General features: G+C 46.4%; 8 protein-coding genes across 11 annotated transcripts in view; 7 read left to right on the forward strand and 1 right to left on the reverse strand.

Annotated features, from left to right (window-relative positions):
• Positions 1–18,405: 18,405 nt before the first annotated feature.
• LOC309444131 (APC membrane recruitment protein 1-like) lies at positions 18,406–27,256 on the reverse strand. The gene is given in 3 exon segments (XM_082061711.1): positions 18,406–24,939; positions 24,945–25,854; positions 27,149–27,256. Coding segments are annotated over 2 exon segments (3,297 nt in total). The 5' UTR covers positions 25,761–25,854; positions 27,149–27,256; the 3' UTR covers positions 18,406–22,458.
• A 20,823-nt stretch (positions 27,257–48,079) lies between these two features.
• Positions 48,080–75,339, forward strand: MTMR8 (myotubularin related protein 8). The gene is made up of 14 exons (XM_082062148.1): positions 48,080–48,193; positions 49,403–49,525; positions 50,203–50,365; positions 52,991–53,148; positions 54,666–54,794; positions 56,260–56,394; positions 58,261–58,393; positions 60,764–60,873; positions 62,138–62,263; positions 63,798–63,847; positions 66,845–67,045; positions 67,458–67,586; positions 68,892–69,018; positions 70,358–75,339. The coding sequence occupies exons 1-14, from the start codon at positions 48,170–48,172 to the stop codon at positions 70,649–70,651; spliced, it is 1,902 nt and encodes a 633-aa protein (XP_081918274.1). The 5' UTR covers positions 48,080–48,169; the 3' UTR covers positions 70,652–75,339.
• A 6,086-nt stretch (positions 75,340–81,425) lies between these two features.
• ASB12 (ankyrin repeat and SOCS box containing 12) lies at positions 81,426–85,749 on the forward strand. 2 transcript variants are annotated; one of them, XM_082061905.1, is made up of 3 exons: positions 81,426–81,534; positions 83,375–84,221; positions 85,220–85,749. In XM_082061905.1, the coding sequence occupies exons 2-3, from the start codon at positions 83,432–83,434 to the stop codon at positions 85,351–85,353; spliced, it is 924 nt and encodes a 307-aa protein (XP_081918031.1). In that variant the 5' UTR covers positions 81,426–81,534; positions 83,375–83,431; the 3' UTR covers positions 85,354–85,749. The 2 variants fall into 2 exon arrangements, with proteins under 2 accessions (XP_081918031.1, XP_081918030.1); XM_082061904.1 differs by lacking the exon at positions 81,426–81,534 and adding an exon at positions 81,655–81,740.
• Positions 85,750–88,180: 2,431 nt separating this feature from the next.
• AMER1 (APC membrane recruitment protein 1) lies at positions 88,181–95,763 on the forward strand. The gene has a single exon (XM_082061582.1). The coding sequence runs from the start codon at positions 88,452–88,454 to the stop codon at positions 91,752–91,754; it is 3,303 nt and encodes a 1,100-aa protein (XP_081917708.1). The 5' UTR covers positions 88,181–88,451; the 3' UTR covers positions 91,755–95,763.
• A 16,818-nt stretch (positions 95,764–112,581) lies between these two features.
• On the forward strand, positions 112,582–328,467 carry ARHGEF9 (Cdc42 guanine nucleotide exchange factor 9). Of its 3 annotated transcripts, XM_082062149.1 has the most exons (14): positions 112,582–112,753; positions 135,959–138,688; positions 147,901–148,048; positions 150,573–150,682; positions 260,730–260,909; positions 271,920–272,111; positions 280,609–280,788; positions 283,009–283,241; positions 287,238–287,367; positions 294,742–294,873; positions 308,348–308,591; positions 309,281–309,349; positions 319,565–319,724; positions 322,073–323,421. In XM_082062149.1, the coding sequence occupies exons 2-14, from the start codon at positions 136,028–136,030 to the stop codon at positions 322,077–322,079; spliced, it is 4,446 nt and encodes a 1,481-aa protein (XP_081918275.1). In that variant the 5' UTR covers positions 112,582–112,753; positions 135,959–136,027; the 3' UTR covers positions 322,080–323,421. The 3 variants fall into 3 exon arrangements, with proteins under 3 accessions (XP_081918275.1, XP_081918277.1, XP_081918276.1); XM_082062151.1 differs by lacking the exons at positions 112,582–112,753; positions 135,959–138,688; positions 147,901–148,048; positions 150,573–150,682; positions 322,073–323,421 and adding exons at positions 212,227–212,351; positions 328,085–328,467; XM_082062150.1 differs by lacking the exons at positions 112,582–112,753; positions 135,959–138,688; positions 147,901–148,048; positions 150,573–150,682; positions 322,073–323,421 and adding exons at positions 212,276–212,358; positions 328,085–328,467.
• Positions 211,455–212,215, forward strand: LOC309444388 (uncharacterized protein). The gene has a single exon (XM_082062153.1). The coding sequence runs from the start codon at positions 211,997–211,999 to the stop codon at positions 212,174–212,176; it is 180 nt and encodes a 59-aa protein (XP_081918279.1). The 5' UTR covers positions 211,455–211,996; the 3' UTR covers positions 212,177–212,215.
• A 48,005-nt stretch (positions 328,468–376,472) lies between the features above and the next one.
• On the forward strand, positions 376,473–507,887 carry LOC309444443 (vascular endothelial growth factor receptor kdr-like). The gene is made up of 30 exons (XM_082062256.1): positions 376,473–377,278; positions 412,283–412,379; positions 416,177–416,388; positions 428,828–428,955; positions 432,908–433,067; positions 434,578–434,714; positions 436,131–436,290; positions 436,868–436,985; positions 438,725–438,900; positions 450,213–450,363; positions 453,241–453,340; positions 461,331–461,439; positions 468,314–468,607; positions 470,770–470,916; positions 473,176–473,301; positions 473,413–473,519; positions 474,314–474,449; positions 475,739–475,843; positions 478,239–478,352; positions 481,657–481,745; positions 482,530–482,695; positions 483,246–483,343; positions 484,310–484,432; positions 484,541–484,652; positions 489,316–489,415; positions 490,003–490,108; positions 491,554–491,678; positions 491,922–492,000; positions 494,004–494,098; positions 502,554–507,887. Exons 1-30 carry the CDS (start codon positions 377,215–377,217, stop codon positions 502,762–502,764), a joined length of 3,945 nt encoding a protein of 1,314 aa, XP_081918382.1. The 5' UTR covers positions 376,473–377,214; the 3' UTR covers positions 502,765–507,887.
• Positions 507,888–561,985: 54,098 nt separating this feature from the next.
• The window catches only part of LOC309444111 (homeobox protein CDX-1-like), a gene marked incomplete at both ends in the record, with an annotated part of 14,244 nt that continues 832 nt past the window's right edge, over positions 561,986–575,397 (forward strand). Inside the window, 2 exons of the mRNA XM_082061692.1 lie at positions 561,986–562,418; positions 572,359–572,504. Of these exons, the coding sequence (XP_081917818.1) occupies positions 561,986–562,418; positions 572,359–572,504 (579 nt within the window). The remainder of the gene's footprint in view (positions 562,419–572,358; positions 572,505–575,397) is intronic.

Consider the following 575,397-nt stretch of genomic DNA (forward strand, 5'->3'; position numbering starts at 1 on the left):
CTCATTTCTTCAGTTGCAGTTGTTCCTTGAACGGGTACACAGGCCTCAGAATCTCTTGCCTTTTCAACAGCATTAAAATAGTACAAGTTAAAAAAATAAAAGTTCTAAAACATCACCTTCAGAGCTGTAAAAGCCAAAATTGATGCAGTTCCTAATAGCATCAAACACTTGAAAGTCACTGTTTCAGTCCTGCAGAACTTCTGATAGTGTCAGGCTGTATGCTGATGTGTCACCTCCTCAGACATGAGCTCCTGAGTACAGCATTTGGTCACCCTGTGTTACCCCGAGAGGGGATGCATTGGCACTGTGTCCATAAATTGTTCTTTTAAGGAATGATGCTGGAGCCATTATCACAGTATGATCAGTTGGTATTCTGTGGTTAGTGTGCGAAGGGTGGAAGAGTTGCCTGCTGGTAGGTGGAGGACCTAAAAACCGAGCATCATCGGCCAACCCAATAATAGGAAGAGATGGAGCTAGAGTCACGCAGATGTTGCTGGTCTGAGGACCACTGCTCAGGGAGTTTCTTGTGGCAGAACTGGAACTGGAGAGGCGAGAAGGAAGATCAGGTTCTAGTAGCCAAGTCTGGCCAGGCGCAAGTCCACTTTGCTGCCCCTCATCCTGGGATTTTAAGCACTTGCAGCAGCAAATTCCAACGCAGGCACCACCGACAACAAACGTCACAAATACAGACCCAACAAGAAGAAACGGCAGGTACACGGGCACTGAAAATGTAAGAGTGACATTAGCCAACTGTTCATTCATGAGTTATTCTAATTTCTATTGTGGGCTTCATTCCTTAAGGCACGCACGCACCCAGGAGCAGGCCAGTCCTTTTATTCTCAGCCCTCTCTTTTTGCAGCAAAAATATTAGAAACTGGCAACTGCTATGGCAGGCACATTTGTAAAAGTACAGAGGGTCAGGCCAGTCAGTCCTGTAGCATCTGCCATGAATATCCATGCAAGAGCTCTTCAGTACTTGAATGTCACAGCTTGTGCATTAACTAGAAATTTAGATTTGTAAGTTTTACAGTTAGTACCTAAACTGTTGTCAGGTTGCCTATGGGTTTGAGGGCTACAAGCATTTTTACAAGGCAGAACTTAGGTTAAATGCATTACTTAAGAGTCATCCACGTGCATTAATGGACTGTTAGCAACACATGTTTCACCGGGGATATAAACATCAGAGGTGTTACCAGATCACTTTGTTAGTAACTCAAGAGGTTTTTCTAGGAGTAGGACTGACTTTTGAGTGAGGCCCCAAGTCATTCCCTCTTCAGGGAACTGGGTGGCTCTGGCCCATGTGGCCACCAAACTGCACAGTGTCCTTCCTGCTGCAACGGTGACAGCTTGGAGCTCCAAAGGGCAGAGAAACAGAGGAAGGATCCGGCCGGTGCTACCAAGGGAAGGCTGCTCCAGGGGTTGCAAAGAAAAAAGCACATCTGATATGCCCCCTCCACCCCCCATCTGCTAGAGGCATGGGAAGCTTACCTGGCGCTGCAGGCCCGGGGCTGGGCTGCTCATGGTCCCCAGGGCACCGGCCCTGGTCCAGCCGGGCCTCTCTGGACGAGCAGCAGTAGCGCAAGCTGCAGGTCCCACAGCACAGGGTGGCCTCCGGGCCATCGTAGCGCTCGGGGCACTGGAAGCCGCGGTGCCAGCGCTGCGGGCTGCCCGCCCAGCCGTGGCAGAACTCGCCCGCCTGCCCCGCGCTGCCCGGCACGGCCAGCAGCAGCGCCAGGGCACACAGAGCCCCCCGTGCCATGGTGGGGCACACAGACTCTCACCTCTTACCAACTTGGCCCACACTGCCCTTTTTTTGTCGCCCCTGCTTCTTATTTCAGAGGCACGGCACACAGCACCACAGCAGTTGCAGAGGTGATGCTCCCAACCCACCAGCTGCCCACCAAGGCACTGCCTGAGCTCCTCTTTCAGGAACTTTTATCCCTTGACCTGCCCCTAATCCCCTCTCTTTACAGCAACAAAGAAACACCCACTAATTAAAAACCATTTGCAGCTACTCCAGCTCCACCTTCCTCATTTCTCTCCTTCCTTCCCGCAGGGAGCAGCGGCTGGTTCCTGCTGGAGGTGACACATCTCATACTGGTGCTTGGGCTTTTGGACTGGACCTGGGGACAACACGTGATGACAAGTGAGAAATGAAATTTCCAGAGCAGAAGGAAAACACAAGGATAACCAGCTTCTAGTGGGCTCTAAAGTGTAACTTGTACAAACTAGTATAGAGGTAATTTTTGCCTTGTTTAGCATGGATAATGCATTACATAAATACAAAGAAGATTTTAATCTGCAAACATAGGGAAAAATAATTTTGAAAGCCGTAAGTTTGTCTAATTTCAGTCTCCCTTTTTGAAAACCTACAGGCTGAAAATTTTAAAGGGCCACTTCTTTCCCCAGACACAGTGTAATCCATTAATTTAAATGTGTGTTTCAGGGGACAAAATGGCTGTTTTAAGATCTCTAGAAGTCTCATCTGCATAGGAAAATCCTACAGTGTTACGAAGACCCCATAGCAGCGTAGGACTGGTAGCGACCTCTTCATTTTTGAGCTAATAATTAAACCAGACTATTCATGGTCTTAGTCCCCTTGCAGGTCTACCTACTTGCTCTGTCAACAGGATCCATGTCTGAAGCATGGTTAGCTTGTGCATAACTGCAGCGAGGAAGAAAATTATTGCTAATTGAGCACTTTGGAAAGCATGGACTTAAAACAGTATCTGTTGGACCCATATCCTGGTAATGAGTAGCACTATTTGCAGCTTGCTTGAAGACTCCAACCTGTATTATTTAATGCACGCAAAAGCCAGTTCCCACACAATTTTTAGGAGTGTTGCCACTGATCGTACATGGAGGCTGTTCAGCAATGCAGGCTTTTAGAAATATTTGCACAGGGTTATCTCCCTTCTGATGATTTCTTGTTTTAATATTAGATAGCAGCTTGCGTGTTGATGCTTTATTAACTATTTAATAGGTTCAGTTGAATCGTATTTCAGTCTGTCATCAGCGCTCGTCACCTTTGCCGCTCAGTCACCTTCCATGACTGAGCCCATTTTTTAATGGGCTTTTTGGCAAACACGGTTAAAGAGATCCCTGCATTCAGAAATGGTAAATGAAATCTCTGTTCAGAGGCCTTTCCAAATGCTGTGCAGCGCATTGAAATAGGCATTTGCCCTGCTCCGTTTCGGCTCTCCAAGTGTAAGGTTGGCTGACTGTGTAGCACCTAATCCTATAAATCCATGGGCACAATCTAGAAAATACTGAGCAGCCCCAACACCCTTGAAAAGACACTCAGATGGCTTGGGCTCTCAAAGCACTGAAGTGATACTTGAAACCCAAAGCTGTATTTGCCTTAAGGCAAATTCTAGTTTATTCACACTGTTTAACCTCTAGCACCATTAGGGCAGACTAAATACTAACTTATTATTTGTTGTTATGGAAAACAGCAGCCTCAGACAGGCTTCAAGCATGTGCTTAGTGCTTTGCAGATTCCATGAGAATAAAATGTACCTCAGTAAAGATAAGGGGATGCAATTATTTCCTCCCATCTTCCACTTTAAATGGGTAAAGACAACTGCTAAGTCAGGCATTCAAATGCTAAAAGTGCCTAAAGTTGATGGTTGCATTAACACTTTGAATGACGGCTGCTGTTCCATGATTTCCCCTGTCTGCACGTCCACGGTCTTTAACAACACAGTCATGTATTATTTTTGTCCTGCACAGGATTACACTGCCTTCCTCAGCAGGGATAAACTCCTGCAAACTAAATACCGAGTTCCTGCTCAGGGTCTGCATGTGTGTTTGTGTGTTCCAGGCATTTGTTTCCCCATTCAAAGTCTCTCATCTTCATTTAGTTGCAGGCTGCTCTTTGTCCTGATATCCACTTAACCGCTGAATGTAGTCACGGATTAAAATTGTATATGCTTGCATAACTTGTCACCCACTTGGAATTTGGTCAGGATAAAAGGGATACCTGGATGTATCAGGATGCTTGTTGTGAACTATGATGCTAAATCATGAGTAGGCTTCTAATTGCTTGGGATCCATCACTCTCAGCTTTCTTAGTCTTTCACCTGCCGGGGTGAAACTTTTCATGACTGTTCTTTGCCAGCTTTGGAGGAGTTTTAAACAAAAACAATCCAGCCTATTTTGCATGAGAGGACAGTGATGATGGTTTCCCATTATTAACAACAATCTTCTTACCTTTTCTGAGTATCCCTGCAGCCAAGACAGCTTGAGCTGTGAATTTACAAGTTACCATGGAAATAGCCCTTAGAGAGAAGTCTTTTTTTCTAGGTGAGGGTTGTTTCTCTTATTTAGAGAAATGCACGTTCCCCCTTCTGAGTTTTATGTGGACAGTGAGATGATTAAAAATTCCTGTTATTCTTGAAATAAATAACTTACGCTTTTTCTATGGATAAACAACATTTAATCCAATTCCTTGTATTCCTTAAACACGTGTTCATTAGAGCATAAGCAAAACAGCACTGGGTGCGCGGGGGATTCACTCCACCCAACACGCACACCTTTAAACAATAAGAAGTGTGCTTAAATACAGTAAGGTGTTACATATTCACAATGACCCCAGGAACGCCTATACATATTCATAACCTTTCCCCGCTTCTGATTAAAATGAGTCTCAGATAACCATTTCCATAGACCCTCCCCTGTTGCGCCTGCGCAGTGCCACTTGGTGAATTTGAGGAGGGGTCTTTGGGGGTCTTTGGATGAAGGCTCCTTCAGCTTCATCACAGTGAACTTTTTACCTTTGGCTCATTATGTTGAATTGACTGGGACCCAAGCTGCCAAGTTGAATGAAACCAGACTGGCGCCCCCTTTTGCTGTAAATCTTCGTTATCTTGTCTCCTCAAGTTTACAGCTAGGTGCAGTAAAACTTCTTATCTTGGCATTCAATGGGGTTCTGTTCTTCTTAACATAAAGCTCTAAACTAAGCATTTATTGTGTGGCTAAGCCTTAAAGTGTTAGTTCCTTAGCAGGCACCCATTATATGTTTAGTTAACCCTTAAAATGTTAGTTCCCTCTGTCAATATAACTTCATAAGTAAGTTTCATAACTTTTTACATAGAACTTAACCACCTTTTTCCAGGTTCAGAGCCCGTGCCTCATTTGATTATATCTGTAAACATTAAACATCTTAGCACGAATCACAACTGCATTTTTCACAGTTCCCCCGTTTTCTTTTTATCCTATTGATTCGTGCTTTGGCCTCAAAGTTAGCTAGTACTTGCCTAGCGGCGGCTAGGTCCAGTTTGGTGTTATCTTTTAAAATCATCAATTTATGCCCTGTTCCTTTTGTTGCCATTTCAGGATCTATAGGCATGGCTGAGATTTGCATGCCTTGGACTACTGAATGTATTAACCGAATAAAGCACGGGATCATCCATGGTACAAACAGTAAACCTAGAAATGCACATACTATCATGAACCCTATTTTCTTCCACCAGGCTTTCCCAAATAAGTTATCCCACCAATGGCTAGTAAGTATAGAATTCCATTTCTGTACTGGTACATGTGCAACTCGTTTTATCTCCTCTGATATTTTCATTATATCCCCATTATCATCTATTTCCAAACAACACTCAGAAGTATTCAATTTCCCACAGACGCCCCCCTCTTCAGCTAAAAGATAATCTAAGGCTACCTGATTTTGGTACACCGCAGCCCTGGTCTGAGACAATTATCTTGCTATAAGATTCAGTGCCTCAGCTGTCCGGTTGCTTATTATTTCAACCACTGCTTGCAACCGGATAATTCGGTTTAGCATATATATTGGGGTACGGTATCCCCAGCTTCCGTCTTGGGCCCAGGTGGCTGGATCACAATATTCAATTATCCTTTTCGCAGGCCATTCATCATCTTTCCAAAGTTGCGTTCCTCCTATGGGGACATTTACTAAACCCCCATTCTCTCTGTTTAAAGTTTCGTACAGAGGTTTCCCCAGATGACTCCCTTTTTCCTTTGGTAAAAGGAAAAAATACTGGTTGAATTATCCCTATTGTACAGGACCCTCTCCACCTAGACATTAACTCATTATAAGCTCTATTCCCACATATCCAAAAGAATGCATCAGGGGCTTTCCATGGTTCATTTATATCGGTAGAGCCAGGATTCTGCCAATATCTCCTTAAATCCCCAATTTCCTCAAAGGGGTTTTCTTTGCTTTGATTCTTCCAGCATATCGTTTCATTTCCCAGGCTACAATTTCGAGACCAATATCCATTATGTAGACCTGGCCACCAAGTGGGAGGAATAGAAGTATTTGATGAATTTGCCCGCAACACTAACTTACAAGGGGTTTGTCCAACGTATTCAGTAAAATCTCGTTTACCATCATCCCTTAATATGCATGTCTGCCCTATTATTAAGTGACTTAATACCCATCCTTCTGGTCTTTTTCTCGAGTTATATGAGTTCTGTTCCATACCAGTAATCCTTCTGGGCTTACACTCTCTCCTCTCCAAGGCCACTGTTCTGCCGTTTGAGACCCCCCACATATCCAGCATGATGTAACATTTAATTCCCGGGCTATCTTTTCCATAAGGTCTATAAACAGGTTTTTCCCTACTGTTGGTAATTGTAATCCCTTGTCTTTTTGCCTGATTTCTTCATACCAATCACTGCTTTTCTGTACCACTTTCTGTTTCTCTTGCCTTCTTTTCAATTCCTGAGTAGCACTCTTAACTAACTCCTCCTTATACTGATCTGCAGGAGACAGAGCCTACACCGAGTCCACCTTTCCTTAGATTAGTTGCTACCCATAACTTCTGCCCTTGGATTTCACATTTTTGCAATTTTGTTCTATCATAACATCCAGAATTAACATGAGTGTGATAATTGAGAACATATTGTGTCAGTCGTCCTATTCTCACGCGCTCATAGCACTTGGTACAGGGGTTGGCCAGGCTAAGTTGGGAACAATAAGTCACCACTCCTAGCAAGAGGATCAGGTCCAGGTTTCTACACCCTCTGCCTCTCTGGCCTACCAGGTTGCAGCTGGCAGCCGAGTTCATCATCTTCTCGGCAGCAAGGGTAGTGTCCCCGCCTTTCCTATTTTTGCCGTTAGGTGATGACTTTTTATCATATTCCAAACTCTTGGCCTTCACTTCCCAGGAGCAACAGGACAACACAAAATTTGATTTCTCTTTGTACACTCTATTCTTCCTATCACTGGTGGACTCTCTAAATTCCCATTCACCCCTTTAGTAAATACCTCCCATCATTCTATTATTTTTGTATTCTTCCAGTGACTGTTAGATGGTTAGATTCTCAACCTAGCTTTGGTTTCCTTATCCTCTATTCTTAAATGCTTATTACACAATCCTGTTGGTAATTTCCCTTCGTGGATATGCTTATACCACAGTTCATTACAACCTAAACATCAAATACAGATAAGAGAATTACATATACAACTTAGCTCAACATGCTTAACTATTAAAATATTCTGATTTTCATTTATACTGGACATTCATATGAACAATACTGATAGTAGTTACATCACCGATCCCGTGTTAATTTCAATTTCAATTCCCCCGGTCCTTAAGTTACTTTCCAGGTTCTTTCTTCTGTCAGGGGTCCTTTAACTCGAGAGGTGTGTGTCCATCCTTTCTCTGCAGTCCGAACCACTGTTTCTGTAGTTAACAAAACAAGAAAAGGCCCCTCCCATCGTGGAGCTAGAGCATCTTCTTTCCAGGTTTTAATTAGTACTTTATCCCCAGGTTGTATTTTATGAATCTGCAAAAGACTTCACATACGCATAAATAAAATGTGGCCCTCTATCAGAGGATATAATAGCTGGAACTCCAAACCTTGGTGTTATTTCATGTATCAATGTTCTAGTCACCTCCTAAACTTTTGCTGTCCTGGTAGGGAATGCTTCTGGCCAACCTGAAAAAGTATCAGTTAATACCAACAAATATCGGTACCCCCCTTTTCCTGGAAGTTCTGAAAACTCAATTTGCCATTGTGGTCCAGGCCCATTCCCCTTCCCCATTTGACCCATTTCTAGCTTGGGCATATTTTTGGGATTAGTCTGGAGACAAAGATCACACTGCTGTCACCTGTCTTACAGTGATATACAAATTTCTAGCTCCTGTTTCCCTAATCAAATGTTTGCATAGTGGTTCTATTCCCCAAAATCCTTTCTTATGTTCTTCCCTTACTAAAGGCCAAACTACATGAAAGGGGACAATAAGTTTTCCCTGAGGGGTGTGAACCCACCCTTCCTTATTATATTATTCCTCTAAATCTATGATGAGTTTCAATTCTTTTTAGTATACTCTAACTTACCTTTTAAAAAGACCTGTCCCCCAAGGACTAGAGCACTTTCTGTTTTTACCTTTTGCTTAGCCATTTGTTTTGCCTCTCTGTCCGCCAGCCTTTTCTGATTCCGAGCTCACTTTCTGGTGTGCCCTATTATGCATGATTGCCATTTTCTTAGGAAGTTGAACTGCTTCCGATAGTTTCAACATCTCCTCTGCACGTTTGATATGTTTGCCTTGAGAGTTCAAAAGTCCCTTTTCTTTCCAAATTGCTCTGTGCACATGCACAACCCTCATGGTTAGCCGCTTCCGTCCATAAACCAGTTTTCAGAGTTTTCAATAGGAATGTCTTTTAAATCTGGTCAATTGGATTACGTTGCTTTGATGATCTCCAGGCAGTCATGATGAACTGGTTCTCCAAATTTACCACTGAGGAAAGAAGCTGGGTTGACAATGTTAGTGACGATAATTTCTACACCATCTTGTTAGACACTGTGTGGGACACTAGCACAGTCATTTTCTGACCCATGGTAAGTCTCCAGGCCTCCTGTATATTCAGTACCACTGCAGCAACTGCCCGCAGGCATCCAGGCCACCCCTTTGCAGTTGCGTCTAACTGTTTGGAGAAATAGGCCACTGCTCGTTGATATGGGCCAAGGTCCTGTGCCAATATACCCAATGCTATTCCCTGTTTCTCATGAAAGAATAGGAAAAATGGTTTACTCACATCTTGGAGTCCTAGAGCAGGGGCTGACATCACAGCCTTTTTAAGTTCCTTAGAGGCTCGTGTGGCTTCCTTATCCCATTGCAGGTGTTTCTGGTCCATAGGGTCCAGGTCACGCACGTCTCCTTGGTTCTAGTAGCGATTAAAAATGTCATCCACATATTGTAGCATCTGTCTCTCATCAGACGAGGCTTCCCAGGATTCAGCATCTTTAGCAAGCTGATTTCCAAATATTGTCGGGCTATTCTTGAATCTTTGTGGCAACACCATCCATGTGAGCTGGGTTTTACATTTATTTTTATGGTTCTCTCATTCAAATGCAAATATTGTCTGGCTAGCTTCATGGAGAGGGAGGCAAAAGAAAGCATCTTTTAAATCTAAAACGATAAACCAAGTCAAATTAGGTGTTAATACTCTCAGAAGGGTGTATGGGTCTGCTACCACTGGGTAGAGGTCCTCAGCTATTTTTTTATAGCTCATAAGTCCTGAACCACCTAATATGACCTATCTAGCTTGCGGACAGGCAACATAGGGGTGTTGTAATTGGACTCACACTCCTTTAATACTCTATTTGCAGGAATTTCTCTATTACTGGCCGAATTCCTACTTCTGAACCTGGGTCAGAAGATGTATATCTAAGGGGAAATACGCGTGCTCTGTACGCGTTACACGCAACAAAGCAGCCCAGCAGGAACGGGCCAGGCGGCGACTGCCCCCCCCCGCTTCATCCCCCGCGGCTGGCGAGCCCGGAGGAGAGGAGCTGCAGCTCCAGCTCCAGCCCCCGCCGCTCTCCCCCCCTTTTTTTTCACCACTTTAGCAGGCACTCAGCTTTTCACCTTTTTTTTTTTCCTTCTTCTCGCCGCAGCTTATCAAGGGGAAGCTGCCGGGCACAGGCTTAGGCTCCTCTTGCCCTTTTTCTCTCTTCATTTAATTCCTGCGACTATAAACTTTATATGCAATTTCAATTAGCTGAGCAATAGTTGCATCCCTCAGCTCCTACCTTTTGTAATTTCTTACAGATGTCAATAAACAGCATATTAAGCATCAATCCCTTACATTAATTTTAGATCCAAATCAGTCTATCCACAGAACAACACGAACTGCAATACACCTAACTCAGAATTTCACATTCAAATCACTTCCCCCACTAATTTACTCTCACGTGTACAGATGCATCTTAAGGGGGAGCAAGGTGGTACTTTAATAATGGAACCGGTTCTCATTTTGTAATTATCTCCCCAAACAAATTCTTTTGGTACCAAATCTAAACATACTAACTAGAATACTGAGCTCAGACACGCAAACCAAATACCAAGTTCAAATATGCGAACAGATCACAATTACACTTCTTCAAAACAATATCTCAATTTTAGCATTGCACCTTTGAACCGCTCACTGCTCAGCCAGGTGGAGGCACCGCTGGGTCTCCCTGACAAAACAGGTCAGCGGGCGCTGGAGCCCCATGGGCACTCACCACCCCCGCCACAGGAAGCTGGACCGGGCAAGGCTTTTATCACTGTCTCACCTGGGACGCTACAACTGCCATCCCCAAACCAGGACCCCCCCATCTGGTGCGCATACAAAAGAGCCAAACCCAGCACACCGAGATGAGACACAGCCTATCACAGAGCCGTGCAAGTCCAGATGCCAGAACAAAGCCAGCATGCCAGAAACAAAAGCAATGGCTATCACACACAAAACCCCATCACCACATTCACACAGTCAAGAGCCAAATTGCTCATCGTCACAAAATGTACATTTTGGGTCAATCTGTGATCTTACTATACCATACAACAGGCAAAGACTTACGAAACTGCAACGCATTCAAAAAGATACCCACAAAGAAAAAAAAGCTAGTACTAAAAGGCATCTTGCAGTCTGTTCTGCAAGTTTTTCTGTGATTCATTTGTTATCAGCTAATTCTCTCTCCGCTTGCTGAAGTTCAACCCATTCTGCTTGTAAATCTGTCTACAGTGATTTAATGATCTCTTGCTCAGTTTGCTTGTCTTTCGGGGCAGCTATCAATGCTGCTTCCAAAACAGCAGAAATCTCAAATCTGCTTTGTTTTGCCAAGTCCCTTATTTGCTCAGTTACAATATCTGGAGACGACCAATGTCTAGAAGCCCACCTAAGACCCTCAGGACTCTGGCAAACCTTATAATCTTTCAGCAAACTCAGTATCAGGGAGCAGTCCAGGCCTGGCTTGACCCAGGATGCCATGACCTACTGCCGGAGAACACAGCACAGACCGATCCATCCTCCTTTAGACCCTCTGGCTCCTATTCCCCCCCCAAACCGCTTCTCACAGAATATCCCACTTCTGACACCAAATAAACTGTCCCGTCCCAACAGATGGGATGAGGGACGAGTTAACGCTTTGTTTCTCCTTATCTCTTTGAGTTTTTCTAGTTTCTTTTCTTATATCTCCCCAGGATTTTGTTACAAACTGGGGGGTCCACTCCTTGAGTCCATTTATCCTTTGCTTTTCCTTGGGTGAACTTCTCTTCATCCCAGAATTCAAGCATGATCCCCCCCCCCGAAGGGACTGTTGGGGGGTCCAAAACTCTAACATGACCCACCCCCCCCACCAAGGGACTGTCAGGGGGGGTACCTCCGGCAGGTCGCTCCCCTTCGACCTCTTGTGGGAACCTCAGACCCACGAAACCTGGCTCACAATGTAGGGCTCAAACCCACAACACAGGGAGAGTGCTTCACTCACTTTGTCCCTTCAGTTGCCAAGCCCCTCGCGGGGTGTTGGAACTGCACTTAGAAGGACTTCGCACTCGCTTCGCAACCAGATCGCGTCTCAAACAACACCAGTCACACAATCACATTACCCGACCTGATGGTACTTACAGTCCATTTTTCCCATCAGGATCTACCCGACCCGGCGGTACTTACAGTCCACTTTTCCCGTCGGGACCTTCGTGCACTCTGGATTACAGGTAAACTGCAGCATTCAGGGGGAGTGAGCTCAATTCTTCTCAATTCTTTTGCTTATGCTTTAATTTTGAATAACGTTGGTAGCTCTCCGTACACCCGAGTCCAAGGGCCACTATTAAAGTGGGGCGCCTCCCTTGAACCTGAGGTAACACAGAACTATCCAAGGTTATCACGTCGGGGTCACCAATTGAAATAAATAACTTACGCTTTTTCTATGGATAAACAACATTTAATCCAATTCCTTGTATTCCTTAAACACGTGTTCATTAGAGCATAAGCAAAACAGCGCTGGGTGCGCGGGGGATTCACTCCACCCAACACGCACACCTTTAAACAATAAGAAGTGTGCTTAAATACAGTAAGGTGTTACATATTCACAATGACCCCAGGAACGCCTATACATATTCATAACCTTTCCCCGCTTCTGATTAAAATGAGTCTCAGATAACCATTTCCATAGACCCTCCCCTGTTGCGCCTGCGCAGTGCCACTTGGTGAATTTGAGGAGGGGTCTTTGGGGGTCTTTGGATGAAGGCTCCTTCAGCTTCATCACAGTGAACTTTTTACCTTTGGCTCATTATGTTGAATTGACTGGGACCCAAGCTGCCAAGTTGAATGAAACCAGACTGGCGCCCCCTTTTGCTGTAAATCTTCGTTATCTTGTCTCCTCAAGTTTACAGCTAGGTGCAGTAAAACTTCTTATCTTGGCATTCAATGGGGTTCTGTTCTTCTTAACATAAAGCTCTAAACTAAGCATTTATTGTGTGGCTAAGCCTTAAAGTGTTAGTTCCTTAGCAGGCACCCATTATATGTTTAGTTAACCCTTAAAATGTTAGTTCCCTCTGTCAATATAACTTCATAAGTAAGTTTCATAACTTTTTACATAGAACTTAACCACCTTTTTCCAGGTTCAGAGCCCGTGCCTCATTTGATTATATCTGTAAACATTAAACATCTTAGCACGAATCACAACTGCATTTTTCACATTCTCAAGAGAAAGCATGAACTGGAACCTTCGCGATTTGCAGTTGCTTTGCCTTCCCTGCAGTACCGTTGTTCAGTATCGGTATTTTACAGTCTTCTATAATATTAATGATTGGACTCTGCCACCAGATTTCATGTACATTCCTGTCATGTCTTAACGCCAAGTGAATATTAAATACAGGACAAGAAACAAGGGAAGAACTAACTCCTCTCTGCTAACAGGAGCCTGCAGCCCTCTAAGTGCTGATCAATCCTCTCCCGATGCTGCTTCCCTCTGCCATGGGGTCGGTCAGGACCGGGCTGGGTGCTGACACTGGCCAGGCCTGGCCCTAAATAAAATACAGGGAAATATGGGACGCACACTGAGAAGGCCCTGCAGTAACTTAGTTGTTTGTGTTTCATGAGTATGGTAAATACTGCCCTTGAGAATTACACTAATCCCCTATGGTAGCTAGCCAGCCACTCCACATATTTTATTTTTACCATGCTTTGTGGGTATCCTGAATGCCACCTGCCTCCAGCTGTTTGCTGCAAGGCAGGGAGACCCTCATTGTTCCTCTGAATGTTTCAACAGGTGAGCGTGGAGCACGGATGTCTGGTGCTGGCCAGAGAGCCTCGGAGAATGAAGGTTCCTGCTTTAATCACTGAATATACAGCAACCTCCATCTCCCGGATCTCCCCGCTGCCTTTACGCATGTTGAAAGATGAAGACAAGAGGGAAGGAGCTAGCTGAGTGTGAATGTCCAATTGAGAGGGGCTCAACGGTGAAGAAAGAGAGAATCAAACCTAAGCAAGGAAACAAGGAACAACCCTGGGGTGGCAGAGGGCAGGGAACCAGAGTTGGGAGGCGGAATCGTGATGTGAATGAGGAGCCTGGTGGGGAATTCTGGGTCATGACGTGTCCAAGGGGAAAGCTGCTCTGGAGAGCTGGGGGCTGCTTGCGCTTTCACAAGGGGAACACTGGCTGAGCATCGTGGAGTTCAGCGTAAGCTAGAAAGCAATTCCTACCCAAGGTGGCTGCTTTAGAGGGATTTTAGGGGTTTCTGTGCTTCTGCCTGGCTCTCTCCATGCAGGTCTAGTCCCACAAAGGCTGAGGTGTTTAAGGGAATGGGGAGGCTGCGGCTGACAGGGCAGAAGAATCACTGTAGGACCAGGGCTCAAGACTGATGATTGTGATTTAGAGGGATGAGGTGAAGGAGCCTGCTGACTGGCGGCAAAGACGTGCCAGGAGAGTGTTGCTGGGGGATTTCTGAGCCCAAACCGTGAGCCTCATGGACTGGAGAAGCAGAAGCGATGCTGGGTCATAGCGCTGAGCAGGTCTGGTCTCACGAAGCTGTTGAGGCCTGATTCTCTGCTCACACCAGGATAATGCAGCCGCGAGGAGCAGCTCCTGGCACATAGGCTGGTGCTGGGCACGGTGAATCCCAAAGAGCAGTTTCCTCATTCTGGCTCTGTATAATGCACACAGGTAGCTCCCTACAGCGACTGCTTGCTAACTGAAGATCTGGCCTTTAGCAAAAGTCCCTTTATTAGTTATTATGGCAATATTGCTTTATTATGGTATAATTAAAGGAAGTGGAGAATGCAGGAAAATCGAAGGCAGTAATTCAGGACAGAGCCAGGAGGCCCATGTGCCAAGATGATGGACAAGCGCACATTATCTCTGCGTGTCCTTACTGGAGGATGATCAGTGGAGGGATGTCACCCCTGAACCAGGGGACATGCAGGGGATATGTACGTAGCGAAGCCCATGTGCTGCCACTGGAATGAGGAAACTACAGGAGAAGCTAATAATGAGTGTTTAATACAATGAGCTTATAATAATGAGTGTTTAGCACAATGAACTAATAAGAAGTGTTTAATAATGAGCTAATAATAATGAGTGTTTAATACAATGAAGAAGAGAAAGCTGCAGTATCAACTGTTCCCTGAAGGTACAGATTTAAACCTGGTGTCCAGTTTTCATTTGTGATATGGTACCAAGGTTTCCTCATGTTATTGAGGAAAAAGCTCTGTAATGTAGGCGTGCATGACTTTATCTGTTCTGTAAATGCTTTGTCCAGGCTTTAGGTGAAAACAGAGTAGAGAATCAGGAACATTAATACCTCTAAAAATATACCCTGCCTCGGCAGAGGAAAACTAGCAGACCTGTGAGCTTAGTTTAAAAAGGGGCACAGTCTCTGCAGGTTTTATATAGAAACAATTAGTGCCTACGAGAAGCCTGTTGGTTGGCTATAGTGCTGTGTGCTCATGTGAGTTGTGTCAAAAAAGAACAAAAATATACAACAAACATGTTAGCACTCTGCTTTGAGAGGTGCATGGAAAAGAAAACACCTCTGGTTTTGATCCATATCAGGGGTGTCAAACTCGTTTTCACTGGGGGCCACATCAGCCTCACGGTTGCCTTCAAAGAGCTGAATGGAATTTTAGGACTGTACAACTATAACACCCTGATCTATACGTACAGTTAAAATAGTTGTTGTGTATACCTAATATAACCCCATGTGATCTAATGACTTGCCTAGTCCCAAAAATCTAAATGGATAAATATATCTGAATGTATTTTACATTCTCATTTTCTAGATTGATATTTCTTTAAGAACAAAAGCAAGAAATATTAAAACCAGTTCACCCCCCTCAGCAAACAGAATGAGACAGAGGTGGCTCCCATCAGTGGATTTAACACCATTATTCCTTTTTGGGGGGCATTATTTTTTTGACTGAACCAGCAATTTCCAACAGACTTCAGTAAAAATTCAGGTCCTAAATGTTCCTTGAGTTAGACTTTGATAGCCCCTTCACTCCTGGTGATTTTCCTTCTCCCAACGGCATGTCTGTTTTCTCCTTCCTGAAGAGCCAGCCTCATTTCTGCACTTCCCTACCACAAGGCTTTTGAGCAAGTAAATTAAGTGTTCACGTGCTCCCTGCTGGGCCGTCCCCTCTGGAATGAGCCCCCTCTTCATGTCAGCAAAAAGCTGGACAGACCGTAGCCCTCCTAACCTAAAAAGACAAACCACCTCTTGAGAAGCGGTTCCAGAAATGAGAATGGCAGAACCTGTTGAGATGCTGATTTACCGAGGTGTGCTTTGTGAATGTCCTGAATGCTCTTGATTGTTCATACACAATAGGCCTGATTTTCAAGAGGGGACGAGTCCTTGTAGCTTCACTGGGAGTGAGCAGGAGCGGCTGGAGCTCTGTCTGTGTCAAGATAAGGCCCAGGGTGCCGAACAATGGAACCTAAAAATCAAACATGGCAAGAGCTGAGCCAAACGTTCAGTGCCAGCTCAAATCACAATGTGTTTGGAGTTCAAACAAGTCTGGATTTTTTTTTTAATATAGTTAGTTGTAAGTTTTTCTTTCTTCTTTGAGATGTGTCTGCTTCAGAGTTTGAAGGATTAGAAGCCTGAAATGCTGGAAATCTCACAGGAAAAACTGCTTTTAAAATACCCAGCTCTGAACTGCATGAATATCTGACCCCTTGGGCTCTTATTATTTTCTGCTGAATTTTTCTGCAGTAGGCATTTTCTAGCTAAGCATAAAAGACTGCTATCAGAGGCTTTGTGTTCAGATCTGAAGTCACTGAGAAGTATCATGACAGCTGAATTGGGGGCTATTCCCAGGTGAAGTGCAGCATCTTGCCAGAAAACAAGGCTGGGGTGCAGCCCCTGCTCCTCGGTGGCCCTGCTGATCTGGGTCAGCCCCCCACATCTTATCCAAGTCCACCAGCAAACAGCCTGTGACCACGTGTTTCCCTCTGTCCAAAAGGTTCAAGTGGGGAAACATTAATTTGGTTAAAATTAAGAGGTGTGATTAGTAGGTCGAGAGAGGTTCTCCTGCCCCTCTGCTCTGCCCTGGTGAGACCACACCTGGAATCTTGTGTCCAGTTGTGGCCCCTCAGTTCCAGCAGGACAGGGAACTGCTGGAGAGAGTCCAGCGCAGCCACCAAGATGCTGAAGGGAGTGGAGCATCTCCCGTGTGAGGAAAGGCTGAGGGAGCTGGGGCTCTGGAGCTGGGGAAGAGGAGACTGAGGGGGGACTCGTTCCTGGGGATCAATATGGAAAGGGGGAGTGTCAGGAGGATGGAGCCAGGCTCTTCTGGGTGACAACCAGTGACAGGACAAGGGGCAATGGGTACAAACTGGAACACAGAAGGTTCCGCTTAAATTTGAGAAGAAACTTGTTCCCGGTGAGGGTGGCAGAGCCTGGCCCAGGCTGCCCAGGGAGGTTGTGGAGTCTCCTTCTGTGCAGACATTCCAACCCGCCTGGACACCTTCCTGTGTAACCTCATCTGGGTGTTCCTGCTCCATGGGGGGATTGCACTGGGTGAGCTTTCCAGGGCCCTTCCCACCCCTGACACTCTGGGATTCTGTGAAAATACGCCCTTTGCCGTGGATCACGTGCAGCACAGATGTGCTGGCAGCACAAGGAGACCCAGCTGTGGGGCACCCCAAGCCGTCTCCGCCGTGCCCAAAGGAGCAGAGATCAGCACTTGGCTGTTGGGAAAGCGCTTCAGATACCTGAGCTCCAGCTCCTACTCAAGAGCCTCTCCACCACCTTTTCTATAATAAACAGTGTTTTTTAACACCTATACCTTTCACTGCTGCTTCCCAGCTGCCTCCTGTTAGAGGCATTGAGCACAAACAGCAGTGACCTGTGCAGCACTGTGCAAGGGCTGGCGCTGAGGTGCCCTCAAGCTTTTCATCAGCTACAGGCGTCTCCAGTGGGGCCAGACAGTGGGTGGTGGTTGTGCCGAGCCCGGCACGGGGTGCTTTCCCCAGTAACCCATGGGCAGCTGCAGCTGGTGCTCCAGGAGCAAAATCAGTGACTAGGATACAGCCCGTTCGCACCTAAAAGGAAAACACTGCAGGATCCAGGCTTGGCACAAGAAAGTTCTCCAAGCCACAATGTTCCTGGAGTGACAGGAGCCACGTTAAAGGTCCCATGTGATGTCTGCCCATCTGCTGTGGAGGTGGTTTCTGGCAATCAGGGGAGGCCCAGAGAAGGAGCTCTGAGCGGAGTGTTACCAGGAAAGTCATAATTTTCAGAGAAGATGCTCCCATCGAAGGAGGTTGGGGCAGCGCAAGGAGTAGAAGACACGATACACACCCCCGGTTGCTCACAAACCCTAAACCCCCCATGCGGTCTCTGCTCCCGTCACCCCGGCCAGCGCTCCAGCCCAGCGGCAGCACAGGACGAGACACCACGGGGAAAGTTGGGCTCTGGGGCCGGTGCCTCCAACGACGGAGATTCTGCAGGTTCATTGAACGGTGCGGGGTTTGGCCAAGGGGTGTTGGGACCAGCGGCGCGCTGTGCTCTCCAAAGCAGCTCTTGTTGCCTCCTCCCACGGGAAAAAACACTTCACTTGAAAATAACCAAGAGATAGGAGAGTAGGGAAAAGGAAAAGATTAAATCAAGCATAAAACAAGCCAAGGAGAAAACCAAAGCACAAGCGAAACCCACTGTTGTCCAAAAATCTGAAGTTTATTCATTACAATTCAGTGAAAGGAACATTCATTGTAAAACACAATCAATACATTAAAAAGCTGAAAGGACGAGTAGCAGTGAGAGCAGAAAGAAATCAGGAAAAACCCCAAACTCCGTCAGGTTGGTCCCCGGGAGGAGCCGCCTCCGCTCCCGGCCCCGCGGAGCAGCCGCCGCAGCGCACGGCCCGGGGAGCGCGGCCCCTGGACACGGCCGGGAGAGGTTTCCTTTAGAACCCAGAGGCCTCTCTGGGTTTCATTCATCACTTCACCCAAGTGCCGCTTCGGGGTGACTCGATACGGCGAGAAGAGCAGGTGGCCCCGGCTGGAGAGGAGGGAGCCGCACAACCAGGGCAGAGGGAACGTGGAGTGCGGCACTGGGCCGAGCAACCCAGGAACGTTTGTCCTGTGACCTGCCCGTCCGGCCCCTGTGCTGGGAACAGGGCAAAGTCACTCAGGAAAAATTAAAAAGCACCATTAGGTGAAGGCTAATTAATTAGAAGACAAAAGAAAAACTAAACTACCTAGAGCCAAATGTCTCAGCAGCCATTGCCATCTCTGCTGGAACTGGCAGGGGGGCAAAGAAGAGTGAAAAATATTTGCTTTTGGCTGTAATCTTTTAGCTTTTCAGCATTTAATTTTCTTCCTGCACATCACTGTTTGACATTGTTCTCGTCTGCTCCGTTCAGCACCGCGGTTTGTGCAGAGAAGTTATTTCAGCCCTCACACCCCGCGCAGGTGACAAACTCCGCGGGGCCACCAGTCCTGCAGAGCCGAGCAAACCCAGCAGCGCGTTGTCTGCCCACATCCAACCAGAGCGGGAAGAGCCGCGTTACCTGGGCTGGGTCTCAGCTCTCCAGAGCTCTCCCTGCCCTTCTGACCCCCGGCTCGAGGCGGCGTCACCGCGGGAGGACGCGGGACCGATGCTGGCGATGCCGGCGGCACCGGAGCTGCCGCGGCCCCCGCCCGGCGCAGGAGGCAGAAGGCGGAAGCCCCGCGGAGCCTGCGCAGAGCCCGCGGTATTTACAGAGCGGCTCTCGGACCGGAGCCGGCGATGCTGCCCGTGCCAGGGTGAGCGCCGAGTGCCAGCCCGGCCGGGGAGCACCGCGGGGACAGAACGTCCATCCCCGCGTCACCAGCATCGCCGCGCACCCACCAACAGCGGCTCCAGCCCGGACTGCGGAAAAGCCTCAATTGGGATAAAATGATTACAGCCCCAGCTGAAATCTGTGGTTTTCTAGTTTAAAGACGGTCACAATTCCTTCAGGGAGAAATCACCGAACTCCACAAACTCAGATTAAAAACAAAGCTCAGAAAACAGACACAAAGTGACAGGGGAGCAACCGCGGGCGCTCGCGGTGCCTGCGCAGCGTGTGCCGGGCCGGTGCCGCTGCCGGCGCTGCCGGGGCCGGGGAGCAGGAGGCGCCGCGCAGAGCAGCCGGAGGTTCCCTCGCGCCGCACGGGCAGCGGCAGCAACACGGTAACGGCCTTTTCTCCATCGGAACGGGAACCACGGCGCTCGAAGAGACAACGCACACCAGTAAAACTAAAGTCCGTAACACTTCCCCGTGAATATAAAATGCAAAACTATACAAAAATAGATAAAATCCACCATTTTCTTATGTGTATAAAAACAAACAAATAAAACCCCCAAGGCCCCAAAATGCAATACAGAATTACTTGGTAGACTGACCCGAATGTCAGTGGTTTAAGCGCAGTTTAGCAGCCACAATTCATCCCTCTAAGGCAAGAGCTTCCCTGGAAGGGCCGTGTTCCGGAGAGCTCCTCGAGGGGAGCTTTTCCTCAATATCTTGGCAAGACGACCCGCTGTTCCTGCTCCTGGGAACTATTCTGGTTCAGAAACCGTTTTCATAGGAAGCCTCAACTACCCTCTCCAGCCTGAGCTCTCGGTAAGGCAGCATTGGACCGACAGCCCGATCCGGATCAGGAGCGGAGCAGCTGCTCCTGTTCATCCCGGGCAGACGGGTGTTGTAGGGAGAGCAGCACGTCAGGCGGCGAAATGCAATCGCTCTACGGCAGTGAGAACGTACAGGCTGGGTGAGCGCTGAAATGTCTGATTTCTTTGGGTTAATGGGGCCGAATGCGCCAATAATCCAGCAAATGGACTCCAAAAATGCTTTTAGAAAACTCACCTTAACCCAACAGATCTTTGCTTCATTTAGTTCACATCAATTTAAGAGGAGGAGCCTTTGGTCTAAAGTCAGATTACCAAGTCTTGGCTGTATTGCTTTCACACATTCAAGTCTAGAAGCGGTTTTCACTAAGCCCTCCCATGACGTACCTACACCCAAGAGAATTATTCCTAGAGACGCGCGTTTGCAACGGAACATTCATTGTAGCACCGAGACGCTTTCACAGCTCACCAGACTTTGCAAAGCTGCTCCACGTCTGAACAAAACGCTGCGCAAACCCCTTAACCCACGAGAGCCTTTGGGGACACACTAAAGTAAAACAGCGATTAAAAGCCAGCCCGGGGCTGCTCGGTCCGAGCAATTGCTGTGAGTGCCCGTCGGTGTGACAGCGGCCCCGATGGCACCAGCGGGTTCGCTGCGGGTTTGTGTTGTGAGGGGCGGCGAGACGTGAGGTGTGAGACCTGACCCTGAAGAGTCTCTTCTCAACAAGAAATATCAGAACCTCAGTTTGCTTGGGGGAAGAAAATAAACCCAGAGCAGCTCCTGGTGCCTGTAAACCCGGCGATGCCAGGGAGCTGTGACCGTTCCAGCCACAGCCGGGTCCACAGCTTGGGGGTGGGAGGGAACCCAAAATCATCACCGGTAACTGAATTAAAATCAGAACACAGAGCGGGGACAGGAGGAAGCAGCTTCGCAAGTCACAGACAGGGAGGTTTGGTTTAGAGACAAGTGTGTCTGAGATCCCGGAGGACACGGGAGACGTCTCGAGGACCAACAGCCTGAGACAGATGCTCCCAGGGGCTCGTACGAGCCCCTCAGACAAGTCCAAGAGGAAAATAAATCCAAAACCTGCAGCAACCTCCGGCTTTCTTGTTCCCTCCCGTCAGGAGGAAGAAGTTGTGAAGCCTAATTTAGGCTGCGTTACATCCTGTATTCCAATTAACAGAATACTTTCCTCAGATGAGTTGATGCAAAGAAAACAACAGTAAAATAATAATACAAAAACAACCCACAAAACTTCCTTTTGGTGAAAGTAACAGCATCCGCAGCCTCGCGGCTCCAGGCACGATGCACATTCAGCTTATTTCAAAGAGCTCGCCCGTGTCCCACGGCCCGGGAGAGGCGAGGAGCGCGGGACCAAACGGGACGGGCCCAGCGGGAATCGTGCTCCGGGAGGGCAGAGCGGGCAGAGAACGGACCCACACCTGGTTCCTAACGGTCCATCGACAGCACAGCTCTGTGAGCGCGGTATCTGTGAGCAAATTAACACGAGACCTGGAAAACGCTACCGGCACGCACACAGCAGCTCCTGCTTTCCTCTGGGGCAGGGAATAAATAATAAATAACGTTACTGCAAAGTTCCCCTTTCGGCTGAGCGGCCTCCCGTCCGCGCTCTGGAAACAGCCGCATCCTTCCTCCCAGCCGGCCACACCGAGACCGAGATGGAGACACTGCAAGTGAGTCTGAACCAGAACATTTCACTGAGAAGATGAAGAAAACACCCCAGTTTCTGTCCAAGGTTTCCCCAGCTCGCTCCCCCAGCCCCAGCCCTGCAGAAACGAACCCAAAGCTGCGGCGCTGGCCGTGGCTCCGGTCCCAGCGTTTCCTCCAGCAGCAGCACGAACGAGCCGGGGCTGCTGCTGCCCTCGGTGTCTGAGAGGCTGCGACTCGCGCTGAAAACCAGAAAGTGCCGCAGCATTAACGTGCGGATCCAAGGTGGCTCCGAACCCCCAGAGCACCCGCAGCAGCGAGACCCCGCACCAGAGCTGCAGGAGGAGCTCACCCTGACCAGCCAGCTCGAAACTCAGCTCACTCACCAACTGCTCCCTCATCTCTGTGTTCTCCCTCCCTGCCCTTTGCAGCCCTTTTCACACCATCCCCGAGCGGCTACTCGGCTTCGGTGACGCTCAGGGCCGCGCTCCAGCAGCCGGCGGGCAGCGCGGGGCCGGATCTGCCCTTCAGGGTCTCTCCGCAGCGCTCCGGGCCGTTCCCGGCGTCGGAGCCGCCGCTGGGGTGCTGGGGCACCCCCTGGGCGATGCCCACGGGTCGGCACTTGGCGCGTTTCTCCGGGGACAAAGCGAAGCCAAAGCTGGGGGGCAGCTCGGGCTCTGGCTCTCCCCGGGCTGACACGCGGGGCAGCTTTTTGGCGGTGACTTCTCCGTGGGACCTGCAGGAACCGGCCGCCTCCCGGGCCGGCCTCGTGTCGCTCCGCAGGGGCAAAGTGCAGGGCCTGGGCCGGTGCCGGCTCAGCTCCGGCTCTCGGGGCCGTGCGGCCGGAGTCTCTCCAGCGACGCTCCGGGAAGGGGACAGAAGGAGGGACGCGGTGCCCGGCTGCTCCGACGGCTCCCAGGCCCTTTCCCCCGCGGCGGCCGGAGCGAAACCCCAGGGCTCCATTTCCCCGGCAGCCGCGGCGGTGTCGAGCTGGAGCTGCTGCCAGCCCGGCCGGCCCAGCCCGCCCTCGGGAGCCGCCAGCTCGCCCTCCTCCTGGCTCCTGCTCCTCCTGGCTCCGCCGGCCTCCTGTTCGCCACCCTCCGGCTTCCACCAGAGCCGGCATGGCCCAGGGCCGCCCTTGGCAACCTGCGGGTCGGCCAGCTCGAGCTCCAGGCTCTCCGTGTCCAGCGAGCGGCTCCTCCGGCCCACGGAGAGCGGTGCCGGCAGCGAGGGGCTCAGCCCGTGCAGGCGCAGGTGCCGGGGCAGGCTGGCGACCCCCCAGGGGCAGCTCTGCAAGGAGCCCGGGGGGTACCCCGGGGACATTCTCTCGTCACATTCGGCCAACGACTCTTGCTGTCCGTAGCCGTCGTCAAAGTCCTCGGCGATGTCCTCGCCGGCGTTCATCTCGGGATGCCGCTCGCACTCCCCTTCTCCTTCCTGCTCCACGTCCACCACGTCGAAGGTGACCATGGTGGGGAGGGCGGGCAGGTTCTGGGTGAAGGAAGAGCCGGAGCTGGAGCTCCCCAGGCTTTCCGAGAGGCTGGAGAAGAGGGTCCCGCTGCTGTTGAACTGCACCAGCGCCTGCGAGAAGCTCACGGCGTGCTCGGGCTCGTGCTCGCTGCCCACCGGGGGCTGGGGGCTGGTGGCCCCCGCTCCGCCGCCGCGCTCCAGCTCTGCCAGTCTGTAGCCGGGGAACATCCCCGCTTTGGCTGGGGCTACCGAGCCCCCAAACAACCCACAGTCTGGGTCCAAATCGAACCCCCGGTTGTTCTTTGGGAGCTGAGTAAGGCAACTTCCTTGGGCTTTTTGGCTGTTGTAACAGTTCTCTGGACACAGAGTCCCTGGGAAATCCCTCCACTCGGGATTTTCAGCTCTGGCCACCGCAACCCCGCCGGCCACAGCCCTGCTTGGGCCGTGCGAGGCCGCCTGCTCGCTACCAAGGCCGCTCTGATTCTTGCCAACCGAGCCGGCAGCTCTAGTTCTACATTCAAGGCGCTGCTGCTCCCGGGGACACTTCTCCTTGCCGGGAACATCCAGCCGTTTCAGGAGCGGTTCCCGCTGCAGCTCCCAGAACAGCAGCTCTTTCTGAATGGCCGCCAGCCGCTCTTCCTCCGTCTCCATCAGCCCTCGCTTCTGGTCCATCAGCTGCATCAGGCTCTGCTCAGCAGGGAGGCACAAGTCCAAGAAGTAGCTGAAGAGCCCCGGCTGTGGGACTTTGCCCTCAAACAGGGATTCCTCCCCGTGACAGGGACTCAGCAGCGCGTCAAACTCATAAAGGGCATCCCCGCTGTAACTGTCTCTGGGCAGACGCTCCTTCTTGATCTCCCCGAGCCCGTCTCCAGCTTCGTCCTCCAGCCCCGGCGTGGTGGAGTCGTAATAACCCTCGTCGCTGTTGGGGGCGGACTCTTGCTGCTCGCTCTGCGGCGTCAGGAGCTCGACGCCGTCCATCGCGTCCCCCACGTAGGGCTGGGCCTGCGCCTCGCGCGAGCCCTGTGTCTCCAGACTGCTGCTGGACACCTGGGCCCCGTAGCTCCTGTCCCCCGCCGCGCTGCGGGGCCACATCTGCTGCAGGTACTCCTCCTCCGCCTCCTCGGGCACGGCCATCTCCTCCCCACCGCCCTGGTAGGTGACCAGGCAGGAGCTGCGTTTAGCGGCGTCTCTGCTGCGCTCCGCAGAGATGCTGCTCTCGGCGATGTCGGGCTCGGCGATGTCGTCTCCACAGCCCGTCAGGGAGTCGAAGCTCTTCAGGGACGCGGCGTCTCCTAAGATGAGGCTCAGCAGGTCCCCGGAGTGCAGGCAGGGAGGGTCGATGTCCGTGGAGTCGGGGTGAGAGGCCAGCAGCACATCCCCACAGCCAAACTCTGCGCAGACACCGGCGTCAGCCTCTGATTTCGTACCCAGAACGTCCCTGCTCCCCGGCGTCGCCACCGCGTCGCCTCAGAGCCGCCGTCAGCAGCCGGGACGCAGCCGGGCTCGGCAGCCTCGGCGCAGCCGGCAGCGCTGCCCCCCGAGCGCTCGCCCCCCGAGCTCCCCGGGCCGGCCGCGGCCAGGGGGACGGGTCCCAGCGCCCGGCCCTGCGCGGCCCCTCGGCTCTCCCCTCCCGCACCGGGAGCTTTGCCGGCCTCCTCCGAACCGCCGCTCCACTCGGGCGCCTCGGCTTTCTCACACTCAGCGACCTTGCTCTTCCGGTGACGCCGGATGCTGTTCAAAAACCCTTTCAGGCCTTTCTTGGGTCTGGCAAAGGAGGACTTGTCCCCGTTGGGCTTTTTCTCGCAGCCCTCGGCACTCCCGCCTGGAGAGCTGTCCCAAGGGCCAAGATCAACCCCGGCGCTGGCGTCGAGGGCCAGGTGAGCGCTTTGGGAGCTCGGCAAAGGGCAGGGACGCGAGTCCCCGCTCCCCTCCGAAGGGCTCTCCGGCTGCGCCCCGTCGCAGGCAGCACCGCTGAGCCCGTCGTGGGTCTGACATTTGCTGAGGCCCTTTTTCGAGGCCACTTTCCCCTGGCCTTTGCTTCTGCCTCCAAAGAAACTGGGCAGCGTGCAGATGCTCCTCTTCCCTCCAAACAGTTTGAAAGCTGTTTTCTTCAGCTTGCCGGGGGGCGGCTGAGGCTGCTGCGGCTCCGCAGCCACCACGGAGGCATCGCCCCGCTCGGGCGGCCGGTCCCCGGGCTCCTCCCGCCGCTGCTCCCGTCCTTCCCGCTGCCCGCAGACCAGCGACTGCGACCCGCTCCGGGCGGGCTCCTCCGCGCAGCCCGTTTCCATGGCAGCGGGTCGGTTTGGGTGCAGCTAGCTGGAAACCATGACTTTGGTAGCGGAGTCCACTCCTGGGTGCAGCGCTCGACGCATCACAGCTGATCTAAAGCAAAGAGAAAGGGACAGAGGTGAGGAGGCGGCAGCAGACGGTGCAAAGACAGAGGCGCAGAACTTTGTGAACAGCTGGAACTGGAGCTACAAAAACCTCCAACAGCCACCTGGATCTTCCAGTCTGTAAAGCCGTGCACAAAACCTCGTGGTGTTTAAATTTACCCGTGTGCAAGTGCAGGAAAACCAGGCGTCTCCATTGCGCAGCATCCCCGCTGCCCCAGGACGGGCGGCTCTGACCCCTGAGCCACCCGCTCCAGCCCCTTCGCCTTCCCGGCCTTTTTGACGCGGGGGGGTCGGGTTCGGTCACCGGGCGCCTCTGAATGGGGACACACGGGCTGCTCCGTCCCCACCTGCCCCTTCACATCAGCAGCTGGGGCACAGCTGGCGGGGAAACCTCCTGCCCACCCCCCAGCCCGGCTGCCCCAGCTCTGCCCAGGAGCCCCAGATGCCTCCAGAGCCTCCCTGGAGCCTCTGCAGAGATCACAGAACCCTGAACGTCCCGAGCTGGGCCCCACAAGGCCCATCGAGCGCAGCTCCTGTCCCGCCAGCACAGCCCCGAGTTCACTCCAGTCTGAGCGCCGGCTCCAAATGCCGCTCGACCACCGAGAGCCGGTCAGACGGGCTGGAGGACAAACCACCCGCGGTGTGTGCACAGGGCTGGGCAGAAAGCAGAGGGGAATGAACAGAAACACCATTTCAACAGTTCCATTGGGAAACCCTTTCGCTCCGGCTCCACGTCAGCCCGGCCCCAGCACCCGCTGCTGGACCCGCTCGGCTGCTCAGGGGCGCTCAGGACACAAACCGCTGTCAGTAAATCACGAAAAGGGGTTTGATAGAACAAAACACGCGAGGCCGCAGGAACAGGCGGCGTTCGGTTCCCTGCGCCCGGTGTCCCGGGCCGGCCGGGGCCGATCTCGGGGTTCGGCCGGTTCGGGCCCCGCAGCCGGGACGAGCGGCCGGGCCGGGGCAGGAGGGGCCGGGACCCCCCGGAGGCTCCATCGCCCGGACGCTCCCGAGCGGGGCCCAGCGGGGCCGGAGCTCGGACCGACCCCCGCCCCTCCCGCCGTTCGCCGTTCCCCGCCGGGCTCGCCCGGCTCCGGAGAAGCCGCCGCGGCCCCGCAGCGCTCCCGGCCGGCCGGGCGGGGGAAGGCCGGGCCGCGGCCGAAACCCGGGGAAGGCGGCGCCGCCGCCCCGGCCGGCAGCACAGGCGGGGCCGGGCCCGCTCGCCGGCCGCAGGGCAGCCGCCCCCGGCCCCGCTTCCCCGGCGCCCGCTCCCCAGCCCTTACCGGCTGCGCGGGGCGGCGGCTCCGGAGGCGGCGGGAGCGGGTCCGGCCCGGCCCGCCCGGGCCAGCCCAGGAACGGGCGAGTGGCCGCGGGGGCAGCGGGTCCGCCCGGCGCGCGGGAGGGGCGGGGCCGAGGGGCCGACGGGGCGGGGCCTTGTTGGGGGCTCAGTACGGAGGGGGCGTGGCCGCGGCGGCGCGGGAGCGGTGACGTCACGCAGGGGGGTGCGGCGCGCGCGGGGCCACGGGTGACATTGGGACACGGACCGCGTGACGCTGCACGGGGGGGGCGGACACGCGGGGGTGGCCCCTGTGGTCTTTTTACTGGGGCTGCGGCACGAAGCGGTGACAATGGCGACGTGCGGGGCCTGGAGGTGACAACGGCTTTTCGTCAGCAGCGCCCGGCGCTGGCACCTTCACCCCGTGTGCCCCTGGGACGGCCGGTGCCCAGCCCCCTGCGCTCTGCTGTCTGCTCACTCGGTAGAAAAACAGGGGGGGAAACAGAGACATCTTGATAACTGCTGGGGGGGGCGCGGTGAACGGTGCTGCAGAGCAGTGGGTCTGTGTCCCCCAGCGGTGCCGCCCGGTCCCCGCGTCCATCGCCGTGGGGTGACACTGGGGCTGCTGGTGCTGAGCGCTCAGGGCACCGAGGGAGCCGGGACAGATGCACGAAGCTCCGGCTCGTCGGCGCGTTCCCCCCGCTGTGTCCCCCACAAGCGCCCCAACCCCCGCGCTGCCTCTGCGGCTTTCGGGGGCACTTTGTCCCGGCCCAGCATCGCTCCAGCCCCAGAGCTGCAGTAACTGAGCTCTCCCTTAGGGGTCAGCCCAGCGCCAAAACCGGCCCCAAAATCCACCCAGACAAATGGGATCCCCACAACGAGCAGGAATTTGGTTGAAAAGGCTGTTCGGGAGGGCAGGGGATGGTCCCCGACACTGCAGCCCCTCGCCCTGCTGTTGCTGAAGGGTGTTCCCAAAAGCTGAGCCCTCCTGCCCGCTGGTGGCCTCAGCTGCTGCCTCCGTCCCTCCCCATCCCCACGATGTGCGGGTCACACCAGTGTGCGGGTGGGACAGAGCAGGGACGGACCTGCCCGAACCCCCGGCTCGAACCGCCGTTCACCTTCTTCCCCCAGCTCCTGTTTTGGGCGAAACTCATGAAAGCTGCAACCAACATCAACCTTCCCTGGTGACATGGTCAGCCCAAAGGACAAACCACCGCCTCACCCCCGCACCGCGGGGCCGGGCGCTCGGGAAAGCCTTTCGCTCTGAGCTGGATGATGCTTCATAAGCTGAACTGAAAGTCTTTGCAGGGATTTGGCTTCATCAGAGCACGGTCAGGAATAAGTCCTGACAGGGCATCTGCTTTGCTGTGGCACAGCAATTTCATTTATATTTCTGTGTGTCAGTCAGTTAAGGAAACTGCACAAGGTACTGTCTAAAATAATACAGCAAACGTTTCTGCCTGTAGTTCCTGACAGTCTTCATGGGAGTTTTCTGAGGTGACAGACAACGCAACAGTGGGACTGCGGGTCAGCACAGCAGAACATGTCCTGGGGTGTTTATTTACAAGGACCTTCTCTCAAACAGGACAATAGAAGGTGCAAAAAAAAAAACCCTATAGGCTTATCAGTGAAGTTTTAACAAGCTGGAGGCTTTCTGTGGGCTGGCAGGGAATTGGAATGAACATTTCCATAGTGACTGAGAGACGGCAGAAAAGGCAAAGAGTAGTCATGAAGATTTTGGAAACTGGTTGAGGAAAAGGCTGTGAAGATCCTGGAAATAGAGGAAAGAAACTTATGGTGGATAGGAAAGAGTAAGGAGTCAGCAGGGAAGACTCAGAGAGAGGGGTAAGCAGACAGATTAGGGTTGTATTTATCCAGGTGATAACCATAAGAATATGTTGAAAGTCTGGCAGTGCTTCTCCTAAGAACACTTGAAACACTGAAAGACAAGAAAATTACTAGATAATTTCATGCAGGAGCACATCGTTCACAGTTACATTAAGAACAGAAGATGGGATACCTTTCTAAGTCACTGTCCTTTTTAAATTTCTGTAGGTGATGTAGTAAACGGAGGTTTGGGACACAAGAGCTGTACGTTCCAGATCTCAGTCGGTCCCAGCGGCAGGAACACGGACACACAGAAGATGTGCAAACCAGCCACGGGGCAGCCCCGTCAAACACCATCACCAGAGGGTGTCCAGAGCACAGTCAAGGTGCACGATGACCGACCTACAACAGGTCAGTCCCGATGCTGCACTGAGATGTAGGCACTGTACTGGGGATTAAATTAAGCAGCAATTTAGATATCCATTGCAAGATTAATTCCTCTATTTCTTGGTATGAGTCTTCATAGTGCTTCCTGGTTAATGCTTGTTTCTTTCTTGAAATTACCTGCATGTCTCTTGCGATTGCCTCTCCTGACACTTCCTTACATCCTGCAGACACAAGCTCTGATCCGCTTGGCAGTTCTGCGATTGCTCTGACACTCAAGAGAAACCTAATAGGCCATCAGTCACTTATCGCTGCTTCGAATCTGCTGGCAGACAGTGTGCCACTCACACGGCCACTGTGGAATTGGCTTTATCTTCACTGACTTGTGGCTTGGGGACCGCCTGTCACGATCATTTCAATCCTTTGTGTGTGTGTGATTGCGCTGGCGGGATCCATCACGCCACGGCACAGGGGCAGGTGCAACAACCGGCGTGGATGTCTCGGGCTGTAGACGGTGAGGATGGGCTGCACACCCCCGATCTCCGCGCCATCCACCCCTGTTTCTCCTCAAACAATCTGCGAGCAAACCCTTTGTTGCTTGTTGCTTCAAATTACAGCTCTGCCAAAGCGGAACTCAACAGGATACAAACCCATGTGTTGCAACAGGGATCAAATCTTTTTCTGATGCTGTTCTCCCAATTTCCCTCAAAGTTACATACGGGATGAATTCGGCCCTGGAGGCCTAAAACATCCTGACAAGACCCATGTGAGCACAGACGATGGGTTCTGCGCAGTGCGGGTGGATCAGGGAACAAAGGCAGCTGGGAAGCGCACGGGACCGCAAGCAATGGTGTGTACGGTAAAGCGGATTTTTTGGAATTTAGGCAAGGAGAAATATTTGAAGAACATAAACACTAAACCAAACCATTTGAATTTGCTGGCAGGCCGTGTGTCACTCCCACATTCACTGTGGAATTGGCTTTATCTTCAGGGACTTGCGGTTTGGGGACCGCCTGTCACAGCCCCTCATTTTAATCCCTCGCAGAACCCAAGCCTTTCCAGAAATTTAGGAAAGTTCCGTTCCCTTAGTATTTTTACTCTTTTATATTGCTGCTCCACGGCCATTAAAATAGGGCCCTCTCTGAAAGATTTCTGAGTGAGAAAAGAAGGAAAGTGGACACATTTCGCTACCGGTGAACACAGAAAATGCTGAAGGAAGAGGGTGTCTCCCTGCCCCCGTCATTACCAAGAAGCTCGGATCATTTAAAGAGGCGCTGGTTTTTCAAAGCCGAACCTCAAGGTGAACCTCTGAACGCCTTTCAGCTTGACCATTGCTTCTTACAAATGATGTTTTAATTTTCATCTAATGCCAAGTAAAGCTTCTCATTTTCCCCAGCTGGCATCACAGATAAGGCACTAAATCCCCCAGACATTAAAACATCGAATAGTTCTGTCATGTGTTACTTTAGTCTCTGGCTCAAAGTCTTCTTTTTTTTTTCTCAGATATAATAATAAAATAACCAGTGCACCAGAAAGGGCAGCGGTTTAAAGTGTGGCTTTCAAGTTCAACCCATACTCTGAGCTGTTGCCCTTCATTTTCCAGCCATCTGAGAGGTGTCTGTCCTGAAGGGTTAACTCAGGCTGTTCAGCCAGATCTACAGTGGCTCATCTGTTACATCAGGGAATGCTGTGAGGACGCATTAGGAGTTGGTTGTGGGTCACAAAACTGCATTTTCACTAAGATATCTCATTGCTGATCCTTTTGCGCCTAATGAGCTAATTAATATCAGGATATGTTCATTCACATTGTAGTTTTGCTGCCAGAACTGTTCCAGTCCCATGTCACACCCGGGTCACAGACTTGCAGGCTGTTCGTTTGGAGCTGTAGCGCTTGGCCAGTCCTGCTCCCAGCTCCTGATTGCCCACAATGTGCACCCCACACGACAGTGCCATCCGTGGGGCTGCCCCACAACACAGAGAAACTCTGCTTGGCGTGACAACGAACCAAGTGCTACCAGGGAGGGGAAGGAATGTAGCGAAGCCCTTGAGGTGCTGGAGCGAGTGGAGAGAAGGGAACGGAGCTGGTGAGGGGCTGGAGCACAAGTGTGATGGGAGCAGCTGAGGGACCTGGGGGGTTCAGCTGGAGAACAGGAGCTGAGGGGAGACCTTCTGATCTCTGAACTGCCTGAAAGGAGCTTGGAGCCAGGGGGGCCGGGCTCTGCTCCCCAGGAACAAGCGCCAGGAGCAGAGGAAACGGCCTCAAGTTGCGCCAGGGGAGGTTGAGGTTGGATCTGGGGAACAATTTCTTCCCCAAAGGGCTGTTGGGCATTGGAACAGGCTGCCCAGGGCAGTGCTGGAGTCACCATCCCTGGAGGGGTTCAAAAGACACATAGATGAGGTTCTCAGGGACACGGGTTAGTGCGAGAGTTAGGTTATGGTTGGACTTGATGAGCTTAAGGGTCTCTTCCAACTAAAATGATTCTGATCCTATAAGGAGACCTTCACGATTGAAATCTCCTTCTCCAGGAGCCAACAGCCAAAGCTAGAGATTGGTGTAGCTTTCTTGAACATCAGGCCTTGCAGACAACTTCTCTTAGCAAGTGTCTGTTTTACCCTGAATGCGTGTGCATCAATTGCCACCACTACCAATAAGGCTTTTGCATGCTCTGAGGAGATATTAGACCTTGTGTGGTTTACAGAACTACTAAGCATCCTTCTCTCTCCCAAAACACAGCCCAGCACATCCAGGTGAATGGGACAGGTTCAAGCAGTGGCACTTCAGTGGACAGACCAGCAACAACCTGGCAGAGGCCTGGAAGGATACGCTGCTTCTCTTGAAGAATACAACTCTGATCTTGTGTCTAAGCAGTAGAATCCTCCCCGTGTTCTCTTCCATCAGAGGGTGCCAGTGACTGAGAAACCACCTGCCTTGGCAGCCCCTTGCAAGACTGCATAATCCCCGTCCTCCCTGGTGTCCTGATAAAAGAGTGGAATACACACAGTGGATAAGATCTGCTTTTACTTTTAGCTCCCTCCTTGGAAGGAGAGAAGGGCCAGCGTGGGCACGGAGCTGGTGGACAGAAACAGCCGCGTCCAGCGCCACTTCTGTCCCAGCCCTCGGCTGCTGCCAGATGCTCAGAAGGGAGGCGGCTCCCCTTGGAGTATTTTCCAAATGCAGTTTGCTCGTAGCCCTTGGTCACGCTAAAGCATTTATTTGTATCCTCAAACACTATTGACATTAAGGGTCTTCTAAGGCCCTTTTTCAAGATCCCCTCTTCCAACCAAGGGAAAATTTAAAGGGCCAGTTCCTCACCTGAAATAAAACTTTTCAACTGATGAATCATCAGCTGAAGGTTTGGCCTAAAATCTGTTATTTCTTTGGCAGAGAAGATAAAAGCAGCCTGTTTATTTCCCATTTGCCATATGTATTCAACTGTCCCATTAGCAGCAAATTTTACTGCTTTTTTCTCCTGTTAGCTGTCTAGAAAGAACAAAGCCAGACAACACCAAGCTGGAGCCTGTCTTGCATGATATCAACATATGTATTACATTCATTTCAATTGCAGAAACAGCGGTGCGATTCCCTTGTTTTCAGATCAAGCTGTCGATCATATTCCCAGAGTCCCACTGGAAGTACCAAGGCTGCACGTTTGAAATAAAGGGCACTATTTGGTCTGCGTATCTTCATTGATTATTAACATCTGGGCTGAGTGTCCAGAAATAGCCATGGGGTGAGTCCAGCCCTGAGCTTGGTACCGACTCTAGTGTGATATGGACTTACTGACACTTATTGGAGATAGAACTCTGGGACAAGATTTTATTTGGCTGCTGATTCTACAGAATCACTTTTAACAGTAGAGTTCCACTTTGGTATTGTAACAGATTTAGGATCTGCTGCAATGTTGGGCAGAAAGAACCTGCTGCATAGACAATCTGGTGGGATGGAACAGGAAGACATGGCAGAGGCAAGCTGAGTTGTAAGAGTAAAGAAGCAATCTTCATCAGCTCAAGTGAGGCGTGTGTTGTATAGGAATTAATTGGGTAATCTCAGCTGAGTGACGTTTTCCCAAATGCAGAAGTGTCCCTGAGTGGAACGGTTCGTTGTGATCGGCACACTCCCCAGAAGAGGATCTTGCCAGTAAGGCCTCATGACACGTTAAGTCAGGACTGAGCCTTGAGACTGAATTTAGGGCTGTTGCAAGTCCAGGCTGAGTTTGCAGAACTGCGCGGGGGCAGCTTGCGCTCGGCCTCTGACACAGGGCATGTTGTGAACACCTTACTGCAAAACACCCATGGCATTTCTGACACAGACAGCACGGGTATAAAATCTCCCCTCTGCCCATTTCTCCTTCAGGCTGTTAAACTGAACTTGAGGCTTTTAATTTTGCTAATTGAAACATACAACTGGTAATTTGTCTCCCAACAGAAACTCAGGGCAGACCTCAACAATTCACTTTATTCTCTCCATGTGACCCTGAATGTGGCGATGAGAACGATTCATACCGACGCAGACAGAGACGCACAGAGTTCGTGTTGGCAGCGAGAGCAGAGCTCTCTTTTATTAACAGTTCTCAATTTATAGGTTTATGGATACGGGGCTGGACCAAGAGGTTAGACAGGATGTTTTTTCAAAAATGTTCTCCCAAACACATCACACTCGTGTTGTGACTGTTTTCGGTCACGTTCTCATGCATATCTTGTGGGCAGTGTTCTGACCCAGGCCCAACATTCACACATCGTACATACAGGGGCGGTTTTCCAACCCGAGATATCATTCACATTGGCCTGGGCTATCGCTCCTTACACGCATAAAAAACATACTTCTGTATAACCTGTCCAAGGGTATTTCGCTAGAACCGCCCGTCCTGCTGTTCCCACACCCCTCCTTGCCCATAGCAGCTGTGGGTCAAGAAGAGAAAATCATCATAAATCATCATAAAACCCAGCTAACTTCGAACACCGACTCTTCCCGATGGCATGTTGCCTAATGCTCTGCTAGTCATCCTGACTATGACAGATGAGTTTTGAAACTCACAATTACTGAGAAAAATTGCCGGTTGTCAGAACATCGGCAGCCAAGACAACAGTTATGTTTATTGACTTCCAAATAAAATAATCTTAGTTATTGGTAAAGCCAATGTTGTCCAACCTCATAGTCTCTGTGGAAGCGTAGCTAATGGCCTTACAGAAAGGATGGCAGCTCAGCTTCATACCGACCATGCATATTAATCTTTACCGTAACACAGTAATGTTGCTGTACCATTTTTTTAAGAGCTGGTGTTCTTCCTCTCTGTCTTTAAATTGCTCTGGTTTGAGGCCTTAGAGCCAAAAGCAATCAACAGATAAAATCCACAAATGTGCATGTGAGAAACTACAGATATAATAGGAGAGCAAGAAATTATTCACGCTAATGGAAATAATAGAATTACTGAAGGGAATATCACCTTTAGGATTCTGAGGTTCCACAGCAATGCTGATCTTACCTAAACCTCCCTTCCTCTTGCATCTCTCAAGACATTCTAATGAAGGTACTTATGATACTGACCTTGGTTGGAGTTAGTCTTCTTTGAGTTGGCCTCGAGGACCCCCAGGGCTGCCTTCCAACCTTGGTGGGTCTTGTTTGGTTTGGTTTTTCTTCTTGGTTTTCATTTGGTTTGGTTTGTGTTGTTGTTGGGGTTTTGGTTTTGGTTTTTTGTTGTTGTTTGGTTGTGTTGTGGGTTTTGTTTGCTGTTCCCTCCCCCCCCATTATTCTATTTTACAAGCAGAATAACTGATATGGTGACTGAATGCCTTACCCACATAGTAAATCAAGAGGAAACACAGAACAGGATTGCAGAGATCAGCTGCTGACAGTGTGTCCCCTGCACTGGTGGGTCATCGACACCGTGTCCCCCCTGGGGAGCCAAGGGGACGTGGGTGGAGGTGGCTGAAGAGCTTGAAATGATGATCAAGACGAAAAGAACCCAGGACGGCCTCCCTGAGGCTGTGGGTTGAGAAGCTCGGAGTTCCCATCTCTGGGAGACACCACAGGCAAGTTCATTGTTATCAGCCAGAGCCTGTGCCCGGCTTTGCACGTGGGATTAATTCGGATTAATCCAAAGCCAGCGTGCCCAGTGTGCCCATTTCTGTGCTCCCAGCGGCACCTCGACTCCTGTGGCGAGTGGCTGCAGACACACTGCGGCATCCGAGATCTCCATGTGTCCTAAAACACACGAGAGAAGGGACACGGGGACAACGCAGATTAAACAGGATAAACTAAGGTAACTCTGGTTACTTTGGTTACTAAACTCTTTTATTTCCTTAAGAGGTTATAAATAACTCCGACAGCTACCTGGAAGAAAAGCACTACAGAAACCTTCTGTGAATTCAACAAACAAACAAAAAACCTAAGAAGGGAGGAGGGACTTCAAAATTTCCCGGATCAATTGACTTAACAGGAGAAATGGTAATAAAAGTCTAAATGACCAGCACAGTTTCATTCACAGACTCTCAATGATATATGAAATACACAGATAATCTATTTTCTAAGGATTACGGTAGGTCAGCATTTATGTAGGCAAAAGAAAAGCTTTAGGCTTCCATTTGGAAAACAAATAATACCATCTACTAAGATCTTGGCTGGGCAAAAATCTGAGCTGAGTATAAACTCTTAGGTTGATTTATTCCCATGCTGGGATGTCTCCATCAGATTGCAGAAGCACTGCTGGAGAAATTGGAGAAAGGAAGATGATTTGGATTCTCTTTCGCAATCTTGTACACAAATAGCCTGGGCACTAAAACTTTTGTTCGGTAGAGTGTTTTGTTCAGTGTTACAAAATACAGGGTGATGGGTAGCAAATTATAAACGCTCCCAAAGCATTTCTCGCTGGACTGAATTTCTTGCTGGAATGAGGAACATTAAGTTCTCCCTGCAAGGGGATTTCTTAGGAACAGGTAATTTCAAAATAGCTCCCAAAGCCATAAAGGGGTAGATTCATCTGTCTAGCGACTGAGGTGTTCTGAGCATTGAAGTATTTATGAGGGAGGCAATTATGTGAATAAAATGCAGAAAGATGAGAAATCCACAGCTAAGGTACAAACTGATGAGTTCTGTTTGTTTTGCACATGCACAACTTTGGGACGTGGGGGTTTTCATCTGCATGGAAAGAAGCTTTATTGGATTTTGCTCGGCTTTAAAATCTTCATCCATGGGCTAAAAGGTCATTTTTGTTTTTCTGCTTTGCTGCATCTTTTTGTTTTTCGCTTAAACCTTGTAGAGAATTGACTAAGCTGAGGTGGTCCAGGAAGATTAAACACGAGGTCTAGACTTAGGCTTGCTCTGCTAAAGAGCAATTGAACTGCCGTGGCCTCCGAAGGATCTCGCTTGGGTTCAGCAGAGGAGAGAAAAAAGAAAGAGGAAAGATTTCTACTGAAAATGAACTGGAAAGGATTTGATTTGCGGTGTTGGGTCAGGCACGTGCTGCTGGGCTGTCAGAGCTGATGGAGTTCTGAGCCAGCCATGTTTTGTTAGAGTACATTGTGGCCTCCGTCATCCTCTAGAAGGCATATGGTCTCATTGGTATGTCCAAGTCGGAGTTGCACAGATTATATTAAGTATAAAGAAGAGGAATTCTACCTTTACGTGTCAAGGCTAAATTTTCTGTTATGCAACTTATTAAGATTAAGACAAAATAAAATGACTTTTCCATTGTGACTCTTTCTCCATATTCTTTCCTGTTTGCCTAGGCAGGTGTCTCACACATCCATCCTGATGGGAGCACCCACCTTGCTCTTCTGAAGCTTTTACCATCAGAAGTCACCAGCACTCCCGCCTGGCTCAGTAAGGGCACAGTGAACACTGGGACCTACGTGGAAAGTTCCCTAAGCAGAACTGTCTGGGTATCTATTGTGTTTCTCTTCTGAGATTTCATATTAAAGCGTGACAAAAGTGAGAAATGCGAGTTGTTAGTGTTTATTGTCTGGGAATATAAGTATAAACCCGTTCTTATGAACTGGAATGATATTACCCAGGGGCAACAAGGTTCTGCTTGTGAGTGCGTGATGCAATGGGCTTTTCAAACCGATTTGTCATCTGGAGTTGAGGGTGATAGTGCCAGGCCAGCAGTGGATGAGGAACGTGATAGGTTTGCAAATAACACAGCACAGACTTATATCTGACACAAACGCTTTCTGTTCGACAGTGTCCAGTGGCACCACAAGTGTGAGCCAGCTGGCTGCTGTTTGCTTCACCTTGTGTGGGCTTTTTGTCCAAGGGCATGAAAGAGGCCTGTGCTTCTACACACCATGGACTTTGTCGCTACTTCTTGGTAGCTGAGAATGCAAAGAGTTGCTGGACAAATTGCCCTCTGTCAAGTTTGTTTTTGGGGTGTCCTCGAAGTGCTTTATTAGACAACCACTTATTATTTTTCCAGGTCACTGTAGGGAAACAATCATCCTTCATCTACTCGCATCCCAGCTTTCCTAGATGTCCAGTCAGGATTAGGCAGGACTTTGTCACTGGGCAGCACTGCCCAGCGGGATCATAAAATCATAGAATTGTAGAATCCCAGAATGTCGGGGGTTGGAAGGGCCCTGGAAAGCTCATCCAGTGCAATCCCCCCATGGAGCAGGAACACCCAGATGAGGTTACACAGGAAGGTGTCCAGGCGGGTTGGAATGTCTGCACAGAAGGAGACTCCACAACCTCCCTGGGCAGCCTGGGCCAGGCTCTGCCACCCTCACCAGGAAGAAGTTGCTTCTCATCTTTAGTGGAACCTCCTGTGTTCCAGTTTGCACCCATTGCCCCTTGTCCTGTCACTGGTTGTCACCGAGAAGAGCCTGGCTCCATCCTCCTGACACTCCCCCTTTCCATATTGATCCCCAGGAATGAGTCCCCCCTCAGTCTCCTCTTGTCCAGCTCCAGAGCCCCAGCTCCCTCAGCCTTTCCTCACACGGGAGATGCTCCACTCCCTTCAGCATCTTGGTGGCTGCGCTGGACTCTCTCCAGCAGTTCCCTGTCCTGCTGGAACTGAGGGGCCACAACTGGACACAAGATTCCAGATACACGGTTCTTCACCGCTTCTCCCATTGCTCTGTGGCTAAAGCAATCTTGTGACACTTGTGACGACTTTGAAGAGACTCCATTCCCTGCAGCAGCCTTGAAATTAAGATTGTTTTCTTTAACAACAAGAAGACAGAACATTAGAGTGCTTGGCCTTAAGGGTTCCTGTAGGTGGAGAAAGCACAAGAGGAAAACCAGCCAATGCATTCCCATGGGGCTGGGACGATTGGAAGGAGACTGGCCTGGCCCCATGAAACCAGCGTGGCGGTAACTGGTATGGACGGGTGTGCGGATTCCCCAGCGCTGGGGGCTGCGAGGGCTGGCACTGGGGTTTGCCCAGGGCAGCGGAATGCAGAGATCACATTCCCATGCTGTTGTTCAGATCCTTATTTCCCTCCCTGCCCCTTCACCCTTCTCCAATATTTTTTCCAGCTTATTTCTGGAAGCCCTTTAGACGTTGTCAGCAGTGAACAGAGGTGGCAGGGAAGTTCTGGGGTGACATTCCTTGGGAATGTGACCTAACAAAGCACATTGCAACTTGGAATCAGTGCACGCTGGGACGGGCGAGCATGGCAACCCACTTGGGACAGACCAGGTGTGATCTGGGAAAAGGTCTACCCTGGCTGTCCTGAGAGACAGAAGGAAAAACATACACATTCTGTTTGCTTTCCCTCAAAGTTTGCCTTTGTCCCTATAGATAAAACCACCAAAGATGTCACCAGACTATATTATATTTCGAATGTATAAGTACAAAGTCACGGTGCTGTCATTTGCTATCGCTCGGTGAGCTGAAGCGCTCCACACCCCGCTGGTGACAAATAACCTGCAACGGTTCATCCTTGTCCCCCGGGGTGCTTCCCCGGCAATGGGCTGACTCAACTCACACATGTTGACTAGATGAGCACACAATTTCACAATATAATAATCAGTCGCTGTTTTAAAAAGGGCAAATTTACGCAGCCACTTGGAAGAAAAAAAGCAAAGCACAGCCTAAAATTCCTTTTATTTACAGTGGGAAATGAAGCATGAGTAAGATGATTAGAACTGTAATTAAACAATGGAGTCAAATCCACAGATCTGCACAACATACAGAAGGAGGCTCTCACACAGACAGCTTACAAGAATCCTAAAGTATTTTTCCCACTGCAAGCCCTAGGGACATCCCTCCTTAATTTGATCTCTAACAAGAAGCTATCATCTCCAAAAGCTCCTCTGTTTACCCTTGAATAAAAGTTGGGCTTCAGAAAAAGGTCTGGTTGATTTTCTCACTAAGCGCATGCAGAGATATTGAAATTGGAGCTCCATTTCAAATGGGAAAAAACCAATTTTCTAAGCATGGCAGGGGAAAACCCCAGAGGAGATCCTGTCTGCAGCCAAGTAAAGCTCGAGTTTGGCTCCAGTCCTGAGTTACATCCCCTTCTGTCATCTGCCGGACACCATCTCAGCTCTCCAGATGCTGCTAACATCCTAATAAAATTTTGCATTGAGGTACCACCCCTGCTCTCCTTCCCCGTATTATACAGTTCTTGGCATGTTTTCAGTAGCTTTCCCAAACCCACACCCGAATTCACGGGGATAGGTTTCGATAGCTTGCTGAGAGGCAGGTCATCCCACCCTTTGTCACTGTGGATTGAGTCCCGTCTCAAAAACAAAGACCAACTCCATTTCATCAAGGAAAAATAGTTAGGAATAAATTTGACATCGCTAACAAGCTTGACAGTGTCAGAGCTTTGTGTGCCGGAACGAAGCATTTAAGACCCCGAAACACGTCAGTATGGCAAAGAATATTCTATCCAGCCTCTCTGCCATACATATTTGAATGCACTAGATCTCTTGTATTTTGTTAGATCATGTCTTACACTGGAAGAAGAGTACACATCAGATCCTTACAATGTACCTACTCTGCTTGGGATTTAATTCAATACAATCTATTGTACAGGAGGTCTTGGTGCTCCTGTTTCCAGACGCAGCAGGACAGACAGCCAAATTTGGGTCTCAGCCACCCCAGCACCACACCAAGGGGAAGACAGTTCCCAGCTCTCACAGAGTCACAGAATCCCAGAATGTCAGGGGTTGGAAGGGACCTGGAAAGCTCATCCAGTGCAATCCCCCCATGGAGCAGGAACACCCAGATGAGGTTACACAGGAAGGTGTCCAGGCGGGTTGGAATGTCTGCACAGAAGGAGACTCCACAACCTCCCTGGGCAGCCTGGGCCAGGCTCTGCCACCCTCACCATCAAGAAGTTTCTTCTCAGATTTAAGTGGAACCTCCTGTGTTCCAGTTTGCACCCATTGCCCCTTGTCCTGTCACTGGTTTTCACCGAGAAGAGCCTGGCTCCATCCTCCTGACACTCCCCCTTTCCACTCCAGAGCCCCAGCTCCCTCAGCCTTTCCTCACACGGGAGATGCTCCACTCCCTTCAGCATCTTGGTGGCTGCGCTGGACTCTCTCCAGCAGTTCCCTGTCCTGCTGGAACTGAGGGGCCACAACTGGACACAATATTCCAGGTGTGGTCTCCCCAGGGCAGAGCAGAGGGGCAGGAGAACCTCTCTGACCTACTGACCACCCCCTTCTAACCCACCCCAGGTACCATTGGCCTTCCTGGCCACAAGGGCCCAGTGCTGGCTCATGGTCATCCTGCTGTCCCCAGGACCCCCAGGTCCCTTTCCCCTGCACTGCTCTCCATCAGTTCATTCCCCAACTTACACTGGAACCTGGGGTTCCATCCTCAACTCATTCATGCAGAGCTTTAATCCAGCCGGGAGCCCCGTGTGCAGTGGGAGCTGTGGAACAAAACTGCCAGGAAACAACGTTCCCAGCAGGGCGAGGGCGAGCGGCTCCGTGTCCGCAGGGAAGCCCGGGATCTGACATGTTTGAAGGCTGAGGGGTTTTATTCTTCACCCAGACAGACGTACTGCAAAACATTATCTACAGAGATTTGTTTGAAACTGTAAACACATCTGCTTTGGCCTCGCTCAGGCTTGTCTAACGCTCCCATCCCATGAATGTTCATACAAGAAAGTTCTCAGTAGCCTTGCTCTTTGCAAAACTCAGATTTATAGCTGTTCTCTCAAGTTGAGGCAGCAAGTAAATTTTATATGAGCAGGCCTTGTGATGTTGAGGGAGATTTGTTTCTATTCAGGGGAAAGAAACAATGGTACTTGATGATAACACCATTGAAATACAACAAGTGCAACTCAACCTGCACAGCAAGAAGTAAGAAGAACGTTGTAGAATAATTTTGAAAACAAAATGCTTCTGAGAAACATCACAACCTGCTCCAAGCTATTCTCGAGAAAAGAGAAGAAACTTCCCTGTATGAACTATTTGTTCTGAAAGTATTCAGTTCAGCCCCCAGAGCAACAAACCAGATGAAACTGTGTTAGTTTCGGTTATCTTCCTAAACTCTGCTGGGGGGGGACACAGGTGGCGGGCGGTTTCATCGGGGTTCTTATAATGACATTCTGTTTTCCTTCCATTAAAAACATCCAGCCACACCAACTGCAAAGGAAAACCAAAACACCCACTCTACTGAACATTTCCCTACCTCACATCTCCTTAGGGATTTTCCAATCTCTGCAGGTGACGCTTTAATTAACCAAAACCTTCTGACTCCAAGCAGGTTGGAGGTGCTGTCCCACAGCCCCAGCGCAGCATGACAAGCAGATTATTATATGAATTTAAAGCAAAGCAACACAACTGGGGAGTCTAAAAATACCAGGGACCCCTGAGTTGCTCCATTTGATTGTACAGAATTTGACGGAGCAGAGGGACGGTCCCCGCTCGGTGCCTCTTTGTAGTCACCACCTCTTCTGCACTGTAAAACCTTTTGAAGGGGGAAATCAGGGGCTGGACTGGATTTCTTTAGCAGTATCGCCCCAAGGGAACACACGTTGAGCAAGTCCTGTGGCTCCTTCGGTACTGCAAGGGACAAACTAATTGTGTTTTGTCAGGTGTATCTCTCGATGTCCCACAACGTGGCAGACAAAACTGCAGTACAGCATCGGGACCGGGTGTCAGGACACACGGCACTAAGAAAATCATCGTTGTCTAGGGATGTCAGCAGAAAAAAGGTGTAAGAAATGGTAGATTTTTCCCATGAGGCATTTCCCAGACCTTCGGGGAAGCTCATTAGTTGCATCGTATTTGGTCTCTTAGCAGAAGCTGTAATTATTATGGTGCTGCAACTCATCACATAAGGACCCTGATACCACCTCACTTTAAAAAATTTCCACTCAAGTTCTGCTTTCATGCTTCTCAGCAGCCTCATATTGCCTGAATTAAGCTACTTTTAAATTTCTCTTCTCTGGGAAGATGCTTCAGAATCTATTTGTGACAGTCAAAATTCTAAAATATGGGCAAAACCTGTGCTCCCTAAGGCTATTTTTTGAGACAGCTATTTCTCGAGTATCATTAAAGTGAGAAAAACAGGCTCCGAAGGCCAAATTCATGCCTGGTGTCACTCAGCGTACCTTAGCGTCAGTGCATCAGCCATGCAAACATCATCCTGTCTGCCTGCAAAACGACAGTATCCCGGGCAGGACTCCGTGCATCCTGACGGGAACAGCTTATTGAATTGTATCCAAACCCACCATCTCCATGTATTTTTGGGACCATTCTCTGTGTAACACCTGTAGACAAGGCTCCCTTTTCAACAGCCCCTCTGGCATCATATTCCAGGCGCTTGGCAGCATGGGTGTCTCTCAATGCCCCTTCCCACCCTTCACTCGGTAATCATGGCAAAATAAAGCATTTTCTTTCTCTAATGTTTCCGAGACAAAAATGTAATTTTCATCCGCATTACACATTTGCCTGTTTTGCTCATGGGGGTTCACTGTGGTAGATTTCAGCTGCCTGTTAAATGCTTCCTAGGTGGTGACTGACTAATCAAAATGAGATTATAGGGATTGCTTGTAGGGACACATCGTCCCTACAACTCAGCTTACCTTCCGCTGCAAACTGATGAGGTTCAGACTGGTCTCCAGATTGCAAAATCATTTTAGAATCACAGAATGTGATAGAAAGCCGCTCTTCTATCAGTAACCCAGCAAATTCAATGGCTGGGGGTAAAGCAAGTCTGATGGTAGCACCATGTGAATGGCAGAAGCAATGTCAATGTAAGGAACTCAGAGCAAGATCCAAAGAATTACGGATTCCCACAGTATAGGGGGATTTCTGTAATAAATGTGGCTTAAAATGACACAAAAAAAATCTGTAGTCTGAAGATGCTGTGTTAGAAGTTCAGTCAAAGCTGTGACATTGTCTTGGTGACTGTGGCAGTTGCACATCCCCCTGAGATCTGGAGCCTTTGCTGGGGCAGTTGATGGCTCTTTAGCACCTTTTGTGCCCCATTGTGCTTGTCCCCACATACACACCTGGGGTGGTACCAAAGTGCTGACAGTCACATCCTCCCCTGCCCCACGGCAGGGTGACTTCACCTCCACCAGCTGTGGGGGCAGAGGGGTGAGACCCTCGGTCAGTTACAGAATCCCAGAATGTCAGGGGTTGGAAGGGCCCTGGAAAGCTCATCCAGTGCAATCCCCCCATGGAGCAGGAACACCCAGCTGAGGTTACACAGGAAGGTGTCCAGGCGGGTTGGAATGTCTGCAGAGAAGGAGACTCCACAACCTCCCTGGGCAGCCTGGGCCAGGCTCTGCCACCCTCACCCCGAACAAGTTTCTTCTCAAATTTAAGTGGAACCTCCTGTGTTCCAGTTTGCACCCGTTGCGCCTTGTTCTATCACTGGTTGTCACCGAGAAGAGCCTGGCTCCATCCTCCTGACACTCCCCCTTTCCATATTGATCCCCAGGAATGAGTCCCCCCATCAGTGTCCTCTTGTCCAGCTCCAGAGCCCCAGCTCCCTCAGCCTTTCCTCACACGGGAGATGAGGAACCCTCAGTCAACTGACAGCGTCGTTAACAAAGGAGGTGCCCAGAGCAGCTGCAAAGCTTCTGGACCATGTTGTAATGCCCACAGCCAGACCTGACCAGAATATAAAACAGGGTCCCTGCTGGAGGCCGCCTTGGAGTGGTCTTCTCAGAGCAGTGTGTCTGTGAACCAGAGCCCTCTCCTTAGACTGGGACGCTGTCTAAGGAGATTCCCAGGATTGAGAGCACCTCACCTCCTCGTTGGTTATTTACTGGATATATCTGTGAATGAGTCCTTGCCCAACCCAGGTGAGTGATTATTTCTTGTGGGTACCCTGCAGTCAGAGGGCTCTAGTTTTGTTTCTTGTGAGTGTGTGCATGCGCGCTGCGGATCCTCGTTATTCTTATATTGCTGTACCCCAATAATCTCCTCAACTGATATCTGACCCTGTATTTTATGTCATCGGAGTGCTAACTAATTGTACAAACTCTGTTTCTAGTTGGTTTATTGGCTGCACTTTTCGGCCTAGAATAAAGTCGGGTTTGGAACTCGTCGTCTGCCTTAAACTGACTTTGGGGAGCCTTGTACAAGACACTCACTGCTCTGTGTCAGTTTTCTTCACCCATCAAACGGGGTTTTAACACAGCGAGTGCCCCTGGTGACCTGGTGGAGGATGTTCTAAAGCCTCTGTCCAGGAAAAATCTCCACTGAAACCACTCTCGTAGTGGATGTGGGGCTGATCTCCTGGGATGTGCCTACACCAGTGGCACAAGCAATGTGCTGATATTTGGCGGGGCTCAGCCTGGATCCGTATGCACCTGACGTCCCTCCGCAGCAAACGGCGCTGCTCTGAGACGTATGGATGTATTTGTGACTTATATTGTAAAGGAGAGGCCTTCGAGGATGCGTTTTGCTCAGTTGCGATGCTGCAGCCCTCCAAGGGACACGCTGGATTGCAGTGCCACGTCCTTCTTGTTCCCCTTGAGCAAAACAACTCTGTCAGAAGCAGGAGTTACTGTGGACTCCACCTCTTGTAAAAATACTTTCCCGGTACCTGGAAAATCCAGCTGTTTCCTTCACTCTTCTGCCTCCAGTTTACCCCAGCAGCCACGCTATCCCTTATTATGGAGAGAATGCTCTGATGGAGCTAATGCATCGAGTTCGATTTTTTTTTTAAGCAAATGCAGTGGAGTTTGATTTTTTAAAAGGATTCCAGCAGGTTACAACTCTGATTAACTCTATGAAAGGCAGCTCAACCTTGTCTTAGCAAAGAATCTGATCAAATTGGCTTTTCTAAGTATCATCTTTGAAAACAAGAAAGCAGAGCAACGCAGAACAAAAGAAGCAGGAGGACAGGTGAAACAGCCTCTTTTAAAATTCTACTCATCAATGATCTGGGTGGTTATAAGATCTTTTTTAATGATTTCACTCTGCTCCCCAAATACACTCAAAATGCATTCGCTAAGCTCAACTCTGTGGCCTAATTCTCTGTCAGCCACCTTCTTTTGCTTCCTTCCTTTGCTTCATCTCCGCAGGTTCAGTACACACAGATTTCTGGTAGAAGATGTGGACACAGGCCTGAAGGGTCCAAAACCAAACACTGAACCTGCTCCTGCTTCAGTGAGAGGAGCAAGCCCTGTGTTGGGCAGCATCTCCCCATTTACAGCAACCCATGACCAAGGTGGGTTAGAATTCCCTTTCCTTTGGAATTTCTCACAAATGAAGCTGAATCAGTATGTTTCTCCACTGTGAGCATTTGCAGCTCAGATTTGCTTGGTGTTTTGCCCATCTGTTACTTGAGAAACGCTCCCTGGAAGAAGCCGGCACCCTTTATTCCTTGGGGTTCCCGCTCAAAACCGATCTCTGTGGCATAATTCTTAGTTTGGGGTGGTGGCGTCTGGCTAAGAAACGTATCTTTTACTTCTAGTCCTCATCTCAGCGTGCTTATTTCTTCCCTCCTTTTTTATGTCTTGCCTTCTGCGTGTGAACTTTCCTTTGAGGAGAAAGAACTCTTGCTATTCGACACGTATATTGTGTAGCACCATCAAGTTCCCTTCAATGTTCCCCACCCGGTTTATTATTAACGTTGTCAATTATCACCATCCTCCTGTTGCTGGCGGAAAAAAATGACTTTGGATGGATGCGCAGCACAAACACAAAGCCCTAATGAACAAGTGCTGCTGCAATACCCTGTTTCCCTGAAAATAAGCCCTAGCATGATTTTTCAGGCTTTTTGAGGGTGCTCAAAATATAAGCCCTACTCAAAAAATAAGCCGTAGTTAATGTTCATTTAAAAAGTCAATTTAAATAGTGTCCAGGCAGCTATACATGTAAAAAAGTAATAAGTTTTGGAGCAAAAATTGATAGAAGATGCTGTCTTATTTTTGGGGAAACAGGGTAATTGCAGTGGAGAAGCCTGTGTGCAGGCTATTAAACCAGGTGTAATTGTGTCTCATCTTGAAGCAACGCAGTGTGGTTTCACAGAAGCGGTTGAAATTAAGAGAGTTTTTTCTTCTATGAGTATCTTTTAACACCTGTAAGGATGGGATCTGTGCTTGGGGTCCGTCTGATCCCGTACAGCTTGGGTTTGCCACCAGCTGGAGGAATGCAGGAGCATCTCTGTCATCCCCTTTTTCCTTCTTGTGTGTTGGTCATAAGCAGGATTTTAATCAACACCTTACGGAGTGTGAGTAGCTTTCTTGCTGGGATCTGCAATGAACACTTGCACCGGCACATTGCCCTGATATCACCCGCTATGTAACCATTAAAAATGTCAGTTCTCAGGCTCGATACAAGGTCATCCTCCTGAAGCAGATTTCTTGGCAAACAGAGAGTTTAGATCGCAACAAACGGGTGGGGAAGCTGCTGCCCTTGGGTTTGCGAGGCAGCGTGAATATTCATTGCAGCAGGTGAATAGTGATTACAGCCGTTCCTCGGGATCAGCCCTGGGTATCCGCATGAGACAGCACTTGGCTTTCTAATTAAAATATGCAGAAAAACTGTCAAGACAGGTATTGTTAGTCCTGTGAAGCGCCTGTACCAACGTGGTCAAACATGTCTCCAACTGTCTTTCGTTAAAACGGAGAAGTAAACTTAACAGCAGAGTCAGTTATACCATTAAACGACATTATTTTATCAGCGCTGGGGAGCTCTGAGGATCATCCTCCATAAGTGCTCCAAAGGCTGGATGCTCTTGCGCTGTTTATATTCACATAATTATTACACATGCATTACAATTTTAGAAAATTTTGACATACATCCATACTAAGAAATAAAAGTTATAATTGTTTCATTTCTTACTCACAATATTCTATTATTAGTTAAATATAAGCTAAGCGCTCTGCTTCTAAACAATGAATCACACAATTTTCTGTCTCCCTTTTGTCATGCAGAAGCATCTAAAAGTTGAAGAATATTCCCTCATTTTGCAGGTGGTCAAAAAACATATGTCAGTTGGTTAATGATGGGTGTGTCTTTTGCAGCTTAATCAGAGTATATATTAATTTAGCAGCTTCTCTTCATCATGAGTGGGGAATGCCATCAGTCTGCTGGTGGGGGAGCTGATGGCCTTATGTGCTGAGGAAAAAAATGTGGGTTTTTTCCTAAAATATCCCCTAAGAGCTACGAGTGTACCCGTGCCGGGAGGGAAAGGGGGGTGAGAACGGAGCAGGGGCCCCGGGGACAGCAGAGGGGGCTCTGGGGGGGTGCTGCTGAGCGCCCCAAAACAAGCCCAAGGGTTTTGAGGCACCATGACCCTGCCCTCACCCAAGATGGCGGCGGTGGCGCCGCTCCGCGGAACTCTCGCGAGGTTTGCGGCGGGGCCGGGCCGCTGCTCCGTGCAGATGGCGGCGCGGAGGCCGGGCCGGCCGGGCGGGCTGAGGTGAGGCCGGGGAGGCGGGCGGCACGGCCATGGAGCACATCACCACCCCCAAGGTAAGGGGCTGCGCCGCCCCGGAGCTTCGCCGCCATCCATTTGGGGTCCCCGCGGCGCTGGGGGGTTCCTGGGCCGGGACACTGAGGTGAAGCCCCTGAGGGGCGGTGGGGCTGGGCTGGCAGCGCCCTGCATTTCCAACTTCTTTTTAAAAAATTATTAATTTAACGTCCTGATGAATTCCAATAAACCAGATAACTTCTCTTTCCTTCAAGGCAGAGATAACGCTGAACTTGTGCTTCTCAAGCGGGTCACGAATGAGCCTGGGAAGCTCAAAGCTGCTTGTGGTGGTTGTTCAGGTGTTTCCTGCTGTATTGTTGGAAAGGGAATTTTTAGTAAAGATACTGATCAAAAGGTGTTTTTGGGTGGGATTTGTGCGAGCGGCGTTTATATCGAAGTGCACAGACCCCGTCGTTCTGAATAAATGAATTAAAATGTGCTTTTTTCAGTTGAATTAAGTGAAATGAGCTCTGGTGATGCTGTGTTCATGACAGCTAAAAAAAATGTGTGTTTACTCCAGGCAACTGCCCATCCAGGCATTTGTTCACTTGTTTATTTTAATACAAAGGGTGCTGTGTTCTATTTTGTTTTATTCTCTAGGGTATCAGTTTGGGGATGCTCATTACCCGTGTGCCTGAGGTGCTTTGCTGGACCTGCTTGTCTCTAGAGACCTGAAAAAGGGCAATATTAGATATAATAATATGTGCTGAAAAACATACAGCTCAGACCTCTGCTCTTTTTTGCTGACATGTTTCATGATTTATCTCAGACCAATGACCCCCTAGGGAAGTTTTACACATTCAATACCCAGAGTTAATGTATTGTATACTGTTAAACTCTCTGTTTTTATTGTCCTTCAAAAATTTTTTTCCATTATTTTTGCTCCACGATGAAAGAAAAATTCCATCTACAGTTACTAAGAAGCAAATGGGCCATGAGAAAATCAAATGAATAATGTAAAATACTTTAATATTTTATTTTAAAACTTTTGATTAATTAGCATAGTGTGGTTTATGAAAGGCGCTTGGGGAAGTAATTTGAATTTATAGTGTAAAGCTGAGTTAGTGTTGTGGGGGAGACTTTAATTCTTATATTTTTGTCTTTCTTCCTGTGTTGCGTATTAGCAGTTACATGGTTACTGTTCAACAGGTGCTCAAATATTTCCTGGGTCAGAGTTAAATTCCTTTTTTCATGCTATTTTGATGTTGCAGGTTGAAAATGTGAAGTTACTAGATCGCTATACAAACAGGAAGGCAGCAAACGGGACGTTATACCTGACAGCCACCCACCTCATCTATGTAGACGCTTCTGCTGAAGTCAGGAAAGAAACATGGGTATGTTGTGATACCGGGAGTCTGTTTAAACACGAGTGTAAAAATGACTTTATATCTTGTATCCAAAATGAACAGGTGTGAATTCCAAAGTTGTAGTGGTCTTTTATAGCATTTTGATAGCAAATGCTTAACAGAAACAGCTGTTTTGGAAGGAAATGAACACAATGGTAGTGGAACTTGATGGAGGGCACTCACTGAGTTAGTGTTAGTTCCAGGAATACAAAAAGCTTGTCTAGTTTCCTATCTCAGACCCAACATACTAAGCCAGCAAAGCTGAATTTGCAGCTTTTAGAAGTGGAAACTTAGCACTGAAATTAGCAGTATTTCTTATTAATTCTAAAGTAAAATAGGGATGACAGAATATATTGCATATGGAGGAGTAGAGGGAAAGCAAAGTGAACCTGGTAAACTGAGCTGCACATCAGTCTCTAAAAGTAATTTATATTACGTGTCTGTATTTTTTAGATCTTGTGCTTAGTTATCTAGCCTTTGGGTGCACAGTCTGGACATTTATTGTGTTTGTTTGATAAATATCACAAGTAAACTCATTTTCTGCTGCTGGTTAGATGCACTAAGCATAAATAGCCAACAGCATTGCAAGAACTTAATATCTGCTTGCACTGCTCGCAACCTTATCAGTGGCTTCTGAAAAACGTCGTTTATTTCCTGTTTTTCAGATTCTGCATCACCATATTGCGACTGTAGAAAAATTGCCCCTGACCACGGCCGGGTATCCACTCCTTATTCACTGCAAGAACTTCCGCGTGGCTCATTTTGTTATTGGGCAGGAACGTGACTGCCATGAGGTGTATACCTCACTGCTGAAACTTTCACAACCAGGTATGTAGGACGGGAGCCTGGTTTGGAAATCACTGAAATGCTTGAAGCTGGAAGGCTCGCCTGCCTGCCCGACAGTGGGTTTTGCGGTGTCAGTATGGGAGGGGAAGGATGTGAAATCAGAATCGGTTTCCCCCACCAGACACAATCAGTAAGTAAAGTGCTGCCCTGTGGACCGGGGCATTGGCCTCCGAACTAAACACAGATCTTTGTAGCAGTGGGAATTTGGTGGTCTCCCAGGAGGAACTTCTGAGAAACCCATGCAAAGTTTGTTTTCCCAATTCAGGCTGTAAGCGACACCTCAGTTTTTTTCCTTGTAGCGCTCATGCTGGGTGTCACATCCCTTTCTGGGCCATCGTCAAGCATTTCTGTGACTTACCCCTTGGCTGTGTGTTGTTCTGCCCTTTCCAGTTGATCCAGATGTTCACAGAATTCTGGAGTCCCACAAATAAAGCTTTAAACCTTGGCATCTTTAATTTGTTTCCTAATAGCACGTTTAGGCTGCTCTATAGTCTTCTTTCAGCTGTGAGACTCTGTGCTTTGCCCTGGGTGCCCTGACCTGGAGTCACTCCTGAGCAAAACATCCTCAGAAGCCTGTGGTCTGTTTTGGCTTCAGCTTTTTAGTCCATCACGGATGGTCCTTCAGGCTCCTTGTTCTCACAGGACAGCATTCTGCCAGGTTTCCTACCTGCCTTCTGGCTGTGGCAGCTTCTGGTTTTTGGAGTGCTCCTTCATTGAACCAGTAGTTGGAGTTCAATGTTATTATAAGGATGCCGTTCATAATTGCATTTTCTAATTAAGTGTCAAGGTTTAAGGGAAGGGAGTTGACAGCACCAGTCTGCTTCATGCTGGCCATCCATAGGGCTTGAATAGGAATACTGTGGCAGAAATGGTTTTTGCCAAGTTTGAGGGGTGTTTTTGATTGAAGTTAAGGCTTGTGTCTGTTCCCAGCATCTCCCTTGTCCTCTGAGCTTTGGAGTTTTCTTAGTTCCAAAGTTCTAACTCTAATGCTGTATGTGGCAAGTTTCTGGTGTTGTGTTTAGAAGCTGTCGCTGTTCTTTCCGTTTGAGAATTAGAGGCTTATGTAGCGTGTTGAAGCGTGGGAGCTGGCACTGCAGGGGATTAGATCAGTTTCTTTTGTCTTGTGGTTATTGGTGTAATATGCTGCAGCTCATTGTTCTATTTATGGATTTTAACAGTTCCCTTTTGTTGCTTTAAAATTTCTGTACGTGCGCTTCCTTCCTGGGTTTTTGGCAGAGCATATAATTATTTACGATTTGCGCATGTGTGACTGACAGCTATGGGTTACATCTCCGGTACCCTGGCTACTTTATCAGACTCTGACAGGTTTCACTCTCTCTGCTGCCTTGGGAATCAGCTGAATGAGATATTGGTTGGATTTGCATTGTATGAAGAGAGGGAAGGAAACTGGGCTGGTAGAGATGGAGGGAGGAAGAAATTACCATTTGTCAGACACAGCCTGAAGCTTTTGTTGGGCTGACAGTAATATTCAAGACATCCATCAAGTTTTCCATGTGGCATGGAACTCACTGTTCAACGATGAACTTAAAGGTGCGCAAGAGCTGTTTTATCAAATCTTCACGGAAAATAGATCTTTTAATGTATGTTTTCATTTATCGATTAATTCTTATGTAAATCTCATCTAACATGCCTGTTGCAGTGAATTCAGTAGGAAATAACGTGTTCCGGAGAAACTACTACTTTGAAGTTTTAATTAGTTCTAACAAAATGCTTTAGCGTATCTCCCAGCACATGGGAACTGAAAACTGGAAATTCCCGAGGATTTGAATATGAGTTGTCAGCGCTCGGTGCTACCCCAAACAAAAACCTGTCAATGTGAGGCTGAGGTATTTTAAACATCCATGTTCTTGTGTGTGGTACTCAGGCGTTTGTGGGTTTTTTTGAGGAGCAAGAATCAGTCTTAAGTAGTTTGCTTAGATTAGTGAAGTACGCAAAGTGATACAAGAAAACTTCATGCTTCTGATCTTTGAGGAGGTAAAAGCGTAAGGAAAACAGCTATTATTAAAACACAGCCAACTGTGTGGTGCAGTGGCATGGACCTTTGGCTGCTATAGTAAATCATTTCTAAGTCTCCTGAACTTTCTTGACTGAGCAATTTTTTTCAGTCCTTTTATCATTAATGTTTACAGATATATAAAGGGTGAGTGTCAGGAGGATGGAGCCAGGCTCTTCTGGGTGACAACCAGTGACAGGACAAGGGGCAATGGGTGCAAACTGGAACACAGGAGGTTCCACTTAAAGATGAGAAGAAACTTGTTCCCGGTGAGGGTGGCAGAGCCTGGCCCAGGCTGCCCAGGGAGGTTGTGGAGTCTCCTTCTGTGCAGACATTGCAACCCGCCTGGACACCTTCCTGTGTAACCTCATCTGGGTGTTCCTGCTCCATGGGGGGATTGCACTGGATGAGCTTTCCAGGGCCCTTCCAGCCCCTGACATTCTGGGATTCTGTGATCAGTAGTGATCTGCCTGCAGCTTGTTGCCTTGCACAGGGGGATTATCCGAAAGTTGGGCTTTAGGAAGAAGTGCCAACCTCTCCCTATGCCTTTGTATCTCTTTCTAACTAGTTAATGATTTTTTTCTTCTTCCCAGCGAAGCCTGAAGAACTTTATGCTTTCTCTTATAATCCTAAAATGTCTAAAGAGAACCGGGAGATTGGATGGAAGCTGATTGATTTAAAAGTAGATTACCAACGTATGGGAATTCCAAACGACTACTGGGAAATAACAGATGCTAATAAAGACTACGAGGTAATTCTTGCCCAAAGTAGCCATTTAGGTGCCATATCTGTTATTAATGACATACAGCAGTCTTTCCACTGCTGCGTAAGTGATGCCTCTGGGGAGGAATGAGCTCAGTTGGTTTTAATCGAAGCAACATCATCTTGATGTGAAGTTGAGGATAACGATGTTATGGAAGAGCAGTACAGAGCTGCAGACTCACCTTGGTTTGCTTTGATCCCCCTGGCAAAGAACCAGATATTCATTTTCCTAGAGAGATGTCAAACCATCTGTTCCAAAAAGCCTCAAGTACCCTTAGCTGCTTTTGGTATTTCTGAACCCTATCCCACCAGGCTGGTGACAGATGTGCACAAGAGAAATAAGTGGCAGCAGTTTGTCTTGGTGGGGAATGAGGTAGAGTGGGAAGGGATTAGGTTAGGAAGGAAGAAACGGTAACAGAAAACAGACATTTTTTTCCTTGCTTGGTTGGATCTTCTGCTAAATTAAATCTCAGTTATTTTAGTCCAATCTGGCTGCTCCTGGAATTTTCTTCTCTTTCTCCGTGTAAGGCCGGGTTGGATCTATACAACATGAAATGAAAGCATTTCTCAGGAAACTTATTCAAACTCCTGCTTATTATTATTTCCTATTTTATTTTTTTGGGTGTTGTGTACAGTCAGATGTTTTTGTCTAAAAGCAAATAACTCTGAGGAAGATATGGATATATTCACTCTTGAATCCCTTCCCCTGCTCTCCACTCCCTTCCCCACTCATTTTCTTTACTGTTACGCTTTGGGTTGAAGAAATAAAATCTTGTGCCATCGTAAGCGGCTGGTAATTTTAAACGACTGTATCGCTGGATACCCGAATTGAGATATGACACCAGAGGTGTTTTTTCCATTAGCTGATTTGGGTATCTGAACATGGATATCTAAAATCATTAATCACTTTGAAGCTTCACTTGTGAATGTGTAACTCTGAAGTGCCACCGCTTTATAATTTCCTCAGGGTTTCCAGCTTATGTTTTAAATTTTCCAGGCTCAAATAAAGCCAGACTTAGAGAATAGCTTATCTGCGCGTTACGGGCTGAAAAGCCTGTGCTGTGAGGAGAAGGGATAAAGCCGCTCTCTGCGGATGCTGCCTGATTGCTGGAAGCTCCTTTCAACTTGAACAGGATTTAGAGAGAACTTTTTAAATGCAGTTGTTCTTAATTTCTCTTTTTGTGGTAAATCAGAAACTTTCATAAAATGTATGGATTTAAAGAACTCTTAATATGTATCGTGTACTGTGCAGTCTGGTTTGGGTTTTTTTAGCTTCAATTGCAAAATTTGTTTCCTTCACCCTGTTTTATTTTGCTCCTATTCCTGTGTTGTTTTTCAAAGTGCATCTTAATGGCTTGAAACTTCAGATGTTGGCCGTGTTAGATACACTGTGGCAAACAATCTGCTCCTGTTGTTTATAAATGTTAAATTGTAAGCTACTGATGGATTCATCATGAGTTTCGAATTGCTAGTGATATCTGGATTTGTTTCTTCCTTCTCGCTTAGGTTTGCAACACGTATCCTCCAGAAATAGTGGTGCCTAGAGCTGCTAATAAGGCCGTGGTGATCGGAAGTTCAAGGTTCAGAAGCAGAGGGCGGATTCCGGTGCTTTCTTACTTATACAAAGAAAACAATGTTAGTTCTTTCGTGTCTGCTGTCTGTGGGGCGTGAGGGTTCCCCTTGTTGCCCAGTCCCCTTCTAGTGAAAGAAATAGATAATTATTAGAGCGTAGTAATTTTGTATTTGAGGACTGTGCTTCTCTTAACAGCTTTAATATTAGTTTGTTCTGAATCGCAGAATAAGCTGCTTAAAGACAAACGCTTGGGATGTGTCCACAGCTGTGCAAAAAGCACAAACTTTCCAAGCTTCCTGTCTGGAAATTTATCAGCATGTGGGGATTTTAAAGTTCTCCCGCTTAGGTATATTGAATAATGTTTTAACAAGATACATGTTAACTCAGCTGGATTTTCTTAGTACTGATGGAGGGAACCACCCTGAAGTAAATCCCCACTAGCTCAGAATAAGTGAAGGTTTCAGTTTGATTTTATTCCACTGAAGAGCAGAGTGTAAATTTTTAGCTTTGCTGTCTCAGCAGTGGGTTGATGCAGATGTCAGCAAAATGCTGTCACATCAAATTGTTGTTTTCCTGAGGAAGTGTCCTTTGACCTGGGCAACTCTATGTAGTTATGCTGGCAACTATTGAAATTTCCCTGCAGCGTACTCTGTGCAGTTCCGAGTGCGGAACAGTAACAACCAATAAGCAAAGTTGTACAGGATAATCCTTCAGACAGCAGAAACTATATAGAAAACAAGAAATGCTAACATTTGGGATACTGATCATCAGGCAGAGCAGGTTTGAGAACACAGCAATGAAGTTTGCAGCGAGGCTCCTTAGACTTACTACTTTCTTAAAATTCCCAAACTTCTACTTCGGAGAGATAATCCAGTAGTATTTCTGTACATCCGTTGAAGTAGCAGCTTTTCAGTTGACTGCATCTGGAATCTTGTGTCCAGTTGTGGCCCCTCAGTTCCAGCAGGACAGGGAACTGCTGGAGAGAGTCCAGCGCAGCCACCAAGATGCTGAAGGGAGTGGAGCATCTCCCGTGTGAGGAAAGGCTGAGGGAGCTGGGGCTCTGGAGCTGGACAAGAGGAGACTGAGGGGGGACTCATTCCTGGGGATCAATATGGAAAGGGGGAGTGTCAGGAGGATGGAGCCAGGCTCTTCTGAGTGACAACCAGTGACAGGACAAGGGGCAATGGGTGCAAACTGGAACACAGGAAGTTCCACTTAAAGGTGAGAAGAAACTTCTTGATGATGAGGGTGGCAGAGCCTGGCCCAGGCTGCCCAGGGAGGTTGTGGAGTCTCCTTCTGTGCAGACATTGCAACCCGCCTGGACACCTTCCTGTGTAACCTCATCTGGGTGTTCCTGCTCCATGGGGGGATTGCACTGGATGAGCTTTCCAGGGCCCTTCCAGCCCCTGACATTCGGTGATTCTGTGATTGATTCTGTGATACAGAGGATGCTTAAAAGCGACCGGTTTGTGTGTGGAGGGCAGTGCAGCAGGATCTGCAGCAGCCCCCGTGCTGTTTGTGTTGCAGGCTGCCATATGCCGGTGCAGCCAGCCGCTCGCCGGGTTCAGCGCGCGCTGTCTGGAGGATGAACAGATGCTGCAGGCCATCAGAGAAGCCAACCCTGGGAGCCCCTTCATGTATGTTGTAGACACAAGGCCAAAGGTATCTGCTGGGGGCGTTTGGCTAGTTTTAAAGCTCACCTATGAGTTCGGAACACTGTTTCCCGTTCATCCTTTCACAACTCTGCTAATACTTTCTTCTGCTGCATTAGGTCAAATTGTGTCAGCCCTGAGTTTGGTATCAGGCTCCTGGTTTGGTATCTATGCTTGTGCATAACCAAACTGTTCAGTGCTGTTGAGAACGTTGTGCTCTGGGGTGTTGTGGGTTGAGGTTTGTGTGAAGGATGACCTGACGCTGGTTGAGCCAGTGAAGCATTTTACCCCAGAGAGCGAGGTCTGTAGTGTGTTGAGTTGGAAAGAAGCCTTAGGATTCAGTTCCACCAGGCTGCAGTGCTTTTATCAGCAGGCCTGGGAAGAAATGGGACTGTGTGGAGTCTGATAACAATTAAGAAAAGCAATTCCTCCATTTCTTTGCCTTCATAAAAATAACACCAACGTTCTTATGATGCGCAGCTTGGAGTTTAATACAGTTCAGCTCTTCTGGCCTGTAGCCACTATTTGGGGCTAGAGCTTCATTGCTGAGGTGTTTATGTAAGAGGATATTGAAGAAACACTCACAAAATGAAATCTCTAATGGCTGTCATCTTGGGGAACTGAATTTAGAAACCAATTCAAATTATTGTCTTGTAAGGATATTGATTGGGAGTGTTGGTATAAGCAAATTAGAATGCAAGGATTTTCATAGTACACAATTATTTGAATACAAAGATCTAAAAATGCTCTGATTACTTTAAAATTGAGCTTTCTGAGAACCTGCTTCACTGTGCAGATATTCCAGTTATTGTATAGAAACTATGGATTTAGTTAAACTATGGCAAGGGCGAGAAGGTAAAAGTCTTTTTGGGGGAAAAAAGGGAATGTTTCATCTATTATTCCAAAATGTCTTTTGGCATTTTGTAGCATGACATTTCCTAGACACAACCTAGTCTGTAATTACATGAATGTTTATAGCAATCACTGCATGTTCTTTTGGTACAGATTCCAGTGTTATAGACGTTCCACTGAAATGCATCCTTGATGGCAATTTTGTTCTAAAGTATTTGGTGAAAAAGGGAGAATTTATAACTCATCACCTTTCTCCTTCTAACACAATGGTAGAACTGAAGCACTAGGGTTATTTAATTGTTCTAAAGATGTATATAGCATATCCAACTCTTCCTTCTCTCCTCTCTATGGAGGCAAATCACTCCTCTTCCCAAATTAATACTTGGGGTTGAGATGCTCTGGTTTTGGGTTGCTGCTAAAGGTTTCCTGGTAGCTCTTGAACTGGTTTGGGTAACTATTAGAGCAACTGACTCCTCTTCTACTTCTTTTCTGCAGTTCCAGTGGGTGCTGTATTCTTTCTGCTCAACTTTAATATTTCTATGTTTCCCTCAGGTGGCTTTATTTCATCTGTGCATGTATGTCTGTGAAAAGCTTTGGAATTCTCTTTCTATTTCTATACCACCATGTATGTATGTTACTCGTAAAAATGGCTTTCCTAGTTTTACTTTCATATGCTTCTGTCTGACTGGTTTTATGTAGCTTCACAGTTAAAACAGACTCAATGTCTCTTTATTCTGAAATGAGGCACAGTTCTGATTCTGCCTACCCTAAGAAATGCTGTCCAGGGGCTTAGTGAGGATGTATGACTAATGGACTGAAGACACTGGCATAATTTTAGTGAAACAGTTAGAAGTCATGTTTGGGAGGTGGGGAAGTACATTTGAGTAACAACTTTGTGCAGTATATTTTCTGGGAGATTTTAAAAACAGAAGGGCTTGCAAAACAGACTCATTATTTCTGCGTGTTGTTTGTCGTAATTTTCTCTTCCTTTTCTGCCCTATCCCCGTTCCCTTGAATTTGACAGTTAAATGCCATGGCCAACCGAGCTGCCGGGAAGGGTTATGAGAATGAAGATAATTATGATAACATTCGCTTTAAATTTATCGGCATAGAAAACATCCACGTGATGCGGAACAGCTTGCAGAAGCTCCTGGAAGGTGGGTACGGGCCGTGCAAGGGCCCACTGTTCATCACCTGCTTTGGGTCAGAACTTTTTGCTGAATATCTAAATGTGACGTGCACAAGTGCATGTGGACATGGGTGTTGAGATGGAAACAGATAAGCCAAGTCAATATCATTCTTTGTTTGCTGTCTTGAGGTGGCTGAAGGTATTGATGTTGTTAAAATGCTTTCCTGCCAGACATTTTATTTTTATTATTGTGCTTAGTTTTATAGCAACTCAAGAATAGTAACTAATGCTAACAACATTCCTTAATTGTGTTAGTTACATAAAATGTGAGTTTCTTAAATGTGAAATTAAATGAAAAAGGCTAGAGAAATATTACGTTTTACCATTAAGACAATCTCCTGGTTACTTTGTGAGCTAGTGAAACAAAACTAGCATAGGTTGTTGAGGAAATAGTTTTCTGGGGTTTCCTGTGTTTAGTTTGGAGTATTTCAGTGTTAACAATATTTCTGGTTCAAAATAAAACTTCGGCATGAGCTCCCAAAGACTTCAATCTCATACATAGATATTTCTTGTTTTGCATATATTTCTGATTTCTTTAACCAAACTGGTTTTTAACACATGAATATGTATTAAATTAATGCTTTAATACATTAAAATATGTTAAAATGCAGAGTAGCTCAGGTAATTAAGTTACTCTGTGAGATTGTGATCTTAGGGAAGAATGCAAAGCAAGGCAGAAGAAAGACTTCCCTGAGCCCTTGGAGATCACGAGGGGAACCCAGCCCATATTGTCGCTAAATGACGCTGGACAAGTTCCATTAAAGGCAATGGTGTCACTTGGCTCAAACCAGCGCACTCAGAGGCGATGCTGCAAATCATTCTGCTTGGTCCCTGTGCTTAGTTTTCTAAAACGTAATACAAGTGCTGCCATTCAAAATATGAGTTTAATACTCTAGTAACCAGCGTAGTGGTCGTCTTGCTTCATAAAAGCTGAAGAATTGATGCTGCCAAGTGCCTGGCCAGGTAATGCTGCAGGACCTGGGGGTCCTGGTGGACAACAGGATGACCATGAGCCAGCACTGTGCCCTTGTGGCCAGGAAGGCCAATGGCATCCTGGGGTGTATTAGAAGGGGGGTGGTTAGTAGATCGAGAGAGGTCCTCCTTCCCCTCTACTCTGCCCTGGTGAGACCACATCTGGAATATTGTGTCCAGTTCTGGGCCCCTCAGTTCAAGAAGGACAGGGAACTGCTGGAGAGGGTCCAGCGTAGGGCAACGAAGATGATTAAGGGAGTGGAGCACCTCTCTTATGAAGAAAGGCTGAGGGAGCTGGGTCTCTTTAGTTTGGAGAAGAGGAGACTAAGGGGGGACCTTATTAATGTTTATAAATATATAAAGGGTGAGTGCCATGAGGATGGAGCCAGACTCTTCTCAGTGGCAAACAATGATAAGACAAGGGGTAATGGGATCAAGCTGGAACACAAGAGGTTCCACTTAAATTTGAGAAGAAACTTCTTCTCAGTGAGGGTGACAGAGCACTGGAACAGGCTGCCCAGGGAGGTTGTGGAGTCTCCTTCTCTGGAGACGTTCAAAACCCGCCTGGACATGTTCCTGTGCGACCTCACCTAGGTGTTCCTGCTCCAGCAGGGGGATTGGACTAGATGATCTTTTGAGGTCCCTTCCAATCCCAAACATACTGTGATACTGTGATACTGTGATCTGTGGTGGCCTTGCAGAAAAAATGAGGCTGTTCACAGCACGAAGAGATTGGCCTGATCACAAATAGACCTTCAATTGCCTATTCCTGGCAGATTTATTTTGTGGTGGAAGAAAAGGCAGAATAAATATTGGTTTCCTCCCATATTCTTCTTTAAAAGTGATAATATCTCTGTTGATGGTGCTTACGGACTATCGAACTGTATTACTGTAAGTATTTTCTGTGCTGATTTCATTATAGCATCTGAGTTGCCTTCAAGGTCAGGCGTGTTGTTTCTCTCTCTAAATTAGAACCTTCCTTGCTTCAAATCTTCATGCTGGTGAATGCATGTTAGTGGTCATTAGATGTGTACGCGATGGGGATTTATACTGAAGTTACAGATCGCTAAACGCTTCCTTTGTTGGCAAAAACTCAGCTGAAAATAACAAGTTGCCATTTAAAAACAAAAGAGAAAGAGGATATTTTCAGATTCTTAAGTTGTCTCACAGCTAAAAGACTCCGGTTTGTGTATTTAAGCTTGCAACCAGTGGTTTCTGTGTCCTGTAGGCAGGATATTGCTGCTGATAAAAAATATCTGTTAGGATCTAGCCAGCTCTGTTGCTGTGAAGAGATGCTGAGGAGGTGGCAAAAAGAAAGAGGTGGTGTTAATGGAGTGTCAGCTAATTGCTCTGTGTGTGTTTTTAGTGTGTGAGACAAAGTCCCCCTCAATGAGTGATTTCCTCACTGGGCTGGAGAACTCAGGCTGGTTGCGGCACATTAAGGCTGTGATGGATGCCGGTGTCTTTCTTGCCAAGGTAAAACTGAATTCCAACCTGCAGCTGAATTAAAAAGTCTGTACTTGTGTGTTAGGGACTGGTCCAGGCTGTGAAGTTGTCTCTGGAAAGAGGGGGGAAAACTCTTCAGGTTGGCCTCAGCTCTCCAAACTGAGCCTGTGGGTCACCCTGCTGGCTCTTTCCAACCCTGTTCCCTCGAAAATAAAACCTTACCCCAAAAATGATTTTTCAGGATTTTTGGGGATGCTTGAAAGATAAGCCCTACTCCAAAAATAAGCCCTAGTTACAGATCATTTAAAAAGTCAATTGAAATAGTGTCCAGGCAGCTATACATGTAAAAAAGTAAGCATCTTTTTGGAGCAAAAATTAATATAAGACTCTGTCTTATTTTTGGGGAAACAAGGTAGGTGCTGCCTATGATTAAATGAAATGCTGTAGGGGTTGAGACATTGTCCTGTTCACTGTGTTGCAACAAGCAGTCATCCAGGCTTTAGTAGAACTCACTTGAAACGAAGAACTTCACCTTTATTAATGCTGCAGTATATTTAGTAGTGCAAACAACTCATAATCTTGTGCTCGTTAGTTATTAAACTGCTCTGCTTTAAACGGGGGGTTGTTCAGATCAGTTTTCTTTTCTCCTGGTTCTGTGCGATGTGGGGATTGCAATGTTGGTTATTAGTGCTGTCCTCATTTCTGCAGAGCTTGTGGCTTTGCAGGTCAGGCAAATGGAGAAAAGTCGCTGAGGCCCATGGCTCCTCAGTGATGATAACGGAGTGGAGACCTTCTGTAAATGTTGTTTTTTCTCTCTTAAAACATTCCTGTGTAGCAAGCAAACAGCTCTTTTGTGTTTCTCGTCTGCCACCAGTACAAAGGGAAGAAGGTGATCCATGTGGGAGGAAGCTGGCATGAGCTCTTCTAATTATATTTTGAAAAGTTCTTGGTCCCCCTGTGTCCAATTATTATTCATTAGTCATCCATCAAGTTTTTCCTCGGAGTTGAGGACTGAGAATTCTTGGCCGCTCAGGAAACAGAATGTTCTGAGACGAGAGGGGCTTTGTTTCTTGACGGTCTGTGGTGCTGACAAGTCGTGCTACAGCATTTTATTTGTTGGGGTTTCCGATGGGTTGATGGCTGTGTGCCCAGAAATTTCCATGTCTGGATGAGAAATGACAAATTTTGCCCTTGGGTTTTAGGCCAGGCGGGTAAATGCAGATGAAGGGATAGCTTTTAGTTCCAGTAACCAACCCAGAAAGCTGCTCAGCTCTTGTGTCTGCTCTCTCCACAGGCTGTGAAAGATGAGAAGGCCAGCGTGTTGGTGCACTGCTCGGACGGGTGGGATCGCACGGCGCAGGTCTGCTCCCTGGCCAGCCTCCTCTTAGATCCGTTTTATAGGACTTTTAAAGGCTTCATGGTAAGAACACAAATGATGGAACTTCAAAAACAAAAAGTGCTTCCTGGGTTTGAAATGTAAACAGGCCCTAATTAAATGTTTTAGGCCGTTTCCGGGAGCGAACAGTAGGTGACCTATATAAAACCAGCTTTGATTCTATAAACAAGCTTTAATTGCTCTGAGCAGCATGGGCACAAAACGGCAGCGTTTGATTTCCAGTTCCCAAATCTTTGTTTCCTTGAATGTCCACGAGAGCCACTAATGAGACACTTCAGCAAGAGATGAGGGAGCAAAGGATGCAGCCCTGGCAGCAATCCACAAAAGAATAGGGGAGAAGCTTGGTGTTTAACACTGGTATAGTGAATAGTCTCCCATCTGCTGGGATTTAAAATTGGGTGGACTCACTCTTATGCACAGGGCAGCATGTAACCTGTGCGCCACGTCACATTCTGTGCGTCACGTCACATTCTGTGCATCATTTAAGACCTTTTTTCGAAGCCTTTGCACATGAATTTGGCCGTTTGCTTCTACTGCAGATGTTTTCTTCTTTGAAGCTGTCACTGCGTAACTATAGTGCGATCTGTGATGTTATCTTTCCATTCATCTCCCTTTGTTAAATACCTGAAATGCAGGTTGCTGCTCTTCCTCAGAAGAGTTCCTTAAAAGAAAGCCTGAAATCAGAACAATGCAAATTTTGCCTCCTCCAGCGTGTTGTGCTGCCAGGACTGTTTCCTTTTTATTCTTTCTGCATCTGGATTATACTGCCATCTTACAACAGTTACAATTACATCCAAGCGTGAAATGTGCCTGAGCTTTGCTTGTGCTCCGGACCATCCTGTGTGAACTAAGGAACGTGATTTTGATCGGGAACAGGAGCAGTCACTAAACCAGACAAATGCTTGTGTGTTCCCTGAGCAAATGGTTGATACACACAAATCCTACGACTGGTCATCCCTAAATGAACACAACAGGAGTGTAAACATTTGAAAAGCAATATAACTTTTCAAAGGAATTTCCGCCTTCCCTTTGTTTTTTAAGTCTCTGGATGATGGTGTCAGGAATTGATCTTTAAATATGATCCAGCAGGGCAAGTAATAATGGATTCAGCATCAGTCATTTGTTTCTTTACCAGACATGTTTTTAAGGAAAATACTGCGTTCTTGTTATTTTTTTATATATGGTAAAGACATTCTGTTTGAAAGAGAAATAGCCATATGGTGTTTGTGGTTTCATCCTGAGCTCCTCAATGCACAGCTGTGCTGCTTATTTGTGTGTTAAACATTTGTTGAATTGCAGTTGCTGATTTATTTTGCTGAATATCACAATAATTCTTTTCCAAATTAAATAGTAAATAGTGTAATATTAAACTCTTCATTCTTTTAGCTCTCTGTGTTTATATTTTATGATTTTAACAACACAAACTCCCTCAAAATAATAACAGTAGGGTCAGCAGGTAGCGCTGGTTGTAAACTTTATAGAGTTTAAGATGAAATGCTTCGTTTTGCTTTTTCTACCCAAAGTAATGCTCTTTTTAACCTCTGTTTTGAAACGGAAGGTTCTAATCGAAAAGGAGTGGATTGCAATGGGCCACAAGTTTGCACACAGGTAAGAGCATGTGTTATCTTGCGTGTAGAGAGAAAATTAAATGACAATACAGGGCAGAGGAGAAAAGACTTGGAAAATACTGGAGTTGGTGACACAAAGCCAGTGTCCGCTGGGGTTGTTATTTCATCAGTGCTTTTTCTTCTTACTTTACAATATCATACAGTCTTGGACAAATTGTTTGAATTCTGCTTTTTTTCCTACTCGTAAAATCACATTCGTATTACATGAGGAGAGCTGATGTTCCAGCGCGGCATGTTAGTTCTTCTGCAATGGAAGAAAATCTCAGCTAATGTTTTTCAAGACTTTTACCAGGTTCAGAGCATCAACTTGAGTCAAATATAGTGCTCAAACCCGATTTGACCTGCATTCTCCAGGCAGATTTAAAATACTGTCATTCCTGTAGCTGATAGCCTGCATCCAGTGTGGATATTACCTTCAATTATTACTTATTTTTCTCATATATATTTCTTTTTTATATTTCTAATTTATATTTCTCATATATAAATTAGTAACTGAGATGGTCTGAAAGAATATGAGGAGGGAAGGGACCAGTCTGTTCAGTGATAGTAACTTGATTGAAGCTTTGCTCTTGATGTGAAACTGGTTTTAATAGTAAAACCAATCTGTTTCTGCAAAGCATATCTGGGGAAAATAAGCAATACCTTATACTGGTATATAAGAAGCAGCAAATACACACAGTCTTATACTGGTATATAAGAAACAGCAGTCAAAGAAACTGCTGTTTGGTCATTATTGACCAAATAAATGTTCTGTGGTCACTGCTTCTGCTTATTTCGGGACTCTTCACATTTCTTACTTTAACAAACAAATCACCCCACCACTACTTTCTATTCTTCTATTAGAAAGGATTGTTCCAAATACAAGAACTTGGCAGTGGGTACAAAAAGTACTTGAGACATGAATTTCAGCCTTGACTGGGAATATGAACTTGCATTCCAGTGGACAGAATAATTCTTACAGTGGTGGCTGGTGCCGTACAGTTGTGAGGGAAATCAGTCCTTCCTCCCATCGCTTCTTAGAGTGTTGTGGTTGGAATCGCGCACTGAGATTTCGTCAGCTCAGATCTCTGTTGTAAGAAATCCTACTTCATTTTTCCACTGAAGTTTGGGGATAGCATGTTCCTTTCTGGGAATACCCAGGTTATATCCCATCCTACAAAAGGAGAATTCTGCCCCAGTTTTTTTGGCTCTTAAACACAAACAGTCATTACAGTATAACAGAGCATTGGCTGCTTTCAAAAATGCCTTTTCTGGTTATTTTTCTTCTGTGATGGTGTCATGGAGGCACCCCGAGGTTAGTTTAAGGGACAACAGGGTCCAAAACAACTTTTATTAAACTGGTGAGAAATAGGGTTTTAGCACTCCAAAAGTGACTTGAATACAAGTTTGGATATCAGTTGAGAAAAACTATTAAGGGGCAGCAACTAATACAACCGGAGGTCCACAGAGTGCACGCACGTGGCTTCACCAGAACAATGCCGGAGCCGTCCCTGAGTCCGGGAGGAGTCCACACTTGCCCGAACACGGTGTGGGGTTATTTTATAGGGATACACGTACTCGTATTGAGCACAGGAAGTGTACACTCGCGATTCTGCGAGGGGAAATTTATAATACACTCGCAGTCCTGGGAAGAGAAATACACGTGCATGTGTGCATGGAATATTACACATGCTTATGTAGAAACATGGGATTATGCGAGGAAATAATCTATACACGCGCTCGTATTGAGCAAGGAGAGCATGCGTGCAGATGTTCATGGAAAGTATAAATACACGTGCAGATGTGCACGGAAAGTGGATACATTCGCAATCCTTGAGGGTTAATTTTACTCACACACGTGGCGGCAAGGCAAGCGGAGTCTCTGTCCCGGGGATGGGGGCAGTGGCTCCTGACGGCAGCGGCTCAGCTCGTAACTCCAAGAGATCGCGCAAGGGGCACGTCTTGACGAGAATCCTGTTTTTATAGGCTGATCAGATCTGACTGTGGGCATTCCAGAAGCTTCTCTGCACCCCCACACTGGCTGTGGGTGCCCCTGAAGCCTCTAAACATCCCCACACTGGCTGTGGGTGCCCCGCAGCTCCCTGGCGCCTCTGCGCTCCCTCCTCCTCTCTGGGCCCTGGCCAGGGGCTCTGGGGCCAAACGAAAGAAGCTGTTGGCCTCAAGCGGCAGAGAGAGAGGGAGATGTGCCTACACCTTCCATATCGAAGGAGGGAGGGGGAGAGAGGGGGGTTTGCATTCTGCATAGATGGGTTGTAATGAACATCGATAGATCCTGGCTAGATTTGTGCAGAACTAATAGGGTTCTTCTGAACATCATTTAAAGCTGTAAAAATATTTTTGGATTGTTCTTTCAGGGTTTTCCTTGAGTTTTTTCTTTTGTTCTTTCTAATTGCCAACCAGGATTTCATTCATGGAGCAAAATGAGGGTTTTCTGACTGTTGCAGCCCATTGTGGCTATGTCTGCACCACGAAATATTGTCATGTCCATAAGGGATTGTAAAGGACACTTCCCCCCCACACTGTTTCTTATTGTTCCTGGCAGAAAAAACCCACCGATGTCCAGATTTTTTCCCCAATTAAGGCCTGTCATTAGGCTCTTATACTTGAGTGACAGATGTTTCTTTGGAGAATATTTCCTGGTTTTCCTTACATTGACAACATAGCATAGGCCTTCCTATTCTGCAAATATTTTGTGTGATGCTTGCAAGTCTGTTACATGGGCTCTTCCATTATGAATTTTACTTCAGAATAAATGGACATAACGCAATTCTCGTCGCTCCTACCTTTGGAGAACACGTAATGCTGAGGGTGGCACAGTTGCTGCAAGATAAACCCCGGGGGGGTTGTTTTCTGACTCTGCAGAATAATTTCTGGCTCTAATAGTGAGGAAAACTTCCCAGTTGTTTAATGGTGAGGGGATGATTACTTTGTGTTGGGTGGCGTAGGACTTAACCCTGTTGCGTTTGCATCTCTGCAGGTGTGGCCATTTGTACGGTGACCCCAAAGAAGTGTCCCCCGTCTTCACGCAGTTCATGGAGTGCGTCTGGCAGCTCATGCAGCAGTTCCCCTGCGCCTTCGAGTTTAACGAGCGTTTCCTTCTCGAGATCCATGACCACGTCTACTCCTGCCAGTTCGGCAACTTCCTTGGGACCTGTCACAAGGAGCGTGAGGATCTCAGGTGAGTTGGACTTTATAGAGCCAACAGTCTAAAAGTCACTTTAAATGTCAGGAGGAGGGCAGGTTGTGTTTGTTTGCATGTTTTTAATGTAGGTTGGTTAAGGGTAATGTCTTGATAGATGTTTATGTTCTACAGCGTGAAAAAAAATTATAGATTAATCCCCAGAGATTTATTATATCCCTAAATTCTATTTTGCAGCTCAATATTAAGTTATAGATACCCTTTTTGGACTGGATAATGTCCGTTTTAAATTATTACATGTTCCTCAGTGATGTATCTTTTGTTTACGAAACGAATCGGATGTTGTGTAAAAATAATACATAGCTCCCCCAATCTAATTCTGCTAGGATTATTATTAGCCCACTTAACTTGATTCTTTTTTCAGTGATTAGATGTTATTTGTAATTGACAGAATCTTTGAGAAGACCCATTCTCTGTGGCCTTTCCTCCTACAGAAGAAGCAGGAATTGAGAAATCCTTTGTACAGAGGATTTACAGCTTACAAAGAGCTCCAACCAAACACGCTGCCTTTCAGTTTCCAGTAAGTTGCTTATTTAAGAAGGGGAAGAAGGGGGGCATTTTTCATTGTAATGTAGATTGGTAATTCAGGTTTAATAAAATACATTTTCACTGATTAGCATGGTTTTATCTCCATTCCTCATCCCTAAACTGAGAGTAGTAGTGCACAGGTAATTCCTAAGTGTGTGCAGGTACTGTAATTGAAATTAATAATTTTTCTTTGTTGACAAAGAGAATGGGAAAGGCAAGGAAAAGAACTTTAGATGTGTAGATAGATTAAGGGAGTGGAGCATATCCCTTATGAGGAAAGGCTGAGGGAACTGGGGCTCTGGAGCTGGAGAAGAGGAGACTGAGAGGTGACCTCATTAATGTTTACAGATCTATAAAGGGGGAGTGTCAGGAGGATGGAGCCAGGCTCTTCTCGGTGACAACCAGTGATAGGACAAGGGGTAATAGGTGCAAACTGGAACACAGGAGGTTCCACTTAAATATAAGAAGAAACTTGTTGGGGGTGAGGGTGGCAGAGCCTGGCCCAGGCTGCCCAGGGAGGTTGTGGAGTCTCCTTCTGTGCAGACATTCCAACCCGCCTGGACACCTTCCTGTGTAACCTCATCTGGGTGTTCCTGCTCCATGGGGGGATTGCACTGGATGAGCTTTCCAGGGCCCTTCCAACCCCTGACACTCTGGGATTCTGTGACCCACACACACACCCCTTGACTGTTTGCTCTGTCAAATTCCTGTGATAGGGTAGGCCGTTGTTATAGAATGTTCCTCCTTTTTAATACACATTAAGGAAGTCTTTCAAAGAGGAATTTCAGCATCCAGTCACCCTCAGGTTGGTGATCACAAGAAGGGATTTGTTGTTGCCATGTCTGTTGGCTTGCCCGGGGCTCTGCTTTGTTTCTGGCTCACTCCTGTTCCCTGCTGAGAGAGGAGGATGCAAATGTGGTTTTATGTGCCATGTGTCGTTACTGGCGGGCAGAGGGTTTTGTGAAAAGTAGGGCAGTAGGACAAACTCACTGGTAGGTGAACTGCCCAAGCTGCCGGTGAGTCTGCTGTAGGAAAAGTGTATTTTCATCTTATGCTGATACCTACTGCCAATGCAGGTGGATCATAAGGCAGAAGCACTTAATTCCTCAGAAGTGTTTTTTAACTTGATGAACATTTGCTCATTGATACTGAATTTTATAATCCAAGGCTGTGGCCGTTTTTTAAAATCAATCGCTAATCTCAATTGGAACTTTTTTTTTTCTTAAACAGCATGTAGTTTGTTGGCCAGTATTGTATGATTAGCCACCTAATTCTCTTTTCTCGCCCTGTTCTTGAGGTTTTGGTGTGGGATGTATAATCGCTTTGACAAAGGAATGCACCCAAAACAGAGTGTGTTGGATCATCTGCTCAGCTGCATGAGCCAGAGGGTGAAACTGGAGGACAATGCGTCTGAACTGGAAAATGTGAGTCCTTAATCTTAATAATATCCAGAATCGCAGGATGGTTTTGGCGAACAACTGGGGTTGAACATTGGCACTGAATAATTGCTGCAACATGCTGGGCAAAATCACAGAATCATGGAATCCGTTTTGGTTGGAAGAGACCCTCAAGATCATGGGGTCCAACCATAACCTCACTCTGGCACTGACGCATGGCCCTGAGAACCTGAAAAAAATCAGTTTGATTACCCCAAATTCTCACCTGCTAGGTCAGAGCTGTGTTTGGTCAAGTTCTGTTGCAGGCTCATGATGTTCTAATTCTCTAAACAAAGCAGGTGTTGAAAGAACATCTGGGTTTCAACTCCGCTCGGGGGAAACCGCAAGGGAGAGAGGAGAAGAATGGGTGTGCCATTCCCTCCCAACATTAATATTGTGAATATACAAAAATCTTGGGGTTTGCTCACCCCCACATTTTTCTCTCCTGCCTCCTCATTCGCAAGGAAAACTGATGATCAACCAGGTATTAGAGCAGTTGAGTTACTTAAGTTGGGTTTCATATAACGGCAAAAATGTAACTGGGTTGTGTAGGCTGAATGATCCTCTCCAAGTGGCTGTGCCAGGCTGGGGGAACAAGAGCTCGGGAGGGGACAGAGCAGGGACAGCTGAGCAAAGGGACGTGCTGCACCGCATGGTGTCTGCTCGGCTAGAAAAGCTCAGTGCAAGGACGAGGGGGGACATCAGTCATTATGTTTCTTTTCTGGAGCAACCAGGAAGTGGCTGCCCATCACCTTCTGATGGAAGTAGAGAACAAATATATTGTTTTCCTTTGCTTTGGTGTGCGGCCTTTGCTTGTGCTTTATCAAACTGCTTTTCTCTTGACCAACAAGGGTTTTTTTCCATCTCATTTTCTCCCTGTGCTGCTGAGGCCGGGAGTGGTGGAGCAGCTTTGGTGGGCCCTGGTGTCAGCTCACCACAGTCTGGTGCAGCTGCCTGGGAGAAGTTTGCCTTTTCTTTTATGCTCGGGCTCTAATTGCAATATCCTTTCTACGCACATTAAAAGAAAAAAATCCTAAAAATAGAGTCGTATGAGACACATCTAAAAATATACCAGTGAGAACACCTATCAGCATCCTTTGCTAGGCTAATGTGAATGCTGAAAACTTCTGTTTTATTAAGAATGCTGTTTATTCAACAATGATGTTTATATCAAACATGTAAGGAATATGCCTGTGTACTTCAATGCTGGATTACAGAGCTGAAAAAGAGGCAGTGACACAGGACTGTTATGTTGGCAGTTGTTCTGTGTATCCCTGCCATCTGGGAACAATAGCTTTAATTAATTTTTCCTCATGTCTTTGTGTAGAAACTTCCTTTCCTTGATGGTCCTTTGCCCGCTGGAACTTGCTCCTTGTCTAAGGTGGGAAGTGCTGCTTCCAAAACCCCGATGCTCAACACTCCTCAGGATTACGAAGAGGAACCCCCCCCTGCGCTGAGCAACGGCGCCTCGGCAGAGGACTCGGTGATGTCGGACGGAGACCAAAAGCACAGAGAGAACCCGTCTGGTTCCGAGAAGCTCCATCCCCTCCACGCTGCCACCGCTGATGGTTTGGACTCGGAGCCGAGGACGGGAAGCGGCTGCACCACTGCCGGGCTCTGAATGCGGCATTTGGGAAACCGCGTCCCCGCGAGGGTGCACCCGCCAAACCGCTCGCAGCCGGGAGCCGGTCCGGACGTTCGCAGGGAGCTGCGCTCGCTGCAGGGAACAGTCTGCGTTTGGTTCGGTTCACCTTGTTTCGCAGTGATGAAGATGCACACGCTGCTCTGAGCGGTGTAAACCTTAATTTGGAGTGGAGGCGCAGATTGTGTTCGAGGTTATGACCGCACACCAGTGCTGGTATTTCAAGCTGGAAGAAATCTTGGTCTGTTAATGGAATTGTGCAGTGTTTATCACTGGAGTAGGAGAGATGCAATCCATTTATTCTCGGTGGTGGTGCCAGGTCATCTTAAAATTTCAATTTATCTTACAATGATAAAATCTTGGTTTTCAATGAATCTCTGCATGGATCCTCACCTTGTGGCAGAACTGATTCGGTTTTTGTTTCCTATGCATATTTGTTAAACAAAACCAGACCCCCCTGTGCCTTTTGATGGAGACCATTTTAATGTCTAGCCACGCAATGTACTGGTTTTATTATTGTAGTGTAGAGTGTAGTATTTGGTCTTCTTTGTAGTCAGTATTTTTAAACAAGGTTTTTTTATCCGCCACTGGCTTCTCTGTCCATCCCCTGACTTCGGTAGCTTCATTCTAAGCCAACCTTTCAAATAATAAGATTTTCTGCACCTCATGTACTGATGTGAGAGTGCAACAAGCCACAAAGACAGCCTGTAACGTGAGAATTTCTGACAGAGGGACAGTTAGAAATGAGAAAATATATTTTATGATCTTATTTTATGATCTTGGTTAAATCGAAGCAAGAGAAGGCACTCTTTGCTCAAAGCTGAAATCAATGTGCTTTCCTCACACCCATTGAGAAGGCAGTAATTACAGATTATTATTATTGAAATGGGCCCCAAAACGGTTACTTCACATCCCATACTGAGTGATTACAGCAAATGTAATCTCGGATGTTAAAATTACATGAACCTTAGAGATGTTTTGTCTGTGCTGTCAAGACGTGAGGGGATGGACATCCTAATTTTGTGAAGCTGGTGACAAAATCAGGGCTGTATTGGCGCAAGAAGTGACACCTTGGCTGTGGCTCCGGCTCGGACTCACCCCGGTGCTTGTTAATGCTATTCGGCTTCTGTGAACTGCGGTGATTTCAGCTGGAGCCGCTCACTTGAAGTTGCGGGTTTAAAATGGAGACGCACGTTCCATTTACGCAGGAGCCGCAGCGCTTGTTCCGGACGAGCCCCTCGAGCCCTTCATTGCACACAGTCCCAAACCTTAGTGGCAGACTTGGTAGTTCTAGGTTAACGGATGGACTTGATGATCTTAAAGGTCTTTTCCAACTTCAATGATTCCATGATTCATGAAGGCAGTTGTTTCAGACTTCTCATTTTGCAGTGCAGGAGCAAGGGCCTTTCAGGTGCTCGCAGGTGCTTCCTATAGTCATGATGGATATTCCAAACACAGTCACAGTGGTAATCAAGAAACCAACATATTAAATGACTCACATTAGTTAATCACTAAATATCCTAGCATAAATAGTGCTATAAAATCCCAAATCTGGGAAAAACAAACTCAGGCATTCAATATGTCAGAATGAAGCAGTTGATATTTAACTTTATGACATGTTTTTGACTATACAGTACCCCTCTCTGAAACAGAAATATTATAGACTGACTTCTTTCCTATGTTATCTCCCACCAACCTCTGCTGGTTGTTCAGAAAGAGACCTGCTGGTGATGATGGTGGTCATGATAGGATGCTGTTTGGAATTAACTCTACCGAACGCTGTCTGACAGAATTGACCCTGGTTTGTACATATAGTTGGCATTTTCATAAATGAAACAGACACCTGCGAGCACGCAGTCCTCACTCGTATAAATGCAAAGTTTATGTCTTTGGACATCTGTGCTTGCTAACGGTTGTCTCCATAATTTAGAGGGATCATTCCAGATGCTCTTCTGCTTGCTTTTGGATCTCGTTTAAATTATATGCTGCCATTTTTTAATGTTGCAGGCTTTTCATTCTTAAAGGAAGTAATGTTGAAGTAATTTTTAAAAAATAGTTGGTTGTGAGGTAGGAGCGAGAGAACTACAACGTGCGACTGATCTGAGAACTAACGTAAAGTACTGGCCCCGATATGCTTAAGCAGATGTTTGTATCAAAAAACAGCAGCGATGTGTTTTATTTTGAAGGATGTGCTTTTCCAAATGCACGTTTTCTCAGATCTCCACATGAGTATCTGCTGTTGAGTCTCTTTGCTCCTAAAAAGAGATCTGCTAAGCTCCTATATAAAATCGGATAGTCCAGCAGCCTTTTAAGTTGGCCGTACCCACGTACTCAAGTGAAGAGGTTGCACCCTATGTGTTGATGTGGCTGCTGTGGTCACCGGGGGCTCAGAGTCCGCGGTGGGTTTTCTATGTCCCGTTGCTTCCTAGTGGAGCAGCGTCTTGGCACTTTGGAGCCTGTTTCCTATAGAATCATAGAACAGTTTGGGTTGAAGGGACCTTCAAAGCTCATCTAGTCCAACCCCTGCCCTGAGCGGGGCCATCTCTCTTTAGGACCAGTTATTTTAGGTGTCATCAGTTCTTTGAATGTGATCTCTAACCAAAATTAGAGATACAGAACTGGAGGGAATTGTGACTGACTACTGAAGGATTTAGACATGCCATTGGTTAATTTTGGTATGAAAACGTTTTGCAGAAGGTTTCTATAAATGTTTACATATTGCCTTGGCTTCTGAATTACTATAGATTACCTTGAAAAAAGCATAATAGTCTTTGCTTATTCCAAAAATGTGATGCTGACGTCTCCACAAATCCTTTTTGGATACAGTATTGCTACAGGTGCATATAACCATGGAAAGATTACTTCATACACTGAAAATATTATGAAGCTTTTAGTAATCTTGCTGCTTTTGCCTTCAGTAACAAAGCAAGGAATGGCTTTATACTTTGAAATGCAAAACCTAGCCAAAAATAGAAAGGGTAATGATGTGTCTTTTTAAACCTCTTGAATTTAATGTATACAGACTTGGTCAAAGTCTGCAATGTATTAGAAATTCTTCTTGCTGGTGCTGTAATGTACGGAGCTGGGAAAGATTGCAGGGTTTCCTGGCTTCCCGTGAGCTTATTTGTTTAAAAACCAATTAGCTAGAAGCTTTTTAGTTTTGACAGTAACTCTTGGGTGTTTCACGACCAAACATGAAAAGCCGTTTGAAGCTCTGCAGCGTGTCTTCAGGTCTCTGCTCCGCTAGGCCTGGCTTCCCAAAGCCTGGCAGGAGGCCTGGGCTTAGTCCTGTCCTGCTGCCAGCACTGAGCGACGCGACGGCCGTTCCCGAACAGCGTCACAGGAGGTCCAAAGGCTGGTGCGTAGGAATCCCCTGCTGTAAGCGATAAGTTACTATAACTTATTTATTCTGTTGTGAAGTGAGGAATGCTGCTCTTGGTTTGGAGCTGGGAGGTGAGCGGTGCAACTCGCTGCTTTCCCTGCGGATTCCTCTCGCTGGGCGGGAGGAGGGACCCTGTTTGCTGTGGATGGGCCCTTTTGGGGTCAAACTCTTCCTTTTCTGGAGCATCTCTTGCTTTACCAAGATACTCCGTTGTGTCATGCCCATACAGAATGTCTGTCTTGTTACACATAGGTAGAAAACAGGCAAGTGCTGGTCACATTCTGCATTAAAGCCACTACTTTGGAGAAGAAGAGGGACCTGTGCAGCTTTATTTCTCAGCTGAAATGTCTTAACGTGAACTTCACAATGCTGGATTCTTAAAGTGTGTTTTGTTTCGCAGTCGTCGCCTGTGGTGGAGAAAATCCAGTTGGTGCTCTTTGCTTTACAGGAAAAAAATAAGGGAATGATTGTTTTGCCCATAGATGTTGGGTTTATCCCTTGGCCCTCTGTTCAGAAGCAGCAGTGACCGGGGATGCCGGTGAGATGCTGTTCTCCTCTCCCACCACTCCGCCTTCTGCTGGGATCATTTGTTGCATGGACCAAACCCAAGAATCTCTTCTGAATGTAGTAATTAATACCCAGCACTTGATTAATTAGCTGAGGAACGTCTCCAAGCAGCCCATGTTTTTGTAAGCATCTGTAGAGCAACCAAGTCAGTGCCGCTTGCAGTCAGTGTGGTTTGTTATTTGAACTGCGTCCTTTGGGCACCTCCAAGCTACAAAGGCGATGCGGAAAGCGGGTGGGTGAAAGTGATTGACCTCTATCTCTTCCCATATCATTTATCTGTGAATATGCGTCTGTATTTAATGTAGCAGTGTACTACTGGAATAGCGTGTAGCACTGGATCTCGTCCTGTGTAACTGCGCGCACGTACGTGCTTTTCCAGTCATCCACAAACGCAGCTTCGTAGGAATGTACCTAAAATTATGTGTAGAACTCAGCCGAATTGTCAGTGTTTTTGCCGTTTCTGTAAGTCGGTCACTGTTTTTGTCGGTGTGTCTGTTGAGGGACAGTTGTATACAATTGTGGATGATGAAATTCCATATTGAATGTGCTGCGATGTACACGTCAGTCACTTTAGTTAATGCACTGCTTAAAAACAAACGGACCATGTTTAGAGGAGCACTGTGTCTTTTTTTTCTCTGAATGTATTTGTTCCATGAAGTTTCACTTGTATTACAGTTTATTTTTATTCCCTACAAAAATAAATCCCTTGCCTTTTTGAAGTAAACGACTGGTCTTGTTTATTGGTTAATTAAACCCAAAGCGGAACTTCACACTTTGAAATGTGACGTCAGTTAAAGACTTGAGTACTGAACTTGTCTTTTGCTGAGATTTCGCTTCCACTTCTTTTACAGAATAGAAACTGGTTCTGGAGGGGCTGCCGAGAGTCTTTGAAAAAAGCGATAATGTAGTGAAGCTGTATGAAATCTTCATCTCTGAGGAACTGAAGCTGCGCACTGTGTGAAGGTGAAGGTTTATTCTGATGGAGTGAAGAACCTGCAGCCCGTCTGCTGATGGTATCATTTAAAAAGGCTCTTTGATCCAGTTCTTTCCAATCATAACCTAAGCAGAGAGTCACGGTGGGATGTTCTGAGTGCAGCCTCACCGTGCAGTGGGAGGATGCTCAGGAAGAGGGCGATTCCAGGTGCAAAACTTGCCTCGTGTTCATAACCAAGATCGGAATAACTCTCATCACCTACGACTGTGTAGTAACAGTCAAATCCTGCAATTCAATCTAGAGCTGCAAAGAAATGAGGTGAAATGAGTTAATTGGATGTTCAGAAGGTTTCACAAAATGCTTCAGGATGCCATTTGGATTGGTAAACCCACGTAAATGGGTTAAGTCTGGGCCTGGCAAAGCAATGGAGGCTATTTTAGTAATTAAATTTAAAGTAAGTGTGTGGGTGTTGTTGATGCCCCGTGTGGGAGGTGGGGAACGGAGCGATGGGGCTGTGACTGGCGGAAGGACACGCGGGAGGGACGAGGAACCGCTTTTCCCAGGTCAGTTTAGCACCAGAGCATTCAGCCTTTAACCCTGAATACAAACAGCCCTGAACTGTCCCTCCTTGCTCGCTAAAGCTGCGAACACAAGGAGCAGACACCAGAGCGGCACCTGCTACCCAGCCCTGGGGTTCTCCACAGAAATCCATTCAAAACGGATATTTCTTTTCTATGTATTAAGGCAAAAAATACGCTTGGGTATACTCATCCCCAGATGTTTCCAAGCCTTTTTTCCTTCTTGCTAATTATAAATCTTCTTAATGTTGCCAGTGAAATCCTTCATTTACCTAAATTAGTCCTGGCTGGCATTGAATTGGGTTACTAGCATTAACACTGACTAGAATTCATAAAGCTGTCATTTACATTTGGGGAAAACGAAGTGTTTGTCAGCACCTTTGCTGAGCAGGATATCAAAGTTCCCCACTGGAGCTCCTTTAGCTTTGAGGGAACAGGTTCCATTCAGAGTGGTCACAGTATTGCTGGAGACTTGTGTTCTTAACAGCTCTCAGGAAACACCTTATGCTGAGTAAAAATCCCGACCAGTAAACTTAACTGGAAGTAGGTTCTGAAAACCACTGTTCTAAGGTCAAGTTCAGACAGAAAAAGCAGTTGAGTGAACCTGGGGGTTTTTTGAGGTTCACATGTGCTCAGAACACCTTAAAATGTTGATTCATTTTCATTCTGCATCAGGCAGCTCTTTGTTATATAAACCTGAGTTTTTCAGCAGCAACATGTCTTTGTACTCGGGTTTTACTCAACGCCGCTGCCCAGCAGTTAAAGATGCCGCTGATGATTTGCTGGAGATACGTTGCTGTTAAGGTTAAATGCATAGATGTAAAATGCATCAACTCCTCTGATATGGAAGGCAGACTCCAATTTTTGGGTTGATGACTTCTCAATTCAAGTGTTCTCCTGTAACTTGTATTTTCTTTCACTTGGAGGGGGAGTTGAAGGGACGGGGGGATAGAAAAGCCCATAGTCTTATAAGAGTGATAACCCTTCTGTGAGTCAGACCATGGACTACTGCATGATCTACTGCAGTGGGGCTGGGAAAAGTGATATTTTTCCTCTTTCTCAACAAAGAACCAGATCATTGAATCACAGAGTGGTTGGGGTTGAAGGGACCTCTGGAGATCATCCAGCCCAACCCCTGCTAACGCAGGGTCACCAGAGCAGATCGCACAGGGTCAGTCCAGGTGGGTTTGAATGTCTCAGAGAAGGAGACTCCACAGCCTCCCTGGGCAGCCTGGGCCAGGCTCTGGCACCTCAAAGGAAAGAAGTTTCTCCTCATGTTCAGATGGACCCTCCTGTGCTTCAGTCTGTGCCCATTGCCCCTCATCCACTCAACCACTCAACCACTAAAAGGAGTCTGGTCCATCCTCTTGCCATCTACCCTTGAGATATTTATCAGCAGAAATAACATCCCCTCTCAGCTTCTCTTCTCCAGGCTGAACAGATCTTGGAGCCTTCTCAGCTGTGGGAGGGGAACCCATAAAAATACACATTCAAGCCCCCTTGCAAAAACCCCACGTTTGGATCTGCACGTTAAGCACTGCAGAGACTTTCACAGATCTCACCTGTCCAAGGGAAAAACAGGGAGGGGGTAAAGATGCGGAGACTCCGTTTGCCATTTAAGGAAATCTCGTCCAGTTCTTTTTTGTCTTATTTATATGTCACTTCATACAGTGTCTTATAACTTGATACCTTTTCCTGGTTTTGTTGTGTTAGTTGGGTTTTGGTTTGTTTTTTTGGATGACGGGTAACATTTTGAAAGCAAGGGTTCTGTGTTGCGCAGTGATTCAGGGCGTGTGGGGCTTGAAAAAGCAATTCACACAGATCAGAAATTCTGTTTCTGAAAGGTTGTTGTTGCTGCCTTCCTGCTTTTGGAGAATCCTTTAAGAGCGTGGTTCTCCCACGCCTCCTCCTATTGCCTGATACTTTGAATAATCAAAAAAAACACTAATTTATTGAATATGTGGTTTGCGATCTCAGGGCAAAGAGGCTTTTGGGGCTGGCCTGGCTCAGAGCTGGTTATTAGGGTTTTACTTCCTCCTCAAAGCACATTTTACTATTGTAAAATAAAAGCAGAGAAGACCCCCTAGTTCCTCCAGGAATAACTTCGCAGTGTTGCCGGCCCTGGAGCACACCGGGACCAACAGGCGGATTTATGTGAACCAGCGGTGTTGTGCAAATAACTGACATGATGAAGGGCAGGCACGTGCTGGCTTTGGGTTCTGAGTTTCAGGTCCTTCACGATCATCTTCTCACAGCTGTTTACAGCTGCAGGTGCCGGCGCATCCTTGCATGGAAAAGGAAAGGGGGTCCTGGACGGCCGTGAAGCTGGGACCCAGCTTGCTGTGCTGTCCAGCTCCTGGGGCTCCAGCGCTGCTGAAATCCCTGAAGGATTCACAGCTCGTGGAGGAGAAGGAAACAGTTGCTGGATTCCTCCTTCAGCTCCAACTACATATTTTGATGTTAATGCACCCATTACCTCGAATCCTGGGGTCAGTTTTGGGCCCTGCACGCCAAGAAAGCCCTTGAGGTGCTGGAGCGAGTTGAGAGAAGGGAACGGAGCTGGTGAGGGGCTGGAGCACAAGTGTGATGGAGCGGCTGAGGGACCTGGGGGGTTCAGCTGGAGAACAGGAGCTGAGGGGAGACCTTCTGATCTCTGAACTGCCTGAAAGGAGCTTGGAGCCAGGGGGGTCGGGCTCTGCTCCCCAGGAACAAGCGCCAGGAGCAGAGGAAACGGCCTCAAGTTGCGCCAGGGGAGGCTGAGGTTGGATCTGGGGAACAATTTCTTCCCCAAAGGGCTGTGGGGCATTGGAACAGGCTGCCCAGGGCAGTGCTGGAGTCACCAGCCCTGGAGGGTTGGACAGATGGACATGAGGTTCTTGGGGACATGGGTCAGTGCCAGAGTGAGGTTATGGTTGGACTCAATGATCTTGATGGTCTCTTCCAACCAAAACGATTCTATGATGAAGGTGTGAAGTGCCTCAGAAGGGGCCCTGGGAGCTGTTGCTGTGTGGGTGGGGAGGCAGAGGGTGGTCGCAGGAGCTCGTGCCCTCTCATGGTCAATACCTGAGTCATGTTGCTGCTGGAGCCACCTCCCAGCTGGGTGCTGAGAAGGTGCCGGTGGAACGGGCAGGTGTAAGTGCTGGAAAACCGTGAGCAGACGTTTTGACTGTCACAGTGACGCTCCCCATTGAAAGGCTTTGCTGCGGCTTGGCAGTGATGTGTAGTTCAAAGGCAGGAGGCAGAAGTAGCCCTGTGCGATAACTGTGTGTTTCTGACCTTGAGGACTGCAAGTGAACCCTTAATCCCTGCAAAATTATTTATTTGGTACTGTTTAGCGCTAAACTTTCAAAGCAGAATGCTTAGTGGCGTTAAATCAGAAAGCTCCTTACCTCCTTCCAGCTGCATTAATAACTATAATCTCTTTAATGGAAGCAACTTTGTTGGGCAGGATTTACCTTCCCCGAAAACCTTCTTGATTGGCATTAAATATCCTCCTGCCTGTTAATTCTTCTCCAGTTAACAGGCGGCTGATAAAGCAGCTGGAGCACGTCGGGTCGGGCAGCGGCTTGTGCCCGGAGCAGGTGAAGCTTCCCCGACCCCTCGGTGCTCCCGGGGCCTGAGGAGCTGGGAAGCTTGTCCGAAATGGGTCAGATCTATCAGTCGCCTCTCCTTGGGCTCCCTCTTGGCGTTCATCTGAACCTGCAGGCTTCAATATTTGCGCAGGATGCTATTTAATGCACCTCTGGCTGTTAGGGGAGCACAATGAGCCTGTGGATTTGCTTTCTTCCAGCTGCGGGGGATTTATCACCAAGTACTTTGTGCTTTGATCTTCATTAGTATTTGGTTTAGTTTCCGTTCCTTACCAATGAGCTGGTCTTGTTTCTAAGATTTCTTTTCTTGGTTAACAACCAAACAGCAGCAGCAACAACAAAACAATAAGCAGTTTATAATTACATTTTCCATTCAAGGATTTTCCTTTCATCTCTAAGTTCCATTACAGTTTCCTACATTTCATATTTTCTAATGTGTATTCATTTTGTTGTCTGCATCCCCCCTTGTTTTTTGCCATTATAATACACCGTCTTTTTAATTGCTGCTTTTATTTCTGCATTTTGAGGGGGTTTCCAGCCAGACTTGGCTTTTCCAACCACAGCATCCTCATTGGGGTCGCAGCCTCTTGGCACTTAATCAGCCCTGAACTCCCCGCTTTTGCTCTGATGTTTACCCACATTTCTCCTACTAGATAATTCCATTCAGAGCGTTGACTTCAGGAAACTGATTTTTTTTTAAAGCAACAACCTGTTTTTGAGTGAATTTACAGAGAGTGAGACTATGAGGAAGCCAAAAGTCTAAAACCTACCAACACTGAACATTCTCCTGCTCTGCACGCTTTCCACAGCGTGACCACAAACGGTGAGCGTGGTGGTGACGGTAAGAACATCATCCATGTATTGCAGAGCCCCCTGATTTCACTTCTTGCACCAGCGGAGGTTTTCCTGCAGGATAATTCGGTTCCCTCTCGTTATCTAGTACCGCTGATAACGCCGCCTCAAACTGTCAGGCTGTGCCTGCTCTACCACCAAAAAGTTTGGAAAAGCTTTAAAGGGAACTGGATAAAATACGGTTACACTTACCAGCTGACAGCTGTTGATAAGACAGCCCAGACACTGCTCCCTGCTTGTTTTGTTTGCCCCTGTGAAGTTTTCTGCCTTGTGATGTGGTGCTTAGTTTTATAACACCAAAGAAGTTTGTCCCGGCGGGTGTAGCGGGGAGGAAGCCTACGGAGCAGCTCGGGTCAGAAATCTGGACCGTCTGCGGTGCCTTTTGTCCTTCTCGTGCTTAACAAGCAGTTCTGGATGCTGCAGATGGTCATTTGTATTGCTGTGGAAATGGAGGAGGCGTTGGGGAGCAGGGGGAAGAGGGAAATCGTTTGGGCGAGCAGCAGCACCCAGAACAAGGCGGAGGTCGGTGCTGCAGCGGGGAACACGCTGCCCCGGTCGGGGACTCAAACTGCCCCGTTCCCTGCGATTTCTGCAAGGAAACGGTGAAGCAAATGCTTTGCGTCTCTTCAGATGGGTCCAGCAGCCTCCAGCACCTGTCCCCTCCTCCCCCCGCCACGCTGCCCCTCTCTATATTTACCCAGGAGGAACTTTCCAAGAATGGAAGTGGTAAGATAAAACCCTCCAGGGGCTAAAATTAGCCCCAGCGCCCCGGGCTGTCCCCTGCAGTGGCATTTCAGCTGTGAGCGCGACAGCCTGCCGTGTCCACAGAGCGGCCGCCAGCCCCGCCACAGCCACATCGCTGCCTTTTCTCCTGATTTTGGTTCAAACCAAGGGGGAACCCACCACAGAAGCGCCGCTGTCCCGCTCAGCCTGCTGTGAGCATCACCTGCCTCCCAAAGGTAAGGCGGCAGCAGGTTGCGTTTGGCAATTGGAGATGGCTTGGTAACCAGTTGTAAAAGTGCGGGTCTGTTCTGCGCCACCTTTAGCTCCAGCCGTAACCTCTGTTTTGGGGGCTCTGCAGGTGCATGGGCGACTTTCTTCAGCTCAAGAAGTGACAAATCTGATTCGGGCTCTTCTGGTTGAGGAACCTTTCTGAGCTCCCCACGTGAGTGCTTACGCTGTCGAAGTAACATCCCTTTGGAGATGCTTATTTGTGCGTTCAGGAAATGTTACAGCTATTTTTTTACTTTCCCAGATTATTTCCATTGGGAATATAACTGTGGTTCTTTTTGAATCCAATCTGCAAAATAAACCCCACCCCATGAGCCACATGGGTGAGGGGTTTCAGAAGCTCCAGAGCTTATCAGCGTGTCTAGTGAATAACAGTAATACTATAGTTTCACATATTTCTATATAATTTGTCCGGGTTAGTGTAACAGGTGGCAGCGCAGCAGAGCTTTGCTGTCGCTCACTGCCACCAAACTCGCTCTAGCGACCGAGCTGTGGAGCCGGCCTTGCGTGGGGATTCCTCCAAGCTCGCACGTCTCTCTGCATGCGATGGGTGACGAGCCTCCTGTGACCACCTCGTTACTGCCGGGCTCGTTTGCAGAAAGAGGCTAATTGCTCAGCGCAGCTCCTCGCCTCCTCCAAGGGAGGATCAGAGGAGCCGCCTGGGGAGACCGAGCTGTGCGGCGGCTGCCTCTCCCCGAGGAAATCCGAGATGGTGAGGAATTCCTCGGCCGTTCCAGCGGGCGGCGTTTCCAGCTGCTCAGGTGCCGGCCGAGGCGTCACATTCCTCATCCCCGCTGCTGCTTGGCCACCATGAGGCCAGATCCTGCGCCAAGCACCTGGCAAACGTGTTGGGGACTGGTCCCAGCTCCGGCATGATCAGCTCAGCATCCCCTCGCCTTCCCCCCAGCAACCCCTACCTCCTGCTATAAAAATCACAGACCCTTCTTGCAGCCACGATCCTCGCGCTCAAACAGGCAGGAGAGAAGAGGGTTTGCTGACTCCAACACTGATGTTACTTTGGGAAGGGTGAGGCTGAAAGTCTTTAATCAAACCAGCCACCTTCACATTCACTTCATCTTCTGGTTTGAAATCCAATCCCTTTAAAAGGCGGCAGGGTATAAAACCCTTGCAATGCTGCCAGGTCCTAGATTAAAACTCCTCCGAGTGTTCCGTAGATCCCAAAAGCTTTGGAAGTGCAGGTGCTGGTGAGGCTTCCAAGCCTTGGCCGATACGGAGCAGGCTCGAGTCCTGCTGTTTTCCAACGTGCTCTTCGCTCGGCAGATGGATGCGGTGAATTCTGAGGGGTTTGGGAAAATGGGTGGTTTCCTCTACCAGTGGGGTGCCTGTGGCCACCCAGGAGCCTTCCTGAGCTCAAGGTCTGAGTATCCCATGAGTATCGCACCCTTCACCCCTCAGGGCTAGAAGTACAGCATTAAAGAGTTTTACAGCTAAAGCCTGTGAGCTCCCCCATGCAGCATTTGGACACCAGATTTAATTATCTCAGCGTATTCTTGATCACAACAATTTAAGGGGAAGCGGCCCATGTATGTGCGACAGCAACAAACTCTGCCTTAGCCCTTCACCAGCATGGATCTCCTCACCTGTGCTGACAGGGGAATAAGCATGTCAGAAGCATCATAATCCAACATTATTTGTCTTTTTTTTTTTAAAAAAAACAAATTTCCTTAATTGTGTACCAAAAAAGAAATTAACAAAAATAAAAAGGTGGTGTTGGTGTCAGGGAGCTGGTTCTAACATTTTGGTGGCGTTGGTTTTGTTATCCCGTAGATCTCTGGTTTTACCATTTATGATGAAAGCAGTACGTGGGAGAAAGAGCAAAGAAAAATGAGCCTGATGGATATAACTAAAATGTTCTCCATGCTCCAGCCCAGAGAAGATGAAGAAGACAATGGAGAAAGTGAGGAGCTGAACCGAGCAGTACTGGAGGATGACTACCGAACCCTAGATCAGCTCTTGTCCCAAGACAGGTACAAGAAGTTCATCAACCGCAGGAGCGGCTGGGGGGTGCCCAGCACCCCGTTGCGCCTGGCTGCCACCAAGGGCCATGTTAGGAGCGTGGAGGTCCTCCTGGCCCATGGGGCGGAGGTGGACAGCCTGGACGTGAAGGCCCAGACCCCACTCTTCATGGCGGTCAGCAACGGGCACCGGGAATGCGTGAAGGTCCTGCTGGAGGCGGGAGCCAGCCCCGCCGGCAGCATCTACAACAACTGCTCGCCGCTGCTCATCGCCGCGAGGGACGGGGACGTGGACATCCTGCGGCAGCTCCTGGACCACGGTGCGGAAACCAACGTTCGAGCGAGGCTGCCCGAGTGGGCTGCCAACTCGGCGGCGTGCTCTGGTCCCCTCTACCTCGCCGCCGTGTACGGGCATCTGGAGTGCTTCAAGCTGCTGCTGCTTTATGGCGCCGATCCAGACTATAACTGCACCGAGGAGAGGGTGATCGCCCAGATCAAGGAGCCCAAGACTCTGCTGGAAACCTGCCTGAGGCATGGCTGCAGGAGTAAGTTCATTGAGCTGCTCATTGACTTTGGAGCCAACGTCCATTTGCCCGATATCACGGTAGACAAGACGGCACCCCACAGCGAGGGCCTGGAGCTGCTGCTGCAGGCGAGAGGTAATCTGCACGTGTAGCCCCAGGGCTGGAAACCAGCGCTAATTTTGCCCATCTAGGTGCAAATTCCTTCAGATTCCTCTTCTTTTTCGTCTCTTTCCCAGTAGCCCCACCCAGGATTTCCCATAAGCTTTGACTCCCTTTGCAGCATCACTTGAGCTCATGGTTCTCTCCAGTCTTAAACTCTTGAGTATTATCACTATTTTGCTCTGAACTTTCATTCCTCCCTCTCTCCCAGTGGTTGCTGTGTTCACGCCCCAAACCCGAGACTACAATACTAAACACAGCAAGAGAAGGACACTAGAAGTTTGTAGAGCATAGGTTCACCACTGGTGATTCAATCTGATGGCTGGATATCCATGCTGCTGCAGGAAACTCCTAAAACAAGTTGCTGGGATTTGGGGGACACTGCCACCGGAGGGCTTGTTTCTAATAAATATCCACCGAATGTCCAAAATTTCCGCTGCTGGCTGCAGCGGGGGGCAGGAGGCCTTGGTGTGGGTCTGAGGTGTGAATCAGTGCGACCACCACCTGCATTTATGGGGTTATCTTCCCTCTCAGGCTCACTGCAGCATCTGCTTTTCATGAGTATTTCTAAATGCTTGCTAAAGGAGATAATTCCACTGAGGGAGCTGGTCTGGAGCACATGGGGATTTCCACAGCCTGTTTTTTCTCCTTAATATAAATCTTTTGAGTTAAAGGCTGCTTGTCTCCAGTCCTCTCCTTTCTGCTGCCCAGCTTTGCCTCTCCTGTACTATTTATGTCCAGGTAAACTGCACTTATTTCTGTATGATGGTGGAAGATCTTATCTCTGTACGCCCAGCTCCGGTGAAACACATCCTGCAAAACTTGTGTTTGAACACAGCGTAAACAGCCCTAGCAAAGATATTTAGTTTCGGTCTATCCATGTCCCTTTGCTTAGGACGATGCCTGGGTTGGAGAGCAGTGGGGTTGTGTGTCTGGAGGCGACTGTCTCATTTTTCCTCCCCCTCTTTACGCAGCTCACCCCAAGTCCTTGATGTCTCAGTCCAGGCTGGCGATGAGACGTCTCCTGAAGCAGACTGGCCACCCGCACGCCCTGGGCGAGCTGGCCATCCCCATGGCGCTGGTCAACTACCTCCGACACCAGCCCTGACGGGAGCCCCCGCCCCAGACGCGAGCCGAGCGCCAGAACTGGAAGCTGCTCTGACACCTGTGCAGCGGGAGACTGCCGTGAATTTGTGGGTGCAAAGTAACTTTTGCTTATGAAGTGTCTCCAAAGAGTGATGCCTGTGCAAAAGGGTAAGGGAAGCCGTGGAGAAAGCAGGAGAGCTCAGCTCCTGCTCCATGTCAGCATGATGGCAGAGCAGGATCTGATTTAGCTGGGTTTGGCTTTAAACCCTCTTCACTGGAAGATATTACACCTTTAATTGCTACTGGTTTGAGAATGGGGTGAGAAAAAGCGTGGAGGGCAGAGGGAGACAAGTTTGTTCTGTTTTGTTTTTTAATTAAAACTGTTGCTGCTATTCTTATTAAACTATCGTTTACTGTTTGGTGAAATATCCTTTAATCGGAGCTGCCCCTCAGGAGCTCAGCGCACAACACCCGCTGATGCTCTGGACCACTTTTGGGATGCAGCAGAACATGTTCCCCCCAGCTGAGTTCACCCTGCCCTAATCGCATCTCAAACATGAGTCCTTTTGGGGCAGAGGCGAGTGGCTTTGAGAATTGCTCTTTGCAAAATGTAGGCACCTTTTTACAATATTTATAGGCTTGTTTCAAACGTTGTGGCGTGTATTAATCAGCCTATATTGACTGGGCTGTGGGGGCATCTCCTGAGGGAAGGCCCCTCAGTTCCAGCAGGACAGGGAACTGCTGGAGAGAGTCCAGCGCAGCCACCAAGATGCTGAAGGGAGTGGAGCATCTCCCGTGTGAGGAAAGGCTGAGGGAGCTGGGGCTCTGGAGCTGGACAAGAGGAGACTGAGGGGGGACTCATTCCTGGGGATCAATATGGAAAGGGGGAGTGTCAGGAGGATGGAGCCAGGCTCTTCTGGGTGACAACCAGTGACAGGACAAGGGGCAATGGGTGCAAACTGGAACACAGGAGGTTCCACTTAAATCTGAGAAGAAACTTCTTGATGGTGAGGGTGGCAGAGCCTGGCCCAGGCTGCCCAGGGAGGTTGTGGAGTCTCCTTCTGTGCAGACATTCCAACCCGCCTGGACACCTTCCTGTGTAACCTCATCTGGGTGTTCCTGCTCCATGGGGGGATTGCACTGGGTGAGCTTTCCAGGGCCCTTCCAACCCCCGACATTCTGGGATTCTGGGATTCTGTGAACATCAGGGCTTCGGATGAGCCTGGACAGTGTTGGGAACAACTCTGCAGAGAGTGGGGGCCGGGAGATCTGTTGGGTGTCGCTCGTGTCCCACCAACCCGAAGCAGCGGGGGAGGTGGGTTAAAGGCAGGAAGAAGGGGCAGCAGGGTGGGTGCGCTGACCCCCCGGCACTGTTCTGCAGGTGTCTCTACCGGCTGCTGCTGGGAACGCGGTGACTTCACCCTGCAGAGCTCCGGCGGGAACCGTCACCGCACCCAGAGACCCGGACCGCCCGGTCACCCCGCGTGTCCTCACCGCCGCGCAGCGTCACGCGGTCCGTGTCCCAATGTCACCCGTGGCCCCGCCCCGCGTCACACCCCCGCGTGACGCCAAGCCCCGCCCCGTCCCGGAGACTCCGCCCCCCTCGGCCCCGCCCCTCCCGCGCGCCGGGCGGACCCGCTGCCCCCGCGGCCACTCGCCCGTTCCTGGGCTGGCCCGGGCGGGCCGGGCCGGACCCGCTCCCGCCGCCTCCGGAGCCGCCGCCCCGCGCAGCCGGTAAGGGCTGGGGAGCGGGCGCCGGGGAAGCGGGGCCGGGGGCGGCTGCCCTGCGGCCGGCGAGCGGGCCCGGCCCCGCCTGTGCTGCCGGCCGGGGCGGCGGCGCCGCCTTCCCCGGGTTTCGGCCGCGGCCCGGCCTTCCCCCGCCCGGCCGGCCGGGAGCGCTGCGGGGCCGCGGCGGCTTCTCCGGAGCCGGGCGAGCCCGGCGGGGAACGGCGAACGGCGGGAGGGGGGGGGTCGGTCCGAGCTCCGGCCCCGCTGGGCCCCGCTCGGGAGCGTCCGGGCGATGGAGCCTCCGGGGGGTCCCGGCCCCTCCTGCCCCGGCCCGGCCGCTCGTCCCGGCTGCGGGGCCCGAACCGGCCGAACCCCGAGATCGGCCCCGGCCGGCCCGGGACACCGGGCGCAGGGAACCGAACGCCGCCTGTTCCTGCGGCCTCGCGTGTTTTGTTCTATCAAACCCCTTTTCGTGATTTACTGACAGCGGTTTGTGTCCTGAGCGCCCCTGAGCAGCCGAGCGGGTCCAGCAGCGGGTGCTGGGGCCGGGCTGACGTGGAGCCGGAGCGAAAGGGTTTCCCAATGGAACTGTTGAAATGGTGTTTCTGTTCATTCCCCTCTGCTTTCTGCCCAGCCCTGTGCACACACCGCGGGTGGTTTGTCCTCCAGCCCGTCTGACCGGCTCTCGGTGGTCGAGCGGCATTTGGAGCCGGCGCTCAGACTGGAGTGAACTCGGGGCTGTGCTGGCGGGACAGGAGCTGCGCTCGATGGGCCTTGTGGGGCCCAGCTCGGGACGTTCAGGGTTCTGTGATCTCTGCAGAGGCTCCAGGGAGGCTCTGGAGGCATCTGGGGCTCCTGGGCAGAGCTGGAGCAGCCGGGCTGGGGGGTGGGCAGGAGGTTTCCCCGCCAGCTGTGCCCCAGCTGCTGATGTGAAGGGGCAGGTGGACGGAGCAGCCCGTGTGTCCCCGCTCAGAGGCGCCCGGTGACCGAACCCGACCCCCCCGCTGGCAAAAAGGCCGGGAAGGCGAAGGGGCTGGAGCGGGTGGCTCAGGGGTCAGAGCCGCCCGTCCTGGGGCAGCGGGGATGCTGCGCAATGGAGACGCCTGGTTTTCCTGCACTTGCACACGGGTAAATTTAAACACCACGAGGTTTTGTGCACGGCTTTACAGACTGGAAGATCCAGGTGGCTGTTGGAGGTTTTTGTAGCTCCAGTTCCAGCTGTTCACAAAGTTCTGCGCCTCTGTCTTTGCACCGTCTGCTGCCGCCTCCTCACCTCTGTCCCTTTCTCTTTGCTTTAGATCAGCTGTGATGCGTCGAGCGCTGCACACAGGAGTGGACTCCGCTACCAAAGTCATGGTTTCCAGCTAGCTGCACCCAAACCGACCCGCTGCCATGGAAACGGGCTGCGCGGAGGAGCCCGCCCGGAGCGGGTCGCAGTCGCTGGTCTGCGGGCAGCGGGAAGGACGGGAGCAGCGGCGGGAGGAGCCCGGGGACCGGCCGCCCGAGCGGGGCGATGCCTCCGTGGTGGCTGCGGAGCCGCAGCAGCCTCAGCCGCCCCCCGGCAAGCTGAAGAAAACGGCTTTCAAACTGTTTGGAGGGAAGAGGAGCATCTGCACGCTGCCCAGTTTCTTTGGAGGCAGAAGCAAAGGTCAGGGGAAAGTGGCCTCGAAAAAGGGCCTCAGCAAATGTCAGACCCACGACGGGCTCAGCGGTGCTGCCTGCGACGGGGCGCAGCCGGAGAGCCCTTCGGAGGGGAGCGGGGACTCGCGTCCCTGCCCTTTGCCGAGCTCCCAAAGCGCTCACCTGGCCCTCGACGCCAGCGCCGGGGTTGATCTTGGCCCTTGGGACAGCTCTCCAGGCGGGAGTGCCGAGGGCTGCGAGAAAAAGCCCAACGGGGACAAGTCCTCCTTTGCCAGACCCAAGAAAGGCCTGAAAGGGTTTTTGAACAGCATCCGGCGTCACCGGAAGAGCAAGGTCGCCGAGTGTGAGAAAGCCGAGGCGCCCGAGTGGAGCGGCGGTTCGGAGGAGGCCGGCAAAGCTCCCGGTGCGGGAGGGGAGAGCCGAGGGGCCGCGCAGGGCCGGGCGCTGGGACCCGTCCCCCTGGCCGCGGCCGGCCCGGGGAGCTCGGGGGGCGAGCGCTCGGGGGGCAGCGCTGCCGGCTGCGCCGAGGCTGCCGAGCCCGGCTGCGTCCCGGCTGCTGACGGCGGCTCTGAGGGTGACGCGGTGGTGACGCCGGGGAGCAGGGACGTTCTGGGTACGAAATCAGAGGCTGACGCCGGTGTCTGCGCAGAGTTTGGCTGTGGTGATGCGCTGCTGGCCTCTCACCCCGACTCCACGGACATCGACCCTCCCTGCCTGCACTCCGGGGACCTGCTGAGCCTCATCTTAGGAGACGCCGCGTCCCTGAAGAGCTTCGACTCCCTGACGGGCTGTGGAGACGACATCGCCGAGCCCGACATCGCCGAGAGCAGCATCTCTGCGGAGCGCAGCAGAGACGCCGCTAAACGCAGCTCCTGCCTGGTCACCTACCAGGGCGGTGGGGAGGAGATGGCCGTGCCCGAGGAGGCGGAGGAGGAGTACCTGCAGCAGATGTGGCCCCGCAGCGCGGCGGGGGACAGGAGCTACGGGGCCCAGGTGTCCAGCAGCAGTCTGGAGACACAGGGCTCGCGCGAGGCGCAGGCCCAGCCCTACGTGGGGGACGCGATGGACGGCGTCGAGCTCCTGACGCCGCAGAGCGAGCAGCAAGAGTCCGCCCCCAACAGCGACGAGGGTTATTACGACTCCACCACGCCGGGGCTGGAGGACGAAGCTGGAGACGGGCTCGGGGAGATCAAGAAGGAGCGTCTGCCCAGAGACAGTTACAGCGGGGATGCCCTTTATGAGTTTGACGCGCTGCTGAGTCCCTGTCACGGGGAGGAATCCCTGTTTGAGGGCAAAGTCCCACAGCCGGGGCTCTTCAGCTACTTCTTGGACTTGTGCCTCCCTGCTGAGCAGAGCCTGATGCAGCTGATGGACCAGAAGCAAGGGCTGATGGAGACGGAGGAAGAGCGGCTGGCGGCCATTCAGAAAGAGCTGCTGTTCTGGGAGCTGCAGCGGGAACCGCTCCTGAAACGGCTGGATGTTCCCGGCAAGGAGAAGTGTCCCCGGGAGCAGCAGCGCCTCGAATGTAGAACTAGAGCTGCCGGCTCGGTTGGCAAGAATCAGAGCGGCCTTGGTAGCGAGCAGGCGGCCTCGCACGGCCCAAGCAGGGCTGTGGCCGGCGGGGTTGCGGTGGCCAGAGCTGAAAATCCCGAGTGGAGGGATTTCCCAGGGACTCTGTGTCCAGAGAACTGTTACAACAGCCAAAAAGCCCAAGGAAGTTGCCTTACTCAGCTCCCAAAGAACAACCGGGGGTTCGATTTGGACCCAGACTCTGGGTTGTTTGGGGGCTCGGTAGCCCCAGCCAAAGCGGGGATGTTCCCCGGCTACAGACTGGCAGAGCTGGAGCGCGGCGGCGGAGCGGGGGCCACCAGCCCCCAGCCCCCGGTGGGCAGCGAGCACGAGCCCGAGCACGCCGTGAGCTTCTCGCAGGCGCTGGTGCAGTTCAACAGCAGCGGGACCCTCTTCTCCAGCCTCTCGGAAAGCCTGGGGAGCTCCAGCTCCGGCTCTTCCTTCACCCAGAACCTGCCCGCCCTCCCCACCATGGTCACCTTCGACGTGGTGGACGTGGAGCAGGAAGGAGAAGGGGAGTGCGAGCGGCATCCCGAGATGAACGCCGGCGAGGACATCGCCGAGGACTTTGACGACGGCTACGGACAGCAAGAGTCGTTGGCCGAATGTGACGAGAGAATGTCCCCGGGGTACCCCCCGGGCTCCTTGCAGAGCTGCCCCTGGGGGGTCGCCAGCCTGCCCCGGCACCTGCGCCTGCACGGGCTGAGCCCCTCGCTGCCGGCACCGCTCTCCGTGGGCCGGAGGAGCCGCTCGCTGGACACGGAGAGCCTGGAGCTCGAGCTGGCCGACCCGCAGGTTGCCAAGGGCGGCCCTGGGCCGTGCCGGCTCTGGGGGAAGCCGGAGGGTGGCGAACAGGAGGCCGGCGGAGCCAGGAGGAGCAGGAGCCAGGAGGAGGGCGAGCTGGCGGCTCCCGAGGGCGGGCTGGGCTGGCCGGGCTGGCAGCAGCTCCAGCTCGACACCGACGCGGCTGCCGGGGAAATGGAGCCCTGGGGTTTCGCTCCGGCCGCCGCGGGGGAAAGGGCCTGGGAGCTGTCGGAGCAGCCGGGCACCGCGTCCCTCCTTCTGTCCCCTTCCCGGAGCGTTGCTGGAGAGACTCCGGCCGCGCGGCCCCGAGAGCCGGAGCTGAGCCGGCACCGGCCCAGGCCCTGCACTTTGCCCCTGCGGAGCGACACGAGGCCGGCCCGGGAGGCGGCCGGTTCCTGCAGGTCCCACGGAGAAGTCACCGCCAAAAAGCTGCCCCGCGTGTCAGCCCGGGGAGAGCCAGAGCCCGAGCTGCCCCCCAGCTTTGGCTTTGCTTTGTCCCCAGAGAAACGCGCCAAGTGCCGACCCGTGGGCATCGCCCAGGGGGTGCCCCAGCTCCCCAGCGGCGGCTCCGACGCCGGGAACGGCCCGGAGCGCTGCGGAGAGACCCTGAAGGGCAGAGCCGGCCCCGCGCTGCCCGCCAGCTGCTGGAGCGCGGCCCTGAGCGTCACCGAAGCCGAGTAGCCGCTCGGGGATGGTGTGAAAAGGGCTGCAAAGGGCAGGGAGGGAGAACACAGAGATGAGGGAGCAGTTGGTGAGTGAGCTGAGTTTCGAGCTGGGCTGGTCAGGGTGAGCTCCTCCTGCAGCTCTGGTGCGGGGTCTCGCTGCTGCGGGTGCTCTGGGGGTTCGGAGCCACCTCGGATCCGCACGTTAATGCTGCAGCACTTTCTGGTTTTCAGCGCGAGTCGCAGCCTCTCAGACACCGAGGGCAGCAGCAGCCCCGGCGCGTTCGTGCTGCTGCTGGAGGAAACGCTGGGACCGGAGCCACGGCCAGCGCCGCAGGTTTGGGTTCGTTTCTGCAGGGCTGGGGCTGGGGGAGCGAGCTGGGGAAACCTTGGACAGAAACTGGGGTGTTTTCTTCATCTTCTCAGTGAAATGTTCTGGTTCAGACTCACTTGCAGTGTCTCCATCTCGGTCTCGGTGTGGCCGGCTGGGAGGAAGGATGCGGCTGTTTCCAGAGCGTGGACGGGAGGCCGCTCAGCCGAAAGGGGAACTTTGCAGTAACGTTATTTATTATTTTTTCCCTGCCCCAGAGGAAAGCAGGAGCTGTTGTGTGCGTGCCGGTAGCGTTTTCCAGGTCTCGTGTTAATTTGCTCACAGATACCACCCTTGCAGAGCTGTGCTGTCGATGGACCGTTAGGAACCAGGTGTGGGTCCGTTCTCTGCCCGCTCTGCCCTCCCGGAGCACAATTCCCGCTGGGCCCGTCCCGTTTGGTCCCGCGCTCCTCGCCTCTCCCGGGCCGTGGGACACGGGCGAGCTCTTTGAAATAAGCTGAATGTGCATCGTGCCTGGAGCCGCGAGGCTGCGGGTGCTGTTACTTTCACCAAAAGGAAGTTTTGTGGGTTGTTTTTGTATTATTATTTTACTGTTGTTTTCTTTGCATCAACTCATCTGAGGAAAGTATTCTGTTAATTGGAATACAGGATGTAACGCAGCCTAAATTAGGCTTCACAACTTCTTCCTCCTGACGGGAGGGAACAAGAAAGCCGGAGGTTGCTGCAGGTTTTGGATTTATTTTCCTCTTGGACTTGTCTGAGGGGCTCGTACGAGCCCCTGGAAACATCTGTCTCAGGCTGTTGGTCCTCGAGACGTCTCCCGTGTCCTCCGGGATCTCAGACACACTTGTCTCTAAACCAAACCTCCCTGTCTGTGACTTGCGAAGCTGCTTCCTCCTGTCCCCGCTCTGTATTCTGATTTTAATTCAGTTACCGGTGATGATTTTGGGTTCCCTCCCACCCCCAAGCTGTGGACCCGGCTGTGGCTGGAACGGTCACAGCTCCCTGGCATCGCCGGGTTTACAGGCACCAGGAGCTGCTCTGGGTTTATTTTCTTCCCCCAAGCAAACTGAGGTTCTGATATTTCTTGTTGAGAAGAGACTCTTCAGGGTCAGGTCTCACACCTCACGTCTCGCCGCCCCTCACAACACAAACCCGCAGCGAACCCGCTGGTGCCATCGGGGCCGCTGTCACACCGACGGGCACTCACAGCAATTGCTCGGACCGAGCAGCCCCGGGCTGGCTTTTAATCGCTGTTTTACTTTAGCGTGTCCCCAAAGGCTCTGGCGGGTTAAGGGGTTTGCGCAGCGTTTTGTTCAGACGTGGAGCAGCTTTGCAAAGTCTGGTGAGCTGTGAAAGCGTCTCGGTGCTACAATGAATGTTCCGTTGCAAACGCGCGTCTCTAGGAATAATTCTCTTGGGTGTAGGTATGTCATGGGAGGGCTTAGTGAAAACAGCTTCTAGACTTGAATGTGTGAAAGCAATACAGCCAAGACTTGGTAATCTGACTTTAGACCAAAGGCTCCTCCTCTTAAATTGATGTGAACTAAATGAAGCAAAGATCTGTTGGGTTAAGGTGAGTTTTCTAAAAGCATTTTTGGAGTCCATTTGCTGGATTATTGGTGCATTCGGCCCCATTACCCAAAGAAATCAGACATTTCAGCGCTCACCCAGCCTGTACGTTCTCACTGCCGTAGAGCGATTGCATTTCGCCGCCTGACGTGCTGCTCTCCCTACAACACCCGTCTGCCCGGGATGAACAGGAGCAGCTCCTCCGCTCCTGATCCGGATCGGGCTGTCGGTCCAATGCTGCCTTACCGAGAGCTCAGGCTGGAGAGGGTAGTTGAGGCTTCCTATGAAAACGGTTTCTGAACCAGAATAGTTCCCAGGAGCAGGAACAGCGGGTCGTCTTGCCAAGATATTGAGGAAAAGCTCCCCTCGAGGAGCTCTCCGGAACACGGCCCTTCCAGGGAAGCTCTTGCCTTAGAGGGATGAATTGTGGCTGCTAAACTGCGCTTAAACCACTGACATTCGGGTCAGTCTACCAAGTAATTCTGTATTGCATTTTGGGGCCTCGGGGGTTTTATTTGTTTGTTTTTATACACATAAGAAAATGGTGGATTTTATCTATTTTTGTATAGTTTTGCATTTTATATTCACGGGGAAGTGTTACGGACTTTAGTTTTACTGGTGTGCGTTGTCTCTTCGAGCGCCGTGGTTCCCGTTCCGATGGAGAAAAGGCCGTTACCGTGTTGCTGCCGCTGCCCGTGCGGCGCGAGGGAACCTCCGGCTGCTCTGTGCGGCGCCTCCTGCTCCCCGGCCCCGGCAGCGCCGGCAGCGGCACCGGCCCGGCACACGCTGCGCAGGCACCGCGGGCGCCCGCGGTTGCTCCCCTGTCACTTTGTGTCTGTTTTCTGAGCTTTGTTTTTAATCTGAGTTTGTGGGGTTCAGTGATTTCTCCCTGAAGGAATTGTGACCGTCTTTAAACTAGAAAACCACAGATTTCAGCTGGGGCTGTAATCATTTTATCCCAATTGAGGCTTTTCCGCAGTCCGGGCCGGAGCCGCTGTTGGTGGGTGCGCGGCGATGCTGGTGACGCGGGGATGGACGTTCTGTCCCCGCGGTGCTCCCCGGCCGGGCTGGCACTCGGCGCTCACCCTGGCACGGGCAGCATCGCCGGCTCCGGTCCGAGAGCCGCTCTGTAAATACCGCGGGCTCTGCGCAGGCTCCGCGGGGCTTCCACCTTCTGCCTCCTGCACCGGGCGGGGGCCGCGGCAGCTCCGGTGCCGCCGGCATCGCCAGCATCGGTCCCGCGTCCTCCCGCGGTGACGCCGCCTTGAGCCGGGGGTCAGAAGGGCAGGGAGAGCTCTGGAGAGCTGAGACCCAGCCCAGGTAACGCGGCTCTTCCCGCTCTGGTTGGATGTGGGCAGACAACGCGCTGCTGGGTTTGCTCGGCTCTGCAGGACTGGTGGCCCCGCGGAGTTTGTCACCTGCGCGGGGTGTGAGGGCTGAAATAACTTCTCTGCACAAACCGCGGTGCTGAACGGAGCAGACGAGAACAATGTCAAACAGTGACGTGCAGGAAGAAAATTAAATGCTGAAAAGCTAAAAGATTACAGCCAAAAGCAGATATTTTTTCCTCTTCTTTGCCCCCCTGCCAGTTCCAGCAGAGATGGCAATGGCTGCTGAGACATTTGGCTCTCGGTAGTTTGGGTTTTTTTGTTTTCTAATTAATTAGCCTTCACCTAATGGTGCTTTTTAATTTTTCCTGAGTGACTTTGCCCTGTTCCCAGCACAGGGGCCGGACGGGCAGGTCACAGGACAAACGTTCCTGGGTTGCTCGGCCCAGTGCCGCACTCCACGTTCCCTCTGCCCTGGTTGTGCGGCTCCCTCCTCTCCAGCCGGGGCCACCTGCTCTTCTCGCCGTCTTGAGTCACCCCGAAGCGGCACTTGGGTGAAGTGATGAATGAAAACCCAGAGAAGCCTCTGGGTTCTAAAGGAAACCTCTCCCGGCCGTGTCCAGGGGCCGCGCTCCCCGGGCCGTGCGCTGCGGCGGCTGCTCCGCGGGGCCGGGAGCGGAGGCGGCTCCTCCCGGGGACCAACCTGACGGAGTTTGGGGTTTTTCCTGATTTCTTTCTGCTCTCACTGCTACTCGTCCTTTCAGCTTTTTAATGTCTTGATTGTGTTTTACAATGAATGTTCCTTTCACTGAATTGTAATGAATAAACTTCAGATTTTTGGACAACAGTGGGTTTCGCTTGTGGTTTGGTTTTCTCCTTGGCTTGTTTTATGCTTGATTTAATCTTTTCCTTTTCCCTACCCTCCTATCTCTTGGTTATTTTCAAGTGAAGTGTTTTTTTCCGTGGGAGGAGGCAACACAAGAGCTGCTTTGGAGAGCACAGCGCGCCGCTGGTCCCAGCACCCCTTGGCCAAACCCCGCGCCGTTCAATGAACCTGCAGAATCTCCGTCGTTGGAGGCACCGGCCCCAGAGCCCAACTTTCCCCGTGGTGTCTCGTCCCGTGCTGCCGCTGGGCTGGAGCGCTGGCCGGGGTGACGTGGGTGGCGGGAGCAGAGACCGCGTGGCTCCCAGGGGATGAAGTGTCACTGGTGGGTCTGTCCTCACAAGGTGCTTTCCCTGTGAGTTTAAACAAGGGCCTTTGGGCTGTTCTGCCTCAGGGACATAGTTTGACCACGTCACCAAGGGAGGTTGATGTTGGTTGCAGCTTTAGTGCGTTTTGCTTGGAATAGGAGCTGACGGAGAAGGTGAAGGGGGGTTTGGGCAGCTCCGTCCCCACAGCCGTCCCACAGGGCCATGCACTGGTGTGACCTCCACATCATGGGGACACTGGGGGACAGAGGCAGCAGGTGAGGGGCCATCACAGAGGAGAGGCCACCAAACCAGCACTGCTCCAGGGACATCATCCCAAGTTGAATTTAGGGAGAAAAAAAATTACCCAGGCGAGGGAAAGGGCAGAGGGCGCCACTGACTGCTGCTCCGGAGCTCTGATTGTTATCCTTCGTTTGAAACACGGGCCGAAGTCTGGAAGGTAATCGGCTGGGAGAAATGCAAGATGAGGCTGGGTCGGCGCTGCACGGGCTGTTCCCCGCCAGGGATGGAAATCTCATCCAGAGAGCAAAAAGAACAAGCTGTTTGAAAGGTTGAGCAGGGGCAAGGGTTGTGTGCCTGCTGCCACTTGGTGGTTCCTGGGCCGTGAGCTCAAATCTCATCTTCCAATTCTCCTTCTGGAGTCATGATCCCGTCCAGCCTCTTTGGCGGCTGTTATTCTGAGCATGCTTCCTGCATCTTACATGTTTCTTGGCTTAAAATACATTCCCCGAAGCACTTGGGTTGCTTTCCAGATCCCGTTTTTGAGATTTAAGACTCCTGAAGCTGCAACAGCATTTTCTCCTGAGGACAATGTCAAATCCTGCTGTGCCAGCTGGGGCTCCCGGCGGGGATGGGGTTACCCAGGGGACTGCTGGCAATGCTTACGACTGCAGGTGTTTAATACCACGTTGTAAGTGGTGCCTGGGACGTATTGCCCTTGGCTTCACCTGCAGTGAGTAACATCCGCCTGGCAAAGCGATGGATACAGGTGACCAGGTACTGGAGGGGATGCTGGAAGCCACCAGGCACAGCTTGGCAGACGGATGCTGCAGGGGATGGATTTCACCTTGTCCCGGTGTTGCTTTCTGTTTCTCCTGCTGCTTTCTTGCTGTACACGTGGCAGGAGAAGCATTTGACCCTGATAGCAAAATGTTGCTGGTGGAGGTGACATGATCAGGGATGCTTCAGACCTTCAGCTTTAATTGCCTACTAGGAAATACATATCCACTTGTTCACTGCAAACAAGGCCCTACTGAAAAAAACACACTGGCAGGTGGAGAGACTGCAAATAATAAGATGTAGACATCAACACCTCGTTAATACATTTAACTTTCCTTTTAGCTATAGCTTTATTCAGCATGACTGTAGATAAGGGTAGCAGCAAACAATCTTTGAAGCTTAAAGAATATTTTTAAAATAAGTACCAAGGCCTCACATTTGTTCTGAAACTGTTTTATTTTCAGGGAATACTGTTTAATTTAATTGTCTTGATTTTGACCTTCACGTCACCTGCAGCTTGGTGGCAGCACCTGTCTCCATCTCCTGCTCCACCAAAGATCCTGCAAGCAGTTTGCTACAGCTGGTTTAATTTCTTTGCTATGCCCATTCCTCTTCCCCCATCCAGCTCAAGCGGAGCTTATCAGCTCCCGTCCCGTCCTGCCTGATGTGACATGGCTGTGAGCACAACCCACAAATGGGTTCGGAGCAGCCAGCGCGTGGAAGCAACGGGGGAGTGGAGAGGAGCTTTGCAGCTTTCATGAGTTTCGCCCAAAACAGGAGCTGGGGGAAGAAGGTGAAGGGCGGTTCGAGCCGGGGGTTCGGGCAGGTCCGTCCCTGCTCTGTCCCACCCGCACACTGGTGTGACCCGCACATCGTGGGGATGGGGAGGGACGGAGGCAGCAGCTGAGGCCACCAGCGGGCAGGAGGGCTCAGCTTTTGGGAACACCCTTCAGCAACAGCAGGGCGAGGGGCTGCAGTGTCGGGGACCATCCCCTGCCCTCCCCGAACAGCCTTTTTAACCAAATTCCTGCTCGTTGTGGGGATCCCATTTGTCTGGGTGGAATTTGGGGCCGGTTTTGGCGCTGGGCTGACCCCTAAGGGAGAGCTCAGTTACTGCAGCTCTGGGGCTGGAGCGATGCTGGGCCGGGACAAAGTGCCCCCGAAAGCCGCAGAGGCAGCGCGGGGGTTGGGGCGCTTGTGGGGGACACAGCGGGGGGAACGCGCCGACGAGCCGGAGCTTCGTGCATCTGTCCCGGCTCCCTCGGTGCCCTGAGCGCTCAGCACCAGCAGCCCCAGTGTCACCCCACGGCGATGGACGCGGGGACCGGGCGGCACCGCTGGGGACACAGACCCACCACACCGCAGCACTGTCGGCTGGATGCCCATCTCTGTGCGAGTCTACTCTCTCCCCACTGGGCCTTCCTCATGGGTTTCTCCATTTTCCCCTATTTTTCCACCAAAAAATGTTGTGGCTTTTCATCCAAGAGGAGAAAAACCCCAAGGGCTCTGGGAGCTTCTTGGCTGTTCATGTCTGGTTTTCAAGGAGGGCTGGGGAGGGGACTGGGGACCCTGGAGGGGTTTGGTGGCTTCAGTGCCATCTGAATTTGCAGGATGTCTGTGGACAAGGTGGTTACAGGTGCTGGGAGCAGCAGAGGGTCTGCATGGTCACCCACGTGGGGGGCCCTGGGTGCCAAATCGTTGTGGCTTCGCAGCTGAGTGGGATCCGAGTGGGCAAAGCCACCACCACAGCATTCTCAGGCACCAGAGACAATCAGGGACCCACGCAGCCCAGCGCCACCAGTAACACCAGTGGGCTCTGCCCCAGCAGGTAATGGATTTTGGTCATCCCCTTTGGTCAGAGACCTCAAAAATGTGGCCTGTTTTTAAAAGCCACCTGCATGTCAGCAAGATGTCACTCTCTGCAACTGCCTGAAAGGAGGTTGTAGCATGGAGGGTGTTGGTCTCTTCTCCCAAGGAACAAGTGACAGGATGAGAGGAAAAAGATGACCTTAGCTGCCAGCTTCTGTTAACTTTAAGACTCGTTGAAGCTTTTTGAAGGTTTTCTCCCCAAGCTTGAGTAGTGGTTGCCTGTCTAGATCTGACTTGGGCCTTCTATAAAACCACCAAAGAGATCTGCTTCTGGATAGCATCACGTTTCCCATATGGCCATTGCCAGGGGTTGCCAAGGGCAGGGCCAGGCTCTGCTGGGACTGGCCCTAGCTGGGCCCAGCCTTATCTGACAGCCAGGCCTGGCCTCAGGTCCCAGGTGGATAAATGGCCACAAATGTGATTGCGGTAGCTGAATGTCACCATACGCCCATGGGGCTTCCCAGTAGGACAACAACACAAAGTTGCTTGGCTTGCTACAGGGGTGGGAAACTGGGACAGCAAAAGCCAAGGAACCGTGACACTGGTGTGACACAGCTGCTTGATAGCACATGAGAAAGAGTGGTTACGGTTTTATCAGCTCTTATAGATGGAAGAATAACCAAACAATCATTATTAGATGCCAGTGCATTGCCTGTGATTAATGAGAGGCAGTTTTAAGCAGAAGTTTGCCAAACCCCCCCACCCCAACAAATGTGGGTCTGAGCTCCTCAAGAACTACAACCACCATGGGAGAGAAGTTACTTGGGCGAGAGAAACCAAGCTGTGTTTCACACCAGTCAAGAATCCTCGACTGGCTGCTCTGGCTTTTGAGTAATGGCAGCAGAGCTGGAGGCAGCGATGAGCTTCTCCCCGCGTTTTCCAGGGCTGGAGAAGCCACTAACGTGAAGGACACATTCATTTGAATGAGACCTGTAGCCCCTGCGTGGGAGCCCCAGGAGGGCTGACAGGACAACTGTTACATGGAAATTATCTCCCAGGCAAAGAAGACTCAAATATGATCAAAAAGTGATAAAGACTGGCTCTGAAAAACAGGATTTGAGGAAAAAAATCCTATGGGAGAAACAGAGGGATTTCACCGCCTGCTCGGCGCAGTGAAACGGCTCGAGCTGAAGAGCCCGAGTCTGTCTGATGCAAACCAGACCTCACAGATGTTGTTCATGAATTTTGTGGGGGTTTTGTCTGTGTTTTTTCTGTTTGTCACAGTGAATGGAGCCTGCTGAAAACTACATAGCTGGGGACTGAGACATTCTGGTCCCAGCAACTCAGCGTTTCCCAGCCCAGGTACCAGTGGGGAGGATTTCTCCTTGATTTACACTCATGTTGGATGGGACGCGTTTAGACCTTTTGGGTCAGATCTTTTGTTTCTCGCTGTGTCTGGGCTTTTCTTGCTGTTCCATAGGTGCTGTGCATGGATTTGGTGTGACGAGGCAAAGCAAAGGTGGCAATGGCTTGCGCTTCCCTTGTGTTGTCCCCATAGGGGCTGCTGAGAGCCACGAGGTCCCCAACAATGACCGGCCTGTCCCTGAGCCCCAACTCCTGCTGCATTAACTCGTGCATTTTGGCCATGGCACTTCTTTCTTCTGCAGAACAGCTTTGGAGTCAGGCTGCCAGGACCCTGAGGGCACTAACAGCCCTTAATGGCTCCAAGTTGCCACAACCTGGGACCCCCACTCACACCCATGGGCCCAGAAGCCCATTTAAGCTCAGCCTTGGTTCTCCAGTCCTCCCTGGGCTGTCTTGCAAGGCTCCAGCCCAGTCCTGTCCTATCCCTGGATATGGACTCTGTTGATCCAGACCCTGACACATGGGCTGGCTTCCCAGCCTAACCGTGGAGCTGCCTCATCACCATGAACATGCCTTGGTTGGCGTTGGCCACCATCCTCATCCCGCTCACCTTGCTTAAGCACAGTGGGGCTGGTCCTGCCCTGCCAGCAGGGTTATGGCCCTTGGCCAGCATGGTTGGTGTCATCACCGCTGACCTCAAATGTCCCTAAGGGGTGCTCTGGGGCCAGGCAAGGGCTGCTGTGTTTGGAGAAGGGATGTCAAAAGGGCAGGATGCCAGAGAGCCGCCAACATATAAATAAACCAATCCTTTCTAAAGCCACACAAGGCTGGCTGTGTCTGTTCTCATGCCAAGAGCTGGCTGAGAAAGACTCCCTTCTCTTCCCCACGCTTCGGAAATGCGCGGGAAGGTTTCCAGGGTATTACTTAGCATCTCCAAAGGGTGGGTGCGGATGGGGAGCAAGGCTGCGCTGCTTCACCTGGATCTGCAGCGAAGGTTTCTCCTGCTGCTGGGGTGGTGGTGCTGAGCTTGGCTCCTCCTTGACCATCGGGCTGTGTGCTGCCCCCAGCTAGATGAGGTTCTTGGGGACGTGGTTTAGAGGCGGACTTGGCAGTGTTGGGTTAAGGGTTGGGTTTGATGACCTTAAAGGTCTTCTCCAACCAAAATGATTCTGTATGATGCAGCTCCAGCTCAAGGCACCGCAGCTTGTCCTCCATCTTCTGCTCACGCCTTGGTTAACCCCCTTTCAGCGATTTAAGAAGTGGGAATTTGCTGCTTCCCTTTGCTCGCGTCTGTTTCCTGGGTGATTTCTCCTCTGTTCAATTTTCATGTGCTCAGCTCCACCCTGATTATTTTTTCCTGGGGAATACCCCACCCAGCACAAGGGGCTCTGTACCAACACCACCCCGCAGACCTCGCTGGCCGCCTTCCCAGCCCCCGGGCGCCGCGCTGCCTGCGTGTCGGTGCAGAGGGCTCGGCGCTGGAAGAGATGGCGCTTTCCCGCACCAGGCCAGGCGGGAGAAGGCAGGAACTCGCATGTTGGTGCCCGCACGTGTTTCCAGCATGTCTGAGGACCTTTCTCCTCCACCCTGCGTTGCTGCTGTTGAACAGTGACGAGCAAAGTCGTGTCGGCTTTGATCGGGAGGTTTGCTCCGTTTGATCTGATCCGTTTGATCTGATCTCTCGCCTCCCTGCTGCACTCTGCTATGTTTTTCCCTGTGCTTTTTTGCAACACGAGGAAGTTAAATTCCACGTGCGTATTAACATCATGCCAAGGACGTGCTGCTGTCTTCTACAGGCTTCTCCTCCTTTTTGGATAAGTTATTTATTTGCAAAAAGTAAAGTGCCTCTTGGTGTGAAACTAGGGAGGGAAAAAGTGAAGGCTGGATTCGAGCCAGACCCAGGGAGCGAGAGGAGTGCTGTTTTGTTATTGTTTCTTCCAAAAAACCCATGAACAATTCTAGAAAGGAAAACTCTCCGGTGTGTGCCCATAGGTTGTTCATTAGCATGACACTGTTGCCTGCGGGGAAGTGCTGAAGTTTGAGTGCCCAGAGCAAAACCAGGTCCTGTTCTAACCCTGGAACACCTCTCCTGGCCTCACATCATGCTATTGCTGCTCGGTGGCACAGCACGGCTTCTCCAGGCTCCCACCCATCGCAGCCCACAGACCTCTTCAGGGATGTGGATGTGCCATTTTGCTGCGTTTTAGAAAAACGCCCCAATATTCACTCAAAACAGCGTGAGCTCAGGTGCTTCTTGATGCTGGAGCAAACTGCTGGTCTGCAGGTGATGCCTGTTTGGTGAAGCATTAGTGTGGGTTTGGGCACTCTGCACTTGGTGGGTTTTTTTGTGACATGTCAACTGTCAGCCCTTATTTATGGCCTTTTTTTGTTCCTCTTAAATCCTCTTACAACATTTGACCCTCCAGGAAGATTCTTGGTTGCTGCACAGCACCCTCAGCCCCTTGTTTTGGGGGTTTTGAGGGCAATGAGAGACCTGTACCAAGGAGGAGAGGGGGATGTAATAAGACCCCCCAGAATGAGAGGATCCAGTAGATTTGTTAGCTTGGGCTTGCCCATGGGGTGTTCACCTCTGTTTTTCCATTAAACAGAACAAAACCAGTCCTACAATTCCCTGGCATCTAGGAGAGATGCTGGTGTCTCTGTGTAGGAGAGACACTGAGCTCATTGAAGCAGGAGAGTTGTGATGATCGGGGCACCAGGTAACACAGGCAAGACTGGACACATACAGGCATTATTTGGGACTGGCTTTAAATATGGGATAAAGTGACCTCAGCATCTGTACCACGGCCACAGTGTCACACATTTGGCAGCAAATCCCAGAGGGGCTTGTTGTAAAGCTGTTGCTTTTTCCCCATGGAGGAATCAGCAGGGAATTTCTTGTGGCTGAAAGCCCTGGAGCTGCGGCAGCCCCGGCAAAGCCGCTTGTCGCACGGGGCTGAGCCGATGTCACCGGTGCCATGTGGATGCACAGGGATGCTGGTCCATGGCAGCTGCTGTGGGTTTTGCCCGACCTCCCCCAGAAAGGAGAGCGGCCCGGTGGCTGGTGCAATACATCACCAGTTGCAAGAAAGGATTGCTTATATATTTTTTTTTAAAAAGCAAATAATTCTGATTTTTATCAGAGGCAATGGATTTGGCAGCTGAGAAGCAGCATGTAGGAAATGGAGCTGGCTGAGTGCTTCTGTGGTGAGACAGCTAAATTAACAGAGCCTGACAAATAAATCACCAGCTTTTGGCCCCAGAATTAATGTTTGTTTGAAGTGAGACTAACATTGTTGTGTATGACTTGCCTGGTTACACACGCAGCTTTTCAGAGTCAACAGCCGGCTGGTTTGGGGCTACGAGGGTCCCTGACCGGGATGCAAGGCAGCGCTCACACCCCCAGCCAGCCTGTCACACCACCTTACTGACCCAGCTGTGGCTGTGAATTCAAGTCCTGGTGTTCCAGGATGAGGACTAACAGCTCTGAAGTGTTTTTCCTGCAGGATCCTTTGCTGGCTACTCTCCCTGCACAAGCACTTGCCCACAACCAAGGTCCATCCCAGCCTTTGAGCTCCATCCTTCTCCCATTGCCAGGCTGGCGCTCCCTGCATTGACTTTGCCCAGCCCCTCTTTTCTGAAATCTTCTCCCAGCGGGTGATCAGGAGGGACACGGTGCCACTAATGATGTGTAGTGTCACCTCCCTGCCTGTGCCACCCCAGCCAGGAGCATGGCGCCCGTGGGAGCTGCTTGCAAAGGCTGCAAACACCAGGGTGCTGAGGATAAGAAGCGATTTTGTTTTCCTTTTGCTGGTGCAAAATGCATTTAGGCACACGTGCTTTTACATGATTATTGGTAGTTTTGTTTAGGTGCCCAAAGCCAGTGCAAAACCAAATGTTGCTCCAAACAGCAGCCGTGGCTTTGAAAGGCTTTGGAAGGCATAAGGTGTGGCTGGGCGAGCACAGGAGCGAGGTGGTGGCAGCAGGTCCCTGTACTGCTGTGTTGCCTCTCATTTCAAAACTGTATTGATCTGTCCCGCACATTCCTCCTCCCTATTTACTATTAGAAATTACACTACGCCCAAACGGTGAATCATGAAGATGGCGCTTCCAAGGGTGTCATTTGTGCCGTGGTATCGGAGTGTGTTGGTCGCTGAAGCCGAAGGTGCTGGATGTCCCCTCTGGCTGGGGTTTGAGAGAGGAGCTGGAGGGATGGGACAGTCATTTAATGCCGGTTTGTAGAAATGATTTGGGACACAGTGCCATGGGAGGCCAGCACCACATGTAGACACAGTGGTAGAATCAGTGGTGTGGTCAGAACGGTTTGGTGTAGGATTCTCCTGTGTTCAAAAGGAGAGCCAGAGCTGCAGGCTGCGGGTCAGCAACCTCCCACAAAACATGATGTCTGGGATTTTCAGAGGGTATCTGGCATCTGGCGGAACTTTGTAAGGCAGGTAGCAAACTCTCCATTGCTCTGAAGGCTTTCATTTCAAAGCAGGTGTTTTCTCCAATGTGGGATTTCCATCTTTTGGTCAGCAGCTGTCAGCAGGTGAAACTCCACAGCCCAAGAGACTCAGGGTAGGCTGGATAAATAAAATTATTTCTTCCAGGATTAAAATGAACTGCAGTATTTTGCTCAGGTGCTGAGGCCCTCCATTCTCCTCCACTTGTTCACTTGTCCCTGCTGAAGCAGCAATGCTGTAGATCCCACCGAGGAGTGTGGTCCTGGAGGATGCAGAGGTGAAAAGGGTCTCTGCCATGCCTGTGTCCTGAGCCCACTGCTGTGACCGCAGCCAAGCAGGAGCCGTCCCAGTGGTGAGGACAGGCTGGCAGCTCTGCTGGGCTCCAGCCCTTCCAGGCTCAGGTGGCTGTGCCCGGGTCCCCGAGCTGCTCCGGGGCTGGGTGAGCGTGAGTCACGCTGCAGAAATCTCCCCGGGGCTGCTCCTGCATTTGGAGGTTGTGCCCATCTCCAGTGTGCATGTCTGGACTGGTTCAAGCAGAGCTGCTTAACTGGGTTAATGGGTTTGTACTCCCGTGATGAGGGAGCTGGGATGGGCGAGAGCATCGTTCCTCTTCCCGGAGAGACACTCGGAGGCTTTTGCCCACCTCCCCCTGCCCACTCAGGCTCTCCCTCCTGGTTTGGCTCTAATCCCTAGTGTGGGTGAGGGTGGTGGTCTCAGAAACGCCTTTGCCCTTGCTAAAGGACTGAGCACTGGGAGAGAGGTTTTGGTGAAGAAATGTCCTCTCGCAGTCCGTCACGTGGGAACAGCAAAGGACAAAGTGATTCAGCCTCAGGTGGGGAAACGGGACTTTCGGTCCCAGCCATGTCACCGAGAGGTCCCCCCTCCCCTTGCCAAGGCATCCTAGGCAGCGCGTCCAAGCAGGTGGATCCCAAAGGTGCTGCCAGAGTGAAGCTGAAACCTCCCTGCCTGCCTTGCAAGCATCCAGCTTTGTTCCATTCTGTCGACTGCTTGCTGACAAGGCTGCCTCTAGAGTTAAAAGCAAGTAACGTGTTCTAAGAAACCTATAAATGCTCATGTAAGTGCTAGGAGTGATGGAGCTATTGGGGTTTTCTGCATTCGCGGGTGCTGCTGGGGCAAGCTACAGCAGCCTTGCCTTGGGCTGCCTCTGCTCTGCTCCTTCTGCCACGCTGGATCCCAGTGGCATTTGCTTTGCAAAGGCAGGAGACCACAGCTTCCTCCTCCACTAACAGAAAATAATGGGGCTGCAGGAGGTTTGATGTTGAAAACATGGTTTCCAGCATCCCAAGTTGGGGAAGCAGCAGAAACTCGCGTGTTTCGCAGATGTCTCCTCAATGCTCTTTTCCTATGAGGTATTTGTGGTGCAGCAGCAAGGGATGTGGGTTTTCTGCATGTTTAGTGAGTGGAACCCACCGGCATCGTCCCTGCCCGGGCACGGAGGGGTGCAGGGAGCGGTGGCCAGCTACAATGTGCTATTAATAACCCACCAGCGAGGCTGCGGGCTGGAGGAAACAAAGGAAATGAAGTTAATACGTGGAAATGTTTCCTTGTTTTCCCACTTGGTGCTCAGGGCCTGTCTGCTGCTCCCTGCCCCTCTCGCCCAGCCCAGGGGCTGGATGATGGCTCTAGGAGAGCCAAGGTTGGCGAAAATGTCAAAGAACGGCATTCTGGGGATGGCAAGCAAAGAGTGAAGGACTGTTAAAGCACATCTAAGCTGCTTAGAAACATGGAGAGGGGTTTAGGGGGCTGTTTATTCAGTGTGAAGGGAGGAAAAGGGCACACTTACTTGTGGATTTCGGGGCAGTGTTGCTCCTTGCCAGTCCCACAGGGAGCTCAGCGGTGGCTGGAGGCTGGAAAACCAGCTCGTGCGCTGGGGACGGGCTCCACGGGGTGACACAGCACGGCTCAGCCACGCTTCCCACGCACGGCTCTGCCGGCAAGTCCTTTCCTGCAGCCGCCGAGGGCTCTGCCCCGCTGGTCCTCGGGTGCGACCGCCAAAATCCCTGACCTCCCCGCCCCAGCTCACCTGCGCTATTGCTGAGCAATCCTGCCATTCTCTGCGTGGCCCTGCGGCTGCTGCAGGTGGGGATGCTGTCCTGGGGGCTCAGGGCAGAAGCCTTGGCACAAGGCTTGAGCTCAGCAAAGAGCAGCTTTGATGGTAAATCCCAAACCCTGCCACAGTGCACGGGACGCTGTCAGAAGTGCCAATCAGCCTTTGTGAGAGGGTGAGAAAAGTGGTGCCATCTCCATGGGGTGGCTTTGGGGTGCTGAGCAGCGGCTGGGGTACCTCTTGACTCCTGTTGTTGTTTGCTCTTCTGCCAGCTGGTTTCTTGTTAAGACAAAATCCTCCTTAACATGTTCCTGGGTGGACCTGAGCCTGCCGCAGGGCAGAGCAATAAGCTCTGGAGCTGAAGTCTATACCATGCTCTGGTGGGGGCAGAAACAGGGATGCAAGGGAACCCACATGGTGTATGCTCAAGCAATGCTGTATATACAGACTTCTACAACCAGAGCTGCAAATCAGCAGTGCTGCAGGACAGCGAGACGTGCCCTACGATGCGCTGGCCTGTGGAGGGGAGATGGCATGAAATAAGTCTTGCAAACTTTCTGCTGAGTTATGGAGAATCAGCTGGGAATTGCGGCAGGGAAGAATTTGTGAAAATCACCTGAGCTCCCACGGAAGCGGAGCTGTGATGTACCCCATGCTCAGCTCTCACCTTAGGGATTTCACCCTTTCCTCCAGGTTTCCCATCTTTAATTTGTTTCCCCTGTGGTTTGCCACCCTCAGGGTGCGGGCCATGCTGTGAGGGCTCCGGTGCTATTCCAGGAACACACTCCTAGGCTCTCTTTTCCCTTCCCTTGCAGAGGAGGAGTAAGCAAGGCCCAGAGCAGCAATAGGAGTCACCTGTGAACAAACCCTGCTGAAATGGGGATAAGGAGCACAAATGAACCCTCATTATAGAGCAAATCAGGAGTTAACGAGTGTGATCTGGTGATGAGCTCAAGAGCAGAACACTTATCTGCCCCATTCTCCAGCCATTAGAACTTTAAATGGTGGGTGGGGGAGGTCTCTGCTCTCCTGTTCTAGGTGGGTTGCCTTCTTGTGGGTGTGTGGCTGGAACCTGAAAGAAAGACGAACCCTCCAGCACTGGAATGACAAGTCCATGGTGAGAGCACTTGTTTCCCTGCCCTTCCAGGCCACCTCTTGCTGCTGCACCCCATGCTGGTGTGGCCAAAGCTGCACAGCTGTGCTTTATTAAAATGGGAGAATAAATGCTCCTGATGGACACCAGGCTGTATCTTCTAGCACACCGTCCTTAACTCAGCAGCATGCTGGTGGTGGCTAAGTGCAACCTGTCCCCATCTGTGTCCCCAAGCTCATCAGGGCCATCTCACCTGGCCTACAGGTCACTTAAATGAATTAACTGTAGGGGATACAACCGGGTGTTGATTAAGCCACCCAGTACCTGTCTTTGAGACTGCAAGCCAGGATCATGCGAGTTTAATCCTCCCCCTGCCTTATTACATGTGTTTGCCCAACCCCACACCAGGTCTAACCTGGAAGCACCAGAAAAATTACATGGTGGGGAAACTGCCTGTGTTTTGGAGGGTCTGTATTTGCACTTGACTCCCAAGTGCAGGGTGATGGGGTGTTTCTCCCCTAAATGAACAGGTGGGTATGTTTGGCTGCAGTGCAAGGGATTAGGGAAAACAGCGGAGGAGAAGCTGGTGCAGCTGAGGAACCCCCTGTGCCATGGGGGGGACCCGGGGGGTGTTTTGGGTAGTTGGGCAGTGCCTGGGATTCCCCATCCTGGGTCAGTACATGGCACAAGGTTCTATGCTGGCAAAACTGCCCGGGAGCAGTTTGAGTTGATGTGGAAGGAGGATGGAGCCAGGTGTCCTATCTCAGCTTGAAACTATCTCAACTAAATGTCGTAGAAAATGAAAGGAGACAAGGAACCAGACACTGCTGGATCTTTACAACTATAAAAGATAAGCACTCAACTAGGAGTATGGAAGCACTTGAACCCTTCTGGGAAGGGGGAAGGAGCCTGTAACACCTGATCAAGGTGTCTGAATTTAAAAAATGACAATATATGTTATTCTGTGATCTTGTGTTTTAATTTATTTCAGTGCACACATCATATATGAAGAGGTACAAGACCAAGAGCAGGTTGGCTATGGATAGCAGAAAGGACATTGTTATTGGATGGGTAACACCATGGTGACCGGGCATCCCTCCACTGGACATCTACTAGAAAATACTGCTAATATGACCCATTTCTTTTTGAAATGGGTGTTTTTCCAACCTCCTGACCTAATGCAGTCCACAAGACCCAGCTGTAAAACTGAACACCTGCAGACACTCAGTGGCTCCTTTACAAGGCATTGCTATAGGGCTGAGCTCCCTATAGGCATCCCAGCAGGAAGCAATTGGGCTGTCTTCATTATAGAAGCACAATTTCTGATTCCCGTGTCACTACAGAAACTGTGTTTGGTTTTCCAATAAGCTGTTAATTCCCTATATTTTTTTTTTTTTCCTGCAGAGATATCAAAATAGTCATGACTAGATGGCCCCAGGGTACTTATGTCCTTGATGGTATTTGAAGCGAAGCATCTGCCGGGGGAGAGGTGAGGGAGGGAAGGGATGGCAAATGGGGAGGCCACCACATCACCTGTGGCCCTGGCTGGGCTGCCTTAAGCTGCCAATTTTTGCTAGACCTGAATAAACAAATCAATAAGCCACCTCAGTGTTTTCTGGGCTTGCCTTTGCCTTCATTGGTCTTTGTGGTCCCTAAGTTTGTTAAGCTTTGGATAAGCCTAAAGTAACAGTCAAAAGAAATTCCATTCAGTCGTGTGGTTTATTTCTTGCCTGGGCTCCATCACCTCCTCTTTGAGACAAGAATTGCCCAGAGCCTGCCTGCAACTTTAGTCATTTAATTCTCTGCATTGGAAGTAAGTACCTGTGAATTTCCCCAGCGTAATCAGGATTTAAGGCCTTACTGCTGACTTTTAGTGTTCTCAAGTGTTTTCCACAGGTTCTAGGTTTCGATTCAAATGAGCCTGGTTATGGTTCTGCTCCTTCTGCCCCTGTTGGTCAGCTGGTGATCGGTGCTACTGGTATAGGTTTCATTCTAGCCCATAGACAAAAATCTCAGTATCTTTAGGGAAAGTAGAAGTGGCCCTGTGTCCTCTATGGGTCATTTAATAGTTCATGGTTTACTGATTTTTCTTGCAGCATGGCCATCTCTAGAGAAGCAGCCAAGGAAGTCTGGAGCACTTGCTATCCTGCACGAGGGGCTTCTGATCAGCCACAAACGCAGGGTCTGCTCCAGCGATCGATTAGTTTTGGCCACAATCAGCTTTAGCTGAAGAAAATGGAAATACTATTGTTGGGGGGGAAAGAGGGCAAGTTAATAACTTAATGCAATGCACCTCTGGCTAGCTAAAGTGGCTGCTGGCAGGTGCTGATTTAGCTGAGGGAAGAAAAATCCCTGTCTGATGGGCAAACATGTTAATATTTAAGGACTGATACCTCATAAAAGCTGGATTTGGGGGGGAAAAGGGCTGAGGGTTGCGAGGTGCTACCCTTGTCCCTGGGAGATGCACATACTGAGAGCCCCCCCATTTCTTGTCCTCTCCTGTAGCTTAATGAAAACTCACAAAATGTCACTCTTGCTATGGAAAGGCATTATTCCCCACCTCTCTGAGACTACAAGGGCAGCCACAGTTTTGGCCGCTGATGTTTTATCCTAGCAGATCCATCCTGGTATATGGATAAATCTCTGCAGTGAAAGATACAATACCAGACTGCATGAGCTCTGTGCCATGGAGGCATCCCCAGGAAGGGATGCATATGAATGTATGGGGAAGCACTGGAGCTACTGGGGTGGATTTTTTTGCCCTCGGGTTAACCCTTTGTGAATGGGTTGATGGTGTAAAAAGTTAAGGGGCTTTTTGCTGCCTGTGCCCAAAGCCAAAGAAAGCATCTGCAATTTGACGCATTACTGAAACAATCAGAAAACCAGGTGGAAAACTCTGAGCTTCTGCTGTTCCATGGAGTGATTGATGTTATGATCCCAATTTTGCTTAATTGTGGTTATCCTATTAATAACACCCTCTTTCTGCAGCACACACCTGCCTCTCCATGGGAAACACTACTAATATAACTTAAAACACCAATTACACGTCATGGAAAAGCAGCAATTAAATCCACTAACCCTTGCCTAAATAACGATCTCATTTCCCTCCAATATTTTTAACATTATAAAGCTTGTTTCTTAAAAGCAATTATTTCACTTGTATGATCTATTTATCTGTGCATGAATGCTTCCAGACTGGATGCTGATGGAAACTGTTGTTGGGTTTGCTGAGCTTGTGTTGTATTGGGGTTGGGGGACGGGCTGGTAAAGCTCAGTGCTGTCTCGCCAGGTGTCTGTGGGTTGTCAAATGAGTAATTTGAAGCACCTGGCCAAACCCAAATAATCTGGTTTTGCCCAGGTGGGCTTGTGGCTGTGTAAAAGGTCTTTGTGCGGGAGGAGGAAGGTGGAGAAACAAGTGGTCTTCCTTCCAGAGAGGGAGACCAAAGAGGCTGAAGTTGAAGGTGCATCCAGCCTGTGATTGTGGTCTCACGCAGGAATAAGGACCCTGGATAAAGCTGAGGGAGTCTTCTCAATCTCACCACACAGGTGGTTAAATAGCGGTGCAGAAACTGTGGTGGAACCTGATGTTCGGCTGGCTGGCTTGTCTGGAGCAAAGTGCCTTTTTTGCCATTGGCACCTGCAAAGCCGGGGTGTTGGCCCATGCGGGGCCCTTGGGCCCCTGCAGATGAGGACAGATGTGACCTGGCACCTTTTATATGGTGGTGCCATGGCCAGGCTTGTGCTGCACCTGGCAGGCCCTCAATGTCAGGTTCCCGTGCCTCAGTTTCCCCACGCACGAGGGCTCGTGGGTGCCGGGGCTGCTGCGGAGCTGCCGGTGGCGGGAGCGGCCGTGGCCGCGCTTCCTCTGATTGTTCTTACTGCGGAGGCGGGGGGGAAACAGCTCCCGTGAGCTGCGGTGAGCCGAGGCAGCATCTCCCCGAAAAACTACTTTGCCCGCCGAGTTTCCTCTGTGGGCACGGCCGCCCGGGCGCAGCCCCATCCCCGCGGGCGCTGCAGGCGGGCGCGGAGCCTCCCCCGCGTTTCCCCCGCGCCCGCGGAGCTCAGCGCGGCCGGGGCGGCGGGCGGCGCCGCGCAGGCTGCCGGCGGCGGGAGGGGACGGACGGACGGACTGACGGCTCCTCGCCGCACCGGCTACAGAAAGTTTCCCTGCGGGCTCCCGCTCGCATCCAGTCCCGGGACCTTCTTAGAAAAATCAGAGTTTTTATTTTGTTTATTTATTTTTTTTTTATTATTACCACTCTTTTCGGGCAGCGCCCGGGCGCGGCGAGCACCGGCCGGCGCCGGGCGGGCCCCGACGGGACGGGGCTGCGGGGGATGCGCGGCGGCGGCGGAGCAGCGCGGCCCGAGCCGGGCCCCGGCGGGCGCCCCCCGCGCCCCGCTGCCCGCGGGCGGCCCCCGGCCCCCGGGGCTGCCCTCGCCCGGCCCGGCCCGGCTCTCGCCGCCGCGCTCTGAGCGCTCGGCCGGGGGGTCCCGGGCCGGTCCCGGGGCCGGCGGGGAGCGCTCCCCGGGCAGAGCCGGGCACGGCGGCGGGAGGCAGGTCCCGGGGGCGGCCCGCCGGACGGGGCCGTGCATGGCACGGGCACCCCCTTTTTCAACTTTGATTTTTTTTTTTAACTTTTTCGGAGGAGCTCGCACCATTAGTCGCTTTTATTTTATTTTCTAATTATTATTTTTATTTTTTAACATTTCAACTTGAAGACCCTAGCGGAGAGTTGCAGTGACTTGCCGGGACCGCGTTAGCGCCGGGGCCATGCGGTGAGGTAAGAGCGGGACCGGCGCTGGGACCCTCGGAACCGCGACTCCCAGGGGAGAGGGGTCGCACCAGTTTGCTTTGTGTTCTGACCTGATAAATAACTTGTCACCCCCCTGTCTGCAGGACAGACCCCCGGCTGCCCCCCAATACGAACGCAAAGCTGCAAAGTTCCGATTAGCTTTGAAAAAAGCATAATGCAAAATGGAAATTTTGTTGATTGTGTTTTGTTTGAGCTACTGAGGAAGTACCAGCGTGAAGTTGAGCTGGGCAGTTACTACTGTGGGCCCGATTCTGATTGCAGCCTGGTTTTATTTTCCACTTTGTGTGGCAGATTCCAGTAGCTTATGCCTGGTTTATTGCTCGCATGTGCTGCCTAAGAACTGGGTCATTACTCACGCAGGCTGATTCAAAGTGTGTTTGAGTCCAGGAGAGTATTTCTGTTGGCTTTAATGAGTGTTTTTTGGCTGGGAGGGTTCAGTCCTTGCTGGTTTTAGGATTCCCAGGGAAGCTGATGGGGCAACCTCAGTGAGAAAGTCTTAGTCATGTGTTTACAGAGCCTGGCTGGAGGGTTCCTGTTAGGTGCTGTGTTCACATTTCCACCTCTGTGGTTTTGTTTCACACCTTAACATTTATTAGACAAGCTATTTAAAAATACAGGGATTAATAGCTGATATAACCTCTGTGCCCCTCCCTTCTGTGTTATTATAAGACGAGGCACAGCAGTTTCCCCCCAAGTGACAGCAGCTCACCGCAAAGCCACCACCAGCTCCATTTTTAAAGCGGGCTGGGCTGCGGTGCAGAAGTCATTGCACCGGGCTCAGCAGCTGTGTTGGTTACAGGTCATTAAAACCTCAGTCTGTGATGCAGTGAGCTGGATCTACACGTACTGTAACTGTTTAAATAAAATATTTATGGAATGCTGCTCACTCCCTCCCTGGTATCTTCACTGATTGGCTTTGGGGAAAAGAAAAGTGCCGAACTTATGTCTTTTAAAGTACTGAGGGTGCCTGGGGACGGCTGGTGTGAGTGGCACATGGACCCTGATCCAACAAATGACCAGACAGGGAATTTCTGCTGTGCCATCTCATTTCCCTGCTGCGGGATGAATGCTTTTGGCACCCTTGTGTGTTGCTGCCGTTAATTAATTTGATTTCTACATGTTCCTGTAAGGAGAACCAACCGAGTGGTCGTGTTGGAGCAGGAGAGGTGTATGTTGTGTCTGCGTTACCCAGAGATGTTACGTGGTGAGAGCTGCTAAGTGCAAAACCCCGTGTTGTCCGTGTCAGCGGTGGCCTGGGTGCCGCTGCGGTGAGGACGCGGGGAGGCGGGAGCTGTGCGGCCTCAGGACGGGCTCTGTCGTTCCGAGGGGTCACAGTGAGCTCCCTGCTCTCCTCCCAGGAGCTCGGTTGGCTTGCAAACTGGAGCTGCAGGTGGTGACCATTGATTGTGCACGTAGGACGTGAGCACTTTTGCATAAGAAGCTGATGGTCCAGGAGGAAAAACTGTGCATTGTGTGTATGTGTGCAAGCAAGGGGAGAAAACGCCTTGTCTCCTTTGGGGGAGCCTCCCGATGAGTTAAACTGGAAGCACTGGGGAAAGTCTACCTTGAGTCTGGAAACTACAGGTCCTGATCCTCAGTACTAAAAATCATGGTTGCAATAGGCTGATTTTGCTCCATTTTTGGATTGTCCCGTACCTGTTGCAAATGGTAACTTCTTTCCATCTTGGTTCCTCAAGCACCAGAGTCTCCTGTGCTCTCCCACCACTGTTAGCGCTCGTTTTCCTGAGCACTAGTTGCTCTCAGCTGTCCTATTTGGTGTGTGGTATTGGTTTTTCTTTTATTCTTTTCAGTTTGCGGGCTCCTATGAAACTTCCAGGTGAAGCACGAGAATGGGTTTGCCTTTGGACCTATCTAAGACCTCTCAGAAATAGTCTTGGGAATCCTGAGGATCTGAGGCCGGGAGCTGAAAACCACTGAGCTAATTACTGCAACCCAGTATATGCTCGGAGCAATTGTTTCTGCCCGTATTTACCTGGCTGCTTGTTTGTGTCTTGCGATCTCAAAGACTTCCCCGATTTTTGCAATAACATTAGCTGATTCAATAAAATTACTCTGCCTCGCTTGACAAACAACAGTGAAAAAAAACCCTGCCACAAATAACGTGGGGTGAAAAGAGGAAAAATAGGAGCAAGCAGAACGCAGGAGGAGCCAGGGACCGAACACATGTCTTGCCAACTGTGTTTCAGGGCATAAGTGTCACCAACTTTGATTATTGTAGGGCTTTTATTTTATTGCAGGTTTGTTGTATTTGGCCTTCTTATGTCAAGCACGCAATAGCTGTCCGTGGAAAAAGAGGTTATTCCTGTGCTTGGTGCTGACATTAGCATGCAGCGTTAATTTTCTGTTAAATGACAGATTTATTGGAGTTCTCTTCATCTGCATGATATGACCTGAAAACTTGAGTTATAATTTGCCAGAAGGGGGCATTTTGCAAACATTGCAAAGGATTTCAGTAGCTCGGGAGGTGGGCAGAGTGAGCTTGGCTTGATCTGAAGCAGGCAGCAATGCGTGTCTGGAAGCCACAGCTTCTTGGGGAAGAGTTCCCTGGTGCCTCAATGGAATAACAAAATTATTGGGTACCTACGTGCTGCAGAATTAATTCTGGCATGTGGCATACGGAGGGCCGAGTGCAGGGAGACCAGCTACCTGTCTCGCTGCAGCTGACAGGGTTGTTAAAATAATGAACCAGGGAGCTCTTGCTTGTGGTTTCTCCACTTTCCCTCTCTGCAAAGAGGGCATCACTCCATCTGGAGCCCACAGCTCCACGTCTCCCTTCATTGGAACACGTTGCCGAGCTGCCCATTGCTCATCCTGGCCCAAGCCAGGCAAACAGGGTCAGTAAAGCCAGTCCTTCGCTGTGCGAATGCCAAGGAGCTTTGCTGGTGCTCTAAGGCTTGTTTTGTTTTTGCATGGGGTGTGGGTTGGATTTGGGGTCCCAGCCAGCACATGCTCTCTGGTTGCACCGTCTCCATCCTCACCTCTTCTGTCCCTATCCCAAACCCAGAGGGTCCTCCTTAATCTTGGGATCAAGGCTTTGCTTTCTTTGCCTTTAAATATTGATCTGCTATTCGTAGGAGGTTGGTAGGGGGGCAGCCCTCCCCTCTGGGGAGTTCAGGGGTGTGACACCTCTCGCCCCTCTTCATAGCTGGAGACAACAAGACAGAGACAAGTTAGGTGAGCTGATGGAAGAAATGGGGTGAAAACCTCTTGCTTCTGCTTTACTGGTCTCCCGTTCAACAAACCAAGTGCTGGGTGTAGAGTTTTTCACTTGAAAACTGCTCTTTTTGTTGTGTACCAGCATAGCTCTGTAGCAAAGGCCCCAAGCACTGGGGCTCTCAACAACCTGTAAAGATGTGCTTTGCAACAATTTGTGCTGGATATGTGCTAAATACGGCAGTACGGGACCAAATTTGGCCAGTTGTGAGATCTCCTGAAGCATCTCGAATTGTTTGAGATCGCTGCTAAGCCAGGCTCAGGTGCCATCACCTGTTTTCTGACCTTTTTCCTCTTGAAATAGATGTGGAGCTTTCTCCATGTCCACAGTGAGGGGCTTCCTGGGCTGGTGGGGCAGGGACTGCCGTGCAGTGTAAGGGCAGCTGCTGCTGGATGTAAAAGATGTTGGTATTTTCCATATTTTACTGTGGATGCTTTTAGGCAAGTAAGCAACTTTAGGGCCCAAAAAAGTAATAGAAATGGTTTCTGCACCTCTTTGAAAAATATTGTAGAAAAAACAGTGTCACCAGCGTTTGATGATGAGTGTCACAAGTAGAGCCAGAGAGATGGCAGTGATGAGACGCTGGAAAGATGTTGGGTGTGTGAGGCTGGTCCTTCACCCCATGTTGCATCCTGAACCTTACATCTCCTGCTGCTGAGAAGGGTTGGAGGTCCCTGGAGCAGGGAGGAGGTGGGAGCAGAGCCCAGGTGCATGATGTTTGCAGCTTGAGGCTGGTGGCTCTTGTCTTGTGCCATCAGATGGAAAGGCAAAAAGCTCTTGAGCTTGGAGCAGAGTGCTGGTTGTATCTGTGTTGAGCACGCTGGTTCAGTCCTTTCCGGTTTCACTAATAATTCTCCCCATCTCTCCTCAAATCCTTGAGCCCAGCAGTGCTGTGGAATACCCAGTTCCTGCTTTGCTGTAATAGTTCTTCATTTGCTGTCCTTTGTGTTTGGGATTGCAATCCATTTTGACCCCTCATTCTTGGTAGTATCTGCAGCAGGTCAGGACTGGAGCATTGTGAATACGATTGCTGTCTCACTGTCTGATGCAGTGCTAGTGGTTGCTCTTTTCTTGCTGGGACCTGTGCCGTTTGTGGACCGGTGTCCTTGCTGTGACAGATGCAGCAGACCAGCCCCGCTCCTGAGCTTCCCGCACCGCAGTGTTGTTCATGTTCAGCCCAGCTGAGCTGAGACTAAAGCCTTGCAAACTGTAGCCCACTCCAACGTGATGTTTTCACAAGGGCTGTGCAGGGTAGCGAAATATCCGTGAGAGAGAGCTGCATCCAGATGTTGCAGAAGGCTCGGTGTGATAATTAATTATCCACAGCCATTCCCAGGCTGGGCAGCTTCTGCTTCGAGCCGCTGGTGCGGTTTTGCCTGCTTCCCGGCCTGGACTTGGTTGCGGTGCTTTGCTTGTTGGAAAAACAGTGTCCCCCAGAGCCTTGAGGAGCTGCCCCGGTGCAAAGCGGCTTTTCTCCTGGTGCTGCTTTCCCATGGTATTTTCTCCCGGGAGCTGGCGTGTGCTGCCGCACAGGAAATTCTGGTTGCACCATTATTGCAGAGCCTATTGTTTGGGGCAAGAGCAGGATTCGGTCTTGCTCACATCCTAAAACGTCTCGCTGTGTTAAAAGGATGTTGCAGGGTAGCCAGGGCTGCCGGCGGAGCAGCAAAGCTCAAAGCTGGTTTTGCACAGGGTTCACACTTAGCCCAGATCCCTGCGTTTGTGCTCAGACTTGCTGCTCGGGTTTTTCACAGGAATCCTTAGAGTTAAGGGAAACATGGAGTGGAATTGGAGTCAGTACATGGTCACTTGTTAGAGTTTGCAGCTTCTTGCTGCCTAGCCTGCTCTTGCTTGTGGGTGATGTGTGGCAGATGCAACAAGTGATGCAAAATCAGCTGGTGTGGGGGATATAGAGTTCCGTCAAAACCCTGCCTTTGAGATGCCAAAAAATGTGGCCTGGATCGCACAGGCGTAAATAGGCATGTACAGCACAGGACAGGTTCTGGTTTCATCTGCTGCAGTCTTGTGGTGTGACCGAGGATGCCTGTTAACCTGTCTGTGCCTCAGTTTCTTATCTGAGCACTGGAGCGAACGCTGCGCTGCCTGTGTTTGCTTTCACTTCATTTTTTTTCCCCTTAACTAATCTTTGTGGCTTAGATGGTTGGCAGCGATAGCCCGTATTTCCCAGGCTGCGCTATCCAAGTTGCAAAACGCCGTTCCTCACCCGTGCGAACCGCAGCTCCTCTCGCATGGGGCTGTGTGTAATGTTTTGGCTACAACTTGGCCAAAGCTTTGCGGGCCGAATTGTGCTCCCCTTGCTGCAGGGATGGTCGCCCACCTGTTGAGTTGCCTGCCCAAGCGTTCGACTCCCCCTCGCTGGGGTTTTCGTTTGCTTTTGGCAACCATCCCAAAAGAGGGGAAAACACCGAACTGAGGCAGGTGTAAAGAGCAAAGCCACATGCGTGACATTCCTCCGCTGCCACACGCCGGGGCTGAATTAAGCATGCAAGTTCCCAGGGGTTTTGCCAACTCTGCATCCCAAGAGCTGAGCTTTTGCTGCCTCAAAAAAGCCCCCCAGAGCCTGCACAGCAACCTGTCCTGTGCTGGGTGGGAATTTGCTGCTGGAGGGTTTGTCTTGGTCTGGATGCTGCACTTGAGGGTGAGGAGGGGAGGAGCAGAGCCCCTTGGATCCAGCACCGGCTGGTGAGGGTGTTGTCGTGTTATCCCTGGCTGATGAGGCAGCAGGAGACTTCACGCCGGCTCCTCTGCTGCTGCAGCAAACTGCTGGTGTCTTCACTTTGGTATATACTGGCTTCGGTTTGGGGGTGCTGCTGGATTTGTGGCAACAGGGTGGCTGGTGCTGCTGTGTGCTGGCACGAGAAAGCGAACCAAAAGGCTTCTCTGACACTGCAGCGATGAGCGGAGCAAAGCATGTGCCTGGCAGAGGGACAGGGAGCCTGGCAGCAGCATTCCCGTGTCCCTTATCTTAACAAGCCACACGGGGAGCGGTTGTAGCTCATTTGCTCTTGCTGCTCGTCACACGCTGGGCTGGTGCAGGGCAGCAGCTGATGCTGTACCACTGAAACTGGGTTCACATTGTCTGCCAGGGGCCTCCCGTACACTCAGAGACTTGTTTGAGAGAACCATTAATCAGTTTAAAACTGCCCCGTTTCATTCGCGGGTATAAAAAGTGCCTATTGTGTGCAGAAACAATGCCACTGATGCGAGCGTCTGCCCTCAGCGCTGGAATTGTTTAGCTGGAGTGGTATGAAGTCATCCGTCTAGCCCGTGCGGTCGCGGAGGCTCCGCGCTCTCGGCTTTGGCCGAGTCGTTGGTGTTGGGCTTCATCACAGCTCCTTTCCCCGCGCTGGTGTGGAGGATGCTGTTGGCTGGAGGGTGGCACCGGGTCCTGCCCGAGTGAGGATGAGGAAGAAGAGAGCATCCGCTGGGTTTCTGAGCAGCTTCCTGGCAAGCAAAGGCACCAGCCCCAGAGCCCGCTACCATCTTCCCACCCCTCCTTCTTGCTGTTTGACAGCGTTCCTGGGTGCAGAGCGCATCCTAAATGTCTGCTCTGCTCTCCGATTTCCACGCTGTGGACCAGAGCTGACAAAGACTCCGGCAGCAGCGAGAGCAGGCGAGCAATGCACGCTGTGTCCCTCGGTGACCCTCTCCCGTCACGCTTGGAGTGTCCACTTATAGATAGTGGGGACAGCCAGGAGAAGCAGCACGGCTCAAGGTGGTGGCCTCTGAGCGTTGTCACTGCGCTCCATGGTGTGGGCAATGCTGCCTGCAGCCACCGGGGATGGGGGCTGCGTGTGTTTTCCAGTGTGGTTTTATACAACGGCCGCCAGTGAGTTTACTTTGTATGGTGTAAGTCCTGCCAAAACAATTTCTTCCTGTTATTGCTCCTCCAGTCTTAGTGGAGCGATAAGAGCCTTTTGCAGAGAGCTGGGTTCTCCTGGGGGTTCTCCTGCTCCAAGCCAGGAGCTTTAAGATCCAGTTCCCAGGGAGACTTTTCCACAGTCCTTTAGATAAATTTAAAAGTTACATTTAGTTAAATGATAAAAGGAACATCTGAGTATAATCTGTGTAGGGCCTCTCCACAACCAAATGGATTGGGTTCATTTTAGGCTGTATTTCCCACGAATTATCTCTTCGGTTACAAAGGAGATGGTTACAGGATGGCAAAGACCTTAGCCTTGAAGTCAGGTCCTGTGTTAGGATATATTAAAGTGAAAGCTGAGACAATGTGAGGCTTTGGAGCTCAGAGAGCACCATGAGTCTCGTTGCTTCCCCAGCTCCGACCTGGTGGCTTCAGCTGACATTTCCTGTGGCCACATCGTTTTGTTTCCTGATGCTGAATGGGGTCCAGCGGCGCCCTGTGCTGCAAGGACAGTGGGAGGTTTTACTTCTGGATACTTTATACTCCCCAGAAAGTAAAGTATCTTCCCTTTCTCACCCAGTTCTGGCAGAAATGGGAAAACGACATGGAGTTTCGATAGCTGGAAAGCTCTACGGGCCGAGGGAGCAATATGCATGGAAAGCTTTCTGAGTTTCATAGCAAAGAAACACCCTTGCTACAGAAATGCTGCTGTATATGGGTTTCCACTCCTGCAAAGGAAGATTTTTAAGGCCAAACCTTAAATATTCTAATGGGAATGAAGAGGGATCATAAACTTACTTCTTCTTGGTTTTTAATTGCTTTTGAATGGATGAACCTAAAGCAGAGCCACAAAGTTTGCTGGGTCCCACCACGGCCCGTAGCAGGCCGTACAGGATCAGCCCCAGTTGCTTACGATAAAGAAATACTTTCAGATTTTCCGATTGCAAACGCAGCGCCGGAGCTGGGAGGGCTCTCGCCACCACTTGAGCAATTAGGCTGAATCAAATAGGCTCTGCTCCCGTTCCTAAGAGCGGGCTGCTGGGAGGAAGGAAAAAACAGGAACAAATGCGGTTAGTCGCTAGGGTGAGGTGCTGCCCTCCCGAGAGCGGGCGGCGGGGCAGTCCCGTGGCGCTGCGGGTTGGCGCTTCTGCGGAGGGCACGGTTTCGGTGGGTGTGAGCAAAGAGACGGCGCTGCAAACCGCCCCGCGCTTGGGGCTTGTGTAAGGAGCGCTCGGCAGCAGAACAGTTTTGTTGTGTAATTACAGCGTGCGACGATGTTAGCGGTGTCCCGCTCTGCGCCGCTCGCTGGCCCAGCCGCACCTTCTGCCGTGAGCGATGCTGGGATCCCGCTGAGCGCCTCGCGCTGCCGGCAGCACGTCGGGGAGGCGAGAGGAAAGGGACCACAAAAGCCTGATGTAAATGAGCAAACATCTGAGCTTGCAGCTTGATTTGCAAGTAGGAAAAGAGCTGAATTCTTCAGGTGACTCAGCAGGACCTTCTGCCCCGGTCCAATGCTGTGAACCGCGTAAAGTAAGTTGGCGCTTGCAGACGGGGATCCCGCAGAAGGGATCTGCTGGAGCAGTGGCCAGTTCTTTGCTTCCCACTCTTCAGTGGTTGATGTTTTCTCCCTCTGGGATACTACAGCAGTGCCTGTGATAACCCCCAAGGGCAGGCATCGCCTTTCTGGCCTCTCTGGTCTACAATTAGTCCCCACAATATCTTGCCATAATAAGTTAAAGCCAAGCATTTAAATAAACTTTTATGAAGGTAATGAGTTGCATTAGGTAAAAATATTTGTATAAAAGGGAAGTAAATAAATACATTTCAAGCCATAAACCAACCCATGTTTGACACAGCTGGAAGCAATTTTCTCCAAGGCACAGGTTATTCCATAATTGCTCATTAATTGAGTTCTTGCCTCCTTTCTCTGAAGCATTTGCCCTTGTCCAGAGCATAGGAGGAAGCAGTGGGGTATATGGAGGCCTCGCATGATCCAGGCTGGCATGTTTGTACTCAGCGCTCCTCTGATTGTAATCAGTGGGTTTTGTACCCACAAAGGGCAATGCCATGTAAACTGTCTATAATAAATACAGGGAGTCTACTACTATGGTTTCAGGCTAGAACTTTGAGTGATAATTACTCTATAATCCTTCCAGGCACCTTGTTTTGATTCCTGGAAAGTTTCACCTTTATTTACAGCAAGAGCATGGACATGTTTAATAAGACAGAGTTGAGAAAACAAGTTGGTTTTGGTGAAGTGCTTTGCTGCGGGGTGCTACAGGACAATTCCATGGATCTGTGCAGTGCCAAGGGACACGGACCCTATTGCAGTGTCGAGAAAAGCAAAAGCATTGCCCATATTCCTTCAAACACACTCATGAAAGGGGATGCAACTTTTCTTGGGAGCAGAAAGGAACCACAGATTTAGGTATAAAGTCGTCTTTGGAGACCAGGTCTGTCTGAACGGTGGTGTTGGAAAACCCCCTTTGTGCTGCATTCCCCTGGTTCTTTATACACCCTCTGCTGCATGAGGGTAAATACGTCACAAGAATGAATATTGAGATGCTTAATTTGAGTTTAGTTTAGGCAGCTAAATGCGTGGTTGAGCACGTAAGTGGAAGATGTGATTTTTGTGCTGAAGGTGCAGCTGGGCCGTGGCTGTGCAGGAGCTGGGCTTGGGGTGTCTGTGGGCATCTCCTGAGCGTGCAGGAGGGTTTCCAGAGAAGTAGCAAGCTGGGTAGGACAAGGTCTTCTGCAAAGAGTGTGGTGAAGTACCCTTCAGAGTCCTGTGTTACTCTGCTGTTTCTGCTGGTGGTAACAAGCTGGGGTTTAGCCTCATGCAACTTAAATTGAGATTTCCAGCTGTGAGGGTATGGGGACATCATGTTTTGAGCCGGGTAAGTGACAGCCAGATTTGGCTGGGAGGCAATTGAGCTGCATTGCTGTGGCGATGGGTCAAAAATTCACATTCAGCATATAACCCAGCTCCCAAATTAGATGCTTAATTGATTTATCTTTTCCTTTGTGCCTTCTCACTGCTGCACCCACGCAGCTGGGGAAGTCAGAGTCCGCCTTCCCAGAGGTGGGACGAGGAGGTGCTGCTGGGGAGGAAGGCTCAGTGCACTCTTCTTCTGGGGTTGAAAACAAACCGACCGTGGGTGTCTGCCTTTGACGTGAGGATCAAAAAGATTGGGTTTAATTGGATACATGGGCACTTCCCTCGCTGCCTCATTCCTGACTTCCCTGGATGTATTTTCATCACCCACACGGGGCCATGGGGCAGAGCAGTTGCTGCCTGACGTGTGTTTCTGCATCCACACCCTCAGCCGACGCTGTCAGGACTGAAGCATCCTCCTGCCCAGGTGTTGGGAGTAGCTCTTCACAAGCCTGCCCAATTGCTGCATCTTTTGGGGAGATTATATTTGGCACGTTGGCTGTGTCGGGTTTCTTGATTTTCTTGCTGTGAGTAGTTGTGAAATAGCGGCTGTTCCGCCAGTGCCAGCGATGGCTTCCCTGCCATCCGCGGGGCTGTCGCGCTCATTTGCACGCTGCTGTGAGGAAGGGGGAGCACGTGTTTGAGGACACACAAGAAAAAGTTCAGGAGTGATCGAAGTCAGCGAACGATCCCTCTGGCTTCTGTGGGAATTGAGTTCTACTCGGGTTTTCTGCTGGACAACTCCATATTCTTAAACACTTTTTCTTAAGCAGTTCTTTTGTCTCTGCTGAAGGAGGAAGGGGTCACTTTTTCCATGCTGCTGATGTGAATGGTGAATCATAAGTTTTGTGGGAAGGTGCTGTTACTGGGACCAGTAACCTGTCAAAATATTTACCATCTTCATCCTGACATCCTCAGGCGTTTTGCAGCCTGTGTGCCAAACCCTTGGGTATGACCACAATTCAGAGTGATCTTTTAATGCTTCTTAAGTTGAATGGACAGGAAGGATTGGCTCCTTAAAGAATTTTTACTTCAAGGGAGTGATATAACCTATATATGGGAGAGCCTGTTCATTTTACTACAGGAAGGAAACGTCTGCACGTAGCAAAGATCCAGCATGCGGCCTGTAAGCCAAGGTGATTTTGCCTCGGCGCTGAGCGCTAGTGCCAGCCAAATAAAAGACAGAACGCTGGAATAACATCCAGAAAAGTCAGCAGATGTTGCAAAGGCTGGCGGTGCCGGTGAGCGGGGGCCAGGCCGCCCTGCCTGTGCGGGCAGGTCGAGTGCCAGCGTGGGAGGCTCTGCGGCTCTTGCACCGGCTCAGCAGGGTTCGGACTGAATCATGGAGAAAACACGAGCTAGTTAGCGCACCTTGACTCGCTGTGGGCTGCTCCTGCGCCTCCAACGGGCTGCAAATCCTTGCAGAAGTGTTTTATGGTGTGAATTTGGTGTTGTCGTATGCACGGACAGGAGTTGGACTGGGTGATCCTCGTGGGTCGCTTCCAACTCAGGACATTCTATGAAATGTGTATGCTTTGCTTTTCCTAGGTGTGCTGCTGTATTTGCTGTCTGATGCCAGGCTTGCTTTTTTTGCATGATGGTGTTTGTATATCCATGCCATGCAATTTCCTGCAGACACTAGGTGTTGCCTGCATGTGTCCTCAAACTGCTTGTGCTTTTAAAGACGTAACTGCGCTGGGCTCATCCTTGGGGATGGGGAGCTGCACCTGCAGAGGAGGCGCGATGGGCACTGTCAGGGTGAATGGCCCTGTCCTTTCCTGCTTATGGTTTTTGTTTAGTCCATTGCTGCCTGTAGTAATAAATCCACTTATTGTTGTAAAGGAGATATTAGAGACACTTAACAGAATGTAGAAAATGGTGAAATAAAAAGGTGCCTAATACTTGGGACGAAGTCTCCAGCTCCTTGTAGAAATTATTCTGGCTTTGTTCCATAAATGGTGATAAAGGGGTCCTGTAGCTGCTCTCGCTTAGCTGAGTTTTTAACCCTAAAAAAGGGATAAGTGTATCCCTGGGGACAACACAGGGAACACAACAGTGTGGCCACCTGTGTGTGCACAGCCCCATCCCGGTGGCCGCGGTGTGTGGTGGGGGCACAGCCGAAAGATGAAAAAGCTCATCAGTAATGATGCTAATTGAATGCGATGTTCCTTCCCTGTGGTCAGAGCTGACTGCTGTCGCCCAGCGGAGCGTGGCTGAGCCGAGCGGGGCCCTGGTGCGTGAGGAATGCGAGCCGACAGCCCCTTTTTGCAGGGCAAAGCCACGCTGGTGGGACTGTGCAGCGGGCCAGACAGGGGATGTACTGCTGGTGCCTGCTTAAAAGCTGCTTGTTTGCTTTGCTATCTGTATCGGGTCAGCAGGGCAGGCCTGCATCGACAAACTGAGCTTTTGAAGTCTTGGGTTGTAAGAGGAGCATGTGAGGACCAGCTCTGGCTGGGTAACAGCTACAGCAGTGGCAGCATTGCCACCAAAACTAGGCTCCAAGCATCACCCACCCACCCGTAGTTCTTGTAAAGCATCCCCTGTGTGCGCAGTTCTGGACCAGTGTTTGGTAGTGGCTCTGGGTGCAAATAAGGTTTATTTTGGGTTGTTGCTGTTGAGGAGGGAAGGCAAGAGAAGGGTGTCTGTGTGTCTGGGAGGCACCTTGTGGCTTCTGAGGGTTCTGGGCATGCCTGGGTTTGATGATACGTGTGCCCTGTGGGGGAAATGTAAGATGCAGGCGGGTGTCAGACCCCTCAAAGCTTTGTGCCTCTCTGGGGAGAAAAGCCCCAAACAGAGAGCAGGTCGGGTACTGAGCAGTCATGCTGCTCCTCTAGAAACAGAACATGATGTTTTTCACACGTCAAAACGCGATTTTGTGCAAGGCCACCTGGTTCCTGCAATTGGATGTCCCCAAATGCAGCAGTGGCTGAATGCACAGCTGGTGTCATCGGCCTCCTTGAACATCAAACCTCCAGCTACCCAGACATTGGGTTGATTTTAGTCAAAAGTGGTGCAGAAGACTCCTAAAGCAATCGCTCACTTTGACATGGTGATTGGTTTGGCTCGTTTGGTGGAGAAACCTGAAAGAAGTGATGGTGCCTGTCCAAACTGCTATAAGGAAAAAGGGCATGGGGGGAAATGAAGTGCAGGGGGCATCCCACCCATATAGATGCCTAAAAAGAACAGGTCACTTGGTATCTCTGTAGAGGTGGACATAGGGCTTAGAGGGAGGCAGTTAAGTTCGTTTGAGATGCCTTTTGACATCGCCGGGGCCATATAAGTGAGTTGCTGAGTAATATGCTAAAATAATTCTTGGAAATGTTTGAGCAGAACTGGTTGCCGCATGTGCTCCCAGCGCTTGCATGTGAGTTTGGGGCTGTGGTTGGCACTCGGCTCTTTGTTCCTGACCCCGAGCTGAATGCGCTGAACATACATTAACGCAGATTGCAAGGTCTGCAACTACGGCACCGAACGTGACCCTCCACACTTCATTTCAATATTGGCTGCCTTGTAAGATGGCACTTATTTTTTCTAGTAGTAATTGCATGTCAAAGAGGAAATATAAATAAACTCCCCAAACAAAAGAAGCAAGGAAAAAATAATTCTTTCAAACATTTGAGCAGGAACAATAGGGTAGGATATGCGCTCTCTGGGGAGAGCTAATGGCTGAAACCGATAGGAGCACAGTGCCTGCCTTGCTCTGCTTTGTAACGAGCGCAAACCTTTGCTCAACTGAAGACTATTTATAGCAAATGTTATGGCAGAAGCATGTGTGACCTGTAGGCTCCCAGCTAGGGGAAGAGCTTTCCTGTGCTGTCTCTGGGATACAATAGACAATTATTTAGGCACTATCTTTGTCTCAAGATATAAACAATTAAATGCTGGCCACTGATCTGTCCTCATGTTCAGGCTGCAGGCAGCCATGCTCTTTTACTTCAGGATTTTTGGAGAAGGAAAGGATTTTTAAGGGGTTCATTGCAGAGAAATGCCGTAGCTGTCAAGTTCCTGAGGCATCTCTACTAAATTGACTAATTGGGAATGCAAAGTAGTGTCACAAGCATCACAGTCGTTGCTCCCAGCATCCTCACCAAGGATGGCAGCCAGAGGCGTGATGTTATTCAGCTGACGTTAATGGGGTGTGTATGGGTGTAGACCCCTGAACCTGCCTGGACTGTTGCGTTTTAGCTCATCTCTGTGGGATTAGAATACCTACGTCTGCCACTAGGTAGTAATTAAATGTTCTTATACGTCATTAACTACTTTCAACTGTCTACTGAACAGCTTTATCTACAGGTAACGGCAGATATTTCTGTATTATAATGGCGACGGTTGGTGCCAAATACCAGGGAAAGAGCTATCGTGCATCAAAACATAACCTTGTTCTGGAAGATGAGTACGTTTTCAAGCTCCCTCATTTTTGGGGGTCCCTGTGCATCCTGGATGTCAATAGCAAAAGTATCCTTTTGGATCTGTTTGATAGTCACCTTAGTTTTATTTTCTATGTAACAAAAGAATTTAGAATTGCAAAAAAGGGCTTATGAAAATATGAAGCAGTGTGCAAGGGATAATGCTGCCACAAAGAATGCTGGTTAAATGGCAAAGGGTGTGTTCTCATCTGCAGTTCACGGCTCGCCTGTGTGAGTCTGGAGAAACATTTAGCAACAGGTACAATGACAAAGCCTTCTGGGCTCTGTGCAGAGCCTTGCTCTGAAATTCAGCTTCAGTAGGGCCTAATCTGTTACATCTTTATCTTTTGATTCCAGTTAACAGGGGCCTTTATACCTCTGTGTTTTCTGGTGTAGTTTCTCCTGCCTGGCTTTGCAGGAGGAGTTAGATGATGGCTCTCTCCCCTTTTCTGTGCAGGCACTGCAGGTATAAAGCTGTTGCTGGCTTGGCAGGAGGTTTTAGGGCTCAGCACGATGCAGAGCCAGGTGCTGGTACCCTGCTGAGCTGCCCGGCACCTCTCTGCACCCTCACACCTTTCCGTCAGGCCCACCAAGCCTGGAGCCACTCAGGTTTGCGGTGAGCTGGTCCCTCCCCGGCAGGACCGGGACAAGTCCAGTTTATCTGAGAGATTCAGTTGAGCAACTCTGTCCGTCCCTTGGCCGCAAGCAAAATGAGTCTCCTGCTCTAATTTCATTGTGTTTAGCCATTGCACAAACTCTAAAGCTCCCCGAAATGGGAAGGAAGTAATGTTTAAATTATACATGAGTGAACTGATTTACTCAAAGTTTTGAGTTCCGTCCTTATGAATACAGGGATGGAGCTGTCTGTGCATCCATCTGCCTGCCTGGTGAGTGTTGAATTAACAGAAACACAAATGCAGATCCAGTGCTGTAAAAGCTTTGGCTTAAACCAGTGAAAACCACGCGGGGCAGATGCACGCTGCCCTCGGGAAAGCGGCCTGTTTGCCTGGTGTTCACTTGTCTGGTGGGTCGTCCTCGGTGATGGAGCGAGACCATTGCTGCAGATTCCTTTCTGCCACCGAAAACTCTGTGTGTCAGTAAAGTCTGTCCGCTGCCGACTGGAAAGGGATTCAAAGCGCTCTCCTGTCTGCCTCCTAATGAGGGGGTTTAACTTCCTGTGCAACGTATTTTGCAGAGCACGTAAAAATGCTGGTTAGATTCTATGCTTGCTTCCTATGGGCAGTTGCTCAGCACTCCTCGGGGAGCCCAGCGCCGGAAAACCGTAACTGCGCTTGCTAATGGCCTGGAGATCCCTTTTGCAGATGTTTCACCCCAGTCTCCACGCTCCTTCCACCTCTATTTAAAAAAAATCAACGTGCAAGCTGCGGTACTGCCGTGCGTGGCCAAAGCCCAGCAGAAAACTGTCCTCGTCCTGTAAAGAAGAGATGCTGAATTTTCGTGGGGGCTGCAGCAATTTGTGGGTGGCTGTGAGCTGGGGATCTACCAGGGGGTAGGGGCTTGGGACCTGCCTGCATCACCTGGGAGCGCGCTGTGAAACACGAATGTGGCTTTGGGGTTTGTCCTTTGGAGTGGCACCGAGAGAGGCTGAAACGTCTGCAGAGGCATAGACAGAAAGGGGGTGAAGTCACAATTCTCTCCCTATTTATTTGACCTAAATACACTGAAGTAACTGTACCCTCATGAAAGAGATAATTTCCTGACGCTGGAGAGTTTAACATCTGTTTCCTCCCATTTTTTTTGGTGGTAGAACATGGTAACGGAAGAACTGGCGGGGTTTTCTTTCCTCTTTTTCTTTTGTATAGCGAGAGGCGCTGCATGCTTGGGCTAAATACGCTCTCCAAAGGCAGACAGGTTTCTCTCAAGGGTTATATGATCATTTGTTCTCTATTTTCTCTCCTTCCTGCCTCCCCCTGCCCCTCCTGGAGAGGAGCGGATACAGCGAAGCCCAGGCAGGACTTCCTTAGCTCAGCCATGCCTTCTGGCAGGCTGCGCCGCGTGCCCTCGCCCCATCACCCCCCTTCCCCGAAAAACAATGGCCAAAGGCTCCTTCTTGTTTGTTGTTTTGTATCCCACAGAGGAAGAGCCGAGTGGAAGATCGTGTCCCCAGGGGCCCTCGGTGCATTCCAGCTCCGGCTGCCGCCTTGCAAGGCTGCTGGTGCCTTTGCTGCACCAGCCCCAGGCCTTTGGCACAAATCCGTGGCACCGTGCAATGCTGGAGGCGGCCAATAGATTTCAAAGCAAATTTAGTGCTGCTGATGGGTGAGGAGGGGATGGGGAGCCTGGGAGGAGTGTCCCAAGTCATTGCTCTGCAGCAGGAGCAGATCCCGTCCTTGGACCATCCAGCACAGCACAGGTAGTTGCTGTGCCAAGAGGAGCTGGGCTTTTATATCAGCTATTTCTGACATAGCTTGAACCCCCTTGTGTACTGTTGGTATCTCCTCTGCAGTTGGGGTGTAGTAAGCCCCAGACCCTCTGCACCCCAGCTCCAAAACCCTGGAGGTCAACCTGGGGTCTCTGCAGGTGCTTTCTGCTCTGTGGTGGAGGGCACGTTTCTCTCATGGGATCCTGTCTGGGCTGGCCCTGGAGCTACCGCACCACCAGTGTCCTCTTTGATCTCGTCAGAGGCTTGTAGCTCCTCGAGGCCCCAGTCAAAGTAGTTCTCCTTTCGGGTCACTTGATAGAGGGGATTTACAAGTTGACTGTAGCCTGGAATTTGCATTCTCCAGAATCCCATAGCGCCTGGGGATGCCTGGCTTTCCTTTGGTTGACCGATGGGGCCACGGATATTGTCTCATTGAGTACATCTGTTGGGATGTACACCCTGCCACCCAGAGACCGATTGCCGTGGAGCGTGTTCCCAGTAGTTTAACCTTATGAACAATAATCAAAATTGGGTTCATAACATGTACCGATATGAACAGTCTGATTGCACAAGAGTATGCAAGGAGCTGAGAGGCTATAAAGACCTGTCCTAGAAGAGAGGAAGGGGTAGGTACCATTCTTTCCTCTCACTACAAAATGTGTCTCAGGAAAAAAAGGGACTAATTGCTGATTTTCTCCATGAGATGGTTCTCAGAATACTGGGACAGCAGCAAGGTAGGACCCAAATACTAGATGAGGTTGAAGGCCCGTGCTTTTATCCTGGCGCTCCCAGGCCAAGCAAAGCAAAGTGGTAGACAACACAGCAAATAGGAAAAGTTGAAAACAGTCATTAACAATCCTTGGAGTTTATTGTACAGCAAAAAAGGGATCAAGTGTTGGAACATGTGAGGAAATGCTTATGGCAGCTCCCAAGTAAATATGTCAGTGTTGTGATCTACAGCAGCTAATCAATAAACAGGTGTTTTAATGTTCTCATGGCTGAAAGAGCCCTTCCAAAATATTCAAACCTGAAAGCCCATTGCAGGCCCTCTTTTCTGACAGAGGTCTCAACTGTCCGGCATTTTTGCTGATTTTTTTTCTTGGTAGGGGGCAGTTTTACAGCACTAATTATTTTTAAAAAAACCCACCAAACTTGTGCTAGTTGCCCCAAACCTGCAGTGATCTGATCAGATTTCAGGCATTGTGTGCTGCCAGCCCTGCAAACAGCAGTTTCTTTCCATCATTGAGGTTTCTTGAGAAAGCTGAGTCTGGATCAGACCTTTCCTAATTGATGCTTCCTTGCCTGCTGGGCTTGCTATCCCGTTGCCCTTGGTAGGCAGGTAGGGACTCTTATTTTGCTATGGTTGTGGGTAATTCCTGAAAATTTGCTAAGGGCCAGCACAGAAGAACAAGGTTGCCCAAAAAAAGTGTCAGTCCCTGAACAATGACTTGTGACAGCCCTGGCTGCGTTGGCCTAACTCAGTGTCCTTTAAGTCTGTGAGAACTGTTAACTTCAGTGGGTGTTACCTGGGCCCCGGTGTGATTTCTCTTCTTGTATCCCTCTGCTAAATCACACTTAAAAGGAGCTAAATTGCTATTACTCCCACCTGTATCATGCAAGAAAAGCCTTGTTGCCAAGGGAATGTTACGCAATCGTGAATGAGATACAAAGTACCTAGTTATTTCCTAAATATTTGGATAATGCAAAAAAAAAATGGAAAGAATTCCGAGTGGGGAATCATGGCTGTAGATATAGGTGTTTGTGTAACACACCTGGTGCTGTTTGCTTGGGATTTGGTGGCAACCTGATTTATTTGTCCACCTCTATGACCTGGAAAAGGAAGGTGACTTTTCAGAACAAAGGACTCCTGCTTGCGTGATGAGAAGAGCAACAGGGTCTTGTGCAGAGGACAGGGTAGGGACCCATGTAGCTCCCGTAAGCTGGAGCAGTTTTCAGTGTTTGATTGATAGCTGTGGTTTTATGAAACCATTTTCCTTTCCAGGTGAGATTTGGTGTGTTTTGTAGACCAAACGCCCCAAGCACAGCCAGCTGGCTGAGCCACCCTCTTTGGGCTTGAGGTGATTCACAGGGTAGTGGAAGAGGTGGAAGGTAATTGCGTTACCTCACACTTTTTGTGGTTAAAGTCCCACACACAGAGATGGTAGTTGCCGCTTAGTTGCTAGGTGGTAATTTCTATGACTTGACATCTGCAACTGTGTCTGCAGCCCAAGGAGGGGAAAAATCAAAAGGTGGTTGACTAACTGTTACAGTTTTCTGGCTAATAAGTGTTCTCAAAGATGCATTCAGAGCATTTCTTCAAAAGCTCCTTCTTCTGCACCTCAGAAAGATGAGTAATGGTTCATCAGATACTCTTGTGGCTGTTCTTCTCCATACTATTTTGTCATGATGGGCCTTAGTGCCATTGAGCCTGCGTGGTTTGGTTGACAAGGCCAGCTTTTCTCTGCTTGGCTTATCTAAAGCACAGGTTTTGCACAAGCGTGCTGCCTTTGTGTGTTTGCATATCGGTGGACACTGATTTTTGGCGGCTGCATCGGTTGACGGGGCGTAGCAGATTTTGGCACCTCATTGGGGAGGACTGGGCGAAGCTGGCTGAAATATGTTGAAATGTGTTCAAATGAAGAGGATTTGCTTCAGTGCAGCTTTGCTCTGGGGGAGGCAACGCCAGTCCTGGCACTGGCTCAGGTGGCAGCGCCGTGACCATGGGCACTAATGGAGTTGAGCCGCTCTGAGTTGGCTCCTGCCAAGGTTATCTGGTTATTTCAGTGTGTGTAGCCCTTGCAGGCTTAATTGGTGCAAATTAGACAAGAACAACATGCTTTTCTCACACCGAATATTTGCTAGCAGCTGGTCAAAAGGCCTTTTGAGTACCATGGCTGTGGCTAGCTATTCCTTTTATCCCTCAAGGAAGGTGGTTTCCAAGATTAGGAGGGGTTCAGGTGAGGCTGTGGTGGGAAGGGAGGTGGAGAGGAGCCACCAAGAGCTGGTGCTCATCTGTGCTCAGGTCTGGCTTCGTGGTGGTGCCTCTAATTTATGTCTTGTTTAAAGCGCTTTTAAAAAGTTAAATACCTATATATATATATCTATATAAATATATATATAGATATATATTTTTTTTTAATTTTAAAGCCACATTTCTGTGTCATGCTGTTTCTCCAGGGAGGGCTGTGCAGGATCTGTGTGCTTTTACAGGCTCTCTTTTGCTCGACACATGAGAAACAGCCTTTCTCTCCTCTGTGCTCGCATCCGTCCAAAGGCTTTGCAGACCAGGCTGTTCCCTTTGAATCCTCTTTTCCTCATGCAGGATCTACCCAGCCAAAAACAATAAAACATAAAACTGGAAAGAGAAAACAAAATAATAGGGACCTTTTCTGATGTTTGTCTTTTGCTGCCAGTTGGCTAAACAACTTGAAACTACAAAAAATGCTCTTTTTTTAATGATTTTTTTTTTCACTCTTTCAAATCCTTTCAAATGTGTTACTCTTTAAATTGCAGCAGGGATGTCTGTGAATAACTTGCAGATGCAGAGTGGCAGCCCAGGGGATGAGGAGCTGGTCTCTTCCTCAAGCACCAGATGGAGAAACAGTCCTGCTAAAGCCTTGTTTTTTTGGGAACAAAAGCTTTTTGTGGTCTGTGTATGGACTCAGGGCCACGCATCTCCTGTGTGAATTAGTTCAAGTGTTGGCAGGCGGCACCGAGACCCCAAAACAAGCCTTTGCCTGGGGAAGGAGGTTCTCTTGAAAATCTCCATCATGGCCAGTACTAAAGGCTGTGTAAATAGATGGCCAAAGCAGAATGAGGCAGCTTGTATGGAAGATAAGTGCTGTACAGTTAGGCTGTGTGGCTGTATGGGGTGTATGTGGTGAGGTGTTGAGCAGAGGCCGGGGCTGCCCTGTGCCGGGCAGGGTCGGTTCCACAGCGGCTGCACCGCAGCCCAGAGCAGGGCCTGTCACTGGAAACGTGGTTAAGAAAGGGGCGAGGTGGGATAAAAAAACAATGAAAAACAGAGTTGTGAACCCTGATGTCAGCGAGGATGGAGGGGAGGAGGTGCTGGAGCAGGGGGATGTTCCCTGACAGGAATCCTGGCCTGTGAAGGCCCCATGCAGGAGCGGGAGAAAAGCGTGAGGAGGAGGGAGCGTCAGAGAGGAGCTGGTATGTCCTGACTGTACCTCTAACAATTCCTCATCCTCCTGTTGCCCCCAGGGGAGGTAGAGCCATCAGCCCTGGGAAAAAGGATGTGAGTGGGGGCAAGGTGGTGTGTTAGTTTTATCTTTGTTTCCCATTTTGGTTGGAAGAGACCCTTAAGGTCACCGAGTCCAACCGTAACCCAACACTGGCACTAAACCATGTCCCAAAGAGCCTCATCTAGATGTCTTTTGAACCCCTTCAGGGATGGTGACTCCGCCACTGCCCTGGGCAGCCTGTTCCAATGCCCGACGGCCCTTTGGGGAAGAAATTGTTCCCAGATCCAACCTCAACCTCCCCTGGCGCAACTTGGGGCCGTTTCCTCTGCTCCTGGCGCTTGTTCCTGGGGAGCAGAGCCCGACCCCCCTGGCTCCAAGCTCCTTTCAGGCAGTTCAGAGATCAGAAGGTCTCCCCTCAGCTCCTGTTCTCCAGCTGAACCCCCCAGGTCCCTCAGCCGCTCCCATCACACTTGTGCTCCAGCCCCTCACCAGCCGCATTATCTGAATCAATTTTGATTGGCAACAAATCAAATTCATTTTCCCTGAATTGTGTCTGTTTTGCCTGTGACAGTAATCGGTAAGTTATCTCCATATCTTTATATCATCCCATTAACTTTTTCATCTTTTTCCCCTGTCCTGTTTGGGAACGGGGAGTGACAGCATTGGACATCTGGCCACAGTCAACCCACCACAGTAGCAGACATTCACCTAAGTACCGTTGGTGCCAAAAATACTTGGCACAACCCCTGTATCATGGCTGTAGCGAAAGCCAGATGACAGTTGTTCATAAAAAAGCAGGATAGCAGTTGTTTCTGTTAAGGTTTTCAGCCTCACTTGGCTGAGCTCTGGTTCCTTGGTGGAGGTCTCTTGGTTTATTGCTTGTTGAAGACAGACATAGTGGTAAGGTAGAAAAAGAGGTTTATTTGACTGAATGCAAAGGTGAGCCTTTCCTTGTCCATGAGGTGTCCAGGGCAATAGCCGTTGCTCTAATAACCTTTGTTTTAATAGAAATAGTGAGTGTAATTTTTTGTTTAATAAATGTGGGGATTGTTCATAGAGTGGTAAGAGCAAAATGGACAAGAGCGGGAATGAGCTTCATGCCTTTGTGTCAGAGCGCTGCAGGGTGAGTGCCTCTGGAAAACGGAGAGTTTTTCCATTATCAAACCATGTCTGTCCCTGTTCTTGTTCCTACTCTTGCTTCCTTCTTCCTCCTGAGAGTAGGACTGGAAATTGAGGGAATTTAACCCCGTTTAGTTCCTGGCTTGTAATTCTGCGTGTTGCAAAAGCAGACAGCAAACCCAGGACCACCGTATGAAGCTGTAGCAGCGAGACAGGGCAGAGTTGCACCAGTGGAAGGGAAGCTTTAGGATCTATATGAGCAGGAGTTTAAGTGTATTCCCACAAAAGGTTTGGAGTGGTTTTCATTGCTGTTGCATATGGGGGTACTTGTAGTTTTAATCCTGTTCACTTAGGGTGGAACTCACTTGAGGGGAACACGTGTGTTTTGTGTAGCATTGAGTGGTGGCCAAACATCTTTCATTTAGCATTCCAGTTCCAGGGAGGGATTCCCCTCCTGATGCCATAGTTATAGTAGGAAAAACCTGGCTTGGATATTCCGTGAGTTTTCTGATATTGCAGTATTTCAGAATTGCACTGGTTCCAGGAAACGGCTCATCCTGACTTTTCTTTGAATGGCTGCCTGAAGAGACTGAACTCGTTGGGAGCGCATTGCTGGTTCCTGGCAGGTGGGGCTGGTGAAGATGACAGTGACATGCACAGGGCTGCTTTGCTGTAATTTCCTCTTTTCCTCTCTGTCATGTACTCTGCCGTATTTAGAGTACTAGCGGTTTGCAAAACGAAGGCGGGATTTATGGTATTCTGCATATACTTTGTGGTAACTTTATTAATGCAGGAAGTTTATTTGCAGTCACTAAATCTTGAGTCATTTAAATCAGGTTTAATTGCTTTGAAACTTATGTGGTTTGGGAACAAAATTTCAGCCTCACTGAACTCAATGGCAAAACTACCACCGCTACTGGGATTAGATTTGACCTGTGATGCTTTAAAAAATGTGTCTCCTAAAAAACATTATGCTCCTAATCACATTCTTTTGTTCTTTTTTCCTTAGGTATCGTGAAGAAAATAATCTGAAGACAATGCATCTGTGACCCCTGATGCCAGCTCGTGAGCCAGGGCGATGGAAGTCCTAGAGGGCTGCCGGCATACTGGTCCCGTGACAGCTCCAAATGGATATGCCAACAGGATTTTCCAAGCAAACATGGAGGAAGGGAGTACTGATGTGCTGGAGGTCTGTGGTGCTGAGCACTGCACCTCCAGCGATGCGATCCCAAATGAACGGGAAGAAGCACCCAGGTATAAAAAGATGACCAAGGGCAACCGGATCTGGAATTTTGTTAGACGAAGGAAAGGACTCACTACGAATAAAGGAAGACCTCAGTCCATGATCCTACTGGGAGTTACCTCTGAGGTCTCAGAATTAAAAAAAACATCCTTCATGGACAGGGTAAGGCTGTCAAAAAAGGGAAGAACCTCCAGGATGCCTAAGAATGCGGATTTGAGAGCATCCAGTGTCCAGGTTGCTTGTGACCCTGAGGAGGACCAGCAGGCCAGCGGGCAAAGGGCTGTCTACAGGGTTAAGAAACTGTGCGACAGTCGGAGGCCCTCGCGCCACTCGTATGCGGGGTACATCGAGGACTTGGATTCTTCTTTTGAAGACATAGAGCTGAATATCAGCATTCCTGAAGTTGATGCCAATGAAAGTAAATGTCTCAGGGATATTAGTGTCAGATTACACAGTGAAGATAATGATAATAACTGCTACAGAGTACCAGCCAGAAAGAGCGAGTCTTTGAACTTTGAAAACTTTAAGAGTCCTGCAATTACAGAAATGGACAGTCCAAAGAGGTGTACTGTCCCACAGGAGAGCAGAAGAGGGAGAAGCTCTGATGTCTGGAGCTATCTGAAAGGAATTTCATTAACTAGCAAAGATAATTCAAAGCTTCCAGATCAAAGGGCTGAAACCAGTTTCCAGAACTTACAAAATATAACCCATCGTTCTGCTTCTTATTTTGACTTGGATACGAGGTGTGAGGAGAATCTCAGCCAGCGGAAAAAGTCAAACAGTGCCACCAAAGCCACTCACTTTGGGGGTGTTGTGCGGTTCTTCACCAGCATGGCTGAGGCAGCTCGGAGGCTGCGAGGCTCCTCAAGGGGATTTTCACCCGACGAGAAGAGGCCTCAGCGGAGTTTCCGAAGCTGGAGACAGGATGTTCCCCCCCACAAAGAGGGCTTGGTTATCGAGAATGAGAGTGCAAAGGCCTTCTGCACGGTGGGAGCGTGTCTGCAGTCCCCAGATTCAGGCACATGGGACAATGTGAGCTTTGAGAGTTTGGTGGGGAAGGAGCCCATGCAGCATTGCAAAACCACAGAAGTGTCGCAAGACGTTGGTTCCTCTGCCCTGGGCAGTGAGAATGGTAGATTAAATGAAACATCACTTTCTCCATTCAGGCCAGAACCATCGGTCTCCCACCTGCTGGAGCTCACAGATGACTCTTTCACTGAGCTGAATACTAAAGACACCTCTGAGGATCTGATCGACTTTCCACAGACAACTCTGACTAAACATATTGAGAATTCGGGCAGTACTCCAGAGAAGACACAGGTCATGGGCGAGGATGTGCCACATTCTCAGGGCCTTCCTGTGAATAATACAGATACTGTGGACCTGGGCCATTCTCTAGCTGCAGATGGTGACTTTTCTGCTGTGACTGAGGCTCTGATCCACCCTCTCCAGACATCGCTGACTAAACCTGATACTGAGGATTTGGCTGGTGCTCCAGTGGTTGCTAAAGACGTGGATCCATCTCCAGCCGTGGCTCAGGAGTTTGCACAGACAGACCTGGATATGCGGGACTTGACAAGTCCTGAGATGCCTTTGCGAGGCTTGTCTAGCGGTGAGCTGGGGATTCAAGACACTGGCAGTACTCTGGAGAAGACACAGGACATGGGCAGGGACCTGCCGCATTCTCAAGGACTTCCTGTGGATAATGTGGGTGCTGCAGACCTGGGCTGTTCTCCAGCTGCAGACGGTGACTTCTCTGCCGTGACTGAGGCTCCGATCCGCCTTCCACAGATGACCTTGACTAAACTGGACACCGAGGACTTGGCTTGTGCCCTGGTCATTGCTAAAGCCATGGATCCATCTTCAGCAGTGTCTCAGGAGCTTGCAAAGACAGAACTGGATGTGCAGGACTTGAGACATCCTGAGCTGCCTTTGCAAGACCTCTCTAGAGGTGAGCTGGCGTTTCAGGACTCCAGCAGTACCCTGGAGAAGACACAGGTCATGGGAAGGGACGTTCCATGTTCTCAAGATCTTCCCGTGAATAATGTGGATATTGTGGACTTGCGCTGTTCTCCAGCTACAGATGGTGACTTTTCTGCAGTGTCTGAGGCTCTGATTCACCTTCCCCAGATGACCCCAACTAAAGAGATTCAAGACACTGACAGTACCCTGGAGAAGACACAAGTCATGGACAGGGACCTACCAGGCTCTGAAGATCTTACTCTGAATAATCTGGATGCTGCAGACCTGGGCTGTTCTCCAGTTGCTGATGTTGACTTTTCTGTAGTGACTTTTTTAAAATGTGCACCAGCTGAAGGACAAGTTTTGATGCAGACTGATGGCCGCATTAAAAAACGCGGAACCACTTCTTTTGTAGAACAAAACTCTGTAGAGATAACGGACACAGAGGAACAGTTTAACTGTAGTGACGAGTGCCGTCCGTTCCAAGTGCACGTCTCTAGAATTGTCTCCTCTGGACGGCTCAAAAACGGCAAGGTATGAGTACCTTTTACTATAACGTTTTCAATAAGACCGTACTGTTATACCTCTTATGAAGATGGTTTGCATTGAAAAGCATTTTTATATATCCCTCCTTGGCTTTTTCAGTTAAGTAAGCCGTCATACGAATTATAGCAGTAGACACATCTTTTATATCAGTCCCAGTGGAGTCAGTTCACTGGCTTGTACCTGAACTATTATTGTAAACCTCCAGAGCTGCTCCACCTACGACACTTTGGCCACTTATCTGTATCAGTGCCTCTAGAAGAGGGCTGTAGCAGAAGTTCAGGTATTTCTAGGCACTGCCTTTAATATTTGTCCTCTCTGCATTTGATTCATTTGAAGTAGAAACTTGTAGGAAGAGCACTTTTGACGAATGTGGAGTTTGGCGGTGCGACATGGACAAGCAGCATTCAGCAATTGCAATATGGCCCTTGTGTTCTTAAGAAAACTTTAAGAAGTAGTAGGAGTGGTGGTAGTTGATTTTTATTAGGTGATGCTGGTTACAACACAGCACGTAGAATACCAGTCACTGTCCTGGCACACAGTGCAAGAACAGAAAAAATAGGAAGCCCATATCTTGTAAAGGCTGCTCATCAGGTGGTTTCTCCGGCAGATCTAAATGAGCTTTCCCCTGCTCCAAACCTGCCAGAAGGTCTGTGGTGGCAAAAGGTTGATGCTGAGCCTGTAGAATAAAGCCTTGCTATGGGGCTTGCTGTGTAATGTGAGCAAAATGCCTTCCCAGTGTGACTACATGCCAATCGGGGGTCTGGTCAGAGCTGCCCTGCATCTGTCTCTACACAAAAAGAGCCTTTTGGGATTTTAATTACCCAGCCCTAATTGAAAGGTGGGCAGTGATGGTGGCTCTAATTATGGTGGTGCATTCCTGTTTGTTACAAGCAAGTCTTTCAAAGCTCTTAAAATTGTTAAAACATGTAAGTGGACATGGCGTTTTGGACTAGGTTCTGGGTTCTGTTGTCCAGCTTAACACCAGGGAACTTCAGAAATCCCATGGACAAGGGAATTGAACATGTGGGATGAGAAAGGGCCTCCTGAAGCCGACAGACTCCCTGTTATCTCACAGTCCATCACTGAAGCACCCGTCCGTGTGTCCTGCGTGTGGAGCAGGGATCGGCGAGCAGCAGCAGTCGTGTCAGCTGTGCCAGGCTCACGGCCTCTGTGCTGCATGTGGAATCAGGACAGGTTTGTGGTCAAACCACGGGAGAACCCAGCGTGAAGCCCAGCTGTTATCTTTTGGTTTTGGAGAGACTAGAGATGTTACAGAGGTGATGACATTGTTCCCTGTTGGAAAAGGGGTCACTATAACTTGTGAGCCAAGAGGGGAAGTGTTTGAAAATTGGCAGAAGATTAGAAATGCTGGGGCGAAAAAAACTCTGAACTTCTGACTCCCAGCTAAAATGGGTAGTGCCATTGTTAGTTATTCCTGGATTTGTTTTTCGGCTCTGTTTTTTGTAATACGAAAAAAATAGCTTGCTGTGTAATTCCAGGCACTTATGAAGTGGGGGGAATAGTGGTTAGTCACTTCTTGCGGTGTCTGGAAGAAGTGTTTTTAGGAGGAGCTTGAATGAGAGGGCTGTGGTTTGACATCCCTTCACAGGAACCATGCTGAAAGTATTCTGGGCAGAAACAAGATAACTGGGGCAGGAAAGGACTGAGTGGAGCGGAGGAAAATATTGGCACTCTTTTCCCATCTCCGCTAGCCGAGGGCAGCGGCTGCAAGCCTAATCGCAGAGCACTTGGGCCAAAATCTGAGCGACTTCCCAGGTCAGCTGCATGAACAGGAGATGCGGTAAGCCCCAGCTCAGCTGTTGCAGCTTACAAACATTAGCAAGAAACTTAAATATGGTGCTTGAGATAACCGGACAGGAAACCTCCCCCGAGTTCCCGTGGAGTGTGGCGATAGCAGGACAAGCTCCGGACGGAAGGTCTGCTGCTGCGGGCAGGAGCAGCAGCGGGATGGGAGGGAAAGCACAGAGCCCACCCTAGTTTGTAAACACCTTCTGCATCCCAGAAACTAGAGATTTAGAAATGCCCAGTGATGTGGTGGCAGCATCAAACCCAGAGCAGTCGAGACTGAGGCTAAAGGAAGGATATTCTTGGATAGAACCGGACCCAGGGAGTCCGCCAGCAGCTCCAGTAACAAGTGTCCTGAGATACCTGAGGGATTTTCTTGCCTGTCTCTCATCAGGGAGTGACACTTGGAAATGTTTTACCAAAAATAAACATGCAAGAGGAATAACTTCAGCCCAAGCGTGACAGTAGCAGCAAACTCCAGCCTCTTATTATTTTAAGGCTAAATCCAGCTCTGTGCTGGCACCTGTTCCCCAGGACAGTTGTTGACCCTCCTGCCTCCACTCCAGGCTGCTCCACGTTATGGAAGGATTTGTATTTCAAGTGCAACGCTCAGCTACAAGCAGGGAGAAGGTGCCACCAGGACAGTGTGGCCTGGCTTGCTCAGCTGCTGGAAGCGAGCGCTCCAGCAGTTTGCAAATGCGCTGGCAGCGTAGAGCTGAAATAGCTCAAGCAAATATTTCCAAAACAACCTGCACGTTGTCCCACAAAAGCGCTGGTTCTCTCTAAGGCTCCTGGCCCGAACCTGTTAGGAGATCATAGAAGAGACCGGGGCTGGTGTAGCACAAAGGATGCTGGAGTGGGGTTCAGGGGACCTGCGCATTGGTCCTAGCGGTACCGCAAATCTGTTTAGCTGTACTCACCTGCCATTAATGCCCTTGTTTCTTGCTTTCCTAGTCTTGCCTTTTAAAATTTTTATGTCTTTGGGCAGGAGCTGAGTGATGTTATAGGCAAGTAAAAGCTCAATATGACTTGGTCTTAATGCTGTAAAAGAAATAGCATTGCAGTAGCATTGAAGGAGAGCAGCTGTAGAAAGGTAGAAAATCACTTCTCAAACTGTTCTGCCTAGTTGCTTTCAGAGCCTATCCCAAATTCTTGTTTGTTCTGGGAACTTCTGAGACAGTGGAGTTAAAAACATTGTGAAGAACTGAAAGAATAATAAAGGTCAAAATACATTGTCAGTGGGAGATGGGTTACTGATTTCACCATTCACACAGCTGCAACTCTGCAGTGAATGTGCCTTCTTTATTCTGAGAGATACCCTGTTTCCCCAAAAATAAGACAGGGTCTTATATTAATTTTTGCTCCAAAAGATGCTTACTTTTTTATATGTGTAGCTGCCTGGACACTATTTCAGTTGATTTTTAATGAGCTATAACTAGGGCTTATTTTTGGAGTAGGGCTTATATTTCAAGCATCCTGAAAAATCATGCTCGGGTTTATTTTTGGGGAAACAGCATAGATCGGAGAAATGAACTGAAAGATGACATGGAGTTTTTACTAGATTTTGGGCAGTTTAAGGCCCTCACTTGCAAGCTAGAAAAGTTTCCGTTTTCCATGTCCCCGTTGAAGTGAATTATGCTTATCCCACCTCTAAAAACCCCACAGCATCCCACTGCAGGGAGTCAATCATAGCCCACAAAGGTGGATTTAAAAGTTTAAAAAGTTTTGTTGTTTAAAAAGAAGGGCTCGGCAAGTGTAGGGAGCACACGGGGTGGTCGGGGAGAGGCACGAGGCCGGGCCTGGTCCTCATGCAGCCGAGCCTCTCTGTAGCCTACGCCTGCAGGAATGGGGGAAGAATCCCAAACAGGGCTGTTTTGTGTCAATATTTGAGTTTTTTGGGGACTTCCTAGGAGAAACTGTCCTTGCTGTAGTGGGAAAATTGGGATTGGCAGGTTGGCAAAGTTGGATTTGACCGCTTCCCGTAGCGTGAGGTGGTGTTTAGGTGGAAGGAAGCTTTGATGCCACACAGACTCCTTTGTGGTTCTGGCATCTCCATTGGGTTTTCAGACTACCCGATACGCCCTTGGACAGGGTTTGTGGGGGGTTTTATACCTCCTTTGGGTATGACACGAGGAAAGGCTGCAAAATAGGCATCTGACTTCGTATTTCATGTATCAGTTTAGGTTTTTAAGACCCCAAAACTTGCTTGAGGCTCATTGCTGGTCCCAGGGGTGCGCACAGGGCCGGGCACTGCAGAGCATGTTGGCTGGTGTCTGACAGGCAAGGAGCAGAGGCCTTTCACTGCAGTCTTTCCATGCCCTCTGCTGGCTTCTTTGTGAATTAAGAGTTTATTTCTATGGAACAGCAAACCTTATATTTTTCTTAAGATTTTGAATTTGATCTCCAGAAGGTTTAGAGACTGCAGCTTGCTGCTGGCTGTTGTAGCTGCACGTAGACACCGGTTGGTTTTGTGTTGCCATTTTCTGAGGGAATTACGGTTGCCAGAAGTGTGAAAATGAGATTTCTACAGGCTTTTCCACCAGGGCAAAAGTTGCCTGTCCCATAGGCTAAGGTGCCAGGCTGACCCGGGATGCCCTGGGTTTCCCAGCCAGTTTGGTTTCAAAGCCCTGTAAGGGTCTGTCTGGTCAAACTCACTTCTCAACAGCACAGCAGATGGTTGCAGATGTTTCTCTTGAGCAGCTGTTGAGTTTGTTCCTCCGAGTCCTGTACTTAGGAGCCAACCTAAGCATAAAGGTGCTCTGGGTTGCGGAGCGGCCCGCACCGATGGCACAGGATCGGCGCTTTCACAGCATTATTCGGTTTAGTGATTTCTTTGCAATAGCTGCACGCTGCGTTGCTCTGTGTGGGAAAATCAGGGACTCTCCCTGTGCGGTGGGTCTAACTGGAAGCACAGGATTACTGATTTGCCTGAGTGTGCACATGCCAGCGGATTATCTGCATATTTTCGATCTGATAGCTGGGGCGCATCTCAGATCATCCCACAGGTTTGGAGTTCTGCTGTAGTGCAGCAGCTGCAGTGTCCTTTCACAAGAGGAAGATACAGTCACTTTCTTTTTCTGTGTTAGAGCAGAAATTGCAGGTGATGTGCAGCAGGTTCTCATAGTGCCCTTTAGCTTGAGATTTTCTTCTCTCCGCTACAGAACATTTTGGGAGCAACTGCAGAACTGGGACTGCTGAGTTGATTTGTCTTTTCCCTCTCCACTCTGTTGAACGGCACTAACCAGGAGACGGGTATTTCTGAAAGCTGATCTTCAGAGATCTCTTCATCTCCTGGTTACGGGCACTAAACTGGCTTGTGTCTCAGCCTGCTGCTGGTAGTTGTGCTTACAAAATACTTCATAGTCCTTCCAAATTAAGAAATAGTACTTGACTTCCTAAATCCTCCTGTTGCCAGAAGCGCACTATCTGTAGTGAGGTACAATTTAGTTGCAGAGTGAAGGTTCTTTGTATTTATGGCTTTTAATACAGTTGTGTCTGACAATCATCTTATTTTTAGTGGAGACAAAACCCTTAAAGCCTATCTCCAAGCTGTTCAGATTTTTATGTTTTTAATAACCGTGAGGTGCTAGCAAAATCTTGAATTAAAGTCTATATTTAGTTCTGTCTATAGTGGAGTAGGGTTTTTTTTGGGAAATGTATTTTTAGCATTGTCAGGGAAAAGCAGGTTGAGTTTGCAAAGCTTTACGTATATATATATATATATCTATATACGCAGCCACAGAACACATGGATAATTCAGATTTTCACAGGTTTTCTAAAAAAAACCTTGTTTGGCCTTGCCTTCATCTACTTCTCAGCCTCCAAGTTACAACAGGCCACCTCCTGCCATCCTTGGTGCATATGAACCTCTGCCCATTGCTGGCCTATATGCTAAAGGGACTATGTGTCCAAAAGGTCTCAGAGTGGGAGGTTTTCTGTGGCTTTTGTGTCCTCTCAACTGTTACCCAGTCAAGAGAACTGTGCTGGCTCACTGGACATGGTGCTAGGAGCAGGCAATGGGACATTAAGCCATAATTCATCCACAGACTCCCACTGTGCCTTTGGGGTAATTATAGCCTGTCTGCTTTATTCTTCATCTGTAAATAAAGATAAGAGCAGATCAGTGAAAACTGGGGCTGCTGGAGTTGTGAGGCCAGATGCCCTAAACCATTCGAGGTACCCAGTTAGCAGCAGGGCCATTGAAGTACAACTCCAGTGTTTTTCTCCAGTTAGTTATAAATGCTAATTCATTCTTTGGATTAATGTTACCAGATGTTGAGGTTATAATGGGGGGATTTCACCACTTTATGGGTGCTTCAATCGATTGTAAGTATCTTACTGTTTCAAGTAATATTTTGTTGGCTATTGATATAGAGGACATGCCTCTTTAGGAGGTTTTATTAGTCAGCTTCCAGAGAAACTACTGTGATAATTTCTGCTTTCCTCTGTGAATCTTTCAGGAAAAACAGTTGTTCTAGTTTTGCTGAACTATGCTGTGCATTTTCAGAGAATGCAAAAGAGGTTCCAGTTTACTTTCAAGTGCTGCGGTTTGCCCCATCCTTGCATTTGGACCTTCTGAAACCTGGCAAGGGCTGCAACTCGTGTTCTCCCTGGAGATGAGGCACACTATAATAACCAAAAAAGAAAGAAATACAACCCTAATTGTGGGGGTAGGTGCTACATACATAGGAGAGAAAATGGTGCAGAGGGGTGTGTTGTAACAGATGTTCAGAGGAAGGTGCGGACCAGCCCCGTTGGGTGCATGGTGCCCAGCTGGGTGGGTGTGTGCTGGGTGCTTTGGGACCCTGTTCTGGTCCAAATGGCACTGCTGCAAAGAGCGAGCACTACAAATGCTGGGCAGTGCCATTAGGAGTAACAGGGCTTTTGACCCGTTTTGATCAGCAGGGAATATTACCTGTGCTTCATGTCCTACAATAAGCTAAACCCCAGTATTTTGGGGAAGACTTCGAAAAATTCATAGGAGCAAGACAAAGGGCTGAAGCTGCTGGTCTTTGGTGGATTTGGTACAGAGCAAGGCCAGGCCATCTGCAAGCAGATAGTTACATCTCCCCAGTCACACCAGAACGTGATGTAGGGAGGACAGGAAGCATCTGGGAAGAAAAGCAGCTCTGCTTGTAACAAGACTTGATTTTACAGATATTGGGTTGCAGGAGGGTTAGTGCATTTGTATTAGACCTTTGCTGGTAGCTGAGTGATGTGAGATGTGGCTTTTGAAGGAGGACGGGCAGTGGGTCAGATATGTTGGTTTGCAGTTATGCATTCCACCAAAGGGATTCAAATCCGCCTTTACGCGAAGAGTCATGTCTGTCCCCAGGAGGCTCTCTGTACCCTTCTGATGGCTCCAGCAGCACAGCAATGCCGGTATGTTTATTCACCTCCTGTCCTCTTTGTAGACCATCTGTAGGCTTCTGTTAATGGAACTGGAAAAGACCTTGTATGACCTCTGGAAATACCTGGGAGTGTTTTGTTAAGATTTTTGGGAGTGAGGAAAAATGACATCCTGTTACTAATTTACTTTACTTTTACATGGATCTTATTATCAAGAAGACTCTTGAGTTTTGCAGGAATTGTTCTTGATGGGTATTCCAGCTTTATTCTAAGAACTTATAACTTTTATAATAGGATGGGCAGATCCTATTATTATGCTACTAGATCAGCACGCACATAAAGAGCCTGTTCTCCTAAACCTCACCCTTGCAGGCTCATCGCTCTACTCCATGATTATGTCTTACAAGTGCTGGAGATCTTTCTGAAAAATTTTCTTTTCTACTTCTTACTCACTTGTATCCTGAGCATGGGTGTACATGGAGACCAGTGATGACTGGCAGCTGTAACCTAGCAAAAAATCCAGAAAATAACAGTCTCCTGTTTGCTGTAGACCACCAAAGGGTGCATCTCCTATTGGTTTGGGAGCACCCCCTGGAGCAGACCTCTCAGCTGTCCACCCTCACGGTGCTTTGAATGCACTAATTGCTCTTAATGACTCTAAGGAGCCTCACCTGGGGCCTCCACACCACACCCAGGGGCTGGGCAGCCCATTTAAGCCGTGCCCTGAATGCTTGGTCCTTCCTTAAGCATCAGGGGAGGAGCTGGGCCTTTGCCTGGCCGCAGGCCTTGCTGGGCTGGACACCAACCTGGAGCCTGATTTCCTGGCCTGACCTTGGCATTGCGTTACCACCATGGACCTGCCAGCGCTCAGGGGGCTTTGTCTGACCCTGATCTGTAAACTGACTCACCTGCTTTACCTTAGACCTGCCCCATCACTGTAAATGTGCCTAATGATCTGAAGTCTAGCTGACCCTCGCCACCGATTGCATCTGGAATCTTGTGTCCAGTTGTGGCCCCTCAGTTCCAGCAGGACAGGGAACTGCTGGAGAGAGTCCAGCGCAGCCACCAAGATGCTGCAGGGAGTGGAGCATCTCCCGTGTGAGGAAAGGCTGAGGGAGCTGGGGCTCTGGAGCTGGACAAGAGGACACTGAGGGGGGACTCATTCCTGGGGATCAATATGGAAAGGGGGAGTGTCAGGAGGATGGAGCCAGGCTCTTCTGGGTGACAACCAGTGACAGGACAAGGGGCAACGGGTATAAACTGGAACACAGAAGGTTCCATTTAAATATGAGAAGAAACTTCTTCTCAGCGAGGGTAACAGAACACTGGCCCAGGCTGCCCAGGGAGGTTGTGGAGTCTCCTTCTGTGCAGACATTCCAACCCGCCTGGACACCTTCCTGTGTAACCTCATCTGGGTGGGGGGATTGCACTGGATGAGCTTTTGATGTCACTTCAAACCTCTGACATTCTGGGATTCTGTGACTGTAGGCCTGGCCTGGTCCCTTGTGTTGGCACCATGGCATGGGGCTGGCGGGTGAGGCTCCATCTTGCCAGCCAGGGTATCTCTTTGGCTGCTGGTTTGCTGTTGTTTAGAAAGCAGCCAGCCCTCATTGCATGTCATGAAGCCAAACTAAAATGTTTCAGCTAGCAGTGGGCTTTCAGCACCAGCTAATTCACTCTCTATGTGTGCTCCTACTGGGTAATGTGAGAGCAGAGAAAATGCTGCGCAGAAAGCAGACAACTTCATCACATCTCACTCTCAGAAGTGCCTTGGAGGCTGAGCGCCTGTGGAAGTTGTTGGACTTAAAAGACCGTGAGCTGTGTTGGAGGTTATGAGCCCCAAGCAATGGGAGTGAGGGTGCTCCGACTCCAGAGCCAACAAGTCTTAATCGTGCGGTCAAAAACAAATGAAGTGGGTGCAGACTGCAGTGGGAAAGTCTAAGGTGTGTTGCAGTGTTTTGAATAGTACATGTATTTTTATATGCTCTGTGATTGCTTTGTCTGAGGTTTGACACTTATTGGTAAAATTCTTCTTTTCTTGCCAGCTGATGTCTCATCCTTCTCAACCATCCCCACAAGCACCACCCTTCAAAGTCCTTGTGGAGAGATGTCGCTCCGCACCCCTCTCGCAGAGCACCCCGATGGGGCTGGACCAGGTGGGAGGGCGCATGCAGCACTTGCTCAGAAGACGCGGTGAGTAGCTTTGTGGTGTTTTTCTCCCAGGTTTGTGTTTTGGTCTCGCCCAACCTGCAGAGCAAGCCAAGGGCAGGATAGGTTGAAAAGTCAGAAGTGTGGCTTGTGTCTGTGCTTGTTACAGCCCTGGAGCCAGGTGAGGGAGCTCTGGTAGCCACATGTGCCAAGTTTCTTGCTAGCTAATGAGATCTTTTTGTAAACAATGTGTTTATGAAATAAGGCTGTTTTCTCTCTTTAATGTCTCTGTACGCAGTCCCTATGATTTGGTTACGAGATGAAGAGATAGGCACGTAAGGTGTGAAAGCTGTTCAGCAACTTCTGTGTGAGTTTTCGTTTGATAGTTTCCTCTTGGCTTTCTGTTCTCTTACCAGTCTCTGTTGTGAGTACTTGCCCTTTGGATGTGGCACGTGGATGTTTGTTTGGAAACACAGCAAGAAGTGAGTTGGTTTTGGGGTTTTTTCTCCTATGCTTGGATACTCTCCCTGATCAAGAAGAGAATCTGATGAGCCAAAGACTATGATGAGCTATCCTCTGCATTTTTCCTGCTCAAAACGATGCTAGGGAAAGCACTACAAAATGTATTTGCTGGAGGGGTTCTGTGTTGGCATCTCAGTATGCTGATGGTTGAATAGATGACATCATTTTTTGAACCTCTAATTAAAAAGATTGATAGTTAGAGTAAGGAAATTATTTCCTGAAGGGACCCTGCTAACACCAAGAATCCTGTGATTTAGTAGCGGGCAAGTACGGGAGCGCTGCCAGACGGTGCTGGCACTGCTCAGGAGCACACGGGGGATCCAAGCACTTAATGGATGGTGGCAGCACGTCAGGCTTGAGAAGAACTAGGAAAGAAAAGGCAAAGTGGCTGCCTCTCTAATTGATGGCTCTTCTCTTGGGGTGCACACATTTTTAGCGCATGGGAAGTCACACATGCATCTCTCAAAATGTGAGCATTGCTGTGTTTGCACATTGCTCTGGAGTGCTACTATGTGGGCATATTGCCTCTGGAGCCTGGTAGCAGCCTCCTGCTATAATCGGCACTCGCGCTGCCGCTTGATTTTCTGCGAGTCTAGAAAGTGAAACGCATGTTGCTAAAAATAACAGCAGGCTGCTTGCGTCAGCATCGCGTTTAGGAAATAGGTCTCAGTGCAATCTCTCTCCCAGCAACGCTGGAAGAGAATCAGGATTGCTGCCCACCCCGCACGCCGGGGCTGCGGCAGGGTCCCTGGGCAGAGCGGAGTCCCCAAATGTTTGATTTGGGGGCAGGGAGCATGTAGTGTGTGTGTTTTGCCCTGTAAGGAGAAGTGACCTGAACCCCAGGAGTGGGGGTGTGGATCTCCACTCTCCCAAACTGTGAGACTGCTTACCCTTTGTTATCTGTTTCAAACCCCTCAGGACTGACAGTCTGAAACCTCTGCCGTGGTTAGAGGTGCGTCAGGATAAAGAAAATAAGCATTGTGCATCTTTCGGGGAAGGATTCCAGAATTTGGCCATTTTCTGTAGGTTCTTTTCTCCCTGAAGGCGATGCCAGGCCCCTGGGGGGTGTGTGTGTGAGCGCAGGCGCTGCCCGGCCCGCGTGCACCTGCCCACAGGAGCCTGTGCTGGCAGCTGCCGCGGGGGCACGAGCAGGGATGCGAACAGTCTGACAGAGGAAGGGATTAACATCTAACCTTGCCAAATGTGGGAGGGGAAAAACCCCGGACTCGCACAGAATAGCAGCCTCACCCCCAAAAGAGAGGGATGAGATGGAGAGCTGAAAATTTGGGTTGATTAGAAAAGCGAGAGCTTAATTTTGAAAGGTGAGTTGCCAGCTCTCCTCCAGCTTTTGCCTCTTCTTTACAAGCTGTTTTGTGCTGGGGTATGTACCATCTGTAAGGCCAGCCTGAGATTTGGTGTAAATGTTGTAGCTCGCTTAAAGCTAGATCAGAATTGCATCTGTGAGGGGTTGGCCTGAAATGCTTGAGGTGAGAAGTAGCCCAGTTTCTTTGAAAAACAGCTTTTATGGACTTTTCCATTTTTGTTTTCTACATAAATTCAAGGAGCTGTTTCTTTTTCAAGCCATTGCATCATATGGATCACAATGATTGTAAAGCTGGGATTTCTGCAGGTCCAAACTGTTAGTAGTTCTGACCCAAGGAGCTATTGCATGTTTAATACTGGTGTTTGCAGATGAGGCTCTTGTGCTGCCTGGTGCTCCTGGGAGAGCATTCCAGCTTCACACCCAGCTTGTCTGACCCCACCTGCTCACACCACCTCTGAATCTGGCTCTCGGCTCTCCGTTTGTGCCTGCATTTTATGGAGTACCCAAGCTCTGCAATTTTTCTTGTATCCCAAGAGCACTGAATAAAGCACCTAAATATACTCTCTGCTCTCTTTTTCTAAAGAAGAGGTTGAATGAGTCTCTTGCAAACAATTTTGTTTCTTTCATTTAAAAGAACAGCCTCCGCCCCCAGCCTGAGCTAAAGCACAACATTTATCTTTTGTCATTCCTCTTTTTTTTTTCCTGTGGATTTTCTCCTGGCAGCTGAGAACGAACAGGCTTCAAAGACTCTGAAGGTGCGCGGGAACTGCAGGAACGGTGGACGTCGATGGAACCTCTTCAAGCCTGGAGCTGAGAAGCTGCAAATCAGTCGGGTAAGGTGTGGTTTGCAATATGCCTCTGCCTGCTTCAGGGGTACTATTTACCTGCTGCATGTTTAGCCTCGGAAACTAACAGCGTGCTTTACTAACAGCTTCCTGAATCTGCGGTTCCTTCAGCTACAGCTGGATATTTTTTGTTATTAGAGTTGGTTTGTAGCAATAAAATCGTGCGTGCATTATCCTTTCCCCTCTGGTTTGGTTTCCCTTCAATGTATATTGGAGGCTTTATGGTCTGAAGGAGGCATTGGGCCTCCCATTTCTTCAGCCGACTGTTCCTTGCAGGTGGAGGGAACTGTGGTTTTAGATCACCGATAATTTGCTCTCTGTGCTTTTGATGATGATTTTTTTATTTCCCTTTTTAACCATCTGTCCTGTGGGTTTTGTGCCACTACCAGCACTGTCTTGGTGACAAATTGATGTCACTGATTCTTTCCCAGAGTGTTTTGCAAATATAGGCATAATCCACTTTGTGGTTTTTGGTGTGTGTGAATGATGCTTCCAGCAGGGGAAGTAAAATCTGTTGTGGGCCTGGGAATGTCTGTGTCTTTCTCTGGGAAGAATTCAGAAGAGATGGCAAGAATTGTACAGTTTGTCTGATATGCTTCCTTGCTCATGTGTGTGGTTGTTTGCCGTGCATTTGAAGTCTGGAAACCTTGGTTATTCCATGGTCTTGTTTTGGATTTGTATCATTTGTGAGTCTGGTTTCACTGGTACCCAACAGATAAGGCTCTGGATTTTCCAAAAATCAATAGATTTGCTAGCTGGCAATGAACATGATACAAGGAGAGTTTTCCCGTGAACAGGGCAGAAGAGGTTTAGCCCTTGTTGTTCCTCAGACAAAGAAAGGATGAACTGGGAGCCAGGAACTTCCCTGCTGGAATCGAGATGGGGAACTGACCTTCTGCAATTGTGTCTTGTGTGGCTCTTTCCCTCCCCATTACTGTCCTTCCTTACTGGTCCTTTATTGTATTCATTTTCCCTTTGATATCTGATGAACTGTCTTCCTGAAATGTGATTCCAGGGAGGACCTGGCCCCTGGGTCTGTTTTTTCCCTCGCAGCAGCAGTAAGTTGGCAGTAAGGGGGGCTGACCTCTCCAGCCTGCTTGCGGTGAGTGTTGGCTGCCAGGGAACACGTGCAGGGATGGGCCGCTGCTATTGAAGCCGCTGTGACTTTCTGGAGTGCCGTCTTGCATCACTTCTTTTTTCTTTCTTGATTTTTTTTGTGGGCTGAGATACAAGGCAGAGGACAGATAGGCAAAGAGTTCAGCCCTTCCTCTTCGCTCCCTTCCCTTTGGGTCTTACCTTGCTTCCCAGACATAAACTCCTCTTTCAACTCGGGAGGCTGTTTTGGTTATAGGTGTGCTGAACATCTAAGCTCCTAGAAGATAAAATGATCCAAATCCAATAGAACTGTTGGTCCTCAGGGCCAGAATAAAGGCAGGCAGCTGCAGAATGTCCTGTTATACAGCATGCAAGCCCTACTTTGAAGTATCAGGTGTGTTATTCATGTAAACCATTTCCATGTTCAGGATCTGGTGCTGACCAGTGCATGGATAAGTTTGGTCTACCTTAATTAATCAAACACTTTCTTAGTCTTTTAAGAGGAGCCCTATGTTTTGTAGCCTTCATAGCTGTCCTTCAGGGCCTGCTTGGAAACCAAGCTGCTATTCTGTTTTCACACAGTATTGTTACTGAATGCATGAGAGACAAGATGGTTTGTGTCCTGAGTCATCTCAGTAAAACCAGGCCTGTTCGTCATTGCAAACAGAGCTGATATCAGAGCACCCTTGCAAAGGCAGCGGAAAATGGAAACTTGAGCAAACCAAAAATACTGCTGAGGGTTGGGAAGGGTTAGTTGAGAAACTTTCCTTCTGCAGTGGTGGTATCTAGGAAGGATGTGGAACTGGAGAGGGAAATGAGCTTCTCCTGAGCACAGAGCCCTGTGTGTGATGTTTGGCTCAGACAGGGTGTGCCAAGGACCTGTGTGTCACTGGGACGGAGAGTTGGTTTTGGGTGCTGATCAAGACACCTTCAGATACTTATTCAGTGCTGCCATTAAGCAGCTTGTCGTTCAGCCTGAATTATGGTGAACGGGCAGGTGTGAAACCTGTGCTGGGGTTTATAAATCAGAGGTGCTGTGTTAAGTGCTGCAAGAGTAGGATATATGAATGTGGCTCACAATAGCAGTGCTGGAAAATTCATCTGTCGCCTCTGCCCCAAGCTGAGTGAAGATCTATGGGTCTGCAAATCACGTCTTTGCCAGAAAGAAATTTGTTCTTTGGCAAGATTTATAAATTTGAGGTAAGATTTATGGGCTTGGCTATCTCTTGTTAGGTGCATTCATTGACAGCTGACAAGCAGTCAGGTGGCAGAGCTAGCACAGAAAGGAGTTATCACTTCCAAAACAGAGGCTTCTGCAGAAACTGTGCCTGATTTCCAACTTGAATGGGGATGTGTAAGGTGAAGAGAGAGCAGGAGGAGACTGACGAGGCATCGGGCTTGTCTTAGCGGCATCGGTGCCATCTGGTCCCTTGCAGAGATCTGAGTGGTTGTGCAAAACGAGCGTGGGTATCACTGCACGTCATGCAAAAATGCAGAGCTGTTGGTGAGCAGCTGCCTTGAAGCTGCTAATTCTTTGTGCAATGTGCGATTTTGGCAAAAAAACACATTCCCCTCCCCTTCCTGTTTGTGTTTTTTTGGTGGTGGTGGGTTTTTTTTGGTGGAGATGTGTAGAGTTGTGTGTGTGATTTAGACGTGGCCTCTCTTAACTCCCTCCTAACCCAGAAGTCTGGGCCGAGAGGCTGATCCTAAGCCCAAGGAGGAATCCCCCTTGTCAGGCCCCCTATTTATCACTGTTGTTTGTCACATCTGATAACACCATCCATAATTTTGCAGCTGGCTGCATCTTAATCCATCTGTCCAGACAGCAGGGATGGCAAAATGTGGTTGCAAAAGTAAGTGGTGGTAGCAGGAAAGGAGACGTGGGCAAATATTTAATCCTAGGATCTCATCTTCATCCTAGGAGTGCACATGTGCATGCACAAACCTGGCTTTTTCTTCCTGCTGATGGCTCTCCTGACAGTGATGCCCAAGCCATCCTAACAGTGAATGGCTGTAAGTCTGGGCACAAGCCTCAGAAATTTTCTATGCAGTAGCTGAGGTATTGTAGGTAGGAATAGGAAAACTGAAGCACTAGAGGGTGGTACATGTCGAGCCGTGCAGTCATTTTTTAGATTTCCTTTCTAATTTCAAGGAGCAGGAAAAAAGTAAATAGAGTCAAACTGAGTTGACTTTTCAAAGCTTTCAGTATTTTGCTGCTTAGAAGTACCCTTCTCAGCCTGGAGAAAACTCTGAATTGAGACAGTTTACGTGCAAAGCATTTTGGTTTAGCACTTAGGTCACTTAGAGGCTCTGCGTTTATGAGAGCCGTTTGGCACAATCGAAAGCAACTTGCACGGGACCTCGAGGTGCAAGAACTGCAGACTGTGCTGCAGCATGCAGCTGAAGTGCCGAAGAGTGATCGGAAGGGCTGCTTGAGCTCTCATGGGTCCCTCGGCGTCTATCATGGCTCTGTGATTGGCACTCTGGCAGGTCCTGCCAGCTGGGACATGGCTGGTCCTTGGGGACAAAGGACAAGGGGAGAAATGAGTTACTTTCTCCAGCCACGGAGCAAATCTGGAAGGCAGAAGCAGAGGGAGACAGTCCTGGCCTGGCTTCATTCTGACCCAAATCCCTGGCCTCTGCTGCTATTTATTAAGGGACTTGCTGCTTCTAGCTAGCTGTCCAGTCTCAGTCACCTCAGCTCTTTCCATAGACAAACACTGTGGGGTTGCACTTCAGAAGGAGATTCAGCCCATCCTAAAATCAGACATCCTCTTACTGTGTGGAGACACATATGTGTTGGTTCTCTCTATCTTAGGCCTAGAGATTTAATTTTTAGCCCTTAGCGTAGTAACGACAGCTGCAAACGTTCCTGTCTGCTGCTCCTTTCCCCCCTTCCTGTCCTGTGTGCTCTTATACAAGGGGCTAAAGCCCAAATTTATATGCTGGAGGAAGCCACCATCTAATGATTTAGAATGGAACCTTTGCCTGAGAGCCAGCTTTTTTGACATCCCCTACTAATAATCAGCAGGTCTGCTGTGCAGAGGTGTTGAATATTCACAAACCCCACCAGCCCAGCCTGTCCTTTCTCCTCTCCAAGTCGTGAGCTATTTTCAGAGGCTGGTGGGGGGTTGCCATTGCAATGATGGTGGATGTGCAAGTCCACAGCTCCCCAAAGCTAATTCCCCTCTGGCGTGTTTATGAGGAATAAGAAATTCAAACAATGTGCAGCCTCCAAGAGAACAGAGCAAAGGGAAAGTTGATTTGGGTTCTCTCTTGCTCACAGTGTGCTGCAACGAGCAGGGAATGCTGCTTGATATTCAGTACCAGCTCTCCTGCTTTCTATTTTTATCTTCTAGCGTAATGCTGAGTGAGCATTTTGTTTAGTGGGGTTATTTTTTTCCTGTTTGAAATGTGTCCTGCACCATGTTTCTCTTGCCGCTTAGGGGAGGAAGGGGGTCTGGCAGGGCTGGTGAACTGCTGCATTCTGATACATGAGCTGGATGTCATCGGAGTCATTTTTCAGTCCTTCTGTCCGTGGGAATAGGCTGATAGAAAAGCAGAGTCTCATGGCTTTCCTGGTGCTAATTAAAGTATCAGCATGTGGGTTACAAGAGGTTTATATGCATGTATGGAGAGCTGCCAGGAAAATACATGCTCTTTGAATCTCTCTTCCCTCATTTTAAACACTCAGGACTTCTGCTGGCAGGGCATGTCTGACCTGTATATTTGAGGGGGGCTTGTTTTATATCTTGATAAACCTATTGTGGTGCTCAGAAACTTTTGAACGGTTTTTCCGCTGCTTTCCTCCATGAACCACTCTTAGGCGTTTCTAAATGTTTTTTTTGGCAAGTTCTGAAAAACTCTGTGCAGTATTATTAAAAAAAAATTGAAAAACAATAATACAAAAATTGGCTCATTCAAAGAGGAAACAGCAATTTGGTCCAGGCTGACAGATCCTGATGCTCCTGGCTCAGAGCCTCATCGCTCTCTGATGTGTTATATGGTCCCATCTGTCTGTGTGAAGGGTGCTCAGCAAGGACCCCTGAACGAGTGGGGTTTGCAGGAGCCTTTGAAGCACCTGAAGTCTAATGTGTCTAATCTGATTTAGTTTATGAACTGGTCAGAGCACGGAGAGCGTTGAATGGATGTGTGTAGTCTCCGGTGAACTCTAGGTCATCCCTAAACCCATTTGCATCCATTTCGCATGAATGGACTGTGCTTTGAACTTGCTCCTCAGTGACTGTGATTAATATTAGAGCAAAATACACTTCAGGATTCCTAATACCAGAAGTGAGCAGTTCTTACAAACTTACCATGCTCTGGTTATTTTGCCTTGCTTAGAAATAACATTTTAAAGTGCTCATTTTTTGTACAAAGCAGTGCGGGGGGGGATGGAAGCTTTGATTCCTTTGGTGTTACACCAACAGTGCAGTAGCATGAGTGTTTCTCCAGCAGACAGCATGAATCCGTACAGGAAAGAGAAGCGTGACATGACAAAATGGTGACCTTTGAGTTGTGGGTTTCTGTTCTGGGCAGCGCAAGAGAGAGATTTAAAGTTCCAGACGGAGAAGAGGTTCTCAGCTCTTTGGAGGTTGTGCGTGAGCCTATATTACAAGGAATCTCAGCTTCCAGTTTGTGCTGGTCTGATAGGGCAATTGGACCTTGGGGTGTTTTCTGTGCAACTGTAGGTGGTAGGTACTGCATCCCACATAGTATTAAATGCATGTATAATGGTGACTGTGCATAATTACCTCTTCTATAGTTCAAATTAAGCTCTCCATCCTCATCTTATATATTGTCTTGGAATGGATCCTTTTCCCTGTTGCTCAGTAGTTCCACCTTGATTGCTCTGCTTCAATTCATTACTCAGCTCTGGCACTGTGTTTCACTCAGGGATATGGCTTATACAAAAGAAGCTTTAATGTAAACTCAATTCGTGTTGCATTGCTAAAACCTTAATGATATTTTGCTTGGCAGCAGTATATACTCCATGTGGTTTGCCCTTCCCCAGTGCACCATGTTCTCAATAAACTAAAGTCCGTGGTAGGTGTAGCATGAAAAATCTCTGAGTAAATATTGGAACAAATGCTTTTGTAGTGCTTCCTAAGCTCTGGCTGCATTTGTGATTCAAGGCCACCGCAGTGTCACCAGTATTTAGCTGAAAAGGGGCTAAATATGGGAGGGGAAGGCAAAAGCACAGGTCATAGCTTCCAAATCTCTTGTGTATCTGCTGAGATAGGATTCCGAGATGCATCTTCCGTACGAAAGTGCCTCTGAAGCCACTGGTCACTGGCTAGGGGAATACATCCAGAAACTCATCAGGGGGTGGAGGGGAAGTGGTCACTGTGTGTGTAGCTCCTGTACGCTCAGAGGTGAAGTCCAGAGCGCTTCACCGCATCATCGGACTCACATGGCCACGGGCAATTCCCCTTCGGCTCCCGCGATGGAGAAACGCTGTGTGGAGGTGGGAGCACCGTCCTCCTGCTCCTGTGGTGTTGCAAACTGCGTGCAACACCATGCTGTGTCCAAAGCTGGTGATTTGTTTCTGCTAATGCCCTGGAAGGAAGGTCTGGGACCATCCTCTCTGCTTCTTTCCCTTACCTGTTCCAATCTGTTGATACTCATGTAATGTGGAGGTGGTAAGTTCATAGAAAAAAAGAAATACAGTGCACCTAGGCACACTGCTGTGATGCTGGGAAAATCTGGGGTTTGCGGGGAAGGTGCAGTTGCTTAGGCTGGATTTTGCTCTGTGTTTTGATATCAAGAGGCTGAAGCAAGGTTCAGATAACAAGCTGCCACAGGTAGGGCTAAAGGGTCTAATTTTGTCCCTGGTTTTGTTCTACAGAACTATAGTGGTTTTCATACCTGGATTAAACTTGGGACATTAACCCAACAACGTGCTTGTACGTGGAGAACAAGTAGCATAAAATTAACAGAATGGGAAGCTGATGATTATATTAGTGAAATCACATGGCCTGCAATGAGCACCTCAATGAATCGGGCAGGACTTAATCTCTTAATGGACTGCATGGACTGTAGAGAATAATTCCCCTAATAAATCTCTTTCAGTCTCTAATGTCTAGGGAAATATATTATCCTGTTGTCCAAAAGCCTTGAGAGATCAGTCTCAGTTCCAGCAGGACAGGGAACTGCTGGAGAGAGTCCAGCGCAGCCACCAAGATGCTGCAGGGAGTGGAGCATCTCCCGTGTGAGGAAAGGCTGAGGGAGCTGGGGCTCTGGAGCTGGACAAGAGGAGACTGAGGGGGGACTCATTCCTGGGGATCAATATGGAAAGGGGGAGTGTCAGGAGGATGGAGCCAGGCTCTTCTGGGTGACAACCAATGATAGGACAGGGGGTAATGGGTGCAAACTGGAACACAGGAGCTTCCACTTAAATATGAGAAGCAACTTCTTCATGGTGAGGGTGGCAGAGCCTGGCCCAGGCTGCCCAGGGAGGTTGTGGAGTCTCCTTCTGTGCAGACATTCCAACCCGCCTGGACACCTTCCTGTGTAACCTCATCTGGGTGTTCCTGCTCCATGGGGGGATTGCACTGGATGAGCTTTCCAGGTCCCTCCAACCCCTCACATTCTGGGATTCTGTGAAGAACAGTTGTTTCATTTTAGTTCTGTCTGGTGTGGTAGGTTCAGCGGTCGAACTCCTCTGCAACTGGAAGAAAGCTGGAATAATAGCTGGTTGCAATACTGCTGTTACCAGTATGTTACTGTTTGCCATCACAGTGCCAAGACAGACCCTGCGCTGGCAGGATGGGTTGCAGCAGCCTTTGAATAGTTGGGGAGGCTGCAGAGCCCGAACCACCACGAGCCAGCATCAGAGGAACCACCCACTTGTCAGGGACACAGCACAGAGCCTGTGGCTGTTGCAGGTCGCCTTCAGGGGGTCTTTGGTCACTGGCCTTGAACTGTTCTCACCCTCGGCAGCAGATGTAACTTATGCTGAATGTGGAGAGCTGCTTCGACACTGCTTGCTAACCAGGTTGAAATGTGTTTTCCTGCAAACCTATGTGCTGACAAAGTGTTGTCTCTTACAGTTCTGCTTGTCTGCTGTTGCTTGGTGTGACGGTGTCAAATGTAGGCTTTCTCCCCAGCGATGCCATCTATGATTTGGTGGGAGAAAGGAAAGCAAAATAGTTGCTGCAAGCCAGAAGAGGCCTCCTGTAAACTGCAGCTGGAGTGGGATGCCCAGGAAGCAGATTCCTCCAAGAGGGATGAGTCAGTGCTGAATGATGCCCCTTTAGTTTGCTCCTCATACAAGAACCTATGTGTCTAAAAGCAGAAATAACTCCACCAGTGCCCTTTGTATGTTGGGTGCTCCTCAGCTCTCTGTCCGTTGACATGCTTCCAAATTTTGAGGTGAGTTCAGCTTTGCCTGGAGAAACAAGCGGGTCCCACTGGATCAGGCCATGATTTGTGACTGTCTTTTAAAGGAGACTTGCTATGCTGTAGGGGTGCTTGGTGTCTCGGAGATATTTAGATGTGGAAGTGAATAGGTCAAAGCGGTGTCAGCATAGCCCTGGGGAATGGCCTGAGCAGAATCGTGAGCAGCATGTTGCCAAGCAGTGACAGGGCTGCCTTGTTGCAGTTGTCTTTCGGGCACTTAAATGGGCTGCAATCAGGTGATACCCTCTAGAAAGTGGGAAAACAAAGAGGAAAAGGCAAATTAAAGCTATTAAAGACTTCAGTGTAGCAGTGATGTGCTCAGGTGCCTTGGCAATGCTGACTGCGTCCCCGGAGTTGCAGTGATGCTGCCAGAAGCTGTCTTGCGGGATTGCCTTTGTCTTGTGAGTGGTGACTCCGAGGTGTTCAGCTGGGTGAGCTGAGCCCCTCTGGGAGATTTGCGCTGTGTTTGCAGTACAGCAGACCTGGGCTCTGCGCTGGGAGGTTTTCAGCTCCACGGTGACTCCGTGAAATGGTTAAGAAACTGATGCAGTCTTTTGCAAATACGTATGTTATTTTGTGTCCATCGAGCCTGCTGAGCACTGTCAGGTGTTTTCCCTGTAACTGCGCTGTGCGGTGCATGCTGCGTAATGCCCCTGCTGAAATAGAACAGCACAATGGGACAGCCAGCGCCGTGAGCGAAGCTCCCAGGATGTGTTGTTTCAGTGCAGGGTAAGAAAGATGTTTCTAGACTCTCCTGCCACCTCTGGCAGCTCAGTCATTTGTGCAGGTGAGAAATTTCTTCCTAGAGATGAGGAGGGAGAGCTATTCCCCACCACAGCCTCCGTCCCTTCTCTTTACTGCAGCTGTGAGGGATTGAGCTGCTCCTGGTCTTGTGTTATTCATTTATCTGTGTGACTTCACTGGAGCCAATGAGTATGTGAGTGAAATGCCTCAAGCCCTTTTAATACTGGGTGCAGGTGATGGATGATGGAGAAAGATAGCGAAGGGAGATGTCTCCAGTATAAACTGAGCACTAATCCTGCCCAGATGTGAAGTTGTTGCTCGGGCAGCACCATCTTGGGAGGCAAAGCTTTGGCTGGGAGTGAAGCAAGAACCTGAAGCACTGGTGCTTTCAAAACAAGGATGTGCTAAACCAAAAAGGGTCAATTCTCCTGGCTCAGTCAGCTGCGCAGAGAGGAAAATGTTCAGTCCCACCTATGCAGCATTTTGCAGTGACAGAGTTGGTATAGAAATTGATTTTGTCTGTCTCTTGACAGTAGTTGGGGGCTGGACAAGAAGAAGCAGGGACCTGGATCTTTTGTACACATAATTTATTTCCCTGCATTCTTTATTAGGGCCATCTCTCTCTCTTCTAAGAAATCTCACTTTTATTTTTACCACTGGACAAATATCAAATATTCCTCAAGAGAGATGTGTGATTACAGCTGAGTTTTGACAGTTGAGAATGGTCCAGCTGACACATTTGCTTCATTTGAAATGCTGCTATTTTGAGCTTGGCTTTTGTTTTTAACCATCAGTGTTAGGTTTGCATTTCCTATGGGTGATATTTTGGGTTGCTGTGGGTTGTTACAAATGAGGTCTGCAGTGGATCTGGCCATAGTGCTTGAAACTCCGCTGTGTAAAGGGTGATCTTCCCGTCTGAGTTTGGGGTTTGTCTTTTCTGCTTTGAAACTCTTTCACCCAAACAGAGCAGAACTAAATCCCCGCATCCCAGCTGGTCATCACCAAATAATTCGGTTTACGTCTTGCTGAAGCATAAGTGCTTCTGCAGAAAGACCTTTTTCTTCTCTTTTTAAACTTTTTCCTCAAGATAAAGGCAACCCAAACTTTATAGGCACTTCTTTCGGAATTGGGCATTTTCCAGCTATTATTTTGCCAACTATTAGAGTGGCAGATGATGAGGTGGGAGCCCAGTTATGCAAACAAAGCCACGTCACTCTTGGCCCAAAAATAGCTTCAGTACATGTGCATTAAGGTGGAAATGAAGGCTTTTGGTGTCCGTACAGCAAACAGCGAGGGGAGGGAGGCGAGAGGGAAAGCTCCAGCTTTTTGTTAGAGCCTCTCAAGAGATAGTTAGAGAAAGTGTGTTTTCCAGAGGTGAGCACAGTATTGCTGCTTATGATTTCAGTGGGATAGGAGTCACTGCCTTTCTAAGACAAAAAATGGACTAGGGTTTTGAGAGGTGGTGCTCTGTTCACTGGGGTGTTAGTACCTTGTGACATGCAGGTCCTGCACAGAGCATGAAGAAATACTAGAGAATAATTTAAAAAATAGATATTTATGTTCCTTTTCTTCTTCTACTCAGTCTGTCCCTAGCACAGCAAAAGCCTGTTTGCCTCTGCAGTCTCGTGTGATTCTTAGATAGCCCGTTGGTCCCTTGCTGTTGGAGATGGTTTCGTCTCATCGTGGAGATGCTTCCTTTGCTGCCCGGGCTTAAGTATTCGTCTGTTTTCATTTCAGCCTCATCCAGCACTGCAGTGCCCTAAATAATTTTGAGGTCACCCTACTAGCTATTTGCTGTCTGTTTATGGACACGCTGCCTGTTAAGTTTACTGGGTATTTGCAGCAGGGATGTGGTCCGGCTTCCTTTAATACACTGCATGTTGCTCTCCATCAGGCTTAAAATAAACTTCTTTCTTTCTTTCTTCTGTAATATTGCTCCACTGAGCTCCCTATGCAGTGGTGGATTTAATTGCAGTTTGTTATCTAGCTGCTAGGAGATTGCGTAGCGTTTCTGGCCCAGTTTTGGGTAAATAGCGGAGATAAAGTAGGAATGCAGGTATGGAAAACGCAGATTGTAGGTGTGTAGATGTAGTTTCCATTAGATTCAAGGTTTCTTTTTATGAAGACTTGCAGTTTCTTATCTCACAATACTTTTGTGGGATGAGTCGAAAAGGGCCTATAAAGTTGAACAAAGGCTTGATAGCCTCTGTAATGGGGAAAGCAGTTCCCAGGCACTGTTCATTACCTATTCCTCACGGACGGTTTTTGTCTCAATTAGAAATCTTGATTGCGTTATTTCTATAGTCATCCAGAATTGCGGTTGCCTGTAGGAATATCTTAATGTGTTGTCAAGGGTTTAGATTGCGGGGTGACAATAAAACCCTGGCAGATGTATTGTTAACCTCCTCTCCTCCCCCCCTCCCCCTTTTGCCCCTCCCTCTCCCCCTTCCCACTCAGCACAGGCGATCAGGAGGGAAAGAAGGACAGAGAGAAGAGAGTTGGAAAAATTAAAAATGTTTTACTAATGCTACTAATAAGAATAGAGAAAATAATACAAAATACACAAAACCAATCTTGGAAGTCTCAGCAACTGCAGAGCCGGCACCCGATGTCCTGGACTGGACTCTGCAGCCAACCGGAGCTGGATTCAGTCTGTCACTAGTTCACAGGGATGACTCACAAGGTCCTCTCCTAATGTCGGCCATAAGCAAAAGGGAAAAAGGGATGAGATCCTCGTGATCTCCCACTTTTATATGAAATATTCACATGAATGGAATGTTATACTCCATTGGTCAGTTTTTGGTCACCTGTTTCTCGTCGCCCTTCTCGCGAGATGTGCATCCATCCTTATCAATAACCTTGCCTTCCATTGCTGTGTTTACCAAAACATGTGTCTGGTTCTCCAGGAAAATGCAGCTGATATGAAGCTTTAGCTGACAGGCAAATTCACTAAAAGAGAAACTTGTTTTTAACAAAACCAGGACATGTGTTCAAATACAAGTTCTCTATTCCTGCGCCTCCTCTTTCCAAAGGTTTATATAAACATTTTCTCCTGCAAAAGTTTCCAAACACAGATTTTTATTCTTTGGGTCCCCCCCTCCAAGTTTTGTTGCAGGTATGTGTCTGTTTCAAGCATTAGGATGCTTTGCCTCTTCCAGACTTTGAGTGTTTTCTGAACAGGATTCCCATGCACGTTGCAGTTTAGGTTGTGCTGGATTCTGAAATAGCTGATCTCAGCTGAACGTCAGTGTGCACAGCTACACTGAAAAGGGGAGATCAGTGCCGATTTATTGGCCTGTCAATTAAATAAGAGCACCAGGGTTCTCCCTGCATGGCTGAGAGGTGAAGTATTGTGGTGACAGCAAAAGATCAGCTTTCTTAAATGTAACCGCTCATTTCTATACATTTATGTTTAATGAAAAAATTCCTCCATCCTGCACTCTTCAACATTAATTCTGAGATTTATTCTGAACCATGGCCAAGGGAATACATTGTTATGGCATCCTCTTTCCACATCTATTAGCAGGAAGAGGATAATTGAGGAAATCTCACACCGATTTAATTGGGGACTGAGGGCAGGAGCGGGGAGGGGGAGAAACACAACAGCGAAGTAGGTCAGAAGTTTGGTGGTGGATAACCTGCCCGACACTGAGCAGTCGAGCTGAGCGGAGCTGTTTTAGGCAGCCAGGAGCCTGCTGCAATTTTGGTGTTCACCAGGTAATTGGTGGTGCTGCATAAGAAGTTGCCTCCCATATAGTTTATGTAACATGCTGCATATAGGCTGGTGCAGGTCCAGGTTTCCTCTGTGGCGTGCAACACAGTGCAGCCACCTCTGCGGGAGTCACAAGGATGGGCAGGGATCCCTCGTGGCTTTGTACAGAGCCGGGAGGGAAACGGGGGTGGCTGGGAGCTGCTCTGCGGGCAGGCGCTGCGTGGTTTTAAGCTCTCATCAGGAAGGCAGGCGCCGCGCGCTGTTTCGCAGCCGCCCGCGATGCGCCGGGAGCAGCGTCCTTGTGCAGATGAGCCCCGGGCCGTGTGGGAATGCGTGACCCCCTCAAACGCTGTCAGCCCCTCCGCTTGTGCCGTAGCGCTGCGGCTCTTGTGCTGGCAGCAACACCTCTGCAGCCTCTGAGGAAGGGTCAGGGTCTTCTTCCAATGATTATTTCATTATTTGCTTTTTGCCTGATGTGGCTGCAACACGTGGCACTGTTCCACATATCTGCATCAGGCGTTCTTTTGCTGATGACGCTCCTGGTGTCTGGTTAGATCCACATGCCTTTTATGCTAAACTCTGCATGCACAGCAGAGATGCATAAGCAGCCACATTCAGAAACCTCGTGGAGCTGCAGTCCTTTGGTGAGGGCTCTAAAAATGTGCTGATTTTCTTTGGGATGCTCCCCTGTCTACTGGACGTACTTAGTCTGGTGGCTTCTCCATCCAGCTTATGACCATGAGCCAGCACTGGGCCCTTGTGGCCAGGAAGGCCAATGGTACCTGGGGTGGATTAGAAGGGGGGTGGTTAGTAGGTCAAGAACCTCCTGTGTTCCAGTTTGTACCCATTGCCCCTTGTCCTATCATTGGTTGTCACCCAGAAGAGCCTGGCTCCATCCTCCTGACACTCCCCCTTTCCATATTGATCCCCAGGAATGAGTCCCCCCTCAGTGTCCTCTTGTCCAGCTCCAGAGCCCCAGCTCCCTCAGCCTTTCCTCACACGGGAGATGCTCCACTCCCTTCAGCATCTTGGTGGCTGCGCTGGACTCTCTCCAGCAGTTCCCTGTCCTGCTGGAACTGAGGGGCCACAACTGGACACAAGATTCCAGGTGTGGTCTCCCCAGGGCAGAGCAGAGGGGCAGGAAAACCTCTCTGACCTACTGACCACCCCCCTTCTAATCCACCCCAGGCACCATTGGCCTTGGATTGCCCTTGGATCGCCGTGTCCAGGGATGCTCAATGTTAATGAGCAAAAAGAGGCTGCCGCAGGATGTCCTGGGGAGCTGCCTGTCGCCTGCCAGATGGAGCAGAACTGGGTGCACTTTGCTGGTTGTCTCCCAAAAGTGGAGCTGGGTAAAGTCTGTGGCTGGTACCTTTGGCAGGCCCAGCCCGCTGCCACAAGGCCTGTGCTTTAGCTCCGAGCTGGGAGCAAACCAGCTCGAGCGAGAGGAGATGCCTGTGGTGAGTGTTTGTTGTTGGGTATAGCCAGTGGCCCTCGGTCCAGACAGTCTGTTCTGAGCTTGTGCAAACAGTAAGAAGCAGCGTTTCCCCTAAAGAGCCCTCAGTGCAAACAGACACTTTCTAATAGACAAAGCAAAAGAAGAGAAGGGCTTTAATTACAAATCTTGCTGTTGTATATTTTTACTGGATTTCCTGAAAGCCTTTTTTACCAACAATGGCAACCTGAAGCATCAACAAATACAGTTCTGGCTTAGAAAGTGATGTAATTAAGAAATACAAACACACAGAAGAGGGTGGGGGTTATTTGCCTCTGTTTTTTGGGCCTTAGGGGAATCTCTTCTGAAGCTTTTTCATCTAGTCACACAGAGCAGGAACTTCTTCAGCTTGTATGGAAAAAACCCAAACAAAAGAAACAACATGAAGAAAAATCATTCTGATGACAGCAGCAGGTTACAGACTGTTTCTCAGGCCATGATATGGGGCAAAACCCTGACTGTGACTTGGGGCTTTTGTCACTGTACCTGACTGCCAAGGTTTTGGGGTTTCTTTCCTCACGACTGCTTTCTAGGATTCTCCCCGCTGTTGAGGAGCTGTACTGTGGGTGCTGCCGTCCTGCTTGACCTGTGTGTTTTTTCGGGGATGAGGCTTTCTTTCTGGCTATCAGCCCCACTGGGGCTGCAGAAGCGTCGGCTTGTACTGGAACAGAATGTACAAAAAATACAGTCCTCAAGGATGTGGCTTTGTGTACTACAGTGGCTGATGTCAGTGGATGGAAAAGGTCTTGTTTTCTCCAGAAATCTTCATTCTTAATGTGCATTCGAGAGAGAGAGAGGCAAAAAAGTGTGTTCTGCTAAACCTAAGTTAAGAAGCTTGTTCAATTTTTAAACAGTTACATAAAGCCATCAAAGTGTGACAGGAGAGAGATGCAAGTTTGTGCAAAAGAGAAAGGGGAAAAAAAAGCTGAAATGGAGTGTTAAAGTTAATTCCCCCAGGCTTACACCTAAAACAGCCTTAACTCAGAGATGAACCCACTCCTGCTCTCTTTTTTCCCTTTCTCATTTTTTCCCCTTTCCTGAGAAAGGTCTTCATGCTGCTGAACTCCTGGCTGAGTGTGAACGCTGCTTACGTCAACACTCTGCTGCTTGTACCCAACCAGCTCTGGGTCCCAATAAGCACTTCTGTGCTACCCTTGGAGAAATAAATTTGTGGACATAAGCAACGGGAATAGGGCTTGTCTGAAACACAGGGATCCTGGACCCCTGCGTGCTTGTGGCAGGGGGGTTGGACTAGGTGACCTTTGCAGGTCCCTTCCAACCCAAACTGCTCTATGATTCTGTGCTTTTGCTCTTCAGCACCTGGGTCTGTGTGAGATTCCCTGTTTACTGCTAGAAATGTTAACATTTGGGGTATTAGCAGTACCAAGACTCAAGCCTTGCTGGGGAGCAAGTGCTTCGGTCCATGGCTCAAAGCCAGCTAAACCTCCCCAAAGAGTCTGCCTGTTCCTAGCGGTGGCTTTTTCTCAGTGAAAGAAGAAACTGGGAACTTAACATACTGAGCTCGATGCAGGAGTGCCAGGGATCACAGCGGACTGCTGCTGGTGAGGTGTGGATGCCAGAGAAATTGGGGCACGTTCACAGGAGTGGCGTTGTGCCTTCCAAAAGGAAAAAGCAAGAATTGTATGTAGAGGTGGCTTTATGGTCACACTGTGCTGTGTGAGTCTCGCAATCAGAAATGTACCTATTTGCGAAAGAGCAAAGGAGGGAGGAATTGAGTTCGTGCCTTTTCTGGGCTGCTGGCTGTAACAGGGTGGGAGGATGAATTTCTTAGCTGCTCAGAGCTGGGAATTCATCTGCTGTCTTTGAGGCTTCTGAAACACAGTCATGGAGTTCAGACCTGGGTTGACCTCCCGTCTGCCATTCCTGTTTTCTTGGCTGGTTGTTTGACTCGAATGCCGACGTTCCTGTCTGAACTCGGAGCTCGGTAGGGCAGTTTCCCTGCAGTCTTTGCAGGCAGGTTCCTCATCTTTAATGTTTACTGAGCCCCAGTTTGGGGGTTGGTTCTCATGGCATTTGCCACTCCCTTTACCAAAGGAGAAGAGATTGTTGAGCGACTCTGAGCAACATCCCTGGACCGTTTTCCTCCAGGTACTTTGCAGGTAGTGATTCAGGAGCTGAATGATGCACTCTTCATTACACAATAAATACTTGGTAAGGGCTTGTGCTGTAGGATCACTCCTCTATGGATAATGTGTAGAGATGTTCCAGGTCTTTGAGTAATATTAATCTATTTATATCTACTACCTAGATACTAGAAATCCGTTCTGTCTAGACATGATCAAGGACATGCTTTTCAACTCCCGTTATTTTTCGATAGCATTAATATTCCAGCATGTCTTTGTCTTAAAATGTATTCTGAAAGCTGCAGTTATTGCGGGAATTCATGAAGAATAAAAGGAAGTCCTCTGACAAAAAGGATGTTATATCACCGAAGTATACACGGAGGGTAGCTGGCGTGCCTGCCGTCAGTGTGCTTTCCTCTGATCACCCCAAAAAGTCTGAGCTATCGTTTGTGTGTGGCTGAATGGGCAAATGAAACTCAGAAAAGCCTGATGATTTCCTCTGTGTCATGGGGGACGGCTGTGGTAGAAATGAATTAACTGCTCTTGACTCCCTGACCTCTGTATTGGTTACAATCCTTTTTATTCAGCTGCCGAAGTTTCTGATGTCAGATCCAATATTGAGAACCTAGCTCCGGTTAACCTTAGCCACCCACTTTCTTCACATTTGCTGCAAAGGAGATGTTCAGATGAAAATTGCTCCCACATCTATCCTGAGCATAATAATTGTTCTGATCGAATCTTCAGGAAATCACATTTTAATGGGGTTTGCTTGGTAGCTGGCTTGATACTTTGGGAATATGGAGTGGAGGTGAGAGCTGGGAATTTTCCTTAGGTAGAGAAGGTTTTTGTCTGGAGTGAATGTTTCTTCTTCCTTACGCACAACAAGGCTTTATTCTGTGAGGGGCATTCCTAGAGAAAACAGTTGGGAGCAAAATGCTTAAACTTCAGCTCTGCATAAGTCTGCCCTTTAAAAAAACAGTGGTGTTCGAACTTCTGAAGTGCTCTCTATAAATTGCACCGTTTCCTTCCTGTGTTTGAGAAGTGCCCGAACCTCCTCCGAGCTCTCCGCCAACTGCAGGACGTCGGTGTTTACTTTAGGGTACCTGACTCAACGGCATTATCTGTGTCTGCAGCTCTGTCTCCAGCCTGAAGCTCGTTTTCAACACATTCAGAGCACAAAAGCTTCTGTACTTCTTGTGCGCCTGAAGAGCCACCCCGGTGTCCGCATGGCAGTGTCCCAAGGGATGTGGTAGGACTGTGCCAAAGGGCTCAGTGCTGAGAAACCCTGGAAAGCTTTTGTGCATTCATCTGACCTCCACGTCACTGTTAAAGAGCTGCCACGTTGCACTGCTGGGGTGGTTACGGTTCAGGGATAAGTGAAGTGATTCCCTCCTTTTACAGTGCTGGGGGATTCTCTGGGATGACGGGCACTGTATAAATGCAAGTAATTGGCATTAGAAAAACTTAAAATATTTCTGCTCACACAGCCTCAAGTAAAGGACTAATAATGAAGATGGGCCCCAAGAGAGCCAGTTCTTGCATAATTAAATCCACTGGTGTTTGTGTGACAGATGGAACAGAAATATTTGGTGTGCTCAGTGGGGGTACAGTCACTGCTCAGTCAAAAATCACGTGGCAGGAAGACTAAGAAGAGTTTGCAGTGGCTGTGCCCGGTGTTGGTTGCCTTAGGGTGAGAGGCCGGTGCGGTGGGAGCTTGGTGCAGCTCTGCCATCGGCACTCTGGAGTTCCCTGGGATTGAAGAAGGCTTTTGCAAACGAGCGGCAGGGGAATTTGGATGAAATGGCCATCAAGGAGCAAAGTGTGACCGGTTAGTTGGTGATGTAACATGCATGTGGTGTCTCCTGGTGTTGTGTCTGCTGACACAGGCTGCTGCGCCTTTCCTGTGGGAACGCTGAAGTGCCTGTATCCCCATCACACACACGGGTAATGGGGACACTCAGGATTGACCTTTAAGTTGAAATGCATAAGCTGGACTTTGTATGAACTTTGGAGAAGGGTGTGAGCAAGCCATTTGTCTTAGTGTGAGTTGCCAGCAAGATGATGCTTGGAGGGGTAACTATTTCTAACTCCACAATCCTTTCCAATAAACTATACCTCTGCGTATCCCTCAGCTTTAATTGCAGACAGCATTTTGGACTTTGTGGTCAGTTCTTGATGTTCCTAAGTATGTTCCTATCCACCTCTCTTAGTCTGAACCCAGTTTTAAGCTGGGTCTGAGCTGGTGCCAGTCAGAGCTGTGCTGGGACCCAGGAGTGCTCCCAGGCTCTAACTTTTTACATGTGCAAACCTGCTGTGCAGATTGGACTTTCTGCCTTATCCAGACTTCCCATTCCTAAGACTGAACCCAGAGTTCTGTTTAAAACATTGAGGTGGATGTGAGAAACCTGGCAGGGCTCCACTTTGTTCCTGAGCTTTCACAGCAGCATGCCAGAAATAGAAACACCGCCCAGGAAGGTCTCCAGTTAAAATTACTTCCAATAGGCAACTCTTGTCTTGGATTATCCCCCTAAGGATTCAGTAAGATTTTGTTCTATTTGGAGGTCATTCCCTGCAGGTTCAGTCCTGAGTGTTGTCATATGCAATGGGAAGGGGCTCAAACACCCAGCTGGCTCCTGGTGGGAGATTTTCCTGTGTTGCGGAGTTCCCTGTTTGCTCAGCCAAGAAGCAGCACGCCAGCAATCCCCAGCGGGCGCGTAGTCCCGTGGGGCTGGTGCACATCAGCATAATTGAGAGCAGTCCAAAGGATTTCTGCTGGGAATTAGAATGGCTTACAGCGACCGCTCAGGGATGGAGAAAACCTCTTCCCTGTGGCGGCCCGCAGGCTCTGAGGGGGCTCCCAGCTGCTTCAGGAGTAGGAGATTGCGGCGTTTCTAACCTCTGCTGTGCTCAGCAATGGAAGAACAAATTGGAGGTCCCAGTGGGACCCACCTCCCACAATTCACCTGGTTTCCAAGGTTTTTGTTCACTGTGTGTCAGTTACAGGGAACATGGGTCTCTCAATGCTGGCTTTGTCTTTCTGGTCCCGTTGATGCTGTTCTGGAAGTGAAGCTAGCTTTGTGGCTCCTGAGCTTCTACCAGAGCTGGATTTTTGGTTTAATTGAAGTATTTGTCATTATGGAGACTGATTCATCTGCTCATCTGTGGACTATCTAAAACAAGTGCTCGTCTTAGCTCCTCTGGGCTGTGTCTCCAGCTACAGCCACCAGGTCCTGGCCAGTGACAGTTCTGCCATGCAGACTCTGGGGCTTTCTTTCAAACACCACAGGCATCCCAGCTGCTGCTCTCTGAATTCTGCCTCTCCATTTGTCTCTTCCTTTCTATCTTCTTGCTGTTAAAAAGAGAGGGGAGAAAGCAGTTTGTGGCCTTAAAGGATTCCCTGGTCTCTGGTAATTGTCAAAGTGTCAGCAATTGTCAGAGGGGTCTAATTGAAATATTTTGCCTTCCTTTTCTAGCACAGCTCAGCTTATGTGTTTTGTCACCTGGACTTAGAACTATCCACCAGTTGGAGGATGGAGATTTGCATAATTAGTGTTTTTGAGGTGCCTTCTAAAATGCAGAAGATACTCGTACAAATCTCTGCTCTTATCTAATGAGGTGCTGACACAGAGGTATCCATGGAGACATCCGTTGTGAGACACTGTTCTGAAATCGGTTCTTTCCAACGCCTGTTAAAATGCCAAGGGGTTTTCTTAAGCATTTCTTTGCTCCATCCCTGAACAAAAGTAGTTATATGAGTATGATGAGAACCATCATTTTAAAAATGAGGTTTGCAAGTTCTTATTAATAATCAGGGATAGGAGTGAACTGGGGGAAAGGTACAGCGTTTAAGGGATCCTACAGGGTATTTGAGCAGGGAAAAGGACTGCTAAGGTGCCAGGACAGACATCATGGTAGCCTCCTTGTGCAAAGAGAGGTGCTGAGCATCACTGACCTCTGGGGCGTCCTCAGCATCTGGCAACTCGCTTCAGCGGGGCGGGGGTTGACCAAATTCCACCCACCCAAGTGGGTCCATCCAGATTGGCCATGGAGATGTTTTCCAGTGAGGAGGACACCTCAACATCCTCAAGGGCCTTCCATGGCCTGTTCCTGAGGGGACGGAGCGTGGTGGCTGCAGTCACTGGCTTTTGGTGTTTGCGAGCCTGTTAGAAATTACGGGAAGAGTTTAGGTAGGCAGGAGGTAATCCTCTGGTTTTGTGGACTTGGCAAACATAATGCTGGGGTTTTCAGGAACAGGTGGTCATGGCAGTGTTGCAGTGCATGGATTTTCTTTTGAAATGTCCTCTTTTTCCTCCCCTCTCTGCCGTAGCTCCAGTCGCAGCACTTTGCACTTTCATAACCCTCGTCAAGTCATGAAAAAGATGCTGGGGGGAGATCAGACCTTTCTAATACAAGAAAGGAGCTGGTTTATGGTTCTGCAGCTCATGCATGTGTCTTTCCAGCTCTGACAATCTGCCCGGGGTTTGTATATAAGCCTTAGCTCTTGTTAAGGCAATATGCTGTTTAAAAAAAACTAGAAGGATGTAACTCCACCCTTTCTCCTTGCCTTTCCTGTGTTCTTGCCCTTGCATGGTGAAAAGAGGAGTTTACAGAATCCTGTATAACTGACTTGGTTATTTATAGCTTGAAGCATTTGGGGTTTATTTTTGAGTTCAGCTAATGGGTTATTCTTTCTTGGAGCTGTGAAAAGGAAAGGAAAATAATCTACAAAATATTAGAAACCAGACTGATGCGGTGATTAAGATGTGTGGGCACTGCTCTGGTCTGTTCCTGTATCCACATGAATACACATAGTCCTGTGCTTGTTAAAAGATAAATATCAATCTCTAAAGCAGGAGGATTCTCCCAAAGGGAAATCTGAACTGTGGTTTAGACTGTGCTAGCTGACATTTACAATTCACACTGTGTTGGTTAGTCATGTAAGTCATCTAATTAGAGAGCACGCTCTTGTGACATGGGCTGAAGGCTTTGGCGTGGAATTAGGAGGCTGGAGACGTGCTGTGGCTGCTTGGGCAGGGAGGAGATGGTCCCATCACCCCGCAGCCCACCCTGAGCACTGCTGCAGAACCCCCTGTGCTGTCAGATCCCCCACCATGGGTGTTTAAAGTTTTCTGCAGCAGCATAAAGAAGGGGGGATCAGTTGTTCATCGCAGAGTTGCAGCATCTCAGTGTTTGCACGTTCTGCACTGGTTTGCAGGGAAGGAAGACGGGCTTCTTCACCTCCATCTGAAGTAAGTGGATTCTGCACTTGGGTGTTCAGAGCACTGCTGGATAATTCAGCTGAGAATTAGGGTATCATCTCAAAGATGGTTAGAGCCTAAAGCTTGATCCTTCTCTGGCATCCAGACATTCTCACTCTCTTGTGGATTTGAGGATTGCTGAGCAGCCCTCAAGCTGTGGAAACCTGCCGAGCTCCAACAACTGGTGTCTCAGGTGTATTAGCTAAAGCAGTTGGTTCTGAGCTGTGCTACTTTGGAGGGATCTCTAAACAATAACCAAGAAAAGCGAGTCTGAATAACAGGCAGCTTAAATTAATGTTTGAGTGATTTATTGCCCTGTGCTTCTCTCCCTGGAGATTTGTTAGTGCTCTACAAGGCAATCCAGCTGAATATCGCATGGTTAGGTGCCTATAATGGAGCTGACTGCTCAGGCACGGCCATTATGGAGCAGTCCATCCGCTGTAAAGATCTGGATGACATTAAGCCTAACAGCTGCGCTCCTCTGGCAGTGTTGGGTTTTGGGGAGATTTTCACCAGGCTCAGAAAAGAGACAACTCCAGCACCTTTTCTGGGGGTGATGCACAAGTGCTTAAGTGACTGCAAGGACGTGTTCAGACTGAGGGTCTGGCGGTGAAAATAGGATCTGAAGACCAGGTGTGGTGTGGTGGTTTATTGGTGCTTTTTTTTTCGGTAATGATATCAAAGAGTTGGGAAGGGGGCGGGGGTGTGGAAAGGAACTTGGTAGTTCAGGAAAAGCTAAAAAGATTTGAGCATCTTGGGGCGTTTGAAAGAGACTGGCTTCTGTTTTCTGATAGTTTCCTTTTAGCATGTACTGGAGACACCGGTTTCTGTTATCTCAGCTATCTGAATATTCAAGTCAGTATGGATAATGCAGACTTAAGTGAAAGGAACAGAAATATGAAAACAGTACCTTTGTGCCAGCAGCTTTCAGTCTGACATCAGTCTATAGCTGGTAATTTGTTTGGATACTGAGAAGGGTTGCGAGGGGAGGGAGGAGGGTCCGTGAAAGTGGGTTTTGTGCCGAGCAGGAATTATGAAAGCTCAGAGGAGCTGCAGCCTCCCAGATCTTTAAATACAAAAACCTCAATGGGGAGCTCCCCCTATGAAAAACCAGTCCCGACCCGCACCTCTGTTCTGCTCCTTCCCTTTCTGTCCCCAAAGATGCTGTGGCTTTGAGGTCTTTGATATGCAGATCCAGTGACGCAAGTTTTATTCCCTAATCAGCTCCTGGGTAGTTCTGGAATAGGGTGAATCCTCAGGGCTCTGCGTTGTACACAGTGGGGCAAAGAACCGTGAAGGAGGGACAGCAAGGGGGACATGGGAGCAGGCAGGAGCGTTGGGGCTTGCCAGAGTGAGGACAAACAGCAAAATGTCACTGGACAACCCCTCTAGGTTGGTCCCTTGCTGCTGTTGCAGCCCTTTGATTCTCTGGTTGCAATAGTCTTCTCCTGGGTTGAGAAAAATGACATTTAATGGTGGCTTCCGCTGTCCCCATGGCATTGCCAGCCTGAACCATTCACAAGTCCTGAGTCAGTCCTCACCACCTACGTCCAAATTATAACACCGATGGGAAAAATTGCAGTTTTTTCTTTAATAGAAATAAAGGGAACCTGTTAGTTTTGGGTTCTTTCTTTAAACTGGCCTTTTAGCTGGAGCTTTTGTGTTGCGTTTGGCTCGTGTGTCTCAGTCCTGTGCTTTCGCTGTCCAGTTTCACTCACATTGGGCGCATGCAGACTGCTGGCACTTGGTACAAAGGAATTAAAACCCAGCATTTGATATATCTGTGATGATCTGTGACTTGAGCCAGGTTTCAAAACCCTTCGTACCTTGAGATCCAGATGCAGAGATGTGAGTGCTGGCGGAGTTCTGCTGGGATCACCCCGTGCTAATAAAAGACTTGAGCAACCAAACTGATATCTCGATTTTCGAAGCAAGGAGTTACTGAGGATCTGTGGGGTTTTTCTGAGGCCAATTTATATCTATTATATGGATTAGTCAGAGAAAAGTGTCAGGGCTAGTCGCAATACGAGACAAGATGCTGTTTACATCACAGGAATAATCCCAGTGCTTTCCTTCAGCTTCAATCTTGAATGGCAACATAAAAGCTTGTTTTGGTGTTTTGCTATGTGATATCTTGCCGGTGGAAAGCGAGCTCATTGTTTGCTTGCAAATCTGTCGGTGAAGATGTAAGATGTCCGAGTTTTTGACCCTTAGCGCTGCTGCTTTGCTGAGCTTATTGCTTCCCCAGGCCTGCCATGGCATGGACTGTGTGAATGCTCCTTGGAACGGGACGAGGGATGTTCCTGCGCTGCTCGGTGCTCTCCTGCATCAACAACCGATGGCTCATCTGTCTCTCACTGGCTCGGCAGCATAGAGTTGGGTTTATGTTACACTTGTGGCTAATGTTAATTTATAACCTGTTTCCTCTCTTCTGGCAGTGTGCTTTAGCTTCTGATTTGGAAATTAAGCTAATCGCATTTCAGGTAATTTAAAGAATCTGCATGTGAGCGTATGCCTGGTGGGAATATACAGCAGGTAGTTTTCTACATAAAGAAGGTTAAAGGCTTTTGTGAAAGCTGGAAACTTCCTTTGCTTTCAAAACAAGCTTTTAATCCAAAAATAGCAGTGAGCTGGGAGCTTGGCTTCTTGTTTATTAGCAGCAGATGCTGCTGATAGATGCAGCGTGTTGGCTGGAGGAGCGGGGCACGCGCAAGGCACCGAGGTACCTTGCTGGCTGCTGATCCAAAACAGACACCCATCACAGGATCAGATCCACGCATTCCTTGTGGGATTCCTGAGCCTGCTCCCATCGCAGGGAAAATACAACAGTGACAAGCCATTATTTGCTCTCAGCAGTCCAAATTTGCAAGGAAAAAATTCAACTCAAGAAGCTGTTCTGTTCTGTAATAGCTATTAGCTTTTGTACCTGTGCAGGCAGACATTTCACCTGGGAAAATCTGTGTCCTTCCACTACAGAATTACGCAGTTCGCATAAATACAAAAATGAGCGAAACCAAGCTTCTGTTCAGGTAACAAACCTGCTTTCCCCCAAATGTCAGGACTGTCTGATCCACCACGGATTCAGTAGGTTTGTCCCGGGCTCACAGAGCGCTGGAAGGATGTTACCTGGTGGCAGTCAAAGATGCCTCTGCAGGACGTTGCTGGGAAGATGGTGCTCTGGGTGTGTTAGAGCCCAGGACAGGGTGCTCTGGGTCTGGTTCTGGGAATGTTACCTTCCCCTGAGCTCAAATCGAGTCGCACCACTGGAGAGACGATGGGATGTACTGTGGTTCCCAGCATCTTCCTTGTGGCCGTGTTGCTCATTGGGTGCTCTTTGCTTAAGACCGTCCAGCACTGCTAACCCCATCCCGAACGCCTGTTTCTGCAAACAGTAATTCTTCACGCTCTCTCATGTGGTTCCTGGAAAACTTTTTTGTGTCTGCTGGTCTTTTATTTTCCATTTCCTCCAGCTCCCTATTTTTTTGGCTTATGAAACAAAACAAAAGGCCATACTAAATTCCTGTAATTACAGTCATCCAAGCGGGCACATTCACGATAGGCTTAATAAGGCAGCAACGTGTCAAGCCTTTGTTTCTGGGAAGGGGGAAAAAAAGGTCCTTTAGTACTTCAGTACAGTTTATGACTGTTTCTGTGTGTAATTTGCAAACCATTAAAGCTAGGCCTAGTGGTGGCCCAAAAAGGCAGAATGCAGTCACGAAAATGGAAACAAATGATGCGGTTCCCTGCTGTTACCCAGCTCTTTGAAAGTGAAACATCCAGGAAGAATTTTAACTCATGGTTTTCAGCGCTCTTAGTTGTAGCAGAGCTTTTGCAAGACAGGAGCTAATGCACTTCGTTTCTATATGTTGCAGAGTAGGGCCTTTCCTGGCCAGGGAGAACAATGAGTGAACATTGAGCCATCAGGTGATTGATGCACAGAAAGGGTAGTGCCCATTTGATCCCTGGAAGCCCATGTTCAGTACTGTGTGTGCGATCAGAAATAAGGAAACGGGGGTGGCCGGAGCCTGGGTGTGCCATCAACACAGCCGGGTTGCACAGAGATGCTGCCGGAGCTCGGGGTCCCAGTGCAGCTCTGGGGGGGCTGCTGTGATTTGGGTCAGAACCTGCAAAATACATGTTTGGGTCTCTAAAGCACCTTGGGGTTTTAGAGTGAGGGCTTTCATGCCGATGCAAAGTGTGTCATGTTAATGTTCCCTGCTTGGGTGTGCAGTGATGTATAGTCTTTAATAAAGCGGAGCCTCTTGAGCTGGCCAGAGTTCCTTCCTTATCAACTGACATATATTTGCAGAAGGCCCTAATCTACCAGTGTGATAAGTTTTAGCTGATATGCATTTAATCCTATCGCCCTGTGGCGGTGGGTGTCACAAAGTGACCCAAGGGTTTTATCTAGGTCTTCCATCAAGTGACAACAAAAGTCAGAGGCTGTTGGGGATGACAGGCTGAAGGAATAAAACCTCTCCTGCAGCTGCTGCAGACAGTCTATTTTATCACCTTTGTTCTCTTTTTAGCCACCTAACTATTCCTGGAACAGCTAATATTAGCTTCCCCCATCTATTTCTTAGAAGCTGGGAAAATAAAAATCCGATGGAGTGTCCTTGTTTCCAGGTGAACTGATGACTGGTTCGTACAGTCGGCTCTGAAAACTTTGAGCTCTTGCATCACCAGCCCTTGGCATGGGGAGGCATTGAAATAGGTGATTATGGAAGCGGCAGCATGAAATGGGTTAAAAATATTCAATGTATTTAATCTTAGCAACAGCCTATTTGGGAGTTACTTTCCATGCTTTCCCTGAGCATGATACAGATAGTCATGGAACATGCTTCCTTCATTTTGCTGTAAAAAAGCAGGTCCTGAGATGGTTTCAGTAGAGTCTTGATTATAAAAGTCAGAATTTTGGCAGGATGTTTATCCAGGATTTGATGGTGTGTCTCGTCCTAATGTTTTGCATCCCATTGTATTCAGGATGCTTAAGGCTAGATTAAAGGCGTGGAAGCAAATGTAAAACTGGATTGCGGAGGTTCGTGTTTATTCCCTGAGTGACATCCATAGCAGTGTTGCTCTGATTTCAGGGAAAGGATGATCCTTCTGACTGCTACTCTGCAACTCCACCTGGGACCCAGCAGACAAGCACACCCTACCTTTTAACATCACCATTTAAAAAAAGCCTTTAGCTGGTGACTTTTGTCAGCGAGAGACAGGGCAAAATCAACATTGCTTCATTCTCCACAGCTGTGATATCGCTGGGGAGTGAGAGGAGCAAGTGGTGCTTTGCTTCTGTGTTCCTCTGGCCATTGGTGAGGTGGAGAAAGACACGGCAACCTCTGTGTGGAAGGAAGAATCACAGAATCCCAGAATGTCAGGGGTTGGAAGGGACCTGGAAAGCTCATCCAGTGCAATCCCCCCATGGAGCAGGAACACCCAGATGAGGTTACACAGGAAGGTGTCCAGGCGGGTTGGAATGTCTGCACAGAAGGAGACTCCACAACCTCCCTGGGCAGCCTGGGCCAGGCTCTGCCACCCTTACTGAGAAGAAGTTTCTTCTCAAATTTAAGTGGAACCTCCTGTGTTCCAGTTTGCACCCATTGCCCCTTGTCCTATCACTGGTTGTCACCGAGAAGAGCCTGGCTCCATCCTCCTGACACTCCCCCTTTCCATATTGATCCCCAGGAATGAGTCCCCCCTCAGTCTCCTCTTGTCCAGCTCCAGAGCCCCAGCTCCCTCAGCCTTTCCTCACACAGGAGATGCTCCACTCCCTTAAGGACGGGTTGTCTGTGGGGTAAGGGGAGGAGAGCAAGGCTTGATATCAGACTTACTTTCCCCAAAGCTGATGTGGGGAGACTGGGTCTGCCCTTGGTCACAGAGGGACTGGTGGGACCAGAGCACCAGGGCCAGGAGGGAATTGGGCTGGGCACGTCTGTCCACCCAGGCTGGCTGTGTCGTCCATGAGGACGGTTCTTGGCTGGCAGCAGTGCTTGAATGTTGAGGTTACCACCCCTGTTGAGGGGCAATGGGCACAGACTGAAGCACAGGAGGTTCTCTCTGAATATGAGGAGAAACTTCCTTCCTTTGAAGTGCCAGAGCCCTGAACAGGCTGCCCAGAGAGGCTGTGGAGTCTCCTTCTCTGGAGACATTCAAACCCACCTGGATGTTATCCTGTTGTTATCTGGTCTAGGTGAACCTGCTTTAGCAGGCAGTTGGACTAGATGATCTCCAGAGCTGCCTTCAACCCCAACTAGTCCGTGATTCTGTCTGTGGAGAGGCATCAAACCCAAAGTGTCAGTTAAGGCCAGGTCAGGTGTGGAAGAGCCATGTATGGCCTCAAGTTGTGCCAAGAACGTTCTCAGGTTGCACCACAGAAGGTTCAGATTGGATATTAGGAAAAAATTCTTCATTGAAAGGGTTGTCAGGCATTGGAACAGGCTGCCCAGGGCAGTGGTGGAGTCACCATCCCTGAAGGGGTTTAAAAGGCATTTAGATGAGGTTCTTAGGGACATAGTTAAGTGCCAGAGTGAGGTTATGCTTGGACTCGTTGATCTTGAGGGTCTCTTCCAACCAACATTATTCTATGTCCCCATCATCGCTACCTTGAGACATCTGGACGAAGGGCTTGGTCTCTCCCAGGAGTATGTGAGCTCAGATGCTTCTCCTCAAGAAGAAAACATGAGTGGCAGTCAGGAAAAGAGCTTTTAGTTAAAAAGCCTATTCCAAGCAGCTCGCTGGTGACAAATGCGTGTGGCATCATTTGGTGAGCAGTTGGCATCGGAGCCAGCTGAGGCACTGAGAGAATTTCTCAAAGATGCTGTAAAGCCAGCTAAATAATTAAAACTAATATTAATTAATAAAAAACCAAACCCTGACAACTTCAGTGTTTAAAAATTAGACATTTTGATGAAATATTAAATGCTAATTATTTCCTTGTGGTTGTGCTGGCATCAGTTTTATTGACATTAGCAATATATCTTCCCATATCAGTAATTGAAGTGTATTGGCAGCATTAGCATTACATTTACTCTACAGGCCTCAAACCCCAAGAGCTCTAAAGCACATGTTTGATTTAAGTGTTGAATACTTTGAAGTCTGCTGTACTGCACTGGCCACAATGCCACGAATACCAAAATTATCTATCTAAATGCCACAAAATCTTTGGTCATTTAAAAGAGCCACTGTGCTCTTTTAAAAGGATCTGGCAGTCTAATTTCAGTACTGAACACAGTGAGATGGGCTTAATCGATAACACGAGAAACTAAATGCAAAGGAAAATGAGAAGGCCAAAGTATATGTGGAAAGCATTTTATAGCTTTAATGTTTTGTATGTGATTTGAACTTTTAGTCAGTTGGGTTTAACTAACTGTAATTGAACTCGGCTTAGGGTGGGCAGATGAAAGGCATGAGTGGCAGAGGAAAATACCTGCACATGTTGCTCCGTTCACCTGCCTTCCTTTCTGCGTGAGACTGTAGCAGTGCTGTGATTTTTCGGAAGGTGGCTGCTAATAGTATGCACGAAGGAAATGGCAGTACAATACACCCCCAAGGGCCTGGTTCAGTAAAACCCCAATTCTCTTGTTTTTTCCCCTGAATTTTACATGTTTGCAGTCATTCTGGAGGGGGCACAAACATCTGAGAATCATCCTTTGCCTACATCCTTTGGGCTACCTTTGGCTTTCTGGAATAAGACACTGTGGCTGTATTTAAATGAGATCGCTTCTATAAAAAGTGGAGGCTGGTTTTAAAAGTTAAAGCGTTCCTTTCCAGAAACGCTGTCGTTTACCTGTGAGTGAAACGGGCAAACCCCAGCCAGCTTCCCCAGTGCCCTTTTGCTGACAGTGCCCTGTGCCAGGTGCTTATTGCGAGGTGTATATGGGGTGAAAAGCTGCTCCCGCTGGCTTATATCCTCCTAGGGAGAGCTGAAGGTTAGCAGACAACTGTGAGAGCTCATAGCCTGTTTTGTCATCTCAAAGACAGTTAGGCCGCTTTCTTTTTTTCTTCTCTCCCTACCACCATATCCATTCATGAATCTTAAAAGAGTTTTGGTGTGCAGTTTCAAATGGAATTTCCAAAGCAGACGGGAGGTATATGTGAATGCACAGCTGGGAATAAGAACCAAAGCCTTGCTGAAGGAGTATTTGTTGATTTGTTCGAATGTGCCTTGTTAAAAAGGACATCATCTCTTGTCTCTGAAAGAGCAGCTTGAGGAGATAAGTAAGAGTGGGAGAAGCAGCCAGAGCCCAGGGGTGGTTTGGGATTCCCAAAGCTTTGCTGAGAGTCTGGAAGTGATACTGTGGGACATGTTTTCAGCCGGAAAGTGCTTCTGTAAGATTGAAGCTTGACACTAAATGTTCAGCTTTTGCTGAAGGGCTTTGGAGAGAGAGTAAGGGGTCTAGACGAGGAATCGAAGTCAGGTCTTCCCAGTATACGTGATAAAGATAAGGAAGCAGCAGCTTCCAGCTCGGGGTCACACGATTGCTGCAGCTTGGGCAGGTGGGGAACGGGCTATGTTGGCCGCAATGCTGCTAAAGAAAAAATTGCTTCTAAAAGGGGAAAGAAGCGGTGTTTTGTTCTTGGAAATGATGAGTGGGGGTGGCGTGAGTGGGACAGATGACTCAGGAGGCCTGTGCTGAGAAAGGGGTTCACTCTAAGTTGCTGTCTGTCCTGCCCAGCTTGCTGGTGGGAAGGGAAAGCTGACAGGGAACTGTGCCTTTTCGGCGATTCCTCTGTGATAGGGGGTGCCAGTGCCTCCTGCCCAGTTACCATTATCTGTGTACAGATGGTGCCTGACTTGTCCATCTCCATGTCCGGGAGCACCGTACATGGTGTCCTCATGTCAGGAAGAGCTGGATGAGGTCCTACCTTGGGGCAGAAGTTGGCCTTATTATGGCAGTGTCCTGGGAGGATGAGGAACAGGCCGATGCTTTCCTGGTTTTGGGGGGGTGGTCGCTCTAAGTCATGTTTAATGAGTGGTGCAGCGAGGCTTATCCGATACCTGCTTTGGAGTCTCGGGGGTTATTAAACCAGCATCTATACCCAACTCTAAATTCACTAATAACTTTTAAAAGCAGAAACAATTAGCAGACTCAGTGGGAGAAAAGCTTTCAGGGAGAAGCAATTTAATGTGCTGAAAGACTGCGTATGCGACATAATCAATGTAGTGTACTGTATGAACATACCAGAGGTAGTTTTCAGCAAGCCTCACATACACTGATTTTTCAGGGTTCAATAGTCTTCCTGAACTCAAGAAAGCACTAATCTCCTTGAGGGAACACAGAAAGCAAGTGGACAAAAAAAGTAATTTCAGCAAGAATAAATGGCCCTGTTTTTCCTACCAGTGTGCTCACAAACAGCTCTAGTTATAGGCCATTAGCTGTTTCGTATGGAGCTTTTGCAGTGTACCTTGGCTTCCCCAGGCGGCTCAGACCCACAGTCCTCCTGCGTGCACCAAGGGTAGGTCCTTGTCAAGGAGCTCTGTAGATGTTTGAATGTATTACTAAAACCTCTACGCTTCATAGGAAAAGCTTGCAGGAGGAGCTGCTTCCCGGTGAGGAAATGCGGGGCCGCCAAAACTTGCTGCGCTTTGTTGTTTCTCAGCCTGGTGTGTTCTCACCCTCATGCTGGGGGAAAGGTTTCGACCCTGGGGTCAGTATTAGGTCTGGACCTGTTCATCAATGGCCTGGATGAAGAGACTGAATGCACCCTCAGCAAGTTTGCTGATGACACCAAACTGAGAGCAAGGGCCAGCACACCAGAGGCTGTGCTGCCATTCAGTGAGACCTGGATGGGCTGGAGGGCTGGGCAGAGAAAAACCTGATGAAATTCAACAAAGGCAAATATAGGGTCCTGCACCTGGGGAGGAATAACACCAGGCACCAGTACCGGTTGGGGGTGGACCTGCTGGAAAGCAGCTCTGCAGAGAAGGACTTGGGAGTTCTGGTCAACAACAGGTTAACCATGAGTCAAGAATGTGCCCTTGTGGCCCAGAAGGCCAACAGTATTCTGGGGGTGCGTCAGGAAGAGTTTGACCAGCAGGTTGAAGGAGTTTGTCCTACCCCTCTACTCTGCCCTGGTGAGGCCACATCTGGAGTTCTCTGTGCAGTTTTGGGCTCCCTGGTTTAAGAAGAACAAGGAACTACTGGAGGGAGTCCAGCGGTGGGCTGTGAAGATGATCAGGGGTCTGGAGCATCTTTCTTATGAGGAGAGACTGTGGGAGCCGGGGCTGTTCAGTCTGGAGAAGAGAAGCTGAGACGGGATCTTATCAATGCTGATAAATATCTCAAGGGTGGATGTCAAGAGGATGGACCAGACTCCTTTTATTGGTGTCCCACAACAGGATGAGGGGCAATGGGCACAGATTGAAGCACAGGAGGTTCCATCTGAACATGAGGAGAAACTTCTTTCCTTTGAGGTACCAGAGCCTGGCCCAGGCTGCCCAGGGAGGCTGTGGAGTCTCCTTCTCTGAGACATTCCAACCCGCCTGGATGTGATCCTGTGCGATCTGCTCTGGTGACCCTGCGTTAGCAGGGGGTTGGACTGGATGATCTCCAGAGGTCCCTCCCAAGCCCAGCCATTCTGTGATTCTGTGTGATTCTCTGACATGCAGGGTGTTTGCAGTGACGAGCCGGTCCCTGGTGGCAGCTCTTCGGGGCACTGCCTTGTCCCTGGCCGGGCAGGAGGCAGACTGGAGCAGGATTGCTCATCCCATCCAGGATGGTGCAGGAGGAACTAGTTTCCAGTTTCCTTTGCACTCCTGTGGTGTGTTGGGCTTGGTTGAGTTACTGGAGACCTCCAAGAGAAATGGGGCCAGCATGAAGCTCCCACATGCCAACTGCAGAGCTGTGCGAGATTGCTGGGGATCTTGGAGTCCTGCTCGCGTGCATTCCCCTGCCTGTCCTCTATTGTTACCCCAAGAGCCACTGGATGAGCACAGCAGCAACAGAACATTTGGGGTTTCGCAATAAATCCAAATGGAAAACTCCTCTTGGAGCCAGTAGGACTGTGATGGCTGAGAAGACATTTCCCCTCTTCATTTTCTCCTGTTTCTTCATCATGACCAGCACAGCAGTGATGGACCAGCGTGCGCCCACGCTTGGGCTGAGCAGCTTCCTTACGGCCTGCTTGAATATTTTCCATTGGAACATACACACACCCCCAAGCCCCAACAAACAAAACCCCTGCACAAGCTAAGTGTTCTAGCATCCGTGAGCATTCTGATCAGCTCCATGTGGAACAATGTGCATCTGAGTGTTCTTTACATTGAGGATTAATCTATTGTGTGGTATTTCTGTGGGCTGTCAAATAACAGCCGCCTTCGACACGCAGCTCCGTTTCGGTGAACGAGAAAGCAAGTATTGTATATAATTCTTGTAAATGAGCGTGAAATGATTTGAGGTCTTACAAGATGCAGCGTTAAGAGTATTACAAAAAGTGGATATTTAAGAGCCACTAAAGCTCAGTTTTATTGCTCAGTGTGTTTTACGTAGGCTCAAAGTCAGTGGGAGCAGAGAACACCTGGGGTGTCGCAGGAGTTGGCCCCATCCCGGATGGGGGACCAGAGCTGTTATTAAATGTTAAAAATAACACTGAAATATGAGGAATCTGAGGTGGAAAACAGAAAAGAAAAGACTTGGTAGGGGGAGAAGAAGTTAAAATGAGCTATTTTCTCTCTTCATAGCAGTTTTCATAGCCACCAGGGCCAAAATGATACTGGGAGGTTTATGTAGCATCAGAAAATAGAACCTGAGCATCATGTAAGTAGTGAAAGAGTGTGAGCTGTGAATGGAACAACGGGCAGACCAGAAAGAATGAGCAAGATGTGCTGTGGTACCTAAATACATCAAATCCAGCCTTGCTGTTGTGAATGCGATGTGTACAGGGCAAGAAGTGCTTATTCCAATTTGCTGCTGGTTTTTGTGGAGTTAATTGATTTTTTGTTTGAAAGAGATTTCACATTATGTTTCTTTTCAAGCCTCAAAGTCAGAGGGGAAACTCCAGATTACTGCTGGGGACTTTGCAGAAAAGATAAGACAACAAATGAATAAGCACTTGGTGCTGGGTCCTACCTGAAAATGTGGCCTTCCTGTTGCTCAGGTACTCAGCAAAGTGGTTTTTTGGTTTCCAGCTGGAACTCTGGGTATCAAAGCAAATCTTTTAACAAATGTGTTCTCTAACGAGCAGCAATTCTGGGAATCTTTGCCGAAATCCAAGTTTTCTTTGGTTTCCAGTAAAGTTTTGCAAGCTCAAGAAACTCAGGAAATGTTTTGGAGAAAACAGAACCAACTAAACCTGAGCATCATTAGGGTTGCTGGTGTAACTGGCACATGGCTAGAGAACTAGCTACTCGATTTTGAGTTGAAAAAGTTAATTCACTCTTTTCTTTTTGGATTAAGCAAAATTTCTCTCCTTATAGAAAACAAATATTCTGTTTTTAGTGTAGGACAAAGTCATGTCACTCGGTCACGAGAAATGTGGTTAGAAAGATGTTATGACAGTTCGTGCTTGCTGGTCCTGGTTGGGACAAATGTGTTGCCATTTTCGGGGAATAAATCAAAGTAATTCCATATATTTCATCCAAAAAAGGATCAAACATCCCTTGTGCCCCCCAACACCAAGCGTGCGCCCAGGCATATCCATATCTCTGTTAAATTCCCCACCTTTTGTAATAAGTCATTTCTCCAGCATGTGGAGTGACTGGACGTAAAGAAGAGGCTGATGGTTTTACCATCAAGGAAAAAATATCAACCAGTAACTAGTAATTTCTGTCCTCCTATAATGACTTTAAGCAACGTGCTTTTTATCTCTATATATATTTAGGTATAACTAGGTCACAGCCTCAGACTTCGGGTAAATAGATAACGCTACCCCCAGAGGCACAAGGTTTTTCCATCCTTGGCAGCACACATTGACTGGGACTGCGCTCGGACCAGCTTTAAACTGCTGTGGTCAGCGGTTTAGAGGAGTTTCTGCATGACAATCTGTGTATGTGCAGCCAGGAGAGAGCTCCTTGCTGATCCATCTCTGCTCCCCGCGTGGCGAGTTTGCAGCTGGCCCGGCTGCCTCACAGGCTGCTCTAAGACAACCTTGAAATACTGTCAGTCCCAAAGAAGATACACATGTTTTGCAAAACTCTATTTGCCTACTGAGTCCATGTGTATCATTGATCCGCTGGCTGATGTTTTTGATGTATGACCAAAGTGACTAATATTAGGCAGCTCTAAGTGCACCGGAAGCTTCAGCAGTGAGCTACCATGGAACATGGATGTTTTAATTTGAATGAAGAAATTGCCTAACTAATAATGCAGTGCATAATATGCGAGTCGTTAGCTGCTGTTTCCCGATGAGATGCATCTCTCGGGTACGCCGTTACTTTCCGTGTTCCCGTTGCTTTGTGCCAGCTGGGAGCTGGGATGTTCTACCCAAGATGTGGCTGCAATTCAAAGCGGGAGGAAATTCTGTATGGTTTTATGTGTCTTTATAATGAAAAGGCCCATATCAGCGAGATATTCCACTCATTCAGAGACACAGAGGAAGCCCCCCCTAATATTCCTATTTGTGAATGACATGGGATCAGCCTGTTCTTAATAGAGCGGTTTGCAGGAGGCTTAATCGCATTCTCCTTATGGCAGAGCTGACACCTGAGCGGCACTATCCACTGAAGGGATCAGCGTTAAGTATTTATGTACCCAAAATTGTGCGCCAGTCGTGCTTATCCAGACACAAAGTGGGATAATGGCACAGCACTGAATCACAGAATCCCAGAGTGTCAGGGGCTGGAAGGGCCCTGGAAAGCTCATCCAGTGCAATCCCCCCATGGAGCAGGAACACCCAGATGAGGTTACACAGGAAGGTGTCCAGGCGGGTTGCAATGTCTGCACAGAAGGAGACTCCACAACCTCCCTGGGCAGCCTGGGCCAGGCTCTGACACCCTCACCCCCAACAAGTTTCTTCTCAAATTTAAGTGGAAGCTCCTGTGTTCCAGTTTGCACCCATTGCCCCTTGTCCTGTCACTGGTTGTCACCCAGAAGAGCCTGGCTCCATCCTCCTGACACTCCCCCTTTCCATATTGATCCCCAGGAATGAGTCCCCCCTCAGTCTCCTCTTGTCCAGCTCCAGAGCCCCAGCTCCCTCAGCCTTTCCTCACACGGGAGATGCTCCACTCCCTTCAGCATCTTGGTGGCTGCGCTGGACTCTCTCCAGCAGTTCCCTGTCCTGCTGGAACTGAGTTTATTTAGAGAGCACAGCAGCCAATGTAGTAGAAGCGGAGTAAAGCATAAGCCACACATTTCTTTGTTAGAACATGTATTTCGCACGTTTTCACTTAACGCATATTTGTGATGCCTCTATAGTCTGCTATCCCCAAAAAGCTATTTTTGTATTTTCACAACGTGGCTTAATTAAGAGAAAAATGTGTTTGATAAACAATCCAGCACATTGAAATTCAAACTCACCCCCTTCAAAATAAATAGCCCAGCAAGATCCAGGTGGTTAATGGCAAGGAGGCTGCTTGGTTCAGCACACTCAGGACGAGTTTTCTGGCTGCATTTAGAGCCTCTGGTGCAGCAGCCTGGTTGAACCGTATTGTGCATTTAATGTATTTCAAATACCATTGTAGGTCCACTCTGGCAGAAAGTTCAAGCAAGCAAAGGCTACACCCCAGCATTTATTTTAGCACCGTACCTTTCGTTCTGTCTTGGTTGTTTCACACTTAAGGAGTCTCAGTGATCATCTTTAGCCATGTGAGTCCATGTGTCTACTTGTGTTTCCAGAGGCTTTGGGTTTGGGGAAGAAATGGAAAAGATGATCTTGCAGTCTTCCCTGGCTTATGCAAGTAATCTTGCGTATGTCTTTCTTGAGGGACTTTAGGTACATCTTTATTTTGTGAAAATCTAGAGTAAACCACAAAAATCTACCATTCTTGTAGATCGAATACAGGAAGATTTTCAGTGGCTGCCTGTGTAACTTCTTCCTCATGCCATATTCTAAACATGGTTAAAATAGTCAGTTTACAAGAATTACACTCTCGGAGGCGTTAGGACACTCATCCTGCCTGACAACATCCCTTTCTAAGAACCTGCGAAGATTAGTTTGTAGCATAGATTTTTCCCACGTTGAAGTTTATAAGGATGAAAAGCCCCATGTAGAATATATTTTTGCAACTTTAGTGACAAAAATTGCTAAGCACATTATGTATAAATAGCAAACTGCCTTCTTTAGGGACTGAGACAGACTGCTCCTGAGATAGCTAAGTAGACAAGTATATAGTAAAATATGGGTATATTTAGCACTCCAGAAGGTGATAGATGGTGTTCTGTCTTCACATCACATGGGCTCTTGAAGTCTTTACCTCTGTATAATCCCTTGTACTCAGCAGTGATGTTGTGGCACATTTGGGACCTAATTATAGTCTTCACTGCCGATCAAAGTGCCAAATGGCAAAGGACAGATTTGGGAGGCAAAGGATGGACTTGACTCTCACGAATCAGGAGTAGCTGGGAAGAAGATGCAGGAAAAGGCTGGGGCAGTTTAATGGGATTTGGCTTAAATTTGTTATCTTTGAGTCAAACCCACCAGCTCACTTGGACAGCATCCATCACCTTCTTCTTCCTTTCCCCCCAGCCTTTTATAAGAACATTTTTGCTGTTGTCAGGAATATTCATCCAGCATTCAGACCCACACACATATACCTTGTGCTGATGTAATGATGTCTGTTATTGAGTGTGACTTTTTTTAGCTAAAATAAGTAAAGGAGTTGAGTTGTATTGCAGTTATGTGGAAGGAGCTGTCTTGAACTGGTATTGCCATGTTGTCTTCCTTCTAGGAACGCTGTCCTTCTGAACAATGCTACACTTATTTAAAATGAACATCATGTACCATGCCAGTTATCCCCAGAGGATGGGTTGAGTGGCAGAATGCTCGTGTGAAACCAAATCCCAGCACTCCTATAAGTAGAGAAGGCACGTAACCAAATCTGGGAACCTAAAGTGTGGTACAGACCTTGGTGTTTTTTGATCTTTAAAATCCTTGAGTGATACTAAGATGAGTATATTCAGAAACAGTTTATTACGGAGCTTTTCAAATTACATAATGTCAAGTTATACGCTTGGTTTGTCTCACCAGTACTCTGTGCAGTCACACCATCTCAGGGTGACTGGTTTTTATGGCTCGTGCTTTACTACAAGCATGTTGCCATTGTAAGGTGTGAGCAGACCTGGCAGGCTGGCTGATGTGGGATGATACGGTGAGGATAAGTATGGAGCGGCTCTCGTATGTTCTTGGCAACAGCGCATGAACAAGCACTAGTCTCATAGAGTCCAACATTGTGGAGAAGAAAAAGAAACGCGAGCAGAGCGTGTAGGTGAGTGACTCCGGCGCAGTGACCTGTGGGCATCTGGGGAATGCAGGCTGGATTTTAGATACCAGCTCGTTGCATCCTGTTCTGCATAGCGGTGATGGGGAGCGACGGTTGAAAAGGATTTAATACCTTTTCTGAGCTTAGTACGTGCTGGGGTGATCGCCGGCGCCCCAGGGGCGTTGGGGGACAACTGCATTTGCTCCCAAGAACTGCAGGGTCATTTCGCATCCTCTTCACTTCCAAGCCTCCAGCCACTAGAGGGAGAGAATGCTACATTCTTATGGCTTCCTGTGCGTGGGGATGCGTGTTCAATAAAGGAATTGCTTTTCTGCAGAAAGCCTTTCACGGTAGTACTGTAGCTGGTTTTAACCCCTTTATTTATTTGACTGCAGTTTTATCTGTGCTCCTGAGATGTGACCTCTGTAGACTTCTGTTGGTTTATGACCTGGAATTGTAAACGCTCTGGAAGATGTTAGATGATCCTTGTCCATGTTGTACACCCTGTATTTGCTGGTGAGCATCCCCGCTGTGAAATGGCTTCCGTGGGGAAACCTTTGGCTCCTCCTGGATGTGCCTGTCTCCTCCTGTTACTGCACAGCCCGCTGCACCGGCACGGCAGAACACAGCGCGGCAATGCAGAAATGAAAGACACGGCAACAGCGGGAGAGGAATAGCCCTTCCTACTGCTTTCCTTCTGGCAAGCCAGAGACTCTTCGAGTCTACGGCCTGCTTCCTCTGAAATAATGAAACAAGCCCAAGAGGGATCTCTTATCATTTGGATTTAAACCATTGAGTTACTAATTATTGTAGGCAGATGAGTTCTAACAATTTCACAGCATACTAGCAAGGAGTTGTGGAACAATGATGGAAGTTGTAACAGAGGCAGTGTCAGAAAGTTAATTTTGTATGTTTTTCAAAAGGAAACAAGATTGAAACTTCCTTTTGCAGATTGAGCTCAGTGGGGAAGCCCCACGGACTGGCTGTGTCAATGAAAGCCTGACGAGGGGACTGTGGGACTTGGAGGGGTCTTGGAAAGTAGCCTGGGATGAAAGCAGCATGCTCAGTGGGTTTTAAGACCTGCACCCTTCAGCCTGCAGTACTGTTTATCAGGTGAATTTACATCCGTCTGCAGATGGTGGGTGGAGAAGTGAAGAGTCTCTCTGCCTTTTAACTGCAGTGGGTGATCAAGGCAGTGCTCTCTCTGAAGGGAAACCTCATGGTGCTTTAATAGCCTAAGGACTGAAGGAGCGCATCTCCCTGGATAACTTTCCTGACTCTAAAAGTCAGTACCAGGTAGAGGGACTCAGCAAAGAGGTTTCCTTACGCTGACTGCAGCTGCAGATGGTGCTCGAGCACCCAAAGTTCTCCTGGTGAAGCTGGGGCTGGTCCCAGCTGCTCCTTTCCCTGCCTGTTCCTCTGGCCCAGCGGCACCCTGGCTGGCGCAGCTGACGGCCGGCACGGGGCAGCGGGGACGCACTGGAAACATTGAGCTTGACCCGGCCCAGGCGCATTAGTAAAGCATGTGTGTGACAGCTAAACGTCCATCATGCTAGAGAAGACGATCAGAAGACTCCTATTTGTCCTGGGTGTCCGTCACTGGACATCCCGTACTCGTAGAGCTGGGGTCGGGCTGCTCCGGGAGCGCTCCCCGCTCTGCTCTGTGCTCCTCTCTAAGGGTCTGTCACCACCTGCTTGCAACTCCGAGCAACTGAAGCCATCAAAACGTGGCTGTGAACTGAGTGGCCTGAGCTCAGCATCCACAGGTTGTGGCTTGTATTAAGTAATAGAGTGAGAAGAGCAACGAGTGAATATGAAAGACTTAATCCGCTTCACTCTTGATGAATTGTGGCCATCACCTTGTAAGTGTGACTGGCTCACTAAGCCTTCACCTGCCCGATGGAGATGTGAGGCCTTGGGAGACCAAACTACTTGCCTTCTGTGCAATAGCGCTGTTTATTGAGAACCAAGCTGTAAAATGGCTGTTCAAGCTGGAATCCCGTGGATTCTAGTGAGAGCTCCACCTTGGCTGGTTCACCCCGTGCTGTCTCACCTCAGTGGTTTCCGCAGGTGCAGATACCTCAACACGAGGCCAGACACTTGTGTTCTGTGTATTTGTGGGTGCAGGACCGGTGGGGATGCCTTGTCTGAAGGCACCCAGCTCTGGGGGGGTTCCCGGTGCGTTTGGGTGGGCAGGAGGGGACAGACAGGAGCCTGGAGGGCTGGAATTGCCCCGGGCCAGGCACGGCCATCCCTCCAGGCACGAGGGAGGAGCACAGGGACAGGGTATGTGGCTTTGCCAGTCCCTTCTGACCTTAAAATGCATAACCCGGGGGAGCATCTATTATTTTCCTGTAGATCTTCTTGTGAATAGTAATATTAAGCTCTGGATTTCTTTACGAAAAACAAAATCCTTTTTTGGCTGCAGATCTCTCTCTAAGTACACAACCGAAATGAATTTACATATGAGCATTGCGCTACTTGTAAAGCCCTTTCTTTTTCAAATTTAGTTTTATTTCTTTTTTTAATCTCCATAGGATTTTCCCCGCATGAGCAGAACTAGGGCAGCGCTAGTGACAGATGGACGTAAAGAAGACTTGGATGCTGGACAGACTTTTAACGGGCTTGGGGATCTGAACTGGGGTTCTTTCCTCATCGCCCTAAGAGTTTAATTTGACTGCAGGTTATTAATTTGCGCCTCTAAAGCAGAGGTCTTAGCAACAGAGCGTGTTCCTTGGCAACAGACTGACGCGCTTTAATTAAAGCAGGTGTGGGAGTTTTAAAAGTGCCACTGTTGGAAAAAGTTGAAAGACATTAGCAAATCAAATGGGCTGAGGCATGAGTCGTCTTGTCAGTCAGACGGGGTGAGGAGGAGAAAGGAATAGTAAACAAGATGCAAACGGTGGGGGCAGGTTGGCAAAGGAGCGGTTTGGGAGGGGGCAGGTATGGAATGGGGGTTTTGCTGCTTTCCGCGGGGTGTCCTGCGGGACAGTGTGGAGAGGGCTGGGGGGACAGCGGGAGACCCCGCGCTGTGAACCGGAGACTAAAAACTGGGCTAAAAAAATAGCTTTTTAAAAACAGGTTTCCAAACTGTGCTTTTCCGTGAGCGTTTTCATAAAAGTTGTAGTTTGGTTTTGTCCTCTCAGAAACTGAAGCTGTCATTTTGTTAGTAAAATCACCAAAAAGCCCTTTGCGGGGGGTCTGTGGACAGCATGGCCAATTCCATCCTTTGGCTCCTGTACCAGAGGAGCAAGCTGTATGTGATCCCAGCTCTGCCTGGAGCTAGGCTGGTGTCTGCTTGCACTGTGGCTGCTAAATATAAATATACCGAATGGTTAATAATGCCAAATATGCATAACTAGATGAGAAATGACTCTAGTTTGTGTCAGCATACACATAGCTGATGTGGACTGGAGAAGTGGTTTGGAGCAGAGGCAGAGACAAGTTTGGGCTCCCATGTCTGTCCCTGCCACTATTTGATGTGTAACCTCGGGCAGGTCAGGGGGTGGCCTTGTGCCCCTGGTTTGCGGCTGCAACAGGGAGATAATAATCTTTTCCCCTTTTCTGGGAAACGGCAAGATCCTGATCACTTCCATCAGAGCAAGTGATTTTTACGCACTTGTTCAAGTCCTGTAACGTATGACTAAAACTATCTTTGTGTCAGAGTTCATTCAGGAGGACACTTATATCTGGAGCTTCTGAGTATCTCATCTCCTATTAAAGAAGAAACAAACTCTCTTGTAATGTACCATAAATAATAATAATCCTTTGCAGAAGCCCGAAGCGCTGCGTTATTGCTGCGCTCATCGGAGAGGCGCTGGGCCATTCTCAAAGTATTCCATAGGGTTTGGGGTTTTTTTCCTGAAGGAAGGTACATGTTTCACAGCTGTGTAGCGTGGCCGATTGGTTTATAAAGCCAGGCTGGATAATTCCTAGTAGAGGTTAGACAAATGCCCCTCCTCTCTCATTAATTAACCTGTAAGATTTGGTGCCTTTTCTTTGCAGTTCAGTAGAGACAATGACTGCAAGAACCAATGTGTGCTCTCTAATATGTAATGAAAAACATCTGCGTTCTGCAGCGGTGAAATAGCCGCTGTGTCCGGGCTCTCCACAGCGCGCTCACGGGCTCCTGCTTGAATCACGGCTGGAGTTTCAGTGGGGTGACATTTGCTGCGGGACGTGCTCTGACACCTCCAGTGAACGTTGTACTTGGGGAGGAAGGAGAGAGTGGGTGAAAAGCAAAGGACGGGAAATCCCCTTGTGAAGGCAACAGTGAGGGAGAGAAGCATCTTGGAAGAAGTTTCCACATCCAGAGAGCAGTTTATAACAGTATTCTTAGGGTGGGATTAAAGAAGATCTGAAGGAGATTTCAGTGGTGATGTGGAAATATAATGCAGTGAAGAAAAGAGATAAGAGGCAGGTAAAAGCCTGTAATGCAGATTTGCTTCCTTTACTGCTCTCTCAGGTTGCAAGAAAATGAACCATCAAGTTTGGGATCCCGGTGTTGTGTTTTGCATGTTTCAAACTAAGGATCTGCACCCAAAACCTGCCCTGCAGTACCGCAGCATTATAGTATCTAATGGTGGGAGAGCAGGGTGGGTGTTGACATCTATTGGATTGGACAGCGGATTGCAGTGGGAATGTTGTTAAAGTCTCGTGTGTGTCACTTACATGATTCCAGATATATTGGATGAGGTACAAGGATGGAGATTACTTCTTGCTCTTTCAGCGGTGAGATGTGATAGCAAGTGTCCTCCTGCACATACCCATTTGTTTCGCTTTTGAATCGCTCTCCAGCTGCAAGTAACGAGGAGAAAAAGGTTACGCACGGAAAAGTGGCTTCAATATAATAGTTATAGTCCTTATATCATCACAAAGCAGTTTCCAAGTAAACGTTGTCCCTGCCTTCACATCTCTACTCACCTATGAGGTTGTTGCACATTATGAATATCAATCACTTGACAGTCAGCAGGAGACCCCAGACTGGACTGGACTGTCAAGGGGAAGATGTATAATGATTAATGTATTATTAAGACCTGTGATTTGGCATTACCTTGCCTGTAGCAAGCGCGTGAGGATGGATGGGGTGAGTGTGAAAGCATGACCCAGCGGTGGGCTGGGAGCAGTTTCCCCCAGCCCTGGGGGGGTTGGAAGGATGCTCTGTGCTGCAAGAAGTTCTATTAGACTGTACAGATTTAGACCAAGGGGCTGGATTATCCCCAAAGTTGGTTAATCCAAGAGTGTGGTAAAAGGAATTGTGCAGGTTGCAGATAACCAGAGGCTGAAACGCACCGGCTGGTTTTGGTCCTCGTTCTGTAGGCAAAGAGACTTTAGAGACTCTGCTGGGTATAATGTTACCAGACCACAGTTCTGCTGAGAATGAACGAGTTGTTTTATCAACAAGAAATCTGTGTGTTCTAACAGCTTCAATGATTGTTTGCTGCTACCCTTATCTACAGTCACACTGAATATAGCTATAGCTAAATGGAAAGATAAATGTATTCACGAAGTGTTAATGTCTACATCTTATTATTTGCAGTCTCTCAGAGAAACCAAAAGTAACTACAAATAGCGCTATGCCAGAAACTGGTTTATCGACCAACAGTGTTGCTTCAGCACGCAATGAACTGGTTCATTCTAAAGTGGTCACAGATGTTGACAACAAGAGGCTTTGTATTGGAATATGGCACAACTTTTGGTGCATGTGAAAACAAGTTTGACTGTTAAATATTTTCTGACACCTTGGAGTTACTGTTGCTCTTCCCGTTTTCTTTAGGTCAACGTACGGTTCGTGGCAATACTGTACAGGTCTAAAATGTCTTTACAGGAAGCAGTTGGGGATGTGACGAGTAACATGCGATTCACCTCCACGCGGTGCTGTATCAAACCGCAAAAAGGAGTATTTTAGAGTATCATCAAGTTCCATAGTTGCAGCCTGGTTGCCCCAAGGGCAGCTGGGTTAACACATCCCCATTCAATCCTCCGGCAGAGGAGCCAAGACACAATGTCCTACTCTGAAAGGCAGGAACCTTCCTCCGTTGTGGGGTTGCTCCAGCAGAGAAGCTTGCAGGTGGTTTTTCCTCCCGCCCCCTCTGCTCTGGCAGGGGCCCTGGGTTTGCTCCCCTGCCCGCTGGCTGACTGGCTGCCAAATGCTTTGCACAGAGAGTGAGGTGAGAGGGGCATTTTCTTGGCAGGGGAGATGCAGCCGGGTCCTTTCTGAGGTTGCATGTGCCAGAGGGAGTCGCTGCCCCACCGAGCTGGGCAAGATTGGATTTGCCTGCAGACTGATGCTGATTCAGGGATTTGGCTGATCTCTGGTCTTTGTTGCCTTTTGTCACCTTTGCAAGGAGCAACGATTAACCCGGCAACCTTTGATTTCCTTCCCCAATCAGTTTAACATAAGCAAGGGATAGGAATATTAGCCTTATTGACAGGCCTGATCAGCAGCTGACAGCAGGAGGAGAGAAACTGGTATAATTTCTATTTGTGCGTAACAAGACTCAACAAAAATTGTCCCGCTCCTTCTCCAGATCCACTTTACCAATCAGAGCAACAGGGTGGGATGTGCCGGACAAGTTCTGCCTCCGTTTGCACTGCCGAGGTCAAGATGGGTTCAACTTTGCCTGAAGTTAGTGGAGTTACTGGGATGATGCAGTGCATGTTTTAGAGTTGATTTTGTGCTTAAGAGGGTCTTTCTTGTATGATTTGTGCGTGTACTTGACAATAACGCCAATCTTATTTAATATTAACTTGTAGAAGAAACATTTACACTTCAATTACAGATATCCTCATAATTGCTTTTATTTTAGTCCAGTTTTCTGAAGGAAGCAATGCCCATGCATCCAGGGCGTCTGTCTATCTATCAGTTCTTCTGTCCCAGCTCTCCCCAGCCCCTCCAGCTTCCGAATCAGTTGGTGAAGTTGCGCTGGTTCTCACTGACATCCCAATGAGATGATGTACCCGTCGGTTCTGTGACCACCAGGGCTGCGCGTGGCCATCGGTAGGAGATCGGGCTCTCCCCGCGAGGAGGCTGAGCAGCAGACCCAGGCTGACAACGGTTTTCAGACCAGAGTCTTCCTTTGCACGTAAATAACTTACCTGGGCTTCCTGTCACTTAATATAGGAAACTTAGGCAGAATTCCAGAGTTTGAATGTCTGTAAGCATTTGCCTCCTGACTCTTTTGTCAGCCTTCTCTGGGAATAATGATGCCTGTCAGTGCCTATATAAAAGGTGATGGAATGCGGCTTGATGTAACTAGAGCAGGCTACGTGGGGCCCAAGCGATGCAGAGATGCTGGGCAGCATCCCTTCGCTCTCCCCTCTCCTTTGGTTCTGTCCTATTGAGATAAATGAGTGAAGACGCCTAGGCTCTGATCCCTCGCGCGTGCTGCTGGATGGCGCGGGGCTAGCAGAGAGCGGCAGGCACGAGGAGCTGCGTGGTGTTTCCTGACTCAACCTCCAGCTGCAGGAAACACGTTGACTCCTCTGGAGGTCAGGAGCAGGAGATTCAAATGTCCTTCTTCCCTTGAGGCAGGAGTGCACGGAGAAAAAAGCTTTCCAACGCAACCTGAAATCCTCTGCAAAGGGAATAGAGGAGGTTGAAGCTTCTCTACAGATTTTGCAATATATCCTGTGCATGGATCCAGTACATCCAGTGTACCTGGTGTATGTATATCTTGGCAGTGTGTGAGCCATTTTTCCACGTTGTCTCCATGATTTGTACCTCCCCTCTCCTGCCTCTGAAGCTAGTTGCATGTAGGTACCAAAAGGAGATACCGGGAATATTGGTGGGGTGTTGTAGACTGTATTCGGATGTGTGTCGGTCCCCGCGGTGGCAGTCGGTGCCGGAAGGGTGGCAGAGGGCTGTGCAACAGCCTCTTTGAATGGCCATGGCCAAGATCTCCACGTCTCCTCCGTGAAATGGGGAGAACCACCTTGACATACGTGTCCCAGCTGGAGGGATCAGGAGGATTCAGTCCTGTCTCCAGTTGGTTGTGCACATCCCATATGCTATCACCGCCTCTTCTCACCAGCGCCAGACAGGCTGATCTCATCTACCCCAGCGTGGTGGGTGGCTGTATTGATGAGGAACACTTAACGAGTGTCTTTTCTAACTGTGTGCGGGGCTGTCGGTTCCTTGCTCTGACCGGGAAGTCAGGAAGAAGCGAGGGGAATGGGCAGGAGTTAAAACCCTTAGCAGGGAGCAGAGCGCGGGTGCTGCGGGGAGGATAACCCTGGGCAGGTGCAGCACTTTTCTGGGCTGGGAGGTTTTGTTTCAGAGGGAAGGGGACTTTTGATGCGGAGAGCAGAGAGAGAACTTACTGCCCTTGGAACGTCAGCAAAATCCCCAGCCCCTTGCTGAGTGTGGAGGCAGGTGCTGGCTCTGCAGCTTTGGGAGTCCCGGGGTGAGGGTGACCGGCAGGAGGGCAGGGTGCTGAGCACCTGCGGGGACCCCCAGAAGTTGTCATCGGTCCCCTGTCCCTCCCCTCCCCTCCTGCAGAGTTTCAAAGCACGGCAAGGGAAAAAAAGAACATCCCCCTCCCCTCGAATCCCTCGGTCTGTGACTGAAATAAATAACTACAAGCCCAGGTAGTGAGGAGGCTGCTAATAACGTGCTCTTGACAGGCACGGGATTGCCGGGCTGAGGGATGTCTGACTGAAAGCTCCAGCCTAGGGTGGGGGTGGGGGGCTTCTTTTTATCCTGCCAGCTCTCGCCAGGCAGTAGGGAGGTTTTTTCTTTCCCCTGCCTGATAATAAGGACATCAGCAGAAGCAAGATGCAGTGGCTAAGGGATGGATCAGGAATGGTGAGTTCAGGTAGCTATGTCTTTCTCTTTTCCTCTTATTGCAGTACTTTGACGGGGAAATAAGCCTCCGTCCTATCTTCTGACTCCTCCTTTACTCCCTGTCCTTGAAACCATTGATCACTCTGTAGCCATTTTATGGACTCTGCATTCCTAAACTGCTGAACCAAAGAAGAAATTAAAGAAAGGAAGGAGGGTGTGCATGCGTTGGGGCGTGGGAGGGGGGGAACGGCGCTCGGCAGGGGCTGGGGAGGTGGGTTTCGGTAGGGGGAACTGGTGGGTTTGCGGGGAAAAGCCAAGGGTTTTGCAGGTACTCGCATGGTGTAAGAGCTCGGGGAGAGGACTGGAAGGACAGGAGCACGGGGAGGGGGATGCTGGCTGGCGGCAGCGGAACCGCTGCCGGGACCTGTCAGATCTGCCCCTTCTGGGGATGATGAGTTGCGGTGGGGGGGGTGCCTGAATTTGCCGGTGAGCCGGAACGTCCCTGCCTTTGCTTGCATCAGGCTGTAAAACACTCCTCTGAAGTACAGAGGCTTCAGGAAAGCAGTTGAAACAATGACGGCTCTGCTTAATTGGAAAAAATACTGCCAATTTGCAGATGCACCTGGAGTACAGCTCGGAGGGGCTGGATCTGCCAGGAGGGGAAACGGGGAAGTTCCCCCATCTCAGCAAGGGTCCCTGTTTCTCATTCAGAAACTTCCCCATGAAGAGATGCAGTTGTTACTGACACACTCCTCCTCCTCCCCCCCAGCTCTCCCTCCTCCTCCAGCTCTGCTTTGCAATGGCATTTCCCCCTGCTCCCCCCTCTCTGCGCTGCGCTGGGTTTTGCAGGGGTTTTTGGTTTGCCCTTCCCTGGGCGTTTGCCATCCCGGAGGGAGCCTCGGGACGTCCCTTTGGACTGGTCCCCTTGGGCTGGTGGGGGCTGGTGTCAGCTGGCTCTTTGGGGACACCCAGCAGATGGTACTGGCAGCGGGGCTGGTTGTGGAGCCGGTGCAGAAATCACTGCCCGTTCTCTCGGTGATGCCCTGTGCAGCTCGCTCCTGCCCTCCCTCCCCTCTACGATACTTATACAAACAGGAGCTTAATGGTTGATGCTTCCGAAAGACTCTGAAGGAGCACAATGCGAGGGTGTGGGCAGCAGCCTGCGGCAGATAGCACATTTGTGTACGGGAATTTTTTTAGGGTCCTGTTTAGGGCTTGTCTAGCACCCAGCAACAGTTTGGGGATTTTGCTGCCCCTCTGAGCATCCAGGCTTTTCCTTCCCCTCTGCCCCATCCCCGCACATCCCCTTGTGCATGCCAGAGTCGCACCTTTCCCCTCTCTGTCAGCGTCTAAGCAACACAAATCGCCTTTCCCCTGTTTGCCGATTTACATTTTCAGAGATTACTATGCTGGAAGAAAAGTGGTGATGGAACGCTGGATGTGGCTGCTGAGCTGTGCTGGGGACAGGAGGGGATGTGGTGCAGGGCAAACTGCTTTTCTAATTGGCATAGCACAAGACTTGACACTTTCTCGCCCTCTTACCTTTCCAGCCTCCCTTTTTGCTGCTGGCAATAAGGGAGACTTTGTTATTTTGTTCCAATTAGTCTAATCTTTGCGTACTCTCAGAAAGAAATTATAGTGTTTGATGAATAGCCTGTAATTTAAAGTATTTTTTGGGGAAAGTGGAGCTCCGGTGATTGATTTTGAAGCAGGTTCTACTCAGGAATCTCCCAATATCACTTCTTCTAATAACAGAAAGATGAAAGAGAGGGCTGTGGTTTCTGTATTTTATATAGCAGTTTAATGACTTCAGCAGTGTTTGAAGATATTCTATGTACGTCTAGATCATCTGGTAACAAATGATGACAAAACAACAAAGCAAAACGGAACCAAACCAGATGGATGTGTTGGAGATCTCTGCCGTCGCTCGTGCGTGGGGATGGTTCCTGTGGTTGATGGCTGAGCAGTGGGTGCTGCCAAACCAAGGTCCTGGTGACGTGAGGGCTGCAGGAATTCTGCGCTCTTTTTGCAAGACGAGGCACGTTGGTCCAGATGTCCTGGCCAAATGCCAATGCAGATAGCGGTTTTCCACCTAACGCAGGTTTTTGCCTGGTGTTCCTATTGGTAGGTTACTTTAACTTTTAGTACTCTGTATTCTGCTAAACAAATGACTTGTTCCACAGCACACGTTTCAGCAGGTCGGTGTGAATAGCATAATCTTGGTCTGCTGGCTAGAATGTGCTACAGAAATATCAAATGCTTCAGTTTACTCGTAAGCAAAGGTTGGCTGATCCATTGACACACAATCAGCTGCCAGCCATGTGGTCAGGAACCTCAGCCTCTCATCTAGAGCAACACTGGACCAGTTTCCATGAGCACTGAGCCTCTGTTATGTAGTTTCAGCTGCCTTTTTTTTACTCTGATATTATTGTCTGTGTATCTACTGAAAAAAAATAGCCGCAGAAATGTATTTGGGATAGCGTCCCTGGATTTTGTTCTGCTCAAGCACCTTGGTCTAAACCTGGATTTTAGGCTGATTTTTCAGCAGTTCTGCACAGCCCCGATGTATTCAAAGTGCTCTTTTCTGTAGTTCCCAGCACTAGGTTGGGTTACAGAATCAGCCCCGCTCCTTTCAGAGTGAGTCATCTCTAAGAAGCGTGTCACTAATATTTTACAAGTGATAGTACCTTTTGTTCTCATGGCAGGTGGCTCTTTATTTCTAAATCAGCCCTTAAACCTAGCTATTATTCCATAATACTAAACTGTCAGAGCATCTTTTATTATTATTATTTTTTCTCCTTTGCATGTGCTGCTTTCTGTTTTTTAAACAATTAATCTTTTGCCAATTATGCTAGCATCCCGTGAGGGTATTTTACACGCTTCATTGGTACTAAGTTGCTAAACTCCGCTAGTATCTGTTTCTAATGCAGAAAGATGAAACTAATTGTCACTGGTAGTGATGAGAATGAATCTACACGTCTGATTGGCATTGTAAGTATGATGATTATTTAGTTAGTCATTCTTCGCAGAGCATATTGATCTGGCATGGTAATCGGATGAAGTGCTTTAAATCGTGCCCTAATACAGCCTTTTCTGGAATAGCTTTTTACCTGACAAGGGCAGAGGTTTTGCTCCAACCCTTTGGCTCTGTTATAGGAAAGACAAGTGTGCGTCTTCCTCGATGTTTCCTTACACAGGGTCTAATTCTGGGCTTAATATTGTGCCTGTGGAAGTCAAAGTGAGTGCAGCCTTCAATAGTCACAGAGTCCCAGTCTTTTTTATTTAACAGGCATATATAGCCACATTTTTACAGTGCATGTTGTTCAAATATTTAAAATCAATCTGTTGATATTTTACATTGCTGTCATAAACAAAAAGAAAGCTATCATAAATCATCACAATGTAAAATGTGTTGAAAAAGGAATTGAGTGAATAAAAGGGCCCAATACTGCAAGTGGGGGAGATGTTCATGAGCAGGGCAGTTCAGCAGACCAAAAACTTCCTTACCTTTTTCTTTACTGATTCTTCTTTGCTTGTCAGTCTGCAAATCATGGGGTGTTTGAAGTATAGAGGCTCTTTGCACTCCATAATCCTAAAAAGCTCAGCGTGAAGTCAGAAAAAGAGAAGAGGAAGAAAGCAGTTTTGGTTGCATTTTCATTTTTGAAAGTTGGGATAAGAAAATGGAGGTAGTGGGGAGAAGCTGGGATGGGATGGGAAGAGGATCTTGCGTTATCCAGGCATTTGGGGAAAATGGGATTTCAGAGGCTCAGAGCACCCTGAGACCAAAGGGGACAGAGAGCACCTGGCTCAGCCCATGGGTCGCAGTGACCTGCAGATGCTTCGGGTGACCTGCAGAGGATGTTTCCTGATCCGTCATCTCCGTACCCTGCGGCCTCTTCCCACCAAAGAGCAGCTCATTGCAGGTTCGTTCCTGTTCCCCCGGGATCTGTTATCTCTGAAGGTCGATACTGGGGTTGAATGAGCTCTGGAGAATGTTCTGTCTGCTGCAATGCCGTGGAGCTCCCAAAGCCTTAAGTTGGTCCTACCAAATGCATTTCTTTGCAGGATTTTCCTCACCCACATAGTTTCTGTGCTGTTTTCCATTTCGCTGCTTTAATCTTTCATTTATAGCCTCCTACTAGTGTTGCTATAAGAGTACATGAAAAATGTCCAGGTTAAGAAAGGGCAGATGTGATGGCAAATAGAAATATTTGAATAAGTAGCTGGAAATGCTGAGCATGGCCCTTGTGTTGGGCTGGGAGGGGGCCTGGCTGTAGTCCCATGTGCCAACCATGGCTCTGTGCCCCCGTTCCTGCCCGCAGGATAACGGACATGCCGATAGCTTCTCTGTCCCCATGATTCATTGGGGATGCCTGGAAAACCCGTGGAGACCATTGCTTGGAGGCTCCCATAGAAATATGAATCAGTATTAATATTCTGTTGCGCATGGGGCAGGATGCGCCCGCTGGAAAGCCACAGGCGCCGTGTGGTCCCAGAGTCCATCTGTCCCTCCTGTGTTGAGGGTTTTGGTGGTTGAGCCCAGCAGGTTTTGTAAACGACAGTGGTTTTTTAACTGCTAAGGACCTGATTTCCTTGTATCTAGTCAGAGGGTTTTTCTTTTTTTAAACACCTTTTGAAAAACCTCTGAAATGCTTCAAGGTAACATCTTAATGTATTTATGACATTAGCTGCTCCTGCTCCAGAGTGGCTGCTCTGAATCTCTTTGAGCCCGGCTGTTATTTTGAACATGACTAATTCCCCGAGTGACTAAGCTTTTGGATAATAGGAAAAAATTCATCAAGTTATCTCTGTCTCCAGTAGTTTCTATTGTTACGAAAAAATAAATAAATAAAGCCGCCTATTATGTAACGTGGGCAGGGAAAGGAAAGACGAGTATTGTTGGAGAATGGCGGGAGTGCCGTATCTGGGAGCCAGTTGGGGCTGTGAAATCCCTGACTTGGTCCGGTAGGAGGGTGTGGGTGAGAAGTCAAGTCCCGTTGCTGGTCCAGAGCTCCGGTGAATCCCACTGAACCCACCGTGGGGTGTGTTCATGTGCACAAGGGCTCTGTACAACAGGGATCCCAGCATGTGCCGTGCTATGGAATTCCTTGAATTTAACCCCAGGTAATGCGAGAACGCAGTAAATTACACCCTGCTTTAGTCGTTTTCAGGTTGCAGAACGAAATTCCGCGTTACGGACAGCACGGTGAACCTTGGCTCCGTCTCTGCGTTGGCGTTGCCGGTTAACGATGCAAAAGTGCCATTTGTGCTTCTGGAAGCAGCCAGCGCAGCCCCAGGCTCTTTCCTGCGCCCGTGCTGTTGAAGCCGTGTCCTCCAGCAGGCAGGTCTGTCCCTGTGATCCCGCACAGCCTGTGTCCCTTGGGCGCGCTGGCGCGGGCGGGCGGCGGGGGGCAGCGCTGGCTGGTCCTGGAAGGCCGTTGTTTGGCGGAGGGAGCGCGGCCTGCGCCAGCTCTCGCTGCGGCCGTCCCGCTCAGCCGGGCTGCAAGAGGAAATAAAAGCCTGTTGGCATTCACTTGCTTCATTTGGAGAAAGAAAAAGAAAGAAAAAAAGCTATAAAATTTATTTTTTTTCCTTTTTAATGCTGATGTTATTGCTGATAAAAAGGAGAGTTGTGTGTTCTATTCATACATCTACTGATATCCAGCTGGAATTCCTACTTCATTAGGTTGTCTTGCATAATTTTCTTCATTAAAAGACTGCCAGATTCAATAGGCTGTTCCCTCTCCTGTTTTTTGGGAGAGGGGGAGAAAATGATTGATGTGAAATACATGTAATTCTCTAGGTTAATTTGCACGGAGAACATGAGACCCATGGGTCAGCTTCTTAATCAGATGCTTTTTTCTTTCCTCAATACCTTGCCAAGGAGAAATGCGGGGAAGCCGAAGCCAGCTGTCGCAGGAGGGGTGTGAGGAGGGCTGAAGGAGCTGCGGGCAAATTCTTTCCATCCTCATCCCTCCTGCGCGGAGCAGGGCCGTGGTTCCGCTCCCATCTGCTGCACCCTTGCGTCCAGACTCCCAGTAAGTCAGCAGGCTGTGCCTGGGCTCTGCTTCCCAATATATCCGTGGTGGATAATTTCACATTTCCCTCAGCGTCAGCTCGTGCTGACAGAGCAGCAGGAAAAGGTTCAATAACAAGTCCCAGGGAGTGTAGAGCATCAGGACTTCCAAATTCAGAAACCTTTGTATTTCTCATGGGGCAGCAGGGCAGGGCCTGATTTGGCCATGCCCATGAGCAGAGCTGATAATAATCAGTTTGGCGGAGAGTCCTGGTGCAGGAGAGCTGCTCATTAAAGCCACGCTTTTTGCAAGGTCAGGCAATAAAGGCACAAAGCAGAACCAGAAACTTTTTCTTGTTTTTCTCCCTTTTCCTCTGTGTAGTTTCTGCCATCGCTGTTTAGTATGTGCATCGTGGATCACGCTGTTTCCATTCCGCCTGGCATCTCGCTCCCGCGCTGCTAATTGCTGGACCTCCGCAGGCTTAGGCAGATGACAAGACTCTATTAGATGTGCTTTTTAACTGCATAGGGAATGTGATGCATTGGATTTACAGGGACCTTCCTTGTTGGGGCAAAGCTGAAACGCACCCTTTGATTTTCACGGCAAAGAGCCTTCTCTGCGTCTGCACAGCTGTGTTTCTCAGGGACCGCGCTGGGGACACTGAGCCTGGATTTAGTGCTTTGTAGTGGGTGATCATTTTCTTTTTCACTTACCACAGTGTTCAGGTGTGTGTTGCTGTGGAGATCTCTGCCATTTGATGTCAGAGATGAGATCAGAAACACTGGAGTTCCTGTAAGAATCACAGAATCACAGAATGTCAGGGATTGGAAGGGACCTCAACAGATGATCCAGTGCAATCCCCCCATGGAGCAGCAGCACCTAAGAGTGCCTGGAGGGAGCAGTGCAAGGAAGGGGCTTTTCCTGTATTTTTCTGCAGTTTGGGTTTTGCCTTTTTTCTCTTGTTTCCAGGCTCAAGTGCAAGCCCAGAAGCCTGAGAAGTAAAATTAAGAAGTAAATGTCTACATATTCTTTTAGGCCATTTCTTTTCAGACAAAGGAGAGATTATGTAAGGTTAAAATGAACATCTGAATTTGATAGGTCCTTTTAAACTGAAGTTTCTCAGTCCCTGAAGTCTGTCTTTGTGACCAGGGTAATTGGTGTTACCACATCTGATTTCTGCTGGGAGTCCGAGGATGCTTCTATAGTACAGGCTGGGGTGTGCAGCAGATGCAAGGAGATTGCCAGGGGCATGAGATGTTAGTCTGTCTTAATGCTTTATGTTCAGATAAACTTAAAAATAGAAGTTTTGTTGTTCTGGCTGCGATGGAATCAACCCCCCAGACAGACTTGCTCTCTGTGCCATTTGTGTGATTTGTGTGGTGCACGGATGCACGTGACACCTGGGCAGGGTGCTCCAGAATAAACATCTGGACACCTCATAAGACAACAGTGACAAGGCTCGGGCTTTATTCCCCCCACGGCAGCACCATGCAAGTGCTTTAATTCTTCAACAGAGGAAAGAGCACCATCTGCTGAGATGCTGGCTCTGTTTGTAGGAGGCAGCGGGATTACCTGAGGTCTCCAGATGTGGTCCAAGGCCAGCCTTGGTTAGTATCTGACATGTCACTACTGCCCTTTGCTCAAAGGGTTAAGACTCGTTTGTCTAGAATATCGTTAGTTTTCACGAGCGTGGTTAATGAAAGCTGGTGCACAGGTACATTGCAACCTCTCTGGGATACCTTTGATTATTGTTTGGCTGTTAGTATTAAATGAAATGGTTAAAATAAATCAATTGCTATGCTGGAGACATAATTCTATTATGTATCACTTCTTGTTTTCTGAGATAAAATGAGAACTGGTGAAGAATGGGAAAGAGTTCATCTGCTATAGCTTGCCTGACCTCTTGTGTGTCTTTGTATATAGTACATCTACCAAGGGTTAATGTGGGAAGGGTAATGTGGCACTTTGCATCTTTTGGTGAAATTCTCATTTTTGTTTCTCATGGAATCCTTTGAGCAGTGACCTGGAGATGCTCAGGTCTGCCCCTGTAGCCTCTGAGCTTTGTGTAATGTTCATGGCCAGTTGGTCACGCAGGTTGAGCATCATGGCAAACTCAACCTCTGGCAGTGCCCTATGTTCTCGAACATTGCAAAAGTGGTCTTAAAAGCTTAACGTATTTTCTTTTCCAGTACTCCTAGCCTTGCTACAAGAGCAGCTTGCTTCATGGGCCTTGTTCTGCCCTCTTCCTTGTCCACCTTCTTTCTCATTTCACTGCTTCGCAGGTTCTCAGCTCAGCCTTTTCTGATGCAGTTCTTCCTCTGAAGTCTCTTTATGCCTCACCAGCTTCTGAGATCATCATCTTATCCTTGCCCACCTCTCCTTCTTTCCCCTTTGTCTTTCTGTAATTTTATTTGATATTAGTTCTGTAAATGAATCACCTGCTTGTCTAGCTGTGCTCTGAATTGGCTGAAGCGTGCGGTGCAGTTAATGTGGAAGGTGCCCAAGGAAGTCACACTCATTCCAGCCACCCCATGCCTTTGTTTTCTTGTTTGCTTCTCAGGCAGAGGACACTTGAGCTGCTGTGAGACAGAGGGTGAGGTGAAATAAACCCTTCTAAGGGAAGGTATGTAGAGCAAAGAAAAAGAAGAAGGACAGAAGAAAGTAGAGAAAGTTACTAGAAGTCCCCAGTTCACATGGACGGTGAGGAACCTTTGCATTTGAAGGATAGAGTAGAGAGGCAAGGAACAGTGGGTGATGGAAAGATAATTTTTAACTACCCAAATCAACGCCCTGAGTCTGGATCTTTACAGATATTCCTCCATTTTGCATGCCTCTCAGTTTGGGTAAGGAATTTTTGGCGTTTTGGGATTTTCAAAGCTTCCCATGAAGCCAGTCCATAAAAATACAAAGATTGCAGAGATTCTTGCTGCCTTTTGCAGCAGCTCTGCAGCTGGTGGGCTGGCGCCTCCCCTCTGGCTGGAGCATGGGAGGAGAAGGCTCTGATTCAGCCTTATGGTGAAGAGCAAGAAAATAGAGGTAGCTCCCAGTTTAAGAAAATCCTTCCGTTTGGAAACGTAGCAAATCGTAATCCCACTGGCCTTTAATCTCAGAAACTGTGACCTCGCTAGATTTAGAAAAACGTAATGGATTTGATGGTCTTCTCGTAATCTCTTACAGAGGCCGTGACTCAAGCCCGCGTCGGTGCCTGACGTAGCAGGCACCAGTCGGTACGTGCCAGGCAGAGCAGACTGGGAATGGAGGAGCAGTTGCCTGTCTCGGGGTGCCACTGCTGTTTGTTCCTCTTTGGGGACATTATTCATTCAAACGAAACATTTAAACGTGGTGCCATGTAGGTCTGAGATGGACCTCATGCTCAGAGAGAGAACACAAAAGAACCGAAGCAGTTCAGGACTGCCGATTGATGATTTTCCTCCAGGCCATGGGTTTCATCCAGTCCACACCAACACGACCATAGTTTTATTCCCACTCAGAATCACAAGGCACCGTGGGGTTTGTTTGAAACTCTCCCAAATTCAGCAAAGGGTTTATCTCCTTTGACTGACTGATGAGCAGGTTTTCCTGGCCTGGCAGAGTTGGGGTCCTCGTGCCAGACCCCAGAACTCAGCCATGCTGCTTCCTACAGCGGCTTCGACAGCATTTGCTGCATCTGCGTGGAGGTTGTGAGTTTGAATGCTTCATTTTTGTGGTGAATGGAAGGTGGAGGTGATGTGTTAGGAAAACAGAGGTGTTCTACATGTCCAAGAGATTGCTGCAGTGGAGGTTGTTGATCTGCCCAGGGGATCTATGGCAGAGCAGGGAGCTGGAGCTGAAACCCTGCACTGCCTCACGCCCCTGGCCTCTCCTGCCAGCACACGCGGAGATACCGAACCTGGGACCTTTAAGTATTCAAGTTATAAATCCTTTGCTCCTGAGTTAGAGCTGTGTGTGTTTAGCTGGAAGTAGCCAGTTGCGCTAATTACTGGAGACATCCATGGGAGGGAGCCGTGGTCACGGGGCTGAGCCCCGTGTGTTACACACAGAAAGAGTCGAGACTTGGCATCGTCTGCTTCTGAGGCTCTCCTCAAAATTACCATATTGTAATTAATGCTATTGTAGTGGCCCTTCTGATTTTTCCGTTATTTGGGAGTCCAGAATACACTCTCTGTATATGTGTACATATAGATTTGTGTTCAGATATAGATGTATGTATGTGATGTCTTAGTGGAAGCCCTGGCTGAAGCTCCAAATTGCTTTCTCATACAGAAGCCATTGCTGATCTTGCATTGCAAATTGTGCTCCTGAAAGCTACTGTAGTGTCAGGACATGTGCTGGGCGGGAACGGGAGGTAGTATTTTATATAACTATTACAAATCTTTTGGTTCCCCAGTTTAGCTCCATACAGAAGGTTGGACTAAATTTTTCAGAACGCATTACATGCAGTTAAACTTTGTGGTGGTTTTATATAAAGCCCTGATGTGTAGGTGTTCTTTTTTGGTAAGGCTTCTAAGAGAAAGTCTCATCCATTTTCATAGTAAAATTAACACTGAGTGCATGCAGAAGGCATGGGGAATTATATAAAGCAGCAAGCCCCATTGGGAATACTGTGAATATAATTTAAATAGAAGTTTCTATGCAGTAAATCTGTTTGCGCTGATCACCCTTGGTAGCTGTTACAGACACAACTGTCACCGGAGCCCCTGTTGACACCTCTCTGGTGAGGGACCCGCCGCTTTCCTGCCCGGTGTGTTGGGGCGTTTGCTGTGGTGCGTGGCCGGGGGGTGGGATGCTGCGGCGGCGCTGGGGTCTCCGCAGCCATCGCTGCAGCTGCTGGTGACGCACGAGCTGTACGTGGCGAGGGGACAGCAGGGACCTCCTGCCTGCAGCTGGCAGGGGGCTGGCTCCGGCGCCTCTGTTTATAATCTCTGCCCTCCCCTGTGCTGTGACTGGCTCAGCTCCTGCAGAATGACTGCCGAGACCTGCCAGGCACGCTGCTCCTCATGAAACACTCTTTTTTGGCTACGGAAACGGCTATTGAGCATGTGTGAAAGCTACTGCACCTTTTTTTTTTCTGGATATTTCTTAGGCCTCTGCTGCTTTTACCTGCCTGATTATTATCCCCTGCTGTATGCAAAAGCACACAGGAGTCTGCCTTGAAACCCTGCCCGTGGGTGGCGTGGGGGGACACGGGCAGGGATAGGGCTGCTGTGGGCAGGTACAACAGCTTCCTAAAAACAAAGCTGAATCTAAGACGGGGGCCTAGGCCCAGGCTTCCACTGTGCTCGTTGCAGTTTAGAGGAAAATATTAACTGGCTGTAAAGATGCCTCTAATTTAGGGCCCATTGTATGATTCTATGTTTTGGAGATGTTAGTGTTGTTGCTGAGACTGAAACTGGAATTTTTCTAGACATATATAAGTTGGGGAATGACCTATTAGAGAACAGCATATGGGAAAGGGACCTGGGGGTCCTGGGGACAGCAGGGTGACCATGAGCCAGCACTGGGCCCCTGTGGCCAGGAAGCCAATGGTACCTGGGGTGGGTTAGAAGGGGGTGGTCAGTAGGTCAGAGAGGTTCTCCTGCCCCTCTGCTCTGCCCTGGGGAGACCACACCTGGAATATTGTGTCCAGCTGTGGCCCCTCAGTTCCAGCAGGACAGGGAACTGCTGCAGAGAGTCCAGCGCAGCCACCAAGATGCTGGAGGGAGTGGAGCATCTCCCGTGTGAGGAAAGGCTGAGGGAGCTGGGGCTCTGGAGCTGGACAAGAGGAGACTGAGGGGGGACTCATTCCTGGGGATCAATATGGAAAGGGGGAGTGTCAGGAGGATGGAGCCAGGCTCTTCTCGGTGACAACCAGTGATAGGACAAGGGGCAATGGGTGCAAACTGGAACACAGGAGGTTCCGCTTAAATATGAGAAGAAACTTGTTTGGGGTGAGGGTGGCAGAGCCTGGCCCAGGCTGCCCAGGGGGGTTGTGGAGTCTCCTTCTGTGCAGACATTCCAACCCGCCTGGACACCTTCCTGTGTAACCTCATCTGGGTGTTCCTGCTCCATGGGGGATTGCACTGGATGAGCTTTCCAGGGCCCTTCCAGTCCCTGACATTCTGGGATTCTGTGATATATGGGAGCTCAGGCTTGGGCTGTGGAAAATCGCCTGTTTTGTTTTGGGAGAGGATGGTAGTAATTGTAAATACTCCACATCTTTTATGTGTTTGCTATTCTAAAATTGCATCAGACAGACTGACTACCCTAAACATGCGTCCTGGATAGGAAGAGCTGGTCTGGAGGCCAGTGATGTGGCAGATCCATCACTGGGCTCAGCCTGGCCCGTGTGGGGCAGCTGGGCTGCCTGCCATGGCAGCTTTAACACAGCTTCTTGTAAATATGCAGGTGAAAAGTCTCCTTTCGCTGCCCTTCTGAATAAGGAAGTCTCTGCTTGAACAGAGCGGGGGTCTCAGTTGCTGGAGACAGCCTTTGGCTTTTAGTTATCACACGTGAGAAAGAAGACGAAACCACTCGATTAACCCAAACTGTTCTTATTTCTAACGCTGCTCAACACAACCCACTTTCTGCATCTACAGACACGTCATGGCCCTCGTGTGCTACCCAGCTGGTCGGAAATGAGGAGGACGGTGCGTTGGGCGAGCGTTGGTCCCACATAAACCACTGGCCCGAGGGAGGGCATGGTGGACGCTCGGTCCTCGCTCGCCCGACATGGTCTCTCCTGTGAAGGTGTTTGGGGATGGGTATAGAAAATCCTGCACCTTTTGAGGAGCCCTCTGGCAACCCAAATAGCAAAGAAGGAAAAACCAGCTGGGTTTAGTATTGGTTTGAACGGTAAGGTGAGGTAGGAACATAATCCAACCTGTCCCTTTTGCAAATGCTGGTGACAAAAAGTACCTGTCCTGGAAGGATGCTGTGATGGGAAGAAGGGCATGAACCGAGTGCAGGCTCTGTCTGTTCAGGTTTAAACATTAAAGTCCTCCTGAACTCTTGTTGTTTGCTACTGGAGACCAAAATAACTGCTTGTTTGCTGCATGTTGGCCTTGTTTGTGTGTGCAGATGTCCCGGGTATGTTCTGAGGAGCAGGTTTCCTGGAAGGTGCTGATGATCAGCCCCTGTGTGTGCATTTTAGTGTGTAATGTATATGCATTGGCAACCTTTCTGTATTTGTCTGTGCTTGTAAAGTCATTTGTGTTTTCCAGCTGAGCACATCTTCTGTGAGTGTGATTCCTCTCTAAGGTAACTGCTGGTTCTGGGATCTGAGAATGAGGTTTGGAATAGCAGCTGGCACCTGGACCATAAATGCTGAGTCTGTATGTGAATTTAACATAGGAATGAGTTTTTCTGGCTGCTGGAGAAGCAATAAAGGTCCCTGATCCTGGCCTCCCCCCACCCCCCTTTTATACATCTCTGTCTGTAGAATCAGAACTCTTTTTAACTCGTAGCGTGGAGAACTCATTGCAATGCTGAGAGAGGGATGATACGCAGATAGTACAGAGCTAAAAAGTGATTTCCCCCTACAAAATTCCCGCGTTGCAGGCTCACAACGATTTCCCAAGTTCCCAGGGGTTGCCTTTTTGTTATTTCAGCTGCCTTTCTTCCCGGCTCTTTGTCCTGCTCCCCTACCTGGTCTGAGCAGGCTCCTGGCAGCACTGGCTCTTTTGGCTGCCGTTTATTATTTCCCATCCGAAGCTTAGCGCAGGCGGTACAGACGCGTCCCCGCCGTACAAAGGCAGCGAGGAACGGGATCTGCGTCGCACAGAAAGCCCGGAGACGCCTTCCTGCAGCTCCGCATCGGCGTCCGACCGCGACACCGGCTCCCCGGCCCCCCGCGCGGCTCCGTTTGCCGAACCGCCGCAGAAGTCAAGAGGAAAAACATGTCTGCGTGCTGCTCCCTGTCACGGCGGGCGGAAGACTCGCGTATTTATGGAGCCAGCGCTTCCTTTTGCGTTTGACTGACAGCAAGGATCCCTTCGCTGCCTGGTCACCGGAGCTGATTTGTATGCGCAAGGGTCCGCCTCGCGCCGAGAGATGCAGCCGCAGCAGCTTGCGGAGCTGTCACACTCACACAGGCTGCTTATCTGCACTGGCTTGACGAATTAAAAAGCAAAGCCAGCCAGCAAGAGAGAGACCGGGAGAGAGAGGGGGGAAGAAAGAGAGAGAGAAGCTTGCAGACAGCGCTCGCTTGCTTTTCCGAAAGGATTCTGCCTCCTAAGTGCTGGTTGTGATGATGCTTCACTTAGCGGGCGCCAGAATGAGCTAGAGACAGCACATAGGGGAGAAACTAAAAGCAGACCACAAAGCATTACGACCAAAACCAGGAACAGTTTTCTCCTCTATTCTAGCATGGTGGATGTATGGACAGTCTTACAGAGCAGAGGTTGACTTCTCCAAATCTGCCAGCCCCACATCTCGAACACTACAGTGTTCTGCATTGCACCATGACCTTGGATGTTCAAACGGTGGTCGTTTTTGCAGTGATCGTGGTGCTATTGCTTGTGAATGTCATACTCATGTTCTTCCTGGGCACTCGTTAAATGGATTTTTTCTCCTGAGCTGTTCGGGGCTACTACTACCACTAGCAATTCAACAAGAGAGCAAGAGCGAGCGAGAGAGAGAGAGAAAGGCGAGAGAGAGAGAGAAAGAGAGAGAGAGAGATTTCTTACTGAGGGGGGAAACGCGTTGAGCTTCAACATGGCCTCGCTGTGATATGTATGACGTTGGTATATTATCTCTCCCTAAATCTTTTGTCATGTCTTGTCTTTTAAGTATGCCTGTAAGTGTAGCTGCTTTTGCCTGGGTTTTAAATGTGATAAATAATAGTAATCCATTCCTATCTCGTGCTGTGCTAGCGAGCTGTACATCTGTAGTTAGAAGCAGAGAATGTCTTTCTGTGGTAAGCGCCGGCTGCGTTATTTTGCTTTCCTTTGGATCAGGAACTCAGGAATAAGGCGTTTTGTGTGAAATTTCTAGCAAGCAGTTGATGTGCGGTGTCAGTAGTAACCGTGTAGCTGCCAGGTGCGAGGTGCTGCGTGCAATTGGATCGAGCTCTGGACATCTTTAAGGGGGGGGGATGAGAAATCCTATTAAAGGATTAAATCTTTGCTAAAATAACATTCAGCCATAAAAAAAAAAAAAAAGATAAATTCTCTTTATTTATTTATCTGTGTTGCCGTGATGATCTGACTTGATTTCTCAATATTCAGCCCAAAAGCCTCCAAATTCTAGGTCCATGCTGATGAAGTCTGGCTTCTGTTTTAAGAGGGACCGAAACATAACCTGCTGGGCTATTTTTTCTCTGTTTGTATGTGGTTTATTTCTCTGCAAATTGGGAAGGAGGGATCCAAGATAAAAAGGGGATGCATGCTTTGTTTTTCTTTGCTAAAGCAACAGATACAGAAGGGTTTGGTTTTGCTTTGATTTCTCTGGTCATTTTATATCGGCTTGCTTTTCTTTCAAGTGTATGTAAATACATAATTTTTGGTAATGTGCGTAAGAAAAATCTTTGCCCACCTCAAGGATAACAAGGTTTTGAGATGGGTTGTTTTGCGTGACTTTATTTACATTGATTTTCTCGAAAATGAAGTGCTAAGTTGTGTATTATAGTGTTGCTGGGAAGGTGGCCACTAGTTAGAGGTCCTTCTGTTGAAAGGTGTTTAGACCAAAATTGTTTCTAGTTTGGAAGCAGAGCTGGTCGGGGGGGTTCGAGTGTCAGTGTGTGAAGTTTAGAGACAATATGAAGGGAATGTCTGCAAAGTGTCATTTTCCTCTTGGAAATACATCTCTGTATTGTTTTTCTGCTAGAAATCTTATGGATTTTTCCTTTTAAATGTTATTATCCCCTCCTGAAAAATCAGAATTGCTCAAAACAAAAATCACAGTTTGAAAATGTTTACGTCTCTTGCTGATGTTCGCTGGAATGATGTTGCCGTGATAATCTAAGTGATTTGTGCTAATTCCGGCTGGCTGTTATTTAACTGATGTCCTCTACTAATTGGGGGGGGGGGGAACCCATGTAACTGATTCATAAAGACGTAGCTGAAGCTTATAGATGGAGATGTATAGTTATTTCCATGTGGGAGTCTGTGCAAGTTCAATGCAGTGCTGGGCTTAGGAGCTGCTTCCTTTTCAGCTGGGGGCACGACTGGAAATCGAGTTGAATGCTGCAAATCTGACACTTTCAAAGTGGCTTTAGCAATAAATAAAAGATACAAAATTTGTCCCAGGGTTGGCCCCCAAAGCTGACAAGAAGCGTTTAGTGGCAGTGGCTCGTTTGAGTGGGTGGAAAAGCCAAGATCCGGTGCTGGAAGCCCAGCGAAGATGCTGTGGTGCCTGCTGGCTCTGTTGCCCCATGTTCACTTGTAGCTATCTGTGCGAGGGGTATCGGCTTCGCTTCGGAAGAGACTGAATCTCCCTTAAAAACCACCAAAAATTGATGCTGAGGATGGTTTGGGTTGTTAAACAGCTCAAATTTGCTTTATTTTCCTGTTAGCTGTTGTGTGTCATTAGTTTTAGAGGTTGCAGAATCTCCTGGAAATATAATAAACGAGCAAAGATCACCGTGAAAGGGAATCAATCAAACAGCAGCCAGAATAATCCTTTCAGAGAAGCGGTTTTGAGGGACATAGTGATTTGGAGGAGTAAGGGTAGAAAACTGAGAAAAAAACCCCAAACAAAGAGCAAAACCAAACCAAACCAGTGAGTTCAAAACGGCTGCAACTGTGTCTGAATGTTTCTTTTCCTCCTGGTTAACTCCCTGGCATTAAGGTTTACCTTTCAATAAGGTTTCTACGAGGAATGCTTGGTACCTAAGGCGGTTTTTAGTGTGTGCAAAGTGCGTTCCTCGATCCGGAGTTTGTACTTGTGGGGCGGTATTTGGGAGTGGGGTGCATGGGGAGCACGGGGTGTCGCGCACGCTCAGCAACCGGGGCAGCGATCGCTGGGAGCTGCTTCATTCCCATCACTGAAAGTGCTTGAGAGAATTCATGTAATTTTATTACAACTGTCTCGCCTTTTGTCCTCCCGGAGGCTGGTGGAGTCAAAGCGAGCAGGTTTCTGCAGAGCTATATGAGCGTGAAAGTTGGGAGCAGGAAACTTTGTTATTGCAGCAACGCTGTTATTGTTATATCAGGCTTCCTGTTGGACTTGAGGGGGAAAGAGAGGAAATAAGCCTGAAAAGTGAACTGGGGTTTCTTGGTTGTTTAGTTTGGTCCCTGTTTCCCACTCCCCGTCATGAGCGGCCGCTATTTCAAACAGGCCCTGAGCCACCCGTCCCAACCCTATTTTTGTGTTTTTGCACCTGCAATTTTGCGTTTTCCAGACGTGCAGGAGCGATGAGCTGGTTAAACACCTCTGTCTTCCCACCCTTCTCAGGAGCAGCTCCATCCATGACAGGCTGGATTAGCAGCTTGTTTTGGGCAGGAGCGTCCTTAGCTGCTGGCAGCAGGTCCCCTGTACTCAGAAATGACCGTGCTTGCAAAATTGGGGCTGTCATTTGCACGCTGTCAAATATCTACGTGTAGCGGAGCTTTCCTAAGCTCCGCGGGACGATTCGGGCCGTGTGTGCGACTGGTCGTGGTTGGGTTCCTGAGGGTAGTTCGGCCCCATAACTACCCCTCCCTATTGGAGAACATGGAGTTTGTCACATTAGTGTGGATGCTCAAGCCCAGGGATGGGAGGAGGGATCATTCCTTTAAATAAATCATAGCACTGACCCTCTGGAAAATAGGTCTCCAAAGGAAAAAATAAAATCATTTGTATGCAAATAGCATATTTGTAAGGCATAAAATCTTTTTCAGTGATCGCTCCTGTGTATTTGCTGAGGCCGGGTGATGGGAGACCTGCCTTGCTGTTTGTCTGCTTAAGCAGGATTCAATGTTATTTGCCACAGGATTCATGAAAATGCCTCTGACTGTATCATAGCAACCCCGTTTCACACAGTCCATAAAAAGTCCGTTCCTCCTGAGCGGCAATCCGCCGTCTTAAAGATTCAGGCACCCTTCACGCCGCGGGGAATGGGTGCGTTTGTTTGTCCCTCGGCAAAAGCCTCCGTGTCGGGGTGACCCTGCTGGTCCTGCCTCCACTCTGATTTTCGTGCTCTTTCTTTAATAAGAGGGCTTCCTTCCGTGTGTTTTAAAGGCTGCCTCCCCCACCCTGGCTATTTCCCACCTCTGGTTTAAACCTCCCATGACAAGTTGAAAGGGGGACGGGACAGCTCAGAGGTCTCTGACGCGATGGCTCTTTTCTGCCCTGCCATTTGGATTTTCCCCCGGAATGGCAGCAGCACGGCACTCGCTTTTGCTTTGTAGTGAATGAAGATCTGCCCCGATCCGAGCCCTCCTGTGGGAATGCAGAGGTGCTTTCTCATCCCGTAGATGAATGTTGTGAACTGCTGCATGTTCACCTGACTCCTGCCCCCATCTGTTTGCATAATGTGGTTATATTTCTTTTTGGATCAGGTATTCAGTACACAGCCCAACCGCTGTGTATAATGTCTGAAGGAAAATTGCCAAAAATCCATGTAAGTTTGGGGGGGGGTTTTTTGGTTTTGTTTTAATTTGTAACTAGAACCCCTCTTCCGTATTGCTCATTTCATTTCCTTGTCGTTCTTTGATTTCTGTGTTTAATGAATGCTGGTTGTGATGGGAGATCCGGTGCTCTTTGTTTACAATGCTTGCTTGCTTGCATGTATGTATGTATTATGCCTGTATTGTGTCTGTACGTGCTATATGTTTTTAATAATACATCTTTGTTGGTGAGGAGAGGGGGTGTCTATATTTTACATTCACAGTGTGTATCTTTCTCACCTGGGTGTGATAATTGTCTTCAGTGTGTATCTCCCAGTGGAACGTTATGAGAGCTATTTTGATAAAATGCAGGGATTTATCTGTTACATGCGGGATGTCCACTGACCAGAAGTTAACAAGCTTGAGGAGAACGCCGTGATGTTAATAGTTGTGTAATAATTGTCCTGTTGTGAAGAGGATGTTGGTTGAGAGGCTGCAGCGGTGGCAGAGGATAGTTGTGCTGGGTCCTGGGTTTGCACTGATTTACTGTATGGCCTTGGGCATGTTCCCTCGCCGCGTTGTGGCTCCTCTTCCCCTGTTGTAGCAGAGGAACGTCACCCATCACCAATGCATAGCCAAGCCCGATCCACTCGTGTTTCTTCCCTTTCTGCAGTGTCCTGTAGCTGCAAAGCGTCCTTGTCCTTGTCGCTGGGGCAGGGACATGGTGGGATGGGTGGACACTGTGGGTGTGCCCATGTTGGCCCAGCTACACGTGGCTGCGTTTTGCCTGTTGGATCTGTTGTAGCCAGCAAGCTGTAGTGATTTATGCTGCTCACTAAAAATAGACCCTCCTGGAGAAAGTGTGATTTTTTTAAATTGGTTATAGTTGAATTTCTTTCCTGAGTAGAAATGAGTCTTAATCTGAAAGAGCCCACAGATGGCCAGGCTGACTCTAACCCTCCTCCCCAGCAAAGGACCATTCAGCCTCGACTGCTTATTTAGAATTAAAACCAGTTTTGGAGAGCATTACCCCTGCGTTGTCGGAGACACCGCAGCGACAGCTCATGTACCCCTTGCTGTTCGGGAGGGTCAGAGGGCCAGGCTTGTGTGGGGAGCCCTGGCTGGGGGGTCTCGGGCGGTTCAGAGCTCCCAGCATAGCAGAGTCCACGACCAGAAAAGTCTGCCCGTGCCCATGTGGAAGGTCCCGTGTGCTTTAGTGCCTGCCCCTTCTTTCACATCAGCTGAGACATGTATAACATAACGTATAGGCTGCTGGCAACGATTGTGTTTCTATTTTCGGCAGCATCTCTGGCTAAGTAAAGCAGGGGCTGCACTGCAAGCCGCTTCGCTCTGCGATCCTAAGTCCCTGAGAGCGGAACTGCTTCTCTGGCCCTGGTACCTTCCTCCAGGACCTGGCCAGGACTTGCAAGCAGACAGTTGTAACCCCGATGGGTGCTTGGGGGAGAAGCAAAACGTTCTCAATAGATGGCATCACCCCCCTGCCCCAGCACAGGGTAAGGCAGCCCGACCCTTTATTTATTTCTTTTAAATTTTTGTTTGGTTAAAACCCAAAGTTAATTTTTAGGTCATTTATTGTTATTACATCATCTTACTGCCCCACCACAAGCACGGGCAGCTGTGTGCTTCAGCATCCTTTCCTTCCGGAGCTGCCATGGGGAGCTCTGTGCTTTTACCGCAGGGGGTCTGGGGGCGGATTGGTCCTTCCCGCTTTGTTTCCAGCGGGCAAAGCAGCGTGCCCCACTGTCCTGTAGCCTCTCAAAGCAGCGTGCCCCACTGTCCTGTAGCCTCTCAAAGCAGCGTGCCCCACTGTCCTGTAGCCTCTCAAAGCAGCGTGCCCCACTGTCCTGGTGCCTCTCAAAGCAGCGTGCCCCACTGTCCTGTAGCCTCTCAAAGCAGCGTGCCCCACTGTCCTGGTGCCTCTCAAAGCAGCGTGCCCCACTGTCCTGGTGCCTCTCAAAGCAGCGTGCCCCACTGTCCTGTAGCCTCTCAAAGCAGCGTGCCCCACTGTCCTGGTGCCTCTCAAAGCAGCGTGCCCCACTGTCCTGTAGCCTCTCAAAGCAGCGTTCCCCACTGTCCTGGTGCCTCTCAAAGCAGCGTTCCCCACTGTCCTGGTGCCTCTCAAAGCAGCGTGCCCCACTGTCGTGGTGCCTCTCAACACCGTGGCCTCCGTGCTCAGATCTGCTTCCCTGCCTGCCTTGCGTGGTGACCTTTGCAGAGCACGGCCTGCCTGGAACGATGCGGATAATTGTCAGAGGGTTTGCACTGTGGGCAGGGATGTCCCCGGGCATCCTGGCTGTGCCCCGTGCCACCAGAGAGCCAGCTCAGCCTCACCAGGCGTCAAGTAAAAATCCCTGAATGTTGCTGATTGGGTTTGTTTGCACCATCGATACCCCAAAAGTGTCTGTTTCTAAAGGGTTAAGTGCCTCCTGGTGCCAGTTGCTGGGTCTCTAAGCCGCTCTGAGGGAGCTCGGCTCACACTGGGAAGATGCTTGGAGAGGAATCAGCTGAACTATTGAGACTTTGAAAGCAGCAAAGATCCTGTGGAGGGGGTGTTTCTTATAACCGAAAAAATGGAACATGGTCTCAGCTACACAAATATAAATTTAGAGAAATACCCTGTGGATCAGTCTTTTACCCTGATAAGTAGAGGGCTCATTTGCTGGGCCTATCTGTAGAAAAGTTTAGTCAAGTAAAATTGTTCAGGAAACAGTTTTTTTTCAAGGATTTCTGTGGACCGCGTTCCCCGTGTTATTTCTGATGTTTCAACCCTCCTGTATTGTATTCAGTGGATCTGACAAGGTTTTCGTAATAGGTTTTGTACTGAAGTTTCTGTTCTGATAGCGAATTTAGGGAAGGCTTGTTATCTAAAATTCTTTCTTCCTGGCTTGATAAGGTGCTGATTAATTTTATGCAACTCTTTTTCCTTATCTAGTGGAGCTTCAGTCAGTGTAATCTTGGAAAAGTGTGATCAATCTTTAATGTTTGTTTTAAAGTCTTTTTCCCAAACCTTTTAGGCCTTTCTTTTGCGAAGTTCTGTGAGCATTAAGTTAAAAAGTAACAATTATAGAACAGGTTTTGAATCCAGATGAAACGTTTTTAAGTTTCCGTGAAGCAAGAAAGAGCATCCTTTAAACGGCTTTTGACTCTGATGTAGTTTTAGGAATTAAGTTAGAATTTTATTACTCTAGTGTTGGATGTATGCAAAGCTGGATGCATAAACCAGAGGGTACTAATGGTGCCCATATGTAGGGATGCGTGTGCGTACCTGTCTGATACAGGGATGAAGGAGGGGCCGGCTCTCTCTATAAGGTGAGGAGGGTCAGGGGCTGGGTCTTGGTGAGGATGGGGCTGTTTTGGGCACAGGGACACCAGGCCAGGGCAGCGGGAAACTCGGCTGTCATCACCAGAGAGCATCTGCCTTGCTTTCGTGATCAGGAGTTGACATCTGCATAGATTTTCAGTCTCCTCCGGTCCAGGGTAGATGCATCTCTCATCTGGTGCCCAGCAGCAGATCGATCCCATCTCCTGGCCACCAAGGGTTTTGCAGAGGCGTCTGAAAGCCTTTCCTAAAGAATTAAAAGTACACACAGGGGCAGAGCGAAGAAACGAAACCTCGTGAACCTGCAGGCTTGGAACAAATATGCTTAAGATTAACCGGCTGCCTTGTAAGGCTTCAGCCAGGAGGAGCCTGGCTTCCTCGGGGCATAGCTGGAGCCTGGGAACTGTATTCACGGACTGAGCCCCTGCATTTGTGCATTTTGGAAGTGCTGGCCTCGCTCCCCCGCTGCAGGGGTGGGTGCTGACGACCGGGTGCGGGTGCCATCCCCCCCAGATGGGATGTCGCTCAGCCCACTGCCGTTTGCACATGGGCACAGTGGCCCCAACTGTCACAAAAGCCATTTTCCCAGCTCGATTTTAAGCTCAGCATGAGGCTGTGTCTGGTCCCCAGGGCCCAGGTTTGGCTGGAGGTTGCAGGCGGTGCATTCCTGGTGCTTCTTATTTTACCATCTTCCCCTGTAGCTTCCTGGTTTCTTGTTCACCTGCTGCTCCCTGTGTTAAAGAGTTGTTGTGTTTTGCCCCAGAAAATGGTGATGGGTTCATCTATCTCCAGCGTGTTTTTTAGAACAGATGCCGGGCTCTCCCTCTTTCATCCTCGCACACAAATGTGCGTGTGTGTGCATGCCTGTGCAGGCATTTGTGCATCTTCACATCTATTTCTTTTGACATGTACAGGGAAGCTTGTATATTAAAACACATGTGCATATGTTTTCCTTCCCAGATATATTTTGGAAAATATGAGTCAGCAGCAGGCAAGAACACATTACATAATCTCGGGGAGTGAAGAAAAGCTTGCCATTTATTAGGAGGGAGGCTTTCTGCAAGCAGCATTTTCTAACATCATTTTGTTACCACACTTTGGTGCGTGCTTCTCGGTCAAGTGGCCTTATTTCCATCGTACGCGGTCGTGTCCAATGCAGAAATGTAGCTGCAATAGCCTTGGGTTTTATGTTTTTAAACCCCGCAGTAAGAATAGCAGAGTTACAGGGCTGTGATGATGATAACGACTTTTCTCCTCTTCCTTAACATGTTTTCCTGCAAAGACACTGCGATTTTCCTTTTTGGTTCCCCCCACTCCCCACCTCCTGCTGTTTTCTCTAAAATCTCAGCGCTGAGAGAAATCACACATGAGAGCAGCTGGAAATAAATGTTGCCCCCTCCGCCTCCCCCCTGCTCGCGGCCACCCACCTCCACCGCCTCCACCTCCACGGGAGAGTGAAGTCAACATCCACTTTTAGCCTCGTCTCCTGCTCTCGCACGCTCTCCCCGCGACTCGTTTCCAGCGCTTTGCAGAGCGCGGTGCCTGCGCCTGCCCGCCTGCAATTCGGAGGGGGTTGAACGCTATTTTAACGGCTTCTGGTGCTTGTCTGGTGCCGTCGGTGGTCGTGCTATAACATAAGGGGGTGAGAGAGGACATGCAGTTTTCTTTCTAAGCATCACGGGGAGTGTGGTGAATTATAGAGAGACAGAGGAGCGCGAACAAAACAAACAAGTGAGGTGGATCTGGCTCAGTCAGACAGCGGCGATGTCGGGGCTTTGGATCCTCCATCCCGGGCTGCAGCGGGTGTTGTGTGGCGGAGGCCGGGAAGCCGCGGGGCACCCAGCAAGCCGGTGTTTGGGTCCTCTTATCCTCTCTCATGCCCTATCTCGGTTTCTCCATCTCTAACGCCAGGCTGAATTCCAGGCTGCTCCGTCAAATCCCCGCATTCCTGAAGGATGCTTCAAAAGCCTAGGAGGGTAATAGGCACTAGCGGAGTTAAAGGAAAGAAAGAAAAGGACTTGTTTGTTTATTTTTAATTTGTACAAAAACCCCAAAAGGTTCTGAACTGCTTTCATCTCCCAGGGCACTGCAAATACTTGCGCTGTGGCTAAGCTAGCGGTTGCCTTTCAAGCAAAGAGAAAGCTCTGTTGTGGTTTTAAAATATCAAAGCCTTCCCAAGGAGGCAGCAAATTGCCATGTGGGCTGAAAGCAGGAGTGCAAGTAGCTCCGTGCCCTGTCTGGGACAGTGTCTGAGCCACACGCTGTAGAGAAAATTGAGAGAGACACTATAATTGATGGTGACGGAATAACCTGTTTATCCAGAGCGCTCTGTCTTCACCCCCATTAGCTTGTGGGTTTCTGATGCTTGGGGACAAGAGAGTTTAAATTGTCTGCATTTTTAAAACCACAAAAATCTCTGCAATAACCGGGAAATTCTTAGGAGCTCAGCAGAAGGGATGTGCTCTTCGGTCCAGCGTCCATCAGGGCTCTCTGTATTTTATTTAAAAGCCTGGTTTGAGCTCTGTGTATCTGCCCAGTGTTTGGAGCAGCTGGGGCATTATAAAGTGCTCCTGGGGCTGCGGTTTGGGGGAGCTGCCCCCGGTTTCCAGCCTCTCCGTAGCCCCATGGGTGATGCTGCAGAGGCCATTCGCCTTTCTACGTCTTCGTTTTTCCTCTTGTAAAATGTGCAGAAGGAAATTGCCCTTTCCCATTAACTGATTTGACAGCTGAGGATGAAGAGTTCTGTATCAAAGGCAGAAGGGATTATGGCAGACTGAGGATTGCTGAGAAATGCCTTTTGCAGGCAAGGGTGAGAGGGGGAGCTGGGTTTGTGGGGGGCTGTGGCAGAGAGGGCACCCACCCAGGCTGCTCCCTCCTTTCCTGAAAAGCAATGCCTTGAATTCCACCTGAGATCCCAAATGACGTCAGCAGGATCCACCAAAGATTAATTTGGTGTCGGATATTTTGCATATTCCACGTCAGATTGCACCATTACTGTTTGCACTGTTTTAAACAGCGTTCAGCTAGGTAAAGGTCTCCATACCTCTTCAGAGCCTTCAATCGTTACTCATTAATAATACAGTTGCTCTGTCTTATTAATTCATCCAAATCAGGCTTTTTTGTTTCTCTAAGCCTTTTGTGGTTTCTGTGCAGTTAAGAAATTAATCTGCATTAAGGAGAAATACCTAAGTAAAAATAGTAGCTTTGCAGTAGTAGCTTTGCAGGCCAATGGTACCTGGGGTGGGTTAGAAGGGGTGGTCAGTAGGTCAGAGAGGTTCTCCTGCCCCTCTACTCTGCCCTGGGGAGACCACACCTGGAATATTGTGTCCAGTTGTGGCCCCTCAGTTCCAGCAGGACAGGGAACTGCTGGAGAGAGTCCAGCGCAGCCACCAAGATGCTGAAGGGAGTGGAGCATCTCCCGTGTGAGGAAAGGCTGAGGGAGCTGGGGCTCTGGAGCTGGACAAGAGGAGACTGAGGGGGGACTCATTCCTGGGGATCAATATGGAAAGGGGGAGTGTCAGGAGGATGGAGCCAGGCTCTTCTGGGTGACAACCAGTGACAGGACAAGGGGCAATGGGTGCAAACTGGAACACAGGAGGTTCCACTGAAATTTGAGCAGAAACTTCTTCCCAGTGAGGGTGTCAGAGCCTGGCCCAGGCTGCCCAGGGAGGTTGTGGAGTCTCCTTCTGTGCAGACATTCCAACCCGCCTGGACACCTTCCTGTGTAACCTCATCTGGGTGTTCCTGCTCCATGGGGGGATTGCACTGGATGAGCTTTCCAGGGCCCTTCCAATCCCTGACACTCTGGGATTCTGTGATTCTCTCATGGCTGAAGCTGCAGGGCAGAACCATTCATGGTAGCCAGTAGTCCTCACCTCATAGCCAGCAATGGGAGAGGAGAGGCTGGCGATGTGCGAGATGAATGGTACTGAAGGCACGTGGAGCAGCCCAGCCCTGCTGGGGACGGTGGGATCCCGTTGTCTCCTGGAGACTTGCTGTCTCTCCGGAGTGACGTGAGTTCACGTCTTACTTGCCACATCTTGCCTTTTAGAGCTGCTGTGTTTGGCCATCCCCTCCCCAAAGGGAAGGTTCTTCCCTGAGGCACGTTCCCTCCTGTTTTGTGGAACCTGGCAGGAATTGTCTGTAGTGGTTAGTCTCAGATGGTCATGAAAGACTTCCCCTCGTTCCTGTGAACAGTTCTCCACAGCTGAAGGCATCTCGCCATCACTAGCAGTGCTTTTGCTTCCTTTTATTTCCCCTTGTTCCTTTCTGTTTCTATTGCAGACAGTTTTACCTTTGCAGGGTTTTTTTTCCACGTCAGGTTGAAATTCAAGCAATAATAATACTTGACATTCTTCATTCCAGCATTCCAAAAGTGTTTTCTGAAGTTGGGTTACTTAAAAGCCTTTGTGCTATATAAATACTTGAGTACTTTTTCTATTCTAAAATGGAAATGGGTGCCTGAAAACCCTTAAAAGTCAAATGAAGATCAGAGGCTTGGGACTACTAGCAGTTTTCTCTATTATCCTCAGGAGCTCTTTAGTGAGGTTGTGTAGGGTGAGTACAAAGGGGCTGCTGTGCTGATCAGAGCCCTGTGCGTCTGTAGAACTCAGTCCTGATGCTCCTGCGGGCTGGGCCTGGTGTCTGACGTTCCCGCTGCTGGCCTGGCTGCAAATCCCTGTTTTAGCGTCTTGTTTTTACAACCATTCCTGTGCAACAACAGCCGGCAAATGGCTGGAGTGGGGCTGATGGCAGCATTGTCCTTTTTCGTGGTAGCTGGACTTGCTTCACAAGCTTTTCAGCAAAGCAAGGCTGTTTTTCTGAAGTCCGTCCTTCCTCACTGTTTTCCTCCCGCCCCGTGGCTTATGAGCAGGAATCAGGACAATAGATGGACGTTTATGTCCTGGAGGCTTGCGACAAGGGCATCCTGAGGGTTCAGGGTAGCTCACAAAACAATTGCCTCTGATAAATGCTCAGAGGCTTTCTCAGCAGCTGTAGTCAGTGCTCACGGTGGGTATTGTCACCATTGACCAGCTATTCATTGGGAAATGTCACAAGGCTGTGTAAGCCACCAACAGCATAACCCTTGTAGTAATAAAACATAAAAATGGATGCAGAGCGATTTGAGCAGAAGAAGAGTGCAAAGAAGAAGATGGTTAAAATCCAAGGAGTGGCTGCTGAAATGCAAAAGGATCTAGAAAGCAAAGATGCAAAAATAAAATCCGAAGCGGAAACGGTAACGTTTTTACAGCATTGTGTAACTCATTTTAATTGCAATCCATCTAGAAATCTATTTGAGGCAAGAAATCAATTCAGAATTGTAGAGCAAAGCACTGGTCTTCCAGATGCTTGAAGCTTTCTGGATTGTTATTTTCAGCTTCTTTCCACAGTTTATTTGAATTCCTTCTCCATTGCTGTGGCCATGGAGAGAACCCCCAGGTTGTGTTGCATGTGGGGCAGTAAGCGGGGTGTCCTGGGGCTTTCAGCTCTGAACTTTCCCTCTTGTTGTCTCTTGAGAAACACCGTGAGGTGGTTGTACTGGTGAGCTCGGGGGCTTGGGAGCTGGAAGCCCCAGGGTTTCTGTAGGATAGCCCTGCTCTGGAGAGGACCGTGCTGTGTCTTCCAGGCTGGACTGGGGTGGTCAGGATGGACTCCTGCTTTCCTGAGACAGTACTTGTGTGTGAGCGGTAAGAGCTGGGACCATACTGTGCTATTTACTCCCATCACCTCTTTTAAATCCATTTGGTCAGATTGTGCAAAACAGGCATTATAGCTGCCTAATCGTCTGGTACTTACATTTCACCATACATAGTCTTAAGACACTGGTTAAGTCTCTCTGTGTTAAAAGCTTCTGGTATTTGGCAGGTTATGGTATGCGTGTTTTGGCAGTAATAAGTCCTGAATCTCACAGATGTCATCAGTGTCATTCCCAGCAGTCTCCTGAAAGGCCAGCCTGGTGCACCTGACATTTCTCTTGCATTTGGTGGCATTTGTGAAGGAGGTTTTACCTTGTTTCTTGTCCATCTTGAGCATTCAGGGCTGCTGACAGTGATGTGCATTGAATCCGGTTCTTGGCAAGCGCTGTGCAGAGACTGAAGCTGCAGTGTGGCCGGGCAGAGCTCAGCTCTGCTGCCAAGCCACCCTGTATCGGGGGACAAGCGTCCCTCTCCTGGAGGTGGGCTCTGCTTCACCCTGGCTGTCGTGGCTTTTTCTGACCCGTTGCTTAGCCAAGCTCACAATTTGGCTTTGGGTCGTGCAGTGTAGGGGAAAGGGACCTGGGGGTCCTGGGGGACAGCAGGGTGACCATGAGCCAGCACTGGGCCCTTGTGGCCAGGAAGCCAATGGTACCTGGGGTGGGTTAGAAGGGGGTGGTCAGTAGGTCAGAGAGGTTCTCCTGCCCCTCTGCTCTGCCCTGGGGAGACCACACCTGGAATATTGTGTCCAGTTGTGGCCCCTCAGTTCCAGCAGGACAGGGAACTGCTGGAGAGAGTCCAGCGCAGCCACCAAGATGCTGGAGGGAGTGGAGCATCTCCCGTGTGAGGAAAGGCTGAGGGAGCTGGGGCTCTGGAGCTGGACAAGAGGAGACTGGGGGGTGACTCATTCCTGGGGATCAATATGGAAAGGGGGAGTGTCAGGAGGATGGAGCCAGGCTCTTCTCGGTGACAACCAGTGACAGGACAAGGGGCAATGGGTACAAACTGGAACACAGGAGGTTCCACTTAAATTTGAGCAGAAACTTGTTCCCGGTGAGGGTGTCAGAGCCTGGCCCAGGCTGCCCAGGGAGGTTGTGGAGTCTCCTTCTCTGCAGACATTCCAACCCGCCTGGACACCTTCCTGTGTAACCTCATCTGGGTGTTCCTGCTCCATGGGGGGATTGCACTGGATGAGCTTTCCAGGTCCCTTCCAACCCCTGACATTCTGGGATTCTTTGTGATTCTGTGATTGCTGACTAAGTTCCTCTGCTTTGTGCATCAGGGACTCGAGGAACAAGCCGCTCGCTGGCTGCTTCCAGAATGTCCCTGTAGCCTTGGTGTCCTCCTGCCTCATGCGCTGCGTGGAGTGCTGTCCTGGGAGCTGGACTCAAGCCATGGGGCAAGAAACAATCAACCCAGGAGGCAAACCAGGCTCCTCAAAGATCAGACATCTGTTTGGAGATCAGGTGTACAGACAGGTGAAGGTTTGAGGCAGGAATTCAAGGAAACAGGAGGCTTTCCTGACAGCCAGACACTTAAAAAAGGTTTCCCAGCAGAATGGCCCAAAACATAAGCCGTCAGCTCCAGATGTGCAGTATCTCCTCTAACCTCCCTTCTCGCTTCCCAGCGTGTCCTCCTGGTCTTGTCTCTTTGGGGCTGTCCTTACATGCCCGACAGAAACGTGTCTGTCACGGCTCCATCCCACGCTGCCCTCCCGCTCGGGTGGGGGACTCGTCCGTGCTGGGACAGCACAGCACCGTTTGCCTGGTGAGTCTTTTCACATTAGCGGTAGATCCAGTCTCTACTCCTTGTTTCTGCTGACAGGGTATTAAATGCATTCACGTTTAAATGCTTGGCTTAGGGCAACAGAGATGTGGAAAGAGGGTTTGCTGGAGGTTTACCAAGTCAGGATGAATCTGCGGAGAAACCATCCATAGTTCGAGGAGGAGGTGAGGAGAGGGGAGATGCCGGCTTTTCCAAACCGAGAGAGTGCAGGTGAAAGAGGGAGAAATTACAACACAGGAGGTACAACTAAGTATAGAAGAGTGGTGTTATAAAGGGAAAACTGGGTCTGGAGATCAGGACAAATTGCAGCATGGAGAAAATGTAATCCACTAGGCCATGGATTTGTATTTCTGGAAAACAGCTGAAGTGCCTTTTCACGGGGGACAGTTCTTAGGAGTTTGGAGCAAATACCAGGAACAGGTACTCAAGGGAACAGTCTTCCTTTGGCTTTGAGCAAAACAGTTGATTCAAATGTGGGGTTTTTTGAGCACAGAGCCCCCCAAATTACAAGGAGCACTGGCTTTCCTCGCACGCAGGCAAATCTGGGCAGCACAGCTTAATGAAGGGGCAGCACCAGCAGCATTTGCACAAAATAGAGTTTATTCTAATGCTAACTGCAGAGAGGAGCAATAAACCTCCCAAGCACAGATGGATTCACAAGGAGAAGGGCTCTGGAAATGGGCTGTTGGTAACACTGGAGCAGACAGGAGGGGAATATTTTAGTATTATTACCTGGAGTGGATTCAAGCTTTGAACAGACGGTAGGATTTGCCAGTTTGACTCGGCTAGAAAGCTGGGCATTGGAGACACGCAAGCCAAGCGGTCCCATCCATCACTGCCTGCTGTGCCCACCAGTGCTTTGTGAACGTGAAAAGGCTGATTAAGTAAAAGCTCAAGGTTTGGTTTGGTGGCGATGCTGGTCTAGACTGTGGTTACAGGTGCTAGAAGCCTATGCTGCAGCTAAGCCTTGGTTTTGGCACGGGTCCTAAAGAAGAAGAAACAAATAAGGAGATACTTCATATGCTGGAATCAGTGTTTTGATTACTGCTTTTGAAGATTGATAGAGGTGGATTTGGCTGTAAGAAAAGGATTTATCTTGGCAGTTCAATAGCCTGATCTCTGTAGTGTAGTCAGAAGTCCCCTGGATTTATGGATGACCTTAGAAAGCCCAGGCAGCATTTGGTCAGCCGGTGTGTTAGGCAGACAGGGCTATAGAGTCTTATCTGTGTCCAGCAGCCTCAATATCTTATTTCTAAAAAGGCTCCTATATTCATTACCAAGAGCATCAGGTTCTTCTTCTAACACACAAAAAAAAGCCTTAATACTTAAATAATTCTCTTCCATCCTATGCTACTTATTCATAAACGCTACCTACTTTATGCTGGTGCATAAATACAGAACAGACTATTTTTCTCCATTTTCTTTACCTGCAGTAGCACCAGCCATTTTAAAACCATGAGCTGAAACTCCCGAATTCTTGCAAATCCCGAGGAACCCAATGGCAGAGAACACTGGGCAAGGAATCTGGGGGTCTGGAAACGAGCCCAAGACCTTTGAAACTATGAACCAGGCTCTTGGTCAATGAAGGCTTCTGAGCTTTTCGAATTTGTTAAGAAGTACGAGATTCTCGTAACGACCATAGTTTAGTCTTTCATCTGAGACTATCATGTATCGAAAAAAGGCATCGACAGTTTAAACCTATGCACTGCACTTTCAGGAGGATTATTTTGAACTAATAGTAAATATGCAACCATCTTCTGGAGAAAAACATAAAGGTTTAATCTCTTTAGAGTTTGTATTAATGAATACGGCCAGGCATTTAAAGTGCTTTTTACACATACTCACTACCCACCCAAGCCCAAGAAAAGGCTATTTTTTGCTACCTGATGTAATGAAAAGTAAAGAATATAAAGTACTTGTTGGCTGTTGCGTGCTCACAAACGCCCATAGTGTGCAACAGGACATTTATTTGCAGCCACACGTGTCCGAAATTACCCGCACAGGTGGGGTGGCCGTGTGGGTGGGCAGTCTCGCGTGTACGGAGCCATGTAAAGGTGACCACGCACTGAGTTGTGTGCGGCTTCAGAGAACCAAATATACACACGTTACTATGTCATGAGTTTGGACACATGGGATTCTTATGTAGTTTGTTACGTGTGCGGTTATTGCAGGTACGGAGACAGAGCTCTGCCGCTCCCAGGTCTGCATGGAGATGCCTGCCCACCGGCTTAGATCCATGGTATTTTAGTGCTGCTCTGAAGGTTGCCTCTAAAAATTCCCCAGCATTTATCCAAAAAAAGCACCAGTAGCCTTAAACACGACTCATTTCCTTTACATGGGATCGCGAAGCTCATCAATAGCAATCTCAGGCTGCAAGGGAACACAAAGACTTCTTGGATTTGACACTCTTGTAGTAAATAGGGCATTACTAATACAATAGCAGTAATAAACCACAATGTATGAATTTAGAGAGTTAGAAATGATTGTGTTTGTGGTCCTTTTCCTTCGGTAGCAGGTATTATTTCTAGTGCCAGCAGAATGGTTTAGGTAATATTAGCTTGTTACTTTATGGAATCAATGAACAGCATCAATGAACAGGTTTGTGCCTGGGGACTGACAAATGCTCGGGTGCTTTTGTACCTCTGTGGTTACTTTTATTAACTGGCATGAGCTTAAAAGACAAGGTGGAACCCAGGAGATCGCGGCTGCTGCTCCTGTTGCTGCAGAGCGAAGCTCTAACCAGTTCATTGGAGGCTTTGCCCAGCAAGTTGTCTCGAAGCTTTTCGTTTTCTTTTCAGCAGGAATGTCACGTATGATAGAGGGACTCAGAGGGGCCAGTTTTACCTTTAAAGTCTAGGTTTAATTTTTTTCTGTTCAAAAAAATGTGTTTCGACAGTTTGTCACATCGGCTCAGCCTGCCGTGTCGTGGGCAGTGAAGTGTTAGGAAGGAAAAGCAAAAAGTATTTTGATGAAGGATCAAGTCAACTCACTAATGTTTTCTGAACGTCTCCTGCGCTGCCCTCGGCCCGCGCAGACACGCGGCTCCTCCGGCTCTGCTCCCCGCGGCAGCTTTTGGAGGTGCTTTTGGGGAGGTTTGGGGAAGAGTTCTGAAGGGGATTTGCTGGAGGTTTGTGCTTTGTAGCAGAGACATTTCGCCAGCTTCTCCTGAATTGAAGTCTCCATCGTGTGCTTATTTTTGAACTGAGGAGGAGGGAGGGAGGGGAGGTGAGGTATCGTCATCAGGTGTTTTTGTAGCTATGGAGAGCGGGGAAGGCAAAGTCTGTGTATCACAAGAGACTCTAAATCTCTGTGTTTGGGTTCAAGAAAAGCACAAAAAAAGTCTTTTTTTTTTAAACATTTAATTATTTACCTTCATGCTGCTGATGAATCAACTGAGAGAACTACAAAAGATAATGTACTTCTATTTTTATATCTTATACTAATGCAGTTCAGGCTAGAATTTTCCTCCGTGTGATTGGCTAAAACAAGGTAGGCAAAATTCAGAGGGGGAGGAGGAGGAGGAGGGAGCGAGATGCTCAATATTTAGCAGTGTGCATGCATGCGGTTTGGAGAAAATGTGCAACGCTTTAGCGAAGCAGAGCGCTGGGAAAGCAAGAAGAGAAGCATTTTATTCATGTAAAAGGATGAGCAGAGGCTGGGCCTCTCCAGGCAGGTCTGTGGCGCGGGGCGGCTGGAGGCAGCGGCGGCGTCAGGCCGGAGCTGCTGGCTCGGATTGCTTGGCAGGGCTGCGGAGCGGCGGGTTGGTGCCCCAGGACTGTGTTGCACAGCCCTTGCCACCAGCCTGGGCTCGCTTGCTTTCTGTAAAGCATCCTCTGTGACTTGGCAGGACTCGAGCGCTCCATCAAAAGTTCATTAGTATGTTTGGTGAGAGACACACGGCTGCGTACAGCCCGCTAGCAAACACCAGGGAGAGGAATATAATGGGCCAGAGTAGATCAAAGAGAGCACAAGATGTCTAGAGCCTTTGCTGTTAGTGGAGAAATGGCTGTGGAGGAGAGAACAGGGGGACAGGTAGTGGTGCGGAGGCTTAGGCCTGACTTGTGTTGCAGGAACAACCCCAGGTTCCAGTGTAAGTTGGGGAATGACCTGTTGGGGAGCAGTGCAGAGGAAAGGGACCTGGGGGTCCTGGGGACAGCAGGGTGACCATGAGCCAGCACTGGGCCCTTGTGGCCAGGAAGCCAATGGTACCTGGGGTGGGTTAGAAGGGGGTGGTCAGTAGGTCAGAGAGGTTCTCCTGCCCCTCTGCTCTGCCCTGGGGAGACCACACCTGGAATCTTGTGTCCAGTTGTGGCCCCTCAGTTCCAGCAGGACAGGGAACTGCTGGAGAGAGTCCAGCGCAGCCACCAAGATGCTGAAGGGAATGGAGCATCTCCCGTGTGAGGAAAGGCTGAGGGAGCTGGGGCTCTGGAGCTGGACAAGAGGACACTGAGGGGGGACTCATTCCTGGGGATCAATATGGAAAGGGGGAGTGTCAGGAGGATGGAGCCAGGCTCTTCTCGGTGACAACCAGGGACAGGACAAGGGGCAATGGGTACAAACTGGAACACAGGAGGTTCCGCTTAAATTTGAGAAGAAACTTGTTTGGGGTGAGGGTGGCAGAGCCTGGCCCAGGCTGCCCAGGGGGGTTGTGGAGTCTCCTTCTGTGCAGACATTCCAACCCGCCTGGACACCTTCCTGTGTAACCTCATCTGGGTGTTCCTGCTCCATGGGGGGATTGCACTGGATGAGCTTTCCAGGTCCCTTCCAGCCCCTGACATTCTGGGATTCTGTGACACATTAATCTTACCTGCAGTATTTGGCACGGGGGCACTGCAGAGATTGATCCCTCCTGACCACCTCAGCTGGGTGGCTGCTCGATGGCGCTGTGCGAGCTGGGTACTGCTGGTCGTTGTGGCTCAGCATCCAGATAACAATCAAACCTAAAGCCTCTGTATCTGATAGCAACTTCTCCAGCAATTTCAGTCCCAGACAGCGGAGGTTTGGCCTCGCTGCTTGGAACCGGCTGTGCTGGGAGCGGGCCTGGGAGGATTTGGTTTGCAGCTCCGATGAAATCAGAAATGAGACCTGGGGTTGTATACAGAGCAACCCATGTGAGCTGGTTCTTTCAGAGGTGAGAACCCGCTCCCGAACTGCTCAAATGCTTCAGAAAGAGTCGAATTAAAGCTCTGAGCATTTGACATTTTCTTTCATAATAAAAGAGAGGGAGCAATCAACATACTGAGCCAGTGAGTGATTTTATTAATTTGCTGAACTGCAGCGCTGTCATTCAGTAGAAAATAAGACATCATTTTTTATTTGTGAAACATGAGTGGGGAAAGTAAAGTGTAAATTACAAACCAGCAACATTTGCTGCGATTTTCCAGCAGCTGATTTGAGCTAACCCAAGGGACCTGAAGGCCACAGGTCCGCAGTGTCCTTGCTTATATTTTGGGAGTAATAATGTGCAGTATCTGCACCTAAGAAAAAGCAGCTGTGATATTTCAATATGTGGCTAGTTTTTGGGTTGACCTCCTTTGAAGGGGACAGAGAGAGGATGCACATCCAGTGAGGAAAAACAAGGGAAATGCAGAGGGTGCTTGAAGAGTCACCCTCGGATAACACAAGGTCTATATAGAAATTTGTCCTCTTAAAAGTGTGGTTTATAGTGCCCATAAAAAGAGCTGTTAATAAAATTAATTTGGAATGGAAGGGCAACGTGGAAAGATGAAATTTTACAACCCTGACATACAGTAGATGAAACGTGTAAATCCAGCCCTGGCTGGGAGTGTCTGGAAAGCGTCACCGTTTGACCCCAAGTCATGGTGCAGCTTCAGTCCAGCTGGATGGATCCCCACACCACCATTACCGTAACTCATGGCCCTGCTTGAAGATGGAATTGCCAAGGCCAAAGCCAAAGGAGAACTATGGAAAATGTAAATACGAGGGAAAGTGGGCTTATTTTAGCTTTTCAGGAAAAGTTCGATGTCGAGAATGAGAAGAGCTTAGAATGTTAGGAAAGCACTGAGTTAATATGGGAAATAGGAAATGGTGAACTTGGGCGCAGAGGAAGCACAGAACCCGACAGCTGGGAGAGACGGCTGATGTTTGATAAACGCTGACGGCTGGTTCGCAGGAGCTGTGCTTGTGCTTCCATCCTTTTAAACACTGAAGCTTGAAAATCTGGAAGAAATAGACTTTTTATTTGGTTAGTGTCTTGGACGTATAAAACTGAGAGTCATAATACTCTGTAAAACATTTGAGGCTATTTGGGAATATAACATTCCTTATTAAACTCCATGGGTATTAGAGACTTCTTAGGTTTTCATAGCAGCGTAGGGTTATGACCTCTGTAATATTTAACAGAGTACTTGAAAAATTGACAGCAATTTAACAAGAAGAGCTGCCACCTTGGTGCTCCAGCTCTTCCATTTCTCTCCTGGCTAGAGTTAAGTTCATAATGGTCTGACTGAACCTTTTAGTTGCTAAAAAGAGATTGTTGTGGTCTGACATAGGGGACTAGTTTGTGACAGCTATTTTATCAGAACCGTTGTCCATGGCTGGAATAACAAAGTGAAATGTCAATAACTACAGTATTTTGTAGAAGGTCAGAAGTTGTCAGTCTTTGCATATTTGCAAGGTTACTTTTTGGCTGTTACAACAAAATACACTGTTATTTGGGAGCTGCAGGGAACACAAAACCCTGTGGGTAAGGAGGAGACGTACCAGTCGTTCGGTAGCTGATGTTACCTGGCGTCTGTTTGTACCTCATATAAAGTGAAGACCCGAGTCCAAAGCATATCGGCTGCGATCCAGCAACAGAGATGTTCTTCTGTCTGAAAATCTTAAGAACAGATCTGTTTAAGATAAGAAATGCTACGCATCAGAATTCTGTGGTGCTGCCATTTTTCCTCCTCCGGGATGCCAGGTTTGTCTTTCGTCTTGTTTTCTCTTTATTTCTAAATTAAATGTTCCCGGTTTGCTGCACCAAGCAGAGGATGCTGTCACATCTGCAAGCAGAATATTCCATTTCTTGCATTCTTCCCTGTTGTGTGAATGGTGCTGCTGCAGCCCTGTGCATTGTCAGCGTGAGCACCGGTCTGTCAGCGGCACTTTGGAAGATCAGCCAGAATAAATATTATTGCATTTCTTTATTACTTAATATTTCCTAAGGTGAAATAAGAACGTGGCTGCCTTTCTTCTGCAGGAAGCTCTAGTGAGCGTTGAGAGAGGCTGGAGAGTAGCATGCTACAGGAGTGTGCAGTCTTTTAACTGTTCTCTAATTGATGAATAATACTTGGCTGTTCAGTGTAGAACAGCGAGTTTCTTTAGGGGTCCCTCTTTTTAATATTGCCTTCTCCGTTGAGTCTGAGCTGAGAATTAATTACTATAATACCTTCTCCTCCCAAACCCTCCATCCCTGAGGCTGGTCCATTGCAAAGCCAGCTAGTGAGAAGCCTTCAGCCTCTAGTAATGACTGCTCGGGACTGATGAGCACTTAAAGCAAAGGAATTCAAGAGGTATCTTGATATACGTAAGAAGTGATTTCCAGCCTGGCTCTGGCACATGGTTATCTGGAAGGCGCAGCTGCTTGGGGGGGCAGTGGTGTTCTCAGTAGAGGGACAGAGGTGGGAAATGCCGCAGTGCTGCGCGCGTTACCTGTACATTGAGATCACGTCATCACATCCCAGACCCTTTGTGTCAGGGTCTTTGGAAGATAGAGTCAAAAGAAGCGGCTTGGTCTGAAGGTTGTTTAGGGCAGAAGCACTTTGCTGGGAGCAAAGGATCTGTCAGGTGAGGAGGGGATGCTGGCATGGCTGCAGAGCCCAGCGTTGTCCCTTTCCCGTGGGTTCACTGCTCTGCGCTGGCTGGGGGATTTATCCGTGTGCTCTGGAGTCAGTGGCACAATCCCAGCGGTGCTCTTGCACATTTATTTTTGTTCAAAAGTGGGGATTAAATTTAAAAAAACAACCAACCAACCAAAAAGCACAACTGAGCAAAATCTCCTGGCTGGGTTTTTGGGGGTTAAGGGGACTGAGCACCCAGCAGAGTTGCTCTTCCCATCAGAGTGTAGCAAATTGTGCTGTGAGATCTTGTGGGTGATGGAGAACGGGAAAGATCAATCTGAACCTGCAGTGAGCCCTAATGAAGATGCTTTCCGTTCCTCTCTGGCGGAGGATGTGTGCTCACAGCCTGCCATGTCACCCAAATACTAACATTTTTGGCAGGCGACCAAGCCGACCGTCCACCCCACCTTGTCCTCCCTCCTCCCTCAGCTGAGTCTGAGCTTGGTTTGCTCTGGGTTTATTAATATGCTAATCCTCCTGCTAGGCTGCGCTGGGCCCCACTCGCCAGGCTTGTGGCTAATATCTGCAGTCACTGCAGGGAAAAGGTGGTTGCCTTTCTGTGTCATTAACACAGCGAAAGAAAGCGAGGGAGGCGTGTGATCGAGATGGCACAGAGGATTTGGAGGCGTGAGCCTCCTTTCTTTGGGGCCTTCATTATATTCTGTGTAGAGCTCTTGAATAGTGAGTGCACGGTGACAGTAATTACTGCCGTGGTGTACGCATGAACCTTCATCTGTTGGAAACCACGTGTGCACACGTGTGCCCGTCTACACACACATGCACGGAAATTCTTAGTGTTTGGAAGTCAATCAAAGCAACAGAAGCTCAAAATCTCAGAGCAAACCTTGGTTGCAAATCTTTTAGGAATACCACTGAAAGAAAGAGAATTCCTTGCAGGACACACACAAAAAAGTCAAAAACCAAAAAACCCCAAACAACAAGCACCAAAGCAAACCCCAGAAAGCAACGAAGAAGGAAACTCCCTCTGGGTTTCAGCTCACGAATTACCAGCTGCCCGCAGTTTTCTCTGCAAAACCTCCCTCGGGTCCCTCTCAGTCTGGTGTTATTTGCAGCGCTGATGGCACGTGGAGGTGCAGCAAATGCGGCACCTCTTGGGCAGGAGCCCGGCAGCATCCCGCGCCTGCCAGCTTGTTTGCTGAGGTTCTGATCTCCGAGCAGCGGAGTTTAAAAATAACAGGAAGAAATGTCTCTTCTACAAGGCACAAATAAAAAGCGGATGGTTGAGATAACAGTAATTTAAAGACTCCTGTTGCTGCCCCGGGCGCTGCAGGGGAAGGAGCCGCGCGTGCACAGCAGTTTTCCCCATGGACAGCAGGTGCTTTCCTCATTGTCCAGCTGGGGAAATCCAGCTCTCATTTGTCTTCAGTTTCTTTATTTTTCTGTAGCGTTTCTCAGGCTCAATCTGTGCTCCTAAGCCCTGCTGCACTAGATTTGCAGTGTGAAAAGAGCACGTCAGAGGGCGTGGGGGGTGGGTTTGTATTGTGTTGAGCTAAATTTCTATTAAAAATCCATGCCGGTAGAGAAAATGAGTTTCTGTCCTGGTTGAAGCGAGGAATTTGGGACGAGATGCTGTAAACTGCTTAGGAGCTTAAAATGCAAGGTCTGTGTACCGACCCCGGCATCACTGTTTAGGCACCGTGGAGAAATTTGTTCTTTGGTTTTGGAAACAGACAAGTGATGCCGAGTGGTGCTTTGCAACCCCGCTCCGGCCCGGCCCAGATGCGGCCGCCGTGCTCGTGGCTCTGCCGGGTCGTTCGCCTGCAGCCCGTCAGGTCTTTGGGATGGAGGTACAGCTTTGTGAGTGTTTGCATCGAGGTAGCATTGCACAAAGCTCGGTAGCGTTGGGGAATGAGGACCTGGTGGAGGTCTCCAGTTTAGATCCTCTACAAAGACATTTGCAGAGCAGCCTTGCAAAGCAAACTCCCAAGGCAAGTTTCCGCACGCTTGCATCATCTGCATAAGTATAAATCTGTGTTTCCCAATAAAGCTCTGTCAATAAGAGCACTGTGCAAGGCAATGCTGAAATTAAAGCTGCTAAAGACTCGTCGGAAAAGCACTAAGCGGCGAGGGGAGATGAGGAGGGTGCCGGAGCTGTTGTGCAGCTGATGTGCAGCTCCGAGCTCGGCTGGTATCTGCTGGGGGCTCTGAGGGGAGAATGAACTGGCAGGACATCCATTCTGGCCAAAATAAAGGGGCATTAAAGCCTGGAGGGAAGCATCAGCAGGGTTGTTCATCTCTTATGCAAGAGGTTTGCAGTGGAGGTTGGTGGACACACTCGATAACTCTAGAAGAGACAGTGAAACAGCAGCAATTGTTTTGGCAGTGCTGAGGGGAGCTGGAGGGAAGTTTTGGGGGGCACACGGCTGGTTTTGCTGTGCTGCGTTGGCTTCATCTGTATTTCGGTGCTCTTTCCTGAGCATCTTCCTTGTCTCCTAGGGCAGGTTACTTCGGTGGTATTTAATGTTTTCAAATAGACACATGAACAAAAGTCTCTCCTCTCGAAGAGAATGACAAGCCATGGGTCTTGCCCTCATTTAAGCGCGTTCCAGAGCCCAAGCTGCTCTGAAAACAGAAGCGCTCATCAACTCACCAGGTTTTCAGTGACACAAGGGAAGAGGATTTCTCTTTGGGTGCAGATCCTCGAGTCCTTGCTGAGAAATCAAACCAGCTGTGTTGTGTCAGGTCACTTGATCCGTGGCGAATTGCAATTGAAGGCCCCTCTAGCTTCTGCTTTCCTCTTCACATTTTGCTTCTCCGCTTTAACCTTTGCCAGCCTTTCCTCGTCCCTTCCTCTGGGCCAGGTCCTGGCCTCAATCACAGCAGTTAAATCTGGAGTAACCGCTCCGCGGATGAGACAAAGAAGTGGCTGCAGAGGTGACAGCAGAGGATGGCTGGAGCAGAGTTGTGCTGGCGGCTGCTCTCAGCCCCCGCGTCAATCCACTGCTGGTTTGGGGAGGCGGAACCACACACCTGCACAAGCCACTGAGCAAACATACATGATTTTATACAAGTTCGTTGCTACTCTCTGCACAAAACATCTATTATTATAGAAAGTCCGTAAGCACTGCTTTGTATAAGGAAATCATATGGTTTGAAACATCTGGATACAGCCGATTGCCTAAGTGTTCGTGTGTGCGTACCTATATGTTCGCATGGTTGTGTATAGGATTTCTGGTGCATGTGTGTGTGCATGTTGATTATTTATTGCTGTTATTTTCAGTGTGGAATACTGTACATGGCTTTTATTCTTGGCTTGGATACTCACAGAAATATCTGGGAATTATCCAAGTATAGTTATACCTTTTATTAAGTTTGGATGACCTGTCTACCTTCTTCCTTAATTCTCGATCTCCCCCTGATTTTCTTCCCTTTACCAGAAATCTTGCAGGAGTAGGTAACCCAATCCTACTCTGGCACAGGCAGACCCAGTCCTGATCTCATTCACATTTGTATAAACCAAAATGAAAATCTATTGGAAATTGGGAAATCGAGCATACTGACGTGGATTTCCCAGCTCTGCTGGTGGTTCCTGGATTCCTGTCTACTTGAAACTGGACTGACAACCGTTAATTCGGGAAACAGCAATTTGAGCTTGATGGGGATGTATTGACCTTAAGTCTCCATTAGTATAAAATCAGCTGCCTGTCCAAAAAGCTCTCCCTGCTTTGGCTACGTGACATGAAAGCTTCATGTTCTTCTGACCTAAGGTTGATCAATGTGCACCACGGCTTGGGAGATCCTGTTGACTTTGGTTTCTGACAGAAGATTGTCTTTCCAGAAGCTCAGTCTCTTGTTTCAGGTTGTCCCTTCACTTGGGCTTTGGAGACCAACCTTGCTTTAGCATTTGTGTTCCTGGCTGTTACGCCTTTTTTGGATCCTTGCAGTATTTAATAGGAAAGCAAGTTGCTGAACAAGTATCAGCCTGTAAAAGAAAGTTTCTGCAGCTTCTAGCACAAGCCACAAATTATTTTCCCCAGAGTTTGAAGGATATTTTGAGGAGGGTTTTGAGCTTGATGCACATGCCAGAGAAAGTTTGAAAGTATGGAAAATGTTTCCATCTTTCCTTAAGTGTAAAAATAACTATTTATTCAAGAGGAGAGAAAAATTCCGCGGGTGGATTGCTAGAATGATGTGAAAGGATGGAGGAACTTGGCAACGGGTATCTTTTCAGCTTGATTTCTTTAATGGTTTTGTCAGATTCCGTTTTCTTAATGTGGATACTTACGGAGAGGCTGAATTTGCCCACATATCCTGCAGTTGGCTGATGGGCCGGGCTCAAAGGGTTCCAGTAAATGGGGTTATGTTGGGCTGGTGACCATTCGCTGGTGGGTCCCATTTTAGGGCCAGCGCTCTTCAATGTCTTCATAAATGACTTACACACAGGACGTGAGGGAATACTAAGTAAGGTTGCTGATGACGCTAAATTGGGAGGAGCTGTTAACACTCTGGAGGGCAGAGAGGGCCCACAGAGGGATCTGGACAAATTGGACAACTGGGCAATCACCAACCGCATGAAGTTCAACAAGGGCAAGTGCCGGATTTTGCACCTGGGACGCGGCAACCCTGGCTGTACAGACAGACTGGGGGACGAGATGCTGGAGAGCGGCTCCATGGAGAGGGATCTGGGGGTTCTGGTGGATGGCCAGTTGAACATGAGCCACCAGTGTCCCAGAAGCCAAGAGGGCCCCGTGTCCTGGTGCACCCAGCACAGCACGGCCAGCCGGGCAGGGAGGGGATTGTCCCGCTCTGCTCTGCCTGGGGCGGCCTCACCTGGAGCATTCACTGTGTGTAGGGCTGGGGACACAGGGTAAAAAAGATATTAAACTGTTAGAGAGTGTCCAGAAGAGGCTACGAAGTCAGCAGAGGGTTTGGAGGGGAAGCGTATGAGGAGCGGCTGAAGTCACTGTGTTTGTTCAGCCTGGAGGAGACTGAGGGCAGAGCTCATGGGCTGCAGGTTCCTCAGCAGGAGCAGGAGGGGCAGGCTGAGCTCTTCTCTGTGACAGTGACAGAGCCCAGGGAATGGCAGAAGATGTGCTGGGGGGGTCAGTGGGACATGAGGAAAAGGTTCTTCACCCAGAGGTGCTGGACACTGAACAGGCTCCCCAGGGAGGGGTCACGGCCCCAACCTGACAGTGTTCAAGAAGAGACTGGACAACGTGCTCAGACACACGGGGTGACCTGTGGGGTGTCCTGTGCAGGGACAGGAGCTGGACTCCATGATCCTGTGCGTCCTTCCAGCTCAGAACATTCTATGGTTCTATGACCTCGTACTGCTGCTGTGCGGAGCAAGAGAACTTTCTGCAGAAGGAGGTTCAGGGCTGGTTCCCTGTTCAGGCAGGTTTGACACAAACCATGTGCATCCCTCGGAAGCGAAAGCAGGTGAAAAGGGTTAAAAAATGACCTATCTCGCTACCTCCTTCCTAGCAAAGCACTTGTACGAGTGGTGGGAAGGCGGCTGCGCTCAAAGGGGTGCAACCAGTGGGGTGGTTGGGCTCTGCCTGTGGTCTCTGGTATTTTAGAGGTTGGAACACCCCAAATTGCTTCTCTTCCAGTAGGTGAGGGAGGGGGGAATTTGCCTTGGTTTGGCACACTGAGGTGACCTGCTGGTAAGCACCTGGTCTTGCGTTCCTCGGGAGCTGGCTCAGCCACAGGACGACAAATCCCTGCTCTTATTTCAGGTTTTGTTTGCTGGGGGAAGCTGTGAGTTTGTTCTGAAATGTATTCATTATTCTGATGCTAAGATTTGAATCTAATTTTACCCAGATAGTGAAAACCGACTATTTAAAGAGGTGGTTTAAGCCTTGAGTTTTTCTTCTTAGAGTAGCAGCGAAAGATATGGAATATTACCAGGGTAACCAAAGAAGCAGACAGCAGATCTGAGGTTACCGGCAGCACACAGCATGTGGCTCACAGAGCAGCGCCTGCTGCAGCCTCCACCGGACACGCAGGGGAGGGCTGGGCTGTACCAGGGTGATCAAAGACTGACACTGAGCTGACAGTGTGATACGGCCGGAAAAAAGCAAGGTATGATCCAAGGATGTATTAGAAAATGAATTCCCAGCCAAGATTAATGCCGCTGAACCAGACAGCGGCGCAACCTCACTTGGACTAGAGTAGACTGATTGCCAGCAGTCAACAAAAGTGAATTCAGACTGGAACAGGGCCAAGGACAATTGGAGGAACGGAGGGGAGGATGCAGAGCGCCTTGTCCAGCCTGGCAAAGCGTCGACTGAGCGGAGGCGTAGCTGGTCTGCACAAATGCTCTGAGGACAAAGACTTGCTAGGTAGAAGAATTGCTTAAGATGAAGGATGAAAGGACAAGTAGGTATTGGATGGTCGCAGCAAAACAGAGGCTCTTAGAAGGTGGTTGCTGATCGTCGGGCAGGAGTGTGGTGATGGAGCAGCCTCCCCTGGGCTGTCCCAGGGGTGAAAACCCGGGAGGTTGGAGGCTCGAGAGCGGAGATCCCTCCAGTTACAGTCCAGTGCAGCCTCAACTCTTTTTGCTTCACTTCAGTTCCAGTGTCCTAAAGTCGTGTTTGCTGAAACATCAGGAAAATGGGAGCCTGCCCTCAGCCTCATACACAGAATTACTAGTCCTGCTGTCCAGTTTTTTTAAGTTTTCCCAAATTCTATTAAGTAAAGAGACATCAGAGGAGCAAATCTGGCTTCATCATGTACCCTGGGCATTGGTCCCTGTTGTTGCACCTGTTGCAGGGCTCTAGTCCACATTTTACCAACACGGTGAATTATGTGGTGTTAGCTCGTGTTGCTGGGTTTCCATGGCAACCCCTTCGCTAATTAATGCACAATGGTGAGGGGGAAAAAAAGCTGCCCTTAATGATGAATTAATTTGACAAGATTTTTACAGAGAGAAGGGTTCTGAATAGACACTCTGAAGGTGTATAGCGGGGATGTGAGCACACTTGTTGCTTATAAAGAGAATAACTGGGAGAAAGAAAAATATATCAATGTTATTCTGACCTTGCAGCATTCAAACCGAAATCTTTCTCACAATTTGGAAAGGGTTTGCATTTCAGAAGGAACAAATACCCTGAGAAATCTCTTAAGAGCATCAATCAGATGGTTATGCCTTTTGGTTCCTTTTTTTGGGTAAGACGTTTTAACTCATGTTTTGGTGTTTAAAAGATTAAGTAAAAGCTAAGTGAAATTATGAAGTTAAATGCACTAAAGAATCAGAAAATTCACACTGAAAACTGCATTGTTTTCTGTTAGAAAAGTAAATCAGGAATGAGAAAACCAGCAACTTTGTGATGGGTGTTGGAGATGAGTCACGAATGTAGATTCCCATCAGTGGCAGCAATTAAACTCCTTTCGCGCTTTGTGCTCAAGGCAATGGGTTAAGTCACGATGTCCTGTCTAAATTCTTACTTGGATAGTTGTTCTCAGCCTTCCTGAATCCTTCCCTCCTGCAGTTTTAATTAGATATAGCTGTGGCTCACAAACTTCTGCGTCGCATGGCCACAACCTAATAGGGAGCTTGGTAGAGGCTTGTCATCCTACTAGTGATCTTGCGACTGCCTCCCATCCTGTTGTGACTGCAGCAATTACTTGCAAGGAAAAGTAGTGTTAGGGAAATAATGAGTGTATTTTAGCTGCTGTTTAATGAGATTTCACTTTTGGAAGTGACGGCACCATGCTGCTAACCAGCTCTTTGCAGAACCGCCAGCAAGTGCCCTGCAAACCCGCTGTACCCTGGCCAGAGCTGGCAAACTCCAGGGTCTTGAGTTGGCTGGATTGCCCTTCCTGGGGTCCCTCAGGGCTGGAAGGGCGGTTAAAAGCTGCCGTAGCGGCTGTGTTGGTGGAGAAGGGAGCAGAGAGGTGGAAAGTTGTACAGTCTTGCAGCTCTTGGTCTCCGCGGCCTCTTGGGAGCATCCCTGGGATAGAGGTGGGTGCAAGGTCTGGAGGATTTGTCTGCTCTGTGGTAGTGCTGGGCTTGTCCTCTGCCCAGCCCCATCCCAACACTGCTGCCTTCATTGCCCAGAGGTCCCTGGGTCTCCGACTGCTGCCACTTTGGGCTTTAAAACCATTTACAACCGGGGAACAAGGGGGTTTTTCCCCATGGCCAGCAGCAGCCAGGGTTGTCTGGAGCTTCAGGATAAAGCAGTTGTCTGGCTGGAGTGAAGGGAGTGGAGCATCTCCCGTGTGAGGAAAGGCTGAGGGAGCTGGGGCTCTGGAGCTGGACAAGTGGAGACTGAGGGGGGACTCATTCATGGGGATCACTATGGAAAGGGGGAGTGTCAGGAGGATGGAGCCAGGCTCTTCTGGGTGACAACCAGTGACAGGACAAGGGGCAATGGGTACAAACTGGAACACAGGAGGTTCCGCTTAAATATGAGAAGAAACTTCTTCTCAGCGAGGGTAACAGAACACTGGCCCAGGCTGCCCAGGGAGGTTGTGGAGTCTCCTGGGTGTTCCTGCTCCATGGGGGGATTGCACTGGATGAGCTTTCCAGGTCCCTCCCAACCCCTGACATTCTGGGATTCTGTGATGAGATTTCAGCCTCTCTTGATCTCTGGCAGTGCCTGGGCACTGCAAGGTTGTGCCTTTCTTGTGCTCCCCTAGCAAAACTGTGCTTCCATCCCTTTGCATAGATGTCACCTTGCACAGGTGTCTGTTTGGCACCCAGGGGCCCCCCAGGCTCTTGTGCAGCTGTGCCAACGGACACATGAGCTTCCTAAAAATGTGTTCCCAGTGTCCAAAGCTTGCAGACAAGTAAGCACCTTTGTTTTCTCTTTACATGATTGCCTCTGTGAAACAGGCATGTTGCATGAAGGAACACCTTCCTTTTCCCCTGGGTAGCTACTGCTGTCTGAACACAAACACACCAAACCCTGACACCAGCACACGATCTGTGTTTTAATTCCCCCAGCTCAACCGGAATACTAAAAATATTCATAGCTCCCCCTCTAGTGCCAAGTGTCCCAGGGAGTAAGGGCTTTGTAAGTAAAAAAATGCTGTAAGTTGCCACTAGTGATAGTGCTGACACCTTTATTGAGATATTCTGTAGTATTTATATATATTCTTATTTAATTAAGGCTGTCTTGGGCACTGAAATGACCTGCTTTGAAAGCTTCACAGACCTCCTCTGAACTTAATTGGTGCTGACTTGAGTTGTTAAAAGTTGCTTGAGTTGCTGCATTTCCAAGGAGTATAAATAATAATGGAGATGGGGTTGGTTTTGCTTTTTTCAGGAGAGAAAGAGGATGTCTCTGGGTACCTAGATACCTTTTAGGACGAGTAAGTTCTCAGAAGGGTGGAAAAGGTGAGGCTGCACACCCAAAAAGCCACAGGCCCTTCAGCACAGCGGAGTGGAAGAATTCAAGGGAGTTACTGTGGCAAATTGCCTCGAGCTTTTGGCAGCCCCGTGTTACTTCCAGCAGGGAGACTGGGGCTGCTGGGGGAGAGGGATCGTGGCACCTCGTCCTGGGGACCCAGAGCCACGTGCCGGGGTCACAGTGACACCCCCTGTCTCGCTCCGTCTGCTGCGGTTTACAAGGGAAAAATGTTTGGATTCTCCCAAATGAGACGTACTTGAGAGCGGATCTGGAGATCTAAGCGCTCAGAGAGTTTTCTTATTTGGAATATGTGAACAAATGTTACGGCTCTGACAGCGCTGCCGTTGTGCTGTAATGACACTGTCCTCTTACTGTCGCAGCCCGTGCCATAGAGATGGTATAAAGTGCATCACTGTGGTATTCAGGCCATCTGGGGACCCACTGCAAACACCAGGGATGCCTTTGGTCCTGGCCTTACATCTCCAAGGAGACTTTCCGAGGCCTGGCCTTGGATTGCGAAGTCATAAATGAGCCCGTTAGTCTGCTCAGCCCATCGTGCGATAGCTCTGACCTGCCAGCCTTGCGTTTGAGAAACTTCTTCTAGCTAGTTAGACATCCACACCCAATATTCTTCATGGTTTGGAGAAGCCGAGGCCTCCTACCCGCTGCAGAGGTGACAGCAGAGAGAGGCCTCGTCCAGGCCCTGCTGCCTCACCTGGGCCACTGCAGCTCCTCTGGGGTAAAGTTACTGAGTTTATGTTCTGTTAAAAGGCTTCCTCAACTTGTAGATCCTCTGTTTTAAATCCTGTGTTGGCGTTTTGATTTTTAAATAGTTAAAATGGAGCCTTTCTCGCCGTTAGACATAAATAATACCTCTCCTGGAACTATTTAAACTCTATTAGCACTGTTTCTGAAATGGTAGTTCAGCTGAGCTTTTAGCAGGTTTAATCTCTTTCTGGGTATTAATCCTTCCAGAACCTCTGATAAAATTTGTTACTGTTCTCCGAATCCCTCCCACGCTGTCAATATCTGTCTGAAATGTGTTGTTTGTGCAGAATGAGCCATGGGAGGAGGGGCTGTTAGAGCGTCTTACAGATCCCGCTCTCATTTCAGTGCATTTCGGACTCCTCTGATTTCCTGCCACTGGAGCTCTGCGATTCCTTGCTCTGTGAACGTCTCTCCTATTCAATATCCTTTGGGATTTCTGACCTTCTTTAGAGCTGGGTTTAAACCGGCCACCTCTTGCCCATTTGTAAGTTTCTCAAGCTCAGTTTATTGTCCTACATTGGTGTTGTTACTGTTTGGGTTCCCACCAGCCAACGTATTTCACAGGCAGGGAAACGGCCAAGGGCCTTGGCTTGGAGCTGATGAGCCAGAACCTCTGTCCCTGAGTTCAGGGGAAGAAACTGAAAACTCCTCTGAGCTGGAGCTGAACTTTGTCTTTCCTTGTCCAAACATAAACCCAAGGAAGAATCTCTCCATGGTTTCGGGATGTCCAGGTTCTCTGTTATTCATAGAATCATGGAATCATTTTGGTTGGAAGAGACCCTCAAGATCATCAAGTCCAACCATAACCTAAATCTAACACTAACCCATGTCCCTAAGAGCCTCATCTACACATCTGTTCAGCCCCTCCAGGGATGGTGACTCCACCACTGCCCCGGGCAGCCTGTTCCACTGCTTCATAACCCATTCCGTGAAGAAATGTTTTCTGATATCCAGTCTGAACCTTCCCTGTCACAACTTGAGGCCATTTCCTCTTGTCCTATCTATTATGGAGGAAACAGCAAGGAGAAGGTTGGGTTTTTTTCCCCATCTTTCCTGGCCGCTGTGTCACTTGTAGTGCTGCACATTGTACCCCTTGGCCATGTGTGTTGCTACCACAGTCACATTTCTCCACTTTTTTCCATACTTCTTCCCTTCGGATACACTTCCTGGCAGTTCCAGCTGGGCAGTTTTAAATGAAGGCAGCGACTGTCTTGAGCAACGCAGGCCATAAAAAATAATGTGAAAATTAGTGAGAGCAGGATAATTTATTATGTCCATGGCAGTGCTGTAGGAGGGAAAAGCAATGAGATGTGAGATATGCAGTAGGAATGGAAACCTGCGAGAGAGCAGATCACATTTCATCTTTCTTGTTTTTCTCTGAGTGGGCCATAAAGCAAAAACAAATCAGGCAATCGGAGCTGCTATCCATTTTCATAGGGCTTGTTTAAATGAGGATTTACTTAGACTAAAAGCTCCTTAGAGCCACTTAATTCTTCTAGGTGGAGTACATATCTAGGCCAGTAGTAAAAATGCCTTACCAGATGTCTTGGAGAGGGCACTTGCCCAAAGAGAACATCTTGGATACCTTCAAAAAACGGTGTCAGTTGTTAATGATGCTGGATTAGATAGTGCGGGCAGGGCTCGCCGTAGCGTTTTCTAAAGCCTTGGGAATATTTGGAAGTTGCTCCAGTGATGGAAAGAGAAATTAAATGGGCTGCAGAGCAGTGAAGGGTATATAATCTTGTTTTCAGCAATTAGTCAAAATAGCTTTAGCTAAAGGTTTTTTGTTTAATTTCAGAGATTTGAGTGTATTTCACTACCAATTAATGTTATCTCATGTGGCGCTGCTCATTGCAAAAACGTGGTGAATTCCCTGGGTGGATCCCAGAGCCCTTGTAGCCAACACCTGTGCATTTACATTAAATAATCACTGTGAGGAGGGCTGGAGATTTTCAGTTAGGTCAGAATTTCACACCTACATTATATGTTCTCTTTTCTGAAAACTTCTGTTCTAGAAGTAACAATCCTTTAAGGTGTCCTTTAAGCATTCTGAGTCAGGAAAACCTATTTCTGAAATGAACAATAATGATATACTGGATAGAATTGATTGTGGATTGCTTACCAGGCAAATAATGTCTAGCATAGCAGATCCTTGGATGATAATTCATCTGGGCTAATGGGCTCTAACAAGCTCAACCACGACAGCTCCATTTGGGCAAGTTTCAATCCAAATCCAAGTTGGGCTGTCATCGTGCAGCCTTGGATCTCGCTGTACCTGTGTGTAGCAACCTCCCCAGACTGACATTCAGATTTGACACTAGTTTTGCTCTAAAACTTTTCCTCTAAAAATGGAAAGCAACATTGAAATTGGCTGAGACATCAGACACTAGGGTTACATATCCCTTGAAGGAAGAACCCGGTGTGTGTGATGAACATGCGCTTGCAGATGTGCCCGTTGACTGCGATGTCACTGTTCACTTGAGCAAGGAGTGAGCCTGACCGTCCAAAGGACGGTGGGCACCCAACACACCGGTAAGCGGGATACTATTATGGAGAAATAAGAACAATTTAGATTGCTTTGAAGATCTGCGCTGAGAAGTTGTTTGCTTTTCTTCAGAGTGTGAGCCTAGCTGTCCATGGTCCTCCCGTGCTCTCAAATTCCATTTCTGAACTCTGAAGCCAGAGCAGGACTTGGGTTTAATGTGCCCCGTCAAGTACTAACCCTGACCATAAGCGCTCAGCCTGCGGGCAGGGGTTATCTGACTAAATTACCAGATTCCTAAAGGCTGTCCCGAGCGTGCTGGGGGTGGAGAGTCCAGCCCAGGCCGGAGCTCTGGGTGGAAAGCAGCGGGGAGCAGCACAAGCTCTGTTATTTTCCTACAAAGCAAGCAGGGCTGGCTCCAGGCTCTGCAGGTCACTGCCGTGGGACAGAGCGGGAGAGGAGAGACCTTCCCCGCCAGCCAAGCCCACGCAGCCGCGCTGAGCTTCCCATGGGCTGCGCTGCTGCCAGCTCTTGGGGGGTGAATCACGGCCCAGGATGAGCTGGATGTTTTCCACCCAGAGGCTGCTATGGATTTTACATACACTCCATTTGCTTTTCCCCTCAGATTTGAAAGTTGACTTTTTTTGTTTTTTTTTTTTAAGCGTAGGTGTTTTTAAAGTAACATTCTGGTTCACCTTTAGAGTTGCTGTTTGGCTTGTTTGTCGTAACACGTCCTGATTAATGATTAATTGCAAAGGACATGTTCTGACTCCAGCCTGTGTCCTGGGGTGCTTGTCGCAGCAATGATGCACTAGGTGATTACTCACTCCCCTTAACCTGACAGCTGTATTTCTTTCTTTGACTGCTTAATGACCTTGAACCAGGTACGCTCGCGTTTTTGGGTAGATGTGAATGGTTCTAGGGCGTTGGGGATGCACACGTTTTTCTTTCACTTACATGACCTTCATTTTACCAAAATAAGAAAAAGGAACCGTTCCATGAACAGATGGAGCGTTATTTCTAGAGGTAGGTGAATAATGCAGAAAATTATTCATTCGAAACCCCTTCAGACAGCTCAGATGTTTGCCTTAAGATAGTGTTGCAAATCCTAATGCAAATATCTGCTCACATGAATGTTCAGTCCAGCTAGCTTGAAAATTAAGTGTGAATGTGATAGTCATCCAGGCCAGGAACAGAGCAGTGCCAGGTGACTTCATCGATCCATTAAGGAAATTAGGAATAATCACTATTTTAAGCAGTAGTTAAAGAACAGATCATTTGTAAGCAATGCATAGCCAAGTTAGACTAAAAAAGGTTGTCAAATCATAGCAGGTAAAAAATAATAACGTGAAAACCAGTCTGTTGTTGGATAATTCACCAAGGAGGAAAGGCTGCTAAAATCAGCAAACGTTTGCTGCAAATAGTTTGCTTGGCTCTTGTTTTTCCTTAATGAATCGAATCTATTAGCCAGGGAAAACATCACGTTGTCTTGAAAAACAAATCATATTTGGATGCCTCTTTCCATGCATTTGGACCCATTTTAACGTGAACACGCTAATTATGCTGTGGAGATGATATTGTTATGGCAGAAATGAAACCGAGTTTGCAGCTATAAGTACTCAGCTATGAAGCGCTGGAATAGGTATATGGGGAGAGATGCCTTTTAATTCCATCGCATTTCTCTTTAATATTTGTATCCCTTCACAAACAGCTTCAGAAGACGTTGCTGTGCTCTGGGGCGCAGAGGCAAAGGACCTGGCTTTTGGGTTTCGGCAGCCTCATAACTGCCATTTATGGCAGAAGGAGTTTGCTGTTGACCAGGTTGAAGAATCATGTCCATGGCCTAATTTGTACAGATGGTAACTGGCTTACAAATTCCCAGTCTTCCTGACATGCTTTCCGAGGCGCAGGGAACTGTGTGAGTCATATCGCTCCAGCTATGGTCTTTTTGGATGGAAATTATACTTTTAAATGTATACTGTGATTACATACAGCGGCGATGGGCTCATTTGGAGGAGCTGGAATGTAAGCCATTAAGTTGAGTGGCTGCCATTACGTACTGTGTTTGCCAACAGATAATAGACAATGATACTTCATCTGTGACAGCTTCGCCCTCTAGACTTTGAATAGAATTATCCTGGTGTGGAACCATTTTCCTCAGCACCATCCAGGTGATAATTTTGTTCTACTGGACAGCAGATGTGGGCTCTTAAGAACAGGACAGGTGGAACGGAGAGGGACGGGACTTGCACGTGTCTTTGGCAGCGTGACCTGGCGAGCAGGGAAGGGGCCGGTTACACAACGGCCGAGGTGACGCGGTTCGGCACGGCGGAGCCAGCGCACATCACGTCTCGCTCTCCGCTGCGCTTCAGCAGCGGTGTTTTGCACAAACTAAAATAGGAAGCAACATGGGAACGGTTTGACTCACTCCTGGCAGGTGCTTGGGCAAAGCTCCTGTTACCTGCTCGGGGGCTCACGTAGCTCCTGCCATGGGCTTGGGTTTTCCACCCTGTTTTAGAGGCTGAGAAGTGTAGGTCCAAGGTGCAGTACAGTTGGGAGAGAGGCTTGTGGCGTCTGCTTTGAATTACTCCGTTAAAGAGGAAGTTTTGGCTGTAGCAATTTTCCATAAAAATCTGAGAAGCCATCAGACAGTGACTTTCATTCATTCCTAACCTGAGCTGAGAAAAGCAGCTTAAAGGTGGAAGGCTGCATATCCCTCACTGATCTGGCCAATCCATGTAATAAGCTTACAGGGTCTGATGACAATCTGCAGGAGTTATGTCTGTTTAACTAGCATCAATTTATTACTTTACTGACGAGACAGCCTTTTACATCCAGGATTGCCCGTTGAGCTTGTAGGAGCAAAAACTATCATCATGCAAAGTCAATTAGATGGGGGTATCATGGCAGATACTTGGTGTGTGGCTTTAGAAACCGCGGCAGCGAAGGTACATGCGGTGACACACACCCCGCCGTGCCACCCCTCTGCCGTCCCTCGCCGAAGTAAGGAGAAAAGAAGCTGCTTTGCGTCGCTTAGTTTTAAGTGGTTTTGCCCTCTCGCGAGTTGACACGGGCGGAAGGTGAGGCGCAAATGCGCGCTGTGGTTGCTATAACAACTTGAGCTCTGCCTTGCTGGGTTTGTCGTGTTGGTGGTTTGCAGAGCCAGCTGCCCAGGCGTTCCCTTGGAGCTCGGGATGCCGCTCGCCGCTTTTTAGTCCAGGTGCCGTAATACTGAAAGACGTGAGGAAAACTGGTGGTTTTTGCCGGAATAATTCTCTTGAAGAGCATAATTTAGGAGTCAGAAGGTTTGTCTGGCCTTTCTTACTCTTGGTGCTCCTCCTGGTTTTTCCTCTTGCTGCCTGACCCAGAAGCAATGGGATTTTCACTGGATATCTCTTGGTTTGCACCGGAGCAGCTGGACAGGCTCCACTTTCCACTCCCAGGCTGGCAATCAGCCGGCAAAACTGGGACTGTCACTGTCCCTGCAAAGTCCCCAGAGCCAGGGCTGCTTTCTGGGGGCCGTGTGGTGTTTCTCCAGCCATTGCTCACTTTGCACTTGCATTTAATTAAACTTTTCTGGAAGGTCAGGATCTGCAAAACAATTTCTAGATGGCATTCCCCTCTTGGTGCTCATCTGCCAACAAGCCACCCCTTGGCTGTATTAGATGTAGCTGCAGTGACTTACACTGAGAAATCAAGAGATCGGAACAGCAAATAAGGAGCCGGAGTGGTGAGTGTAAGTGGTGTAATACACTCGTCTGGACTTTGATCCAGTCCGGGCACTGATTTGTACTGATAACAGCCACTACTTTTTAAGTTCCAAGTTCTCATGACTTCCTAAAAATCTCTCTTTTTTAATGTTATCATTTTGGCATCATACTAAATTACAAATATATGGGAATTATGCATTATTAAGTCTGTTACTGAAGATGTCTTTTAATATGTTGTGGTCTAATGTGACATAGTCCAGGCATCTGCTTCATTTTTAAAAGGTATTTTAAAATGCATCGCAGTGATTGATATCATGAAGGGGCTTTTGCCTCTTGTTCCTTGTACTTGGCCATCCAGGAATAATATTTCTGTTTTGTATTAGCAGCCCTACATTTGAATTAATTTCCTTTCATGATTTCTTGATGCTGGCCAACTGTGTCAGCTTTTATAGGACAAAGTGTCTACTTATGCTTTCATTAGTTCTGCTCCTGTCACTTTATTCATTTCAGTACGAATGCCTGATTCTAGAGGGGCGAAGTTGCTGCCCTCGGTGTTCCCAACGTGCATGTGCAGCTGCGTGTCCATGTGCCATTGTCCCGCTAGGCAGAGCTGGGACAGCTCAGCTGCGTGTCACCAGCTTTGTGGTGGCCGATGGCCGCTCTGCTGCGGGTTCCAGAGTGAAGACCCCATGTCTGAGATGAGCAGATCTCTGTGCCTTTGTGAGTAGTTATGTTGAATAGTGCGATCCACCGGGATTAATTTGTGTAGTTTGCTCCTTAGTTCCTTTTTGCTTTGGAAGCTCCCATGCGCCAGAGTAACAGGTGATGGATCTTCCTTCCCTTCAGAAGTTGCTCAGATGAACTGAGTTTGCCTACGGTCAGCGAGTCTGCTCCATGGGACACAAGTCTTTTGCTTTCCAGTTTCAGTAAGGACAGGCTTCCTGGGTAAAATAAGTCTAGATCGGGCATTCCTGACATATCCAGCCAAGTCTTGGCTCTCCATACATGGGTTTGAGGTTGTGGGTCCAGTCCCCACGGGCACAGGGATGCTCAGGACGGTCCCCATGCAGCCCAGTGCTCTGTGCTGTTCCTTCTCAGCTCAGGGCTCAGGGTTCCCCAGCAGCCTCTTGCCCCTCTCTGTACACTCCCAGAGCTTAATTTATATGTAGCTTGTAATATCCGTTTTGCTTATCTGTGTTATTCTGCACCTTGGGTAATTGAGAGATAACAGTATCAGCCTTTTCCCAAGTCCCGCAGTGGTCTGTACACAAAGCTTTGATGTTATCGGGCACAATATTTGCTGCCGCAGCATGCGGTGGAGCTGGGCTGATACTTTATTAATGCTGAAAGCATTACTTGGCAATCCTGACTGCTTCCCTCGGCCATACAGCGTACTGCAGGCTCAGGCCAGTGAGACTGAATGGGGCATAAATCAAAGCACGGCTTCGGCCATCTGATCACAGGAAGGATTGCCAATACAACTGTAGGTCTTGGAGGCAGTTACAGCCCTTATTTAGGAATGTGAAGAGTACTTTCTGAAGTCAGAAGGTTGGGATTTGCGCAGGTATTTTAGGTTTTGAACCTGAAGAGTATTTAGGCCATTTGTTTTCCACGTGAGGGGTTGCTCTGACAGCCGGTGCTGGCCCCGCGTCAGTGAGGTGCCAGGAGCTGCTCTGGCTGTGTTTGATGAAAGGTGCTTTTTTTTCCCGGAGCAGTTTAAACTTTGAGTCCCAGAACCAATCTCATCATTCATCTGAGCTAAAAGATTATGGTTAGTGGTTATTTGTAATTACTCTACATAAAAGATATGTCATCAGGCAAGGGGAGGCTTAATGTGCCCAGTACGCAAAAGGGATTGGGAAGCAATTACGGTGACATATGCACCATCAAAGTGGAGGGTTGTCGGTGCTCCAGAACCAATTAACCACCACATGGGCAGTGCTTTATTGGGGTAACTCTGTCTTGTTACTTGGGACTTTTCCTCATTGCTGCCTTGGTTTTATAGGCGCTCTCAACTCTCTGGTTACCCTACATAGCTCTGTGTTGCAGCTATTACTATTAATAGGAATGACACAGACAATAACTGTAATAAGGTGGAGAATAAGACTGATAGTATACCCTGGAGTTTACTGCCATACCCTATATGAAGCCAGGTGATTTCATGTGTGCCAGGGAATATCTTTTCAAGAAAATTTAAATCCATGTAAAATATAATAACCCAGTCTTAATGAACCTTCAAGCCTGTACTGATTCTCCACCTTTAGATACATAGGTAACGCTTCCAACCAAGTGTGACTATGGGGATATCAGAAGCGCTCTCACTCCAATCAGCCTCTTTCAGCTCAAATCCAGCCATTAGTCAAATTCATCAAAGGGCTTGAAAGCAGAAAGGGAAATTCTTTGCCTTGTGCTTAACCTTTGTGTGATTGCACCTCTTCAGAGAATAAGCAAATCAAGTGGAAATGCCCTCCCATTTGTTTTGTGAATAAGCCGCACGGCGAATCCACTATGATTTGGCATTATTCAGTTTGTATAATTTCCGACGAGAGGTTTAAAAATAAATACACAATCAAAGGGACTGTTGGGAGATGGTAGAAGAGCAGAAGTACAACATGACGGGGTGGGCTGACGTTTTCTTATACGCTTCCCTCTTGTCTGCTCTGTCAACGGAGTGAACGCGCCCTGGTCGTGCCAACCAGCGGAATGTTGGACGGGAACATGGGCTGCGGGTTCTGCTCATACCCTACACGTGGTTTTGACGGGGGAGACACGAGTGGATCTCAGCAGAGCTATAAACACCCTCCTTGGGAAATCTTTAAGATGGCGGTATTGTTGTTACAATAAATGGCCCCATGATTAACTGCCCTATCAATCTGGGTTGTAAGAGTTACTGCTCGGGAGGGAGCAATGCAATTAAAACACGAGAGGGCGAAGCAGCGTGAGGTGCCTTTCTTGTGGGAGCACGGGCAGCAAAGTGATATTCTCATTTGGCTGGGGGTTGCAGATTGATTGTGTCTCTTGTTCTGCTGGGGTTACTCCGAGCATTGATTTTTCCACTCTGAATGCCAGCTCTCTGTATACTCTTGTTTGAAGATGTTTTGGCTGCTGCCGTAATGGAAGGGCCTGTTGAATACAATGGGAAACGCTGTTGTTATTTTACAGTGCTTTTATGTTGTCTGAATCAAGGGCATGTCTGTACAGGAACAATTGGAACAAATGGCGTAGTCTCACCGTGTTTCTGCATCTCCCCTTCCCAGCCTGCTCCCTTTTCCTGCCGTCCCGCTCCTCTGGAGGAATACATACTTTATGTAATGCTGATTTGAAAGGGAACTACCCAGAGCTTTTTGACTGTTATAACTCTGTTAATGCATTAATAAAAGAGAGAAATACATCCCTGCCTTAAGGATATTCATGTTACCCAGAGGCCATGGTCCTAGAAACTTTGTAGGTACTTAGAATTTGCTATGGAGATGGTGATCTATGGTAGATTTCTTTGGGGGTTTTTTGAGAAGGTAACTCTTCCTTAAGTGAATTTTGGATTAGGGAGAAACTCTGTGCTGGAAACTCAAAGCAGAATCTCGTGAGCTAAGGACGATTATCAATGGAAGAGGTGACAGTGATTTGTGTGGCCTCAATCTGAATCACCCTCTTGAAAAGATTTCTGCTATTTTGTGCCCATTTCAGTTTCCAGGGACCAGTGAGTCCCTGATTTCTTTTTCAGGTTGGCCCACAAGTAAGTGTTGATTAATAGGGAATACTCAGCAAAATTTTGCAGCGGTGGCTGATTTCGCTAAAACGCGTTTCACACTCGGCTGCCTCACTGCGGGCGGTTGCCGACAAGGAGCAGGTGTTGGCCTCCAACTGTGCGTTGTGGCTTTGGAAGGGAGCAAAGTTGGGGAAAATGTAGCAGCTGGACCAGCGGCACAGGCTCACCTGCTCCCCAAACGCTTCTTCCGAGCTGCCCCATCTCGTCAGGCTGCAGCAAAATCCCTTTGCAATGACACAGCTGGTTCATGGCCGGTAGATTTACACCCTGGAAGAAGTTGTAAATTTGGGTTTAGAGGTCGCTTCCTGACATGGAATTGAGAAAAATATCCTAGGTGGTGATCCTGGGCTTTTTTGATCAGGATGTGCTTCAGATAAGGACCACACGATAGGGAGCGACAAGGCGTGTGGGACCTGCTGCTGCAGGAGGGTGTTTCGTGGCATTCTCCTCTCCTTTGGGCCATATGCATTTGCTCCAGACTTGCTCAAGTCATGGGGTTTGGCAGAGTGATTCCACCCTGTCGTGTAATGGGGTGTTGTTCCTGTTATTCCTTCTATTTTTATTGGAAGCTGCCCCTGTGGGATGAATGCCAATCCTTCCCCTTTGGCTGAGGCCTTGGGAAAGCGTAAGGGAAGAAGGAGACAGTTGAGATCGTTCGCCAGATGGGCATTTCTGAGCTTTCCCGACAGCAGGGAGGACAAGGTGAGCTCAGCAGAGGTTTTGCAATGATGTTGCGTGCCGTGTTCGTGGCGGTACGGCCTTTCAGCATCGCCACCGGCTCGTGCCAGGGCCAGGAGCTCTGGGCTCACAGGCGTTAGCCCTCTGAAACCCTTTCTTACTCTTTATTATTGTTGTTGTCATTTTATTTTGGCAGCACCTCTATTGTAATTCAGTATTTCCAGTGGCTATGTGCCATCCTGGAAATAACACCGGCCTAGAAGAGAAATAATCCACATGGACCATAAGTAGGAATGATTTAATTCGTTTCCGCTGACTTTACTTGCTATTGTGAAAGCATTCACCTGTTGTACAAGGGTGTTAGGAGCACCTTAAATAAGTGTCTGTAGAGTGAGGGTTTGCGACTGAGTTATTGGAGGTTTACAGAGCACTTTGGAAGTGAAAATCCCTGGAAAGGCTGCTGTGCTTCTGGTGATGCAGTGATAATACCCCACGTCCTTGTTCTTAGTGTGCGCTCCAGAAATGTGTCGGCTGTGCGTATAATTAGAGGGAGCATTGTCTTTATTCCTTTTTCTTTTCCTCATTAAGTCAATTTATTTGTGGTGCTGGGACACAGAATGGCTCCTCATCTGTCTTGCCTGGTACTTCTCTTTGGCCACAACCAGGTGTGAAGAAGGACCCATGACAAACAGTGACCATGCCAAATATCCCGGGAGTTATCTGATCTTCACCCCAGACAGCAAGTGGCTGGCAGCGTTCTGAAGCCTCCCATCAAACAGTGTAAATTATTCTCAGGTCTGTTGTTAAGAAATGCTCGTGGGCATTTCTCCTGCACTGGTGTAACATGGTGAAAGCGTCGAGGAACTTTTCTCTTTAGGCTCTTTAGTTTGAACAACTATCTGACAAGAGTAATTGATTTTCATGGGAACTAGGACTTTCGCCTGCAAGACAAGCAGCGTTCAGGGTATGTCAAAACCAAATGTACATTATCATCTATTACGTTTCTTCTAGTTGCTTCCCTCTTCTTATGAGTAGGACTCTTCCCAAATATGTATTGTAAATATACAATTCTGAGATTTTCTGAATTCTTCCAGTAGGCACGGAGAACAGAATTTTATTTACAACAACCTTCTCATACTGAGAACACATTGTGCCTGAAAGAGTGTGATTTAATATTTGACTGTTCCTATCGTGATAATTATTGTTAAGTCCAGTTCTTTGTTACCCCTTGTTAGCAATGGCCAAATTGTAGATGAGGCAAACATAAGATCTTGGAAATGTAAATGTCCGCATCACCTAATTAAACACAGAGAAATCGTAATTTCTAGGGCATGATTCACCTCACTCGAAGGCAGACAACTGAAGTGGCCGAGGTGAATCACACTCCAGATGTGTCTCCTTCTCTCCACTGATAACAAAGGAGTCCAGATGACTGAGATGCTGTGCAGTAGACATTTAAAATTATGGGAGATAAGTCCCTTTCAAGGTCTTTGGCTGAATCTGTGTGACCACAGTGCTAAGGCTCAGATTTGAAACCAAGAGACGTGAACTTTCTGAAGTGAAGTGTTGAATTATCTCAGAAAATAATACTTTATCCTGACCTTTCTCTAGTTCATCATCTCTTGGTGCCGCAGATGTCAGGTTCTGTCTCTGTAACCCTGCCCTGAGAGAGGCAGACGGCTCCACAGATGCAGCAAGATGTCTTGCAAAATAAATTAAACTGGATCTTTTAATTTGAGGCTCTGACGTTCTCTGAGTGGACCCAGCACATGCGATGGCTGGAACTCGAATGCTGCCGTCCCGCTGCCATTCTTTTTTCAGAGGCTGAACTGTGTGTGTGTTTGGTGAGGCCAGGGCTTGCTTGCAGACGTCTTGGAGTGTGGATCCATTTTTTGGGTGAACGAGATGGACCAGGGCGGGAAAGGACCAGCGAAAGCTAAAGGAGCCTTTCTTCTGTCAGCTGAATCACACAGGTTACACAGGAAGGTGTCCAGGCGGGTTTAATGCCTCCAGAGTAGCACTAGAACAGTGAAAACCAAGAACTTCCAGCCTTTATCCTTGAGTATCAAGACCTTGTAAAGCCACCTCACCTCATCCCTGCCACTGGAAGCATCTAACAGATCTTTGTGTTAACGTCAGGAAAATCCCGAGCCCACGCTGGTGCTTTCCTGGCCCTCTGCAGGTCCCCGCCAGGCCTCGCCTTGGCCAGGCCGGGCTCATCGGAGCTGGGATTTTGTGCCCGGGGCTCAGAAATGCACTTTTTGCAGAGTAGGCCAGGAGGCTCTAAAGCGCAATCCCTCTCGCGTTTGGTTTCGGTGACGTTTCTGTGGCTGTTCGGGCCCAGAACCGCCTGTGTTTGAAGTGACAGCAAGTAGCTGAAGCAGAAAAAGCAGCAACATGGCTTGTGCGTAATAGCTCTGTTCCTGGTTCATCGTCGGTGAAAAATGGACTAAAATACCCAATGGCATTAACAAAAGGAACGAGTGTCAGGCCAACCTGATTTATTTTTTGACAGGAAAACTGATTTTCTAGAAGAAGAGAACATACTTCATTTATTTAGTGAAGCTAAATGCAAGATCACAAGGAGCCCCTGGCAGGAGGTAGCCATGGGAATAAGGGGGAGATGTTACGTATTACTGCAAGATTTCTGTGACACCGTAATAAATATTTCCTGCTGTTTCACAAACCTCTGGTAAGGTCTCTTTGGGAATAGTATTTACAGTTCTGGTCATGTGTGTTCAAGAAAGATGCAGGCAAAGTATCTAGATGCCAAAAAGGGCCGGTGAAATGCTCAGGGGAAGGAAGAGCCGTCTGCTAAGCCAGGGCTGAAAGAGCAGAGCTTGCTTAAGCGGGGAAACCACAGACTGGACGAGGAGGGACAGTGGCCATAAAAAACACTAGTGAGGGTAAAGAGCTCAGGCCTGGCAGAAGAGGAGATGACTCTTAGCTGGTCTTGAGTATACTGAGTGGGTTTTCCTCATTCGTGACGTCATCGTTCCTTCCAGATCTGTCTTGGTGTTCTCTGTGGTTTGAACTGATTCATGGTCATGAAAGCACCGAGCAATCTTGATTTGGAGCGACGCAAGGTGTTGTGAGGAAGCACTGAAACGTGTCACTGAGCATTCAGCTGTTGCACTAGGATCAGAAATGAATCTTTGGCACTGTTGATTTCCAGATGCAGCTGCCGTCCGCTAAGCGAGGGCCCAGAGCTGGGGTGAGCTGGGGGTCCCGCGCCACCTGGCTTCAGCTGCCACCAGTTTGGATGTGTCCTCTGATGCCCAGCTCCTTGCAGCTCTGGATCAAAAGCCCGAATGTGAGATCAATCCACACCAATACTAGCGATGCCCTCTGTGATAAGTTCAGCACATCAACGATGCCCATTGCTTGATTCTTCAGTGAGAGCTCATTAACCCGTGGCTTTGTTTTCTGTCTGCTGCCAGGTGATCTTGTGACGTTTGTGCGTAGACAATGTGATATATGGAGAAGCCGTGTTTCTTTTACAGCTGATTTCAAATTAGATTTGACAAAATGGAAGTAGGAAGAACATTCTTTTGCTTTATCTGCTGCAGGAACAAGAGGTCTGCTGAGTAGATACATCTTGGCTTTGAGGGAGAACGGCACTAAGTGCCAAGTTAGGCTCTCTTAGATCTTGCTGCTTTATGGACAACTGTTTCTAATAATGGAAGAGCTGAAACTCCAACTAAAATTGTCACACCTAAGGTTTCTTAAAGAAAAGTCAGTTCAAGGAAAATGGTAAATCAGGTCCTTTAATCTGTTGACTGAATCGCCTGTAGGGACTTGAATGCTCTTATATGTTTATGCTGAGAACCCTGCAGCAGCGCTAGAAGGTTTACTGCAGGTTCTTACTGTGCAGGTAGTCATTAGCAAGCATTTTGGTAAGCCAAACTTACAAAAGAGCTTGTGAAGAGCTCTCTAACCGTTCCCAGTGCTTCTGCACTTACATAACAGCTGCGACGGCTTATTGTCTTTATGCTTTGTAGTGCTTGCCTAAATTGAAAGGATATCTGCGGCTGTTAAAGTCTTGCCACGTGGAAGGTCTGTAATGGCTGCAGCACTGAACTCTTCCTTTGTGAGCTGAAATTCTGATTTGGAGACGAGCCCAAGTGCATATTCAGTGCGTCTCAGACAGCAGAATTAATGAACAAGGTTCAGGATGGCTCTGACAAGCTAATAAGCATTTGGGTGAAGTCTATATTTGCTAGGGCAGTCTTACTGTTCAGTGTAGAATTCCTGCAGTGGACGAAACATAAACACAATTTATTATTCTGTTAAAAAATAGATGGCTATCATTCTGAGGAGCAGCGGGTGTCCCAGGCATAGATGGATGATTTGTCTTGTGGATGCACAAATATCAGTGTTGTGAAGGGTCCTTTCTGCAAGCATTATGCGGGGGTTTTATATATAAAAACTAGGTGGCTCACAATGAAAATGAGAATCAGTTAGGTCCAGCTCTAAGGCAACCGTGTGCTCCACGTGGAGACACGTCAGTAGGTCCTGTTGGGCACAAATGTGGCCTCAGTCCAGTCTCTGGTGGGCAGGCTCCCGGCAGCCAGCGCCGGCAGGTTCAGGTGGGCAGAGCGGGGTTAGGCCGGGCTGTGCTCCAGGCCAGGCCTGGAACAGGTCTGCAGGTGCCACAGTGCCCTTCTCTCTGCTGTGTAGCCTCAAGGTTTCAAAAGCAAGGGATGTCAGTACATCACCAGCACGGAACAAATACTGATCTCTCAGTTCTTTGCTTGGATTTGCATGGAAAGCCGTCTGAGCCTCAAACTGATCCTTTAACTGAGCAAACTTGCTCTGAAATGAAAATTCCTTTGCAGGACACCATCACTTGGTTTTGCCATTTTTGGGAACTCCCAACTATACATCACACTAACCAACTTGTACCAGAAAGCCATGTACCCTGCTAGATGTGCATGCTCTTAGACGCGGCGCGGCGGTGAGCGGGCAGGTGCTGGGCGCCCATACGCGGTGCTGGCTGGCGCGGCGCGGTCGGGAGCAAGCGGCGGGCGGTGGCGACGGTTGCAGACTGGGTGACATGATGGGAGGGTGAAATCGTTACGGATTGGAATGGAGGAGAATTGTTTTACTTTGGCTGAGCGCTTCTTTCTGTGCTGCTGCTGTGCATGTGCTTGCGCCGGGGAACCGAGCTTGTATTGACTGCTGGTTTTCTGTTTTCAAAGCTGATCAGTGGTGGTTCTATTGTAAGTGCTGAGGCAGTATGGGATCACGTCACCATGGCCAACCGGGAGTTGGCGTTTAAAGCAGGAGACGTTATCAAGGTCCTGGATGCTTCCAACAAGGACTGGTGGTGGGGTCAGATCGATGATGAAGAAGGATGGTTTCCCGCCAGCTTCGTGAGGGTGAGTGACTTTCTTCTTTTTACCACTACAATGAATCGCTGCTGATGCTGCTCAGAAGGTCCATGAACTGAACTGGTTACTGTTTGTTATCATTGATGCTTATTTCCAGCATGTCTGTTTTCTGTCTGAAAAATGGGGAGCAAAGAAGGTTTCAAAAGACACGAGCGTGGGGTTGGGTTGGCTGGGGTAGGTACTGGCTCTGCTTTTCAGGCTCTTGGGCTATAGAGTGGTCTTTGCTGTGTGTCTCAACATGTTGTAGCCTCTCTCCTTAAGCGGTTCTTTGGAAAACCAGAGCTACGAGTAGATGATTTAGTGGGGCCTAAAAGTTCACGCCGGCCATGTTTCGAAGAGCTCTCTGGTCTGCGTGTTGCACGGGGAGGTGTCAGCCCTCCCCTCTCCAAAAGCAGCGCTGTGTTTTGACTCTTCAGCAGTTTTGGATATAAAATCACTTCGCTATTTAGTCCGTGACCAGCTCTGGTTATTTTTTTTTGAGGGGACAAGGAACCATTTTGCTTGTCTGTGTTTTTCTGCTGAAGCAGGTTTTGCTGTACCCAGCCACCTCCCGTGGCAGGCTGGCCTTTCGCAAGTAAGGAGGATTTCAGCACTTTCTATGAAAGGCAAAGGACAAGAAGCAGCCCTTTTTGCTGTCATCGGCTCCTGTCGCATTATTTGGGCGCTCTCGAGCCTTCTTTGGGGAGCCAAAACCATTTGCTTTGACCTTGCTCACTTCCTTCTCCTCTCCCTGCTGCGCAGCGTCCCATAGGTGGGATCACAGATTTAATTCCTTTAGAAGCTTAGGGGCTATGGTTCAAAAAACTGAGGTTTATTTTGCTTGGTAAAATTATATGAAAGATAACACTTTCCTCTGAGCCTCGCAGGCAATTTGACAAGCTCCGTGCAGCCCCGGGAAGACTGTTCTGTCTGGACCGCACACCGCAGGCCATGCTGCGTCCCAGGGAGATGCCACCTTTGGTTCTCTGCCTGTCTTGCCCTCTTTTGAGCAACCCTGCATCATCAGCAGCCCTGTTTGATTACATCTGCGAAATAGCCATATGGATTAGGAAAACTGGGTTAAAATGTATGACCTGGTGTTTCCTAATGATGCACAATGACCACCAAAAAGGGAACCCAGACCTTTGCTCGCTTCTGCCTCCCCAGTGCACAATTTTGTCCCCTGTGGGACACACAGCGCAGGTCTTGTGTCTCTCCTAGGTCTGGGCAGCACTAAGAGCAAGAGATCAGTGACTGCAGCTGGAGCCTGGGCTGCCTCATGAAAAAGCTTATGCTGTTATTCTGGCCCAGAATAACAAGTAGTGTTTAGTATTTTGTTGAATAGGGCACAGTGAGTCTGACCCTGCAGCCAGTGGAGATAACACCAAACAACTAAACAAACGAGCCTATTTACTCTAAGGTCCAAAACCATGGATCATTCAACTTGGCTGAACTTTCCACCTCTCCCTACACTTTGCAAAGGCTGGGAGGATGAATTTGGAAGCTGGGAAAGACAAAGGAGGTGAATCAATGAATCTCAGACTGTTATACACAAATATCTGAACAACATCCTGGAGCAAACCTTGGTGCTTAGGATCGTGATGGCCTTACCAGGCACGTTTCTTGGCCATTCCTTGTATTGTCCCAACCCCACAGCTTGACATTTTTCCACCAAAATCAATCCTTCCATCCGCTCCGCAAGAGGCCGGATCAGTCATTTCGTCTGTGAGACACTTGTTCAGCACAGGCTGGGACCAAACACCCGCCCGGGGACCAAATGATGCACTCCCAACGGGGAAAGCTGCATGGTTTTGCTACCGTGGATGGTGATTAATATTTAAAAATTGAAAGGATTTGGCAACATTGGCCAGTGGGGTTCACAAGCCAGAGCTGCTGTCTCCATGCAGCCCCCTCGCTGGCCGTCCTGACTGCCTGTTCAGTTCTATTCTTGCACGCTCCCCACCACCCCTTCACTCTCTCTCTGTCTTGGTATGTTGAACCAGATGCCTGCAAGGCCTTTGGGACCTTTAGAGCAGGTGCCTCTAACCCCTCTTGTGCTTGCCCGACGGTTGGGGCGGGTTTGCGCTCCTTCAGGGCCCTGTCAAGGACCGTTTAACCCCAACGCTTTTCACTTTGCTCTTCTCTCCATTTTTTCCTTGTGTTTCTCATTCAGCTGATCACTCTTTCATAATGAGGAGGCTGGTTTTTTTTCTCTGTTGTACTTTGAGCCTTGCTTTTTTAAGACAATGCCAGAAAACTGCCTGATTTAGCCTGGGTGGTTCTTGTTTTACTTGCAAAAGAATTGCTGTCCTTTATGGTTGTTATTTCTCTTATGCAAGAAAAGGGAACAACAACATGTTGCGTAGCAGAGGATGAAAAGCAGTTGAAGTAAGGGATGACAGGCCAGCCCAGACAGATATAAAACCAAATAGGATTAATTTCAGGATATTTTAGACTGCGGATCTCTTGTAGGTACTAAGAGGGGGTGCAGCAGAAGATCGCTGCAAAGTCAGATTCCTCTAGAAGTCATGTGGATCGCTCCTGAGGCCAAAACCGGGCTGGAAACCTAGTTTGCAATGAGACGTCTGACACTTCTTGCTCTCCAGCCAGATCATATGAAAATCTTTGGCAAAGCACTTGGTACTCGCAACATCTCGTTGCAGGAAAAATCCACATTTGCAAGTGCAGAGGAAAACAGTAACCTGCTCATTCCCTCGGCCTCTTTTACACACATAGCTGTCAGCGTTGCCAACAAAAACTGCGCTTGAATTGCCTACATGTACAGCAATTGTTGTCTCCATGAACACCTGCAGTTATCCTCTTAGTAGCTGGAGACGCATCTAGAAGAAAGAAAGAGGGAGGAAAGCCACAGAGTTTTGGGAGCACAGGAGCTTTCAAGGAGAAAGTGGATGATAATGAGCTGCTTTTTAGGGAAGAGAAAAAGCATAACATAGGAGAAGTAAAATGTGGAGCTAGTAAGCAATGGTGAAGGGTTTCCTGCAGGAAGCTACTGCCCTCAGGGAGAAAGTTATGAAAACCTGTAAGTCATTAGAGAGGCAGATGAGAACTGCAGAATTAGGTTTAAGGCTGAATAATGAGTTTAGGATAGACGGAGGTATCTATTTTGTATTTTAGCCCATGTTATCTAACCGTGCTGGACAACCACAGGGTGCAACCATCGACTTTCTGATGAGCTGCACAGTGTCTTTGAATGTCTGGTCAACTTTCAGAGGTCTGATAGGGTGGGAGGTACAACTGGAAAAAAACAGTAGGAATTTTAAATGGGATTTCATAATATGATGCTACTTGTTGCTCTTCTCTGGGTTGTGGATGGCGTAGCCTTGGGCTGTCTTTACATGATGTGGTACCAATGAGTTTTTGCATATCGGCACAGCCAGTATCCACATCCACTTAGAAAAAGAGGCTTAGTGTTTGTAGGGAGGAATTTACGGCACAGAATAATACTCCAGTACTGCAAATGGGTCAGCTGTTGTACCTTAAGGTCTCCTTTTGAAAATACAGTAAGTCTCAAAATGAAGTTTTGATTGCAGAGCCCAATATCAAGTCTCCAAAGTGGCCCAGGTAAGAGTCAGACACTCCAAACACCGCAGATCAAATAGCATCGTGTTTGGGCTCTGACATATTTCCACTGAAAAAGAAGTAAAAAAAATGAAAGCTTATGGATGTTTAGTGCTGTGAAATCTTTCCGTAGAGACACAGCAGAATGTGCCTGTCCTGGGCAGAGAACGGGATTTATTTTGTTATAAAGCAATCCTGAATCTCTTTGGATACCAAGAGTTAGACTGAGTTCACAGAATACATTTCTTCCCACCTCAACAGCAGTGACCCTTCCTTGTATTTACTAAACTAAGCTAAAGAGCAAATCTGGGGTTGAGGAGGAGTTTTTATTACAACTGTTGAGTTGTTGTACAGAAATGAAGGGTAATGGTCCTCCGGAGCTTTGAGCAGAGATGGTGTATAAATTCTTTGTGGTCTGTAGCGCTTACATAGGAGAAAACGCAGGGGTGGATCCGTGCAGCAGCGCTCTCATCACTGCCTAGATTTCCCCAAGTGTTGTAATTTTAGATTCATCTTCCTGCTGAAAAGCTGCCTTTGACCCACTTTATTTTCTGCTGCAAAAAGAGAAGTGCCACATAAATCGGTGTAAGCTTTTAAGACACTGTTTAATAGGAGACTCTAAGCCCGAGTCCTGTCTTAGTGCCTAGCAACTCACGCGCTTTATTGAGTAGGTGGGTTTAACTTTTATCGGTAGGGATTGTGACTGTGCTCTGTGGCGCAGACGTAGACCCAGCCACCTCCTGCTGCCCCTCCTGCTTTTTAATTCGCATTTAAAAGCTCATTGTACGTGCAGGGATCTGGATACAACAGCGAGTCGCTCACCTGCGCCTCCAGCCGCCGCAGCCGGGGCATCTGCATTTGCGCAGCGCCGGTCGCAGCGGCACCGAGGTGAGATTTGCCAGGGAAAAGGGGATGGCGCTGAAGTAGCAGTCACCTGTTGGACAAACAAGGCGATACGTGCTGCAGTGCCTGCTGCAGTCGGTGCCTTGGAAAGGAGATTTTATTCTCCCGTGGCAAATCCTGCATAAAAATAGCTTCTGGTAGAGGTATCGCACACAGCGCGAGCAGCGCTTCACAGCGACAGGATGCGCTGCAGACAAATTGTGGGTTGCTAGTTTTTTTTAAGTCAAGCAGCGTTTTAGCAACTAAAGGCTGCCTGTGCTAATTGCAGCTGCCGTTAATGTGACAACTCGTGCCACTCAGCTCAGCATCCCTCAGCTCCCCAAAGGTTCAAATGGCAGCACTCGGGCCCTTCCCCGCACAGGCTGGCTTGCAGCTGCAAACGCAGCGGTGCTTTGAATTGCCGTTTTTTGAATCGGGCAAACCAGGCGCAAATCTGTGCAGCCCTGTCCTCTGCCAACCTGGCTGTGGAGAAAGATCCTGCCCCTGAATGATGCGGTGCATTCCTTGGGGTTGTTGAGTTTTAGGAAGTGGGGATGGCTGAGCCCTAACTCTCAGTATTTAACATATATAATGTGTGTGTATATATATATATGTATATAAGGCATATAATGTAGCACATCCACTTTATAGCAGTGGCCATGCAACTTTTGCTCCACGGAGAAGCTCAGCCCATGGAGTCAGTGCATTCAGACTGCAGGAAGCAGAGGGAGGAAGCACAGTGCAAGTTCTTTGGAGCTGTCTTTGTTCACCTTTCATGCCTACAGAGTCTGAGGCTGTCCCTATAGAGTATGCTGTTTTCTCCTTTTCCAGAAATGAGTGAAGGGTATTTCTCACCTTGGGTAAAGGGAACTTGTGAAGCTGGGAATGGAGAGTTTTAGAGGGGAAGGAAGAGCTGGAAGTGGGTTTGCTGAAGCCGGGGAGTTTCAGTAAGGAAACAGAAGGTATCAAAGAGCCTGTGAAACGGAGGAGAAGTGAAGGATGGTGAGGCTGGAGCCACATTACAGAGAGAAAAATTCAGGCTGTGGGAGAAAACAGTGGTAAGGGGACAGCCAGCATCCCTGTGCCCCTTGCCAGGTCCTCACCTCCTCTCCAAAGGCACGAAGGGAGAAACATCTGCTCCTGGGCATTGGGAGAGCCCAGGACAGGCTGTGCCTCCTGCCGAGGGCACAGAGAGGCTGTGCCCATCGCTGGGGTGACACGCAGACACTGATGTTGTTTCACTTACGCAAAGCTCTGCACCGTGAGCCCTACTTGATTGCAAATAAGCAAGTGATCTTTTTAATCCAGCATAGAGTCCAACAGAGCGTGCATATTACACAGCACGTGTCGCTGAAAACAAGGGCATGGCAGGAGGTGACCAGCAGCTTAAGGAGAAGGGAGGGGGACAAACCCGGAGCAGGGGTTTTGTTATAAAGTCACTGGTGAACAGAGGTTCAGTTTTCCGGAAGGATCTGCCCGTCTCGTTAATCTGCCACGTTATTTAATTGTGAGCTAGAATCCAGGGTGACACAATATCTGCTAGTTCTGTCCTTGTGAATATCCAGTGGAAGGAGATTAATAATCCAGATGGCTGGTAAAATGTTTGTTTTATCACGCTTTCTGATTATTATGAGGCTATCAGCCCTCAGTGCCTATTCAAGTAAAATGTCCTCTATATACAGTGTATGCATTCAGCAGTCTAAATATATAATAATTACAGGTCGGCTAATGTTGGAACGGCGCCATTTGAGTATAGCTGCAAATTGATACACCACATTTCTACAGATTTTATATAAATCACATATAATATTAACTAGCACAATTAAATGATCCGCTCTCTCTGGCTCCCAGAACTGGATCCTTAGGCAAAAGGGGCTCTTTTATTTGACTATTTCACTTTTATCTGCCTCTGCAAATGATTGTGTTACGCAGGAGCTGGTCATGACTTCCTCATTAGGGTTGAATTTTGAAGTAGGACTGTGAGCCTCATGATAAGCCTGTTCTTCTCCACGTGTAGGGTGGCCTTTCAGTATGAAACACCACTTAGCACTAGCGTTATGCAACTTGATTTTTTTCTCTCTGTAGTTTTTCTTGGTTTCTTCTAATTAATCCTTAATACAAAGCATTTGAAGTGGTTCTCAGGGCACACTTCATTGTTCAGCATGCTGGACCTTTGCGACGGCGTAGGGGAGACCCACACAGTGCCATATTATTTCAGTCCCCTTGCTTTTTTGCATTGCAGAGGTGTTTGAAAAGCCATTGAAGGCCGATTTATTGTTGTAGGGTTGTTGATGATTGCTGGGCAGCTGTTATTATTTATTCTTAAAAAACAAAAGTGGCACTGGGTTCAGTAATTCAGGCTGGTGTCCCAAAGCTGCCGCGGAACTGAGGTCCAGCTCTGCAGGAGCTTCACGGGGGTGGCAGCCACCCATCCTGAGCAGGGAAAACCAGGTGAAACAGGCAGAAAACTAGAATTTCCAAGGTTCTTTTATTAAAAAAGAGAGGTGCATTTGTGTCCAGTGTACGTTGGAAAAGCTGGGGAAGAGAGAGCCCTTTTTCCGTTAGCGGTATCTCAGCTGTTACCTGCAGCGATGGAGGTCAAGCATTCCAGGCAGGAGAGTGTTTTGGGGAGAGTCACATGTGTCTAAAACATAGCGAACACTGTACTTACAGGTGACTGCGAACTGGGCTAAAGCAGGAAGCTTTGCGGCATTGTCTAAATCAACTAAATGTGACATTTATGAAGTTAGGGGGAAAACACAGTGTCACCCCCAGTTTTGCTGTGCTACCTGACTGTCGCCTGCAGTGCCGCCAGTGCCGTTGGAGCGAGCAGGTCAGTGAAGCAGAGAGGATCTGGCTTGGGGGGCTGGTGCTGGGTCAGAGGACACAATTAACACTTTTGGTGCAGCCTTCCCTTGGCCCAGCGCAGCCCAGCTGCTTCTCAGCACAGCCACAAGAGGACTGGAGAGCCGGAGCTGCAAGACCAGCCACACCGCCCAAAGGTCCATGCAGCCAAATTCTTGCTCATGGATGAGTACAAGAGTGCGGCGAGCCCACAGCCATGCATTTAAATCCACATTTCAAAGTGTGCATGAGCTTCTCTAAGCCCTCTGCTTCAACATAAGGTCTGTCAACCTCAAAAGTGTCAATGCGAAATGTCATCAGTAAGGTAGATTATCCTGGGGAAAGCCTCCACCAGTGTAAGTGGTTGGCCCAAGGTCAACAGCAGAGCTGCCAATGTACCTCAGCTTTTGTGAGTCACGGTCCAAACTTCAAATGATCCCCTGGAAGAACAATCCTTGCTTGAATTACTGAGAACTTTAGAGCTTAAGACAAAAAGCAGGAGTGTTTGAACAGCACAGTGGGATTAATCCGTTCAGCAGGTGAGGCTGGAGGGCGCAGGGTGGAATGCACGTTTGGCTTCCTCTGTTACCGATAATGTTTTTTCATTTGTTTTTAATCTAAAGAACAAGTAATCTGGACTAGAACTGTATCTTTTTCCTTTCGGGAACATAAATTCTAGCAGAAAGGAGCAAAAATTTCATTAAGGAAAAACGTGGGGCTCCTGAGGTTCCCAGATGTGGGCGCAGGGAGTGCTCCCGCGGCGCCAGGTTCCGAGGCTTTCAGAAATCAGGAAAGTTTACAGGCTTGCTGTTTGCCTTAGAGTTTCAAAGCCTTTAGGCTTCATGCTTTCATGCTTTCCCCCACTACTATTACGATTAGATCTTTCCTGCTTTATTTTTTAAATGAAAATTGAAATTCTTCTCACGATGACTTGACTCCAGGAGGTAGAGCTTTAAAAATACCCTCTGTTGCCAAACTGGCAGGAGTGTCATGAAACTTGGTAACAAGCTGTTCCAGTTGGGTTTGTGAGAGCTGCAAAATACCTTTTCACGGTAGCAGGAAGGTAGGATGGGAAGTTATTTTAAACTTCAGCCAACAGGGTTTAATACTGACATTAGTCCTGCATGTGGAGCTTCTCCCAGACATGCTGCATCTCCATGGGGTTTCCCTGGGTCCAAACCAGCATCACAGCACCAGTCTGGGTCACCGACATGCCCTTCTGCAGCCCCAGGGCTGCTCGCCCTCAGGACCAGCCGCGCTTGGGACCAGCCAAGCCAGCCCGGGTGCTGCCGGCACAATGGGACCGCACAGTGTCCTGTGCTGGGACATAACCCTTCACCGGAGGGCATCAGGACATGAGAAACGAGCGCTGACAGCCACATTCGCTGAGTCTCACTTCTGCTCTGTCACGCAAGACATTAAATTGACTCTTGGCTGTGCTGTCCTGGGGCAAGGTATGAAGCCTTTGGACTTGGGGGATCACAGAACCCCAGAATGTCAGGGGTTGGAAGGGACCTGGAAAGCTCATCCAGTGCAATCCCCCCATGGAGCAGGAACACCCAGATGAGGTTACACAGGAAGGTGTCCAGGCGGGTTGGAATGTCTGCACAGAAGGAGACTCCACAACCTCCCTGGGCAGCCTGGGCCAGGCTCTGACACCCTCACCGGGAACAAGTTTCTTCTCAGATTTAAGTGGAACCTCCTGTGTTCCAGTTTGCACCCACTGCCCCTTGTCCTGTCACTGGTTGTCACCCAGAAGAGCCTGGCTCCATCCTCCTGACACTCCCCCTTTCCATCTTGATCCCCAGGAATGAGTCCCCCCTCAGTCTCCTCTTGTCCAGCTCCAGAGCCCCAGCTCCCTCAGCCTTTCCTCACACGGGAGATGCTCCACTCCCTTCAGCATCTTGGTGGCTGCGCTGGACTCTCTCCAGCAGTTCCCTGTCCTTTGGAACTGAGGGGCCACAACTGGACACAATATTCCAGGTGTGGTCTCAGGGATGGCTCCTTCATGCAACGGGAGCAGTGCTGATGTGGCAGGAAGGGTTAATTGCTCCTTGACAGGCTTCAGCACGTCTCCCTGGTCTCCCAGGGTGCACAAGAAGGTCCCACATTGGCAGTGCAGGGTGGGGACAGGTAGGAGATGGCGTGGGCCTGATGGCTCCCGGACAAAGGCACGTTCATGAGCAGGGTGAAAACTCCAGCTTTTTATTGCCTTGAGGTTCTCATCCCCAAAGTTTGCAGCAGCATCAACATTTTTCTAGAGAAGAGGCGGGTTTTCGTAGAACATCTCGGCTTCTTGGCCTTTATAACTCACTGTAGGATGACAAAACGTGGGAGCAGTAAGAAGTGTTTTAGCAAAACACGATATTGGTTAGGAAAGCAGGGAAGGAGCATGGGCAGGTTTAGGTATTTTACTTCAGTAATTTACAGGAACACAGCCCTTGACAATCTGTTTAAAACCAAATTTAAGCTGAATAATGGAGAAGTATTAAAAACTATTAACACTGAAAGTAAGACTGAAAGGTGAGGTTAATGATGCAGCTTGTTTTCCATATGCTGCTCTGTTTGTGTTGACAGTTCCAGTGTTTACAGGTAGGTTTGAAAGTCTCCAGTATTTGGGGATTAGCTTCATTTATATAACAACGCTGGTGATCTGTGTAAGATAGCAGTATTGCTGTCTGCTTTGAGCTTTATTTAATGTTTGTTCATAGCTTTGTTGAGCCCAATTCTAATTGATCAGAGTTATTTAAAGGGTTTTATCTGGGGAGAAGAGGTAACAAAAGGAGACACTTGATACATATGCAGTGTGCAGAGCAGAGTCTTGTGCACAGGCACAGAGACTGGAGGGCAACATTTTCTTTTAGTTTACAAGTTAAATGTTCGTTTTTTATTCGATGATGGAAAGAAAATTCTGTGTGCTCTGATGGTTTTTCATTGCTTTTTGCGATTTGTTCCAGTTTATTCAGTGCCCAGGGGTGTGCTGGACACCCTGTCCAAACCTGCCCTCAGCCCCCCCAGGTTTAGGAGATTTATTCAGCTGGTCTGAGCTCTGTGCAGTTCAGGGATCACGATCTCAGGATGCTGAGTTAGGGCATTTGCCTGAGCGAGAAAGGTTCTTCATGTGAAATGATGAGGAAAGCTGCTGTGAAATGAAAATCAATGCTCACTCACAAACCCTGCTCTGGGAAGCTCCCAGAAAACCCAGTGCCACAACCCGGTCAGCCTGGGCTGATGTTCACATCCATTCAGAGTTCTGAACCAGCCGCTTCTTGACCTTATTAAATCAATCACCTGTCAAGGGCTTCTCCCTCCTCCGTGAGGTTTCTCCCCGTTGGGACAGTCCTCAGTGATGGTGCGCGGGAGCTGGACAAGCCCTGCTTTACACTAGTAACTGCAGATTTCTTTGGGTTAGTCTGTCTTGCATACATACATCTTGGCAGCATCCAGTTACCTTTCATATGATCATTTTCTATTTGAGATCAAAACTGTCAATACTTTGCTTACAAGATGAACTTGGCGGTGTTTGGGAACCGTTTGGGGCTGGTTGCACCAGTATAAAAATGGCCGTGGGCTGTTGCGGACACCACGCTGCTCTAAGGAGGGAGTTGAGCCAGTATCTCCCAGAGTCGTGCGACCCAAGAACCAGCCTGTTTTCACTCCTTGGCTTCCTGAGGCTTTTATGAATAAGCCTGTTGCTCTCCCGTCTTCTCGCAGCTATGGGTGAACCAAGAAGATGGAGTGGAGGAGGGAACCAGCGACGTGCAGAATGGCCATTTGGATCCAAACGCCGACTGCCTGTGTCTCGGCAGAACCGTCCAGAACCGAGACCAGATGAGAGCCAACGTCATCAATGAAATCATGAGCACGGAGCGCCACTACATCAAGCACCTCAAGGACATTTGCGAGGTAGGTGGGGTCGCAACGCGCGGGTGCTGCAGCAGGACGTGGGCTGGGCTGTTGAGAGCTGCGGACGGGCTTTGTCCTTGGGCGATGGGGGAGAAAGATGCAGGGTGTTTGAGGACTGTGTCTAACGGAGGAGCAGCATCTGTCAATAAGTATTGATACTTCCGAGAATTTTCTGCTGGATCTGATCATTACCTTTGGTTTGCATTAACTTGAAGTACAGTTTTCTGACCTTTTTTCCATACTTCTTTGACTAAAAAATGATGAGGTTGAGATCCTTCAAGCAGTCCTCTTAATTAAAATCCAATGCCATCTACTTTTGAATTTGTGATTGAGGAAATTAGATTGTAATTAAACCAATCAGTTACCCATTTCATTTGTGTCTTTCACATTGGGTTCCCAATTTCCCCTGACTCAGGATGCCCCCCATTTACCTTTTCTTACAGTGAGACTGAGAGCAAAATGTTTTCATCATGGGAAATGAAGTATGTTACATTTATCCAGTGTAAGGGACCGAGCAAACAAATGAACTCTGGTGACTGACGCCTCTCATCCTCAGCTTGGTTCTTCAGTACGTTACAGTTAATCCCAACAACCCCTTAATGTCTTGCAGCATACAGAATTAGTGCCACAAGCTAAGCCCAAAGTGGGGTGCAAGCGGTGCTGGGTGTTTGGGAAGGAGAACACACGGCTGTGCCTGAGAGGGCTGCAGGACAGCCTGGGCAGATGCTTATCGCTGAGGCAGAAGTTTTTAGCACTAAAATCGATGTCCCTGGCTTTCAGCTCATCCCTCTGAGTGTTTACGGTTTAACAAGCCTGTGCCCAGTCTTTGCAGAGTCAATGTGCTGAAGCCCCTTGTGAATTCTGCTTAGAAAAATGTCTTCCTCCCTTCATACTTGGTACTTTTCTATTGACAAAGCAAAGAAGCCATCCAAAAAGCATCTGTGGCACTTTTTGAAATATGGAAGAGTCTTGGGATTTCGATTTGGAAACAAATGAGCTCAATCTTGCTGTGCAATTTTAGTCCAAGGGCTTTACATCTAAGAAGGGGAGAACTGTGGGCACTTTTCCACATATTGTTTCTTTTCCTGCATTTGCACTTTTCTGTTGAAAATCGAAATAAACCTTAACTTGCATTTCCCAGCCACGTCACCATGATTTTGCCAAATGTGATTCTCAGGAGGTACAGATAGGTACAGCTTCAGTGACATCTCTGGGGTAACACTGATTTATAGAACTTAATGTTACGTCCCAGATATGAAAAGGATCTTTCAGGCTCTCGCCTTGCTCTGCGTGATGCAAAATGGTATTGAGGGGATAAATCCAGGTAGAGCACCAGGAAATGATTCAGCTGCTTCTCTTAAAGGAGGAGCAGGACTGAAACGGGTATTCTCATCTGCAGAATGACGGGCTGTCCCTTGCTGGAGAGACCCTCGTTGTGCTGGGTTTAACTGGAGCGATGCGTTTGCCTCGGGAAGGCTCGAGGACAGCTCAGTCATCCCAGGCGTTTCGGCACAGCACGACAGGACTGTGTCCGTTTGTGAATAAAAGTGGGGGGGCTGGAGATGGGGAGACGCGGGCCGGCTTGAGCTCCCCCCTGCACCCCTGGATGGATCTGGACGGAGTGTTATCGGTGCTGAAGAACAAACAGACACCAGACGACCAGTGATGAGATGCAGAAGTGCTGTTGACAGTGGCAAATTCCCCTCTTCCCTTTGCTCTTTATTTTAAGGTGTCAGGACAAACGGCAGCGATATGATGTATTGGAGGGGATGAAAGAGGAGCTCTGGCTGGGTGGCCAGGTTTGAGCCTGGTTTAGTACTGGGTTTTGCAGTCTGCAGTTATACTCCAGTTGCTAAGCTATAATGAATAATAAATCCTAATACCAGTGAGGCAGCTTAAGATGTGTGGTTGTTATCAGAGGACCGTAGCCCCTGCTAGGTGATTAAGAGCCCTCCAATTTCTCTTTTCTGCTTCAGGGTGTATTTCCGCTACCTGCTACTATATTATTATAACAACCTATGTTATTATTCATAATGCCCATGGCACTAGTCCTGCCGAGTCCGGAGCTCACAAGCCAGACAGCACCAGAATGAAATCACCTGCCCAAGTCATGACCTGTGTGAACAGCTGCTTGGAGGGGAATTCATAGGCTGGAAGGACTGATGGCTGCTTGGTCAAACAGTTTCGTGAAGATTTTTATTAGGGGTAAAATGTGGAGTTTTCCCTGGACTGCATGATCAGGAGTGGATGGATCATTATTCTAGAATATCACCAAGGGGAAAAGAAAGAAAGAAACAATAATTCAGCCTTAAGGAAATATCCAGCAATAGGAATTTCAGGCTTAGCGGTTAAAGCTTAGAAAAATGATAAGCTACTAAAAACTAGACTTCAATAATGGGTAGCAATAGCCAGCCTTACTGGCAGGCAGTGCCACTCACTCGCTGGCCTGTAAATCATAGAACCATAGGGTTCTATGATTTGGGTTGAAAGTTTGGGTTGAAAGGACCTTCAAAGCTCATCCATGAGCAGGGACATCTTCACCAGCTCAGGTTGCTCAGAGCCCCGTCCAGCCTGGCCTGGGATGTCTCCAGGGATGGTTCACCCACCGCCTCTCTGGCCAACCCGGGCCGGTATTCTACCACTCTCAATACCACATATGTGCATGGCCATCTCCAGGCTGGAAAAAATATCCCCCTGCGCCTGGGGTTTGATGCTGGGAGGTCACAGGAGGGCGCAGGGTCTGTCCCTAGTGTGGCACTGGTGACAGCAGCAGAGCAGCCGGGGTGCTCGCTCAGGACAGCGGTTTGAGCTGAAGCGCGTGGTGGGGAGCACAGGTGGAACAAAGAGACGCAGGAGAGCCACAAAGAGCAGAATGCTGTGCTTTGAGAAACGGGCAGGATTTGGACCAGCGAATGGATTAGGAAGACAAGGCTAAATTTAAGGAGGTGTTAGAGGAAGAAGTGACAGAGCTCGGATGGGAACAGTGAGGCAATTGGGAGATCAAAGGAAACCTCCGTATTATGAGTAATTTGGGGGTGGGAGGTTAGAAAGGCCAGCCAACTTCCAGTGCTGAGTTTTGCTCATTTGAATTTATTTTTTAATGAAGTTGACTGGATTACACCTAAGCTTTGTTTTGGTGCCAGGACCGCTCAGAGTGCTGTGTACAAAACATCCTCACTGCATCTTAGCGTGTCAAGGTTAGTCTGTTGTGCAGAGCTGATGGGACAAGGTTTCACGTGGTCCGTGTGGCTTTAGCCTGATTCATTCTTGAGACAGATTAAAAAGCCACTTTTTTCGTGCTGCCTCAGAGAAAAACAGCATAAAACTTTCTTAGCAGAATGTGGTGCTCCTCAGAGGACCACATCTGTGGACCTGCTGGCCCCATTGTATGACCAGTTCCTCATGTGTTGATACCAGACTGGAGGATGGCTCTGCAGAAAGCTCTTTGGATCAATGGGGATGTATAGAATACATACATGTATTCCCCAGTGTGCAACTTGCAGCTGTGTTTCACAGCCTGCTTGTGCACACTTTGTTTCTCTGTTTTGGGGCTGGCTGCTTCTTGCCCTTTTCAGGAACAGGCTTGTGTTCCTGCAGGAGCTCATTTTCTACTTTAGTGGGCCCCAGTGCTATTGCAGTGCCTGACATTTGGTACTTGCTGTAAACTGGTGTTTGAATAAGTGCTTTAGAGTCCTGACTGCCTGGGACCAGATGTGGCTCTGGTTTGCCTTTTCAACTCAAAATAGTCTCAACTTTGTTCTTGCGCTTTTCCTTGGTATGGGCATATCAGCACGAGGCTCCCCGGAGCTGCTCTAGACAACAGTGTTTGGGCAGCTCACATGGTGCTGCTCCAAAGTGAGGGATGGGCTGCAGGACAGCGTCTCCCCCAGACTGGCTCAGAGGTGAAAAGAAACTGGCATATCATCCCAACTGCCTGTGAAGCTGCAGCCTGCGGTGGCCAGCGTCTCCTCACTCCATCACCTTGCTCTCAGCTGGACAAGAAGGATGGATGGACTGGACATCTTTTCTGACTGTCTCCAAACCTTCTCTGGGGTGGAGAAAACTTAGCACTTAACCTCCTGCAAATACTTGCCAACTTTGGCCTATACTTCAGGGACTACATGGAAAAGTACTTTAAAGAGAGACAGTCTGACAGCTATTTTTAGGTATTCATTGAGCAGAGCACTCTCCAGCATCTGCTCATCAGTCAGCTATCCCTTCTCTGAGCAAACCTGACGGGATGAGCAGAAGGAAGATGACATTGTTTTATGTAACAGAAGTAAATTTAGTGGAAAAAATCTAGGCAGCAGCCTTCTAGCTGGCTCTGGCTGCGTATTATGTATAAATCTTCAGTTTTCCATTTGCTGGCTTATGCTGGAAACCAGCCGTTTAAACACACAAGCTGGTTAGAGGATAAGGCTTGGGAACTCCGCGCGGTTTCTTTTCCCCGTGGTTTTATAGGTGCCCGTACAGAAATGTGCTGCTTCAGCTTCTCTGGAACACGTGGCTCAGACAAAGTGATGAAGCAGCACAGGGAGGACGGGGAATATTCAAGACGGGAGTTGCAGGCAATAGCAACGCCAGGGCTGAAAGCTGTTCACAGAAATCATGGGTGACTGATGCAGGGAGCGGGGTGTGAGAGGGGAGCCCGGCTTGCAGGCAAAGGGCCTGGCACGGACGGCTGGCGGTGCTCAGGTGCATGTCTTTTTTCTTTTATTTTATTTTTTAAAGCTGTTATGAAACAAGTAAACATGAAAAGCAGCATGGAAAGATATTGTGCATTATTCCTTGATAGTCTGAATTTTTATTTGCCCTGCACTGTGGGAACCAGCCTGCTCCCATTCCTCCTGGCCTTGAAAAATGAGAGAGGGAAACCCAGGGAAATGAGTCATCAAGGAGCTCCTGGAAGAAGAGAGACCTAGATCTAGTAAATGCAGAAGGTACTCCATAGCCCAATCTTCCAAGCTGAAAAAACCCAGCAAATTCAGGGTAATGGCATCGTTCTAGCTAAGCTGGACATCGCAGGGGTTGGTTCTTTGCCAGGTTGGCCAAAGTTGCGTTTATCATTCATCTGGTTGAAGTTCTCCCTCCCAGGAACCACATGGCAAGGCTGAAGGACAGTTTATTATAGCGTTCCAATGGTTCGCATTGTGAACCAGCAGCTGTGTGTCACCAGCTGGCAGTTCGTCTGTGTGACTAAGCATCTAGGGTTCCCAAATATAGCCATTCCACTGGAGCTGTTGGCATTTTTTTCTCTTCCTACATAATCAAGGCAGGCAAAGTCATCTCATTATGACCCCTGTGTTATTTCTTTTCGGTCAAGAGGCAGCAGTCTAGACCAGGCCAGCGCAGCTTCTGATATCTGGTCTTGCAAAGTTTTTAATCTAAATCATCCAGACAGGGGCATCACAGAATCCAGAATGTCAGGGGTTGGAAGGGCCCTGGAAAGCTCCTCCAGTGCAATCCCCCCATGGAGCAGGAACACCCAGATGAGGTTACACAGGAAGGTGTCCAGGCGGGTTGGAATGTCTGCACAGAAGGAGACTCCACAACCTCCCTGGGCAGCCTGGGCCAGGCTCTGACACCCTCACCCCCAACAAGTTTCTTCTCATATATAAGTGGAACCTCCTGTGTTCCAGTTTGAACCCATTGTCGAGGGTTAAGATTGCGGGGTGACAATAAAACCCTGGCAGATGTATTGTTAACCTCCTCTCCCCCCCACTTCCCCCGTTTTGCCCCTCCCTCTCCCCCCTTCCCACTAAGGACAGGCGATCGGGAGGGAAAGAAGAACAGAGAGAAGAGAGTTGGAAAAATAAAAGATGTTTTACTAATGCTACTAATAAGAATAGAGAAAATAATACAAAATATACAAAACCAATCTTGAAAGTCTCAGCAAATGCAGAGCAGGCCACCAAAGTCCTGGATTAGACTCTGCAACCAAGCGGAGCTGGATTCAGTCTCTCACTAGGCCTCAGTTCTCAGGGATGAATAGCGAGATCCTCTCCTAATGTCAGCCATGAGGAAAAAAGGGAAAAGGGACGAGATCCTCGTGATCTCCCACTTTTATATGAAGTATTCACGTGAATGGAATGTTATACACAGTTGGTCAGTTTCTTAGTCACTTGTTTCTCGTCGCCCCTCTCGCGAGATGTCCATCCATGCTTATCAATATGTTTGCATTCCATTGCTAGGTTTACCAAAACATGTGTCTGGTTCTCCAGGAAAATGCAGTTAATATGAAGGCTTTAGCTGACAGGCAAAATTCACTGAAAGAGAAACTTGTTTTTAACAAAACCAGGACACCCATTACCCCTTGTTTTACCATTGGTTGTCACCGAGAAGAGCCTGGCTCCATCCTCCTGACACTCCCCCTTTCCATATTGATCCCCAGGAATGAGTCCCCCCTCAGTCTCCTCTTGTCCAGCTCCAGAGCCCCAGCTCCCTCAGCCTTTCCTCACACGGGAGATGCTCCACTCCCTTCAGCATCTTGGTGGCTGCGCTGGACTCTCTCCAGCAGTTCCCTGTCCTGCTGGAACTGAGGGGCCACAACTGGACACAAGATTCCAGGTGTGGTCTCCCCAGGGCAGAGCAGAGGGGCAGGAGAACCTCTCTGACCTACTGACCACCCCCTTCTAATCCACCCCAGGTACCATTGGCTTCCTGGCCACAAGGGCCCAGTGCTGGCTCATGGTCACCCTGCTGTCCCCCAGGACATAACTTTCCCCTACACTGCTCTCTAACAGGTCATTCCCCAGTTTATGCTGGAAGCACAAGCAGGGATGAAGTGATTTGCTCAGTGTCACACAGGTTGGTGGCAGAGCTAGAAATGCATCCCAGGCATCCAGAGCCTCCATGTGTCACCCACTCCCCTGGACCGCATGTGCGTCAGGCAAGCGTGTTTGGAAAAGTCCTCATGCCGCAGCTGAATCCAGGATGGCAGCTCATGGATGAGGCAGGAAAACCAGGGGGGCAGACAGAACCTGGGGTGTTATGCTTTTTGCCCGAGTATTGATCTACTCCATTTTTTTAGGATCAAGAGGTCTTCAGAGCAGTGTTTGCCTACGATTTGTGGTGTGGTGTCCAGCTGAGCTCCGGCTCAGTACCAATGGGTGTCGTGGGCAGATGAAGAATAAGCAAGAAAAATCTTTTAATTATTGCACTGGACCAAGAGATCTGAATTGTTACCGGATTCGTTCTGTGATTTTGCAGCTCTCTGCATTCTAGTTCTTCCCGTCTCCATTTGACTTTATTATCTGTAAACTCAGTAGGGGAGCCCGATGTTTGTACAGACAAGGGTACAACACCTTTTCCTCTGATCCCACTTAAAAATGGAAGAAAAGCAATGAAAGGTGATAGTTGGGAAAAGAGTAGAAAAATTCTCTCTTGTTTTACACTGTTTGGAATAGCATATTTGCGCTAATGGAATGGAAGGTATAGAAAACACAATTAAAATAATGCTGCTTTCCTCTAGATGGCATTGATCGGCGGCTCAGGCTGCTCCTGCTGTGGCTCCCTTGCTCAGACAAGCCACAACCTCCTGTGACACCTGTGGGGTTCCCCACTGTGACACTTGTGGGACAACAGCCCTCCCGCTTTTGTCTCAGACTCAGAAGGGTGAATAATTGGGGGGATAAACCATAAAGATTGTTTTCCTTCAACATTTCACTTGGTGCTGACACAACTTCCTAGTTACACCCTCCAGACCTTCCTCCTAGACCAAGGGCATGCAATCACACAGGAACAGAGTGTTTCTCAGCATGATCATCCCCTTCCTTGTCCTGATTACCATTGCTAAAAGGAGAAATCAGAGCGGGCAAATGATCCAACAGCCCCTCGCAGCTTTCTCTGTGATGCCACTGAAGAGGACATGAAACAGCAGTGTTTGCAGGAGCTACCCAGGATACTGGGTATTGCAAGGCAGTGATTTTGGAAGGAAGAGGCATTTGAGACTGTAACACACACACACCTTCGGAGCTATCAGCCGAATTTTGCAGTTCTCTGCGGCGCAGGTAGGGACAGACCCATTTCAGCTGGTGCTGGTTGAGGTCTCTGGGGAGCCTTTCCTTTGCAAAAGTGGTTCATGCAAAATGCTGAAGGACACTGAGGCAGAACCCAGCGCTGTCCTCCCAACGCACAGGGCACACACGCTGTCCCCAGCACCTCCTGGCGCAGGCGGGGAGGCCCTGGCCGTGTCTGGCATGTCCTTGGCAGGAGCAGCGCTGTGGGTCTGCTGCAGGCTGCAGTGGGAACAACAGCTGCAAATGAGATATTGTCTACCAAAAAAAGGCCTTGTAGCATTTTGAGGTGTGTTTTGCATATCGCATGCTTACTCGTAGGCAGGAGTTGACAGAGACCGGCATGTCATAACAAGTGGATTTTGTTTCCAGAGCCGTTTTCTGATTTTGTTTTTACTTGCTCCTTCCTCAAGAATAATCTGGGAGCAGCCTCAGTGTATGTTTGGGTTGTTTTATGGATTGTTCTTTTTTACTCCTTACAGGGTTACTTAAAGCAGTGCCGGAAGAGGAGAGATATGTTCAGTGATGAACAGCTGAAAATCATCTTTGGTAACATCGAAGATATCTACAGATTTCAGATGGGTTTTGTCCGGGACTTGGAGAAACAGTACAACAACGAGGACCCCCATCTCAGTGAAATTGGACCGTGTTTCCTTGAACACGTGAGTTAATCTAGCATTTTTGTTTGGGAGTTTTGGGGTTGGTTTTGGGGGGTGAGAGGGAGCAGTAGCAGAAAAAGTCAGGAGGCAGGAACCACTCAGTGTAGCTTTTGCGCATTGGTATTGTCCTGGTTACATATCAGAGGCTGCTCCACGGCGCTCAGTTTACTTTGTGAGATACAGAGACGGGAGAATTTGAAGTGAGGTCTAGAGCTGCATAACCTGCCTCCCAGTACCTTTCAATCCCAACACCTTTTCACATCCACCCTTAATCATATAATGTAGGCACCATGTCCCTCACCTACTCCCCACCTTCTTTTGCTCTTCCGAATATGACTTAAACCCACTCACAGCCCATCCTCATCAGGTCATGGATAACCAGAAACTCGGAAGAGGTAAGAGTCCAGAGAAGCAACAAGAGGCCTTAGTTGTGCATTACACACACACAAAAGAGTAGAGGAGAGCAAATGGCACTGAGATGCACTTGCAGGGGCTGGAAACCCCACGCACGTTGCGTTGCCGTCCCCTGCGGAGCGGTTGAGCCGGGTGGGGAGGTGCCAGCTGGTGCTCTGGCTGCCAGGGTGGCAGCAGATCCTCGCTCATGCTAAGTGCACACCGAACAGGACATTTTAGCTGACAATATAGTCCTGGAGGCTTTTGCCCAGCCCATCGCACTGTTATATAAGCCACGTACTACGGGAGCTGATAAATTGGCCAGGGTTGTAAATATGTCAGGAAATGTCAAGAAAATTACAGTCCCGCAGTTGTAGGTTTTCCTTAGGGAGAATGAAGTGCTGTATCAGAGCTTACGTATGAGGGGCTCCGAGCCGGCATGCAGATCTGTGCTGTGTTACCTCGGTGCTAACAGACAGGGCTGAGCTGGCAACAGTTCACTTCTTATTAGAGAAATTTCTGATAGACATTCCTGAAACTTCAGTGGGGTATCCCTAGAAAGGTTCACAGCACCTCTTAAGCATCATTGGTCTTCTAATGGGAAAGAAGGTTTCTTTTTGAGGAGTTGCATGTCGATGATAATATTGCTCATTTTTAGCAGAGCCTGCAGTCTCTGCATCATATTCCACCTCTGTGCTAAAAAGATGTAAGAAATCTTGGTGAGAATCAGTAGCTAAAACTCCATGTCTTGAGGCTGTGCTGTCTATTCATTTGTAGTGACCATAGTAAGAATTACTGCTGTTATTTGTAGGAATGTCTGGCACTTATCCATCATCAGATAGGGGCTGAAAGCTGGCTAATAGACTCCTGATAAATTATCCCTGTTTAAGCCATTTGGGGAAACTGAGGGCATTAAGTTCCCGTTACATGGATCGGGAAAGCATCTTGTTCCTCATCTGGTTCAGGAAGAAAGGCGTCAGCTCTGGGGATGGGCGAGAAACCGGGCTCCCCTCTTCCCAGAAAAGCTGGTTATTTGGGCCCTTATGGCACTGAGAAATAAGAATTGCTGGGCAAGTGTATTTTTTAAAAATGACTCTGTCCTTTCTGTAGTTTGTAAGGCATCGGCCACAACCTGATGGAGCAGCACACACTGAGGCTTGTGTGTGGGCTGTGTCAACCCCAGTGTTAATGTGTGATAGCGGGCAGTCAGTTGGGGTCTGTCCCTCCCCTCCGGTGTAATCTGTCTTTGACCTTTCGTCTGCCTTGTCCATGTGGCCCAGATGAATCAAGGCTGAATGAAGGGTGGCGAACTGCCATGGCCCCATCTGTGGTCAGTGAAGGCAGAAAAAAGAGATTCCAGCAAAATCAGCACAAAAAGACTTGTTAGAGCAGTGCACAGGATGGCTGGGCACATGGATGAATGGGGTTTTTTTCTTTGTTTTTCCAGTCTTTGGTGTTTTCTGGCTGTCTGGTCCCAGGGAAATCCACGCAGTGGTTGGTGCCTTGGGCTCCCTGTTGGTAAAGAGAATTTCAAATATACTCAGCCCCTAAAACTTGCCAGGGGCTTCATGATATTTCAGGGAAAGAGCTCTAGAAGTAACAAGGTTGTCTTCTGGTATTACCAAAGGCCAGAGCTCTGCTTGGCTCTACCTTTACCATTTAGAAACAAGCCCCCACTCCGGGAACAGTTTTCCCTCCTCCTCCTTGGGGTGTTCTTTCTTCTCGAGTTGTACCGTGTTCTTGCTGGCAAGCAGAGTGGTTGGCTGCTCGCAGCGTTTGTCTGACATGTGCTCCCCTCTGTGTGCATCCTTTTTCTCCTGCCTCTCACAGCAAGATGGCTTCTGGATCTATTCCGAGTACTGTAACAATCATTTGGACGCGTGCATGGAGCTTTCCAAGCTGATGAAAGATAGCAGGTACCAGCATTTCTTCGAAGCGTGTCGTCTGTTGCAGCAGATGATTGATATTGCCATAGACGGTTTCCTTCTGACGCCAGTGCAGAAGATCTGCAAATACCCCCTGCAGCTCGCAGAGCTACTGAAGTACACGGCGCAGGATCACAGGTACGTCGCCCCTGCTCCCCGCTCTTTACACGGCCTCTGCACACACCCAGGGGTTGGGTTTGTTCTGTCCAGCTCTTCTCTTCTGATGTCTTGTATAAATGGAAGCAGGGTAAAGGTTCAGCAGACAGCTTCTCAAAGCCCCGATTCTCAGTGGAGCGAAACTCATCTCTGTTATCATCAGACATGTGAACTAATCACGCTTGAGGTACTTTCTGATGCTACTGGTTACACACAAAAAGCTAATTAGTATTCAGTGGTCAGAAAGGCTCATTCCTTTATCCTGAAGGGGGTAGCAAGTTGAGTAGGATCCCCCACTCAAACCTGAACATGCTCGAGTTTGGGGAGAATTCAGAACCTACTCTGCTTTTCAGCCTGATTCCGTGTCTGATTTTGCCATTTGTTTGAGGTTCAGAAGAGCACCCAGCAGTCTGATTAATTCCTAAAACTTCCAGGATCTCTTTTGCTTCTCATAAGGGCAATCAGCCTGGCTCCCTGCCCTACTGTAAATCAAGAATAGTATCTATGATACCACTTGTGATATACTGCTATAAAAATAAGGTGAAAGAAGAATCAGGCCCCCTAAGAATAGATTTTCTCCTGCCTTGCCACGGGAAAGAGCAAAGAGATGCATTGATGAGCTTTGACCTGATTTATGAGTTTGATTCATATGAGCTGAATGCCCAGTTCAGAATCACCAGTTTGGCCATGCATTTGGCTCCAGATCCGGTTTCTGGGTTTTCCTTCATGACAAGACCAAATCAAAGTTGGAGTGGATTCATGGGAACATGAGGGTATCAGAAATGAGCTCTGGGATCCCATTTGTTGTGGCTTTTTTTCCTTACCAGCCATGTGATGTCCCCACAGTATTTACAGTGTGAATTCAGATGTGGCTTTACAATGAGAAGTCAAAAGCAGCCTCAGGGAGAAGAGCTCTGTGTTTAAAATGGCAATACCAGAGGGGATGTGGACAGTGTGATTACACAAGGGTTGAATTATTTTGGGAGTGCATTCCTTTTTCCTTTGGGATATTTTAAAATCAACATGTTGTGAAGTAATCAGATACATTCTGAGGAGACTCAGACCTTAACCTGTGGTTGAGCAACAGTTGGTTAATTCAGACTCAGAGCTCTTTCTTACTGCATCGTGTTGGTGATAGGGCACAGCTGTGATGCTTCATTTAACTTGAATGGGGAAGGTGAGGCACAGAGTGTCTTACTCATGAGCAGATGATTCTGTGTTGGGACTATGCAGAAACCCCTCGCTGCCGTGGCTGCCCGCTTGAAATACAAATATTTTCTGCTCTTGTACTTCTGATGTTGGGATCAGGTTGAGATGAGCTAAGCCTGAGATCAGAAAAGCAAGTAATCTTTGGGAATGTCATGTTGTGATGATATCAGAGACGGGGAAAAGTCAGATACCTGCGGGTTGGGACACTGTGAACAAGAGAAACTGAGAAACAACTGGGGAGCGTGAGCTGGGCCCATTCATCAGGTGACGAGTTGTCCTCATGCACTTTGACAGTGCTCACAGTCAGATTGCGAGTCTGAAACACAAGCTAGAAAATTATAGAGTGGACTAGTACTTACAACGATCAGGCTCATGACTGGTTGGATTGGGAGTTCCTTAGGCACTCTGATTAGAATTTATTATGAAGAAAATACTGTTTAAATCAATTGAACTATTTACATAGTAATGCAAAACTCAGAAAGGACCAGGAGTCGCAATGAAAGCAAATATGTTAGCTTCATCTAACAGTGGGGCATTAAATTGTTATTTATTTCCTTCCTCTTCACTAGTACGGTGCTTGTAGAGCTATGGATCTTCCCTGTGCCAGGTCCGGACAGCAGAGCTAAAGCCGGAAACCCGACCACTCTCCCTCAAGTTAGCATGTGACATTTGGCAAGGATTCAGACTTGTGTTCTGATTGAGCACTGGAAAGAGTTCATTGCAGCCAAATATAATTTACAACCTATGTATTTATCTTAATTTCATAGTTAATGCTATCCTGTTATTATTTTACTGGCCAAATCACAGAATCACAGAATGTTAGTGATTGGAAGGGACCTCAAAAGATCATCTTGTCCAATCTCCCTGCCCAAGCAGGAATGCTTTGCTTCTATGATTTTTGCTTCAAAGTTTTTGCCAGCACTGCCACAGATATGGGCTAGAAGCCCCAAAAGTTCAGTCATGACTCTTTCTTCATTACTGCGTGAAGGAAAAATGTGCGTGGGGTTTTCTCTTCAAACAGAACATTGGAATTAGTGAATTGGCGTTACTGAGATAAAGCCCATCTTGCTCAGCACCGACAGGCATGGGCTGTTTGCAGAGCTGGGCTCCCTTCAGCTGCTTATTGTTTGGAGACCAGTTCATTTGAATTTTTCACAAAGCTACATCTGTTCCCCTCTTAAAGATTTCCTCAGCTTAAGATGAATTAAATATATGAAGGTCCCTGGTGCAGCTTGCTGATGTCCTGAGCATTCCTGCTGCAGAACTGAGCTGGGGTCAAGAGTGTCTGAACATCTTACATGAGAAAGAGGAGGCTCTGCCGATGGGTAAACTGACATTAGCCGCCCTTCTTTGCATGAGTGTAATTGCTGGGAGGTTATTACTGATGGTCTCTACACCCAACACCTCTCCCTGACTCTACAGATCCTTTCTGGCCATAGTGACTTACCTGTTTCCCTGCAAGAACTCATGGACATTTTGAAGACCAGTCTGTTGTCTCCCTGGCATCGCTCCATTTCTTCCATACACAACCAGGTGCTTGCTTCATACAGATGGGCCCAAAAGGAAGGCACAAGGAGTTCCTCATTGTGTATCAGCCCATCCTCTATTCTCCTTCACTTTCTTGAAGGACCAGTCCTGATGTTCTGGAATTTGTAGGGTTTTCTTTTTTAACCTTCGCTAGAATTTTTACCAATGAATTGAATAAGAATTGAAAATGCATCTCAGTATTTCATCCAGGAAAGGATGGCAAAATAGCAAATAATATTCTGTTGTATATCATATTATGATTGTTTCTTAACATTTATCCTGTTTGGATCACATGGGGAAATTGATCTAATTCACAGCATTCACCACTATTTTAGCTGTCACCTCTGCAATTCTTAATAATAATCAATAAAGCCATTCCCCCCGTAGCTGCCCAAGATCACAGTTTTTCTCATTAGTCAGCAATCAATATCAGTCCTTAAGTTAATAATATATTATGGTGGCATTATGGCAGCTGGCCTTGTCTGTCTTTCAGATTGAAATGAACATTAAGGTTCCTTGGAATGGAAAAGAAGGCGCAGGGCAGAAATCAATAGCATTGATTTCCGCATGACTTTTTGAAAAGCCTGATCATCATCTTTGCTGGCCCTGGCAGGAGGCTGGTTCCACTCCTTGTTATTGCACTCACAGGCCTGTCCAGGAAAAAAAAAGTAGAACAAAAATGAGAATTGCTTTGATTTGCTCACCTGAAATCTGCAGTAAGACTGAATGCCATGGGACAAATGCTCTGTGGCACTCTTAAGTCACCTTATGGCTTGGCCAGAGCTCCAGCCTTGTGTCTCATAGACAAATGTTTTCTAATGTTCATTTTAAAAATAGAAAAAGCCAGGTCCAAAGACATAGGTTATTAAAATGTTCAGACTTTAAGATATTATTTAGCTGAGCACCTTAAGAGTTGAAAGAGCGATATCCAGAGCTGGTTTTCGTTGGGTTGGTGGAGGCTGGACCGTACCTGGGCTCCCCGCATGCAAACCGGCTGAGGAGCTGCCTGGTTTCTTTGTCTCGTTCGCACGGAATTTCAGTTGCAAGCAAGCTGCTCTTTTGTGACAATCCAGAAAGACATTACTGATGGAAAACGTGCCGTATTGCAATAATGAGCAGCAAGTCCTACCTGCATTTCTTCCCAAAAGGATGGTGAGATTAGCTGCTGCTAATGACAGTCTCCTGTGTGTTTGCACTGCACATCAGGCTCCATTTCATGGGCTTTTCTTTTGTGTTTGTCAGCGACTACAGGTATGTGGCTGCTGCTCTCGCCGTCATGAGGAACGTGACTCTACAGATCAACGAGCGGAAGCGGAGACTGGAGAACATCGACAAGATCGCTCAGTGGCAGGCGTCCGTCCTGGACTGGGAGGTACAGCACCCGCTCGGCCCTCGCTTAGGTGCTATAAACCTGGGAAAAGTCAATTCCACGCGCTTGCTGGAATTATCCCAGACCATGTTGTTCATTTCACACAACACGGTCTGGATATATGTTGGATAAGACCCCAGAACTGGGATTAAACTTGGGACAGAGAAGGCGTATTTACAGACTTTGGAGATGGTACTTAAGATGTAAAGCATTGACGGTACTATGAAGAAAATCTAGGGTCCGGCTCAGATTTGATCACTTGAAATCGGGAGTAACTTGGCAATTGCAATGCTGTTGTACTGGGAGTAGGTGAGATTTGGGTCAATGCACATTCTGGCTCTGTGCTTTGTCCTCGGGGCAGAAGTAGGAGAGGAGGTAGCAAAAAGCCCTGGAACTTGTGACAGGTTAAGAAAATGGAGAAAACTCTTCTGGCGGTTGCTTTATGATTAGAAGCCAAAATGTTTAAGTTGAAGTTCGAGATGCTCTTTGCACATTTAAAATGAGTACCCACTTAGAGATGTTTCTGACCCAGCCCCGTGTGTAGTCATGGTATAATTAAGAAGCTGAGAAACACGGGCAAGGCAGAGTGAGCAGGGGGATTCCTCACTAGCAGCTCTTGAGTCTCCTACGTTTTTGCCACGTGTTTAAGAAAAAGCCACACTGAAATGATCTTTTCCTGTTCTTTTCATCCCTGATTTTTTTAACAATCATGATCTGAATGTCATCTGTAAATAGGGGGTTTTGAAGCAGGCCAAGGACAAATGTTTTTGTAAATCCTTCTCTGTGTTGGTATCGATCCATGTTGTTCAGCAAGTAGATACGTAGAGTGATGGAACAGCCTTTCTGCTTCCTCGCAGTCGTGAAGATTTGGAATAACACCACATTCAAGTTAATGTGATCTATGTGAATTCGTATATGTATATGGGATATGTATATGTATGGGATATGGGATACGTATATGTATATTCGTATATGGGAAAGATGCATTAATCCTTTAATTAGTTTTTTTTCCAGAAGAGATCTAGGAAGGCTGGGAGGAGGGGGAGAGAAATGCAGGTGTCTCACCTTCTAATTGTGTATCCTCCTTGACTGAATTAGTTTCATTGCTGTAATGAAGGTTGGATTCAGTCCTGGATCTCTTGATAAAACATAAATGCAGCAATCATAGGTGGTTCTTAAATTACGACTGGCCGTGAGAGCAGAGAATGCAGATGAGCTGCTTGATAGTTTCAGTGTTGTTCACTGCAAAGAAACCTCTCTGTTACTGACACGCAGGCTCATTTTCAGAATCAGAAAGCTGCTCTCAGGGGGGCACAGGACCATCAGATCTTGAGTATATTCCATAGGATGAGCCAATTTGTGTCATTTGTAAGAAATGCTGAGACCCTCATTGTAAATAAATTTAGATTAAGTACAGGTCAATTCTAGGTCAGTGAATATTCATGTGTGAGTAGAAAGCCAAGGTGACCTCCACATAGGATCTGTGGAAAAGCAGTTTCTTTTTCTCTTCCATTAGCTCAGTTGATAATTCATTTTTATTTAGCCATGTTCTTGATAATTCATTTCTGCTTAGCTTTAGCCATATCCTTTATAATCATTCCCGCTTAACAGTACCCATCCTTTATCTCCCTCCTGTCCTCAGGAACTTGCCAAATCATTCTTCCAGGCTTTTTTCAACTATTCCAAATTTTAAACACAATATTGCAGCAACATCCTTCAGCTTCTCGTAATATAGACAAACCTTCTGTTGCTACCGCTCAGAGATCTGATGGGAATACAGCTGCTAACCCTGTTCAAAGGAAAACACCCTTCTTGCCAGTTTTGTTGTGTATTTTGCATCAAGAAGAGTCCTAGAGTTGTGACAAGAGCTCTAGAGGATGAGAGCTGGATCCAGCAGAGGACTTCCGTGCTTGATTTGTTCCTCTAACTTCTGAATTAGCAGATCTAGCCCCTGCTTCACAGATGTAATGGCCAGAAGGATGCACAAAACCCCACAACACTCAGAAGTTAACTATAGTACGATGCAGGAGAGAGCGGGAGATATCAAAAGCAGTGCTGGATGCTTAGACCTGGCCTAGATCTGTGCAGACGCCTTGCAAAGCCGAGCTGCCAGCCTTCAAAAGCCCCGCTTGGCTCATCTCAATCGATAGGTCGCGTCTCCCGGGACAAAGGCCGTCAGGGCCTGATTTCTCACCCAGCCCGTAGTGGTTCAGACCCTCGTGTTCTGTGCGTAGTTACCGAGTAGAAGAGGCATTTCCTAGTCCAGTTCTTTTTCCACCAGAAATCCAGCCGGGGCACAAGATAGAGATAATCCCCAGTTCCCACTGCATGTCGCACTTGGTGAATTATTCCAGCAGCAACCAAGGCCGAATGTTTAAGCACGTGCAAGTCTTTCATTTGGAGAAGTTCCTGTTTTCCCTCAATATCTCTAGACTAACAGCGTTGACTTTCTGATTTGAAATTGCATTATCATTTCTACATTTACCCGCCTTTTGCGATGAGTTGTTAGAAAAACGTTTTTAAAGAAGAAAAATCCAAACCAAACTAAAAATATTTAGCGAGTCAATATTTGAAATGTTCTTGTATACAAAGTGTGTGTACACGTTTTCTTGCAAGGAGAGGGTGTTATTGGGAATACATACATATTGCCGATCTTAAACAGAAAAAGTAGGGGGCATGTCCTAGCTAATTTAAGCAGAAGGATATTTTACTGAATCCCATGGATTTATTTTTATCCCTCAAGATTTCCTGTGTGGCCCCATGAAGGTGAATTTTGGAGTCAGCACTTGAAAAATGCGAATATGCTTGAGTTAAGCAAGGCCAGATTTCTTTCTCCAAGGAGTCACGTAAGCAGGGTCTGATGGTTTAAATTGCGAATGGGACCCCAAGTGGTCTGACTCTAGTGGCAGCCCATAAGCGTGTGGTGGCAGCAAGTCTTAAGGAATTCATTGGCAGCTTTATACAAGTAACAACTGAGCAGAACCTTAAGGGAAGATCCTGATCTCACTGACTGCTGTAAATTAGAAATAATCCCAATCGCTTTGCAACGTGTTCCTGTATAATTTGTAGGAACGCGGTCTTGACCGAAAAGCCTGGATTGAACTGTTGCCATGCGTGACTCACTTTATTTTGTAGCCTGCATTTCCAATATATAAACAGACCTAGAGAGCTGCTGCCCCTGCCTACATGGAATTCTCTTGTGTCTTTTGTCCTTTCGGTTGTTAATGGTGCAGAATATAGGGCTTCCACCACCTCCCGCCGAGACCTTTCAACGCCTGAGAGCTCTCCTTGTTATGAAGTGTTTCCTGATGTTCAACCTCTATTTCCCTTCGCTCAGCGTCATCCTCTTACTTGTAGTTAAATACCCTCAGATCAAAACAGTGACATTTAAAGGCAGGCAGGCAAAACCAGCACACAGAGTTAGCTGGAGTGGGTTCAGAACAGCCGGCAAAGTCTCCTCTGGGTCAGACTTCAAACCCACCCTGGGCAGCCTTTCCAGCCCCTTGTTGTGCTCTTGAGAGCGTGACAGACCTCCGAGGTTAGCGGGTAATATGTAGATACACATCCACGCACACCAGTGCTACGAAGAGATGTGGGGATGGAAAAAGGCCTGTGCTTTGGCGCACCTGGGAATTGCTCTCTTGTATGCCTTTTATCCAGCTGTTGACCCACGTCAGAGCAAAACCAAGTAGTGATTCCTGCGTCATTTCAGGCTCCCTCTGGCCCTCATCCCGTTCCTCCCGTCCAGCCGAGGCTTTTCCCAGGGCAGGAGCACGATGTGGGGCACCTGTGGAGGTCCCTGAGCCAGGGCCGGGATGTTTGGCTCAGGAGAGCGCCGTGCTCAGCAGCCCGCATTAGTTTTAACTTGCTATTGAAACAGATTGCTTTGGTTTAATGTAGACACCTAGAGATTTCTACCAAAGATTCCCATGGGTTACCAGTTTGGTAGGATTCAAGAATATTAAATTTGCATGAAGGAAAAAATATATATGATTGAGAAATATAATGAACACTGTCCTTTTAAATTTCCCCATTCTTGTTATTTGCGGGTCCTTTAAATCAAGACTTGGTGCCCTTAATTATGTAATATTTCATAGTTGACCTCAGCTTAATATTACATTATTGAATCCAAGAATGACAGGAACAAAAAGATGCATGCAACCAATGTACTGTTTTCAAAGTGAGGACAGCCTGATGGGAAATCCTCCTGGGGAAAGAAATCACATCAGGGACTGAAACACATCTTGCTTTTTATTCTTCCTTTTTATTTTTTCTTGTTTTCCTCAGCAACAGAAGGTATCAGAAAATGAGCCTGATGAAAAGGACTACATTTCTCTCGCTTTCCTTTTTCTGATCTTTCTGTAGCCCAGAGTGCTAATCAGCCTGTCAATCTCTAATTAAAGAACAGCAGTGCTGGGCAGAGGAGAGCCCTGCTCGCTGAATGTTAACTAGGAGAGGGGATTAGTGGCCAGCGGTGACAGCGAGGAGCGGTGTCAGGAGGTGGCTGGGGCGCAGGGGCGCGGGGCCCAGGCGCCGATGAGCATTTCGGAGCCGGGGACGGCGTCTGCTCAGGGATTGCTCACGGGAAGAAGGAGCAGAGCAGACTGGGAGGTGGAACGTGCTGCGGCTCGCCGTGCCGTGCCCTGCCTTGTAATGCTGCTGCTCCCAACAGCGTTTCTTCCATAACGGTAGTAAAACCCCACTGGTTCCTCATTACAGAAAGTGGCGGTTACCTATGGCATTGCTGAGGGGCTGATGATCGTCGCCTTTCCGTAGCAGCGGCAGAAGCGCTGACCCTGTGCTGCAGCACTCAGGATTAGCCCCAGGGCTTTCCCTGCGGTTGTAGCGCTGGCGAGCTGGAGGGAGCGTGAAGCACAGGTCCCGGGATCGGCCCGACCTTCGGCTCCCTGCCTGCACACCGAGAGCTCGGACTCTGCCTGTGACTGCATCAAGAAAGAGGAGTCAGCTTTCCTTTCGCTGCCCTTTGCGTGTCGCAGGCTGAGTTTTTTATTATAGGCTGGAAGAGACCTCAGAAAGGCATCTAGCATCCTCTTGGCCATTGTGCTGCTGTGCTCCGCTGAAGCCAGCAGGACATCTGCCGATTCAGAATAGCTAAAAGTTCGGCCTCTTTTTTCATTGTCTTAACTTACAGGAGGAGGTAGATGATTAGTGTCTCTAGGAGTTGCTTGGAAAAGAAATAAGGAAAATAATTTTTTTCCTAGATCTGTGTAGGATTGGAGGGATCCAGGCGTAGGGCTGGTTTTGGAGAAGGACTGCGAGGGACACACTGGGCTCGTCATGTTAGCAGTGGAGCAGAAAAGCAAATGCCTCCCTCCTCTCCCTCCACCCTGCGACTGACCCCATGAGACCCCAGCAGGGACAAAACTATTTGCCATCTAGATTTCCAAAGTTGCTAACACAGCACTGGAAATCATCCATTTTTAGCCTATAGACTGTATATATAAATTGTTTTCCCAACATAAAAAATGCAATACAAATCCTATCGTTTCAGATCAGAATGGTTTTTTTGTTTCATCTTGCTTGCAGGGACTACACAGTTTGGATTCAGCTAATCAAGTAGAAGTGTTTACAGAGCCCTCTGTGTGTCCCCAGGCTTGAGATGCTACCACAGGAGTAAACCACAAAACTGGCTTTCTATTTTTAGCAACCAGCTTGTATGAGTCTTCTTCATAGGCTTGTGTGAGGCTTCTTCATAGGCTTGTATGAGGCTTCTTCACAGACGCTCATTTAGCCAGGAAGGCGCACAAGCCGGTGTGTTTTCTTCCGAGGCTGCTTATTGAAGGTTCTGCGCGTTCCTGCGCTGTCGCAGCAGCACACGGGTCCCTGGTTTCTGGCCAGGAGGTTCCACAGCTGCAATCAGACCCTGACAGCACACACTTGAGACATTGCAAGATGCACGGCCCACCCTTCTGGGAGCGACCCTCTGAGTCCCTGGGAAATGATCACTAATTAGGCCTTCAGACAGCGCAGCCACGGAGGTGAGATGGAGAGGTGGATAAACACCTCGCGGAGGCGATTTGGAAGTCTGTGCTGCAGTATGATGATGCAGCGACTTAATGAAGCTGCTGTTGTCACAGGGCCCGGGGACTCAGTCACTTCCAATCAATGCTGAGAGGTTAATTACGCATTTACCTGAACAGCGGTCTGAAATCCTCAGCAAGAAGTTAGGAGTGGGGATGACTCTTGGTTGCTTTGGCACCTGCAAGTGTAAGCAGTACCAGAAAAGCGGGTCTATCTTGATGCCCCCCAGAGCTGGCTGAACCTTCACAAGCTGTTTGCTGAGATTTTGTGATGCTCTTGTCCCAGAAATTGGTTTTACTTTGGTATCAAAGCCAGAACTGCACTAGTTTCAGAGCCAAAAAGAAAGGGGGGAAAAAAAAACCCTTCTGAGCTGCTCTCTCACTTGCTCCCAAATGCTGCTCCTTACCTTTCAGCTGAAGTCATCCCGATTCCTTTTGTGGTGTTTCTCAGAGAGAGAGATACTGAGATGCCCACAGGGCAGGTGGTGGTGAATTCACCCATTTTTAATAAATAGATTTTAATTAACTTTTTAAAAAAGTCCAGCTCATCCCAATTAGTGGAGGGTGACTGCATTTGTTCTCTGTGAGAGTGGGAGAGAGAGTGCTGTGTTTTCAAGACCATCTGCTCATGAATCCTTAAAAAAAAATGAGGGAGGAAAACAAGCGTTAGCCAGAGGCAGGGAAGGGGCGAGGGCATCCTGGCAGCCGGCCGGGGAGGTCTGGCCAGCCGGGGGGGCCGGAGGCTGCCAGAAGAGCCAGGGTGGTCCTGACAGTTTTTTGGAGATGGGGAGCTCTAATGAGCGATGGGAGAAGGGACTGTAATTGCCTGAATGAGTGGGAAGAGAGGCAACAATCTGGAGGGTGGAGTTTTGGCAGCCTCATGGGTGGGGGATTTGATATCCCGGTGTAGAGGAGACGTGCCTGGGGATGCTATTTTAAAGGGAGGGGATGCCAGGAATTTGCCACCCTGAATACAAAGTGGCTCTGCCATGACCAGGAGGAAGGAGCTTCACTCTCAGGATGCCACCGGCACCTGCAGTGACATCCAGGGTCACCAGGAGGGGGAACGACAACAGTGTCTGGAGCAGCAATTGTGGTTTGTTTGTCATTGCAATGTGAACTGTGCTCTGAGTGTCTGCACTTTTACTTCATGTACTTCCCTTCCTTCAGAATTATCCCCTATTTCTGGTCTGAAGTCAGATGGGGTGGCTGTGACAGCTGCAGAAGGGCCAAAATCTTATTTAATTATTGCGCCTCCCCATCCTGCAAAGAGAAGCGTATGCACTGCCCTGGCTGGAGCGGCGGTTCACTCGGCCTCCTTCTCTGTGCCCTCCAGGGAGACGATATCTTGGACCGCAGCTCCGAGTTGATCTACACAGGAGAGATGTCCTGGATTTACCAGCCTTATGGACGGAACCAGCAGCGTGTTTTCTTTCTCTTTGATCACCAGATGGTTCTCTGCAAGAAGGTAAGGACATCCAGGGAGAAAGCAGCACGGCTAAGGACATGCTGCGGACAGGCTTTCCAGTCCAAAGTGGTTTTTAGGGCAAGGTGGCTGTTTGCTACACATGCGGAAGAGAATGTGGATAGCGCTGATGAAGGGCAATCCACATGCTAGAAATGCTGAATTGCAGGATGGTGAGTATACCATGATAGAGAGATTTTTATGATCCTAGCAAATCCAGCCTCCACTTGTTCACTTCATGGCTTTTTCTCATGTACCCCTTGTTTGGCTCATTGCCTCACTGCCACGTTGGGGCTTTGGCTGCAGCATATGATGTGGGATTAGATAGCCCTAGAATTTCTGTATGAACTGTGAAGCCTGGCACTCGGGCAGACAACTCAATTACAGCATTAAAATGATGTTCGCTGCCTCTTGAAGAAATACCGGGCAGCAGCCGGGTCTGTAGTGGGGTGGATGTGCTGTCACTTGGTAAATGCTTGTTAAGCCTCATCCTCATGCAGCTGCTGTGCTGGTTTTTGTAAGGCACATCTCTGCCATGAAACCCATCACAAAGGTAGAAGAAGGTAAGAAAGAATACTGCTGCTAATGTGGTGTAGCATTAATAGCAGCAGGTGAACCGTGTTTCAGTGCGACTGTGTTCAGCAGCATCATAGCTGCGTTGCTGTCGTCCCACTAAGGTGATCCCAGCTTGTCACCACCACAACCGTGCGAAGTGAAGTGACAGCACGTAAGTCCCCGGTGCCTCTGTCTTCTGCCAGACAGGGATTCGCTGACATTTCCAGCACGGCTCCCCAGAGCTCTGCGCACAGGGAGTCCCCCAGCCCCGCTTCAGGCGAGGGCGAGCTCGGCCGTCCCTGGCCGAGCACACTGGGGCTGCGCTCTGTCGCACCCCGTGCGCTGAGGAGAGGCCGAGCGGCCCCGCACCGCGGGCAGGCGTGGGTGGCGGCGTGGGCGGCTCTGACTCAGGCAGCAGCGCTGCCCGCTGCCGCCGCACACCGCGCCGCGGCCCCTGCGCTCCCGGGGGTGGCACTTTCTTCTCCTGAGTCATGGTTGACTGAAATTTTGCCTTCTGGAATGCGTGTGCTTGTTTCTCCCCTCCTTGTCACTGTGCCTTTTACTTCTTTCCTGGCTCTGTAAAAAAAAATAACCACAGAGCAACAATAACAAAGTCAGATGTTCAGAGAACTGTCAAAATGAGTCTGGAAGTACGCAGCCGGGTTTAATTTTTAATCTTGACCTCCTACACTTTGGTTGCGACACTGAATTTCCAATTCATAAGGCAGCATTCAGTTTGGCTTTGCGCTGATCCAGAGAGGTATCGAGCGTTCCCTTAACTCTCAGGACAATCAGAGCCGGCGTTTCTGTGGTCATCAGTACGAGCAGGGAGCGTTCAGCAGCTCACGCTGTGTCAGTGTGCACACAGTGTTACTGTGACACCGGCCGCTGCCCTTCTGTATTCAAAAGGCGTTTTGTGGTGTGTGTCTGGCACTGCCAAACAAAAGGTGCCTTCTTGGGAAAAGGCCCTGCAGATTGTAGCCGTCTCAGAAACAGCGGTGGTCGGGGTCTCCCTGGCAGACATGGGCTCCGTGTCAGGACCTGGCAGGTTCTTCTGCCACCAGCCAAGGTCTTGTGTGCCCACCGAGCATTATGAGGAGTAGGGCAGAGGGTGCTCAGCTGGTGAGCCCGATATCGTGGGCACAGGGTTCATACCTCATTCTCCCGCATCTCTTTTTCCAGCATCCAGCTGCAGGTTTTATTTTTCAGAATGCTGGGGTTCAGAGGAGATGGGGCTTCAGCTGGACTCTCCCATCTTGATGACGTTTTCCTTGAACGTTGTTAAGAAGGATTGTCCGTGTACGGAATTCAGACAAGTGTTAACTCACATTTTGGCATCACGCATCCTCTACAAAAATAAATGATTTATAGCCTGTGTTGCCTTGACCCTTGTGTCAAGCTTTGCTGTTGCAGATCCCAACAGGCAACAGCCCAGCAGGATAACTTCTGCTTTAGAGCCAGAGCACTTATATCCTGGGGCTTTCATAGGGAAGCACCGTTGATATCATGGTGCGGGAAGCCTTCTGTACCCCATGCTTTAAAATTAATCTCTGAGACGGATGAGAAAATGACAATGAGAAAATTCTTGGACAACCTGGCCTGTGTTTTGCACGAGGTTTGTTTAGTAGTGAGCCTGATCAAACTTTTAAGCTTTTGTACCATTTACAATGGCATATCTCAATGAACCTTCCTCTGCAAAAAATCTTCTGTGTATATGGGTTTTCTTCAGATGTTATAAATTAGTAGGTATGATGTATTCTTAATTGTGGCACATTTATTTTTTAATTATAGTGGTTGAATCTTACCTCTTTATTGGTCAAAAGAGATTTTGAATAGAAATAAGGAATGAAAACCAATTCTGTATTTAAATACATCACAAATACTTTAGTTTGATGAAAGCACGCTAGATATCCTGAGAGTCTTTACAAGACACACGTATTTCAAACAAGATCTCCCACTCCTCCAGATCTCCACTGCAGTTACCTGCACATCACCCTCACCTTTGTTACCTGTTGTTTCCCTGGTAGATGTTGGCGGCTGCCAATCTCCTGGTAATGCACATGGATTCTGTGGTTTGACAGATACTGATACCTGAGTTTCTGATGGAACAGATACAGTTCAATGTCATAAGTGCTGTGACAGGTTTGGATGTCGGTGTTCTCTGTCATTCCCTTTGAACTCCATTGTCTGCAGAACGTGTTTCACAGCGGGGTCACATTGCACAGACTGTCAGACTCCTGTTCACTAGTTCATGCAGTGGATCTGTAGCCAAGGTAACAACTCGTTTTTTACCCATTATTTAAGGCGAGTGCTGTGCGAAAAGTAATGTCTCCTCACCCCCGTGTAAGTTTGGGTTTCTTCATTGCAGTTTTGCTCTCGGCTGTGAACAGGTGAGGGCTGCTCTGGGTCAGCTGCTCTGTGTCCTCTGTGTGGCTCTAAAGGCACAATCCACAGTCTCAGAAAACATCTTTGTTCGTATGCAGGATCACATTTGTTCGTACGGGCAGATGGCCTCGGAGGGTTTCAGCAGGGCTCCTAGCGTATGCCTCCAAGAATTACCGAGTTTCTTCTTCCTGCCAATCCATGCAGTCTTGCCTGTGCCTAAGGAATAAGGTCTGTTGGCTATGAGGTATTTCTAGTATCCATGTATCTGCTTTCAGTAGCAGGTAGCGTATTTCCAGATAACCCCGTCTGCTTTGAATATGGTCTACTTTCCAAAACCTTTGCCATCCTTTTCTGTTGATCTGAAAATGTTTCAAGGTTGTGGGGCCTTTTTCTGTTGGACATTTCACCAAGACATTTCTGTGAGGGAGGATAACTCTCAGGGTGATTCGTCTTGAGATAATCACCTAGTTGTTTCCCTGTGCAATATGCTTGCAGAAGTTTATCAGTAATGCCAGGCCAGCCATCTGACAGACACGACCTCGCTGATCAACATTCACTGTATTTATTAGCTGTTCCCAAGCATTTCAAGCAAGGTTTTAGCATCTGCCTGGCCTTTGGAAACTGTGGGTGTCCACAGATCTCTGCAGGCTGGAATCACCCCCTTGTACCCTGTTGCTCACTCGTCTCATAAACGTGATGGGTGGGATGGACTGAGCGCTGCGGTGGGAGCAGCTCCTTGACCGTGAATGTCTTTGTCTTCCCGCTGGCTGCATCTCTGAGGATTCCTCCAAGGGCTTTTGCAGCGTGAGCTGAGCCCAGGGTCTGTCTTTGCAAATGGGCAGCTGGGTGATCACCTGGTTGATGGTTTGTTTGCGTGCAAAGAACAGGACATTACCATAGTCATTAAAATGACCATAGTGAACTATATGGCTACATTATTATGACTATATTGAACTAGTCACTAACACAGTCTGGCTGTCAGGAAAGGAGCGATGGCACTGGTGGGATCCAGCGGCACAGCTCAGACCCTCCCTGGCTCCAGCATCAGTTCCGCTGCCTCGGACTGAGAAGTTCCAAAGGCATTTCCATGACCACCACGTCTTGGATGACTGACGGGACTCTGGGCAGAGACCTAGTTTGTGAAAATGAGTAATTACACAGGGCTGCATTTAAATGTGCGTGGCAGATGTTGTCTCCACCACTATGGGTATATTTAAGTCTTTTTTCCAAGCAGGAAACTTGCAGCAAGATTTACAAGGGCTGCATGAGTAAGAGCAGTGGCAGCAGGTGGGGAAGCTGACACTGGCAGCCAGCTTTCCTTTCTGGCGAACACATCTTGTAAAGCAACTAGTGTGGGGAACTTTTCACAAATAAAATTGGTTTCCCACCTTTACAAATGATCTCTTTGGCTTCGACAGCACTGGTCACTTCCTAATATCACCACCGCATTATTTTCTTGTGCTAGGAAGTGAGAAGTTTAATCAGATGCAATGGCTGTGTCAACCATTTCAGTGTTCAATCAACCCAGAAGAGACTGGGCTGGTTACCCTAGTGCAAAAATGCCTTTTGGAAAGGCAGAGGGGAATAAGCTGTGTAGGAAGTAAGCGCTGGCCCCAGTCTGACTTACCATATGTCTGTGATCAGGAAAGAACACCACATACTCCAGTGTGCTAACCATAGTTACCAAGAAATGAAGTCAGTCCTTGATGATGGTAGCACTAAAAGATGCTGCCTTAAAGGCACAGGGGCTGCTTTTCTTACCACCCTGAAGCTGAGAGAGTTTGACACAGATGCTTAAATTTGCAAATCATAGGACTTAACATCCAGGATTGTGACACACAGCATTAATTATGATCGTAGCTCATTATGTTTGGGGATGCTCGAGGTGCTTATCATGTAATAGATGAGGATCTTTGTTCTGGGTAGTAGTTTGGATTTCCCCAGTGTGGCATTAGGCTGGAGATGACAGTATGAAGGGTTAACAGAGTTTCTGCACCAAATTACGCTTTTCTTTCACCAATACTTGAACAGTCCTTGATGGGGCCCCGTGTTTAGTGTTTCCTGACAGTGCAGAAACATCAGTGACTGGATGAAACACATTGAGTTTTCATTTGCACTTTTTATGTGTCTCTTGTAATCAAGAGGCAATGCGAACTCCAGCTTGTGGTTTATTGCTATTGCTGTCTTCCCTTGAGCTCTCAGAGCAAAGCGGGTGCATGAGACGCAGAATGAGACTAGTTTAATAGCAATAGCCAGACAGTCAGCCAGAAATAGCTGTGCTACACAGTAAATAAAATAATCTTGTCAAACTCCATTGCAGTTCAGGTTTCCAAATGGGAAGATAAAAGAGACATTTCTGAGCACTTTTAGTGTACGAAGGTCTAGTTCCCATATCGCTTCTGTTAAAAAACATTGAAGTAATCTTTGCACCGAAACAGCGGCCCTGCTTTTATTGCAGGCGAAATAGGTCTCACAGGGCGAGCCCAAAATCTTGTTTGCAAACACAGAGCAGCACTGGGACAGTTCTCATTACTTCAAGTGGTTTTCCGACCCACAAGGAACACTGTTTGACTTTTGCAGCACCTCCCACACCTTCTCTTTTCTTCCCAGCAATGCAGATGCCCATGAAATGCCATGTTTTGGACCAGGCTGGGTCCAGCCTGCAGCGGGGTGGGGAAATGGGTCAGGCTGTGCCTCACTGGTTTCAAGCAGCAGCTGGGAACAGAGCGGGTGTCGCGCTGCCCTGGAGCTTGAGGTGGGCATGGAGGGGAGCAAAGCAAACACACCGGCCTGGTCACAGCCCCAAAGCGAAGCGTGAGATGAGGTTTGTAAGGAAGAGCGTTCCCACAGCCCCGCGGCCATGCCCAGCAGCCAGTGCTGTCTGCAGACAAGAGGCTTCTGTGGGTCCAGACTACAGACTGTCCAAGGAGGTTTGATCCTCCCGTCAGTCCCCCTGGCTGGCAGAGCTGAGCAGGAAGGCTGAATTCCAACCATCGACAGTGGTACCTGGGGTGGGTTAGAAGGGGGTGGTCAGTAGGTCAGAGAGGTTCTCCTGCCCCTCTGCTCTGCCCTGGGGAGACCACACCTGGAATATTGTGTCCAGTTGTGGCCCCTCAGTTCCAGCAGGACAGGGAACTGCTGCAGAGAGTCCAGCGCAGCCACCAAGATGCTGAAGGGAGTGGAGCATCTCCCGTGTGAGGAAAGGCTGAGGGAGCTGGGGCTCTGGAGCTGGACAAGAGGAGACTGAGGGGGGACTCATTAATGGGGATCAATATGGAAAGGGGGAGTGTCAGGAGGATGGAGCCAGGCTCTTCTGGGTGACAACCAGTGACAGGACAAGGGGCAATGGGTACAAACTGGAACACAGGAGGTTCCACTTAAATCTGAGAAGAAACTTGTTCCCGGTGAGGGTGGCAGAGCCTGGCCCAGGCTGCCCAGGGAGGTTGTGGAGTCTCCTTCTGTGCAGACATTCCAACCCGCCTGGACACCTTCCTGTGTAACCTCATCTGGGTGTTCCTGCTCCATGGGGGGATTGCACTGGATGAGCTTTCCAGGTCCCTTCCAACCCCTCACATTCTGGGATTCTGTCATATATTAAAAAGAGTTGCAAAAAAGTACTTTAGTTTTCAGATATGGCAGATTCAAGAAGACATTCCTTTTAATAGTCAGAATAGCTGTGAATGCGTTTGCTCGGTGACCCTTTTGAGGATGGGCGGGTGCCAGTTCCGCGCCCCGGGCGCAGTTCTGCAGGGCTCGTGCTGAGGGGCCGTGTTCCTGCTGCTGTTCCACTGGCTCGGGCGCCTGGTGCCGCCTCCACGTGCGAGAGCACAGAGGGGAGAGCAGCTCCAGAGAGGTCACTGGGGCGCAGGAGGGAGAACAACATGAGAGGCAGCCCGAGGAGCCAGCTGGAGGAGGGTGGGAGAAGGCTGTAGGTTGTTAGTTGCTAATTCAATGGTAAAATCCAGAAAGGGCTCAGTGTAGAGTCTTTCACAGTCTGTGTTTCCTTTTCTGGATAGGGAGCAGGTTTAGCCTACTTATGTGGCCATACAGATACGCAAGATGCTATTCAGTATACTCTTTGTCTAACTTATCGCTCCTGTAATTGTAGCGAGTGTAAATTTGGCCCACAAGCAAACCCTCAAAAGCTGGAAATGTCGCCCTCCTGCTGTGGCCCTTCAGCAGCACCATTTTAAGCCCCTGGGAGCAAACTGGAGAGACCAGAAGAGCTGAGTGACGTGTCTGCAGAAGGGTTTCCCGTCTCTTCCTGCTATTAGTTCTTTGGAAATGCGCTTGCCCTCGCCTCGCTGCTTTGCAGCCAACGTGACTGGGCTCAAGGTGGAACGAGGCATCAAAATGCCACTGATGTTCCACTAAATACATCAACCGAAAATAGCATTTCCACATAAATGCTTTGGGCTCCAGTCCTCCCCCACCCGGATCCCACACTGCGGCTCCATGGAGCTGGCAAGGATGAATCAAGCGTCCCTTTCCAAACTCGGGAGACAGACACTGCTGAATAATTTGGCAGGAATCTGCCGGCCTCGCCAGCACAGCTGTCCTTGTGCAAGGAGGAGTTACGTAAACTGAGCGCGCAGATTTCGTCTCCCCCTTCCCATGGCAGCCCCTGGGGAAACCTCTAACGATGTGGCCTATCCTAGGGAGTTTGCGGTAGGAAGCCGGTGGCCGAGGTTGTGTTGGTGGTGGTGTTATACATCCCCGTTTCTAATACAATCCGTCCCTTGCTGCGTTTTCAGGTCACGCTGTGCAGACCCCATGTCCCTGCCCCTAAAGGCTGCATCGACCCAGCTGCTGTGTCTGACAGGATGAGAGCAAAGCTCACGTCCAACCACTTAGCAGGGCCTGTTTTTTTTTTTCTGATTCCAAGAATATTTATGACAAAAACATTCAAAAGGGTTTGTTCAGTTTAGGGTCTCGTTTGGACAGCAGAGGCGCAGGTTTGCGATGCACTCAGCTGTGGGGAGGTCGATGAGAACGGCGCAGAACCGTCCCACCTCAAAAATCAGCCTGCAGTAGGGTTAAGTTAAATGAACAAACACGACAGAAAACTGTGTCTTGGTGTTCATGAAAAGCAGGCTGGGCCGCTTCCTTCAAAGGGTCGCTTTAAGGTATATTAGATTTTAAAAATGTAGGCTCTGAGTCTTTTTTTAAAAAACCAAAGAACGTTGAAAGCCCTTCTGACTAACGATACCCAAAGACATGGCAAGGTGGCAGCGTGCCACGCTCTCATTGCTCACGGCAGGCTGGGCAGAGCGGAGATAGAGAGCAGGCAGGCAGGAAAATCAGGACACATTGCAGGAAAAAGCTGAAGAAGTCTGCTCGCTCCCTCGGTTTCTTCCATTCTGCTCTGCAGACACTGCCCAGCTCAACCAGAAGTCATCAGAGAGGGGGCTGAGCCCCACACTTCAGTGCAGAAGACAACTCCACCTTTCCCAAATAATGGATTGGTGGTTGAGTGCCATTGTTATGGACGCTGGTTTAGTGTTTTCCCAATTTCAGCATTAACTATGTGCTGTTCATCAACTGTTTCAGCATCAACCATTCACCAAGCTGTAGAGCTTGCCCGTAGGTCCGTCTCTCTTCAGCTTCACCCTTGGATCCCCATTCTCCTTTGATGCCTGAAGCTCACATCATCTTCTGGGCAAAAACAGGCTGCAGAGAGTGCTGCTTTCTACACTGAGCACACTGCTGCCTTGGCTGTGTACGTTTCCATTATTAATCGTTTCAGGTAAGCCCTGGCTTTGCTTTGGGGACCTGGCAGCTCCATGTACTCAGGGCACATAATTCCTCCCCAAGTAATTTTGAAACTCCTGGAATATGCAGGATTTGGATAACGGGGAGGACCAATAACCTACGTGTGCAATGAGAAACTTGTAATGGATTATTCTGTGGTTGCCATCTTTTATATTGTCAGCTCCTGAGAGGGATCTGATGACTCATGGCTGGAAATGGCTCTTTCTCCTCTTGTGTTTTACAGATTTGTTTCACGCATGAGAAGCAGAGTGTGACTTAGCATAGGGTAAACCACAGAACTTGATAAAAATGTGCCATCCTCAAATACACCCCGTGCTTAAGGCCTCGCCATCCATCCTTGCATGCGACCCACTAAGAAATAAATAGGAGTCTGTGAGATGCATGAAGATCGTTGCATGCAACAGCTCCAACAGGAGTGAATTACCTGGGACACACACCAGGACAGGTCCTCTCAGGTGCTCACCTGTGCCCTCCGATGGACAGGAACATTTCCTTCTGCTGGGCTATGTGCTGCTTAAACCATTGAATAGCTTTTCATTGTAATGCCCTTTTGCACTAGCAATAGACTGCACAGGCACATTGCCCTCCTTGCGATTAATACTGAATTTCCTCTGCAGCACTGCGGGTGGGTTTGACTCGTACAGCGTCTCGCACAAGCGACGGCCCGGGGTACTCGTGGCAGAGAAATAAGTGGTTGATTAAAGCTAGAGAGCAGGAAGAGAAAGCAGTAGTGAAGACAAGGAGAAATCAATTTAATAGTAAGACTTATTGAATAGTCTGATTTAGAGGCGCAATCCTTTCTGCAGTTATCTATATCCACTGCAATAATTTGGAGGTAGTTGCATAATTCATTGTGGAAGCCCCATCCCAACTTCAGATCTTCAGAGTTTCCACTAACAGGCCAGCCTTGCTTTCCGTGCAGTGGTCACAGATGAGATGTGCTTTCTTTCAAGTGCAGCTACACAAAGTCACCTCCCCGTTCGGAGAGGGGGCAGTGAAATGGGGAGGTTTAAGCCCGAATGCGAGCAGGAGGAGCCGCCTGAGCAGCTCAGCAGGCGGGTACAGCCCCCGCGCAGCCGCAGGCACAAGCGTTTCAGCTGTGAAACCTCTGCCCAGGCAAACGCAGAGAGCACAACTGTGGCAGCTTTACGTAATGTGTCAAAAACTTGTTTTTCGCTCTCATCAAATATTACTTTTTTCTTTTTTTTTGGCTTCATCTTTTCCTTGTGAATCCTTAGTACATATTACGTGAACAGACTGCAGAGCATTATTCAGAAGAGCTTAATTAACCTCAGCGAGGGGAAGAAAAGGAAATCGCAGAAGCTGTAGGGTAAAAAAAGATCATATTTAGACAAATAAGTGCAAATGACCTAGATGCATCAGTTGCGTAGGAGCCGTGCAGCGCAGTCTGGATGCTCCGTGCAGGCTGCAGGTCTGTGTCGCTGCTGCTCCTCGTGCTCCTTGGGGCTCCTCCTGGGCCACCCCCGAAACCCGCATCAGTCCCACCTGCTCTCTTCCCATTTTGTCCCCATCTGTCGCCTTTCTCTCAGACACCGGAGCGCACGGCTTGGCGGGACCCCCGGGGATCGGCTCTTCCCTGCGCAGGATTAAGTGTACTCAAATAATCTCTGATGGATGTTTGTCTAGCCTTACTTTTTAAAATCTCCAAGGAATGCTCTCCCAAGACTTCCCTGTTTCGTCTGTTCTATTGCTTAACTACTCTGAGAGCTGGAAAGGGGTTTTTTTCCAAGTATTTAATCCTATTCTCCCTTGTGGTAAATTAAGCCAAGCCATAATCAAAATGGAGAATAATTTATCAGCTCCTTAGAAGACAAGCAGCTTCCACGTATTGGAATACCAATAGCACATTCCCTTTTATTTATGTCTTTTCTAGATTAAACAACCTCATTTCTTTGGCCTCTCTCCACCCCTCGGGTTTTGAGAGCCTTTTTTTCCCTGGATAAGAGCAGCAGCCTCCCAGCTGCCATCCCTGCCCTCCCCAAACCTGAGCTCCTTTCCACACTGTGGCTACTTAGCCGATAAATCTCCATTTTGTGGATAACCTATTTGCTCTGTCCTTCCGACACGTAGTGCGGAACAGCAGCCTGTTTAAACAAAACGGTTTGACCCTCAGCCACACATCTGCTTTCCCTTATCTCGGGTGTGCTGGTTTGATCCAGCTTACGCGCTCGAGGAAAGGAAAGATAGTCCCGCGCTCGGCAAAAGCGCCGTACGGAACACCAGGTTTGTTCCTCATCGTGGAAACCGCACACAGCAGCCTGGCTGTTCCCTGAATTCTTATTCTTTTGTCCACATATACACAGAAAGCTCCTTAAAACAGGGGTTTGGCCGCCTTTGCTTTACATCTCTCGTGTAGCCTGGATGAATTCCTAAGTTTTATTGAAATCAGAGAGCAAGGCAAGTACATTTTCCCATGCTCCACTAAGGAGTTAAGTGACTTGTGTTATTCTGTAAGAGCTGTGGGAACATACATGATCAAATATCCATGGATCAAACGGGTGTTAAAATTTAGTCAATTAGGAATTAATATCAATTTATTGCATGTTGGTGAGAAGAAGAAAGAGAAGTGGTAGTAGGAAATGCCCGACCCATTAAAAACCACATTATCCAGATATTAATCTGCTGCATGGACTGAACTTTCTCCAGAGCAGGCGTGTACAGTGTCCCCTGTGCACACACACGCTGCTCACTGCGATGTTCATGTGCTCTGCTACTCAGGGAAAAATAAAGGGTCTCTTAAAAACTTGGGGATCGGTGCTGGAGTTTATAGTCGATAACATACAGTCCCTGAGTGGGAATGGTGTCGTCCTTTAGTGCGAGAGCTCTGGGGAGGGCAATGGGAGAAAAGATGATTCATTTCTTCCAGATACGTTACTGAAGTTTCTTCTCAAAAAGAAAGTAAAAGCAACAGGCAGGAGCTTTGGGCTCGTGGTCTTTCCCTCCTTCACCCATGTGTGTCTTCTGCAAGCTGAGCCTGTTCTTGCCCGCTATTGCGTTCTCGCCATGAATAATATTCCGTGGGGCCATTTTATTTCCAAAAGCACTTGTATGATCCCATTATCTCCTCGTTGCTCCTTCAGTAACTCAGTTATCCTCCCATCCACTCCTCAGCAACCCCTGCAGGACACGGGAGCCTCTCAAACAGGGGAACGTGTGGAGCAGTTCAGTCGGACACCCCCAAACCCCGCGTACCGTCCTCTGGAAGGGGACTGACAGCACCAAGCTCCTAAAGCATTCACTTAGCATTAGCTGCTAAAGAGAGGGAAAAATGTCTTTAGTACATGTAAGAAAAAGGCTGATGCACAGAGCCTTGTACCATCAGAGCCAGGTGAAAAGGAGAATTGTGATTATTTCTTCTTGTAACTGCTTTTATGAACAAATCTCTACATGATCATGAATATGGCGTAGAACAGTACGTGTGGCGGCACCCGGCCTGCCGAGGACGGTCCGTTCAGAGCTGTGTCCCAAGTTTTCAGCAGTGGGGAGCTGGTTCTCCGGGGGGAGGTTTAAGGAGCACGTCTTTCTCCCTGTGAGATTTGTTATCACGTTATTTGAGAACGCGGTGAAGATAAACGCTATTTCTAAGAACTAGACCCAGACTCGAATTTAAACGCAGCACACAGCATTGATTTAATTGAGCACGCTCGGTGTGACGCTCACAGCCTTTTCTCAGCACTTCCCTGGGCACACAGGGAGAGGAAAGAAGCGATTTTCCAAGTGAAGGCAAAACAGAAGAGGTTTTCTATTGCACATTCAGCCTGAAATATCCTTTGCGTATGTTTTGGACTGCATCAGTACTCAAAGCCTACAAACTAGAGTAAGGTATTTGTACAATACATGTGTTAATGGAATCTTCCCCCCCTTAGAGCATTCCAGAGGAAGGAGCCAGGTTTTAAAGGCTACGAGCTCCCTGTGTCATGGTCTTTATTACTCTCTGGCAGATCCATGGGCAAGTTTGCTAGAAAAATTACGATGTACAATTTATTTTCCAAGATTAATCATTCATTTAAAATAATATCTACTGCTTATCTTTAGAAAAGCCTTACTAAAAAATCTTTTTTGAGTAAATAAATGCTGTACATTCATTTTATTTCTTCTCTTAAATGAATTCTTTGACATAGGATTTATCTTTAGGGCACTCTCAAAAATAAAGAAGTATTTAAGTTACATGAATTTAATACACCTAAATATTGGCTTTTGAGAGTGGATAGAGGAAGGAAATCTTGATTTGGCATTGCTAAGTTTGGCTGGAATCACCTTACGTGGTCACCACTATATCATTAAAATTCCATTTTCTGATGATCTTTAGTTGTTATCTGTTCCTATAAAGACTTAGAGACGTGAGGCCAATGCTCCTCTTACAGCGGTATAAATCAGGGATAGCCCTGGTAAAGGCAGTACAAAATCTGCTGGGCAAAGCTAAAGTAAGTGTGAAGAGGGTAAGAAGGAAACCAGGAATGTATCTGTGTTTTACTACAGTTTATCAGCATTATTTCACATCTCTGATTGAGCAGCTGACACAGCACATCTCCGAACTGGAAAACAAGGGGAATAACGAACGTAGAAGGGAGATGAGGATGAACAGGTTTGGTTGTAAAGGTTATAAACAGCAGCGAGGGAAAAAGAACAACTTCAGGCTGGATCAAGAGGTTAAAACCAGGGCGGCACGGGACAGAGGCGGGAGTTGTCTGAACTGGGCTCTGCAAGTATCTCATGATCAACCCACCTCTCTTTCTCTCTGTAGGATCTGATACGAAGAGATATTTTGTATTACAAAGGTCGCATAGACATGGATAAATATGAAGTGGTGGATATAGAAGATGGGAGAGATGATGACTTCAATGTCAGCATGAAGAATGCCTTCAAACTTCATAACAAGGAGACTGAGGAAATGCACTTATTTTTTGCCAAGAAACTGGAGGAGAAGTTACGATGGCTTAGAGCTTTCAGAGAAGAAAGGAAGATGGTAAAAGAAGATGAAAAGATAGGTGAGGAATGTGAAATTAATCTGAAAGGAGATTGTGGGTGATGCTTAATTTAGCCCCAACTGTTGGAGAAGCCCACATATTTTTTTTGTGGCAGAATTACAGTTCAACCTTGTTCAGATGTCCTTGGTTGCTCTCATAGTCATAAATAGGTCTCTTTCCAAGCCAGTTACTGGTATTTTTGGTCCTCAGTGAACAAATTCTGCCCATAGCTTCAAGCCTGGACCTCCCTGGGTATTGTGGAGAAGGAAGTCTTTGGCCAGCTGACTTAGAGTCTCCTGGCTGCATCACGTCTCATGCAGGGTAGGAAGGCGGCCAAGTTAATGACTTACCAGCCGTGCCCTCCCCTCAGCATCAGCCCATAAACTGAGCGTAACCAGCGCCAGTTCAGGCTCAGCTTGTGTTGCTCAGCTGTAAAGCACTGGGCGTATTTATGATACTGTATAAATAATAATGGGTCTGATGTTACTTTTCATACATCCCCTGCACAAGTGAGATGATAAAGAGGCCAACCCTTTCAAGGAAGATTTGCTTGTCGGTGCAATAGCTGCCCCCGCACACAGCTCCCTGATGCTTTGCCACACGGGGCATTCCGCGTTTGCAGACAGTGCAGGACGCTCCCCCCGCCCCGAAAGAAGCAGAGGTTTTGTGAGCAATCTTCTGAATTGTGTTTGCCGTGTTCCCTTTTTCAGGCTTTGAAATTTCTGAAAATCAAAAGCGGCAAGCGGCAATGACAGTAAAGAAAGTCAGTAAGCAAAAAGGTAACCGGCAACATGCGCTGTGCCTGGTGATGTGAGGGTGGAGCGGGCTGGGCTGAGTCCTGCTGGGTTAGGATCCAGCGTCCCCCTTGAATTTCCCCCTCCCCTTTCTCTTTTTATATAAAATACCATCTGTGCTTTGTATCCTTTCTTAATGTATCTGTGGGCCAAATTAATCTCTGGTCTGATGTGGCTGAAACCAGTGGAATTTCACCAGAGATGAATTTGCTCTCGTGTCTCCAGTCTGATGTCCAGAAGCTGTCCCTGGGGGCAGAAATCTCTCCGTTGTTTACCTCAGGCTGAAATGGCAGCGAGTGCGGAGATGTGTAGGGGTTCTGCTAATTCCCGTTAGCAAAGAAAGATGGCTAAAATCCTGGAGATGGTGAGGGATCTACCTCTTTCCAGCTCTTGGAAAGGGGACACTCACATTTCCTAGGGCTACCTATAACTTTTTAAGGACAGCACAGTAGCATCAGCTCTAGGAAATAAAGTACCTTAGTGAAGACATTAAATCTTCCTAATGGCAGATTCATTTCCCCACCCAGGCAGGCGACAGCCAACTAATAAATGCCATGCTAGATATTAAACAGCATCTCAAGCCGGCGTTAATTATCTCTGGCAATAACTCTTGCAGCTACAGGTTTTGAAATAGTAAATATGGAGAGGAAGTCAGAGAGGTCATTTTTCAAGTTTTCCAAAGCTTCACAAAGTCATAGACCTATCGATTAGTTACCAAAGTACCGCGGTACGACCAGGCCTATAAATGGGTTTTGAGAGAACTCATCACTTCTTGGCTCTAGTCAGTTCCAGGCAGCTTCGCCCCCGCTCTGTACAGCCACGGGGTGTTTAGCAGGAGTTGAAGGAGCTCTTTGCTTTGTGCCTCACCTGGTTGTTGTCTACTGGCTTTGCTGGTCCAGTAGTGGTTCGCTAGGCCAGCCGTAAACCCCTTGGTTTGCTGTGTCTCTCCATTGTCATTAGTCTTCTCCTCTCTACTAACTTCCTCCGTTGTCTTCTGAGATGTTCTCCAAAAGCTCCCCTGGCCAGGTGTTCTAAGCTCAGCCCAGGGCCGCGTATCGTACGGGGTGCACACGTGGTTCTGGCAGCAGCGGGCGCTGGGACGTGCAGATCGGCCCCTCGCCGCTCGCACGCTTGTCCCGCAGCACGAAGCGACCACGGAGGTTACGGCAACCGGAAAATCAGAGAATCTGACTTGCATGATGGCCGTGGCAAAAATACTTTAAATCATTAGTCAATAATGTTATTAATTAATTAAGGTATTAATTAATAATTGTGCTGTTCAGTCATTAAGTGACACAGTTCAAAGGTGTCTGAGCATGCCCACCAGTATGCCCACTTAAATCACTGCACTTGCATCCTGACAAATATAATACGCCTAACCATACTTATTTCTTACACGGCAATTGCTCTTTTGTTTTCTGTCTTTCTCTCTCTCTCTGAGATGAAAAAGGAGAGGCTATTATCTTAGTCTACTCTGGCTATAAAGTTAATTAGCTCCTAAGCGCTAGTCAGCATTTCTTTTATGAAGAACAAGCTTATGCTAGAACGCTGGCAGTTCTTTTTATGAGATGAACTCCTCAAGTCAGACACACATTCAGTCAGACCCCAAGCATCAAGTTAAGCAAGGCCTGGTTGTTTTACTTAAGGCACAAAATCTGAAAAGCAACAGATAAGGTCATTAACTTAGCGACTCTGTTTCTTGTGTCCTACGCTGTGGTTTCAGATTAATTAAATTAAGTACCGGCACTGAAGGTTTTGCTGAAGACTCCTGGTTTTCTTACTCTGTGCCCTGTTTGTTTGCCTTGTGCCCACCACCCAAAGGAGGTGGGGCAGGGAGCTGGGGGCATTGCTCCCAAGAGCCAGGGAGGAGGAAACTCCTCAGAGTTGGCTTTTAGTGACTGATCTTTTGAATCTTGCCATATGCATTTTACATATGTTGCGAACAATTTTTTTGCTAAAGACACTTGGGGCACTCGGGACTCTGTTGCTGAGGGGCGACTGGCAAGGGCTTTAGGCTGGATTTGGAGCATCACCTGGGAAGCAGCGAAGCCCTGCAGGAGCAGGAACACTTGCACTGCATTCAACACAACTATTTAGTCATTGAAATGGAGGGACTTCGCAGGCCAGGGCTTGACGGCTCAGCGGCTCCACCTGCCACACGGAGAGCCCTGCTCCCGTGTCAGTGGATGCCTATTACCGACTTGTTTCTAGATTAGCTCAGTTGTTCCCTCCACCTTTTAAATGGGAAACCATGGTAATTTCCCTGTCACAGAATACTTAAGGAAGAGAGAAAAGCCGCGAAGGAGGTGAAATGGAAAATGCAATCAACTTTGTTAGAGGTGAAGCAGAAAAACATTTTTCAAATGGTATAAACTGCCGCTTATTTCATGCACTGTTGTACCACACCTCCCCGAAGTATTGCTGTGGAGCTGCTGGCGTGCATCTCAAAAGGGAGCATTTCAGCTGCAGCAGGCGAGGGAGGGATGCTGAGACATCAGCCGAGAGCAGGAGGAAACACCTGAAATATCCACTTTTTAAACTAATAGAAACTTCACGCAGGTGTTGAAGAGAGAACACAACTCGCCGTGTTTTGAGGAGCTGTTGATCAGCCCCCTCCTCAAACTCACACCCGCACAGACAGGCGTGCAGGCACACGGTGCCGCGCTGCCTTCCAGAGCCGTTCAGTGATACGCAAGGCCAGGTTCCAGCACTAGATGAGCATTTGCGCTACTTATTGGATTGGGCAAAACATAATGATATTAGATCAGGTGCCTTAAGACAGCACTAAACCAATTTTTGACCTTCTTTAAGTCCATTAGACATAAAGTAAATGGGTAGTGTTGGCTCTGCACCTTAACAAGAGATAGAGAAAAGGGCTGTTTTGTCGTTGTTGTTTTTCTTTTTGCATCGATTGTTCAAGATTTTGCCTCTCAGTTACTGCCCTTTAGCTTATTTCAATGTCAGCGTGGTAACTGGGAATAGAATTCAGTGTGGTGTCTCCTAGGAATAGTAAAGTAACAGAGAAATTTATTTGTCTTGACTTACAAAAACAACAAAAAACCCTCACAGCCCCTTTTTAAGCCAATCAGGCGTGCAGCTGTTCCGCAGAGAAGTGCAGGTACCACCCAGCACCTTTGCTGCCCGCAGCGTGCAGCGAGTTGTGCTTCCAGACCTGCGCTCCTCAGTGACTAACGCGGTGGAAACGAGTTCCCTAGAAAAGGGATCCCTTGTGGATCTCCAGTCAGCCCTTAGTGCAGACACAGGAGATCCAGGATACTTTTTCCATTTCTGAGCTTCTGTTCTGCTTTTAATCTTCCCTCCAATGATTAGTGTTTGCAGCTTTTAGAAACGTTCAGTTGCTTTTCTGATCCCCAGCTTTGTGCACATCTGTCCCCAAGCAGGACAGTGTGTACACGTACGGGGTTTTTGCTCATGTTCCCAGAAGCCGTCAGGGGTGTTGGGGAGTAGAAGTTCCGGTGGTAGGGAAGGAGACCCCATTCCTAAAGCAATGCTTCCCGCTAATGTTTCCATTTTGGAAAATGAAATGTCTGTTCCAATTTAAAGAAGTGACCTTAGTGCTGGGCTGGCCACCCTTGGGTTGCTCTTCAGACCCGTGCTACGAGCCAGCTCCTTCGTGCCCTTCTCTCTGTCCTGCGTATTCTCCACAGTTTCACCCAAGCAGATGCCCTCAGCCCATACAAGTCTCTAGCCGGATGGTCTGGGACGTGCGGAAGGAGGGAAACAAATATTCAGTCACCATCACCCCAACGCTGAGCTTAGAAGGATGCTGTCATTAAATCTCCCCATAAATTCTCAGCTATGCAAACCCAGCAGGGGTTAAATCACCAGCCAGCATGAACTGCATTGGCCTGCAGTAAAACACCCTCTGAGTCACAGAATTTTCCTGCTAATTTCTCCCTTTCTGATCACTTGAGCTCACAGCGAACTCTGTCGTAAAAGCCCCGACCCCAACACCCCGCAGCTTTCCTCTGATTTCTCACGCTTGGGCACTTGAAGCTCTGGCCCAGGTCCGGGCAGCAGGAGGAACGGGTGCAGGGCAGCACGCTCGTGCTGCTTCTCCTGCTGGCCAGGACAGGTCTCACCAGGAAACACTCTGTGGGTATCTCCCCTGGCTCTGCTGAGTGTTTAAGCCTATTTTATTGCATCTTCTTTACTAACAAGACTGACGTGGCCCTGACATGTTTCCGCATCCTATTCACGCATGTAGCCTGGGGGATTAAAAGAGACTGAGTGACACACAGACCAACCACATAGAACAAAGAGGGGCTTTTGCATTTTCAGATTATCGGGGTCACTTCCCTTTTTTCACAGTTTCCCACAGTGTAGGTGAAAGAATGGAGCTAATAATGTTCCGAGTGGTATTTCTGCACAGATTCAGAGAAATCACAAAGCCTATCGCATTGATTGTGAAATACAGACCCTAGCCCAAAGTTTGGCACCGCCGGCGTTGCGCGGTGCCCATCTGCAGCTCGCCCACGCGCTTCGTGCCTCGGTTCCACAAGCACTGCTCCCATTGCTGGTGGAACAGATAGATGGCTTCTCACTCCGAGCATCAGTAACCCAGCTGGAGTCCATAGTTCCATCTGTGGTCCGGGCAGATATATAAGAGGAGGCAAATCATGAATAAATTCTTGGCTGGGAGATCTCTAAGGATGGTCCCAGTGATTTGGCAACGGGCTCGTGCTCCTGAGCAAATTCTCCAGGGGAGTTTTCTGTTGGGATGTGAGATGGGGCTGTTTGGTTTTCCGTTGGCCCTCGTTTGATTTGAAGAGCCAAGGTGTTGCCATCAGCATCACGTTGAGATTCCAAGTGTATCAGCCTGGATACTCCTGCACTTTCAGTCTGGTGAGGTATTTTAGGTAAGGGGCAGTGTTGCTACCCAGAAGAGGCTGCATTTCAGGGCAGCGAGGGATGAACTGATATCTTCCTATCAATGAAACCAGCCGAGTGATCTTTGCTATCAGTGTACAGAATGCTAGAGGAGAGGGAAGCTATATAAATACAAGGTGGGATAAATTAGTTTTCATCTGGCTTTGATTGATAAAGCCCTAGTATCATTTATTCCATCTCACTTAGCTTTTGCTTATCACATGAGGAATCATTATCTTAATGTCTAGCTTAATGGCATCAGGTTGTGGTAACAGATTTGATAAATAGGCTCAGGAAGGTCAAGTGACCTCAGCATTTGTAGATCCTGTGGTTGGCTGTGGAACAGGCAGGACAAAAGATTCCTGTCTTCCTCTGTTGCATTTCCCAAGCTGCAGTGAGCCCTGTTCTCTCCCTCTGCCTCCATAACAGTCAGGCCAGTGGTCAGACAAGGGAGCCAGTTCGCCAGTACCATCCCCGCTCATACCTACCTCTGCCGGGCCATGGAGCAACATCCCGGCTGTGGACAGAGCTGTGGCCAGTGCACCACTTAAACTCCTCTTGAGCTGGGCAGCTGTGACAAGACTTGAGTCGGGTAGTTGAGCGTGAAAGTGTAAAGGCATTCAGTCAGCTCAGGTCTGCCGGGGGAGGCAGAGGCTTCCCTTCCATCCACAGCTCTTGCTGTGCGACCAGAACTACGCCCAGGCACGGCACAGTGTGCCAGCGCTAAACACGACAGCAACCAAGGGAATAGTGGTGAAGTGCTTTGAGATCCTCTGTTGAAATGTGCTGAAGAAAGGCAAAGGGCCTTTCAGCCATTACTGCTTCTTATTTCTTCAACTATTGCAGGAGTAATTAACTATGCAACAATTAGTGTTCTTGAGGTATGTTCCCGGCTACCCCACGTTGTGTATGGGTTACAATACACAGGAGGAAATGGAATTTATGGGATTTTTGAGCATGGCTCCTGCAGGATGCACATTGGTGTCAGAGGCAGATGAAAGCTTGCTGAGCGCCAGGACAGAAAGCAGGTGTTGGTATTTTCCTGTCTCCCACTCAACTCTGGCAAATGGGCAGCATGATCTAGACAGCTAGGTAGAAGAAAAACTTATAAAATAGCTCCTGATCGAAGTATAAGCTAAAAATCTTAAAAGGGTGAGGATGGAATAAACAGCTTGTAAGGCAAGTTTCAGTGGTTATGTATAGGCAAATGTGAGTGTATTCTGTGTTTGTTTTGTACGACCCCCGGAAAGCTGCGGTGTTAATGTAGCCGTCCTGCTGTATCACACCTGGCTGTGTCTGCACGTGTCCATGTGGATTGCCTGTGAGTCAATAGCATGCTCCTCAATCTCCAAGTGCTGCTAAGGCCGTGTTGTAACCTCAAATAGAAGAGAGGGAAAAAAAAAACAACTTAGAAGGGAAAAAAGAGACAGTTTTAAATATTTTAATTGTTTTCTTCTGAGCTGCAAAATCTGAACGATTCCAAGTGACGTTGCCTAGTGCTAAAAAAAGATATGATTTCAACTGACAGCGCAGCATCTCTCTTCACCGGTTTTGTCTCGCCAAATCATGAACCCTGGAGTTTTCTTCTCATTCTGAACAGATTTCCACACCCCCCACGCTGCCGAGCGATCTCGCTCTGCAGCTGCAGCCTCTGCTCTGCCACAGTGCAGAATTATGCATGAACCAGCAGAAGGAGCTCCAGGGCTGGTCAGTGGTGCAGAGCTGCTGCCTCACGCCTTGGAAAGGCAGCACAGCAGCTGTGTCGAGAAATCATTACTTACCTATCGATTCTTTCCCTTTGCGCTTGGAATTCTGTTCGCTGAGCAGCCCAGAATTGCATTGGAAAAGAGCTTTGCTCATTTCTGTCTGTTGAATTGCAGTGGAGTTATGGCTTTGAATATGAGAATATGAGACCACGGCCCAGAGTTCTGAGGAGGAAGCAAACCACTTCAGAGCAGGACACAAAAACACCAACCTGCCATACTTGTTCCCCTGTCCCAGGATTTGGAGGTGTACAGATTAGGTGAATCCTTCCCCTCCCAGTTCCTGTGTTCTTGTCAAGAACGTGGGCACAACAGGAAAAAGAAAAAGGCCATCCTTGGGGTACTTCAAGCTATTGCAAAGTGCCATATCACAGTTTCACAAGAGAATGTTTTTCTTGTGGAATGATGAGTCTGATTGCCAGAGCACAGATGTTCCTATTTGCATGCCCACAGACGCACGGTGTTCTGCATGCCATTGAGAGCGCAGGCTTGATCATTCAGGCCACGGAGGCCACTTGATAAATATGATAAATATGCAAACTGTCAGCTGCTTATTCAGGTAGAACCAGCCAGGAGCTTTTGACGTTCATCCAGCTTAGATGTTAATGCCAATAGCCTGGATCTTCGAGCAGGGTCACACCAACAGCTTTGAGAATATGGGTCTGAGCTGCTTTACTGAGGGAGGGGGCAGTGTGTGCACAGATATGTTTCCAGCAAGGACAGACATTTGTCAGGAGTTTAGACCAAAAAGACTATTTTGGGAAGAAAAAGAATGGGGTTTGCTAGTGATCTGGCCAGGGGAGTCTGCCGTTTTCTCTTTTGGAGAAGACAGACTATGAATTACATTCTTTGCAGTGTCAGTGGACTTCAGCCAGACCGTCCTTTCTCTACTTCTCCAGCCTTCCAAGTGCATAACATTTTGCTGATCCAGGAGGATTTCATAGCATTTCTGTATCATGATTAAAATACATTAGTTCGCCCTCCACAAATTGCTTTGGAGACAATGAAGAGCTCAGCCCAGCTCCACATGGCAGACTGGATGCATCACAAGGCTGACTGGCGTTGGACTCTGTCATTACAACAACGTGGGTTTGAGCTCTTCAAAGCTGGAAACAATTGCTGTGTGTCCCTTAGTCGCAGCTTTACATTCACAGCTCTTTTGTGCTGTACATTAATTAGTAATCTCGGTCGCACAAGGCCACAAGTAATTGTTGGTCTGTTGAAGATCCAGACCGCTTACCAGACAGAGGAAGAGATGTTTTCCAACTCTAGCCATGTAAAGGACCTGCACCAGATCCTAACCTTACCACAGATTGTAAAATTGCTCACTAGTCTCTCCTGGGCAAAGTGGCCAAGGCACTAAAGCCTGGTGGCCTCCAGGAGGTAGGGCAGAGATGAGCTCAAGCCCGTCCTCTGGCCTTATGAGACACCACTGGTTTAAGTCTCATAGGGTGGTCAATGCAAATTGATGGTCGGGGCCTGAACAAGGGTGGCACAGAAGTCTTCTCAGGTTTGAACCAGGACAACAAGAGCTTTTGGGCTGTGCCCTGCGGGCTGCCAGTGGGAGAGAGGAGCTTGGGAAAGGCAGAGTAGAAAACTTGGTGATGAGTAACTATCCTAGCATGCACATCAAACCACACAACGTCTGCACGTTGTTCTTTTCAAATAAGTTTGGCATATGAACTGTGATGAATTTGTTAAAGGTTAATAAGTATGAATCGTGGAGTGGTTTTTGTCCACTGTGGGAAAGGACTCGGTTCCTCCCTGCAGTGGACAGAATGCTGCATGGTTTGATGGTATTCGCTGCAAAGGAGAAATCAGTTAGACGTAGTCAAGATGGTATCTCCATTTGGTCTGAACCTTTTGAGGATTTTAACAACCCTCGATTGGTAAATTCTCTAGCAAGGGGCAGTAATTCTCTTTCCTAAAGCCATACTAAAGCCTTAGGTTTGTATTTAAAGAAGTCCCGAATTCCAAAGCAGCAACACGTAGAAGTTGTCTGATGAGCTCCGTGCGTGCCCTTTGTGAGGCTTTTCCCGTGTGTGTAAGTACCGCCTGTGTGCAGCGTCCTGCGCCCGGCCGGCCGGCGCGGGCCCCGCAAAGCATGTGTCTGTGTGTGGGTAGGAACCGCTAACTGAATGCAAAGAGTCGCATTTCTTTTACACACGTTGCTGTGGTACCTGGGTGCTAATCACCGTATTTTGCCTTCTCTAGCACCTTCCCAGCCGAGGATCTCAAAGTGTTTTACAAACATTAATTAATTTAGCTTCACAACCCTCGTGTGAGGTAGGTGGGTGCTGCCATCCCGCTTTTCCAGATGAGGACACTGATCTGCTTGGGTAGAGTCGCCTCGCTCCTGCGGTTAAAACCAGGGGAGGCAGAGGCCTCGCCATGGCCCTCCCCGCAGAAGGAAGAGCAGTTCTGCGTGCCCAGAGGGATCCAGAGATGGCCAGAGCTTACGGCAACCTGCTGCGGAGCCCTGCTCCTCCCTCCTTCCTGCCCTGCGCTGGAGTTGTGGTTTCCAGCCCGTCACGCTGCTCCGAGGCTGCAGGAGGGTTATCCCCCAGCAGTGGTGTTGCAGGGAAGGACAAACAGCAGTAGCTACGTGACTGTTCCCTGTAGTGTCACTTGCGCAGTGACATCTCCCTTCTGTTCTGCCTCCGTTCACCCAGAGCCGCCCTTTCCACACCATCCTTTACAACAGGTTGTGCAGGTCCCGGCTCGCTGAAGCTCCCCCTTTCCGCGGGAAGGCTGCACGGGCAGTGCCCCCCTGTTCCTGCACAGGAGCTGAGACTCACACATGTGGGAATTAACGCATCTAGAACCTGAAAGTGTAGCCTTGCCAGTCCATCCATTGCTACCAGTTTGGATTGAGCAGAATCAGCCTTTTCCGCATTGTGGGCAGCCGTTTTGGGCTGAAACCAGACTGGTAAATTAAAAATGAACCCTATGGAAAAGTCCTACGAACATCTGTAAAGAAGATAATGAGTTGCCCCTCGCATAGAGCAGCGCAGAGCGGCGCGGGGCCCTGCAGCGTAGCGCTTCCCGAGGCAGCTCCGCTCCGTTCTGGCACAGGAACCGGTGCCGAGAGCTCCTCGGGGTCACCCTGCTCAGGGCTGGTCACGGGGCATGTTGGGACAAAACCACTTTCCAAGCGCAGCTGGGAGGGAGGGTAAAAACCAGCTCGGAAACAGCAAGTGGTAAATCTGCGAGCGGGTTGAACGCCGCGGCTGCCTCTTCACCCGAGCAGACACGGCCGCGTTCGGTCACGCAGGACTTTTCCATGAGGGTGGGCGAAACTCTGCCAATGCCAAAGTAATGGATCTTTTCCAAATCTTCAACTGGTGGTGGAGTGTAGGCGGCCTCCGAGCTGCCAGGCAAGGCAGCTGCTGCGTTGCTCCGTAGATTTGCCGTCTGTAGCACGTCTCCCTGTCCTTTGGGACCCTGGTTATTAAGTGATAAGAAGCGATAGCATGACGAAGAAAGACTATTGACCCAATTGCACTTTGACTGATCTGTTTCTTTTTCCCCCCAATCATCGATGCAGGTGTGAGCTACTCCAAGTCGGTTCCTCCAGCCTACCCACCACCCCAGGATCCATTAAATCAGGGACAATACATGGTGACAGATGGCATATCCCAGTCCCAGGTCTTCGAGTTCACCGAACCCAGACGCAGCCAGGCACCATTCTGGCAAAACTTCAGCAGGTTAACACCATTCAAAAAATAATACCTAGAGAGATGGCGAATTTTAACTTAAAAGAACTAAAATTTAAAAAATAAAAAGAAATAAAATTATATTTATAGATGGACCTTTTTTCGGAGAAGCACTGTTGCAACTAAATATATATACATATATATATACACACATTTTAAAAATAATAATATATATACATATATGTATATATATAGAAGGACCAAAAACTTTTTTTGTTGTTTTTGGGAAGCAATCTGCTACTAGATACTAGGAAGCACCAATGATTTCTAACCATGTGACCTATTTTATTTTATTCCATTGGTCGGACATCGTTTTTGTCACTTTTCTTTCTTTTCCTTCTTTCATTTCCATCCGAGTCGTCCCTGGCATCCCAGAACGCTTTCTCGCTTGTGTGAATTCCTCATCCAAGTTCCTCATGGACTACATTGGTGTATATTTTGTTTGATTTTATTTATGGGGGGGTGTTTGTTTTTTGGAGCGCCGGGAGGTCCGTGCTCCCCGTCCCTCCCTCTCCGTCCCTTCCCTGGCTGTCCCCGGAGCCACCATTTCCGTGAGGAGCATCGGCCGTGTCCCGTCCTGCATTCTCTGGTCTGACTCGTGCCTGTCTCGATGTGCTCCCTCGTGCCCCATGCTCTGCTGCGCAGTATTTCTCTGGCTTTAACTGTTTTGTTGTGAGCAGGTGAAAACAAGCAGAAGGGGTATCAGCTATTTAGGAAGAAAGAGACGGGTTTTCCTCAGTTGATTTTTTGCGTTGTTTTTAAGCACTGTCTTTTTCTCAACGCAGTGTGATTCGGTCACACTCAGAGTAAGACTGAGAAAAGAGTATCAGGGGCTTTCATTTCTTTTGCGTTTAGTTTTCTTTTGGTGGGGTTATCTTTGATTTCTTTCCTTTTCTAAGCTGAGACACGACTCTGAAAAGCCCACTCCTATCTTTGTTTTTCTCACGCAAAGATAGAAGCTTAAAAACCGATGGCTTCATGCCCTCCATCCCAGCTAGAGGAAAATTGGCTATTAGGCTCCAACAAATGGCCAGTTTTCTGTCTTCAGGAACTAAGGTCCCATCCTTTGGCCACACTCCCGCCTGCACAGCTAATGAACCACTAATTGCTATTTAGAGGAGCAGCGAGCCCAAAAGTGAGGCCCAGCAGCAGATAAATCCCCGGCCTCACGTGGGCACTGACCCCCAGCAGAACACGAGCTGCCCGTAGGACCCGTTAGCGAAAGGATCATTACCTAAATAACTGGGAGTATTTACCTGCTGTTTAATGCAGCCCAGCGGCAGGGGAGTTGAGAACTGCCTTTCAGGACAGATGTGGATGTGCCCCAGAGGTTTAGCCCGATGACCGTGATTATGTGAGCTAATCTCAACCAGGGAGCAGTTTAATCTAACGAGCATCCGTGGTTCGGCGTGTCCGTGGGCGCTGCAGTTATCAGCCAAAGTCTCCAGGTCTCTGTCTCTCTCTTTTTCTCCCTCTGAAGATTCATAGCTTTGTTTTCAAAGGCACTTCCTACAATTTCAGCCTTAAGTACATTCATTTGCAAGCACAAAAGCTTATGTTTAAGCTTGTAAAACAAATCACGGTGCACTAGGATGATTTTTTTTTCCTAGGGCAAATTAGCCTGTTTAACCAGATTTAGAAGACGAACGTAAAAACTTTGCAGAGCTGTTCTGCAAGCTCCTTTGAAAATGGGGGATGAAGTGATTGATCACGGTAGTTATAATTTTGAGTCCGATGCACCACATAAGCACCCCAGGCCAATTAGAGGCAATCCTTGTTTCCTTCCCAAAGAAATACAAGAGAATGGGAAGAGCAGAGTCTTTCCACGGAGCCTATTTTATTTCAGAGCAGTGAGGCAGTGACTATATTTTTGTTTAAGTACAAAAATAATCTCAGCACTTTTTAGTATTCTAGAAACTATCAATAACCAGCAAATCCAGGTGAGAGTTTTGGAGAGGGAGGGTGGCCCCTCTGGCAGGCAGCAGCGAAACACCACGGATCCCAAACAGGAGGCAACCCACTTTTCTATCCGAACTTATTTTTATGCTCTTTTGTATCTTTGCATTTTTATGGTCAGATTTTAATATTGAATATGTAGCAAATATTATCTTGTTTCTTTAAAGAAGTGAATGAGGTGGGTTCTCAGAAGGTAACTGGAATGTTTTACTCTTTCTGAATGGCTGGAGAGATGCAGAGAGAGAGAGAGAGAGAGAGAGATTACAAAGTGTTGTCAACATGATGAAAATCTCGCTTTTTTCTTTGCCTTTTTAATTGCTTAGGGAAAAGAAATATTAACAAGCCATTAGTTAAGCCTGTTCATTTACTGTTTTGTGCCTCAGAGAGTGAGAATGAGACATCCATAATTTTTATGAGAAGATGCTTCCTAAATATTCAGCACTAGGAAAAAAAGAAACACCACCGCCACACCATTATTTGCATCATAAATCAAGACTCTAAGATCTGACAAGGCCACTTGTTGGACTCGCAGCTTCTTTCTTAACCGGGAAGCCAAACCAAACTAGCGTTGCGAGCGCTCGCCGAAGCCGGCGGCCGGCAAAGCAGATGCAGGCGTTTGTTCCAGAGGGAAGAGGGGCTTGGCCCTCGGGCATGGCATCCAAGAAAGCTCTTCCCCTCCATAAATTGCCGAGGTGCTGCAAGAGATGGAGCATTGGCACAGAGAAGAACCAGCCGCGGGTGCCGGGTGCCCGGCAGGGAGCGGGGTTGGGCTCCCTCGGGGCCGAAGGCGCTGGGAGCAGCGCAGATGCAGATTTGGGGTGATTTTGACAGAGCATCTGATACAGACTTTCCATGTCACTGCCAGACAGGAGGAACCCACTTACCATTCCATATGCAGAAACAAGAGAGTTGTAACAACCTTAACTGTTTACGGTATTTCTCTGGCTGAACCTATATATATATATATATATATATATATACATAAAATAAAACCACCCTCTTCCCTAGGTAAATGACATGCATTACCCCTTGACCTAGCCACTAGAACAGAGGATCTAAAGTCAAGACTTTTGCCTCCCCACCTTCTCCAAAAAGCTCAAACAAGAAGCAACCTAGGTGCATCTAACAGTTGTAAATAGAAAATACTACATAGAGAAATATATTTGAAATCTGTTTCAGTTTCCGGATGGTCGCCGGCCATCCATCGCAATGTTATTGATAGTACACTGTGGTGCTTTGGGTTTCTGGTTTTGTTCTCTTTATGCTCTGTCATCTTTTCATTGCAGCTACATTTCAGGGAACATGTATATTTAGTAGCTATTGTAAGTTCTGCATGGCATCACCAAGCTTATTTTTTCCTTAAGAAGAAACGAGGCTGTAGGAGTTTCAAGGCACTATGACGACAGGGACTTGTAGCAGAGAATTTAAAAAAATAAAAAGAAGTTTTTAAAATTCTAGTTTGAAGCCAAATACCGATATTTTAGTGCTTTTAGGGTTTTAACAGTAAGAGAAAAAAAATAAAAAGACAAAAAAATAAAAAGACAAAAGATTTTGGTAACCCAGCTGATCCGCACTTGCCAGTTTTATTATTTTGTTTATATCGAACTGTTTGACCCTGTCAAACAAGTGTCAAAGTTGTGTGTATAAAACAAACAGAAAAAGTGTTTAAAAAGTGTTGTAAAGACACTGAGCCTTATGAAAATATTTATGGAATTAAATAAAAAGAAGTGAAAAGGCATCTGAAGGCATTTTAAATCATTTTCCTCACTCTCTTCCCAAAGGCTGAGCACAAATCCCTGGGGTGGGGCTCCCGCCTGCCAGCAGCACAGACACTAAGACATGCGTGTGTAACCAAAACATAGGTTTGTTCTGGAAATATCCCGCCTCCCCCTGGCTTTGTGGCCTCCAGCTGAACCGAGTGATGAATGGAGGTTCAGCGCTGACCAAGTAACCGCCGTGCTAGTGCTGGCAGGGGCTGCTCCAAGCAGAGCTCGGATCAAGTCTCCTGCGAAACATGGTTTTAAAATGCTTTCTGTTCCTGAGCTTTGCTCAGCTCTGACCCAGACTTGAAGACAGCCGAGGTCTCCAAACAGCCATCTGATCGCACATAAATTGCGAGCAGCATTGCAGAGCAGGGCCGGGGTTTTGGGGGAGCCCAGCTCCACTGTGGGGCTGAGCACAAAGCGCCCAGCGGGTTTCTGCCCTGGGTGTCCCTTGCAGCAAGTGCCCGCAGGGAGAAGGAACCCAGGTGCTTTAGCCCCGAAGGGCAAAGCGCTCGCTCCAGACACCCAGTGGCACTTCACAGGTAAGACAGTTGAGCGATGTATTTCTAGACAGCCCAAAAAATACAGTTACGACCGAGAGAACGGGGGTTATCACATCCAGAGCCAGTAGCGGTTGGGGACGATGCCTGTTGTCACGTGGAGAAACACACAGGCACACGTACCAAGCTGCTATAAATAACCGCAGCCAAAAAGCTTAGTTTTCAGTAACAACACTGACTGTCTGCTCTTTGCTGTCTGCCTGGCTGGGTGACTGATGGCCGGTTTGCTGGCACACAGACTGACCGTGTCTTCAGCCTGCACATTAGGGAACCAGTCAGAAAAGGGAACTTTTATAAACGCACAAGCCAAGCAGCTCTGCTCTGGCAGAAAGGGAGCTGGGATAGAGGCAAAGCTTGAGCGCACAGGCTGCTGCGGGGCCGGAGTCTGAGCAGGTTCAGGCGCAGGCTCAGCCAGACCTCGCACATCACAGCTTCACATCCACCCGCTGCTTCAGCAATACCCCAGGCCAAGCTTTTGGCTCTTGCTTACATTCCTGCTTGCAATGAAGATGGCGCTGGTGCCGTGCTGGGGCTCACCTGGCCGAGTGATGCTGCGTCTCTTGTAGCGCAGAACCGAAGTCGCTCGGATTGGCACAGCACCGTTTCCAAAGTACGCGGCTGGGGAGAGCAGACCCAAAATGCAGTTACATATAAAAGCGCCCCTTGAAGACAATTCTACCCACAGTGATTGCTTTGCAAGCCAAAAGGTTGTTTGTCAGAATTTGGCACTCCCCGTGAGTTTGCAGATACGAGCCGTGGGGAAGGAGGCGGTCAGGGGAGGACAAGCCATGTGTAGCGCCCAGGATGTATAAAGTAACAAAAAAAGCCCTGACAAAGAGGGAATGGGGAAGAAACCCAGTTTCCCAGTGTGTGTGCTGGGAGCCAGAGCACTACCAAAGCTTCCTCATAAGCAACAAACAACCCCCGTGCTCCTGCAACACGCTCCCACCCCTGCTTGCTTTCCTGGCCAGAGAGAGCAGCACTGTAGTTGATAGCCAACTTACATGTTTCATTTAGTGACAGTATTTGGGTTTGGCCACCCAACTACTATGAACTTTGGTTGCATAAAACAAAACCCAGAGAAACCCAGTTTAAAATGAGCTTGTCCTGCAGGGTGCCAGGTTCGTTAGGCCATATTGCTGCATAAAAGCCCCATTAACCTCCCGAGGCAGCACTAGGGATAGATGTGGCCAGCTGACCTCTGAGACCTCGCTTCAGAAAGTCGCTGAAACACATGCCTAAGGCCACTGTTTTGCACCAAAGCTTTGATTACACCTGCCTGTGCAGTTCCCGAGCTGTGTGTTTGAGGGCACGTTGTTGTGAAACGTATGAGACAACGCCGTGTAGGGCTGAGCTGGGCCCCGGCTCCACTCGGGAACTGCGACAGAATGAGCAAAGCTTTCATGTTTGTGACATGACAGGAATGCTGTATGAACAACTGTACGTCAAAGCCGTCTCCGTTTTATCCGTGTGTGTACATCCGTGGTATTACAGCCGCGCTTTTCTTTTTTAAGGAATCAGACTTGGAATCCGACTGACAGTGCTGGGATTACAGATCCCCAGCTACCCCAAACAATACATTTTCTTGTTATTCTGTAGCTGAGAAGCAGCACCGGGTTTACACTAAGTACAGCAGCGAGTCAGCATCCTGCAAAGCACCATCTGTGCTGAGTTAGTGAAGACCAAACTGGAACTGCGTGTTGCTGGGGTTGCAGTGGGAATCACTGAGAGCATTTCTGAGTACAGTCCACTGAGGGTTTCACAATCCTTCACTAGCTGTTTAACTGATCTCCCCAGAACTGCAGGTACAACTTGTAAAGCTGTGTTTATTTGTCTGAATCTCTTACCTTTGCTATGGAAAAGAGAGTCATGGTATTTCTTATATGCTTTTAATGTTCACATCCTTTTGTTTCCAGCCCTCTCCAAGCCAAATGTACCCTGGTGAAGAAGTGCGCTTTCTCATTTCAGAACCGCAGTGATGTGTCACCTCTTGCAGCTCAGCCCTTCCCACAGCCCGGGCCACGCAGCAGCAAGGGCCCAAAAACGTTTCTCTGCCCCAAGAGCCCTCCGGGGCCCATTTCCAAACCTTTGCTGTCACACACCGGCCGAAGCGCTGGCTGAGAGACACGAACCACGCTCCTCTTTCAATCCTGGCTACAGCACCAACAAAAATACCCCCTCCAACTCCAGAACACTGTGGGTTTTAAATTTTTCATTTAGGACAATATATAAAAAAGTTAAATCCCTGCAGAACCAGTTGCCTCATAAAAAAAACATCAATGCCTGAACAAGTGCTCTGGTCCATGGCATCTTGTCGAGCGTGTGTGACTGCTGGCCACCTCTGCAGCTCCCAGCTGAGGAGCTGGCAGTCGCACCGGGCTGTACACACGCAGCTCTTCGCACACACTGTCTTGCCCTGTTTGCTATGATAGCAGAGAGCTGGAACATCCACAGCTGTACCTGCCTGGCCTTTGTACCCAGTGTGCAGCTGGAGGGGAACACACATTTTTGCTAGGATCTAGGTTTTTCGGAGTAAACCACGTTACTCGACTTATAAATAACCTCTCTGAACTCAGGCTCCAAGAGGCACGTCCTGGAAGTCAGTGGAAGTTAAATTCAGTAAGAGGATATATCTCTATTTGCTTCTCTTTTTAGCTCGCTTTTACAAAGCTCTGAAGCTTTTATTCATGAAGCAGATAGAGGGTGTGTACATGTGCATTCAAGCTGTTGCAGGTTTGTAGGAAATCAGAAAGTAGGTGGCCCCGGCCCATAGCACCGTTTGCCTGGGGTGGGGATGCCAAACAACGAACCACCATCATCCACACCAGCAGGGCCAGGGCTCCTCTTACCCCTACACCAGCCACCCAGAGTCACCTCAGTCAGGGGCTTTTTCCATAGAACTGTGTAACTGAGGTTAAAATTAAAAAAATCCCACTGCTGACTGTTTTCTGAACTGGTATAGACTGGACCTAACACGGGCTTACTACAGGTGTAACTGAAAGCGGTACTTGATCCACAGGCTTAGTGCCTGGACTGATCCACACTGGAAGTGCTTGGAAATGGTTCACCTCACCAGTTAAGAGAAGTACCTCCTCCTCCTAACGACAGTGGTTTTTAGGGCAGGTTTTATATAGGCTGGGTTGATCCTATTCCACACTGCAGGTGTGAAGAGAGCAGCAGGTTTGAACAAATAAGCCATTTACAGAAGTGATGTCGCTGCTGTCGTTTGTCGCTGGGTGTTTCTCCATCCCAGGAAGAGCTGGCCTGGCTGAGCAGAGCTCTGCTGAGCTGTGTTGCCCAGGTGCTTTTAGTATCAATTTGATGCCGGTTGACCTGGACATTTGATAGCTTTTCCACCATCAGTCACTCCTGTGCAGCCCAGGCCGCAGGTTTTTTTGAGTCAAAGGTATTTTAGCACATCTTAAAGTGGAATTGCTTTTTGTGCATTCGTGCTGTCACACCAGTGTTTTGTTTTCTGTTTGGAAGTTGGATAAATGCAAAAAGGTGCGGTATGCTGTATTTTAACTCCCCAGCAGCCAGACCAGTGCTTTTCCTGTGCCAAACAAGAACAGCCTTAAGCACGCTCTGCTCCCCATCTAATCCTCAGCCAGTGTCTATGGCTGCAGGTCCTACAGAGCCTCACAGGCCCAAATCCAGCAAAGGACAAGACAGGCAAATTGCAGTTATGGTGCAATTGTAAAAAAATTTGTCACTTGCTGCCTTATCTGACCTAAGACACATCATTTGTATTTCACAAGTTGTATATAAGTTTGGCTGGAGCCGAGCTCTGCTGTGTGGATGTCCCTGGCCAGCTGCAGAGGGCACTCGCACTCCCAGGGGACACCCAAGTGACACAAAATCCTGTGGCAGCCACCAAGAGCCCTGCTCCAACAGGCAAAAGCACTGGTGTCCGTGACACGGGTGGGAGCTGTGTGTATGCTCAAGGTGGGTCAGGAACAGGGAGGGTTATTCTCTCTGCCACCTGCCTTAACAGAGCCCTTATCCCACAGCCTGGTTTTGAGGGAATATGTGACCAACGCACTGCTTTCCTCAAAGTTTCACTCCCCTACAGATACAGGGCAGCAAGAGAGGAGCTCCTGGTCAGCCCTGCTGCTGCGGTGGTTTCACGCTATACAAAGGAAATCCAGAGTCTTTGGACCAGGAAAAGAAAATAGGAGCCAATACAATAAATACTCATAGTCGTGGCGAGAGCCGAGACGGGTGCCGCGGTCTCTGGTTCTGCTCCCAGGACGCTTTGTGCCCGTTCTCTAAGGACTGCGAGTGTGCAGGCTCCCCACAAAGCCACCACATTTGGTCCTGCTGAATCACCACCTGAAGGCATCTGCTGTTTGCCGGTGACAGTAAAGGTGACTGCGAAGGTGATGCTAAAGGGGCTTTGACACGCAAGGTACGTATCCCGCCTGCAGCACCTGCCCCAGCCTGGATTCTGTCTGTGGCACTCGCAGCCTGTTTGTCAGGTGTGGGCAGGATCCCCGGGAGCAAAAGACAACAGAGAAAAGCAATGAATTTGGGTAGGTTGCAGAGAAGGGCTGTGCTGGGAAGCGCACAGCCACATTGCTCAAGGATGTGTCATGCTGTTGTTGTCAGTGTTGCTAGCGCAGTTCCACTGGCCTTATTTTTACTGTCTGGATGTACCATTAAACAAGTTTGATTTTGTTGCCTGATTACAGAGGAGTGGTTTCAGCTTCACACGTAATTTAGTGCTACCCAAGGGTTCCAATTAATGACATCTCTGGACAGGGAGAAGCAAGTTGTTTGTTGTGTGTGATACGACGTGGTTGTATGCTGGAGCAGGTGGTTACAACACTTACCGGGCAAAGGGAAGCAGGCGGTTGGGTCTTCCCATCCACTTCCCGCACCACCAATTCACCGACATATGGGAAAACACACTGCGGAACTTGAGGCGCTGGGGACTGGGTCCAACTTGTCTCCTGACGGGGGAAAGAGGTGACAAAGAAATCTGAGCACATTCCCAAGAGTCAGCACCCACCAGAGCCCATGTTCACCCTTACAGGGTTCCTTCACACCCCCAGAGAGACTAGAAGCAGGGTCAGGAGCTAATGGGGATGTTTTGCAGTTAGGGAATAACAGCTCCCCAAAAAGCCAGAGATAACAACCCTGGGAGAGAGCGATGTGGAGACTGCTCAGCGCTGGCTTTTGCCCTGGCTCTGTAATTCTTTTGGCGTTTCATGAAAAGGCACGTTAGTAATACCCAGTCACGCAGAAGGTTAAAAGCCATATTTATCCTGCACCCAACACAAACAAAAAGCTTTTGCTGGAAGAGAAAGGCTGCTATAAACTGCCGTAGAAATGTCACTTTGAATCCCATCCCCGCCCGGTCTGAAGTCCTGTGCTATTCCCAGACTGGAAGATGAGAAATTTGGAGAGGGCAGCAGAAAAAGGGCACTGCTGTCAGTGATGGGCATTATTTATACCTGCACCAACTGAGCACAAACTGCCTGCAACAGCAGGATCCGCTCCCTTGGATGTGCTGACATGTACAGCCACTGCCAGGTGTGCAGAGTTTGGAGACCAACAGATATATTGTGATGGGGCTATCTTTGTGCCAATGGAAACAGATGGTTTAAATAAATAACCGTGTCTCTGCAGCGTTTCTGTCCAAACATTGCAGCGGAGACCCTTCAAGTGAAATAAGCATTTAAAAAAGAAGCCAGTGAAGCAGTTAGTGTCCCTGTCCGGTCCAGCAGAGCGCTCGGAGCAAACAGCAGGCAGATTGCAGGCTAAGTGGACTGTAAAAAGACTCAGCAAATGAAGGCGGTATTAATGACATGGTAACGCTTGTCTAAGTAAAATATATTGGTTTATTTTTTCCAAAATTGTTCATCTTGGCTTAAAAGCTGCTCTTGAAGAAGCACTGTTATTACTTAGCTCCTGAGAACAGAATTCAGCACTGAAGGTAGTGAATGATTAGACTGGAAGACTAAGGTGGTGGGAAGAAGGTGGCGTATTAGGGGACGTCATTTCAAGCATGGCCACGTAAGAAATTTTGGCAGTATTTGAAGGGAACAGAAAGACTGTGGGCTTGTACAGTGATTAAAGTGAATCTGGTGCAGAGATCACAGCAAAAGCCTCTCTGTGCCCATGAACACCTGCTCCGTGCCACCACGCTGGGTGCTCCTCAGGGCACCCAAACTGGACACGTGTGACACCACCAGCCCTCGTTGAAGAAGCAAAAGCGTTCCTAGCCAGATGGTCCTGGAGATGGACACTCAGCTGGGGCTAATTGTTGCCTGTGCCTGGGGCAGCTGCCCCACACAGCATGTCCCCAGCCACGGTGTCCCCATGGCCAGCCAGCTCACCTGGGAGATGCCACAAGCCCTGTTCTCCACCTGCTCGCCCTTGCCCCTCACCCTGAGCAGTGCCCAAGCACACCCAGCCAAGCCCCACATCGTGTCCCTTTTGTGATGGCAAAGGCCATAAGGGACGGGGGACTGGCCAACCTGCCCCGTGCCCACCCAAACCAAACCCAGCCCTGACTGCAGCCACCGCCCACCCAGCACTGCTCCGCTCCTTCCGGGCAGCTTTACACTTACAAACTGATGTATTCCTTCCCTCCTTCTTTATTTCTTTCTCATCCTTTCTTTTCCTCCCTCTCCCTCATTTTCCTTCCTCTCTCTCCTTTCCTCTTTGTCTTCTTTAAAAATTTCCTTTTGTATTTAATTCATTGCTTTCTCCCTTCCCAGACACATCTCGCTAGTACAGCTCGTTCAGAAAACGCAGATTTCTGTCATTGCCTTATGTTTCCCTGCTCTGACCAGCGCAGGGCTGTAAATCCTTGATCAGCGAGGTGATTGATTCACAACCCCCTCTGTTTTCTACTTGTGATTTTCAACGTGTGCTGCAATTTACAAGCAAAAATTCTTCTCATTATCTGCCAGCCCGACGACATTATAGAAATAAAGCTCAGTGTACGCATTCATTTGTGACAAGGACATTGCTGTAACGTTAGTGACTGGCCATTAGTTCTGCAATGTTGTAACGGCTGAAACAAAGCCACGAGCGAGTCATTTAAACAGCAGCATTTCTTCCAGTGACATTATTTCTTGTTGTTCGCGTAATGGTGCCTGGAAGCACAGCACAGACTGGGCAAGCACTGTGCTCAGGTGCTGTGCACACACACACCCCCTCCCCATTCATTTTAGCAATGAGAAAAATCAGCACCCCGAGACACGAGGGGTGTCCTGACACTGCACAGGGCACACGCTGCAACCTCTCCTCGCCTGACCCACTGCTCAAGTACAAGCCATCAGCTTTGCACCCGAAGCCGGGTTTAAGGACACCCCTAACTTAAAGGACACCCCTGATTTCAGTTGTTTGGGTTCCATGGTTTGATTCAAATGCATTTGAGAGCGCGGTAAATGGAGCTCTTTAAAAGTCAAAATTAGTCTGACGGAGCCTGGATCCCAGCTAGATAGGGCATCTCTGAAATGTCTCGGGAGCAATGGCCAAGCAGGAGCCCAGCGGCCCCTTCTCAACTTCTGCTGATGTTAATCGTTTCTCTTTGTGATTTCCACTGCTTTTGTTTCCATGCCAGCGTGCACCGTATCACCCCGCAGCTGTACCACCCCGCAGCTGTACCACCCCACAGCTGTACCACCCCACAGCTGTACCACCCCACAGCTGTACCACCCCACAGCTGTACCACCCCACAGCCTCCTCATTCCACCTCCTCTCGCAGGGAGATAAGGGGCCCTGTGGTTTGCAGGGCTCTTGGCTCCCACTCCCAAACCCCTTTCCAGCCCACTCCCTGTAGCTGACACCTCCTACCCTGCGTTAATCACTGTCGTTCTCCATTTCCAACTGGACCACAGAGCCTCCCTGCATCCAGTTCTCAAGCATTTGTCTGTGCACGTCCTTCTAGATCTGGGGCAGGTTTCCAGAAACATCTGCAAAGCTCCTCTCTGGAAAATTGTCTCTTGCTATGGTAGAGAGGCTCCTATCTCTCCCACTTTTCCTCCCAAGCATTTTCTCAGCCTCTCATTGTAGCCGAGTTTCCATTAAGCAGTCCCAGGCAGGCACAGATGTTTTATGAGCACTGTAAATTAGCAGTGAGCCAGGCATAGAGGTTAAAAGTGCTATTGCCGATGGGGGGAAAAGGCACCACATCCAGGAGCAATGGACATGGTGGTACCGAGCTGCTGATGTACGTGGCACTTTGTGAAAGACATTTGAAAGCTCCTGATCATAGGAATAAAAGCTGAACTCTGGTGCTACGTGTGAACAGCACTGAGCAATCAGTTAGGAGCTATGACAACAAAATGACAGCAGCGTATCTCAAACTAGACGGCAAATGGTAACACCCTTAGAATAATGGTTTTAATGGAAGGGAGGAGACTGAGCAATCCTGACATGAGCTGCTGAGAACCAGCCAGACACAAATCATAGAAACATTATGTCGGAAAAGACCTTTAAGATCAAATCTGTGGCCCTGGCCCGTCTCTCCTCATTCCCTGGGCTGCAGCAGTGATTTCCCCCACATTTAGAATCAGAATCATTTTGGTTGGAAGAGACCCTCAAGATCATAGCATCCAACCATAACCTAAATCTAACACTAAACCATGTCCCTAAGAGCCTCATCTACACGTCTTTTAAACCCCTCCAGGGATGGTGACTCCACCACTGCCCTGGGCAGCCTGTTCCAATGCTTGACAACCCTTTTTTGGAAGAAATGTTTCCTAATATCCAATCTGAACCTTCTCTGGTGCAACCTGAACTTCCCTTGGCACGGCATTCTCCCAAGCAAAGGCCCCTGTGACAACACTGCAGCTCTAGGGTCCTATGGTAGAGAGAAACACCGTGTATTAAACAGCATGCCTTGCTGGCCATGACCATGAGGGCACTCACACCGCCCCTGGAAAAGGTGCTGGAGTTTTATCCTCACAGGCAAAGCCGCGCTGAGGATGAGCCGAACCAAAGCCGGCAGCAGCAGCTCGGGAAGAGCCTCCCTCAAAGAGCGCTGAAGTCTATGGGGAGACAAACATCGGGATCTAATCTCGGCACTTTTGTCCATATTATAAACTCTGCTTCCAATTTTTCGACTCTGCTGCACAAATCATCTCAGTACTAAGCCTCCTCAGATTCCATTGCAGATTTCCCTCTTTCTTCAGGTTTGCTAGCCAAATCCCCCCAGCACAAGCCCCTGCAAGTCCCGGTAAGCCACACCGGGGACACGGAGAGCCAGGTCCACTCGTCTCTGGCCAGCCCAGCCTTGCTCAGAGCCAAAGAGTGAGCAGGGAGCAAGTGCCTGGGCTTCTGCAGCTGCTGAGCCAAAAGCTGGGGCAGGGGTTTGTTCTTTCCGAATGCAATGTTCCCGCTTTTATCAAGGTTATACACCAGCTACTAACCCTTCATCCTCGCTTCACTAGAGTCAGCCAGGGTTTTACTGTTGACTCGCAGGATTTCAGCCTTTCTTGGGAAATAAAACTCCAGTCCAATCACCACATGTATTTGAGGGCAGCTTTACTACATATTGGGAAAACAAACCACCCTACATTAAATGTTCCACAAAGAACACGGTTGCTTAGGCGGCAGCGTGGCTGCCTGGGAAGGATGGTATCTCAAGTGTACTTCATAGAGCTAAAAATAAGTTTATTAAAGGAAAATAGAGTCTACATCCAACAAAGATGTGATAAGGATAACGGCAAAGAGATGAAACCACAGGAGAAAGCCCCTTTTCCTAGACTGTGTGATGAAACCACAGAAGGGATGCAGTTCTGCTACTGAGAAATAAAAGGGTTTTAGGAACTGGGTGCATTATAAATAACATTCTCAGGAAACCCTTGACTACAGCAAAATTCATATTAACAACTCAGAATTAAAAGAAAGGGCTACATCACATGAGCTTTACTTGCAATTGTACTAAATTCTTATACAATTAATCCTCATGCTCAGGGCTGTTCCTCCAGCCCATGCTTAAGCAAAGCCAGCCCACACTCGCCCTGCAAGGCACATCTAAAATTAGCCACATTGGCTGGGCAAGAGTTGCACAATCCAGCCACAAATTAGCAGATCCAGTGGGTGATGCCTGACGTTGCCCAAAAGTCCTTAGTTCCCACACAAAGATAAAGCTGGTCTGGAGCCTAGAACTTGTCAGGAAAACAAGTGAAACCTCAAAATAGCACATGGCTGCATGCTCTCTGTACTGCAAGTGCTAGCTAGCTAAATGATTTAATTACTTGTGTTAATGAAAAGCAAGTTTTTAATACTCTCTCCTCCAAATCCTCATCTTGCCAAATGTTCAGCTAATACATTTTCAGATGCCTGAACTCTTCCTAAACCCCAAATAGTTGGAGGCTCCACAGTAGCAATAACCACAAGTGTCAGCACTTCACAATCCTTCCATCTTCATCAAAGCAGGTTGTTCTCTGACACAGCACAGAAAAACAAGATATTGAAAAGGGAAAGGAAGAAACAACCTTGGTCTGTGGTTGCTATTTCCATTGTGCTCAGTTAGAAAGACCCTTAGCACCCTGGATGCAGCCCCACTTCAGCCTCCAACTGCTTTCCAAAATCCAGGCTTTACATGGACATGACCCAAACTGGCTGGCTTAGCTGACAGCTGTCCAGCCAGAAATACCTGGGAGGACACACGTGTGGGGGCAACATCCAGGAAAACGAACCCTTTTTATTAAAGACCATCTCCACCCAAAATAAAATGGGAGAACAAAACCTCTGTTGTTTTTTGCAGGTTGTGTTTTGTTGGGTGTTTTTTTGGGTTGGTTTTGGTTTGGTTTTTTCCCCTCCTTCTAAATTGAGCAATCTACACTTTTTTCCCCCTGTCTCTAGAACTGTTATTCTTATATTCTGGATGTGGGTTAGACTTTTAGAAAGCGGGGGAAGAGGGTTGTTCTCTCCTGAGAGCAATGGCATCTTTGGCTTCAGATGTCCAGGCAAAGCTGCTGAGACAGTAATGCCAAACCATGACAACGGGTTAAGCTTTGAAGCCATTCCCTCTGTCTGCTGCACTGCCGGTTTAATTTCTCAATTATACATCTGTGTTCAAAAAGACACCTGGAAAACATTCAAGAGGACCCATGTTGCAGCCAGAGCTTCTTGAAATCAATACAAAAATAAATACCATTGGATGCGTTTTTGAAAGGAGACACTTGGTATAACAAGTCCCAAGTCTCTCACTAGCACTCATCTATGACGATTGATGAGGGCTGGTTTGGTTTGGTTATTTTGGGGGGAGTGGAAATCACCAAGCTGGGTTGCTCCTTGTTCTGTTCGGATTGCCCCTTAGGTGTTTGTTATTAAGGGGGTGAAAATTGCCCTTTTCTTCTTCACTAGAAAGGCAGAAAGTTTGTGGTTTTGATGCATACCAAATTCAGCACAACAGGAAATCATTTGATTTTTGCTTTCAGGCAACTCATGCTATATCAGTATTTTTATTTATTTGTGCAAGTGGCAGCCTTGTCTTCCGTATTTCTGCCTTGTACTTGCAGTTCAAAAAGAAGAGACTGCTTTAAGTGGCTGCAAACAAACTTATTGAAATCAATTAACACATTAATGAATTAAAAAGTGTTACCATTTCACATTTCTTCTCCTTGATAATGCCAAACAGTTGAATTGGAGGGCAAAGATTTTCATGGTTTGTTATTTCTAATTATTTTTCTTATGTTGTTATCCCAGGAAATGGCCAAATAGTGGTGAGGAGGGAAAGTACAAATGCACGTATGAGAAACTTGGCAAAGCCCAGGGAAAAGGGGTTCCAGATGGGAACCAACATACCAAAGCCCTTCTGGGCCCTGTTATTGCCCCAAATGTAGGAACAAGGACGCTGCTGAAGCTGCAGCTGAGGAGCAGGAGGGGAGGAATGAGGATTGACTTGGGAGGAGAGGCAAAATATCGGGTGCCGAATACATCATTGTCATAGGAATGAATTCTACATTAAGTCAGAGGTGAAAGGGGAGAAGGGAGCTAAGCACGGGGAGGGCTGGGGAATTCTGAGTCCTAACCGAGCTCTTCCACCTACTCAGATTTCCAATGACAAAGCTACCAAGTATCTGGTGAGCCCTCTTTCCCTTCACTTTCCGTTTGACTCCACAGCCTCATCTCCATGTAGGGATGAGCAGTGGTGCCAGGAAACCAGACTTAAACAGAACCTTCATGATTCTTACAGACATGTGGGTTTGGAGTTTGTGTGTGTGTGTCGCCCCATCCTCTCATATTTATGATTTTAAACAAATAAACTATTTCAATGCTTAGACAGTTGTTTCCACCTAGATACTCTGATCAGACTCACCCATTTTATTTCAGCTGGAAGTAACATGCAGAGAATCCAGAGCAATTTCACCACATAATATTGTTTTCATTTCAGTGGACACATCATACATCACATCTATCATACAGACAGAAGTATCATTCTGCCTATGGCATTAAGAGACTTCTAAGATTCAACGGCCCAGCAGATGCAGAGACCTCCACAATAAGCCCCTAATGCTCTTACAGCAGTAACACAATAGCTTTGTCCAGCCCAGAGTCAAGGACCAGAGCACGCACAGGTGTAAAAGGGTCTGAATTCCCTTCTCCATCCAGGCATTACCCTCAGGTCCTCAATTTTGCCCAGTGCCAAACTCAGAAGGAGCCAGGGGCTGATAGGAGATGTAGGAAGAATAGCAGAAAGATGTGCTGGCAACTGTGGGGAAAAGGGGGCTGAAAGTGGTGTTCAGTGGGGTTTAATTTCTTCTTCTGTGATTAAGACTCTTCTAGGTTTATTCCAGTTCTTTTAAATGAAAGCTGGGAACAGGGGAGACTTCCAATAACTACTTCCAAAAAGACGACTCAGAAGAACTGCCACCGAGGAATCCCGACGGAAAATTCCTCATGACATAGCAGGTTTCACTCAAAATAATAAGAAAACCAAACACTCTTACATTATTGTAGCAAACATGTTAGTGAGCAAGCACCTATCTGATCTACATATACTTCATAAAGCAAAAAAAGCTCTGCAGATGAGACAGACTTGTCACACGACAAGGAAAACACCTGCACTTGTCTCGCGGGCCCCTCAACTCTTACCAACCTTGAACTGTTTCATGTTCTTCTTAGGATCTTAGATTGCAAAATGAAATTTCCAAGTTCCATAAATCAAGAATATCAGCAAAAAGATCTTCAGGATTTCATGCCAGAAATAGTGATTAAGAAGTCACAATTCGCAATGTATCCCCTTATTTTGTGGTACTAGGTTCAGTAGGTCAAAAATAAGCACTTGATTCCTGTCCATGTTGTGGCCATTTCCACTTGCAGAGGTACAAAAAGCTGGAGCATTGGAAAAAACCTGCCCCTGCAGTAAACACTAGAGCAGGGGTGCCAAACTCATTTTCAGCCTCATGGTTACCTTCAAAGGGCCAAATGTCATTTTAGGACTGTATAAATGTAAGAGGACAGGAGGAGAGGGCAGCAGCAACCAATGCATTTGCCTGGCTGGGACACTTAAGGGGTTCAAGCTGTTAATACTGACATGACGCAAAGGACAGAACTTAAATATTAACAGGAATATACAGATATAATAAAGATATCATCCAGTCAGGCTGCAAAGGATAGGAAGGCTGTCATACAGATGGGGGAAACCTGTTGAGCAGCCGTGGTCACAGCAGGACTGTGCCAAGTGCTGTGTCCTTCACCTCATTCTGGACGTCATCTCCAAGCATTTGGGCTATGAAGATGAAGGATCTGGAGCACCTTCGTGATGAGGAACGGCTGGGAGAGCTGGGGCTGTTCAGCCTGGAGAAGACAAGGCTGAGAGGGGATCTTATCAATGCTTAGAAGTATCTCAAGGGTGGGTGTCAAGAAGATGAATCAGACTCCTTTCAGTGGTGCCCAGCAACAGGATGAGGGGCAATGGGCACAGACTGAAGCACAGGAGGTTCCATCTGAACACAAGGAGATACTTCTTTGAGGTGCCAGAGCCCTGAACAGGCTGCCCAGGGAGGCTGTGGAGTCTCCTTCTCTGCAGACATTCAAACCCGCCTGGATGCGATGCTGTGTGACCTGCTCTGGTGACCCTGCGTTAGCAGGGGGTTGGACTGGATGATCTCCAGGGGTCTCTTCAACCCCAACCAGCCTGTGATTCTGTGGGTGTCCATCAGCTCTGGGAGCTGCCTGGGCTCCTCCTGCAGCATCTCCCATCACACACGTCCCACGCTGACTCCAGCTCTCTCCAACCACGCGCCCCAACAGGTGATCGCCCCCCGGCCGCTCTGGGGTCCCGGAGCCCCGTGCACAGGGCCGGCTCACGGGTGCCACACACAGTTGGGTTTTTGAGTAAGGCTGCTCACGTGGGGGAGGGGGAGGAGAGCTCCCCCCAGCTATTTTGATCACAGCAGCAGATGGAGGAGACAGGTTGTACTTTCTCAGGAAACACTTCGGCAATGAGAGGAAGGGTGCGATCCTGCCTTACAAAGCAGAGAGCTGTTCCTGAGCTGCGTAAACAAGGGTAAGGAGCAAGGCAGGGAAATGAAATTAACCTTTCTTACCATTGGCCAGAATGACCTTTCCAGGTGAGGTAACACCTAACTCCTCACTCTCTTTTGCAAGGGCTTGATATTCAAAGGTTTAGCAAAGGCCTAATTTGAAACGTGCAATAGAAAACTAAAATAAAATTGTATGCAGTATTTTGAAAGGATTAGTGACAAATGAGAGGGACTCAGCAAGAGATGGACAGAGCAAGTGACACATCAGGGAAGGGGCTCCCAGCAAGACCAGGTTTGAAGGAGTCTGCAAAAATTGCCATTTTTATTTACAGAATGAGTTGCAACGACCTCAGGAGGATTGTGATATACATATAAAGTATCTAAAAATAGGACCAGTTGGAGAAAAAGCAACATGGATGAGACCTAATGCTCCTTAGGTGGGGAGAACCCGTTGTGTGTACAGAGATTTCCTCCTTTCCATTACACAATTTGAAAACATTATGCTCCATGACTAGCATTTGAGCTTACTAAGGAGACAGAAAAGTATTAAAAAAAAATGTGAGAAACAGTTAATGAAATTTAAATTAAATTCATTAAATATGAGCTCTGAAGCAAAATTGCGTCAATTACCCCTAACTTCTCGGTAGGCTAAATGCAGAGATAATTGGTGCTACAGCCAGACAGGCACAAGCCCTCATGGAAATGTGTAAATCAAGGCCAGATCTTGCCCTTGAGTGCCCAGAAGGAAGGCTGGGGCAGGAATTGCTCCGAACACTCGCAGGACAGCAGTGATGCTCATGGGCAAACACCTCTGGCAGGGCTTGGGGCTCCAGGGCCCTGGCGGCCAGCAGGAATATGAGTGTTTGCTGTGGCTGGGCAGGCTGGCTGGGGAGTGCGGTTGGCCCCGTGTTTGCCAGGATACCCCCAAAAGGAACTATCACTGTTTACATTCAAAATAATTTAGTTATGCTTCAAAAGAGCAAAAACTCGCAGAGAGGAAGGCTCTGCTGGCAAGGGCAACATCCCTGACCATAAAGGGTCCTAGCACATCAGATAAAAGATGATGAAGTACACGGGACTCTTGGAGCAGGTTACAAGGACAGCTGAGGCTTTTTTGTGTTTCTTTTTTTTGCCTTACATCTGGTTTCTATCCCAGAGGCACAGAAGCGTCCCATGTTAGATGTCAGCCATGGTTCCGCACAGGTGATATGGGGGCATGGGCAGATCACAGGCCTGCGTGTGCACACACGAAATCCTGGCTATGCCCATACAAAAGATGTTTTGCAAGAAAATGAAGCATAAGAAAAGCACTGTGGCTTTTTTTCAAAATAAAACCCAAAAGTAACCACTTAGAGAAGAAATTTAAGATCCATTACAAAGTCCTCAGGAGAAGAGGAAGGCTTTGCCTTCGGACAGGTTTAATTCCCCTTTGCAACCCAAGCACTAACAACCCAACAGTTCTCTGGGCTTTTTCACTACAGACACCTCAAATCTTGCTGCTGTGCATCTGGCTTTTAATGGGTGAAATCTGCCACCAGAGAAGGCTGGACCTGCCCCTGCTGTCCAGGTTCCACAGGCTCCTTTTCCAGTTTCCTCCCAGTTGCATGTACAATTCTACATCTATTGTCAAGGCTCTTATTAATAAACCAGCACCGCTTCAAGGCTGCGCAGTGGTGCGCCCATCTGAGCTTTTGTTATCTTGCAGTCCCTTGGGGCTCATTAAGGTCTGAATTAGCTGACTGTCCATGGCCCTAATTAGTGCTTCGGCTCTCTGGGAAGCAGCCAGGGCTTTTTTAACCATTGCTCCTCACCCATGGCATCAAATCCCTTCTGTGATTTGGAGCGTGCAATCTGCAATAGCTTTGAAACTAACTGCGATAGGCATTTATCCCCTTGATGCTCTGCACTGCTTTTAATTATTATTAATTGTAATGGCCAACCGCGGAAAGTGCCCAGTGAGGGTGCACTGCAGGACAGTATGGAAATACAACTGGGTTTTGGGTTGTGAGGCTGTTTGTTAGGTACAAACACCTAGTGTGGTGTTGTATGATGGACAGAGGGAAATGCAGGAGAGGCTCCACACAAGGCTATAGCCATATATAGGTTCTTGCAAACCTGGAGGAGGAAGTATTTGATCTGTCACTTCTTGTGGGCTCAGGGGAAACAGCAAAAGCCCCATCACCCTTGCAGCTGCAGTGCCATTGCTGCAGCTAGGCTGAGCTACACCCCCTGGGATATGGACCCTGAGGGGTTTTGTTGTTTGCTTTGAAGCTGAGGTGAGAAATGTTACTTACACCCTCACCGCAAAATTTTGGAGAAAAAATATTTAATCTGTATTGAAGATGGAAAATGTGGAGCCTTCGCTACAAGGCAACCACAAGCACAGCGTCAAATGGATCAAGTTTACGTGTGTCTATATGTGCACACACACTTAAAACAAGTACATAATTCAGCCTGGGAAACTATTAAAGCTGATTATTGACTGGATCTTGTTCTCAGCAGTTTGTCAGAGGGCCCTACCAGGAACATCCCTCTGCAGATCTAAGCCTCCCACTGCAGTTAGACCAGGACGCTCCTACGCCAAGAGCTCTATCAAACCACATAACATCTCTGTGCCTTGATGGAAAAATGAGGGCAACAGCTCAACTGTGATGCAGTTTGCAATCCCAAACAGCTGGTGCTGTGCTGAGATTCCCAAAGCATCACTTTTTTCAATGGGAATTTCTAGGCAAGCATAAGCAATACCTGCTCGTTGACCTCCAGAGCACCTGGGACAGCTGGGGGACTGAGGGGTTCTACAAGTAAGATGAAAATGGCACCAGTGGCTCTGAAGAATTACAGACGTATAACAGACCTCTTACAGAGCTCTGACAACAAACTGCTGTCAGAGCAATGACTGCTTCTACCAGAGCTGGCAGAAAGACAGCCAAGCATAGGCCCAGGCTGCAATACATTTATTAATTTGGATACAAAAGCCTTTCCAGTCTCGCCTGCATGGCTGCTGTGGCAGTGACCTCGTGGCGTGCTCGGCAGCCACCCAACAGCACAGATCAGCTTCGCTGGTGAGCTGTGAGTCCCAGGGAAACGATGCGCTCAGGCGCTCCAGGACCAGAGCCACGCTCTGTCCCGAGCTCTCAGCTGCTGTCAATGAAACAAGCGGCTCCTCTGCTTAGATGCCTTCTGAGCTTATTTTTAAGAAAAGGTCTTCCTGTTCCCCAGGTCCCCTAGAGTGCCATGATCGGAAAGTAATCCCATAACTGTACAAAAAACCAGCTGAGCGCTCCTGCCTGTCACTGCTCCAGAAAAAGTGTGCCTTGTGAGCATCAGGCCTGCACTGCCCACCTGTTAAGAAACTGGAAAAATATCCCATATGTCTTCCATAAATTTGAGAAAAGCCCTGCTGCAAATACTGTTTCAGGAGGAATAAGGCTGGTCCAAATCTGCATTTTTCTTCTTGACACAGCTTTGTCACAATAAAGAGATGACAAGCTCAGCTTCCAGGAACTGTGGTGCTGCTTGCCCGCCCAAGATGATGTTCAGATCCTGCTGCATTCATAATGTTCACCAAGAAGTCACAGATATTCAATATCAGAATAAAGTACAAACAGAGACCTGCATCTGCAGTCCCACTTTCTACAGCAGCACTGAGAAATGTTAGGAAGTGATCTGGGACCAGAACTTGGCTTCTCTTGGCTATAATACCAGGGTGAAGAAAGCCATCCAAAACAGAGATGTGGACTTTCTCCTGTCAATGCTTATACTCTTGCCAGCAGGTACATTAACATGATCTCCGCAGATCTGTCTTAAAAAGAAAAGACGTATATTCGTTTTTGAAAATACCGTTGGAGTCAAAGCTTTATGTCCTGTAGAGGACACATCAAAGCAGCCCTGGATTTTCTGAGCAGAACACAAGATCCCTTTGTTATGCATCCTATGGCATCTGTCCCATTTGCCTTGCAATGCCTCTTGCCTTTTCACTCTTGTGCAGTGGACAGCTGAGGACGGGGACACTGCTAAGTAATGCAAATGATTTATGTCTCGCTCTGTCATCCCCTACCTTTGGTTCATGATCTTGCTGTCTCTTACAGCAGCTCTCCAAGACAGGAACAGATTTTTAAGGCAGAGCTTGCAGGACTTCACAAGGTTGGGCCCCCACTGCAACTGCGGGCATCACAGCATTAGCAGAGGTCAGAACAGACGCAGCATATGCAGTCATGGGCTTACATTATGCATACAGCTCTGATTATCACAGAAGCCCAGGCCTTCTGCAATCAGGCCAGCTCATGGCTTTAGGCTTCCCACTTGAAATTAAGTTAAAAATAGTTGGCCTTTGTTTTACTGAAAGCTTGGGCAGTGGTGACCTTTTGCATCTGTTAAGCATCTCCTGCCACGTGCCCTTTAACATTTATAAGACGCGGCTCTCGACTCCAACAAGCTGTGCTCACTGTGCTCTCCAGACCCTGACGGTTTTAGCTTGTGGGGCTTTTCTTTAGGCCCGTGGACCATCCTTGCTGTGAAGCACCAAGAAGTTCAGACGGACTTTGGCGAGATGAAGCCACGCAGTCAGCAGGGAAAGCCTCCTCCAGCATTTAGAGCACGTGCAGGCCCGGGCGCAGCACCCGTGCTGCCCCCGCGCTGCTCTCCACACCAGAAACAGGGGTTTGCTCCCACTGCTTTCTTCTTAGACACTTGGCTTTCAATGCTCTCCTGCAATGCAGAGCTCCCATGCATCCTCATAGCTCCATTAGGGATAAGCCAAGGCTCACATCATGTCTGAAGAAATGTTTCTTTCCATGCTCTGCAGTCAGCAGAGGTGGGGAGCATAAGGTTACACCCAGGACAGGCACCCAAATAAAGAGCTATAGACACCCCTCTCTCCTTGCTGCAGGGCTCACCCTGTCCACCCAGCACCCAACCTTCAGCAAGCCAAACACCTCCCTAATGGGAATTTTCAGGTCTTTCATTTACTCTGCCCTTCAAGAGGTGAGCTGCCATACAGAGAATATTCCTCATACAGGATGTTCATATTCAAAGTTTGGCTAAAGGCTGGTGCTAAACTTTAATTTGAAAGAGCACTGCAGCACATCAGAGTTCACTAATGACATGCATACTTTCGGTGGCAGCACTAAAACTAGTTGAACTACCTCATGGAGGTAGGTGGGAAAAGTTTGTGCTCTCAGACTTTGCAGTGAGCCATTGAGGGAGTCAGGTAGAAAACACAGATGGGAAGAAGTTAAACTGGAACATAACAATCCTCTATTTTTATTGACCACACTAAGTGAAATGTAAAATACAAAGGCACAGCCTTGCAATTGCAGACTAATACCAGCCACAACAGCGGCAGATGCCTTAATTTCGTCATTTTAAAACATCGATCCATATGAAGCATTTCCCCAAAGAATCCAAGTCAGAGCAGTATTTATGAAAGCAAAAAATATAAGTCAATGTAAGTCAACTTCAACATGTTGGACTCTATGGTCTTGAGGGTCTCTTCCAACCAAAATGATTCTATGTCTATCTACAGTCACAATTCCCCACCAGCCTGCATCTACTCAAAACAGCAGTGGAGACGAAGGCACACAGAGGCCTCCTGTTCCAGAGCAATCCATGGCTACAGCTGGTCCTGCTCTGAACAGCACGATAGACCAGACAAGCTCCAAAGGTCCAACCTGACAACACTCAGTTGAAGATCTGGTGAGGCCATTAGAAACCGAGTCTTTCACCCTTTCAAATTGCTGCGCTTGCCCCACGTTTTTCTGTTTCTTCTGTCGCTACCCTAGTGATAACACCAACAAGTCTGCACTGTTGTTTCCAAGCAGTTTATCTGCTTATTCACCCATTCTCCCAGAGCCTGCCCCTGCAGTATCCGCCGCTGCGGTACCTGTGAGTCAAAGGAAAGCAGTGAACTGGGCACGACTGGGAGAAGGATTACAGGTGGCCACAAATGAACGCGATTTGCTCAAGTCTGTTTAGCTTCCCCAAACCATCTTACTTGTACCCAAATGCACTGCAGAACAGTTCACACAATTTTTATGGCATGTTGAACACAAACAATCCTGTACTTTTAAATTAAAAAACCAAAACAAAACAAACAAAAGCAAAACCAACACATCCTGTCCTCAATGTGATCCCGACAACAACAGTGGTGGAAATATATCTCAACAATTTAAGATAATTCCTTTCAAAGAAACACGAGTCATTTCAGTTTCTGGAACAAGCACAGAAATAATTTTCCATGGAAGAGAACAGACACCAATATTTACTGTCATCGGTGCAGAAGAATTTCCTCAATTACTCATAGCGCGTGTCAGGCATAAGTTAGCGAACAACAAGCATCACAAAAGTATTTCTAGCATAACTTCTATGAAGAAAGATCTTGAGTTTTTTCACTCTTAAGTACTAAGAAAACACAAAAAAAATAGTAACACATCTCCTAGAGAAAATAAGTGGAACATAATGCAAGCAAAACCACTCAGTTGCAAAACCCAAAGATACTAAATTAATTTTGTAATCTAATAGCATTGTTTTCCAAGAAACAGTGACAACTAAAGTGATGCATATTCTTAAGACAAAGGTTAATGCATTACAAAGAATTTACTTTCTTTCAGCAGAGTAAATACTTACAGATGTGGTTGAAAGGACATTTTTTTCCCCGTGGTCACCAGTGTCTCAAGCCAGAGAAACGGCAAAGTGTTTCCCAGAAGTGGTTGGTACTGAAAGCAAACCCATGTGTTGTCTCCTATAGACCTCCAAGCACGTGGAACTGGACAGACCTGCCCAGCTGCCAATGAAGCCCCTGCACACAGGCTGGGTTTGGACAGCCAATGTTCATCAGCAGGTGCTCGTCATCTCTTGATTTGGGGTAAATAAGGTGGCAGGGTCGCACCTGACGGCCATCTCTGTGCACTTCTGGTGCCAGAAAGACTCACAAGAGGCTTCCTGCAGACCACCATGGGGCGACGCGTCCCAGCTGCAATGCCTAACTGCAGTAAGGATGAGGGCGGGGGAAGGTCTGGAGCCTCAATCCTTCCTAGTGATCCCAAAAAGCTTCTGAACCTTGAAAGGAGAAGTGTGCCATAGAGTTTATGCCGAAGCAGGGAACACACAGATTGCAAGAAAAGTCACACACAAGAAAGCAGCCTGGAGCAAAAGGAGACAAGTTTTCAACCACTTATGTAAGTACTGAAAGTCCATTTGGTGGTGCAGACTGGTTCTCCTGCCACAACCCAGATTCAACCACTTCACAGGGAGGAGAAAAAACAAAACGGCGGTGTTCTGAGCAGCACTGAAATGCTGAACCTTGCCTGAAGAGTGGCGCCACACAGCTGCTGAGGAACACCATACTGACTTCTGAAAAACAAACAGAAAGGCCAAGAAGTACCCAAGCTGCCTGAACGGCCACCTACGAGCTACCAGGTTCTATCACAGCGAGCTGCACCTGGGGACAGCTGAATTTGAGGGCCAAAAGATGGAGAAGTGCTGTACAAAGTTGTATTATATAAGACCAGGTGGCAATGCCTGCAAAGGGCAGCCCTGGTCGGTCCCTGAAATGCTGTTGGTAAAGATCTCACTCTTTTTTTATTTAAGGCAATATCACAGTTTTTGGAGTAAACAGTGAACCAGCTGGTCTGGGAATGCTGGGGTGAACACTACTGCATTAAAAAAACAAATGCTGTGAAAAACCGCAGCGCCCGGACACACCACAAATCTGCCACTCTCTATTAAAACAGCAAGCGCTATTAACCATTATCTTCATCCTTGGTTGCCTACCATAACAACTGCATTATACAAATCACTCACTGAAACAATGAATCTCCTGCAGCAAATATATACAGGGCTCAAAAGCAGTGGGGAGAAAAAGCCCTTTAAACACATCCTCTGAAAAAATGTAAAGCTCAGTTTGCCCTGCAGTTCCTTAAGGCCAGAGCCCAAGAGATAAATATTTCATAGTGCTCCTGACAAAACTCCTTCTTTCTACTTAATCCTTTTTGTCCTATCCACATCTATTTGCAGTTTACAATGGTTTACTTATGTTGTTGCTATACCTGCCTTCCTATAAGCATATATTGCCTATTGCCTTAGGAACTGTTGAGCTCTCAGTACACTTTATTTTCCAGAACAGGACATGAAGATTTTTTTTAAAACTCACTCATAGGCTGGTGAAGAGTTTATTTTTTCTTTCTTTTACCTCCAAGGGTGACCAGTGAACTCCCAGCCTGCTGTCTTTTGGCTGGATTTGGAAGCATTGCTTAATTCTGATCCTAAAATCCTAAACCTTTGCTGGCGGAAAGCAACTCTTCTCAGCATTTTTATTCCCATTGGCCATGTGAAGAGCAGCCGCCCTGCTGCGGTCAGAGAGGTCGTTTCTGATTCACAGCTGTATAATTATGGTCAGAGTCAGAGAATCACAGAATCACACAGAACCCAGAATGTCAGGGGTTGGAAGGGACCTGGAAAGCTCATCCAGTGCAATCCCCCCATGGAGCAGGAACACCCAGATGAGGTTACACAGGAAGGTGTCCAGGCGGGTTGGAATGTCTGCACAGAAGGAGACTCCACAACCTCCCTGGGCAGCCTGGGCCAGGCTCTGACACCCTCACCGGGAACAAGTTTCTTCTCAAATTTAAGTGGAACCTCCTGTGTTCCAGTTTGTACCCATTACCCTTGTCCTGTCACTGGTTGTCACCGAGAAGAGCCTGGCTCCATCCTCCTGACACTCCCCCTTTCCATATTGATCCCCAGGAATGAGTCCCCCCTCAGTCTCCTCTTGTCCAGCTCCAGAGCCCCAGCTCCCTCAGCCTTTCCTCACACGGGAGATGCTCCACTCCCTTCAGCATCTTGGTGGCTGCGCTGGACTCTCTCCAGCAGTTCCCTGTCCTGCTGGAACTGAGGGGCCACAACTGGACACAAGATTCCAGGTGTGGTCTCCCCCGGGCAGAGCAGAGGGGCAGGAGAACCTCTCTGACCTACTGACCACCCCCTTCTAACCCACCCCAGGTACCATTGGCCTTCCTGGCCACAAGGGCACAGTGCTGGCTCATGGTCATCCTGCTGTCCACCAGGACCCCCAGGTCCCTTTCCCCTACGCTGCTCTCTAATAGGCCATTCCCCAATTTATACTGGAACCTGGGGTTGTTCCTGCCCAGATACAAGACTCTACACTTTCCCGGGCAGAACCCGGTTAATTTAAAATGGCAATACCGCATTCTTCTAGGAACACCTAAGTGGCCTGTCATACAATCTTATCTACTAACAGAGACTTTTTCTGGTCACATGCTGCCTGCATATGTCTATATACAGTGCACTCTGCAGTTTATCTAGTGTAGCGACAGATTATTTTATTTTTACTATTGGCAACATTCTTTTTTTGGAATATGTCCCTCTTATGTAGATTAACTTAAAATATAGCTTAGAATCATGGCAGGCCTTTTCATTTTCATCATGCCCTCACCTTCCCTCTTCCATTTTCTTAGTAAAACACACTGGGAACAAAGCTTTACTGAGAGCTGTATCAAAGGATGGGTTGTTTTGCTCCAAGTGGGTACGACAGTCATTCAGCTTGTCATTAATAAAGATGGTTTGACGCGTCTCACTGCACTTCTTTTCAAAGAGGGGTAGCTATGGTTACAGTTGTATGGTAATGGTCATTTCAGGTTATACTGCTAGCTGCAATTCCCCTTCCTCCAAAATGTCACTCTCAGCTTTCTCGTTTCAACAGCACCTCTCTTGACTTTGCTGTTTAATGTAAGACACAGCAAAGAAAACCACTTTTTTCTCCTTGCCCTTTGCTGTGATCCATCACTGACAAGCGATATCATGTTCTGCACCACCATGCTTTTTCATCATCAACTGTTCTTTTCTAAAAAGTCTGGAAAACAGAGATGGACCAAGCTCTGGATTTGAATCTGAATTGAGCAGGAGTACCTGAAAGCAGCAGCGAGGTTCAGTTCTGCTGAAATCAGGAGCGTTCGCAGGATCATCACGGGGATTCTAACATTCCTGCCTTTCACAGTGTGGTTCAGAGGTCAGATCTGGCCATCAGGTTTCTTGATCTTGCACATCTTGGATTTAGAAACACTCCTGAACAGCAGGCCTGGCCAGCGAGTCCTGACCACTAATTCTCCCATTCATCCTTTAAACCTATCTATTCATCTCAGAGTTGTTAGTTCTTTTTTGAACTCACCTCACCCTGTCTTTACTGGAGGTTACTTAGAAAGATTCTTAAGCATATAACCGTGGTCTGTTCTGCAAGTTTCCTGCACATAAGCATGAGAAAAGTAGATGGTCCTGACCAGTTCAATCTACTGATTACGAACAGATGTGTTATGCTCTGATATTTGTTCCCATTTCTGTGTCTTTTTCTAGCAAGGAGTCATGAAACTTCCTTGAAAACAGTAAACAACTTAAAACCCAACGACAAACATCGCAGCCAGACAGTCCATCAAGCTAAAAATGCTGTTTTGCAGGAACATCCACACAGGTTTTCTGACACAGTTACTCAACAGCACAGCTATTTTTAAACAGCTTTTGCATAAATCTCTGAATTAGTCTACTAAAGGAAACTACATGAAAGAGGAAAAGATACAAGGAAAGTATACCAGGGAGCACAGTGTAGACAAATAGGATTTTGAGCGCATTGCATGAACCTACAGGCAGCCATGAGTCTCAACCCTTGAAGTCACACAGAAGAACCTGGCAGAATCCCAGAATGTGAGGGGTTGGAAGGGACCTGGAAAGCTCATCCAGTGCAATCCCCCCATGGAGCAGGAACACCCAGATGAGGTTACACAGGAAGGTGTCCAGGCGGGTTGGAATGTCTGCACGGAAGGAGACTCCACAACCCCCCTGGGCAGCCTGGGCCAGGCTCTGACACCCTCACCCCAAACAAGTTTCTTCTCATATTTAAGTGGAACCTCCTGTGTTCCAGTTTGTACCCATTACCCCTTGTCCTGTTACTGGTTGTCACCAGAAGAGCCTGGCTCCATCCTCCTGACACTCCCCCTTTCCATCTTGATCCCCAGGAATGAGTGACCCCTCAGTGTCCTCTTGTCCAGCTCCAGAGCCCCAGCTCCCTCAGCCTTTCCTCACACGGGAGATGCTCCACTCCCTTCAGCATCTTGGTGGCTGCGCTGGACTCTCTCCAGCAGTTCCCTGTCCTGCTGGAACTGAGGGGCCACAACTGCACACAATATTCCAGGTGTGGTCTCCCCAGGGCAGAGTAGAGGGGCAGGAGAACCTCTCTGACCTACTGACCACTCACGGTCAGAAGCCAGATGAAAATCCACACTGCCAACTACTGAAATTTAGAGCCGTCTAAATTACGAATGTAGGTATCCTGCACCCCAAGAGGGACCTTGGCAAACAGAACCTTCATCCATCAAATACCTGGATCCCCTTTGCAGGTGCCTGTCTCAGGTGCCTCAGTTAAGTATCTAAACTTGGGTAGCAGGAACCTGCACCTTAGTAAAACAACCAGCTGCCAAGGACGGGTAAAAAAGGAGTTTGCTCACAACCACCTTGCAGAAAAAATAGCCATGGGTCGTGACAGTCATTCCTGCAGGAGTTACACCATTAGTATACCAGCCTAGCTTGTTGGGGCAGGGAGACAACTAGCAGCCCTGGAGACAGATAAACCCAGATTAAACCCAGTGTAGGTTGGTCTATGCTCTGCTGTCCACCTCCTGCGTGGTGTCCGTGACGTCTGGGTTCCTGAACCCCATCCAGTGAAGTGGAGCAGAAGCAGGAGCAGAACTCAGCTCTTCTCGTTGCTTCAGCAGGTGCCACAGCACTGCACCAGCCCGGCTCCTTCTCCAAAACCTGCCTTCAGCTGGAGAATTCAAGGTAAAATTGTAGAATGCTTTATTTTCGACAGCTCAAAGGAGATTTTCTTTTTTAATGCAATGTAGAACTGTACCCTTAGTGCTCATTATCTGTTGAATTTTGAATCAAACACTTTAAACTTCAATGTTCAGCATCTAAATTGGGTAACAGAAAGCGTTGTACTCAGAGAAACCCCTGTGGAGACATCCAGCACCTGACACTTTTAGTGCGGTGGTTGGCGATGGCAATGGGTCTGAAATTCCCTACGGAGCCCTGAAAAATAGCAGGAAAACTCCTGAGCAGTAACGTCTCCATTTCAAATGATGCATTCCCGAATGGTTTATAGCCAAAGATGGCTTGGGATGGCAGGGGGTAGCAGCATGGAAATACAGCGGTGTTGCTCTTCGGTAGCCTGCAGAAAGGCAATGATGCACTGAGGTGCCAGTTTGGGTCCATTAGAATATAAACGGGTATTTGTGCCTTTCAGTCTGACCCATGCTGAAAGAAGAGGAATTGCAGCAAATCTAAGAAAAATGGTAGATTTGAGCCAGATAAGATACAGAGGGTCAGCATGCATCTGCAGCTGTACAAAAATAGACACCAGTGATCAAAATGTGTCTAATTTTTTTCTGGTAGGAAGCCATTTCTTCAAAAAAATGCTGATTTTTTTATTTTAAAATTTCAAACAGGATTTACTTGACAGGATATCTGAAAGTGAGGTTTTCAATCTAGGCTGGTCATCTAAGCTTGCTCTCTAGAGAGGGCAACGGCAAAGACAAGTCCTAGGTTGAATATTGCTACTGAATGTTGCTTCAGATTTTTGTACTTACAGAATCACAGAATCGACTGGGTTGGAAAAGACCTCAGGGATCATCCAGTCCAACCCTTGGTCCAACTCCAGTCCACTGACTAGATCATGGCACTAAGTGCCATGGCCAATCTCAGTTTACAAACCTCCAGGGCCGGTGAGTCCAGCACCTCCCTGGGCAGCCATTCCAATCCTGACCACTCTCTCTGTAAAGAATTGCTTTCTAATCTCCAGCCTAGATTTCCCCTGGCAGAGTTGAAGCCCATGCCCCCTTGTCCTATTGCTGATGCCTGGGAGAAGAGCCCAATCCCCACCTGGCTGGAACTGCCCTTCAGGTAGTTCTAGAGAGTGCTGAGCTCACCTTTAAGCCTCCTCTTCTCCAGACTAAACAAGCCCAGCTCCCTCAACCTCTCCCCATAGGGCTTGTGTTCAAGTCCCTTCCCCAGTCTTGTTGCTATTTGGTGCTTTTAAAATTAGAATGGGGAAAGCAATACATCAAATACCTGCCACGGCAGCTCAAAAACGTGCCGAGGTCAATTAACATTTGTACACTTTCCTTTTAAATTCATTTCTGAGCAGTGCTGGAGAGGATGAGTGTATTAGCAGAAATTAGAGGACACTCAAAGTTAAGTCTGGTGCTCAGAACCGTGTGTATTTGCACTGAGTCAGAGAATAGAAATAGTAATGAGTGACCTAAGCCTCCACTCAATATTAGCCACCGCAGCAGAAAATCTAAATATAGAACTGAGCAAGGAAAGACTGAGAATTACTCATAAAACTTATTTGATTAATAACTAGTACCTCCCAGAAAATAATGTGTGTATTTGAGAAAACTGCGAGCTGTTCACAAAACATTTGTAAACAGAAATAAAGAGGCAAACTCGCTGAGCAAATTATTCACTCAACCCTGATTGCATTGTTTGAACTGATGCAAAACTGTATCCAAGCTTTAAGTAAATGTTATGTCCCATTTTCCAGCTTCACTTTACATTTTGCTAAGAAATTAAATGTCAGAATGTCCCTGAATGTGCTTTCTGAGAAATGAAGCTCTCTTGAAGTCTTTTAAATTCCTAATCGTATTGCGCTTAAATGTTATTCCTTCAACTGAAGGAATAATTTAATGATATACAGTATATTTCAGGGTGGCACATCAAAAATGTCTATTGCACCAATCTCTTCTTTTATCACATCAGTTTTCTATTCCACTTTATCTTCTTGGAACTCTGAAAGTTCATCCCACTAAGCCTCTTGTAACTCTTGTCAGAAATCAGTCCTAAAGTTTCTCATCTTCTGCTTTACTTGATGTTTTTTCAGTCAAGCAACAGCATCTGAAACGTTTCTCCCCTGCAAAAATCATTGAGTGAGGAGAAAAACCTCATTTATCTCTTTTGAGGGACGCCATCAAAATGTATTTATCTTCAGGGTGTATCACTTAAGGAGTGACGCCCAAATCAGATGAGTGTCTGTATGGGGTGTCACACGTCTGAACAGCACCCCAGTTTACTGAAGGACGCGAAAGTGTCGCTCCTACATTAACTGATACCAACCTGACTTGAAAGCCCCCAAGGCAGTCTTGCATTTCCATGAAGTCTGGAAAAACACAGTGTCTACTTGTGGGATTAGTGGTCCTGTGGTTGATATCGCCTTCTATATAGATATATGCATTCCCCAGCAAAATCCTTATTAAATTTTAAACGCTCACTGTAAACTGGAATTATTGGGAATCTCTTTTCTGTGTCATTCATTCAGCGCCACATGGCTTATGATCCAGCCTGATTTGATTAATGCTCTAAAAAAAAAAGAAGAAAAAAATCCTCTATTTATCTCATTTTTTACATCTGTTTATTTAAGTTGGAAAATTTAACCAAAGAAGAATGCCTGGGACCTGCCTCCAGCAACTCATTTTTGCACTGCAATTTTTCTTCCCCTTCTCCTCTCCACTCCTCAGGAGACATCATTAACATGAAATGCTGGGGGACAGGCCAGCAATCCCACATTACTCACTTGGAGAGAGCAATTATTCCTAGTCTGCTTTGCTCCTCTGAAGCAGGGCTTGGTTCACAGGCGGGACCAGATGGTTCGGGGACCCACGCGGCACAGGAAGGTGCTGGGATTTACCCACCAGCTGCTCAGCTCCACCCCAGAGCGCTGCATCTTGCTGCTGGGTGAACATGTTTTTAGTTGGTGCTCAGCAAACCTCAGCATCCCTGCAGCAATTCCCATGCCAGGGCACTTCGTGGTGCTCCAGCCGCACGAGTGGGGAAACTGAGGCACAGAAGGCTTAAATCAGGCAGGTCTCAGAGCTGCTCAGGCTGTGCTTGCCCTGCACCGTGTCCTACTGTCTGCATCTCTTTAGAGGCAACATGATGGACTATCGATTCCCAACATCAGTTAGGAGAAAGCAGGGCAGGTGCTGAGGAGTAAAAGATGAGCTAAAAACAGTTTCCTAATGATCTGTGTCCTCCATAGTGCAGAATATCTGTGTAAGACCAAAATACAAGGAGAGTGAAGCGATCAATTCTGCTACAGTGCTACAGCGCCGGCTTCCGCAGCAAATCAATGGGGCGATCTACGGGAATCACCCGGAGTGAAAAGCATTCTGTCTAGAGAGCTCAGCGTGGCTAATTGATTATGACTTATAATTACTTATTATTGCCATCTTACTCCAAGTTCCCACATTACTCTCGTCATCATCTGGGCGTAAATTCACACCACTCTTCGATCAGAAGAAAATCATTAATAAATGTGATGAAAACCGCTCTGAAGACTGATTCAACCTAAGTGGAAACATGACCACATTGCAAGTCCTGTAACCCTCAGGATTTCCACGGGACAAGCTGAACAGACCTGCCCTGCGGCTCCTTTTGACGGCTCCGGCTGTGAGAGGAGGTGCTGTTTTGGAAGACGGTGATGCCAGAACCCACAGGCATGGGTGAGTGAGGGCAGCCCCAGGCAGCAAAGCACCAAAGAGCAGTATCAAGGCGGGGGCAAGGTGGCGATGACCTTTCTGTTCCTGTTTAAGAGTTCGAGAACTGCGTAGCAGGAGTATTAAAGGCCACAGGAAACTTGGCCTTTTAGAGCTAAGTGCTATACACGCACATCCCTGCCCAGTTATCTCTGCATTTGCCCTTCCCTAGGAATGCCAAACAGCCCGTGGTGTCAGCCGGGACAGAGCCCGCTGTCTGCGCGCAGAGACTCCCCGTCCCGCCCTGCCCTGCCCTTGCTTCCCTCCGCATTCTCCACAGTCCATCTATAAAATATCTCATGCGTTTTTTTGGGTCAGTCTCCACCCCATCCTCGTTTCCTTCAGAGCCGCCATGGAGCCGGCCGCGCAGCCCTTGGAAGGAAACTGGCAGCTTCACAATGAAGCTTTATCAGCCCCGGACATGTAAATATTGCTCATAAAATGTGACCTGATGTCAGTTCCCACACCGCGCCGCCTGGGACCACACTGCCTCGCTCTCCTTTTCTAAGTAAATAAAGAGGCGATTTGGGGTCCATCAGCCACCCAAAGGGGCACTTTACCTAACGAGCCAAAATTGAGTGTAAGGCGCAAGACTAAGCACCCCTGCCTAGTTACTTCCTCCAGCCATAAAGAAATGAGGAAAGTGTTGGCTGGTGAAACAAAGATCTCAAATTCATACCTGGAGCCCGTGCACGAGGGGATGGCAGGTTTTGTGAGGGACACCAAAGCCCACGCCAGGCTCCTGCTCCCAGCCCTGCCTCTATTTCTCACAGCAGCAGCTGAACCTCAGCACAGACTCAGCTCCCCCTCCAAAAGCAGCGCATTGCCTTTTATTCCCATCTCTGATGGCACTTCAGATAATTTCCTCTCCTGTTAAATGAAACCCCTGGTCCTTAAGCAATTCACTCAGACAAGGCTGTCCCTGGATCCTTCTTCCCGGTGGCGGACAGGGATGCACTAGTTAATGGTGGCACAGTGATGGAAATTGCCAGACAAATGGCAACACTTCTCATAATTGTAATAATCTAGCACTACTAGCAGCACAGGTATAGATATTTTTAAAATGTGATTTTATCTTGATGGCATCAGTATCAGAGAATGTGTTTTTCCTGAGGCTAGACAGTAGAGAAGGCAAGATATTGGGTTTCCTTGACTACCCTTCATCTGCCTTAAAAATTATGATTTTCCTTTATTAGCTGGTTTCATCGGTTATTGCAAGTAACATAACACATTCTCAGCCCTGCTAATAACCTTTACACAGGTGGCCTTCCCTCCACTGATGGGGGGAATATTTCCTGCTCTCTGTGCTCCTGGTTTCCTCCTCCTCTCCCCATGCTCCTCTCCTCCCACCTACCTCCACATTTTGAACCAGGAAATATTTCTTGGTTGTTTACAAAAAAAGAAGGAGAGAATATTATTCAAACAAAGGAACCACAACCAGACAGCACTCAGGTGATGGGCAGCCAAACAGATTTGGGCTAGTTGCTGGAAGAGGACTCATTGAGTTTCCTATAAGAGACATTACATGTCAGATGGAGCTGGCCTGGCCCTGAACCAGATGCCCCCCCAGCCTGAGCTCCCTTCAGCCTAAATTACGCTGTGATTCAACCATCATTCCCACCCTGCAAAGCTTCTGTGTCTCCGCAGGACTGACAACACCCACCGTGGTGCTGACCGCATCCCGCTCATCGCTTATATGGTGCTCAAGCATCACGGGGTGCTTGGCTGTAATACTTGCCATCATTTTCCAAGCTTTGGGGACAATTTTGTGTGATTATGACATTTCAGAGCTCTCTCAGATGCATGTATTGACAGGGAAATTAATAATTTTGGGCTCTATCTTACTCCCCATGACCTCCACCTCTCCCAAAGCAAATGATTATTTTGCATTTGGTCTCTCAATACTCAGGATCATAAACCATCTGACAAGCCCTGCTTGACTCCTGAAATCTGGTCGGTTTTGGCAAGAAAATCATCAACATCTTAAAAGCAATGCTGCGTAAGGACTTGCCTCCAGGACCAAAGGCAAAGTGTCCTCTGCCATCACCAGTGTGGCAGAAAACAGGGAAAGAAGGGGAAAGATGCAATGAGCTATGCCCTGCTGTCACATTTTGAGCTAATTCAACAATATAATTGTCCATATTGGAATATAAAGGTATAATCTAATTTTTGCTGTTGTTTACAGCGCAATAGTTTTAAACAAACATTGTTATTGCCCTTAAATAATCATTATCTCCTCTTTTATGCCTGGTATGAAATAAAGCTACAGAACAGTGCAGGGGACATTTAGAGATTGAACACAGAGAAATGCATTCATCCCTAGCTGGTAGCACTGATCTATCCACCGTCCTCACGGGCCAAATCAGCAGGTAGACTGCAGGAAACTGTCACGTGGGAAAGAATACTTATTTTTGTCCTTCAGCCTGCAGAAAAAGAATGTGCAGGTCCACTGAAAATTACTTTTCAGAGGGTCAGGTCCTTCGCTGTCAAAATTCTTGATGTTTTATCCATTTGGAGGGGTGGAAGCAAACACTGGATTTTGTAGGCGCTCTGCTAATGGCAATGCGCTCTTTCTCTACCGGCAATCTTGTGAAAATCAATTTCTGTCTCAAAAGATCATTCCTGCAGTTGCTATCAGCTCCTGCCACGTTTCAAGCGAATGCAGAGGGGCCGTCGTTGCTTTCCACTGGTCGTGCTGGCTCTTCTAGGCCCTGCGCACCTCATGCTCCATGTGCAAGCATCTATGTCCCAGCCTGTTACTTTAAATAACAACTTAGTCCCTCATCCGTTTGCCTCCAGGGACTCCCACACCCTCTTTATTTCTGTAGGTAACTAAAATAGGTGCCAGTTTTCACACAATCGCCAGATTGTGCAGGATCACATCAGTGATTCCCAGCATAATCTTTCTCTTGACGTGGCATTTAAAAATACGATTATTTATAAACAGCAGGCAAATGTAGCAGTTTTTAAAATATTTGTTCCACAACAGTTACTGATGAATCAACATTTCCCATCCTTCCCCTCCAGTAAATGTCTTAGATAAGAACATGCTGCCCTTCCTGCTGGAAATCCGGTCAGGTCTTCGGAGGCCTCTTTTTCTGCATTCTTCTCCAAGGATCCACCAAGAAGGAAGGAAAAGTTGATAGGATCATGAAATCAGGTCTTAGTTCATGTAGGGGTTATACCTTAAATTTCAGACAACAGCCATGAGCCAGGTCTGTTGAAGTTTTTGTGCCAGGCTACAGAAAAAAGATGATGACAAGGATGTTTCCTACCAACATGAACAGTGGTACCACTTTGGTGGCAGAAATAAATACAGGCAGATTTCAAGCCAAAGGTGAAGGCTGCTGAGGGACCTGGAAATCCTCAGGTACTTGTGACTGCAAACAGGGGTTGCAAAGTGCTTTACGCTTCACATGGGACCACATCATCTTTGGATCAGCGGCAGGTATAGCAGTAGATCGTTCTTCTTCTCATTATGAGATAGTGTAGCACAAACGTGCATTTGATGTTCTCTTTTTTAAGCTTTCTCAGATACTTTGTTGAGACTTTATTGAAATGCTATTCAGTTTCATTTGACTCCTGTCACTGTATTGTCATGTAAAGTGGCAATAGAACAGTCTCTGCTTTCTAAGCCTGCAATGCCTCTGCAAGGTGATAAAACAACACCCTGAAATCTGTGTTAATTGATTTGATGTAGATGGCCTGGCATGCTAGTGTATTCTTTGAGCTATCACCTAGGCTTTTCTCTGCAGCTACAATGGCTGGAGACTTCATTTTACCATTAAATGAAAACTGAGACTCTAATGCAACGTCATCTCTGCAAAAACTGTCACTACCAGAAGAACACCAACTATCACGAGGTCCTACATAAAAGAGAGCATTGAGAGCCATGCATTCCCCAGGGAATTCCGTGCCCAGGGTTTGATTAGCAATGAAAGCAAACAGAAATGGAAAGAAGAAATCCTGATTAGGTTTGTTGACTTTAGGGTTTATTCACTGGGGCAAATGCCCGGTAATTTGACTTCTTGCTCCAGTTGTGCCCCACATTCACAGAGGGCTGGGCTGGGCTATTGGCAGTGGGTACAAGGCTGGTTTGGGAGGCCTTTTGACAGTCACTTCACCCATCAGCTGAACACACGTGAGCCAGTCCCATTCTCTTCTAAAAGCTCCCTCGAAATCAACCCTTCAGTTTGTTGTAGAGAGAAAAAGCTCAGCTTTAGGCTGCTGGTCTTCTTTGGGGTCTCTTTAATTATAATTTTCTGTCTGGCAGCCTCACTGTCAATGATCACAGCGGAAGTAATTCTCACAGAAGGAAATTAATTCCTCTGCTAAGTATAGAGGTAACAGAGCCAAAAGTTCAAGGTATTCTTCCGAATCACACCATTCATACATTTCCTTTGTGCAGGGCAAATCATTTAACCTCCCTACCTGTTTGTCCTCATCTCTAAAACGAGGAAGGCAGAACTGACCCAGTTCTCATTTCAAATCTTGAATGCTTTCCCAGCATTTTGAAGCCATTAAATAAAAGGCATTACAAAAGGACATGCGTTGTTCCTTCCACACTGCTATGTGAGGCATAACAAGAGGTGAAATATGAAATCAATGGAAAGCTTAAATCCCTCCTGAAGCTTATAAAGGTTAATGCTCTGGCTTCAAATTCAGATGCAAGAACTGTCCTGATCATGCTACACATATTTAAGATGAAGAAACAATCAAGCTGACAAAAAAGCAATTGCTTGTCTCCTTGCTTGAAGAAGTTTTAACACTGTGGTAACAGGTTTTGCCCTAATGATACACAGAGACACACACACGGAGGTTTGGTTCTTTTTATGAAGGTTACGTCAGGCAAGGATCTGACTTGGGTCCTTGCTTTACTTTTTCCTTGTGTTACAATTGAACATGTAAAGCTATTAATACTCCAAGAGGGAAGGGAGGACACGAAAAAGCAGCCTTGAGGCACAGGGGATGTAATTCAATTTTTGGACATCAGAGCAGAGTTTGCGTGCATTTCCTTTACAGGGTAGATCAGCCACCCCACAGTGCTGAGAAAAGGGGCACCTAATGCTCTCCTTCAGGTTAGGCCACATCTGCCTCCACTTATCTTACAGTGAGGCATTACTGTTGCCTCTAGAAATTGATTTAGGAATGCATGAGGACTACTAAGATCAGGGTCCGGGTGTGACACTAGGTCGGGTCTAGGTGTGACACCAGATCATTGCCTTCTGTGCACAAACACTCTCGGAAGAGTTGGTATGAATTTGTAACTCAAGGAAGTTGAGAGAAGCAACCCCAAGAGCTGAATTACCAGCTGATAACGAAATGAAATCTTGTGTGTTCAAATAAAGGGCCTGAAATCCAGGATCAGAGGCCATACACATATTTACTGCAAGCCCTGAAGAGAAATGTGATGCACAGAGACTTGGTGAAGCTGCTCTGGAAGCATTTCTCAGGGGGAAAAAGCCAATCCTAAGGCATGGAGTTTGTTCCTGTAGACATCAGTGGGGATTTTTGCTGTTATTGCACACCGAAACTACAATTCTGACTCACGGGTCAGACCCGTAGCTCAGAGTCCAGCGCATACCATCAGCACAGAGAGGAATGCCAACCAGAGGGAAGTTTACGGGACTTTTTTGTTGGTTCTTCAAATACACCTAATATTCAACCACACCTTGCGTCTGGCACAGACCAGCCTGCTTGGCAAACCCAGCCTCTGACCACTGTTTCTGTTGCGCAGACCCAGCTCGGTGGGTCAGATCCGCTGTCGAGAGGTTCCATCATGCGGGTGGCGGGTTTGGGATGTGTCCTTGCACATATTCCTACAACAGCCCTGACTTCTCCTGGGGGTCTCTCCCAGCACATGGTATGGGGCTCCTGTCATTAATACACCCACGCTCTTTTGTAACAGAGTAATATGATAACAGGCTTTTATTTGGGGTCTGTCTTCTCCCTGCTCCCCTTTCTGCACAATCATCATTCCACACTCCCCCACTAAATCTCCTGCTTGTTTCTTAAGCAGGGATGGATTCAAGATACAGAGATTTTTAGTTATTTTTGTAAGCTGACTTGAACAAAGTGGTCAGAGAAGGAGACTCAAGACAAGCCTGGGTGTGTGAGGATGACATGAGAATTTGGGATGTATGACTGAAAGCAGCAGGATCCTGGATGCCTTTCTTCAGGGCTCGGAGTTGGCCAAGCTCTGCTTGGCATAGGGTCTGAATGGAGAAGCAAAAGGACCAAACCTCCTCCTCCGATTGCCCCAGATATAACCTGTATCCTGAGCACAACTTCCACATGGACATGGGCCCACATCTTCAACCTTTGGCCTCTATGGAGCTCAACTGGTGGTTCTAGGTGCTTTCAGCTCAGTGGGATTTATGTTTTTAGTACTGTTGATTGTTCTCCCACCAGAGGTGGCATTTCTAGCAGTAAAAGTGCTGTTCCCCAAGAAAAAACACAACAAAACATCCAGAACAGAGGAAAGAAAATTAAATGCAGCATTGATGCTGCTCATCTATATTTTTCCTGGATAAACTGCTTATTTATTCCATAAGCATGAGGTGTGTTTTATACTAATGTCCTAGATCCAAGCCTAGGATTTAATTTTTTCACAAGGTGCTCCCTCCTCTTCCACTTCCTCTCTCCCATTCTCATCTATCAGACAACATCTTGGGTAGTAAAACATGTTTTATTGGATTCTGTTTTTTCTTGAGGGGAGAGGAAGACAAGACAATTACGACTGTCTACCCAAGATGAAAAGCTTTTCCTGTGTATCCCTGTATTTAGCTCACAGGAGGATGTTTTGTTTAGGTTTTTTTATTATTATTATTTTTTTTTTTTTCCAGGATGTTCTGTCTGCCACCAGGGAATCTTGCAGGCTGTGGATCACTTAGTTTGGGTGCTCTGAAAGTGGAGCTGGAGTCACTTGGTTCAAATTAGAGGAGCTGCTTTATCTGCTGCTGGAAGGATGTGGCATATATTTATAATCAGCCCAACAGCGATCCCCACCCTGTTCCCATCAGCAAACATGGAACACAGGGCAGTTTACCGAATAGGACCTGGCAAAAAATAACCACAGGGTTGAGTAACCCCAAAATAGGTTTCTCATGGGAATATTGCACAGGACTGGGGTTCACGGTCTGGTGTTACCTCCCCATTACAAGGTGCTTGGATTAGGGTATTTGCAGACCCCACAGCAAGTAACAGACCCCGTGTCAGGCTGTAGCTAATTAGAGGAGCTCCCTGGACAATTTTACGTAATGTTCAAAACCACTTTGATGGACAGCACTTTGGGGCTTTTTCAGCCCAAATGATTATTAAATTGTTGAGACAAAGTGAGACAAGAATCTCAGATTACATTCCTGGGAGCTGGGCATCCTATTGGCAGCTTCTTCCAGCTAGTGCCAAAGCCTAATATTTATTTAAAGCTAGGCTTTAAAGTGCTCTTTATTGTATTTAGAATATTTTCTTTCAGTCTCAGGAAAGCTGCCAACACATCTTAGCAAAACATGACTCCTGCGACCTAAAATTATTGCCTTGTCACATCGAGCCCATTTCTAGGGGACTGAATTATGAACCTATCTACTGATTTATCCATTGCAGAGCCAGCCAGCTATCAGCCAAGGCTGATAAGCTGCTCCGTCCAGCAAGCGCTAACAGAATCATCTAGGCTGGTGCCAAAGTTAGGACAGAGCTCCACCAAGGCAACAGAAGTAGCGTCATGACACCCAGGGGAGCTGAGACACACAGGACGCCCACCGAGGGCTGCGAACAGAGAGCTTGTCCTATTAACCCCCACCCCACGGGAAAATGAAAGGAGCCCGAGTGAGAAATACAAGTCCCGCAGTTCCGCGAAGGAGCTGGATTATTACTGCTCTGCTCACGCTGCCTGAGCCGCCTTCTCACAGTTTAGGGCATCTGAGTCATCATTAATTCCAGGAACTGATCAATAAGCAATAGCCAGCAACAGGGATGGTGATCATTTGCTCATGGTGGCTACTGGGGAAAAGACCAGATGACATTAGCGGAGAGGACAATGCTGGACGGACAGTAGAAAACAGATCTCAGTGTGTGGTCAAACAGCAGAGTGGGTTGGTGGGCGAGATGTGAGTGATCTCTAGGAGCAGAACATTCCTGACAGCTGTCAATCAAACCGCAGGCCCTGCCCTAGAACCAGCAACTGAGCTTGATGATTACAATTGCTTGATCACCAACACTGCACGTGTATGATTAATGTGCGAAGCCATGAAAAAAAATAGTGGGGCAGGAAGGGGAGGACGGAACATGTGGGTAGAAATGAATCCTTATTTTTTGTTCAATAGGAAGGAAGGAAGGAAGGAAGGAAGGAAGGAAGGAAGGAAGGAAGGAAGGAAGGAAGGAAGGAAGGAAGGAAGGAAGGAAGGAAGGAAGGAAGGAAGGAAGGGAGATAATAGAAACTATAGAAATACATAAAACCACTAAATAGATAAAGTACCACCCTAAGGTCTCGAGAAATGTTCTGTAGCTTTGCAGGACCAATGCTACAGCTGGTACAGTACTAGTGGGTCTCTCTGTCCACCTTCAGTGATGAAGACACTGCACCGAGGCCATGCTTTGAGCAGTATCTCTTGCAACTAGGAGACAGGGTATTGTGAACAACAGACCAAAATCTCATTGTGAGGAAGGCCAGAAAATCTCTGGCTGCTACCACAGCTTGAAGAATTGTTTATTCCTTCTCCTTCTTCCACATCAGTGATAAAGTTCTAGTATGTTTTTGAAGAAAAAGGAATCACATTCCCCACATTCCCACACAGACATACTGACAGACACCTACATACAAAGGCTAGAATCTACCTTGAAAAAAACCCAAAGCCCAGCATCAGCATCTGGCACATCCTCCAGATTCCAAGAGCTTGGACTTTAAAGGAAATACACTATAGTTGCCAGAGTCACTAACCCTGAACTGCAGCTCTCACACACTAGCGTGAGTTGCCCAGACAAATCTAAGATACTCGAGGTCTTGTAACACAAACACATCCAAGCCCGTCCTTTCCCTGACGCTGGTGTGAAGCCTCACAACAGCTTCTGTCACACAATGCGCTTTTTCTAGCTGCCATCACAACGCAAAGGAAAGAAACATCTTTATGCCTGGTTAACCTGAGGAACTCACTACGGAAAAATGCCATCCGAGAGCTCAGCACTGCTGCATGCACAAGGGAAGGGCCCTTGCACAGAACTATGTAAAAAACCTGCAGCAATGAGGGGATATTATGCTGTAAGGTGTCCACCAAACAGCATTTGGCTCAGGAAGCAAATTGGCTTCGAGAGCAAAGCCCATTGCAGGCAGATGGCTCCTCAAGTTTTATTTAATGGAGTTGCCCTTTTCCTCCAAAGTGTTGGTACGATATAGTTACAAAGACAGAATGCTGGTTTTGATATTGATTTCAGCCATTATAGAAATTCCTTTGTTTCTTTGTCTCAGTAAGAATGGCTGGGTATGTCATTTGAAGAATATCTGGTTTATTTCTTTCCCATTTCCTCATCTCCATTCTGCTTTTTCATGTATCTATTGGCACAGAAGTGGGATGCCTCAGCAAATGAGGTTAACCTCTGACCATAACTTACTGCTCCCTCAGGAGGAAGTGGTGATAAAAAAGGAAAAGGCCACAACTACAGTGGAGCACAGCAAAAGCAGACGGACCAAGGGTTGTACAAATTACAAAACCACCAGCCCCTGAAACCTATACCAGGGCTAGCCATGCAAATAATAAAGTGTGACATAAACACACACAAAGCTGGACTCAGTTTGGCCAGAACAATCATACATATGCCAAGAAAAATAAGCAGCTTTCCCATTTTCTCTGGACTTTCCCATATAATGGCTGTCAGGGCCTCTGTCACATCAGAGACAACACGTGGCAATAGACCGCAGGCAGCTGAAAAGAGAAACGATCAAATCATCCGTAGCATTGCCTTTAACTGTCATCTCATGCAAGAACAGAGGGCAAGACAGCCCTTGGTAACAGTGCTCTGTCCAGGATAAATCAGACTGAATGCAAAGCCCAGTGTGCTACCAGGTGTCCATCGTGATTTCCAGATCAAGATCATGGGCTCATCCCAGTCTGTGGCTGGGATTTCCCGGTGGGAATTTACATGCTCATCTTGAGGCTTTTAAAATAATGAGAAAGAGATAAACATCTTTATGATTAACTCCCCTCTAAGGCAACTCAGGTTGAACTTCTGAGCATGCAGGGACCCTAAAATCACTGACATTTGGGGGAAAGTTGTATGAAGGGGAGGAGAGAATGAAGTTCTGCAGGGCTGTAGCTGGGGGAGATGGTGTTTCTGCATGAGGTCTTCGTTTGGGGGGGTCAGGCACTGGTGGCTTCTTAAGGGATTCTGGTGAGAACCCAGCACAAAGTGTGAGCCTGGGTGAAAACAAAACCTCAACTAAGCACAGAAATAAAGAGACCCAGACACTTGTCTCAGAAAGGGTCCCTGCGTTTCCCAAATAGTTTCAAGAGCGCTCTCTGCTTGGCGTCTCTTTTTTCTTGGCTAATGGGAAACTCTCTACAGTTCTCTTAGAATATATTATGGGTTTATGAGGGCCAGAACCTTCTCTATCTCAACTGAACCCCATTTCTGCAGACTTGGTCTGATTCATCACTCCTCAGGGCTTTTTGTTCCATAGGTGTGGAGGAAGTTATTGCTTCTTTTGTTAGTGTTAAGTTAGAGACTGATCCCCATTGGAAAAGGTTAAATGTGATATGGAACAGCTTCAATGCCAGGGCTGGCTAAACTGGGAGTTTCCAGTCTGAAAAACAGGTAACTGAGGGAGGGAATGACCTAAGTGTATAAAATCATGGGAGTGGCACAAGGAGTTGCACTGAGAAACTTGAGGAGCAGTAAATGAAACTATTAGAAACTGCAAAGAAGCCAAAGGAGATGTTTCTGCATGCACCTTGCAGACTTGCTGTGGATATCGAAAGCATACCTGCCCTCAAGAAGAGAGCAGTTAAGGTCATGACGGACAAAGACACCAAGAGTTATTAAGCAAAAAGACACGACCTCTCAGTTACCATGTGCCCAGACAGTTGCAGGCTGGGAAACTAATCCTGGAAAAGACCATTTACTTGCTGCTTTCTTATATGTCTCCAATTTGAGCCCCTGTCAAGGTGATGGAGTAGATGAATCTTTGATATGATGTACTATGGATGGTCTTAAGTTCTTAAATGTTCCTGTGCTAAATGGAGAACATTACAGAAAGCTGCTTCTCCCTCACCTATTCCTTCGTGCTGTTCCCTGCTCAGTCTTGTTTCTTCCGAGCATCCTTAGACATGTGCTGCCTCTCTGCAAGAATCTGCGGGCAAGCAGCCCACAGGCCTTCATCCTGCCGCTCTTCCTCCTCCTGTGCAAAAGCAGAAGGAATGTCAGAGGCCAAAGAAAAGATGTTCTGCCTTTCCACCCTGCGCAGCAGAGTCTCTGCAGCTACGGTGTGCGGGCCGGCTGCTGGAGGAGCGCAGGGAGCTGCCTGCTCCCATGCTGTTGGCTCTCCTCCTCATTTCCAGCTGCTAAGTTGCATTAAAAGAAGCTAGGACTGTAACTGAATAATGTGACTTCAGTGCAAGCAACTGCCATAGTTGCCAGAGGGATGTGGCCTGTGGAAAGGAAGAAGCCAAGATACTCAACCAGGGGAAGTGTTCAGTGGGCATTAGCTATTCAAATAAGATCCGTGTTTTCTCTCCTTTTCTAGACCATTTTCCCTATCATGCTTTTTGTTCAGAGGGGGTGCAGGAGTGACATCAACATTGTTATGAGACTGAAGCAGTAAACAATTCTTTATCACTACAACATCGCAAATTATTGCAAAATCTCTATTGCCGTGCAGGCCAACATTTGTAATAAGCTACTGCCAAACACGATGGCAAAAAGCAAGTATTAGCAGCTGACCCAGGAATGTTTTCCTTGTCATTCAGAGGCATTGCTCTTTTCACAAAGAACAGTCAAATCACACAGAACTGAGTTAATATGAGAGCTGTATGAATGTCATGACACTACTTGTCAAAGGGACATCTACACTTCAGCTCGGGTCTCCCAGGCTAGGAGAAGGGATTTGAAGGATGTTATTATTCAGCCATCAGGTTGTAGCATTATTTTGATGTTCATGGGGCTAAAGGAAAAACCCTTCTAGAAGAACGCTGTATGCTTTAACACAGGCTAATAATTTCAGTCTGCAATTTGTGACCATGCTCCAGCAATCTATGGCAGACAACTCATTTGTTGCTCAATTACATGGCACAGAAAGGCAGACAGTGCCCATTAGCAGAGCTCTACTGATTTTGCCAGCATACACTAACAGAAGATGCAGCTTACATATTTTCAAACAATTCCCGTAAAAATGTTAGATTTCTATAGAACCTTGGTGGTTTCGTGCCTATTGAACTTCAATACAGTGCATAAAACTGGCAGAAAGCACCTTCTGAAACGCTCTTTGTTATGTCTTTGTGTCTGTTTCCATCTGCCAGATTCTGCTACCATTATGCACTTTGAATAGTCTCTTATTCCTGAAACAGTCCCACTGAAGTGATGGGTTTTCTGAGCCTCAGCTGCAACGGGTACTGCAATGTACCTCTAATAGAGTTACAAAAAACCACTGAAATGGAGCAGCAGAGCCAACATAGCTGGGGAATTGAAAGAAGTGCTGAATCCTACCCCACAGGTACACCTCCAATACAGTTACCTGTCTCCTTGGAAAGAAGACAGAGGCCAGAGTGACTCAAAAAGAGCTGGGGTGACATGAAGGCCTGTGACATGTGAAAGCAACAGCTGAATCCTTTTAAAGAGGCTCTGCTGCCAGTGTTGGTGTTCATGGCTGTTTGCTCTGGCAAAGCAGCATTTGGCAGGTGGAATCCTTGGTTATGAATCCTGAAGGAAAGACTGAAAGGACAACTGCTTTCCTCAGTGCTCCAGGACAATGCTGGGAAGGAAGAGGCAGCTTCGGGCCCTGCAACACCCCCAGCAACCCATTGGTGCTGGCAGGATTCCCCAATGGCTCATTTCCCAAGGCTGCCTCTTCCTTCAGAAGAAGCTGCTAGTTCAATCCTTCTGCAGGCTAAAGATGTCACCAGTAAAATCTCCATTTCACCTGCACAGTGACAGTTTATGGACTGTAAGTTAGTGAAGCTTGTTCTTTTAGAAGTCATTTATGATCCGGTAGCAATGTTCTATGAGTGCACCATGACATGGAGTAAGGGTGACACACTGTGTGGACAGAGAGAAGTGCAATTCTGCCCCTCCTTCCAGCTTTTTTTGAAAGATTTGGTCCTTTTGTTAGAGATGTGAGTCTGGAGTGAGGCAAAGCCCAGGCAGCCCCAGTGGAGCTCTCTCCTTTGGTCCCTTCCTGTGAAATGGCCAAAGCCTCCCAGGCAAACTCCTCTGTGCGGCATCGCCGCTGCGGCAGCAGCACAACCTGCCGCAGCACCAAGCGCTCCCATCTTGGGTTAAGCCAGTAGAAAGGGGCAATAAATCTGAGGATGTCCTTGGAGTCTGGATAAGAAGAGAAAGCTTTCTGTGACCTACAAACTGTTGGCACAAACCTATGAGTAATGACAGACACGCAGCTTCAGAGCAAATGTGCGGTTCGCTGCAGATGGCGATTTCTCCAGCAATCAGTGCTGCAAGGAGAAATGGAGCAAGTCCATAAAGCTAAGAGAAAAAAGATTAAACAGCATGTTTTGGTTGCATTTTTAAAATAGACTGTGAGTTTAACCCTCATCTGGAGGAAGTACTAGCTTACACACGACTAAAAAGGTTGCTCTGATTAGAGACGCAGATGCTAATTGCCAAACACACCAGCCAAGAGACTGAGACAAATACTTGTACAAAGAGATTATAAGAGAGAGAAGCAGAGATGAGAAACCCACAAGTCAGTCTTCAGAGCCCACCTTGGCGATTTCGAAATCCTCATTTTTCCTGTTGAAAGCCCTTGCTATTCCTCCCTTCCATCGTTTAGAGTACAAAACCCCTGCAGTATTTTTCATCCTCCCTGATGCCCAGAAGACAAAGAACCTCTGTACAAAAGAGCCTTGTGGCATTGCTAGGGAGATTAAGGCTTTTAAAAAATAACTACTTTGTTCTTTAAATGTTAGTAAACAGGCTGTGAGATGGCAGGTGCCTGGGCTCCAGAAAACACCAAGTTTTGCATCATTTAAAAAGGAGAAGCGCATTTTTTTTTTTCAGTTGCAAGCTTCACCTGTTGCTGAACATTATGGGCAGAAACAGGCAGAACTCGCCTGCCCTGGGATACAGGTTTACTGCACGGCAGTGTCAGTTCAGCTTGCCAGGACCAGTCGGTCTCACCCCCGTCCCATGCTACCTCGGGAGCCTGTAGTGACATCCTTCTTCCATTTTAACCCCAAAGCACACTGTCACCTTGCTACTAAATCCGGTGTCCCGACAGGCTGAGACTCCGTGTTCAGGAAAACTACAGTGCTTGACAGCTGGTGTTACTGCAGAGTCTGGAGCATGACTTTTATGAGACCCCTGTGTCTTTAAGATATAAACTTAACCCAGCTTTACAAATGAGGAGCGGAAAGACAGAGAGATCAAGCGAATTTTCCAGGAACATACAGGTGGGCTTTGGCAGAGGAGCAGTTTGAATCATGCTACGGAACAGGAGGCTAATGCCCTGACAACTACATCATTCCTCCCATCTAATGTCTGACATCCCACTGAGTTTAACAGAGCACTAATGGAGAAACTTGTAGAAAGAAGAGCACAAAACAGGAATAACATATCTGACTTAACTCATGGGCAAAACAGCAGAGTGCAATTGCTGAGAATAGCAAGGTCTTGTTAGCTTTTTGGGGTTTTTTTTAGCAGGAAACAGCATCCAAGAAGTGTCTACTTTATCTCTGAAATTCATGGCATGGACTGTCCTGGAACAAGGGCCTGAGCAGAGCTCCCTGGCCAGGCCGGTGACTCCCCGGAGACAAAGGAGAGCCTGTTGTCTCCAGCCCCACGCAGCCGCCCAGACACGCTGGTCCTGAGCGCTATTCCTGGCCTTGCGCTGACTCACTCGGTGACCTTGCTGAGAAAGACTCTTACATCCTAGTCTGCCTGCCTGTAAAAACCATCATGGTCTCCTAAGGTTGGATTCTATGCGAAGCATAGATGATGAACAAATATGAAATATTTCTTCTGCTTTCCTTCAACACTGCTGCTGGTCTATGCAAGGACACCGTGTGAAGCTTCGATTTTTATTCAGTGTGGGACATAGCCATATCCTGAAAAAAACTGCACCGTAAACAGATTTTGTCATTTCACTAATACCGCTCTGTTCTGTTAAAGGTGAAAGGATTTTTAGAATCTAGTTTTCTCATTGCTAGTTACGTTTCTCCATCTAGGTTCAGAGCCAAAACTCATTAGAGGCAGTGGGAATCTTCCCATTCATTCCTATTCGCTTCTGTTGGCTTCAGCTCAAGCTTTTCTTCAGTTCATATTCACTTGGACAATGAAGATCAGTGATGGCAGTTCCACTATCAGTGTCTTTGTTGCCCCCATGTCTCATTTCTAAAACCTTCAGCACAATGTCCATTTGTCTTTAGCAACTGCTTCCTTTCAGATTTCAAAAATAAGTAAGTCCATGGAAGAAACATTTCTTTTGGCTCTGCATTGGCTGAAAGCTCATCTGCAGACATTTCAGTTTTGGTAGACAGTGTCTCTTTCATTCTCTCCATCATCTCAGCACACCAGCCTGCTATTTTTGCCTCAAAGGCTGTGCTGCACTGAGTCATGTAGCTCTCTCTGGTTTACTTTGGAGCTAGTGTAATCAGCGATAATCTCAATGCTCACCCTATAGAGACAAGAAGCATTTACTTGTGAAATCTAACAGAAAGATGGCAGCTCAATGAAAGGAGTGCTGAGCATATTCTTTTAATATACGCAACAGGAAGAAAAAATATCATCATGATTAATGACACCCACACCACTGCAAGATTATCTTATGCTCTCCAGGTGATGGCTGGATGTGTAGCTTTGCTGGATGCTCCTCCTGGAGAGTGGGACGGCTGGGGCTGTCCTGGCCGCTCCTCGCTGGCCTTCCAGGTCAGTGCTGAAGGGAACATCTCACACTGCTGCAGATGCTGCTCTGTGGTTACTGCAATCACTAAAACGCAGCAAATGGGTTGAGAAAATAGGCCAGCACAGGCCGACCCAAACCCCTCCGGCAGATTGCACTAGGCAGCACCAGGAGGGGAAGGTCTGGGGTGGGGTTTAGCATTTATAACATAGCTTTTAACATAACCTTTGCACTAAGCGTGGGTATATGTTAAGACTTCAGTGACAAACTGGAGCATGGTACCCCTCTGGTACCAAGTTAAAAAGCTCACAGTATAGGACTTCAGCCTTGTGCTATGGGTTGAATCAACCCTAACACGTTTGTGACCGATGTCTCGATCAATGCGAGTCCTCTGGAATCCCTCGTGCTTTTCAGTCTTGCCACTGTCAAGACCTGTCTGTGCTTTTTCTTCTTCTAAAGCTTCTCTCCCTCTGCTCCAGTTATTTGAATCAGCCAGTTCTAACTGGTGACTGTGCTTTGGAGACGTGAGCAGAAACATTCAGCATAAAGGGAATGTCTGCAGAGCACCATGGATGCGAATCCTGTTTCTCACTCTCAGTCTTAGTTGCAAGAAAATCCTTCTTTATCCCCAAAAAAAGAAAAAGTAAGAGAGAATTAGAATCCAAAGAAAAAGAAATAAAACGAGCATTCCCAGTTGTTTGCTCTGAGACCTACAGCTGGATGAAACCCATTTTTCTCACACTTTGAAGTTCATATTCTGGCGAAGGAAAGCCTTTCACAAGAAATCTGGCCTCTGACTGAGGAAGGTCACTGCAGGGAGAAGATCTGGGTGAAGGTACCTCAAAGGGATGGAATATTTTTCTTACCTCAAATGCTGTGTACGGATGAAACCTAGCTCATGAATTCCTTCCTCATTAGGTGGATATCTTTGTCTTTCTGCCACAGACTCTAGCAAAACAAAATAGTGATCAAACCTCGTGCCTGTCTCCTTTTGTTGATGGCCATTTATTTTCCTTAACATTTCTCTTGTTTTGTACTCTTGGCTCAGAACACTGTCTACTGCTCCAAACCAGTTAATTCTTCCTAAGAGCCGTATGGGCCCAAGGCCTAGATTATATTTATAAGCTGTAAGGATCTCCCCAGGCAGCCTCAGTTATAAAGGATTCAAGTCAAAGAGCTACAAGGAGATGCTAAAAAACAACCTTAGAGAGGAAATACAAAGAGATGGAACATCACACATTTCCCCCATGTTAAAGCTTAAAAGAACAGACTACCGTTCAAAGCACCGTATAATGGGAGGTAAGTAATTTTCATCCTTTAATCTCCCATGTTTCCAGCAAAAGGATGAAATTTCCTGCTTTCCTCTGGTGTCTGAACACACGTGTTTAAGTTTTTCAGGCAGGTCCCCACGTTTTTGCACCGGTGCAAGTGCAAGAAAGATCATGCAAGGGAAGAGCAGCAGAACAGGCTGGGACTGGGGCTGGAACGGCAGCAGATCCAAGCAGTGACAAACCTCAACTGGATAGCGAGGGAAGAGGCTGCCGGGATGCGAGGCAGGGATGGATAGGAGGTCATACCAGAGGAAACCTCCTCATTCTTGACAGTTTTTAAACAAAAATAAGATTGCTTGCAGTATACTACTTATACTTTTGCATTCTTATTGTTGTTGAAGTGACTGACATGCCTCGTCCAGCTTTGTGGCTTCAGATGATTCATTAAACCCTTCTTTGTCGTGTTCTCCCTTCTTGTATAAAGAAGAAAGGTGTGCAGAGACTCTGTTAATCACTGTGTGTGCTTCCTGTCCTCTCGGAAGCTGCCATCCCGCAGAGGAGCAGCAGGCCATCAGAAACCTGCCCATGGCTCTACTCGCCCCACACTTCTTGCTGTTAGGCTTCTAATAGCCTGTGTACTACTGTGTATTTGAACAAAGCTATGCAGGAAATGTTTTTCCCAGCTAGAGAAACATTTTGTTCCTATTCTGTGTTTGAGCCAAATGGGGTTTTCTTGAGGCCTTTTTTTCTGTTTTATTCAAAACAAAGGAATAAATAAGCAAACGTGTCTGCAGGAAGCTGAATGAAGCAGGCGAGGGACTTGCTGAACAGAGGACTCCTGCAAGACGTGACAGTTTTCTGACCTAATTCAGGCTAGTGTCTTGAAACCAGACTTCACACATGGAGATCACCAAGTTGCAGGCAAGGCTGGGATGGTGCTTTCCTTCCCTAGAAACGGCATCCCTAGCAGAAGTTATTCCAAACTGAGACTTCCCACAGAAGGTTTCTCTTTTGATAACGTGCCATTTCCCAATGAAAAACACTGTCATCAAAGAGTTCCCCACCCTGTTTGCTCACAGACTGCCAATGTTAACTTGTCTTTCGATCCTCAAGGGATGTGTGTGCGTAAAAGACAGCCTGCCCAGATTGCAGAGAGAGGCACACCCAGCGATGGCCTCGCAGCTCTCCCCAGGATTAAGGCAGCTACGGCTGGCAGTGCTACCATCTGTGGGACTGAGGTGAGACTGGACTATGTACCCTAGGAAATGATGGGTTTACTGCTGTTTACTGGCTTAGGGACCCATATGCAGCCAGCACCTTGCCTGTCTAGGAGGTCAGCATATGTCTCCAAGGCACCCCATGCTTCAAATAAATAATAACTGAATTTACGAAATATGCACTGTTTTATCCCCGAACAACACAGCAAAGTGCAAGGCATATTTGTAATTTCCTGCCTGTTTCCACCACCTCTTCTGGGGGGTGAAATTTACAGGACGTGGAAAGCTGTCCATCAAAATACACTCTAGGTGCTCTCAGGAAAAGGAGAACTCCTTGATACAGCTCAGTGCAATGAAAGTTGTCGGGCCTGCCAGCTCACTGTCCTTCAAGGTAGTCACTACCCTTCTCCTCTCCTACCACAGATCGCTAACACAGAAAAATGTCTTTCTTGTGAGGTTCTGCTTGCTTCTCCTTCTGCAGACAAAGCCCAGCTCTGGAAGCCCAAGCCAGCACTCACTAGTGTAGCACACAGTTGTGAATATCAGTTCTCTCCAGCTGAAGGGGCAAGAGCTGCTTTGGAGAACAACTCCATTTTGCAGAACACACCTGTAATCAGGACTGTCTCCATTAAACTCATAGGAAAGGCTGTGTTTGCCTCCACCTGATGACAAAGGGCAGAATTAGCCATCTAAAATTCAGGTTTGTAGGCTAAACTTTTCCCTTCCCTCTGCTATTGTTGAGGGAGGCAAACAGGCACCTGCCAAAGCAGCTTTGTAAAAGAGAGGTTTGCACAGATGGGATGAGTCGGAAGAGCCTGTCTCTGCGGTGAGTGAGCAGGGCAGCCTGGGTAACCAGCCCATTACACACCTGATGTCCGGACAGCTGCGTTTAGGTTAGACACGTTTTACCTTTGGCTAACGCTCAAGGCAGCACACAGTGGAGGATGCAATTCCAGGCCCTGCTCTGATCAACGGCCATTCCCTCTGCTGCGCTTCCTTTATACACACGTACGTACGATGAGCACCAACAGAGGGGCCAGACAAAGTGAAGGAGTTCCCAGCTCTGGTATTGTCCCCTGCCAAGCCAATAAAAGGGAATAATTAGTGTAATCCTCTATGTCAGGGCAATGCCACAAAGGATGGAAGACACTCCACTGGATGGTCAGTCTCTAGCTGGTGCAGGTCCTTGGTCCTACAGAACTGCACTGCTTGGTCCCAGCGCTTCACGGTGCACGAGGCCACAGCCTTGATATCCTGGGCAAATTCTCAACAGGTTATTGCTTTCCATCCCAGTTGAGTAGTATTTCCACCAGACACAGCAATCTTAACTTCCTTGTTATTATTATTTTGTTTAGCTATGGTCACACTGATATCGCTGCCAGGTGGCTTTGCAGAGCTAAAAGCGTTTCATTAGGAAGTGAAATGCCCTTTTCCAGTCCTACTTCAATTCCCACGAGTATTGTGAGGCTAAGATATTTGTTAATATTAGTTAAGGAGCTTCCAGTTCCTCAGGTGAAATAATTGTCACAGCAAAACAAGTTATTACGGAGTTCTAGTCCAGTTAGCAAATCGCTTTTCCCATATGTATGAACAGAACACGCTGTTGTGTTAGGGCAATCTGCTATGCTTTGGAAAAGCTCAAACAGGTTGCTACCAGCATATGAAGATGCTCAGGGACAAAACGTGCCACTCTTACAACTGTATTTTTGATTTTGCATATTTTGAGGGAGAAAATAAAGAATTAAAAATAGTTCCCAGGACCATTTGGCCAGGTTCTGACACCAAATTCCTTGTGAAACTACACACTGTAGGCTTTTAATCTTAATTAAAAGGTCAATTAAGTTTATCAACAGATAAAATATTATCTAGGGCATTACACAAATGCAACATGATTTTGTAGCAGCTGGTCAGTAACCTCTAATGAATTCTTAAACAACTCTCTGTAAATCAAAAATAAACTACAGTTCTATAATTTAGCTAGAATTTTCATTGTTCAGTTATACTTCCTATAAGATTGGTCTTTACTGTTATCCATAACTATTTAGAAGTCCATTACTGCAACATAGATATGAGGGAAGTTGTACTGTCTAAAAATTAGTTTTAGGCATAGAAAAAGCATTCATCACCTTAAGAACGATCTGGGCATTTATATAAAAATTAGCATTAACTGGTGACACCATGTGATGTTGAGAAAAGCGTTCCTGATTTAACAGTGTGCATGAGAAATGATGCCTCTTGTTGATAACACTGGAAATATCTAAGGCTACTCTGTGCTTAATTTATTGTTTGAATTTGGGACATTGCAACACTAGGTATCAATTCTGATCTTCCGAAGTGTCCATTTTCCTTGCAGGATAACATATGGATTTGTAACTCACAGTCTCACTTTGCTGTAGCGCAGTGTAATGTAGCGTACATGCTTGTGCATTAAGAATTTAGAAGCATACTAAAAAGAGGCATGAAAAACTTGACAATACCCTGATCACAGTTCAGTTACACTAAACCCCTTGATATACATACAGTATAAGGTCTAATGCACCTGCTAGCTTTCTCTTCTTTTGAAGATGAACTGAGCAGGAGTAACAAAAAATGCAAACAAACCCTGTCCTGCAGCCATAGGGCTGACAGTGCTTTACTGTGAGGCTGCAATAGGTCATTTAACCCCAGTTTCCCATTTGTGGCATTATTGGGAATAATGTGTGGGCAGCTGTAGAGCTTCCCCCACTCCCTAATTATCAGTACAGCATAGTGGTTTGTGTATATTAAAAGCCACGTAACTGGTATGTGCATTGCAATAGCATGGAATAGCTCTCTCCCCATCACCTGAGTGCCAGCTGCACTTCCAGAAATGTCTCTTATGGGCACTGGGGCACCTCCCAGGACGCCTGGCACTAGCTAAGCACAGTTTCTGACTCTTAAAGCTGAGGCTGTGCTGGCCCAGGCGGCACCTGTGGCTGAAGGAACAGCCCTGAGCCTGGAAAAGACTCTGCTCTCCCAGGGCGAGGGCAAAAGGGGGAGTATCTGAGTGTTCCCTGCCAAATCCATGCTGTCCCACCCCCGGAGTGCTCTCCCCTGCTGAAATCCTGCCTGGCATGGCAAGAGCAAAGGCACACGGACAGGCTGGAAGCCTTGATGTGTGGGTGGATCTGTCTACACCCAAGCGCTTGGAGATAACGCTCAGGTGACACAGAGGCAGCTGCTACGAGAAACCCATGACAGATCAGGGAGGCAGCTGTGCTACAGAAATAATACCACCATTAGAGCTGCCTGAAATATCCTGTTCAAACAAGAAACTTTCCCTGTGCCCCAAGAGCGAGGGATGCACAGGGTGGCTGCCACAAGAAGGGAGGCAGCAGGGCAGGCAGGACTGAGGTGGCATTCCAGCAGGATACACTGAGAGGCATAAAGAGAACCCAAACCTGCTAAATAACCAGGGGAAGGGGGGCAAAGACAGCGATCCTGCAAGAGAGCCTGTTTCTCAGGTGGTGTCCCTCTGTGCTCCTGTGTCCTGGAGCCCTGAGAGCCCCGGAGCCGAGCGGGAAATGCCGACCCCCTAACCACCTTTCTGCTTCTGGGGGAAGCGGGACAGGACTGGGGGAAGATGTTGCCACCTGATGCTCACACAGCTCTGGCTTTGCAGGCACCGGCGATGCTGGGAGGTGGCGGGGAACAACTCGGCTCATTTCTTTGCCCCATCTCAGGCAGCAGCAGCAACAGGAAATCCAGGAGCTCTGTGAAATGACAGGGAGGGAGAGAGAGTGAAGTCCCCTTGCCTCGGCTGGTGACGTCTCTCCTTCCTCCTTTTTTTTTTTTCCTGTCCCTATAAAGAATCTCGGGCTCGCATCAAACTTCCCAGTGAAAGCAAACCAAACCCTGAGGGGTGGGGGGAAAGGGAGAGAGAACCACCTCGGGCGGGATCTGGCCATGCCCAAGCCCCGCTGCCTGCCGGCTGCCGGCCCCGGGCGCTGCGGGGTGCCCCCCGGCAGGTAGCCAGCCCGGGGGACCCGGACCCTCCTTCTCGTCCTGCCTCGCCAAACTCGCCCAAGTGGAGACATTCGTTCTTCCTCCCGATCTCCGCAGCACCTGCACCTCCCTGGATAAATTACATCTGAGAGGAGGCTTTTCAGTCCAGCCACCTTACCCCAAACTGCAGGGAAGGGAACTGCTCGGAGCAGCGACTCACTGACTGGAGGAAACTTTCTGCCAAAGTTTTCTGGTGCTTTGCTTTGCTTTTTAACCCCTTGAGTTACTTTGCACCACGCAGCCGGGCTGGGGAGCCTTCTCCTCTCATGCGCCCCCCAGGCACCCTATGAATTAGAAAAGGAGGGGAAACGAGGAATAAAGTTATTGTGAAAAGGGGGGAAAAAAGCCTAAAAACTTTCACCTTGAGAAGAAAGCAAAACAAAATCTGCAGCCCAAGGATGAAGCGGTGAATGACAAGAACAATTTAACTGGAATCAACAAGTGGGAACTCCTGCACGCCTTGTTCTTCCCCTCCCTTCCCGCTCCGGCCCGCAGGCTTTCAGAAACTCGTTGCTGGAAAGAAAACTTTGTCCCGGTTTGCGGACCTCTCCTCCGCGCCTGACACGGGATACGCGGGCACCGGCGATGGCCCCCAGGCCGAGCGCCGCGCTGGCCATCTGCGCCCTCCAGGCGCTGCTCCTGATGCACGGTAAGCGCCGTTCACACGCGGGTTTCTCCTCCCGAGCGGGCGGGTGAACGCGGGCCCGGCGCTGCCGCTCCCCGCGGTACCTCAGGAGAGGTGGCGCCTCGCGCGGGCCGCTAGGTGGCGCCCGGGCCGGCGGGGCCGCGCGGGGCAAGGCCCAGCCGCCCTGCCCGGGGCTGCCCCGGGGGCGCTGCGGGGCCGCTGGGCCGGCGCGGGGCCGCGGGGAGCCCCGGGGAGCCCTTCGGAGCGGCCCCGCGGGGTGCAGCCCGCCGGTATCTGAAAAGCCAAGGGGCAGGTGAATGAGATATAAAAGGGTTTTTCCATCTGCCCTGTGACTTTTCATTATTTTATTAAGCATAAGGATTTTGCTGGATTACCATGGCATTCACTCATGACGCTGCAAATTCTTGTAAGGGAGATGTTCTATTACTTACTAGGAATTCTTTGTGACAGTGATGATTTTTTTTTCTTGGATACTGAATGTATTTCACAGCACAAAATTTCTACAGCATATTATCATAGTGTAACATCAAGAGAATAGCTTCTGGAAACACTGTGAAGCATCACTGTCCTTGATTTTTCTGGGATCATTCAGGGATTTAATGTATTCCTTCTGCAGAATGAACTGATTGGCAAGCACTAGCCCCGGTGAATTTCACACATCCCCTACAGTCCCTTCCCCACAGTTACCTACAGAATAAATAGCTAAGCCTAAGATTGCATTCCAAAGGCCTTACCCAGTTTTTCCCGAGAAAAACCTGAAGCAGCAAACCTTACGGGTAAAAAGGAGCCTCCCCAGCACAGCAACCCTGGCGCCCCGGGGCGGCAGCGCCCAGGCTCAGCCCGGGAAGGCAACCCACAATTCGCAGCCCACAGCACACCGACACAGCGCCCGCGCCGTGAGCTGCACCTGGCGCGGCAGCGGAAGCTCGCGCAGCCCTCCGAGAATTCCCATAATGTGCTCCAGCTGGCCGACACGTGCACGAGCGGCCAGCTGCATGCTATGCTAGTTTGAAAGTCTGAATAGGCTGGAAAAGTTGCCCATAGAAGGCATATTACCCGAAATCCAGACTGATTTTCACGAAGGCATAAATCGCCATAGATGTTCACGGATCAGAGAGAGATAATAACGAGCATTGGGCAGAAGGGAGGAAGTGTGTCTTGCCACAAGGGTTCCTGAGCCTCCAGGATGCAGTGGGACACAGTGCAATTGTTACTCAGGAGGTGGGTGAAAAGCCTGGCTAGAGATGCTATACCCACATTTTAGGGCTGACTTGGTTTCTTACTTACCAACTTACTTCCCTAATAATTTTGGTCCTAATAACTTTGGATTTTGACCCAGATTCACTTTCCAATCAGTGCCAGGCACAGAGAAGGCAATGCCCACATCCTGTGGCAGAGAAAGGAAGGCAGGCACATCACTAACCATCCCTGTAGGCAAAGCCTGATGATGGATTTGGAAGCAGCATTAGGGATGTCAGCCCTTTGTCCATCATTAGGAAAAGATAACACGTTAGCAGAGTCTCTGTGTGCCCTAATTAGACTAGAAGCCAAACTGAAACAGGGCCAGGCGGTTGGAGGGTTCCAGATAGCACTGATGTTATTGAGGTATTAACTCCTCAACCACTTTTCCCTCAAAGTTCACCTCCAGCAATGAATTCAATGAAACTTTGTTTGACCTCCCAAGGCAGAAGAGGCACAGATCTAGTCTGCAGGCTGTACATAACCTTCTCTGGGATCTCGGTGGTCAAAATTAGGCAGAGTTGCGCTGAAGAGGCTGACTCTGATTCGCATCCAAACAATTTCATCTGCAATGCAGACAGAAAGTATTTCAACTGTGAAAGACACTGAGCACCCAGGGTGCTGGTTGAGAGCAGCGAGGCCGCCCAGCTGCGGGATCCCTTCCCGCTCAGGACTGCCCAGGTGTCCAAGGGAAAGAGAACTCTCTCAGCTCATACCAAACCGTAGCCGAGGAGCCTGAGTGCCCTCTCCTTCTGTATCAATAGCCGACTGCAACCGCTGTCTCATCTCCTGCATGCTGCCCAACATATGTGGCGCTTTCAGTCCTTGGGGGTGTTTAGGAGGGGGAAGAGACCACACAAACATCATCCCAATAATCTCCTGCCTTATTATACAACACAGCTTCAAAATAGCGCGTCTTTACATTTCCTGAGACACTTCCACAAGTATCACTAAATTTCCACTTTCTTTTCCTTACTTATGTTCAACTCCTTAGGGTCTTTCTGCTTGAAAATTTTGATGTAGCAATTACTGTGCAGATACCAGCAGCTGGCACATGTTGTAGGTATGGGATGGATTGGGTAAAAAAAAGCCCTTTAAAAAGCAATCTGCTAAGAATTTTTGACACTAGCAACACCTTATATCCTGCATGAAAAATTTAGCGTCTTTTGCCCCCTGACATTATCATCCAAACATTTTTAATATATGAGCAATGCAAATCATTTTTTGGGTATTGGAATAAATTCAGCAATTTCAGCGATTTAATACTGGAAAACTAACAAGATTCAAGAATAAAAATTGGGTCTTTCCTGATCGCTTTCAAATTAAAGCCAGTTTGAAATTCAAATTTTTGTTGTTGTTGTTTCATTTTGCAACCTCCTCTACAAATAGAATATACAAGGACGGGCAATTTAGCTTGCTAACGTTACATTTCAAATATGTCACGTATCAGTAGCTAAGTCAAAAGCTTGAGGAGCTGGGATTCCCCCGGGTGTGCCAGCTCGGATGCTGCGGGCTCCGCGCTGCGCTGCTGCAAGGGCAGAGCCGTTCAGGGGACGGTTCTTCTCTCCTCCAGTGCTGGAAAGCCGAGGCTTGGAGAGCTGACAGTATGGGCTGCTGATCAGCTCGAGTAAACCAAAAATGTGTCTCTTAATTAGTGTTATTCCTAAACGTTTGCTTTACTGTGGGAAAATGTTATAAAAAGCAGAGATTTTTTTTTTTTTTAAGATTGTGATATATGAGCCTTCTGCCTGAAACCAACTGGAAATCTCTTCATGTGAATTCAGCTATTTAAGGCAAGGAAAAAAAAACGTAAAGTATTTCTGAATATTCTCTGAGCATCTAAAAACCAGCATTGTACCCAAAAGAATACTGAGAATACAACCCAGGTTGTTTGTTGAAGGTTTCTCTTATAAACATTTACAATATTTTCTTTAAGAAATTAAAAAAAACCCTTACCTGCATACATTTCCCCATTGGTCTGCTAACACGTATCGATCTAAATAAAAGTAACAAAGTACATTTGAGTTCTCTCTGTCCTTTCATACATTCTCTGAATTGTTCATATTATGTAGAAGTATTTGTACAAAGTGATGTGCTTCAGTGTGAAGTAATATGCCAAGCTGGGTGGAATATATAATAGATAATATTTTTGTTGCTGGTAGGTTTATGCACAAGGGCAAAAGGTTTCCAGCCACCACAGGAGATTTCTTACATACAGTCAGTGGGAGGTGATCTGTGGTTTTTGTAAGTTTGTCTCCCAAATTGCCAGTGCTGTTTGAAGGAGGGTGAAAATCTGCCCTATACCATATACATTTAGAGATGAAACTCGTCTTTTCTTTCCAAAGACATTTGCAAAGTATATGCAGCAAGGGTCAGCTGAGCATCAGCGAAGGGGAGGATGAACAAAGAAGCTGCTTTCAGTTTACATTGCAAAACAGTTTTGGGGGCAGCAACAGCAACCTGCATTTTGTAAAACTACACAGGAAATTTCCAAGAGGCAGCGTTTGACCTTCAAAGTCAGTATGAGAAGGACACTGAAGCTTAGCCCTACATGCTTAGTTTGATATTTTCTCTGATCAGCCTTGCTCTACCTTTCCTTTTTTCTCTAAACCAGCCGGATGCTGCTAGAATGGGAATTACGAGTGGAAGTAATTAAAAGATGTTTGGAATATCTAAACAACAGCTAGGAACAAAACAGATTTGTCCCTAGTGTCTTCTTTCAGAAGGCTCCCAAGTCCTGTTCCTCCCGTCCTCATCCTCAGGCAGAGGATCTGACTGTACTCACTCACAATGACCAGAAAAAAAGCCTGGCTGCCTAAATAAGCTGGCACAAAATGTGTGCAATAGAGAATGCATCTCCTCACCAAGCTAGGCACTTCTTTAATTGTTCTTAAGGCCACAGAGAAAATAGGAGAAGCTGCCAAAGTCTACCAGCCAAGGTTATTATCTGGAAACGGCATTTAATATAAGCGCATGCCTGAAGCTTGCCCCAGGGAGCGGAGCTTCAGCAGCAGAGAGCTTGCAGTCATCAGAAGGAAGGCAGGACGAGAACACCTCAGGTGAAGCAAGGTTTTCTGAACGAGAGCTGTGACCTTGGACACTTGTCCATGAGCCACTTCTCCAGTGGGGAAGAAGGAAGGCTCAGAGGAGGCAGGGAGTCTGGTCTCACCAGGCTGTGATGAGCAAAACTGCCCATTTTGTGCAAACTCCTCACTGCCCAAGTGCCTAACACACTTGTGTGGGGAACCCCAGCTCGCCCGAAACCAGGAATTAACACAAATTGGGAACTGAACTAGGCAAATCTTGCAACCGCTTTTACAAGCTGACCATATCTCCTGAATCCACCAATAACCAGGATACAAACCGGGCAAGAATCTCTTGGGTCAAGTCCAGTTCCCACTTCACAGAGCTGGATATGGTGTGACGGTGCTTTTCTTTGCCGTAGCTGAGATGGGGCTGGCAGCTCATGCGGTCACTGCCGCGTTACACCCTGTGCACCGAGGGACCGTCTCAGCCCTGTGCTTTTTCGAAATGGAAGTGGTGAATTCTGAAATGTTTGGAAATGTAAGCAGTGAATTCACACACTAAGGGCAGCTGAGCTACTGCCCTATGCAGATGTTGTTAAGTTTTGTATTAGGCTTTTAGGAACAGTGCAATAAAACTGTGCACTCTGACGGATAGTGAGTAGGTCTGAGAACTCTTTTATGATGGATAGTGAGTAAGTCTGTGGGCTGTTTATGAGGCAGTCCAATACCCTCACCTCCAAGTCCTTGGATTAGTCTGTCTTTACGGCACATACTTCTTGTCCCCACTACATCCCTCTCCTGCTCTCCCCCCCTTTCCTGGATGTCTCCTAAGCTCCCCTCAGGGCTTGGGATTCCTTAAATTTTTACATTAGAAGAAGCCAAGAGGAATTTCTCAGCCTTTCCATAACAGAGTCTGCACAGTCTCTCCTCCCTCTACCAAAATGAGTTTTGCCTTTACAACTGTGCCTGTTGCAGAGATTTTGGCAAGCCCAAGTGCGCTTGCCTGAGACCTGCAGCTGAACCTCTTGCTTTCTGCAAGCAGATGCACCAAGTCTTCCTGCTGTACTGAGCTTTACAAAAAGCCATTTTCTAGATATTCCTCCCAAATATCTAGAAGTGCAGATGGAGTCACAGCCAGTGCGGGGTGTGTGTGTCACCAGCGTTCAGGGCTTTTGGTGTGGCTCTAAGCAGTAAAGCTTTTAGCACTGAGGAGCCCTTGACGGAGGAAAGAACCTTGTCTAACCCTTTGAATGATGAAAGGCTGAACAAGACAGTTTTCCTTTGTGCTCTGCAGGGAATGGCAAAAGCATATGGTCCCCGAGATTTCAAAATTCAGCCAAAAACTAAACTCAGGCCCAGAATGTAAAGGAAATATAGGGACCAGCCTTCTATTTTCAGATCACTTGCCTTTGTCTTCTGCATTTCCACATAGGTTTCCTTAGATCTTCCTGTGTTTTTCTGAACTGTGGGAACATGATTGCCAAGGAAGTAGAGAGGGGAGTTTGCAGCCCGGCTGGGATTGTTCTTGATTTGAGGGTCAAGGAAGCCTGACCTAGTCATTACCTGTTCCATTTTTTACAAAACCTTCATGAATCTCAAACACCTCAGCCAAAATGTTTGCTTCCTTAGAGCCTGCAGCTCAGAAGTTGGACACCTTAAATTCTTCCTTACGGATACACCAAGGTCAGTTTGCAGGAAAAGCACCAACCACCCTGGCGCTACTTGGCTTGTTCCTCTATAGCTGTGAGTCAATTGGCGCTGCTCGTAGGGATACTTCACATACATACACAGAAACAGCTATTCTGAAAGGCATTCATCCTGTTTGCAGTTAACTCAAGTCCCATGAACTGAAATCGGTGCTGAATTCAATAATTTAGGAGTTAAGCAATTCTATCCCTAGAAGCCTGCAGTGTGTGATGTGAGCACGGGGCCTCCCAGAATCCCAGTTTTCATCCTCAGTTCCCTCAGAGCTACTTAGAAGGGCTCCCTTTGGCCCTTCGTAGCCACAGGAATCATCCCTGAAAGCTGACACTGAGCCTGGACGTCCCGTCTTTTGGGCTGGGTTGCACGGGGTTGGTGTTTCAGACCTTTATGTGCAGATGCCTACTACAGCGTGTCCTCCAGGAGTTATAAAACATGTTTTTCCCCTTCGCTTCTTCACATGTTCTTCCAGCTGCCTCTGCTGGCTCCCAGAGGGGCCGTAACACATGCCCACACAGTAGCATTTGGAAACCCTTCTTGTGGGCAATCCTAATTACAATACGCCTCCATGCAGGAAATGGCTGTTGGAAGAGATTGCCCAGAGCCCTCAACAGGAAGGCGCATGCGACTGTGTTTGAAAGGAGGGAAGTAAAGCACTGCAGATTATCAGTTGCAAGCCTCAAGGTCTCTGTCTTTCCTTGCAGAAAAATAAATCCCACAGGTGGTGTTGTGCAGCACTGGGTCGCTAGGTACACATCCCACCTCCCCTTCACTCCTGAATTAGTACTGCCACTGCTCATTTGCAAACAGAAGGGAAAGGACTTCACGAGCACTTAAAAGCACAAGTATTACTTTGCTCATTAACCTATGTGGAATATCAGAAGATATAATAATGCAGCACCCAGGTGCGGGGAGAAACGCTTTTCCCAATCATCTGGATGTATAAGAGGCAAGGAAGTTTTATCAGCTCTTGCATGACACAGCAGGATGGAGCTAAACAGCAAGTTTGGCTAGTTAAAAGGGTTTTGTACTGTTACAATTAAAGGATGATTCAAGGGAATGTAAACAATGATGTCACCCCAGAACCTTTCAAACACAATTTAAGCTATTACATGGTGTGAAGCAGAGAGAATCAGCTAACCTTTTGGCCTGCCACATTTTTTTCTCTACAAACGGATGATGTCTGGATTATTTTCATTTCATGTTCATGCACTAGGGACAAGCCTTCCTCTCAGTTACCCAGGTTTAAAGCTGAAGACAATAGCCTGTCTTTGAATTTTCATTTGTGTGACTGAGAACATTGATTTTATTATGGCTGTTTATACATTTTGTGGTAGAATCTGAGTGAGAAAAGAACTGATTGAAAGCTGCTCTCTCACTGCATGCTTTATAAAGGTAGAGATTTTACTGATCTTGCTGGAAAATTCCAATTTGTTTTGGATGTGAAAATTCACTGTGTGAAAGCTAAATAACCTGCTTACTTTCCTATGGTGAATGAAAGCCCCTGCACAGACCCGCACCAGCATCCAGTTGTGTGAGGCAGCACAACCCCGACTGCTATTCCTGAATCAGTGTACGCTCCCACTTCACATTTATTTTGGCTTTAAAGATCCCATTCTGCTAAGCTCCTGGAGGCTCTCCTGCTTAAAAAAACTTCAGTCTTGGCAAATTTTCTATGAATAAGAATAGAGTAACAGCTAAGGGGAGAGAATGGGGTTTGGCCCAGTAGGAATTACCAGAGAGGGTAATTAAACCCCAGAATCCTGTGTGAGGATGAACGGAGCGGAGCATGCAATGGGCAGGGATTCCTCGCTTTGAAGGAGCTGTGTGTTTCTCACAGCCCATCATCCCACTCAGAGATGACTTTTCCAAATATAATGATACCATGGGTCTCTGGGAAAGTAAGGCCCAGTTGTTACAATGAAGCTGCTAATGATCCTGTTAACAGCTTTATTACTTAATCCACCGATACATCAAGTTGTGATTTCATCCAGAAAAGAGATAAACCAAGTCTTCAGTGTGATGTATTTATAGGTTTGGAATTGCTCTGGGGTTTCTAGGCTGTGCTCGCATTTAGACTGTTTCTCATGGCTTTCCCACCAAGCCAAACAAACAACGCAAGCTTCATTTTCTGGGTCAATTTGGGCAATATCAGCCTGCCCTGATGAAAGAGAAGTGCAAGTCAAAACAACAGACCCAGCATGGCACAGCTGCTGGGTGAAGGGGCTGTGCGGGCAAGGTGAAGTCAGCTGCTGAGCAGGGTATGTCGAGGGTTCCTCCCTTCTGGCTCCACACACTATTGTACACTGAGTTCCCCATCAGGAAATTTTGTCATTACATTTGAAGGAGGGTGTATGCAAGACTGATTTATTCTTCTTGGTATTATGGAGCCATGGGATTATTCTGTTCTATAGACTTTTCAAACAGAAAGACCAGCAGAGTTGGTTATTTATATGCTACGGCTTATATCAGAAGAGCATTGTTAGACTAGAAAGATAAGCCCCTAAAAGAAATTTGGAGTTTCACAATATACTAATTGGACTGCAATCTTTATACCAAGGATCAAAATATTCAGTATAAATTAGCCACGTATTTTGCCTTTTTTGTTGTTGTCTATTTTGCATTTGAAATGTAATGTGCAAATTACGTGGTGAAACGTAATAAATCATGAAGTAGCGTGCCTTCTAGTTACTGAAGTTGATCTCGATAGCATTTTGCTTGTTATATTGTTATTAAATATAAATTGCTAACCTTCTTTTCCTAATGTACTATCCAGCAAGTCAGAGCTGGTATACAATATCATCTAGGGCTGGCAGCCACAAGCAGGCACTACGACATCCCCCAGGTTTACAAGCGCAGACTGAAGCTCCCAAGAGAAAGACTTGCTTTTTCCCAGCCCAAGAATACGTGCACGATTTTTTTTAACATTCTCTTTGACAGTATCTTGAGTTTTCTGGAGAGTTTCTGGCAGAAGGACAAAATAGGAAAGGAGACGGTTTTGTTTGGGTATAAATCTCAGTTTTCATTTTGCCAAACCTGTCCTGCGCTTTTGAGAAAATTGGGGCAGTAAAGCTGAAAATTCTGTGCTCCAAGTGGGATTAGTGGAAAAGCTAAAACTGGGCTAGGTTTGATTTCCATGGAGCAGAGTTTGCATAGCTGCCATTGAAGGCCATTTGCTCTTCCACTGTGCAATACCACAGTATCACTGCACTTTAAAACGTGAACGTAGACTTCCAAATGCTACGGGGATTTGTGCCTGGCATTGAGCAATGCAACTTTGGCATTCTGCCTTTCTGCCTCCCTTTGCCCGAGACGTCTCTCGGTCTGATGACTTCACCTAAAACGCTTGGTCTCAACATCTTACAATTTAAATGAACGTTTTTATAAAAATCTCATTTTCAAGGTAGTTTCCAGTAAAAATATAAAGGTGTCTTTCTGAAACAGGCAGCTATTGCTTGGGAAAACAGGAATAATCACTGTAAGATAGATGATGGGGTAGAATCAGTTTGGCCAGATATACGAGACATGCAGCTGAGAGCATGAATCTCTTACCAGCATAAATCAGATCCACTTGTAAACACGACTACTTGGTTCGGGGTCTGCAAGTGCCTTGGGCAGACTGCACCGCCTGTGCAGTACTGAGCAATGTCCTTTAGGGGCTCGTTTGCTGCATTAAATAAACCACTAAGGAGATTCTCCTTGTGCAGAGAGAGGAGAGAGGGATGTGCATTCAAATAACAACGGTGCTGTCACTACCGCTTCTCCTCAGGTCTTTCCTGGGTCACACTTAGTGTGACCACACTTTGTAACTGATGAGGTGGAAATCACCTGTTTGATGAACTAGCCCTTCTCCTGAAGAAAAGGCTGAGTGTAATCGTTAATCCAGAGTCTAGCGCTTGATAACCTGTGTGAGGGAAACACTGAAGGCATTATTCTGTGATTCTGGGATTGCTGTTACAGGTTCTGGACATTTCTGATACCCTTAAACCCTTTCTATGCATTTCTTTTGGATACATGGAGCAGCAATGATACTGACATCATTAAAGCAATCACAATTATGGTTCAGGATAAACACTTCACCTTGATGAATCAGGTAGCTAATGCTTTGCAGGGTCATCATTTGGGGCTGCTGGTTCTTTAATTTCCAGATTGACCAATATATCTGGTCATGTCCGGTGTCACAATAGGCAATCTCCTTAAATTTAGAGCGAGACTAACCATACTTACCAAGACACAGTAAAAGGAGTTAAGAAGCATAAATAGGAGAGCCCAGAACACCCTAATTCCTTTAGTCATCTTTCCTGTTTTAAAATCTTTTTGCTTATCTCAGTTCTGGTCTTGACATCTGTTGGGAGTGAAAGCGAAGTGGTGACACTGGGGCGTGGGGGGATGTAGAGAGGGTACTTCATACGCTGACCTTCTCGCAGCCTATATGATGAAGGAATTGAGAGAAATTCTCGGCATACGTAGAGCAAAGGTCTGTCTCTTGTGCTCTTTCATTTAACAGTCGAAGTGATGTCCTTAATGTGCATTGTACTGCTGGCCTTTGAAAGACTGCCTTTTTGTTTTGATTCTATATTGTTCTAAGTTAAATAGTAGGAAAAGAGAAATCTCTGCCACCATAACATTCTCTTATAGGTCTATTCATTATAGATCCTGAGAGGAAACTGAGAGTTCCCCTGGACAATGGTCTGATATACAAACGAGCATACATTAACTTTCTGTGGTTGTATAGTTCATTTTGCCTGCATTTCCTTCATGTTCTTAGGAACACGGTTTCGGGCATAATTTAGTTTGATGTCTTCCTCTGCCTTGAACTGCTGTCGTGTTAGACATACTGCACATCAAGCAGCCTCCTTTAAGTAACTCAACTTTGGTCCTCTGTCCTCTGACAAACACCGTAGGGGAGCTCCCTTGGGGCACATCTGCAGCAGCTTTGGCAGCACTAACTGCAGAATCTCTGCATGGGAAGTGGCTGATGCAATTACAGCTGTGCTCACTGCACTAATTAGCGTGGACACTTTGCCCAGACCACAGCTCAGCTACTGCATGAACTGCACCCTTCAGTTTGTGGGTACCCACTCAGACCTCTCGTGCTTCAGGCACTTTGGCACTGAGGAGAAGAATCTCTCTGTGGCACGGGTATGTTTTCTGCTTTTGTGCCTCTGCTCCTCTTGTGTACAGCAGGGAGATGACCACCTCCCTTCTTCCCTGGAGGGACGGGGTGAAAAATGTTTGGAAGAGAAAAAGCAGCTCAGGAACTGTAGTAGATTTCCTTGATCTTTCACTTGAATCACCAGAGAAAAAGCCATCTGAAGCTACAAAGATATTGAGGCATTTGAGGCTGTAAGGCTTAGGACTGGCATACTGGGATAGGCTTGGCCTGAAGTGTCAGAAAGTCCTCCAGACAGGCTCCTATAGAACTTGGGTTTGGCTGTTGCTCTTTTGCACTGACATGTCCTGCTCTTACTTACTTTGCAAGGGAACAGAACCAGGCAGATGAAAAAGATGAGAGATCAGTTATTGTTACCCCCCTTTGCACAGTCTGAAGAGCGTAACACCAGCTTCTGAAGCCCGTCCCATCCAAAGGTGTGTCCAGCTCCCCACCCTCTGCTAACGCCGGCTTTGCAGAGCCCGCTCACGTGTTCTGGGGACCGCCTGGCATGCATGTACAGGGCTCGCAAGGCTACAGCTCATCTTACGGTACCTCCCCCAGCCGCCTGGCCCACACAGGTGCGGTAGGTTGCTGGTTTCCTCGGAGGAATAATGCAGTGCAAACACGCACACATGCGCACGTAGGTGCAAATGGATGCAGCGTCACTACAATTGCAACTATATTCCAACAAGCCTCTTGGTTTTCATTCTGACTGTGTCTTCTGGCACAGAGAAATTTGTAAATCTAATTTTCAGCTCCCTTCTAATGGATTCCCCTGCTGAGTGTCTGTTACAGTTAAAGGATTCCAGACTGAGAGTTTATGCGCATCTCCCCTGTGCACATGTCTGTTGGAGGTACTACTTGGAGAGCTGGTTAATGAGCCTGGAGTGCGACTGAGTGTTTGTGCTGATGTTCAGGAGCAGTTTCGCCTCCTCCCTGGAGGAAGGCAGCCCTCACACCCTTACTGCCCGTTTGTTTTCTTACTGCTTTCATCCCAGTAGAAATAAAGTGATTATAGGTATCAGACCGCACAATTTATCAAGGTTAAGAAACAAAAGGACAAACCGCCCTCAATAGGAGCTTGCTTGTTCTGGAGCTTGCATGCTTTTTGGGAGGAGAAAAGAACAGCATGCAGCAAGGGTTCCAAACACCCTGTGGCACCTCCTTGCCCCGTGTGCTTGCCCCACTGGCCACCCTCGAGGAGAGGGCACTGCCGTCCACACCAGGTATCCACTAGTGCCAGCTCCTTGCAGCCAGGAGAGCCTTTCCCTGGATGATCCTGCAGCTCAGCACAGAACTGGGAGCCAATTTACTTGAGCTTTAATTCCTGCCGTGCTGCAGGCTTCCTGTATGACCTTAAGTAAGATACTTATCTTATCAGTCTCCAGTTTCCAGCAGTATATAATAGCAATTACTTACCAACCTCACAAACACGTTGCAAGGTTAAATCCCTTTGTAAGCCATCAAGCAACTAATCTTAGAAATGCAGACTGTTATGATTATTATTTTTATTATTGCCATTTTGGCACTGTCCTTTCTCAGCCACGGATGTTTTGCTCTGACATCTGCACTTACTCAAACCTACAGCTAAGGTTTAAGTATCAGTTTCCACAAAAGATTTTCTCATTTTTGGGCACAGTATATTGGATCTTCACCCTCAAAGGCCCTTAGAAGGTGGGCATAACACACAGAAAACAAAAGGTGATTGGGGCACACATATACAAACAAGACAACCCATTCCACGCATCTTCTCATACCTGGAGACCAAACCTCTAGTGCTTATTTTACTGTTTGTTAAGATTGTATCTTGAGGAAGGGTGGGAAGAAGGACAAAAAGAGACATTGTTCCTCTTTCAAAAGCATTTTGTTTTTGCCAAGCAGTTGGCCAGGCAGTTCTCTTAAGTATTTACTTCAAGAACACACTTCTGTCTCCAGCAGGCACAAAGGTATCTCTGCTGGGGCATCTTAATAGGACAGAAGCCAACAGGACAGGAGAAGCCCAGGCAGGGTCAGCATTGGACCTGGGCACTGTGTAGTGTTAGGATTAGGGTCAGGATTAGGGTTAGGATTAGTTTTAGGAGAGAGAAGGGCCTGAGGATGAGTGGGGTTGTGAAGGGGCTGCCAAAGGAACAAGGGGCTGCAAGTGTCTGGGAATGAAGTGAGCAGGAGGCAGCACAGACAGATGCCTATAGTGCAGAAAGACGCCCCAGGAACCAAACTGTTTGGCTGAAGCTCTGTGGGGCTGTTTCTGGAGGGCGAGGGAGGTGTCAAGGTGTGCTGGCCGTGCCCGGCTGGGCAGGGACAAGTCTGTGGCCGTCACGGACACCTCTCAGGGCTGACAGACCAGGGCTCGGATGGGTTTATCAATGGGGGTCATCGTGAATTCCTCGCTTACCCTGCAGTAAAGTCCGTCTGTGAAGCCAGCCTGGGAAGGCTCCTGGGCACTTGGCACTCATTCAGCCACTGCTTTGGACGTATGTGACCAGTAATCTGTGTCTTTTCACATATAGTTAAGCCATCTAGAAAAAGATCAATTTATTGAAGAGTTAAAAAGTTGATCGTTACGTCCAGGCTAAGCTAGAATTACAATTGCTTAACCTCTTACCGAGGGGTTTCTCTCACTTAAAAGGGAACAACATAAATGAGTTTTCACTGGAATATGCTATCCTGGCATTTTAATTAAGATTAAAATATATAGGTAAAAAAATATCTGGGCATTATCAGTTTTCATGGCTATTATTCCACTTGTCAGCTGGGGCAATCCATTTGCTGTGTGAACTGCAGTGCTAAGGGTATGGTATCTTTGTGCTCAAGAGCAACATATTCCCAAGCATGTTGTCTTTGGCATGGCCAATATTTTATCTGCCAGAGCCAACGTTAATGAAAAATTCCTGAAAAATTCCACATTTCAACACAGCACCGCTCTGATGGGAATAACAATCTCTTCTGACCTCGTTCAAAAGCAGATATCAGGCAGGATACAAAATAGGGAGGTATTCCTGACCCCCCTGCACAGGACTTTGGGTTCTTTGTGCTAAGTTAGTGATGCTTGCCTGCCTTCGTAAGTGATTTCAACACTGTCAGGTTGTGTACTCCCCATTGTACCTGCATCCAAAATCAGCATTTCTCAGAACACACACACATGCAGTCAGAAACACTGGGTTGGGGAAACTAAGAACTGCCATCTAGTTTTGTTGCGCAACAGTCTCACCTCTTTGAAACAGTCACTTTATAATGAGAATGTGTCTATGCAGAAGTTGGTTTCCCCTTCTGGGACAATGCTGGTAAAGTCATGAGTCTTTTTGACACGGGGAGGATGAATATTTGTGATCCATTACAGTCAACATTAGCTTGGATAATTTTTAATATATGGGCTCATCTACTCATTGCATCGGACAGTCCGGAGAACTAAGGTCAAGCAAATAAAGTTGTGAAATAAAAGCCCAGTCATGTGTAAGGTGGCCGTAAATCACTGTCACTGACTGCAAAGTGACAGTGGAGGGAAATGTAAGGGACTAGTTTACTTAGGTTTGCATGAACTGAATTCACACAGCTCATCATTTCCCTTAGGAGTTCAGAGCATCACGTACTTCTGTTGTAAGCAGGACAGTACTAGAGGTTAACTGGTATACACAGGAGACCCTGCAACCCAGCTCAGAGACGTGCAGGATTTCTACACACAGTGTAGGTCACTCGGTAAGTGGAGAAGCGAGTGAGTTTGTCAACAAGCAAGGAAAACCCCATGTATACAGCTTCTCCAGCCACCGTCCTACAAATGGAAACCTCTGCGTTATGTGCACACTTGGTGGACCAGAACACAGCGGGCAAAGGAAAATTAGAGACCTACACCTACCGGGCATTCAAAGCCAGCTTGTTACACACACACACACACACCTGACAAAAGGCAGGGCAAGCAGTGTCATTTACTCCCCGCTCTGTTGTCGGAGTCCATGATAGCGTCTACTATCAATAGCTGTCTGTCATGCCCTGGAGACAGGAGAAAGCCTGACAGCACACAGATAAGAGCAGGTGCTAATTTGATGAGGTGGCGCAGCACACAGACACAATGCTGTGTAAATGCTCTTGTTTCAGCCCCTGGAAGGTCCTCTCTTGCCAAATTCTCCCCTCCTTTGGAGACTTTTAAAATGGCAGTTGCTCAGTTGAGAACACAGCGTGATCCTCCTGCGTAGACAAGATTTTCGATGTGCTCACACTCTGAGCTGCCACCTTCATTTCAGTTTTAAGGGGATTGCAAAGGGAGGGACAAGTTCTTGCCAACCACAGACTTGCCTAAATATTTATCTCTGCTAAAAACAGTTTAGTTTCTGGATATAGCCCAGGGTTGATTCTGATGAGAGACATCAAACACAATATACGTGAATCAGGGACAGCACATCTGGCATTGCCTGTGTGCTGTAGGAATACAAATACAAGAGGCGGTAAACTCCAGCTGGTGAGTTATTTGTACTGCAACAAGGCTGCAGCTTTCTAATATCACCACCCAGGGAGAAGAGGGTGCCATGAATCACTTGGGGCTGCTCTGTGCTCCCCTGTTGGCATGTGTCTTTCTTTTTGCTTGAGAGGACTCAAAAGTGAAGGACCATAAACACTTTTTTGAAAATTATTTGCAAGAGTGACGAAAAGAGTTGTGGGCCAAGCCAGCAGCGCTGCCAATATTTCGAACGTTTCTCCGACACGATGATATTTTATTTTTGGAAGTATCTGATACAAATGTTCTTTTCCTGGAAAGATTCCTTCTCCCGCCTGCCGCCCCCGCCTCCCTCAGACTGCTGGTGCCAATATTTCTGTTGCATTTTCCTCGCTCCCAGCCATTTCCTACTATAGATTTCCCTCCCCTCCCTCCTGGAGCTGATGGTGCAGGTTGCACCCTGCATTGTTCTGCTGGCCTGGAAGGAGGCGAATGGGAGCACCTGGTTCAGCTGCCCCCGCAGAGGCACCCGGCGCTGCTGGGGACGGCGATGGGGAACCCTGTGGGCACCCCGCTCATGCAGAGACGCCCTGTATCTGCCAGGCTGTCTCAGATATAGCCATGTGAGCCCCTGGGCTTCTCCACTGCACGAGCAGGACACACCGCAGCGCTGCAAGGTCTGGTGGCTGCAGGGAATGGCCAGAGCTCAGCACCCGCATGCACAGGGGGAACTTACATAGATGCCACGTCTCACTCCTCCCCATCCTCCCATCCAAGGGGAGCACTGCCCTCAGAATTGATAATGTCCATTGGCGCCTTTTACGCCATCACTCCGCAAGCTGGTAAGATAAGCACGGCCTTTAGTTGGGCAAAATGTGACATCTAAACATGAGCTAAGGGTTAAAAGAATTGCAATGCTCCAAGAGTCATTTTGATCACTTTAAACAAAATCATCATGCAGAGCAGCCATGGAGAGAGACTTATCACATTACTTCCCTGATTAGCCCAGGACACCAATTTTAGGTACTGTCAAAACAGTGGAGGTCAAATTTACTATGGAGGGCAAAGACCAGTGATTCATTTTTCCTTATTCTTTATAGTCACTTTTCACCTTGAAGAACAAAAGGGCCCAAAGTCAGAGAACGTTTGTTCTTGAGTCCTGCCAAAGCCTTTTTTTTGTCCTTAATAAACCATCATTAAAATCCGGGACCACTGCCTTGACAAAAGAATACATTTGTGTATACTTAAGAGACGGGAAAGAGACTGTGTGCCAGGGCTAGTCACAGATAAAGGAATTCCGGACATTATTCCTTGTGCTCCTAGGGTTGTGACATGGGATTTCCTTTCAAAGTGGTAAATAGCCCTACAGTTGTTGTATGACAGGGTGGAGTGGTCACCGGTTTCTTTAAAATGGGGAGAGATGAAAGCACATTATGGGAAGAAAGTCTGGACATATATGCACAACGAACCCCTGTGAATGGGGGCGAGGGGTGCAAATTCACTCCCACCCAAAGCACCAGCCCACAGCTTTGCCCTTGTAAGCTTCCCATGGTTCGGAGGCGCCACCAGCTGATCTCTGCTTTGGGAAGAACAGCTCATGGCACAGCAAACTAGAAGTAACTTTGAAGATGGAGGGTGGCCAGGGTAGGATTCCCCAGCTGTGAGCTTCAGGAGGAGCCTCACCATGTTCTGGAACAAGAACCAGACAGAGTCTTTTGTAACTGAAAGCACTTTTCTCTCATTTGCCAAATCGCGCACAGGGTTGGGGTGAGCAGTCTTATCTTTTAAGAAAACAGAAGAGTTAAAGCTGCAGATTTTATCCTGTTTGCATTTTAAATAGAAAAACATTCAACTTGGTACTTGGATTACTTTTTCTGTTAGACTTTGCATTAAAGACTCACCAAAGTGCACTGATTTTGCCGTGTTGGGGGAACTCGGAGGGAAGAATGCGAATCACTTGATGAGGGAGAAAAGAACATCCAGCTGATTTTATATTTGGATCTGAATACAAAATGATTTCCCTCCCTCCCTCCTCCTGTCCTGGAGGGTCAGCAAAGGCTGCAGATCCTAAACCTCACAGTTAAAGCGGGGCTTAATGAGAACAGGAAAGAAGATTTGCATGTTCCTATTCTCCAAATCCTCAGGATTCAGGTTTTCAATAATAAATGTTCATTTAAGGAATCATCAGTGGAACAGATGCATATTGCAGAATTTTGCAAATGGAAGGTTCCTACATTATTGCTTTCTACTTTATTGCTAGATATCTGCATTACAACTCTATAATCCTTCTACCATGTAACGACACATCTGCAGATTTATTTTCCCTTTAAACTACAATGAGATCTCTTGTCAATATAGGGAGCCACACGATAAAATTGTTAAATGCAGCTTGTAAACTTCATGCAAAGTGGGAATTGTCTAAGAGGTCGAACTGCTGCTTCCAGTGCAAGAGGCAGTTTGGATCTGCTGCAAAGCATCTTGTTCTACCAGTGAATGAGCTGCCCAGGAAAGGCCAGAGAGATGGAAGTCAGAGCTGCATTCAGCCCCTGCTGCAGCTCACTGGCTTCAGGGGGTCTAAGTCCATACAAGACACATGGAAGATTCTAACCCAGTTCAGAACCGCAGATTTCAAAGGAAAAGTGACAAATTTTCCTTCTTTCTCTTTGATCCCTTCCTAACCTCCCACATTTTTCTAAAAACCGGGGAAAAGAGAAAGTTCCCTTGTTCACTGCAGCAATAAACCACCACACCTTCTAAAATAACTCTATGGCTGGTATAAGGAACAAAAAAGACAGCTACATGAATCATACAGAAAGAATTACTCATACATATGCATTTGCAAACAGTAAACAGGTCGTGCTCGGCATTGTTAACTCTGGCTGTACAGTGCACATCGATGCTCACAGGTATCTGAGGAGAGCAGGCAAAAATCGATCAGTGTGCAGCAGTAACACTGCTCAGAATCAGGGCTGGCACTCACACCTCAGCTCTGCTGTGGGGCAGTCACATCAGGAGAGCACCGTCAGGCTGGTACGAACTGCCTTCTGAGCCCTGCAACAGACTATCGAGTGATGGGTTTGGGATATCCTGGTACAATCATATGAAATCTCTTAAGATGAACTATGTTTCCATGGCCAAAAGCCAAACAAACAAAGCTCTTTGAAAAATAAACAATCAGAACTTCTTAGAAGGATTTTTAAAGAGCTAAACAGATCTAATGCTTGTTTTAGGGACTTGTGATTTTAAAATAGCTCAAATAAGCTAAGAATACCCAAACTGATCTGCTGTCCTTCCCCATGCTGGTGTGAACACATGAGAGTTTCTGTTCCCTTGCAGTGGAACTGCCCCTTCATTACAGTGTTATTGCTCAGTGTCACGATCTCTTTATCCTGGACTGCAAGGTGGAGGCAGTTTGTGCTCAGAGGACTATGCCCACTGCACAGATATTCATATCAACACAACGGCTTTTGTGAATAACATTTGCAGGATTGGTGCTGGACATACAGCTCTTTTTACTCTCAAACTGTTTTTTTTTTTCTCCCAAAGCTGCTTATGACCTTGCATTAAAGCCCAAACGAAATGCCTCTCAATTTTCCTAAATACTATCTTTATTCTTATGGCTCCTGTATGAACCACTGCTATGCAGTTAATGCTCTGCAGTTGTTTCTAGCCTAAGACCTTTTAGCCGAGGGTTTACAATTTGGCATCTGAGGTCTCAGCCTGAAAATTCATCTTTGTTTTGTACTCTCCCCAAGATTCTGTTTTAAATTGATATAAACATGTTGATAGTTTACGAGTGCACCAAAATGGTCAGGCTCCCTTTCCAGCTGGAAAACAAGCGTGTTTCTTGGAGTTAAAGTACTGCATGTTGTTGGCTAGACTAGTGGCTGGTCTCATCTTGGCTTGGTCTTGCAGATCCAGGCATCTGCGTAACCTCATGGCACATCCAGAAAAGAAATTAAAACCACCTTTATTTGACTGCGCAATCCTTGCTTTTCCAATTTATCTGCTTCTCCGCAGTGGGCGCTGCTTCCCCCTCTTCCCCTGATTTATATAATGCACAAATACCACCATATTCGGCAGGAGACGCTAGGAACCTGTTGATTTTCTTCAGCACACGATGAAATTGCCCAGTAACATTGTTTGTATCTGCCAGACCAAAATTCACATGCCATATTAAAGATTGTACTGACTATCCAAGATGAGAGGGAACAGATCTCTGAAAGAAGCAAGTAAGGAGCCCAGCCCTTGCTCTACCTCAATAAGCTGTTTGCTTATTCTGCAGTGTCTCGGACCTGGATTTCATTATTGGGATTAGTTCTCTGAATCCCCAGTGCAGCAAATCAAGGCTGTGTGTGTGGATTCAGTATGGGAAGGAACCTTATTAACTGCCTGCATGCATTTGCAATTTCGTTTATCTCCCACCTTGGTACTTTTCTCTTCCTGAATCCAAATTGTTCTTTCTTCGTGACATAAAGTTTCACTCTCCTTTCATTCAGTACTCACTTAACTTTCATGATTCTCTTTTCTCTTAGTCATTTTCATATAGCCCAGTATTTCTTACCAGGGCTTCTGATACTTTGCAAGAGGTAGCCATAAGGGAGCTCCAAAAACAGGAGCTGCTTTCCTCATTTAATTACTTTTAGAGTCATAATTGTTGATTTTGTTAACTATCCGGCACAAGAACTAATTTTTTTGTTTAAAGAGCAACTGCACGTTTTCTCTGTCTATAGGAACTGCAATGAACTCTTGGGCTGGAGAGGTGAGATTTTTAGGAAAAGAAAACAGTGTCGTGCTTGTTTCTGCTCTGTTTGAAATCAACAGTAAAAACGGAACCAGTTAGGAGTTTTATAACAAAACAGCTGTGGCAAAATTCTGTGTAGAAAGTGGCTGGGTTAGACGCAGTTTTCCAGGAAAGGTTCTCTAGCCAGGATGGTGCTTCTGGTCCCAACCCAACGATGCCATGACCCTGTCAGTGAGATCCATGCGTAGGATGCTGGAGACACCACGTTCTTGGTGGAATCAAGCCTCTGAATCTGCGTGTCCCACTACCAGGGGCTGCCCTAAATAGCTGGCTATTTTTAGATGAGTCTTTTTCTGTTGCTGCTTCTTATAATAAGAAAAACCTTTGCAGGATTTGCGTTTTATCCCTATGCACAACAGGAATTAAAATAAATAAATAGATCTTAAGACATGAAGAGAGAAGAATTTCCTGCCTGGCTTTTGCTGAGCGGCGTAGGTGGCTTTAATGCAAACGGGGTCTGCTCCTGGGTACCTGGCAATGTTTTATTTTCATGGAAGTGACTGTGGTAAAGCACCTTTAAAAGCAGGATCCCACAGCACAAATCTGCTGTTTCAAAGACTGCTGTGCAATCATTTCCCCCGCATGCCACAGTTCTTGCAGAAGATGAACCGATCCGCTGCAACCTGACCAAGCTGTCAGAGCAGGAATGCTCTGGCTGACGGGCTGCAGCGAGGCCAGGGAGCCCTTTGTGTCTGACCCTCCGCCAGGCCCCTCAAAGTGACCCCAAAAGTCAGGATCTGGCACTAAAGAAGCAAGTTTAGCTCTGGGCATCACTCCTGGTGTCTCACCCACCTGCTGCCTCTTCTCTGGGCTCGCAGGAGGCTGCGCCCAGACACCAGCTTTTCCTCCACACCTTCACAGGTCAAGGCATCTAATCCGGAAACCCGTGGGGGACAGAAGAGACTTTTGTCAACAGGCAGCCGTGCTATGTAGACTTGATAAATATGTGCAGCGCTAATTCGAAGCAGATTCCTGCTTTGCCACAAGCAGAATTCCTCCAAACCCTGCCATCAAAAACATGATGTCACAGCTGCGGAGCAGCCTCACAAACAGGGGAGAAGTTGGGGTCACGTCAGGGTAACGGTGCGGTGGAGGCTGCGAGGAAGCGATTGAAGCCCTGTTCCACGGCCTGATGGAGTTTGTCATCAAGAAGGATTTCACAAATGAATGCAGCCAATTCCCTGGGTCTGATTGGTACTTTCCAGCTTTATGCAAACCAGCGAGGAAACCAGCTTCCAGACCTAGTTAGGCCAAACTACCCAGGGAGGTTGCAGGCAAGAGATAACATAACATTGCCTGGGGCTGCAGAAATGTAACTGATGCTGGGATTGGTTTTTAAGGAGATCGTTAGGTTCTCTCTCCCCATCTTGAGCAAATGGCTTTTATCTTGTCTCCCAAAATAGCAACCTCCCACCCTTCAAAACAAACCAACAAAAATAAAAGGCAAACCTCTTGAGACAGGCACACAAGCAAAGCCGACAGAAGTAGAACACAGAGCTGATCGAAAACAGATTCCAGCATCAAGTCCAACGTCAGTTTCAGCCCATTTCTTCTTAATGTGTAAACTTAAGAAACTGAGAAAACAAAGTAATTCCCCACCAAGCAGATTTTACTGACACTAAGCATTTACATGTTTCTGACACATGATCCCTGTGATTTGATCAAATCCATCTCTGTTTAGCGTGGTGCGTCAATTGAGTTGATCTCAGCAGGCTCTGGCTCATTTGCTTCTGGATTTATAGCTCAAGGAAAAATGACAACACAATGCTAACTGGGGTGGGCTTTTGCTCTGCTTGTCTCTAGCCATCCACCTTCCCTGTTTTGATTTGAACTCCATCCCTCTCGTGGCCTTCCCTTGGCCTGCTCCTTCTGCAGGTCAGTGATTCATCACACAGGAGGACACAGATGTTCTTGACAAAGAAGCGTTTCCACACAAGCTGATATTTTTTCCTGGAAAAGGGGGCTGGGTGATGGGGAGGAGGAATTCAGGACTATGCAAAAGGCCTGAGGATAAATATTGCCCAGTTCTCACCAGGGTTTGTGCGCTGCTGCCTGCACGGCAGGTTGGCAGCCCCGGGGAGCAGGGCTGACTGCTGGATTAACTCCAGGAAGGCTCCAAGGAGGAAACCTGGGGGCATGTGGCCCAAGAACAGAGACAGTGTCTCTGAGCAGCTAATCCACGAATATTTGGTGGGCACTCACCTTGCTTGATGGCTATACTAAGATTTAGCTACAGAGCATGGTCAGAGGTTGTTTTTCAAGCCATCCTCTTATCATTCAGTAGAAACTCATCCAAATTTTTCTGCCAGCTCTTGCATTTCTTAGAAAACAGCCACAGTCCTCTTTTGAGGTCTGGTTTATGGGCACTTTGGAAAGGTCTGGAAAGAGACCTGGAGCCCAGGCCAGGCCATATCAGCACAACAGCATGGCCCTAACACTGCCTAAATGTGGTAGCTAAAGCTCTTAGAGATTACTTCATATAGGTCACCGGCAAATGTTTTCTGAAGGACATCTCCTAGCACTTTATCTAGTCTAATTTTAAATATTCCTAAAGATAGGGCTGGCATCGTTGCTTCCTTTGGGAGGTGAATTACACAGGCTGATATAACTCAACCTTGGGAAGATTTTCTTTTCTCTCCCTAGACTCTTACCAGCTGCAACAGAAAAAGCAGATAAATAGATGCCCTTGATATTGGATCTCCCATGATTCCAAACTCTTCTGTTAAGCACCCTGATTTACAAACATTTTATTATTGGAGCGGCTAAAGGTCCCATTACAGCGTGCTGTGCAAGGAAATACTATCACATCCAGCAAAAAGGCTCTTGGTCTTCAGGTTAAACAAGGTGGCAAATAATCAGATTAGCAGTAAAGGGGATGCGGATTTAAACCATATTGACATTTTGGTTGAGATATGGAAAACTGACAGAACACTCCTATTCCATTCCATTCCATTCCATCCCATCCCATCCCATCCCATCCCATCCCATCCCATTCCATCCCATCCCATTCCACTCCAATCCTATCCTATCCTATCCTATCCTATCCTATCCTATCCTATCCTATCCTATCCTATCCTATCCTATCCTATCCTATCCTATCCTATCCTATCCTATCCTATCCTATCCTATCCTATCCTATCCTATCCTACTCCTATTCTATTCTATTCTATTCTATTCTATTCTATTCTATTCTATTCTATTCTATTCTATTCTATTCTATTCTATTCTATTCTATTCTATTCTATTCTATTCTATTCTATTCTAATTGAGGCAAAATTGTCCATATAAGCATCCTTGACATCTCAGATGTCAGAGTCAAGCTACAAAACTGAGATCTAGTTGCATGTATTTAGTATCTTAACTGTTCCCTTCCTTAGATTTGAGGTACTGATTCTTGACTTTGAACATCAAAGAACGCAGCAAATTATACACTAAAATAGTAACTCACAACATGCAAGTAAACTCATGCTGTCTTAAAAACAAACATCTCTGTGGCACTGAAATATTTTTGTCTTCGGTGCAGCTGAACCACCAGCTTAGATGTAGGGACACGTTTCCTTATTCTTTGGCTTGTGAGCCACTAAACAGGTTTCTTTACTGAACTCTGTATGCATTGAAGGCCCGTGCTCCTGTGTTCAGCAAAGTGCCAGTCTCATCTGGACAGTTTTCAGCAAACCAAGACAAATGAAGGGTTGTGTTAGTCTCCCTCATCCGGCTCTACTGACTCAAATCACTGCAAACAAATCGTTTCCATGTACAAAGATTTCCGGAAGGAAAGACAGGACCCAGAGCAGATCCACATGGCATATCGTGGCAACTCCCATCAGCTGGACTTAAAACATCTTTTTTCAGATCTCACAGAGGTCATTCTGTACTGTACAGTGCTTAAGGACATGGCACAGTTAGTTCGAGGGTTTTTCCATCAGTCTCATGCACAAGTGGCTGACAGAACTAGAAGAAAGTCTTGGGAGTCACTGATTGAGTCTGCAGATGGTGGAGGAGGAACATGAGTGAGCTTCCTCCTCTCATTTGATCAGTACAGGCAGAGGCTGAATGCTGGCAGAGGCTGCACAAAGCTTTCAAAGAAACATACTTTCTGTTAAACCAGGGTTTCAGGGATTCCGTAACTTCTCTCTCTCCTCTGGTCACTTCACTGTCTCTCTAGGGTATCCATCTTCTGCTTTTCCAAAGTCTTTTACTTAGGATGAATTATCAACATATTTTATTTTCAAAGGAGTAAGCTGACATACAGTACAATAATGTGACTCAATGGTTTGAAATACTGTGTCACTTGTTAATATTACCTTATGTTCCAGGCAAAATTTCTCTGTTTAATGTATATTCTAAGAACTTAAATAGCCAGGCTAGGTGAATTTCAAAGTTCTCATCCCTCAACAGCTATGTAAATATATGTTTACGTGGCAAGTGGGATTGTATTCTGGGTTAATACTGGCCAGTGCTTTAATTTGTGCAGTATGGCCAAGTGAAACTTAATTTACTAATCTCTTTAATTTGAGGACCTTTCATTTTCATCTGTTTGCTTTTAATTTCTGTGAGTGTTATTTTCCAAGCCCCCATGGTACCAAAGCTGTCGTTCAGAAACAAACATGGGGAAGTCTGACTGCTCCAAATCATTATTGAAAGCTGTTTCATGATTGTACTGTAAAGATGATGGGAACTGGGTTAGATCTACAGCTCTGGGTGTCTGAACAACCACATGGTACTTAGTGCCATGATCTAGTCAATGGACTGGAGTTGGACCAAGGGTTGGACTTGATGATCTCTGAGGTCTTTTCCAACCCAGTCGATTCTGTGATGCTGTGATTCTGTGATAACAGATTTTCAAGTCATGTGAAACCAGCATTATTTTATTGAATTCTGGAAAAACATTTCACTTGGCCACTGATGGTTGCCCCTGATATCAACTTTTATGGGAACCCAAGTGAAATCCCTCCTTAATATTTGATGTTGCCAACTTAGAGTCTGACCTCTGCTGGCAGCTGGGCTAAATGATGAACTGATGCGTGTACAGGTTATTGCATTGCCTCCTAAATGCTAAAATAAAGGCAACTTCTTGCCTTCAGAAAAATAAACCTTATTGCATTCTCCCTGTTTCCTGCCTTGTCAACAGACTGACCTGCAAGCAGCTTTAATATTGCCACCATGGTGCACCATGTTCCTTCGACAAAAAGTGCCACCATAGCATAGGAATTACTATATGTATTTCCAGTCTGCTGAGAAGCACGCAATAATGTGGTTAACAAGTAAAAAATAAAATAAAATTACCATATCATATGCACACAGAGAAGATCCACACAGAAAAGAGCGTATTTTTAAAAATCTGATGGCTATTGTCACTTCAATAGAAAAAGATGAGAAAGGTATAGTAGACCTATTGAAAACTTTTCTACTACTGCTCTAACTGAAAAGAAGTCCATGCTCTTTAACAAAATATCCAGTCCAAGAGCTTTACTCTTATCCTGAGAGTGGAATAAAGGCAGCTGCTTTATTCCAAGATAAAAGTCCAGTATAAATGTTAAAGCTGGGTAGGTATAAGAGAGAAATAACTACTTGCATCAATAGAGATTTACTACATGTATTTTCATGAGAGGTCCTGGCTCATATCAAGATAGATTTCGGTGGTGACTGACCCTTTCTGCGCACACGAGCAGGTTGGGGAATAGTTCTTGGAATGGAGTCAGCACAACAACTGCTTTCATTATTTGCAGCTGTACAAAACAAATAAGTTTGAAAGAAATATAGAGAGGTGCCAAATCCAATCCCATTGATGTGTGAGCGAACACAGCGTTCAGTGCTGCGCTGCGACACACATGAAGTCCATGAGTTACTGCTGTTGACTTTTCAGCCTTACATGTCACCTTTGATAAATGAGCTAATCTGCTGATAGCTACTCAAAATAATACAGCAATTTAGTTAAAAGAGTTTTAAAACATTCCTTCCTCAGCATCTGCAACTTTCTAAGTAACCACTCACCGCATACAAATTACCCTGTATGGAGCAATTCTGATTAGATTAAAGGGAGGTGAATGTCGAGTTTTGACAAGCTGGAGTCATAACTTGATCCATGGTTTACTGCCTGTAGCTATGAGGAACTGGGCAGATATGCAATAAAAATATCCATCTATCTATCCGTCAACACACACATATGCTCCCAGGAGTTCACCTGTGGTGACAGTTCTGAGTTGACAGAGGGACACGGGGAAGCCTGCAAAGGACCCAGTGGAGGCAGATCTAGGTGGCCTTCTGCCATCCTGTTTTCCTACCCAGTGCTCTGCAGAAAGGAGAAATCTTGGTTAGATTCACTTCCAGATAAGTGCTCTATTATATCTATCTGAAGACTGAGTAGCAGTAAGTCCTCATGTGCTGAGTCCTCTGGGAGGAGGTGAAGGGCTGGCAGAACACGGGCAGTGGTGACAGTGCAGGGTGAACCCTGGGGCACATCCAGCAGCACGGAGGAAGGACAGGCTCGGGCAGGGGCTGGGCCCCACGCTGGTTCACCCCAGGGATCAACACGTGCCCTTCTTCCTCCTCTCACTCCGCTGGAGAACGTGCCCTCTCCTCAGAATGGTCAAGTCAAGGAAGAATGAGAGCTATGTCTGGAGCGCCTATGAAGTAATCCTGTCTGGGAATCATTGGAAACACTTGCATCTGCAACCCGAAAGCTTTTCTCAGGAGACCATGTTGGGGGAGAGGCAAAAACAGTTTCATACCTCACATTTTTTTGATATTTTGGGGTTTTTTTCCCCTTAAGTCTTTAGAACATTAGTGTGGTCTCTTTTTTGTGTGTGTGTCTTGTTCCCACTGGGTCTGCATATTTGCTAATCATGGAGATGTGCCAGGTCTTCTCTTTCCCAGAGGAATTGCCATAATTTGGATCAAGAAAGAACAACGTTCCCAGCCTTTTTTCCATCAACATGAGATTACTGCATTTCCTAAATACTTTAAACTATGCTCGAGTGCATGGCAGATGATTGCAGATGTTGCCACCTCCTTTCCCAGATTTCATGTTTATTTTATGGCTGTAGATCTAAGTTCTCCACTTGTCATCCAGTTACAAAGAAAGGACGTGTCCCCTTGCTGCATAACTCAACATAAGCACAGGGTGGTGATATCTCCGTCATTCCTTAGGACTCTATACTCTGCAGTGTCAGAGGGAAAACAATGGCTGTGATTAATGAGCTGCTGCCGCCAAAGACCAAACAATTTTGACCTAGAGTTGCTTTCTGTGACCTCTTTCCATAAATCTGCAACTGATACAGCGATCCATATCATGGACACCCGAGAAAGCACATGGCGTTGTATGTTCAGGGAGTTGCCTTTGAGCAGGTGTAGCCAAACTCCAAAGGTTATGTTTTGATTAGAGAAAAACAGAGACAAATTCCTGTTAATTGACACGGGGGTTTTTAAGCGTCAGCACACAGAGCAATAAGGTGGTCTTGCTGAAGGGTTTCTGCTGATTACAGAAGGAAACCAGAGTGACCCTGTGCCACTTCATCAGGAAATGCTGATGCATCTATGGGTGAGGAAAAGCCTTGTAGGAACAAATCCCAAGAGCAGGGCCAATGTCTTATCTTTAAACACTTACTCTACTTAGCAGTTGTTTTTACTGGGCTGTTGTTGATGTCTCCTCCGCTTGAGACTAATGATTTAATTTCTTGTTGTTGTCACCAGAAATACACCCAACTTACTGTCTCTGGCTGAGCTACACAAAACTTCTATTTGCAGCAGGCAGGGCAGAAGAATGGGTGTGAATTACTCCCCTTTCTCATGAGTCAGCTAAACAAATACGAGCTCCTCTGGCCTGGAAAATCAAGGAAAACATGAAGCCTCTTGCTTTGCCAGCAGATGCTCTTGGGTTAACACTGGGATTTGAATAGCCAGAAAGAACCAGAACCATCTCTCCTGATGAGCTGCTGATTGCTAATTTATTTTTGGATAAACTTCTTCAGCTCCCGTAAGAATGGAAGCCTTGGCTCTTGCCTACATGTTGCTAGTTCCATGCCCACACATGGCATTTTGGTTGCAAGACCACTCCGGGGAATTCCTGCTTATTTCTAGGTGGAAAACAACAGCTTCTTGTAACTATTCCCCTTAAACAAAGAAAACAGAAAATCTTTAAAAGCCATTGAACCATTTTCCTCAAAAATAATTCTGCTTAAATAGCAGTGGTGTAGGCAAGGGAGATAACTCTGACAAAAGGTACTGATGGGTATTCAAGGGGCCCAAGGGCCACGTGGGCTCTGCTTCTCTGGTCTAGATGACGTGTTGGGCTTGCAGAGCCAGCAGCGAGGAGCAGAGCAGGCTGCTGATCACAGCAAGGCGAGGTCCGGGTCCCTGCGCAGTGCCACGGAGAAGCAAGCTGCAACCAGAGCAAGAGCTGGACTTTCCCATGCACTTCCCAAGGGCAGGCTTCTCGGGGAGGTTATTCTTTCCCACTAGAGTCAAGCCTGCTTCTTAGGTCCATTAATCATCTGCTTGCTTTCTGGTTCATCCTCCAATTGTGAGAGTTGTCACATGTCTGTGGTTTGGATTCCTCTGCAAAGGTGGTGGATCTGCCTTTTTTCAGTTTGCTCACTGCTTTGGGGTAATTTTTCTTGATTTTGTAGTTATCTTGAAAGTATCGTGTAAGTGAGATACCCGGCCTAGGCATGTGGAGAGTAGCTTGGCTACCAGCCTCCAGCACATGGAGCACTTGTTAAAGTGGCGACCTACCTCGTGTGCGACTAGGACTGAGACAGGGTCTAAACCCCTCATCATCTCCTCCTCTAGGAAAAGCAGTTCAGCAGGGAATAAACCAGTGACCTTCAGGGCTTTGGCCTGTATCAGCAACAGATGATGAATCACAGCCCCCTACAGTAAGTGCTGTACAAAAGCTTAGGGAAAGATAAAGGGTTTAGACCTGTACAGAGATGTTAAATTATTATCCTCAATATACACATGGAGAATTGATGCTTAGGAAGGCAAATAACCTGATCAAAACCAACTCCTTGAATAAATCATGAGAAAAAAGAAACGGGAGAGAGACAATCAAACCACATGAGGTCTAGAGGATAAGTTACCCCCTAACAACCCTTTCTGACCTACCCATTCCCCATGTGCAGCCCATCACCGGGGCCTCTGGCGCCTCTACTGACTCAGTTCCCATCAGGTGGTTTGACGCAGAACTCGCCAGCCAGCAGAAAAGAAGAAAATTGAGAGGTCTGGTCCTCACTTACAGCCAAGATCTTCACCACAGGAACATCCCTTCTTCTCTGCTGGGAAAGTCAATGCTAGCAATAATATTTCATTTTAAAAATTTTGCATTTCAAAAAGAGAGCATAAGAGATTTTATTAATGTCAATGCATGACTCTGGTAGAATCAAGAAGTGGATGTCCTTCTCCCACCCAAATTCACAACAAAAAAGGAGGTGGATCTTTTTAGTTATTTGCTACTGCCTTTTAAAGTCTCTAAAATAATAGAAAATTACTCGATTGTAACAAGTGAAAGCTGATTCCAGGGGATGAACACTTAATAAACACACCAAATATTGCAAGGCTTGTGATAAAATAATGCTGGCAGTACTGTTGTCTCTTCTTTTTTCATAGGAGGTAACCTTGAAATAAATCCTAAAATGATTATAGGCCATTCATTTAGACACACACAGCTTTTCAATGAATCCTTGAGCTTTCTAATTCCAGTGAAAACAGGATTTCCTTGGGGATATAGTCATGAAAATGCCCTCTGAAAAGGATACCTGTTCATTTTTCACACTGTGTGCCTGTGATGGGGTACTCTGGGAGCTCAGAGGAAAGCACAGTGTCTCTCCTTTGTGTCATTTACTGCTGCAGACACAAAGTCATTGGGAGGGACTGAGCTTCACCAGCTTTGCCCTGGCAGGCAGCCCAGGTGCATGTTCATCTGCATGATCCCGATTACTGGTGATCACCGTATGACTGGTGGCCAGGGCCACGCACGCTCTTCATAAGGCCCACAGTGATTCCAGAGTGTTTCCAGAGCATGGATTATGCTCCCAATCCAGGCTCTCATTCAGAAATGCTTTAAGGTAAGCACAGCTTACAAAAGCATCCCCAATCTATTGCCACCAGGGAACAAAACAGTTTTCAAATGTTGTGTATATGCCTCTTCTCTTCTTCCACTAAAATAAACTCTAGAACTCTGACTTCCAGTCCTTTCTAATGGGACCTGATGTGTCCTAGGGCCCAGCTCTGTGCACAAGAGTGACTTCACACACATGAATAGTCCCTGGAGTTCAATCATGTGCAAAAAGCTATTTGTGTGCCCGAGTCCTTGTGGAATCAGGGCCTCTGTCTAACCTGCTTCATTTAGCTGTCAACACAGCAGTCTCCGGTTTGCCTAGCAATTATTTCTTTGCCATCTGACGCAGAGGTTAGGTGCTCTTTGTTACTGCTCTTTCAGCTTTGCCCTCCTCCGTGTGCCACAGTGCCCAAAAGGGATATGCGGATCTCTTCATCAGAGATCATATTGACGCTAGCTGTCACTACGTACGATACCTCGAGACGTTCAATCGCACAGGCATTTGTGAGTGCTCTTTTTGGGGTAGCTACTGGGTGGTTACAGTGCCCAGAGGATGCTTGAAGGAAGACTGTTACAATAAGAAACAGAGATTAAAAATAGTTTTTGTCCGTGTTCACTGATGGTCCCAGCATGAACAATCAGGTGTTTGCTTAGTGTGGGAGAGAACTCCATCAGCCAAGGGAGATGGAGTCAGAAATCATCTGACTGAGATGTGAGGGAGGTCACACGTCACCCTCTGCCTGTGGATCCTCCCATGTTTAATGTTGGCTCTGCTGCAAAATCAGATTATCCCAGGAAAAAAACATTTTCAATATACTTTTCTTCCCTGGATAATGTATCAGTCAACCTTTCACATTTCACTCCCAAGGATTTGTGTGATTATGCTGTGTATGGGGTTTTCACCATCAAGAGCGGAATGTTAAAGTCTAAACTGAGGGTAGGAATAAACTCTTGGAATGAAAAATGGTGCAATGAAGCCCTGGAGAGAAGGTACGTCCTGACTCGAGGCTCTTTCTAGGGGTTGTCTTTAGCCTGGTGACTCTACACCCCTGGGTCTTGCTGTAGTCAACGTGCGTTGGCAGCAAGTACTTGAGGGCAGGAACATCGTATCTCAATCCACGCCAGAGGCCCCAAGGAAGGATGCTGCACCAGGTTCCTCAGCCGAACCGAGCAGCAGTGTTGGCTTCATGCAGAACACGGCAGGGACAGCCACGGTCCCACCACTGCTTCCCGAGCCTTTATATCAACGCACCGTCCTGCAGAGCAGAGCCTGCCAAGCGCCTGCTCCTCTGCAGGGCTTTGCTATGGGAATGACATGGTTGGTGCGAGTACTTGCTTTTCATTTTATGACCCTTGTAGCCATAGAGCAGGAGCAAAACTATTTAGCAGACAAGAGGAGAATGTTATTTTAAGCCTGGACATTGTAATTTGTGAAATCAGAACACGCTAGCTTCAACACGACTTGCGTCTCCCACCCCACCCTGGCCAGGTTGTAGGTCCTGGTTTTATAGTGTACCACAAAGTCCTACTTCAGGGAGATAGTCTTTAAGCCTGAGAGTTTTTATATGAAGTGCAGAGCAGCTGTGAAAAACCTTTTTGGAGAACTGTGAAGCATTTATCAGTTAAAGCCATAAAACTGAAATGAAATACATTAAAATAGTGAACACTCATGTTCATTCTAAGAAGGAAAAGATCTGCCACTAAGCTACATGGTGTAATTAAACGCTGCTTTCCTATGGGTTGCCAATGCTGGGTTGACTTTGCCCTTACCAGAACTAGATCACACCTGCTTGTGTTTCACAGCTCCTGCAATCCCGAGCTTATCAGCAAGTAAGAGACCTGCACCCAATGTCCCAGAAGACTCAGGCTTTGTACAAGCTAAAGAGTATCTACCTCTGTGCCCAGTTTTGCCTGCAAAAGAAGCTCAGCTCTAAAGGAACCACAGGAGGTTCAAGTTTTTGTGAGGCACTATCCTGCCAGTTGTGGTGTTTAGGGTCCCGATGGAGCACAGCCCAAGCTTTTCCCCCACTACTCCCTCAGTTTGCCCTCAAACTTTTCTCCCCAATTGGCTCTGGTGTGCCAGAAAGGGCACACACTGTGTTTATATAAACCCTCTGTCACCTGGCAGCACCGATCAAACGCGTGTGTGGCAGAGGAATTTCTCCTCTTGTCCTCCATGGCGTAGAAAAGCACTGAAGTTACGCTTTGCTTTTTCTTCTCTTCAGCTCCCAAAGCCAAAATAAACTTTGAGAAAGAAGTAGCTCTGAAGTATAAACAGAATAATTGAAAAACACTTTTCTTTCTCTTAGCAAAAACAGTCTCAACTATTACCAAAGCCCGAGGGCTGCACTGCTGCGCGGTCACAGGAGCGGCTCAGGGCTGGTGCCAGCTGCCCGGCACCGCGCTCCCGGCCCCTCCGACCGCGTCACGCTTGCTCACAAGAGGTAAAACTCAGGCCTATTCAAAAGGCCAGCTCAAGACATCGGCTAAGCCCCCGCTAAGCCCTAAGAACAACGGAAGGCACAAGACAAAAGGAATAAAGGATTATTTCAAACCCCAGGATTTTCTAAGCCGAAGCAGCACCTGGGTGAAGTCTCGGTAGTAGCTGCGTCCTGGGGGAGCTACACAGGACTCCAACAACCCTCAGCTCACAAATTAAATGACACTTGACAAACATATTCGAAGCTGTAGGCCATTTTTTTGGTTGTTTTTGCAAAGCTCAGCACATGGTATTAAGAGGCTGAAATACCTCAGCACCATGAAGTAACAGATGGCAAAGCTCAGCTCGTGCTCAGGGTGAACTGGCTGTTTCTAGAAACCAGAAGGGACTTTGGAGTCAAGTGCAAGGATGTGTTTGCCTGATAGTGTCTCCTCTTGCAGAGTTTGGGGCTTTTTCTGTTGATTCTTTGCTAAATGTGACGCTGCACCCTGCATGTGTCATCCCAAATGTGTTTAGGAATAACGGTACTTCTTAAAAGAAAATGGAGAACGGCAGGGCTGGACGCCGCTGGCTATTTTGCTTCCACAGCACTACATGTAATAGCAGTTTTTAGGTAGGGCCATGCTAAATAATGTCACACAGATGCACTGGAGGGAGTTTGTGTTGGTCAGACTCCAGCTTCTGGTTCTGCAATGGACTTGGTGTCATCAGTCACGCAAAGCTGGGGGGAGCAGGATATATCTCTGGTGCTGAAGAAATGGCCAGGTCTAGTTTAAAGTCTCAGCCTGAGGTCTATAGGAAGGGTCAGTATGTCTTGGACAGGAGTCCAAGGGCAGGATCCCCTTTGGGAAGGATTCTCTGGCACCGTGAGATTAGTTGGACTGGCTGAGTTCCTGATGGGAATTTGAATGGCTCACGGAAGAAGGCAGAGCCTCCAAAGTGGGAGTGATTCACTCTCCATGCTGAGAGAATGTGCCAGGCTAAGAGCATTTTACTCAAATCCAGCAAAAAAGAGATGAGCTGGGAGGTGGGAGGCAAGAAAATCACTGCTTCATCCAGTTGAAAAGTTAAACCCTAATGTTTCTCTTTTTGCTAGATATGCTATCTTCACTATTCTGAGAATAATGCCTCTGTTATAAGCCCAGCTACAGATTTCTGGCTTATCAAGTTCAAGGCAAAGGAGAAGATACAGATTTGAAGAGTGGGGTGCGGGGGTGAAGAAAACATACGGCTTTAATGTCAGAGCTTTGGAAACTGAGATACTTATCTAAGTCTGTTTTCTCCTTTCCTTGATTATGTTACTTTGAATTTGGACAAGGAAACCAGCCTGGCCAACCTCACTTCTGCTTCTTCTCCGTTTCACTTTCTGAAAATTATATTGTCGTGGATGTACACTCAGATATGCATCTCACAGAGGACAGTTTCACATCAAGAAGACGTTTCCTGGGCCAGATTATGATGAGAGAGACCTTTCTCACTACTGTCCTTAAAGACCATTGTCATTAGACAACCCTTGTCACCCCAGCACCGATGACGCTGTCCCAGACACACTGAGATTTGCCCTGGAGCTTGACACCAGCGCACAGCCACGATGCCCACACAGCAAGCAGCTTGCTATTTACTTCAAATGCAGTGTTTGTGAACGGTGCTTTGGAAAACAGCAGGCTTTTGATTTGGTTTTAATATAGCAGATGCTTCACAGTTGTGAATCAGAGTCGCTCCCCAGAATTATTGTTCTCTCTTCTCCTATTGCTTAAAATGTAACGTATGAGCTCACACATCAAATTATTTCCCAAAGATCTGACTTCTTCCACTTTTATATGCGTGTAAAATCCATTTGAAATGAATCTGTTCTCCTAGAAATGGAATAATTCAGTAATACGCTAGCTCTAAAAAAAGAAAAGGAAGACTATTAGCAGAAATGCAGGTGCTCAGTGTTAGAAAAAAAAGAGACGAATAAAGGAACCTAAAAACAAAGGGGATCTCACAACTAACTCCACGCTCAACTGAATTGCATGAGTATAAATGCGAGCACTGTGTGGGCCCCCAAATTAGGAACTATTTACAAAACAAAAAGCTTGCTTCAATTGTATTGTGCCTGTTGTGACCATGCTGAATAGCTTGCCTAATGATGATTTCTTCTTTATTTGGGTCAGGTCTTGCTGAAGAAGAATTTTTTGAGAAACCAACGCTAAGCATTGCAAAAGACCAAATTGTCATCTCGCCGGGAGACACCCTGAAAATAAAATGCAGGTAAGGATTGCTCCAGCAATGCTGGATTTCCTTGGTTGTATTGATTACCTTGGCCCAGCTGGCATCCCTGGTTACCCTCACGTGTGTTTCTGCACGGAGAGTCTGACAGGCTGTAACAGAGCAGGGAGGAAAGTCTCAGGTCAGCATTCAGCTTGGCCACATTCCTTATGTTGTCAAGGGGCTCAAGCAAAACCCTGAGTCAGCACATGGGAAAGCTTATGGGAGGGGGGTGCGCCACAACTAAGGACACGTCTGGAAAATCCTCATCTGAAAACAGGTTCAGATTCAGCTCCTCTGCAGCTAAAATCACCCTTTCGCTCCCTGTTCATAAGTAAATGACAAACAAGATCACCAGGGCATGTCATTAGCTCTTTATATATACACATAGAAGCTTAAACTTCTTAACCTCAAATACCATCAAGCCTATAAGACGACAGTTAAATAAACAGCAGTTAATATGTGTACATTCAAAGACCTGACCTGTTTAAACATATCATATTCTTGAAATCAAAGATAACCAGGACTCATAAAGAAATAGACTGCTGATACTGTAAATTATGGCAGCTCTTCAGTTCTTGGCACAATGTGTAAAAACCAGCCACACGAGAAACAAGCAAAATGTAGGTAATGAAGTGCTTTACAGGGACATGAGCCTCTGGAAATGGGGGATGTAGCATTTGGTCCCAGCTGACTGGCACAAGACTGAGCAGCAAGTACAAAGAGTCAAATGTGTTTGTTTGGTCACACAAGAGGCCTCAAACTGAGATGCATGTAGGTGTCACTTGTTCTGAACGTGATTTATGCTCCAAACTACTATGAGAGGTTGTTTTCTAATGTCTTCCAAGAGCACCGCAGGAGAGAAGGCTCAAGGTAATACAAACTATCGCACACACATTTTTACAACTTCTTGCAAAGTCCCCTTGACTGTAGCCACTATATGGATGGTTTCTTGCAACAGAAATTACTGGAAAGAGTAAGAAAAAGGAGTGGGAAGGTGAATCTAAGCTGTAGTTTATGGTGACACATATGCCCCTTCTCATTTTTGTCCTAGTCTATTTAACTCATTGTTATAGTGAAAGGTAAATTGACTCATGCGGTGTAAATCTGTGATGTCTTCTGGAGTGTAAGGCAGTTTTATTCCAAATACCTCCAGCTAGCCGTGGGGCTTATGAGGTCAAAACAACCTTACAGTGGTATTTTTAGCTTGGCAGGCAGCACACATGATGGCAATAAAGTTTAAACAGTCCTTTAAAATCTAGATGCGGTGCTTCATAAAGCACATTACGTGGACATGAGTTCGGTGTAGTGCTCCAGGCCATTTAAACCAATAGTTTTCAGCAGTTCTCCACCCACTGCCTTTTCAATCTATAGGAACATCCTATTTTTGTCATCTCACCAGATGAATAAATAGATGAAGAAATTATTAGCACTTCAGTCCCCAACTGCTTTACGGATGCAAAGCAATAAATCCACCCGACAGGTCTGAGAAACAGGAAAATTTGTCAGCGTGCTGTCATGCCAGCATGGGAACAGAGGCCCGGAGCTCTGCGGTTCCTTGACTCAGGTCACGCAAGAGCTGGGAATAGAAGCTGGAAGTGAGATTTCTGCAGCTGGAGTGCAAGATTCCCTGCAGAAGGTGCTTTGCAGATGTCTGTCACCCTGCGCCCCGACACAGCAGCATCTGCACCCTCCCAGTTGGCTCCAAAGGAGCTCTGGGTCCTTGGTGGTTCCAGGGGGCATGAGGGCTGTGTGGAGCACAGCAGGAGACAGCAAGCCGAGGGTAACCCTGTGTGAACATCTCTTCGCCCTGCAACTCCATTCATTTGAGGTGTGGGGCCAAAGCTGCTCTGGGACTCCCCTCTGCAGATGTGTGAAAATCCCAGAGCAATAGCTGAAGTCTCCATCGCCCACCAGGACAGAATACACAGGAGGAAAAGGTGGGCACGTGTGAGGAAGCAGAGGCGTGCGAATGCCCGGCCTGCTCTGCAGAGCCGCTGGTGCAGATTTCCAGGCCTGAGGGACACCAGACTGGGTGACGGTAGAGGGGAAGGGACACGATGACAGCTGAGTGCCTGAGCGTGAAGCGGCATTGTTCCATATTGTTCCATATTCCGGGCCAGGAGTCCCTTTCTTGACAGCGGCGGTCGTTATGTCATTAATGACGTTAGTAAGGTAGGGAAAGAGCTCTGGGTAGGGACCTCCACGTCAAAAAATAATGCATCGCTCTGAAGGACGGGAAGCTGGTGTGACGGATGAGGTGGGGCTGTCCAAGTCGACAGTGCATCCAAAAAGAGGGTGAGCCTGCTCACCAGAGAGGATATTCACACTTCTCCCAGCGCTCTGGTTCAGCTACGTGCTGGGAATAACCTCAAGAGTTCAGCCTCGTGTCCGCATCATCTTCAGGAAGGCGACTAAAGGACGGGCAGAAACGGGGGCCAAGAGGATGTTTGTTTAAGTGTCACTGAATTTGCTGGCAAACGCGTTCCCTTATTGCACCTCTTGCACCACTACAAAGCCACTGGCACAGAAAGAGTAGCTGGAGTGATTAACTAACTGGAAACTCCACACAGCTTGCTTGTTACATACACTGGGTTTTAGTATCTCTATACTGAGTCGATGTGTCTAGACCGGATTTCTCCCTGGCGACACTCGGTTGGGGACATCCAGAGGCTCTTACTCCTTCCTCAGTTCAACAAATGCCACTGGGTCAGCGGGAACTGACTGAGTGAGAAGGGGTGAGTCAACCTCATGGCCTTTTGCAGGGTGGCTTCTCTCTGCCAACACGGACAGACAGAACCACCTCCCTCTAATACTAACCTCATCCCCAGAAAAATCTACAGACCATTACCCCCACATCCCACCAGTTTCCATACTGCCCAACAAAAAACAGCCTGCTACAAAAAGACCGTCATCTTAATCTCACCAGCATGTCCAGCATGTACTAATGTGTCACCAGAGCCCTCAAAGTGCAGCCCAAGAGCTCCAAGAGCTCCTGCTGCCATGGGGCGGCCTGATGGTTCCAGCACAACAGGACCGGCGCACCCAGTGCCTGTTTCCAGGCTAACTGAGGTCGGTTGAAGGCTCTCTTTGAGTCTTGCAACAGGTTTTAAAAAAGCTTTGCTTTTTGTTGGTGAACTACACAGAATTGCATTTGACATTAGCTGTGATCATATCTAAGGCAACGAACAGGTCAGGTGGTGAAATGGTGGATCGTCTGCCCTGCTGTCTTTATGTTCTGACTGCCATGACAAGATTAATTGGAAAAAAAATGTGTACTGGGCAGATATTCTAAGATTTGTAATCTGATTAGTTCCAGATCCTTCACAAAAATCAAGATTGAGTCACTGCTGATTAAGTCAGAAAGGTGATGCAAAGTTACATAAATGTTCCCTTCTCTCTGTGCAGCCTTAGCATAGGAAAATAGCAGTTAATTTAGCTGTTAAAATATGCAAAGTCCTCAGCTTGGAAGAAACATATAATTTTATGTGGTGCCTTCTAAAGTTTGAAGTGGCTAAAATATAGTGTTATAAAAACAAACTCACGTTTCCTCCAGGAGCTATCCTGCTACAGTTCCCACAGACTATTTCAGGAATCTCCTCTGCTCTGGGGCAGAACGCGGGGTGACCCACCTTAACTCCTTATGGGTGGAAACGCCAGCACCCAGCAACCTTTACCATTCATTTCCAAATTACAAGAGTAGGAACACTGGGAACATCGGTGACAGTTGGCCGGAAGGAAGCCCAACTTTTCTCTGAAGTCATGACCGTATTCTTCATTTTGGGGTGTTGTGTTGGCAGGGGAGCACCTTCTGTAAGCTGGCGTTTGAGGGAGGGCCAGAAGGAAGACCCCCGGGTGCACGTCAGTAACTGCCGCAATAGCACAAGGCAGAGCTGCAGCATGCTCGTCATCAGGAAAGTCACAGCTAACGACACCGGGTACTTCACCTGCGTTCACAATGACTCCCTATCTAATGAGGATCTCACGGCCAAGATCTATGTGTTTGTTAGAGGTAAGAATTTCACTTCATGTTGTTGCTGTGTCTTTTTGGTACTGTAAGTTGTGTTCAGCGGTGGGATCTGTGCTAGGCACAACACACAGCCCAGTTCAGACGCTCTCACAAATCCCCGCTCCCCACTGGCCCAGCGCTGGAGCAAGCGCCAGCTTTGACATTTTGAAAAGCCTGGATATATTTGGATTTTCGCGTCTGCTGAATTCACAGGGACACAGATGTGAGAACCAGAAATTACCCATCTCGTTCCATGCCGGAACTTGAAAACTAGACTGTCCCATCTAGTTTTCTGTTTCAAATAACTGATACACTGACTTCTTTAAACCTCTTTTCCTCTTATTTTCCTTTTAAGACTAAATTCTTCTATCCTAAAGGGTTTTGCTATCACAGTGCTTTTCCTAAGATTCACCCTCAATACCCAAGTCCTGCTTCTTTCCCTTCCTCCCCAGGCATGAAACTCCCCGACAGCGTTCTTCGTACACGTTTGTCTACTGCTTTGTCCTTCACATTTGTGAGACATACTTAGCGATGACTGCATTATACATATTTTATTGCAAAAATGGCCTATTGCTCATTTTTGTTCTCTTTGAGCTGCCTCTCCCCATGTGTCAGAATCGTTCAGTTCAGATCAAATAATAAATGGAGGCAGAAACTTCAGAGGAGCACAGTCTTCTGTGATTAAGTGAATATAATACACTGAACAACCATTTCAATAATACAGATTCTTGTTAGAATATTCCCCAATTTTTTTCAGCTCTGCTTGACAAATGAATTACTAAACCACTGAATCACCCTGGATCTTTCCAGCTGAGATTGTGAGTAGTCAGATAAAGGAGCTGACTTGTAGCGTCTTGAATAGGGGACATCATGAACTCCATTGGTGCTGAATAGGCTCGCTATTCAGTTCCCCACAAATACTCATGAAATGAATTCATTTTTCTAGCAAATGCTAAACTGTGAGTCTTTGAATCCTCTTACTAAAACAAATGCTGGAGAGGCAATGGGTTTGTCTGATATTATCTGAATAGTTCATCAAACTTATACTTACAGAAAACATACGTCTCCACGAGGTGACTTCCATCCCAAGGGGACTGTAAAACGCCCACACAGCTAAATTCAACTTCTGCACTACCAGGTGAACACACCTGTTTGATTCATGTGGATGACATTTTCCTGTCTCTTCATGTCTATTGAGAATAGTCCCTTTCTACTCTTATCCTGCTTTCCCAGCAAGTTTTCCTCTTATCGGAAAGTAGCTTTTTGGTGTTACTTGTTAGTTCCTGCGGTCACTTTTTTTTTTCTGCCTTTCTATTTCCTTTCTCTGATTTTTTCTTGTTACTCTTAAGCCCTGGTTGCTTTATCCACCCTAGTTGTTGTGCTGAGCTGTTTCCTTTTCTCATTACATACTCCTCAGATGCCCCACACCTAATATTGTTAACCCAGCCCAATGCCTACGCTTCAGGAAACAGTGCATTGAAAACTCAATTCTCTCTCCTGATTCAGTGCCCTGGCGGGCTACCCAGGCCTTCATCACTCTATGGCGGGAGCACGTGCAGGAAATGTTATAGATCTTTTGGGACTGCCTGAGCATTTTCCTTAAGAAAATACCTCAAGTTATGAAATGCTTGCTGGTGATGCGCTTGGAACAGCGCTAATCTAAAAAAATCACAGGATGTCCTCTTGCTTGCTGCGACTGTTGTGCCAAGGTTCCCCTGAAAAACAGCACTGGATGGATGTTTGCTTTAAATCACCCTCCAAGACTGTCCTCTCTCAGATGCAATTTAATTGTGTTATATGCCCTCCTTGTGCTAAAAGCTCTTACTCAGACTCCCGTGCTTTAAAAGTTATTGAGGTAGAGAATGAACCAGCTTGTATTACACACATGGAGTGAGAAAGGCAAGTCAGCCGGATCCCTCTGGTTCGTGTCCTGGCGAGATGCTCATCAGCCCCAAAGCTGCTCTCTGCCACAGCAGCGCAGTCGATAGGCTCGCAGCAGTGAAATAAAGCTATTTATACCTCGGCATGGCTGCTGTCCTCAGGGCACGCTCTTCCTCCCATTCAGCTCCTGTGTATATTTGTGGAAAGCCAGCAGGCTGTTCTGGGGACAAGACCTCACCTTCAGCGAAGGGCTCCACAAATTGTGAAGTTAAGCAAGGCATTCGGAATGTACCTACGATTTTCTTCAATATTTAAAAGTGCCTTTTTAAGGAAATTGATCTGACGGTGTCTGGGCATGACTGAGAAGCCCATCAGTTGTCTCCATGTGAGAGTCAGGCGAGGGTGAGATCCAAAAGCCATCTCTGCGGGTGTTTTGTGGAGACAGCAAGTGCTCAGCAGGGTGTTTGTGAGACTGAGCCAGGTGGGGTGAAAAAATGTCAAGCCAGACCCTGAAGGCTGGAGATTCCTCTGAGGTTACAAGCCGTTATTGCCAAAAAAGGAAAGGGAATGGTATTTTTTCCCTTCATTCCTGGCCTGCTGCTTGACACCAAAATGAGAACATGATTGTATCGGAAGCCCTGCTTATTGGTTATTATTTCCTGTGCTTGCTTCTGTTTTTACAGCCTCCCTAGTGGAGTTTCTAAGCTCTGTCAGAATCTGGCATTCAGCAGCTCTCCCCCGCGGTGCAATTGAGCCGTGACCCCTGCACATCAGCGGGATCATAAGGGACCCGAAGGCGGCCGGGTCGGCCACCATGCCTCAGCCGTGCACCGGCAGTCTGCAGGGGGAACTCAGGATCTTAATCCCGAATAATTGTTCCCGAGGCCTTTTCTGCTTCCCACTGCAGCTCCAAGTCCCAAAGATTGTAATTAAAAAGGAAGAAAACCCCCTTCTCCTGCTGCCCATCTCCTTGTTGAAAATACAACATATCTTAGGGCTGGAACAGAAAGAGTTGTTTAAGTTGTTAAGTGCATTGTTTAACCTCATTGCAACTCCGAGGGATAATTACTGCAGGGAAATGCAGCACCTGGTCGAACACGGCGCTGCAGAGCTGAGCGGGAAAAGCAGCCAAGCAACTGTCCCAGGGCTGCTGTCAGAGAACAGGGTGAATGGGGGAAGCAAGAATACGCTGTCTCTGCTGAGTCAGTTCTGGACCAGCAGCAGCAGCAAAGCCAAGTCTTTACCGCAAACCAGCTGAATCCCACGTCAGAAAGTCTCACACGGATGGCATCTCCACTGCAAATGCTGCCAAAACCAGCTAGCAAATGTCATTTGCTTCTCCCTATCTCCTGCAATTACCCTTCCCAACCAAATGGATACTTCCCTGTGAGGAATGCACTCATTTATTTCAACCTTTGAGATGCCTGTGCCAAAGGAAAGGGCAGGCTGTCTATTTTGTGTGAAAATATAGAGAGCCCTCTCTACAGTGTTTCCTAGGGCACATATAAAATTTAACATGGCTTAGAGAAGCAAGCAAAGATTCACTCCATCTTCCCAAAGGGCTGTCCCAGGCCCCAGCCTAGGCAGCAGTCAGGCCTTGTAGCTCTCAGCCATTTGAAATACTGTCAGCAAACAAATTGTCTCAAAGTAAGATAGTCCTCGGGGTGTCTGCTGGAAGAGCTCTCCATACCCGCTAAAATGCTGCCTCAGCTCTTGCAGTGATTTCCCCTCGCGGTCCATGGCTCTGTGCAGCAGCAGGGATTTGTGGCGCCTTTTTGTACCATTCAGCCAGTGCACCGATAGGAAGGAGCGTGAGCTCAATTCTGTTTTGATTCTCTCCATCCGCAACTTGTGCAACATTATTACTGTAGCAACTGGGACCGGTCATATCTTGTCAAATAGTGTCCAGAAACATCCATCCGAGTTTCCAAGCCGTGCTTTGATTCCTGTCCACACACACCGATAGTGCTGGTAGAAGCACAGGGCTGAAGGAGACAATCTCATCGCAGACATGGGGTGAACAGGCCAGCAACAGACATCCTCCATTATTTTTTATGCAAAGTAGGGCTGTTTTCCCATTTCTTTAAATAATTATGGCCATGACTGGGCTGGTTTTCAAATAACTACTTCAGAAACATGAGTCCCACCTCCTCTGACCAAGACACTGTAATTGTCACTAAATGATGGATGTAAGCCCAAAACATCAGTTTTGGCTGCCACGAAAGGGTCCAGGTACACTGGGGCAGAATCGCCAATTCCTGTCTGTGCCCAGCACGGTTCACTCTTTCAGCATACAGATCAGCGACCATTTTAACAGCATCTTCCCAGCCAGAGCAATTCAGCTGCTGGAGTTTCACCATCTCAGCCGTACTGTGAGTGAGGAACACGGCAGGATTGAGGGAGTGATTTGTTTCTTTCCACGGGTTTGGTTTTCAGCACTGCTGTTTGCAGGAACACAGTGTAACCAGAAGACACCCTGCAGAGAATCTGAGTCCTTTCAAAGTTCATAGGGACACCACAAAGCCACAGTGTGGTCCTGCCAGGAGTCCAGAGCACAAGCACCACACATCAAATGTGAAAATGTGAAGCCGGATAGACTTTTATATGGGAGTACAAGTCCTGTTAAGGCTGTTCTGATGGAAAAAGGGGATGCATTCAAGCCGCCTGTCCTGCCAGAGCACACATCCCGCTGCAGGTCACCCAAGGAAAGGGGTGAGCTCTCCCTTGTTACGGCACAGTGAGGAGCAGTGGTGCTACAAGTGCTGCATCACAGCAGAGTGTCACATCAGCTCTATCACACAGTACAGCCCAGCGATGGGAAGCCCCATCTTCTTCATCCCTTCCCCACCAAGAGAAATCCAAAGAGGACAGAAGTGCATGAAAGCACCCCTCACATGAGATCATATTTGGGTTCTGATGTCCTCTGAAGCTGATTTCTGCCTCCTTAATTCTCTTGACAGTTCACAGAGACAATCTGAGTGTGAGAAGCAGAAATGCAGGGCCGGGGTGACAGCCCTGACTCGGGCTTTGGCTTGCTTTCCAGAAGATATTACCAGTGAGAAGAGAATTGGAGCTGTATTTCTTCTTTCTTTCTTTCACGCTGGAGACACCGAGACAGCTCCACTTGCTGCCAGACACGCAGCGAGCAGCGATAGGCAAACCCCGTCCTGTCTGCCCGCGTGGAGCCCAGCAGATAAGCCGCTGTCTCGCGCAGGCTGGTGGAAGGGTTTGGCACCATGTCCCAGCTAACGGTGTTGAGGGCCACATGATGTGGAAATACAGGCTCAGTCACTCTGCGGGACCCTCTCTGTTGTTCCTCAAGTAGTAAGGGCTGGATCCAAGGGAAAAGTCAGATGCTTTTAATTCTGAAATCAAGACATTCAGTGTCTTCAGATCATATCCTAAAGGATATGTGGAGGAGCCTCGTAAGACATGATGTTGAGTGAGCAGCACAAGGTCCTGGCACGAAGTCAGTGACAGCACTTGACATCCCAGCGGGAAGAGGTAACGATCCTCTCCTTCTCATTGATAAAGAATTTCTAAATGAAAGCTCGACAGCCAAAATCACGCACACATTCCTTCTTCCTTCCCATTTGTTATTCACTTAATAATTGCTAATTGCTGAGCCTTATCCAAGGTCTGCAGCTGGCAGCAGCTAAGGTAGGGGACCTGTTCTTACTGATGGGGCTTTGGTAGAGCTGGTGAACATTTTCTACAAAGTTGATGCCTGCCTAAAATCTAGTGTTGCAGGGAGTCAGAATTTATGAATTCTTCTGATGCTTGAAACTTAATTCCAGCCAAAGCATGGAGACCTGTTTGTTAGGTGCTTTTGTTTTGTGTTTTTAAAAATCCTCCTGTCTTGGCTTTTATTTGTTTGGCAGTGAGGAGCATTTTGCTTCCATGATTTTTGATTACTTTTTAAAGTAATATTTTTCTCTACAAATATTCCTGTGTTTCTAACAGTAATCTCCAGGGGAAGAATGTATTTCATTTGACCAAAACAGAATGCTTCATGTTGACTCAGAATGGCTTCTGGGGGTTTTGCAGTCAGTTTTGTTTTGCCTAAGAGAAAATATTCTGCTTTCTGTTTAATCTAAGCATTCCACCACCAATTCTTCCCATTGGCCTGCCAATCTGAAAAGATTCTTATTTTATTTTCAAAGATCCATTTTCAAAACAAGTGACTTTATAGAAGTTACTCCTGCACCTAGAAGAAGCTTTGATGTGTTACCAGGAGGAATACAGCAGACTAGGCAACTTCCATGTAAAGCTTTCCAAAATGCTCTGACCAAAATGTCACTTAACTGCTAATGATCCTATTAACATAAAGAACAGATTATAAACCTCCTCTCAGTGCTTTTGACCTTGCTAAAGACAAACTTCATGGGGGTTATGTCAAAACATGAGCTCAAAGAACCTGTGAGACTGCCCAGGTTTCCCAGCTAATGTATCAGCTGAATGAATAAAATAAATAGTGAGGGTGAGAGAATTATCTTTCACAGGAACAAAGTGAGAAGCGAAATGAGAACATTCAGGAATTTCACAGACATGAACAGCCATGGATGACTGTCCTCAAAGGCCATTTAGTGCTTATCATCTCTGTGGGCTGATGGATACTATCAGCACGGGGGAGGTGATTCTATCTCCACAGTTTCGGATATGGTACAAATATCAGGAGACAAATTGCCATCACGGTGTATGAAACGAGAAGAAAGGAAAAGAACCCCAAATCCTGTACGAACTCCTGTGTGTGTCTCAGGAGGATGCTTTGAACATGCAGGCAGGTGATACAAGGCTGAGAAGTCAAGAGCTGTAGGAGAGAGCCTGAGTGTACAAGGTGCTGAGTTCCCGGCGTGTGACGCTGATGGCAGCCCGGTCCCTCAGCTGCATGTGCTGTCAGGAGGGGCTGTGAGCGCTCTGGAGAGTGGGATTCCAATGGCAAGTGAGCAGGACATAATAGCAGACCTCCAGCACTCCCTGGCAGATAGACACCTATATTACACACAGTGCTAAACAAAAGAACGGATGTCACCGCGAGGCGAAGGAGTCCTGTATCTGTGTTCACATGCTGTCACTGCGGAGGCTTGAAGAGAGAACTGCATGTTCCTCAGGCAATTGCTATTAGACTGCTGAGTTAAAAGTGGCCCGCCCTAAGCTCATCTCAAGCAGCAATTATTCTCCTTCTAGACAGAGAGAGAATTTAAACAGGGTTTCACCGCCTGAAGGTAACCAGCGTTCCTATAGGCACTTGACCTTTGCGTGTGCAGCAAGAGGGATTTTTCTGCCTGGCTCTGTCCCTGTGGCTGGACCGCAGGCCCCTTCCCCTCCACGTCCCGCTGCCTCGGCTTCCTTCGCTTTGCTGTTTGTGTTCCCTCCTGAGCTGTGCTGGGTAAACAGTAACACCCTGGCCTGGCTGCAGTTTCCTGCAAACTTCCACTGACCTGGAGAGCCAGAGAGCCAGTCTGAGACCGAAGGGAAGGGGCCCTTCCCTCGCCTCCCAGCCGCTGCTGCAGCCGATAAGTCCCCAACGTGCTATGGCTCTTGTCTTTCTTCACATATAATGAGCTTTGCAGCCCACAGTAAATTATTCTTTTTAATTATCCTATGGAAACTGAGAGGTGTTTCTTTAGGGGTAAAATTCATAGGGCATATTACCTTCCCAGCTCAGGAGGAACAGATGTGCCAAGCTGCAGGGAAATACCCTATTTTCATAAAGTGTTTCTTCGCTGAGAATTTCTTCCCTCTGAGTTCAGTGCTGGTAGCTGCAGAGAGTTTCCAGGTCTGGTACTGCAGGATGGCACCTGTGTTTCCCATGCCCAATTGCAACAGTTGAGTGCAGTCGATTCACACCATCTGGAACTGGAGATCTTCCCTGCAGCTAAGATTATAATTTTTAAAGAAAAGTGCCTTTGTCCCTTCTCTTTCAAGAAGTCCTGTCTCTGAGAGCTGTTTTTACAAGGAGTTAACTGGTTGCTGGTTAACCGAAGGTGGTGAACATGTTAGTAAAGCTGGCAGTGACACTCCCCATGTCCCAGCAGATCGTTCTTCCACGCCACAGCCAGCCTGAACTACTCAGGAGCTTCACGAAGGATTCAGTTTTTTGTCTGCGCAAACCATAACAAAGGTATCAGCTGGCAGCTGATGAGTTCCCTGTTCAGTATTTACACGGGGGTTTTGGAGCTCCTGGAGCGAAGCACAAGCAGGGGACAGGACGCACCAGGGTTCACTCTCTTGCTCTGCAGGCTGATGCTCTTTAGCACATATTATTTTTTCTTCTGCACAGAGTTTCACACTTAGGGATAAAAAAAGCCTCCCTTGCCTCACTGACATAACCTGGGTTATTTAGTGAGTGCTTGACCTTCACCTGCAAGTGCCTTTGCCTTTCATTGCAGGGTCGCGTTCCACTGATGGCCAAAGTGTAGACCTAAACTCACATTTAAACTCTCATCATTTAGCCCTGCAAGTAGCTGCCATGGTAGCATCTTCACATCAGGAGTTTCTCCCCAAACTCACACAGGCACCCCAGCCTGATGAAGAGCTCCAGCACAGATTGCAATGGGGAGGATAGGAAGCCTTGGGCGGAGAGAGCTCTCTTTAGGCTGAGCCTAAAACTGGATAAAGCCCCGAGACAACACACATTACAGCCACCTGGGAAACCCCGCTGACTGTAGGAGAGAGAAGGACCCATAAAATAGAAACCATTTTTCTTTTTTTTTTAAAAAAAACAGAGTAAACATAATGCCCATGAGACTTGATATCCAGTAGCAATTAACAATCAATCACAGCTCAAGCCGTCCTTTCCTTTCCCAACCCAATCTTTATAACCCAGAAACTGCCTCTTGCTGTTAATTGCACAGTGATTTTCAAACACCATCTAGATTTCAAATCCTGATGGTGGAAGGCTCAATTTATATATTTTGGCTTCAGATTGCAGCTTATGATCTAGGACAGTGTAATTCTAGCTACCGGCTAGACATATGGTAATTCAGGTGCAGGCTGCTATTAAAAATCAATTAGGAGTGAAATATAGCTTCTGTTACATACACTGTAAATTCATGCTTCCCGTTTAGGTGCTCTCCAGTAATTTAGTACCACCATGATGAGTATCCATCCTATTTACTGCTGAAAAAAAGTAGATTATTTTTAGGTCTGTTGTGAATCTTAGAAGATTCACAGAGGTCAACCTTGGGGGTAGGGAGAGATGATAGAGGAGAATGGGCTTAAAGAAGTATTATTTCTTCACTGAACAGGAAATATTTTGGAGAAATTTTATTCTGTTTTGACTAAGATATTTCAATCATTGCATAATTCAACATTTTATTACATTTTAGGATTACTTAACTTTTGCTTAGCTGCCTTCTTTTGATTTATGTTACTTTTTAAACAAACAGTGCTATTCTGAAATTCCTTCTACAAATACCGGCACAAATATTTTTTAATTCAGTGCTCCCATCTTTTCGGTTAAAACAATTAGTCTAAATTTGATCCAGATTTGTTAATACTTTGGTATCAAGACGCTCCTTTTTCCACAGCAAGTCTCTTCTTGGCCTTCTCCCATCACCTGGCACATTAGTTTTTCTCTCCTTCTCTCCATAGGACTAAAAAGAAAGATGAATATACTTCCCTTGACACTTTTTTGCATGCCCAGAGTTTGTTGCAAATATACAAAAATCTACTTTATCTGCTTTTTCCTACAATGAATAATACGAAGATCTTCTTTAAACAATCCAGGGTCATCTTTTAAGTAGAAAGGCCTTTCAACATTTGCACAAGCTTTAAAATTGGCTTTAAAAATACCGTCAAATTTGATATCCCCAAGTATGGTTTAGCTGGAGAGCAAGACTACAGAGCTATTACACAGCACTAATGCTCAGGGACAAACGCTAAACACATTTCCATAATGTGACTCAACAGAAGAATTTAGTGGACATGTTTGGGAAAGTGCATAAAAAGCTGGCTTGAATATAATTTCCTATTAGTTTTAGGGATGGGCACAAGCTACAAAGTTGTGGTCTGGAGATCAGGTTTCTCCGCTCAAGGTTTGATGAAACCAGTGCCTGCCTAATCAGAAAGTTCAGATGTAAAGTTCACATCTAATTTTTTAATTCTAATTCATCTCGCATAATGTTTCTTGCAATGCCCTTACTCCGAAGTACAAACTTTTTTGCAGACCAATCCAGCCAGAGTAAACCAATGTCATGGAGTAAAACTGACATGAAAAGACACTACTAGAAATGATAGACATGGTCCAGATTTCTGGTCGTTATCTTCTGTTTGCCTGTGTTCAGTGCCACTGCTCGGCCCCTCCTCACAGCTCCCACGTTATTCACACATCTCGTGTACTTGCACAGTGACCCAAGTGCTCATTGTAAAACATCATCCCAGCACGTGTGACCTTCTCGAGACACACAAGGAGCTTCAACCAACATTTGCTCTCATCACGATGAAGCACATGGTACATTTTGTCCACTTGTCCTTTCACCCTTCATGTTTTTATGAATCAAAGTGGTTTGGGTTGTGGAGCGAAGGGACTCCAGCTCTGCACCGAGCTAGTTCTTTGATGATTAATTCCGAGTGACAGTACTTACACATTTCCATGACATTCCTTAAGCAAGGACAGTTGTCATTAGCCAAGAAATCAACACTGATATCCCCAAATGAATGACCTGTTCCCAGATGAGCTACCGGTTGTGGAGAAATAAAGACAAAGTGAGTGAGACAAACCAACTCTGTTTTCCTTTGTCAGTGGAGCTGTGGAAGAGCAACTCCAAACTTCACAGACCCTGTTGACACTGTTCTGCAGGTCACCTATAAGCTTAGCTACATCACTCACACACAGAACATTTGTCACCCAGAAAAATTTAATGTGAATAAGCACTTCACCTGCTGATTAATTGCGGATCATCCAGCATGGGATACACAGCTCCCTGCCAGGGTCTGTGCGGGGAACATTCATTTTAAATGGAAAAACGGATCCCCACTGATTTCAAGCAACAGACTGTTTGCCAGGGATGAAGTACTGGGAAAGGAGAAATTCTGGAGGGTTTCACAATTTTAGATGGTTTATTGAGAATAGTCAAAATGGGCAACACCCAGAAAGGGATACTTGGAATTTTTAGAACTCTGTATACAGGGTTATTTTCATCAGTAGCTACAAAAGTAGCATTGCCCTCTTGATTCGGTAGCATGTGGACTTCTTCATGTATTTGCACAGAGATGTGCCATTCTGGGCAATCTAGATCGACCAAGCAAGACTTTTTTTCTCTATTAAAAATGAAGCATTAAACAGGAAACATGACATGAGGATATACAGGTAGTTGAGGAAGCACATCAATGATCTTCATCAAGAAGGACACTTTTCCTCATTACACAACATCAGAGAGCTGGTTTCCTATGCTATAGGTTCTACCTTTCTCCAAAGCCATGAGTGTTTGGCCATTGTTGACAGCCTCCTAGTGATCCATAGCGATGGATGTGTCAGCCCCGGCTGACCACAGTCATTACCAATTTAGCCCATTTGGGAGTAGTTAAGCATTCTTTTGAAACCTGATTTAATTTCCTCATAGCACATCCTTTTTTAATGTACTGTCAGAATACTTTAGAGCACATTTTTGCAACCTAGATGGCTCATGAACCTTTCATGTCAGCTATTTCCCATGCTTTAGATGAAGCCATTTCTAAAATATAATTAAGTGTGTGGAGGCAGATCCCAAGCCAAGAACAAGCAGGTTGGGGTTACTATGCAGGGTGCACATCCCTTCCTGTCAACAGCATAATCCAAAGTAAAAGTGGTTGATTGCCTACACTGTGTGGTATAGTTGGTATTGCATTAGCTGGATGGTATTGGAAACTTCATACCATCAGAACATCAAGTCAAAGAACGCTTTTTAGAAAAATCCTGAAGGTTTTAGGATTTCACAAACACCATTTTAATTGTCTGATGACCAATCACCGTTTTCATACAATGAAAAACCAGTGAATGAGACTCAGAAGCTTTGTTCACTTAAACTACCTCAGATTTTTATTTATTTCTATTGCATATGTGTGTCCAGTCTGATTTATCGTGGCAGATCTGTAGAAAATCCCACAGAACCCCAAGAACATGATCAGGTTAATTCCCTGTTAGGTTAAACAGATTATTTATGCCTGGCTTTAAATATGATGGGTCTAGACTCCCTTTTCACATGCTTTCTGCACTTGTGCTGTGTGGAATTCAGGAGTGCTGCGGTACAACATCACCTATGAAAGAAAGTCAGAGCATTGAGGGAAAGAACCAACTCAGGTGCCATGAAGACCTGTGGAGCTGATGTGTTATTTTTACAGATGGGGGGTGGATAACAACATGAGTTTTTACCAGGTGACACTGCAAACTGGTAAAATATTCCCATTCTTGGTCCTTGGCTCTAATCCCTAGATGACACTGGCATTTGCAAACAAGCAAGATGGGACTGGATGTCTTGTCACACGCTGGAGTGGGTTTGAACTACTCTGATTACAGTGCCCTTCTGGGCATTGATCAGTAAAGGAGCACTTTTACAAATCAATGTCCTCTTCCCTGCAGACTACAGAAATCCATTTGTGGAGATTCACCCGGAACATCCTGAAATAATCTACATTTTAGATGCTAAGAAGACAGTTGTTGTCCCCTGCCGAGTTACCTCGCCAGATATCAAACCTAAGCTTACCCAGGTAAGTGGCTGTTTCAGAGAAACTCAATCAATTCAGAGGTCTGTGCTGCCAACTCAATGGCTAAAAATACCAAATAAAATGTAGGAAGCTGCATAAGTTTCAGAAAAAAAATAGCAAAGACACTGAAAATCCAGAAGCACAGTCCTACTCTTGCAGGCTGTTACCATTGAATGGTTTACAAGAGTGTTTTGGGGATTAAGCTGAGTTTATCACATATTTTTCTTATGCTTTGGCTTGATATTCCTCCATAAATTGGCAAAGATAGATGACAACACTACTTTTCTTCAAAATTCTTTGTGTAACACCTGGCTATTAGATATCCTCATGAAAATGTATCTCTTTTATACCTTGAATCTCCTTAGAGCAGTTGCCCATTTCTGCTTTATTTCATAAATTTAAACCAAGTTTCAGCCTCAGAAGTAAATGGCCACAGCATCCACCCCTTCAGCAGCAGCTACATCTGAATGTCAAGGTTTCAGAATGCTCTGTGGAGGCCAAGGCCATTTTGTATAATAAAAGTGGAAATTTAAGGTCTTGGGGCTTCCTCAGTCGATGGAGATCTAGTCACTCATTTAAAGCACTTTAGAATTTAGAACTGTGTGAGAGCGGAGCACACACGGGTCGGCCGATGCCGTGCAGGCAGAGGGGTCTGAGGACCTCTGCTCCTCTCAGATGTCTCAGTTGTTGGACGTCTCCTTCTCCTGGGAGACAGGACATGGAATCACGGAGGCCCGAGACGGCGCTCGGGCTCCTGCTGAGAGCAATGGCACATTTCCAGTAGACGTGCAGAGGGACAGCACGAGCCTTATTGCTTTAGCAGATCTCTATTTTTAAGTTTTGTCAGTAGGGATTAAAAGGCAGGGAATAAGGCTTATCACTTCAGCCTGGAGAAGAGTTATCACCTTCTCCTCCTTGGCTATCAAAATGAAACATCCCCATCTTATTTAAGTCTACTTCAACCAAATTCATTGCTGGAGTATCGCTGTTGACTTCGGCACAGTCACATGAGCCTAAATCACAGAAACACAGAATTGACTGGGTTGGAAAAGACCTCAGAGATCATCAAGTCCAACCCTTGGTCCAACTCCAGTCCATTGACTAGATCTTGGCACTAAGTGCCATGTCCAATCTCAGTTTAAAAACCTCCAGGGCCGGTGAGTCCAGCACCTCCCTGGGCAGCCATTCCAATGCCTGACCACTCTCTCTGCAAAGAATTGCTTTCTAATCTCCAGCCTAAATTTCCCCTGGCAGAGTTGAAGCCCATGCCCCCTTGTCCTATTGCTGACTGCCTGGGAGAATGTGGCCTTAGAACCTCCACCGAGCAGACCTGCACATTTATCCCCTTATTTACAGGCAGCCCTGCTCTCCCTGCTTGCCAGCGACATTCTCTCCTGGTAATTTCTTCAAACACAAACTGAAGCCCTTTAACTTGCTGCAAGCTGCTGCTGGAATGAAATCTCCACAGAAATCTCCCTTTTGAATTGCAAAGAATATTGTCCCCGCAAGGTTTTTTCCCCTGGGCTGCAGGGCAGGGATGTAGATGTTGAGCGCCAGCTCCCGGGGCCGGGAGCATCTCGGGGGGACGCGCTTTGGGAGGCAGCTGTTGGCTTTGGGAGACGGCTGTTGGCTTCGGGAGGTGTCTGTTGGCTTTGGGAGCTGCCGGCCCCGGCTCCATCTACGGAAAGTCACCACTTGTTTTGCCCCGTCTGGGAATCTCATAGCGTCGTGTGGAGCCGAGGTGGCGGCTTCCCGTGCGAGGAGGAAGCGGGCGGGAGGTGAGCACGGGGGAGGAGAGGTGAACAAGGCCATCAGACAGATTTAGAACATCCTCTTCTTCCAAATTTAATCTCCAATAGACAACACACTTCAAAGGGAGGAAAGCCACTGTGATTTCCTTCAAGCAGCGTTGACGCTTCTTGTTTGATTGTTTAAATATATATTTTTGAATATTTTATGAAGATGTTTAATATGTGTGTAGTGTTGAAAAGGGCCTCCTGAGGAGGATTATTTTTTCTTTCCCTTCCCTTAGCCATCAGGGAGCAGAGCTGCCAAACCATGAAATTCAGCTTTATCACATTTTATTATTCTTGTAGAAAATGTACTTTTTTCCACCTTAAATTAAGTTCCTTATGTTACCATTATACTTTAAAATCATTGCACTCTCTGGCCTTTAAATATGTATGGGGAAAGGTACCTCTTGCTAATACTAAACAGATCTGAGCAAACTCTACGTGTCATTTTTGTTATTAATAAACCCATGCTAAGACATGTAATTCAAACTTTAAATTTTGCTTAACATTATTTTAATTTTGGGGAAAAGAAAGCATTTTCAGTTTTGTCCGATCCGCTCAGTCCCTGAGCTGGGTCAGTGTGCATGATGCCACCTACGGCTTTGACCTCCATGGGTGTTAAAGCGTGATTAAACATCAGCTCTCACATCACCTTCTGTAATTTTCCTGAATTTTCCTAATGGTTCTGAACACAAAAGTATTTACATGAAATCCGTGTTTCCCACTAGTGTCAGAAGTGCTGTTCCAAACGCAAGCAGCTGTCTCGCTGTGCCTCCTTCCCCACAGCCCCACCACCAGTCACTGCCCCACAGCCAAAATTACTTCATCTTTGATCTCTGCTGAATATATAATAAAAAGCAACCTAAAACAATGCCAACCTGATCAACTCTGTATTCATAGGAGAGGTATGAGCATCAGCTCTCAAAGCCTGGAGCTGAAATTTCTTCACAACAGGAGTATAATTTAAACTGAATCCTATTTAAACCGCTCTGCCATACAAAAGTACTGTTTGTTCGGAGACAGAAAAATAAATTGCATGCTGTGTAACAACAGGAATAAGAGCAAAACTGTTACATCATTGGGGAAGTTCCCACTTGCAGTCCCTAGTGCAGCTCCCAAAGCTACAAAGAGGTAGCTCTGACAAGGAAAACATCTACTTGCCTCACCTTTGAGGGGCCAGTATATGATGAAAAGGAGGGAGAAGAACTGTGCAAATGAAGTTAGTTATCATGCGGCAACTGTAGGCTTTCCCCAAACCCTTCATTCTTCAGCCAATGGATTTGCTCTAGCAAATAGATGATTTTGCTGTGTGGTAATAACGATAATAAGCTAATTATTCCCACCAGCAAAAGCTAACCTGCTTGACATTGCTGCTGTCCAAGGGCATGCAGAGGGTTCACTCTTATTAAATGAATTTTTAGTCCAGTTTATTTTCCACATTTGCCTTTCGTATCCTCACTTCTTCCTCATCAGCAGAACCTGCAGGTAGTTTTTTCGAGAGTCTCAGAAAATTACAAGCACTTACGATTTTAGGACAAAAACCATCTCTAAGTCCCCTTATTTCTGCCATCCTATGATTTCCCATGTTAAGTCATCGAGGCTGCCTCAGTGCCCAGTGGAAATCAACAGCCTGCTCTGAAAGGGTCTCATTCCTTTCTGTGATACAGAGAGGATGTGATGACTAGCCACAGAACGTAGCTTATCAGCTGAGTTAGTGACATGAATAATTCTCAGTTTTTGGCATCTAAATTCACACGTATTTTTAAAGTACTGTGAGATCCCAGGAAAACACGTGGTAGCTACTTACCTCACAAAATTCATATAAGATAGGCATAATTATTCCCAGTAAAGAGATGAGGGAAATTGGACCTACAATGGGTAGCATAGTATCTCGCCTAAGATCTGAGGAGATTGGAGCAACTGAATCAAAAGCCCCAGTTATGATGTCCAAGTTTTGGATTTCAAAGACAGTCATACCTCAGGCGGGGCTTTTCTATTTGCTTATGTTGATGCTGCTTTAGATATGAGTGGAACGAGACCACCAGCCACTCCAAAAGGTCAAATATCTACCCAAATATCCACAGCAGAACAGCCTTGGCTGGCTGCCTCTGTGGTGGAAAGGGAACGTCTCACAAGCCTCCTCTCTGTCTATTTTCTCTCAGTATCCTTCTTCCGTGGAGATGAACTTCAAGAGAATGGTGTGGGACCCCAAGAGAGGATTTGTCATCCCCTCGCATTCTTTCGTGTACTCTGGAGTACTCACCTGCACGGCCAATGTCAGTGGAAGCGTCTTCACCTCCTACTACATGGCACAGAGACTGGGTGAGCGGCTGCTGCGCGCCGAGGAACGGCCAGAATGTTCCTACTCCATAGCTCAGCTCCCTGGGCATTACTTCTTGGTTAGCCTCGATTATATTGGAGATAGCTCATTGCTACGTGTCTGCAGCAAGTCCAAGATGGAATGCTAAAAGCAAACTCATTCTTCTCCTTTTTTCCTGCAAATAATAAGATGTAGACATTAATACCTTGTGAATATATTTAACTTTCCATTTAGCTATAGCTTTATTCAGCATGACTGTGGATAAGGGTAGCAGCAAACAATCATTGAAGCTTAAAGAACAGTTTTACAATAAGTACCAAGGCCTCATATTTGTTCTGAAACTGTTTGTTTTATTTTCAGGGAATACTGTTTAATTTAATTGTCTTGATATTTTCCTATTCGATAGAACTTGGATTTGATCCACTCCTGGTTTTGAAAAATTACCAAGTGTTGAGGTGGTACAAACAGGAGGGTTTTATTCAAACCCCACCAAGACTTTGTTTGCTTGGGTTGGGATGTGTCTACGTTAAAACAACTGCTGGTCTGAGATAAACCGAACAGTAGCTCTCTTTTTGCTTCTGGACATTAAACGCACAAGATCGTGGTATAAAAACCTCATTAAACTGCGAATTAAAATCTTTGCTTTTTTATATAGTTTCACTTGGTGATTTACTATACCCTTTGCCTTGTATTTACAGTTGAGCTTCAGCTCAAAATGCAAATTTTAATTTGAAGCAACTAAACATTAAATTTTTGAGTGCTGTGGGTTTATATGAAGCCAATTACGATTTATTTCTCCTTTGTTTTCTCCTCATACATTATTTTTTTGACATAGGAAAGTTTCTTGTGACTTCATTCCCATTAGATCACGACATCCTTCTATACAATTAGCACTCAGCTTTAAACAACGGGCTTGTGCAGTTGTCTGGCAGCCAAATGAAACCCCTGTAAATCTCTCTTTTTCTTTATTGTCGGAGTAATTATTTTTTACTAGAATCATGAATGCAAAGCTAAAAAACCCATTAGGTCATCCCTCCCCAAAAGACACAGGGAATATCTTACTCTACCATGTATTACTGTACAGTGGTCTGGGGCACCATAAACGTGATGCGGCTTATTGCAGAGCCGATATATTTAAGGCATCAATAAATGTATAAGACGAAGATTTGGAGATCCCATTCAGGAAGGAAAGGCGGCTGCTCATCAGAGGGCCAGGAAATCATGTTTTGTGTTTTACAGAAATGAATCCTCTTGCAGATACGCAAATGCTGAGGCACTCAGAAGGATCAGCTTAGTTTGATCAGCTGATGTTCAGGCATTTATACAGCTGACCTAATGCTTCCATTCTGTGGACATTTCCTACAGTTTCCACAGAAATGACACAAAGAGTTTAGGTGTTTTGGAAACTGAAAGGAGTGGATGTTGGAGAGGCAATTGGAGCGAGGATTTCATCTTAGATGTCATTAATGTGGAGAGTGCTGCGTGCTGATACCTTTACATTTTTCCTTTCAGAGAGCAGAGTACAGAACCTGGAACTGAAAGCAACTCCCAAAAAACTGCTGGTGGGAGAAACGCTCAATCTGGAATGCAGAGCAGAAACCTTCATCAACGGGCGCATTGAGCTCATCTGGACGTGTCCTAATGGGAGAGTGAGTTGATGAGAATTCTGAATTTGCTCTCATGCAGTCTCCCCCTACCCAAAAGAAAATCTGTTCCAAAGGCTGAGTAAACTCTAAGCACTACTGATTCTGAAATACAGACAACCATTTGTAAGCCTAAAATGGAATGTATTTTTAGTTTGGATGAAAAACGTATCTGACCATCTCGAACCTGCAAATGAAACTGCAAATCTTAGGCTATAAATATAAATATGCTTGCAAGAAAAGCCAGGAGGGGATGGTTCACAGGGGCAAGTCTCAAAGCAGCGGTGAAGCTTGCGAGTTGTCAAGCTGCTCATCCATCTTGGCATTTATTAGGGATGAAAAAGTGAAACAAAGCCAATTGTATCTGAAATCTCCACCAAAGAATGAAATTTAAATTGCAAGTGTAGGTTCTTGAGCTTTCTGTGGAATGCAATATAAACCAGCCAAATTTGAAGTAGAAACATAGAGACTGAGCGTTTGCTTTGATGTTCTAAAACCTTTTAGTTCTCCTAAAGAAAAGAATAGGGAAGAAGGGGTATTTTCCAAATCAGTTCATTTATCTGAGATACTACTCATGGTTCTATTTGATGCTTGGAATTAAAATGATTGCTTATTTTTCTTTTTAGTTCAGTAAAACATACATTTCAAAGAAGGATCTGAGCCTCTTGGAAAGGTGTAAAATGTGATTCCTAAAAATTGAGTATTTTTTGGCCTGTTTTGTTCACTTAAAGAAAGAATGTCTGATTTTATTTTGGTGAAGAAACTACAGAAAATATAACGCAGAATTTATAGAAGTGCAAGCAATACGGTGTTACTCAGTTTCGCTTCTTGAACTCCATGCGATAGAGCAGAGCTGTTTTTCTATGAACGCTCCTTACATTTCTAACATTACGAGTGTAAAATTTCTTGGCCAAATCTCTGGGATCAAAAACACAACCAGAAGCAATAATAATGTTTCCTAAAATTCTTCAGGAATTTGCATTGGCACTTGGCTGTCATAATATATTATATTTCTGTCATAATAGATTTCTTTTAGAAAGCAGGAGGTTTTTAAGATGGAAAAATACCGACTGTGACCAAAACCAAAATCCAAACCCCCAAACCAGCAGAAAAAGCAAAGCACAACGGCAGCTGTGCACTGAGAGCCCTGGGCTGGTCTGTGCTGCGGCCCCTGATTTACCTGCCCAGATTGCAGCAGGGAAGTGCCACAGCTCCCCTCCGTTCCTCTGTCTCATTAGACTTGATAATGAAAGCTCACACAAGAACTCTCCCTGCTGCTCTGTCTTTTGTATTCTTTATTTCAGTGAGGGGGAGATATGGTAATTTTGATATGAATCACTGCTCCACTGACAAACTGTGAAAGGATGAACAAAATGATCTGGTTCATGCTGCTTTTTGAACCCCTTTTTTTTTTACTTCCAGCACCCTTATCCTAGAAGAACAATAGACCAGAGTGGCACGGTGTATGAATTTCGCAGCAGCCTGACAATTGAAAATGTCAGCATGCAGGACGCAGGCCTCTATGTATGCAAAACGTTCAACGTCACAAGGCTGGAGGCCAACGTCACCATTACAGTGTACGGTAAGTTCTGCAGCTACACCAGCATACCCAAAACCCAAGGTTTTACGCTTAAAGGATAATGCCCAATTATTAAATCTGTTAATATACAAATGGCATTAGGAAGAATGCCAACTAAGCAACTATTAACCATCTATAATCTCTAATCAATCTATGAGAGAGTTGGTACCCAGCGCTATGTTTTCAGGACTGAGACGTGTCTGTGGACAGGGATTAACAGGAGCTGAACTGCTTTGCAAAAGCTGGCACCACGTGTGGTTGCTGATGCCCTGGAAAATCTGGCCTGCTGGCATTCACAAGGACAAGAGAGACCACAGGCATCTCTACACACTGCTCCAGGGGCAGCAGAGGCATGTTCTCTGCTTTAAATATAAAGCCCTTCATTGGGAGATAGACCCTGCTGGCTGTGGCTGAGCATTGCAGGGGATCTGCGGTTACATCTCGTCTTTCCCTTTGGGTGTCTGCAGCCTCTGCACATCCGTATTGCAAAAAATCCAAGGTGGACATGATGCAGTTCAAAGATGTGAGCACTGTACCGTGCTCTGGCATTACTTATCCTCCTGTTCATTTCTCTTTCCAGATAAACCTTTCCTTACAGTTTCACATAAGAAAGGACCTTACTACGAGATTACATCTGGACACAAGTCACTGAAACTAGCTGCAAAGGTGGACGCCTTCCCTCGTCCAAGCGTCACCTGGTGAGTACCATCATCTTGAGCAAAACCAGGAATACGTGACCTTCTTTTGGGCTCCTGTCTAGAATACATGTTCACTGTTCCTTACCACACAAATAAAAGATGAGAGCTGGGAATGCTGGTGGCCGTGGTCTCTAGTTCAGTTAAGGAGACGCAACTCCTTCCTGCACTGACATATGCTCTGTGAAGCTGGCCACACCATACCTCTTTCACATGGTATTTTTCTCTCCTAGTTGCACAGAAAAGGTCCGTACAAGAGAAACAGGGGTTTCATTGACCCTGGGCACAGAACTGTTTGGAAGATTCACGTAGAAAGCTACAGGGGAAGGGTTGCCAGTTCAGCACCATTAGTGGTGGCCAGGCTGCAAGGAGGCAGTGCGTAATAGAAAGCTGCAGGACACACTCTCAACATGAGAAATTGTTTCTCTGCGTAACTTTGAAGTGATTTTCTCCAACGCTGTACCACCAGCAATGTCAGACCCTTGCACACAATGCAGTGAATCCTCTCAAGCAAACTAAAGGCTCCACCAGGACTGTAATGGACCAGCTTCATAAGAGGGAAAACACGTCAGCAACCCCAGGAGATACTAATTTCTCTCTTTACTCTTTCACTGCTTGTCGCCTCTCTTGCTACTTTTTCTATGCTTTATTCTATAGGGGGTCTTTAACAACCCCATCCAACACCTTACACTGTATGAAATCCCATCCAACAGCTGGCAGGGGTTTGCTTGTCCAGGCAGAAAAGGCACCTGCACAGTCATTGCTCAGGGATGTTTGCTGCATTCTTTTTAGCAGTGGAATAACACCAAATTCTCTAATATTCAGTCAGAGCAGTGAAATCAGTGCCGCCAGGAGATATTTGTAATTGTTACTGAAGAGATGGAAGTGTTTTTATGAGTCGAAGTGGGGACCGTCCCCCTTGTGGCTGCCAAGGCTTTGTTGCGGGGCTCAGCGTGGAGCTGCTGTGGACCACCAGAGCTGCCTGCCCTGCGCGGCCGGAGCTGCAGCTGTTGATGTTGGAGGTCTCGTGGTACAGTTGTTTAAACGACTGTAAAGGAGGTTTTGAGCATTCTCAGGCAGTAGGACACATGCCCCAGCTTTTCCTTCCACCCAGCCTGAAGCTCTGTGTGTGGCAAAGTCTGGCCTGTTTCATATTCATAACCCAAATCTGCATGTTGGATTAGCAGTGGAGTCCTCTCGTGCAGGCTCTGCTATCCGACCCTTAGTGAGTGAGGAGTCAAGATCGTGATTTCCTCTCTCATCTTCCCTTTGACTGTAAGTTCTCCACATCACAGACTTCAGCTTTTTCAGAAACAGTAAGGAGTCATATATACACACTGCAAGACAATTCTGCTTAATGAATATCTTGTTTCCAGACCAATTAAATAATTTTTGGCTAACCTGTGATTTCCTGCACTTAGTGTTGCACACCCAGTGTAATTTGGGAGCATCTAGATGTACATTTGTCATGCAAAAGGTACTGTTCATCCAGATCCATTAAAATATATTTTTCCTGTTTGCTGGGTGCAGCCATCCCATAGCACTTCTGGTGCTACTCAGTGTTAGTGTGGAAGGATAAAAGGAACGGATGTCCAATTCAAGCAGCGATGACAGATCTGTGTTTCCCTTGCTGTTTCTGAAGGATGGCTCTTTACCCACTCTAATTCGGGTAACAGTTGGGTTTTCTGCGGGCTAACGTGCTTTCGTGCACATGCTGAGCATTGGTGGGACTTTCACAACAGGTACAAAGATGGCAAACTGATCAAAGATAATCACACTTGCTATGAGCCGGACCCGATGAAGTACAGACTGGGCATAAGAGATGTGAGACCAAAGCATGCTGGAAACTACACCATCGTCTTGAGCAATGCAAAATACGGCCTGTATAAGAACCTCACCATGCAGCTCGTAGTGACAGGTAAGGACTTGATGTTTATAATGACGTGTGATTCTGCTTTACTGGTCAGCAGGAATGGGTGACATTTCCAGAGCATAGCTGATACAGCGCTGTGCGTAGATCACCTTATTTAGGAACCACTGAAGATCCACCTCATTTCACCACATGTTAAATAAAAGCAACAGAATAGAGAGCTTGTACGAAGAGTTAGTTGGGAACTAGGAAATCTAAAGTCGCTTTCCACTGAGATATTGCACCTCGGAAACAGCCCGCAGCAGCTTTGTGTCAGGACAGTGTCTCTGCAGAGGGAAGAAGAAATGGCTTGAAAGTGAACAAACTGAACAGGACTTAAATTTTAATAGGAGTTTGGGAGAATATCTAGTAGTGAGCTCTTGGAGCTGGGGGCAGAGTTTCTCAAGAGAAGTGATGGAAGTTTTATCCCTTGAGATTAAAAACCAGCTTGGGCAAAGCACTGGAGCATCCTGTTGGGACAGGAAAAGTCCCAATAGGGCTGACGGAAGGAACTAGATAAGCTACCCTGTCTTTCATGTCTCTCCACCATCCTGCTACAGAAATACTTTCTAAGTCGGTATTTTTCGCATTGTCATTTATCTGCTGGGACCACTTGAGAGACAGGTTCATTTTCAGGGGAATCGGGGGAAACTGAAGCAGACGGTGGTGTGCACTGAAGCAGCTTCACTTGGCATAGAGGAAAAGTAGATATTGGAATCGCATTTTGCTGGGATAATGGAAGACAGAGCCACTTTGTCTCTTTGCACATCCACTGCCTCTTTTAATCCTTTGAATTTGGCAAGAGAGATTGAATCATGAGACCAAGTAGCAGTTCGGCGAAAGTCAGCTCTGCTTCCCTTTGTATATCCCGAAGTTCACTTGGTCAGTGAGATGAAGTTATTGAGAGAGGTTTGCTTGCTTTTCTGTGGTGGATTCTTTTCTCTTTATCCTCTTTACACTTAAAAATATTCTCAATTGTCCTCTTGTATACTTACATTCTGTTGCAGCATGCAACTTCCAGCATTTGTGTTTTTCTCACTTCACCTTTCACAAAGGAATAATGTCTAACAAATGGAGAACTTGGCACTTAAGCACCTTTGGCCTATTAAAAATGCTAAATAAGATACGATAGCTTAAAACACCTTCAACGTGACATAAACTAATGTGTCATTTAGGAGTGGAGAGAGGTAAGAACATGCTTGTGGTCAGGTACTGCAGCTCAGCTGATGAGAAGGAACGTGTTAAGCTGCAGTTGAGATTGTTTATCCATACAATGGGTTTGCTGTCATGTTAAGAGGCCGGAAACATTCAAAGGAAGAGAAAATTAACAATGATAATAAACTATCTTGTCAAGGTAAATATTGGTGTTTGCACGCCAAAGAGAATGTTTACTTGAAGAGCAGCTATTCCCCAAATAGGCATCTAAAAAACAAACAGACCTTGTTTGCATCAGCAAGATGCTATTTCAGGATTAAACCATCTCATGCTCTCAAGTGCAGAACAAGCCTTTCATCTGGATTGTATGTACAAGGACGTGGAATTCCGTCTGTCGCACACAGTGCGTGGTGCTCATTGTCAGCCCTTCTGAGACCTCGGCCCCACAGAGACTTCAATCAGGAATCATTATTTAATTGCAAAACCACCATTTCTCAAGGGTCTGCAAAGCCCAGCAGCTGCAGGGATGTTACCGACTGGAGAAGGTGCTGCGTAGTCAAGCACAGGAAAAATAAATAGTGAGTGTTTTTCTTCTGTAAAGAAGGTCATCCCAGAAATGAGAGCAAGCAAAGGAAAATATCTGCCAAAGAGTGCTGTTGGGTTTCAGCTGAAGGCTGCAAACAGTGAGGACATTTGCGCTGGCTGCAGACAGGACTGACACAGAACACCCAGCAGAACTCCTGCCGTTGCTGGGTCTCTGCAGCACTAACCTGACACGCTGTATGTGAAGCACTCAGCACAGGAGAGGGTCGTCTTGCTGAGATGCATGTGAATAGAGACCAAAAAAAGGCAAATTTTGCTCTTGAGGCTTATCCAACAGCAGCAAAGAGCCTTTATTGTTGTGTTTCCAGTGACAGTAAAGGGACTGATTTTTCAGAACTGGGCACCATTTGCTTTACTTTCAAAAAAACCCTCTGAAGCTTGAAACTGAATGCAGATTTGCATTTTTCCCTGAACTCCTCAACAAATGACTTAACATTTTATCTCCAGTCATCGTGACTGATATCCTGGTATCGCACGTGAATGGACTGAATTGCTTGGACTCTCAGCAGACTCTTAGACATGTATAAGGAGACCAAAACACTTTCTAGCTCTTTTATGCAGGAATTACCTTGCCCATCACTGAAACAACCACCTCTGAGCTGGGAGGGGTGATTAATGTCTCTGCTTAGAACCATAGGCAGTCTGCAACTACTGAAGCTGGAATTTGAACACAGGGATTAACAGACTTGATGGACAAAAAGCTCGTGCTTGCAAGTGAACACAGTGGTAGGAGCATCGGTTTTGCGTCATGTTTAAAAGGTGGAGCCTGCAGTGACTCCACACCCGATAAGCCTCATGCTGAGTACATAACCATGAACCAGCTCCCAGTTATTGAGAAGTCACATTTCTTTGCAGTAACAGCATTGCTCCCCAAAAGCCAGAGCCATTCTGTTACATTTCAGAGCGGCATCTGTGGAAGTAAGTTCTAATCTATATTATTAACGAGAAGATAAGAAAATTATTTAAACAGACTTCTGAATGAGAAGAGAAAAGTCATTCAAATGTGGTTTTTTTCTGCAAGGGGACACTGCATTGAAGAAATTTTAAGCAAGCATACAGCCCCCTCTCCTGTGAGTCTCTTCAAAGTAATACATCGTTAATGTTCCTGAGCATCACAGACAGGATAACTGGCAGTCAGCGTGCTGTGACAAACCCATCGCTGTGAATTCAAACGAGGCGTAGAGGAATTTTCAAGTTAACAGTGTTGTGAATTGCTGTTCACAAACAAAGAATAAATAGCAGCGGGACTCAGTCATCAGATTGCACTATATTAATTTTTGTGGTGTATTTTGTTCAATAATAACGGCAGCAGAAAAGAACCCTTTAAGAACAAGATAAGAAGTCATCTGCTTGAGCCCTGCAGGACAGGAGCTCACACGCAGCAACCACAGTAGTTCTGACATAAAGCGCGCACTGCATGTGCAAGGCATTTCACTCCATGCTAATGAGGAAAATCTGAGGAGCTATTTCCTCCCAAAGTTTGACATGGCCATAAAAGTGATGAGCATCTGCAGAGGTATCCATCGTCCCAGCTCCACCGAGGCACGAAGGAGCGAAATGACTCGCAGAGCGGCAGGTTGGCACTGGACCCGGCTGACATGAAGATGTGCCAGGGCTGCCTGGCCTGGAGGAGAATCAGGCTGCTATTCAACAAATGTCTCTTTAAGAAGCGGCTTAGCTGTGTCTCTGCTCAGCCATGCTCCCGCTGCAGCTGGAATTTAATCTTGCAGGAGCACATATCTCCCTTGTGGAGTCGCCTTGGCTCATTGCAGGACTCGAGTCCCCAGGAGGTAGCTGACTGCATTTTCAAAACACTCCTTCTTTACATATTTACACATCAAACCCTGTCCAAGAAGCGGCGGGTTGCTGTGGTTTTGTTTTATTTGATTAAATTCTTATTGAGAAAACCTTCAAGAAAATAATGTCCTGAAGAATTTGGAGGGGAGGGAGCAAGAAGGAACAATCCTAGCAAACAGCTGGTGGCTGCACATCTGAGCCAGCCAAGAAGGAGAAACGTGGGAGAAAAGAGTTATTCCGGGCTGAAGTACAAAGCTGTTTCAGAACAAAACACAAACAAAAAACCTCCGATCTATTTATGGGTGAGCAGGCTGCATTTCATTCTCACCCTTGCACAAGTCATCTGCATGTATCAGGGTTCTCGCTGAGCCCTTCATGGAGCAGTCAGCGCGCTCCGACCACCACGGTGGCAGCGAAGACTGAACCGAGGCAGAAGTTAATTCACGACTGGGACAACTCCACCACCTCATCTTTCTTTTTTGTCCCAAGGTTTCTCTCCTCTGCTGTCTCAAGGCTCTTCCAGCAAATATTGCTTTGGGTTCCAGCTGCTCTAGTCAATTGAAATCACATTCCCTCTCAGAGTCCTTGATCCCCCAAGCTCTCGTGTTGGATCTATAAGAAATGCGGGATTAAGTGCTAGAAACAGACTCTACCACAAGCCATAGAAATTCACAGGCTCCTTATGAATTCCCTCTCTTCTGGGCAAGGAGCGGAATAAAAGGGGCACCCAGAGAATTCACATGTGCATTGCCACGTGCTCCGTGTTATGTCAGCCAGCTGACCGGCTATTCCTCCATTTGTTACTAGGGAGAATTAGCTTCATAAACGTTAATAAATATGTGGTGATCCATGTGAACAACACCCCGTCACCTCAACCAGATCCAGAAAGAGTCCAAAGAGGGAAATGAGCCTTCAGGATGAGGTTACTACATTTGGACTTTACCAGTTCAGAGAAAAAGAGCTCTCAGAGTGATGGATCTCATCTAACGCCAGTTGAAGAACGAGGGGAGACTCCTGTCGTTTTTTGTGCATGGAAGGGCCCCTGAAACCTCTTAAGTTGGACTGTGAGAAACATGAATTTTTTATTATTATTACTGCAAACCAACTGATGTTTAGGTTAAAGTACTGAGCCAGATGTGAGAAGCAGGGCCACACAAAATTATCTACCTTCACCTTGCCTGCATGCTTCAGTATCCTGCCAGCACTGCTTTTCCTTTGAGTATCATACCCACCTCCTGCACGGCCCTTTGGAGGGTGACCCATTCAAGAAAAGGCAAAATAGAAAAGCTAATTTTCCACCTTCTGGGCCAGCCAAGCAAACAAGAAACCCCCAAATAAAACACAGCCTGTCTGTATCCAACCGCTGTTGCAATGTGCTCCCCCCAAGCCCACTGCTTTGCTCCTTTCCTGGGAACGGGCAGTATGGCTGTGGCTGGTGCTTTGCGTGGGGAGACGCTTGGAGAAGAGCAAAGGCAAAGAGATACGGTGCTCCAGCCTCTCCTTCAAGTCTCATTTATCAGACACAGGCAGGGGAGAAACAACTGGTTTTTTTTCTGGGAGATACATAAAAGAAAATATGTAGCTGCACAGACAGCAGGGGCTCTTCCTGGCACACTAATTATTAGCAAATTATGAAGGATTTTCTCACTGATATCACACAAACCTCGTCCACTTGCAGCTTTGCAGTCCAGCCTCCGGTCGGGCTCCGTGCACTCCCAGCAGAGCCCCTAATGAAAAAGTCGGATGAGCTATTTTCATTTTGTTGGAAGTAGCCAAAGCAATTTTAGGAAGAGGAAGGTGGGGGCCTGCTGGAGTTGGCCAGAAAAATCTGAAGCATTTGACTCCCGTCTTTGCAGCAGCATCTCTCCCTGACAGCCCTTCAAAAGCAGAGCGGTGGGTAGTCGGAAAGCGGCAGCATGTGGTTTCCATGCTCGCTCCCAGCCAGGCCTGCAGGTAGATTAACTGGTGCTTTTCTCTTTTGAAAAGCAGGCAAAGGGGGCAGAGACAAAAAGCCCTGCAAACTGCCTGTACTGCTAAAAATTAAGCGGTTCATAGTTACGCGGTTGCTTTTTGTTGAGCCACGAAAAATATGATGGGGAGAGAGAGACGAGAGAAAACCCTTTTTAATTGCCAGTATCGGGGTTGAGTGAGAGATCTGAGGTGGTGCTGGATTGGGAAGGAGCTTCTTTCCTACAAGGTCGAGTGGCATGTGTTTTTTTGCAGTCTCCATCCATCCCGTACCCAGCTGCACGGTTTCTCTCCTGTTTGCTTCCACCCTGCCGGCGTTCCCAGCCCGCAGCAGCGGGTTACAATGGAGCAGCGGGGTGTGTGCACTGGAGATTAGGCAGGCGACCGCTAATCGGTGACCCCAGCTCTATTCCTGGCTGTGGTATTGACTCACAGAGCGATTTTGGCTACTTGTTTCATCTTGGCATCTGCTTCCTCAGAGGGACCGTGGGGACAAAGCCGTGCACCCACTTCACAGCAGCTTTGTGCGGCGCAAAGTAAAACAAAAAAGCAAACAGAACGAGAGCAAGAAAAACACCCCGACAAAATCAGCTGGGGTCAAACACAATGTTCTGTTCAGCCTGAGACAAAAGTTTTGTTTTCAGGTCATTTAACTCATTTCTTTTTTTCTTTCAACAAAAGAGAAAAATAAAAATCACTTGTAGGCTGAACACAAAGTGTTTCTGTATCGGGGGAAATTTCAGCCTCTTTTTCCCATACTGTTTGACCAGTCCAAACCTGTATTAATGAGTTTCCTATCTACCATACAGAATATTCACCCAGCTCGACTTGCAGAGCTTTTATTTCCATTAAGTACCATACAAACATCAGATGAAAAATTCTAAAGTGCAAATTATTTTTGCTTTTGGGAAACAGAAAGGATAAATAGAAAACAAGTTGCCTTTCTACTAATAGTTTTAATGAAGCCCCATTTCCAGCCAAGTGTGTAAGGCTGAGACTAAATGCCTCACTGGACCACTCTGCTTTGCGTGAAAAGATTATTTGAAACCAGTTTAAATGGCAGGGGGGAAGGTACATGAAGAGCAGCTCGGTCAGAGGTCACTGAAAGTAAAGCAAAATTTCTCTAAAAAAGGCAGGGAAACTTGCTATGTGCTGTGCTCTAAAGCTGGATGCTCCTTTGGGTGACAAGTGTGTAACCCCGTAAAGACATCTGCAATGAACTTAGGGACAGAAAGAGCCTCATGCAAAAGATGGAGTGGCGGAGGGTTGATATCCTAATCCTTGTACATATTATTTGCTCCTAATGCCCCAAACTAAAGATAACACTAGGAAGTAAGGTGAGATTTGCATAATGCTGATCAATTTAAAATTTACAGTAAGCTGAACTGCTTTTTGATTGCATTTCCCAGTGCAGCAGCAAAGCCTTTAGTTATTCAGGTCAGCTCTCACACCAGCAATTGCACCTCTGCAAAGCGAGTTGGGGATACAATCACACTTTAAGCCAGAGAGGACGAAAACCCATTTATTTCGATACATTTAAAGCTATCTGAACATTGCGCCTTCCAAAAGCAGGCAGAGACCAGAAAGCTTTTAAGGTTTGTTTGGCTTTTGCTTGAGAAAACTCTGCCTGGGGAGGGCAATGGCCAAGGGACGGGAGTCAGTCGGCACATCCCGGTGCTGGGGGGAGCGGGAAGTGAGCAGTGGGATAGCAAGGGGTACAGCAGGTCAGGAATGGAGTTATTGAAAGATGTCTTGCAGTTCAGCACTACTGGAGCAAGCAGGAGAGAGTGGTGTAGGGGAAAGGGACCTGGGGGTCCTGGGGACAGCAGGATGACCATGAGCCAGCACTGGGCCCTTGTGGCCAGGAAGCCAATGGTACCTGGGGTGGGTTAGAAGGGGGTGGTCAGTAGGTCAGAGAGGTTCTCCTGCCCCTCTGCTCTGCCCTGGGGAGACCACACCTGGAATCTTGTGTCCAGTTGTGGCCCCTCAGTTCCAGCAGGACAGGGAACTGCTGCAGAGAGTCCAGCGCAGCCACCAAGATGCTGAAGGGAGTGGAGCATCTCCCGTGTGAGGAAAGGCTGAGGGAGCTGGGGCTCTGGAGCTGGACAAGAGGAGACTGAGGGGAGACTCATTCCTGGGGATCAATATGGAAAGGGGGAGTGTCAGGATGATGGAGCCAGGCTCTTCTGGGTGACAACCAGTGATAGGACAAGGGGCAATGGGTCCAAACTGGAACACAGAAGGTTCCGCTTAAATTTGAGAAGAAACTTGTTCCCGGTGAGGGTGGCAGAGCCTGGCCCAGGCTGCCCAGGGAGGTTGTGGAGTCTCCTTCTGTGCAGACATTCCAACCCGCCTGGACACCTTCCTGTGTAACCTCATCTGGGTGTTCCTGCTCCATGGGGGGATTGCACTGGATGAGCTTTCCAGGGCCCTTCCAACCCCTGACATTCTGGGATTCTGTGATTCTGTGACTGCTGGCTGGGGACAAGGCTCTGTAGGTGTTCGGTGAGCTCAAGATAAGGGGAGCTGAGGGTGCTGTGGGTCGGGCTCCCCACACTGCTGCAGAGCTCCAGGGAGAGAGCAGGACCCTGCCTGCAGGAGCAGGCACAGGGACAGGGGCAGGAGCAGGGACAGGGACAGGGACAGGGACACGGACACGGACAGGGACAGGGGCAGGCACAGAGCACTGTGGAGTCTGCACAGAGCCAGCCCGCTTGCTTGCTCACCTTCTGAACTGCCATTAGTCCCACGCCTGCTAAAGCTCTGTATTCCCAACACCTTTTTTTGCATGCTTAAAAAATAGCACTACACATGCAAATATAAGTGCCTCAATGAAACCTGCACTTTAGGTGCATCATTTAAGGTGCAACCAGAAATACACTTGGATTTTAGCAGTGCTTACAAATAGATTCTTACCCCAAGCTTTACCTCCCACCTAGACACGAGCAAACAAGAGCTTGTGCATAATCCACCATGTTGCTTAGCAAGCAAACATGAAAGAGAAAGCGAAGGAGTGTTTGGAGGAGGGAGAGAGTTATCTGAGAAGTACACTGCTAGGTGCACCTTAGATAATCACTGGCTTTAGACTAAAAACTCCTCGTCAGGCTAACGTCGAGAGCCTTTTGCAGGTGAGACGGCTGCAGACGCCAATGAGCCAACTATCTAGTTATGGTCTGAGCAAATCTAAAAGGCCAGAACCCACCACGGAAGCCTATTAACTTGTTTCCACCACTGACTGAGGCAACTTCTGTAAATAGGATTTGGCGCAGCAGGAAGAGTCGTTTGCAGAGTGACACTGACCACTGTTAGAACATCCACAGGGAAAAAGAGGAGACACGTAGAAAATTGCTTCAGTTTCTGAGAGTTGTGCCCTTAATTAGCTCCGAACCCACACTAACCATGTTATAAGGCACCGTACAAGAAATGATGGGGAGGCATTTTTAGCCAGCCCCTCGAGTTTTAAGAAAGTAATTGCATAAACAATAATTATGTCAATTGATGAATCATTTTGACTCATTTCAGGTTTTAGGTAATACTTCAGAGTGCCACACAGTTATCCTGGAGTTAGGAATTCATTCGTCACTCATGTATGTTCTTATTTGAATTAAATGAAGATAAAATGATTATTTCTTTTTTAGAGGGATAATTTAAATGACAATCATGTTCATCATTTCACCGAGAGTATAGAAAAATCTCCTCAGATTAAAAGATTGTAATCAAACCTTGTCCCCCCATACGCTTTCACACACACAAGACCACACAAATATACTGTATCTCTCCCCAAGTGTGTAAAGCTTGGTTCTTACAGCCCAGAAAATACACCACTTGAGTAACCTTTCATATAACACTAGAATAACCTTTCAGACTGAACTTGGAGTCTCTTTCTCCAACTGAAAATCACACTTTTGAGGTCAGTCCAGACATGCTGAATACAGGATTTGACACTGAAAAGAAAAATGCCCAAGATAATGAAAAATGTGCTTCTCTCCCCAGGGAGTTTTATAAAATTATTTTTATGATCAGAAATAATTTACTGATGGGAAATGAGATGCCAGTTCCAAGGAAATCCAACATTAGTCCCACTAATTTGTCCTGTGAATTGCTCACAAATCTGAAAGCACTTGCTCAGCAGTCCGTTGCGTAACCCAGAGCGATGCGGTGCAGGAAATCGTGTCCATGTTACAGCCGGATGTGAGCTAGACAGCCCCTAACTCTGCTCCCTTCTCATCTTCTTCACAACAAGACAATCCCTCTCATGGTCTGAGGGGACGAAGGAGTGAGGAGTGGAGATCTGGAGCCTGATGGAACATCATCTGCAGGCAGATGGGGAAACAAGACAACCAAAGGGGATCAAAAAAGCAAAAGGGAACATGAGCAAAACCAAACAAGGCCTATAATTTGGATTTTTCAAGGGAAATGTTAATCATGACCTAAGGAAGGTTCTTTAAAGCAGCTGATGTTTTACTGTAGCATGGGAGTGAGGGTATGGCTGAACCACCTCCAGCCAATACTCCTTTCATGTGGTCAAGAAGGAAATGCTGAAGTATTTTCAGGCAACGATGAGGTCAGAAGATCTTTCAGAGTCTGACCTGGCTGCCATGAGAGATGGAACGTGAGGATCCCACCGAGACACGGGATCAGCCTGGTCAGTCCTCTCATTAGAGCAGAGGGCTGGAAGGGAAAAAAAACCCTATTAAAAAAAGAGGGAAAGGGCTCAAGATTGATGAGGTGGGCAGTAGCTCATATTTACATATCTGGGGGCCTCCTTGACAGCAGAAAAAATAAGTTAACCCGAAAAATAGAAATCTAATCTACATTCACTTCCCAACTTGTCAAAAGCCCTCAGCGTAAAGCGGCCGCACTTGGCTGTGCGGAGGTGTCCACAGAGGGACCCACCAATAAATCTGTTTGATTTCCTGTTATGAGAAGCAGACAAAGAGATACGGCTAAGGATGGGCAGAGCTGTCTGCATAAGGGAAGAGCCTGTGCTTTCACCCCAAACTCAAACCCACCCTTCTCCGAGGTTAGGAAAAGTTCAGTCCGCTTTGGGGATTTTTTAGCATTATTTCTCATTTTCGCATGTTCCCGTGGGAGCTGGAAGTAGATGGGACAAAGCATTTCTTTCCTGCTGGCAACAAGCAGCCCTGAAAGTGTCACACAAAAGTTTGTTCTTGAGAGATTTCCAACCCAAGGGTGAGATCCTGCAACCCCTCCAGATGTGAGTAATGCAGTGACATTTTGAATGGTTTCGCTGGTGGTGAGAATTTCTTGGCATTATCCTACAAGTGTTTTGTCCCCGCCACTTCTTCCTTGCTTTCTTCACCCCTGCATCCCGTGCACATTGCACATAAACAGAAAAGCGAAGTTTTCAGATCAAAAAGACTATTTTTTTTGTTTCCAAAACCCTGGGGAGAAGCTGCACAATGGTAACAATATTGCAGCTGTTTGATAAGGCTCAGAAGGTGCCACCAGACGTCGAATGCTGTTATATTTTGCCCACAGTACATAAACCAACATTTCGTGGCATAAACTTTCCGGAAGGGTAGCAGGTTCACAACAACATTTGAAAGCTATTAGGATGAATGTGGCAGGATTTCAGTGCATTTTCTGAAACACCACAACTAATCCCCTTGTTCCAGCTTTCAGTACTGCTGGTAATTTCCCTACAACTTCAGTCGCTTCACTAAATCATCACTTATTGATCACAGCTAAAAGTTTCAAAACCTTTGATGGAAACAGGACCATGACCATGGATGTATATTTGCTCATTTGTTGGGTTTTTTTTCCCCCTTCTTTAGAGAGACCCAAAATCTATGAAAAGGAAACTGATTTCGATAAGATTGAGCGGGTGGAATTAAGAAGCAAACACAAAATCAAGTGCACCGTAAGCGGCAATCCTGACCCGAAGATCGAGTGGAAGTGGCAGCCCTGCAGCCTCACAGACACGCTGTAAGTGAACATTCCTACAGATGAACATGTTGTAAAACAGTTCGGTAGTTTCGAGACAGTTTTTCTTTCCAGTATGTCTCATTTACCTTTGTTAAAAATCACGAGCAGTGATTCCCACCTGAAGATCTCATGCAGTTGTGTATGATCTTTTTGGAGCTACAAGAACCTTCTATATGATCAGATTTGTGTCAGATAAGTTTAAAGTGACTGAAGATCAGGCTTGAATTTTCTCTAGCTTGGCCAGCAATGTCCCTCTGACTTACCAAGGTCTTTCCGTACACCTCTTGGATGCAGCCTGTGTGGCTGACTAAGAAAAAACAGATCAGTGCTTTCTGTGTGGAGGTGACACATTCTTCCCCCCTGTAAGAGCTACTGTCAGGCAAACCTGCTAAAGAATTGGCTTCATTTAGTTGCCACATGGAAATTACGCCACTTATAAGGGTTATCTTCACTAGTGCACACTGAGCAGGGGTTCCTGTGGCAACACCTGCATTGCAGAAGCTGGGAAAGGTGGCCACAGGTTTCACACCTTAGTGAGGGCTCTTTTTTGTTGAGGTCTGGAGGCAGCCGGTGGTGTGAAGCCACAGAAACAAGTCACTGGGTCAAAATTATCAGAGAGGAATGAGGCAAGTTAAAACACAAGATGCCTTTTGAGTTTCACCTTATACAAGCGGACATTGTCTTTGCTCCTGCTGTTATATGAGCAGAGTGATGTATAGAAAGAGGTACTGGGTGAGGTCTAAATGCTTCCCCTGGTACCCCAGGAGTCATGTATAACAATTCTGACTGCGCTTCAACTATTTCCTGCAATGAGAGGGCTGAAGTCAGCTTTTCCATCCATAAAAAAACTGAAGGCAGATCTAGGAAGCAAGCGAGAAAATTGCTGGGTGGTTCTTCACTTTCTCACCATTTCAATGCTTTTCCAAGCGCTGCGAATGGCGAGCCATGAGACAGGGAAAAGTCACAGCGCAGCTCCTGTCCCAGGTTCTCTGCTGCAGCGGTTGCAGTGATGTCGGGTGATCTAGTCTCAGGTCGGGTCTAAAAAGTGACCTGGTGTCTCTCCGCAAGGGAAGTAACCTGCTACCGCATTTAGGGAGTTACACTGCTCCTGCAGGAGTGAAACGGCAGAGATTCGCAGGCTCAGGTGGGGCTGCTGGCATCGCAGGTCAGCAGAAGGCACACAAGCTTGTAACAAGAGTAGAATGGAAACCCCATAAGGAAACAGGCTATGTATTCTGTAGGAAAGCCACAGAGATGACCTGAAATCTTTTCCAGACCTTTCTGTCTAGGGAGAAAGAATTGGACATGAATGCCAAATTAAGCCAGATTCAAACCAGTGACCTGATGGCAAGAGACCTCACATAACCCTTGTTCCAGCGCTCTGATCTTATCAGTTTAAATACAATTCCAGAGTGGCGTCTACCTCTTCTGGCCCCCGGGGCAGCCTTATCTTTTTCCAGCAGAAGCTGTAGGAGGATTCCTGTGGGAAATGACACAGCCCCGGTTCCTTCTGTTGTCTCACTTCCTCTCTCTCTCTCTTTCTCTCCTCCCTCCTCACAAGTGCACTTCGAATCCCAAAGCACTATCATTGTTCCTTAGAGCTGTGATGCGATTTGCTTCCTTTGAGTTTTTTCCCTTCATTCTCAAGACAGAATTGTGCCTTGCAGGAAGTCACTCAAGACATCTTCTAATTAGGCTTTTTGAGAGCTATAAGCCCTCCCTTGATGCAGGGTGTCACCCGTGCATCTCGTGCAGATTTAGCAAAGGCATGGCCTGATTTATGGATTAGTTTTCTACAGCATCAGCCCTTGGTTATCACTGGCAGACGTCTGTATTAATTTTACCCCCTATAATCCTGTTTTGCTCCGGTGGGCCCCGAGGCCGCTGGCACAGGCCATGGGAAGCGCCGTGAGGACACTTGTGTGTTGTGCACCGTGCTGACTGCTGCAAGGTGCAATCCCAGATACTTCTGGAACCGAACTGACTTCACTAACTGGCCGTCACGGACTCGCAGTTTGTAACACGCAGCCGTGCTGGACTGGAGCTGAACCGGGAACATTAAAATGAAAGGTTTCCTCGAGTTGTACAACTGGCAGCACCCTCAGCAGGATGCCTGGAGCTCCAGCCTTGCTGAAACCTTTGTGCTGCTAAAAATGGGACCTGTGTCTCTGCTCATTTATTCCAAGGATTGTAGTTAAAGAAGACTTTTGCCTCGGTGCAGATATACATTTCTGCATGACGTGCTACACACACTGCTCTTTCCCCATAATTCAAAAATGAAGATTGATAACTGAGTGTGTTATGGTTATCTTCTGGGGAATATGCAGTGTTACAGGAGCTTTCTGCTATCCCTATCCCAGTATTTATCCATTCTACTCTCTCAGCCTGCACTTCATGTTGGAAAGCTGAGTAGACAAATAGACACACTCAGCAATATTAACCTCCCCATGGATTTGAATGACTGGCATTTTGAATTTTTCAATGCCTTGCAAGTGCTAAAAGAGCACTTAGAGAGGCACAGCTTCATTGAGCTGGAGTGTAACTCATATTAGCCATGCTAAACTCACATGATTTAATTAGTTCCCCAGTATTTTCTCTTTTCAATCTTCAGGAAGTTTGGGATGTTTCCTTGCTGCTTATATAGTGATCTTTGTCTGCCTCTGTCAAGGTGCTTCTTAAATTATTTTGAAATGTTGCAGTGAAGGAATACAGTAGTTTCACGAAGAATTATCAATCTCCAATGGCAACAGATTTTATGAGTTTTTAAGACCTAAGATTATTGTCTAAGAATGACATTCTCTACCTTTAATAATGCCCCCTGAGTTACCTGCAGTGAGTTGTTGTTCTTGACCACCACCTTTGCTTTTCTACCTCCAGATGCAACCCCCATGGCCAAAAAATTGTGGTTCGGGAGAATATGTCCATAGGCAACAAGATCAGAAGCATCGAAACCACAAAGCATGAGGATAAAAGAAAGGTACGTGTGCTGCAAATCTGAGCAATGATGTCAGGGAATAGCAGTGGGCTTTCCGGAGGGGAGGCCGTGCTCACGGGGAGCTCTCTCGCTCAGTTCCCAAGCTCCGCGGGTTGTTAGCATGCTTTGAATTCCACAGCCCTGGGATCATTTTCGGATCTCTGCTGTTTATAAATGCCGGGATTCTGGTAATGATGTCACATACCCTGTTTAAAACTCTCCAAAGACTTTTTAGGTCAAAAACCTCTATGTCTCCCTCAGTTTTGAGAAAGTGTAAGACCAGTTCAGTGCAAGAGGGGTCCTGTGAAGCACACACAACTGATAAGGACTCTGAGTTCATTACAATGCTTAGCACTTAGCACTTTGTACTGCCCAGCCTTGCTCTCCCAGTAGCGGGAGTTAAACCACTGTGTAATTTAAGAGGCCTATGGTGGCCAGAGATGACTGGCCTGATTTTCAGAGTGAGCCTGCCTGCTTCAGCAGGAGGTCTCAATGTGTCTTTACCCATATGGGCTGCCCACCATGTTACCAAGTGAAGGTGGGTAGATCTCCTTCCTTCTACACTTCCCTGTCTGCTTCCCCTTCCAAACAGCACTGGGAGCACATTTACTGCACGAACTATTAATTATCTATTCAGTGCCTCCCTGGTACCTGTGGTGATGCTGAGTGATGCTGTTCACCCACGTCCATGCTAATCCTTGGGGAATCGCTGCCGCTGTTCTGCTGTAGATTCAGAGATTTCTGGCCATGCCTTGGAGAAGATGGTGTGGTCTGGTTCAGACTGTAGTTTTACCCTGGTTTGTGGCTTTAGGAGCAGTTTTGCATCTACAGGTTTCAAGGTAGATGCTCCAGATGCTTTAGCGCCAAGTCCTGCAAGGTGCTAAATGCTGTAGTTCATATCCTCACATACCATGAAGCACAGGATAATCCTGGGGCTACCTCCCATGCTTAAAGTTAAGCACAAAGCTAAAGTGCTCTTCTGGATTGGGTCCAGACTAAATCAGCATCTGGCAGGATCAGTGCCTTAGCCATCTGCTCTTTCTCATGGAGATTTTCCAGCTCTAATCGTAATCTAAAATAGAGCTCTGAAACCATGGAGGTTGGCCTGGGAAGGAGAACATCAGTGTTCGCATTTCATTCCTGAGTTTTCCCCTTGCTGGAAGATATTTATAAATTGGATTTATTTAGTTGGCATAGTGCCCCTTAAGCTCTGTTTTTAATGTGTTCTCTAATAATTTTAGATCTCAGGCAAAAGCAACTACAATGTGCTAATTACTTGTAAAAAACAGAGGTTGGTGACATGTACCTACAAAATTGCTTCCTTTTCTAAGCCCTTCTGGTTGCTGCATGGACTGACAAGAGTTTTGCAGCTCTCATGGCTACTGTTTCTCTCCATATATACAGTCTATCTAAATATACGATCTGGTATCTGAGAGCTTAGTTTCCATTTGCTGATCAGCCTTCAAGTTATGTTAGTCCACCTATAAAAGTGAAGGGTTTCACAACTGTGGTGCCTCAAGAAACACCTGTTGGTTGCTGTCCCCCATGCAGGGATAGTGACACATCCTCGGTCTATGTTGGCGCATCCTTAGGGCCTTCCCAGCTTTTCCCTATTGCCAAATTTCCACAGAAAGAAAAGATGCAGCAGTCTCCAGTCTCTCATTATTTTAATGTCCTGGTGATCCACTGGTTGAAAACACATTCTGAGGTGATTCCTAATGATTTTTACATCCTGGATTAAGATTTATTCAGGACGTAAAATAATAAAAAATATTATTCAAATTAATAAAACTAGATTTTGTGAATCTCAGGTTTCAGCACTGTGTCCCTGCTTACATTAGCAGACAATTCCTCTCCTTCCCCCCTTTCTGAAGTCCAATCTGTGTTAAGCGGAGTCTTTAGATAACAGAACATAATTCAAATAGAGACTGATGAAAACTCATAGCCTTCAGACTTTTTCTTGGTTTTTATCAGTCGTTATTCCCACCAGAAATGGAATAGACAGGAAACAGCTCAATCCATTCCCACCATGTCTTAGCAAGTAATTCATCTGCATTGACTAGCCAGATGAAATAATAAAGATGTTGGAGTCTGACTGAGCATGGCTTTTACTGACTGTGTTATGAAGCTGGGATTAGCTGAGCCTGGTTACTTTTCCTGTGTGATTTGAGCCTGTCCAATGACAGCTGGAGTCACAGAGCAGAAGGTGGAATTTACCTTGTCTCTAAGATCTCAGCATCCCTGGAGTTCATCCTCAGCTGGTTCAGCGACATAGGAGAAAATGCATTAACTTTTTAGAGCTGCTAAGAATATGGGAACCAACCCCCAGAAATGACCAGATCCAAAATCTTGCTCAAAACCTAGTTTGCAGGGCAGCATGCAGGGATTTTTCCAGCAGACCACTGATGCCTGACGTGATCTTTGATCACACCAAGATGTTTAGACATCTGTTTGACAAAGGTGGCATGTAAAATGGAGGTCTCTTGCCTTATTCATCACAATGATTATTCAATTTTTATTCCACAGAGAGAGAAGTGAATTTCAGCCCTCATGTGTTCTAAGGGCTGGGTCTCATTACTAAAGAAAAGCATGTGGTTATTGTTAATGTTAAGATGTACTTCACTGGAATTTTGGTCAAATAGTGGTTGAGGCAATTGCATCATACTAGTTTAATGTTCCCAGTGGGTTTGAGTCAATATTGAACTTTTCATTTTGTGATTTAAACTACTGTGTAGCTACCTCTACAGACTGCTGTTTAACACCAGGTGAAACATCCATGAATTGCCTGATTTCCCTCTTCAAGTTGCAAGGAGCTGGATTGCTGTTTCGTTTTCTTTCCTGTTAGTAAACTGAACATACTGGTCTGAGCTCGGGAGAACAGGACATAGTAGAAAAGAACAGCAAAATCCATACATAGTTCAGTCCTCACTGGGGCTTTCTCATAATTTCTTTTCTCCCTTTCTTATACATATGAGAGAGTGGCCTGGCCATGTGGATGTTCCTGCAATGAAAATCATACATCTCTTTTGCTGGTGAAATTCACAATCACTCAAAAAAAATGACCCAAAATGGCAGGTTTAAACCTCCTGAAGGAACAAACAGGCTACATTAGAATAGTGGGATGCGTCTGGTGAACAGAGTTTCCACTCTCAGATGTTTGAGGCTCTACTCAAGCACAGGAGCACAGGGACTACTACACTGTCTCTTGAGAGAGCCTGGCTAGCAGCAGGGACATAAGGAATGTCCCCTTGTCTTCTTGCCATCTTAAATTCCTCACCTGCAACCCCTGGGTGTGAGGAGGAAGCCTGGGGGAGGTCATTGCTCATGAGGAGCCAGCACCCATCCACCTGCCCCAGGGCCAGAGTCATCAGTCCCTCCATGGCACAAGTGGATATCAGTTCCCCCAGAGGCACCTCAAATCTCCGGTTTTCCCTGGGTTGCTGCCCTGTCCAGCACCTTTCCCCATCGCACATTCCACCATCAGCTCTGCCGAACGCAATGCTTGTTGTCCTTTCACAGGGAGGGAAGCGCCCGCTGCCAGAGATGAGAGCAAACCCTGCAAGTTCTCAGCCAACTCCCAGGCTTCTCTTATGGCTTATCCTCAGTCCATCCTTTAGCATGTTTTGAATGAATGAACTAAGATCACGGATCAGAATTGTCAGGCTATAAAAATAAGTGTTATTCTGTGCCATTCAAGTAGATGGATTGGGAGCTAGCTGAATCTTTTCTTTGCGGGGTCTCTGGTGACGTTCCTATAATTCCATCTCCCTCCAGCCACCTCCACCCCGGCTCTGCCAGAATTAGACAGCTGAGAAGTTTTCCACCCACTTTTTCTACTCCTCATCCTCGCCCACATACAGCTAACGAAGTGAAAGAGAGAATTGTTAACTAAAGCTGTTGGAGGGAGAGATTAGACAAAGGAAAGAGAAAGCAAGGAATAACAAGATGTATTAATTCATGCTGGCTCCAGCTTAAAAAAAGGTCTCGCTGCTCTGTCCTTACTACAAGATGTCTTAAAACACTCATGGTAGATGGCTGTGGAATGTTATTTGGCTGCTGCTAAAATAGCTCGTTTTTATCAGTTTGGGAACATTACAGTGCAAGACATATGGACTTTATTGAACTATTCCATTATGGGTTTTCCCAGCAGCAATGTCTATTTACTTGTCATAGCTGTTTTTCAGAGATCAGTCATTTTATTTCTTTTCTTATTGAGTTTTAAACTTTGTTTATTCTTTTATAGTAATTATTTATTAGCTAATAATCCCTTCTTCGGGCTCACAGTATTGGGTGGCCTTTAGGTTAAGTAATAGGAAATGGAGCCCTTTACTTCCAAATTCAACACAGGCAATCCAAAACGGTCCGAAGGATGTTTAGTGTTTGGTATGCGGGGAACTCACAGGATCCCAGCCCAGCTCCCACTAGGAAGATGTCTAGACGTTACATGCCAATAATTTGGTATTAATTACCATTGGTTCCAGTGCAGTCTGCATAGAAGCTGAGGACAGAACAGCCACAGAGGTTGTGCATGTGGCTGGGGTACATTGGGGAGGGCTAATGTGTCCTTTAGGCTGAACTGCTCTTGACTAGGACACGGAGTGGAAGGTGAACTAAAAAGTCCAAACTTCTAATTAATGTAGTATTATTTATTATTAGCTTAATGTATTATTTAGGCTCAGCAGAAAGTGCTGTGCTCTGTCTGGGTGCAGTTTTCTGGGTAGGAAGCATGAGAAACATCTTTGGAGAAAGCCCTGCTCAGAGGAGACCACCAGCGGTCCCGGGCAGCCAAGGTCTTTCTGTGATTTCATGAGTCTAGATGGAGCAAATGCCAACAGGTCTCAAACTTTTCTACCCTGGCTGTGATTCCAGCAATGGAAAATACTTTCCCAGGTGCTTGGACTAAGCACACAAAATAGCTTGTCCCCTCGGAAATTTTCCACTCCATACTAAAGGTCCCCAAATGCTGGGACTGTGCCACTCCACTGGGAGACAAGTCTGCTGAAGTCTGCTAACAGTTTTCACTGTTAATAACAGGAAAAGATTCCTAGGTTTGGCTGCTCAAGTTCAAATTTTCTCATTCAACTTATTTTTGCAGACTTTCCTCGAAATGGTTGCATTGGAAATATAGGGATGGCATTGAGAAGAATGTTTTCCTTATCCCTACATGCCACTATGACCAAGTACAGGCAAATTCCAAATGTTCAAGCTTGTTCAACTCAGGTTGCCTACAGTAACAGGTGATGAACACCTAACAAAACATCAGCATTGTGATAACATGGAGTTTAACATCTAGGTTAATAAGTGTTACTTTTCAATAGGATCTCCTTGATCTACAGATACTTCATAAAAAGCAGATACCACTGTTGGCTTCCTAAATGTTACTTTCAGGTTCCTTTTGGTAAAAGACAAAACGATGCGGTCTCATAGAGAGAAGGAGGATTTAGATGCCCTTTGGTATAGCATGTGTGTGTTCCAAAGCATCACTCTTGTTGAGGACTGAACCAGGATTAGGTTAGTTTGGCAACTGAGAACTTTCTTTAAGATGCTGGAAAGATAATTGGACTCCCAGTCTCAGGGATTTACTCAGGAGCACAGCTAGAGTGAAAAGCTGATGCATAATGATCTCAAGGGATTCCTCTTATTACCAGAAAATCACTCAAAATCCTTCATTTCCGGCTCTAAAATCATATATATTTCTCTGCCGGATGCTGCTGGTTTGAAAGTCACATTTCGGAAGACTCTGGGAGGTGCTGGTTCTAAGAGAAGACAGTGAAGTGCATTATCTCCTGTGTGTAGCAAACTGGCATGCAAGTGCATAACAGTGATTTTGAGCACATGAACAAGAAAATCACTTTTCCTCAGTAATGTTTTTCCCTAGAATTTGTCCCCAGATTGCTTCCCAGTGTCATTTCAACATCTTTTTTACCTTCACATGTAGACACAACTGAGATGAGGGAGGATGAGGCCTCTGTATAGCTTTTTGCCCTTTTTTTCCCCACCAGCATGTCAGACTTCTCTTGAGTTATGTAGTTAGAGACGTTGGCATCTGTGTGTGTCCATGAGTATATGCGCATTTACCTCCGGGCCACCAAATGTAGCTCGAGGCATCGCATCAGTTTTTAGAAGAGTCACAGTGTCACCCCTGCCACTCTGGACACATTCCAAAATGGATAATTACATTCCCCTTCATGATTTTAACTGGCTGTACAGCATTATCCTTGACTTCCCATCTAGAGCTGTCACTTAGCCAGACTTATAGCTGTTAAACAGCTGTCCAAATTTATCCCCTTCTGTCCTCAGCGCATGCATTTATATTGGCTTTTTCTATTCCCAGATATAAAATTCTAAGTCAAGAGAAGAAAGATGTTGGTCCTGATTCAGCAGTAACTTGAAATGCAGTGTCTGCTGTTTAAAGTTGGGGCAGCGCTCCGAACATGCGTTTGGTCATAACCTGTGGCGTGAGGAGCAGACTGCTCCTCTGAGGGATTTTATAGCCAAGCTACAGCTATTTTCATGTCAAAAATAAATGAGAACTGCACAGCTTTTTCTTTGGTGGACACCAGAGGGAGCTGGGTTTATTCATCTCCTGTTTTCACCCCTAAATTTGGTTTGTATCTATTATTGGTTAATTTCTATGTTTAGTGCCCATGATAAGAAGATACTTTTCCACTTACTGGTTATTCTGCCGAGGTGAAAAGGAAAATGTTCTCCATTAGAATGTAAAATGCACATGGGATCAAAACCTTTGAAATTCATTTCCCTATGGGATTTAAAGTGCCAAAGCTCAGAAAATCTTAAACATCTCTCTGAAAATACATCCCACACAGCTATAGATACATTCATGGTGCAGCTTTATGAAGAGTAAAGGAATGTCTTGTGTGAGTTTAGTTTAGGATATTAAAAAGAGAGTCCAGAGATGCTTTTGTGCACTTCAAAGCACTCTCTGGAGATAAGGACAAAGGGCCAGAGGGTGTTATAAGTTTTGGTTCTCAAAGTCCTTTGAGATGACGGCAAAGAAAGTGATATTTGTTCCAAATGTGAGGGCTCAGAGTTCCTCAGGTGAATGGCTGCAGGGGATGCGAAGTAATCTTGCAAGAACATCTCTGTCTTGGTGCGTTAGACCCTGCTTTCTTGCTCATAGCCTAAGGAAAGTACTAGAAATAATTAAAGCCATGACCTGTGGACAGTGCTCCATGAGCTGGTGATGTCGCATCATGACAGGGACAGGGGAGTGCCATACGGCTGGCTCCTCAGTAAGAAGCCCCTACACGGAAGGCTTAGCATGTTTAAGGCACACAAGTTCTTAAGGACGAGTTCAAGTTCAAGCCCCATGAGTAACTGAACCGCTTCCTTTTTCTCTGTGGTGCAGCTCAGGACAAGTCTTCCTTCCTTCTCCCTCACCATTCTCCCTTTCTTTCTGCATTTCTGCTTCTGCAGAGCTCCCTGACTTACCGCCCAAGTTCTGGTTAAGGCTGTCAGGAAGGGTTATAGAATCAAGGGGCTTCCAAGCACAATAGTCTTTATACCAGATCCATAGGAATGACCTGCTTCCCATGCAAATGTGGGTGTCCTGTTACCCACAGAAACCAGGACTGAAAAGCAGAAAACAGGTGGATGTGGGACTGCGTTTCCAGCGTCTTAGATGAATCTTCCAGATTAGATGAATCTTTAGCTTTTTGCTGATGTTGTCACACAAAGACCTTGGCGGTGTGTCAAAGGGGAACCCTGTTTTTCACTGGGGAGACAGAAAGAAAAGAAGGGGAAGGTTTAGGAATGAGGAGAGAAGAGAATTAACTGGGCTGAGCTGATGTGAGATGACAGACCAAAAACCTAACAGATGCACTTGTTTGTTTTTGAGCTTCACTCATTACTAGAAGCTCCTTTGTGAACTGTTTTTCTACTATAAAACACAGACTTATCCACTACTCTCAAGCCTGTCTGCTAAGCCTACACCGCATGCAAAGCCTTTACTTGTTCTCTGTTTGCTTGGCAGATTGTGAGCACAATAACTATGGAAAACAGCAGTGCATCAGGAATCTACTACTGTGTGGCTTCAAACAAGATCGGTGAAGAGGAGAGGAGCATTGAGTTCTACGTCTCAGGTAAAGAACACGAGAGAAACCACACAAAAACCAGATGCTGATGATCTGATGGGTGAGCGCCCATTAAAACTTCTGGGAATCCCAGAACGTTGTGCTTGCACTCTCAGGCTCTTCACCACACGCAAGGCTGGGTCCTGTGTCAGTGGAACGCAGGGTTTGACGTGATTTTGACAGCAGAGCTGATGCCCCTTTTGCCCTTGTTGAGCTGCAGATGCAGGCCTTGATGCTGCCTCTGTCTTAGAGCAACTCTCATGACACGTGAGCGCTGTCCTCACGTAACCTCCAGCAAAAGCGAAATTCTTTGTAGTCTTCTCCCTCACTCAAGGGAATGGTTGGTCTCCAATTAAGTCAGCAAAGGTGAGTAAGGCCGATATTGAGAACTAATCCAGGGCTGGTGTCACTGGGAGTTGTGAGACACTGGATCCCTGCCTGAGCAATTAGCCTTTGCAGTGCCCTTTGAGGAGGGAGGAGGTGGACATGATATTTCTGCAAAGAACACAAATCCAAACAAATATCTGCTTAACCTTTCACCACCGAAATTCTTTAGTAGTGAGATCAAGACCTACATAATGCTTTTAGGAGAAATGGGAGTTTAAAAAAAAAACAAGAGAAGAGTCGAGGGACAGCCTTGTTCAAGTGCTTCACCAGAACAAACGGAACCATTTCTGTGCTCACTTTCTGGGTGAGTGGATGTTGGCTGGTAAATCTGCATCAAAATAACAATTTTTAGAACCAAGAGTGCAGAAGTGTCCTGGAAGGTAAATGTCTGACTCTCACTACTTGGTTTCCTCCCCACGATTCAAGTCCGGAGGGCGCCGCTCGCTCATGGCAGCGCTCTGCTCTCTGCTTCTCTTGTGTCCCCCGCTGTCTGACCCTGTTGCTCTAAAGTAATTCAGAACATTTCAATTCGACTAACCAAGAAAGGGCTCACTAAACATTCTTACCACTCTTATTACACAGAACTGCTAATATGAAAAATGTCATCCAACAATAACGAAGCTGGTGCCGTATGGGGGAAAGATTTTACCTCCATTTACATCATCTTTATACTATCCCAATGCCCAATGGAGACAGAAAAGGGTTGAAGCCTCCAAAAGATATTTTCCAAAGCCCTAACTCTTATTTACTTAGGAAAAGCCCTCCAAGGTGCATTTTTGGCAGATACAGCTTAGACCTAAGAGGTCCTCAAGATGTCCAAGGCAGGCTGAAGACCAACTATTAATTTGACACTTCACCACTTCCAAGTGTTGAGTCTTCACGTGGGTTTGTTTCTGCTCTGCAATCTGCCAGCTATTATGTTTGGACGGGTTACTCAAAGCCGCATGTTCCCAAGCTATTCACAGGACTTTGTAACACTTGGTGACCAAAATTAATGCCACAGCAACTAAATAAGCAACTAGCATAAGGTCAGATTCAAAGGGTTAGATCGATCCACGCACCTTTCACAACTATGTTTTTTATTTTAATAATAAAGTTATGTAGGGTTTTTTTACCCCACAGTGGGCTAATAGTTCAGATTTTTTCTTTGAGAACAATCTAGCAATGTTGTGAGACACAAAAGTTTTAATCATGCAATTTTAATTATGAAGGAAATGATTCACTTGACAAAATTTCTGGCAGTGGTTATGGTGGAAATGTTTTCACCAAAACAGACCAGGAGGTGAATAGGGCTTGGCAAGGTAGATATATTCTCGGCTGTGAAGAAAAGCCTGTGAGAGCCTGTGCCGCTTTGGTGAAGAGGCAGATGCTGGATGAGCATGACTGACTTTTATAAGTGCCGTGTTTAAAAATAGTGCTGTTTATGGATTAGAAATGAAATCTTTCTAAATGTGTCCATCCCGCTCCTTAAGTAGGTCATGTTGCAGTGGTAAAAAAGCAGCAGAGTGACCTCCCGCTGGTTTATTTTTACGTGATGCTCCTCTGCTGAGCGATGTGTGTTACTCCAGCTGCTCTAAGAGCTGCTCTGTCTGCCCCACAGATAAAACCCAGTGTCTTCTACTGGGTGCACATGGAGGAGGTCAAGAGACTGCCAAGTTACTCGCACCAGGAGTTGCCTCTGGTCTCCCTGTTGGAGGGACATTCAGGGACAGTTCGGGAGGTACCAAACCAGAGAAGTCCAAAAGCATCGGGTTCTAAGCAGGGTGCTTTACAATTGCTGGGCTGATTAATTTTATGCAGATTGAACCTAAAAGCTGAGATAAAGCCTGAGTTAGAGACTGAGAGCACACGAGCGACGTGTGGGCCTTGAGGACATCTAGCAAATGTTGCTAGCACTTCACAGGGCTCTCTTCTCTGCAAGCTGCTTGTTGTGGGATTCTACAACTAATTCAGCAATTTGTTGATTTTTAAGACCTGATCTCCCATTATCTCCTACCAACAAACAAGCTGGTGGATCCTGAACTGCTGTCAAACATTTTGGTTGAACTGAGCTTCTTTAACTTCTCCCTGGTAAGAAATCTGAAGGTGATACAGAGGCTAAACTCTCTTTTTCCCTCAAAAACCTGTTCTGTTAGGTCAGGAGCAAAATGTTTTGTCAGGACATGGCGCTGTGACAGGGAAACTTCATCAGGTGGTGTCTGGGCTGCCCCTGCTCTCTGGGGACATGTCTTACTCCAGTCTGCTGCTTCATCACCACCACACTCATTTCAGAAAAATGTATTTATCCCAACGGAATAATGTCACCCGTCATTTTGTTCTCCCACTGCAGAGCCCCCATGAAAACTCCCACGGACACCAGAAATAGCACTGCTATCTATTTTAAAATCATTTCTTTGCCAGCAGAATTCATTTCACTGAAGGGTCAACAAGGTTCAGAGATCATGCTGAAATCAAACCATATAAGGGGTCCAATGAGATGAGAAATCTTACCATTCACCGGCAGCCCTGACACCTCTCTGAGCTCTTTCTGCAGGTGTCCTGACTGTCTGTGTCCCGCTGAACGGCTCCTAAACCTGCTCCTGGCAGCAGAAACTCCCACAGCAATGCAATATAACAGCAGTGTTATTCATTGTGCCCCGGCCTAACTCTTATTCCAGTATTTTTATTTTGTGTAAATCAGTTCTACCGCTTCTTGCTGAAACAAAATGTGTCTCCTGCCTATCTTGCCTACCTCGGTTTTGACACCCGTGTCCTCATTTAAGTCAGATGACTATTTTGTCATGGGCAATGTGGATGAGCCATCGGATGCTCAGAGCTGCCATGTGTCATTGTCCCCCACTGGTTACGCACCAAAGGACACCCAAGGCAGACTGCGGCCTTCCTAGGGCAGGGAAAAGCTGACCTGATGTCTTCTGGAGGTATTCTCGGCCACTAACAAGTATTATTTACCTTCTAATCTCTGGTCTGCACCTTGGAAAGGGCAAAGGTATATTACTGTAGGTCCACAGTAAATCAAATTCTAGCCTTTGTTTGATTGTACTATATACAACAGAATGGGATCCCACCCATATGAAACCTTTGAATGTTCTTGGAATATAAATTAATTATGATAAGAATAACAAATAATAACAAAAGGCCTTTTTCAAGGGCTTATCTGATTGCAAAAGCAACTCTGAAAAATTGAGTTAAAGATTTCTACCAGAAAGAAAATATTATATTTCAAACACGAGATAAAAAACTGCTATCAGATACTGGAACAATGATGAACGGGGCTGTTGTACAACTGCTTGCCACTTTCAATTTGGTTATTGCTGACATGTTTACAGGATTTATGAAAAGATCTGTGCTGTTTCGCATGGTAGGGCTCACCCTTTCTTTTTCTCACTCTCCCTCCACGCTTATTCCTGATGGCAACCCCCCCACCCTGACAGGCACCGGGATGGAATCTGCGACAGAGCAGAAGGTTTGAATTACGCAGATTATTGTGCAAAGCACAGGAAATTAAAACCAATTAATTCCTTGTAAATACAAATGGAGCCAGACTTTCTTTTGATTTATGCTGACTTTTTACCTTCCCCCAATGGCTCATTTCCCTATTCTGCCATGGAATCCCGCACAGTCGAGAGTGAAATTTGCAGCTACTACACTGTAATACAATATGAAAGACAAATGTTTGGTGACTGCTGATAAAAGAGAAAAGGCCCCATGGTGCATTCTTTTTGCCAACTTATTAGGAGTCTTATAAAACACTGTATCTGTTCAGAGAGAGGAAGTTAATGACTGCTCAGGTTCAAGATTGTGTAAGCAAAGTAGTCTAAGAGATGAACTGACTTACAATGTGCTCTCAAAACTGCAGTTACTCCCCAGATAATCCAGGTAGGAGGAGAAAAGAGAGAGGAGAGCAAGAGAGACTTGTTTTTCCTCTCTTTCTCTTTCCACTGTAATGAAAATCAATGAATATTCTATTGGAGCTGAAAGAGCTTCTTGAAAGGCTAACAAGATGGAAGAGAATAGCACAGGTTCCAGCTAAAAATATTCCAAATGCTAAATAAAAAATGTCAGTAGAAGAAATGATAAGAAAAACAAGCCAAGCCTCTGCTCCCAGAATGTTAAGTCGGTAGAAAAAACTCCGCACTGGTGAAGTCTCGTATCAAGGCAAAACTATAAAGCGTCCTTCACAATTTAGGCTTGGAATTAAGACATCGAATTAATAGGGCATTTGCATCAGCATGTCAGGGATCTCGGGGCGCTCCAGCCCGTGCTGTCACCCTGTGCACAAGGTGGTGCTTTACCTTAGGAGATGTAGGAGTGTTTGAATTGATTTCTCTCCCAGTCATTCGGGGAAACTCACCCTGCAAAATAAACGGGACTGCAAGTTGTAAGAAGAAATTCTCCTGAAAGAAAGAGGCAGAAGAAATTGCAAGTGGGGCTGCCAGCCTAACTGCTGAAGGCCCAGGTTTAGCTTGCCCCGCAGATTTGCAGCGGTTCACTGTGGTTTACCTCGGGTAATGTGACCAAACTCCCACCTCATCACTTTACCTGGAATCCCTTTATATTTTCACTGAGACCCAGTACTTGGGATCAAGGATAACGCAGGCTGGCGGGATCTCAGGAGGTCTCCCGGATCACTGAGCTCACTAAAGAACTGAGTCTAACCAAAGTGCCATCTAGCTCAGCACTACGACTCTTGCCAGAGCAAGCAGCAAATGCTTAGAAGAGAAACTAAGAAAAAGGCAAGTCAAAAGGGCACTTTTTCCCTATTTTGGTTTGACAGATTCAGGAGAGATGCTGCTCATGCCACATCCCCGTGTTTTTACTGGACCTTAATTCTTCCTGTTTAGAGAAGTTCTGCTGGCCTCAGTCTTTCCCCCCTTTTTGATAAGCATCATCTTGACAAGTTGGAATCCCAGGGCATCAGATGTGAAGGATGGGTGTATTCCACACGTCAGTTTGAGCGTACAGCTAGCACTAAGCAACTGAGCCTAACAAAAACACTGCATAAAGCAAACGGAAAGTTCATGAAAAGGAAAGAAAAGAAAAATAACAATTTCCACAGCTGTGGCCTGAGGGGTCTCTTCTCTTTTTGGACCTTTTGTAAAACATTTCTGATGCCAGTCTTTAAAAAACATGAAGCAAAGCTTATTGGTTCTATTCCAGATGACTTGTGAAGAAGAGAGACTTTTCATCATATCTGAAAGCTCCTTCAGGGCTCTGTATTTTATGTAATATATGGTTTATTATAAGGCAGATTGGTTATTTCAACAGTCTCGCTATTTATGCTCAACCAAAGCTTCGGCAGAACTTTTAGCCGGAGTTTGCAGCGTGAGGCCCTGGCCAACTTCCAGCTCCCATGTGGAACTTGTCAGATTGCAAGTGCAATGGATACTTGCTCCCCTTTAACTCCTGTCCTTCCCCAAGTACCATCCATTTCATCCTAGCTTGAGAAAGCATCTTACTAACAGCTCGGTATTGAAGCAATAATCTATCAGATTTATTGCAAACACTGTTCAATGTTCAGAAGGCAATCCAGAGCAAGTCCTCCTAAACTGTCCCATCCCTGTACCACATCTGGTACGTTTTGTAAGGGTTTCCTCATAACTCTTGGCTGCTTGAAAATCCTGACTTAACAGGCAGAAGAATAATTCCAGGTCACTGTGGTTATCAATGCACTTTCGCTCAAGTCTGCTGGGTGGATAGATCACTGAAACTAAGAGAATAAAAAGGGAAAAGAATACTTTTCAGACACAATTTAATTGTAGGTCTCTGGCAGCAATAGGAATGTGTCTTCAAATGGATTCAGTTTGACACTTCAGGAAAACTGACTTTTTTTCTGGAGTGAAAAGTTACTAAAAATATAGCAAGAAACAGCTCACTCTTTTGCGGATAGATTGGACTTATGCCTCGGAGTATTTCTCTGCTAAATATAAAGGGCTCAAGGACTTATACATCATTAGATCAGTTAATCCATTCAGTGATCAAGTAAATATCCACCAAGGCATATGTGATGAAAATAAATATTGGCATAGCTGAAATAAGAGAGAATTGGGAAGATTGTTCAGTGGTGAAGAAAGAGAGAGTGTTACTTCTGAGAAATGGGAATAGGTTCCTTTCTCTTACGCAATTATGCTTTCAAGCACTGATTGCAGATAGAAAGAGAAGAGCTCAGAAACACATTTGTCTAGCTGGATAGCAGCCTCTTCACTAAACTCTCTTAGTCCATTAACTACTTCTATATATAAATTTTCAATTTATTGCTTGAAAATGAAATGATCAGAATGCTGAGAGCCAAATTACCACAGGTCAGCACTGGGACACAAGAGGCGCATTCACTTACCTAATTCACAAGCACTGTTTGCACATGCAAATGTGGGTCTCATTAAAATTGCCTCATTCCGTTACGGCTGCTCTTTGAAATTTGACCATCGAAATGCAAACAGGCAGCTCAAGATTTTCTCAGTTGTGACTTAATTGCAAACATGTTTTCTCTTCCTCCTAGATGTGCCGTCTGGGTTGCAAACAGAGCCCCAGGTCACAACCATAGTGGAGAACGATGTCCGGCTGACGTGCCGGGCCTCCAGGTACATCTACAGCCAGCTGGCCTGGTATCAGCCCTCCTCGGAGCCGGCCCGCAGCGACTCGCTCATCGAGAAAACCGACAACTATTCCATTTCGTTGACATTGGTCATTACGAACGTCACGAAGGAACAAAGCGGCCTCTACAAGTGCAGAGCCCAGAACCAGCACAACAGCACCGACACGCTGGAGCAGCACACGCGGCTCCTGGTCAGAGGTGGGTCCCTGGGCAGCACCTGCTGCGTTTTATCTTCCAAACTCCGTGCTGGGTGCGGATATAGTGTTGACTGAGGAGAAAAGGCACCACCCACCATGTTCCTAACAGCACAGCTCTGTCATTTGGGACTGTCACCCCAGATTCATATGACTTTGGTAGAAGCCTCCACCCACTTACAGCTGCCAGGGTGACACAGATACCTAAATAGATTTGGACCCAGCAGATGTAATCACCGTTGTCACTGGTCAAGTGTATAATCAAGTGACATGTACCATTTATTCTGGGTAAGTGGGATGCACTTCTTTACAGTAGCAGTATTTTGTTACTTATATGCAACTGCCTTTCCTTTCCTTTCCTTTCCTTTCCTTTCCTTTCCTTTCCTTTCCTTTCCTTTCCTTTCCTTTCCTTTCCTTTCCTTTCCTTTCCTTTCCTTTCCCCTTTCCTTTCCCCTTTCCTTTCCCCTTTCCTTTCCCCTTTCCTTTCCCCTTTCCTTTCCCCTTTCCTTTCCCCTTTCCTTTCCCCTTTCCTTTCCCCTTTCCTTTCCCCTTTCCTTTCCCCTTTCCTTTCCCCTTTCCTTTCCCCTTTCCCGTCCCTTCCCTTCCCGTCCCTTCCCTTCCCTTCCCTTTCTCTTCTCTCTCTGCATCATTTCTTTTCAAAAATAATAGCACTACAGATCCTGAAGCCTGGTTTCTTTGATTATGATGTGAATATAGAGAGCAGGACACTTCTTCCAGTAGAAACTCACTGAATACTAGTGAAGTTTCTTCTGCTTCCTAGTGAAGAGAGTGAGCGATCAGGTCTGAGCCTTCTCAGAAGAAAAGGTACTAGTGGAATGGGTGAATTTATTAGCTATCATCTTCCAATGGTGAAGAGAAACCCAAAGCACAGAAATGGAGTAGAACTGAAATAAAGAGCAGCAGGCCAGGGTGCAGAAGACAGAGTCCTTCAGAAGCTGGATCAGACAGTGATTTTCAAATTGGCTTCTCCACTTCCATTCATGGCTAATGAGATACTGAAGGGACAGCTAAGCTTCCGTAAGCACTTGTCACTTCGGTAAAAACCAGGCCACCCAGTGCTGGCTTCATCCTTGTTTAAGTGAACAAGCATGTGTCCCCAACACCCCCTCCCAGCCCCTCCCCCCTCCGCACAGGCAACACACAGGGAGAAGATGCTCCCCACGCCACAGCTGGGCTGGCACGGCTCCCGTACCTGCGTGGGAGGTGATTTATTTTCAGAAATGGCACGAGCACCTGCCTCTTCCTGAAGTGCAGAGGAAGGGAAAGGATCTCACCCTGGTATTACAGAGTGCTGGCGGTTTGGCTTGTCCCCATGGCCGGTACCAGAGCCACCTGTCAGCATCATCTGACACGGGAGCGCTGGGCTTTCTCTGCACTCTGCAGTCAGGCAATTCGCTTTTCTCTCCCCTGGCAGATATTTTTATTCGTTTAGTCAAATTTCCACCTACACAGACACCTACACATGATGGCAATGGGAAAAACACAGCTAAACTGGGAATATATCCATGGGAGAACTGGAACCCTCATCATATTGTTCTGAGAATTCCTGGGGTCTGTTATTTGTCTGGCACATGTCAGAGTAGTAACTGGTCTGAAGAACGTGCCTGGAAATGCCCCTCCAAACCAGCCTTCTGCTATACAAACAAAGTATTTTAAATGTACTAACAGCAATCAGATACTGTCCTTATTGCAGGTTTTATGTATTTTAGCTTGTGATTTTAGTTGTTGCTTTTCTGTCCCCTTTATAAATGAACATAAAGTGGAGGCTAACATAGTTTGTAGTAAGTAGATAACTGCACTCACAATGGAGGACACAAAATCCTTAGAACTGTTTCCTTTTTGCCTCCTTTCTTTTTTCGTCTTCACTCTGCATTAGCTCTACCCACTCACTGTCCTCTGTTTTCTTCAGGGGATGAAAAGCTCAAGGAGGTTTGAGCTCAAGTCAAATCTAAGCTTAGCCTGTTTGAAAATAAGCCAAATGAACTCACCCACTCCTCCCATAATCTTCTGGGGGATTTTTGCTGCCACTTATCCACCAAATCTTTGCCACCTGCAGCACAGAGAGGCCACGCAGGTGGCCAAAGGAGAGAAGATGGCAGAGCCTTCTGAAATCTCATTATGTTCTGTTTATCTTTGTGACCGTAGCAAAGGCGGCACCGTACGTGATACAAAACCTCACGGATCTGGAGGTTAACATCAGCGGGAAGATCATTCTGGAGTGCAGAGTCGGTGGGACGCCAGAACCTCAGATTACGTGGCGAAAGAACGGTTACCCCATTTCAGCAGCATCAGGTGAGCGCACCTGCTGCCCGAGCGCGCTGTATGGAACGCGGGATAACGGACTCGCACGTTTGCCACAAACATGGGACCTACAACCCCACAGCGACTGCAAGAATGGCTGAGTCAGGATGGTACCACAGCCTCACAAAACACACACAGGAATCCAAATACATCACATTGCTGCGGTAGTTTCCAGCTTGGACTTTGAGGTCAAAGCTGCCAAGCGGTTGCGAGCCAGCGCCTGCTTATGCAGCTTGCCTTCCGCATGCGGCAGCGCGCGTGTCTGCAGGCAGCCAGATAGGCTGCACTCATTAGCATCCCATTAGTAAGTCAAGGAGTACAGCATTCTGTTCAGCCTGCTTGTGCGAGACAACAGTTTGCGCACAAAGCTGAGACGGAGTGTACCTGCTTGTCAGGCGGGTCTGAAAACACAACCCCGAACTGTCAGATATCCTTGGGGCCTGATTGGAATATATTGCAGCAGATAGCGGGTAGTCACCCAGCAGCAGGGCTGGGCCATGCCATGGCTTACAACACACAGAACCACAGAATGAAGGGACCCGGAAAGCTCATCCAGTGCAATCCCCCCATGGAGCAGGAACACCCAGATGAGGTTACACAGGAAGGTGTCCAGGCGGGTTGGAATGTCTGCACAGAAGGAGACTCCACAACCCCCCTGGGCAGCCTGGGCCAGGCTCTGCCACCCCCACTGAGAAGAAGTTTCTGCTCATATTTCAGTGGAACCTCCTGTGTTCCAGTTTGCACCCATTGCCCCCTGTCCTGTCACTGGTTGTCACCCAGAAGAGCCTGGCTCCATCCTCCTGACACTCCCCCTTTCCATATTGATCCCCAGGAATGAGTCACCCCTCAGTCTCCTCTTGTCCAGCTCCAGAGCCCCAGCTCCCTCAGCCTTTCCTCACACGGGAGATGCTCCACTCCCTTCAGCATCTTGGTGGCTGCGCTGGACTCTCTCCAGCAGTTCCCTGTCCTGCTGGAACTGAGGGGCCACAACTGGACACAATATTCCAGGTGTGGTCTCCCCAGGGCAGAGCAGAGGGGCAGGAGAACCTCTCTGACCTACTGACCACCCCCTTCTAATCCACCCCAGGTACCATTGGCCTTCCTGGCCACAAGGGCCCAGTGCTGGCTCATAGTCATGACACACACATCCTTGCTTTATCTCCCACAACACAGTGATGAGAACGTGCGCTCGGCTCGGCTGGTACGGAGCAGTGTGGGCAGGGAGCACGGGCTCCTTTACCTGAGCCTCGAAGTCCTTCTCAGCTCTCTGTCCCAGGATCTCCTAAGAACCGTGGAGAATTCCACATCAGTAGCTGGTCCTGTGACTTTAATTTTGCATCTCAGACTAGGTAGGAAATCTAGGATCATCCATAATTCAGATCAGACTGTTCTGAGAGAAACTCTTTATAGCTACTGGAATTTTATAAATAATTCTAGAGGGACAAGCATGTAACTCATCCAACCAATGGAAACATAAATAAAATATTTGGAAAAAAACACCTCGGGGTAAATATTTCAGCACAGTGCAAGGCAAGTTATGTGCAGTACTCTTGTTAACAACAACGGGATTCATAGGCAGGACATCGAGAAACTCAAAATGTCCCTTTTGGATTCAAAGCCTGATCCATTTCCCTGTTTCTGCCCCAAATACACCCTTAGTGAAACAGATGAGCTCTCAGTTTTGTGCCACAAATGAGGAAAAATTAAACATAGAAAAGCATCTGAAAGGTCATATCTAGGCAAGCTCCCTCTTCCCACCCCACTTGCAGCCCCCAGCTGCCTGTGAATCCAGGATTGCTCCATGCAGGGATTTTTCCAGGGATGTGCGTAACCTGATTTGTATGTTCAACATGTTTAAATTCCCATCACTTCGCACACCCTTCAAGACATGCTTTTTCCAATAATTTCTCCAAGCTCTCTTTTTTCCCAGTGCATCTTATTGCTGTTAGAAAACCTATCTTCCCATCACTTCACCAACTTCCATAGAAGTTTTCTCAGTCTCTGTCTGCTCATAACAAATTAACAGCCATATTTGCTGTTGGTTAAAAGATCCCCAAGTGATTTACACAGATATTGAGGAGAAAAACAATGTCAGGGAAAGGTTGTTGCCAGAGCACAATGAGGAGCACAGTATTAAAATGTCTCTTAATAGAAGTGAATACCAGGCCTGTGTGGATGTTCTGTCTCCTAAAAGCATTTGTAGGTAGGTAGATTATTGTGATGATATTAACCCAAATCCCTTTACAACAGGAATTTCCATGGAAAATAATACCCTGGTCATTGAGCGAGTGAAAAAGGATGATGAAGGGCTCTATGAATGCAAGGCATCTAACGACATGGGCCAAGACAGCACATCAGCTTTCATTAAAATACAAGGTGAGCTCCAAGATAAGGCAAAACACATATATTGTGTTGGACTGATGAGAACTACTGTTCACTTATGGGCTTTGGCTACATTTATAATGTGCTTGTACATTTAACCTACAGGTTCTGAGGAGAAATCCAACATTGAAGTTATCATTTTGGTCTGCACTGGTCTGGCCGCTACCCTCTTCTGGCTTCTTCTGACCCTCTTCATTCGGAAACTGAGAAAAGTAAGAGAGCTTCCATATTGCACAGAGCGGCTGGGATTGGGCCCAGTTTATGCAGAGTATCAGAGTTTAGGGCTGAATGTTTGGGAGAGACGGTAGAAAAACTGTACAAAATGTTCCTATAAAATTTCCATGCAAGACTTGTGCTGATATTCCTTTGACTTCTCTAGAGATCACTTGCGCTTGTGAAATTTCTACCCACTTCCATGGTACCAGAAAATCAGGTTTCCCACCCCTTTATGAGTCAAATTGGCTTTGAAGATAAGGAGACAAAAAAAAAAATCCTAAATCCTCTAAAATGAGGGATTGATTTCAGCACTCGTCCAATAAGATTTCTCTGAAACACAGGTATTAAAGGGAGCCCTGCTCTAGAAATGAGCACAAACCACACAGCTTATCTGGTCCCCACGTCTTGCTGTTCTTTTATCTCCCTTTTGTGACTCAAAAAAGTGAAGTTTCAGTAAAGTTCCAAACAGAACGCTACAAAAATGCCAAAATGCTCCGTAGGGCATGAGGAAGTGCAACGTGTGGAGTTCCCATAGAAAAGCACTGATTTCCTTGAATAGATACAGGTAGAAGACACTGATAGATTTTGTGTCCTCAGAGTGTTTACCAGCATTAATCAGTGACTCTTCCCAACACCCATGAGTGGCAGGTGTACATAAACATCAATTCCCCAGGTATTAAAATAAAATCCAGGGAACTCCCCAGCCAGCACTCGCTCTTGTAGGCGACAGCTCTCCCAATAGAATTGTTGGGTAAATACTATGAATAATTTCTCTGCACCCTGTTTTTAGCCCGATGCCACGGATATTAAAACAGGATACCTGTCAATTATAATGGATCCCGAGGAAATGCCTCTTGACGAGCAGTGTGACCGTCTTCCCTATGACAGCAGTAAATGGGAGTTTCCAAGAGACAGACTGCGGCTGGGTGAGTGGTTTGGGTATGGTTACTGTAAAGAATGATGATTTTTAACGCTCCTTGGTTTCAGTGGATCTGTTGTATAACCCAAGAAGCAGCCTGTCATTTAGTGCCACCAGCCTTGGGGAGAGCTGGCACTGAGCCGCAGCATTGAGGGTCATCCTTAATGGGGGGTGAAACAAGGGATTTGGTAAGAAAAGCAACGATTTTGTCTCAAAACACCTATCATCTCTTTTTCTTTCTCGAATAAGTGAAGGCAAACTCTTGACAGGGAAAAAGGCACCTCCAGGAACTGTCCCTGCCAAAATTACGGTTTCACACCCATATAGGACAAGAGAAGTGAATCTGAAAGGTGACAGTCTTTCAAAGAGCTTTCTTTTGAATAAATCTATGAATTCATCAAATAATCAATTCCTTATGCATCGTTTCCACGTGGCATTGAGTTGTAAAGAGCTATCATGAAAAAATTAACCAAATTTCATTCAATAGCTCGGCTCACCGGATGATGGAGCAAGAAAATGTAAAAAGCAGGTTGTGTTTGAATAGAGAAACAGTAACATCTGTGTGCAATGGGGAGTGCAGGGAATATATCTGTATCTGTGTGTGCTCTTGGTGCTTTAGCTGGAAAACATGGAAGAAGGTGGAAGACAGAGAAAAATAGCAAAAAATGAGATGCTGCTTGGACGTAGGGTCAAACTAGCAGAACTAAAAAGCCAGACCATGATGCTCATTGTACTATGCTGCACCGCGGGTCAGAGCCCCCAGAGCACACTAGGTAATACAAGCATGAAAATTCAAATGAGAGGAGAAACAGAGATGATCATCTTAAATTCCATTTAGTATAGCTTTTACATCAAATAACTGAAGGGTTAAAGGGTTCTGAGTGTCTGACTGCCTTAGCTGGCTATCTCTATGGATACGATTCATGAGAGATCCGGGTTCCAAAGTTCTATGTTTAAACCAAAATCTGACTTTCCTGGGCTCGAGGACAACTATGTGTGATGTTTTTACCCTTCAGCCATGTATATGTTTTCAGCCTTACCTTTGGCTGAATCCAGATTTATTTATCCTACTCTATCACATACTGTATTGCATTAAAGTCATATGGATATAAAACACACCATTTACATCCATATGCTGTAAATATGTGATACAGGCTTCTATTGACTGTCGGTCTATGTTGTGCCTGGGCACTGGAGTCTGTATTTCTTGCACAGCTGAGAATGCACGTTTACCTCTTATCTGATGCAGACTATCTTAAGTCCCCTTTGGCTCATTCTTGACTCTTGCTTCTCTAGGTAAAACACTGGGTCATGGTGCTTTTGGGAAGGTGGTGGAGGCGTCTGCTTTTGGCATTGATAAATCTTCAACCTGCAAAACAGTTGCCGTAAAAATGCTTAAAGGTACATATTCCTCTGAGATTCTCACAAGACTCCTCAGGGAACCTGCGGGCGATGAGGTTTCCAGTTCCCAGCTCCGAACCAGCCCCAAGTTCATTGTGTTCAGAAGGGAGTGGGTTTGTCATATGGGAGCAATTAGTCTTTATACAGTGGATGTTAATATGTAGGAAACGACAAGCGGCTCCAAGAGGTGCTGCTGATTAAGTCTTGTATTCCTAGAGGAGGAAAACAGCAGCTTCCAGGTCTGTGGGGTTAGGAGGGAAACAGATTACAGAATGTAATTACATTAGATAGTCTGAAATTGGATCCAAGCCTTCGATCTCAGCCCTTCCAGATGTAGAACAGTTCAAGGGGTTGAAAAAAAAGCAATGCCAAGGGAGTGAATTAGAGACAACTTGCTTGCAATTACTGAAATTAAGGAAAGCTTTTACCATTCAGTGGTGGGGAAGGGGGAAACTTAGAGACTGATCTTTCATATTTACATACAAAGCCTCTGCAGACAGCTTATGAATAAATGCAACAGCAAGTACATTGACTCCTTGGGTTGGAGGTTTTTAGCTGTTCATTCAGGATGTTTTCAAAGGTAGGATCGATGCTCACTGGATGGCTTTTCATAGCCCACGTTGCTCTGCATTGCTGCTACATGCCGGTATTAACCCCTGCAATGCCACCATTCATGAACCTCTATCACCGGATTTGGCTGCTGTTGCTCGCTGCCTCTCCTGATGCTCTGCTGCTTCTTCGGATGCTCTGCTGCTTCCCACCTCGCTGCAATTCCAAAAACATCAGTTTATCGCCTGTCTGGACCTCCTCCAAATCTGGTTTCCTTCCTCTGCATTAGTCAGTGGATCTTCAGATCATCTTCCTCCTGCTGTTTCTTCCGTTCCATGCCCATCTCCAGATCCCTGAAATACCCTGGAAGCCCCCGATTCAGACACGCTCCCTTCTCCATCCAAAACTTCCTGCCCTGGATAGCTCTAGGATTTCATTCACCTCCACCCTGTGCTTCTCAGCTGATCCTCATGTCAACTCTACCCTGCCTGCACATATTCAGCAAACTACTTAGCAGTTCCTCCATCATTTTACACCTTCCTCCCCCGGTGGAGGCAGCAGCCTCCTGCTCTAACATGTCTCTCCTCAGCTAACATGCCCATAATCCATCTCGAATAAAGCAGATTCTCTAGTGTGAGTCAATTCATTCAGGAGAAAGAAGAAAAGGCTCTGGAGATGTCTGCATTTCTGTAATTCCAGCATTATCTGTCATTTCCATGGAGGAGGCTGGTATCAGCTCTGGCATGAAGGCTAAAACTTAATGTGCAAGATTAACTGAAACACTTTCTGTAGCTGTTCTGTTTAGGTTTTGCCAGGCATGTGTTCCAGCTCATGCCAGGGTAAATCAGGAGTGATAGCACCCATGTACACACCCATCTACAAACACTGGTGTCTGAAGAAATCTTAGGCTTGGAATAGCTCCTTCTTTATGACACAATTTGCTGAAAGATTTGTTTATGGAGAACTCTACAAAGAGATAAAGAGGTTACATTTGTCACACCAAGTGATCTGTTACGTAACCGTTTCTTCATATTTAAATCTGATGCAAAGGCAAAAGTAGGGGAAATAGGACATAGCCCCTTTTGTTAAAATACATCATGGAGGTTTTGGAAAGAAGGCAGAGGAAACAAGCCAACATCTGAACAATGTTCTGGTCTTAGAGTGCCCCCCTGAGCTTGGGCAGCACAAGAGAATGAAACTGCAGAGTAACTGGCCAGCCGGTGCTTCACCAGGGGTCAGGTTCATGGCTCACATACAAATATGACCCCTCTGCTTTGCTGGAAAATGTATTTCTTGGGTTGATGAGATCTCACAGGGCTGAGATTTAGTGATGCTCCACATTCTCCAGTATCCAACTTACAGGTGTGTTGGATTCCTCCATCACCTGCAGTGGAGAATCGCTCAGTACTGTGAAAAATATATTCAGAGGTATTGTAAAGAAGTGCAACTAAACTGAACAGCACCATTAGAGATGGAGGAACACGATCTGTGTGCTGTTGTAGCTTGGGACAATTGTTTGTTCCTTTGCTAAGTGTGCAAAATTCAGCCCTTGCAAAGGCTCCCTGGCACTTGATTTGGGGGGAGGGTTCTCCTACAGGGCAGTAACCCCCCATAACCCATGCTAGAGAAAGGAAGAGTCACCCAAAAGATAAAGTGTTATTCCTCTTCATAAAGGTCAACAGACAATGAAACGGATGACTTATTATCTGTTTAAGAGTCTGAAAGGCAAAGATACTGCAAGTAACCTGGCTGTTTTTTGTTTCCAAGTATAAACAGGATCTTGCTGTGTCCTGTTAAAAATATCCTGTTGTGTAAAGATGATTTTTTTCCTGTTTATCTTAAGCAGAATGTGCAACTACTAATGAATGTAAGGCTTTAATGTCTGAACTGAAGATCCTCATCCATATAGGACATCATCTGAATGTAGTCAACCTGCTGGGAGCCTGCACTAAAGCAGGAGGTGAGTTCTCAGTAAATAAGGAGCAAAGAAGAAAAAGTTTTCAGATACAATGGTGTTTGGGTGTATTTGCGGTGGAGTTCAAGTCTCATGCAGTTAATGCAAGTACAAACATTTCTAGCTCTGCTCACAGGAGAGCTTCTGCTACTGTGGAATACAGCCACCACTCATCCATGGTTTCTGAACATCTTCTCCCAGCCAGTGGTCTCACTTCTCTGATTTCTTTTTTCTCTGTCCTTTGTAAGCTTGTTTACAAATGGGAATATGGACTGAAGGGAGGCAGTATCCTTCATTGCAATTAGGTGCCCAACTCCTCCACATAGGCACTACTGATCATTTCAAAGGTCCTTCTCCTTCCCCACCTTATCAGGAGGATGTACCAGGCTGAGCACTTGGCTACTTGCGGCCTCCTCCTTTCCCAGGCACTTCATTCTTGCCTGGCCAATGCTGGCAGTTTTTTGTGGGGTACACAGGAAGCCCAAGGCCGTCCAAAACTGAATGGAGCAACAGCGTGGACTTCCGAGAGGCCAAGCTGACCCAACTGGCTGTACATCATACAAAGAATCTGTTGAAAAGTGCACATTTAAACAAAGGACCCCATAAATCTTAGATCTTAGTCACTAAAACATCCCTTCCCATACTGCCATATGAAGCATCCTTGTCTCTTACTATACTGTGCTTTAACTTCAGGGTAACAAGTCTCAAAGATGCCTCTTTACTGCTTACAATGAACCTTCAAAGCAATCCCCAAAGGACAGATTTAGGAGAGCTGAGGGCAGAAAAAACAGAGTAGAATAAATGAAGGGGAAAGAGTGAGAGAGACGGTGCATACACCTGCTGTCATCTCTGACTCTGAAGCTATCGCTTTCCCAAAGAACATGTAGTTGTCCAGTCACAGGGGAAAAAGAAAACTGCATTGAGGTAGATTTGGTGGGATGCCAGGACAGAAATCTTCCCTCCAGCAAGACAGTCTAGTTTGTCAAGGAGCAAGCAGCAGCCACAGGTGCTGCTGTCACCTGGGAGCCACGAACGGGGAGCTCGCGGGGGTTGTTGTAGCACTGCAGACCCCAAAAGCTTGTACGGGAGGATGGCCAGATTGAGCTGGAGGGGTTTAAGACTGAGATGCCCAGGCAAGGACTATTTCCTTGGGACTGTGAGTAGAGGGGAAGGAACACAGTGAATGCTGGTGATTCTCCTCTCCTGTCAAGTCAATGAGGTGCCTTAATACAAACCACATGGAATCCCAGAATGTCAGGAGTTGGAAGGGACCTGGAAAGCTCATCCAGTGCAATCCCCCCATGGAGCAGGAACACCCAGATGAGGTTACACAGGAAGGTGTCCAGGCGGGTTGGAATGTCTGCACAGAAGGAGACTCCACAACCTCCCTGGGCAGCCTGGGCCAGGCTCTGACACCCTCACCGGGAACAAGTTTCTTCTCATCTTTAAGTGGAACCTCCTGTGTTCCAGTTTGCACCCATTGCCCCTTGTCTTGTCATTGATTATCAAAAATTAAAAAACAAAATTAGGTGCCTAAAACATGGCAGCATTATGAAGAGGTCAATAGCTTTTAGCCAAAGCACTAATTCAACCACAGAGCTCTAGCTGTATAGTAAGACAGCTCAGTAACTGATGAAATACTGTGACTGTCCAGTGTCTGAAGAACTTTTTCTCCTGAGGGTCCTTCAGGTTCCCGTTCTCCAGCCTGCTCCATCCCAGCTGCCCTCCTGGGTGAAGAGGTAACTCTCACCCTTCCCTGATGATCCTGGGGGGTCCCTTCCAACTCAGGGCATCCTATGATTCTCTGAGAGTTACTGTTAAAACGCCACTGCAGAATAGAGTGCTCTTTCCTTCCTTGTCAGGTTTTATGTAACCATACAATGGTATTCCTGATGAAGACTGATATTAAGTGTGCACATATATTATTTTAACCATATAACAAGTAACAGATTTTAACACCTTGGCTGAGTGTCTGATATTAAGCTAGCTAAAACTAATGCATAGTATATGCTTTACACTGAGGAAATAAAATAGGCAAAGGACGTGCCTAGGAAGCATTTCAAAACCATGAATAAATCACTAACTGAAGCTTTAAAGCTGTATTAGAATCTACATTTCCTTAGGGCATCTATGAGGGACATTTGACTTCAGGTTCTTCAGAACGATGTCCCCCAGAGATCTCTTGTGCAGCGCCAGACCCCCGCAGAAATACACAATGTTATTATCAGCAAGCCATTGGTTATCAGTGCTAGAATTCAACATCTCCCTTTTAATGCGACAATCCGATTCCAAATGGTACTTGTCACCTGGTCTCAGGCAGGACACAGCAACCAGCATCTCCGAGGTTCACTCTTCCCTCCTCGACCCCTCTGCTGTCCCTTCCAGCCCCGCTCGCAGCCTCTTCAGTCAATATTGTCCATGTTTATGTGCGCATTTCTGATATAATCCAGAGAGAAGCGCAGCTTCGAGCTGCCTCCTTCCCCAATGGCCAAGTGCAGCTCTCAGCGCTTCTCCTTTGAAGTTCAAACTCCTGAGTCTGAGCTACGGACCTTCTAGACTGAAACAGGTTTCTGGACATGAAAGGACTGATAATAATACATGTTCATAAGCGTTCTCGTCCCACAATTTCACCTTATCTTATATTTGATGATTACAAAAAGCAGTGATTATGCTAAAGGTACAGAATGAAGCTTTTCTCTTTTCTAATAGCTCACACTGAAACATAAAAGCATTTTCAAGCAGCTCTCAAAAATACGCATAATTGTCTCTAAAAGCAGCAATTGCACTGAACTGTACAGTAGTTTGCACAGAAGGAAGAAATTGGCAGGACTTTCCAGGCTTGCAAAAACTTTTGCCTACATATTTTTGCAGTTTTGGATTTAGATCTGCCTACGACCCTGCACGCTGTTATTGCCTCTAGCGCATCAGCTCCACCCAAAACAAACAATTGTGAAGGCAGCAGAGAACAAAGACTGCTCCATGCTATGGATAGACTGAAACAACCTCAGTAGCATGTGGGATTGTGTATTCTTCTTTATCATTCTGTATTTTCCCTTGTTTATAAATAAGGAATAAATACCAACTGTTACCATCTAAGGAGGAAAACTAAGAATCAGTCCTGTAATCCCTTCTCTCCATATCCACTACCAATTGCATGCTCCTGGAGTGTCACTTCTCTGTTTCCTAATTTCCTCATCTTCATAATAGGAATGACAGTATTTACTTATTTCAAAAAGGATTTGTGAGGATAAGTTAGTACGAAGTACTTTGCCGTGCTTCAAAACTCATTTGATTTTCACTGTCTTTTTAGGTCCATTAATGGTCATAGTCGAATATTGCAAATATGGAAATCTGTCCAACTATCTAAGAGGAAAACGAGGAGATTTCATTGCATACAAGGTAAAAAGACGACAGGCTTCTCACAGTCACACGGCAGGGAATTAGCAACCACGAGTTGGATTTTTTTCTGCATTGGTACTTATATAGGCACTTCATTCTCTCACCAAATGGGTTTGGCTTCCACACGGTTGTCTGCATCCACACAAATAGTTGTGCTGGAAAAAACTGGACTAGGATGTGGGGGAAGACACAGGAGGCTAAAAATGAGCATTGGGGAGAGGAAGTGGAAATACAGCATCCAATGGCTCTCTGATCAAAGCCCTGCAGAAACTGCTCCCCAAGATTATTTTCCTAGATTGGTCTATTATTATTATGTACAGGCATAAAAGTACATAAGATACTTTGTGTAAGAGAAGATTTTCCTGGTACAGTCCCTCAACATTTCTTTTCTCCCCACTGTTTTCACGAATTGCAGGGACTCGTTATGTCTCACACCCCGGGATAGGGTGAGACAGATGCATTTCAGTGCACGTCATGCGCATTTTTAGCATGATTCCCTAAGAAAGCAAGAAGTACAGAATTAGAATCTCTCTCTGCTCATCTATCAGCCTTACCCAGCCAGCTTCTAGCTCAATTTATGTTGTTATCAGTGAAATGGGAGGTCCTGTATTAATAAATAGGAAACCAGGCTTCCTTAGTTCTGCCATTCAGGGAACTTCATGTTCAAACATGTTTTGAGCTCATCTCCAGAGGACACTTTCTCCATATGCCATTCTGTTACACATTTTGAATCCCCAGGCGTTGCATCATCCAAAGCTAAAAACCAGTTTTCTACCATTTCTAGTCCCAGGAAACCTCTGACCAAGCAGAGAAAAGTCTGGATGAGTCCAACAGTGATTTGACCGAACTGATCAAGAGGCGCCTGGAGAGCGTGGCCAGCACAGGAAGCTCTGCCAGCTCAGGATTTATTGAAGATAAGAGTTACAGCGATTCAGAAGATGATGAAGAAGGTAAAACAAACCTACCTAGTCCCAAATCTTTTATTGTAAAAGCTTCTGTTACTTGGCTAGTGCCACACACACCGTCACACACTTTACAAGCCCTTACACCGCTTGACTTGTTCCTGAAACCGCCAATTCTTTCTCTTGCCTGTTCCCCACTCCAGCTTTTTCTCCCAAAAAGAGATTTGCAGTAACATATGCATGTAAAAGTTGCTCATGTTGTGTAACATGAATAATAGCAATATTTTACCAGAAGATTTGTGGGGCCAATCTGTCCCCAGTCTCCTCACTCGCTTACTGTAAATAGTTTCCCTCACTTTTATCCCCAGATGTTGCTTGCTCCGTAGCTAAATGACATGATGGATGTTGGACGCAACTTTTTTAATCATCTGTTCTGCCTCTAGGTCAGCGGTTCCTAACCCAGAGTTGTAATGCTAATAGAGAACTCATGTAACTGTACTCAGACGCAGGGCTGGCTCATCAGCATGCGAGTGGCACCAGTGCCCAACCAGTTTGTAACCGTTGCTGTAGCGGTTTGTGTGTCTGTGATCTCTCCTAGATGCCGAGGATCTGTACAAGCGGCCCCTGACCCTGGAGGATCTCATTTGCTATAGCTTCCAAGTGGCAAAAGGCATGGAGTTTCTCGCCTCCCGAAAAGTGAGCTCATTAAAACATCGGGGCAGCACATCTTTCACAAAATCAGGACTATCTGATGTGAAGAAATACAAATACACTTTCGAGCCTGAGTTAATCTGGGTTTTGCTCTTATATTAATGTGTTGGAGATCACACTAGCTCTGGTGGTTAAGCAATAAGCAGCACTGATGAAACTGTGAAGGGATATTCATCACGTTCTTGGCTACAAGGGCTGGCAGCTGTAACGTGACAGTTTAGATAGAAGGTGCAAATACAGACTGCAAGACAATTCATGTAACCGTATCATAATTAAAGTAGCAAAGCCTCCTCACAGATAAAGACCCTTCCAGTATGGTCAATAAAAGTACTACTGGAAAATGAAGGAGTATCCAGCTATTCATTTAGTTTGTCAGTAATGCTGGAGACTAGCAGGAAAGTTAGCACCTCTTTTCGATACAAAAAGAGAGAAGTCTGTTTGTAGCCTTTGGAACACCTGTTTTTGAAAGAAATAGAATGCAATACATGTGCCGAAGTACGCACAAAATGGGAAGTTTGCACTTGCTGGTGCACACAGAAATAATGAGCACAGTAATTGCCTATGTGCAATTAACTACCCCCGTCTCACACACACTCATGGGACTGCATTTGCAAATGTAGCTGCAGCTGCTTTTTGATCTCTCCCAAATTTGCCGCAAAGCAATTAGGTGGTAAATGGCACTCCCTCCCTCTCACCATAACCACGGAAGTTATTTCACATAGAAAAATCAGAAAACTACCTGTAATATTTGGCTTATTCCCCGAGTTATTTTCTCCTTTGCATATGACAGTATATTTGCAGCAGATTCCCACACACATTTTCCCTCTCTAACCTGCTCACAACAAAAGTTCATTTCTCTTCCCATTTCCGAAGGTCTCATGCTATCAGCTTTAGCAGGGGCTGGTTGTCCGGGCGGCCCCTCTGACCCTGTTTGTCCTCATTCCTTCGCAGTGCATCCATCGGGACCTGGCAGCAAGGAACATCCTTCTTTCAGAGAACAACGTGGTTAAGATCTGTGACTTTGGACTAGCCAGGGATATTTATAAAGACCCCGATTATGTACGGAAAGGAGATGTAAGTGGAAGAAACCTGAAATGTTAATGTCAAGTTTTTCTTTCCCCAGGGCTTGGGCAGATTAGTAGCAACAGTTCTGGCAACATGTTGTGTCTTTTGCATTCTTAGGCAAGACTTCCACTCAAATGGATGGCTCCAGAAGCTATTTTCGATAAAATTTACACAACACAGAGTGATGTATGGTCTTTCGGAGTGCTGCTCTGGGAAATATTTTCTCTAGGTAAGAACGGTTTAAAACTTCTTTTCCCCCCTAATTTATGGCTCTATTGCTATGAGAAGCTTGAAACAGAAGATGATAATGTGGTGCCATGTTCTGTTGCAGTTAATACAATTACACAGTGCAGATCAGGTGAAAAATAAAGTCACTGGGCTGAAGTCAATGAGAACTCCACTCAGCAAAGTCCATTAAAGCAGTGAATACCAGGGAGAGGGGCGGGGGGACACCAAAACAAAATCCCAAACTCTGGCCCCAACGTTTGTAATAATTAAAGCCAACAGAGCGCAGAGATAATTGAAGCCTCTGCTGCTCGTGAGTGAAATATTTCTTTGAGAGCAATGAAGAATTTTCCCTGTCAAACCGTATTTTCCCCTAAGGAGTCTGCTTCGGGAAACCACACAGCTCAAAGGTCGCAGAGGATTTCGCTGCGGTTGACACAGTGCTCTGATGTTGCTGGTGGCAGCCCAGGGAGTTTGCCCACATGACATTTTATCCCAGCTTGATTATCTTCCCCACTAAATCTAAGTAAGGTTTTCTAAGTAAGAAAAAACGTACTGGCAGCAGATGCCATCAGGTTGATAGGAGAACCAGCGCTAGACTCTGCGTAAGTCATTTTGGCAGCGAGCAGGCAAATGCATACTCCGCTGGCCATATCATTTGCAAGCCACAACATTTTTGAAAGAATAGTAATGGTGTTCTTTATGTACTATAGATTTAATCTTATGGTGCTGTTATTATAGAAATCTCAGCCTCACTGAGATCTGGTTACTGTCGAGCAGATAAAGCTCTGAAATTGAGACAAGGAGCCTTACAGACAGCAGGACTTTGCCACTCTCAAATTCTCCTTGCAGAGTGGCAAGTTTTGTTTTCCTGAGGGGATTAAGGAATGTCAGCTCTGGCTTTTTAATCAACATTTGCAGACAAAAGAAAACGAGAGGCATTGTCAACCTAAGCTGCTGAATTTTAAGGCAAACTGTAACCTCCGACGACCTTTGGTTCATGGATCAGTTGAAATTAATGATCAAGCTCAAGATGCCAGGTCCAGATCTGGATGCGAAGTCTGGAGCTCTTTCTATCCTAATCTTTCCTTAAGGCTTGCTGCAAAGATCACAACCTGATTTCAGTCCAAGTCTTTGATTTGCACTTTTCTCTAGTTTGTATCGGCATGCAAAACAGAAACTTCATACTCCAGTGGTTAAAACTGCTTTCTCCACAGTTTGGTCCTATTTATTTAGAGCTTGCAACTTTGTTGTAATATCTCCATGGCTCTGTAACAGCATCACCTGCTCAAGTGTTTTGAAATGCCCCAGAAAGACAAAGCTCCAGAAGCACTGGCAATGCCCCAGTTCCCATAGAGTATTCGAGATGTTTTAGCATCAGCACACAGAGCCGCACTCAGAGGGGACAGTCCCTCCATCGGGCATCTCCAGGGAACCAGGTGAACTCGGTGCTGATGAATGGCAAGGACCAGTGCAGAAGGCAAACTGTTTATGCCATTCCAAAGGCCCTGACAGAGTTTAACAGATGTGAACTTCAAGTCATGTGGCCTTTAATACCGAAGACTAAGAAAAATTAAACTACGGTCACTGAAATTCATCTCTTAACTATTTTTTAAAATAATTTATCTGGTTACTTTTAATTTTAGATAGCCTATTTTCTTAATGAAGGTGCTTACCTGGAACAATAGACTGTGCTCTTCTGAATTGAGAGGAATCTACTAAATTACTGCAAGGGCTGCCATCCGTAGAGCAGCCTCTGCCCTCGCCGCGACGTAGATCACAAACAACTTTCTTCAATCCGTGGCACAGATCCAAAAGCAGTCATATTCTCTGAGAGGCTTTTTCATAGAGATCAGCCAGGCATGTCTGTGGCTTGGCACCACTCACATCTGCAGCTCACACGATAAATATTTAATTAAGGATTTGTGGCACTGATTGAACTCTCTTATATAAAAGTTTTACAGATCATTGAGAGCCAGGGGATTCAAGTTATTTGTCATTGCTACAGGGTGTGTTTTGGCTCCCATTTAGTACTGCTGCTTTTTACTGGGTGCCACAGACTTAGCACCCTCTAAAAGAGGAAAAGATACTGATTAGCAAAATGCACGGTTCGGTTTGGATGTGGGCCCCTTTTCAGGGTCAGCTGAATGAAGCACGAGAGGCTTCCTCCAGAAGGGCTGGCAGACTGGACAAGTTTTGGTGACGCACAGAGAAATGAGGGCTTGAGCGACTTAATATTCATTTGGGGCTGAGTTTGCATTGAGCTTTGCATTACTTAAACGGGGTCAGCGCACCTCATGTCAGGCAAGGCCACCAGTATTTAATACAACTTGAAATCACTTGCATGGTGCATTACAGAATGTCGGTGTCTCCTGGAGTTTAAATGTGCACTGTTCAAAAAGCAATCAAAGGTAATTATGTAAACAAGCGGTGGCTGGTAGTATAACAACAGCATATTTTTATCCTACTAAAATAAAACCAAGATCAAAAGAGTGCTGCCGTATCAAATGCATGCCACATCCTTGAGCATTTTGGAAGAGATTTTCCCTAAAGAAAACACCACATGTAGGTTTGTAAAGATGAGCCTGTGGGATGAACAGACAGGCCAGTGAATGTTCAGAGATGTACAGAGACAGCAGCTCAGGAGCTTGGACACGGCAGTGTCCTCAGATCCTGCTCCCATCCTTACCCTTCTGTCATGGTGTAACTGTGGGAAGGTGACACTACAGTTTCTATCCATCTCTTCATTCAGAGAGATCTTGTGAGTTGATAGAAGCCTGTTTGAGATCTTTGGGTAATGGGTGATGCCACGTGAGCTGGACATTTAATTACGAGGTTATTATGATCATAACGACAGGCTAAAGATGTAACTAGGAAGGAAAAATCAAGATACAAAGCAGAAATGAAGCTCTTGATTATTTCCAATCTCCACAAATCCAGGAAACAATCTTAATAGTGTGATCTGATATTTGCACATCAAGGGACTTCAGATGTGCTGTGGCTCCGTGTCCCTGAGCCCTGAATGCCACCAGAGCCTATGTGCTGTGGGGAGATGCCCTCAGGAAGGTGCCAGGATCTTTGTTCCGCAGTGCATAGTTTTGCAGATTGAGTGGTCGGATTCACAGAGTAGAACAATTCTAGGAACAGCCACACTTTGGCACCCTCTTCACTGCTTCTAGCCCAAAGATTTCTGCTGTGCTTGTCATGCCCCCAAGTGTACAGCACATGATGGTGTTTCCAAATGGGGACTGGGGGGGCGGAAAAAGGCAGGAAATAGGAATGTTATAGAGGGTGAATCATGTACGGATTCCTTGAGGGCTGGTTACAGATCCAGATTCCATTAAAACCCCTATGTTAAGACTTTTAAAATTCTTTTCCAAATTCACCATTCAGCCTCCAGGATGCCAAAATGTGAAAGACAGGGGTTGTACAGCATGTGAAGCCTTTGCTGAGAAGGAAGGGAAGAAAGCTTCCACATCTTTTAGCTCTATCTACAAGAGGTTCAGTAACCTTTCAAACTTTACAGTAGTCTTGTCCTGACTTCTACCTATGAGATCAGGATTATTCAGATGCCAGAGCACTTTCTCGAATTCTGTATTTGTTCCCCTGATTTATGCTGCACCGTCAAGTGCAGATGTCACACACCACAGATCACCACTTCTGCACAGCCCCCATTTGCTCATTAGTTGAAGAGTGCATTCAGTGCATACATATATTCATACCAGTCATTCCTCTGAAGATGAAAACCATTTACACAGGAAAGTGAAAGAAGTCTCACTCCTTCCTTTTGATGCCTGCTAGGCCAACTTCTGTGCAAGTTAATATAATACTGCTGGTCCCTTTACAGACATTTACCTCTCAAAAGCAATTACAGTTCCCATGAACTGTCCTCCCTGGTTTCATGGTAACAATTGTGTGGCTCTGAAAATAAACAGCATGGAACTCGCACTCAGAAAAGAAAACAAGGCTAAAAATTTGGAAGGTCATCTTCCAAAGGAAATTTTACCTGTAGGGCTGCATAATACATCTATAATACTGAACTGTGAACCAGGAGAGGAGGACGACAATTCCACATCTGAGGCTGAACCGCCAGGTTCTCATAGTCTTCTGCAGGAACCAGGTGCTGACAGTTTGCACACAGAGCGGCCAGCGAGGCCAGAGCCTCTAAGGCAATGAAAGATGAGCAGGACTTATTTACTTCATGTGTGTTCCCTTAGTGCAGGATACTGGCAGACTGACAGTTTGGAAAACAGTATGTAACCAGCCGAACGTGCTGGAACTGGACTGACAGTTTGGAAAACAGTATGTAACCAGCTGAACGTGCTGGAACTGTTCTACCACTGACCAACAGGTCATTTGAAGTCTCAAACTAATACAATTTATTTCTTTTCTGCCATCTTTTACCTTGGAGTGCTCCTGGCTATATCATGAATGCAGAGGAGACAGCGCGATTGAAATCTCTAGAAGGACAGAGTGAGTCTGTAATGGGTTTCCAAACAAAACATTTACTAGATAGTGACTGCAACCCCTTCTTTGCTCTAGCTTCTTTTACTGCCGGGCTCTAGGCGATCTCAAATGCTCAACAGATACCAGCGATATGTGTTTAATCCACCGTACTGGGAAATGAGCACTGTGCCGCTCTGGAACCTCCTTATTTCTCCCATCAGGTGCCTCCCCGTACCCTGGAGTGCAGATAGATGAGGACTTTTGCCGACGGCTCAAAGAAGGAACCCGGATGAGATCTCCCGAGTACTCTACTCCAGAAGTGTAAGAGTTCCTGGTTTTGTATTGAGAGCTGATATGCATCACTTAAGTATTACAAAAGGGGTTGTATGTAAGTGTGGAGGAGGAAGGAGACCTCATCAGATGACAGCTATGTATTTTGTATTTTGTTTTCAGTAAACATAGTAGTTGTGCCTATCTTGGGTGTCCTGATGCCCCAGATGAATGTTAAAGACAGACCAAACCAGCTTGACCATTGCCAACGAGATTAACAGATCTCCCCATGTTGTTCATGAATCTCAGTTCAGGAGACATCAGAGTCTGCCTTGATTTTCAATTCTGTGACACAGACTAGGCAGCCATAACTTATTTCAGCAAAACCAGTGGGGCCTGTCAGCCAAATTTTAGATTAGGTGAAAATAAAAAGCCTGCAGGCTCAGTTGAGGCAGGAATATGGAAGGAAAAAGCATCCCACATAGAAACTAGAACAGATTTTCAGCACATGAAGATTTGAAGCTGTCTTAATCCAAAACTATCCAAACAACGACCAAAACAAGCAGCAGCAGAAAGAAAAAGTTTGGGAGTAAAGCTCCAATCCTTTTCCTTTCTTAATAGCTGTGTTTTTGATTTAGCTACCAGACAATGCTGGATTGCTGGCACGGAGTACCCACAGAGAGACCGACGTTCACGGAGCTGGTGGAGCGCTTAGGAGATCTGCTTCAAGCCAACGTGCAGCAGGTACAGCAATGCAAACATTTCATCCACAAATGGGCACCTCAGATGTATATCTGTGTGGATACATGTATGCATGTGCGTAGGTAAAGACTACGTTGAGCAGTGATATTAGATTTGATTTCGTAAGAGAGGTCACAGGGAAAACGGCTGCTGGGATGAGTAAAGAAAATGTTAACTATTCAAAGGGGATTATATTTCAAAACTAGATTTTTATCCATCCATAATAAGCAGAAACTTATATTAATTAAAAAAAAGGCTTTGTTGCCCCTTAGAGGAACAATAGTGCTTTATCTCACAAACAGTTTTAATTAGATTCCAACATTGTAAACTGCCAGTAGTTGGTCTGAACTTTCTCTCTCATTTTCTGAGCTTATGTTCATCAGTGCTCTTAGGAGCTTTAAAATGATGCAGTTTCAAGCTCAGAAAGTCAATTACATAATTATTAAATTCATACTAGTTAAATCGGTTGTTTTCTTCTTCAGTAAAAACAACCACACCAGTTATATAACTGTCAATTTAATTTAAGAAGGGATCGAACACTCTCCTCCAGCTCCTTCCTGTTTGCAAACAAATTTAGCGAAGAGGGCCCAGTTTGCAATATGAAGACCTTGTGAGTTTTATCCTGTCACCAAAGTAAATTAAGGAGCCATAAAAGTCATGACAAGGGAACAGGGCACTTAACTGCTCCTCAAAATGAAAAAAAAAAATACCAGGCAAAGGGAAATTTGGACAAATAGTTTTAGGACTTAAAGGAAGAGTCATTTCTGAAGATTACTGAGGGGTGTAATGACACGGCAGAGCTAATTAAGATGTGTACTGAATTCCAGTAAACTTGCAGCATCGATTTCTTGTAAGGACAATCAATAAAATCCTTTAAGGCCTGGCTCTTGCTAAGCTGCAACTCCTCAAGCTGAGCACAAGCCAAAAGTCTATCCATAGGCAATATTCTTTTACTAATTCCGCAATCAGTTAAAGTCATATTGACCATAGGGCTTTTGTGACTTCATGCTGCTCCCTCCCTCCTCCAAAATAAACGGCTTAAACCTGGATTATAGGTGTCCCTGAGACTGGTCCTTGGAACTCCCAAAGAAGCCAACACAATAACAGTATAGAAGTGCAGACTGGGGAAATTCTGTTCACCTTCACTAAGGCAGAACAGCCACACATCTGGAGTGCGGTAATGATCACAAAGAAATTGCTGCAACCTCAGCAAAGACGCTGCTGTGAAAGTTGTCGGCGCCAGCTACTTTTAAACTGGATGCACATATATTGACACCCTCAATACAGCCATCGCATCGCTGTGCCATATGCAAGGGATATTTAGAAGCCTTGTAACTGCTGTAAAGACCAGTGAAGCTCTGTGGAATCCAATAACCTTTTACATCTGAGATGCAGTACATAAACGATCCTTACCAGCTTTGTGTTATTTTCTATTACTTATTATATAGGATGGTAAAGACTATATTCCACTGAACATCACCCTGTGCCCCGATGGAGAATCTAACTCCAAAACTTGTCCTGTGGAAGAAAACTTGAACAACTGTGTTAATCGCTGGAGCGCAGTGGAAATGGGGTAAGAAAAACATACGTGGGGGGTGGAAGGGTAAGAAAAATTCCATATAGTTGGGCACTCTGATGTCCTCTCTCAGGATGGCTGTTTTATAGGAGTTGGACTGATCAGTTTGTCAGGGCATTGTTTATTAGTTACAAGAGCTGAAAAAAGAAGACTGGTCCAGGAAACTGCGCTGTCAGGATGTTAATTGAGCCACCAACTGGTGCAGGTTTTATGCTGACCCCTCAACTTTCTTGCTTTCAGTAACAACAGCAAGAAGCGACCACTGAGTGTGAAGACATTTGATGAGGTGCCGGTGGAAAAGGAGAAAGTGATGCACGAGGTAAGCGACGTGACCACATCTTTCTCCACCGGGTTCACAGATCACTTGTCACCAGCACCAGAAACACTTATTGCAGCTTTTGAAATGTGTCTGGTAAGAAAAAGCTTTAAATCAAGCAGAAGGTTTGGCCCTAGCATCTCACACAAAGGTCTGTGTGACAACAAAGTTGGACCTGCATTTAGCTTAACAAATAATTTAAAGAGAAGCTCATGCATTATTATCCTGGCTTTGATCAGGCTAAGGGGCTTTATATTATATACTTCAAGATGTTTTCTCCCACTCCAAACAGCCCTTTGGGGAAGAGTCTCCAGCCACAACCTGTCCTAGACACGTTTCATGCCCTTGACAAATACAGCCTATTTCTCATCTGTTCTCTTGTTAGCACCAATCGATGCCTGTTATTCCTTAGTATTTTGTCAGATGTAATTTCTGCGCAGTTATCGGTACATCTTAGGGATTAGAAGGTTTAGGATTTTCCATGGCTCCTGTATCTTTCCTCTTGCAGGATAAAAATCTGTCCCTCTGAATCACACAAAGATCTGGTATCGGTCAGCGATTACCGTGGCCAGCATGAGCAGTGCTTTCCTAAATGCTCCCTGTTCGTGGCATTTGAAAGTAACCCCTTACAGGAAGGGGGAAAAAGTTTCAAGAAAGGCTAATAATACATTAACAGATCAGAAATAAATGTGACATGGTTCTTTTAAAGTAAAATTATAGTGTGAACTACTTTTTGGACAAAGCACTTGGGTTACTAAAATGATCTTAAATATCAAATCATGAATAGCGATTAGGTCATGATTTCAAAGAGATGCCCAGGCACTCCAGAAGTACCGTACCACACCTTCCTGCAATTGTGCTGCTTATCTGTAGTGTCTGTCGATATTCTTTAACAATTCTTCTGTAAGCAAAGTGCAAAGCAGCACTCAGATAAATTGTTTCTAGACCACATAATTTAAGGGGAAATAGTCAGGATAAAGACCGATAAGGAAAGTTGTGTTCTACTGAGGTTTTCACAGACCTAATGAACTTCAGATTTTAATTTATACTTTGAAAAAGTTTCATTAACAACTGATACATTACCAAAGCATTTATTAAAGGCTTTTGCTTTTTATCTATTGTTTGCTGAGATTATTTTTTCTGCTTTAATGCGTTTGGTAAGTAAGACTAACTAGAGTTTCACTTCCCGTGTTGAAGTCTTCTGCTCTCCGGATTTTGCCAGACAGACATGCAGCTTTCCAGCATCACAAAATATTTCAAATGCAAAGGAACCCCCTTGAACATTTAATATTTTAAAAATTACTTAAAACAAGGCTTGTGCATGGCTGTGAACTGGTGTACAGTAACAGCTTGATCCTAACTGCAACCATGAGACCCAACTTTAAGTGCGGTGGAATCACAACCTCAACTTTAAAACTAATCAAGACAGTTTTGTCAGAGAGCTCCTAAAGAAATCCATAACCAAAGTACAATGAGCCGTTTAGGGTATATATCTTTGCAAAGCATTGCATTTGCCAAAATGATGGTGAACTTCCACTTCCCTAAAATTGAAATGTTTCAAATAGTGTATTTCTAGCAGGTATTTAAGGTACTTTTTCTCTGAGGAGCCCAGCCAGTATTATTGGATATATTCTTTATGAATTTCTGTCTATTCTTATCTCAGCTCTCCTACCTAGATACTATCCATGTGTCATGCTTAATATCAATTTCAAGTTTGAAAATGTCAAATTATTTTTGATACATCATTTTAAGGGGGCTCTTTCAAAATACAGCTCAAAAACTTTATCATCACAAAACCAAGGCAAATGTTCTCAGGCTAAATAGCAGCATTAGCAGGAACAGTTGGATAAAACCTGATAATACAGGTCTTGATAAGAGAATATTCTGAAGAATGGGCTTAATGTCATAGAACAACTGGACACATCTATGTGTTAAGCACTTAATACATGGCACACAATTCAGAGTTTTTGATGCAAACCTCACGTTCTCTTCCTTTTGCTACTCAGGAGTCAGACAGTGGGATGGTGTTGACATCAGATGAGATAAAAAGCCCGAAGAGGCTGGAAATCCGTTCTTGGCCGTACGGGATCATGGCTCTGGCGTGAGTACTTTTTGGTATTTCTTTCTAAGACAGTGTCCTATTCAGAAAAATGCTTCTGAAATTTTGTTTCTCATTCCAAAAGGAAAACTGTTAGACTACCTAAACAAGGTAGAGAGCTCTGGATTTCAGTCCTAGAACTGAAAGAGTATGATTAATGTATTTTAAGATCAAGAAAGTTATAATGTAAACTTTGGTTCCAGAAAGAATTGGAATATAAAACAGAGCTGCAGATCTCTGAAAGGAATGCTGCAGTGCTGCATTTAAGTTACAGGACAGTTAATTCACATGAAAAATGTTGATTTGTGTGATTAAAATGAAAACTCATGAGCTTTGAGTACATAATGTCTCGTCAACCTATTTAACTCTTCCTCCAAAATGTCAAGTTGCCTTGTGATTCTGAATCACATAAAAAAACCCAACAAACCACAAGAGAGTGCTGTCTAGTGAAGCCGGTGCCTCATGTTCATGATCTGATCTCCTGGGGCGGAGATCAGCACTCTGCACATGGTGAACGACAGGAGCAAAAGAGCTGAGAATATCCACACCTCAGCCATTTCTTGACTGCCTCTCCAGTGTTCTCCTTTACTGATGGAACAAAGTTTGAAGAACTGTTATTATACCAGTGTCTAAGCGATGTTTAACTTTAGACATCCAGAAGGACAGGCACCTTTGCAATTGATGTGATTCGAGAAAACTGAAGAAGGCATGTATAGCAAATAGTAGAAGCACTGCAGAGCAAGTACATTTACCAGAACTGTGATTTCTGTATTTGCTTTATCATAGCTATGAAGACAGTCCTACAGAGAAGTCCTTTAATCCCACCACCTTCGTGATCCTATGAAATATATTGTTTCTATCTGGCTTACAAATAGAGGCTTTTCTGTATGTTTATTCATTCATACCACAGACAATCACAGAAGAATAAAAGCAAATCTTTAGCTTTTAGCTAACGGTGAGCCCGCAGTTCTTTATATTTCTGTAACAATCAGGCACTGGTAGAGAAGTGACCTACTAGTGAAATAGGTCTTTTCCACCTTCCTACAGAAGTGTAATAACAATAGTAACCCATTTTACCAATTCAAATGTCAACTTGTAGAATTTCAAATAGCTACTCAAAATATTAAAAAATAAACAATTCCGTAGCAAGGAATTTCATGTATATTCAGCTAATTAAGCTAATTAGACTTTTATTAAATTGCCTAGAGTTTTCTTTGAATCCTATTGATGATCTCTCTTAGCTTCCTCTGTATTAAACTCAACGATCTTTCCCACCAGAGCAACTGCTTGTTCTACATCAAGTCATCGTTTTTCTACATTAAAGATAAATGATAGATGAGAAAAAACTCGTGCAATTTCTGCATATTAAGGGTGAGTTCCCATGAGAGTGCACGGGCAGAATCCAGCCGTATTTCAGAGGGACTGCCTCCCCTGCTCAGAAAGAAAAGCGAGATGCAAGGAGCTTGCTTTGTCTTTTCAGGCCTTAAAACCATAAATTCCCAGCTGTTTGAAGGCAGGAGAGGAGGAGAAAGAGGAAAAGGGAAAAGGTTATGCAAGGAAAATATGGAGAGCCTTGCAGCACAAACAGGGAGCATTCAAATGCCAGATAGGAGTGTGACTTCAATAATGTATTCCCCTGTAGTATTGTCCCAGCGTTGTACCTGTTGGGGCATCAGCAGATATCTAGATACAGTTCCATGTTTTTATCCTACACACATGCTGAGAGGATTTCTGCACAGTGCATTGCTATGGAGACCAAATGGCACCAGCTCTAAAAAAAGGAGTGCAAATGTCAGGAACTGCATTACTATGATGCTTTACCTGGGCTGATCTACCTCTCTTTTCTGCATGAGGTCACGTTGACACAAATCCAACACACACAAACAGCCTCTCTGATAGGACTTATCCTTCTGAAGGTTTCTGTCAATCGCCTCTGACTGCTGTTTCCCCTCCTGCATTTCTCTCCCATTTGGGTAAGGAGTTGGCAAAGAAAGGTTTTCTCTCTCCCCTTTCCAGGCTTTCTGCTGAAAATCAGAAAATCAACATCCAGCCAGATGTAGAAACACAAAAAATTCCTAACAGCCTATTCTTTCAAGATTACCAGGGAAACCTTCTGAAGTGCTACCAGGCCCCCTGGGACTGACCAAGAAGTAACACAGCTCTGTGGGTCCAGTGAGTCTCTGCCTGACCCACACCATCTGGGGCTCTCCCCATTGCGGTCACCACTTCCACGGGGATTGCGTTCACCACCAGATACCCAACACAGACCATCCTAACAGAGCTCTGCTCCAAAAGCAAACCCTGCAGCAAGATCTGTTCGTTGTTTCCTTATTCCCAGCACCCCAGCTACCACTGAACGGACAGAGCTGTGTTTCTTCTTGGCCACATCCTTCTTGAGTGTCCGAGGTTCGGCTGAGAAAGCTATTTTGTCAGCTTCTTTTTTTGTTAATCTTGCAGACTGTCGCTGGCACAAACAGTATTTTTTACACAGTCACAGAGCATCCTGATGCCCTCTCATTTGAGGACATGACACCCCTTGGCGCTCCTCCACTGCTGAATTGAAAAACAAGCCTCAAAAGCATACAGAATAGTCTAGGAGAGGTCAGAAGAGAGTACTGGTTGAACAGGGGAGATAAAGTCAACCTTGTAAATTGTGTATCTCTATCAAAAACATTTACCCTGGATCCTTTTCAAACAGTCTGCCTTTCCTAAAACAAAACTGTTCAAAGGCTTAGCATGTTTTCTAAACCAGGGTGGCTGCATTTATTATTTTTTTGCCAAAATCTTGCTGTTTATTTATCTTGCATTCATTTCTCTGCCGAGTCTAAAATTTGGCAACACTACACACCATGGAGTGTCGGTGTCAAGAGTTTATTAAAGATTAATCTGATACTCTGGGCCTGGGATTGCTGTTAGGACTGTTTCCGAGCTCTAAGCATTTTATGCTGCTACAGTATAAAGCCACAACAGTAGCTGTAGTGAGGGACAGCAAGATTGACCGGGGTGATGACACTGGAGTTAGTATTCAGGGAAGCGCATTCACCACAGAGGGAATTTATGATGGGATGACTCTGGTGTCAGCTTTCATCTCACAATATTAACATCTAACTGCCAAGCACTGCTTTAAAATTCTTCCAGAGACTCCATAATCCAGTTATTGTTTAAGATTATAATAGGTTTGGTATCTGCTCAGTTGTCCTCTCTCTCCCCCTTTCCCTTGCCCCCACCCAGCCCAATGATCCTCACTTGCTCTGAAATGACATCTCTGGTTGTGGCCAAGTCCCATGGCTCCAGGTGACTGAGGCTCAGCTGACGATGCATCCAGATCACATCTCTGGGGGCTCTCTGCCTTTGCCAAAGCCAAATGGGGCCTAAGGCAAGGCAATCATATTGAAACAAACTGATTTTGCTGGGGAGCATCAGGCATTCATGTCCAAATGCAAGGTGCCCAGCAAAACTGCAACCCAGCTGACAGGGCCACAATCCTTTTGCAGCAGCTCGGAAAAATGAGGCATGGAAATATGTTTGCTCTGTAGCAGAACTTAATTTCAGAGGATCGTTCTTCTGTGGTGAGCAAATGTACTTGCATTATGACCGGACATGAGCTCTCCAAAATATAAGTAACTTTGAATGAGTAGCTACTCGGTGGTTGTGTAAGCCACGTTTCTCTAGGATTACACTGTATGCTTCCAGCGGCAAGGCCTAAAAGGAGAAGAGTGAAACGCTGTGGTCCCCAGCCTGGTTTTGACTGCGGTGCTTTTATCCCATTGCATTTTGACAGGGACAGCTGACCAACTTTGCCACATATGCAAGGGAACACAATGAGTGGGTGGCTTTGGCCCGATAAAACTTTATTCTAGCTGTACTTTGTATTTAGAAGTGTTTCAAAACAATGAATTCTTGATGCCCTTGAGTTCTGTGTGCCAGCAGACTACTGATACACCAATACTGCCAGAGGGGAACCCAGGATGAAACTCTTACTGCGCAGTGCCCTGTCTAAAATGTATTAGAGCAAACTGTGAATCAGTCGTAACTATCAGAAGAAAAAATAACTCTTTTATTTCTTTCATGGCAGAAAAATTTTGAAAAATTAATCACTCTTACTCTGTGCCTCATTAAACACCCACAAAAGCTGTTGTAAAGCCCTCAAGCTCCTACATGTTATTATGAGATGTGATCATAAGACAAACTGCTCTACTTGGCAGCTCTCAGCCCAATTTCTCATCTTCCCTAAGCTCAGCTTCTGAACAAGGCCATGATTTCTACATGGACACAACAGTCTATTAGTTCTTCCTGTTGAGAGCTAGAGACCTGGGCAGCTTATTGCAAAGCACCAAGAGCTGCTCCACAGCACTGGGAATAAGTGCTAAACTGGGTACCCCAGTCCCTCACTGGTCAGGGTGATTTCCTTGCAGTCAGCTATATTTTCCGTGCTCCTCTTCAAGTCATTGACCCTGGGCTTCAGGCGAATAGAAACTGGCTCCCTCTCACATAAAATAAACAGCTCAGTAATGATTTCCCAGCTCTTTGACGATTTCAGTATTTTTCTACCTCTAACAAGACCTCTGGTTCATATGGTAGTGTGAAAAAATCTGATTAGGTCATTTAGGCCTTCCAGCTATTACAGGATTATCCTCTGTGGTGTCTTCTAAACAACTTTGACACCTCTCCAGAAAACTTTAAAAAGATTGTGAAATATTACTTAATATCCAGGCTAACTTTTCCTTTGTCTAGTTTAATCCCTAGACTTTTCAGCTTCATCTGTACCAGGAAATCTGACTTAGCACAGCAAAAACGAGAACTGCTAACAGCTCTCACTACCCACAGTACCACACTAAACCACATCTTTCCCTTTATCTTGCTCCCAAAAGGACACGTTCTTGCAAGCACAAATGAGTTCTCAGGTTGGTCACTGCGTAAAATGTGACCAGCTTGGGTCAGTGAGCAAATCTGTTTCAGTTAAATGTCATGGTATTCACGCGTCTAATCTTGAGTATTGCGCCGTGGTGAGAGCACAAACTGACGCGGGCCTGGGCTGAGACATCCCCAGTTATGAGCAGATTTATCAAAACCGAACATCTCTTTTATCGCCTCCTGCAGCTGCAGCACTCAGAAGCCAGGCAGAGGCAAAATCAGGAAGGAAATACCTTTTGGAGAAGCACCGACCCAAGTGATGGCTAGCTTTTAATGAAATGGTTTAATTACATAACCATTATTAACTTGTGCAGCCACATCATTGTGTGATTAATCAAATCTAGTGCCTTCAGTCACAAAATGTTCGTGAGTGGGGCTCAGGGAGAGTTTTGCCGTCTTAGCCAGGGTAGTATAACCGGCTCAGGGCATGAAGAGGTTTTTGCTTTCCCCTGAAGCACCAAGTACTGACCATTGCTGGAGGCAACACTGGCGTCTGATTCACTGTGGCAGTGTCTATGTAACAAAAGAGATTCCAAGGACAGACAGAAAAGGGACGCTGCAGTCTCGTTTTCCAATACACAGTCTGAGCATATGGACATTTGTCTGTTGCTGAGCATGAACAGAGTACATTGAAGTGTTAGTAATATAGAGCATTAAAGGGAAAAATGCAAAGACCTTTGGCTAGCTTTAATTTAGGAAATGCATTTAGATGAAAGGAGTAGTTTTGAAAATTAATTGCATTTTGCTCTGCCGTGAGACAGCTAATGACAAAACTTGCTTCTGACTGAACTCATCAGCTTTCTGTCTTTGGAGCAAATATTGGATGTCAGCATTGAAGAGTCCTTCTTCAAACACCAGCCTGATTTCAGCGATAGGCAGTTATTCCCAGATATCCAGTCTCCTGACCTACAGGGGCAGAAACCGAACAAGAACGCTTGCTGGGAGTCTACATGGGTCTGAAAATTTCCAATTGTGTGGCCAAACTAAAGCCTAATAACATTTCTTTTTCTGCAGCACTCTGAGATATGCAGGCTGGGGGCCAAGTTAAACAGATACTTTCAAGTTTCTCTCTGTCTCCACTGACAACTTTAATACCTGGCAAATTAGAAGCTAGAGCATCCATGGAATTGTCTGACACGAGTCAATAGAACCGAGCAACAAAGAGAAAAATACATAACTAACCAGTGAAGCAAAGTTGTGGTTCCATTGCTCATGCCAGGGAGGAATTTATCTACAGAGAAAGTGTGTGTGTACAGAAAGGGACAGCTGCCAAATGTATAGTATACAGAAGAAGTTTCCACTCACGTTTTTCTCTGGACGAAGAGGAAAAACTTAGAATGTGAAAGCAGAGTGTGCTACATTTTTGTTGAAGTTCTCAGGGTTACTATTTATTTTAGAATTTCTCCTTTGCCACTCAACAGGTTTGGTTTCAATGCCTTGGGCAGGTCTGAAAGCACAGTAACATTAGCTTTAATCTATAATCTCTGCCTTTGCATTTTAGAAATCACAGAACCCACATTTATTCTAGATATGCAAGACATGGTGGGCTGGCTCTTGCAGCTCGGGAGTCCTGCTTCACTTCCCGGAGACAAAGCTGGAGATGCAAACATACTGTGGAAGCCACCACAGCACACTAAAACCAGGCCAACCATGCAGCAGCACATCTCCCATTGCAGCTGATGAAAGTTGAGCTGTTTGGTATGTCTGAATTTGGCTGAATATCTCAGCTCCTGGCTTCCCTGACTGTGAGATAAAGAATATCACATGCTCCAGATGCTCCCTCAAGAAGAGAACTACAGGGACAGAGTACAATTTATACATGGACCAAACAGGCTGCTCAGTGTGGTTGTGCATGGATCATAAATCAGTGTTCTTCTCCAGCCAACGCACTGCACGCTCATGACTCTTCCAGAATTAGCAAAAGCGTTAAGTGAAGATACTGCCGCTGGTTCTGGCAGCCAGACTGACAATATTTGGAGCTTGTGGGAAAATTGAAGCTTTTGACAGGTTCCAGATTCAGAGGCAAGATAACACAACTTCTAAAGTCACAGCAGCATAATCTAGCAGGACACGTTTACCTTTCATAGTTGAATGGAGCTGGGCCGACTGTATCTTACAATTCTGTCATCAACTCGCTCTTGAGCCCGCAGCAGTTCTCTCTGCTGTAGCCTCACAAAGACATGACAGCACACACAGCTGGTGTTTGGGATCTGCTACTCTTCCTATTTCTGATTTTTGTTCCCATTCCTCCATTCACTCTCTCTCTCTTAGCTCTTCTTTTGTTTCCTGAAGCAGGAACTAGCTTTGCTTTCTTTCTGAAGCACCAGACTCAGAATCCATGAACTGTTGAGGACTGTAAGCGCTGCATCAGTGCAAATACAATGAATGTAATGAATTATACAATTATTTGATGAATTGTTGATTATTTGCATTTGGTTTAGGGTCATTAGAATGTAGTCTTATGCTCCTTTAGAACACATATGAAATATACACACCAAGTGCTTGAGCACTGCCTGATTTTAAGTTCTCCCAGGCACATTCACAGGTCATTCTGAGTCACAACCAGTCTCTGAGCGAGGCTTATCCCAAAGAGATGCAAGTTAAAAGGGCCTTAGGCAAAGTGGAGAAGTTCCAAAGCCATTCTCATGTTGAGATTTTTTTGAGAACCAACCCTAAATTATCCAGACCTCTTCCAATAAATTCCTCAGATGGATGAAATCAAGCTTAACAAAACATGATTTTTAAGGCAGCCTGTGACAGAAAGTACCTTTTTTTCCTCTGCAACACTTGCTGTTCCTCAAGGTCACCTTGTGATACAAATCCTCTCCAGGGTTCTCCTACTTTCAACATTGAGGTTGCTCCATGTGATGCAAGTTGCTTCTCTCCCACCGCCTTCATCTCCTCTAATCAGAGAAGACAGCAGAAAATGAAAGCTGGCTCTCTTTAATAGCATCAGTTACGGGCCAGCAGTTGTAACGGTGAAAAGCGCTGCCCTTCACTAGCATACTGCTCAGGAATTTTAAAGGGCTAGAGAATATAAGAGAGATTTTTCCATATGCTGCAAGGCTGTGTTTAACACACGCTCTTGCTTTCAGTATCATTTTAAGTTGGAGTCTGTTATAGATTATTCATTATTTTGTCCTTTATTATACTTAAAGTTATAGCCTTCAGTTCTGCTTTCAGGAAAGTCAAATTTTTACTGACCTGTGTCAGAACAATGACAGAAAATATTTCTGTATGTATAGGAGAGGTGTATTCATAACTAAGATATCTATAGTGCATTGAAATGTGCTAAGCTAAAAAGACAGGGCATCACGACTTCTGGATTTATTCCTAAATCTACTTTTAAAACTCAGAGTTATTTGAAATACCTAATTCAGTTCCCTTATCCGATCTGTACAATGTCACTCTCTTACAGGATGCTGCAAAGGTAAGTCAAAATGACTTATATATCTGGTTTTAAATAATTTTGACAATTAATTACACATAGAGAATAAACCTTATGGAGACAAGGTCAACATATTATACTGTTTGTCCTCAACAGGCGGAGAGCTGTTAGCAAGAGCAAAGAATCCATATTATCTGATCATGAGCGTGAGGCTGTCAAGTACCAGCCAGCAGTGCAGGTAGAAGAGGACACCATGGACTTCACGCTGGAAGACTCTGTTCTCCTTCCTATGGATCCAAACCTGGAATGCCACAGCCCACCTCCGGATTACAACTCCGTCATCCACTACTCAGCCCCGCCGGTGTAACCAGCCCAAGCTGACACAGGGCACCTTGCACCTCTTGACCACGCTAGAGCCCGACCTGCCTCCACAACTGGATAAAGAGGCTGGGTGAAAATTGAAGGAAAAGCCTGTGTTTCTTCTGGCGCATCTCTGATGGGAATAGAAACATTTTAAGAGCATCTTCTTTGCTATCTTTAAAGGCCTATTGCATCACCTGCAGTAAATGACAATTCTGTCTATCAGAATTGTTAAGTAGGAGCTGTAACCCAGAAGTGCTTCCCCTCCTTCCTCCCCAGCTGTTCATTGGCATTTGCAGATTTGCAAGTTCCTTCATTCACATTTTACTCCATAATAGTCACCGCAATGCATTCAGCTGCTCCTGCATACACCCTGCAGAGGCTGCTCAGCACCATGCCCTAAGGGATCGGTTGGAAACAACAGCCGCACACACTAATGTTTTGCTTTTGGAGCAAATCCAAAACTGAAACATCACTCTTAACGTGGCATCTCACCTTCCAGAAATATTTCTGAGCTATTTTGAAATCCAGAATACTTTGGTTACAATTTGTGATTTAAGAATTTGTATGCCTGTATGGCACAGAGGAAGCAGATAGTACTCACGTATCAAGCCTTTTGGGCCATACAATGTGGTTAAATCTGTTTCCCTGTGTTTTCTCCTTCTCCAAACAGCAATCTAGCAATAGAGAACCTTGATGGAGATGCATCTCTAATGATCGCAGGGCAAAATCGCTGCCTTAAATAAGAACCTTCTTAAGCTTAAACAGATAGAATTTCCCAGCACACATGCACATTTGTGTAAATGTGCATAAAATAATCATTAACAACATGAGAGTTACACATAAATGCACATACACCCTTAAGGCACCAGCAGGGTAGCAGCATTTTTGTTTCCTTTCTGCACACAGGCTATTTACTAAAAAAGACAAAAAAAATGGCATTTTCTTTGGATTCTGTGGCTGATGCCCACAGTTTGATTCTGGGTATACTAGCCCATGCTACACTGTAAGCATATGTGACACATATTTGTCTCCGACTGCCTTGCCAAGGTAAATATTGGTATGATATGCACTGTGCTCTGCATCTAAACCCTTCATGGATTCACGGTAATTCAAAGCTTTTTTGCAGCCTAATCATGCAGGGCTGAATAGATCACAAATTGTAACATTTGAGACTCGCAACTTCAAAAATAAGCAAATAATCCTTGTCATTGAATGGGCTATGTAACAATCAGAGTTGACTTTAGAAATCTAGGAAGTGAAAAAGTATCTAGGTTGCAAGTATAAAAAGCAAGGATGAGAAAGATGTTCATTGCCAGTCAAGGCTATAACCTCCTAAGTCCTGAACCTCAATCTATAAATGACTGTGCAGTTTATTCCAATGTCTGCGCAACCCTTTCTTTTTCTTCTGAGACTTGACACTGATTTGACTTCTTCAGAGAAAAAGACTTTTTCTTCATGACTACAAACTAAAGGAAGAAAGAAAAATCCAACATTTGCAAAACAATTCTATTACCTTGGCGAAGACAGCCTAAACACAGCAGTGAAGAAAACATTTCTGGATGATGGGTTCCAGTTGGTTACATTGAAGTAAACACAAACAAGCCTCAGGTATTATCAAAGGGGGAAATAAATCTCCAGACCCCGAACCATGTTAACTGTGAATGCTGAAGCATCTGAATTACGGGCTCTTGGGAACTGCTCTTCTCCTTGACTTCAGATTCGATGGATTAAGGAAGACACTTGCAGTAAGTCCTGAGCCCCTTGTTCACAGCGGACCTGCTAGAGAGCTGTGGTCTGTACTTGCTTTATGGTCATTTTTGCACTTCTTTGTATTTTAGTACCTATGTATGAAGTAGAGCTGGTCATATAACAGAAGAAACTACTGGGGAAGAATTCATCTGATGAGCTCCAGAAAGCTCATTAGATCAGTTTTTCATCAAGCAGTAATTAACTATCTATAGCTCTGATCAAATGATCAGTCACTTCTTTTGGAAATAATTTATTCACGTGGCAAAAAGAAGAAAAGGTGCAGACAGTTTGTCTGCCGCTACTGTTAATGGCATCAGTGTGAGACAGTTGTGCCTTGTTCTGTAGGGGAAGAAAATCAAAATGTTTAAAAATCTTTGCTTAGAAACTTTAAAATAAGCACATATAGGAAAAAAAAAAACAACCCTGCAAGTATGCTCTCTATTTTGAACAAGAGTGGGAAACACTGCTGTGTGAAGTGTCTGCTTCTCAGAGCGCTGAACAGATGATCCTTCCAGCTGAGCACGGGTGAACTGCAGCGGTTTCTGCGGGAGCAGAGGAACGTGCTGCACGTTTCCCGCAGGGACCCGAGGCCACGGTGACAGAGCACGGGCAGCCGGGACCCTTCCTGGCTCCCGGCAACACGGATCAGCCCTTCTGCAGCGCGGGGGACGACGTGAGAGCAGAGCGCAGGCTCGAGGGCTCCAGACACGCTGGAAAACACGGGTTGCATTGCGGTGAGGCCTCCTCTGCAGTGGCAAAAGCAACAGTTGTCTTGAGCAGCATCAATGGCAACACACCCCCAAACCCACGACAACGGTCTGTGAGTTTCTGGGAACGGCAAGTGACTGATGTTTGCGCAGCTGTGTTTCCAATGTCTGAGTGGAAGATTTTTTATCCTCCTTATAGTAAATGTAATAAGCAAAAGTATTGCCTGAAAAGTATTATTGAACTTATGTCTTCTATTTTATTTACTAATATTTTGTTTGTCCTTTTCTCTCCTCCCTTAATTTAATTATTGTTCTTCTCTTACAATGATGTATATAGTTTACGCAGTAGAAACAAATATAGTGATTCATTTATATGGTAAAATTTGTAACATTTTAGTCAAAAGAGAAAGAGATATCCAGACATAACAGAGTTAAGTATTGTTACTAAACATTTCACTAATGCTTGCAGGCCAGGCTCCAGTTTACAGTACCCTACTAGTGCCATTTCATAGCAGTTCTCTCAGCTGCGAGTATCTCTGGCTCTCACTTATTCTCCACGTTATTTAGTGTCAGTTGGGAAACAGGGACCTGGAGGAATCCGGCAGGTTTATCTCATTCCTGGAAGTGTTGCCACGCAGCTCATGGTAACGGTGAGGAATTTCCACTGCCTGTGCTGGAACTGAAGGCTGGTGTATTGGCTAGAGGATCAGAAAGGGCCAAACTGTTTAAATGATGTGATGTTTATTATTTTTTCAGACTTCTCAGGGATTCTTACTTGACTCCTGTCAGCCACCTGCTTTATCTAACCTGACTGAGTATCTGGTATTAACACATACCTTGGTTTTCTTTAATGGTGCTTACTCCTACTGTTTTTGTCCTCTTGTAACCCCAGAGAATTAGGGCAGAGGAACTCAGAGCTCAAACAGAAATGTGCTGTCCAACGATAAGTGCCTTCACCTACATGTTAGTTGTTCCGGATGGTGTTCTTATCAACCTGGCTTCCCATCTCCTTTTCTCTACTTTTCATCTGTTTCTTGATATTTGTTCTTCACAGTCCCTTTGGATTGCTTTTCTCTGCCTTTTGAATAAGATCAGGTAGAGGATTCATTTCACTCTGCTATTTCCTGTATAATCTGCTCTTGCAGAGGCTCAACTAGACAATCCAAAGCAAGCTTCTTTTCACATTAAAATTTTTCCAATATAGGCAAGGGAAACTAGTTTATACTGATTTGTCTGGAAGCCTTCCTGTGTCCTTCCCTGAATGACAGAAGCTTTTGAAGACTTTGATTTTTCAATATTGGTATCTGGAGCAAAACAAAGGTTGGCGACTATCTCTATGAACCTCATCTTTCTGCTGGTCCTTTCTCAAACAATGAGGTTTCTCTTAGGCTCTTCCGAGTTATCCTCACAAGAAGGAGGCCCTAACTGGGATGCTGAGGAAAGTCAGATAAAAACCTAAAGCCTGAGGAACAGCTTCACACAAACCCACGGCCATTTGAACCCCCTGAATGCTGAGCATGTATACATTTAAGGCATAAAACTGCTCTGCTCAAGACATCCCACTAATGCGAACACGACTCTGCAGTTGCTTGGCACGTGCCCAGGATAACCTGTAGTGTCCAGGCGCTTCTCTCTTTGTACTTACGCTCTTGTGTGCTGCAGGAATGTCAGTCAGTCCGCCTGTCACTGGCCAGTCAACAGTTTGTGACTTTTCTTCACTCTGAGCATTGCACTGCCTTGTCATGTCCTACCTTGCTTTGCAAATGAGATCTGGCCCTGTTCCAGCTGGAAGGGTGTGATCCTGTGGCAATGGTCTCCAGCTCCCACCAGCACCAACTGGGCAACAACGGGAAATGTTTGCAGGGAAACATCACTAGCAAATAGCTACATAACAAGATAAAGTGTTATTGGGTTTTCCTCAACACAGGAGTTAGGCAGGATCAGTAACCTAGTCAGAGATCAGCCTAGAATGTTTGTCTTATATTTTGAATGGAAAATACAGAAGGAAGTAATAATTCTTCTGTAGTAATGGCCAAATCCTGAGATCCATTTCCCTGTTTTTATAATATGCCACCAAAAGCAAACCAAAACCAAGCCAACACCAGAAATAATTTTGCCAAAGTTATGATAGTAGCACCATCTCAAGCAAGTATAATTCAGGGAGGACTTCTGGATTGGACCCTATGAAGAGTCAGTCACTGTACAGGACCCAAGCGTTGAGCCCAAGCACTGGTTTGGTTGTTGGACACAGGTGATGTTTTCATATTGTGTTCACATCAAAACAAAACTTGCTGGAGCGGGTCATTTGGGCCCCATGGCAGATAGGATGCCACAAGGGCCGTGGTTAGAGGCAGACAGGGGTGACCTGCACTGAGCCGTGTCCCGCTGTCCTGCCTAATAATCCTGTGCCACAAGAGCCAGCGCATCCTTATTGCTCCATTCGTTTTTCCTTAGACCTTGAGTTGTCAAAGCAGGTAATGAAAACTGGGAAAACCCACTAACTAGGGACTTAAAGAAAATCATGTAATACTCAAAACACTAAGGAATGTTTGTCTGCCCTGTTCCTGTCTGTCTGAAGAATGTATGCACTGAAAACAATGCTTTCTTATGTAGTCAAAAATTGTACTGTATCTATTAACCAAAAAAAATAAAAAGATTCTATATTTATACAGCCCAGGGCTCCTTTGTGTCATCTCTTGGCTTGGAAAGTGTTGTCCTTGAAGGAGAATATAAATAAATAATGCAAAGGTTTGGAGAGATTTTTACAAGGCATAGATCTCACATTAATTTCTATAGGACTGAAGCCTGCCACTCGTCATTGTTCAGAGGTATCTGACCACTACACCTGCTGAAAAGATTCACAGGTCTCAGAAAATGCTGGCCCAATTTGTTAAAGAAATACACAACCTACCTGCCACCAAGAACAGTCCAAGAGACACAGAGATTGCTGTCTTGTTCAATTTAAATAACTAAACAGATAAAGAAATAAATGGGACTGAGATAGAAGACAGAATCAGAATTCTGCTTTCTAAATAAGACCTATGTTCACTACAGCATGTAAGTTCGTGAGCCTGGGAAGATAATTTGCAGAACACGGTAGCATTTGGGCGTTGTTCAGAACCAAAATTCCAGAAATTGTGTTTCATTTAGCTTAGCATAATATTCTAAAAGGAACACAATTAAAGAAATATTTCCTAATTCACAGCCATGGTGATGTTGAATTCTCACTTGAATAAGGTCTGCACTGCTGACATACGGAATAGTCCATGTTCTTATTTTGTAGATAAGATCTAACATTTAGAAGGCTGAGGAGCAAATCTCCCAACAATATTCAAGTGCAGCAGGCATGCCCTTTTCTTTACCAGCTGGCTGATCTTTCTGAAATACTATTTGCCATTTCTCTTTCGATTTTGTTAGCACAGCAGGTAACTACTTGCAGAAAAAAAATAGATCTTTGCAGATCTTTATAGACTGACAAATACTAGTTTCTACTTATGTCTTAAAATAAATACTGTTATTAGGAAAAAAAGTGTGTTAAGAGTTTCAGAGCCATTATTCTATTAGCACAGTCTTAAAAGTTATTGGTCTGTGTACTTTGTTAGTCACATTAAAAACTGAAGCACTCAAGTCATTTCAAACATTTTAGTTTCTCTTCATTCCCTGTTCCAAACAGTCCTAGAAATAAGTGTCTAAATTATACATGTCATTTGAAATGCAGCAATCTCCTTTCATCCACATAATGAGCAAGAACACTCTCCTCTGTAAACTATAAAATTATTCTGTAACTTATATAACACATGAGTCACTGCACGCTCGGCAATATGGAGTCTCTTTTATGGAGAAACTAATGTATTAAATGGTGGAAGGAAAATACACAAAATTAACTCCAATTTGCTTTTAGTACAAAATGTGAATTATTAATCACATACAGCTTGAGTTACACTTGTGGAAGTGGCCCTGGAAAAGAATTTGTGGAAAAAAAGTCCAGCACTAGGAATCCAGAAAGGTAAGCTTTTCTCTTAGGGCTTGCCCAGGGTACATAACTTGTCTGTCCCTTACTTTTGGTTTACATGATGTAAAAGATTTTTGGTTCTGCAGTAGCAGCATCTAGAGATGCAAGACCAGAAAATCTCACTCTGAAGTATTGAAACTTGGTGGTGTGAGGTGATAAAAATCCATGAAGAAACCAGGACTAGTAAGAGAAAGATTTAGGAGTAAGATAAACAGATCTTGCGGTGGCCACAGAAGAAAGGAGAGAAGAGAATCCAGCTGATTTCCAACCAGGTCCTTTTTCCTTCCTCCCATAAAAAGACTTAGTTTATGAGGGTTTGTAAAGTGAAAAGGCTCTGCAAAAGTGGAAAATACTGTTATTTTTATATGCTTTGTATACAGCGAGGCCCATAAGCAGCAGATAATAATTTTGTCTCAAAAGCTATGAAGTAGCCCACGCCACTTTACCGCTGGCTATTCTCTGTTTGAAGTGGCACACTGAGTGCCCCCCACTGACTGCTCAGTAATGAACTCGCTCTGCATAAAGAGCAGCTGAAGCCCTACAAGGGCCATAAATATAACCATTATTTTTAACGGTACTGAAGTCAGTTCTGATGAGTTGCAATTGTTATTATAGTCTGATGAGTTAGTATTCAATTAAAACTTAGAGAGGAGAAACTACTCTGTTTGAACTACTTCCTTCTACAGGAGCTGAGGAACCAGAATGCAGGATCTCATCGTTCTGGCGGTTCACTTCATCTTTCCTCATCCGCACAGATGCACAAAGTGAGACTTGCCTGCTCCTTTCCTCACCGCAGTTCTGTGAATACTTACTCCACACCTGCACAAACCACAAGGGCAGAGTAACACGGCTTCTCAATATTCCTATTCCATATTTCTTTAAGTGGCCTTTAAGACAGGGCTGTTGCTCCCAGGAAGTAATAGGACTGAAGGGTATTCCAAAATATAAGCTGTCATAATGTCAAATGCCAAGTGTCGAGGTAATGCAATTAATGAGGAGAGCCTCCCACGCTCTTCCTATGCATTTGTCACTGACGGTACTTAGTCTGAATATGTGATCTACACAGAATCCCTTGGGTCTGAATCTAGCCTCTTCTTCACTGAGAAGAAATAATACCCAGTAAAGAAGAAATATTTCCTCTGTGGCTTAAGCTGTGCACCTTCTAGGTCCAGAGATCTTTCTTCAGAGTGTGGACTGAGCACAGAGGGGACAAAGAGGTGGTCAGTCTGTTAGCCCTTTGCTGGCCAGTGCGCATGTATAAGTAGCTTTAGTTAAAATGAGAACTTACAACATGCTCTAAAAAACAAGTAATGCGTGTAAGCCAGTGTAGGCAAATGCAACTGTTTGTCTTCCTTTAATGGCAGGTGATTAAAGTGTGGTTCTACCTGTTTGAGAAAGGGTATGAAAGGGTCTACTGCTCGTCTAAATCCATGGTCATGATACTAAAGGATTAAATCTATCACTCGCATACTTTCTAGAGCAAACTGTGGCTACAGAGGTGGTTTACTTAGTTCAGTGCTTTCACTCAGAGCAGGACTTGACCCATCCAAATGAAGGAAAAAAAAACCTGTTTCAAATATTAAGAGCAATGTTAGGAACCTTATGGAATTCAACAGGGACAAAACCTGCACTTGGGAAGGACTAAACCCTCGAGGTAACACATGCTGGGGACTGAGCGGCCGGGGACCAGCTCTGCTGGAAGGGCTGTGTGTGCTCAGTAGACATCAGCTGAATACAACCCAGCTGTGTGCCCCGGCAGCAGCGACCTGGGCTGTGTTAATGGCAGCACGGCCACAGGAGGTGATTAACCCTCTTCTTAGCACTCATTAGACCATGTCTAGAATGCTGCATCCCCCACAAGCACAAGCAAGACACCAATGATCAGAATGAGTTCAGCAGATGCCCACCAAGACAGTCAGAACTCGGAGCACTAGGTCTGTGAGAGGAGGCTGAGGGAGCTGGGCTTGTCCACCCTGGAGAAAGGACAGCTTCAGGGGACCCAACAGCTGCCTACATGCCTACGATGAGGCTGGCAAGGAGGAGCCAGAGTCTTCACAGCAGAACATGGCCGGAGGAAGAGAAATGAGAGACAAACTGAAATGAGACACGCAGCTATGGACATACAGGGGAGCTTTTCACTGAATCACAGAGTGGTTGTGGTTGAAAGGGATCTCCGGAGGTCACCCACTCCAACTCCCCTGCTAACGCTAACGCACAGGATCACATCCAGGCGGGTTGGAATGTCTCAGAGAAGGAGACTCCACAGCCTCCCTGGGCAGCCTGGGCCAGGCTCTGGCACCTCAAAGGAAAGAAGTTTCTCCTCGTGTTCAGATGGAACCTCCTGTGCTTCAATCTGTGCCCGTTGCCCCTCATCCTGTTGTTGGCACCATGAACAGAGTCTGGCCCATCCTCTTGACACCCATCCTGGAGATACTTGTCAGCATTGATAAGATCCCTCTCAGCTTCTCTTCTCCAGGCTGAACAGCCCCAGCTCCCCCAGGCTCTCCTCATAAGAAAGATGCTCCAGACCCCTGATCATCTTCACAGCCCACTGCTGGACTCCCTCCAGTAATTCCTTGTCCTTTTTTCTCCATGACAACAGTGAAGAAGTGAAGCAGGGCCCAGAGAGACCCAGACCCTGCTCTGTGCAGGAGGGCTGATTACAGACCTCTTGAGGTTCTTTCCAACCTCAATTATCCTACAATCAAGTCTGACTCATTGTTTCATTCAAATGTAGCCTCTCTGCATGTAAATTATATTGGTCTACACAGTCAAATTACCAGCATAAAACCTCCACGCCACCAAGGTCGAGCCTTTCAAAATATTAGTGATTAGTTCGCAATTAGGTTAGTGATTCACCTTGAGCCTCAGCAGGGCACTGGGAATCATATGTGAAGTGGCATCTGCTAATAGTTAATGACTTTTGTCTGCATCAAAACAAAAGATATGGCAGCACTGACTCACATACAGAAGTGAAACTAATGACATTCTTCTTGTGTAAAAGTAAGTATAAGTGGGCTACTGTTTTTATGAAAACTTACAGGGAGTTTTATCTTATGACTTCATATATACACTTTGGCTTTTTTTTTTTCTTAACGCTACTCCACTTGTCAGGTAACAAATAGTACTCAGTGTTCTCTCATACCATAATTTATCCGTTTATCTCACCTGAATGGTGATACTAGTCATTAGTCATGTCAACGATATTAATTGTGAACTGTCCATTTCTCTGAACTTCTTTCAGGGTCACATTCTTACCATCATCCTCTGAAGGGCAAGCTTCCAAAATCAAATCAGATTTCTAAAAGCATTATAGAAAGGTTTCAAACAACTAAGAAGACAATCTTCTCCTTTGCAAATGAAGCAGGAATTTTACTTCCTCCAGGTCACGTGGGGAAAAGAGGATCACGCATCTGTCAATAATTCACGGTTCCTTGACTGAATCAGATATTGTGAGTGTTTCTCCTTTTTCTGCAATTTTTTCTTTTCAAAGCTCTTACTGTGAAAACTTTGTAGTTTATGGTTTTACTCTTTTGTCATCCTTTCCTCCACTACAACATTGCTAAAGAAAAATTCCCATCTGACAGCAGGTAAGATCAAAGAGACCAGCAGCATGATGAAATCCTTGCTTTCCTGCTGAACTAAAAAGAAATAGCACCACAACTCCAATACGTAGGCCTGTGCCTTCTGCCCTTCTAGGCTGCTGTGGACAAGCAACATTAGCATGACTTTTTAAAGCTAGGACTATATATTTGCTGATCCTTGGGGTCAGAGAATAAACCTGGGCATGTCTGGACACTCTACTTGGAGTAGCAGTTGTTTGTTTTTAAGCTGGACCATTGTCACAGTGAATTCCTCAAAAACCCAAAGGTTAATTTGCTTTTCATAACTATGCATTAAAAAAAAAAAAAAAAAAAAAGAAAAGAAAAAAAGAACTTTATTCTTTCCTGGGAGAGTTTTGACCTTTTATTCGTGTATATTTTTCAGATCCTGTCTTCCACTGTTTACGCCCCAAGCTAGAATGTCACAAGCCATCTTAGCACAGAGCAGAACTACAAAGACAAGCAGGGGTAAGGCAAGGAGAGCAGGTGGAAGGGGGTGAGAATCACAAATGTGGTGGATCAAGGTAATGGGCTTCCTTAATCACGTCTACTAAAACATCTGGGATGTACAGAATTTCTTTCCTCTCTTTCCCCAAAGCTTCTGACACAAGCAACAAACCACCCTCATGATACACCAGGAAGATCGAAGTGTAACATGACTTTACAACCCTGTGAAAGGATAGGATGGTGGACTGAAGCCAAAACATTATCTCCACAAGCACTAAAATCACTAGATCAAAATCTGAACATCAAAAATGACTTCTTGTCTCTCTGATGGATTGTTTCTGAACTCCAAGCTGCACTGGAGGTTAAATCAATAATTCCTCTCATTGTCATGACAACTCATAAGTGGATCAGACCATTCCACTGACTCCTAGTGACTCAGCATCCCTCCCTTCACTGCTCAATGATATTTTTGTCATACAACACTGTTTTGCCTTGGTGCTAATCTTTGAATTTGTGAGATCCCAGATGCCTTCAGGATATTGCAATAAACGGGACTCACCAATGGATTGCAAAGAAAAACTTAAGTCAACTTCACAGAATCCCAGAATGTGAGGGGTTGGAAGGGCCCTGGAAAGCTCATCCAGTGCAATCCCCCCATGGAGCAGGAACACCCAGATGAGGTTACACAGGAAGGTGTCCAGGCGGGTTGGAATGTCTGCACAGAAGGAGACTCCACAACCTCCCTGGGCAGCCTGGGCCAGGCTCTGCCACCCTCACCCCCAACAAGTTTCTTCTCATATTTAAGTGGAACCTCCTGTGTTCCAGTTTGCACCCATTGCCCCTTGTCCTGTCACTGGTTGTCACCCAGAAGAGCCTGGCTCCATCCTCCTGACACTCCCCCTTTCCACATTGATCCCCATGAATGAGTCCCCCCTCAGCCTCCTCCAGCTCTAGAGCCCCAGCTCCCTCAGCCTTTCCTCCACTCTTCATTCCTTCCTTTTGCTCCATTATTTCCTTCCAGAAAGGAAAAGCTAGGAACTGAGAAGAAAATACGTGGTCTTCTTCAAATGATGCTAAGGACAGTTTTGGACCTGGCCATGACACATTGCTTCTCTTTGTTTTGTGAGAAAGGTACCCACTTCTTCCTGGTGCCAGGCCCAACACCACTGCATCAAACTTCCACTCAAGCATTGAAAGAGAAGCACTGATTTCACAGCTCTCTACTCTGTGCCTCTGACAGCCTCTGACAGCCTACATACATTTGAGTCATGGGAAGAAAGAACATCTGTGGTCGATAAATACAAAAAAGCAGATTCCAGACGCACCCAGGAACAAATTTTACTTATTCAAATTCTTTTCTGAACTTGAGCAAAGCACAGCTCCTTAAGCAAAAACTGCGACGTAATTATGCCCTAAATCATGCTAAGTAGTTCCCTCCTCCTAACATTATCCCAAGAGTGGAACAATTAACAATAATCTAATTCCTAAGTTAGTATTTAGGTGACAGGGAACCTTTTCTTTAGGCAAGACTAAGGCCCATTTTTTTTTCTGTTTTAACCCCATTCACTAAAGAGCAAATATTAACTACGAAGTTGTCCGTAAGTAAAAAGATAAAAGGAACAGAGTAAGCAAACCCTGTTCATACTGTCCTATTCCATTTTGATATAATGGGAAAAGACCTGAAAAGGGAAAGTAAATCCTCATGGTAGCTTGAAAATCTATGCAAAGGCAGAAGAATCATGGTATTGTGATGCTAATCCATTTTGCTTGCATCAAGGATTTAATAGAATCAGAGAATCGTTTTGGTTGGAAAAGACCTTTAATATCATCAAGTCAATTTAGTTAAGTCCCCCGACACCTAACAAAGCAAGCTGCACTGACACCTGGATTAGTGCACAGTCAGACCACTTGTTTCTCTCAGACACAGTCCACAATTTGCCCTTCAGAAAATTGACTCTGTTCCTAAGCAAAGTGCTCAGCAGCAGTTGCTACAGAAGTGATGCCACCTAAAGTGGCATTTCCCCCCTATTTCCTCAGCTGAGCATTCCCTTCCAGTTTGGTCCTCCTTTCCCAACAGCTGGGCCTTCAGCTTCAAGTGATGGCAGAAGTCTCTCAGTGCTTGCCAAGGAGAGTGGAAAGTAGAATTGTAGAAACGTACAATCCCAGGTTGGAAGGGACCACGAGGATCATCTGGTCCAACCTTTCTTGGCAAAAGCCCGGCCTAGATAAGATGGCCCAGCGCCCTGTCCAGTTGCATCTTAAAAGTGTGCAATGTTGGGGAAAATAGGGGCATAGATTCATAAAGAGTGGTTGAGAAGAGAGCACACATAAGCAGTACCAGAGCAATGCTCCTGTTGGACTATGGGTAAGTAAGAGACCAGCAACTAAACTACAGAAATAAATAAACAAAACAAAACCCACATTAATGCAAATATGAGCAAGTGGTGACAAAAGCAGTTCAGTTGTGGAGATCTCTATGGAAAATTCTGTAGCAGGCTTGTGCATGTAGGTGAATGTAGAGCACAACAGAGGGACATTGTACAAAACCAGAACAGTATAGGGTATTAAATATCAATACAACATTAACAAGATGAGAATGTTTAGTCTGTCATACATCAGAAAAGAAGCCCATTAGCTTGTAAAGGGTCTTGAAATTTTCTCTAGAGACCCTGTTCCATTTCCAGTCCGAGTCCTGCGATGCCCATCTCCACAAGCTTGGGGATGGTCAGTGAAATCCCTACTAAGGGGTACTTGCTGGTGCATCACTACAAGTTGCAGTTTGTCACAGACTGTATCAAGTTTCCATAGGATTTTGTTGTTCATTTTTTTAAATGACAATTAAACACCTGATCGTGTTCTCAGGCATGTGCCAATCCAGACTGAGTGCAACAAGGTATGTAGGGAACATGATACTGGTAATGACTAATTTTTGTGTTTTCCAACGCATAACATAAATATTCTTCTCTTGATAATGAATAACTAAGTTATGGGTTGTTCTGTAGAATGCTGTTCTCTCTAAACCTGAACTATACCACCAAATCATGCCACTACTAAGGTGAAACTACAAAGAAAGGGGTTTAAGTGAGATTTATAAAGCTCTGACTGGGGATAATAGGGTCCATCCCAAAGTAAATAGTACCCCTGTTATGTAGCATAACACTTAACAAAGAATCTTAAACATCTCTCCCTGTCTGTATTTCATAAATTCAACTAACAGAAGACCAAGTACCTGATGGCAAGTATCTGATCCTCACCATTGAGTAGATCTCCACCTCCAAAAAGTGAACACAAAACTACCTCTGCAGTTATTTTTGTCTTTGAAACTGCCAGCATGAACATGGGAAATGAAAGCTGAGCCCAGTGTGCAAATCAGAGCCCAGACCTTCTTGCTAGTGCTGTTACAGGTTCTGGGGAGGTGACCACTTCCTCCAAAGTACATGGCAAACATCACAACTGGAGGAAGACTAAAGACATCAAACCAAAGCAGAGCAGTTATTTCATTACTCTGATTCCCTGCCATGTATTTGGGGGTTTGGGAAATTCAAACCGAATGACTATATAGGGAGAAGATGTGTTTTGCTTCATAGGCAGACAAAGGCCGCAAACCATTTTGTAAGCACCATGGAAGTTATGTCAAAATATGTGAAAAATGTCCAGCAAAGGGCAGTGTAAATCCCAAGGCAGTTTCAAGACTCTCCCTTTGTTTGTGAAGACTCTTCAAGGGGAGTCTGAAATCTGGGAAGAAATACTGTATAGGCTGCATTTCATGGGAGTGTATTTCCTGGTGTTTACATTCCCACACTTCAGATATCATCTCGCCATCCCTAGCTACTCCATTTGGCTTGGGTTAGGTCTTAGCTGTTGCTCTGGAGGGATCAAGCATATTTTTGGTTATTACTAATAGCTAAAAGATTCTCTCCTGATCCGTGTTGGTATTTCAAACAAGTAAACTATGTTCAATACGTAATCTGTATTCACATAGACACACACACACAAGAAAATCAGAAACAGAAAAGTTTCAGAGGTTAAGGAAGACCTAGAGCAAGGACAGTCCACCCAAGGCACAGGTGGCCTTTGGAGCAGGTACAAACCAAGCTTTCAACCACTGTCACTTCTGATGTGCAAGGAAGGTAAAATGCCCAAGGGCTATCACAAAAGCAACAAACCACCAAAAACCCTTTTAGTCTAAAAGAGCCTCGAGTTGAAGAGACAGCAGGTGAAATCCCACTTGAGCAGTGCTGCTGTTCCACTGCAGGACGAGCAGGACAAAGCCTGGTCCTCAGCTTTTTTTCTGAGGCCGTAACAGGCTTCTAATAAAGTCTCAAGCATTTTTGCAGCTGGTTTATTCTTTTCACCATCATCAAGATGTCGTTATGAAGTCACACCAGAATAAAATGATATTGCAAGAGACAATTGGAATTAGGTTGGCAAAACCTATCCTCATATATAGAAAGTAAAAGCTCCAAACTAGAATTTTTGGCATGCGATGACAAAGCCATAAAGGAAAATGTTCTTTTTCCAGGGTGGTTAAATACTTATGAGGAAATGAGCACAAGATATATTCCAGATAAACTCCCATAAAAGGAAGAACTCCTTAGTATTATACTTTTATTTTAAAATCTAAGTCCCAAAAAGAGATACGAAGTACCACGTGAAATATTTCTAGTATGAAACTGAAATAAAAGCATTACCCAGACAACTGAAATAAGTTTGTCACATATGCCTGCGAAGAATGCTTGGTAGGACTCTATTTTCATGTGGGATGAAAGGGATTGCAAAGATAGTCAATTAAATTTTAACGCACATTCAATATTTACATTTACTGGTGAACACAATTTGCTCACAGAAAGACTGAAAAAGTAATAATGACACTTCATATTTCAATATTTTTATTTGCCACACAGATAAAAATGTGTATACATTTGCAAAATCATTTCAATCTATCTTCACTGGTTCGTGTGTCTTACAGAGCTGAGAAAATGTGTAGAAACTATGAAAATCAGTAAAACATCAAGTTTGATCCATTTAGGGTAGATGACTTGTACAGATGAGACACTCATCTTCACAAGACACAAAAAAGATCATAGTTCTTTACTGGAAAAGTTTTTGCTTATGGATTTATTGAATTGCTGAGCCTTTTGAAGTTTTTTAGATGAATGAGTCTGGGGATGGGATGGGTTCTTTAGTTGCATTAGCTGATGTCTGCAGGAGGAAAAGTCCTTTAAAAAAGACTTGCAGAAGGCAAACAAACACATGCTGAATTTTTTGAGAAGTCTTTAGGCTTGAAAATCCATAAAGAGAACTGAATAATTGACTTTTTTTTTTTCTTTTAAATATGTGTAGGGTTTCATCTCAACCACTTCAATGCACATCTAAAGGGAAAGACAGTCCCTTTGTATACACTCGAGTTGAACTATCTGCTTTCCGACGAGACAGACTCAAAACTCTGCCCCACAATAGCTTGGACCACTTCATTTGAAACAGCTGAGAAATTAGACTAACAGAGATGTAAACTATGAGAAAGGCTGAAATACAATTCCCTTTCTGTTAGACTCATTTGAGTGTTGACAGAAAGATTTGAAGGCATTAAAGAGCCCTGTGATCTTGTGTTCGCCTTCTTCCCCACACCTTCTGCCACAGATGTTGACAATTATTAGCTGCATTTACAGCTGGAACTAAAGAAGTCCATTCAGCTCTCTATATAATGTTACGGATCCAGGACATGCCACCATTCTGGAAGTTCCTCCCCAAAACCAGATTTTCCTCCGATCTATTATCTTGCTTTTTAGTATTTGAACAGATTTTGGTCATTTATAAACACTTACTGCTGACTGATCTTCTTTGCAAAAAGGTCAACTACAATGTAAAAGAATATTTCAAAACTTCACACAACCATCACCATAATATCCTGATTACAATTGTTTTGCATTAATTATAATGAAGAACTATGTGTCACTCTAGTTTTAGGCATTTTACTAGTAATACTTGTTCCGATAATGAAGTAGAACAGAATATTCATCCCATTTAACTTTTACTTCTGTTCTTTCAGGCACAGATTGTTGAATGCTTATATAACTAGGAAACAAAACTGACCTTCTCTGCAAGACATTATGAATTTATTCTCCAGTGAATACATCTTTCTAGTTCCTCCACGCAGAGAGCTACAGATTTTGCACTGAATTTTCCTTTCCCTACCTGTGATGTGTAGAGCTCTGATACACAAACCCTTATAACGTGAGACTAGAGAAATGTGGGGAAATCTGGCACTTGGTCAGGTTCTCAGCGTACATTTGTTCACCTCCAAGAATTTCCCAAGAGCATGAACAGGGTTTGCTGAATTGGTATTTTGAGAAATAGCCATCGTTTCAACAGGTGGTTTGATTGAATTAGGCCTAAACACCTTTCATGGCCTGAATCTGCTGCTGATACTTCACTGGTCAAATGGAAAATAAGACAGAAATATGAGAAGGGAAGGAGAAGTATGTTTACTGGCACAGCACTGCAAGGGCTTTTATTCAGATTTCCTATTGCAGCTTGTTTTATTTTAGTGCATATATATAAGCTGCTGCACCTATAGGGATATTTGCCCCAGCTGATTCTCAATGTATTATTTAAAACAAACAGCCTATACACTCGAGGAATAAAAGGAAACACAATATCACTGTTCTCCTTGTCACTGCCTTAAGAAAAAGGAGACATGGAATATCACAAATACCCACAAGCAGACATGCCAAAATTCATCCCCTATTGACAACATGCAAAAGACAAAGAAGAAATTTACCCTCCAACAAATAATTATTTCTAGTTTTCACACTATTAAAACAACATGCTGGAAGTCCAATCAGAGTTGCCTGTATCACTGTATCCCTGTTGTACAAACACAGGTAACATGGCTCAGAAATATGTCCTGCACTGTACAAGCTTAGGGCTTTAATTCAAGGAGCTTTCAGTAACCTGTGACATATCAGAAGTAAGAATATACTTTCAGATCTTCCACCGTGAACACGTGAGCGACACAGACCACAAAGAAGGAGCTGAACCGAAGCTTTCAGGGAGATTTATTTAAAGGCTGTTAAATACTGTTCAAGATCTCAAGACGGCACAGCAGACAATGCAGCCTGGAAAGTCCAACCTCAGCCCCAAATTGTGGGACTGCACAGAACAAGGACCACAGGTTTAGTGGTTCACCAACAGCTCTTAATTCCCTAAGCCAGGGTGTGAAGTATTGGCAGAAACAGCTGAGAAGCAGCGTGTCATTATCATTGATTCTGCATTAAGATGCTGCAATCTCCTCCAGGACACAACCCAGTCAATGTTAAGGTTCATCTCAGACTCCCTGCAAGATGTCCCACAAATCGATGTCTGTGCATCCAGCACAACTGCCAAGGAAATCAGAGCGCGGCACATCCAAGTGCGGGAACACGCTGACATTGGGCCAGACGTCAATACAGAAGTGATTGGGGAACATTTTGGTGATTTATGAGGTAGAAAAGGCTGATCAGGATGCAAAAAGAGAAATAAGGACTTTCCACTTCCTACTTGTTGTGCATAGGGCGCTGTCAACGCAACGTGTGACACCGGGTTGGGACGTATGTCTGGTATGACAGCCCTGAAAGGAACAGCGGCAGATGAACGGTGACAGGGAACACAACCATCACCAGCAGCTCAGACCCAGCTTAGGCATGAGAGTGAACACAAGAACCAGGCAGGATTCTGGGGGACAGCCTGTAAGTTTGGGGGTATCTGATTTTATTGAGGGTGGAGGCTATAAGGAACTCTTTTTTCACCTAATGCTAGATAAAGCACCATTTGACTGTGCTTTATTCCTAAAGTAGAGGTTAATCCAAAAAGATAACCTTTTCCATATCCTTTCCATAACACAATCTGCACTTCTCAACTCCCCAATGTCTAAGAAGAAATCACCCTCTGAACTTCTCACACTGATGCTGTAGAAATCACTGGCGACATCAGCAGATGGGATATGTTGATTTTTCCACCAACACAACACAAATTCTGTTACAAATCAACAATAACAACAAAAAAATGTATTAAAAATTCAAATTTCACTGCCAAAGCATTAAGCCATCAGCTTGGCTAGCCAGTCAGACTGCTTTAGAAAGCCAAGAGAGATGTGTAGAGGAAACTGTACTAGGGTAAACAAAGCCCTCATTAGTCTATAGATGGGATAATATATATTCTAAAAGTGCAACGTATCTTAAAACTATCAAGCATTTGGCAACAGAAGGAAATGGAGTGAAAATGTGCAGTATTTTTAAAGTTAATTTAGTTAAGTTAATTATGTCGCCATTTCTGATCTGCCAGGTGTCTTAGGATAACCACCCACAGCACATAAATGTCAAACCAAAAATATTTTCATAAAATGTTCGGCTAAGTATTCTCTGAAAAACCTTGACAAAAAGCACTCACCAGCTCAGGATCCCAGTTCAAATGGGGCAAGGGAAGGCAAAAATATCTGTAGGTCGCTTTTGCATTGCCTGTCAATTCAGACAAAACTATGGCTTGTGAAGCCATCAGATCACTCCAAGAATGGCCAGCATGAAGCTCGCTGTGCATTCTCCTTTCTCAGTACCCCCAAAATGACAGCAGATGTCGAGATGAGTCGCTGCAGGGGGGTTCCTGGTTTTTATAAGGGTCTTTGTGCTTACCTTTTGCTCATAAACTCAGGAGGCTGGTGTGTGGCAAATATAGAGGTAAAATACGGTATGTGCACCAATAAAAATGTGGCAAATATACAGGTTAAATACGGTAGCTGCACTGCTAAAAATGTGGCGAATACACAAGTAAAATATGGTATGTGTACCGCTAAAAATGTGGCAAATATAGAGGTAAGACACTGAGCAAGAATAGGTGTAAGGGAATTCTGTTACTTTTCTTCGCTTCCACAGTAGAGATACTCAAAAGCACAATGTCCTTGCTTGCAATCTTAGAGCTGGCAATGCTTTGTGAGGGCGCCCAGAGGCATTTGTGCAGGCAACAGCAGTGTGTCATTTTAGTATCAACTCCTGCCCTTGCAAATTATTTAAATCCAGCACAGCTTTTGAATGAGAAATGAAATGTGTTCTCCAGCAAAACCTAAAACTGCTCATGTTGCTAGCAGCTATGTTAAAACAAGGGAGTTAAAATAAAATTCTTATTAAAAAAAAATTGAATTGAACTTTTCAATGGAATTAGATTTGCCTGAAATTTTATTAGTTGGTAGGTTCATAAACTACAGCAGAAACAAAGGAAGAAAAACAAATCATTCTTTATGAGCTATAAAAAGGTAGCAAAGGGGACCAAAAAAGCATTTTTTGGAAATACTAAGTCTGATAATTTTATCTCTTTCTGACAGTAAATGGCTCCTACATACTTGCTAAGGTCATAAGCTCATAAAATGTGCAATAAAATGAGCTCTCCATTAAATTTCACACAGCACTTCCAGCTACATTCCCATCACAAGGGGGGAGTGGATTAAAAAGCCCCACCAAATCATCAATACCCAGGTGGCATTTGCTTTTTCCAAGATTGACAGCGACTGTGGAGAACATCAGTGTGTTCTCAGCAAACTTCATGGTCATTGACTGGGACTAAGAAGAACAACAGTGACAGGATCTGCCTTGGGCCGTTGCTTTGCATATTCTATACCTAAATATCGTAACTCATCTTGGGTCCTGGCCATCTCTTGTCTGAAGCACAGCTTGTCCAATTAACTGCCCATGGCCAGTCACCGCACCTGCATATTCTAGGCTCTGTAGCCCACCAAGTCAGGCTGGCTGATCTAATGGTCCCTCCTGGCCTTGTAGATCTACAAATAAACAAGGACTACTCAAGTGACTTCAAAGAACTTCTTTCTGCCCCTTGCAGGATTAAATCATAAGGGATTATTTTGCCTTCCCTCCTCCTTCATTTCTAGTTAAACCGTTTTCTTCACCCACCCTCCTCAAACAACTGTCACGTAGTAATTCAAGCCATGTTGCACTTTAGGAAGAGGCTGCATTTTGCAGGGCAAATTACTCTTTTTTTCTAGAAGGAATTTTGTAGAGGAGAGTGCTTCAGTCTGAAAAGCACTGGAAAAATACATTGTTTTCAAAGACTCAATTGAAACCACTCTTGAAGGGCAATACCTGATTCACTGTCACCTTCATTCCACAGATTTCTAATACCTACGAGATCAAAGGTTAGAAACAGTTTCAAGCGCTGCTCTCAAGATAATCCATTTGATTGAAACCTTACAGCAACATACTAAATATATCCACATACTTCCGGTATATCAGCTTGGTTATGTGTCTTCTAGAACTACTCAGCAAAATAATACAAAAAAAAATGGCTTTGCCTTTGGGAATTGGTTTTCATAAACAAAAGAAAGAGAAATTAAACAGTGTGAGGTCAGACAGCCCTTTGACTACGGCACAGGATCCAAACCTGTCCAAAGAAACTCTGTGTCCCCATCTCTTCATCAGTGTTTTAAATGCTCTGAAATTGAGAAGCTAGTTGGAGCTGTGAATTATGAAAGGGTGTAATTCATCATTCAGCAAGGTTTACATCCTCTATCTATAGCCCTATATGATATAGATAACGTTATAAGCTTCTTACTGTCTCATCACTAATGATATAATTAATACTAATACAGATTAGTACTTTTACTATTCACCTGCACAGAACAGTCTGGTCACGTTTGCAGAGTAATTTCCAGCTGAGCCCTCCTTTTCACAGGTCCTGTGTAAGGCAGTGACTCTGCATGAGCTCCACCTGCCGCTCTGCAGGAGCTCTGGGGAAAGGAAAAGGGCAAGAAGAGACACAGATCCATCGCTTGTTGCTGCTGCTTCTAAGCAAACCTGTGCTATGGAGCAAATCCGCTGCCTCCCCAAACCATTTTTGAAAGGTAAATACATCTATAATTTCAAATAATGACAAAACTGCATGGGCTATCCAAGAGAAATGGTTTCTTTGAAGTAATCTCTTTTAAGAGTGAATGGAACGCTGCTGTGCTGGAAGCAGAGGGTCAGACTGTCCTAACTACCAACATTTGTGCACATTCAGCAGTGACTCATGAAATTACGAGCCAGAGCTGGTGACCTGCAGGAATTCAGTAAAAGCAAAAGAGAACTGAACATTTGCGTGGATAATTAGAACATCCACATTTAGAAGGGGTCAAAGAAATACAATATTAAAGGAGAAATGGAAAGCCCTTGGAAATTGAAGTTAGGATACACAAGAGAAACTTTTCCACAAGTTGCTTATTACATTTTCAACCTCTCTGCAACTTTTTGCACCTTTCTCTGACATATCTGGTACTACAAAATCGCTGGATAGTAAATGTAGCAACAACTGGGTATGAGATGGCACCCCATGTTCTCATGTACCAAGTGATTTCAGAAGCATTCATTGTGAAAAGAGAACAAAGAGTCTCTCACCTGTACATACTGATTGTTACTCCACTCCATACATGAGCTGGGAAGTGTCTGTAAAGCATTTAATACATTCCCAGTCCCTCTGATCTGCAACACCGAAAGCACTATTCAGAAGTCCAGCTTTACGCGCTCCATTTTCCCTGTTAGCGCACAGATATACGCAATTTCTTAAGCACGCTGCCTCCTTCACTAACAGTTCTTAAAACTGGAGACCACCTTTTGGATGGCAGAAGCAGCAGCACAGGGTATGATGGTAAGCATCCGTGATTATATGTATCCTACCTCAATATGCTTCTGAGACTCACTTCTTTCTTCTGTTGAAATCAAGCACACAAATGGAAGGGGTAACACTGTGATAAGAAAATCTGATCTACATGGTACAAGACTCAGCTTCACAAAGTTGTTTTCCAAGTTTTCTGCATCCAAAGGCCAGCAAAGAAGGCAGTATCTTGAGATATTTGACTATAGTAGCCGTTTCGTTAGCAGTTCCGAGAGGCTGAGGATTAATTTGGGCAGCTTTCTTGAGGCAGTAACTACCACAATTGTGTGGGATACAACTGCAATGTACTGATGCTCAGGAACAGCACTACAAATCATCTTCTTGATGGGTTTCAAGTCTTAATTCTTTTCCAGGGGACAAGAACCCTCCAAGGAAATTGCCATATCTATAATGTCTTGTACATAGCACTTTGAAGAAGGCCTCAAGAAATGTCATTCAGCAAATCTTTGCAGCACTAATGGGAATGTGGGTCCTTGTCAGATACTCGTATGTTAACGTGGCACACACAGTATGGTAATTCGGTCTCCAAAAATTCTCATGCTGCCTTCATTAAAGAGCAATTCCCTGGGTTTTTTTGCTGTTTCTAAAAGTGACTTAAAATACCATTAAATAGAACAAATCTACTGACCTAAAATAGTTAACAGACTGTCTTAAGTTTGCAAAAGAGTGTAGACCCGATTTCCTCTTAGAACACTGTAAATCACAGTGCAACTCAACTTGCTCACACAAGCAAAAAGGAATCGGAGCTTCGTTTTACTTTCTCCGGACCATTTGTCCAATGTGAACAGTTTTAGCAAGACCAGCAATATATTACCTGGTTTCAGGCATTCTAATCAACTATGTTTTGGCTTTCTTCTGCTAATTTATTCAGCAGCTATACAGTCTTCCTGTGGTTAATTAGATAACTCACTCAAGCTTGTCTCAAGATTGTATAAATATGAATGTGTTATCTCCTATTGTATCTCCTTTTCCTGCTTATTAGTCTCACAACAATTAAACTAAATGCCTTAAAAAAAAAAGGTACTAGGAAACACTGTGCTAAAAGGTAATAATTATCCCCAAGATCATTCTTAAAGGAAACAATAACACAAAATTATACAGAACCAATCAACAAATGGTAGAAACAGCACGACTTAGAAAACAAGGTGCTCATTTTACACCAATATAAACCTCACTGGAGCATGTGGTGTTATACCGGTATGAACATTAACCCACATCTGGAAAGAGATGTAATCCCATCTTAAATAAATGACTTGATAATCAGTCATCACACTGTACTGAGGATTTCCCTTTGTATAGCCAAGGCACAGGTAAGTGGAACAGATCCTGGAAAAACTGCAACAAAAATCACTTGTGGCTTTTTGTTGATGTGAATTTGATTCTCCAATAACTCAGCTCTGCTGAGAACAAGTTCAAAGAGCTTTCACACTTCAAAACAGAATAAAATAATCAAGGGAATTTTTGGTTAAGCAAAAGTCTGCTTATCCTGAGCTGTCAGTGAGACCTCCTTCAAAGACATGGGACTAAGGAAACGCTCTGCAAAACTATTTAATACGTGCAAGACCAAATCAATCCTGGTTAAAGCTCAGCCTGGGTGTAGGGATGGTACCACACATTTGCTACGACCCAGCATGTACCAGTGCTGATAGGAACTGGAATACTTGAAACAGCCTGCTCCAATAACAAGCACAGGGAATTCTGAAGGATGGTTCTTTACCAGCACATTCTATCAAGGTTTAAGGAGGTGTATGAGATGGGAACAGGGTAAGAAGTATGTAAAAGAACCAGTATCAATATTGACTTGCTCTTCTACAATTCAATAGAGCAGCACAAAGTAAATATAGCTTTGAGAAAAGGTAAGAGCTTCATACAGAAACTCTCAATAATATTGAGGGCCCAGCTTTCTTAGGAATCAAGAATATTGTATCAGCGAGGATAAAAGTAAAAGATAACTACAGATTCACTCTCTAGAATGTAATTGCAGACAGCTGGTGGTTGATTTGATAAAACAACTGCAATTTTGTGGTTCAAAGGATTTCTTGCATGGTTTTCTGAGGTATCTAGTTCTGATCTGTCAGAGACACTTCACTGGCAATAAACCCCCGAGGTCTCATACAGAACGGCAGTTCTGTGTTCCACCAGCTTGTCATGTTCTGTGTCATGTAACAGAGTGCTGAGTGAATACAGTCTTTCAGATCAGGCCTAAATAGCATTCTGATCAACTGGATTTTAAAAAATATATAGACAAGACAAATATATTGAAGAGAAATAGCACTGAAAATTGCTACTTGCATAATCATCCATTGCTTTTGCAAAATTTCCCTTGTGATTTTACATGGAGCCAGAATCTTTCATCACTTTCTCATCTAAACTGATGAACAATGTCATGGTGAGGTTTTTTCAAGCATTGCTGTGCTCCACTTTATCATCGTCATCCGCGATTCTTGCATAACCCTGTTCATCCATACAAGACCTCACCTCACAGGTGAAGGAAGGGATTCTCCTAGGTAAAATCAGCACATTTGAACAAGGCTCTATGAAAACACATGCACAAAAAAGGAGAAAACTGCTTCCTTTGCTGATTGTTGTGTTGTCTTTTATTTGTCTGATTAGTATAAAGCATGCACTTGGCTGGCAACTTGGTCAAGCTCATTTCTCCCCAGGGCATAATGAAGATTTCTACAACACAACTAGTCCTGTTCCTTTCTGGGAGCTCTGCTACATTAAAGCCTTGGAAAAGAAAATGAGTTTCAGACACAATCTTGACAGCAGAATAACAATGTCTAAGTTTATGCCGGCTATTCAGAGCCCACAAAATAAACACAGGACTAATCATCTCATTAGGAACTAATTCCATGAGGTTGCCATTCTGGTGATGACTTCACTGGTAAACAATCCCAAATATTTAGAGTTTACTTGGACTGTAAACTAGAAATATTAGACGAAAAAGGAAAAGAACAGGTTCGAATTACAGTGGCGTAAGTTTGAGTTCTACCACAGTAATCCTACTCCTCTACTATTTTTATGATCAAAAGAACATTCTGTTTTATTTTCCCTAAGGTGAATGGCACAAAGGCATGTGGAATAAAATTAATTTGCCTTCTTTAGGACTACTTCAGCATGTTATTTTAACAGATGAGTAATAGCAAATTTCTTATCTTCTGCACAGCAAATCTTTCTACCCTTTATTCTACATTACTATGTATGTAGCCATAAACAAGGTCTCATGCATACAAATTTAAACAGTGAGATCAATATTTGAAAGACCAAAGGGGGAAAAAAATGAAGTGGGTTATATAAAAATAGTCCTGATTACAAAGGCAAACAGCAACATTTCCATATGGGCAATATTCACTCAGAATGTGCACTTGTGGTAACTCTTTTTAATAGGTATTTCCTCCCATTTTCTTTGATTTAAAAACCTGAATTTGAATTTGTCCTCTGGGTTTGCTCATAGAATAAAAATCTGTCCAAATTGTCACTCACTCTGTGAGCCCTCTAGAAAATAACTGACGTCAATATTGAAACGATGCTGACCTGTAACCAAGGTCTTGTCATTAATACGGACACACAGCTAATAGATCGTTACAGAAACAAATGCGGGCAGATTCATAGCATAAATATAAGCAGTTAAACCAGTTTTGTCTCAGTGAGAAGACAATTAATGCAATTCAGGGACGTAAATCTGCCACTGGAGCAACTATATTTCCCTGACACGACTCCATTAGGGTTTAAGTAATTTTGACAAGCCACAATCCCAACAGTGAGAGGTCGATGTTCATGGGATTACATGGGGTTCTCCTCTCCTCTCCTCTCCTTCTCCTCTCCTCTCCTCTCCCTCTCTTCTTCTCCTCTCTCTGATAAGCAAGTTCTGCTTCTTCCTGCACCCAGGGCAATCACTAAATGCAGTAAATTTAATCCAGGCATACTCACACTAATAGGCAAAGGATGGTTGGGTACTATTTTGACAATAATCACACTTAGCCCTTACGTTCAGTGCATTAAGTAAACAAATGTGTACGGCTATTACACAAAGAATAATTTATTAACCAGAGGACCAAATGCTATACCCCTAGGATAGTATTTTGGCAACACTTGGGATGAGTTTGCTGCTTTCCTGAGCTCCCCCCGAGCATGGAAGGACATCAGTCACCCTCTTAAGGTTCAGATTGGATATTAGGAAAAATTTCTTCCTGGAAAGTACTGTGAAGCAGTGGAATGGGCTGCCCAGGGCAGTAGTTGAGTTACCATCCCTAGGGGTGTTTAACAGACGAGGTTCTTAAGGACATGGTTTAGTGCTAGAGTCAGGTTATGGTTGGACTGGATGATCCTGAGGGTCTCTTCCATCCCAAGTGATTCTGTGATTCTGTGATGTGCCGCAGTGCTGCCCGCACAGGCAGGACCGCTGCAGTAACCGTGAGCACTCAGGGACATCTAATGGTGGAATTAGCGAAGTGAAAGTATTCCTGCATCCCTTGAAGACAAACGGAGCTTGGGAGCACGGATCTTTAGATCGGGGACTGCTGTTTTGAGCTGGCAGACAGTTTAGGGGAGCCAAAAAATCACACACGCTGGAATGGCCCATACCCACCTGCATGACTGTTGTCTAAATGCTGGGGCTAGATTTGCATGTATAATTTAATTTATTTTAACGTGGTTTACATCACCCCATGTAGTCTTCTTAACTGCTGGTACTTCAGCATCCTTTCAAAGTCGTATTCCAGTCCCACTAGGTCACTGCTCAGCCAAGTGACTCAAAGTGATAATTTTCTCTCTCTTCACGAGTGGGTGTAATCTAGATGTGAGATGAGTGTCTAGCAGTTCAAAAGAGCGAGCTGACAGGTGAGAGATAGCCCTTCTTGACAGACAGAAACGTTTTAAATAAGCAAAGAAAAAAAGTTGGGAAATCTGAGAAAAACAAGAAGTCACTCTACTTCCCTAACTAGTACTGATCTATTCAAGGTACCTATTTCTAGATAGAAAAAGTAAAAATAAAATGTAAAATGAAAAAGAGAGAAAGGTAGAAGTAAGAACTGATAGGAAGCAGCCCAGGTGGGAGCCCCGTCCTTTCTGATCCTGAGCCTTCATGCCAACAAATTCCACCCACCTGGTACAGCAGCTTTATCTGGCACCCAAGACTCAATTGCTGAAGGAGCTTTGTGTCTTTCGGAAGTTCTCTACTAGAACCATTTCTTTTGTGAAAACAAGTAGGAATGAAATTACAGCTTTAGAAATACTTTCTCTGCCATGTTTTGCTGAATCAGTGAGAAAGTCCTGCTGTCTCCCTTCACAAACGTGCTCCAGGAAGATGCCTATAAGAGGAGAAGCCAATAACCCAGTTTTTCCCCAGGATGGGGGCCTTGCTTTGCCTTTCTTCTACATAATGAGCCTGTAGGTGCATGAAATGTTGTGCTACCTAGGGGACTTCAGTTTGTTGAGTTTGGTTTTGTTGGTTTGGTTTGTTTGTTTCCAAAATTGCCTTCTACTGCAGAAAACTGATGTAGAACATTTTCTTTTCATGTTCTGGATGCACTCTTAACTTCAGCTAACTAATACAGTTTCATATAAGCATAGTCAAAGTAATGAAAACGACAGCCTAACACCTGCTAAACTGGTTGAGTTAAAGTTCAGGAGGAAACTACAGCTTTCTGTGGTTTACAATGGGCTTCTTTGTATAAGCTTCTAAACTACTGTGTCCAGCACTTTGAAGTCCATGTCTTGACAAAGCCTGTTAACTGAGTTCTAGGGTTTTTGGAAAAAAAATGCACTGTAATTAAATTAAAATGGCTCAAAGAATATGGCTAATAATCAGTGCCTCTCTTTATAGAACAGCTGTTGCTTTCTTTCAGCTATTATTCTGGCATTTTCTCCAGTCATCATCATCCAGCATAGATAAAGACCTGCATTGGTAGTATGTATGATATCTCTCAGTATTTTGTGTCCTTGTGAAAAGTCACAAGATTTTAAAATCCTCAAGAATCCACTCATGGAACAGGTTCTAGTGGAAGTTCATTGGGTCTAATCTCTGAAACTCCAGTGGAAAATTTTCCTCAAAGATGGAATGACTTAAAATAGCCTTTGAGCAAAGCAGAGGAGCTGAAGTTGACTGAGATACGTACGGGCCATCTGGAATGTCGAGCTATAATGGGCCTCGGTGGCTGGAAATGAACTGTCCAGAGAGGACAATGTGCATTGTGGCCTCATCCAGGCCTGACTGGGAGTGTTAAAGCTATCTGCTGGAGGGACTCCTTACTGAAGATGCAGAACTTGCTTTTAATCTCTGGCAGAAGCCAACAGTCCAAGATGTGTTAAATTACTTCTGCAAACAATTAGTTTTTTCTGTTCCTTTCTGGCACAGTTAATTACATAAAGGCCTATTGAATACATGTGAGCTGATGCTATCTGATTTCCTCTGGGTTTAGGTTTGAACGTTATAGTTTGAAGCCTGTGTTCCTTCCGACATGCCTGCCCACTGATTGAGCACATTTTTTACTTTGGCGTTGAACTGAACGCTGTGATTTCCATCCAAAACTCATGTTGCATGCACCTGCAGCATCCAGATGGCAGGTGCTATGTTAGTATTGCTGCTGCCAGAGCAGACCCCACATCTGATGTTCTTCAAAGATAAGGTTTATCTGAAGTACCACAAGCCATTAGAGAAAACAGAGTCTTTAAAACTGCTGGAGAACATGGAATTAGTGTTAAGGGCACTAACAGGTACCATCATGCAGCTTCATGCAAACTGCTTAAAGAAATGAACTACATTTCATATCAAAATGGCAAGTCAATTTTTAATCACTCTCCCTTCACGTTATTATCTGCTACTGATTTTTCCGCACATCAAGTTCTAAATACTGTCTATGAAAATAATTTGAGGATTTAGGCTATCTTTACCACCATCAATTCCAGAGCTACCTTATACCTTGTCTCCTTTAAGCTCCCTCAGATAACCTTCCTCAAGTCTTCACCCTCATTTTCACTCATCCATTATTAGGATTCCAAAAGAGACGCAGCACAGAAAGATCAAATTTTAACCCTTCGGTCCCACTAAATTAAAAGTATTTAGCTCTTCTCTTCATAAGTCTGTGATAAGTGACAAAAATACACTTTCTTCAAAAATTCTTAGGCCAAAAATATTTAGAAAAATAATTTTAAAACAAGTCCACCCAAGTATTCAAGTCAGTAAAGTCTCAGAGATCTTGATATTAACCTATAGATTGCTGTGTCATGTCATTCTCCCCTCTCAATTGAACTTAAATGTCAAGAACCAGGACAACACGCAACATTTTGTACTGGATCCCTATTTTCTGCCACTTTAAAATTTTGAGAACCAACCGAGTGCTCAGGCCAGTGCTGAAAACCCTGGACAGAATTCCCTTCCCTTCACCTCCTCCCACCCCATCGGAGTTCAAAAATACTCCATCCAGGTGGAAATATTCCTGCCTTTGTCATTTAGCTTTCTTGAGCACAAACTAGAGAATGCTTGTCAAGTTTACCCTTAATCTACTTAGAAAAGCTGCCATGATCGCCTTAGAGTAACGTTTCTATTAGCGTGATGTGGAGTTGCATCTGAGCCAAGTTCTTAGAGGTAAAAAACCCAGTTGAATTCATTGTACTACCTAGACTGTTAAATAAATCACTGGTTAGCTTTTCATCTCTAAGCACGCAATTATGTTGCACATTATCTGTACCTAAGGGAGAAGCCAGAGGATTTCAGGATGCACAAAGGCAGCGTAGCACGTGTGGCACCAGCGCTCTGGTGCTGAGCCTCTCCTGACACCTTCCAGCCAAGTGATTTCCACTGGTTAAAGCACAGGAATAAACACACCAAATGACACTAGTGCTTCTGCAGACCTTAACGTGTCAGACGCTGAACTCAGAAATGCTCTGGTACGTACAGTTTAAATGGTCCCTGTTTGATAACTTGATCACTTATCGGTGTTTAGTTATTTAAAGTAATCTGGATCTTTTCTTTAAGTTGCCTGACTGGGCAACTTTTGCCTTCTGGCCATGTTGCAGCCCATTCCCAAATGGGGACATCATGTTTGTCACTGCTTCACGCTGTGCCTTCCCAGGACTTGATATCATCTCACTCCAAAGAATTAGGATAAACAAGAATTTATGTGAACTTTGCTATGTAGAATCTGAAAACGATGATTGTGATCTCTTTTGGTAAAGAGCAGAAACGTGTTTACAAATGAGTACAAATCAGTCCATGAAGCAGTTTTTTTGTACCTTGGTAGCCCATGAAACATTCCGATTTGGCTGTGAGAATTGAAACGACATTCATTGGCTAACAAAAATGAAAAAATAAGATTTGCCACTGTATCCTTCAGTACAGAGTTTTGTTGGTTTGCCTTTCTCTACAGTTTGTAACTGGTATTGGAATAATTACATTCTTTCAACAAAGCGAGGATGAAAATATGAAGTAATCACTTCTGTCACCAAAATACCTCAGGCTATATCAATGCCTTTTGGTGAAAGTGGAGGATGATTGCCTGTGCTTAAACTCTGCGGCTCTGAACAAATCAGTTCCATGAAAGCTTTGAGATATTGAAGATTTTCTGTCTGATATTGGCCTCCTGTCATTTAACAATTGACAAAATTAAGAAGGGGAGCCTAAAATTTTGTTGCTTGAGTAGGAAGGCAAGGTCTCTTGTATAGGAATTGAGTTGTATCTTGAGGATCAATGGACTACACTTCAAGTGACAAGAGAGCATATCTCTTACAGGTGAATATTCCAGATGTGGCCATACAATTGGGTGGGCATTGCTGTTTTTTCAGTGATTAATTCTGTCCTTGTACTCTGGAACCACTGTGGCACTTACATGTGTCTGACTTCCTCATTGAGATGCAAATGCTGCCATTGACAAAGAAGTTCCACTGGTATGCAAGAAGTCGAGCAGCATTTCCAGCCGCTCCCATTGTGCTGCCTGTTAACCAGGACAGCTCCTGTACAAAGGTGACCAATTAGGCAGCTACTTCATCCTCTGGCGAAATCAAAACAGTCACTCGCGTAATTCTCAAATGTTTCCAGGCACTGAGTTCAACCAGGTCTTCGTGAACAATATAATTCATGCAATACTGTAACTTCCCTATTTCGAGATAAATGTGTTTCTGAGAAAAGCTGTTTTAGCTTGAGGTTTTTCACTATGACACCCCTTAATGATCTGAATTACTTCCCCACCTAAAGAGATGTACATTTTCAGTCACCCGGCAGATTTAACATCCTACCAGTTCTTTCTTTGGATCATTTTTCCTTCAGATTCAGCAAGATGCAAAAGCAGTTATTATATACTGCGAACAGGTACTGTTCTCCTCCTGCTTATGTCCGCAAAGAAAGAATGGCATTATACCAGGGAGAAAAACTTAAATTTGGGCTATCAATTTCTACCTGTGATCCCAGAATACTTAAAAGGATTGACTTGACTAGCATCATTTAGTTGTACTGTTAATTTTGTGTCCCCTTCCGTCCACATATGCTTCTATTTATCAGCACTTCAGAGTAGCAACTGTCCTTTGTAAGTTCAAAGGGGTTCTGACCCTACCATATAGTTCAAAACTGAATAAATGTTGCCATATCAGATAAAACATAATAAGAATCAAAAAGGTCCTCTTCTCCACTGAATATGCTCAAGGTCCCCATAAGAAGGTACAGTGCCAGGTAACAGATCAAATCCCTTCTTTGTAACAGCAAGCAACAGTGGTTATTTCACCTGCTTATATGATTACTAGATTTAAGTCCTAAATGCCTTCTCAAAAGGCCCCAGCCTTCATATACTACAGATTATCAGTGTATTTATCCTCGTTTTGTTTCCTCTGTATTACTGGCCTAAGCAGGCATGGTACTTTGAATCCTGGAGAGAAAGAGGTCTGATTCATGAGAGGTATCATTTATCTAAGGCTGAAGAATGTGAATAGGGGAGGATAAATCAGAAGCCTAATGTTAACAATTTAATTTTAAAATATAACTTTGATTTGACACTGTCAGCTTGTGGAACAAGTTGATAATGTATAGATGTTTGTTCTTGACCAGTACAATCACATGTAGTATCTCTGTGCAAACGCAGACATCACTACTTGCAGTATTTTTAACTGCAGAGTTTGGTGCCTTTTTGCTTACTATTTAGACTTAGGAAGAATGAATTGTTTCTGAATAACACAGTTAATCTCCTTTTACATCAGCTATTTATGTGTTCATGAACATTCAAAGTGATCGGGAGAAGCTATTTCCTTATCCCTGCAAGCACCACCAATACAGAGTTAAATCTTTGAGAAACAAGCTGTTGCTGTCATTGAATTGTTCCCTAGCTACTGGTACTCAAGCCTTCCCAGAGGCAAACTGAACCAATTCTGGAATGTTCCCAGACTCTATCAGCTTCTGAAATGAACCTACTTCTAAGATACAGTATGTTTTCCATGGGTTAGCTTGAGGCTCTGACATAGTAGACTCCAGCAATGCACTGAGTCACACTGAGCTACGAAGACATCTTTGGGGTGCTCTGTTTGTGCTCAGCTGATAAGCAAGGATTGGGTTTGGATTCAAGTCTCAAAGAAAGATGGAAGGACAAAACCAATCTTCTCAAGTGCAGATACCCAGAAAGGATCTAAGAGATACTAAAGCAGAGGACACAGGCTGAAGCTTCTCTCCTAGCACGGCAGCCCCAGCGTTCGGAGGCGACGTGCACAGTTGCAAGTTTCCCTGGCTGACCTGCAAGAGGGGAACTGCTCCACCCAGCCCTGCGCTGCTGACTTCTGCTAACAGCAGCCTCCAGAAACCCAGCGAGGCCAAAATTAGATAGAGCAGTTTAGATAACCCTGGGAGATATTACAGTCTTCTCCTTTGTTCATTCAACATCACTAGTGCAGCAGGCGGGCTCCTGAAGAGCTATATTTAGTTCAAGTTAACGTCATTTGGTCACACAAGTGGATCCATTTTACCTACATGGTGCGTTTCAGAGTCAGATAAGCTTTTATATTTGTAAACAGTTCCCTTAGTTCAGCTTAATTCCTCATTCAGCTATAAAGGAATGACAGAGGATTTCAAGCTGCAGAATGAAGCAGGAGTTTAAAAAATGCATCCAGCCCTGTATTTCTTCCTCCCTCATCCAGGAGTCCTGTCTTCAGCAACTTGTTTCATTGGAGCAGTGCAGTCTCAGCTCAGCAGTGACCAAGTTAGCCTGTGTAAAATCAGCTGCTGCATTTGAGGTGAGGTCTTCACATCACAGGAATAGAGCTGCCAGGACCTCTGTCCCTTCGGCTGTCCATTTCTCACTCAGAAAAAAGGAAACAAGTGATAATCATTACGAACAGCCTTTGTTCCTGTGGGCTATCACTTGTTTCCTCGAGCTTGCGATTCAGAGTTCTCCAGCACCTCCCTCAACCTGAGCAACCTGCTGCCTTTTGCATTGCTTGATCAGCCCCAGCCAGGAGGCAGCTGATAAAACAGAGGTGAAGCTGAAGCATACAGGCCGCCTTCTAAAACTACCTAGGACTGTACTTTCTGTCAACGCACAAGAAAAATAGTTATCAAATGTACTAATAAAGAAGCAATATGCAGGTACCAGGCTGTAAATTGCTCTAAAGGATGTTGGCATGCAGTAGCAATTAAAAGGGAAGTGGGGGGCAGACAAGGGAGTGTTAGATCAACGGACACAAATTTGACCGTGGCAAGATTGTTAGGTGAAATGTAAGAACTGAGGATGGAAGAGAGAAGAAATGTCAATAATTTAACAGAATTTATTCAGACACCCTCAGGAAGCAGATAAAAAAGAAAAGTCATGCAAATATTCAGTCTTCTCACCTCTAAAATGACCAAGTGTACTGACTAATGGGTTTGTTTACTCTTCTACTGCCAAGAGTAAGGCTGCTCTAGACCTCTGCAAACCCCGTTCTGCTAAGGTGATTTGCTGGCCGGCCAATGGATTAGGATTTTGCGCTTTGGGAATTCTGTTCACCGTTTTATTCCTGCTTGTGCTATGTAGTTCCTAAATGAAGGTCATTAATGAAGTTGTTAGCCTCGAGAAGTACATAAATTACTTTCCCTAAAAAGGATGGCAAACACTCCAAACAACTCCACCTCCAATGTATCTTGCAGTTTCTATTGTCAGCCTTAACAAATGTTTCTCCAAAAGACATTATGTATATATCATTCTGCAAAGAAATGCATAAATTAGTGCCCAAAATTAGCTTCAAAGTGCTCAAGTAGCTGATAGAGAAAAAAATTTCACGCAGGCAGGGTCAGCATTTGACGAAGAATAGTTCAAAATAAGCTTAAGCAACTCATTTTATAGGAGTAAGTAAATGCCAGATGCGTTCAGCTCAGGGAAGCACACAGGTATAGGCTTGAGTGAAAAATACTGCCTGTCGGTCACCAAACGAAAAACTCCAGATCTACGTTGCCTAGTTCAGTCTGCTAATGAAGATGTACCTGGTGTTTCATGAGGTATGAGCTTTACAGTGCTGATGCTTTTCAGCTAAAAACAGAGATGACATTTTGTGTTTGCTTTAAAAATGTATCGAACATGCCAAAATAGAACACCTTTCTTTTTGTCTTGGGTGTTAGTTATGACTTTCATAGTTGGGGTTGTCTGTAGTGGGACCTCCTCAGAATTGCGTGTTTAACCACAGTTCAGGCTGTGAACGAGTTCTGAACTCCGTGACGCCCAAAGGATTTAGTAACTGGAATTACCACACTAAGACATTGAAAAGCAGAACGGAAATAGATGGTTTTACCAAAGGACTTGAATGCACAGACTTCTCCATTATCACTGGGGCTCCTCAAGAACCAAAGCCAAACATAGAACAGAAGCAAGTAGGTGGCTGTTTCCTGTGTTGTGTATGAAGAGTTGTGTTGTATATCTTTGGAATGGTCAAGAAAAGCTATGAAACAAGGAATATGAAAAAGAGCTTCCCTGAGAGGAACACAATGTCTCAAGTCTAATATGCTGTCTTGTCTCTTGCAGCAGCAATAGCTACAGATGGGAAGAAGGGCAAAGGCTTGTTGGCAAAGATGGCTTAGAGTTGGGACAGCACATGGAAGCAGACGTCTTTAGAAGGAATATGACTCAAGAGTTCTGCAGAGAAAAGCAGGACAGGAAGATTACGTGGAATAAAGTTATGCTGGGAAGATGGTTTGGATGATGAGGGTAGAGTGGAACACAACAGGAGTCTACACGGTAACTGTGAGCTGACATATGGTTACACAAGATAAACAATAAACCAAAAAACTAGTAAAAATATTAGAAGTCTCCACTGTGAATTTAATTACTACACTGTTTGTTGATAGGGGTTCAAACCAAAACATTAGCAAGTCAATGACACCTGCTGTATGCTTGTCTCAGGCTGCCCCTGTGCTTCAGAGGACAGAACCTGTCTAATGTCACTGTTCTATGATTTTAATTTGCTGTCTCCGTCCACAATATGTGCTGACAAAATGGAGCAAGCCATAAGTTGAATAATGCAAATTTTGAAAATCTGTAACTTATTTTCTCCTTGTTCCTTAATACCTACCTGAAACAGAGAAAATTTATGCAGAATGTACTCTGATATACTTCCATGTTCCCAGAAGTTAGTTGGTTTTGTGGTTTTTATGGGTTTTGTTGTTGGTGGTTGGGTCTTTTTTACCAAGGAAGTAGTAAAGAAGTTTCTTCCTCAGAAACATAAAGCCTTTCTCCTGTCACAGTACTCAGTCGACATTCATAACCCACAGGAACATCACGTAGATCCACTGTGAACACGACCATAAGTAAATGCTTAATGCAGGTAGCTCTATGTACCTCTGCTGAAAACAGACTTCGATGATCAGATTTCTCCTCCACTCAGCTGATAGTTATCCAGCTATCTGTAAGTAGTACCAGTAGAGCGTCACCTGATTTGAAATACAGGTATTTGATTTGCTTCTCCTAAACTTGCTCCTGAAACTCAAATTTCAAATGGAGGAGGAGCTGTGAATCAAGGGGTTTTTATAACAGTTTCAGTGTTTGCATATTGCTTTGAAAGTATAAGGCAATACAGTATGTCAGTCCTGAAAGCCTCTGCCACTTCTGTAGCACTCTAAAATAAATACATGCACTCAATAAGGCCCAAGCCTTGGTGGAAGACTTTACCTTTAGTTCCTAAATGACTTCATTTCTTTTCCCCGGTATCAAATTTAACTAAATATCACTGTCTGAACCAAGCTTTTCCATCAAGCAGTCTACTGGGACAGACAAGCACTGAGTTGGTGGCTCATATCCTGGAGGTTTACCTGCATCTGGAAAATGACATCTGCTGTAAATCCCAGATGCTCTACAAGAGGCTTTCAAGTGTCCCCAACTGCAGTGACCCTATGGTGCTATTGGAGAACAAATCAGGTATAAAAGTGTGCAATGTATTCTTCTGTGCATGCTGTGCCATTGGCATGTCTCCTGCAGGCTGAAGATATCTGACATCCACCCACTGCGATGTTCCTCAAGCCACAGCCTTCCTCTTGGGAACCTTCCAGCAGCTTTGCTGCCACATCAGGTCAGCTCCACCGCCAGAAAGTAGCTGCAACATAGCCAGAATTTCCCCTTTTGCTCCTCTCAAAACATCTTCCTAGTCTTGTAATGAAACGCCTTGTGAATGTGGCGAGTGTCTGTGGGAGGTCGGGTTCTCGCTTTCAATACTACACAAGGGAGAAAAAGGCAACTCACTGGGGAAAGCCCCCAAAAAGGGAGTCTGGGCCTTGTCAAACTGTGTAAAGACACAAACTGGGAATTCTTCAGGCACAATGCTCTTGGCAATTCCTGTTTCTTCTCTCCCAGAGCCTCTCTAAGTGCTGTTACGACATCTGACTCTGAAGCAGCAGAGTCATGAGTGACACAGGTCTTTACAGCCCCTGACATGGACATTGTCATTATGTAATCTCTGTGCCATCACAAGTTTATTCTTACAAGTATTTTTGTGCCCTCTGTAAGCACTCGGCAATTACTGGTGACACATGCTTCATGATTTGGGGACACAGGATTGAAAAGGACATCACTGGTTCACTGAGTGCAGTCCTGTGTATGTAATCCTGTTAACAAGTTAATCAAGTTTAATTTAAGACTAGGTACAGTGTTTGCCTCTGCTGTTCCAACTAAATGCCTGTTCTGGAGCCTCACTCCGGAGTTCAACACAAGATGTACCTCATCGTCCACCTCTGCAAACAGACAAACACCGGGGCTGTTCTGCACAGGAAACAAGTCCTATGAGCAGCACAGGGACACGGTATCACCTCCTGAGAAAACACTCACCTAAATGGAAAAAACCCTGCAGGTCTTGTTTCCTGATCCACTTTGTCTCCGTCATTTCAGCGGAACAGATCTCTACACTGAATAGTCAGAGCGTATCTGTGCGCTGAGTGGGTATCACACAGCTCTACGACACCACTCCTCGCTGTTCTCTCTGCAGAGCCTCACAGGCCTTGGAAGAGGAGACGTATCAGAAGATGGATTTTGGGGAATGACACCGGGTCTTTGGTGGGTAATGGTGTCAGAAGGTAACAAACATGAAGCATCTACTTGGCAACTTTTCTTTTTGTCCTGAAGACTCAGAAATGATCAGAACAATTTTGCATGAAAAATTGTTTTTCATGGATGCCCTTTATTACTTTAACCAAATACTTAAAGATTTTAAAACATGAATTTTGAATTATTTCATGTCTGAAAACGGAGGGGTTCTTTTTAGTCTTGTGATTATTTTTACATTCTTTTTTATGCCAACAGTACTAGTGTTAAGAATAACAGATGCAAAGTGGGAAGGTGTTTCAGTATGCAAGGAAGCATCTTGCTCTAGAAAAAAAGATTATATTCATCAAAATAAGTAGTGAATTTTGCTTCATCATTGTTTTTGTTACAGATCATCTCAACTATAATGTTATCCAAAAAAAGTAAAATTAAAAAATACCTAGCCAGACCTTCAGTTTAACTTGTATGCTTATAAATCTCCAAATAAGCTTACTTTGTACTTGAAATCAGTGGTGAGGTACAGTCCTTTCTACAGTTTGATCTCCCTTCACCTGAACTCTAAGACAGCCTGAGGAGCAGTATCAGTATTTTACAAGGTGCCATAAGGCACAGGTAGGTAAATAAAAGCCTATATTATCTCCTCTTGAATCTAGGCCAGAATTTCAAATTTAATATTAACAAGCTCTACCCACAGAAAAAAAATACCACAGTGTCATAACTGACCACAAGAGGTCAGAAACTCAGCAGTCCAGCTTATTCCCAAGGGAGGCTGGTTGTATTTGATTTTCTATTGAAAAGGCTGAGTATCCTCAACCTTAAACAAATGATTGTTTTTCCTTTGATTTTCTTTGAAGATCTGAGGATTTAATTTGAAAGCTTTGAAGGCCCGAGTTCTGCCCTCAGCTGGCACATTTCTCCGTGTACCCTCAAGCTGCTGATGTCCTTCCCCCCTGGCTCTTAGGTGATGCTTCTGTTCTAGCTCTACTGAGATCCTGATAAATGATACTCAGTAAATAATGTTCTCTCCCCTTTTTTCCCTCCCACTTGTTGGCTGCATTATCTATTAGACTGTAAGCTCTTTGGCAAAAGAAATGAAAGTTACCATCTGCCTGTGCAGTGAGCAGCACTTTTAGATAACAAAAAAGAAATGCTTATGATGGCTACATCAAAGGTAAAAGATCAATTAGCACTGAGGCAGAAAACACTGAAGTCAGGGATTCCCAAACCTGTCCCAGCTTTGAATTCCACTTTTATCAAACAAATACTGTAAAAACCCCTTTGAATCACTGTGGACTCTACACTGAAACTGTTTGAGCTGCAACTGCAAATTTGTTAACCTGTCACCACTGTGAGAGAAGCTGGTTCCTCTGTGGAGATGCTGAGGGAGACCAACACAAAGGTACAATTGAGACACATCACCTCAATTGGTGCAGCAAATTACCTCCATAAATACATAATAAACATTTAGCAGAACCTCAACTCTATACAACAAAAGCTACAAACAATTCTTGGCAACCTACATCAAGCTTAAGCCATATAATTTGTAACTCCAAAGCCACAAACCACAAATGTAAAAGTTCCAGTTACACAAGAGCACTGGATAAAATATTAAAAGCTATAATATATAATACAAGCTGTGTCTCCTGCTGTCAGTGTAAGGGTGTTACTAAGCTTTTCTACACACTAATAGTACAGAATAAGACATTTTATTCCCAAGAAATTGCTGCGGAGATTCAGATGGTAGTCAATCAGCTTCATTCCTTTTTGCATGTCCCAAACCAACAAGTCATTGGAACAAAAGATGACAATAATAATACAGATTAGCTATTATTTTTCTGAGCTCAGTCCAAGGGCTGGGAGCATGGCGCACTGGTCACAACATGGTTTGTATGCTATTCCTTAACAATCTGCAATAAGAAAGTGAAATAAGTTTTTGGAATAATGATGGCAGTTGCTTGAAGATCTCTGCATTTTGATTATATAGCAATCCCCTTCAGCTAAGACACATCCCTTCCATATAGGTGAAACGAGAGAGAGAAGGAATGGCAACCTCTTAATATTTTCCTTTCAAAGACACCTCAGCTAGACTTAGCACTGTTTCCATCTAGCTGTGGAACCAGGCGATGAAATCCGGTGGACTCAGAGCAGGCCCACAAGATTGTAGTTCCTAAATTCTGAAAGAGGCGGTTAAGTGCTCTGTGCCTAAATTTCCACTCCCTGAAAAATGGGAATAAAACCTAATTGACAAGGACCACGTGAAAATCAGAAATGCTGACTTGCTGCAACATTGCGCAAACAACTACTTAGTACATAAAAACCAGGCTAGATTAATACATTTCCTCTATAAACAAGTGTCTAGAAACTCCTCCTGCAAGACAAATGATCACACCACAGCCACAAGTTCTCCTTTAAAAATGAACACACTCCTTGGCCACTTGGTTACGGAGACACGGTTGGTAAACATGAACACAACAGAGTGACATAGTCCCAAACCTACAAGGAGATATTGCTGCATTTATTTACCTATCAGGACAACTTCAGGTATCCTTATTTCCTAGCAGAGGAGGATCTAGTAGGAGGATTAAAATGACGTGGTGTTATCCAAGCATAAAACTTCCAGATGTTAGGTAAATATTGCTGCCACATCTGTCTCTTTGCGGATCAGCAGTATTCCCGCTGGCTACTCTTGACACTTAACAACAAGAATGGGAGACCAGGCTTCCACACGAGGGGAGCAGAGCCCCATAAAACTGCCCAGTTCCACCTGGGCAGTAACAGAGGTGACACTGCAAAGGACCTGATGTCACAGCAATGCCTGGTGGTCTGCAGCACTTTCATTTTCCATTAAATTGATGCTGCTGTGGAATTCTGTTGTGTTGTGTTCCAGTATGGGGTTGAAAGCAGCCCTCTGGTCTTGCACTGTTGCTTTCTGGTGCATTCTTCAGCGGGTGAAGCACAAAGCACAGTACCTGCTGAGCCCAGGGGAGGGAACCCCACTCCTCAGAGACACCATGTAGTATGATACAGCACAAAAGGGGTCTCTAGCCCTTTCTCCCCCTTGTTTGTGAAAATATGGCTGCAAAGAAAATGAACATACAGCACATGGCAGCAGGTAGTATAGTGCCTGGCTAATTCCAGCAACAACCACCTGCCCTCAAGTTGCAGCAAAAGGAGGGGGCGGATATGGAGGCGACTCAGCTGAGAAAAGCAGCTCAGCTGAAATCTGACTGAGCCTGGAACAGACTGATTGTGTTTTTTAAAGGACCATTCCCACGATGTGAAAATACAACTGAAGAAACTTGCTTTGGCAAGTATTTGTTACAGATAACACAAGCCTTCAGCTGCATTTCATGGACATCGCTGCCTACTCCTTTAAATCAGGCTTCCCCAAGCACTGCTCTGAACTCCAGCCCTCATTAATGACTTGGAAGATGTCGTGACTCAATGCAGATCCCAACCTCCCTTGCGCTGCCAAGGTACTGATCTCCTTGTGCACATTTCTTACTGCCCACCCTCTTCCTGCAAAGTAATAATGTGGAACTAGCACCACTCACCTGGTGCTACACATCAGGACCACATCTCAACAGCAGAGCAATGGGAGCTGCAGCAAGAATCTCTGGGGCTTGGACTTCCACTTAATTTCTCTGAACTATCAGATTGTCAGGATAGTGACACTCCCCCCAAAAAACCCAACCACAACACAAATGTAGCTTGACTCAAAATATAACTGCAAGTTATATTTTTTGCCAGTACGGCAGAACTATTTTGAGCACTAGTTTAGATTATAACAAAAAATTAACTCTTCTTTAAGGTGCATTTCCAGTAGGCTACTGGTAGCTTGGTGTAGACTATAGCTGTCTTGACAAATCTTTTAAGGATTACTGAACTCTGAGCTAGAAGCTGTATTCTGTATATACTGTGTTGCAATATGGGACTTGCAAGGGTCCTCTGATTCTCTTAATTTCTTTACAATATCACCAAAGGAAGCAAAAATAGCTCCCATCTCCTCTATGATATAGCATATGTGTGAGGAAAGCAATTCTGTTGTCCCTTCGTCTTACTGTTGAGCTCCTCTAATCACACAGAATGGAAGGGGTTTTTCAAAAAGGGCATTAGAGTTTACTTAAGATCTTGCTAATTATTGTCAAATTATGATTGGTTTGAAATAATGTGCTTTTTCCTTTGCTGTTATTTACACCATCCCTGAAAGAAAGAAAAAATCTGAAAATAATAAAGTGATTATATTAAATCAGTCAAGCTTTTCTGTATTTGAATTTCAATTTGACTACAGCCAGAGATGCACAAGAAGCCATTTCCCGAGTTGTGCACTCCAATCATGTTTCAAAACTATAAAATATCTTCATTAGACATGATTACCACCCAGTAACTGTTTACGCAGAATACCTGTCTCATCACATTTACACACAACATCATTTTATTTCAGCACACAAAGTCATGGCCAAAGCAGCAGATGAAGAAGCTCAGGCTGATTCTAGAATACAGATGAAACAGTTCTACAATTCTATATTACAAGCTCAAAGACATTATCACAAAACAGTGTTTGTTTAGACCAGGGGTGTCAAACTCATTTAGGACATTTATACAGACCTAAAATTACATTTGGCCCTTTGAAGGCAACCACGAGGCTGACGTGGCCCCCGGTGAAAATGAGTTTGACACCCCTGGTCTAGACCTTCAATTGGAGCTGGAAATAGCATGAAGAAATACTCTAGTTCTGTTGACACTAACAAAACTACAAAACATTCTCCTCTTGCTTATTTTAAGACATCATGCCTTGACGTATATGCTGGTTTTATAATTATCTTCAAAGCATTTACAGTTAACTGGAGATTCAAAGTGTACACTGGGCTCGAAGACTCCTAAACCTCTTATAGTATTCTCTGGGCTATTGTCTATGAATGGAGGGAAACAGAGCATCTCCTTTATTTCCTCCTATTGCATATTGACATTTTATAGAATAACTTCTAAATAAAAGCCTCTCCCTTTGTTGTTTCACTACATCTGTGTACAGACCTGCAGATCTTTGTTCATGAGCTTCCCTTCCCTGATACACGATGTGTGCAGGATCTGCGCACCCTCAGGGATCCTCTCCCATCTGTAATTTCCTCATTTGAAAGGTGGTCTTTAATTTGCCATTATTCTTTGTGAATCTACATCACAAGTAAATCTGGTTCTTTCTGTTTCTGGTGACATCCCCATAGAAGAAATACTATACTAACAAGTCTTGTAATACTCAAACTCACTTAGGCTGCGTCATCTGGCAAGATCAAACCTGCTCTGTTGGGTTTGGATCAGACGATGCCTCAGCAGCCAGCTGAGAATCCCCGTTGTCTCATAGCAACAGGACCATTTGCTGAAAAAGCAGCATTGATCACCAGCTGGAGCATTTTTTTCTTGTCCCTTATTCATTAGGCAAAATCAGATGCTTTCAGTGGATCTGGAATATCACTTAGACATGCCTTGAAACCAAATTACATCGCCTATAATTAATTTGTTCATAAATCAGTTAGCAGTTATGAACAAGAGAGAGATGTAACTCTTTTCTTGTTTACAACAGTAATTTCAGCAATGTAATTAGCAATATTCATTACACCGATCCAGAAGTAGAAGCTGCAGTTCTCCGTTAGTCTCAGGACTAGCTAAATCTATCAAAGCATCTTTATTGTCTCCTTTCCAACAATTCCTGGAGCAAGGAAGACCTCACTGTACTGGACTTGTGTTGTGTTATGACCAGCAAACAAAACCAGCATGTTTTTCCTGAAAACTACTTTAAGAACTACGTGTATCTACAAGTAAAAACAATTAAAAAAAAAAAAAAAAAAGATAATTCACCAGAGATATTTCTATACCAGACCCTGTTCCATTGTTGTTTTGTATTGGTGGATCACTCAGCAGAATCACAGAATCCCTAAATGTCAGGGGTTGGAAGGGACCTGGAAAGCTCATCCAGTGCAATCCCCCCATGGAGCAGGAACACCCAGATGAGGTTACACAGGAAGGTGTCCAGGCGGGTTGGAATGTCTGCACAGAAGGAGACTCCACAACCTCCCTGGGCAGCCTGGGCCAGTGTTCTGGCACCCTTACTGAGCAGAAGTTTCTTCTCATATTTAAGTGGAACCTCCTGTGTTCCAGTTTGTACCCATTGCCCCTTGTCTCATCATTGGTTGTTGCCAAGAAGAGCCTGGCTCCATCCTCCTGACATTCACCCTTTATATATCTGTAAACATTAATGAGGTCACCCCTCAGTCTCCTCTTCTCTAAGCTCCAGAGCCCCAGCTCCCTCAGCCTTTCCTCACACGGGAGATGCTCCACTCCCTTCAGCATCTTGGTGGCTGCGCTGGACTCTCTCCAGCAGTTCCCTGTCCTGCTGGAACTAAGGGGCCACAGCTGGACACAATATTCCAGGTGTGGTCTCCCCAGGGCAGAGCAGAGGGGCAGGAGAACCTCTCTGACCTACTGACCACCCCCTTCTAACCCACCCCAGGTACCATTGGCTTCCTGGCCACAAGGGCCCAGTGCTGGCTCATGGGCATCCTGCTGTCCCCAGGTCCCTTTCCCCTACGCTGCTCTCTAATAGGTCATTCCCCAACTTATACTGGAACCTGGGGTTGTTCCTACCCAGATGCAAGACTCTGCACTTTCCCTTGCTATATTTCATTAAATTTTTCCCTGCCCAGAGGTTAGTATCTAAGCCCGGATTTTATAAAGTTAACCGTTTTGGATGAGATAGGAGAAAATCCTAGTTGTGGTCAACTTTTAAAAGTTTTTACATGCAAGATTTGTTCAGACTATGGGGTTTGGGATTACAAACGATAACACGCATGGAGCACTCTGATAAGTAGCAATATCCTCATCATAAATTCCTGAGAAATCAGGCTCCTGATACAGACTATCATTACTGCAAGACAAGAAAACGCCTAAATGTATGCAACGGATGATCGATCAAGATCCATACAGTTGTACTGAGATGTATGTCTGTGCAGACTATGAGAGAAGGATGTTCCCAACCCAGTCTCCAGGTACAGCCTAAGCATAATATATCTATGCTAATGGAAAAGCAGCTAACAGCTATCAAATATCATCTTTTGTCTCTGATTTGATGAGACTGGGCACACTTGACAACAGAGGAACTTGTAAAAATCTCATAGATGACTTTGAAAATATGTCCCTAGTATTCTGTCATAGAAAAACTCCTACCAATGTATACATACATATAATCAAACAAGGGTTTAACCTAAGGCCAATATTTTCAATTACTTTAAATATTAAAATTGCTGCTGTATTATGAAAAGTGATTTTATTAAAAAGTCGTTAAACAAAATCAGCATTAACACCTGAGCACCACCTCTGTCAGCCAGATACATCATCCTGACAAGGTTTCTCACAGGTGTGACTGCAGACAAAACTTGTCTGTGTAACAGAATGCTTAAGAGTTTCATTTTTAAAGAACATAGATGGTTCAAGAGCTGCTTCTCTGGCTCTATGAACCTAAAAGGAGTTAAAAAAGGAAAAGGTTTGTCACTAAAATGAGAAGATGGCACTTTGAACACATTTAAGAAATAGCTCTTTGGAGGAAGAGGCTGCTATTTTTCCCTGTTGATTTACAGAGCAAAACCGTATTTCAGCAGATGGCTCATTAAATCTTTGCACCATGACTGTAGGACAAAACCACCACCAACAAAAACTGAAAATGAAACAAAACCACCACAGACATAGGAACAAGATACGTGGGCTGCTTGCTTGCTGTGTAATAAAAACATTCCTTAGTTTTTATTCATGCACTGATCAGCAGACTTAATAGCAAACCTAGTTTACAGAAGAATTCTCCCCATATTTACAAGCCAGTCTCTATTCCAAGTGGCATTGTTTGTGGATAAGATATGTCTTTAGACAAAAGACTGAAAACAGATTCCATCTAACATTTCCTGCTAGGGCTTCTTTTCCTCGAAAACTTTAAAAAAGGGAAGGTTCATATGTTTGTTCTATACACCTTCTGCTACAATTTGAGATCCAAGCTTGGAAATCTCAGCAACAATCTTTATTGCCATCCATTCCATGACCTGCCCTTCCTGTTTCCCAAACCAAAAATGCTGTATTTATTTTGAAAATGGGATATCCTGTTGGAAGGCTTTGAGAAAAGAAGAACGAACATACTGATCTTGGGACCTCAAGTACTCCTTCCTGTACCTTAAGAGAAATAAAGAAATAGCCCTGGTCAAAAAAGGAAACATGGCAGGAAAAATACTTGGGAGTTACAGTCAGATCACTACGTGAGGAATAAATAGTACAGAAACAAATATAATTCTATAAATGGTTATTTTTCCATGGAAGTTCCTACACACTCTGTATAAAACCCGCTTTCAATATTGTAAACTTGGAGTAAAACACTTGGACAGGAACACGTACGAGCCCCATTCATGGACCAGACTCGATTGCATTGCTCTTTAGCAGGAGTGGAGCAGAGGGCCCTTTTGCTAAATCAGAAAAGGTTTGAACCTTCATTCGATACCTGTGGCTTGCTCCAGGTAGCCGTCTGTACAGTCACCTCCTACACAAGGTCCTTCATTTTTATTTCAATAGCATTAGCCTTATAGAGCCAGACAGTGGATGAAATAATGACAGTCAAAATGAAATAGTGAGAGTTTGCTCAGGTCTTTCTGCGTGAGATCCAGCTGCCCAAAGAACACTGGCCCCTGCTGCCATCTCCAGCACTGTGGGGCACCCTCTTCAGCCTCCAGCTGCCTTCCTAGACGAACATAGGTCTTTTGCAGATGCTGTGTTGCATCTGCCAGCCCCGTAGAAACCTTTTGGATAGCCTTAAGGGTACAGCTACAGCAGCAGATACTGACTATAGTTTCCTGCTTCCCCCTGTGATTTTGTACCCTGATTATACACCATCTACTACAGATGTTAGTTTATCCCAAGCTCCTTTGGAGTGAACCACTCTGGTCACCCTGAAATGCATCCTAATGCAGCTCTAAGGAAGGAAGGCAGGAATCTCCTTCCATGGGACAGAGCAGGTCCTCACAAGGCAACTACAGCTAATATCTTACCTGCCGCAGCTCAGATCACCAGAACTGAACTATCAGAACTTATCTCCATTTTTCAGAATGGAAATTACATTACAGCAGTTTCCCAAGCTCCTGGTCAGCCTTAGCAGTCTACAAATGCCAAGTGCTAAGTAAACCCATAGAAAATAAGAGGCAATCTCTACTACTACCAAAGCCGAAAGTCAAAAAGGAGACAGGACATAACGGTTAGGAAGTGATGTTCACATGGCAAAAGGAGAGACAGAAGATAAAAATTACTGTTGTTGAAACAATCAATGTTATTATAGATTTATATGAACTGAAGCTTCTACTATCATATTTAATTAAATCAATGTATTATAATTGCAAAGACTGCACCTTAATATCTCACTCTGTTGCTGGAGTCATATTAGCTTTGCAGCTTGAAAATTCAAGAATGGCCACTATATCAGAATATAAGAATTAAGAATGTAAAACAGAACCCTTGATGTTAAAGAAAGAGCTTTTTAAATTTAGCCAAAAAAGATGACATTTAAATCAAAGAAACCAGCTAAATTTCAGCGAAAAGCTAGGATAATCGTTATCCATTTGTTCCTAGTGTTTTTAAGCACTTTGTGCAAGGGCTTGTGTGGGACTAGAAGAAATTCTCATCCCCATACGAGGAAAAAAACAAACAAGCAAAACACAACTTCTTTATTTTCAATAATCAGATTTCCCCCCAAAATCTTCACAGTTACTGGAAACACACAGATTGGTTGCAAAGGATGAGAATATGAGAACATTAACACTGCTATTCTTTATTACCTGTGCTCTGAGATATAAAGCAAAACTCCACCGTTATTTATAATGTGAAAGGCAAAAGATTTTTGTAAGCATGAGCCATGGTGCAGGGTTAATCCATGCAGGCTATTAAATTCATTAACATGCACTAAGTAGCTCCCTAGTCCAGCCGCACTAGCTGCGAATATTCAGAGTGCTGCTACAAGAAGGAGAATGACATTTTGACATATCATATACAACTCAAACTATTCTAGCTACAATATACTAGTTTTCTGTGACATGCAGAATAAGGCTACTGGAAGATATTCACAGCTGGGTCCTGAGAATTTCTAAAGAGAAGAACAACTAGGATATGACTCAGCAGGAGACAGGTGAATGTTTGAGAATTGTGTAAATCTGAAAAACTGCAGAAAGCAAATGGTATAGGAAAGAATACACTGAGACAGTCTACAGAGCTGGGTCAAAACTCCTGGAAAAATTATTGGTTCTGTTCCAGAATCACAATGGGACCATAGGCAAATCTCAGCACCCTATTTGCCCATAAGAAAAATGAAGCCAACACTTGTATAAATTTAGACTTAAAATGCTTATTCAATAGCCCTTTGGAAGCTCTTGGATCCAACAGAGTATTTATTTAACACTTTGGAGACAAATAACAGCCTTTACATATCCATAAAGGAGTCAGAGATCCTTGGACTTAGAGCACTTCTCGAGCATTTCTCTACATCTCTAAATCTTAATGGAATCATTACCTTTGTGGATTGGGGTGTTTTTAGTCTCCAAAGACAGCACATATTCTTTGCAGGCAGAGTACCAATGCTTTACACTACAAAAATGTGGGAAAGGTTCTATGTACTTGTGCAGCAGCCATTCAGCAATTACCTGCACCTCCTTCTGTCACTGCCACCAAAAGCTAAGAACAATAAGCACCTAAGAATGCATGGAAAATAAATCAGTGGGATGCTCAGAGCTCTTCATTGTGGCCTCCAGGCTTGTTTTTGGAAAAGCTATGCTGTGTGGTGATAATCACCTTTAAACATCACCTCCATTTTAAAAACTACTGTATCCTTCCTGTCCAACCACAACAGGATTTTTCATGCCACCCCTTTATGGATCAATACAGGGATGACTCAGTTGAGGAGAACCAGAGAACTAAGAGCCAGGCACCTCCAATAACTTTTTCAGTCCTAAAGTCTGCACAGAACTAATGGTGTTGGTACAACAATCCTGTTTACTCTGTATTTGTGAGACTGTATGACTGACAGCTATTGAGAAACATCTGCCATGGCAACATGAAGCACCGGTTAGTCACGCATTATCTTTTAATCTCCTGCCACATTGGCAACAGTTCGGTTGTGCTGGTCTCAAAATTGAAAGGTATCTCTGCCTTACTTGGAACAAGAACTTGCCTGATTGGAGTGGTAATATTTCATTCTAAAGCCTTTTGTGGCAGGGAATAATTACTTCAGACAGACACACTAGAAAAGAAAGAACCAACTACTAAGTTATTTAATGCTGTCTCATTAATACACAAGCAGCATCTTCCAAAACCTAAACTCAGGTGTCAGTCAACAGCTAGAGATATCGAAAGAATAGAATAAGCTGATGTAATTTTCACCTTCGTTTAGCATTTCTGCATGTAAATGATGCCAGCTGAGACTCTCTCATCGACTTTCAAGCTCAACCCAGCGAGCTGAACAGAAAACAGCCTTCCCCTCCACAGCACTGGAGTGGGGAAAGACCTGAACAGGCCCAAAGATTTATAGCGCTTGAGATTTGCTTCTCATTTTACTGCCTGTATCTTTTGGAGACTCATCACTTGTGCAATCCCAGGAGTACTTAAATATATGTATGTGTGTATATATATATATATATATATATATATATATAAATGGTATTCTTTAGTTATTTCTCCAGAATCCATATACTAGGACTGTGTGTGTCTCTTCAAAAGGATTATTTGCAAAATGAAGTCCGGATACAATGCAAAAGTTCTGACATTGCCACTGACATAATGATCAGAGTTTCACTGCTTCAACACATCCTATACATCAGGTCAAATGCCCAGTGACAATTTAACAAGTATAAAGGAGGAGAAGGAACAGCACAGTAGGTAAGACACTGGGTTGTGTTTTAAGAGCTATATTCCAGTTGTACTTAAAGTTCCTGCTGTACCATTGACTTCTTGCCAGATGAATTCTCTCTGCCTCACTTCTCAACCTATAGAAAATGTATATTATTGTTGTACCTACAAGTAGCACTACAAGGCTAACCCAGTTAATGGTTGTGAGATGATGCTGTGTTCCTTCAGCAGTAGCAATATAAATAACTAGATACTCAGGATATTCAGCACAGCAAATGTGCAAATAAACATTGTTAGTTAGCCATGACTCTTTATTCTCAAGATGCCCTTACTCCATATAATTATGCCAAGTGATTTATAAATAGTTCATAGAAGTATCTATGCAGATAATCGTCTAGGCCTTAACTATCTCACGCTCAGTTTAGCAGCCACAGAAGTCACAGTGTAACAGATTAGATTTGAGCAAAAATACTAATCCAGCTGCTAGAAGTATAAAGATAGAAAATATCTGCAAAATACTTTGATCTTCATGAATATAAGGCACTGCAAGCTGTATGAAATGCTATTATACAGTTGTAATAGTGGAAACAAGCATTGTCAGGCAAAACGAATGCAATGATGCATATACTCAAGCATACTTTCTTTCAAATAATCGGAACCTAAGCTCAGATACTTTAGAAAAAGCTTCAGATAATCACACACTAGACAGTTCTGGAAAACTACCCCTGACAATTTGTACCTTGAAGCACAACGACTGAGATTCTTTAAACATTGTATGACTCATGTAATTATCACATCTTTACCCAAATCCTTCTAAGCTCTTTGTTCTGAATAATATCTCACAGCAGTGAATTGCACACACCATTTGTCCTTGCATAAAAACCAGAGCCACTCCCACTTAGCACCTTTTGAAGAAAAGCAGAGAGGAGCGCCTTTGCATCTTCCCTTTTAGAAAAACTTTGCCACAATATCTGTGTTGTTGCGCAACTCCCCTCATGCGCCAAGGTACAGATCTGAGTTACTGAGGAACAGCCTCCCAGCTACACGTTCTTTAGCACATCAAGGCTACAGTCGAAAAGGCCACTCACTGGGCAATGACAGATAAGGTACCTTCCCAAATAAGCAGATTCGGTGCCCACACATTTCTATTTTTAAACCCATCTTCTGCTTCCACATTGCAGATGCTGCGCACTCACAGCAACAGCTGCACGGTTACAAACCTCCCACATCAGACACTTCAGAGCTGCTTTCAGGGTGACATTGGAAGTTTTGCTTTTAACACCAAACTCAAATGTTTCCAACTCAGGAGTTTATACTGGGATTTGCAGAAATACGTTCAGCTAATCAGAACAAGTGAACCAAAAGTATTTGATTTATTTTTAATAATCTCATCTGGTTCGTAATGAATTTTTTATGATGTTAATTGCAAGCCTACTACTTAGAGTAGCTTCCCTCAAAAGGGCACGGTCAACATAAATAGCTTAAAGGCTCTTTTTGAGTTTACTGAATAATTTTGAACCCTATAAAGCACTCAGTTAGAAGACTATGTACAAGCTTAATACTCAAAACCACTTACATATCTCAGCTGCTGAGAATGTACTTGTGACCATAAGAAGAACCGCTGGAAGAGACGCAACTCAGTTCAGTTCTCCCAGTGACTAAAACTCATGGTGAAGAACTGGATTTCATCATCAGATCCCCGAGCAGTGCAAGATTTATTGTACTGCCATAAATAGGATTATGTAATGTGCCAACAGCAAAACTGAACTTGATGATCTGAGCTGAAAACTGAATCTAGGTTTCCTCAGCTGCTGTTCAGTATCTTCATCCTTTCTGCACTCACCAAACAGCTGTACATTCAAAATTTAGGATAATAAGCGTGATCCATAGCAGTGAGGATTTATTGGTAGTAAACCGCCGTGTGATGATCACTGAGCCCATCAGTCAATATGATTCTGTTAAGGATATGTACATCTAAAGCCTTTTCAAAGCTTCTATCCATTCCCCAATAGCTTTCAGTTTGGGCAGCAAACATCATGTCACTGTACTGAGGATTTTCTCCTTCCTAGGTCTTGCCTGTATTCCATCCTGAATGACTACAGCTCACTCACCTCCAAACAAACCCAGCAAGAATTCTTGTGTTTCCTTCAGTTTTTTTCTTGAAGCTCCTGGGCAGTTCCAACAGCACTAACAACTACAAGAGCCGGAGAACAGAGCTTTAGATAAGTAAATTCTACACCGTGTGACTTTTGGTCATGTCTTATGTATAGAAAGGGCATCAGGAAGGCCCACTTTTGTAAAGTGCTTCAAACCCAGAAATAAAACATTAGGCACATTCAAACAACCACCCTCTAAATATATAAACTAACACTACCTGGGTCTCTATGCAGTTTTCCCTTTGCAACTCTCGTTTTTCTCCAAGTCATTTATTTCCTTGCCCTTCCAGTGTCACTCAAGTCCTTGCTTATGTGCCTATTTTATTTGTGCATATTCCAGCCTCCTGTGCCATTCTGAGTAGAGCTTGGAACAACAATGGAAATGAAGCCTGGTGAGTTGGTGAGGGAGAAGGGTGGAGCTAAGCAACAATGTTTGATGCCCACTTGTTTACTAGCAGTGGGTAAATATAACAGTATTTCATTTTACTTTTATCTGGCAACTTAAAATAAAACTTGTTGGGTTGTTCTGTTTTTTAAAGAACACTATTATATTTAATTTCTAGGAAGAGAAAAGATTAGTTGGGTTGCTGGGGGTGGGGGGATCCGTGGTGCAGAGGAGAAGGCTGGATGCAGGGATTTGGAGAGAATAATTTCTGAGCTAATTCTCTTTTACACTGAGTTGGGGCTGGGGATTTAATCAATGTTAGTATTAAAGGAGCTGTGAAACTTGCTGCAGGCAGCACTACATTGATCCTTTTTTAGCTTGGTCAATTACTAACTACAAATTTGAATAGCAGTTAATAGGGGTACTCAATCAGCTGCCTAGGCTTTGTCTGTGCTATGTATTCAAAGTGCCACCTAGTGGACAATATCACCTTAGTGAGGGGCTATTTCTGTGACTATTTGTAATGACTACACAGCTCTATGAAATGTAGCTGTAGATCACTCAGTCACCTACACTGAGACATTCTGTCATATCCAGGGATATTTTCCCTGCCAAAGGTCGGCGGGGGCGGTGTTGGAATCCTTGATGGTAGTTAAGAATTAGACCACATAGTCTGCGCCTGGCAGTTAACTGCCTAATAGCACAGACAGTGCAAAGAACAGATTGTGCATCTAGAGACCTGTGTTCGTAGAACTCTTAAAACCATTATCTAAGATAAAAGCATTTCACCACGCAGGATTTAACAGCCCTAGTTTAGTTTTGCCACACATGAAAAAATAACACCATTTTCTTCTAAATTTCAAAGAGCTGCAGACATGCGAGTTTCCACCAGCAGAAGAGCATTAAACATATATGCACAAACACATAAAAAGCAGAGTACTGGTATGCCAGATTACATTTCACTCAGGTGGCCACGCAGTTCATACCAAGCATTTGTTTCTCAGTGTTGAGGGTTTTGGGCAGGGACTGCAAACACCCTGTTGTGCATCAGGTCTGCTGAGAGGCCAGGTATGGACTGTGGATCTGTTCTTTCTTCTGGAAAGCTTATTGAGCAGAGCCCTTTGGTTTCTTCCTGTGTTTGACAGTGAATTATCAGGTTAGGCTGCAAGAATTTCAGCACTTTGAATCACATTGCGTAAGCCGCATGACTCACACAGCCTAAGGAGATCCGCCGTACTGCAAGGTGTTAAAAATTCAAAGCACAGAGCACTCTGAAAATAACAGTTAGGAAATGAGATATTCTTTTCAGAACTAGCAACATTTTCCGTGTTCTTACGACACAGTCGTTTACCTTAGCCATCCTAAAGGCTAAACAGACATCAACATATATTAGCTAATTCATCTCACAAGTGATGAAAGAAAGAATTCATGTTATTGCGCTCCTCATACAGGATCTCTTTTGTGGCATTTATTAAATTCTGTCATATAGCTTGAGGTCATGAGTGTTACTTTTATTTTACAGATTACCAGATACACCCTACCTGGTTAGCCCAAGGTAACTGAACAAACTAGTGGCACTAAGAATCATCTCAATGTTTATTCTCCTTCACTTCTGTATCTTATTATCTACTCAGACAGGTCAGCTTTCTCTTTATACAACAGGGCACTAAGCAGTGCCATCCTGGAAGCTGATGTCATTCTTTTAAAAGCATATATACCGATTAACAAATAAAATACATTAGAAACAGAGCTGCTCCTTAAGGAATACGAGATGAAAATACTACAGTCCTGCTCTGCATTCTTCACTGTTGTCACCTCATAAGACATTTCTACCTCCGTGAAGTGGGTGTGACATACCAGCATTCTGATGAGATGCCATCCTGCATTACACAAGACCAGCCCCACGTACTCACACCCGCCCGCCTGTGCCAGCTCAGTAATTCAGCTCTATACTGCAGCACCTTTTAGACCTTTCAGCGTCCTGTTACACAGAAAATCACTCAGAAAAGTTAACTTTAAGAAGCCTGGCATATTCCCTAACAGCAGTACTTCAGGTTGCAAAAGAAGAAATGCTAACAATTAATTAAATAGCATGGCAAAAATCCCCGCAACATAACCAAAATTCTAAGCCAGGATTCTTCGCTAGCCTTGCGGCTTCCTCCATCAGGGCATGTGACAGACACGATTCACGTCACTTAAAGTATTCCTATTCCATATAGAGCAGAACAGACCGAGAACTTTGAAATCTGAATAAGGACAAAGTCACTGAAAAACCTATTTGAAACATCTCCTTGCCATTCAGGCAGCTGCCCACTAGTTGTCCCCATTGCTTCACAGGAGTACAGGAGCAGTGCTGGAACGGGAACAAAACCTGGCTCTGAACATGAGAGCTGCTACTGGCAGAGGGGAAGAAAAAAATATTTAAAATAAATTTAAAAATATAATTAAAAGCACCTCTGAAAAATTAAAACGAGCTACTTTAGTTCTGTAAGTCTGTAGATAAGAAAAAGGATGTGTAGGAGAAGGCCTACATCCCAGGACAGAGATGTGGTTACAATCTGAGATGACCAGCATGGAAAGCTTAAGATCCAACCTTAGCAGATCTATGGCTTTATGACATGACAAAGGAAAGCCCTGGAGATCCATTCATGCAGCAGGACAGGAATAATCCAAGTGGACTGGAGCATTCCAGCCATCACATCACCATCTGCACTATCCAATAAAAACCACCTTAAGAGATGTTTTCCCAGCTAGTATCTATAGTAGACACTACCTTCTAATCTCAGAATATAGAAACTATTTACATTTAGAACTGTGTATCAGAGGGGTCATACGGTGAGAGCGGTTTAGACTCATCTCAAAACCATAAAGTTCTTTCTTCTCTTGAAAATTCAGAACAATTTCTCAGTTCCATTCCTCTTTTGGCTTCTCAGTGTGAGCCCATAACACAGAATTGTAACTGTATTTGTTAGATTTACAAGATTCTGGATTTGGTCTCTTCACAAATCAACTTGGAGAAATCTCGTTTCATGCTGGTAATGGTTGGGATTTATTATCACATAATAGATGCTATTAAGAAGGCAGAATAATATTTTACAAGGCAGTTAATTCCACCTTAATTGCTTTTTTAGCCTTAATGCTGCTACTCACAAAAGAATTATGAAAGCCTGCATATGCTTAACAAAATGTATGCTATGAATTTGGATGCTATATATTGCTTTTTGTTCAGCCTTTGTAAATCCGACTGATTACCTACTCTATAATATTTGCTCATAAAAATCAAAGACAAGGCAATGTCATTTCTAACGTGCCAGGCCTCCGGTACAGCCCTATAGCTGCTCATATGTCATCCAAGGGCAGCTGCCACTTAAGTCAGCTCTGGAGATCAGAATCTACCTTTTTGTTTGCTACATTCCACTCCAGCAAAGCTGAGAAGGGTAGTAAAGGATGAGATTCCTGTATCTTCAAAAGATAGTTACGGGGAAAACACACTCAGGGAAAAGAGACATTCCTGCTTTGTTACTCCAAGCTTCTGCTTTACTCTTTACTCTTACATCTCTTTACTCAGCCACTAGCATTTAATTCCTGCATGTCACAGCATAGCACACTAAGCCAAAATGTTTGCAGAGAGCTTTATCAGTACAGCAAAGCAAAATTCAGAATTGTCAGTGCAGGATTATTAGCAAAATAATATAACAAGTAAAATGCAAGTTCTAAATTTCACCAAGTTGAAGAGTTCAGAATTCAAAATACACTGGCGATTTTATTTAAACTGGGCTAAAATCCTAAACCAGAATTCCTCTCAGTTTGAAATCTACAATTTAGTTCCAAATTCTAAACTTTGCTCTATGTAGTATGAATGGGCACAAAAACACTGGGCATCTGATGTGCCACCAGCTACCTACTGAATGCCCATGTGAAGTCAACTGTGATTTTTTTCACTTGTGAGTGCACTGTATTAGTGCATTCTAACAGACTTAAAGCTTTATTCACCCAAATAAATAGCTCCAAACACTGTACACATATCGTACTGTTTACAAACACTTTACAGATGTAACAACCGACTGGAGAAACTTCTGAATTTTTTTTTCCTGAAGCAGCTTTGACTGAAAAATGTAATGTTTCCAAAGGACTGGGTGTACATATAGACTGATCTCCCCAAGATGACACCTGTTACTAATACATATTCTTGCCAGAAAGTATGAAAAGCAACTCAAATCCAAATCACTTCATACTTCGTGTTTGAGAACCTATGGAAATATTTAGTTTTAAACAAACTATATCAGCATGCGACTACTCACATAAGCCCAGCAGTTAAAAATGCACCTAAGTCTAAAGACTGTGGTTCAACCAACAGCTTAGATTCAAATGATGTAAATTAAAAAACAAAAAAAAAAACTTGGACTAACTGCAAATGAAATAGAGCTTGCTGAAATCAGCCCAACTTAGGGTACTTGGGAATCTAAAGGAATCAGTTTCCTGCTTAGTGGTCACAGCATGTGGCCAGAGGAGTGAAGTATTGTTAGTTTAACAAGTACATATTGTAAAGTGCTTTCTTTAAGCAGCATGGAACAAGGGGAACAGTCTCCTTCCATGTCAATAGATACACACACTAGCTGAAAGCATCAAAATGTATTTGTATATAATAATTTCTATTTTTTTCCTAATAAACATGAATAAACATTATTTTAATGCTTTTAGCATGACTACAGTCTGGTGTATGCAACAGAGCTGACTGCTGAAGAAGGGCAGGTCAGGATCTAAACCGGGCAGTGAGACCTGGCCCTCCTGCAGTGTTCTGTGTTGGTATATTTGGTAACTAAGGCCCGCAGGAAAAGTTTTGCTGAATCATAATGAGAACATTTTCCAGACAGCTGGAGGGCTACAACTAATGCTACTGTAAATAAGCAAATGCTGCTTCTTCCTCTGGCTGACTTAATGTTACACCTGCATTCAGGAGAGGTACAGAAATGCTTAAAAGGATGAGTCTCCAACAGTTTTGAAGAGGAAGAAAAGGAAACTGAAATGAATTTACAACAAAAAGCTGTAAAGCATCTTTTCTTTATAACTATTTCAATAAAGTCTGAACTTGAGAGGTACAAAGCAACCATAGTGCTCTAAATGATTGACAAAACACTCGAGAAAAAAAAATAAATAGACTATAGATCATGCTACATTTAAATCCCATTGCACTGCTAACTACAGACACAAGCTATCTAGAGACACCAAATTCAGAATTAAATGAATATGATTTACTCTGCTGCTACAGGAGAATTAGGCTGTTCAGATACATGACATACTGATTATTGACCTCCCTAGATTTGAGAGTTTGTACCAGCAGCTGTACGTGCCCACTTTGAATGGCCAGCTCTCCCAGATGTGTACGTTGCAAATGAATAAGCTCACATATGCCAGCAGAAGAAACAGTTTCTGCCAAGTTCCCCCCACCTAATGATTTTTAGACTACCTTTCAGCAATGATGACGGCAAAACATTATCCTCCAGAAGGGCACAAGAAGCAAGAAGTACAAGTTTTACCAAAGCGCACAGGAGGAAAATCTTAAATACTCAGAGATGGCAGCCTGTGCTTCTCCACCAACCCCTGAAATTAACAGCCACAAAAGGTTTTTCCACAACTAGAGCTACAAACCATGTTGTGAACACCGCCTAAGGACACCATTCTCTCACAAAAGGAAACAAGGGTGTTGTCAGGTGTGCAAAGTGATTCTTCCCTCCTGTGAACCAGGAGGAACCTGTAAGTTTAAATGGTGTTAAAGTGCAAAAGACTCTCAAAGAAAAAATACACCTCTGAACAAAGAAAAAACTCATTATACTTTGCACCTGTTTAAGAAAAAAATCCTTTTAACGAGTTGGTTCATCAATAAAGGTGCAACTGAGTATCACATCATTAAAGGAACAGGAATGAAAACAGAGTAAATTCTCATTAAGAAACAATCCTAAGTATCTATCTCATTTAAAAAAACAGCACTTTCTCTCCATGGTCCTAGTTATAGAGAATCTCTCATAAGAATGTGTTACTTACAAACATAGGATTGCTCCTGTAAGTTAGGAAACTGCTTTTTGAGCTAAAAAGCTAGAACTTGTACCCATATTTCAAAGAAAAGGTGTCACTTATTGTGAACAAGCATAGCAATGAGAACAGAAAAACCTTTAGGGAAAACTGCCACTCATTTCAATATCACAAACAGGACACAAGCATAGGGAAAGTGACAAATTTTGCATTCTCTCAGTAACAGATTCTCTTTCTGTTAACATTGTAAGTAAGAATAGAGAAACTTCAATCACTGTGGCAAGCAGCCAGCTCATGAATAGGCTTGCTAACATCAACAAGACTATTCGTATGAACAAATGCTCAAAATGACTATGAGACTTCTTGTATATCCTTTGTAATGTTAAAATCAGAGGATTACTGTGGTTTCTAAGTGCTCTCCCACATGGACTAAGAGCTGAAGTCAAGAAGAGCACTCATGTGAGCAACTAGGTAAAAGCTGCAGTTAAAGACTGAACTGATGTTTTCAGTTAAAAAAAATAATATGGCATATTCTAAAAAAAGAACTACTGGACTGGCAGATACCAGGCTATAACTAACTAGAACCTAGCGCCTAAAGTTAGATCCTGACATGTATTACTCAAGAAAAATGCTACTACTACTGTCTGAACAGTTATTGGTTAACTATATATGCAACTCTGCTTGAAGACCACAAGATTTCAAACTACATTCAAAAAGTATAGAACTGGGATGGTAATATATAAAGGCTCTGTGAGAAAGGAAGCACTAGAACTAGCAGCAAGGTGGGGTTGCCTGCATGGCCAGCCCTTCATTTGAATGCAAATGTAATTTTGGGGCAGGCAGTTATCTGTGACATCAGGCAGGACCTTAGTAAACTGTTACCACCAGCACCTGGTAAAACCATTGTTAATCATGTGTAGTAAAGGGACATCAGGGCTAGCATGAGTCATTTATAGAGCCAGTCAGGGCTAGAAAAGAGAGAGAAAGAGGAGGGGAAGAGAGATCAAACAAACCCTGTGAGGAGCAGGATGTCCCAGCAAGACAAAGCCAAGCTGTGAGCATCATGTATGTGAGTTATCTTTTGGATAAAGAAACCAGCATGTATCCAGGATCTGCAAGGTGCAGCAGCAACAACCTGCCAGCGCAAAACTTTGTGTCTACACCACCCTACTCCGATTACATGGGATATCATCATGTGCCAAGTCTGGACACCCATGGCCAGCCCGCGGGAACCTGGGGATCTCACTACGGCCCACAGCGGGAGGACTGGAACGCCTACGGCCCAGGACCTTCCAGCACTGTCGCTGCTGCCCAGCTCAATGGCTCGTCTCCTGGACAGGTCTCCTACAGTTCTGCTGATTACAGCTCCCTCCATCCTGCCGCACCTGGGGGGTTACCGCCTGTAGACACAATTAATGCCCAGCAAATCTCTCCCAACAGCCAAAGGCACAGCTCTTACGAATGGATGAGGAAAACGGTGCAATCCACTTCTACAGGTACGAGGGCACTGAGGTTTTATGCTGAGAAGATATTTCACATTTTTGTGTTGTTTTTTGTTTTTTTGTTTTTTTTTTTTGCCAGGTTCCCTGTTTAGAGGGAAGCATACTGTTTAACAAAGGAAGATCCTAATTGCTCTGAAGGATTCCCTTGCTAGCAGTTAAATATTAGTTCAATTACTGGATCCTGGTTTTGATCAGCTATTTCTTATATTTCTTTCCTGACCTTTAATGCTGAGGCAAATGAAAAGCAATGTCCTTTGACAGTGAAGTATTTTCCCTTCGGATATGTTAACAAAATTTGTGATATCAAATAATTGCTTTTAATAGCAGTCCTATAGATCGGAACAAAGCAGCATGTCTGCAGAAAGAAATCATGATGAAAGCATTGTCTTTCACCACCACCTATATTTTGCTTGTTTTCCTCAAGATATAGAGTATATATGAGGAGTTCAAGTAAAATATATACAGTGGGGGGCTAGAAATCAGACTTTGTATTACAAACAACCTGTCTAAACCTCAGAACACTGAAATGAAATGAGTTCTGCTAGATCAAGCAGTCAATTCTTTTAAAAAATGAATGATAAGGAAAAGGTTGCTTCACTTCGTAGTAGTAGCTCTCAGAATATGAAGAAATACAAAGATCCATGGTAACACAATCAGTTAATTCAGTGACAGATCAGTCTCTGATGCATAATAGTACACGAGTACAAAACATTTAACCAGTAAAAAGTATTTAACCAGTAAGAGTCAGTCACAAAGCATGAGGAAAAGGTTCTGTTTGATTGTGATGAGGAATGATAGAAAAAATATAAATATTGAGTGTCCCTAAAACAAACATCTGTACCTTGCATGAATAGAAAAAAAAAAAAAAAAAAAAAAGAAAAGAAAAGAAGAAGAAACAAGAAAGCAAAGAAGGAAAAGGGGGAAAACTGCCTGAAAGAACAGAGGCACAATCCGTTATGTAAAAGTATTTGATCCTCCAAGGTGCTGAGCAGCTTTGACATGCACTGAGATCAGTAGAAATGAAGGATGCTCAATACCCTCCCTCAAGAGATGCTCACAGCATTTCAGTTACGCCCCAGAAAGGTTGCTTTCCTTTCAGCCCTTCCTCCCAACCCAGCTCTGGCCACACATGCCTGCAAATATTAGTTTTCAAAGCAAGTACTGAATCAGCCTCTGATGGGAAAGTAATTACTTCAAACATACTTTAGGAAAATGAAAGCAACTGTACAGAAAAACTGTTGTTATTAAAATAATGCATCTGATCTATACAGACAGAGTCATCCTCATTCCTGCTGAATACAACTTCAGTTCATAGTCCATAGAAGTCAACAGGACAATCAGAGTAGGTTGTTACTCTGGGTGAATAAGAATTTGGGTTTTCTGAAATAATATTTGTTCTTCGCTGAATACTACCAAAAACACCCCCCAAAACCAGAAGAGAGCCAGTCTGCAGAAACTTACAGCTTACTTTTGAGTAGTCCTTACAGGGCAATGACATTGCTCACAAACTATATGACTTGCAGATGGCAGCATATTTGCCCAAATAAACACTACTTCTCATCTCTTCTTCAGCTATCTGCCTCTTGCTCCTGTGGATTTAAATTGCTGCCTGCCTGAAAGACCCAATTTGATCTGTCTGTGCTGTTACTTATATAGTGGGGATGCTGTGAGATATCTATCTATATATATAATATAGAGATACAATATATAGATAGAATAGATAATAACATTCTATCTGCTTAAGAAGCTTTCTAACCTTCCAAATTTCATGCCTGCAAGGGTCAGAGCATTCACAGGAGGTGTTGGGAGTCTCTTTGTTCTCCAATGGTCCAACAAGATATCGAGCATCTTCATCTCAAGAAGTTAAGAAACCAGCATGTCATAGGAGTGCATCTCCCCAAATGCCCATGGGCCAGCGTAAGGCCCTCTGAAGTTAGTGGGAGCCCGTCCATTCATTTAATAGGTACTAGGTCATGCTTCAGGGAAAAATCCAGATAAGTAATTCTCCTTCTGCCTCTTCCCTTCTCTTTTTTTTTTGCTAGTCCAGCAATGCTTAGTACCAATACATCTGCTTCACTGGAGTTGGTTCCTTTTTCTTCATTAGCTCTTTTTGCTCTGTTTAAAAGCACAGGCACTCTGTCTTTCCCCATTTTTGCCCCAACAGTAATGTCAAATCTAGTAATGCACTTGAGTTTGGTTCTGAGCATGCAAGTGTTTTCCAGTGTGTGACCAGGCTAACTGCAAGTACCAGTATTGTTTGCTGGATCATAATCAAAATCCTCAGCATTTTCTTAGATGGAATCCATTGCTTTTTACACTGTTAAAGCTGTATGCATACATTGAGCATTCCCTTTCTGTCTCTTTTCAAAACCTTTAGGAATTGCAGTAGAGGTTTTGTATAGGCAAGAGTGAAGGAATCCCACCTATTATTTATTAGATTTCCTTATTCCGGGTGAAACAGATATGAGCCACTATTCTTGAGGGTGGAAAAACTGAAGCTCAGACTTACCTGAAGTGATCTGAACAGAAATTACTCAGAGAAATTAATTTTATTACTTGTTCATTACTTGTTGCAAAATACTAGTTATTATTTCACTATGGAAACATTAACAATTAAGGCAAGTGATTTTTGCAAGATATTCTTGAAAATGTGCCAGAAATGTTCCTGTTATCTGTTCAAGATCAGGAGTGATTCTTTCCAAAGGTTTACTTACATTGAGTAGACTTGACTCGTAACAGCTACAGAAACAAGGCCCAGAATCAATAACATTTCCATCTCCAGAGATACCAGGGTTAGCCTCTGTCCTGTGGCCTCACGACCTGAGAGATGACAAACAAAATACTTTATTGAAATTTCTACCACTGGCTCATGCCCTACAGGTCTTTTCATACTCTGTTACCTACACAACTAACCTGGAACAAAAGAAGAAATTATTTCAAATCTTACTCTGTAACTTTAAAAACAACATTCAGTATAAACCCATGTCTTCAACTGGTGTTAAGTGATGCTTGTGAGGTTATGTTACTTGAAACCACTGGAAGATCTCAGTATTTAATGCAAGACTATCATCCTGGTTTAGTGCTACTGGAAGGCATTTCCCGCAGGAAAGACCTAACAAGGCTTTCATCCATCACTGTCCCGCTGGCTGAAGGGTGGCTGAATGCCTCTCCCTGCAGCTTTGGAACTGGAGGGATTGGGACCCAATCCTAAATGTAGTGCACACAGGATCCAATGTGTAATCACTGCATTCTTGAGGGTGTTCGGGAACCAGGAGAAAGCAAATATGTTTTGACTCAAAACACTTGAAGAAGGAAACACTGACTACTTAGTATTTTCAACTGAGAACTGCAAAATACCCTTCTCTAACTCTTAAACTGCTCCTGTCCCCTCTCCTAAACTACCACTTTGACAGGGCAAGCAAAGCCAAGGCAACTAGCAGTTGTAACGGGACAGAACAAAGCCAAAACTAGAGATTTGAGGTGGCAATTCCACACACACACACAGAGCATAATTACAGGCAAATTATTTCATGGAAAGCAGAATAAAGCCACCTTAGAACAAGTTACAAATCTCCTCCTCTTGATTTTGAAATTTTTATGGAGATACGCAACCACTCACACAGAAGGAGCCTTTACTGTTTCCTTTGTGAGAAAACCATGTACATCTGTGGTAAAACTGCGCCCAAAACCATGAGTTTGAACAGTTAACTACAGGCAGTTCCAGCAGCAATAAGAATTTGCTCACAAAGCTGAAAGTACCTCTTAAAATCTCCACTTAGGTTACCATATAACAGGGAGGGAACCAGTTTAAAACAGACATAAACTACGAGCAGAGACTTTTCCTGTAGATGACACCTCTCCTATTATCCGTGTTCAATAAAAATTCACTCTGATCATTACCAAATGCACTATAAATATATAGCATCTAGTCTTTGAAGAAGGATGAAGTTATATTCCCTCAAAGTTAGTGAAGAAAAACAAGCCTCTTAAGAAGCTATTCCTTTAAAATGCTGAATGCCTAAAGAACATACAACACTTGGAAAAAAATTCAGTTACTCATTTGCTTTTTAGTCTATACAGTCCTTGGAAATGGGATTTCTTGGCACTTAGAAATCCACCTACATTTTCTGCAGGTTGGATCCTTCTGGCAAACAAAATCCATACAGGCTGGTCTCTGTCCAATCATTGTTTAAAGGTGACAAAAATGAATCTGCTTTGGATTCAATTGCTTTTGTATGATGAACAAAACAGTTTCCACTAGCAAAGGGAAGGACAGTATTTGGCCAATGAGCTATATGACAGAATAGCAGAACATAGTCAAAACGGAAAACTTCACCAGTTTAAAGAGAAGCCAACAGAACATAAGGAAAATTCTTCAAGCCTGTTGGAAGGCTTCAATTCTATGATCCTATCCTATTCTTTTTGGCACAAGTCATGTGAACACATATAACAAGAACAAATGATCAAGACTGAGCAGAAAATACAAACACAGAATTTCACCATGTTCCACAAACCTTTATGCATCCAACTTTGCAATAATGAATACTCCTACTCATCACACTAAGACTTCTGGCAAGAGTAATATTACTCACATGATACAGGATCAGATCCGTGTAACATTTTCTAATACAATGGCAGTGTATGATAGGTTTGTGGGGTTTTTTAATTTAACTTTACAGAACATCATGTGCAGCACAATGTCCATCTTCAATACTTAACTGTCTTATTACTTTTGCTTCACAACTTCAATTAAGTCAGTGAAATTAAACTAGGGAGAATTTGCCCCCTTCTTTTCCCATACTTTTAAAGTGCATAAATATCAAAAATCTCCAAATTCTGAGGCCTAATCTCTGACAGTCTTTATCTTTATAAACTCAAAATCTAAGACTAATCTCTCTCTTAATACTGAGCTAACATAAAGATGCAGATTTGAACGGAGTACAACTTCAGCCCAGAAAGCTGTTTCACATTTCGAGCTGACTTAAGCTAACATCCAGTCATCAAGTACAGACATTAACTCCCTCTGAAACAATGGTAGACTATGAAATTCAGATTAAAATGTTTTATAAGTAATCTGACAGTAATCCCACATTATTCTATACTATGACATCTTCTGTCTAAATTAGGTAGCTTCTGGAGTTGATGAAGGCTGCCAATTTTAGTAGACTAAAAATATCCTGAACATTGAAGAGAGCAGGCACTGAAAAAAAGGACCAAAGCTAGTTCTAATGCTAATTCATTTTGCTTTGTAAACTAGTTGTGAGGTCCGATGGTGGGTTTTTTTTCCTTTCCTGGGCTACATTGTCTGAGGTTTTGAGGCCTATCTGTCATATTGAGGCAACAGACCCTTTTAACACTTCACTTCGCTTTGATATGCAGTCTTGTCTCTTCCTTCTCCCTCTTTTCTTCAGGAGTTATATTGCCGGAAAGGGTGATGATTTTCACAGCAAATAAAGAGGCCTTCTCTTGGCTTTATTGTCTTCAGAAGAAATGCTCTGTGAATTTTATGACCAATGGGAAAGCTGTTCCCTTCCCCCAACTCGAAGCCTGGCCAGTCACGAAAATTGCTGGAGCGGGTGTGATAGAACAGGATTGTTAAACTATATCTCACAAAAAGTTTTCTAAGTCTGAAATGTCCTGTTTCTTGGTACTCCAAAGGCACTCTTCAAGAGCCACTATTTGCAAAACAGGTTTTTGACACAACTCTCTGTTCTTAAACAGCTCATTAAATGCAGGAAATCCACTCCCCCGACACAAAGGCACTCATACTGCAAAGGTAGTTGCTTCAAAGCTCTTTTGTGTCATTTTCTTTCCACCCAGCTACTAATAACCTCTCCAACCACTTGCAGCTCTGTAGTACAGCTGTCCAGGACAGAACCCACTTCCAATAAAAACGACACTATATTGCTGATCAAAATTATAATTTGTCATTAACAAGATTAATTTAGGTTGCAGAAAATTAAATGTTGCTAATTTCACTCACCTGAGTAAAATATGCAGGATTTGACTAAAGAATTGGATTGATTAAAATATTAACTTCTATCATTGCACCATTATCTCCTAAAGAAGTCTGAGAAGTGAAGAACATCCTTCTGCTGTCTCTGGGGTGAAACCATTAGTCCTACCTCAAATTGTACTCAGGTAATACTTCTTGATGCATCACTGTAAATAAAACCAGGAAGCAGATCTGAAAGATTTGGCTCAGAGTGCAGTAGAATGGATCTATTCCAGCTCACAGATGGAATTTAGAGGCTGAAGTCCCAAACTGTTTAGTGATAGGTTTTGTTGCTGCTGTTTAACTTTGGCAAATAAAAGAAAGGTGTACTTTGCCTTTGAAAGGAAATGCCATATACAGACTAATTCCAACCCAGAATCCAACAAAGGCATTAGCAAGACTCTCACTGACATCAGTGGGAGTCCGGGGAAAGGCCTAACAGAGTCAAACACAGCTAGGCCAGGACTAAAAGTATCCTCTCAGAAGAGCCAGGCAGATCTCAGCTCCCATTGTCTGGTGTCTTACCCTACACAAAATATCAAATTATTAAAGACAAGATTTATGTGACAAATCATAGAGACTCATAGACTTTTAGGAAGGAAGCATTCACTTTTTGATTGTCTACTTTTAAATTATTCTCTTAACTTACCTTAAAGAAAGAAATTAGATGTGAAAGCTCCCAACCTTCCTTCAAGAAGAAGCCAGATATTATCATTGCTACTAAAAATAAACATAAAGCTACCCATACAAAATTAAAATATTTTTATGGGAGAAAGTTCTGTTTTCTACATGCATTTAATTTCTTCTTCAGTTTAAAAAGCAAAAGACCCAACCCTCTCCTACTCAGATAATAAGGGTTTTTAGCACTTAAAACCAGAAACAGGAAGGTTTATCTTGAAGTTTACCACCTTGTTTTGGCAATAGAAGAACATTTGATATTTGTCTATGGCTTCTGAATGAGAATAGAGTTCAAGATAAGATCACCTTGTTGCTCTTTTGCGTAATCCATTTTAACAACATAAAGGGGACTAAGGAAACATTTTAAACATTTTCTCCCATAGAATGACCCCAAATTCTCATTTAAAGAGGGAGAAAAAACCTAACCAAACCACCATCTAGAGAGATCAAAAGTTAAAAAATATCAAGTGAGGCATTAAAGCACCACAGGTGACTGGATGTTAAACAAACAATTTACACTTTGAATGAACAAAACCAAATGTCCTAGTTGGTTATGTGGACTGAACTGAGTAACTGCCGTTCATTGGAGACTCTCAAATTCTTACCCTAATGTTGTAAAATTAACAGCACTTTTCACTTGATTATCAGTGTAAACATACTTGAGCTAATTCTGCTTTCACTATGGTTTTGCAAGGACAGAAATTCTACTGAAATGAGAATGTCCTGTGTATGTACCCCAGCCAAACACAGCACAGCAGACCCTGCAGAGAGAGGTTAACACTTTTGAGTCAAAGTGGTTTTGACTGCACAGATTGAGCAGAAACCCGAGCATAAGGAACAAACTCACCTATTTGCCCTATTGAAGTATTCCAAGTCAACAGGCTGATGGCCTCAAGACACTTGGAAAATACCCACAGCCTTGTAAACTCACTATTCACACATAGTCCTTGCCCAGGGTTGCACACCACAGTGCGTGGAAGCTGAAGGATCAAATTCTGATGTAGACTTTGTTCTACAAACCTGGGAAGAGTCCTAGAGAAACTCTGTTGTGTAGGGCAAGCAAGTTATTATTCACAACCAGAGATGTAGCCACATATGTTTACAGCATTACACTAACCAGGACTTCCAGTATAGAAATATATCTATATACTGTGTGTGTGTATATATATATATATATATATGTAATGTGTATGTATATAGATAGATAGATCAATCTAGCATCTATACCAACAGTAAAAAAAGGATTAAAGCCCAAAGAACCCTCTAATGCAAAGAGTACCCTGGTGAGCCAAAAATTCTTACAAGTAGTAAAATACTAACTGTTACATGCTTGAAGAGAAAATAGTGATATGGCTCTCGAGACTTTACCACACAGTGTATACAAGCAAGCAGAAGGCAATGTCAACTTTAAATATGTTTAGCTATTATAACGAAGGGATATTATGTGACCCTCCACAGATGAGAGGGGAAAAACAAAACAAAACAACATGAACCTGTGAAACTAAATAATGAATTAAGGGATAAAGTACTTCAAGATTCTGCTATAGTTCTGTACCCTGAATTGTGATCTCTGGGTGCTACTTAAACTTCAAAAGCAAGGGGAGCTAGAAGGAGGGGCCTTTGGGACCACTGACAGACAAAACCTCCAGCTATTCTCTCCTGCAGGGGGAAGCTGGTCCTCGGGGCAGTGTGCCACGGTGATCTGCTCAGAGACTGAAATTTTACCAACTCACTCTCTGATAATGTATTTTAGTCCTCTCCAATCAAAATTAACTGCTCTCATTAGGAGTGCAACTATTACGAGTTCAAGGAACCTGTATTTTGAAGAGATAGGCACGCACATATTCTTTTGAGAAAGTGATCTGTAAGCAAACACGAGCTGTTGTTTGCTACCCTCTAGCAACAGCAGACTGATACAGGCAGCAAGCCATGATATGCCTTGAGTTTTATGCATCACCTGAGAGAACATGAATCCAAGGGGGCTGTTCTATTATAGTGACCACTGAGGACACAAAGATTCACAACCTACAGTATGACAGCAAGACTCACTGCAAAACACAATACCAGCTAAAAATAGATTCCCTGACAATTTAAAATCTAAATATATACATCTGAAGAAATGTTCGCATAATGACAGACAAGGAAGCACAAAAAAAAGGTAAGACTGTGGTTAGCGAATATGGGAACACTATTCTCAACACAGCAATGATCCAATCTTTCAAAAAATGTAAGATGACCTTAGGCTAGAGCTCAGGATTCTTGGTTCTAAGCAGGTGTTGATATCCAATATATTCATTGCCTAATATGAACATAAACAATAGAAAAAAGGTGGGTGAGAAAGGAAGCATCGGTATCCTTTCCCATTCTCAACTCTCTTTCACTACCGCCAACACATTCTGTTCTCAGAAATTATCCTGCATGGGATCCATAAAATTCCAGCTACTTGCATCTGTGTTCACTGGCTCATGTCATTTGCCATTACCTTTTAATGACCCAGATACTGCTGAGCCACGTCTGCTTCTGTCAGCTGTACCCGCAGCTGAAAGGATGCAGCAGTGCTGCTGGCAAAAGAACAGATGCTGCAGTTCTATCATTGTTCAATGTCTTTTGTTAAGTATTATTGGTTTCTTTTTCTCTTTTTTATTAACCATCACCTGAAAATCCATGTTACTATTCCCTGTGCTATTATCAAGTCGTGGATAGACTCTGCCAGACTCGAAGGAAAAACACAACCTCCAAATGGCAGTAACAATCACAATACTGTATTCATTTTCCTAGCAAAGAGAAGCGAGGAACTTCGGAAGCTCTCAACAGAAGTATTTTCTGTGCAGTAAAACATCCTTCACAATTTGCCTCTGAAGCAGGTAGCCGTGCATCAGCTTTAGGGATAGAGGAACAGAGCGATTCAAGAGCAGGCAGGAAGCCTGCATCAGAGTTGGGAACAGAATCCAGGTTTCCTGGCTCCTTGCTCTTAACAAGAACGCCTTCCCTTTCCCAACCGATAACACAAGGGTGATAAAGGATATGAGAAGCAGTTTATCATCTATGTACTAAGAAGCAAACCCAAAATCTGATGGTATGAACCTCTTGTGTTGTAAATCAAGACCAAGTCCCCTGCAGTAAAGGGAATTACTCTGGGTAAGTGCATGGAGAATCAGGCCTAAAATACCCACAAACATTTTCAAATGTAAAGCCAGATATTTTGTGTTACTAAAGTTAAAAAATTCTAGCTTGAAGCAATGTGTTCTTCTTTCAAAACAGGTAAAACAAGAACAAGAGAGAAGTACCGAGTGGTTTACACAGATCATCAGAGATTAGAATTAGAGAAGGAATTTCATTACAACAGATACATTACAATCAGGAGGAAGTCTGAACTTGCTGCAAACCTAAGACTTTCCGAGAGACAGGTAGAGTATGGATCACTCATTCAGGATTTCCTTTGAATTTATTATTGTGGATGAGGACATAGCCATACTGGTTAAGAACACGAAAATGCTAATGCCTCAATAACCAAACAATGTGACTGGGTTCCCTTTGCAGTGCAGGAACCCAAACTATCCAGCTGAACGGCCTGATAGCCCTTTTTGAAACGAGTGCATTTCTAAATATCCCATCAGCACTTCTTCAGCTCTCATAGTGACATCAGGGAGCTGTGCAACAACACAGAAAAAGCAGACACCGCTCTTATATACAGTCCTGTTCTGAGAAACGAGAGTTTAAAAATATCAACAAAATCCTGCCTGTATTTCTCTCTGTTTTACTGGGGTAGTTGTAGTAGGGAGAAATTTTTGCCAAAATTTCTAAAGCAGATATCCTGGTTTTGCTGAAGTCAATGGGAATACTATAATGAGTTTCAACAGGGTCAGTCTTAGCAGAGAATGGAAGTAATGAGCTCAAGTATGTTGAGGACACTTGAAGGTATTTGTTTCTTTGGCTGCCTTTAGCCTTTTGATAAAGATTTCCTACATACTTGCTGCTCCTTTCTCCTATGCCTATTTCCTCCTACATCCTCCAAATTCTACTTCTGTTCCCACAATGTAAATCAAGGCACAATCCTTTTGGTCAAAAAATATATATGTGCCTCGTTCTTCAGTCATGCAGCTGCGACGCCTGTGGCACCCCCCACCAAAGCCAAGCAGGCCCATGGCCCCTGGCTCTCCTGCAAACAGCCGAGATAAGATGCCAAGCCAGATCTCCCACAAAGACACTCACGACACAGGTCGAGCAAATGGTCGGCCCCATTTTACTTCGCAGTTTCTTGATGCAGTACACTGAAGTAAGCAGCCAAACAGGAAATTAAAAGCTTTACTGAAGGAACTCCCTGAAGAGATTTCAGCACACAGTATGCTCACTTGGTGCCTTTTCTATTTGCAAACTGTCACAGCACTGTTTGCTCAGTCAGCTGTTTTTCCGTATAATTCATTGAAGATTGTGCCTGATTCACCATTGTCTACCGGGCAGGGATAGTCCAAAATCCACCTAGTTGTAGCACTGTTCATCCAAACTGGACTTGTTTACACAGCACACACTGAAAGAGCTTACAGAAATGCAGAAGGGAAGACCCATTTTGCAAATATTTCTCAGTCAGCTGCTTAATGTATTTAATTATTGAAAATTTAAATTATTTCAAAGAGGTATAAAAAAAAAAATACACTATGTGTCTTTTTGCTGGCTATTAAAACCTTAGGAACTTGGCTTCATTTTGCCGAATTTAAAAATTATGACCCCGCTTCTGTAAACAACCAAAAATATTTACTTGAAACTTCCTAGTTCAGTGATAATTCCTGATAAACCTTTTCGTTAATAAATTTGAAGTGATGAAACAAAAAAAGACAGGATATAAGACTTGACATATATTGGGGAAACATGTCAAGAGTTTTGGCAATATTTGCTCTTCTTCATAATCAATATATGTCATGAATGAAATTAATTCCAGTGCATAAAGCCTACATCTCAGAAGTCAATTTTGAAAATGTAAGATTAAGAAATAACTGATCTATATTCCCATTACTACCCTTTCATGCAAATTAAACCACCTCATCATATGAATGTGACTGAACATGCCCTGTTCTATGCCAAGTTCCACTGTACTCAGCCTAAAACCTGAAATTATTTTTCTGGAAAAGCTCTTACTGGCTATGCCAAAATCCCATCCAGGGCACTGGAAGGAATATCTCAAGACCAAAGGAAACAGAACAATTGTTTAAACGAGGAAGGAAAGATGTAATCTCTAATGAAGAAAGATGCAGACAAAACGAAGCATTGCTAATATAGGAAGGACACAGAAATAAAGATGATGATGAGGACAAGAAAGAAGAGAGAAATTAGACTTCAGAGGAGGAGTTATTTGCATAACAAGTGAACAGTGGGTAAAAAATACTGAAAAGAAGGAGGACAACATGTGAAGAACAAGTGACCAAGTTGGCTTTTGGTCTAACATTACAGATCTGTATTTACTTGTAGTTATTTGACAGTATTTGAGACAGGTTTAATGGAACATAAATTCATACTGAAATGATGTTCCAGAAACTAGACAACAAAATGAACTGCCAGATGTCTCACATAACAGCCTGGGGCTTAAGAGACCTAGTGCAAATTTCCACAAGCTTTGGCTATATCCAGTTTTTTCTGTTGTAAAATGCAAATAATAATGCCTCAAGGATAAGTACACCGAGACTGTCACAGAGGTTCCTTTAGGTGTTTTGTGGGACTTCACCACTGGTTTTCTTTCCAAACACAACCTAGTAGCCACAGATGTTATCACCTCTTACTGTTTCACCTCCTTTGGGATCATCATTCTCTTTCGCTTTCTAGCTTCTAGGAAAGAATAACCGAACAAACCAGTATTTCTCAGCAAACTATTGATTGTTCTTTGGGTTACAGAAAACGGTGACAAAAGTCTTTCCTTTGCCATCTGGACAGCAAGAAAACACAACATATTAGAATGAGGTAGCTTGATTCATTACACTGACTAGACATAATACAGAGCCACTTACAAGGATATATAGCTGGTATGCACTGCTTTAAATCCAACACTGGGGATTCATGTCCAAAGACATTTCAGTTCCCATAGAACATTCACCTTTTCACACCTAAACAAGTTCTGCCATGTTTTCAACTGACCATTCCTCATCCATTTCATCTCATGTCCTCACTTGTTCCATCCTAATCAAAACCCATATACTCTTCAATAGTTGCTTCATTTCTTCCCAAAGATGATTGCATTTCTGTGACAGCACAATGACCATGGGATTAAGCAGTGGACTGTGAGGGAAGCAGCAGCAGATTCTGGCTCCATCT

This window comes from Streptopelia decaocto, assembly GCF_964273445.1.
Source record: "Streptopelia decaocto genome assembly, chromosome: 10".
Taxonomy (NCBI): Eukaryota; Metazoa; Chordata; class Aves; order Columbiformes; family Columbidae; genus Streptopelia; species Streptopelia decaocto.

Bases quoted from the DNA above. Each gene is read 5' to 3' on its own strand.
- MTMR8 (XM_082062148.1), top strand. From the start codon at position 48,170: ATGGAGCACATCACCACCCCCAAG. The intron at 67,046-67,457 runs GTGAGTTGGACT...TGTAATTGACAG, and splicing joins AAGGAGCGTGAGGATCTCAG to AATCTTTGAGAAGACCCATT. The intron at 67,587-68,891 runs GTAAGTTGCTTA...CCTGTTCTTGAG, and splicing joins ACGCTGCCTTTCAGTTTCCA to GTTTTGGTGTGGGATGTATA.
- ASB12 (XM_082061905.1), top strand. From the start codon at position 83,432: ATGAGCCTGATGGATATAACTAAAATGTTCTCCATGCTCCAGCCCAGA. The intron at 84,222-85,219 runs GTAATCTGCACG...CTCTTTACGCAG, and splicing joins GCTGCTGCTGCAGGCGAGAG to CTCACCCCAAGTCCTTGATG.
- AMER1 (XM_082061582.1), top strand. From the start codon at position 88,452: ATGGAAACGGGCTGCGCGGAGGAGCCCGCCCGGAGCGGGTCGCAGTCG.
- ARHGEF9 (XM_082062149.1), top strand. From the start codon at position 136,028: ATGGAAGTCCTAGAGGGCTGCCGGCATACTGGTCCCGTGACAGCTCCA. The intron at 150,683-260,729 runs GTAAGGTGTGGT...CTGTTTTCAAAG, and splicing joins AGAAGCTGCAAATCAGTCGG to CTGATCAGTGGTGGTTCTAT. The intron at 287,368-294,741 runs GTACAGCACCCG...TGTGCCCTCCAG, and splicing joins CGTCCGTCCTGGACTGGGAG to GGAGACGATATCTTGGACCG.
- LOC309444388 (XM_082062153.1), top strand. From the start codon at position 211,997: ATGGACAGTCTTACAGAGCAGAGGTTGACTTCTCCAAATCTGCCAGCC.
- LOC309444443 (XM_082062256.1), top strand. From the start codon at position 377,215: ATGGCCCCCAGGCCGAGCGCCGCGCTGGCCATCTGCGCCCTCCAGGCG. The intron at 470,917-473,175 runs GTGAGCGCACCT...CCTTTACAACAG, and splicing joins CCCCATTTCAGCAGCATCAG to GAATTTCCATGGAAAATAAT. The intron at 474,450-475,738 runs GTGAGTGGTTTG...TTGCTTCTCTAG, and splicing joins AAGAGACAGACTGCGGCTGG to GTAAAACACTGGGTCATGGT.